The 576716-nt window shown below is 36.1% G+C and overlaps 11 protein-coding genes across 21 annotated transcripts; 4 read left to right on the top strand and 7 right to left on the bottom strand.

Moving 5' to 3' along the window:
* The first annotated feature begins 129672 nt into the window (after positions 1–129672).
* On the top strand, positions 129673–271610 carry LOC132106524 (protein FAM184A-like). 3 transcript variants are annotated; one of them, XM_059512282.1, is made up of 20 exons: positions 129673–130317; positions 183625–184056; positions 184867–185289; positions 192174–192309; positions 196031–196212; positions 199425–199610; positions 203649–203771; positions 207746–207907; positions 208456–208577; positions 214115–214265; positions 222347–222559; positions 233354–233507; positions 235243–235370; positions 246525–246709; positions 249814–249960; positions 254258–254375; positions 255808–255912; positions 264466–264674; positions 269812–269925; positions 271500–271610. In XM_059512282.1, exons 1-19 carry the CDS (start codon positions 130138–130140, stop codon positions 269897–269899), a joined length of 3444 nt encoding a protein of 1147 aa, XP_059368265.1. In that variant the 5' UTR covers positions 129673–130137; the 3' UTR covers positions 269900–269925; positions 271500–271610. The 3 variants fall into 3 exon arrangements, with proteins under 3 accessions (XP_059368265.1, XP_059368266.1, XP_059368267.1); XM_059512283.1 differs by lacking the exon at positions 269812–269925; XM_059512284.1 differs by lacking the exons at positions 264466–264674; positions 269812–269925 and having other exon boundaries at positions 129674–130317.
* On the bottom strand, positions 146836–461682 carry LOC132106525 (dehydrodolichyl diphosphate synthase complex subunit nus1). 2 transcript variants are annotated; one of them, XR_009424151.1, is made up of 6 exons: positions 461140–461682; positions 460126–460257; positions 456165–456317; positions 455114–455213; positions 453037–453234; positions 146836–146851 (listed from the first exon to the last, which is right to left on the bottom strand). XR_009424151.1 is itself a non-coding variant. In XM_059512285.1 (5 exons), exons 1-5 carry the CDS (start codon positions 461486–461488, stop codon positions 453144–453146), a joined length of 825 nt encoding a protein of 274 aa, XP_059368268.1. In that variant the 5' UTR covers positions 461489–461682; the 3' UTR covers positions 452201–453143. The 2 variants fall into 2 exon arrangements, 1 of the variants encoding a protein (XP_059368268.1); XM_059512285.1 differs by lacking the exon at positions 146836–146851 and having other exon boundaries at positions 452201–453234.
* On the top strand, positions 273741–290793 carry mcm9 (minichromosome maintenance 9 homologous recombination repair factor). Its single transcript, XM_059512281.1, has 12 exons — positions 273741–274121; positions 280561–280877; positions 281265–281346; positions 282115–282315; positions 282894–283019; positions 283118–283237; positions 284178–284352; positions 284450–284652; positions 285511–285714; positions 285789–285871; positions 285951–286096; positions 288163–290793. The coding sequence occupies exons 1-12, from the start codon at positions 273803–273805 to the stop codon at positions 289460–289462; spliced, it is 3276 nt and encodes a 1091-aa protein (XP_059368264.1). The 5' UTR covers positions 273741–273802; the 3' UTR covers positions 289463–290793.
* cep85l (centrosomal protein 85, like) lies at positions 295027–357886 on the top strand. Of its 3 annotated transcripts, none has more exons than XM_059512278.1 (13): positions 295027–295097; positions 302717–302875; positions 326505–327211; positions 345644–345729; positions 349225–349342; positions 349437–349634; positions 349888–350040; positions 351427–351581; positions 351912–352029; positions 353135–353185; positions 353301–353408; positions 355778–355958; positions 356041–357886. In XM_059512278.1, the coding sequence occupies exons 1-13, from the start codon at positions 295082–295084 to the stop codon at positions 356202–356204; spliced, it is 2214 nt and encodes a 737-aa protein (XP_059368261.1). In that variant the 5' UTR covers positions 295027–295081; the 3' UTR covers positions 356205–357886. The 3 variants fall into 3 exon arrangements, with proteins under 3 accessions (XP_059368261.1, XP_059368260.1, XP_059368258.1); XM_059512277.1 differs by lacking the exon at positions 295027–295097 and adding an exon at positions 299833–300233 and having other exon boundaries at positions 351433–351581; XM_059512275.1 differs by lacking the exon at positions 295027–295097 and adding an exon at positions 299835–300233.
* pln (phospholamban) lies at positions 328085–338289 on the bottom strand. 2 transcript variants are annotated; one of them, XM_059512279.1, is made up of 3 exons: positions 338266–338289; positions 331019–331330; positions 328085–329281 (listed from the first exon to the last, which is right to left on the bottom strand). In XM_059512279.1, the coding sequence occupies exons 1-3, from the start codon at positions 338268–338270 to the stop codon at positions 329263–329265; spliced, it is 336 nt and encodes a 111-aa protein (XP_059368262.1). In that variant the 5' UTR covers positions 338271–338289; the 3' UTR covers positions 328085–329262. The 2 variants fall into 2 exon arrangements, with proteins under 2 accessions (XP_059368262.1, XP_059368263.1); XM_059512280.1 differs by lacking the exon at positions 338266–338289 and adding an exon at positions 336541–336689.
* On the bottom strand, positions 358866–368692 carry si:dkeyp-114g9.1 (uncharacterized protein LOC555399 homolog; the record flags this gene model as incomplete). Its single annotated transcript, XM_059513609.1, has 8 exons — positions 358866–359369; positions 360508–360677; positions 362604–362785; positions 363526–363617; positions 364745–365002; positions 366495–366617; positions 366691–366976; positions 368378–368692. Coding segments are annotated over 8 exons (1581 nt in total), but the record flags the coding sequence as incomplete, so codon positions are not given.
* Positions 369412–447100, bottom strand: LOC132106520 (solute carrier family 35 member F1-like). 2 transcript variants are annotated; one of them, XM_059512273.1, is made up of 8 exons: positions 446713–447100; positions 411277–411452; positions 399286–399413; positions 389962–390121; positions 389300–389456; positions 386614–386666; positions 380944–381098; positions 369413–370631 (listed from the first exon to the last, which is right to left on the bottom strand). In XM_059512273.1, exons 1-8 carry the CDS (start codon positions 446820–446822, stop codon positions 370407–370409), a joined length of 1164 nt encoding a protein of 387 aa, XP_059368256.1. In that variant the 5' UTR covers positions 446823–447100; the 3' UTR covers positions 369413–370406. The 2 variants fall into 2 exon arrangements, with proteins under 2 accessions (XP_059368257.1, XP_059368256.1); XM_059512274.1 differs by lacking the exons at positions 411277–411452; positions 446713–447100 and adding an exon at positions 409586–409785 and having other exon boundaries at positions 369412–370631.
* Positions 461683–462291: 609 nt separating the features above from the next.
* On the bottom strand, positions 462292–466006 carry LOC132107238 (nephrocan-like). The gene is made up of 3 exons (XM_059513477.1): positions 465599–466006; positions 463666–464567; positions 462292–462854 (listed from the first exon to the last, which is right to left on the bottom strand). Exons 1-3 carry the CDS (start codon positions 465791–465793, stop codon positions 462455–462457), a joined length of 1497 nt encoding a protein of 498 aa, XP_059369460.1. The 5' UTR covers positions 465794–466006; the 3' UTR covers positions 462292–462454.
* Positions 466007–467544: 1538 nt separating this feature from the next.
* LOC132106518 (Golgi-associated PDZ and coiled-coil motif-containing protein-like) lies at positions 467545–482294 on the top strand. 2 transcript variants are annotated; one of them, XM_059512271.1, is made up of 9 exons: positions 467546–468066; positions 473371–473535; positions 476223–476246; positions 478467–478642; positions 478783–478948; positions 479765–479860; positions 479971–480135; positions 481048–481219; positions 481886–482294. In XM_059512271.1, exons 1-9 carry the CDS (start codon positions 467785–467787, stop codon positions 482002–482004), a joined length of 1365 nt encoding a protein of 454 aa, XP_059368254.1. In that variant the 5' UTR covers positions 467546–467784; the 3' UTR covers positions 482005–482294. The 2 variants fall into 2 exon arrangements, with proteins under 2 accessions (XP_059368255.1, XP_059368254.1); XM_059512272.1 differs by lacking the exon at positions 476223–476246 and having other exon boundaries at positions 467545–468066.
* Positions 482295–497509: 15215 nt separating this feature from the next.
* LOC132106517 (discoidin, CUB and LCCL domain-containing protein 1-like) lies at positions 497510–530166 on the bottom strand. Of its 2 annotated transcripts, none has more exons than XM_059512269.1 (15): positions 529883–530166; positions 524773–524991; positions 522721–522864; positions 522213–522264; positions 521492–521564; positions 510845–510978; positions 508813–508853; positions 505697–505885; positions 503581–503702; positions 503222–503378; positions 503058–503138; positions 501840–501924; positions 501041–501087; positions 500042–500161; positions 497510–498208 (listed from the first exon to the last, which is right to left on the bottom strand). In XM_059512269.1, exons 1-15 carry the CDS (start codon positions 529956–529958, stop codon positions 497655–497657), a joined length of 2094 nt encoding a protein of 697 aa, XP_059368252.1. In that variant the 5' UTR covers positions 529959–530166; the 3' UTR covers positions 497510–497654. The 2 variants fall into 2 exon arrangements, with proteins under 2 accessions (XP_059368252.1, XP_059368253.1); XM_059512270.1 differs by having other exon boundaries at positions 522219–522264; positions 529883–530165.
* A 19941-nt stretch (positions 530167–550107) lies between these two features.
* Positions 550108–554914, bottom strand: LOC132106516 (transcription cofactor vestigial-like protein 2). 2 transcript variants are annotated; one of them, XM_059512267.1, is made up of 4 exons: positions 554690–554914; positions 553601–553892; positions 552198–552668; positions 550108–551022 (listed from the first exon to the last, which is right to left on the bottom strand). In XM_059512267.1, the coding sequence occupies exons 1-4, from the start codon at positions 554771–554773 to the stop codon at positions 550979–550981; spliced, it is 891 nt and encodes a 296-aa protein (XP_059368250.1). In that variant the 5' UTR covers positions 554774–554914; the 3' UTR covers positions 550108–550978. The 2 variants fall into 2 exon arrangements, with proteins under 2 accessions (XP_059368250.1, XP_059368251.1); XM_059512268.1 differs by having other exon boundaries at positions 550108–550901.
* Between the last annotated feature and the right edge of the window lie 21802 nt (positions 554915–576716).

Below are 576716 nucleotides of genomic sequence, written 5' to 3'. Positions count from 1 at the left end.
CTGGCCCAGATGTGGGCATATATGTGCCAATGCTAATTGTGCCCTTATTATGGCGCCTCAGGGTCAATGAGCACACTGGACAAAGGATTTCAGGGACATGGCGAAATATCCAAAAATCTCTTGAGCAATTAAAACCGTTTAGAATGATAAACAAAGCTTTGGGAACGGAACACGCTTTCCCATTTCAGCACAGAACTGGGGCTCGTATGGCACAGCGAGACGTGATTTCTTTTCAATATAACCTACTTATTTACAGACCCTTTGTGAGACCATCACAAAGTGTCATATTTTTTCATATCCTTTGATGAGTACAGTAGTTTATTATGATCGCTGACTGATGTGAGCTAATGAAACTGCCTCTAGCAGCTGTACCTCTTCCTGCTGTCACTTTCTATTTGTTTCCATTCAAACGCTAGACAAGTCAAAGAAGACTGAGATGATAAAGCACTGCATTAGATTTCAAATGACAGTTTTAATTTCATCTAGTCAGAAATTTGATGGATCATAACGGTTTAATAGAAAGCCATTTTTGCATAGATAATTATTTGTCTTGCTCTATAAGCACATTTTGTAAACATTACAGACTTGTTTTGATGGATTTTTAGCGTATTTATAATTAGGTGAATGGAAAACCATCTTAACCGTATAAGTAGATTTTTAGTTGCAGAAACCTTCAGAAACCTGTCCATGTTTAAATCTCAGCAGATTAGCATCTACCAAGTGATGTACCAAGTGAAGAATTACTGTAGTTTAGTATGGAAATTTATTTTAGTTTAATTTAGATTTTACTGCTTGCTTATTTTTTGTATCTAAGTATAATTATAATAATTGTTATAATTATACCAACATTTATTTATTTATTTATTTATTCCTGTCCATGTTTTACACCATCTACCAAGTGACAGATTAATTACCATAGTTAAAAGTTAATAATTGTGGGTATTTGTTTGTTTTTATTGATTTATATTTTATATATATATATATATATATATATATATATATATATATATATATATAATTCGTTTTTTTGTTTGTTTGGTTTTTTTACCTGTCATAACTATACATGATTATTTGGTTAGTTGCAATTATTTATTTATTTTGCATTTTTAAAAGCTACAATAAGAAAAATAGACATAATATTAGTGCTTATTATGGCAATGGTAGAACCAATTGGAAACAAAACTCATATGTCTCTGTTTAGTTCCACAAATATATGCCACTCCTGTCCTTGTAGATGTGGGTCGTCCAAACTAATCCTATGGGGAAAATGTGACCACAATTGCATAAATAATTAAATAATGTTAATGATTTGTTTCAAAAGGATTAGTCCTGCTGTCACACATGTCAACATGCTAGCTGTTGTGCAGCCTAATTGGAGGCACAGGGGGCCACTTATGTTTACAGTAGAGAATCTCCTGACAGAAACAAACGACTGCGGGCCCAGGGTGAAGATGATTAATTTCCTTTCCAACTCGCTGAAAATTAGCACTATATTCCCCCCATACATGAAAACAGTTATTAACATAAGTTAACAAGTTCTTAGCCCAGTGTTTGCTAATGAATGATCTGTGTATTTGGTAATCAGAAGTCAGAGAAATAGTCAATAAATGGCACTTAATGAAACACTTAAAGTAAGAGTGCGCACATAAATGAATATTCTGTCAATATTTATTGTATATATATATATATATATATATATAATTATTTATTATCGGATATATATTTACGATCGGATATATATATATATATATATATATATATATATATATATATATATATATACATATAATTTATTTATTTTGGGGGGGGGGGGTTAACTACAGTATACCTATATCAACATATAAACAGAAGCACAATATGCAATTATGATGTTATATTATTTTGAAAGATTATTTTTGCAGTGTTTAAAATATACTAAAGGGGTATAGTACAAAAAGAAAAAAAAACTACCATATGAATAGTTTTTTTCATTCATTTCAGATTTCAAATTTATTGCAAATAATATTAAACTGTTTGCATAAGTAAGCCATTAACAAAACTTGCATAACTTTAGTTCATCCCACTGCATGATTCCAATATTACACATTTTGAAAGCAATGCAGTTTCTCTTTTGAAACTCAGTGGAGAAGGAAACATGCTGACAGAATGCATGGTCGTGAGCAGCATAGATTATGCACACAAAAGAGAGATGCAGGAAGTGCCTCGGTGCATTTATCATTTTGATAGAGTATGTTAATCCAGCTCTGAGAGCCACACAGAAATAGCAACCATCCACATCATTACAAACTCTTCAGCCGTCGCAGGCATACCACGAAGATAAGAAACATGGCCTGCACTTACTGTAGCTGACAAAGAGATCACACATTCACCCAGCTTTCCTCATTTACTACAGTACAGTAGTTATTTATGTGAAACCAGTGTACACATGCAGTTTTTATCTGTCCTTTTACAATTGTTGTTTGTTATTATATGATGTGTCCCAAGTTTGAATGCTGGTTTAAGGATGTTTCTTCAGCTCTGGGGACTTCTGCTCCTCTCAGTGTAAACTCACACATTCTTACTGCTTAATTTGTTTGCTTACAATGACTAATAATGGACAGTGGATTTATATATATATATATATATATATATATATATATATATATATATATATATATATATATATACATGACAGGCTTTTTTTTCTTTTCTTTTTTCTCTCGGATATTTCATATTTTTAAAGAACCTAGAAATGCCGTTTTCCATTTTCTATTTCTATATACAGTATTTCAAAATGCAATTTATCCCTGTGATGATTAAGCAGCCCTTACTCCATTCTTCAATGTCATTTGATCCTTCAGAAATCATTTAGTGCTTGATTATGCTGATTTGTTGCTCAAAAGTTGTGCTGCTTAATATTTTTGTGGAAATCTTAATACATTTTTCTGGAATTCTTAGATAAATTACTTTCACTTTTGATAAATTTAATGGGACCTTGCTGAATAAAAGTATTAATTTCTTGCTAAATAAATCTTAATGACTCCAAACTTTTGAACAGTAGTGTATTTAAAAAAATAAATCAATAAAAATGGAAATAATTGTTGGCCTCGATGGATGGTTGAAGCCACAACTGAAGTTTTTAGAAATCTTCATACAATAAATATATTAAAATTTCTATTGAATATGCATTTGTTTAGAGCAGGATAATTAATATATATAATAATATATAATAACATGTAATATAATAATATATAATAATTGATATATATATATATAATATATAACTTTTGTAGTTTTAGATTGAACATCTGGGCCTGGGACAATAAATCTAAACAGATAAAGGCATTGAATAAATGATCAAACCTTTCCAAGTCAGTTTTGCTATGACCTTTAGATAACAGAATGAAAAACCAACTTCTGGGACATGAACGCTTGAAGCTGAAGAAATATCTATATGTTTCTATTAGTTTGCTGCATTACAGTATGTTGATTGCTGTTGTGCTACTAGCTCTCTTTAAGCTGTTCAGTACATTTGATGGCCAAATTGCTGAAAATATTATTGTATTTTTAATAGTTGAGTATAGTCCACAGTAGTGAAAAAGGTTCATAATTAGGCAAAATATGCCTTAAATAATGTCTTAAAGGTGCTAATATTATGGTGTAGGCCTATTTATATAATTGGCCTCATTTAAGAATAATATAAGTCTATAGTAGGTTCTCACAAGTATATGTTTGACTGTACTGTAAGTGAGTATGTGTATAGTGGACTTGGTGAATAGTGATTTATTTTAATTATAAGGGCTGTGTAAGTGGTGTGTTGTTTTCCCATGGCTCCTATAGTCATGTGGCTTTTATGGCTCAGGAGCGATGCTAATGCTAATTTGATTCAAACAGACTGTACCTGGCAACACTTTTCGCTCCCCGCAGCAGTCTAGATGAAATATCTGTGATGGAAGTGTTAAAGATCGACTGCATCAAAAGCACAGCCACTGGATGTTTATCTAGTTTTCGAGCCAACAGAAAAACATCATTGATTCAAACGTGCTTGGAAGGCTAATAAAAATCTCAGCTCTGAACACATGTCACTATAATCGAGTAAGACCATAAAGCAATGTTTGTTCTGGTTTCGGTCCTTGAAAGGAAGTAAAAATATATGTGGAAGCCAGGCCACCCACTATCCACACATGTGCCTTGCCAGCAGTTATGTAAAATAAATTATGGTATGGAAATCGATATGTGATCCATCTAGGAGTAAAAGTGCTGGTTTGTGTAACACAGCTCCATCCCAGGATGCCCACGTCAATGACTGAAACCTGACCTGTGTAAATAACATTATACGAGATCTGTTCATTCTCTCATCGCTCAGCAGAAGAAAACAAGAAAGCAACTCGCTTTTCAAATCTGAATAAACATTATCTGATTTCACATAAAATGCCTATAAATTTCACTTAATTTTTCCCCATATGCTGCTTTATTTTTTTCCTTTCTAAATTTTATGGATTTTATATATATAACAAAAATATTGTTTTAGGGACCTATAAAATCAGTATAATTTTTCCCTAAATTCCATTTAATTTGTATATTTCACAAATTCATTTTTTATGTTTAATAAATTTTTAAGCAAAAAGTAATGCTTAATCAAATTCATAATACTTGAATGAATTTTCACTTTTTTTTAACAATAATAGTATGGAAGCACATGGGTAGCGATATTCAATTTGCAATGTAATATGCAAAATGACAATGCAATATGTAAAATGACAATGCATTTCTGTATTTACATTTACATTTTCCAATACATTTGTGCAACGTTTGGTGCAAAAATGAAAATGAAAATTAAATTACATAATTTTCATTTGCCATTTCATACACCAGTTTTAATATGTAAAATGAATACTAATTTTAATGCTTTATAAGTTGCAAAATTAAAATGAAAATGTATTACAGAAATGATTAGATATGTATAACATGTTCAAGCAAAAACTGTGGCAAAATTATCATTTAAATGCTATTTTTCTTAAATGCATTAACACTCACAGTCAAGACACTTACGATTGCATTTTCATTCAGTGTCCCGCAATGAATGTAGCAAAATTCAATGTGCACATTGAAAATGCATTCTGAGCCGATCACGTGTCCGCCCCCTCGCGCCATGTCAATCACTGCGTGAACAAGGCGGGGCTTGCAGAAGGTCAAGAGACTCAAATCTCAAGAAGAGGATTCAAGTGAGAGAACATGGACAAAACCGTTGGTCCGTGTAATTTTTGATCATTTCGGTTTATGGCTTCAATATTTCATTCGCACTTGTGGGCGGCGCTGAAATGCTGCTTTCATCTGATTTGTCGAATCGCACAACCTTCAGCTCGGTGTTTCCATTCTTTCAGGCAGAATAATAGTCAGTGCGAGTGAAGCACTGTAATGTCTGAAACCACCGCTCACTGTTAATTATAATAATATTTGAATCAGATGATGCTGGCCACATAATTCGTGTTGCTGCGACTTGCAAGAGACCCCGTTAAATTATTTCTAGGTTATAGTATTGTATAAATATTGTCCCACTGATAAATTTATGAAATAAAATTAAATAGGATTTTTGGGAAGGTAAGTCTGGCCAGTTATACAGCAACACGAGTCAGACGAGTCTGAAGATCTGAGCTGAATTTGGTGAAACATTAAAGTTCTAGTCTGTGTCAATTACTCTCATAATAAATAATAATAATAATGTTACCCGTATTTTTCGGTATAAGTTGCATCAGTCCAAAATTACGTCATGACGAGGAAAAAAACATATATAAGTCGCATTTATTCAGAACCAAGAGAAAACATTACCGTCTACAGCCGCGAGAGGGCGCTCTGGGGTAGGCTACAGGAGCACTGAGCAGCATAGAGCTAATTTTTCTATTTTTATTTCAGAAATGTAACAATTTTAATTTTTACAATTATTTATTAATGTCACACACACATACCTAGTGCCTTATGACTTAAAAGATGTGAGTGGTAAATGTTACAGACATGGAACTGTTCAGTCTATTATTGATTTTTATTTCCACTTCACTTTTTTCCAAAGAGACAGAACTATTTGCACTGTATTTATCAGTGGGACAATATTCATACAATACTACAACCTAGAAATAATTTGCAGGTCTCAGCAGCACGAATTATGTGCCCAGCTACATCTGATTCAAATATTATGCTAATTAACAGTGAGCGGTGCTTCTTATTCTGCCTGAAAGAATGAAAAGACCGAGTTGAAGGTTGAGCGATTCGACCAATCAGATGAAAGCAGCATTTCAGCGCCGCCCACAAGTGCAAATGAAATATTGAAGCCATAAACCGAAATGATCAAAACGTACACGGACCAACGGTTTTGTCCATGTTCTCTCACTTGAATCCTCTTCTTGAGATTTGAGTCTCTTGACCTTCTGCAAGCCCCGCCTTGTTCACGCAGTGATTGACATGGCGCGAGGGGGCGGACACGTGATCGGTTCAGAATGCATTTTCAATGTGCACATTGAATTTTGCTACATTCATTGCGGGACACTGAATGAAAATGCAATCGTAAGTGTCTTGAGTGTTAATGCATTTAAGAAAAATAGCATTTAAATGATAATTTTGCCACAGTTTTTGCTTGAACATGTTATACATATCTAATCATTTCTGTAATACATTTTCATTTTAATTTTGCAACTTATAAAGCGTTAAAATTAGTTTTCATTTTACATATTAAAACTGGTGTATGAAATGGCAAATGAAAATTATGTAATTTAATTTTCATTTTCATTTTACCAAACGTTGCACAAATGTATTGGAAAATGAAAATGTAAATACAGAAATGCATTGTCATTTTACTTATTGCATTGTCATTTTGCATATTACATTCCAAATTGAATATCGCTACCCATGTGCTTCCATATAATAGGGCCCTTGTGAAATGTTTTATCTTTTTAGAATTTCTGTTTTCTGTTTTAATTTCTCTGTATTTATTAAAAATGGCAAATCAAATGACATAAGCATTAAACATTAAAACATTGTTTGCTAAAAAATAATACAAAGTATGAAATTCCTTAAAAATAAATTTTTAACCAAACCTGAATTAGCTGATTAAGGGTACAGCTCTACCTTTGATTTATTTATACAAAATTTGACAAATTATTTGATTTGGTTGTCAAGAGCTCACCGGAGTGGAAGATTATTAAATACATCTTAAATTTCAATCTGTTATTTAATTAGTTACTTTGTCTAGCATACTCTTAATACTTCAGGAAATGTCCCATGAAAAGTATGTCTGGGCAAACGGAGGGAGTGAATACACAATAACTGGCGTCGAGACAGTGGCACACGGGGCCCTTTCAGACCCACCTGAATGCTGGATGGAAAACAATATGTTGTGCTTTGTGCCTGTGGGCACTTGGGATTGTCAGAGTCTGCCAGTATGGCAGCCTTACAGGGTAACCTGCTAAAAAAGACCCACACGTCTTCTTGTTGTGAGGACAAAGACTATTTTGGCAGTCTGTTGGAGTATAGTTTGTTGGCCCAACAAGTTGTTAGCAGAGATTTGTGACAAAATACTTTTTAATTTGATGAATTTTTGCATAAATAAGGTCATCATTTCCATCCTATCATTGCAGTTTATGCATTTCTTAGATTTTATACTGTGTAATTTGGCAAAGTTAATTGTATTATTTGTCATACCTCCCTTGAATAATTCCCACAAAATAGCTTTTACAGAGCACAAATGTGTCTGGGTTCATAATATTCAACTCAGCTAAATTTTAATAACTTTTTATTGATTCGTCTCTGAAACTGGATGATTACAGTATATCTAAATTTGCAGTTTTTCTTTAAACTTCTAAATGATGTCCTCAGAGAGCACAAAAGAGAACTTGGTTTTCTTAAAACTAATTTACATGATATAATGTGTGAAACATTAACCTTTTTTGGTCTATTTAGATATAATGTTATTTAACTTTTTTTTTTTTTTGAGCCTTTATTGTTCTATGAAACATAAAATTAAATCGACTCACTGTACGATCTTTCAGTTATCTCTAATAACTAGGCTAAACCATTCAAAAGGTGTTGAACACAACAGCATCCCACCCAGGTGAGGGACCCCATAGCAATCCACCAACAACCACACCTCGTCCCTGAAAGACTGTCACTGCCAGCATCTGTGACAGCTGCTCATGAAGCTCCAAGCAGCTGGATTACTATTCAACAGTCAGGAGTGTGAGTTGGCAAAGTGTGAGATTCATTATCTGGGGTCTCATGTCAGAGGGATGTCAAAAGAATTGTATTTTTAGGTGATGTTTTCTCACCAGTATTATCTGTCTGTCTATCTTTATGTCTGTCTGTCTTTTGTTATTGCAGATATGCTTTCTGGATATAAAATGCTGTCAGTTAAAAAAATTAAAAATAGTAATAATAAAATAAAACTTTAAAGAGATTTAAATTCAGGAGTTGTAGCTGAAATTAATTTGGTGACTGCATACCAAAATGTAAAAAAAAATTGTGTTCAATACCGCCAAAACTATCAACACAAATGGTTTAGAAATATGCCAGACCAGCTGAGGAAAAATGTATCTTAGGTTAAAATAGGCAAAACTTTATTATTCTTGTATGTTTTTTTTTTTTTTTTGTAAATTCCAATTCTATTCAAATTCACACTCATGAACTGAAAGGAAGCCAGTTCTCCTAATCTGGATTTTACCCAATCCTGTTATTGTCTAATGTTGGAGCACACAGCCTCACAGAATATTAATGAAGCACAGATCTCACTGATGATGTCTATTAAAGTCATAAATGAATAGAGCAGACTTCATGTATGCAAGCAAATGACTGTGCATCAGATCATGAGATTAAGCTAATTGCGTACGAGGGGTCGTAAAAGGGGCTCTTGAGTGACTCGAGCCAGGAAGAGCTCTACAGACTAAACCTAGAGAGGCTGTTAATGGGGAGCTTCATTTCCATCATTTGTAATAGCTGTGAACATTATCACAATGCAGCATTTGCAAGCACAGTCTGCCATGAGCACAAGCCTTCTGCGTCACTTAAGAAGGGGATATGATCGCCTACAGCTGTCTTATTCTCTGTGATATATGTTTGTGTAATTTTGTGATTGATGCATTCATTTGTTTTGCGCATAGGACCTTATAAAACACTATAGCATGGATTAAATATCAAATATTGTATTTACATTTAGATACATAATTCTTAGGGCTTTCAATCAGTAAAAGTATTTAACATTTAATCATCCATATTAATGCCTTAACTTTGACAGCCTAAATAACTTGTATGCATATCGTATTTATTTATTTTTTGCTCTCTCGATTTGTCCTTCAGTGTATATTTAGAACTGCATTGACTGCATTATATAAAATATGACTATGCTTTATAGGGCAGCCAGTCTTTCTAGAAGACTGAAGCCAATCAGATCAGAGATTCCAAGAAATAATGAACCCTTCAATCAAATTGGTGGCTTAAAGTGCAGAAATCTGTGTTTACGGGAGTGGCAGAGGTCAACAGAAATTATGAGCAAAATCAAGAGGAGAGTGATATTCATACCTTCTATTATAATCACATAAACTATGACTACAGAAATTCAACTTTTGATATGTTCACTAAAACCTGAGGAGTAACTGCAGTCACAAAGCAAATGCAAGACATAAAGATGTTCAATCACAGTCAAGATATGACTTTACCGAAAAGTTAGTTCCTTCTGAACTTTATGTAACTGTTGACTGGCTATAAAAATAAATGATTTCATCCTAAACTTAAATTAACTTTCACTGTATGTTCAAAATAGTTCTTGAAACCTGTCTTTGTGTTCCACAGAAGAAAGAAAGTCCTATGGGTTTACAGGTTTGTAACAACGTGAGGGTAAGTAAATTATTAAAGTTTTATTTTATTTTATTTTTTCATACAAAAATTATTTGAACAGTCATTTGGTCACCTATGCATCGATACATAAGTTTTATTAATATAAATTTATATAAGATCATGCAGTGGTCAAAACAAGTTGTAAACACAATCCATTTCCCCAGTAGTACAAATATTTATCAATCAATATATTTCATGAAAGTAATTATCTCCATCTTTAGATCACTGGTCACAATATCCATCCAATTGATCTTGGTTGCAGTATCTTTAATGATTTAATATTTCCAATTTAACATGAGCTGTTATGTTACCCAAATAAATTGTAGAAAACAAAGCAGTCAATTCAGCACCATCTTCGAGTTTCCATTTTGGAATGACATCCTGCTTTAGGAAATAAGGTATTGCTTTATGTAAAATAACAAAATAAGTCATGATGTTCTTGGTTTGTAGTGTTACCAGGAAACCCAGCCAAGGTCAACTTTGAAAACTTGTCTTTAAACACTCTAAAATGCATCCAAGTAGTAGCTTTAAGCATGCATCCGCAGTGCAAATCCACAGGCAGAGAATCTCTTGTCTTCAAAGGTTATCACTCAAAACCTTGAGCCCATTACAACACAGCTGTAGGTTTTGGCTGACAGCGAGTCTGTAATTCAGTAATGCATTCAGCTAGACTCTCTTCCACAAAAATAACTAGATGTTCTGCAGTGGTATTAGTCTGTAAATATAAAGAGAAAGTTTGTTCTGCCATTTGGATGAAATTATTGTATCTTTTGTGATATGATGTGATTCTGTAATTTCCTTTCTAATCACATGTCCCACTTGTTTTTCCTTGTAGCTCACTAATTATGTACTGTGATAAGAACATTAAGGTTCCTTTAACACAATTGAATTAAATCGTAGATTAAAAGTCAACACATATCTGATTGCTCTTGCAGGTTCTTGCTCATGCATTTATCTTAAAAAAAATGCTGGAAGTTTAAATTAAATTAAATTAAAGGTAAGTTAACATACCTCTTCAAGCCTTCTAATCAATGTTTTGAGCTTTTGTCCCACAGACATTAATTCTGTCATTTGCTTAACTTCATCATGTCATTCCGATGCAAAGAAGTGGGATTTTATCTTTAGAACTACTGCAGCCAGACTTGGGAACCAAATCAGTAAACAAAACATTCTTTTAAATTGAATTCTTTTGGAAAGGTCAGATTATACTCTGGGTGTTTCTCATTGACTTGATTCAATTCATATGGACTCCTTTTGATGTGCTTTTCTTTTTTGAGATTTTTGGATTTGGCCATGGTCATTATGAAATGTCTTTTAAAATAACAAGAATTTTGTTTCAACAGAAGAAATAAAGTCATACAGTTTGGAATAAAAGATGGGTGAGTAAATGAGGCCAAAATTTTCATTGTTAGGTGAAATGTCCCTTTTAAGTATTTACTCTTGTGCAATGTCACTTTGCAAGGAAGCAGAAATTGTGTTAATTCACTGGGGAATGTTTTGGCCCACAAGATACTAACTATATTCAAGCCAATTTTTGGTTAATATGGTAATTAGAATTGACAGGAGTGTGTGTCAAACACAGGCCTTGTGGATTAAAAACAGAAAAATTAAAGTTGGGGGACAAGGGATAATAAGGCCAATGGGAAATTAACATTGATGAATCTGGTCATTTTTCTGTGTTATGTCTTATTATGAAATAATAAGAGACGCACAGATAAAAAAAAAAAAAAACATCAGAACCAGCAATAAATGCAAAAATAAAGTCAGAAGACATTGTAAAAAAAAAAATCAAATCTCTTTAATGACCAACTCTTTAGTCATTCCTGACAACTGAGGTATTTCCCAATATTAAAAATGACAAACTTTGTTCTTTTCAGCTAAAACGAAGCATTCTTTGGACCCTCTCATAATGTTGCCTTCTTTGACATTCATTTCACAGATCACTTCAGGTAATGGCATTCTGGGATGGATTTTTTGGCTGTCCCTTACCCTGACTCATCACATTTCATTCGACCGCTTCAATTCTGCTGCGCTCTCCTTTCAGTTCTTCCAGCTCGACCAATCACAGCCTAGTTCAGAGGATTTGAAACGGTCCAATAGGCCTAACATTTAGCCCGTACTGTGTGTGCAGCACAGCCTTTTGACATTATGAAACAGTACAGAAATTGACAGAGGGAAGCAAGCCAAAATTCAGCCTAAGATTCTGTAGTAATATTTAATTTAAGTGAAGGAATCCTATTCCATTAATGTGCATCTTTTGTGACCTTAGGCTCTGTGTGTTCATAAAGTGAAGTAGAAGCTGTTTCAATGACAAGGCTTTTAATGTGAATAGAGAGAGCAGAGTTATGGAGAGTGGTATTGTTTGCTCTGATGTGAAGAGTCTGCTCATGCATTAACGGCAGATGCATGACTCATGGCCCTATTGGCTGATTAACAAGCGCCGACGCTGAGATCTCCTCCGTCCTCCCTAAAGAGCAGAGTACAACTGAAGAGCCATTAGTGAACATTAGCTTCTCCCTGAACAGAATGACAGCTAAAATAGACGTGTGAGAATCCTCGGGAAGTTAAGGTCAAGTGTGAGCTCACTGTTTCGCTGTATATGCCTTTAATGTGGAGAGTTTTGAGGGGTCAAATTGATAGTCTTTTCTCATCCACCTCAACAGAGTCAATGGATTAAAGCAAACTCCTCCGGACAGTTTGAGAATATATAATTTAACAGTTTGGACTGAAATCCTTTATTCTCTCTCGTCTTTATTAAGCCCAGTAGACTGGCTTCATGTAGCCAAAGAGTATCCAGCCAGATAAAAGACTCCAATTACATCATTATGTGGAGTCTGACTAAATCAACTGAGGTTGCACAGTCACAGAATAAATGTGCAGCAGGGAGATGCGACAGTAATTTTACCCAAAGTGCTAGTTTTGGTTTAGTCCATGGGCTTAAAGGGATAGTTCACTTTGAAATTAAATTTTGGTATGTTTTAGCTATACCTCAAGGGCATCCAAGATGTAGGTTTCTTTGTTTCCGCAGTAGTTTAAATTTTGATATTTTTAGGTCAAACCGTTCTTGTCTGTCACTCATATAATGCAGGTCTATGGTCACCACCTCAAAGAGCATGCACAGAGAAGTCCAAATTAAACCATTCCCCATTGTAAGTACACATTGATGGCCTAAGACACGAAACGAGCAGTTTGTGTGAGAAAACGAACAGTATTTATATAGTTTTTACCTCTTGTACACAACCACGTCCAAGTGATCTGAGGGCGCTCGTGCTTCCTGGTGTGTGACGTGTGCACGCTTTCTGGCTTAGTCTGCGCAAGCGCGGAAAGTGCCGGAAGTGATCTCTCATTCGTGTACGTCACTCATTGTTTACACAGATTTCGGAAGTGTTACCTTTTACTATGAAGATCTAAACATATTTAAACATACAGGAAATCGCAATGGAAGACGATTTCGATATATCAACAGACAACGTTGAATTTTTTTTCCACAACCATATTTATTTGAACCAGAATACACAGAACAAGTACTCAGAGCGATGGAGGAAGCATCCACTGCAGCAACACCTCTTCAGGTGTTTTAGTAGCAAGTGTTGTGAGATGCCAACAGAAGTGGAGAGCATATGTTGTCACGAATGGAACATAGCAATGCCACAGTTACAAGACAAAGATGAGGACATTGACAGTATCGCATCACACACCTGCCTGACTGAAGATCCTGAGTTTTCTCCGCTGTTAAGCCGCAGTGTTTTGCACGTTGTGTTTAGTTTGCCACATATAAACTGGAGGCGACGTCCAAGGCCAGAGGGACCCAATGGCCGTCAATAGAGTGAGTAATGTGTTGTATTTTTATTATTATCCCAATGATTATAGGGTGCATTATAAACCAATTAATTAATTACAATTACTGCATTATATTTAAAAAAGTGCAGATTGATGGCATATCGTGAGGTAAACAGTAAACAATGAGTGAAGTACATGCGCGAGAGTTCACTTTCGGCACTTTCCGGTGCTTGTGCAGACTAAGCCAGAACGCTCATATCACTTGGACGTGGTTGTGTACAAGAGGTAAAAACGATATAAATACTGTACTGTTCGTTTTCTTACACAAACCACTCGTTTCGTGTCTTAGGCCATCAATGTGTACTTACAATGGGGAATGGTTTAATTTGGACTTCTCTGTGCATGCTCTTCGAGGTGGTGACCATAGACCTGCATTACATGAGTGACAGACAAGAACGGTTTGACCTAAAAATATCAAAATTTAAACTACAATGGAAACAAAGACACCTACATCTTGGATGCCCTTGAGGTAAGCTAGAACATACCAAAATTTAATTTCAAAGTGAACTTTCCCTTTAATTGACTATTTATTTGAGTATTAGCTCTATTAGTAAAACACATACTATAATATAATGTACTATGAGTTGTATGTTTTCTGTGAAATTGAGATTCGTCAGAACCTAGAGGCCAAGCTTCCACTTGCTCTGTATCTATCAGGATTCTCTTCTATGTGCATTACAGCACAAGCAAGCGGAATGGGCTGCAGAAAGTACAGCTAAAAGAATGACAAGAAAAAGCTAATGAAAGTAGCAGATGCCATTACGGTTCAATTCAACAGATGGCTGCGGAGGAACAGTTTACCTACAGTAGTGCACTGAAATATGGGTCAGAAATCTGAAATGTATAGATTTGATTGCAGACAGCAGGAGGGCGCAATATTTTCTGAGTTTTAATTATCGAGGAGAGAGCTGAAACACAGCCAGCTGTTCTCATGGAAGGACCCGGTGATTGTACCTCCCTCAGAGAACAAACACACACAAGGGAGGAGGAAGAGGAGCTGCCAGCTGGGAATTAATTAATGTTCAGTCTATGACATGACTTTTATTCACCAGAGCAAAAATCAGGAAAATATGACAATTGGAATAAATGCTCAGTCAGCTACCAAAATTATACATCACATTTATTCACAAAAAAAACACAGACATAAATAAATAGTAAAAAATCTTGCAAACCTAAACCTTGGCAAATGCAGTACCCCTTTATTTTATTATAACCAAATTTTCCAAAGAAATTGCAGTGATTTCAGTCAGCACTTAACATTTATGTTTGCAATATGCATTAGACAGTTCTGCGTGCATGTTGTCTATGGTTGAGAGGCTAAAGATTGGGACACAAGGCAATCGGTTGATGCCACATACCCCGTCTATTATATTCCCGCAGGAAATGAGCAAATAGGCATCAAATGGAGGAGTTGTTAGCTCATACTGTAAACAAGCCTGCTTCAAGCTAAAGATCCTTATTAAATGGACAGAGACATCTGGCATTGCAAAATGTTGCGTGCACTGTGTGTTAAATGAGTCTTCTTTTATTAAATTGGCTCAGATGTATGTGGCATTGCATAGGCACTCACTAGTTATGTGTGTAGTTGTTTCCTTCTGAGGGAATGGATTCTTTTGAACAGTCAAACTAATTTGCAAAAAAAGGGTTGTGAATTGCTGGAGAGTAAGAACACAATATTTGTGTCATTTAAGTCATTGTTAGGGATGAATCAATTCAACTGACAGGATTTAGATTTAAAAGCAGATTTTGCGAGTACAGAACAGTTTGATTCAATTACAAATGATTCCATTCAGATTTTTTAAAAGCATTGAAAGGATTCTTAAATATTTTTAAGCAAAAAAAGAAGAAACCACAGCGTATTTATGGTACCCAAAAGAATTTATAAGTTGTTTATTGTCAACCAAATGCTTCACAGTTTGAAAGTCATTTACCGTAATAATTATGATTTTGAAATGTTTTTGAAAGAAGTCTTTTATGCTCACCAAGCGTACATTTATTTTATCAAAAATACAGTAAAACGGTAATATTGTGAAATATCATTACAGTTGGTGGTTAATTAGTTATTGGCACTCAACGATTAAAAAGGTTATTATTATCAATGATGGTTTTTGCAGCTTAATATTAATGTATGCAAACTGTGATATTTTTTTTTCCAGGATTCTTTGATAAATAATAATAAATTCAAACATTTATTTAAAATTTAAATCTTTTGTAACATTATACATGTAATTACTATCACTTTTGATCTATGTATGAAGGATCATGTGACACTGAAGACTGGAGTTATGATGCTGAAAATTTGGCTTTGTCATCACAGTAATAAATTACATTTTAAAAATAGAAAATAATAAGAAAAAAAATGACCAGTGTCGAGATCAATAGATATAAATCATCAGGATTTTTTATGAAAATGAATACATGGCTACACTCCTGTGTTTCAGATATCTTTTGTAGAAACATCTTGGTTTGTATTCTTGCAGCCACACATGAAGACTTTCACATCTTCAGACTTGCTGAGACTGTACCTGCTTGGCGCTTTGATTCGATTGGCTGGGTTCAGCCAGGGTTCAGACAGAGCGTGGCTTTGTTCTGGTTGGCTGTTTGCAGATCTGTGGGGCCTGAAGCCCAGGTGAGAAGCAGTGTGGAACTGCTCATAAATCATTCCATGTGGGTGGAGGAAGTTTTTAATGAAAGCAAGAGGACATGGGGCTCTGACACAATGCTTTGTTAGCCAACCATTTCCCCAAATCGCCCTTCATCATGCCGTGGATTTAGACCTCTCTAATGCAGTCTAACCTGAGATCAGATCACATCACCCAGGAGAGTGAGAGGACTTTTGGAGATGAACGTGTCAAGCATACTTATTATCACACAAGGCACAGGAAATCAGTGTCATGACTGCAAAACATGAAGAAGAGGCAAGCACACATTACTTTATATAAATGCAATAGAATTAGAAATGTCACAGATCCCTAACCTCTTGAGATTAAATGAAATATTTTATGGTGTACATTATTTTATTTTATTTTTTACAGCCTAAACACCCCTTTTTTTCTCTAAAACAATAATTGTTTTTCAACAGTAAAAAGTCAGTTTTATTTTGAATTGAATTAAATTAGATTTATTTGATTTCACTATTTTTTAATTTTATTTTTAATTTTATTTTATTTAAGCTAATCACCTGTAGGTGTGATATTGTAAGCACCAAAAATATATTTGTTCAAATATTTGTTCCTAAAATCCAATAATTAAAAATAAACTATATATAACTAAAGTCTGTTAATAAGTCTGGCCATTTTTATTTACGGTAACTTGGGTCAAAGAATAATTGTAAATAAAGCATAAGTTATATGGACTCTTTTATATTGATTATTTTTATTTATTTATTTAATTATTTTTTTCAATTTCTTTTTTTTTCTTCTTTTTTTGAGATTGACAGACCATGGCCACTGTGAACTGTCATTATATGGCAAGAGCATAGAGATTGTTCACAAATGTCTACTTTTTTGTTTCGACGGCATAGTAGCTTGAAACAACGTGTGGGTGAGTAAATAATGGCAGAATGACAGGTGGGTGGTTATACTGAATGCAGATGAATCAGTGTCAAAAATACAGCCTAACATAAAGCAAAGAAAAAGATTCTTGAAATCAAAAGCACAAAGAGATAGAAAGCATGATTAGGGGCTTCCTTTGACTAAGCACATGCCCGCAGTAAAGATGGATTACAGCTGTCTGATGTGCAGTCCCTCTCTTCAAGGCCAGTCTGACAGGTTTCACATTGCAAAATCTTCCAGAATGCATTATATCAACATGCCAGTTGAACTGCCTCTAACTCTCTTTCGAAGCCAAGGTTTGTGCAACAAAATAACTTCTACAGTAGTTTTCTCCCTGTTTTGAGGTGTCTGCATCTTCCACTGCTTGCTGAAGTGTCTTTCTACCACTGCACTGAAGGTGTGAAGGAACGCCATCCTCCAGGGAGCCCTTCTGGCAGTAAGAAGCTGCGCTCATTTATATCGCAAAGTAATATCCCCCAGAGAGAGTCAGAGCATGCAAACACCGGCTGCTAAAATGACCTTTAACTTTTTATTGCTGTGTTATAGTAAAGTAAGAATCAGCAAAAATCCAGCCAGTGAGATTGTTTGCAAGACTTCAGAAATTTTAGATGACTAATGTAGCTCAAGAGAAACTCAAAGAATCGGTCAAAGAAACACACGTCTCATAGCATCTCAAAAGATTATGGAAAACGAAACTTGACCATGGATTTTAATTTATTTATTTTAAATAAAATTATTAGAGTCGTTCTATTAAGGGTACATTTGCCTGTTGACGATGATTATATATACTTTTCTAACAATTTTCTTCAGAAATATCATATCCATTTAGAGAATACATACTATAACCTCACTTATTTTTGCACACTCTGTTTTTCAGTTTGCTTGAAATTGTCCTTAATTTCCCTTAAATTACGGTTTTATGTAATTGAGTTTTGATTACAAAATAATTAATTAAATAATGTTAAAGTCAAGATTATCTATAGAAAATGTATTTATCTAAATACGTGCGTTGAAATAAATATAAAATATATATTAAGGGCCAGATTTACTTAAAGGAAACTCCTACAAATGCATATTCAATAAGTTCAGGTGCAAAAATAATTTTAGCTTTTCGACACTAATACTTCTTTGTGCTTTAGTAAATCCTAACAGTACAATTGTAATACCAAAAGACGGTTTGCACTGGCACAAGCTGTTAGTAAATCTAACCCTATGTATTGAAATAGCTGGAATATAGATGGTTTAAATTTTATTTTATTTTTAAATAAGAAAATATTTAATATAGTTTTACACATATCCACAAATATTGTCTGATATGTTATTAACCAAACACCCCCCTGAAAAAAAAAGGTTTATCACAAAATCATGAGACCAGCATGGGAAAATACACGTGGTTATTAAAAAAACATCAAGTTACATTAACATTAATCAACGCACTCATGATGGGAGCAACTTTTCCAGTTCTGTTTTTCCTCTGGTTCTGAATGTTTGTGATGTTTTCTTTGGGGCATAAATGCTGTTTCTTCAGAAAAGTCTGATGTTTGCAGTTCAAGCAGAAAGTTCCATCTTGCTCAGCAAGACGTTGCAGGTAAACACGTCTGGAGGCAGAGCATGTGGAAACTCTTGGGGCCTGAGAGGCAATACTGCTATAGAGAAGACATTCACATTACACTTTTCTCCTCATATGTATGTGGTCACCACTTCTAGGCATCATCTAGTGGCAACTTGAGTTTGAGTAATTGCATTTTCCAGGGTGAACTAGCTGAGGGAAGCCTTCGTTCTAGGGCAGGGTTCGGTAGAACCATATTATATATATACACTAACATTCAAAAGTTAAGTTTTTTTTTCTGTTTCCTGAAAGAAGTCTGTTTTGGTCAGAAAGGTGGTATTTGATGAGAGATACTATAAAAATGTATGTTATATATTATGTAAGGAATAACCGACAAAGGGCCATTGACTTATTAGAAACACCCTGTAACGACACAGTGGCTGGATGCAAAAGCAAGGCGGTTTAATTATAAAGATGGGGAGTAAGTCAGACAAACAAACAACATGGAAGTCCAGGACACAGTTGGAGAGTGGCGACAACCCGTAAAGATCCTCGGTGATTCGGTTCTGCTTCTCCCAGTGGTGGTGCGCGTGATCCAGGTGCAGAGAACATGAAGACGCGACGAATAATAGAGAGGGAATCCACGAACCAACACAGCCAAGGGAATAGAACCGAACACAAGGAAGAACCACAACGATCTGACAACATGAGACACCAGTTACTGAACTTAAATAGACACAAACAATAGAGAGCAGGTGGTGCTGCTAATCAGCCGTGATCACCGACCAAGCCCACAGACACACACCTGCACACTAAACAAGCAGAGAGAAAGACAGCGAATTCATGAACCGTGACACACCCGAGGTGGGCATGCTGGTCTGAAAAGGAGGCAACTAGACTGTGCCACTGACCAACTTTTTGTTATTTAAAGAGCATGTTAGTGATATCCGCCTATAGGCGGGTCCATAAATATAAAATGCCTGCATGTCATAATGGATAGTTAATGCATGTATCAGGCTACAAATTTACTCTCGCACAAACAGCTCCATTTCCTCTCTGGAGATGTGTTCAGTCTTTGCACTTGCAAATTCCGTCGCATAAATAGCGAATCGACCATGGTGCGAGCACAACTGGCTCTTAAAGGGAATGGAAGATTACTCATTAAGAGAATAGGGACAACCCTTTTACTGTAGACCATGTGGCACACCAACTGTTTTTCCCCTCATTAAACTAGCAAAAGTGGATCAGGACACACCTTAAGTGCACCTGCGCCTTGCACGTTAGACCATGCGCTTAGATCGTAAAAATAGGGCCCTTAGTGTCATTTTCCTTGTATTGAATACAATGAGTATTAGTCATTGTCATTATGGGTTTTGGTAATTTTGCTTTTGTAGTCTGTACGGACCTTTGAAATAACTAAAATAGTTTGGAGAAGTGATATGGTCATTTAATGCGGTCAAGAGCTGCCTGGAACTACATTAGCCATGCGTTTCCCTGAAAATAATTGCACACCTTAGATTGCTCATCAGCCAATCAGATTAAATCATTCAACATCCCTATAGTATAATACAATTTAAAACGACTGTTTTTAACTATTTTAATATATATTTAAAATGTAATTGATTCCTGTGGGGCAAAGCTGAATTTTCAGCATCATTCTTCAGTGTCGCATGATCCCTCAGAAAACATTCTGCATGTTGATTTGCTGCTCAAGAAGCATTTCTTATCATTATCAATGTTGAAAACAGTTGCTGCATATTGTTGTGGAAACTTTTTTTTGGATTCTTTGATGAATAGAGAACATTTAGATGAAATAGACAAATAGACCAAATTTACATAAAATAGAAATCTTTTATATTATTAATGTTACATTTGAGTAGTTTAATGCATCCTTGCTGAATAAAAGTATTATTTTTTTAATATATTTTAGAAATATTTAAGGTGAAGCCAATAAAAATATATAAGCAACCTTATAGTCCTGCACGGGTGAAGCTGCAGTCGTCACATTTTGCAATAAGAACTTTTTTTTAAAAGAAAGTCATGCTGAAAAATCATCATGTTTTTTTTTACTCTTCAAATGAAGCAAAAAAATAGATTTTTCATTTCACCAGCCAGAAGAATGCTGAAAGAAGACTTGTGAATACAAGCAATTCCGTGACAAGATTATGAGAGATGTGTGCGGAAAGAGGAAAGTATTTTCATCAAACAATGTTTAGCTGTTTGCAAATCTGCACGTTTATATGTGAGATTACACAGGCTTCTCTTATCATCATCCACAGCAACACAATGTGCTTTCCATAAATTGAATGTATTTTTGCTCTAATTAAAATGCAAAAAACAAAGAACTTTTCTTTCTAGGGCCAACATTTAAATGATGGTTATATTCATAGAGATGAATGGGTGACTCTAAACGATGTAGCTGATGTTAGGTTTATTGAAGCTTATACTTTACAGGTCACATTTGAAAAGAGGATCCACCTGCTCGCAGTGAAGCTCCTCTGGATGTGTCCTTTCTTCTCGTTCCACTCGGTGCATTCAGACAATTGATATGTCCGTCAGGATGGTGAACTCTGATCGATTTCTGGTTCACTGGTTGGAAGGAAGGAACAGCAACAAATGTAAGGCACAGAAGCACTTTTTGTGTTGTGCACCACAGGGACACAGCGTTGAAACTTTTTTTTTTTAAGTCAACAAGCTGGTTTACTTGTAGATGTCTGTGTATATTAAACTGGATGTGAGATGCATTTTAACACAACTTGCTTTAGAAATGTTGATGTTCAGTAGCAATAGTGAAAGCGGATCTCAGAAGAAGCCTTTCCTCTTCTCTTTCCTTTCTAATACTGTATTTAATTGTCTTTATAACCTTTATACTGTCTTTATCTGTTTTCATGGCTTTCTCTTTGTTTCTCTGTTTCTTATTTTCCTTTCACCTTTCATTCCACTCAACATCTCCTCTCATCTTTGGGGAAATATGTTGTTCACTACACTCCAAAACTGAACAATAACAGTATTTTCTTTCTCACCAGGAGAATTGCGTTTGAAGTCACACTCCGGTTTGGAAACAGCTGAATTCACATCAAAAGGACAGGTTTTGATTTCCTTCACTAATGTACAGTAACGTGGGAGAAGGGTACATGATTGAGATTGCTTATACACAATGCTGATTGGTTGTTTCTGTCTTTTAGTTGGCCACTGATGTGTTCTTTTTTTGATCTGTCCTTTAATGTGATGCCTTAGGGCTTTTAGAATTTGGAAAAATGAAATATTCTTTAAGTTTATTTCATCTTAGAAGTGATGTGCTAAAGTCTGCAAAAGTCAAACAGGTCAAGCTGTGGGGCTTAAACTGTGTTAATGAAAAGGAAAAAACTGACACAAAACGTCTACCTTATAGACATATACATAATAGACGTGTGTTTTACTGTTTTACTTGATTGATAGGTATCATCCTTAAAAAATTAGGTTTTAAGTGCACAGATGTACAATTAGTTGGACACAATTAGTTATCCACTCTTTATTATTTACAACAAAAGTTTTTTTTTCATGTTTATATTATATTAAATTATGTTAAATGTAATATTTAATTAGAAATATAAAAGAAAAAAAAAATCTCCTAATTAATTGCCAAAATGTTTTTGCAGCTGTGAACATTATTAAAATATACATTTAAATGGAAGCAAAATGTATGTAGCACAAAATGAGGAATGACTCTTGTAACATCTGATTTTTAGACACAGAAATAAGTAGAAAAAAATGTAATGTAAGTCTATTTAATTGCCATCAGGTTCTATTTACAAATGCCATATAATGTACTGAGGGCTGAAAGAATGAATCAATGACCAGCCTCTGTGTTTCCAGCTCGACTGAAAAAAAGGTGGAAGAGATGTCAAGATTCTGAACTGCATTCTGCTGCGTTACAGTAGAATTCACCGCTAACACACAGAGCTCTGTGAGTCAAATTGAGCTCTTTCCCCTCTTTCAGCACGTCTATTTCCCATTTATCGAAAGTAATTAAACTATGGAAAATATTGCAGGGCTGAAGAAATCGATTTTGCAAGTGGCTAAATTTGATCTAATATACGAGGTAAAGGCGAACTGGGTTGAATGAAATTATTTCTGGCTCTGATGAGAGATTGATTTTGTAGTACATTTGCAGTAGTTTGATCCCTCCTGTTGTAAAAATGATGATGGAGCCCAAACACACACAATGTGGAACTGTGGATCTCATCTCCCGTAGAGTAATGAATATCGTTCTTAAAAAAATGTTTATGAGAGTCTTATAGAAACATAATGCATGGATGATTGCTCTCACTGCGTCTTTGATTCATGCCACTTGTGAGCTTTAAATCAAGGGAGAAAAATATTCTCATGACTAATACATCTCTATTATGTTTACTTAACTGCATAAATCATTTTTCTTAATTAGTGTCTACACTATGTCATCTTGTCATTAAAATATCATCCATTTACTTGAGAAACATTTTTTTTTCTTGGTATAAGCATTAATCTCACTAAATGTTAGTAGATTTATGATTAAAACATCAGACTACTATTTTATAAACTTCTAAACACATTAAAATATATTTAATAAATAGACCAATCAGCAATCTGAAGGTATTCTTGGATGTGCATGTGTTATTTGTGTTATTTGCAGGCCTCTCTGTGATATATCACAGTCCTCTTCTATTAAACTGTCCAAATCAAATCTCTTAGCTGTGGCATGCGTGTCTGAAACCGCAATGTTTGTGAAAAGCTATTCTTGCTGACAGTTTGTGTGTATGTGTTTGTGGGTGGATGCGCACATGCATATGACAGCGTATGTGTGGGCTCCATCTGTCTGGTATCTGAACTCCACATCTGGCACTGTCAAAACTCAGGAAAGCATAACAAGACAAAAAAAAAAAAAAACCTTACAGTTTCACCCAACAGACATCAGGTCATGTTTTATTCAATGCCATGGGCCTATTAACCTTATAAAACAGAAAAGCACATTTAAACACTAGCCAAAATGTTTCCATGTGTTTTTTTGTTTGTTTGTTGATTTTTTTATTGCCTGTTTGCATAAAGCAATGCTGTTTTTAGATAAATAACTATTGAATCAGCTATTTAGGTGAAGGAACACTATTTAAGTACTATTTAGGTAATTTCCAGTTGCCAGTTGGTTCCAATAGAGTTTGCTATTAACATGTTACACTCTAATATGCATAATATACACAACACACACAAATATTGGGCAACGTAGTTCATTTTTAAGCGTATTTTTGAACTTTTTTGGACACGTTTTGCTAATAAATGGAATACATTTATGATTGACATTTTCATTCAGGTATTTCACTGCATTTGTTTGTGTAAATCAATGCTTTGATAGTAATTTAGGCAAAGAACCACCAATTAAGGCTACAGATATCATGTAATCAGGTTATTCCCGATTCCTGACTGCCAACTGGATCCAATAGTGTATTCCAAAGTTTAATCAAACTGAACTTAATAGATACTTTCTGGTATTGAATGAACTACCTTTTGCTCAAATTGGTTTATTCACCAAGGGTTTTTATTTTTTGGCTCAAATGATGCACCTCTGTCTATTAATGGCCATTTAAAAGTATCTTTTATTCGGACTTATAGTCATGCATAGAGGTTTTTTTTACGTAATAATTTTTTTTCTCTCTGTTTTAGTTTTTGATTATCAATAACTTTGCATTCTAGATTAAGGCATGCTTGCACATTAACAATGCACTAAAAACGAGGACGGTTTTCCTTTTTGCATTTTTGGAAATGTTTCACGGACAGACGGCAACATTGTCAGAATGATCCCTGTTCACAAGGATCTGTTAAACGCAATGTGCATGCCAGAGCAGTAGCTGGTGATGTCACTTTATGAAGAAACACTTCGTGCACACATGTGCCTTCTTCTACATCTGAGCATGTGATGGGGACAGATGGAAACGACTTCACCATTTTCACAAATTCACATTTTTGTACTTTACACAGAAATTGTAATGGTATTGTTTTCTTAAGAAACTTGCACTTTGAAAACTATTTACAAAAAGTTCAAGTTTTCAGCCCCCCAAAATGCAATTGTTGTGTAAATGAATGTTTTCCATTTTTAGTTGAAAAAAGACACCCCCTAGGACTAGGTAGAGTACGTAGACAGTTCACTCTTGTGGAGTGATTGACAACAGGTGCACATGTGACCTGACTAGCCACTCCCTCCTGCCTAATTCTGAGTGCGTGAGAGGAATAATTGCGATTAGGAGTTGAATATTCTGCTGGCATTTTCCACGCTGAATCATAAAGTTAATCAAATTTGAGCAGTAAATGGGCCGGATCAAACCTGCAGATAAAAATAAGTGTATAGAGCAGTGGGGGACTCCTCTCAGCTTTAACTATGCATACGAAACAAGAGAGGTCTGCTTAATCTTTCATCAACTACAGTCTCAGATCTCACCTTTGACCTCAGCTTTTCACACTTTTAAGGGCACAACTGAAGTGATGGGAAACAAGAGACATCCAGCCAGACAGCGAGGCCTTTGTTCAGGGGATACAAAGCGGAGCAGGCTGAAGATTCATGTCAAGTTAATAAAGTGGAAGATAAAGACTGCCCAAAAACTGGAAATGATTCCTCCACAGCCTTTAAATGAAGGTAGATAAGCATTAAAGCATGTCTGAATCCAGTGTTTATGAAACACAGGGCCATAATCACTATATATATTCATATTAGTGGTCTATAATAATTTTATTTATTCATTTATTACTATTATTATTTTTTTATTTTTTAATGGTTGATTTTTAAATAATTATGCTTTGGTGTCCAATTTCTTTCTCTTTTTTTTCCTTATTTTTTTTCCCAGTGTACTGTATGACAGTTTCTACTGATAAATAATTATTGTAGATATTAATATTTCTTGGTTACATTATGAATTCTTGGAAGTCTGTCTAAAAACAGTCTATGAATGATGTGCCTACATAGAAAAACTGTCTGAAGTAATTGACTGACCGGCAGTGAAGCAGGTGCCTTAATTTTCTCAGCCTCTAAAACCATGTCTGACTGTGATCTCAATGATTTCCTAGAGTGCACTGTATGTCTCACTGTACGATTCAGTAATCATAATTAGAAATATTTGCATAAATAAAAAAAGCACCTGTGAATGTTTGTATAGCAATCGAACAAACATTGAAAGAATCTTAAAAAACTAGTAAAGTGTCCACTTAAATGTTTTAATTTGCTTTAATTATTAATTATTATACATTAAACACTTTTACCATGGTTAACTAAAATTTTATAAAATTAAACTGTTGTATTTAAATTGTAAAATAAACAGGACACCAACAGGCTTGAAAACCCATGTACACACATCATTCTACACTCCATACACCTTAATGGCAACGCAAAAATGGATCTTTAAGAGACACCTTAATAAAGCTGAACAAATAGCATACTTGTTTGAGTTTATTTTGGTTAGGGAAAAGACAATGAGCAGGAGATAGCAGCAGTCAAGTTTCAGCCTACATAATGTAAATTTCCTTTTTAATTAAGCTCTTCCAGTCTCTCTCTCTCTCTCTCTCTCTCTCTCTCTCTCTCTCTCTCTCTCTCACACACACACACACACACACACACACACACCTAAAACATGATACATGTAAGTGGATATTAAATCACATTTGGGTGCTTTTTATCTTCAACTTTTTAATCAAGTATTAAGGGGAATATTTCAGAGGTATTGTGTACAAAGCAGAACTGCTTCATTTAACTATTTTATTGTAATTCAAAGTGGGAACTATCAAAGAAAAGTATCAATTAATGCAATAAATAATAAAACTCGGCAGCATGTATAATTCATTCTTCCAGCTAAGAAGAAACCTCAATCTACTAACATCAGAGCTGCTTAACTCAGGATATATTTAACAAACTCTAATTAGAAATGCTTATTGATGTTGAGTTACAAGAGAAACGAGATGTGTGTGTGTGTGTGTGTGTGTGTGTGTGTGTGTGTGTGTGTGTGTGTGTGTGTGTGTGTGTGTGTGTGGCAAGCAGCGATATGAATGAGGGGAAAAAAAACATTGCTTAGAACAAAATACTTTTGTTTTTGTTTATTTCAGTACAGAATGTCTCTCAAAGTAAAGTGCAGTAATGCGGATAATAAAGATTCATGTACTGAACAAAGGCAGCTGATTGGAAAATTACAAAAAAAACAAATGCATGCAACGCGCAAAGGATTACAGTGAGTATGAATCATTGCATTTTTTTTTCTGTTGAAAAGTGAACATGAAATCAAAAGCAACCTTGTTTGATTTCTTAGCACAGGTTCCTGAAATATATAGAAACATGCAGTAAGGATAAGTGTACATACTGTATGCATGCTATTGGAAAGAAAACTTTCCTAGTGTATTTAAATATTACATTATATATAAAATATTATTATAGGAGTATTATATGCATATTTCTTGAATTAGTTTTGAACAAATTTCTTGCTTCGACAAAACGAAGAATATTTGAATCAACCTTATTTATTTGTTTGTTTGTTTTGACAAACCTCAGAATGTTTGATTGATTTGATTGTTTTTATTTAAATGAATGAATAAATAATAAAATAAATAATAAATATTATTTTAATGTATCGTTTTATTCATTTTATAAACTAAAGAATATTTCAAACAATTTTTATTTTTATTTTATTTGACAAAATGTATTCTGTTGCCTGGAGTCATTCTTTTTAAATCCCCACCTTTGCACATTGTGTTGATTGTGGCTGCAGTGAGAAAGCAAAGATATTTATTGCCTTGTTAGTCATTTTTCTTTTTTTCCCTGCAGTCTTGATAGACTCCCAAAAGACATAAACACACTGGAACTAACAGCTGCCATGGAGCCGTATTGATTAACAGCTTTGACAGCTTACCAATCTGACCGTGCGTTAGAAATGAGGAGCTCAGGACCGCTGCAGGTGTATGAATCACGTTTTCATGGTCCGAGACAGATAAACTCACTCAACAGATTACTGGACCGGACCTGCCTCGAGACAGACCGCGGGCGGATTACAACCATCCAGTGCAAACTGCTTCATCTGCAGAGAAGGTGAAACAGAAATTGCCTAGGTATCAGCCAAAATGTTAAATCTGTTAGATAACCTTCCACAATTTGCTGAAATGCTGAGCCTAAAAAAATGTCCTTTAATGGTACTGCCTGTGAGAGAGTGATTTCGGTCACCCCACATAGAAAAAAATATAATAAAACCCTAAAAATTTCCAGGAACTTGAAACTTTCAGGAAACAAGGTCAGAGATTAACAATGAAGTGGTGGTATGGAGGAGAGTTAATAAATTTGGCATATATTTGTGAAAAAAAAAAAAAGCAATTATTCTTGGAATTATTTGACTGCAGCACTCATGTTGTGTTCCAGTCAATTTTGACCCTAAGAGTATGTGTTATTTTTATTATTATTTTTTTTTTATTCACTCAAAAACGTAGATGCATAGCTTCGGTTCCAAAACAAGCTGACAGAAATACTTAATGTAGCATAATAAGAGATTTACAAGCAATTTAGCACAGCAAGGGTCAAAATAGAGTGTGCTTTTCATTTTCATTTTCATTCATTAAGAAACATCAGATTAAAAATTGGAATTGGAGAATGAATTTAACACAAACATTTTGAGAATTACCCAAAAATTACATTTTGATAATTTACTGACCTTTGTGTCCTTCCAAAGTTATTTTATTTTATTTATTTATTTATTTTTACATTTTGTTCCATATCTATTATTTTGTTGTTGTTGTTGTTCCAATCAAACTTCATGTGTGGTTAAACATTATGATGACTTAAATTTGTGGTGTTTCAGGTTACAAAACTGTACCCTGACAGTGCTGAAAGCATGAATGAAAAAAAGTAAAAATACTTTTTGAAAAGTATCAAAGCAAGCGCTATTGTACATCCAGGGTACAGTAGACAAAATAAAGGCAGAGTTTCTTTTCCTTCATCATTCACAATGACAGGAGGACTGCAATTATGCACAAGACAGAGAATGATTTGAGCAGCGGGGTGGACATATTTAAACTCAACTGCTTGCTAAATGATCTATTTGAAGTTTGCAGTTCAGTCTACAGGTCCTAAAATGAGTTTGAGCCCACTATCTTGAGAATCACCTGCTGGCCTTTAGTTCGTCTGTAGATCTGTTTCAATCCAAAGAAGGGCTCTTCACATCCTTGTGCTCAAAGCCCCTTGAAGTCGATGACACGTTTTTGGCTCAGCATGGACTTGGAATATGTGTTCATTCTTTCTCCAGCACCTCTGAAACTAGAGCACCTGGTGCAAGAAAAACACGTCTGCATTCTCAAACCCCCACCTCTAATCACAAAACTCCCTCGACAGGATCCAGCAAATGAGATAAAGACAAGAATTGAGAGGAGAATTGAGCAGTATAGTGAGTCTATGCTCCAGACAATTACTGGTGAAGGTGTGTGGGTCTGCAGTCTGGACTTTGGATGAAATGGTGGTAGCACGGACTGTATTGATTTTGGTTCAGCACTGGGTAATGTTTGCAATACAAAACAGGTAGCTCTTCTTTGTTATTCCTGAAGACAACGAAGGTTACCTTGGAAACTTGTCGACTAGTTGATGCACTTTATCCCAAATGACTTACTATAATAACAAGCATGGAATATCTCTTATGGAGAAATCTATGATTGTGTGTTGTGCTGAAGGGTGAGAGGATGAAAGGCCAAGAGGTTCTCCAGGTTGCCACTGCTGGGATTCAGACCTGCTAAATCTTTTAGATTTTTAATTAAATTGTATGACATTGTATGACCTTTTAAACCTGAATTTTCTTTTTTCAACAATTGAAAATCATGGTACACAGAGAATGATATTAGGATATCGTGTTGCATCTTATTTATTTCCTGGTGTTTTTACAAAGAATTTGTATTTATTTATTAATTAATCAATTCATACATTCATACAATTATTTTTTATTTTATGATGTCATATGATGTGATTTCAATTTTTCCTTTCTCTTTGAAGTGTTACAAGCTCTTGGTGCATGAAGAAGATCTGTAAAGTCTGAAGTATGCAAAGACTAAAGTCTCAAATCCATTAAATATTCTTTATCAAAGCCCCTGCGTGTGTGTGTGTGTGTGTGTGTGTGTGAGAGAGAGAGAGAGAGAGAGAGAGAGACGGTCACATAGTGAAGTCAGCTGTCTTAACCGTCTGTGGCTTGTGTACTGCAAACACATACAAGCTTCATCGCTGTCTGTCATGTCACTCTGTTCCTCTTTTGGACTTGAACTGATGGTAAAACTAAGGACATTATTAACTGTCTTTACATTTATTTAGAAAGATGAAGCTCATGATTATGGAAAAGGGCCTTACATTTACGACGAGTGCTTGCGGTGTTCGGCCAATCACAATGCACTGGGTCAGTTGGCCAATCAGAGCAGACTGCGCTTGTCGTAAGGAGGGATTTTGTAGAAAACTACGCGTTTGAGAGAGGTGGGGCATAGAGGACCTACAATAATGTACAGTATTTGAAAAATACTGTGTTTTTTTTACATTAAAGCATGTCAATATATTCCATTACACCAAATACACAAAATAATGATATTTAGAAAAGCATCAAATGACCCCTTTAATCTAATAATGTATATTTTTAATGTATATTTAATATAAATTTATATTAACTTTTACTAAACATTTGGATTTTTTTATGAATTATGTATATATACACAAAGTTTATAATATATTCTAGCCTGTTTTACCAGTGGTCCATGGTTTTCCCACAGAATCTGGATACTTTTATATTTTTTCCGCAGGTTGTTTTTTTTTTAGTCCAGGGGTTGAAGCAAACCACCACAACCCCCTGTAACGCTATATCGGGAGGACTCTTAAAACACTATTTCAGGGAGATTTTGTTAGCCAATTTTCCCCGGGACACAATTTGCTTATTATTTGGCTATTTAAGTAGCAATTCGACTGAATTTGTTACGCAGACCTGGCAACCCTGACTGTTTCCTGCACCAGCCGATAGAAATCAGTGGGAATGCTAGCAGATAGCTTACCAAGTATTGCAGACCTCCTTAGCTAACACTAACACCGGTGCTGTTTTTGGTTGTTGTTCTGTCAAGTTTAATATAAAGCCACAACTCTGAAGAGAGCATCAGAGATGAAATCAAAGCATTATAGTCAACACTATGCTCCCCTGTGCTAGGTTCTACAGTCTTCTTTCTACAGCCATATCATCTTAAGCAGCTTAAGGTTCTCTAAGCTCCCTCCTCAACATACACAATCTGTTCCCAGCATGCTCTACATTCCAATCCAGCTGTGAGCTTATTGTTCAAGCTCAACTGTAAGCTCAGTGTTACTGCTGGAACTTATGTTGCTGTCATGTTCCAGTGCAGTGTATGCTGCATTATGCATGCTTTACATTTCTGCAACAACTACAAATGGCGGTACTATGGTGTAGTGGGTAATCATAAGCTGACCATATCCTCTCTTTTATAATTGCCTACTTTGTTTTCCTATTGTTTCCATGGTATTGACTAAAATCTACTGACCAATAGCATGCAGGCATTGTACCAAATTCACCAATCGTGGCATGCAAGAAGGTGGGATGATTTTGAAGTAGCTATGGGAAATTGTGAAGTGTATCATTTTATTAAAATATATAAAAATTATTCTGTTAACGTTTATTCATTAGAATATTTGTATATTTATAAATACTTTGGGGACAGCTGATAATCAATATCCAAAAATGCTGTTAATTAAGCTTAACTCAACCTAGAATATTCTTAAGTATGTTAAGTCTCCCCCTGCTGGCAGTAAAGAGAATTCAGGCACAGGAATGCATGAACAGAGGTGTGTGATGCACCATATGACTACCATCTTTCATGCTGCTCTTGTTGTTTGGTACACAGCGGAGGCTCGTTTTATCACTTGCATCTACATGCAAATGACTAGCAGAAAACCAGAGCAGGAGAGAGAAGGAATACTCATAAATGAATCATTTGTCTGACACTGCCATCCCTGTCACTGATTTACTCTGCAGAAGAAGGGCCAAAATTGGCATGTTATCTACTGAGGTGGATGCAAAACCAGGGATTAGAGAGTTATGAAGATAATTTTCTTTCCCGCACTGAAATGCTTCTTGTGTGCGGTGGGCAGGCTGTCTGGTTTATATTTCCCTATGGTTCAAGGCAGTGGCAAACAGCTCAAGTTCCATATTAAATTATGCAACACTGTTTTAAACTCACTGCGTTAGTCTCTTCAACACTGTGCATAAACAAGAAAACACTGCGAAATAGCTGATCGTTGCTCAAAGGGAGAATGGCAGAAAATGATGCTCTCACTGTTGCATGTTTATAAGGAGGGTAATTAGCAAGGTTAGCGAACAAAAAAACACCTGTTTGATTCGGGTCTCGAGAAAGCCCTTTGTGCAGAAAACAAAGGGACCCTGTGAGTGTCCGTGAAAAAACAACAGAGTGCATGATAATGAGATTCAGGAGAACAAAGCACTTGAGGCGAAAACAAGGGGGCGAGGAGGGTGGATTGAAAAACCTCTGAACAGAATCCTGATGTCGTTCGTGGCCTCATGAAAATGGATTCTAGAAAAATGTCTTGCGTCCAGAAACAATTGCTTTCTCAACTGAATGAAGGATTTATGTCATTAATGAGATTTATGTCATTAATGAGAATTGGTAACAGTTTGAAATCAAATCTCATGCTTTCATATACTAGGCTTATGGATTTTCTAGGAGATGGATTATCCCTCTGCTCATTTTCCTGCATGGAAGTGCAGAAACCATGTTAGAATGACATGAATATGAAGTCGGGAACCCGTTTCATTACTGTAGCTTCAGCAGTCCAATTATGCATGATGCGCCTGTGCACACTGCCTGCATATGATTTGCATGAACGTAAATTCGTCCCATTAGGACTGCAGAATTTAGTGTGTTTAGCTCCAATTAAGATTTGATGGCTTCAGTGGCTTTATGGTAATCAATCTTCAGAATTCTTTAGAATTACAGCATGGAAAGAATGTGAAATAATGGAGACTAGGGCTAGTTGTTTCAGGGGTTATAACTTAGTAACTATAAGCTTTTAAATTAAAGGAATAGTTCTCCTGAAAATTAACTCAAATTTTTTCTTGTTTTTTTTTTGTTTTTTTTACTCATCCTGAGGCAATTCAGTGAGTTTGTTTCTTCATCGGGACAGATTTGGAAAAATGTAGCAAGCTTTTGTAAATTGCGCTCAATCTGTGCATATTTGTTTGCCTGATTCAGATTAAACAACTTTTCAAAAGTAATATTATGTATCAAGAAACAGCTGAAAGGTTTGTTAATTATAAATATGCATCTTAAGTGAAGTGATGACTAGAGTTTTGTTGTGGATTATTGTGATGTTTTTTATCAGCTGTTTGGACTCTCATTCTGACGGCACCCATTTATTGCAGAGCAAGTGATGTAATGCTTAATTTCTTCAAAACTGTTCTGATGAAGAAACAAACTTATACATCTTGGATCTTCCTACATCTTGGACAAATCTAGATTTCGGATGGCCTGAGAGTGAGTACATGTTCAGCAAATGTTTGGGGGAACTATTTCTTTAAAAGTCCAAATTTAAATTACCTTAAAAGTTGACAGCTTGCAAACATATTTAATTATTATTGTGTTGTCTTTTTTTCCCACATGCATTTTGCTGAGATGTATATGTGTTTATACACAAATTGTAAAAAATGAAAAATGAAAAAATTAGTATTATTCACTGCAGTAAATGGTATGACAATTAGGCCCAGTCTCACTTATGTGGATGGCCTGGAGAGGCATTGGTTTAGTCTATGTACACTGTGCATAATCTGGCATGCTACAATATTTTAGGCATTTATGTATTCTGGATGGCAGCAGCTCATAATGCTTTATTTTATTGCTCATTGTTCACTGCTATTAATGTTGCATGCAAATAGAGTGTAAAAAAATTGGAATTTAATTAGAGCATAAATATTTTCATTTTGCTATTTTTCAGAGTGGATGTGACAATGTGGACTTTCAGAGAACCCCAGGCGCTGTGCTATAATTAACAGTTTTCTCTGCAACCTCAAAAAAAAAAAAAGCATTTTTTATGCTTTTTGTACTTGCTACAAAGCTAGATGTTTTAAATGTAATCTGATAATCTGGTAAAAAACCTTTAATTATTTTCATACCTTTAATAATTTTATTTTCAATAATATATAGTGATATACTGTATAGAAGGCATTTTAAAACCTTTAAACAATAGCAGCATTAGTAATAATAATAAAACATTTTTATATAGTGCCTTTCAAATCCCCAAGGTAACTTTAGAAGTAACAGGAAAAAAAATATTGAAGTAGCATTGCAATGTCAAAGACCAGAACTAAAACAAATCAAAACAGGACAAAGCAAAAAGAAACAGCGATATAGTTGCAGTAAAAGCAGCAGCATTAAAGAGTCAAGGGTCCGAACATTAGAGTAACATAAAGAAAATAAAGTGTGATTTCTGTTTTAAAGGTCTGAAAGTCCTTGGATTTTAACAAAGAGATTGTGGAGAAATAAGACAAGCTTACCCAACACTTAAATTTCTTTTTTTTTAATTTTCTTTTTAAATTGTACACTTATTGTGGTTATAATCCAATAAATTATATATATATAATATATATATATATATATATATATATATATATATATATATATATATATATATATATATATATATATATATAAATTATCCTTAAATAATAAAAAAAATATCTACTTTTATATTCAAATTTCAATTCTAGTCCCTGTTTGTTACCTGATTTCAAATTCAGATCATTCCCATTTTTTGAATTGCACACAGATTGCTGCGTAAATACAAGCTTCATAGAAAGTGTTGCCAAGAGCTTTAGTCCAAACTATAATCATAAAAGGCTGAGGTGTAAACGTGTTATTTACACCATTTCTTCAAGAATCAATTACCTGAGACCCGAGAGAATGAACTCATTGGGTAAATGATTAAAGGCCGCTAAATTTCACATCACATCGCAGCACTGCAGAGCTGTTGGAAACGCAGAAGGGATCACCGCAGGCCTAATGAAGAGAGGTTGACTGACTGATTGACAGGATAAAGGACTTCTGCAGCCTCTCTTTAAGTTAAACTGGGTCAGACACTGCTGTGAGATTCTCTTTAAACTCAAAACCAGCTATAATCAGGTCTTAGTACATTTTAGCTTTGATCAAATGCTGTACGGTGTAACTGACAAGGCTATTTGTGGCTTTATTTAATTCACCTACTACAAAATATGGAGCAGCCAGTGTTAAAATACTCGCATAGAGAAGTCACTGAACTTTTTTTTGTTTTTCATAAGCAGATGTCCTTATGTCCCTGAAGAGTATATGTAGACCTTTAAAGGAAATAACTGAACTGATTTGATGACCACAGTGGACCAGAATAAATCGGGCGCACTTTTTTGTAACGCCAATTTCCTGGCACTAAATTATTTAGCACCTTAGAGTGAACTGAACTGAGAAAGATGATGTGGTATATCAAGTCCAGCTTGTTCAGCAAACAAGTATCAGAAGTCTGGAAAGAAGCTTCCGTACATTATATGAGTTACTTTATATTGCAAATTCAATGACACATGTATCTTTATTGAAGCAAAAAAATCTGCTAAGATCCGTATTCCAACAGAAAAGGCTTTTTGAAATGTAAAAGGAACATCCTTTCATTTGCCAGACGGCTCAATTAGTGACCAAAATTATTGTAAACTTTGGTAACCAGCATTGCAGAGGCATGCAGTATGATCAAAGTGAAAGTATATTTCTTCTATTATTTATGTATTGCTGAACAGGAAAAGAGTTTGAAAATATTGAGTCAAATTTATATATATATATATACACGTTTTTTTCACTAATTTCTACTTTTTTTTCTTGCACAGTGAAACAGCATAAAATTAGGCAGTCCTCAAGTTAAAGGAAAACCAGCCTGATCTCACAATCAAAACGTAAATATTTAGACATAAATTAAAACTGTCCAATATGTATGTGCCTTTACGTATTTAGTGTCGTTTACGTATTATCTGGACGTAATTACAGGTTCGATACGTATCTAAATTTACGTAAAAGCAACCTCAAATACGTACAGTTATCCAGTTATCCAGTTATCCACAGAAATTTGCTCATGAAGCTGCTTTTCAATGCGTATCTGATTAATTTGTTTAATACTTATGTATATTTTCCCTTTTTATATTTTTTTTTGATAAATGTAAGATCCCTAAACCCCACCCGAACCTAAACCTACCCATTTTATACTGAATGTTAAAAGAATAAAACGTAATGGACAGAAATTTGTAGGAAAATGACAATTTTAGTAAAAATATAAAATTAAAACGTTATTTTGAGCCACTAACGTTAATCCTACACCTACCCCTAAACCTACCCATAACCATTTCTTAAAACTACATAACGTTATAAATAAACGAATAACAGACAAACAAACGTAACGTTAATCATTTATTTTTTGCGAAAATATAAGTGGTACCAAAAGTAGTTCAAATGATAATGAGTTCCAGTCGCAGTCCTCTCTGGAGGTAAGAGTTTTTATAGGGTACAGAGCAGAATTTAATTTATTAATCCGTGAAATTATGAATCTGTCTTCTCTCCGTGAAGGCGCACTGGCGCAGTACCATAGACAGTAAAAAAAATGGACACAGCGACCCCATTGGATTCAATGGAGACAAGTGAAATCAATTAGAAGCACTTACTTCCTGGGGGTCGGGGGTACTGCGCAGACGCAAACTGAGCTTGATGAGGTAGATGTCACGTGAGCAACCTGTAAGTCTTCTAATCGCTGTGCCAAGAGAAATCTGAATCACCCACCGAATCTTCCAGAGAAGGCGAGTGTGAACAGGAGCAAATTTTGGTAAGTATTCTGATTAATTATCTCCCTTGACTTTATGCCTCCACGTTCCCCCGATAGCCTCATAGACAGTAAAAGATTGCCTGCGAGCTTCTCCTCCTGTCCATATGGTAATTTCTCTACTGTGCGACAGAGAGTCGCTGGTTATGACGCAATCGTTAACCTATTTTTTACAAAAACTGCTTCTATGGGACCATAACATAAGATACAAGGTAATGGAGCCTTTTATAAATTTTCGTGTTTCTTTAGAAATAATTAATGGACAAATGGAGTCTTTAAACGCCTCAGATGTAAAGTTATTCGCTGTCAAAGTGACGCCAAAATGAATGGGAGTCAATGGAATGCTAACAGCAGGTGGGGGTCCGCTAGCCAATGGCGGCGCCCAGGGGTGCTTCAAAAAAATATGAAACCCTGCCCCCCTGCGCAGTAATGATTTTAAATGTCTATCAACTGAAACATGGCATGTCGCAATCTGTGACGAATTAGGTGAGAACCAATGAGCGTTCGATATCAGAGCCATAAACCATGTCGTAACGTTTTTCGAGGGTGGCGCACTGGCGCTATTTTCAAATTCGAAATGAGCGCGGGCTTTGACTGTGATGGTCGCTGTTGCTGACAATGAAGATGAAGATTGATTGATAAAGGGATGAATTTGGATATGTTCCTTGCAAATATCTGGATTCTAAAGATATGGAGTAGCCTACAGCAAACAAATAAAATAGATGTGATTTGTAATTTTATGCTGTGCTTTTGTATATCTATGGTTGTATTGTCAGTCATTTGATAGGAGAAAATCGCACAGCAAAATATTACAAAATGGTTAAACAATTACATAAATTGTATTCATTTTAAGGTTTCAAAGTGTAGTCTCGTTTAACATTATGTAATCCCCCGAAACGAGTTTGCAGCATGCACAGGAATGTTATTTCCTATTAAGTAGATGAGTGAACTGCTTTCAATAAATTCAATAAAAACATGTATTGATTTGACAATTAAATACAACAGATTTAAATCATTAAAGCCTCGATTTTAATATTAATACATGGGAATTCATATACATTCACACTTTACGTTAGATTATTTATGTTTTTTTTAGCTGCTAACTTGTAAGTATTTGTACATTTTACTGCTATAAATACGTCAAAGTTGTACGTTTTTATGTGCATGAAAACGTAACTAAATGTACGTGTTGTAGAACCACATTTAATGTAAAAATACACACGTATTCTCATGAGATCACGTTTTCACAATGTTCTTCCCTCAACTTAGACGATTTGATACGTACAGTTACATAAGTAGTTACACGAGTAAGTATGGTGGCACAGATAAAAAATTATAACTATAATGTATGGTGGAAGAGCACTACACAGCACATAGACCTCAGCGCAGTAATATCATCACTCCTGAAAACTCCCCCAAACTTCTACCAAAAGTGCAGATGTGCAGGGAGAGGGAGAGGAAGTTTTCAGGAGTGATGATATTACTATTACTATTACTGAGTGCTACAGCGATTGAGTGCACACACTGAGACGGGAGAGGTACTTATCAACTCGTCTAATTAATGTATGGAAAATAAATCAGTCTGGGTTGTAAGATCGCAATATCTTCTCTCTGTAGTTGAGAATTACCAGAAGTTCTGCTACAGCAATAGACTGACCTGACTGACCATGATGCTTTAAACATTTTTTTTTTTTCATTTGTTGACAAATTTCTTTTTTTTTTTTACTTAACCTTTTCTTTTATTAGTCCATAATGACGTATTTCATAGATGGCAACAGTAAGTAAATAAACAAACATTTACAACAGACACCACAAGTAGACTTGAATTAAATGTAAAATTTTGACCAAAAAAATGAAATAGTATTTTCTTGTGAACATACTTAAATTTTGCAATTAAAAAAACAAAAAAAAAAGTTTTTAAACACTTTTAATGAAAAACAAAGTACAAAGGTGGGATGGTTCCCTGGGATGGTATCCTTTCAAAAGGTACTAAGTTTCACCTTTTAAAATGTACCATTAATTTATGTGTACCTTTAAAGGTGTAAATTTTGTCTAACAGTTCGGGGGTGAGGGGGGGGGGGGCATGTGGACGACGACAATAAACATAAAATTTCCCAAGCTAAATTTTTGAAGGGGACACAAATAATCCAGCCAAAGTTGTACTTGTAAAGATATGTATATACAGAGGAAAGCCTTACTATTTAGTGTAGCATGGAGAAAAGCACCGTGCAAAATTAGAAATTAGATTGTTGTGTCACGCCGACCCCACAGCGTCAGCGCTCGTGTCCATTGTAGAAATTACTATTAGTCACAGTGTTGCCAAGCTCGGGGTTTTCCCGTGGATTTGGGCTTTATCACTGTTGCCGCGGGTTAAAGTGACTCAATTAACGTTTATTTTAGCCTCCGGAACGCAATTTTTACAGAGGGACCCCCCTCAAAATGCGATTAGTTTGGGCTAGATTTAGGTTAGTTTAGAGTATCAATTGGGCGGGTTTCCGTATGGAAGGTAACATTATTATTAATGCTAACATAGCAAACTCATGGGAAAAAATATGTTGGCATCATGTTTTGAAGAGAAAATAATCACTCACTCAACTGACTTGTCTGTGTAGGTAAAGTAAAAAAGAAAATCAGGCATTTGGAAGGCAAGGGAGGGGGAGACTCAAAATGTTTCTAAACTTAAAATGCATTTTTGCCCTGTTTGTGTTGTTTTACTACTTACAGAATGATTTAAAGTATAAAACATTGTTATTTACAATATACAGTGTGGTTTTTAATCATAATTTTAGGGTGGACAATGCTCAGATGGGGGGGGGGGGGGGGGTCCTGTTCCCCTGCATTTTGTTAGCTTTTTCTTTTTTTCTTCTTCTTTTTTTCCATGAGGGTTCAGTGCAGTTTGATCAGCTAAGCAAATCAAGGTAATCAAAATTTTGTTAAATTACATTGATTTATCATATTCACTAACCGCAGACAACCCAATTCAACTAGACACTAAATGCACCGTTGAATTATGGCTCTGTCATTCTTTGTCCTGTCTCCTTTCTATGCAAATTATGTTTATTATAGATTGCTTGTTATTCACACAATATTACTGTGAAATTTGCCTGGTGCAATAAATGTTTCACCATTAGGGCCGCAGAAAGCAGGTGGTGAAAATAATTGAAGTAGGATGTTTTTGTTGTTGTTGTTGGTGGTGGTTTTTTTGTGTCTTTTTTTTTTTTTTTTGCATTTTGTATTGATTGTATCAGCTGTTTTCATCAAATGATGGAGAAGAATATTGACCTTTGGCATTTTAAAAAGCATCAGGAGCCTGGATCACAGTGATGGTCAGTCCCAGCATTAGTATGCAAGATTGAGATAGTCCAGCCAGCCTGAAATTAAATTGACGTCAATCAGAGGGTGCAATTCCAATTGAATTCTTAGTGAATTGCCCCTTGAATGTTAAAGAGATAATCAAGCTTTGCTAGGATCACTAATTTCTCTAATTTCTGCAAGAACTAGTTTCAGTCCACCAGGAGTGTCGAAACCAACACATGAAACACAATCGAACATCCACTTTCTGGACTCATTAAGACCCAGAGACAAATGATTATTATTTCAACCCCTGATGTAACCAGCCACTAATCTGTTAAACTGATGTCAAAACCTACAGCTATATAGGCATTTACACAGTAATCTGTTTGTGGCTAGGTATTTGATATACTATATGTAATCAATTTTAGACCCAAGAGAGCAAACAGAAATTTGCTACAGATCACTAACCCCATTCTCAGTGGAATCCTTTTAATTCTATTAGTGTCGAACTTGTTGGCTGTTATTTCCCACATGGGATTACTGGCATGACCACCATAGTATGTTAGTTATGAGTTAGATAGTTTATGGTAGAACTTTTAAAATGAGAAGAATGCCCTTCTCTGCTATAGTTCCCTGATTCATATTTAGTAAAATATTTTAAAGTTATAACATTATAAAGTCATATTAAAGGGATGAATTATTAAGCTCCAGCTGAATTATTTAGAGTCTACACCATATTTCTCTCTTAGTAAATAAAAAGTGGTCCCTTGAAAGAACCGCTACACACAGCCTGGGCCAAGGCATTAAAAAACACAAAACACGTTTCAATTAGAGTCACAGGGATTGAAAAATAAATGTGCAAAACACTCTCAGCACAATGAGTGGGTTGTGTTGTGTACGGCAGGACAGTTTGAACTGATTCAATTATACAGCATTTCGGAGCACCTGGGTAATCTGTCATTTCTCTGTTTATAGACAGAATAGGATTGGGAATGTTTATGTTGGAGAGAGAATTCATGTTGTTTTTTATGGTGGTGAAAAAATAGTTTATAAATGCTGGCCATTTGTTTCCAAGTGGACTCAGCAAAGATGAGGTGAAGAGAGCCTTAGACCACCATTCTTCAGAATGGTATGGAAGCCTGTTTCTGTCTAAGAGTGAAAATGACTGAAAAAGTAGAAGTGGAAAAAGTACACAAGTACACATTGTTCAAAAGTTTGGGGTCAGTAAGGAATGTTTTATTATTTTTTTATTATTATTATTACAATTTTAAAATAAAATAAATTAATAATTAAATGATCAAATGTGACTGTAAAACATGTATAATGTTACTAAGTGTTACTATTTCAAATAGATGCTGTTATTTTGAACTAGATTCATGCAACAGCCTCAAACTGTCTTGAGAGTTATCGGTTTGAATCAGACTCAATCTAGCCATTACTGTTAGGTATAGTATAGTTTGTGAGATACATTTAAGATATCTATTCTCAACATTGTGGTATTGTAAGGTAAGTCAGTACTTTTTTTGGGGGGGGATTAATAACTCAAATATTGATTAATAAAATCAAAATGTACAGTAAAGACTTTTATACTGTTACATATAAAGAGAATTTCAAATAAATGATGTTCTTTTAAAAGTTCTGTTCTTCAAGGAAAATATGCCTCAGGGTTGATTGATTTCTGAAAGGTCATGTGACGACTGGTGTAATGATAATGAAAATGTAGCTTTGCCATTGCAGGAATACATTTTAAAATATGTTTAAATAGAAAGATATTACTTTGTAGACTATGTCACAGTGATTATCTTATACTGTAGTTCAAAATTGTAGCTTTATTTCCCATAATTTTGACTTGTATTTGTATGTCACAATTGCAACTGTATATTAAATCTCATCTCTCATCTCTTTTTCTCTTATTGTGGCTTGTCTCAGAAATGTAATTATCTTATTTTAAACTTTAGCTCAGGCTTCCATAGAAAAGCAGTACAATCGTGACAGTACAGTATTAATTTGATGGTATTTATGCTAATCGGAAAGTTTTCACTCTGAATTTGCCAGGGTCCAAAAGGTGAACCTAGATTCAATTTTGTTTCCTGTCTAGATATCACTCTAAGAAGAATCGCCTCTACAGATCAGAGAAATCAAGGATGATAGACCTGCGTCTTGTCATTGGAGTCAAGGGAGACAGGTACATGTATGTTCCACAGCGGCTGTGTGTTCCGGTCTTGCTCCTGATTAGTTGGAATAGATCCTGCCACCAGTGTGTATTCTGTGATCTGGATGGGGTTTGGAAGCTGCAAAGAGCAGTTTATGGGCATTAACACAACAGCGGTGCCATCTATCCAGTGAGTTGTGTAACTGAAAATTTTGTTTATTGATTGTTTAGTCAAGCAACAGCTGGAATTAGGCCTGTATCACACATCCTGGGTCTGTGGCATGTATTTATTTAAACAGATCCCAAAATCAACACTGAGAGCAAAACGTCTCCAATAAGCCTATTTTTGCTATTCGCTATAACCTATTTAACAACACAGTCTTGTCCAATAAAGGCTTTTATAAAGAAACAAACTAATAAAACAAACGGCATGATTTCTGAAGGATCATGTGACACTGAAGATAGTAGGCTGCTAAAAAATTCAGCTTTGCCATTACAGGAATTAATTACATTTTTAAAACACTATATTAAAATAGAAACAGTTTAGCATTTTAAATTATATTAATATTTTACATATTACTGGTTTAACAGGTTTTTTTTTTAATAAACAAACCACTATAGATAGTAACGTTTTTAGACAAACTTTGATGTTGGCTTCAGAAAGTCTAGTCTGAATGTTTAAAATATAGTTTATCAAGCTACAAGTTTGAAAAATTGAAGACTAAAATAGTTTTGCAACCTTTTAAAGACACGCAGTCTACCATAGACAGACAGACATGTTTGTAGAATATTTTTTAGCATGGTTAGAATTTAATATTTCACATTACTAAATCAATCAATCAAAATAACTGCAGCTTTTGTCAAATAAGAGGTTTCTTTCAAAAACATCTTACAGAGCTCTTTTGAATGGTCATGTAATTGTAGTTTTATCTGACTTTATATCATTATAAATCTCATAAATATAGCTTTATTTCTTTTAATGATTACTCCTTGAATGAATATCTTCGATAAACCTATTTTGGTCGTATAAACCAATTTATCAACATAATCTTTCACAGTAAAGGCTTTTATGAAGAAACCTTCAGTCAATTTTGTCAGTCAATCTGACAAAATGAAGTGATTAAAGCAGTTTAAAGCTACACATTAGCGTTTGGATTGCATTCTGTGTAAATTCATTAACATTTAGATTTAAATACTATTATGCAACAAAAATGCTCACATGCCATAGATTCAGGATGTGTAAAACCGGCCTAAAATAATTGCCATAATATGCACAAATAAGAGTTGAACAGAACATACACTTATGGGGGCCTTACGTGGGTTAGGGGACCTTTTGTTTGTCTTGCACAGAAAAGTATAAAGCACTTTACAAGTTTCTCCACATTCTTTTTTGTTTTTGTAAAAAAAAGAGAGAGAGGGAGAGAGAGAGATAGGGAGGTAAATGTTAATGGACAAGAGCACTAAAGCCTGAGAGGGATTTAATTGCCATGTTCAAAAGGCCTTAGCATCTTTGTTTTGCCCCAGTGAGTGCAATCTGCGAGCTGTGAACTTTCTTAAAAGCTTTCTTCAGAAGAAGCAGCAGTAGCAACAGGAAAACAAACTAATAATTATAAAGTTTCTGGCAGTGATTTTTTTTTTCTGGTTTAGAATCTTGCATGCAAATGTAAATGTTTGGTAAGAGGTAAAAGCATTTTTTTATTTTTTTATTTGGTGTAAAGTCAAAAGAAGTGATCTCATACTGGTATTTTCTTTTAGAAAATAATAGACCTATAAAAACAGCAACCATCCTTAAGTTCAGTGTCTTTTGATGTAGATTGAGCGGCTTCATGTGATGTTTGTACTGCATATCAACGCTCTGTATCTGCAGCAACATCCCATCTGCTGTTGTCTGAGCTTCTAAGAGGGCAGGTATTTTATCTCCAGAGCCCGTCGATTTCTCTTTACACTTTTCACCTCATTACTATTGCATTTATTATTTATCTAGTTAATTACTGTAGTCTCAAATTTTAATGGGAAAACCAAGCAAATATTGATTCACTCTGCCCTCTTAAAATTTTAAGCGGAAATGTGCCAGTTCTGGAAAATGCAATGCAGCATTATAAAGATGCAGCATTTGAAGATTCTTTGTATGGTTTTTAGAGCGTTCTTCTTATAAAGAGCTTTTAAAAATGAACCGAAGCTAAAACTCGAACAGCATAACACTAGCAATGGCATCATGGAATTTTGTTTAGAAAGGCAGTATTATGTGTTAAAAATTATTATTTATCCCAAAACAAATAATCATAGTAAATAATCATTGTAGCATCAGCAGCCCTGGGCAGAATGGATCACTTTAATGGATCACTTCTCTTTGTCTGAGAAGATTTCACAAAAGCAGTATAATTAGGCACAATATCAATCAACTGCATTAGCATGTACCCTTCATAGCATAGACTGTGGCGAATATATGTTTTATAAAAGGTGTTTTATTAAAGACATAAAGCAATGGTGTGTTGTGTGATAGTGCTCTTGCAGATATCTTGCAGATTTGTGCAGGAAGTTAATGTGATGCTAACCTGATCCAGAAGGTGTGGCAGCAGCAGTAGGCCACAGAACAACCCTGTTGAGTCTGCATCTGGGATTGTGTTGAGTAAGTAATGAATTATTAGTAAAGCAATATCCTTATTTCGTTGCCCTCGGCGACAATAACAATGACAGCTTGCTCTCGTGTATCTTGTGCTTGGATTAGCATGGATCGTTTTCTCTGGCATTTCTTTTCATTTTAGATTTGAATCCATGCAGAATGGGATCTGAAGCAATTCATTAAAATGAATCTTTGTAGCCCACTGGGCACTGAAGACATTAACCAGAAATTGATAAAACATATGTAATGTTGTATAGAAAATGCTATTGCTCAGAGGTTGCTCTTTCAGATCTCAGGCGAATTAATACATTGTTTCATATAATCATTGTCTGAGATATACTTCTACACACACACAGGCACACGCAATTCATTTTAGCATATCAATATTGTTTTTGAGAAAAGCCCTATAATAATACATTTAAAATATTAGCACAAATATGTTGATCACATTTTTTTCTTGAAACTTTTTTTTTTTGGTAATGCTACTACATTCCAAAGTAACCTTTCCCAAATGTCTGCATGATAAAATGGAATGTTATACAAAGGTTTGCATAACTGATAAGAAACCTTTTTAAAATATGTAAATATATAAACAGTATATATTTTGAATGTTCAAAAAACTTTCAGTAGTAGCATTTTCATAATTTCAGAGTGTTAGCAAATAATTCTTAGAACATATTTTTGTTTGCTGGCACATTATTGTGGAAAATGGGTAAATTATTGAATTGACAATTTAAAAAGCAGCTGTAGAAGACTTGTTTGTTATATATATATATATATAAAAATGTCCTTATTGTTGAATGTTATATTCCTTATTATTCCTTATGAATCTAGGCTATAAAAAGTTCAGAGGACGTAATGATGCATTCACCCTAGAAGCAAAATGTAATTATTTGTGCGAGTATATTAAAAAGTCAAAGCAAAGACGCTAATAGACACAAATTCATGCCAGGCAAAAAAACTAAAAATGACACGAATTGGGCAATGCAGTTGCCACGAAAAAGTCCTTAGCATCTTTGTTTTTGCCCCAGTGAGTGCAATCTGCGAGCTGTGAACTTTCTTAAAAGCTTTCTTCAGAAGGCCTTTCTGCAGTAGGACTTTGTCAACAGGAAAACAAACTAATAATTAAAAAGTTTCTGGCAGTGATTTTTTTTTTCTGGTTTAGAATCTTGCATGCAAATGTACATGTTTGGTAAGAGGTAAAATAATTTATTTATTTATTAAGTTCAGTGTCTTTTGATGTAGATTGAGCGGCTTCATGTAGAGATGTTTGTACTGCATGTCAACACTCTGTACCTGCAGCAACATCCCATCTGCTGTTGTCTGAGCTTCTAAGAGGGCAGGTATTTCAGGTATTTTAGGCTATAAAAAGTTCAGAGGGCGTAATGATGCATTGACCCTAAAAGTGAAATGTAATTATTTGTGCAAGTATATTACAAAGTCAAAGCAAAGACGCTAATATACACGAATTCATGTCAGGGAAAAAAACAAAAATGACACGAATTGGGCAACGCAGTAGCCACGAACATGCAATGTACACCTCAATTGCATTTCCTGTGCAAGTTCAGAATTTCAACTCGAGCAGAAAAATGTGCATGATTACGCAAGCCAATCAGTGAATAGCTTATTGACACGTCCGTTTGTATCAGAATTATATGAAAGTGAAAGTCATGAAATTTGCCAAGAATGGAAACCCGTACTCGGAGCTCTGCATTTAACCCATCCAAGTGCACACACATAGCAGTGAACACACACCCAGAGCAGTGGGCAGCCATTTATGCTGCGGCACCTGGGGAGCAGTTGGGGGTTCAGTGCCTTGCTCAAGGGCACCTAAATCGTGATATTGCCGGCCCGGGACTCAAACCCACAACCCTAGGAGTTAGGAGTCATACTCTCTAACCTCTAGGCCAGGACTTCCCCGTCGTGTCTGGAATAACATGAAGAAACAGAACAAAAAATAAATAAAATTTGCATTTGGGTGTGCACACACCATAAGAATATGGAGCTTAAAAGTGGGGAAAGAGGAAAATTTGATCCTGGTATTGTGACAAATCTGAACAGAATTTGTAACCTTGTTTAGATCTTCTTTAGGCTTAAGCAAAAGTCTTAATTTGCTTTTCATGTAATACATTTTTCCCTCATTCTCTCTTTTCCCTGATTTATTAATTTATTCTTGTATTCATTTGTGGCAATCCATTGACGTTTCATGTTCTCCTGAGGCTGGGGATAAAATCTCTTCCTTTTCCACTCAAGCAGCTGACGGAGAGATTGGTGGAGAAAGAGTGGGGATGTTAGCATCGGTGCACCCGTTAGTGTCTCACGTGTGAAACGAGTCTGAGGCAGTTAGTCATAGTAATTAACATAACCTCAAACTAAAGCAGGCAAAAGCCAAGAGACAGACTACAATTAGACCTGCTGTCAAAAGTCTACAATTTAAGCAGAATCCTCATGTCACAAAGCTCCAGTTAACAACACTATTTTGTTAGTGGAGGTTTATGACATGATTATTTCAGAGACAAATCCTCTGTGTTTCTATTATTTACCTCTGATCACACAGATAATTGGTGCTGTATTTGTAATTAGAATTGTTTTTCTTGTTCGTGGCATTTGTGGTATGACTTATAACTTGTACAACTGGCTCAATATTAGCGTGGCTCTTTACAGCAGATTGTTTTTCTCATGTGCGGTCCATAAATCTATAATTATAAACAAAGTTTAATTGTGTGGTTGATAGGGATTTCTGGGTGGTTGATAGAGTGATGTGGGTGGATGGAGCATGGCACCATGGTTGCTAGGTTGTTCTGGGTGGTTGCTAGGTCATTGCTATGTTGTTGCTAAGATATTCTGTGTGGTTGCCAGGGTTTCCTGTGTGGTAACTAGGGTGTTCCATGTGGTTACTATGGCATTGCTATGGGATATCCAGGGTTTACGGAGTGGTTTTAAGGGTGTTTTAAGTGGTTGCTAAGATATTGTAAAGTGGTTGCTGGGGTGCTAGTCAAAGGCACATTGCAATGTGGTTGCTAAGGTGTTTTTGTGATTGCTAGGGCGTTGCCATATGGTAGTCAGGGTTTTCTGGGTGGTTTCTAGGGTGTTCTAGGTGGTTGCTGGGCATTCTGTTTAGTTGCTAGGGTGTTCTGGGTGGTTGCTATTGCATTGTGATTTGGTTGCCAGATTGTTCTGGGTGGTTGCTGAGGTGCTGGTTGCTATGTGATTGCTAAGTTATTCTGGGTGGTTGCTAGGGCATTGCTATGTGGTTGCCAGTGTTTTCTGGGAGGTTTCTAGGGTGTTCTGAGTGGTTGCTAAGACATTGTGATTTGATTGCTAGAGTGTTCTGGGTGGTTTCTGGGCATTACATTTAGTTGTTAGGGTGTTCTGGATGGTTGCTAGGCGGTTGCTATGTTATTGCCAGGGATTTTGAGGGGTTTCTATGGTGTTATAGATGGTTGTTTCATTTACAATGAAAAATGAATGCAAGCCATATTGTTTGCTTTCCTCTTTTATTTCAAGCCTGTGAGTTTGTGTTGCACATTTTATTGTTTGCCAGGTGAAAATCATATGCCGAATAGCTTAGAAAAATAGTGTCACAAAACACTCACACACAGTTTGAGTTATCATTCATATCCATAGCAAATGCTGGGGCTTGTTCAAATGAGAAATAAAAATAGTCATGCTTGATTTAGCAAGACCCACTAATTAACCAACATGATACCTTTAGACATAACACTTTATAACACATAGCCTCTGAAATGAATAAATAAATAAATATGTACGGTTGAACGTAGCATAGCTTTATAGCATATATTTTAAGCGCTGTTTGCTGCTGTGACAAATAGAAGAGTGAAAGTTATTAATTGCAAATGAATCATTCAAAAATAAAGTCTTCAACTTGTGAGCCATTGATTCTCGCTTCTTCCCCTGGCAGTATGATGCATTTGCTACAACTCAGCCTTTAAATTCACCACAAAGAAAGTGCAATCCCAAAAGACTGGTACAGAAATACTGTTTTACGAGGGATATTGAGAGCCTCTTCCAGCAGCATGGTGATAAAGCTTCTACTGAATACAGCTCATCATATAAAAGGCTACACACACACCAGACTGAACTAATGTCCTTTTCACCCCCAATCTTTCATAATCTGAAGAAAATGGCTGCAGCATTTCTTCACCATGCTAATGTGAACCTCTGTGTCTCTGTTTCCATGCAGTTGGCTGCTGTGAGCTACTGCTAGGACACAACCTCTATTTACATGCCGTGCGGTTCGCATCGTATCCAGACAGAGGTATTTAGAGCGACGCTGATTCCAGGAGGTCGCAGGTACTGAGCTGTTTAGCTGAAATGATCTCACAAGTGAAGGCAAATGCTTCTATTGGTGGAAAAACAGCTCTTGTGTGCATTGGAGAATGAGATAAGGCTATGGAACTGCCAACAGTGTTTAGGAATATAATGAGTAAAATAGCCGAACTGACTCCAAAAAGCCTCATATTTTTTTTACCACTGGATGGAAATGGAAAAGGCCGAGATTAGACTGAATGCAACAGGAAGATTACAGTTACATAAACCTGAACACTTTAGGCTGCATGAAAGCAGTACAAGCTGTTAAAATGGTTTATACGGAGGTTACAGCAGATTTCCCACTAAGGAATCAATGTAGTCTCCATATCCTGCAAGCAATAAACGTTTATTATACAAATTTAAAAATGCCATTAAATCAGAGATGCTCAACTGACATTTTTCAACAGTAGTATATGAAATGTTCCGTTTTATGTTTACAACTGGGTTGCATGCAGAATTAATAAAACTGTGTTTGAAAGGATTTAGGCTACATTAATTTATAAAAATACAGCTAAATATTGTGAAACATTATTACAATTAAAATTATTTTTTATTTTTATTCTTTGCTTTTATTTATATTTAAAAATTGTATGCATTTGTTGTTATTTTATGATTATTTTAAATCCTTTTTATGTAAAGGACTTTTAGTCTTCTTTACAGAAACTTGCTTGTTACACCTAATATACAAAATGTAAATTTCTCATTGTTGATGTAGCCTATCCTTGTTATTTTAATTCATGTTAGGAATTGTGTTGCCCATGTGTTTATCTTCCTGTGGGACAACTAGTCAGTCTCATATTTTCATATACAGTGAAATGTTTTAGGAGAAGGGACATTCTTATTTTGATTGCAACTTTTAAATGTGATTTTGTTTTTTTTCTAGACATATTAAAGGCAACAATAGTATGATAGTATGGGCAGTAGGGCAGATAACTGCAAGGCTTGCACACAAAACTCTGCTTTTCATTTCCTCATAGGCTCTTTAAATCTCTCTCAAAGACATTACACCAAGAGAGTCCAGCAACAGAAGCCTTGACGTATGCTATATGGGAAAAGAACCGATTTCTCTCGAGAGACATGCTTCTCTGGCCATGAGGCCACTACCCACAACATAAAGATGATGTCTACAGCACACATTTTCTGAGGAGAGATACGTGATAAGTCATCCTCCGTTATTTAGACCTCTCAGGACTACTGATGGGAGTAATATCGGATGTTTGCTGAAACTGAATTGAGAACATAAACAACATGGTAGGAAGCAGTTCTGTGTTCTCTATCGATCCACTGGGCTTTTGGAGGCTCCTGTAGGAACAGGCTGAGTAATAAACATAGCCATTAATTAGCCATTGTTTTTTTTCTGACATCACTGTTTGTGACTGATGATTGGACAAAGACTGATGGGAATCTCTGCAGGGAGCTCAACTAAAAGACAATCTATTTCTCAGATCTATCTGGACTCCAGCCCAGAATCATTACAGGCACATCTGATAATTGCAGGGGTCTTGATAAGAGACTATATCACTGTCACCCTAAAGATTATATGGTGCTTATCTTGTACTCTTAAGGGAGTAAAAAAAAATAATTATTTATGTTATTTCCTGAAAGCATTGTTCTACATATATACTATTATGTATTATACAGACTATATGTGCATTTTTTTATTATTATTATTTTATGAAATATACATTTATCTTCTTTTTGTTTTGTGATTTTAAAAGGTTTCTTTGATTAATAGAACATTCAAAAAAAGCATTTATTTGGAATATATATATATATATATATATATATATATATATATATATATATATATATATATATATATATATATATATATATATATATATATATATATATATATATATATACTCACACAAACACACACACACACACATATATATATATATATATATATATATATATATATATATATATATACAGTACAGTACAGACCAAAAGTTTGGACACACCTGCTCATTCAAAGAGTTTTCTTTATTTTCATGACTATGAAAATTGTAGAGTCACAATGAAGGCATCAAGGGCTATTTGACCAAGAAGGAGAGTGATGGGGTGCTGTGCCAGATGACCTGGCCTCCACAGTCACCGGACCTGAACCCAATCGAGATGGTTTAGGGGTGAGCTGGACCGCAGACAGAAGGCAAAAGTGCCAACAAGTGCTAAGCATCTCTCGGGGAACTCCTTCAAGACTGTTGGAAGACCATTTCAGGTGACTACCTCTTGAAGCTCATCAAGAGAATGCCAAGAGTGTGCAAAGCAGTAATCAAATTAAATTAAATTCAATTCAAGTTTATTTGTATAGCGCTTTTTACAATACAAATCGTTACAAGGCAACTTTACAGAAAATTATGTTTCTACAATATTTAGTAGTAGCTTATGGTGGTGACTGTCAGTTTGTGCACGTTTAACAGGATTTTTAGAAAAAATTAATACAAGACGTAGTCAGCTAGACGATGAACATTATTAATATTATTAATTAATAATTATTATATGATGCAGTCACACATGTAGCAATAATTGTTAGTTCTGTTTGTTGATTCAGGGTTAGCATCATCTGAGGTCCTGTGAGGGTCAGCATCATCTATTCTCAGGTGTTCTGGATCCAGACTGGAGCTGGAACATTATCAGGAAGGCTATTCCAGAGTTTGGGAGCCAAATGTGAGAAAGCTCTACCTCCTTTAGTGGACTTTGCTATCCTAGGAACTACCAAAAGTCCAGCGTTTTGTGACCTTAGGGTGCGTGATGGGTTGTAGCATGAAGGCTAGTTAGGTACGCAGGAGCTAAACCATTTAGGGCCTTATAGGTAAGTAATGATAATTTGTAACTGATACGGAACTTAATAGGTAGCCAGTGCAGAGACTGTAAAATTGGGGTAATATGATCATATTTTCTTGACCTCGTAAGGACTCTAGCTGCTGCATTTTGGACTACCTGTAGCTTGTTTATTGACGTTACAATAGTCTAGTCTAGAGATCATTAATGCATGAACTAGCTTTTCTGCATCAGAAACAGATAACATGTTCCGTAGCTTGGCAATGTTTCTAAGATGGAAGAATGCAGTTTTCGTAACATTGGAAATATGATTTTCAAAAGACAAATTGCTGTCTAATATAACACCCAGATTTCTGACTGTAGAGGAAGTAACAGTACATCCGTCTAGTTGCAGATTGCAATCTACAAGATTCTGTGTAGTGTTTTTTGGTCCAATAATTAATATCTCTGTCTTATTCGAATTTATTTGGAGAAAATTATTTGTCATCCAATCTTTTACATTTTTAACACACTCTGTCAGCTTAGATAATTGGGAAGTTTCATCTGGTCTCGTTGAAATATATAGCTGAGTATCATCAGCATAACACTGGAAGCTAATTCCATATTTTCTAATAATATTACCAAGAGGCAACATGTATATTGAAAATAGAAGGGGACCTAGGACGGATCCTTGTGGCACTCCATATTTTACTGATGATAAATGAGATGACACCCCATTTAAGTAAACAAAATGGTAGCGATCGGACAGGTAGGATCTAAACCATCTTAGAGCCTGCCCTTGAATACCTGTATAGTTTTGTAATCGATCTATGAGTATGTCATGATCTATGGTGTCGAATGCAGCACTAAGATCAAGTAAGACTAGAAATGAGATGCAGCCTTGATCTGACGCAAGAAGCAGGTCATTTGTAATTTTTAATTTGCAGTTTCTGTGCTATGGTGGGGCCTGAAACCTGACTGAAATTCTTCATAGAGATTATTTTTATGCAGGAATGTGCTCAATTGAGCAGACACAACTTTTTCTAAAATTTTAGACATAAATGGAAGATTTGAAATAGGCCTATAATTTGCCAGTACACTAGGATCTAGTTTTGGTTTCTTAATAAGAGGCTTGATAACCGCCAGCTTGAATGGTTTTGGGACGTGACCTAAAGATAACGACGAGTTAATAATATTGAGAAGTGGTTCTTCGGCTACAGGTAACAACTCTTTCAGTAATTTAGTGGGTACAGGATCTAATAAACATGTTGTTGGTTTAGATACAGTGATAAGTTTATTTAGCTCTTCCTGTCCCATAGTAGTAAAGCACTGCAGTTTATCTTTGGGTGCGATGGATGAAACTGAAGTGTTAGACGCTGTAGAATCTACATTCGCTATTGTACTTCTAATGTTATCTATTTTATCAGTGAAGAAATTCATAAAGTCATTACTATTTAACGTTGGTGGAATATTTGAATCAGGCAAATATTTCAAAGCAGAAGGTGGCTATACTTTGAAGAACCTAGAATATGACATATTTTCAGTTGTTTCACACTTTTTTGTTATGTATATAATTCCATATATAATTCCACATGTGTTAATTCATAGTTTTGATGCCTTCAGTGTGAATCTACAATTTTCATAGTCATGAAAATAAAGAAAACTCGTTGAATGAGAAGGTGTGTCCATATATATATATATTGTAACAATTTCATTGTAACAATTTATCATCACTTTACTTCAATTTAATACTTGCTGAATAAAAGTGTCATACCTAAGGAACAATTTATGGCAATAAATGTGTACTGTAGATTTTTTTTAATAATAATAATAATAAAAGTATAGTTTTTTTTTTGTAAACTTCCTACATAAGCAAACATTTAGAAAAAAAAAATATAAATCAAATCTAAAAGTGAGTTGAAATATTTTATTAGCTCACTAAACACTGAATACTTCACCAAAGTTCTCTGATTTCATTTTCAATACAATCTATAACAGAAATGCAAGACAGCTGCATTTGTATGAAATGAGTGAGTCAGAGATACACAGATAAATGGTATATTATTCAACATTGCTATTGGAGAATAACACACTTTTCAATGTTCCAATTGACCAATCAGAATCAAGTATTGAGTATTCTGAATAAATATAAAGCGGAGACATGCACAATATGCATTGGTGGAGAATGCAAATGAGCAAACCTGACCTAATCGAATGATAAAATGGAGTGCCTCATCTGATATGACAGCGCTAACCCTGCAGGAGGTGGCGTGACAGCAGGTTTGATATCTCAATCCATCTTGACTGATGAGGTGAAATCAGGCTAATTGAATTCAGGCACAAATCAGCGGGTTGAGTGAGGCTGCCATGATAGGAGCTGGCTGAAACCCAACGCACATCTCCAGCGGTTTGAGCGTATAAAGTCAAGCATGAGTTCAGATCTGCAGGATGAAACTGGGTTCTTGGCCATTTTGAGATGTCTTGCATGCACTGTAATGTCCTCTTGACACAGGATTAAAGTGACCCATATACACCAGAACAGATGGCAGGAACCGCTGGCAGATGACAGTCCTGGACAGATCAGGCTTGGAGCTGTTGTTATCCAGCTGTGCTGGTCTCACACTGAAACTCAAATCAACAGTCACTGATTTCTTTTATATTCAATTCTTCTTTTCCTCTCAAACCATCTCTTCTCATGATGCTCAAAAAAACTATTACTATAATCACAGAAATATCAATGTTTTCTTAAACCTTATGTTGTGTTATGCTTATTTTGACCAGTAGTTCTTTTTTTTTTCATCAAAACTGCTAATGCTGCCTTGACATGCTATTGGAATTATTGGAAAGACTACTTTCCTAGTCGGAAATTGGACATGAATGGCCTTTTTACAATTGTGGAACTCTGAGATCATTCTGAAATCCGAGTTTCCTGGTTTGGTGGACCATAACCTTTAAACCTTTTGTAGCTGTAGTGTTTTATTCAGTTTTTTCCTACATCTGCATTGTTTTCTTGTCATTACAGGCATGTATATTTGCGTACATAAAAAACTATTTTTTGCAAATTGTATTTATTGTACACAGCAAAAATAATACATTTGACCAAAAATTTCAGCAAGCTGAATATCTAGATAGTACTGTTAATATAGTTACCAATAAATGGGACGTTACATAATTAAAAATCCATTGGTTATTGACTAAATATTTGGTAGAATTTTATTTTAAGGTGTCCTTAAATACTGAGTGATATAATATAATTAACTACATGTACTTATGGTTAGGGTTTGGTGTAGGGTTACTTATATGATATTATGCAAAAGTTACTGTTATTATAATAGTAAGTACAAGTAACAAAGACACTTTAAATACTAAATATTGTGTTACCAAATATTTTTTCTATACATTTTGGCTGTACATAAGATTTCCTCAATAAATGGGCAAGTATAAAATCGTGTTCTATTTGACAACAAAGCACTTGTAATTATAACTTTAGAAGCGGGAAGTACAGAAATTTCGGTAGCACTTTATTTTACAGTCCTGTTCCCCATGTACATACTATGTACTTATTATAGTAATTACAATAACTATGTATTAACTAGGTACTAACCCTGAACCTACCCCTAAATCTAACCCTACCCCATGTAGTTACCTTGTATTACCAGAACTTTCTTAGATAAATACACTGTAAGTACAGTATAAGTACACGTAAGTACACGTACTGTAAAATAAAGTGCACCAAAATTTCCATTAGCACATGAAGGCAGCATAATGTTATTTCATTGGACTGAAACTTACCAAAGTCCCCAGTCAGAAATGACCAGCCTACAAAAATTACTTAGAAATGTTTACATTAGCAAATATTCAATTAAATATTTTTATCAACTTGTTTTCTTTAAAATACTTTTTTTTTTTTTTTTTTTGGAACTGATGGTCGTAGGGCTCATTGTGTTTATGCACCTCAGTTTTGTAGTGAACATTGCGAAAATTACTCACAAATAATGATTTTTTTTTCACTAAAAAACTGAGGTGCATAAATTCAGATCAGAGAAGCTATAATTGAATCCAAAATTTGGTGATGATAAAGCATAATGATTGATTCACAGGTATGTATTTTGTATGTATTTCTGAAAGTCAACAAGGTCCCATAACTTATTTTGTGTTTCACAGAACAAAGACAATCATACATGAGTTTGAAACATGACAGAATTTTCATTTTTGAGAAATATCCCTTTTTAAAACTCAAATCAACAATACAAGTGTAACAACATGAAAGAGAACCTGTTTTGAGTATCTTTCATCCCTAATGTGCATGAAAAGGAAACAATCCTGCAAGCTTTTATTATCCAGGTTGTCAAAAGTAATAATAATAATAATAAAATAAACTTTGTTAATTTATTATTTTCATTTATGTACTGCATGTTTGCACTTTTATCTTTATTATATTGTTTAATGTCTGGATGCTGTTAAAATGAAAGCTCATATTGCCACCAGTCAGTGCTGATGGTAATGGTTATGTATGCACATATGTGTGTTTTAATTTTAAAAAGCATATAATAAAGGCTCATGGTGCATCACAATAACATTGTTGATACCAGCTGCATTTTAATGCACAGCCTCATACGGTTGAAAGGTGTCAGCTGTCATCACAAATTGATGCCAACTAGTATGTTGTCATTTTGTTTGAAGATTTTTTTTTCCTTCAGTTCTATATTCATATGTTTAAAATGAATGCACGTTTCTTTTTTCCACTCAAGCCCCAAATCATCTGATTTGCAGAAAGGATAGAAAAATTGAGCATTATCTTGTCAAACACACAGGGAAATCTTCGCTGTATTTGAATCAGAAAATAAATCAGTGTAAAATGTATCGCATGGCATTTCTGCTATACATTTTAAATGTGTTTTTCCCCCTACTGAAAGGTTTTTTTTTTGTGTTTTTTTTTTTTGAGGACAAGTTGCATACACACAATACCACACACACACACAAACTATCTTTGTTATTCAATGCTTCGGGTTTCCAAATAATCTGCATTGTTAACTATCAACAAATGTTTTAGGAGATCAATATTTTGAATCAAATTACATTTTAGCATATGTATAATTTTCAGTATATTTAAAGAAAATTTGGAGATTTGTCTCTTAGTTTAATTTCCAATGGACAGATACAACCCTTTTAACTAACAGACATAGCTATTGACTTTGAACCTGTAATAGGATCATTGCTTTTGGAAATATCCAGTTTGCTGGTGTAGTGAATAAAATATGGACTGGTAGCAAAAGATTGTATGTTGAAATCTCAGGAGGACAATTAATAAAAAATCATCTATAAGTCACTTTGAATACAAAAAGATAAATGAAAATCCGCAGTAAAACCTCCCCACCACCAGGGACACCGTTTACTACAGTAAGAATCACCTGTCCGTTTTTTGTTGTTGTTTTTGTTGTTGTTTGTTTGTTTTGTTCTACTGTTGCTAGGTTTAGACAGTAGTTCTGCAGTTCTGAGTGTTTGTCGCTTGTGAGGGTTTCCCTTAGATTCTAAACCTTATTGACTTATTCTACCTTTGAATAAGGTAGTCAATAATTTGGTTTTGTCTGCTGTTGTGGAATGACTCTCTAGGTTGCCATTTTGTTTTTGTCTGCTGGATATATATGAATTTGGATTTAATCTTTGCTATAGTCTCTGATCTGGTACAGCTTTATTAATAGAAAGATGTTTGTTGAGAGTTTAGGGTAGTTTATAACCCAAATAAATGATAGGAATGGAAACTGTGTTAAAGTTGGTCCAATTATATATATATATGAGTAAATACAGTATTTTTATATGTATATTTATAAGGTTTTACTTTTCTTTTATTTACTCCATTGATAATGTATGAAGGTTACAGGCATTTCGTTATTAATTTCTACAGTGCATTTTAAAGGAGTTCTTGTGTTCACTTTAATCTTGAAATGAAGATAAACATGAAACAAGGACAAAAAAGAATCACTTAACATCAGTTATGAATGCTAGATTAGACCTGGAGGACAATTAAGTTGAAGGGTAATTAACGGTCTCTCTGGTCAAATCAATGTGGGAATGATTCTTTGCACTTAAAGCTTACAGTGTAAGTGGGGTGATTATATTGACTTCTGAAGCAGCTAATGGTTTCAGGGGTTTTGCAGCTCTAATTAACGGTGAGAAGTCTGTAGCCCTTCCTGCATCTTTTACCTTGACCGTGCTGCATCTTTTACCTTGTTTAAAACCTCTTAGCCAGCACAAAGACGTCCTCGTCCTCAACGCCTTTCAAATTGCACGTGTCAGTGTTTATGAATAGATTAAATGAAATGGGACAAATTTAATCTTGACAATCTATGTATAATTATAAAGATCTAAGCCTCAAGCATCGAAGACAGATCGCTGTTTTTCAATGGAAAGCTTATAAAGACTGTATTTGCTACATTTGTGTAAGCAGTACACATAAAAACATGAACATTAGAAACGCAGTACAAACCAGATCCGTCGAAATAACGAGTCATAAACACATCCACAGTTGTAAATCCCGGTTTAGTTAGAAAGGAAGGGTCCACTGAATGACATCTCATGAAGCACGTTTAGTCCAACGAAGCAATAACGTTGTAATATGGATCATAATTCCTTTGTTTACGTTTCAGTTCTTCAGCGAAAGAACTTAATGCTGCATTTCAATCTCATGGTTTTCTGTAATTGGCAAACAAAGTTAAATCTTTTTTTATTTTTCTTATTATTCTTATTTTTCTTAATCGAATTATTCTTATTGTATTTTTCTAGCGCTCAAATAAATCACTTATATGATGTCTAAGATTCTGTCTAGTGTTTTATAATTGAAAAAAACTATGCAGTGGTATGTTTACTGACTAAATAGTTTGTAGAGGCCTTCAATACTATTGGGAAATATATTTTTGTATATTTGGGGGGTGGGGTGTAGACATAGTCTTATAAAAATATTTGCAGGAGTCTCATTTTTCATGATATCTTTTTCAGATTTGAAATAGAAACTCATGAGACATGTGGCTTTCAACCCATTACTTTTCTAGATTGCTCCAGACTCATTTCATGTATTTGTATATCAAATTAAAAAAAATTTAAGTGTGGTAAAAAAAATTCAAGGCACTTCAGTGTCTATAACTTTTAATATTTTTGAGCATTATCAAATCTGTTTGATAAAAAGTAAAGCCCAAAGGGTCTTCTTTCCAAAGACACCAAAATTATGTTTGTAACACACTGAAGTAGGAAACTATTACAATTCTAAGTTAGGTAGAGCACTTTCAGCTGTGAGTCCCATAATGGGGGGTGCTTGCTTGACCAAGCATTTTGGATGTAGCATCAAGTTGATTTTAAGCATATTTTTCAAAAGTTCTACAAACATCTTTAGGGGTAAAACTCTTTAAAAACTCTCAACATTTTTAAACAACATTACAATTCTGGAGAAAAAAAAAACATAAACCAAGCCACTTCATTTCAAGTAGTTTCCATTTTTGTCAATGTATATCAACTAATATTTTTTTCATAAGCTTTTTTTAATTAGCATGAAATTACAGTAGTCAAGGAATTTATGTCACAATTATTTCCTAGACTGCGCTGATAATTATGAATGTGTCTTAAGATTAGCCCTTCTGGTGTTAGTCGGCCTAAAAATAGACGTCCAAAATCCCAAGGTGGCTGGCAAAAGGCCTGAGCTGAACTGACTGAGCTCCACACATGAGAACTGTTGAGGCTGGCAGTGCTATCCTTCAATCTCAGAGCTGCAGCTGATGCATTAATTAAAGCACAGTTGTGTGAGCAGATTCTGTACATGCATGAATATAAATGTGTCTTTGCTGTTAGGTCAACAATCCAAGCCTGTCAGTGATACCCTTGCTGGTCTGTTCAACTAACTGGTATTGAACAGGAGACATGTGACATTCACAGCACTTGCTGAATGGCTGGAATTGTTGGAATGGATCAGTTTAGGCAAGGCAAGGCAAGTTTATTTATATAGCACATTTCGTACAAAATGGAAATTCAAAGTGCTTTACATAAAAGAAAGTAAAATAATCATGAAGAAAAATAATAACAAAAATAAAACAAGCAATTTTACAACTTTTAAATTGATTAAAACATTTAAAAACAGTTAGAAAATGATTTTACATAAAAAAATAAAAATAAAATAAAAAAACAGTGAAAATATAGTGCAATCAGTTCGGACATTGCACAGTGCTCATTCAATAAATGCACAGCTAAACAGATGGGTTTTGACTCTAGATTTAAATGTGACTAGTGTTTTAGCACATCTGATCTCTTCTGGAAGCTGATTCCAACTGTGGGCAGCATAGTAACTAAAGGCGGACTCCCCTTGTTTTGTGTGAACCCTTGGTATTTCTAACTGACTTGATCCTAGTGATCTGAGTGCTCGGTTAGGTTTATATTCAGTGAACATATCTGCAATATATTTCGGTCCTAGGTCATTTAGTGACTTATATACGAGTAAAAGTACTTTAAAATCAATCCTAAATGTAACTGCAAGCCAGTGTAAGGACCTGAGGACTGGTGTGATATGCTCAGATTTTCTGGTTCTAGTCAGAATCCTGGCAGCAGAGTTCTGGATGAGCTGCAGCTGTCTAATGGTCTTTTTGGGAAGGCCGGTGAGGAGCTCATTACAATAGTCCACCCTGCTGGTGATAAAGGCATGAACAAGTTTCTCCAAGTCTTGACTGGAAACAAAACATCTAATTCTTGCAATGTTTTTTAAATGATAGTATGCTGTTTTCGTTACTGCTTTGACATGACTACTGAAGCTAAGGTCTGTCTCCAGAATCACACCAAGATTCCTGACTTGATTTTTAGTTGTTTGACCCCTAGAGTCAAGGTATGCATTCACCTTGAAAACTTCATCTTTGTTTCCAAATGCAATGACTTCAGTTTTTTCCTTATTTAACTGAAGATAGTTCTGGCACATCCAACTATTAATTTCATCAATGCATTGGCAGAGGGAGTCAATGGGGCTGTAGTCATTTGGAGATAAGGCTAGGTAAATCTGGGTATCATCAGAGTAGCTGTGATAGGCAATTTGGTTCTTTCTCATTATTTGACTTAGTGGAAGCATATACAGGCTAAACAAGAGCGGTGCAAGAATTGAGCCTTGTGGGACTCCGCATGTCATGGACGTCCACTTAGACTTATGCTCTCCTAGACTCACATAATAGCCTCTCCCTTCTAAGTATGATCTGAACCATTTGACTACCATCCCAGAAAGCCCGACCCAGTTTCCCAGTCTCTCTAGTAGTATGTTATGATCAACAGTGTCAAACTCAGCACTGAGATCTAGCAATACCAGCACCGATATTCTGCAAGAGTCACAATTTAAGCGAATATCATTTATTATCTTAATGAGTGCTGTCTCTGTGCTGTGATGCGGTCGAAAACCAGATTGAAAATTTTCCAGGTATCCATTTGAGTTTAAGTATTTGTTCAGCTGCTTAAAAACTACCTTTTCTATAATTTTGCCTATAAAAGGAAGATTAGATATTGGTCTAAAATTGCTCAAAATTGTGTTATCAAGATTGCTTTTTTTCAGGAGGGGCTTAACAACTGCAGTTTTTAGGGAGTTTGGAAATGTCCCAGAAAGAAGTGAGGCAATCACCACTTCTAAGAGATCTGCTTCTAAGCAGTTAAGTACACTTTTGAAAAAAGATTTGGGAAGTGTGTCAAGACAACAGGTTGACAATTTTAGTTGCTGCACTATGTCTTCCAGAATTTTGCTATCAATTGTTTCAAAAATAGACATAGTATCTTTTTGATATTGTGGCCGAATCTGTCTGACCTCTGCATTACTTGAGGATGTGCTAATCGCCTTCCTGATATTGATGATCTTCTCAGAAAAGAAGGAAGCAAACTCATTGCATTTGCTGTCTGATACCATTTCACTGGGAATCTGACTTGGGGGGTTTGTCAGTCTCTCAACAGTGGCAAAAAGAGTATGAGTGTTATTTAAGTTACTGTTTATAAGGTTTGAGAATAAATTCTGTCTAGCTGTGGCTAGTTTCACATTAAAAGCATGAAGGCTGTCTTCATAGATGCTATAGTGAATTTCAAGTTTCGTCTTCCTCCACATCCGCTCAGCTTCGCTGCATTGTCTTTTCATAGTCTGAACTGCTGTTGATCTTCTCCAAACTGATTTCTGTCTGTTTGTTTTCTTTCTGATTATTATTGGAGCAATATCATCAATAACATTCTTAACTTTTGAGTCTGCAGAAATGCTTGATGTTAAAGATGTAGCCTCCATAAATAGTACACTTGTGTTCTCGTTTATGCATCTCCTTCTGACAGAGACAGATCTAGATTCAGTGGTAGCAGAGATCAATATATCAAAGAAAATACAGAAGTGATCAGTGCTATGTCCTTAGTAACAATGGATGAAATGTTTAGACCCCTACTGATGATAAGATCCAGAGTGTGTCCACCTTTGTGTCTGGGTCCATGCACATGCTGAATCAGGTCAAAAGTGTTTAGAACCGTTTTCACTTCTTTTGTAGTTTTGTTTTCTGCATTATCTATGTGAATATTAAAATCCCTGCAATTGCAAAACAGTCAAACTCTGAGAAAATTATTGATAACATTTCTGTGACCTCTTCAACAAAGGCTGGAGAGTTATTTTGGAGGCCTGTAAATAATAATAAATAGAATGCGTGGGGCACCTTTCAGCACAATCCCTAGATATTCGAAAGACAGGTACTGACCAAATGACACTTGCTTGCATTGATAGACATCTTTAAATAGAGCAGCTACACCCCACCTCTCCTAACAGTCCTGCAAACACTCATGTAAGTGAGGTTAGGAGGGGCTGCTTCATTTAGGATTGTTGCACTGCAGCTGTCTTCTAGCCATGTTTCATTTAGAAACATAAAAGCCAGATTGTTTGTGGTTATAAAGTCATTGATTAGAAATGATTAATTTTTTAGTGAGCGAATGTTTAAAAGTGCTAACTTGATGGCAGTGCTTTGTGTCTTTACATTAATCTTAGTTTGATGCATAATAGACCACAGATTAGATGAGTTTGCCCTTCGGCTTGAGAAGGCCTTAGACTTTCTATCATGTGATAAAACTGAAATAGAGAAAGCTACAGGCACACGGGGTCCCGCTTGTTCTGTAAGCATTTGTGAATGTTGCTGCTATTATAGCGGGGACCCGACACATATCACTGAGAGCTGCTATCAGTTGTTTTTGGTTCACCTTCAGCAGACAGAGGGTTTGGGCCCTGGCGTTGTGGCAGCGGTCGGAGAGCTCTCATAGGAACAGGGCCCACAGGCTTTGGTGGTTGGGGGGCCCACCGTTTTTTTTGTTGATATCTGCGGGCTAGCAGCGAATGAGTGGGAGAGTTTAGTCCCAGCATACACCAATTCCTCCATTTTCTGTGAGAAGCACAGAAGTGGAGATGCTGGAGAGAGGGATAATGTGTCTGATGAGATGGGCTGTGTCTTTGGTGTTTCTGGTGGCTGTGATGTGTTGTCCTGGCTTCCCTGGCTGTTTTCCAGAAAGTCGTCCTTGGGTGCTGAATCTTGTAGCTGTTTTGATATATCACAGTCTGTCTGTGAGGAGCTCTGTGGGCAGGGCTCAGCTGGGATAGTGTCTATCAGCAGTGCTTGTTTTGGCTGTGTGGTGTTATCAGTGTCCTTTTGGGATATGTCAACCACATGATGACTCGGACCCGGTGTGTGTGTGCTGAATGGATTGACACACTCTGCTGAAGGATGACGGAGGGAGAAGTATTTATTTTCCTTAAACAGTCTAGCACCAAGTTTGTTTGGGTGGAGGCCATCCGGTTTAAACAGTTGTCTATGGCCCCAGAAAAGATTGAAGTTGTCGATGAAATACACTCCTTTTATATTACAAGATCTTTGTAGCCATGTGTTCAGCCCAAGCATCCATGAAAACATATTTGTTCCCCTTGTTGGGAGTGGTCCACTGATGAATGACTGAACTTTGAGTCTTTGAAGTGTTTCAAAGAGTTCACTGAAGTCCTTCTTAAAGAGTTCTGACTGCTCTTTCCGAATATCATTCTTTCCCACATGGATGATGATTCGATTTGCAGTCTTGTGCTTCATCAGAATGTTCTTAAGTTCCTTGTTCACATCAGAGACCGTTGCTTGAGGAAGGCAGCATGTTATTGTAGTCCTGCTAATAATGTCTCTGATAACAGAGTCACCCACTATCAGAGTCCTGGGCTTGGCTACGCTCTGAGCTGAATGCCGCTGTCTGCTCGACCTTAAGCACCTGTTAGTAGCGATGTTGGCAGCTGGCTGATCCATGTTTAATCACATTTGGGGATTCCTCACCCACATTTATTAATGCTTCAAATCTGTTCTCCAGATGTATAGGGGGTGAAAAGAAGAAATTTAAAAAAGAAATTTAAATTCAAAGAAAAGAAGAAATAAAATCTGTTTCCAAATTATCAGTAAGTTTCTGAAATTAAATTTCGAATACTCAAAATCAGTGTCTCAGTTTCAAAATAAGATTTTTAGATTCAAGATCAAATTCTCAATATAAAGGTTTAGTTTTGAATTAAAAGTCTCAATGTCCAGTTCAGTTTACTTTACACACACACACATACTGTATATATAAAACGAAGTTCATCAAAAGTGGAAAAATTCAGTCCATGAAGAAAAGGAAAAAATTAGTTTGATCCAGGGAAAAGACTGGAAGTTAGAGCCAAAGAATTTACAAATGGCGGCGCCCATTTTTATGTCATGAAATAGTTGAATAGTTTAGTCCTACCAGATCGACAAATTTACCTATCTTCTTCTCCGTTTCCAGGCATGAAATTATGGGATGGCTTGCCAGTCCAAAACAGAATACGAGTATTCAGCAAAGGACAGGATTCAGGATCACAATTCTCAACAAAGACAAAAAAAAAAAAAAAACAGCCTTGCAAAACCATTGACAAAAACTATAATTTGTATTTATAACTTGTTCGAATAAAGTGTTTCAAAGGACTAAAGTCTCTACTTTAATTATTTGCATATATATATATATATATATATATATATATAGGATGGAGGGGTAACAAATAAATATAAGGATATTGCACATTTTTTGCATAAGCATAAGTTTAAGTGGGAAACATTTAACTGTTCATGAGGTAGATTGCCTGGGGGAAGAAACTATTCTTGTGCCTTGCTGTTCTGGTATTTGCGGCTCTGAGGCCCCGGCTAGATGGCAAAAGTTCAAAGATGGGGTGACTTGGATGTGAGGGATCCAGAGTGATTTTCTGAGCCATTTTCCTCACTCTGGCTGTGTACAGTTCTTGGAGGGTGGGCAGGGGAGTACCAATAATCCTTTCAGCAGTCTGAACAGTTCTCTGTAGTCTTCTGATATCTGATTTTGTAGCTGAACCAAACCAGACAGTAATTGAAGTACACAGGATTGACTCAATGACGGCTGAGTAGAACTGTTTCAGCAGCTCCTGTGACAGGTTAAACTTCCTCAGCTGGCGAAGGAAGTACAACCTTTGTTGGGGCTTTTTTCACAATGGAGTCAATGTGATTGTCCCACTTCAGGTCCTGAGAGATGGTGGTTCCCAGGAATCTGAATGACTCCACTGCAGCCACAGTGCTGTTCATGATGGTGAGTGGGGAAAGTGCAGGGGGGTTTCTCCTAAAGTCCACAATCATCTCCACTGTTTTGAGCGTGTTCAGCTCCAGGTTGTTAAGACTGCACCAGACAGCCAGCTGCTCAACCTCTTGTCTGTAAGCAGACTCGTCACCGTCCTGGATGAGGCCGATGACTGTAGTGTCGTCTGCAAACTTCAGGAGCTTGACAGAGGGGTCTTTAGAGGTGCAGTCGTTGGTGTACAGGGAGAAGAGCAGAGGGGAGAGAACACATCCCTGAGGGGCACCAGTGTTGGTGGTGCAGCTGTTTGACATGAATTTCCCCAGTCTCACTAACTGTTGCCTATCTGTCAGAAAGCTGGTGATCCACTGACAGATAGAGCTAGGAACAGAGAGCTGGGTCAGTTTGGTCTGGAGGGTTGTTGGGATGATGGTGTTGAAAGCCGAACTAAAGTCCACAAACAGGATCCTCACATAAGTCCCTGTTTTGTCCAGATGTTGCAGGATGAAGTGCAATCCCATGTTGATTGCATTATCCACGGACCTGTTTGCTCGGTACGCAAACTGCAGGGGGTCCAGTAAGGGTCCAGTGATGTCCTTCAGATAAGCCAGAACCAGTTTTTCAAACGACTTCATGACGACAGACGTTAGAGCCACAGGTCTGTAGTCGTTAAGTCCTGTTATCTTGGGTTTCTTTGGAATGGGGATTACGGTGGAGCGTTTGAAGCAGGAAGGCACTTCACACAACTCCAGAGATCTGTTGAAGATCTATGAAAAGATGGGGGCCAGCTGGTCAGCACAGATTTTCAGACTGGCTGGTGTAACGCCATCTGGGCCTGGTGCTTTTCTTCTTTTGTTTTTCTTGAAGACCTGGCGCACATCATCTTCACAGATTTGAAGAGCAGGAGGTATGGAGAGGGGGATTGCAGGAGGTGTTAATGGTTGTGTAGGGAGATGGTCAGAGTGGGTGTTGGGGTTTTCAAATCTACAATAAAACTCATTCAGGTCGTTAGCAAGTCGTTGATTAGCCTCAGTGCAAGGGGATGGTGTCTTGTAGTTTGTGATGGCTCTCAGTCCTCTCCAAACTGAAGTAGAGTCGTTGGAAGTAAACTGGTCTTCCAACTTTTTAGCTTAGGTCTTTTTAGCCGCTCTAATCTCTTTGTTCAGTGTGTTCCTGGCCTGATTGTACAAGACCCTGTCCCCATTTCTGTAGGCATCCTCTTTGGCCTGACGAAGGTGTCTGAGTTTTACTGTAAACCATGGCTTGTCATTGTTGAATGTTAAATAAGTCCTGGTAGGAAAGCATATATCCTCACAGAAACTAATATAGGATGTTACAGTCTCTGTGAGTTCGTCCAGATCGGTGGTAGCAGCTTCAAAAACACTCCAGTCAGTGATGTCTTTTTAAGGGATAAAAGGTACAAAAGTTGTCACTGGGGTGGTACCTTTTCATAGATACTGCCGCAATGACAACAATTATACCTTTTTACTGAGAGAGCAGAACTATTTATTTTGTTGGGCTGCTCAAACAAACAGAGCAATGTCACAGTTAACTTCTGCTACACATTTTTAAAAAAGTTTTTTTAACATCAAAAATGGTAAGCTAATGGAACTTTATAGTGGATGGCAGAACCTGTGACCCATGTGACCAAAAAGAACATTACAGCTATCTTCAGAATTACTGATATGCATAAGAGGAGCCATTTACATCCTCTTTTGGGCCTTGTTTTCACTGTAGACCTATGATTTCATTAGAGCCCCGATGCCCTGTAGAAGGTAGCCAAGCTCACTATTGCAAATGATCACATTCCTGAGCTCTGTAGAGAGCACAGCGGGCTGCTTTCCCACCAGATGTATGCATCAACAGACTCTGAGCGCAGTCAGCTAAAAAACTAGCAGCAGGTGTCTGCCTGAACCGCTGTGTTTGTGTATGAGTGTGTGTGTGTGTGTGTGTGTGTGACAGAGAGACCTGGGGGGAGAGCGCGAGAGAGAATGTGAGGCCTGCAGGGAGCCTAAGTTTCCCTATACTCCCTCAAGGCATCTGTCATCAGGGTACTCATGGAATGTAACAGCTCATTGTTTACCTCTTTTGTTTTTATAACTCTCTCATAACTACCTGACTTATGTAAAACCTGGGAGCAGGCTTCACTGCGCACCCTGAAAAACCATTTAGAAATTTTAATGGAGTTCATTTGGCGAAGCTCTCCTACAGGCCATGGGCATCTTTGCATGAACGTTTCATAACAGCATCTGACAGCAGGCCTTTGTCTCCTGTTAATTGATTTACAGTCTGAGCCGAATCCACACTTGTGTACGCACACAGAATGCCGACAGCCTGCCATTGGATTTTTTTAGACAAGTCAGACAAGGATACTGTGATGAGTGAGGCGGGGAGGAGAGACGTGGGAACAGGAGCGAGGCTGCTGGAGTGATTGGGAATGAGCGACACCTGCTCGACCCACCGGTCTCGAGTCCCACGGAGGAGATGGAGGGATATAAAACCGGAGCAACGACAGTGACGGACGAGAGAGGACCAGGCCTGGGTTGAGCAGGTGTCGCTCATTCCCAATCACTCCATATTTTAGATACATCTAAAATCACAACGCACATGCAAACTCTAAAGGTTATTGCTATCATCTCTAAGGCAGGAATTGCAATGAAATGTGAATGAAAAATAATAATATAATTAATGCTATCAACCAATTAATCGCGATTAATCCAAAATAAAAGTTTTTATTTACATATATGTGTGTGCACTGTGAACATTTATTACGTATATATAAATACACACCCATGCATATATATATATATATATATATATATATATATATATTTAAGAAAAATATGCTACATTTAGATTTATTTATATATATATATATATATATATATATATATATATATTTATATAAATTATAAATTATATGAATATAAATATATACATGTAAATACATGTAAGTAGTTTCAAAATATATACTGCATGTATGTGTGTGTATTTTTTATATATATATATTTTTTTTTTAATTAAATTACATTTATGCATTTAGCAGACGCTTTTATCCAAATATATGTATTTATATATACATAATAAGTATACATAGTACACAGATATTCTATTTAAATAAAAACTTTTATTTTGGATGCGATTAATCATTTAACAGCATTAATATAATATAATATAATATAATATAATATAATATAATATAATATAATATAATATAATATAATATAATATAATATAATATAATATAATACATTTTGTTAATTAATACTTTTAATAATTAATAATTAATAATAATTAATACTTTTATTCACCAAAGATTAATTGAATTTATCAACAGTGACAGTAAAGATATTCATATTGTTACAAAAGATTCCTTTTTCAGATAAATGATTTTCAAAATGTAAAAAAAAACATTATTCATCAAAATTTCCTGAGGAAAAAAATTACCAAAGTTCCAAGAAAAAGAGAGGCTTTTAAATTATAATAATATAATATAATATAATATAATATAATATAATATAATATAATATAATATAATATAATATAATATAATATAATATAATATAATATAATATAATATAATATAATATAATTTCTCATTCTCAGCTGAGCTACAATTTAAATAAAAAAATTAAACCTAAATAGTAATATTTATTAAAAAAAAAAGAAAAATAATAAAAAAAACATAACAAAATTTATACAAAGTAAATAAAATTACAAATTAAAATCTAACTATGAAATAAAACTGTAATATACAAAGCATACTAAAATAATTGTAAATTTATATAAAAAAATAGTTATGGTATTTTTAAATATTATTGTACTTTTTTTCCCTTTTTTTTAATTAAATGTTATGTGTTCTTTATATCAAGAATAATAAATGAATTTTGATATAATAGTCTAACTATATTTTATCATTCACAGTAATTGCTAGAAGGTATACAGTTCCTATAATTATATCAGATCAGTGGACCATCTGCAATTTTAAGCCCTGTTAGATAATACTGCAATATAAAGCTCTTGAAATGGAAAAAACCTCCTCTTTCCAGTGATCATCATTGCAGTCAGAGAAAAGGTGCACATGAGGAACATTTTGCAGTCTGTCTGTGTGATGAGCTCACCTGCTGCCTACCAAGAAGGTCTAAAATACCTGGAGAAAGCGATCTGTCAGCTTTCCCATCCATCTCAATGGCAGTTGCTCAGCTGCACACAGCCCCGAAACACAAAAAAGGCAGATTTATTACAAGACACCATGACTCTTTCTCTTGGTACCCCCATAGATTTAAACACCCCAGGGCGCTTTTCTCATGTGCATCAACATTTTAATTTATATTTCTGTTTGAAATAAAAGCCTTTCTGGGGCATGTCATCACTAATCCCACAGTGTCTGACTTCTTTCCCTCCACATCATGTTAGAGAAAATGTCATTATTCTGCTCTTTGAAATGCACCAGTGTAGCCTGTGGAGTTTGATGGCATGCAGAAAACAATTATGGTTTGAGGTTTCTTCGATCTTTTTTTCAATACAGATGCAAGTGGGTTATCAAGTGGCCAAATTGAAATCTGTTTTAAAATATATATGACTGTAAAATAAATCCTTAACATATATTTCCAAAACCCCTTACAAAAACATGCATAAAATACGTTCCCATGAGCGGTCTTCAAATCTTAAAAAATAAGGAAGCACTAAATGTAATTTCTTTGGGCCTGTTTATGGATTAAATTAACATCCGTTTCAGTGATCTAGTCACAAATGGACAGCCGGGACAAATTGCTGTTTACATCTGTAGTAACTTGCATCTCAAATTTGTCTCTTGTGACCACTTGTGATGAGGGTCTTTGGTTTTGTGACTACATACATCATTTACGTACATTGTCAGTGTTGTGCTGCATGTTGATGTGATGTTAGCGCTTAGCTAAGGTAAAAATACAATGCTGTCACATGCATTTTTTATTACTTCTGAATGTGGCTTGAATGATGCAATCATTCAAAATACTGTTTAGCTCTGTACAGTCTGTCATTGTTGGGCACACTTTTATCTAGTAACTTCCATTTAGAAAAAATTTAATTAGCTGAATATTGGCCATTAGAAAAAATTAAATAACTACACAAACTACATGGCAAAAGTAACAAATTAATCATTTTGTTAATTGAAAATAAGCTGAAATAAATTAAAACGCATTACATTAAAATCAATTAAAATATTAATATTTTATAAACCTTACAATAAACAAAATGAACTGTAGTATTAAAACGGTTGCACTTTATTTTACAGTACGTGTACTAACATGTACTTATAGTGTACTTACAGTGTATTTATCTAAGAAAGTTCTGGTAATACAAGGTAACTACATGGGGTAGGGTTAGGTTTAGGGGTAGGTTCAGGGTTAGTACCTAGTTATTACATAGTTATTGTAATTACTATAATAAGTACATAGTATGCACATGAGAAACAGGACTGTAAAATAAAGTGCTACCATTAAAACTGTAGCACTAAAAATATAGGACTAAAATTATGAACTGGAAACGAATGACTGAATAAATACATACATTTACAATAAAATCTGTAAAAAAGAAAATTATAATAATAATTGATAATAAAGTAATGCAATGGAAACTTAAAATATAAAAATAAAAGCTCATTCAAAATTTTAAGAACTATATTATATATAAATAATACTAAAATAATACAGAACAGGAAATTAAAATAGCTCATATATTGTAATAAAAACCATTAAAATATGGTAAAATATGGAAATTACCATGCAAAAAAATAAAAGAAACAGAAAAAAAAAAAAAATTCCTAGACTCCAATGTCTGCTTTCACTGTTTTTGTGGAAATGTCTTTGACTGCAGTTTCATTTGCAACCAGCATGCAAGTGTAAGTAAATATTAATTTTATCCATTGCTTTAATAGCATCTTTTTTGTTCAGTGTGCTAAAGTATCCTGTGGGAAATTGAGCTAAATAATTCAGTATTCAAGTGAGCCATCAAAAAGAATCAAACTCAGTTGCAGATTGATTCAGTTTTACTAACCTGGGCTGTGTCTCTATAGAAAGTCTCATCGTAAACACCCATTGTCTCTACGATCAACTTTGGCTTACAATATTTTTGGAAAACGCAGCCATAACTGGCATTTGTGAAGTGGACACTCTGGCGGAAAGTATGCGTCATGATTGCTTAAATATTGAGAAATTACATGATTAAACAATTTCAACGGAACTGAGAGCTAAACATAGCTTTGTTATGATTGCGTCACTCGAGTCGGTTCTCAATAAAAGATCTAAATGGGGCCTTTGTAAACCCAGATAAAAGCAGAATGTGACGACAGTTTTCTCACAGCACACAGATGCTTGTGTGCCTTCAGGACTTCCAGCTGTCCAAAAACCCAAACAAGACAATCAATTAAACAAGCACGCAGAGGACCCCTGCAGCATCGCATCAAAATAAAGACACTTTTACTAGGCACAGCAGAGGACTAAATATTATACACAAAGGTCTCATTAATTTGGATTTTGTATGCATTGTAGTGTGAGGAGGCAGACTGACCTTTAATAGACACCAGCAGTGATAACAGAGTAATTAAAAGGAAAATATGTGTGTTTAAATGCCTCCCTGGTGTGTGGCTTTATCAGGGTTGAAATGTCTTTAAATTTCAATAGTTTGCCATATGCCTCATATATACTGTATGTGTAAGATCATATGAAGCAACATATTGCTTTTCACAATTAGACTGTATGCTCTTAACAGTAGAGTGTTCACAGGAGCAATGGAGAAAGAGAAAAGAACCACATTATATGGCGAGCAGGAACATTTGATAAATGTTACATGGCCTTATTGTATAACAAATGAAACCCTGTGAGAGTAATATCTGTCGTATAGAGGTCCTGTGCTCATTCCATTTATTACACATAACCGTCTTCAGTCATATCAAGTCAGTGGTTGATTAAAAAGAAAATATGCAGCAGTGATGTATAGATTAAATGACCTCTATTTACTGTAAAAGTGTTCTTGTTTTTATTTTCTCCTGCTATATGAGAAATACAATGTGAGAATGTGCTGTCTTTATGTGGTAGAAAATAGCACAGCATCTGGCAAATTCCTTTAGAATTTATTTAATTGTTGTTCAATAAAATATCAGCTGTGATGTTATGCCAAAATTGTGCAAAAGATCTTTCCTTCACTTTGCAGGTTCCACAAGGAGAGATAAATTGCAGTCTTTTTGAGCGAGTCACTGAATCATTCGTGCAAATGATTCTTTAAAAACAGTTTATTGATTAATTAAACAGTTGATTTCTTAATCATTCAGTGACAAATGCCCATTTCATGACTGATCTTGCTCATGTGATATTGCTAAAATAATATTAAATATAAAGATTAATCTTAAAAATGTTTTCATATTTTTAGATTAATTCAATATAAATGATTAGCTAAATATTAACACATGATAATTTTTTTTTTTTACATTGGAGGCTTTTATAAAAATTGGTACTCAAGGAAATGTGTTATAGTGATTTTACCATGGTTCAAATGGGTTTTAGGTGTTATGACTATACATAAGGCACTTAAAAACCATTAAAGTCACCATAAAAACAAAAAATCTCTCAGAGCTTGTTGCTTTAATAGAAACAAACCTTGTGTCCTGCATCACACGTACACAATCACCTCTAGAGTAACAATCTATTTGATTCAACAGTTTCTGTGGCTGTCATAAAGCATGCAATGGAGAAGACCTGATTACAGTAGAGCTGCAAATTGAAGTCAGTAAGTGTGTCTCTGGATCATCTTTCCCATAACAGAAAATAACACAGAGACATACTCAGAGATCTCACCGTTTAAAAGTTGTGCAAGTGAGAAATAATTTCCATCTGCTATTTTTGAGTCTCTTCTCACCTGCGTGAAGTCTTCAAGCAGATAGACAAGAGGCAATCAGGTGCTGTTTATGCTGAAAACCTATGCATTTCCAGGGAATTCAGGATAAATCCTGCTTCAGGATAAACCCTTGGTTTTTGGGTCAGTTCGAGTACCGATTTGTCATTTGTGTGAAAAAGCCCATACACTAAGCCAATAATACTGAGATCCCAGTAAAAAAAGATCTATTCGTCCTCCTGTGGATGTAAATATTTATGATTTTGTGGATTACAGTATTTCTTTCTGAGGCTGTGTGACAAGCTGAGCTCACGGCTCCAGAGGGACGTTACGCTGCAGTAATGATAGCTATATATAAAAGCCTTGTTCTTCACAGCAGATCTGAAGAGTCTCTGGTGTCAGCTAAAGTACCGTCGACTAGAGTTCACCTGTCACTCACTTCTCACCTCTGTTCTTTTATTGGAGTTACAGTGTCAGGCTGATAAGTGGAAATAATGGAGCTTTCTCCTCCCACCAAAGCAATTATAGCATTCAGAGCTCCAGTGCATGTCACAGTTGTCTAACACACACTTTCTTTCTTTCTTTAACACACATTCAGACAGCCAAGTCATCAAAAAAGTTTCAGTTTCTATATAAACACAGTATATACAGTACAGTGGCTCCATAAAGTATTTGGACACTTAAACAAGATTTTCTGAATTAGTCTCTCTCTCTTTCTCTCTCTGTGCGCATGTGCGAGCGTTTGCGGTGCAGCGTGCGAGAGGTGGAGTGTGAGGTGTATGATTGATCTTTAAATATTTCTATTTTTTCCATACTTATGTTTTTTTTTTTCTCACCGTAGTTTAAGATTAATTGTGAAGAGGTAAGAATTTGGTTTTATTTTTGGTTGCATCCATTCGTGGATGTTAAGCATGGTCTCGCCTTCTAATGAGGGAACACCGGGTTACTCTATTGGAAATGGTTGCAAATGTTTTCCAGATTAAATTTGCACGGTGGAGGATGTTCTTATGGCTATGGGAAAGGTTGTTGGCCATGATAAGATTGTTTGGGCGTCTAGAATGAACAAGGCCGTTGTTGTGTTTTTAGAGAAAGAAAAACTTGTGAATGTGCTTGTAGAGAGTGGAATTGAAATGTCGGACACGTTTGTGCAGGTGACACCTCTGCGTTCACCTGCGACGCGTGTCATAATCTCGAATGCGCCCCCATTCATTAAAAACGAAGCAATTATAAAAGAACTAAGTCGTTTTGGCAAATTTGCAAGTACAATTAGAGCTGTTCCTCTTGGCTGTAAGAACGACGCACTGAAGCACGTAACGTCTTTTCAGAGACAGGTTTTCATGTTTTTGCAAGCACCGACAAAGTTTTTGGAAGTGTCCTTCCGTATACAACACGGCGAAAACTCTTATATGATTTTTGCAACTACATGTATGAGATGCTTTGATTGCGGGGACATAGGCCACAAAAATTGTTTTGTCCACACAGAGACAAAAACGAGGAGAAAAGTGCAGAGACTGAAAACAATGAAACGAGAATGCAGTCGGATCGCGGTAAAACTGACAAAGCTGAAAAAAGACCCACGCTCTTAAAAGAGATGTCGGCGCAATCGAAAAGTAAAAAACAAAAAGTACAGAATGAAAAACAAATAGAGAAGACTCAAGAGAAAAGCCCAACCAACAGTGGACGTATTCATTCGCTTGAGAACATAGAGCTTTCAGAAGGACAGGTTGAGTCAGATAAGGAGCCGTTATCAAGATCAGAGGTGAGTGACTCTTCTCTTCCTAAAGTGCTTGGTGTTTTAGAAGGAGCTAATCAGAGTTCTATATGTGGCAAGGATATGGAAATTGAAAAGGCTAGTGGAAGTGGTTTACAGTTTGTTGAGAATGACGATGATGGTGACGTGTGTGTAGATGAATCAAGATGTGATAGTGACAGTTGTTCAGAAGTTTCTGAGTTTGAGTTGAGTCAATCATCTGGGGATTTGTATTCTGTGGAAGAAGTTAATTACTTTCTGGATCAAACAAAAGGACAGAAAGTTGATGTCCTGAAGTTTTTTCCTGATGCTGCCAAATTTTTGAGGTCAGTTATGAGTGTTCAGAAAAGTGTAGGTTGTGACGTCATATCAAAACAAAAAAGATTTCGTTTGAAGAAACTGGCTACAGTAGTTCTTACAAGAAACTCATAGTGATGAGAGTAGTGAGGCAGATTGGGGATTGTGTTGGGAGGGCAGTTACTCTCTAAGCCATGGAACCAATTTAAGTGCTGGGGTAGCCATACTTTTTTCACCTTACCTCAATGTAGATATACTGTCAAACGTAGAATTAGAAAAAGGTCGCCTTCTTGTTGTAAAAACAAAAATTGATGAATATAATTTTATAATTTACGCTCCAAACAGAAGTGCAGATAGAATAATTCTATTTAAAAGACTGAATGAATATTTGAGAAATGTAAACGCTGATGATTTTCTAATTGTAGGAGGTGACTGGAATAGCACAGTTGATTTTACATTAGATAGAAATAATACTGAACCAGATTTTGAATCGCCTGCTTTGTTAAAAAAGGTTATCTTTCAAAACAATTTGTTGGATGTGTGGAGAGAGAGGAATTCAAATGTAAAAAAAATATACTTGGGTAAAAATTTCACAAGGGAGAATAAGTGCAGCTAGACTAGATCGATTCTATGTTTGTAAGAGAACTAATAACAGGATTTTGGCTGTGAACATTGTACCATGTGTTTTTTCAGATCATCATTTTGTTTCTTGTAATTTAACTTTGTCACAGACTCAGTGCAAAAGTCCTTACTGGAAACTGAATGTACGTTTATTACAGGAGAAAGATTTTATTGAGAGATTTAAATGTTTTTGGGGTTTTTGGGTTTCTCAGAAAGGTGAATATGAAAATTTAATTAAGTGGTGGGAATTGGGAAAAACACAAATTCAAATTTTTTGTCAGCAGTTTTCTTCTTTCTCTACAACACAGATTAAGAGAAAAATCAACGATTTAGAGAAGGAAATAGTGCAGATTACATCGAATTTGCTGCTGCAATCAGAAGCTGTAATGACTGAGAACTTATGTGAGAGAAAGAGTGCTCTTACCTCTCTTCTACAGGTGCAAGCTAAGGGGGCACTAATAAGGTCACGGTTTTTGTCAGTACGTGATATGGATGCACCAACTACATATTTTTTTAATCTTGAAAAAGTCTCAAAAAAGCAGAATATAATGCATTGTCTGACATTCCCTAATGGGTCTAAAACATCTGACCCAAAGAAGATGAGGAAAATTGCTGTGGACTTTTATTCAGAACTTTTTAGAGCTGGAATCTGTGATCCACAAAGTACATCGGACTTGATTGAACAACTTCCTACTCTTAATGAAAAACAGCGAGAAAGGTTGGACAGTGTTTTTTCCTTTCAAGAACTGACTGAAGCAGTACAACAGGTGAAACCTGGTCGTGCACCAGGTATTGATGGTCTGCCGGGGGAATTTTATAAAGTTATGTGGGGAATCATAGGTAGAGACTTCTATGAGGTGGTGCAGGAATGTTATGAGGAACAATGTCTTCCCAGGAGCTGTGAGAGGGCTGTTCTTGTTCTTATTCCCAAAAAAGGAGACCTAAGTCTCATGAAGAACTGGAGACCCGTTTCCATCCTCACTACTGATTATAAAATTCTAACAAAAGTTTTGGTCAATAGATTAAAGTGTGTTTTGGGTAATATCATTCATAAGGATCAATCATATTGTATTCCAGATAGAACAATTTATGATAATACTTTTCTAGTGAGAGATTTACTGGATTATTGTAAAATAAATGGTACCAGCTTAGGTCTTCTATCATTAGATCAAGAGAAGGCATATGATCGTGTAGACCATGACTATTTATTCAGAACACTAAAAGCTTTTGGTTGTGGTGATGGTTTTTTATCCTGGATTAAGATCTTGTATAGAAATGCTTCATGTCTAGTGAAAATTGGAGGAGATTTAAGTCCACCAATTCAAATGCAAAGGGGAATCAGACAGGGATGTCCTTTGTCTGGTCAGCTATATGCATTCGCAGTTGAACCTTTGTTGTGTTTATTTAGGAGAAATGTGTCTGGTATATGTATAGGAAATAATATTCATAATGAAATTAAGCTGACCGCATATGCAGATGATATTACTGTATTTGTCCAGAATCAAAAAGATGTAAGCGCAATCAGTAAGTGTCTATGTTTATATGAAGAGGCATCATCCGCAAAGTTAAATTGGAGTAAAACTGAAGCTTTGTGGTGTCTTGAACATTCAATAGAAGATTTACCAGTTATTCCTGAAAATGTAAAATGGGGAAAAATGGGTTTCAAATTTTTAGGGATTTATTTGGGGGATGAAGAGTTTAAAAAAAGAATTGGGAGAATGTAAAGGATAAAGTATGTGCTAAGTTGTCTAAATGGAACTGGTTGGTGCCTCAGCTATCGTATAGGGGAAGAGTGCTGGTTATCAACAATTTAGTGGCATCCTCCTTGTGGCACAGGTTAAATGTTCTGGAACCACCAATGGATTTTTCTGTGGATATCCAGAGAGTTCTTGTTAATTTTTTCTGGACTGGAAAGCACTGGGTGAAAGAGGCAGTCTTGTATCTACCAGTTCATGAAGGAGGACAAGGCCTAATTGAATTAAAATCCAGGTATGCTGCTTTTCAGCTTAAGACTTTCCAAAGCCTTCTTTATTATCAAGATCAGAACTGGATGGAAGTGGCATGTGCCCTCTTGAGGAGGGTGGGTCGTCTGGGTCTTGACAGACATCTGTTCTTAATGAACTTGAAGAATATGGACCTTAACGGACTCACATCTTTTTATGCTTCAGCTTTACAGGTGTGGCAGATTTTTTTCTGTGGAAAGAGTCGATGTCTGGAATTTGGAGGAACCTTTGTTTTTTAATGGACTTTTGTCTACTGAACTACTGAATTCAGGCACTCTTCGTAATTATCTGATTAAAGCTGGCATTTGTAAAATTGGACACTTAAAGATTAATAACCAGTGGATTACAGCAGAAGAATTGCGTCTTCAAATAGAAATTCGGTCTTTACGAGTTCTTCAAAGATTGCTGGAGGAAATAAAGAATCTCTTCTGTCTTCGGATATTACATTTGGAGAACTTTGATGGATTATTTCCTAAAATACGTGTATTTGTGGAAGTGGGAGATTGGGAAGAGAGCGAAGGGAGTCTGTTGACTTTTAGAACACCTGAACTTGGAAACTTCAAAAATCTTTCTAAGAAAGCCCTATACATGATTTGTGTCAAAGCTCTTAATTTAAGAGCACTTGACAAAGTGATCGAGTCAAAGTGGATCGGAGTGGCTGAGCAAGGATCTTCCCCAAAAGGTAGTTGGAGGTCCCTGTACAAGAAGCCCATTGAGAAAATATTGGGTGATTTTCAGTGGCGGATTGTACATTGGGCAATAGCTACAAACAGATACAAAGCACATCTGGATTCTTTGCATAGTGTAGAGTGTAATTTTTCTGGGGAATCTGAAACAGTTAATCATCTTTTTGTTGAATGTTCAAGATTAAGTGACCTTTTTAGGGTGCTAAAAGATGTTTGTCAAAGGTTAGGGTTCTTGTTTACTAATGGGTTATTTATATTTGGGCCAAAATATAGTGCTACAAATAAACAAAAAGTTGTGTTACTGAATTTTATTTTTGGTAAAGCTAAGATGGCAATTTGGTTAACCAGGAAGAACAAGATTCTCAATTTATGTGGAGTAGATCCAGTGCATATGTTTAAAGGGTTTATAAAAGGACGCTTGATGCTGGAGTTTGCTTATTATGAAATGACCAATGATATTGAGACCTTTTTTTTATGTGGGGAACCGAAGGTGTGTTGTGTAAGCCCTGTGGAGGGCAAGATTATGAGTTAAGTTTTGGAATGTTATAAAAGAGAAGGTTGTTGTATTCATATATAGGATTTTTTTTCTCTCTCTCTCTCCTCCTTAGGATTTTTAATTTTTTTTTTTTTTTTTTTTTTGAAAAATGTTTTAAGATGTTGGTTTCTATAATTTTTTCTTTTTTTGGACTATGTTCTGGAAAATTCTATGTAAAATAAATCTGATTTTAAAGGTCTCTCTCTCTCTCTCTCTCTCTCTCTCTCTCAGAACTAACTTTAGTTTTTAGATTCATTTTTTAATGTACTTTTAAAAGTATGAAACTTCAAAAGGTTCCAAATGTTTTTTTTTACAGCTATGTCAGAAGAACCATTTTGTGAACAATTATTGGCTCCAAGAACCATTTCATCTTAGTGTGTGTGATAAATATTTTAATGTTATAAAGAGTCTGTTTGTTCACTGGAAATATGTACATTCTTTTTTCACCAAGTGATATAGTTGGAATTAATTGGAATTTAAATTCATTTTAACACTAACTGGATTAATTTAATTTAGAGTGGTCACTATTTTATATTCATTATAATTATGATAATGTAAATTATCATGTAAATAACAATGAATTAACATAATTAAAACAAAAGAAATAAACACATGCCATTAGGTTTGATTTCTTGCTTGATGTTTCATTTAATTCAAACTTAATTTAATTTACTGGAATTAGTTGAAATTAGAATGGGAATTATTTTGGAATTTAAAACAATAAAATAATTATAATTATAATGAATGATTTAAACTAAAATGTAAATTAAATAAATAGATATGATAAAACAGTAAAAATATAATACACTTAGTTTGATATATTGGTTGATATTTAATTTAATGAAGTTAACTGTATTTATTATAATTCAGAGTGAAGATAATTTTTTTATTATTATCTTAAGACAAATATATAATAATTTAAATACTTAAATTTTAAAATAATAATAAAAAAAATGTAAATGTTACAAATATAAACCTAAGTTTTCAAAACTGAGCCACTAGGTTTGAAATATCGTTATATAATGCAATGAAATAACATGTCATACATTTTTTGTGGCTAAAATGTCCAAATACTTTTGTGCATCACTGTTGCGCCACTAAAAGCATAAAGCCTAAAATAGTAATAAGTCCTATACTGTTCCCAGAGCACAGTAAGAAATAATAATAAAAAGCTTTAGTGTGCAGCAATGCCACAGCTTGAGCAGACAGGCCAGACCCGCTCACCTCAGCATAATATAAAGACCTGCAGTTTCAACTCTGTTAGGACTGATCAGAAAATAAGATTCTGTGCGATAGAAATGCATCCATCACAGGAAGTACAGCCTTCACCATTGGACCATCTAATTCTACTGACAGCATGACTGCGCATACACGCAGACACGCACACACACACACACACACCAGCAGTGGTAAGTCAGAAGTGCGGTGATTTGTCTGTGAAAACAAACCAGGGCCGGGCATGAGGCATATTACCACTCAGGGCTGAGAATGATTGCAGGTGATGATAAGGTCAATGTAAGTCAGATCGATTTGAGAGTGTGAAGGTAAACACTTCCAAAGCTTTCCTGCTTCATAAAGCACAGATATTGAGTCACTGTACGATGCTCAGGTCAGTGATGATGTCTTCATGAACAGGTCGACTTGTTTAATTGAGCTGTGACCGCTGCGGTAAATACAGAGTGAAGTGGAGTTTTCGGTTCAGTAAGCATGGATCAGTGGAGTGGTCTGAATCTGGATTAAACATGAGAGAAATGGATGTGGTGTTTTGATTCGAACATAAAAAAATAAGTAAATACAATTTAAACAAATCATAATCTAAATAATCTCCAATCTTGGCCAAACTGATTTTATTTCATTTGTTTATTTTTTAAGAAGCAGCGTTTATTTGAAATAGAAATCAAGTGTCTTTACTAGCACTTTTGATCAAATTAATACATTTTTGGTGAATAAAAGCAGTTATATATTTTTAAAAAACCTTACTGGCCCCCAAACTTTGTAATATTTAATTTTATTTATTTTTTAAATAGAAATCAAATGTCTTTACTGGCACTTTGGATTGATTTAATATATATTTGATTAATAAACTAAATCTTACTGATTCCAAACTTTTCAATTTCTTGTTTTATATATATATATATATATATATATATATATATATATATATATATATATATATACTTATAGAAGTTCAAATGTTTAAAAGTTTTATCAACTTTTTATTATTTTTTTTACAGTGTAGTCTTGATTTGATGCTGACATTTGGCATATGAAGTACTGTGCTTGCCATTCCATAATCAGTTAATTAATTTTATAATAACCACAGTTTACACTCCATTAATGTACAGCACAAGCCATGGCCACCATCTAACCTTGATAAAGAAAGTTAAATAAGAAATGTTTTAAAAGCATTACCGCTTGAAACTTTGCTTCAGATTTCTGTTTTTCAACTGAGATTGGTTTTTAATGTGATTCCACTGAAATGACATTTGCCTTTTTTACCTATGGTAAGTGATGGATGTAACTTTTTATACCATCAGATAAAGCTGTACTAACAGATGGATGGGAGTTTTAATGTGTCCTGATGAGTGGTCCCTATTTCTGCTGTGATACAGTTTGAGAGTGTCCTTTAGGAAAAAAACTATGAAATTAAATAAAATGTTGAGCTATGGAGGCAACAAGGGAACATGATCTTTCCAGGTCACTGGTATTTTGCAAACCCCAGAGTGTTTTGGTTAATAATCAGTCAGATTGTGAGATGTAGTGTGCAGGATGACTTCTACACTCACATGCTGCTTTTAATTTATTAGCGACTTGAACAAAAAGGCAGTTGAACAAAAAATCCTGAATTAGATCATTTCTGTGGTTTTCAAAAAGATGTTAATTCTTACTTAATAATTCATATTATTTGACTTATGATGCAATTAAACAATATGTAATGGATATTTACATAAAGACATTTTGTGAAAGTGTTCAGAACTCTTTTTAAAGAATTCACCTAAAAAAAGAACATTTCTCTCCCTCATTTCATTCCAAACCAGCGTTACCTTCTGTTCTGTGGAGCACAAAATGAAATATTTTCCATAATGTCTAAGCTATTTTTTTCTGCTGATACTTCTATTTGACCAAGATCAGCAAGATCAAGTTTTTTTTATATTTGGAGCTAGATACTGTACATTTTTGCCCCTTTTCAGTGTTTACTACCCACAAGGACTTACTGCAAAAGATAACCCTTGTGTTATTAAATAAATAAATAAACATGCAGGTTTTGAACAACATGCGATATATTTTATTTTTTACATTTAATTGAATTTAAATTTTTTTTATTAATTTCATTTAATTGGTCCTATAAAAAAAAAAACATACAAACTGATACCAATGAGTATACATTATAAAAACTTACAAAAAAAATAAATAATAATAATCAGCTTATGATATTTTTAGTATTTTTTATTTTATTTATTATTATTTGTCATTTTTTGCCACCCTATTTTAAGTGTTCACTTCCCACTTTGACTTTCTTTCCTTGGAAAAAAATCATAGTGGTTTGGAACAACATGAGACATGAATTTTTTTAATCAGTTTAACTGCCATGTTTGTCTGTTGCCCCAGGAATGGCCATGTAACTAGTTTCCAACAACAGAACTGTCCTTGTGTTATTCTGTTAAGGCTTGTCATCATCAATCTCGTCCCAGAGAATGACTTGCTTGTAGAGGCCCTCAGCCATGACTAAGAGGTGGCGGTCTGTCCTCTTCGGCTTATATGCAATGTGACATTGTGATTAAAGTTTAACACTTGTGCCTTGGAGAGATTATCACAGAGTCCCAGTGTTTGAGTTCTGATGCATGCATTGCTCTGAGCATTGAACCTTTTTGCCTGGCAGTATGGCGCTGAATGAGTCTTAAGTGTCCTCTTCAAACCGGAAGCCAGTGGAATGTATGTTTTTGCATTTTTACAGTACCTTCCCGTCAGACGAGTAGCTGATTTACTGGCTAGTTAATATGGTAAGTATTTTTATGTTACAGTTTTGTGCAGCTTTTGTCCAATTTGTCAGCAGTGTCCAATCCATGTGAATGAAGGCAAATATTCCCTAAAAACAGTGATGCAATCAGGACTGAGACGTAAACACTCTCATGCAGTGTATATGTTTCATTCATACTCGAAGCTGGAAGGCAATTTCGTGCAGAAAGTCCAAAACATCCTCATAGAAGTATTAATTTATGACATACAGGAAATCCCTAAAATGGATAAAGGCATCCACCTATCGCTGTAGCTAAAGCAATCTTTACTGTAACTAAGCTAAATAAAAATAAAAGTTTTGACTGGTGAAATGACAGTAAATACATAATTGCAATATATGCTTTATGTGTGTTTTTCAAGTCATCACCAGGTAATACAAAAAGCATCTGAAAAATGCAGAGTGAATGGACATATATAGTATCAAATATATCTATGCTGTAGCATATAAACAAATCATAAAATTGTCATTAGAAAAATATTATAGAATAAAAATGATAGGTTATTGTCATTGTCCAGCAGTGTTGTAACGTGGGAGCCGATGAGACATGAAACTTTTGGATCCAGAGACGTGATCATAACAGGCATGGGTCAAAGACTGGCAAACGGGTATATAGAGGATGACTCAATAGAATAATCCTAGGGCAATTGTGGATCTTCGATGAGCGAACAATATCCAGAGGGCTAAGCAAGAGGGGTAATCCAGTATCCAGAGCAAAGGGTCAAAACACAACTAAAAGGGCAAGGCGAGAAAAAGACTAAACTATGAAAACTAGAAACTAAGACTATGAAAACAAGATTTTATTTTTTTATAACCAGAGCTGGGTAATAACTGATTAAATGTAATCTGGATATATTATATCTTCAGATTCCAAAAATTAGGTACTAGTAAATACATTTCTATAGTCTGTAGGCTCACATGAATGGTCCCGATAAAATAATTTAGGCTAAGCATCAACATTCACAAACCACTGTTCACTGTTATATTTAACCGAAAAGAATGCAAAATGCTCGTGATCACGACTTCATAAGTGGGGAATGGGATGCTTCCTATAGCATGAGAAGAAAGCAGAGACGCGCTTGCTCAGCGCAGTGGAGTGCATCGTTTTGTTAACTTTGTGGTTAATTATTTTGAGTAGTTTGGGACATGGTAACACACGGCCCTCTCACAATATATTGCTTTACAGATCTATTACTTTTTCCACTCAGAAATGTTAACGCAATTATGTTGCACATATCAGAAGTTCAGCGCTCTCACAACATGCGTGCCAGGGCTGGCTAAATAAACCACACCCGAGAATGGCACTGAGCAATCACTAATCAAATGAACTGGACAAACACCCTTTTTCTCCCACATCCCACACACATGGGTCTCTACCTGTCTGCATTCGCCCATCAAGAGTTGACCCGCGCTGCACTCTGTAGCGTTAGGTCCTGTGGGTCCTGTGATGATGCAGGACTCTACTCAGAAGTTGCCTGTTATAATGTTATAATTGAGGCTCTGGACTCTGATCATAACTTGTTTTTCTATAACAAAATATAAAATATTTTCTATAAAAACGTTAATGTCCTGGCAGTGGTAAATAGCTTTGGTTTTATATTTAATTTGATACCATTGATTTTTAAGTTGAGATTTACAAGAAATATTTTAACTGCTACTATGATGTAAAAAAGCACTTTGTTTGTTTAAAGTGTTTGCAAACCAAAAACTAATTTTGAATTCATTATTGAATTCTGTGCATAACAATGCGATTGATCACAGAAAAATCATGCGATTCATTGCGATTAAAAAACTTTTTATTTTAATAACCAAGTATCACATATACATGTTCATGGTTCTCTGTTAGTTAATGCTCACATGACACGCAACAAATAAAATATTTTATTTTTATTGATGTAATTTTTTAATTACTTATTTTAATTTTGCATTGGGTCATTGTATGTGATTTATTTCATTATTAGCCTTTCATTAAATTCACAAATCCCAGTTTGGGAACCCTTTGGTTTTAAAAAATCGACTCTAAGCATTAGGCTACGAATTCCCTATTATGGTACTAACTACCATTTTTAGTTTCTCTAAATCTACCTAGCCCTGTTTGTAACATTATACATGTATTACCGTATTTTTTGGAATATAAGTCGCACCTGAGTATAAGTCGCATCAGTCCAAAAATACGTCATGATGAGGAAAAAAAACATATACGTATAAGTTGCACTGGACTATAAGTCGCATTTATTTAGAACCGAGAACCAAGAGAAAACATTACCGTCTACAGCCGCGAGAGGGCGCTCTATGTTTTCAGTGATAGGCTACAGGAGCACTGAGCAGCATAGAGCGCCCTCTCGCGGCTGTAGATGGTAATGCTTTCTCTTAGTTCATGTCTCTTAGTTCATTTCTCTTGGTTCATGTCAAATTAATTTTGATAAGTCGCACCTGACTATAAGTCGCAGGACCAGCAAAACTATGAAAAAAAAGTGTGACTTATAGTCCGGAAAATATGGTATATGTGTTTGTGAGAGAGAAAGTTAAAATTAGATAAAGAATGCCAGTACAAAAAGAAATGAGAGAGACAGAAATAGAATAAGAATTTACGGGTAGTGCAATTGAAAACAAGAGCCATGGCTATTAATGTGCTATCGATCCAGTCTGCTCCACTCCATCATAAGCTCACTGGGTCAGAGTCACACACTGCTGCAGAACATATAAAACACACTCACTTCACTGATCTGCCCCGCACCTCATTTACATCAGTGGGATTATTTCATTTGAGCAATGACCTGATCAGATGAAAGACTGAGTACAGAGTGTTAGCTTTGTTTTAAACTTTCAGGCGCTGGTTTACTAACATTTATAATCTGTCATCAATTGCATGAATGAATAAAAAATTCAGTTCAGGAGGAGCACGATCAGATAATCAGCCAATTTAGCACAAGTGTAACCTGTTTAGCTAAGTGTGACGAGTGGGGCGGGGCCAAACCCGTGGGAACGAGGCGAGGCCGGTGGAGTGATTGGAGATGAGCACCTGCTCGACCCACCGGTCTCGAGTCCCACGGAGGAGATGGAAGGATATAAAACTGGAGTGACGACCGTGAAGGACGAGAGAGGACCTGGCCTGAATTTTAGTTTGTGTTTGCTTTTTATTCGTGCGCGTCAGTCATGCGTGAGGGGCTGACGCGCTGTTTTGTCTTTATTTTGTAATTAAAGTTTATATTTGATTGTCCGCCGGTTCCCGCCTCCTTCTTCCCATGATCATGGAGTTTTAATTCGCTACACTAAGTAATATAACTAGCATAATATGTTTATATACACAGCCTACTTACCTCTATTCTACAACAGTTTTCCGGCATCCAGCTTCATTTTGAAAAAATGTCAGAACTCGAGCTTGTCCCATCTGACAACGAGCTGGATGCTCCACCGCAAGCCACCCACTCTAAGGCACCTCTTTCTCAAGACTCTGGCTCAAAAGCACCTCCTTCTCAAGTCTCCAGCTCAAAGGCACCTCCTTCTGCCAGCTCCAAAGCACTCACTCCTCGGCCTGGTTCCACCACTGAGCCCCAGGCCTTGGTGTGAGGACGGAGGCACACAAGGCCAGCTACTCGCACTCCTAATCCATGAAGACTCCGTTCACCTCCATCCCCACATGGAAAGAACCTATATAATATACCTATATATATACCTATATTTCCTATAGGAAACCGGCAAATTTTATATATGTCACATATATTAAAAACCTATATCAAAACCTATATTAAAACGTATATGTTTATATAGGTTCTTTCTATGTGGGTTGACTTTTATTTACTGGAGTGCCAAACCTCAGAGTTCGTGCAAACATCCACATCGCTGTAATCAAATGTGTTCTTAAGTGCTGCTTTTACATCGCCGTCAGTTTTTGTTGTGTTTATTTAGTTATTGAGAGGAAGGCGTGCAGTATATATTTACATATTCATCCAAACGCCGCTCAGCAGCCTCAGGTTCTGCAGTTAAAGAGAGAGTTCACTTTGAAGTGATCTGAGGGCGCTCGCGCTTCCTGGTGTGTGACGTGAGCACGCGCTCTGGCTTAGTCTGCGCAAGCGCCGGAAAGCACCGGAAGTGATCTCTCGCGCGTGTACGTCACTCATTGTTTACACAGATTTCGGAAGTGTTACCTTTTACTGTGAAGATCTAAACATATTTAGACATACAGGATATCACAATGGGAGATGATTTCGATATATCAACAGACAACGTTGATTTTTTTTTTCACAACCATATTTATTTGAACCAGAATACACAGAACAAGTACTCAGAGCGATGGAGGAAGCATCCACTGCAGCAACACCTCTTCAGGTGTTTTAGTAGCAAGTGTTGTGATATGCCAACAGAAGTGGAGAGCATATGTCGTCACGAATGGAACATAGCAATGCCACAGCTACAAGACAAAGACGAGGACATTGACAGTATTGCATCACACACCTGCCTGACTGAAGATCCTGAGTTTTCTCCGCTGTTGAGCCGCAGTGTTTTGCATGTTTTTTTAGTTTGCCACATATAAACTGGAGGCGATGTCCAAGGCCAGAGGGACCGAATGGCACGCTGTCAATAGAGTGAGTAATGTGTTGTATTTTTATTATCGCAACGATTATAGGGTGCATTATAAACCAATTGGTTAATTACAATTACTGCATTATATTTCAGACAGTGCAGATTGATGGCATATCATGTGGTAAACAGTAAACAATGAGTGACGTAAACGCACAAGAGATCACTTCCGGCACTTGTGCAGTCTAAGCCAGAAAGCGTGCACATGTCACACACCAGGAAGCGCGAGCGCCCTCAACTCACTTGGATGTGGTTGTGTATAAGAGGTAAAAATGACAGAAAATGAACAGTATTTATCACACAAACCGCTTGTTTCGTGTCTTAGGCCATCAATGTGTACTTACGATGGGGAATGGTTTAATTTGGACTTCTCTGTGCATGCTCATTGAGGTGGTGACCATAGACCTGCATTATATAAGTGACAGACAAGAACAGTTTGACCTAAAAATATCAAAATTCAAACTACTGCGGAAACAAAGACACCTACATCTTGGATGCCTTTGAGGTAAGCTAAAACATACCAAAATTAAATTTTAAAGTGAACTATCCCTTTAACTGACGCACTATCTTCTTCTTTTGAACTGAATTAGGAGAGCTGTAATACAGTCTTGCGCTACAGCGCCACACTGGTCAAACCGCATTATTGCAGACTCTCACATTAGGTAGATACGAGATCAAACCACTACTCAAAAACATTTGCCGACAATTTGTTTCATATTTCCTGTCTCTTTGGAGTGTTACAAGCTCTTGGTGCATAAAGAAGATCTGTAAAGTTGCAAAGACTAAAGTCTCAAATCCAATTTACCAATCACAATGCACTGGATCAGTTGGCCAATCAGAGCAGACTGTGCTTGTCCGAAGAGGGGACTTTGTAGAAAATGACCGTTTGAGAGAGGTAGTGCATAGAGGACCTACAATATTGTACAGTATTTGAAAAAATTTGTTTTTTCAACATTAAAGTATGTCAACATATTCTAGCACACCAAAGATGAAAAAGATGAAAAGGTTTTGAAAATCATTAGAAACATAATTATATTCTGCTTGTATGATTGCACCTGCTCTTCTATTCCAGGAGGAAGAAGGACCTACTCTCTCCAGCTCATCCAGCTGCAGGACAAACGGACAGTCTGGCTTTTGTTGATGCTATTGGGCTCTCAGTTAGTGGACAGAGTTAAAGTCCTGCATTCTAATCACCATGTAATCAGTCCAGATTAGAATAGATACAGCGTGTGGACAACATCTTCTCTGATGGTAACAGCTGGTTGTCTCTGACTTTGAAATGCTTCCGAGCAAACAGATGTAGGGACGTGGCGAGATATCACAACAACAGTCAGAACTGAGCCCCAATTGTAATGAGGAGTCAAAAAAACATAGAGCATTTTAATATAAGATCCAAAGCAGACCAAATCATTCTAACATTCACAGAGAAAATTTTAAACGATTACAGTTTCTGTATTGTTCTTGTCAGAATGTGAAAAATAGCCATTTGCATTGTTTTTCACATTTTTGTTCCATTCAAGCAACAGGAATACTGGAAGATACAGATCATATGTCTAAATACAAGCCGGTTTGATTGATTCTAGCCAGATTAGCACTCCAAGCATTGGCATACGGGAGAGCCTAGATGTTTACTTATTGATTCAAATTTTCCAATACTAACCCAATGCAGACCTACAAGTTAGAAAGATGAATATCACATTTCCATAGTGTTCAAAAAAGGCAAAATAAAGGGACAAATATCAAAGAGAGGGCAAAATTGTCCAATTAACGTTTAATTTTTTTGTACTATTTCACTCCCAATATACCATGGCCTGTGTGAATACTTTATTTTGCTTGGCTGGCAGGTATGCATTAAAACCATTCGATGTCAGTTTGATCACCGTTCTACATTAATGCGCTGCTTTCACTGATACACACAAACCCACACATCACTTATAGAGAGAGAGAGAGAGCATTGCGCAAACACAGAAACATTCAAGAGTACATTGAACATCCAGGTGTACGTACATACAGTAGTCAATGCTTGCCCGCTATTAATATTTATAAAATAGCTTAGAAACGGGATCGCTGTATTATATTAATCAACAACAAGAAGGTAAAATCACACCTGCCTTTGGTTAAAGTGTGTTCCCCTAAACTTTGGCAGTGGCATTTTTTTTAAGCTTTGTAGTAGTTTTTGTTGAGGTATGACAAGGATTCATTATAAGAAAATGTTAAATGTAGCTTTGATTTAGTGACTTCAGTGAGCGACTGAAAATCCTATTCAAATTTGGAATGCTAATTCAAAAAGTTCAGGCTTTTTAAGAACTTATGACTAAATAAGAATGGGATGGGTGCTCTAAATCAGAGGTTTTCAGTATTTCTAATGCTAGGAACCCCAAAATGAACCCCTATAATATAAAGGCTATAATATAAACATTGCTGTTAAAAATTTTGGGTCGGCAAGATTTTTTTAATTATTTGAAGGTAATTATTGTTTGAATGCAGCAAGGAGGCATTAAATCAGGGCTTAATTTGTGCCGGAAAAAACCGAATCCGGATCCGGCACCTCCGAAATCAGATCCGGCACCTCATTTTGGCGGATCCCCCTCCTCCAGGGGCGGCGTTTCCGTAAGGCAGACAGAGAATAGCCTGATATGTGCCGTAAAAAATAATCCAAAATTAATAACTCTATTATAATTTATTATTATTATTTTAAATCACAGGGTTTTAGAAATATTTAACCAATGATAAGCATTTAAAGGAGTTTGTAAAACTTTGTAATGCCACTGGTTTCTCAAGCTCTTACTTCACACGCCTTCACTCAGATTGACGCGCGCGCACAGCCTGGAGGAGACAGATCTCCGATTATCCGCAAAGCAAGGGTAAAAAAATAACTGTTTGAATAGTACATCATTTTCTTTAGTCAAACACTGTTTGTTAAGGCTATTGTTTGTGTGTGCTTGATGACTGAAGAAAGTAGGTTTTTTGCCATCTAGCCAAAATACTTTTGTACGTTTTAAATATAATAAGTGCTTAATCGTTTATATCATGAGATTTTGGCTGAGTGTATTAAACAACAAGAAAAAACTAAGCGCCCATAGCAACAATAAACGTTATACCCCAACCTGTAAAAGGTGATGATGGCATTTAATGCGCTGCACTTGCCTCGGATGCAGACAAAACACAGATCTCCTCATTCGCGGCCAAAGACCTTGTTAACTCCATTTGAGCTTGTTTTTATATAGTCTAATGTTAATTGCACGTGTCTAAAACAACACGTATTTTAGCAGAGTTTGCCATGAAACTTTTATTTGTCAAAATCCATCAGACATCATATTGTTTGTATTTGGGTGCTTAAACAAAACTATGAAAAATAACTCGTATATTATACTCGCGAGGCAGCTTTATACGCGCGAGCTTTGGATGTGACTGTGAGGGCACTTACAGCCTGTGGAGCGCTCGAGTACCAAATGGCTTAAAATACTTAAAAGGTGTTCAAATTATACATTTTTGTGACAATGCAACAATTACCTGATTAGTCAAGTGACAGTTCTGTCAGCTGTCCCGATCGAAGTGCGAATGAGTCTTGTATCGCAGCGTGCAGCAGGTCGCTTTAGTAGTACAGACAAGATGCGCTGATGAGAAGCGCGCTCCGAGAGAGTTCATGGATTCGAAGACTGGGTTCGAATGACTGATTTAATCTAATAGTTTGTGTTGATTTATTTTATTATTCAAATCTATGTTGAATAAATGCAGGAATTTCCCTCATTATAAACTTGAAAGCTGCGAGAATTATTAAAACCCTGCGATATAGCTACACCCACAGAAATTTAGGACCTGCTCTCTAAAAAATGCTTGGTTGTTTCAACCCAACTTAGGGTCAAATATGGACTAACCCAATTTTTGGGTTAAAAATGTAATTACAAAATTTAACCCAACAGCTGGGTTAGTCCATATTTGACCCAAAGTTGGGTTGAAACAACCCAGCATTGTTTGGAGTGTGATTAATATTACACAGAGATTTGAAAAATAAAATTTCCACAACTTTTTTAAAACGTTTTTAGTACTGGAAATTGTTGTTTTAAAATCGCATGGAATTTCCATGTTATTCATGACCTTACAGACTAAATCCAACTGGTGCACGCTCTTAATATCACTTAAACTGGTCCAGCAATGTGATTGCGCTAGTGCTCCGTTACCTCTTCCTCCTGTAATCACATGCCGGATGCGTTACCCCGCTTTGTTCCGGAACCTCGCAATTTACATAATAAGCACTGAATTAAATTGACCAAAATTGCCAGATACTTACATTTCAAAATAATTATATTTCAAATAAATGCTTATTTGAATGTTCTGTTTATCAAATAATCCTGAAAAGCAGCTCAACTGCTTTCAGCATTGGTGGTAATAATAAAAGATACTTCTTTAGCACCAGATCAGCATACTGAATTTATTTTTCAAGGATCATGTGAGACTGAAGGCTAGTAAGGATGCTGAAAATTCAGGTTTGCCATCACATGAATACATTTTAAATGTATCACAAATTGTAAAAGTAATTTACAGTATAACTGTTTTGGCTGTATTTTTGGTCAAATAAATGTGTTATGACTTTGGGTATTAGTTTTGTACTGTTCTCAGTTCAGTTTCCTGTCTTTGTTTATCTGTTACCATGGTTTTTGATTTGTCCTTATGTGTCAGTCACCTGTGTCTTATTAATTACCTCGTTTAGTAGTGTTTCACTGTATAAAGTTCTCATCTTCAGTTAATCTGGTCAGATTTTGTCTTTTGTTTTGTTTTTTATAGTGGTGGTTCTGTTTATCATGTTTTGTTTCCCAAGACCCTGAGAAGTGTGTACCTGAGTTTATTTTGATTAAAGAAAACCGCTTCCAGATAGATCCAGTTCTGAGTGACAAAATGCAGCCTTGGTGAGCATAAAAGACTTCTTTCAAAAACATAAAAAAAAAAAAAAAAAAAAAAAAAAATCATACCATACCAATCTTTTGAATGGTGTTGCATTTTCATGTAAAAAAAAAAAAATTACTTTCTAATTTCTGGGTCAAGAGTGGGTGTGTTCACAAAAATGTACACTACACTCTAAAAACGTCTGGGTTATTTTTTAACTCAAAATGCTTGGCTGAGTCTGTTGGGTCATTTTGTTGGGTTATTTTATTTCTTTTTAAACACTTTTGGGTAGTTTCAATTTACCAACCCAAAATGCTGGGCTGAGTCTGTTGGGTCATTTTTGTTTCTTTTTAAACTCTTTTGGGTAGTTTCAATTTACCAGGTGTTGGATTAAACCTGCTTTAACGTGCCTTGAAGATGTTAAAATTGCTCCCCAACTGTCATTTTGGAAGAACAACGGGGCAAAGCCACAGCTTTCAACAGATTTTTACTGTGACATTCAGCCAAGTATGGTGACCCATACTCAGAATTCGTGCGCTGCATTTAACCCATCCAAAGTGCACACACACAGAGCAGTGAACACACACGCACTGTGAATGCTTTATGCTGCGGCACCCGGGGAGCATTTGGGGGTTCGATGCCTTGCTCAAGGGCACCTAAGTCATGGTATTGAAGGTGGAGAGAGCACTCTACATGCACTCCCCCTCCCCCACCTACAATTCCTCCCGGCCCGAGACTCGAACTCACAACCTTTCGATTGCGAGTACAACTCTCTAACCATTAGGCCACGACTTCCCCATAAACTGTTTAAGGTAAGTTTATTTCATGTTTTCTTTAATAATTATTTTAAATTGGAAGAATAATAACTTTTTTTTTTGCGGCAACAATACTGTTAAACGTCTACAGGCCAACATTATTTATGTTAAATGATGAACAGTTTACCTCAAACGACCAACCTACGTTACATTACTCGCATAATCGTGTTAAGGTATCTGAGACGACAGATTAATAGTTTTATTAAGTTATTATTAAGACAGTGACGGATGGCTGAAATATGCGAATATCTGTGAAAATAGAGGAAAAAGTAGTTTCTGACACTGAAAAGCGAATTTTAACCTTTAAGTTAGTCAAATGAGTTCAAATAAGTGAATACGACTTTCTGCTCTAACGTAAGCGCCTGCATTTGTCAATATCGACATGTAAATCATACAAATTACGTACAATATAGTCGGACGATCCGGTTCAAATAAACCGGTTTATTAATTCTCGAACAAAGTGATTCCCGGAAAAGAATCGACGACTCTCAGGGCATTTCAAAGTAAACATCATATACCCATTTTCCAGATCGTGTTTTTGACTTGTCCTCATCACTTTGGTACACCTATAAGTGTTTATATATGGACTGGTTTAAAGTTGCGGAGTAACCTGTTTTTATACAGTCTATGGGAGTAACCCAGTACCTGCGTGACTTGTCATAGAAATGTCTGTGTGCGAGCATGCAGTGTGATCTCTCATATCTGTGCCAGTGACTGTGTGTGTTTGATATAGTCAGTATATTAACCTAAAACTGTTTTTTTTTTTATTTAATTTTTTTATAATGACTGGAACATCCAATTGATTAGACCGTTTGAAAGCACACCTTTCAGCCAATCACTATAGCATATTCCGCTTCTGTGTATACCCAACTGTGAAGACTAAATGATCATGATGGACTCAATTTCACGATTAACTTCACACAGTTAATTGAACTGAATCACTGTTATTAACAGTTGACAAATGAAAACAATTTGTTATTTGTTTTTTACTTTATTTTATAGGTTGGAACAAACATGGAACTCCTTAAACGAACAGAGTCCGGAAAAACCCCTTCCAATTGTCGTGGCGATTTAAAAATGCCAGCAGATTTCTCAGGCATTGATCATAATCAATGGACAGGTAAGGATCTTCTGGACAATTTTCAAAAGGAATTGCAAATTGTATATTTAATAGCATTTTTCCACATGTGGACGCATATATTGTGACATAGTCCAAATGCAATTGAAAAGCATTTGAATTTCAGATGCCTTACACAGAAAGCTGTCAATTTGTGTCAAGGGCAGTGTTGGGGAAAGTTACTTTTAAAAGTAATGCCTTACAATATTGCGTTACTCCCTAAAAAAGTAACTAAATACGTTACTTAGTCACTTTTTATGGAAAGTAATGTGTTACATTACTTTTGCGTTACTTTCACGTTACTTTTTAAATATGAGCAGGGCTTGATTGTTTTTGATATAAGAAGTTCTATTTATAGCAAATGTAAAAGCCCTTTCACACCAAAAAGTGTAATAAATAAACCTCAGGCTGAAGGAAAAGTAAATTCACGTCTGTACAGTAGAACACAGGAGAAGAAGGTTCAACACTCTTCAGCAATAAAAAAAAACAATGAAGCACAATTGTTAGTTATCTAAAGTCATTTTTTAATTATTAGTATGGTTGAACTGGATCATTAAAGGTCAGCAGCAAAGATACTGTTAATAAAATGGGAATAGATACATTTGTGTTATTTAATATATTTAGTTATTGCAGGTTTGCGTCATATTCTGAGTTTGCATTTCACTGTTTTGATTAATTTTGATGAATACTAAATCTGTTTTGTTTTTTGTTTTTTGTTTTTTTGTGAGTGGGATGAATTAATGCACATTCACATTTAGTCTAGAACTACAGTAACATCATGTTCACACAGCGCACACAACGCCTCCATACTTCCGATTTCTCCCAATATGGGAACAGGAGGCTTGTCAGTCAAAAAATGGGAATACAAAGTAACTGGCGTTACTTTTATGAAAAAGTAACTCAGATATTTTCTTGTAAATTAAAAAGTAATGCGTTACTTTACTAGTTACTTGAAAAAAGTAATCTGATTACGTAACTCGCGTTACTTGTAATGCATTACCCCCAACACTGGTCAAGGGTGGGACTATACTATGGGGCGTGTTTGTATTGGGAGATATTTTGTAGTTTTTACCCCAAATATCTCACTGTTTGCACTTTGATGCACGTCAGCAAAACAACATTGCAGTTCTACTCTTATTTACCTATTTGCATCTTACCCTATATTTTATTCCTCAGGTGAAAAGCATTTGGTTAATGGTGAATATTGACTAATAGTACCATGTGACTCCAACTGTTAGCAGGGGATAGTAGCTGCATTTTGGGGTAAAATTGACAGAATTATTTATTGTGTAAGGTGCCAAGAATATAGGGAGATCCAGGTTGCACTGTATGTTTTTTAACACTCATCTCTCGGAGTGGCAGCTGCCTTTAGTAGTGCCTTAACCTCCATTGTTCAAAGCATTTGGCACAATTGTCTTTGAGTGACGTCATCTCCCAATACAAACACTCTCCATAGCATGGTCCCACCTCTGACAAAAATTGACAGCTTTCAATGTGAGGCATTGGAAATTCAGATGCTAAAGTAATTGCAATTCCATTTGAGTTTTGATAGGTAACATGTGCGACACAGTGAAAAAACAGACATGGTAATTAATAATACATCATGTACTTCTTATGATGCATCTATGCTAACATTAGTCTGTTTCTCTCTTATTCCGAGGTCACCTTAGCCACCAAATCCAGTACGCATCCAGATCATAGGGTCACTGCAGACACCCGTATTCAGTATGTATCCAGACCAGATGGTGGATCAGCACTTAGAAAGGACCTCTACATCTCTGAAAGACAGCGGAGACCAGGACAACTAGAGCCCCAGATACAGATCCCCTGTAAAGACCTTGTCTCAGACGATCACCAGGACAAGACCACAGGAAACCGATGATTCTTCTGCACAATCTGAGTTTGCTGCAGCCTGGAATTGAACTACTGGTTTCGTCTGGTCAGAGGAGAACTGGCCCCCCAAGTGAACCTGGTTTCTCCCAAGGTTTTTTTTCTCCATTCTGTCACTGATGGAGTTTTGGTTCCTTGGTTTTCCTTCGTTGGGGACAATTAATATCAAGAGATATCATCGACTTGAGGGACGATACATCACTGACTTTGAACATGAACTGACTTTAACTGAAAACTGAGTGTTTACTTTTGTCCCTTTTGCATTATTACACACTATTTTCCTATTTAATACTGTAAAGCTGCTATGATGCAGTATTTGTTCAATATGGAAAATACAGCTGCAAACGGACTTTGCTTTTCCATTTGAAATTTGGAACCGTGCATTCATGAAAACTGAAACAGTAATTTGTTTAGTGTTTTTGAAACCGTGTTTTTGTTCAAGATTTGCAATTGTGTTTGGATTATGCCACAATTTGTCACATGTGGAAAAAGCAATTGAAAATATAATTTGCAATTCCTTTTGAAAATTGTCCTTCCATAGACAGGCTCTATAGCAGAGTACACTGCTCTCAGGTGTAGATCTTTGCTTCAAAGCTTAAGTTTTTGACAATAGTTCACCTAAAAATGAAAATTGTCATTAATTATTCATCCTGGTCTGAAAGCTCTCGATTTTCATTGAAAATATCTTAACTTGTGTTCTGAAGATGAACGAAGGTCTTAGGGGTTTGTAACGTGAGGGTGAGTAATACAGTAAATGACAGAATTTTCAGTTTTGGGTGAACTATATGTTGAACTACCCTAAGCAGTGCACATCTACCTACATAGGAGTCTTTATATACTTGATAAATTTTAGGACCTCTTTAAATTATTTTACATTTAAAATTAAAAAAATTTTAATTGTCAATGTCATTTCACTGTGTAATTTAAATAGCTAAACATGTCAATTTAATAGTTAAACAGCTAGACACAGGTCATTCAGAAATAATTTTCTTATTTATTGCAACTGTATTTCTGTGATTTTTTTTTTTTTTTGCATTTGCTTGAAACAAAAAAAGGAAAAATTGCATGTTGTTTGTCATTTGTACAAATTTGTGAATGTCAGATGGCATTAAAATTATTTTTTAACAGTCTAAATAACCCATCCATCCATCCATCCATCCATCTTCTTCCGCTTATCCGGGGCCGGGTCGCGGGGGCAGCAGTCTAAGCAGAGAACCCCAGACTTCCCTCTCCCTAGACACTTCCTCCAGCTCTTCTGGGGGGACAACGAGGCGTTCCCAGGCCAGCCGGGAGACATAGTCTCTCCAGCATGTCCTAGGTCTTCCCCGGGGTCTCCTCCCAGTGGGACGCGCCCGGAACACCTTCCCGGGAAGGCGTCCAGGAGGCATCCGGAACAGATGCCCGAGCCACCTCAGCTGACCCCTCTCGATGTGGAGGAGCAGCGGCTCTACTCTGAGCTCCTCCCGGGTGACTGAGCTTCTCACCCTATCTCTAAGGGATCGCCCAGCCACCCTGCGGAGAAAGCTCATTTCGGCCACCTGTAACCGGGGATCTTGTCCTTTCGGTCATGACCCAAAGCTCATGACCATAGGTGAGAGTAGGAACGTAGATTGACCGGTAAATCGAGAGCTTCGCCTTGCGGCTCAGCTCTTTCTTCACCACGACAGACCGGTACATCGACCGCATTACTGCAGAAGCTGCACCGATCCGTCTGTCAATCTCCCGTTCCATCCTTCCCTCACTCATGAACAAGACCCCAAGATACTTAAACTCCTCCACTTGAGGCAGGAACTCTCCACCAACCTGAAGAGGGCAAGCCACCCTTTTCCGACTGAGGACCATGGCCTCGGATTTGGAGGTGCTGATTCTCATCCCAGCCGCTTCACACTCGGCTGAAAACAGTCCCAGTGCATGCTGAAGGTCCTGGCTTGATGAGGCCAACACGACAACATCATCCGCAAAGAGCAGAGACGAAATCGTGTTGTCACCAAACCTGACCCCCTCCGGCCCCTGGCTGAGCCTAGAAATTCTGTCCATAAAAATCATGAACAGAACCGGCGACAAAGGGCAGCCCTGCCGGAGTCCAATATGCACCGGGAACAAGTCTAACTTACTGCTGGCAATACGAACCAAGCTCCTGCTCCGGTCGTACAGGGACTGGATAGCCCTTAGCAAAGGGCCCCGGACCCCATACTCCCGAAGCACCCTCCACAGGCCGCCGCGAGGGACACAGTCGAATGCCTTCTCCAAATCCACAAAGCACATGTGGACTGGTTGGGCAAACTCCCATGAACCCTCCAGCACCCTGTAGAGGGTATAGAGCTGGTCCAGTGTTCCACGGCCTGGACGAAAACCACACTGTTCCTCCTGAATCCGAGGTTCTACTATCGGCCGGATCCTCCTCTCCAGTACCCTGGCATAGACTTTCCCAGGGAGGCTGAGGAGTGTGATCCCCTGTAGTTGGAACACACCCTCCGGTCCCCCTTCTTAAAAAGAGGGACCACCACCCCGGTCTGCCATCCCAGAGGCACCGTCCCCGACTGCCACGCGATGCTGCAGAGGCGTGTCAGCCAATACAGCCCCACAACATCCAGAGACTTGAGGTACTCAGGGCGGATTTCATCCACCCCCGGTGCCTTGCCACCGAGGAGTTTCTTGACTACCTCGGTGACTTCAGCTTGGGTGATGGACGAGTCCACATCTGAGCCCTCAGCCTCTGCTTCCTCAATGGAAGACGTGACAGCGGGAGATCCTCAAAGTATTCCTTCCACCGTCCAACGACATCCCCAGTTGAGGTCAACAGCTCCCCACCTCTACTGTAAACAGCGTTGGTAGGGCACTGCTTCCCTCTCCTGAGGCGCCGGACAGTTTGCCAGAATCTCTTCGAGGCTGACTGATAGTCCTTCTCCATGGCCTCACCGAACTCCTCCCAGGCCCGAGTTTTTGCCTCCACAACCACCCGGGCTGTAGTCCGCTTGGCCTGCCGGTACCTGTCAGCTGCCTCAGGAGTCCCACAAGCCAACTGGGGCCGATAGGACTCCTTCTTCAGCTTGACGGCATCCCTTACTTCCGGTGTCCACCACCGGGTTCGGGGATTGCCACCTCGACAGGCACCGGAAACCTTACGGCCACAGCTCCGAGCGGCCGCTTCGACAATGGAGGTGGAGAACATGGTCCACTCGGACTCAGTATCTCCAGCCTCCCTCGGGATCCGGTCGAAGCTCTGCCGGAGGTGGGAGTTGAAGATCCGCTCCTCTCTTCACCCGAGTGTCCAAGACATACGGCCGGAGGTCGGATGAAACGACCACAAAGTCGATCATCGACCTACGGCCTAGGGTGTCCTGGTGCCACGTGTACTGATGGACACCCTTATGCTTGAACATGGTGTTCGTTATGGACAAGCTGTAACTAGCACAGAAGTCCAATAACTGAACACCGCTCGGGTTCAGGTCAGGGGGGCCGTTCCTCCCAATCACGCCCCTCCAGGTGTCACTGTCGTTGCCCACGTGGGCGTTGAAGTCCCCCAGTAAAACGACGGAGTCCCCAGTCGGAGCACTTTCCAGCACCCCTCCCAGAGACTCCAAGAAGGCCGGGTACTCTGCACTACCGTTCGGCCCATAGGCACAAACGACAGTGAGAGACCTATCCCCGACCCAAAGGCGCAGGGAAGCGACCCTCTCGTTCACCGGGGTAAACTCCAACACATGGCAGCTGAGCTGGGGGGCTATAAGCAAACCCACACCAGCCGCCGCCTCTCACCATGGGCAACTCCAGAGTGGTGAAGAGTCCATCCTCTCTCGAGGAGTGTGGTTCCAGAGCCCAAGCTGTGCGTCGAGGTGAGCCCGACTATCGCTAGTCGGAACCTCTCAACCTCACGCACAATCTCGGGCTCCTTCCCCGCCAGTGAGGTGACGTTCCACGTCCCTAGAGCTAGTTTCCGTGTCCAGGGATCGGGCTGTCGAGGCCCCCGCCTTCGACTGCCGCCCGATTGTCTAAGCACCGGCCCCTTACGGTCCCTCCTGTAGGTGGTGAGCCCATGGGAAGGCGGCCCCACGTCGCTCCTTCGGGCTGAGCCCGGCCGGACCCCGTGGGGGGAGGCCCGGTCACCAGGCGCTCGCATACGAGCCCCAACCCCGGGCCTGGCTCCAGGGTGGGGCCCCGGCTGCGCCATACCGGGCGACGTCACGGTCCTTTGATTTAGTCTTCTCATAAGGGGGTTCTGAACCGCTCTTAGTCTGACCCGTCGCCTAGGACCTGTTTGCCTTGGGAGACCCTACCAGGGGCATATAGCCCCGGACAACATAGCTCCTAGGGTCATTCGGGTACTCAAACCCCTCAACCACGTTAAGGTGGCAGTTCAAGGAGGGGCTTCAACCTGTATTCTTTATTTATTAATCCATGATTGCTTTAAGCAAAAGTGAAATTATGAGAATAACCCAGCAAGAATAACCCAGAACCATAAAAATACAAACACACAAATGGTAAAAATGACTATCTTGGGTTTTCTTAATAACCCAGCATGCTGGGTTAAAATGTGTAAACCAGTGTGCTGGGTTACTTTAAACCAGTATGCTGGGTTACTTTAACCCAGCACGTGTTCTGTCCAATATTTACCCAGCGCTGGGTTGCCAATTGGGTTATTTTTAACCCAGTCATTTTTAGAGTGCAGCTACATCTGAATGTTTGCGGAATGTTCGCTCTACCAAGATATTAAATAGTTAAAACCAACTATTTTACTTTTCTGTGTCAGATGAAAAAATTAACCCCCAAACAGTGGGATCATGCCCATTCATGTGCCTCCTCAGATTTTTGAGACAAGTGGATTTTGAATGCAGCTTTTAAAAGCCAAAAAAACAGCCGAGATTGGGTTCAGTGTGGCGTGTTACCAACTGCTAAAATCAAATCTGCATTCGCCCTTTTGCTGGTGCCAGGGGTTGCTCGGTTTTCACAACAAAACTTGCCCAATCCCCCAGTAAAAATCATGCTCCAGGGTGTAAAATACAGTTTCTTTTTTTTTTTTTTTTAGGCGGGATTCCCCTGGTAAATGCACACTCCAGGGGCTAAATATGAAGTTATTGGGGTCGCTTCAACCCATGGACATCAAAAACAACCGTGTTAAAGTAGCCCAATTCCACGTTTATACAGTGCTGCACATCACAACAATCACATAGAATTCTCAAAAGCTTTTGAATGCATTGGCCATTTAGAGGCATTCCCAGATAGCAAAATTTGTCTGGCCCACCTCTGGGCCACAAACTTTCTTAAAGGGACAGTTAAATTATGTTTATCTGCATACGGTCACCGTGATTCTGCCAAGTAAGACATGTTCCTAGATCAACTTTGTTGTCCAAAATATAGACATAACCCAATCCCTACCCCTAAACCTAACCCTACCCATAATTTATTCCTAAAATCAGGGTGAAAAGATAGCTGCTTAACAAGTGTATAGAAACACCTAACCCTGATTGTATGCCTAAAACAGATATTTCCTGAAAAGGTATATCTCTATTCTGATTGATTGATTGATTGGAATGTTGTTCCAGGATCCAGGAACGTGTACTTTGTGGAATCACGCTCACCATACAGTACCTCCAGGGCATCCATTTTGATTATTTATTTTTGGTTGTTATAATTTTTAATGAAAATGTGATTTTATGTTGTCATTGTACTAAAACCAAAATAAATAAACTGATTATAAAAAAAAAAGTTGATCTCTTTTAATCAGGTATTTTGTGAATATTTTTATTTTTCTTTAGACCTCCTAGAACCCAATTGTCACCCCTATCTAAAACCGAGATTTAATCATTTAAATTTTTTTTTTTAAATCAAAGGAACAGAAATAACTATACATAAAGTGACATAAATAAAATTCAAAACTCTACATAAAATTATATGCATACAATTCTGAAAGAGCCATTACATCACAGAACAACAATGCATGCACAAAACTATTAAATACCTGTGCATTAAAATAATTTCGTATTTAAATTCAATCCTGCTAGAATTGTAAAGAAAAGAAAATCGAAGAAAAAAAATGGTTGCTGTAGATGGCTGCTTATTGGCCATGGAACCCATTTTGGCCTCTAGCCACATTTCTGTCTGTGTGTTCTGTACATTTCAACTCACTGTTATTTGAATGTGCATATAACTCAAATGAAACTAAATCTTCTAGACAAAGGCTTGTGTGAAGCATTAGCATTTCCTCACATACTCCTAATGGATTTCTGTTAACTGAGCGGCGTTTACCATTTTCTCAGTGCAAATAAGAAATTGGCAAAAAACAATTTCCCCATTTCATTTTCACCATGACAATCAATCAGATTAAGACTCTCTACACACTGACATTGATTACTTGAAATATGTATATGAAGTGCATCAGAGATATCTATGACTATGAATGCAAAGATGAAATTACATTGCCACCCTGCCAGTATTTTGACAAAACAGAAGACGCCAAATATGTCATAAGAATGTGCATACTTTCCTCTCCCTGATTAGTCATCAGGCTGCATGGGAATGGCAGGGATGAAGATGCAGATCTGAGCAGCTCAGATGTGTTAGTATGCAGACAAGTTGTATAGTTTCAGCGTGTGCTGAAGCATGCACGAGAGAAGAGACCAGAGACGGATAACTAAAGGTCAGACTGACCTCTGAACCGCTTCTGATTCTCTGTAGATTGCTCTGTTTACATGACTGCCAGGATTTTAAGTGAAGAACCTTCACACCAACCTTGTTAAAAAGTACAGAGTAATTCCTTTGTGTTTTAAACTATTGTTTGATTTTATTCTATGTTAAACTGGCTTTGTCTGAACGCTGATAATTCCAAGGCAGTATAGGTAAGACGGCATTAAAGCATGGCTAATTCAAAATAAAGTAATATTGTCAAATATTATTACAATTTAAATACTTTTTTTCTAGTTGAATGCATTTTAAAATGTGACGTAAAGCTGAATTTTCAGCATCATGACTCCATTTTTCAGCGTCACATGATCCTTCAGAAATCAATCTATGTTGATTTCATTAAGAAACATTATTCTTTGCAATATTGAAAACATTTTTGCTGCATTATTTTTTTGCAAATTTGGGTTAAGAAAAAAAGAAATTAGTACTTATATTCATATATTACATTAAACTGATAAAAAAATGACACCATTTAAAAAGTTTTTTTTTTTTTTTAAATAAATGCTATTCTTTTAACATGCTATCGAAGCCTCAAAGTAATGAATCAGTTGGCTGGCGAAATCATGCAGTTTCAAAGACACGGAGCTCTGCACACTGAGGACACCTGCTGGTTAAGATTATGGAAATGCACCGAGAATAGAGAAAAAACATGTTCACATATTTTTTGATATTAGTTGAGAACTTCATAGAAAATTCTAGTCTGCTTTTGTGAATTTAAATGACAAAGCTGACGCTAAATTAGTTAAAATCATGCAATTATTAATGGTTCAAGGGTTCAACTGAGATCAAGCACATGTAACCACTGAGATTCCCAAACTGATTGTGATGTAATAGAGCTTCATTATCCCTCTTTTGCCGTTGACTGACTAGGCTGCATCTCCACTACTTTTGATTTTGAACACAGTCATATATAGAGAGAGCCGTTTTGTGGCTATTGGATAATGTGAGGAAATCCTGTAGCCCAATAACAATAATTAGTGTGATATACTTAAAGACATGATAATCTCACAGACGAGCACTGGAAATAGCAGCTACTGTCAGAGACAGCCACAACAAGTGCACTGGAGTGCTCCCCTTGGTTAAACTCTTATAGGCAGGAGAAAGCAATTGATTGGGTTCAACGTATGTTTAGGCTATTCATTCTCATCAAGTGCCAAAGAAAGTCATCTGATTGCAGCCAGGCTCACTGAAAATGAACACTTAGACTTATCTTCACAGGAGACAAGACAAAAGCCTTCTCTCTATATGATTATCAGACTTTTGGAAAGAAAGTATTGCTAATAACTTTATACAATTTATTTTGCGTTGTGTTTTTGTGAAAGTGCAAGACTTCTTTGATTGGGGCTTGAAGCATGCTCACATTAATAATGTGTAATTTTTGTCACGCTGAATAACAACTACTGTGTTTGTATTACTGTAAGGTTGGGTTTAGGTTTGGGGTAGGTGTAGACAATCTAATAGGTAGCAAATTTTAATCAGAGGTGGAAAGTAACGAATTACATTTACTCGAGTTACTGTAATTGAGTAGCTTTTTTGTGTACTAATACTTTTTAAAGTAATTTTTTAAATGTGTAATTTTACTTTTACTTAAGTATATTTTGTTTGAAGTATTGTACTTCGCTACATTTTAAAACACATTAATTACTGAGTAAAAAAAATAAAAATAAAAAAAATAAATCGCTCCCTGGAAACTACGTCAGTAAATAATGGGCAGGAGGGCAAACTGGCGCTAAAATCACAAGAAAGATGCAGACGGACAAAACAGGCGTTAGTGGTGCAGACACCGCTGAAAAAGAAACCCCGTCATATTCTGAAGTTTAACTCGAAGGAAATGAAGTGAACCCCTGGCCATATGTATGCTATATTATGCAGTGTAATATGTACTTGCCTAGGAAAACCAAACTAGCAGTTTATAAAATCTCGACAACACATCAACCCTTCGCAAGAATGTAGAGGTAAGCTAAATAATTGCATCGTTGCATTGGTGGTTAAAATGAAGCTTTGACATTTTAGCAAGAGGTTTTGCACAAATTAGCTAAAAAGACCGTGGTGAGGAGTGTGCTATTTTTGTTTTAATGATGTGCGCGCGCATTTATAGTGGGTTCTTTCACTGTGATTCAGTCTCCTAAAATGCATTTAGAATGATCACAAAATTGAAGATATAGGGGCAGAAAATTCACATAGTTATATAATTTCATATATTAAATCAAAATCACACAAAGAATGCCATCTTTTCCTCAAAAAATCATCATGAATATATACATACATATATAATAGTTCAGTAAACAACTTAATTAAGAGACTTGCGTTTTAGACACCATATTGCCTTTTTTAGCTCTATTTCTACAACAGAAAATAATTCCAAACACAGCCACCAAAGCACAGTTTTGCGTCTCTGAGCAACGTGACAGTGTTTCGTTCCTGAATGAATCAACCGTTTAAATGATTCGGTTCAGTCGCAATGACTCACTTATTAACAGTGACTTGCTGACACATACTGGCCATTTTAATTTCACATTTAAAGTATCTTTTGATTTTTTTAAATAATTAATTTCTTATCATTTCAAATGAGTATTCAACATTTTGTCTTGTATATCAAAACATTATTCATGCATTTGTAACTGCAGGTTAAATGCATTCTTGTCCTGCACTAAACAGTGTAATACATCTAAATGCCACTTCCAATGAATCTTCTGCATTTCCTCTGCATTAAAAGATGAGTTTGCTGATACTGATTTGCCTGGTAACAGCCCAAATGTTTTATTATTCTAAATAACTGATTCCTTTAATTAAAAACAACTAGTTTGAGATTAAAAGACCTATCCCAGGGGTGTCAAACTCAGTTCCTGGAGGGCCATAGCCCTGCAGAGTTTAGTTCTAACCCTGCTCCAGCACACATATCATGTAGTTTTCAAATAAACCTAAATGATTAGATTAGCTGGATCAGGTGTGTTTAATTAGGGTTATATCTAAACTGTGCAGGACTGTGGCCCTGCAGGAACTGAGTTTGACACCCTTGGCCTGTCCCATTTTTGACTCCCTCCCACTGTTAAAATGTAACTAAGTAATTTTTACTCTGAGTAAATTTTAAATGAGCTACTTTTTACTTTTACTTGAGTAGATTTTTAGACTGGTACTTTTACTTGTACTTAAGTAAAATTTCATTAATGTAATGGTACTTTTACTTGAGTAGAATATTTTTGTACTCTTTCCACCTTTCCACTTTTAATTAATGTTATTTTCCGTCCGTTGCTGTAACCCTTCTGGCCACAACCAGCTTTCTGATTCATTAGCCACTGTGGGTAACTACAAGAATAACTAAGTGAGGTAAATGGTAAAAGTGTTTGGATAAAAAAAAATCTGTTTGTTTAGATAAAAATAACGTGATGAGAAATATTTGCAATATTAAGCGGCATAATGAGGTTATATCATTCTGCCAGTAGGTGGCGACAAGCACCTGTCTTTAAACGACACTGAATTGTTTGTTTAAACGTTACGTTCAAAAACACTGATTTATTCATGAAATAAACCATGTGATTCACTGAATCCATTCAGTCAACACAATAGTTCAAAATGCTGCTTCATTCTGCAATACAACCACTATGTTTGTTGTTTAGATACATTTTGTATTTAGGCCTACATTTTTAAACTCATGCTGTGGCTTTTTAATTAACTGATGTAGCAAAAACAAAGCAAGCAAAACTGTATCTAAAGTATAAGTTACTTAATATTAATTTTATTGAACTGTTGTATAAAATCAAAAGTGTGCTGTTGTTTAAGCTTCTGCTGTAAGATGGAAGTGCAGCTTGTTTGCTTGTAATGCAAAAGAGGGACTTAGAAGATCTATAGAAGCCTACTCGGGGAAAGCTATTAGCATATATATTCATCTTTGTTCATGTTCTTGGCATGGCTGTAAAAGCCATGATTACTATAAAAAGATGTGATGGCACATCATTTTTCTAATGAAGCTCATCCTCCTTTGGTGCCATCGCCCTTTTGTATTCACCCTGATTATTTTTAATCTCTTGCAGGTGTTTTTGTTTCTTTGACACTTGCATTTGCACTTGTGATTGGCCAAATACCGTTGCTCATGGCAACAGTACCAGATTCTCAGGTGCACTATTTAATACATCACTGTACAGGGGAATGACATCTTGACATCACTCCACAGCATCCCATAAAATAAAATAAAAAGTCACCTAGACTAGAGAATTTACCACCTCCATAGGCGTCGATTTCGGGGGGGACGGGGGGGACGCGTCCCCCCCAGATTTCGTCGTGAGTCATTTTGTACCCACCACTTTTTTTTTTTTTTTTGAAAACCTCGAGTTCAATTTAGCCGTCCTGCTGCTGCGCTGGCTACACGCTTTTCTGTTCATTAAAACTGCAACAACTGTAACATTATTATCTCTATATTACTATCGCGCTCCTTTTTTTTAAAGAATGTTTTTCAAATGAGTTGACAGCAGGGGCGTTGCTAGGGTCTTGATACATTGGGGGCTTAGCCCAGACCCCCCCACCCCCAGTTTGGTAACTTGGAAGCGTTGAGCATTAAACACTTCTTTTACAGCATTCAGGTGCATTTTTTGTAGCATTTTAAATGATAGGTAAAAAGATAGAATGCTTTATTTGTAGAACTGTAACAGCTATTCACTGAAACACAAATAAATAATACATGAATATTAAAAAAATGAATATAAAACTATATATATACTGTGTATATAGATATTTATCTTTCTATATTTATCTATATCTATTTATCTATCTACACACACACACACACACACACACACACACACACACACGCACATAAATCACTCCAAAAGTCTGCTTGTATAAGTCTGGAAAAGGAACTATAGACAGTGCAGGTCCAGTAAAGAGGCCATTCAACAGACAGTAAACACAGGCACTCTGTATAGGTGTCATAAACATAAAAATCACTCGCGCCTGACGCGCTATTCGCGTCCGGTGTGAACGCACCATAGTCACTCGACTTAAAGTTCAATGATATGAATGAAACAATGAATGAGTTGTGGTTAATTCTCCATTTTCACTGTATGTTTCATTAAAAAAACGGCAGCAAAACAGCGATTAAAAGCCGTTTAGCTCGCGTCTCGCGAGATGAGAAAAGTGACATCGGTTGCTATAGGTAGCCTATCAGACAGAAAAGTTGATGCTAGCGATGTTAGGATTTCCTAACCTGAAATAAAAAGAATGAAGCAAGATATGATTCCTAAAGTTATTTAGTATCTGCTTCGGTAATACCAATTGGGGAAAATCCTATCTTAGACTCTTTCTGTAATACGGCCCCTGGTATTCTAGCTAGCTATCCATCTGAGGGGAATAACGTTAATTTACACATTGTGTTTCAATCGCCAAATCAGATGTATAGGCTACTTCATCTACATTCTTCATGAGAAACGGATTATGGCACACAAAATGGATTAGTTATAGGCGAAATAGTAAGGTCCCACGTACTTTATATATACAGTACATGTTGTTCTGCATTAATACCACAGTAAGTACAGGGCTATGTACGTTAGACCAGGGTTTGCTAAACCGCCTTCACCGACCTGAGCTTAATGATGAGGGAACGGCGCCAGTAGATAACTCTTCTTGCCTCCTTATTTTACTTTTTAAAAAGTGTCTAATGTCCATAGCTACCACCAGAAGCCACAAACAACAATGATAGTAAGCCCAAAGCTCTTTCTCCTCAGGCGCGCACTCTAAGCTGTAACCATAGTAACTTTGATCTGCTTGAACACATTTTAATCGCCTTTAATACATGATTGATTCCGAAGGATAGATTAAAAGACCCGGTCATTTTTTAAAATAAATACAAATTATTAAAAAAATAATAATAATTATCAATAAATTAAATTTTTTTGAGATCCGGGGCTATAAAAAAAAAACGACGCGCCTGGTTGACAGTTTGGAATGGACAGTGAACGAGCGGGAACGAGGCTACCTAGTCTTTGCTGGGATTGGCCAGAATTTCTGGCGAATGTATCATAGACGAGCAAGTCATTTAGCCTTCATACAATATCACAAGGTTGCATCCTAGTGCCATGGACTATAACATATCAAAGTGATAACCTGTAGAACAAATGGATGTTGTTGTACACACAGCATGGGTCTGCAGACCATTGACACAAAGGTAAGACGCGATAACTTCTGTTTATTAAGATTTGCTGGTATTATGGCTAGGTCTTGTGCATTTGCACACAAGGGATCGGCTGTTTTAATTCTTCTCTTGCAATTAATGTTACGTTAGACTTCCTTAGCCACCAACTTAATTAGCTAGTTACGGTTTGCGTTCATACAGCAAGTATTGGGGGATATGATTGTTGAGTAGTCAGTATCTTGTTTAATTATTGCTTGAATCTATTGCTGAATTCTGGAATAGTTGTGATGATGATGATGATGATGATGAGGAATAGATCAAGTTTTAGTCAAAATGCCTGATGTAGATTGGATGGATGCATGTTGTTGTGAATTGAGAGCAGTCAGATCATGGTGTGATAGTCAATAGTGTTCATCTGTGCTACACGTATTTTTGCTTTTTCAATCTTGATAAAATTTGTAGTGCTTAAGTTGTGTTGTGTGTAGATATGGTAAATTGTACTGGGAATTAAATCAAATTATTACATGGCTTGGTTGAATTCCACTGTAGAATGAAGTCTGTTATTTCTTGATAATAACACCGTTGCCATGAAAAACAGAGCGTTGCTATGGACGCGGCAGGATTCTAATCGTAGAGACGGAACTATTTTCTTTAGCGGAAGCAATACAATCGTGTTTAAATCAATAAACTCTTTTTTAAATCAATATTTTGTGTCAAATTATTGATTTATTTGGTGGGTAGCCATGTAATAAGCGGGATAATGTAGAGCGAGGCCCGATTTTGGGTTAGATTTTTTCCCCGTTTTCAGTGGTTATAACAAAGCAACATGAAAGAGAAATTTGGTAATCATTGTTTAGGTACATTAAACCACGTCATGGCCATGTCATATTGTCAATAGTGATGTGTCGTTCTTGAACGATTCGTTCATTTTGAACGAATCTTTAATGTGACTCGGGAAGAACGAGTCGTCTCGGGGAGTGATTCGTTGAGTCGCGCATGCGCATTATTCTATAGGTTCTGTTCTAGTAGTAGTGATTCACCATACATGTCTATGGATTCACCTGTCAGTCAATGGAGTCTTGAGCCGGAAAGAGAATTGATTAGTTCATAGTTCGGGTCTATCGGGTTTTTGACTCGTTCCTTAATCACGTGACAGCCCCATACGCTAACCCAATGCAGTCTGAGCCGGAAAGAGAATTGATTAGTTCATAGTTCGGGTCTTTCGGGTTTTTGACTCGTTCCTTAATCACGTGACAGCCACATACGCTAAAACCAATGCAATATGAGCCGGAAAGAGAATTGATTAGTTCATAGTTCGGGCCATCGGGTTTTTGACTCGTTCCTTAATCACGTGACAGCCACATACGCTAAAACCAATGCAATATGAGCCGGAAAGAGAATTGATTAGTTCATCTCATGAGTCTTCGGGTCGGGTCGAGTCATTCCTTAATCACGTGACAGCCCCATACGCTAAAACCATAGACAGTAAAAGAATGCAGTATTGAGTCGGAGAGAGAATTGATTAGTTAATCTTTCGGTTCTTCGGGTTGTTCGTTCTTTTGTCCCATGATGTGACAACATTGGCTAGAGTAATTATTAAATCAGATTGTCTGTATAAACCATACTTTTGTAACATATGACACTTTATAAACATTAAAAAACACTGTGTACATACTTTTGAATTGTTGTTTATTGTTTATTTTTGTGCCATTAAAGCTTTGTAACAAAGAGGACAACTATTCCAAAATAAATCAAAATAATAAAAAAGTATAATAAAGATAAAACTAAAAGATAATAAAGCCACAGGGTCTAATAACCTTAACAAATGAACTTTAAAAGTACAATATAAAAAAAGAAAAAAAAGAAAAACTAAATATTGCACAACAAGCTTTGCTTTTTTTTATATAATAATTTAAAATGAATACATTTTAAAATAAATAACACTTTTGTGCCAAAATGAAAACTTTATATCAAAGAGTATAACTATTCCCCAAATAATTTTAAACCATTTAAATAAAAATAAATGAAAATGAAGAGATACTAAAGCTACGGAGCCTTATAACAATAACAAATTACCTTTAAAATCACAACAACAACAAAAATATTGCACAACAAGCTAGTCTTTTTCTAAAAAAATAAAAATAAATAAGCTTTAAAATAAATAACACACTGTGGCTATATTTTTAGGACTTGCTTTAAGGCATGTTTGCATTAAAAAAAACAAGCTCCCTGACCTTGGATGGGCTGAGTCTGTTTCTTCTATCTGAGATAATCTGGCCAGTTTTAGAAAAAATTCTTTCAGATGGCACAGATGTGGCCACAATGCAAAGTCTTGTCTTTGTGACTTCAGAAAGGCTTTTGTATACTGGTGAACATCTCCTCCACCAGGCCAGAGGGTCTGATGTGCGGGGTAAGAGTGGCTCTGCAAGGTAGGCCTGCACCTTTATAGCATCTGAGGTCTTAGAAGAGGTAGCAGAAGGCCTCAAGCTTGCTACCCTCTCGTCAAAGTCTTCCCAAAACATGGCCCCTGCACTGGCAGTAGCACCAGGATCTGAAGTATCCTCCTCACTCTGAGCTGGGTTAAAACTGTTAAAGCTGAAGTTATCATAACCTTAATGTTTTAAACTAACATTAATAATTCAAATTAAAAATTTTATTTGCTTTTAATGTATATGTCATTATGTCCTTTTTTGAGCAATCTTCTTATACATATATTACACCAATATGTCAAGTCTGCCTAGGAAAAGCAATTATTATACTAGCAAACTCAAAATTGGAGTAAAAATAAACAAACTAGTATAAATACTTTTTATTGTACGCTTGAATTATTATATTATTATATAGCCTAGTGTTTATTTACCGATAGACAGTCAAAAAGACAAATTAATCAATATTTTATTTATAACAGGGTTTTATTTATTTATAAAATAATAACAAACCACAGATCCTCAACAAACAGTAACAAAAACACAGTGACAGAAATGTCAGAAATAGCGTATGGGTCTGTCACGTGATTAAGGAACGAGTCAAACTCGACCCGAGACCCGAAAGACTCATGAGATGAACTAATCAATTCTCTTTCCGGCTCAAGACTGCGTTAGTTTTGCGTATGGGTCTGTCACATGATTAAGGAACGAGTCAAACTCGACCCGAGACCCGAAAGACTCATGAGATGAACTAATCAATTCTCTTTCCGGCTCAAGACTGCGTTAGTTTTGCGTATGGGGCTGTCACGTGATTAAGGAACGAGTCAAACTCGACCCGAGACCCGAAAGACTCATGAGATGAACTAATCAATTCTCTTTCCGGCTCAAGACTGCGTTAGTTTTGCGTATGGGGCTGTCACGTGATTAAGGAACGAGTCAAACTCGACCCGAGACCCGAAAGACTCATGAGATGAACTAATCAATTCTCTTTCCGACTCAAGACTGCGTTAGTTTTGCGTATGGGGCTGTCACGTGATTAAGGAATGACTTAAACCCGAGGACTCTTGTCAGATAAGAGGTGAGGTGAGCTAATCACAGACTGAAGACCCAGGTAAAGAAGGAATTTTTTTTTCTGTATCTTATAGCATTTTAGTTTTGTATTGTTTTTAGTGGGATCAACGTTTGTGTAAGTACTAGATGTGTTGGGGAAGTAACACATAACATTTTCATTACATTTTGCTAAAATGAACGAAATGAACGAAATGACTCAAAAAAAGATTCGTTCATTTTGCTGAACGAGACTCAAAAGTCAGAGTCGGTAAAATGATCCGAACTTCCCATCACTAATTGTCAACATGCTACTTATATGATGATATGAAGCAGATTAGTGGGTCATATATCATATGTCTAATGCTTTGTACGGCTTTCTTCTTCATAAAACGAGTCGGACATCATCACATTTTTGTATACATTTTTATTTATTTATATTAATAAGATACAGGACGTCTTTCAAAACATGACCTGCGCGAAAGAGAAAAAAAAATGCATCATTGTACCCAGCACTTCTGAAAATGCACTTCTGAATGCGTCTCTGTCCCCACCACATTTCAAACCAAACTGACGCCCATGACCACCTCCCTAGGTAATCAATATTCAGGTTTCATTTCCACCTTTGGTCCATTAAAAATAGTTTTACTGCAAAGGGAGGGTTTTGTTTCATTAGAGTAAAGGGATATTCCATTTCTTTCAAGATTCAATCAAGTGTATCTAAGAAACTAACTGTTATATTTCCCCTCACGAAAACCTATTTCGATGTCAAAATCCTTTTTACATGCCTTTCCCACAGCTAAAACTGTCTTTGTCCAAACTCATTATAAACTAGATAATTTGACTTCAGATGTGATGTTGCTGTATAAGTGCAGATTTATTTCATAAGATATGTAACGGCTGCAAGTGGGATGAGTTTGTTCAGTGGAGAAACAGAAGGGAAAAAAGACACAGAAAAGGAATTAACTACATAAGAGATGAGTTAAAAGCAATTTCAAATGTGGATGATGTGGAGGAATGAACAGTTAGTGAAAACAGAATGAGACAGAGAATCAGTTCTCATTTGCTCTTTTTCTGTTGCTCAGATATCCATAAACCTCTGAGATTTCTAGATATGTTTGCATTTTATCGGAATAATTGTTTTGATTATTATATTGCAAAGGAACACACACTCACATACTTAATTACTTATACCTTATTACTTATACCTCTCTCCCTCTCTCTCTCTCTCTCTCTCAGAAATTTGTTTGGAAGTAATGTCATGTATATAAAGTATATTACAGGTAGGCTATATATGTATATCAGGTATATATAAGTGTGCAAATATTGACAGGCCAAATATTTCAATAAAAGCACATAGAAATGCACCTAAATGTTTACTAAGAAACACTAAATATTATGATTCTATTCTGCCACATTTTTTTTTTCATTGAGTTTTTTTTTTTAAGCATCTTAAGTATTACCAGCCGATCGGTACACTTTGAAAAATTATCTTCAATTATGTCCTCCTCCAGTGATGATTTGCTTCTGTGAAGTGAGTCCCAGCAGTCCTGATGAATAAATGAACAAATCCCAGAAATCTATGGAGATGCTTTAAAAACTGTCACCTTTGTAATGTCACATCTGCATGGCAGCATAAAATGAACAAAGATGATAAGAAAATCAGTGTGGGGATGATGATGTTGATAATGTATTATAGAGCTGACTTCCATTCTCATAGATGGAACCTTCATAAAATGTTGATTGAAATAATAAAAAAATCTAGATTTTCACTGTAAAACATTATAATGTTCATTAAAAACATGAATGCTTATCGGTTCATTACATAATGTTCATTCAAATAGATGCCAGTTTCAGGAAGATTTTAAGATCATTTTGGTTATATACGATGTATGTTCATACAGCCCTGATTGAAAACCCTGGATGTGGGCTATTTCCGTTTTATGGGTCCTTTTATGTTAATCTGGTCTCATTTATGAAGTACAAGCAGAATGGCTTTCAGTGTAAACCCTTTTTACGCAAATTGCAGCATTTAATTAAATGTGTTTTACACATCTGCTTCGGCTTGTGTTTTATGCTCTTCCCGTGAGCAACTAAAATGTCTGTCTATTGATGGAAATTATTTATGTAAAGGTCCTATTTTAATAGTTTTGATAGACATTATGCATTGCTCCTGCTTCAGATGTGATTGATTTTTGTTTACCTATAAAAGAAGAATTAAAAGACGATACACTACTCTTCAAAAGTTTCAAAATTGAATAACAGTGTGCGTGAAATTTCAGGAGCAATAACATCAGACATTTACTTACTTGAATGGTGACAGAGAAGTAGTGCAGAATCTTAACCCACTTTCAAAGTATCAAGTTTTAAATTCGATTTTGTATCCCAGATTTTCAGCGCGGTCTCAGATTTTGGACCCTGTAGAATTGTATGTAATAAAGTTTAGATCAAGTATTTCTTTCAAAAGATTTATTCAGAATTCCTCTTTTATTCTTGCAGTCAAAGTCTTGCTTTTCGTCATAAAACACAGAGGACCAGAGCTTCTACAAGGGATGTGTATGGAACAAGAAAATGAAGAGCTGCAGTGGCCAAGCACCAGGGAAATTAGCATGGAAGCTGTGAGAATAATAAATCATGAGATCCTGCAGTGGACCGATGAGATGAGGATATTCTGTATGAGTGGAGAACAGTAGAGTGACACACATCAGTTCTGGAGAAGACATGGGACTGAGCTGCTGGAATGGTGAGGTGACACAGATTTTCCTCTCTAATGGTTTCTAATGATGGGATTCAATGCAGCTGAGTGGAGTGGAGGGGAGAGAGACACTCCACTGCACAGCTGTAATCTCAAAAGTGACTGCCTAAACAGTGCATATAAGATATCCTTGTACTTTCAGAGTATGGGATGTATTCAGTGAAGTTGTTTAGGTGTGCAGAAATGTATGAATACTTGGCCACAGGATTAGAGACACTTTAAATTAATAGTTTACCCAAAAGTGAAAATTTGAAGAAAACTGACTCACCCTCAGTCCCTCATGATTTTGTTTGTAGGTGTTTACTGGAATAGATTTGGAGAAATTTTGCATTAAATTGTTTGCTCAACAATGGATCCTCTGCAGTGAATGGGTGCCGTCAGAATGGGTCCAAACAGCTGATAAAAACATCACAATAGTTCACAAGCAATGTAAGTAAAAAGCTGCTTGTTGGATAGAAACAAAGCGCATTCTCCAGTGAAAAAACTCATTTTGTCTGAATCAGGAGAGAAATATGCACAGACCATGAAAGCACTGTTTACAAGCTAAACCGGTCCAAAGCAGATCTAAACAAAAATGTAGGTGGATTTTGATGTTCAGAGGACAACAGGGGATTGACCTTTTCATTGGATAAAGCATTATTATAAATGAACACGTATTTTGCCAAGAACGCCAGTTTAAAGTTAAAATTATGAATTTGTTTCTTACAAATACAGAGATATTTGCTTCACAATACATTAACAGATGAACAGAAATGGTGTGGATTAACTGTGAATTATTGTGATGTTTTTATCAGCTGTTTGGACTCTGATTCTGACGGCACCCATTCACTGCTGCGGATCCATTGGTGAGCAAATGATGTAATACTAGATCTTTTTAAATGTGTTGTAACTCATCTAAAACTTGAATTGAACTGAATATTAGATGGCCTGAGAATGAGTAAATTTTCAGCAAATTTTCATTTTTGTAGGTGAAGAATCCTTTTAATGTTGCCAATTTAATCTATGTAATTAAATCAGGGCATATGCATATGTCACATAACTCACTTGAGAAACATGATAAAATGCTTCTAAATAATTCAAAATTATTCTGTTTTATCTTCCAGAGCTGAACAGATTCTAGGACCACAAGACTATAAAATAATTTTATATACAGTACTGAAGTGTCTTAAAAATGGAGGCCTTAAGCATTTCCATCTATTTTTTAAAAAGGCGTCATTCATTGAATATAGTGCTCCTTTTAAGCAAAAAGTACCAATTTTATTGCCAATTATGAGATTTGAACTTATTGGGCAGGATTTGTATTTGTATGTAATATTGAGTTGTGGAACTTATACAGCAATTTAGAGAGAACTCATATTAAGGCATTAAATTGTACCCCACACTAAGATGCAGTTTTGCTCTAGGTGACAAAACAGCACACTTTATCGGCAAAAGCAGCCAGCATATTATGTGAAGTGACCTTCACACTACTGGTGAGCTATATCAGCTCAGCGATGAGTAATGGGGCTTGAGTGCATCCAATCACAACATTGCATTATTAATACAGAATTTCTCCACACTGGCAAAATAGCCTTGGATTCACATCCTCCCACTAACCATGCCAACACACACACACACACACACACACAAAACCTGATACACATGCTATGCTTGCTCTATTTCGATCACTTTTTGACTCGCTCATATACAGGTATTTGTAGACCAATATACTGGACAAATATATACAAATATTCACAGATTTGGGCTCAGAAAGATTTTCTAGTGTTTTTGCAAGAAGTCTGTTATGCTCACCATTTATTTGATGAAAAATACAGTAAAAGCAGTAATATTGTAAAATATTACAATTTAAAATAACTATTTAAATATACATTTTCTTTTTTTCTATTTTAATATTGTTTTTTTTTTTTTATAATAATAATAATAATAATTCCTGTGATGCAGGTTTAAAAGAATAGCATTAATCTGAAATAGAATATTTTTTGTAATATCATAACTGTGACTTTTGATAAGTTTAAAGCATCCTTGCTGAATTAAAGTATCAATTTCATAAAGATCATGTAAAATCTTAAATCTTATACAGAACAATTTATTATTGTCTCTAAAAAATAATGCACATAAAGTAATAGATTTCAACCCTTTACATGTCATGTCCTATGCTATAATATGCTTTTTATAATAATAATTATCCATGCTGATTTTATTACCCAATACTAATGTAAAAGTAGCATGGAATATTTGTGCTTAAAATTACACTATACCATTTAAAATGAACTAGTACAGGCAAAAACTTGATGATTTTTTTGATGAAATATTTTTTTAATGTGACTTAAAATCCTCGATAGGAAATAGTCCATTTACCATAACAGACACTGAGTGATTACCATTTTCATATACCATGTCACATAAGTATACGGCATTTCCATAATACCACATCCCCAAAAAGTTTTGGAGCTTTTTTGTTTAAGGAGAAGTATTGCAGAAGTTCAATATTTTGAAGTCTCTATGAATGTTTTCCTATTGGTATTCCAGGGAGCTAGGTGGACTAGCGTTCTCGATCATGGCTTATATGCAGGGTAAGAGTGATCCATCAGATTCCCTGTGAGGCAGAACCAGCGTCCTGCATCCGAGATTTACTGCTGCTGAGGGCCTGTGGTTAGAACTGAACCGAAACATGAAGGGAAATGGTTAGGAGGCTGAACATGAGCAGTATTCTGGACGTTATACATGATTTTTAAAGTACGCTTAGTTATAATAGTCTTCCACAATGTGTAGATTTTATCACGATGTGTAAATATTACTATAAATTATATTAATATAAGTTAATCATATATCAATTTAAATGTACCACTTTAAAATAAGGTTTTATTTGTTAAAGGAATAGATCACTACTAATTAAAAATGTGATGAAATTATTTATTCTCAGGCCACTGAAGATGCATATGAGATCAGTACAGATCAGGGAAAATTTAACATTATACGTCACTTGATCACCAATGGATCCTTTGCAGTGAATGGGTGCCGTCAGAATGAGTCTAAACAGCTGATAAAAACATTTACATGACTCCAGTCCATCAATTAACATCTTTTGAAGTGAAGAGCTGTGTGTTTGTAATAAACAAAAAGACGTTTTTAACTTTGAGCTGTTGCTTCTATTCTATCCATAATATTGCTTTTCCCAGTGAGAAAAAGTCCTCTTGTCTGAATCAGGAGAGAAATATGCACAGATGAAACACCATGAACATGGTTCAAAACAATTCTTAAAACAAATATGTAACTGGATTTTTATGTGAGGAAGTATGAAAAATGTATTATGGACTCATATTTCAGCCAGAAGAGATGATCTAAAGTTGTACTTTAGATAGATAGTTGTACACCCATACACTGCAGAGATCCATTAATGAACACAGCAGGGTTTTTTTTATTTCTCCAAATCTTTTCAGGCAAAGAAAGAAAGTCATCTACATTTTGAAAGGCCTGAGTGTGAGTGATTTTCTAAGCAATTTTTTTCATTTTAAGTTGAATTATTCCTTATAATATAGTTAACATGAACTAACAAACAATGAACAGTACCTGTACTGCATTTATTAATTTCAGTTAATGTTAATTTCAACATTTAGTTAATGCACTCCGAACTAACATGAACATTTTTAGTAAGTAGCATTAACAAAGCTTAATAAATGCTGTAAAAATATATTGCTTATGATAGTTAATGCATTAACTAATGTTAACAAACGAGACATTGTAAAGTTTTACCAATGTAAAGCATCCTAGTAGAAAAGTGGTGGATGAACTCTTTGTCCTCTCTCAGCAGTAGATAATGCAAAGTAAATGAGAAGTTCAAAACAATAACCATAAAAAGCTGTAATGTTGAGATTAGGGAAAATAGTGTCCCACTTTCAATCCCAGGACTGTCTGAAGTCTTTTATATCCTGGTATTAACCTGTCTGACTCAAATTCCAGATAATTGTAACACGAAGAGCACAAAAAAGCTCAATCAATCTCCCATTGATTGGTAAAGCTGCGAATAAATGAAGCAAAAGGCTAATCAGATGGTAAGCCTCTGAAAGAAGCCTCGCTTTTTGTGCTCTTCTTTTGCATAAACTAGCAGAGCAGAGAGTGAGACTGACATGACAAACATCTAGGACGACCTGTTGTGTAAGTGTCTTTCGCATCAGAGACTGGAGAAAATCAACTACGCAAACTTCATAGACAGCAGTTGGATTGTGGTGATTGTGTGTCCCCTGATGGTCACAGCTGGAACTGTTCACATAGTTCACCTAAAAATATACTGTATATTTGCTGAAAATGTTCTCAACCTTAGGCCATCAAAATTGTAGATGAGTTTGTTTCTTCACTGAGACAGATTCAGAGAAATTTGGCATTACATCACTTGCTCAGCAGTGGGTGCTCTGCAGTGAATGGGTGCCGTCAGAATGAGAATTCAAACAAATCCTTCATTAAGGCGTTTTAACTTAAAAGGCCAAAATTCATAATAATGTTTCCTCCAGTGAAAATTTCTGATTCTCTTGTCTTCTCATATCATATTCAACTGCATATTTATGTACAGTATATGTGACCATTGACCACAAAACCAGTCTTAAGTGTCAGTTTCTTTTATTGAGATTTATACATCATCTTAAAGCTGAATAATAAGCTTTACATTGATGTATGGTTTGTTTGTATAGGACCATATTTGGCCAAGATACAACTATTGGAAGATCTGGAATGTGAGGATGCAAAAAAATTTGCCTTTAAAGTTGACCAAATGACTTTTAAGCAATGCAGATTACTAATCATGAATTAAGTTTTGATATATCTACGGTAGGACATTTACAAAAAATCTTCATGGAACATGATCTTTACAAAATTTACTAAAAACTTTACTAAATAAAAATGTATAATTTTGACCCATACAAGTTTTTTCATTAGGGTTTTTTCATTAACCCTAATGATACAGATGGAAAGTTTTTTTGTTGTTGTTGTTTGTTTGTTTGTTTGTTTGTTTGTTTTACCATAGTTGATTTCTCAATATTCTTTATGTATAATTTCACAGGCGATGTAGCTTTATTATCTCAGACGATGTAAAAAATAAAATAAAAATAAAAATGCACAGAAGCAAATGTATAAACATATTTGCTTCCCTAATGCTTGGCAATGGATGATTTGCATTTGCAAAGCAGATTGTCAATAAAACTAGCCCCAGGCCTTTTTCTCACAAATCAGATTGGCACATTGCACTTTACAAGCTTTGTTGATTACTTAGAAATAATTTATTTGATCAAAGTTAGATCATTGTTGAGGCTCTTGAGCAAGTCAAGTGTGAGGAACAGCACTGCAGTATATTGCTTATTACTTGCATTCATCTGCTTATTAAAACAAAAGTGGGATATTTTCATGCAGACTTTGAATTCTTAAGCTCTTTGGAAACTACAGCCATTACAACTCTCTCGGTATTCAATATAAAGTGATTTCATTAGGCATCCAGAATAATTTTAGTGTTGATGAGTGTTAATGACTTGGACATCTCTTTTGTGCTATATCTTTATTTTGTATTTTAATGTCAGAAAAATACAAAGTTATTTCACTAGGTGGCAGCAAATGTACAAAAAATGACAAGGCAACTCTTGGCATGTCATAATTTCATTTTTGAAATTATCTTTGAGCAATACAGTCCTAAGTGGTCCTGTGAATGTGAAATATTTAATCATTTAATTTGTAATTTGGATTTATCTGTCAATTTATTTTATGCGCACAATGATAGAAATTGGTGCAGAAACAATTATGACTCAGAAACTGCTAGTAAACTTCACAATTAATGACAAAGAAACATGGAACTTTGAAGTATAAAGATTGATTTTCTTTATTTATTTATTATTTTTACTAGTTATAGATTTAAAGATCTAGAGTATAAAACTGCATGTTTACTGAATGCATTACACATGCTAATGAGTCCAACATCTATAAATAATTCCCATTTTGTGGTTGGTTATATTGAATTATATATTACTTGTGTTTTGAAATCCAAAAAACATATTGCTCAGAAGAACATTTGGTGTAGAAACCATTACAAAGAAATGTCAAGAAGCAAATTATGAAAAGAAAGAAAATAAGTTTATATATATATATATATATATATATATATATATATATATATATATATATATATATATATATAATAGTATTTTCTTGTAAAATGACTTTTATATGACTTTGGCTTTTATAAACATGTTCTGGTTATCATTTTCACAGTCTCTGTTCTACTATAGTTAAATAGTGTGTTTTTATTTAGATTATCAGTGATTATTGCAGAACTCCAACCAGAAAACATGCAAGCAGCTGCTGCAACGGTTGCAGATTGCATGGGAATTCAAAAGGATTTACAGTCATGTAAATTTGGGATTGTGGTAGAGCCGTCATTTACATTTCATCTGGTTAATCGGCTGACTTGAGAGTAATTTTGACACAGAGTGCAGATGCAAGTCGGGGCAGGAGGGGGAGAGAAACCATGTAATATACCTACTCAGGCTTTAATCCAAAGCTCATCTTTGAATTAAGCGTCTTCTACTGTATGTCACATTTGCAGAACAGCTGCACAAGTTGCTATAAATCGAAAACTATAGGTGCAATAGAGCCGTGGTTGTGTTTCATTCATATGCAGGATGTTTGTTGTAATTTGACTTTGTGTTGAATGGGTTTGCCTGATAATATTTTATATGCAATTGCAGTTTATTCCTGGCTTTGTTCTCATGAAGGCTTTGTTCATTGTGTTGATCATTTGAAGCCTGTGAAAGCTTTTCAGGCACATGTGTTAAAATTCAGTGCATGATTAGCTCAACTATAGAGAATCATTAATTATTTGTCCATTTTAAAATGAGAAATTAATGTTACTTTTGAATCATTAATGGAGTTTGCTAAGGCGATAATTATTATTGTGGCTGAAGTCATTTGAACAAATCCCTAACCCTGAATATTACAATTTGGTGCATAATTTGTTGTTTGACTTGATACGCCAAATTTTACTATTCATTTTCTAATTTATCAGACTCCTAATATTCACCTGAAAGATATTAAGTTTATTATTATTTTGAAAGATTTTTATTTATTTAGTTAAACTAACAAAGACAAATATTTCTAAAGCAATGATTATTTATTTGTTATTAAAATGCAAAAATCTAATACAATTATTTTTTATATAATTATTATATAATTTTAATATTAAATAATATTTAATTGACTTGAGCTAACAATGAATGGTTGTATTTTTAGTCAAGAATGTATTTAATATAATTATTTATTATATTTAAAAATAAATAGTTTATCAGATATATTACGTGTTGTTAGATAAGGTTATGTAATGCATTTAATGCAATTTAAAGCATTTATTTTATCTTATTTAAATTTATAGCTGTAATTTTTGTTTCTGTTTTAGTAATTTTAGCTTTTCTGAAATAAGTTGTTCATCATATATCAGAATCAGAAAGAGCTTTATTGCCAAGTATGCTTGCGTATTCAAGGAATTTGTTTAAGTGACATAAGCTTCCAGTACACAGAGACAACAACAATAAAAAATTTAAAAAAAGATGAGAATTAAAAAATACACGTATGTAAATATAAATAAACAAATATTGAAAAATAAATAAATATATAAACTGTATGTACAGTTGTGCTATAGATGATAATGGAATGGAATAGAATGAGATGCAAGGGTGTACTAGGATGGAGGTGGTAACAAATAAATATAAGGTTATTGCACATTTTTATTGCATAAGTGGGGAACATTTAACTGTTCAAGAGGTTGATTGCCTGGGGGAAGAAACTGCTCTTGTGCCTGGCTGTCTTGGTATTTGCGGCCCTGAAGAGCCGGCCAGATGGCAAAAGTTCCAAAATAACTTGGATGTGAGGGATCCAGAGTGATTTTCTGAGCCCTGTTCCTCACCCTGGATGTATACAGTTCTTGAAGGATGGGCAGGGGGCACCAGTAATCCTTTCAGCAGTCCGAACCGTTCTCTGTAGTCTTCTACCAAACCAGACAGTTACTGAAGTGTGCAGGACAGACTCAAGGACGGCTGATTACAACTGTTTCAGCAGCTCCTGTGGCAGGGTAAACTTCCTCACCTGGTAAAAGAGGTACAACCTTTGTTGGGCCTTTTTAACAATTTAAAAATGAATCGAGTGTTTGAATTGCCTTACACCTATTTACTGATTTTCCATGTAATTGTTAGGGTATAGTGTATAGTTATTGTTAACTAAAACTATTAAAATTGGTATGTATTTTCCATTTCAGCTGTATTTTAGTTATTCAAAACCGTTTTTAATAGTTTTTAGTTAACAATAACTATACACTTAGCGACCGTCTGTAACACCCACCATAGAAAAGCACTTAAACCAGTCAGTACCTAATGCTATTAAAAGGTCCCTTATTTTCCAGACATTACAAAGTGAGAGCGCCCTTAACAATCCACAGCTTGCTAAATTTGTCCTGTGCTTCTGATAAAACATCCCTCAAACCACATTAATCACTTCCTGGTCCCAGAATCCCAATTACGATCGGTCGGTGCCTCAGACTCTCCATTAACCTTTCTGTTATTACTCAGCACCTTACAGCCAACAGAACCCTGCTAAAGGCCATACGGTTCATCCTGCAAAGCATGCTTGGGTAGAACAAGACCCAACAGATATTTTCCTCCTGTAATGTTTTGTGTGTGTGTGTGTGTGTGTGTATTCATGACTCCTTGCTTGAGATGTTGTTTTATGCCAATAAGGAGTTTCTGTAATCATTTTCTTACTTCTTTTTAGAGACCGTGTTCATGGTTATGTTCAGGGCTGTTCAGTCTAAATCCGTTTTGAAGGTGGCATTTTAACTGCTGGGCTCAGCAGTGTGCAGTACACAAGGACCTTACACAGCACTTTATCACTGACACCGTTAACACCTGCTATAACATGAGTTTGGGGTTATCTAGCCTTGGGTGGTGAATTGTACAGCACTAAATAGAAAAAAAGAAGCAAAATGTTATATGGTCACATCTTTAAGGTGGTGCAGTGTTAGTACTAATCACTGCTAATGTGTCCTGGAAAACAGCAAATTACTTGCCTGTCTACCAATTAATATGCTAAAAAAGTGGATTTTAAAGTTTGCGCTTTACATTATGTGCTGTAAAAATAAAATGGTCATCACCGTTCTTAAGTAACTATGATTTTTAACACTTAAAATGCTATGTTTGTTTGTTTGTTATTGTTCATTCATTCATTTAATATTTTTTCACATACAGTATACTGCAACTCAAAAGCTTTTGAGTTTTTATGTTTTTGAAAGAAACTTATTGTGCTACTTCAAAAGGTATTTGACTGTATTTGATCAAAAAAGCAAAAACAGTAAAATTGTGAAATAGTATTTAAATACAAAATAACTGTTTTAACATATTACAATGTAATGTATTCTTTCAAATCTGAATTTCAGCATCCTTTCTCCAGTCTTCAGTGTCACATGATCCTTCAGAAATGATTCTAATAAATCAATTTAAACATTTCCTATTATTATCAAAACCGTTATGCTGCTTAATTTTTTTCTCAGAAACTATAATACAGTGGGTTTTTTTTTTTTGCAAGATTCTTTGTTGAATAGAAAGTTCAGAAGAAGAGCATTTATTTGAAATAATTGTTTGTAACATTATAACTTGATTTAATGCATCCTTAATAAATAAAAGTATAAATTTCTTATATAAAAATGGAAGATAAAAAAAATCCATATACAGATAATATGTTGATAAAATAATGCACTATTTTGTTACATACATCACATAAAGAACCAAAAGTATTAATTCCTTATATAAAAACGTACTGATTTCTTAATGACTTCTCGATGCATGAATCGATGCACACAGTCATGAAATCAAAGAACCTGCTTTTCAGATTGGATCACTGGTCATAAAATATGCATGTTAAAACTGAGATTGGTCTTCAATATTTCAGCGCTCTTTTCTTTTACACTATAACTGGGGATTATCCATTCACTCTTCTACTGCAAATTTCCTACGGGGGTCCAGGATGAGCATGTGTCCAAAGCGACCGAATGCTTTTGTATACAGTCCTGTCAACAAGTGCAGCACCTGAGGGGCAGTGTGACTGATTTATTTTTCTAATCTTTTCAGGTCATGCTCAGCCAGTCATAGCCTTAAACCTTTAGAGGGAACACACTTTAATGTTCCCGCTATTCCTAGACCGAAAGAGCCTATTTATGGTTTATTATTCAAGTCATTCGTTGTTTTCAAAATGTGAACTGCTTTGTACAAAAGGAATGATCATTACTGTAAATAGACATATTTTAAAATGTAACTTTTTACTTTAATATAAATATTATATAGATAATATAAATTGCACTATATTGTGTATATATAAATGTAACTAATTGCACTCTAGCCAAAAAGTTCACATACGCATTTGTAAAGGCCTCCAATCAGCTGTAAAAACAGCAGAATTGAAGATGGAAACTTCTGCCAGAGGGAGGTCATGTCTCTTTGAGGACAGGACTAATTGAATAGATAGACTAATGTCAGCCCAATGTGAGATCTCAGCAGAGACTGAAATGAATAGTGCAATTTCCCCTGTGCCTCAGGGAGAGGTGCTCAGTGAGGGTCATTTTCTACTGTTCAGCTGATGCAGGTTAAAACCATTGTTATTGCTGAGATGCCCAGATCAGCTGTCTGATACATCTAAATTTCTACATGTATTTGCAGAATGGCCCTGCTGTTTTACTTTTATAATTCCTAAAGCTCAACAAAACATATCATGTGATTCAAAACGTATTCAAATATCACTTTACAATTAACACTAATACTTCCAATTGCAAATAAACCCTATGCATGTGTAGTGCTGCAGAAATGTAATCCATGTGTTGAAAGAAATAGAATAATCATTGTAAGTCATCAGGGAGTGTTTTTCAAGCAAGCAGGTTAGCAAGCAAAAGCAGTTTACTTCTTAAATTAGCTTAGTAAATTTAATGAGGCTGGAAAATTTTAAACAATGTTTTCATTATTGATGCATTTCAGTCCTTCACTAAACCTTGATGAGCACTGGGCTGAGCTTGTGCCGCAGCCTGCATCTACAAGCAGAAATCCACTTCAAAGACCACCTGTGTGAGAAATACATCCCACACTGAGTGGAAACTGAAGGGCAACCTGCCCTGACAGGACTCCAGGAATCCTGCTTATCTGCTGCTTATATGTATAATTTTCTTCTGGTGCAGCTTTGCAGATGACATGGAAATAGCCACTCTGCATGATGACAGGAGTGTGGAGCCTGATGAGCCTCGCGGTGCTCAGCATGAGAACATGAGTAACACAGCAGCAGGTGGAGAAGGTGACGGTATATGAGGTTAATGCTTCCAGAAGCTTTTCAGCCTTTCTAACTATGAGCCTAATCAACTTTCTTAAAGGCAGTAGGAACACATACAGCTGAAAGGTTACAGATAGGGCTGTAAAAGGTTGTGTAAATAATGTAAATCTACATTTTTTGTTCAAGAACACTTAGAAGTGGACTTCAGGCAATGAAAATGATAAAACAGTTCCTTTAAGGGATCAGAAGGTCATAGTGATGTCTATTCCAGAGACCTCTTAAGAAAAGCACCAAGAAAATTGTTATAGGCTACTCTTACTTATCTCTTTCTGGTTGCATTTCAACCTTTCATGGCCTGAATAAGAGCTTTAGCAAACTATTGCCTAGCAACTCAGCTCAGCTGAATGCAATGTCCTCTCTGCCAAGGACTGCTTTAAAACTCATTTGAATTATAAAATAGTCATTTTAAAAGGAAGAATCATGCCATTATATGTGAACAGACCAGGTATATTTACATCATTGCAAAATAAAATAAACAGGCTATTATATATTTTATTAACGCCCTTGTTAAGAAAAAAAAGTCCATTATAATGTACAATAAACAAACTGATATAATATAACATATTTAAAAAGCTAAACTTATTTTATTCCAAGTAGTTTAACATGTTAGTTTATAGGTTACCATTACTAGGGCACTATAATTTACGTAAATTCAGCATTTCTTTTGAAAGATATGAATGTTCATATGTTGATATAAACAGGCTAAACAGGGCTAGTCTTACTGTGAATGATTCATTGTTGAATGGTTTCCTTTTTTTTCTTTGTGTACTGTAGTCATTCTAATTTGCAGTGTATTATTTCATTTCTCATTTTCTTTTAGATTATACATTTCTCAGTGTGGTTCCTAACTCATTGCAAAAGAGGAAATAAAGTGAGGCAAGGCAACATTTTTGCCAGCAATGTGCAGTCAGTTATATTTAACTGAGCCCTGGAGGAAGTTGGACTTATGAGCATTTCCATTTGCTTTTTTTTTTTTTAAGTATCAAATTATCAAATTAAGGTTTTTTTTTGGGGGGGGGGGGGGGGGGGTCAACCTCTTATTTCTAGAGAGATTTTGCACATGACAGTAGCCTATCTACAAATGCAACACTTTTGTTGTGCCTCTGAGGTGGGTTAATTTTGCATTTTAAATAATAATCCTGGCTCTTGAGAAACTAACTAACTCCAATATGAGCATAATCAACACCAACAACACAACCAAAGCAACTCAGGGGTATTATGTGTCTTGAAACAGAGTCCTATCCATGGGCTGTACCATGCAAGGCTAGTTGGAGAATAACAATAGCAGGCCATTTGTCTTTTCACAATACCTGCTCTCCCAGGTGATTCATTCCTTAGACCATATTTTTCAGCCATCTCAGGTGAAAGTGGCAGAGAATGATGAAAAAAGTGGTACAGCCTTCATATTTCTACAAACTTTGCAGTTTCTGCGTAATAATGGTAATACAAAGTATATAAAAATGTCTTAGAATATTTCATCCTAAAATGTCAATTTCCTGAAAATCTAATTGAATTCCTTCATGCCAGTTTGTTTCTTCATTGGAAGAGATTTGGAGAAATTCAGTGTTAAATCACTTGCTCACCAGTGGATCCTTTGCAGTGAATGGGTGCCATCAGAATGAGAGTCCAAACAGCTGTTAAAAACATCACAATGATCCACATGTAACCCACTTGTCTTCAGTACATCAATTACCATCTTGTGAAGTGAAAATCTGCATGTTTGTAATAAACAAATCCATCAAGGCCATCAAATCCATCAATATTGTTTTTGCCAAAATACAATCCATAATCTATAAAAATACTTCATCCAGTGAAAAGTCAATTTCGCTTCATAAGACATAAATTGGTGGACTGGAGTCATGTGGATTACTTGTGGAGCATTGGGATGTTTTTATCAGCTGTTTGGACTCTCATTCGGCACCCACTTACTGATGAGCAAGTGATGTAATGCTAAATTTCTCAAAATCCGTTCTGATGAAAAAACAAACTCCTCTACATTTACTGTAAAATAAAAAATAGCAAAGTGCTTTTTTTCAAACAACCATTTGCTTATTTAATTTCTGTGAAGAGATTGCTTTCTTTATATTGTTATTATTAACAACCTTTTTTTCTTAGTTGATTAATCTTTATGTGGTTGAATTCAGTATTTTTAAATATAATTTATTGTGTTGCATAATTTTTTTTACTGTTTCAATTTTGCTAAAAAGTTTCACGACATATTCCATATGCATTTGGGGCATGTTGTCACAAAAGGTGTGCTAGTATTTTATTTTTATTTGTTTGTTTATGTATTTAAACTGTATACATAGCATATATTGTCTGTAAATAAAATTACTTTAAAAAAATAAATCTTGAGAAATAACTTGATCAAACAGTGACAACTAGCCCTCGTGTTTTATATTAAATAGCTACAAATACTAAAAATTGTAAAATATATAATATAATATATAGGCCTAATGGCTATTTCTTTTTTCTTTTTTTCGTTTATCCTCACTACTCTGCATACTAACCGTTTAGCTGTATACGCTTAAAGTAAAATACTTTAAAAAAAAATAGAATAATATCTTATTTTAGGTCCTGTCCACCCACCTACTGGGACATTTGCAAAATCACTTTTTAAACGACTTTCGCATTACATCACAATTCAAAAGAAAAGAACGGAGGAGAGTCAGGAGGCGGAGATGAAAGGAACCGTGACCGACGGAACTGACGTCACTGACATAATGTAAACTGTTGAGATGATCCATGGTAACAGACTCAGTGCAGCAACACCGCTCGCACAGACGCACGCGCGGCATCCGATAGAGATGCCTCGAACCTGGATTACACCTGCACCGGCTCTCGCTTCTTATAAACGTGTTAGACGCGCCGTCGGCGTTTTCAACGCGACGCACCTGCCGGGAATCCAAAACATTTGATGTATTCCTCCTACAAATCTACTGTCAGTGACTCAGTTCACAAGAAACAAGGAAAGCAGCGAGATGTGCGGTTGAACTGCTGTTCATCTCAGCGCTTTCGCTTACTATTCCTAACAGACTACAATAAGAGCAGATGATTTGAATCAGGGTGAAATAATGACTTTTGTGGATTAACGCCTTCATTGTCACTCTAGTTTTTGCTTTTTCGGGATCATCTGTCTTTACCATTTGCCATTACAGTCTGTATATAACAGCCATAGTAATATAATATCTTGAAGATGGCGACTGGAGCGGGCTGGCAGCATTACTACAACCCCGCTGGCAGCGCTTCGACGGGGAAATATAACAGCACCTCCACTTCTACATCCACCAGCACGTCCTTCCCGTCTGGGTTAACCCTCGAATACACGCAGGACCTCCATCTGAAGATGAGCAAGAAGATTGCACAGCTGACCAAGGTAATTTCGTGCGCGTTTTGGGGATGCGTAATGCCATGTGTGCTGTTCGAGCGATGCGCATTGGAGGTGCCACCGGAGACCCCCATCCAAATGACAACAGGCCGGCCTGCTATCCGGATTAACCCTAGAATTCATAATGGGGTCATAATTAGCAGATGCGGTGGAAATCTTTATTGATTAAAAACAATTCATTTCGTGATATGCCATGTGTATTCCACAAAAAGGTTGCATGGAAGTCTCACCAAAATAGTCATATTTCTTGGTTATCAAAATGAATTAAAAAATACTATTTATTTAATAAATGAAAATAATAATTTACTAAAATTCTAACTTGAATTAAAATGTAAACATAAAAACTAATGCACAATAATAATAAAAACTCTAATAGTATCTCAATTATAAATAACACTTTTGATTATAGGTTCAGAGAAATATTGTCAAAAAATAGTTATTTCATATAAATAAACGATCATCAAAAATTATTGTTTGTTCTGGCTTAATCTTAAAGAATAATTGATGGGCCTCTTTAATTAATAGATTACAGTACCAGTCACATCTGACTGATTTATATCCCCAAAAAATACTGACAAATAAATATTGTTTGTATGGGCCGGGCCAGACCATGCAAAAAAGCACAAGTGTGCTGCAAGCATGTGTACTCCTTAATACTGTTTAAAAAGCATTCCTCTGTGCATCTCATGAGGTTGAGGGAAACTCAGGGTTCGCAGAGTGACTTAAAAAAAAGTTATTTTCATTTATTAGCATGTTTGGACACTACATAATTCCCACAATGAGAACTGAAAGTAATAATAATGAATTAGTGAAATTGAAATGAATGGAATTTCCAACTGGTGCTGTTCCCTTAAAAGGAAGCAGTGCAAAATCTGCCCAAAACCCATATTGTATCATAGCTACTTAATCTGCAAAGCCTGCTAGGCAAATTTGTATTTCACACAAAAACACATTAGTTATAGCTGACTTTTATCTATGAACCCAGTACGGGTTGTTTTGAACCCCTTTATGTGCTCCTGTGGTTTCTGGGACATGTGTTCTTTGGTTAAAGCTTGCTTAAATTCAATTTGTATATGATAAATGCCATCATAGCATTTTATTGTTGTTATTATCATTATTATTAATGGTTATGTATGTTATATTTGTGGTTTAATCTGTGAATATTATCGACACCTGCTGTTTAGTATGATCCTCTTAGCCTGACTGAGATATGAGAATGGCATGTTTCCAAAGCCTGCTTCAGCTATTCATTTTCAGGTATTAGATGGACAACCTGAAAATATAATTTGAGTTTGCAGACCTGGACATTTCTATAGTGAATTCTAAATAAAATATTTAATGAGCTAGATATGAATGGTGTGTAGAGCTAAAGTTATTTAAGAGTCATAGTGATGTTCAGTTTGTGTGAGACAATCATTATTTCGAGTTGGCTCTTTTGTAATGAATTGGTCAGATTAGTTCTCAGAATGATTCATTAGCGAATCTGTCACATTGTTTGTTAATATAATTACTGGATCCGTATATTATAGATCAGTATTATTGAACAAAATTAAATATACCTTCTTCTCATACCCAAAGCCTCGCTCTATTACAAGGGAGGAAAAGAGTTATGAGTTGCTTGCTTCTCTTGTAAAGAATTGATTAAACTGATTCACAAAATGTCAGAATGATTTATTAGCAAATTTGTCTTGAATCATTTTTTGATATAATTACTGAACTGGACCTCTATAAGTGTCTGCTTTTGAAGATTAGTATTATAGACAAATCACATATAATATCTTCAGCCAAAGCATCTATTCTGTCTGAGATTGTTGATTTTTATTGTGTCTTCTGGCAAGCCTTGATCTGTGTTTGTTGTCTAACCATAAGTAAAGAAACTGGATCAGGAATACAAAGTGAGCAACAAAATACATATTTTATTGAACCTGAGACATCCATGTGTGTGACTTTATTTTCCTTGAATCATAATTTACCATACACTTATTTAGTTCATTCACGACTTTCAGAAGATCTGCTGGTTTATGACTGCAGTTCTTGCACATGCACAGTGACACTGACTGAAGTTCATTCGTCCTTAGGGAGCTCGGGCTGTGCCTCATAAATGAGATTACAATGCTTTGGCTGAGTATTGATGTACCTGTCAGACTCTCATTAAACATGGACACCTGGGTCATTGCTTTTAAAGGATATGCGAGGCATGAGGAGTTGATGTGTCATTAAAATAGTGCAAGGAGCATTTTAGAATTTGTGATGTTTGCATCACATTAGAATTCTTTGTGCTTTGTACTGGATGTTTAGCCCATCCATAGGGGTCACTGGTTTGTTGGTTGAGAAATTTTTTACTGAAAAATAAAAATTCTGTCATCATTTACTCCCCCACATGTCGTTCCAAACTTTGAGTTTTTCTTCATTTTATTTATTAATTTATTTTTTCCCATACAAAGAAAGTCAAAGTGGTCCTATAATACAGTATGTGTGGTCTACATGGCTTTCAAAGTATACTTGTGTTTTCAAAGTAAATCTTTGTGTTCAGAGGAAGAAATTAAATCAAATGTTGATCATAAAGAAAATTAAATTTAAATAAAAGTTAAATCAATAAATCAGTCAATTTGGATACAAAACTTATAGTTTTCATATTGTGCTATTGGATAAACATTTTGCATTTTTGTGTGAAATGCACAAGGCAATTGAAATGACACCAAAAATGCAACCGAATGTAAATTTAAAAGTATAGTTCACTAAAAAATTAAAATTCTGTCATCTACTCACCATGTCATTCTAAATCTCTTTGCCTTTCTTACTTTCTTTTTTTTTTCTGGTTTGCCCATGCATTGAAATTCACAAAATTCCTTTTTTTCCCCTTTTTTTTCTAAAGTAAGAAAGAAAGTAAAATGATGACCACTTTCATCGTTGGTTCAATAATTACTGGTTGGTACAAAACTTTGCAAAGTTTGTACTGTTATCCTAAAGTGTCCAATAGCAAAAAAGTGCATTTTTGTGTGATATGCAGCAGACATTACAGCAAGTGTCTCGCTGAAGTTTTATGCAGCTGGTTTGAGTAAAGCTGTAATGAGACCCCAAGATCCTGAGTGCACAGTGTTTTAAGAGGAACTTTTTATCATTTTTATGTTTTTAACGTTTTCTGTCTTTCACAGTTAAGTGCATTGTTAGTGCATTAGGACTTTGTGAGCCACATTCTCATGTGGTGCTCAACATAATTCGATAGACTCATGGAGTTGAAACCAGTCTCTCTGACTGGCCTTTTCTCTCTGGTTATGGTTTACCTTGGCATCCACACTTCCCAGTCTCCATATGGGCCCAGTCTGGATCTCACAGCCTCCTGATGGGTATCAATAAACTCCAGAAGCATCACACTGCAATTCAATTACCTCCCACAGATTGTTTGTGCAAAAACATTTTATGCTTCTCAAACAAATGCTCTTTCAGTAGCTGGAGCTTTATATATCTAATTATCATCTTTACTGAGCCGTTGAAGCCATTTCTGTCAGACTTTGCTGTCTTTCTTATTTGTTGTTTATTTATTTTTTTATCTGTATGCTTTCAGAGATTGAAGTCTTTTTGTAATGGTAATAATAAATGGTTGGCTTTCTTTTTTTCATTCTATAAGTTCAATTTTAATGGGCCATACAGTAGAGCGAATCTGCAAGATAAGACATAAAATTGCATTTTGCGCCCTGATTTATGCTATTGCATGAAACAAAATACTTTTTTAGTTTGTTATATTATAAATTCTGCAAGGGGATTTATAAACTTAGGGTATTACAAAATCACTCAACTGTACAAATATTACATTTTAATGGCCCATACTGTATATTGGCCATACATATATAAATATAAAGATTCTCTACTATTTTAAATGTGGCTGTAATAAAGAAATATTCCCCAATCTACTCTGTACAATTGTCAAACCAGTATCATTTTCATGAAAAATGTTGCCCTAAGTGAGGATTTTTAATCAAGCTGCTATGCAGACTCTTAGAGAGTAGTTTGTATAATTAGAGAATAATGTAGCCATTGAAAATCAATAAATCTAATAAGAAATAAATAACACGGCTATGATTCGCCAGTTGAGACAAAAGTAGTTCAAGCTTGGCTTTATCCCTTGGATATATATTGCGTCAAACCATTACTGAGAAGTATTCTTGTATGTTATGTAACATACATTTACATTATATTCTCACTAAAGCTTATGCAAGATTGAATGCCACGTTATAAAGTCTAAGGTATGACTGAGTTGCCATAGGGGTGCTGAAATGGGTCATTCTCTTTTAATTGGCCATATTTTAATTACGTTTTATATCCTGTAATATTGTCTTAAAAGAAAATGTTCCTCATAAAAGTCAGTTCCTTCAAATGACCAGATTAGCATGTGATTGTTGTGGGTTATGGCAGCTGGTGCTTCTGTTCTATGTGGCCTGGCATGTGAAGTCAGTTGTAACCTCTGTGTTTGAATCACGGCATGAGAGGAGGATGTGAGTGTGTCATAATCCAGGGGTTAATATGATTCTTGCATTATCTAGGGAGGCACAGGCTGCCTGCCACACAGCAGATGGTGGAAGCCCAGGGCACATGGGGCTTAGGTGCAATAGTGAATGTGAGGACAGAAATATAACAATATTTCCTTTCGGGAACAGCTTGCTTACTCTGATAGCACAGAGAAATGGTGCTGCATGCTTACAGTACCTTCTAAAAGCACCAAGCAGCCTTGTTGGGAAATTGTAACTTGATGCCACCCAGTTAGAAAATCAAGACCAGATACTTTTTTGAATGTATATCTTCTTTAGTTAATAAGCATGCAGCATACATAATTTCTACCTCTACTACAAAACTTAGACATACAAATTTGTACATGGAATGACACACCAATAGGTTTATTCAGCCTGAGAAGAAATCCTTTTTTTATTGTTGTTGTTTGCTCAGAATCCCATCTCCTGAATGTTTCAACTTTGGATGTGGAATATCGTTCTTGTTATATTCAATTTGAGGTGAAAGTGGAGTAAAAGAGCCAAATGTCAAGACCTAATCATTTATCAGCAAATGTCATATTAACCTTAAAAGAACAGTTTTTGCACTATTGCTGACTTCATTCAATTAAGCAATACGCATGCACCTTATGTTCAACTTTAATTGAAAACATTTATATTAGCAAAAATGTGAATTTCATGAATTGAGGGGCTACTTGACGATATAAGGTTACTCATCACAATCATGTGCAGATGGCTTATCTGTAATATAATTTGTTTATGTATGTATTTATGTGTGTGTATATACATAAATGTATATATTTTGAAAAATAATTTTTAATTAGTAAATTATATTGTTATTATTTTATAGAATGTTTTTATTTATATTTATGAAAATATTCAAATATAGTTCTAGTACATTATTTTTTTTAGTTGTAATTATATTCCTTTTGCTGCCATGTATTGAATGCCGTGACTGATCACAATCAATTATTCATGACACAATTAGCATAGATTTTTCTCATTCTAGTGACATGACAGATGTTTTAGTTGGTTATGTTTACTAGTATTTATTTATACAAAGCATATTTTGTGCTGTTAGAATATCTAGATGATTTGTGACTATTAGACATAGTTAAATGTGGAGGTACAGTTTGGAAATGGGTTTCACACTACTTTGATGAGAACTCTGATCCATCATGGGTTCACAGCGCAGGTCAGAAAACACAGAGAACATTGAAGCAATGTTCACTCGTGTGTGGTCAGACAATTCTCTCCCTCACACACTTCCATTCACGCCGGGTGATATAATCATTGGAGATAATCAACTAAAAGCATGGATCTTTAACCTGCATCTACATCATTGAGCAACCTTCAATATTAAACTGTTGTGTTTTCATGCCAGCAGACGGTTGTTTCATGGGGTCATATAAATAACAGCTGTGATCCACTTCAAAGGATATGAAATGGGTGTTTTTGCACATTTTGTCTATCTCTGTTCTTGCCTTTGAGTCTCATGGTAATTTATTCCCTTCTGAGCATCTAGAAAACTCTATGATCTGCTTTATATTTTAACCCTCATGTGTATTAGCTTGAAAACTATTTTACATTATAACATTTAAAGAAATAATTCAACCAAATGCTGAAAATATATTCACCCCCTGGCCATCTGAGATCTACAGTAGATGGGTTTTAACTTTAAACTATTGCTTCCAACGGAAAAATGAGTCCTCTATCCATAATATTGCTTTCTTTAGTAAAAAAAAAATGGTCTCATCTGAATCAGGAGAGAAATATGCACAAGCCGAAACTGTTCTAAATAAATATGTTGGTGGATTTTGATGTAAAAGGACAACAGGGGACTCTTATTCATACATTTGTACAACACATAGAAAAAATGCATTGGTGTGGGAAGCAAGATAATCTAAAAAAAAAAATCTATATTTCTGCCCGAGCAATAGACACTTTAGGTTTTATTTCTGTGCTGGGAAAGGCCTAGGTGATAAAGACGCTGTGCATGCATTATTGTAGCAGGTCAGTGCTGACAGGAGAGGGAGGCTATGCTCCCTAAAGCCCTGCGCTGCTGGGGCCCTGCTGTCTTCTCTGCCCAGCCCCTTTCTGTCATCACCCTCGTCGCTGAAAACAGCAATGGAGGGCGGAGGAAAACTAAAGATAAAAGAATGTTTTCATCTTTTTTTCCACTCCTTGCAGCCCAAATTTGTTTCGAGTTCTTTACACAGTGGAAATAAAAAAAAAACTGTGTGTTGTTGCACAGAGTTTTGTTGAGGGTTCTCTCACCTCATCAGACCCCCGACAGATTGGCAAGGCCCAGTGGACCGCAGACTTCACATTTCATTCATCTGAGCCATCTGACAGATTTCTTGCCTTTCTTTTTATTTGCAGACTTCTCTTCCCCTGTGCTTGTAGAAAGTTTTGGCAGTGGTAGAAAATGTCCAGTTAGGATTGAGGGACCCAATATGTCTTGTCCTTTCACATCAGAAGGTGCTAAAAAGGGCTGACTTTGAGACCTCACACTTTCATAATCAACCACCTCCATATTTTGTCCCTTGTTCTGCCACTCCATTTTTTTTATCATCAATATCACATACAGTAACTGACTTACCTTTCAGTTTGGAATTGGTACAAATGGTTTAATTTTTTTTAATAAGAAATCTCTTATGCGCACCAAGGCTAAATTTACTGTATTTATTCAAAATACTATAAAAATATCACTACTGTGAAATATATGCAATTACTAATGACTGTTTTCTATTTGAATATACTTTAAAATGTCATTTATTCCTGCTATGCAAAGCTGAATTTTTATTAGCCATCACGCCAGTCTTCTGCGTCACATTTCCACTCAGAAATCATTCTAATTTGCTCAATTTACTCAAGAAGAACATTTATTATTTTTATCAATGTTGAAAACATTGGAAATAGAAATAGAAAAATATTTTTGTAATATTATAAATGTCTTTACTGCCACTTTTGATCTATTAAAAGCATCAAAAGTATAAAGTATTTGTAAAAATAAAAAGTAATTATTAATACTTAAACTTGTTAATTAACAAATGTTTGAGCTAATATTAAGCTAATAACCTATTTTTCTTCCAATTATGAGTTTACATCTCACAATTCTCTTTTTCCCCCTCACAAAATAAAAAAGCAAGGTTACACTTTATTTTGAGTCTACTTTAGACAGAATTAATTTCTTGCAATTGCAAGTTTATATCTCTCAATTGCGTGTTTATATTTTGCAATTCAGATTTTATATCTCACACTTCTGACTTTTTTTTGCAGAATTAGGAAGTAAAAGTATGAATTGTGAGATATGAACTCAGAATTGCAAAAAAAAAAAAAACAACAGACATTGGGGATGAATTTCTTTTTCATCCTGTGCGGCTTCCACAATCATTTCTTTGACTTGAAATTATGTTTCAGTACTGTTTTAATACATTACCAAAAGTATGCACTTTTCCATGACTGACAGTAAATCTTTTTAGTGCATACAGTAGAATTATGCAAATTGCAATTCAGCCCACTGTTTCCTGCAGAGTTCATATCCTGAACTCATTATTGACTGCGAGTTTCTGCCTAGGGCAGGTTGTTAAGTCTACCTCTGCACTGCTACTGTACACTGTAAAAAAAAGTCCGTAAAAATACAGTACAATATACCGTAATAATTTAAAGGAATTGTCCGTATTTTCTTTTTACAGGTGTTTCTCCATTTTTTTTAATTACGCTTTGCATTGTGGGTACAAGAAGCTCAGTTGACAATCGGCGCGAAACCAGTGCTTTCGCAAGCGCCATTATTCACGGAGATAGTCTTGGTCAAAATCTCATTTTAAAGTCGTCGCATTCAACATTTTCAGCATACCGTCACATCTTAACGTTACTCGACGTGGAGGTACGTGTTACAGTGCTCACTTTTAGTTTTATTAATAAAGGTTTATTAACTTTTTATTGTTGTTGATGCGGTGTAACGTGTTTGTTAATGAGCGTGTCGTAAAGCATCAGGCATATTAATGTTTCTGAGATGATATTGAGCAGCTGTGATCACGTTAAATCTGAAGTGCGGTACAACTGTGTTTAGAGCGCTTTGTGCCTTCAACAGGAGCTGAAGAAGACAACATTAATGTTACGACTTTTTATTTTAAAGACATTATACGACTAGGTGAAGATCTGATATCACGGAGTTCTTCAAGGATAACACACCTTTTCTGCCAAACGAGGTAGGTTTAGACATTTCATCGGCTTGTTAATTCTGTAACTTTACTGGCACACTGTCTGTGAATGCACACATGCTCATGCACAAGCAGAGAATCCCGCTTCATACAAGTTATCTCACTCTTACACAGACAAAAGCACGCACAATTGTCAAAATGAACATTTTTGGCGAGTGAGAGTCTCAAATAAGTTAATAAGTCTTGACTGATGAAGAGTAGGGATGTGTCAGATGTCCGTCGATGCAAGTCATGTTTTAAAGGGACAGTAGTTCATGACATTGATGGTGTTTCTGTTTCTTTTCATTTTCTTTTCTAATGGCAGGTCATAATTGCTGCTGTACTTTGCATCCCAAGCACCCCCTGCATTCTTATAATGGGTTTGTATTATGTTTTATTTATTACGTTTTTATTTATGAAATCATATGTGTAGCAAAATTCAATTAGAAATGTAATATGCAAAATGGCAATGCAATATGTAAAACGGCAATGTGTTTCTGTATTTTAATATACATTTTTCCCTACATGTCCAATATTTAGTGCAAAATGAAAATGAAAAAACTATTATATTGTTTACATTTGCTATTTCCTACAATCATTTTAAAACCACTTCAGCTGTTATTTTGATTTTTTGAGAATTAGGCATATGCAATATTGGACCCACCGGTGGGTCCCCAGAGTTGATGTGGTTAATATGCAAAATAAAACATATTTTAATGCTTTATAAGTTGCAAAATTAAAATGAAAATATATTACACAAATTGATTAGATATGTTTAATATGTCCAAGCAAAAAACTTTGGTAAAATTATCATTTAAATGCTGTTATTCCTAAATAAATTTTGACTTGGGGGTAGGACACTTGGGATTGCATTTTCATCATAATACATCGTGATAATTGTAGCAAAATGCAGTAAGAATTTCAGAATGCATTGTGAGCCAAAGGTGCCGCAAAATGGTGGTTTAAATTTCTATTATTCTTAGTGCATTGAAGAAGTGGATTGACACTTACAAGATGTTTCAGTCGCATTTTCACTTTATACCTCGCGATGAACAAAGTCAGTGTGGATTTGAAATGCATTTGGAAATACATCACGCCCCTGACCTGTCAATTGTTAGGCTACATCAAGGTGGGGCTCTGCAACAGGACGCACAATATGTCAATATTCAGTCAACTAAACGCTCTCCACACTGACTTAAACTAAATTCACTGCTCACAATGGTATTGAAACGTCTTGTATGTAAGAGTCAATGCATTTAAGAAAAATAAAAGATTTAAATCGCCATTTTGCTGCACATTTGTCTCAGAATGCATTCTTGCTACAATTTCATGAGGTATTATGATGAAAATGCAATTAAGTGTCCTACCCCCAAGTCTAAATGCATTTAGGAAAAACGGCAATTAATAATAATTTTGCTAAATTTTTTGCTTGGACATGTTAAATATATCTAATAAATTTGGGTAATACATTTTCACTGTAATTTTGCAACTTATAAAGTGTTCAAATGTTTTTAATTTCCATATTAAAACTAGTGTAGTAAATGGCAAATGTAAATTATATAACTGAGTTTTCATTTTGCACTAAATTTGACACATGTATGGTAAAATGTTAATTAAAATACAAAACTACATTGGCATTTTATGTATTGCATTGCCATTTTGCATATTTCAAATTAAATTTTGCTATCCATATGGTTCCATATTTATTTACCATTAGGGATGTTCAACACTGACAAGAAATTAGTCATGGAGTCATTTATTCAGTTAACTTGGTTTGTGAAGTTGTTGTAGGAAAGATTTAATCAATGTTTGGAGTGGCTTTCTGAATTTACAATGTGTTGTTTATCATTTCTTTGTTTATTGTTATTGGTGATTCCAGATTGCTGTCAAGTTACCATTTCCTCTCCCATTGTGGCTGAGCTACACATTCCCTTTGTTTTATTTTAAACATAAAACATCTAAAGGAGAATGGCACCTATACGCTGGAATTCATACAAATGTAAGAATCATATAGAATGAAACGCATTTTGTTATGAAAAAGCATTTTGTTATGTTGACATTTCGTTGAAAATAATAAGGGTTAGTTCACTCAAAAACAAAAATTCTGTCATTAATTACTCACCCTCTTGTTGTTTCGAACCTGTAAGACCTTCATTCATCTTCAGAACACAAATTAAGATATTTTTATGGAATCTGAGAGCTTTCTGACCCTCCATAGACAGCAAGTACCACGATCAAGGCACAGAAATATAGTATAAGGACATCGTGAAAATGGTGCATGTGACATCAGTAGTTCAACTGTAATTTTACGTTAATTTTGTGTTCTGAAGATAATTGAATGACTTACGGGTTTAGAACGACTTGAAGATGAGTGATTAATGACAGTTTTCATTTTTATGTGAACTAATGATCTCTTTAAGTATTTCATAAAACATTGTTGACAAGATCACGTGACCGATGCAATTGGAGACCACTGGAAATGCAAGTTTAGCATTTTATAAGCAATGTTTAAAATGGAACTTGATAATTCAATCTCAACCTGTTCTGCACATTACTCTGTACTTTAATTTAACTTGCACTTTAATTCATTTTCATTTCTTGTCATTAACAGTCTTCCTGTGAAGAAATCCTGAACGAGCGTCAAAGGTTCAGATGAAGGGAATCTACTCTTCCAAGACTCATGTATGAACTACTTCTAGATTCCAAGTTTTTTTTTTCAAATCTCAACTTAGGACTTGGACTGAACATGCAGCAAAAAAAAAAAGTAGTTTCCTCAAACGGGCACATGGCAAGAGATACTAAAAGCACACAAACACTTGGAGCCCTGATCTTAATTTAGATTGTATAGTTCTCTTAGTTTGACATTAAAATGTCAGGCATGAGTGCATAAATCTTTGTTCTTTATTTTCAAATGCTGTATAAGCTTTTTTTTTTTTGATGTCAATTGTAGATGCAGACAATTTAGCATGAATAAAAAGTTAGTTAATCTAACTAGGTTTAGTTCACCCATAATATTATATGAAAAATCTCATTCCAATCCTATTAGACTTGTTCATTTTTGGAACAATAATGAAGATCCAATTTAATGAAATCTGACAGCTATACTGTATTAGACCTTGAAATGGTAGTTGCATAGGCTGTCAATGGAGGGACAGAAAGCAGAGATTTCATTAAAAATACTTTTCATTTTTGTTTCAAAGATGAATGGAAATCGTATGGATTTGGAACGGTATGAGGGAAACTAACTGATGTGACAGAATTCACATGTTGTGCTTTTAAATAATGTGTTCTATTGGAAAATTATGTCATTTCATTTGACTATTGACTATAAGTCTGTAGCAATTGTTAATAATGACAGCCCTGTCTTTGTATTAATTTTTACCCCATGTATTTGAAAATCTTTCTTTGTGACCATATTTGGTGCAACACCAATATTGTACAGGTACCTGCTCATATTTTCTTTTTTCAGCATGTTGCTGTTAAAAACTAAAAAGTGTTCTATAATACAAGCATTTTCAATGGTGCTTTTCACATTGTTAAATTAATTGATGTCATAATATTTTTGTCTTCACCTGTTTAATGCAAATAAAAGCTACTGAACGCATTAAGAATGTTCACATGAGGTAAAAATAAACCATTTTCAGTTTTTACATATTGTACTGGTATGATTTGCTACAAAATATAGGCCTATGCTATATTTTTTTTTAAATCTCTGCATAATGGATTTTTTTTTATGGTACGGAAGAAAATGTTAATCTACAGAATTTTCTGTTTTAATGTTGAAGGAAGTGTCCGTAAAGGTTACGGAAAATGTCCCAGTAATTTTCTGCCAGTACATTATCCGTTTTTACGGAATTTTTTTTTTTCAGTGTAGATAAAGCTCTCCCACTCGCTATTATTTCATTTGGCCTCTGAGATGACTTCTTTCCATTCACTCGAAACTGCTTCTAGCAGGCAATCAGCATCCCAGTGCTATCGTGTTTCTGAATCGGCTAAGCCTTCAAGGTAAACGCGCAATCAGTGATAAGAAGCTCATTCAGCTTTCTCCAGTGAAGCACCCTCACACATTTTAACTGATAAGCTCTGAGCGCTGATGAATTGAGGCTAGAATAAGAGCAATTTTTAACCTGACGTCAAGTTGATGTCTGTTAAAATCGCATTTTGTTGTCAATGGTAAGGAAATTTAAAAGAATTTTACTATTTCAGTCTTGCTACGTGTTACCGTTTCTGTTTCCTTAATGGTTCCACTACTGATTCTTTCACTGTTAAGAAAAAGAGATATTAAAAAGAAAGAAATACAGTTACATTGTCACATGATGGGATTGTTTCAGATAATAAATGCATAAAATAATGGTTTTCATTTACACAGACTTTGTGACTTTCCGCTGTCTTTTTAAAGATGACATAAATGCAGTCCAAAAACCAAAAAAAAAAAGTGCTAAAATTTCATTAATTATATTTTTTTAAATATTTTTGAGATGTTGTTATATGAAATATTTTTACATCTAATTTGTTATATCTCATGAGCCTTAAGAACATTGTAACTTAACAGTATTATTCAAGCCATATTTTATTGTTTGGATCAATAAAAGATACTGTTTAAAAAAGTAAATCGTAAGGTAATTGGTCATCAGTCACGTCGGAAGTGATCTGAATCACAAGATTCATTTGCAAAGGAATCCGACTAAACTGATTGAGCTGTAATGTTTTGGTGACAAAAAAGAACCGCCATGCTTTTGGGAATCAGACAGGAAGAACAGACTCATACTAGCATACTACTCTTCCTATATGGCAGAAATAGTAATAGTATGCTAGTACGGTTCTGAATTTAGAGATTCGCTCAGCAATTGGACTAAACTGATCACACTGTATGAATTTGAATCATTAAAAATAACATACTCAAAAGAGTCATGCTTTTGGGAATATAGCTGCACTAGTCATATGAGCCATTCTTTCAAGAATCAGACAAAAGAAAGAACCAATTTATTAGAGTCATTAATTAAGGAATAAGACAGCACTGTTCGGGCTGTGTTTTGTTTTGTTTTCATTCACTAAACTGAACTGGCTCATGAGCCGCTCTGTAGATTGAATAGCAGTGTTGTGGGGCCAGGTCACAGTATGTTATTTCACCATTTTTAAGCATTGGCAGAAAAATACATGTGCATGAACCATTAACTGATGGTAAATCTGTAAGAGAAATGTTCCATTCCCAACCCAAGTTCTCATTGAGATAAACCATTGTTGTACCGGTTAGATGCGGCTAATGAGTGTACTTGCCATTTGCGTGGACACCTACATTGCATTAAAGTTCTTAACTTGAAACCTTACCTTGTTTGACTGACCTTTGTCTTGAACTCTTTTTGTCTGCTAAATGTTTCAGCTGAAAAATGGTGGAAAACTCTTTAGAAGTAGCCTGCTAGAGTTACACAGAAACATGGTTATGAATACTAATGAAGTGATTAGTCCCTAATATATGATTGGAAGAGGCGTCCAGCGGTTCCACACTGCAGGAGATCCCATTAATTTGAGGAGACAGTTGATTAATCGGCATATTTAATATTTTTTTATAGAAAAAAAACATCGCTGTTGATTTTATCCCAAGCTAATCGCTCAGTCTAATCATAAAACTTCATTTTTATGCCAGGGAAATTTCAGCACAAAACAAACAAGGGCATGGGCATAATATTCACTTGGTTTAGAACTTTGGAAAGTTAAATTTATTGCTTATGACCATTTAGTTTTAGCTTAGGGGTGTGCGATATAATGATTTTTGATCGTGGACGATAAAAATGTCTCCACGATCTGCTTGTGAAGAAATATCGTAGTATCGTGCTACAGCGCTCATTCTATCAGCTGCAGTTCTGGTGCCTCCATCATATACTGTACAACACCACATACAGTACAGACCAAAAGTTTGGACACACCTTCTCATTCAAAGAGTTTTCTTTATTTTCATGACTATGAAAATTATAGATTCACACTGAAGGCATCAAAACTATGAATTAACACATGTGGAATTATATACATAACAAAAAAGTGTGAAACAACTGAAAATATGTCATATTCTAGGTTCTTCAAAGTAGCCACCTTTTGCTTTGATTACTGCTTTGCACACACTTGGCATTCTCTTGATGAGCTTCAAGAGGTAGTCACCTGAAATGGTCTTCCAACAGTCTTGAAGGAGTTCCCCGAGAGATGCTTAGCACTTGTTGGCCCTTTTGCCTTCTGTCTGCGGTCCAGCTCACCCCTAAACCATCTCGATTGGGTTCAGGTCCGGTGACTGTGGAGGCCAGGTCATCTGGCGCAGCACCCCATCACTCTCCTTCTTGGTCAAATAGCCCTTGATGCCTTCAGTGTGACTCTACAATTTTCATAGTCATCAAAATAAAGAAAACTCTTTGAATGAGAAGGTGTGTCCAAACTTTTGGTCTGTACTGTACATTCACAGCAGTGTTATCTCAGCGGTAGAGTTACTCTCTCATTATTTGCATGTGCTTTTAAATGTTTCATTCACATGCTGGTCTGACCTGTGCTTTTTCTGAGTGCCCCATACACCCGAAGTGCACGCCCTAAAGCCTGTCAAACAGCGCCTGATTATTGAACTAATGAAGTTATATTTTGCGCTAATACTGTCAAAACACACAAGGTTAACATGTAGACTCAAGTTGGTTGTCTAAAATGAAAGTAAACAGTCGAGAGAAAAGCGTATACGTGCCTATATATTAGATGCGTGCAAGTCTTAAAGGGACAGTAGGCCTATAAAACATGCAGCCAACTGTCAATACTGTTAAGGGATAGATCACCCTAAAATTTTATTTCTGTCATTATTTACTCACTGTCATGTTGTCCCAAACCTGTATTAATTTCCTTCTTGTGCTCAACACAAAAGAAGATATTTTGAAGAATGTGGATAACCAAACAGTTGCTGGTCCACATTGAATTTGATAGTAGCAAAAAATACTATTGAAGTCACTGTGGATCAGCAACTGTTTGGTTTTCCACATTCCTCAAAATAGCGTTCATGTTCAGAAGTAAAAAGAAATATATAAAAAATATAACACTATGTCAGAATTGACAGACAGCTGACAGAATTTCTATTTTTGGGTGAACTATTCCTTTAATGTTAATAAAACAACAAAATACAAAGAGAAAAATCACTCACTGCTCTTGACTGAAGAAATTTAATAAAGTTGCTTCATGAATCAGCATCAGTTTATATAGTGTTTTATTTTTATATTTGTTCATTCAATTTCTTGAATTCTCCTGCTAAATAAACTTATTGTACCTGAAAATAAAGCTATTTGTTTTATTTGTATATTATGTGTAGTTGTAAATGTGTACCTTTGTCATTCTTTTATCTTTGTTATTAGAAAATAAGAAAAAGGTTTTTTATCTTCGCCCTCTTTGGCCTAAATATCTGCCATTCTTTTCTCTTTTTTTGTTACCTTGAAAGGCTTTGTCTTTATAATAGGGAAATTAGTTTGACTGGAATGCTCAGACAACTTGCAAAATAGTAAAACAAACATGACAAAGAATTGTGATAAAATCGTGAATTGTGATATTTCTAAAAAAAATAAATAAATAGTGATATGATATTTCTTCCATATCGCCCACCCCTATTTCAGCTGATGTAATTTTATGAGCAGAAGTCCACGGTGTAATGGTCTGCAAAGACATTGTGATCCTTTCGGCAGGACTAAGTCCCTTTTTTAAATAAATAGCATCTTATCAGTGGACCGTTAAAGATTATTTCTGCTTTCCTCAGGTGTTTTGAGGCAGAGCGTAGTGAGGGTGCCCAGAGAAGAGCAGCAGGTGAATGTTTCAGTGCTCTGCTCAAATGATGATCCATTGCTTCCACAAGTGAATATGAGGTTAAAGAAATGCAATGGCGGAGCCAGGAATTCTTCATAGGGGTGGCCAGGCAGGGGCCAGTAGTTACTTTGGGGTGGCACAAAAAACATAATTTTGCAAACAAACGCGGCACTTATCCAACCTTAAAATACTTTTTAAAGTATTGTATGTGCCCAAATCACAATGATGTATAATGTACAATAGCTAGCCTACAATGGCATTTTTTTTTGTTAAAGTTTACCAAAATCCTAAGCGTCATAATCTTACTCACCCTTACTCAAGTTATTTAATAAAATAAAACTGTCACTTTGAAAACAGAATACATGTCTCCCAATGATAATGAAAAGTTTAAAAAGGACAAGAAATTATTTACTGAAGTGAATTTTATTTCAAGTGCAAACTATGAAACTTCAGCAAACTTACAAGCTGTAAAATATGATGAGAGTGCAACGGTTATTCACATCCATCTAACGTTAGCGTGTTTACATAGAAAAGTAAAGTTACTGTATATAAAATCGACTTAGAAGCTTGTAATTATATTGGTATGTTGAATCCTATTAAATCTTTCATGATTAAAACATACATTTATATATTCAGAGATAAATAAACATAGTTTTGAGCATCCGAGTCAGCTAATATGAAGCTAGCTAAGTTAACTGCTCCCTACGTTACCTGTTTGTTACACAGGACAATGATAAAACTTCAGACACAAATAGTTGAACGGAACTAAGATAATAATTTATCTAACCCTCTGGAGTCTATTAACGCATATACGCGTTATGAGTCATTTTCTCCTGATAACCCCCGAAAAGAACTTAAATTACACCTTCAGTTTTGATCGTACAGATAAGAGCAATACATCAATCGAATCTGTAAAGGGTCTACTTTTTTGTATACAGACATAATAACAACAAAACTTTGTGCACTTATAAAATAAAGATAACAAACAAGGTGTGCTGTCTGCAGCCCTTGTCTGCGCTGATCTTCATTTACAAACACGCCATTAAAATTAACTGTAACTCCGTGAATACTCAACCAAGAGACATGAGAGAGATATCTATTAGAAGCCTGACATGTCTACTTTTAAACTAAACAAGTGCCGCCAAAAACAAATATTCTGTGCTAAAGTAATCCATATGAATACAACGTCTCACTTCATTATATCTAATGTGACTCTGCCCCAGCGCTGAACGCTCTATTCAGATTCTAATGTTTCACTGAAGGGCGCGGTTTGAATACGCCCACACAGAAGAAAAAGCAGCATAACTCACCGGAAAAGATGTGTTTGTGTGCTCAAACACGAGTTGAACCATGCACAAAAGCGAAGCTTCACTCCTCGTCTCTTCTTCTTCTTCTTCTAGGATTTAATGGCGGTTGGCAAACCAACTTAAAAGGTGCATTCCCGCCACCTACTGATATGGAGTGTGAAGCGCATATTTGGAAAGGAAGTTTAAACTAGATCTACTCTTTAAAAAAAAAAAAAAAAAAAAAAAAAAAAAAAAAAAAAAAAAAAAAATTATATATATATATCCATATAAAATTTACACATAATGGAGTTTTAAATCCTATTAAATAATCCTGTTTCCTTTAAAAATATAAATAACTCATGATAAACTCTTGATTGTTTAGCACCTTGTCCTAGGAGAACCTGAAGTGTCAACTCATTGATTCCTACACTTCTTAAAGCATGTCTTAACTGGGACCGCTCTCTTTCATAAGCTTCGCATTCTAAAAGGACATGCTCTATATTTTCAACTAACCCACATTTGTCACAATTTCCATTCTCATGTTTACCAATTCTTTGTAAGCTTTGATTTAATAAACAATGTCCAATACGCATTCTTGTTATTAAAACATCCTCTTTCCGGTTTCCGAATCTTCTTCTCTCTGACCCAACTTTTCCTTGAATGCAGTAAAAATGTCTACCTTTCTTTCCTTCATTCCATTCTTTCTGCCAAATTTCCTGTATTTGTTTAGCTATTATCACTTTAATTTCTGTTTTACTTAATGCCACTTCAATGTCAATTTGTGAATGATTTAATGCCTGTTTAGCCTGATTATCAGCCTCCTCATTTCCTTTCACACCCATATGCGATGGAACCCATACAAGATTCACCAGAAGTCCATACTGTCTTGTTCTGTAAAGACTCTGCATTACTTCATTTATCATGTCTTGCCTTGCTGATGATGTTCCACTTTCCAAGCTATTTAGTGCGGATAAAGAATCTGTACATATCACTACCCTTGTTGGTTGGATTTCTTCTATCCACTGAAGCGCTAGACATATTGCAATAATTTCTGCAGAGAATACTGAAAGATAATCTGATATTCTTTTTGCTATTCTAATGTTAAAAAGTGGAATATATACCGCTACTGCTGTTTTCCCAGATTCTGGATCTTTTGAACCATCAGTGTATATTTGAACTGCACTATAATAACTTTGATCAATGTATTGCTGTATATTAAAATTTCCTAATCCATTTGTATTGTTATGCTTTTCTTTAAGCAATTGAGTATCAATCAAAGGCATTGGGAAAAACCAAGGAGGAATTGCTGACCTAGCCACAGTAGGAGCAACATTGAAGTCACTTAATCCCATTCTCCGGGCTTCCTCACTGGCCTTCCATCCAAAACTTGATAACTTTTTATGTCCATATTCCCAACAATCCTCCAACACCATTTTAACTGGGTGACTGTCCAAGTGTCCCTTTATACTTATAAAATACCTCATCTTTAACTTGAGCCTACGAATTACTTGAGGCATTACACCCATCTCTACTTGCACTGCTGTTATTGGAGAGGATCTAAACGCTCCACAACAAACTCGCAAAGCTTGTGACTGAATTGCCTCTATTTTTACGAGTTGTGTTTTGGATGCAGTGCAATATACCATACTGCCATAATCTATTGCTGATCTTATTAGAGCACAATATATTATTTTAAGAGACTGGCGACATGCTCCCCAATCAACTCCTGCTAAACACCTCATGATATTTAATGCTTTTTTGCATTTGTCAACCAGTTTCTGGATATGCATACTAAAATTCAATTTCAAATCCATCCATATACCCAGAAACCTCACAACTGCTGTTTGCTTCACTTCTTGTCCATACAATCTGATGTTAATGGTAGGGTTACTTTTCCTTTTTGCAAAACAAATTACCTGCGTTTTATCTACTGAAAACCGAAATCCCCATTCATTTGCCCAATTTTCTACCATTTTAACGGCATTCTGCAAACATCTTTCCACATTCTTTACATTACGCCCTCTTTTCCACAGTGCTCCATCATCCGCATATAAAGATCTTCCAATGCCCCTATCAACCTTTGTAAAGATGTCGTTAATCATAATATTAAACAGAATTGGACTACTAACGCTTCCCTGAGGTGTTCCATTCTCTATTGTGTGTATCTGAGAAAAAGCAGTACTTACTCTTACTTGTATAGTTCTGTTAAACAGGAAATCCCTGATCCAGTTATACATTCTTCCTTTAATTTCCATTTTTTCTAACTTAATTAAAAGTCCCTCTTTCCACATCATGTCATAAGCTTTTTCAACATCAAAAAATACCCCAACTAAAGCTTCCTTATTTACCTGAGCCTTTCTTATTTCAGATTCCAGGCACAGTACTGAGTCCATTGTATTACGTCCTTTCCTAAATCCACTTTGATAAGGTGATAAAATATTATCCCTTTCAATGACATATACTAATCTACTCATGACCATACGCTCCATTATTTTGCATAGATTAGACGTTAAAGCTATAGGTCTATAATTATTTGGCTGTGTATGATCTTTGCCTGGTTTTGGAATTGGCACTATGACACCATGCTTCCAGTCATTTGGTAACTTTCCTAACTCCCAAACCTTATTAAAAAGCCTCAAAATTGTCTCTAATGCTGTCTCTGATAAATGTTTTACCATCTCATAACAAATGTCATCTCTGCCTGGAGATGTTTGCTTAACCCCTGCAAGCGCTTTTTTCAATTCGTACAAATTAAACTCTGAATCCATTGTACTTCCTGAAAGTCCCTTTTCCTCCAATAAATGAGGATATTTACTTAGTATCTGGTCCCTAGTTTTCCTCGCATCCTCTGATAAATTCGAATTACTATGAATTTTAACGAATGTTTCTGCAAATACCTCTGCTTTACCGCTTTCAGATATAATTTGTCTATTATTATATTCTAATACAGGTATGTTGTAACCTCTTTGTATCCCTCCCATCTTTCGTATCATATTCCATAACTCACTTATTTCAATGTCTTCCCCTATTCTATTACAAAATTCCCTCCAATAATTTCTTTTAGATGTCCGAATGACTCTTCTCACTATAGCTTGTGCCCTTTTATAACTTATTAAATCATTATAATTAAGTGACCTTCTTACCTTCTTGAGTGCTTTATTTCTCCTTTTTGTTGCCTCACTACACTCCTCGTTCCACCATGGCATAACTTTCTTCCTGCTGCCTGCCTTCCTCTTACCTATTACTTCTACTGCTGTACTCTGAAGAACCTTGCATATTTCATCATTAAAAACATCAACATCTTCTATACATTTACTAATGTCCTTCATTTTGCTTCCACATAACTCCTTATACTTATCCCAATCCGCTGACTTGAACCTCCACCTAGGCATTCTTTCCCCCACTCTTTGTTCTATATCTACTCCAACTTTACTGCAAATAGGAAAATGATCACTTCCTACAGTACTTTGTTTTAGTACTTTCCATTCACATTTACTCGCTAAACTTTCAGATACTATTGTCAAGTCTAATACCGAATGCCTTCCCTTATTCAAATCAATTCTAGTATGACTTCCATCATTAATGCACACTAATCTTCCCCAATCTAGCATATCTTCAATGATCTTACCATTATAATCTGTTTTTGCGCTTCCCCATATTGAACTATGAGCGTTAAAATCACCACACCACACCATTTTTTGACTTTCATTTCCTCCTATACTTTCTAGAATATCCTTGCTTAACCTATCACATGGATTGTAAAAATTAATTACTCTAATACACCTTGATCCTTCCCATATTTCCACCACCACAACTTCTACTTCCCCATCTACCTCAACTGTTTTATACCCGATTCCTTGCTTTATAAAAGTAGCTACTCCACCTCCATTCCCTTGTTGTCTATCCCTCCGAATAGTAGTATATCCATGTATTAGAAAGTTATATTGTGACTTAAGCCAAGTTTCCTGTATACATATAATATCTGGGCCTTTCTCTTGGTCTGCTATAAATTTCTTAAACTCCTGTCCATTTGCAATCAAACTTCTTGCATTCCATTGCAAAATATATAACACCATTAAGATCCACCACATGTTGTCTGACTATTTACTGCTTGACTATTTAATGTTGGAATCTTGAGCCTTTCATTTATCATGTCAACAGTAACATTCCCCAGATCCAAGTACTTTTCTGCAGCTCTGATAATGATTTTAATTCTTTCAGTCCTGCTTTCAGTTTGAGCTGAACAGTTCACTACTTCAGCGATAAATGTTACAAATGCCACTTTATCATCCACTACTACCTTTTCATCTCTTTGTTCTTTACTCTGTTGTTTTGAATGAATTTCTTCATTCATATTTTCATTTGTTTTAGGAATCTGGTTTACTTTCTTCAATGCCTCAGCGTATGTTATTCCTTCTGTCGTTCTAACATTTTGAACCTTGACTGCCTTTTTCCGTACCTGACAACCACCGTATCCTGCACTATGATCCCCACCACAGTTGCAGCATTTAGGATTTACACCTTGCCCACATTTGCCGTACTCATGTTCACCTCCACACCGCGCACATCTCTGCTTACCTCTGCATACTGCCGCTACATGACCGAATTTTTGACACTTATAACATCTTAGCGGCGGAGGAACGTATGGTCTTACTGCATATCTTACAAATCCTAAATAAACTTTCTCTGGCATTTTATTTTCATCAAAGTTTATCATTACTGAGAGGCTATCCATCTTCTCGTTATTTCTAACACACTTGAGCCGTTTAACAAACTTTACTGCTGCTCCCGTGATATTTCTTTTAATCTTCTCCTCCGTGACATCTGTCGGAATCCCTGTTACAACACCTCTAACCCAATTCTTTTCTTCCGGTATCGAGCACAACACCTTATGTCCAATCATCGATTTTATACCCAGAGCTGATTTTTGCTGCCTACTGTCTTTACAAAACAACAACAGATTGCCATCCCTCAAAGTCGTAATGCTTTCAACTGTCCCTATCATTTCTTTCAATGTTTTCGTCAGCTTCAACGGATTAATCGCATTTACAGAGTCAACAAACTTCAACAATACCTTATATTCCTCTTTCCTTCTTCTAGTCTGGAGATTTCCTTTCTCACTACCCGATTCTGAAGATTGTTTCTTTCTTTTCCGATTTTCTACTACACTCCACTTACTACTTCCATTCTCGCCGCCTCCACTATCCACATCCTCCATTTCCGGATCACTTCCGGAATCTACGCTACTTCCTTCCATCATCACTCCACACCTCCACCTGCCACCACCGTAGTCTCACCCACCACCGAATCCACTCCTCGTCTCTCTCAGTCCTCGACTTTTTACAAATGCTGGAAAGAAACGCGCGCTATGGAAACTCTCGCGATAGCTCATTTGCCTGCAAGTGACAAGTGATTCAACTGTCGCGATAGTTTCGCAGTCCGAACTTAATCGTTTTGCCATGATTTATCTAGGTAATTTTGATCAAAATCTAAGAAACTATTATTATTATTTATAATAGATCGCAATTACGATCGGGGTGGCCAGTGGGGCCACCCCTGGCCACCCCCTAGCTCCGCCCCTGAAGAAATGTGCCACTGTGGGCTATTCTCATTGCAGCTGTGATCCGTCTCTACTCTCATACGAATGCATGTGTGCGTGTCCCTCAGGGTTTCGGATCATGCTATTATTAACTCTTTATTTCTATAATGAATTTTCACCTTTCCTCTCAGCATCCAGCTAGCCACAGTGGAGGAGCATCACCCCGTGTCTGAGTTGCCCAGGATTCCATTTGCAGGTGACACCCAATTCAGCTGTTGGCTGAAGGGTTTTGTATCAACTGGCACTGCAGTGAAAAGCAAGGTAATTTTGTTTTGTATCCCCTGTGTGTGGAGGTGATTCTCTGTTTGAGAAGTGTTTCTGGGAAGGGTTGTTTGGTTACCAGGGCTTGTAATCAAAAGATTGTTGGATCAAACTAGGTACTCTATTGTTTAACAGTTTGTGGGCAGTGTGATGTATATACAAAAAAAAAAAATTAATAGTAATAATAATATATATATATATATATATATATATATATATATATATATATATATATATATATATATATATAATGTTATGTTTACATATAAAAAATATATTATTATAAATACATTAAAATGTTTAAAATATGTTATGCTAATATATGGATATATAAAGTTGAATCTATTCCACATTAAATACATTTATAATGTTACAAAAGATTTAGCAGCACAACATTAATAATAGGAAATGTTTCTTAAAGCTGTGAATCAGCATAATAGAATTTCTGAAGGTTCATGTGACACTGAAGACTGGAGTAATGGGTTTTTTTCTGAAGGCACTGACTATTTGGCTGTCATCCCACTGTGCCCTTTAAGCCAAGTGCACACTACAAGAGAGATGCTTTTTGTCCCTTCACACACTTTTGTGGTTTTCATCTGATGTGTTGTTGCACAGAAGTAGTTGCATCACTTACAAGATCATTCTCACACAACTTGCAACGAGTGAGTTTAGTCTTGACAGTATGTCAACACATAGCATGGTGGCACTGGAGGGCTGTTTTTACACTGATTTGAATAGAACAGCAAAATATATTGTAGGGTTGCAAAGGGGTGCAAAATTTCTGGAAACTTTCCAAAAATCCCTATTATTTTAAAAAAAAATCCTGGAATGTTTCCAAAACTTCTGGGATTTTCCACCTTTTTGCATCCCTAATAAATAGTGATGGAAAATGTGGGTGATTCAGTACTTAATGGTTGGTACATTCTTAGACTCGGACCTTGACTGTTGGAGCTGTTAAGAGTGTATACTGAATGCTGCTGCTGTCATTAGCATCTAATGTTCAGGTTCGAGCTGAATCACAGCAAGATAGCACATGGTTTATCAAAGGCCTGCAGTTGCCCTTGCCACTTTCCACAGGTGTCCTGTGGTGTGAACATGCCCCAGGTCATCTAGCTCATTTTGACCCATTCAAATAGTCAAGTGCCTGAGCTAGTCAGCTTTTTATATTGCATGGTGATTTTTTTATTTATTTATTTACATCAAAGACCAGTAGCATTATTGAGAAGAGCAGTAGTCTGCATTCATGTAAAGACTTTCCCATTGAAAAATCTAAATACAGTGCACGTATTACTCATTATATATTATTTCACAAAATATACGTTTCATGCAATTTAGTCAAATCAGAATTTGCATCAAGAAGAGCAATGATGTTGATCCAGGAATGTGTCCTGCTTGGTTAAATCATAAAAAAGTTTTGCTTGGTCATGGTGACATAGCCAAGGAGTTTTTTGTGCTTTGTGCTTAAACTTGCCTTCGAGCTTGTTTTTAAAAATCCCAATGAAATTAAAATGGGCATTTTTTTTAGCTTTTAGTATGAATATGTTTGCATCTGTAAGCTAGTGTGCTCTAAAACAATGAAAAAATGTGCATTCAGACGATTTAGAAGAAGCATTTAAAACTTAGTCTTTCCCTTCAGGCAATATGGATCAACAATTTTGATGACATACATCACACTGCACTTCAGCTTCTCATCAATTTTTCTGTCCAGTCAAATGCTCATAGAATCTGATGCCCCCTACAATATAAATACATGCTAAAGCTGCAGCTGAAATTGGTTACTTGTTCATGGAATTCATGTTTTCTGTGGCTAGGTTAACTAAGCCCGTTATTTGGTTTTGATTGCTTTTGGTTTTGTCCAGAGACACGATAGCACAGAGCAGGTCATATGCATGCACACACCATAAAATGTATCCAACACATTTGCATTCTACACAGAATGATGAGTACAAGAAATAGCAGCTGTGCCATTCACCAATATATTATACACTTTTTAAACTACACATCCTCAGCATTATTATCACGGTTTTGCTTTGCATAGTTTCATATTGAATCTAGAGGGGTAATATATTGGATTTATAAACTCGGCTTTACCGAGCTCAATGGCTCTGGCCCAAGCTATTATGTAAATGAAACACTATTGGCTATTAAGAAACAAGGCGGAGCTGTTAGATATGTCCTTCCCTCTCATTTTTGCCCTAGTAAAAGTTGCCCTAGTTGTTGCTGGTATATCAAAGCTAAAAATATGTTATTTGGAATAGTTTTTATTAGGCTATTTAAAATAAAGCTGAGATAAAGTAAAATAAAAATATTAAATGATCACTTTAAGAATTTACGGTAATTATGAATGTTGCCTTGGCAGTTAACTAAAATGAAGTGCAATGAAGATGACATACTAAAATTAATAACAATTCAAATAAAAACAAAGTCAAGAGTCAAGAGGCATTTATTTGTCATTTGCATAGTTAACACTGGGGAAAACTGGGCATTGAAATGCTTGTGACGAGGCTCAGACATACAGTGACAATAACAAGACATAAGACATAAGACACAGACGTACATGGAAAGCACTGAGATTTTTGAGTGACTACGGTGCCCTTAGACAGAAAGACATGGACAGAGCATTATATACAAATAAGTGGAAGTAACAGGTACAATAAAGGTAATCAGTGTTTAGAGTTATGGTGTACATAAGAAGTCCTGAGGTAATATTGTGATTACTGGGGTAGAACGGTGTCTAAAATGTCATTGTAGAGCGACATAGAGCTACATGGAGGAAAATTAAAGTGGCAGTGCAAGTACAATGAAGTAAACATAAGAGCAGCATGTATTCCGTTTTTAGATGGAGGACAGCTGATTGTTAAGTAGTCTTATGGCTTGAAGATAGAAGCTGTTCTTAAGTCTGGTTGTCCGTGAACGGATGGATCGGAAACGTCTGCCAGATGGCAGTGTGGCAAACAGGTGATGGGCAGGGTGAGTGCGGTCCTTAATGATGCTGCGAGCCTTTCTCAAGCAGCGAGTTTGATAGATTTCCTGTAAGGCTGGGAGTTTATGTCCAATGATGAGCTCTGCTTTTCTCACCTCTCGCTGAAGAGCTTTGCGGTCCAAGGTAGAGCAGTTGCCGTACCATACAGTGATGCAGCTGGTCAGAATGCTCTCTATAGTGCAGCGGTAGAAGTTTGACATGATGTTAGAGGAGATGCCAAACCTCTTCAGTCTCCGCAAGAAGTAGAGACGCTGACGGGCTGTTCTCACTATGGTCTCTGAGTGTAGGCTCCAGGAAAGATCCTCAGAGATGTGAATGCCAAGGAACTTGTAGCTCTTAACTGTCTCTACTATCTCTCCGTTGATATGAAGGGGAACGTGACCCTCTCTCTGTGACTTCCTGTAGTCCACAATCATCGCCTTAGTCTTGCTGACGTTTAGAGAGAGATTGTTATCAGCACACCATGTAGTGAGTGCATTAACCTCATCTCTGTAGGATGTCTCATCGCCATTAGTGATGAGTCCTAGGATAGTAGTATCGTCAGCAAATTTGATGATGGTGTTGGAGCTATGCTTAGCAGAGCAGTCATATGTGAACAGGGAGTACAAGAGAGGACTGAGTACACATCCCTGTGGGGCACCAGTGCTGAGTATAAGTGAGGAGAATGTGTGATTGTCAATTCTGACCACCTGGGGTCTTCCGGTCAGGAAGTCCAGGACCCAGTTACATAAGTGACTGTTAAGACCCAGATTTTTCAGTTTGGCTATGAGTTTGGTAGGGATGATGGTGTTAAATGCAGAGCTGTAATCAACAAATAGCCTCCGCACATAGGTGTCTCTTCCCTCCAAGTGTTCTAGTGCAGAGTGCACAATTTCACAGAGCTATATATGTATGAAGAAAAAAATTGTGAAAAAAAGAGTGCACAATTTCACAGAGCTATATATGTATGAAGAAAAAAATTCATATAACAAAATTACAAAAAAATGCAATATACACTTTTACTATATATATACCATAATACATTGATACTATAAAATGTTAGCCCAAATCCTTACACGAAAATCTGATTACTGAAGAAAAAATTATAATCTTGCCCCAAGATCATCAAAAATATTGATCCAGAAACATTTCCTATGTACATAAATCATTTTAAACTGGTTTGAGTTTTGCTTGGAGCCACAATGGTGAAAAATTCTAGGATAGTTTGCAAGATACAAAAACCTACATCATCCTCAGCTCAGATTGTTAACCACTTTAACCACTCCCTCACGTCCTGCTGAATTACTCCTGGACACTTCTCTCTACTTCTCATTGTCTGCCTGCAGGATTCTTTGCACTTCGTGCTGAATTAGGAACTAAAGTTAGAAACAGGATTCACTGGATGGAAGTTCTGGCATTTGATGGAGGATCCACTTTGAGATGTTGAATAATAATGCTTCTGTCTGACTAAGCCTAAAGCGAGAGGGTGTAGAGATGAGGAAATATTGAAAACACTCCACTGTGGCCTACATAAATCTCAGGAGATGATTTGATCAAGCGTCTTCCCTCATGTTCATTCCTTTCGCAGGCTGTATATTACTTGTTTGTGCTCTCTGTTTGATATGTCTTGATATGTCTGTTGGCATATGATCGTTGGATTGATGTGAATCCTTGGGACGAAATCCTCTCCACCATCTTTACGCATGCCTCTATCCTCCAGTGATTATTCGTACTAGATTATATAGTGCTGATTAATGCTATCCGAACAGCTGGCCTTCGTGCCTGGAGCAAGATCATGTCTTGCGCACAATTTCACAAGCTGTCGGCCAGAGAGGAGTGATGAAAGGGGCCATCCATCACCTCGCCTCTCATTGAGACCAAAATACTGCGTGTTTGATTGTGTTGCGGACGCAACCCTGAGCATCAGCCAGTAGTATTATGCCATGTTTTGTGATGAATGAATGACATCACAAACCTGCCAGACAGAAATGGCAGTGTCATATCACATCAGATAATGATGTTTACACCTCAGAGAGCGCAACAGATGGAGAGATGTGGCCATATTGCACCAGGTTATTAGAAAATGGTGTGTTCTGATGAATTTTAATGGAATTTTTGAGGTGTATGTAATAATTACATGTATAAATACAAATAATTATGAATCAACCCTCACTTTGTAAAAATAAACACAATCATTTTTATAGTAACATGCACTTTTAAAAACAAAGTCATTTTGACGGACATGGTTGTAAAAATTCCGTCATAATCTCATATTACCCACCATTTTAATTTTCATATATTAACTGGGTGGTTGATTGCGTTTTCGCTTTTTTAAGGTTAGTTAGTGTGTAATGTTGCTGTTTGAGCATAAACAATATCTGCAAATTTCGACAAACAGAAATCAGAAAACAGAGATCTCATCATTTAAAATTCTGGCAGTTTAATGCCTACAAAAATGGCTGGTAGGGACTACAACAAGTTACTTGCCTGGTTAGTGACGTAACAAACCCAGATAAACCCCGCCCTCGGTAAAAGGCAGCAAAAGAGGCGAGGCCATGCTGTGCTGCTTTAGAGAAGAGGAAGAGAAAACTAATGGTCCACGTAAGAAACTATTCATGTATGAATCGCAATTCTGTCTTCTAACGATTCTAATGGATTCACAAGTTTCAAAATCAATGTTCTACATAAGCGGTTCTTAATACTGTTCCTCGCATCCCCCTGCTCTGCATCTCTCTCTCTCTCTCTCTCTCTCTCTCTCTCTCTCTCCCTCTCTTTCTTTCTCTCTCTCTCTCTTTCTAGCTAACCAATCAGAGGCCATCAACTATTTCTGAGGGCGGGGCTTCATAAAAGCAGAAAAAGGTTTAATTAACCAACCCCTTTAATAACAAATTTAATTGCTTCTGTTTTTAATAATAAACCTACAAGAAAGCATATATTCTTAAGCATTTATTTAGCTCCTGCTAACTGTCATACTCATGTTCATTAAAGTGAAATGACATACAGCAAGTATTGTGACCCATACTCAGAATTCGTGCACTGCATTTAACCCATCGAAAGTACACACACACTTACCATGAACACACACCCGGAGCAGTGGGCAGCCATTTATGCTGCGGCGCCCGGGGAGCAGTTGTGGTTCAGTGCCTTGCTAAAGGGCACCTAAGTCATGGTATTGCCAGCCCGACAACCTTAGGGTCAGGAGTCATACTCTCTTACCACTAAGCCATGACTGAGAGCGTGGCGTTTCAGCGGATGATGTAGGATGTAAGCGTAGCAAAAGCTCTGGTGAGGAAAACTAGTCTCTTCTTGGCTTAAGGTGACTTTTTTTTACAAATCCTCATTTTGTACTAATGTACTACAATTTCATGACCGGTGTTTTGTTTTGCTCTCTCCTTTGCACTTCTGCGTTCGTCACTTCTCACCTGAGCTTATGCTATACCTTCGTCCTACGTCACTCTCTGGAACATTACTCTTTACGACAGTTAGTGGAAGCTAGAGATTACAGTTTATAAAGTTTTAAATATGGATATTATTCTTACAAAAATGCATCGATTCACTTCTTCAGGAAGCCTTTATTTGTCCCCTGGAGCCGTGTGGGACACTTTTTATGATAGATCGATGCACTTTATTTCACTTCAAAATCTTGACCACCGGACTTCCGGTTTGGCAATGTGAGGTGCAGACACGTGTCGGCAGAGCTCCCGACAGTTTCAGATAAATTACACTTTAATAGCGCAATTTAAGCAGTCTAAATCGTTTTTATAAACGTTGAAGTGGTGCTTACGACAATCGTACTGATACAGCAAGATGAGTAAGAACAAAGCGGCAGCAAATGCCCCACCAATAACGAGAACCAGTTTAGCTAGCAAGTTAGCCACGATGGCTAGCGCAGGGAAGTCTGAAGAAGCTCTTCCAGATAATGACGGTGTCTCCATGAGCCAGCTAGTAACAGAGCTAACAAAGCAGCGAGCTTCGATAAAAGAGGACATCTCCGCTCTGATCCAAGAGTCGATGGCGCCGCTTCAGGCATCGGTGAATGCTTTAACGGAGACTTTGGCAAGTTTCCAGTCCCGCTTGTGTGCTACAGAGACACTCGCGGGCGATAACTTCGCTGCGCTGGCTACGGCCGAAACGACTATCAAAACTCTGAAAGAGCAAAACGCGACACTTCTGGATCGAGTCGACGACTTGGAAAACCGGTCGCGGAGAGCAAATCTCAGGATCTTAAACGTCCCAGAGAACAGCGAGAAAGGCCAATCCACAATCAAGTTCGTGTCCGAGATGTTAATGGAAGTCATGGGTCCCGAAGTTTTTGAAAAACCTCCTGAATTGGAACGAGCACATCGATCTTTGGGGCCAAAACCACAGGAAGGTCGGCATCCTCGCCCACTGGTTGTGTGTTTTCACAGATTCCAGGAGAAGGAAAAAGCGCTAAGATGGGCCAGACAACATGAGGCAAAGTATAAGGACTCTACTTTGAGGATCTACCCTGACATCTCCGCCGATCTCGTCAGAAAACGCGCCGCTTTTAAAAACGTCAAACAGTTGCTGTATCAGAACGATGTACGATTCCAGTTGCTTCATCCAGCACGACTACAAGTTCGTTTTGAGGACGAAACCCTGCTTTTCAATACGCCTGAAGAAGCTCAACAGTTCTACGAACAGCGGATTGCCAGACGTGAATAAACCTTGATATTATGGCTGCAATATTAAGAATTACAGAAGAGACATTTTGACTAGGTAGGCCTAAAAACACTACAAAGACTGGAAAACTTACATCTCAGCACAATCTTTAAGTGCACTTTTTGTTTTAGGGTGGTCTATGTTCTGCGTTGACAATTGCAATGCCCTATTTTTACAATTCATTTATTAGGCCTAGGTCATAGATCCTACATTTGATATCAGGTGATAGGTCTGTTTTAGGTCTATTACATAATGCACTTTATTTAGCTGTGCTAGTTAACAGATTATTCAATAGCCTAGTAGTAATGATGACGAACAACTTTACCGTTGATTGGCCCGGAATGTAGTAAATTGTATATATTATTATTCATTTGTTTATTTTTATTTATTTTTGAAGAATAAGTTTTATTTATATAGCATTTATTTATTTATTTTTGATTACATTCACATTTTTTGTTAATCATTACGGCACTGTGTCTGGTAATGGTACCTGTGGTCTGCAAATACATTTATTGGTAGGCTTGATTTTACATTTTATGCTTACGTTTTTCTGGTTTGCTACATTATGTCGGGAGCTCTGGGATATAACGGAAAAGGATATGGACTTGGATCATCGGAAGTTGAAAGATAGTTGTGAGCTGCGGTTTGTCTTTGTTCAACAGACAAATCTAGAATGTATTATAGTTTGGTTGGGTTTGTCAAAATGTATTTTCTATGGGACGTCAGTCACAGACAGAAGATACATCTTATGGGGGTATACGATATTTGGGCACACAGACAACTATCGATAAATAATGGTAGACACTGGTAATAAAGTTACAAGTACTGGAGGGTCAGCTGTGCGGTTTGTTAGTTGGAACGTTAGAGGTTTAAACGGACCAGTAAAAAGAACTCGCATATTTACGCATTTGAAGAGATTAAATACAGAAATAGCCTTTTTACAGGAAACACACCTACGTACTGAGGATCATAATCGACTGAGGAAAACTTGGGTCGGCCAGGTCTACCACTCCAGTTTTAGCCATAGGGCTAGGGGTGCAGCAATCATTATTCACAAAAGAATACAGTTTGCTGCATCTGGAACGATTTCAGATCCCCAAGGTCGGTTCATTATTGTATCAGGTCATCTCTTCAATATTCCAGTAGTCTTGGTCAGTGTTTACGCACCCAATTGGGATGATGTTAACTTTGTTAAAAAAATATTTTCCTTGTTACCGGATTTAAACACTTACCATCTTATATTCGGTGGAGATATGAATTGTGTGATGGATACAACTATGGATCGTTCCAACCCTAAAACGGTACCCCTTTTAAAAATGTCTCAGACTCTCGCTGGTTATATGACGCAAATTGGTTGTGTGGATCCATGGAGGTTTTTATTTCCTGATAAAAAAGAATTCTCTTGCTTTTCACATGTCCACCAGACTTATTCAAGGATAGATTATTTCTTTACTGATAAAAGGCTTATCCCCTCAATAAAAAAGGTAGAATACTCTGCTATTGTTGAATCAGACCATGCCCCCGTCATTCTTGATATTTGTTTTTCTTATAATTACTCATCGCAGCCTGTGTGGAGACTGAACACTACTTTAATTTCAGATGCAACCTTTTGCCAATTCATATCTAGCGCGATTGACAACTTTCTACTAACAAATAAAACAGACTCTATATCACCATCATTATTATGGGAGACATTCAAGGTTGTAATAAGGGGTGAAATAATATCGTATTCTGCCTCACGTAATAAAGTAAAGAAACAAACACAGGAAAAACTTATTGAATCTATACAGAAAATTGATCACCAATATGCTATTGCTCCAACACCAGAACTACATAGAGAAAAACTGAGCCTTAAGACCAGATATGATTTATTATCGACAGAAAAAACAGAGCGTGATCTGGTTTTTGCCCGTACTAGGTTTTATGAACATGGAGAAAAGGCAGGTCGTCTTCTCGCCCAACAGTTAAAGATCAAATCAGCATCCCAGCATATTCCCAAGATTAGGAAAACATGTCAAGAAATTACAGTGGATCCTCAAGAAATTAATTCTACTTTTCAGAAATTCTATTCAGATTTGTATACTTCCGAATTTCCACACGATGACACTCTTATGTCAACATTCCTAGCTAATGTAAACTTACCCTCAGTTAAACAAGATCAAAAGAGTAATCTGGATAAACCTTTACAACTTCAAGAGATAGAAGATTCAATCAAAGCTATGCAGAGCGGTAAAGCCCCGGGACCAGACGGATTTCCCGTCGAGTTCTATAAGAAATTTTCTTCAAAATTGTCTCCCTTACTTCTCAGTATGTTCAATAATTCTCTTGAACAGTCGACATTGCCATCAAGTCTTACACAGGCCCATATCACAGTTCTCCTGAAGCCAGATAAAGACCCCCTGGATTGTAGTTCCTATAGACCGATTTCCTTATTAAATGTAGATGTAAAAATTTTATCTAAAATATTAGCCTCTAGAGTAGAGCATATAATTCCAGATGTTATTTCACAAGACCAGACGGGCTTCATTAAGGGGCGCCACTCCTTCATTAATATTCGTAAACTTCTTAATGTTGTGCATTCCTCTGCGTCGGAGAGTAGTCCTGAAGTGATTATTTCTCTGGACGCAGAGAAAGCATTTGATAGAGTTGAGTGGAACTATCTATTTGCTGTGTTAGACAAATTTGGATTCGGCTCAAAATTCACTTCCTGGATTCGCCTGCTTTATCATCAACCAAAGGCAGCCGTAATCACAAATAAAATATGCTCACAATATTTCTCTCTGTCTAGAGGTACACGGCAAGGTTGTCCCCTTAGCCCTTTGCTATTTATTTTGGCTATAGAGCCACTATCATCAGTACTCAGAACCTCACAGTCTATTTGTGGTATTAGAAGAATGAATGTCGAGTATAAAGTTTCTTTATATGCTGACGATTTATTATTATTTATAACTAACCCGCTGTCATGTGCCTCTCAGATTGTGAAAATATTTAAAGACTTCGGGTTCTTTTCAGGTTATAAACTAAATTTTTCTAAAAGTATATGCTTCCCTATAAACCATATGGCAGATCAGATTATGGATACAGACTTGCCCTTTTGCATATCAAAATCAGGATTTAAATACTTAGGAATTAATATTACTCGTTCATACACTGGTCTGTTTAAAGCAAATTACAGTCCCATACTTAAAAAACTTGAATCTGACTTCCAACGATGGAGTGTTATATATTTGTCTCTAGCTGGTAAAATCAATTGTGTTAAAATGAATGTGTTACCCAGATTATTGTATTTGTTTCAGAGTCTTCCAATTTTTCTGCCAAAGTCCTTTTTTCAGTCAACTAATAGGTTGCTGTCTTCCTTTATTTGGGGTGGCAAAAAACCAAGAATACGTAGAGAGCTTCTTGAGAGACCAAAAAAAGATGGAGGATTGGCTCTCCCGAATTTGTTACATTACTATTGGGCAGCAAATTTACAAAAAGTCATTTATTGGTTTCAGTCTCCACATACGGACTGGTGTGCAGCGGAAGCTAAAACATGCCAGTCAACATCACTTGCCGTGCTAATTACAATGAAGTCACCATTCTCACCATCGCAGTTTTCCTCAAGTCCAGTTGTAATTTCGACTCTCAAAATATATAACCAATTCAGACAAGCATTTCAACTCACAGATTTTCTCTTGGAAAACCCCATATGTAATAATCATCTTTTCCCGGCTGCCAAGCTAGACTCTACTTTCAAGCAATGGCAACACCTAGGCCTAGTTAAATGTAGTGACTTTTTTATTGATAATACTTTTGCTAGTTACAATGATCTTGTTAAAAAATTTTGTCTTCAAAACTCAGATTTTTTTCGATTTCTTCAGGTTCGTCACTTTATCCAAGCCCACTGCTCTGTGTTTCCACAATTGCCCTCTGAGTCACGTTTAGATTTAGTTCTGAGGGTCCCTTCACACCTTAAGGGAGTTATTTCAAAAATTTATAACCTGATCATGTCGTTCCAAAATGTATCAATAGAAAAGATCAAAACAGAATGGATAGGAGAGTTAGGAATAGACATATCTAAAGACACCTGGGATAGAGCTGTTGATCGAGTAAATGGGACTTCATCTTGTGCAAGACTCAATCTGATTCAGATGAAAGTTCTCTACCGTATTCATTACAGTAAAACAAAATTGGCTAAAATGTACCCAAATATAGATGAAACGTGTGACCGCTGCAAGGCATCGAAGGGAGATCTAACCCATATGTTTTGGTCATGTCCTAAACTGAGACAATTTTGGTTTTCAGTCTTTGAGGTTTTATACTCAGCTTTTAAAATAAAAATTCACCCTAACCCAATAATGGCTCTGTTTGGAGTCAGAGGTGACGACTTCCAAATAGATAAAAATAAAGAGAATGCCCTGGCTTTTGCCACATTAATAGCTAGAAGAAGAATTCTCCTAGAGTGGAAATCACACAATCCACCTAATATGTCATCATGGCTTAGTGATCTAATGATGTTTCTAAAAACTGAAAAAATTAAATATTTTCTCAGGGGTTCAACCAGAACATTTTACAAAACATGGGACCCTTTAATAAACTATTTTGAGAAGAATATACTCCTCACTCTTTAAAGTAATTTGAGGACCCCCCTCCTCTCCTTTCTTTATTTTACTCTTTTTTTTTTTTTTTTTTTTTCTTCTCTAGTATCTGGGGTGTTGTGTTGGGATGGGAATCTGTTGGTGAAAATTTTGAAAAAGCAAAGCCTTTAATAGTGTTTGTCACGGAATACTTTCAATGTACCTTGTTCTGATAAAAAGAAAAAAAAAAAAAAAAAAAAAAAAAAAAAAAATCTTGACCACCATTCAATGCCATTATAAAGCTCGGAAGAGCCAGAACATTTTTTTATGTAACTCATCCGAAAGAAGAAAGTCATAAACACCTAGGATGGCTTAAGGGTGAGTGAGTCTTGGGGTAATTTTCATTTTTGGATGAACCATCCTTTAAGTTTGAAGAATATTTTAATAATCTGAAGAACCTTTTGTGCTGTGGAGAGGTCCATGGATGTGAAAGGTTTTTTTGTGGAAAAATACATTCTAATAAAACATTTATTTTTAAATGTGTAGTTTATGGGGCGAGACTAGTAAAAGGGCTAAAATCCCAAATATGAAGCTCATTTTTAAAGGAGTATAAATTACTGCTTGTTATTCCTAACATATATTACTTTTTTCTAGTAACACATATATACTAGACCATCATGTCATTCCCTTGTTCTAAAGCAATTTGACAACTTAATTTAGAGCTTCAGTTTGTCTTGACATTCCTTAAAGAAGAGATTTCTGTTTTTGTAATGCATTTAGGTTGGCGGCATGGGATTTTAGTTGGATTTAGTAGTTTATCCAACAGCTACTTTCTAGGTTGAACAGGTTTGTTGCAGACCCATATGCTGATACCTCCTGTACAGTAATTACTGAGAGTTTGCTCTATTCTTTGTCCCAGAACCCTGCTGTGAGATGGTGAGTCATGCGATCTCATTCTCTACACACACACATATTCCCTCACTCTCTGATTTCACTCTGATGGACATGTTCTTACACCACGTACACTTCTGGTCTTTCATTTTTTCTCTCACACATCCTGCCGTTTTTAAATTCAGCTCTACATTCTGTTTGAATATGGATTGAATGTTCTGTGTGCTCTCTATATTTACTGACTTCATGAGCAAATTTTTATGCTGATTTCTACTTTTTATGCATGACCAGATTCGTGACAAGCTTCAGTGATCCACACTGAAAAATAAAAATAATATGAAAGAAACGTTCCCGTGAAAGTAATTGGATTGAAAAAAGGACTTTTGCGTTTAATTCAATGAATGCATACATTCAGGCCATGTGTACTGTCTCACTGAACCACTCTATGTAAATACTGTATAGAAACTATTATGTGTCTCATTAATTTATGTAGAACCATTACACATTTTTAATACTGTTTTACTATTTTTGGCTTTTTACCAAGCATTAGCTATTGGTATTTCTTGTTACGTGCCAGGAAACATTGCCACAAAAGTAAAATGACCATATAGTAATTTAGTAGAGCAAGGTGTTAGATTATAAAAATAATGCAAAAATCAGTTACCTACATATCTATGTCAGTTTGGAACTAACAGCAAAAATGTTTTGTCTTTTTCATGGATATTATTCACACCGATCTATCATCTCTTGTTCCTTCTCTCATATGTAATTCTAAATTAAAAGGTTGCATCTGTGAGTTATAAAATATAGGCCATGTTTAAATAGAACAGTTAATTGTAAAGTTTGTGTTGCTTTATTTTTTGCTTTAGTTTAAAAAGCAGAGCAAGGACCTCTGCTTAAACATGTGAGAACTCCAGTTATGTTTCCCACAACGATCATTGCTGTAACTGTAATAACAGTTTTCATGTCTTATGTTTTGCAGCGTAATGCAGGAGTGCTCTCAGGGATATATTTAATCATTATTAAGTAACAGACATACTTCAACTAATACGCATCCAATCAGTGGATTTTAGCAAATGTGTAATTATCGGCTGCAAAATTACATTAATGCAATCAACGCTCTATAGCCTATATGTGGGGGAAAAGTAAGTGAGGTAAATTACAATGGGGGAGCAAGACTAGTGGCTCTGTTTAATACACAACTTATTCTATTGCAGAAGCAGCTGTGTCTAGTTGCCACGGTAACTCTCTTTTTATTTTCAAGTTAGCACTGTCAATCAGAAAGGACACAAAGTGCACAAATTTCCTCATTTCACATGCTGTGCCGTGCAATTACAGTCCACCCTGTGCTGGGCTTAATATAACAGGAATATTGAATATGACCTGAACTTTCACAGCAAGTTTACTTGTGTTTTTCCCTCTTTACAGTTATTTATCCATCAGTTGAATGGAAATGGGTCGTGGAATTCACTGAGATTTTACACTTCTCTTCTCTTCTCTTCTCTTCTCTTCTCTTCTCTTCTCTTCTCTTCTCTTCTCTTCTCTTTGATTCAAGTCGATTCGAAATGGGAAAATCCTTTTACTGGGCACTGAGCATTGAATCAGCACATCAGAAACATCTATTCCTCTTCTTTTTTAAAAAAAGCACATATAAGCTTATTTTATGAATTACAAAGCATGAAGTATTTAAACAAGTTTTTATACTTGTTTAAAAGTCTTTCTCTTGTTTAGAGTATTTTATTTGAAACATTTGCATTTAATGCAGTGATCCACACTCAAAAAAAAAAAAAAAAAAAAACCTATATAAATAAATGAAAATGCATACATTTCAGGCTGTGTACAGTATACTGTCCATAACATTTGGTCTGTATTCCCTGAACATAAAGAAGCTACTGTATAAAAGTTTTCTTTTTTAAAGAAAACATATAGTTTTGGATAAAGATAAAGAGATAAATGATTTATATAGACATTACTTTTATTAAATCATTGGAAGCATGACCCACAGAGGTTTTAACTTTCCTATCTGAGCAAAGAGGTTCACTTCAAAGACAGCCGCTGCTGCTTTGAAGCTGGATCATTAGCTCTGGGCCTCATAAATAACAGGCCCCAGCAAACCACCAGGAGATGATGTCTCTCAGCTCAGTCAAAAGATCCCCAGCAGTTTCGACGGCTGCTTTGGAACCGCTTTCTCAATTGCACCCTCTATAATAAAACAGATCTGCCCTGCTTGCAGCCCACTATATCGGGAATCTTTTGAAAGATTACGATCACGTACTGTAGTTGCCATGGTGATGAAGGACGGTCACACTGCTTCTACATGTGATGTTGCTGCTGAGTGACTCCTGAAGGGAGAGATTCTGCTTGACTCATTGCACATGGTTGGGGAGAAGTTTGAGTTTGAGTAGGCTGGTTCTCTGCACTGAGGGATAATTAGTGTTGGTCAGGGAACGGATCGGTTCATATGACTTATCAGAGGATTTGGAAGTCTATTCCTAGAGTTAACATGGGAGTTAAACTCAGATCTGTAAGGCGGTGCATTGCGAGATGAAAGAATGAACTAGTTACTAGTTAAATAAATTAATAAATAGGAGTTATATTTTTTAAAAGCACATATAAGCTTATTTTATGAATTATAAAGCATGAAGTATTTAAACAAGTTTTTAAACAAAAAGTGTTTATAGATGTGATATCTAAATTGATGATAATGATCTGATGCTGACTGTAACAGAAAGTCCTTGAGCAGCAAACTGTTGCTATGTTACCTTTAAAAAAAAAGAATTATTTCTGAATTTCAAATTGACCTATGGCTAAGTTTTCTTCTTTTCTTCAGTAAAATGTTTTGATTAAGTGGTAAAAATGTGATGTATATAATTTTTTATGTGGACTTAAATTAATTTTGACATTGCAAAGCATTTTTATGTGCCAGGTTTTTTTTTAATTGTTTAAATTATTCAGTATTGTGCTAAAAAATAATTATGTAAAACATTACACATTGTTAGTAATGTTAATGTAGCTAATATATATAGTTCTGTTCAAAATTTAGGGTCAGTAAGTTTATTTATTTAATTTTTAATAACGGACACAACAAGGACGCACTTAAATTGATCAATAGTGACAGTAAAGACATTTATAATACAATTTATTTATACAGCTATATCAAGATTTTATGATTGAGGACTGCTTTATAGTTTAATCTACATCAGGGCTATTCAAATCTTGCCCTGGATGGCAAATGCAGTGCAGAGTTTGGCTCCAACCCTGATCAAAGTCACCTGCCTGTGATTTTCTAATGATCCCCAAAACACTGATTAGCATGCTCAGGTGTGTTTGACTAGGGTTGGAGCCAAACTCTGCACTGCATTGATTTTTCCAATATATTGTAAAAGGCTAGAATATTGCTTGCATTCTTTGCAGCAACTTTTACCCTTTTTTTGCATCATCTCCATGATTTAAAAACTCTCCTAACAATAAAATCCTCAATATATTTGTCTGAGAAAATGGTAGACAACAACATTGCTAAGGTAGGATTTGAATGTTTTTAAGATGAGGCTTTACAAAGTGTCAATTTGGCATTAAAATATGAAAATATTGTGTCTGACATTACTTTTGTGGCTAAAGAAACAGACACTTGACACTTTTTTCAGACACTGCCTGAAAATGCAGTAGATATTTGTTATAATATCTACAATTAAGACAGCTCTTTTAAAATCGATTGTGTTTTGCAAGCTTTAATTAGGAGAGTCAAGCCTCCCCAAAATCCCTGTAACTTGATTTTGGTGAGGGAATGCAAACGTATATGATGTCAGAAACACACTGCAACTCAATTTTTCCACTGAATGCTAAGCTCATTTGATTCTCTTCAGAAACACTCAGAGACACCGTGACCATGAGACCAAGTCCTCTAATGTAGCTCATAAACCATGAGAGATTGAATCAATTTTAGACATCACTGCTCCAATCAAAGGCCCAAAGATGTTGTGAAATAACCATATAACTTTGTGACTCTTGTTCATGAAAGTTATAGTCCAGTTTACTCACAAAAAGATGATTCTGTGTCTCCTCCATTCAGTGTTTGTAGGGTTTTTATAATGAGATTTTGTCATTTGCGAGTCCTGGGGGTTTAGAGAGAGACATGGCTGGCAAACAGATACACAGGCCTAGAGATGCACCTTTTGCTGTACTTTGGGACCTGGCCTTCATACCTTCTGCATTTCAGATTGGTCTGGGCTTTGGAAGGCACCAGAGCAAATATGTATCATCATTTTCTGCTTGGTTTGTCAGGCTGTTGCCACATACCTCTTTGGATACAAAGTTTTATTCCTCTTGAGAGAAAAAGGAGGATCCCTACAGTGATAAGACATATATCAAATAATTTTGTTACACTATAGGTGGGATTGGATATTAATTCCCAATTCCTAATTAATTTGCTATTCAAAAGTCCTCAATTAATTTTTATTCTGATTCATTTGGGTAACTGCATATTTTCTCTGATATATTGTATATAATCCTTCCATCTATTTATAAATTATCCCATAAATGTAAGCAATGATAACTTGATTTTATTGTGTAAACACTTTCATTCTTCAGATGATAATTCTTGAGTTTGTGAGTCTTTTTGATTCATTAGAAAAACTAAACTGAAAGAACTGTGCATATGAATCATTCGTTTATTAATTACACCACACTGCTTGCACTGTTTTTGATTCCCTAAAAAGAGCTGGTTCATAACAATAATATCTTTATGAATTGGACCACACTGGTTGAGCTGTATGGTTTTGATTTATTAAAAATACATTTTAGTTAATCAATTTGACTACACAATGTAGTCCTGTTCATGAACAAATTAATCTATGTCATTGCTTGAATCCCACAAGGACAACTTAATGGAGTTATTAAGTTGGCAATATTTTGCAGTGCATGACCTTTTTATCTCATTTCGTTCAATTCCTAATGCAAAATCAGGTAAAATATGATTGAATTCAGCGGTGCATGAAATATGAGCATAAGTAGAGTACGAGATCGATCTTGGGTTTTTCAAGATCATTCAAATTAAGATTTGGAAAAATCTATATTTTTGTCCAGCCCAAACTTTAGATAGATTGGTACACATACAGTACTTGTTCCTAAATTCTCTCTATACATGGAGACATCATCCTCAGCCAATAAGTGCTTAGGAAAAAGTATGAAACCATTATTGGGTCAGTGAATGGAAGAAAGTAACCTTGTCTAATGTCATTCCTCCTTGCTGCCAGAGGGACTGTGCAGGTGGACAGATGGCACCATACAGCCTGTTGGCACCAGGCAAGAAGAATCCCAGTAGCGCTTCTTAGAGCTCCATGCTGGAATAAACCCTGGCTAAAGGTCCTCTAAGATGCCACACTGTTCATTATGGACTCCAATTTGGCCACCATCCTGTTCCCTGCTTTGTCTCCAGTGTACCTCCAAAGGTAGCCTTCCTGATTGGTTTGTTCGAGTCTTTGAAATCATCTGAACTGCTATTGTTCCCTTAACAGATGACAGTATTGAAAAACAAGCCATTACGCTTGCACACCGCTAACAGCTTGCTGCACACAGTGAGAGATCTGAGCCACGTCAGATAGTTCGGTCTGCTCTGGCCTTTCTTTCACAGCACAGCGATGTTGTGAACAGTTGCTGCTCAACACCTTCTCTGACACATAGTATTGTAGCTTAGTTAACTGCTATGTATGTATGTGTAGGTATGGTAGAACAAAGATCTGGAAGAATTTGCAGGTGTCCACTTGAAGTGCCCTGAGCTTCCTTCCAAAGTCAGGTTGGCGGGATGGTTTTGTAGTCACTTGAGAATTTAAAGAACATCTGATTCCTCAAGCCAGTCTTGTCCAGGTGGTACCAGTCTGGTTTAGGCATAATTTAGACATAAAGAATTGGCTGCCATTCATGAGTGTGAAATGAGAATGTTAACCAAACGGGAAGTTGAATTGTGTTTTGAATTAGAATGACAGGAGAGCTACACTCTAAAAAATGCTGGGTTGTTTCAACCCAACTTTGGGTCAAATATGGACTAACCCAACTTTTGGGTTAAAAATGTAATTACAAAATTTAACCCAACAGCTGGGTTAGTCCATATTTGACCCAAAGTTGGGTTGAAACAACCCAGCATTTTTTAGAGTGTATCTTTTTTGTTCTATCTATCTCTCTGTGCCATTCTGACTATCTATCATTCTGTCTTTATGTCTACCTGTCTGTCTGTCTTGCCAGCTTTAAAAGCAATTAGTATTACAAAATTATTCAATTATACAAAACATCCAAATTCAAATAGCGATTTTAGCAACTGAACTGGAATTTAAAACGTATTTTCAGTTCAAATCTGAATGCACACGTCATGCTAGGCTGTCATACATTTAACACTGAACACCTTTCTCAGCTCCATCTGTTTTTCACAGCCATATGTGAATATCAAGTTCAAAGATGAAAAAATAATGCCTGTGGTATGAGCTGCAAGGTGATGGATCACTACGTATTTTCTCAAAAGGTCTTTTTGAGATGGAGATGTGGATTTATAAGTGGTCTGAAGTCTGATTTAAAACATCTCCTGCAGATTTAAATCCCACTGGGTGTAAATCTCAGCCAGCAAATAGTTCTCCTCGCCTTTATTTTCTGTCGTTACTGCCCATCAAACCTCTGACCCCACTTGCTCAGCTGTCAGGGTTGGCTTGCTCCAAATTTTCTTATTCCCTCATTTGGTACTTTTTCTTTCTTACAGAGGAAAACTTTCGATGGCACCTTTTCCTCACACTGTGCTTGCTTTTTCCTTTTCTGTTTTCACCAGGTGGTGTTTTTTCTTCAGATTCTGGAACTTAGACTAATTAGTAGCTGTAATCTTTACTCGCTAGAGGAATAGTGCCAGTGGTATTGCATAATACCCTCTGGTATCTGTAGTTTGATTGCTGGTGAAGAAGTGGAGAAGATATATAAGAAGGTTATGAGAAAACTGAGGAAGATTACAGCTCACATAGGAGGCACTGTTTTCAAAGCCTCATACTCTGCATGGTATTGAAGCCTGTTTGCTTTAAAGTAAAAAAAAAATCAGAAGATACTTAGATAAATTTTGAAATGAAAAAAGTCAAATTACAAGATAAACAGTCACAAATCCAAGAAACAAAGTCACATTGCAAGATTAAAAAAAATCAGATTGTGATATATTAACATAAGATGACAAGAAAAGACATTTCTGGGAGATATAAAGCTTTAATGAAAAATAATGTCGCATTTACTCAAATGTGGGAAATGCTTCTATAACCTGGCCACAGGGAAGCTGGTTAATGAATCTAACACCTTTGTCTCACATAACCCTGACTTGCTTTCAAATAGCAGTATCTTTTTGATTTATGACAGTATCTTGCTCAAGAGTGCCATTGATATTTACAGTAGGCTCTGCCAATATCTGTAACTTTGGTGCCTGCGTTAGCTTAACTCAAAGCTGCTTGGTGCAGCAAACTTTCCAGGGCATTGAACAAGCACTGCCACCCTTTCTACACACACTTAATGCCCTTCTGTCCTCAGGAGTAACATGAACCAAATCGGCTGTTGTGCAGAAAGACTTTGTTTTTGCAGATAACAGCTTGGGAACTGAAGGAGCGACCTACCTATTTTCCTTACAAGTACGAAGAAATCCATTTGTTATTGCAAAACTGCAGATAGACCTTTTTCCCCTCCTTCAAAGACAAAATGAACAGAAAAAGCAAGTTATCTTAAAAGTGGATTACTGGCTTTGTTCTGATGGTTTTTAGTGCGGAGATCAGATTTAAACATAAGCTAATGAACCTTCTGTAGCTCTTGTACCATTTATCTTCTTTTATGTCGTGGTAGAGGGCAACTTTTGAAGTTAGTTGTGCTTTATTAGATTCAACAGGCCTGACTTTGGCCCTCTGAGGAGACTTTAAAAGTTGGAGGAGTTTTATTTGGCTGTTAAGTTTATTGCCCTAGAAAGCAGCCATGAAGGGCAGTTAAACTGAAGTGTGAATTTTCATGTCGAACTGAGATTTGGAGGAAGTCTAGGATAAAACAAACACTTGAAATGGAGAGCCATGCTTCACAGAATTGGCACTGATCCATCTAGCACATCCAGAAATCCTCTATACAAACACTTCTGTCTGGGTTTAACACACACCAGACATGACAAGAAACTTCTTGTTGAGTTAACAAGTAAATAGTTGATGATACCCGTAGGCATTTTTATGGGGTGAGAACTGCCAGGGATCATGCAATGTTTAGTAATCTATTTGAATTAAATTTATTTTGGGTCATTAAGTTTTATTTATTTATTTATTCATTTCAAGAAATTAATACATAATACATATTTATTCAATATGGATGCATTAAACTGATTAAAAAATAATAGTAGAGACATTTATAATGTTACAAATGATTTCTATTTCAAATAAGAGCTGTTCTTTAGAACTTTATGTAGGCTACATGAAATATTAAGCAACTTTTTAATGTTGTTTTATAAGCAAATCAGCATGTTATAATGATTTCTAAAGGATCATGTGACACTGAAGACTGGAGTGATGATGCTGAATATTAAGCTTTGCTATCACAGGAATAAATGGCATATTAAAATACTAGATTTTTTGGAGGCCCTTTTGGATGTTTTAGGAACTTTACATTTCTTCCAAGGTTCCACAAATGTTGTAGAGATGCACTCACAGCATTCTCGCACCCTGTAGATTTGATTTTGGACTGGCTGTTTAAACAGGCCTGACAGCTTTAGCTATTGACTGTAGCGCACCCGAGGCAAAGACAGCACGTCTTGAGCTTATTTTTCAATGCCCGTGGCAAAGGAAGTGTAGCTCGAGACCCTGTTGTGTGACCCCTTCATTGTATATTTGCAAAAAACACTGTAAATGTCAAAGATATTCCACTAGCCTTTATGCAGATTTTCAGAAGTATTTCCATGAACTGACCTCATCCAGGCAGGAGCGTTTCATCACAGCCATACAACCATCTCTCCTGTTTCTGCTGTTTTACTATTGTGTAGTCATGCTTTCACCATTATTCAATAAAAATGAATATATTTATATACATACACTTTGAGACTAGAAAAACTTTTTTCCCTAAGGAATGTATGTACCCTGCTTTAACTTTTTTTATCTTTTTAGTGGAGCTGGTCTCAAGCGTCACTGTGATTCACACATGCATCCCAATGTGTCAGAATTTCTCCGTATGCTCATATGAAAATGGTAGAGAGAGATACTGAGAAATATACTTTATATTTGGATTATGATAAGATATAATGATTATTTTTGAGCTGTAAGATTTCTTGTAAATTCTCTTGAGTTTATGTTGAGATGAATGCAATTTTCCTTGATACAAGACAATCCCACACAATCGCAAAGTTTCACGCCTTGTCATTGCAGCATGTAGTAGTGGCGGTGACAGAATACCCTGAGTAATCTTGCATTTACAGTTTTTTTTTTCTTTACTTTTTTGCTGTTGTCTTTCCAAAACAGTTGCTGTGTGAGATATTTCAAGTTATGTGTTGTTTATTCGCATGTATTCAGGTTTTCCACATGAATCTACTGCTGTATGTTTGAAATGTACAGTAGGTGTTATTGCACATTGTTGTTTTTAGATAATTTAGCAAATACTAGATAGATCTTACATGATGTTTAGCTTTTAAATTAGCTGCTTTTTTTGTTTTGTTTTTTACAGCTTTTCCCAATATGTTTATTTACTTTTTTATAAGTAAAGCTAGGATTTTTCTGCTTATCAAGTTCAGTTAAAGCATAAAAGCATTATTGAATAAAAAAAGCATTCAGTTAAAGTAGCTATATTTCAGGGCTGCTAATATTGCTGACTCCATAAGATTTATCACTTGTGAGTCCCCCCCCAGTCAAATGAAGATATTTATTTTTAACACATTGCTGAGTGAAGAAGACAATAAATGCATAATGATATTTTGTTTTAGAATTATATTTACACTGCTGTCTATATTATATCATAATATAGGTCTAGTCATTGGCTGGTCATTTATCAAAAATTTTTTGTTTTTTGCTTTTGAAAGAAGTCTCTCATGCTTACCAAGGCTGCATTCATGTGTTAAGAATACAGTAAAAATAGTAATACAGTGAAATATTATTACAATTTAAAATAACTGTTGTCAAGTCATATATTTTAAAATGTAACATTGAAGTTTCAAATCTTTATTGTCATTGTAACATACAATGAAATTACAGTGCCATCCAGTCAGTGCATCAATCATGATCAACAAAACATAAAAAACGCTAAAATAGTAAAAATAACTGCTGTAGTAAAAAATCGATACAGTATTGCCATGGAAATATCACAATACTATAATGTATCGTTTTTTTTCCCCCACCCCTACAAAGGACACCAATAGTCTCTAGGTGATGATGTTCTTCCTGAGCAAAAATACTTTTTCAGCAGCTCAGAGGTATTCACGCCCAGGTGAGATCTTTCTCAACCGTTCCGACATCCTCTCCACACAGTCCCCGCTAATGCAAGATATCGGTTTTCTTCCTGCTGAAGTCAATGATGATGACCTCATTGGTATTTGAGATGTTGAGTAACATATTTAAATATCAATATAAAATATCAATTTCTTTGAGGAAAAAAAAAGAATAGTAGTGTACGTAATACACTCATGACTGATGGTTGGAAGACCCGAGTTCTTGTTTTCAGTCTGTGTACAATATAAAGCACAATAAATGCAATGGATTATCAGTAGCTGCGTGAAACGCATCTAACAGTTAAGAAGTAACCAACCAGCCTTGTAATTAGAAACTCTGAGGAGCCGAAACTAGGTGTTTTTCAACAATAGAACTTAATTAAACTCCCCCACACCCTTTGTGTAATGAAAAGGAAATTGAAATTTAGATAGTTGAAGAAACACTCTGCTATGAAACCAAAGGGAACAAACATAACTACTGTATATATCACAGCTTCAGGTTCACTGCAGCCATTGGCCATTTATGTAGCAGAAAATTAGAGCTACAAAACCCTTTATGAGCCTTTTAATCATGATTAATGTACTTGGTATAGCAAAGTTCTTTTCGTTAACAAGTTTTCATTCCATACTGAACAGTTCTTTTTCAACTGCTCTTTGTTGAAGGTGTGCCTTGCAGTTTAGTGGATACCATGCATATAATTACACTAATTAGCACTATCTCTCAACTTCATTTTAACCCATTTCCTCACTTAATGCAGATTCGTAAGCCTGCCAGTTACGAACTGATCCCATGAAAATGCAGAATCTATGAAGAAAAGATGGATTGAAAGGTGGATATTTATTTTGTTTTACACGGTCCATCATTCTTTAAAACACCAAATATATTATATATAACAGGTCAAAGCTTGAAGCCAGGTCGATAGCTGTAAGGAAACTCTTATTGCACATTACAGACCCATTTTAATCTTCAACCGAGGCACATCTTGTGAAACAGGCTGTGACTGAAGCTGCACAATAACCCCCTACGTCGCCCCAAAAGTGATCTGGACCAATTTACAGACGGCCTTTATACACTGAACAATATGCTGTTCTCTCTGCACCATTGCAAATGACTGTAATTATCATTATCATGGTCTTGGTCTTATTGACTGATGTTGGAACAGTTGTAATGACTCTCAGTTTCAAGTACAAAGTGATTAAGACTTCGCAGTGTTGTGGAAGTTAATGGGTTTTCTCATATTCCAGTTCGGAGTGGGTCGAAATCTCACAGACTGCCAGATTTGTTGGACGTGTTGAGGACTAAAGATTGAGCTGGTGTGGCAAATCAAAAAAGACAATGCAGTTGTGTGTTAAACCCCTCATGACAAAGGCTCTGTTCTAAGCCCTTGAGAGCTGCCTTGATGGATGTTTTCTACACAGGCAGGTGTTGATCAAATCTTGGCATATTTTATGTCAGTGCAAACATTTTCTAACTACAGAATTAATTCTAACTAACACAATTCATAACACAGCTCAAATATTTGTAAGTACGTAGTCCATTAGATTGTCTTCTGAATTTTAAGAAAGGGTTGTATATAAATTAAAGATTATTGGAGTATGTTTTACAAGAAAATGCCATTCCAGTCCTACTTAAAATGTCATGTTTATTTTTTTCTGAAATTTGCTAGCAATTTCTTTCAAAGTTAATCCTACACCATTTTGTTCATGGCGGAGAGCAAATTTTATCTTATTAACATTAACAAATCATTATTCTATAGTAAAAAAAGATTAATAAAAATACATTCTTTGTGTCAGTGTTATTTTAGCATTATTTATATACTATTAAAATTTTTATTAATATTTTGAGCTTTTTTTATTTATTGTTTTGGTGCATTGCTGCCATGTTATGTAATTTTAATGTTATATTTGAATGTTTTTCCATAGTAATGAGAAACTGTGTTGTTAAAGCTATATCTTATAATGACATATTTTGTCATAAAAAATTATCCCATTATACCATACACATAACATAAAAGTATTATATAGCTATATTGTTTTTTATATATATTCTCTATGTGACGTGTAGGCCTGTAGGACTTTATAATTTTCATATTTCATTATGTCATTTTGATATGTGCTATTTTTCATTATTTGACTATAGCTTATAGATTTTTAGTTTACTTTTAGTGTTAGTAATTCTAGTATTTAATTTTACACTTATTTCAGTTAGTTGCCAATATTTCGTTTTTTAAGTTTCAAGTTTTTCATTTTATATTTGTTTTATTTTAGCTTTCAATTACCAAACAAAACTTTTAATAGTTTTAGTTTTATGCTACTAATAACAGTGCTGCTGTGTATATCACAGGTAACTCCATCGCCCCCTAAAAGTTTATCAGTATTATAGTAACACAGAAATTCAGAAAAAGTAAGTTGACAGCCCTACTGGCATGTCCACAGGAAGTTTTAATGTTATTCATGTTGGGGAACAATGATGTGGTTGATGACTGACTTTAAGTCTTGTAAGTACTTTTTCAAATGTAATATGTACTCTGACAAAATATGATTGTTTGTGGATGATTCAATTCACAGCGCATTCAGTCGAGTGCTAACAAAAACTCAACGCGCACAGTAAAATAGTCAAGTTTTGAAAAGAGACATCACACCAGAAGTGTACATTACTTTTGATGTAGTACTTTGACTTATTATGCGCACAGCCCTCATGTCCTTTGCTTTTATTTACAGCATAATATCAATTTTAAGCACTGTTCTGGAATGCACCAATTGAACATATTCTGAGAAATATGACTAGACTTCTTAACATAATAGCCCAAAAACTGTTTTAGTCAAATTGACTCGGTTTGCAAGTGAAATTGCTAGACCGTTCCAGGAGTATTTTTCTCAGCATCAGTCAGTGCATATCAGGGTGAGTGCGTAACTTCCAGGGTGTTCTGAGATTTAAAATGAACGCTGGCACTCTGAATGCCTCCTGAATCTTAATATAGTCCTATACAGGATGGCTGCCACTTTCATTTCACAAGCAACCTCTCGGGACTGTGTTTTGCCTCTTACTGTAGACTATTGCACAGATAGATGGCTAGTGGTATTCTCTGCACGTCCTTGCATGAAAGGGTCTTCAGGATGCATGATGCATACAGGGGCTTAAAGTATGCATTGTCCTTTCTAGTCATTCATTCCCTCAAGAAGAGTTAGAAATGTCATAATTATGAGTTGGGGTGAGATTTTATTGATTTATTTATTTTGGGGAAGAAATTAATACTTTTTTTTACACTTGTGTACAAAATACTTCCACTCAGAAATCACCAGTAAAAATTTCACAATTTAAAAAACCAGCAAATTCATATTTAATTGAATATAAAATTTTGGATTAGAAAGAATCCAAGTCTAGTAATAAAAAATGTTTTATTACTAGACAATGCACAGGGATGCATTATATTATGAAAATATTTTTATTTCAAATAAATTATGCTTTTCTAAACTTTCTATTAATCAAAGAAAAATTAAATTCCAGTAAAATTATTAAGAAGACTGGAGTAATGATGCTGAAAATCCTGTTTTGCATCACAGAAATAAATGACATATCAAAATAGAAAACCGATAATTTAAATTCTAATAATATTTTACAGTATCAGTATTTTTTTTACTAATTTAGATTACAACTGAATGGTTTTGTGAAGTTCTTTAAATTTTCATTGCTGTTTTTCAGCAAAATTTAAGGAGCTTTTACTGAACTAATATAAAGCTAAAAACTGATGCTTTGTATTCCATGCAAGCTAAAATTGTACAGTAATGCTCTATTTGTTAAGGTAACTTTTTATATTAATATTGTTACATTTTAATTTATTCATATTAATTTATATAAAGTATGTAATGATCTTTTAATATTGAATAAAATTCTGAATAAAAATAAATTATGAACAGTAGTAATCTACATTAACGGACATTTAATTAAATGAAAATAGCATGCATTTAAAAAATATTATTAATAAATTAATCATCGTTAGTTCTTATCAAAAGCATTAGCTGATGTTAAAACATTTTAACTTATTATGAAGTGCAGTTAAAAGCAACATAAACTAAAGTCAGTAACACAATTGAATCGCCATATTGGACAGCAGACCAATTATCGGTTTGGCTCCAATAAGGTTGAAACCAGTGCATCTGGACTGTTTAAACAGGTTGGGAGGATTCTCTCCACTTTCAGGCAGTAAAGGAGCTAATAATACAACAGATACGGCTAGTTTTTGCACATCACTCTGGATCGGCTCCAGACATTGACATGCATTGATCTTATATACTGAACCACCGATTCTTTTGTGTCAACTGCTGCACTTATCAGCTCACTTTTGTCTGGCTGAGAGAATGAACTGTGTGAATAGTGTGTGAAAGAAAACTGAAGAATAATGGAATCCTCTGTGGTCAATCCTGGGAGAGGGTCGACTGTAGATGTGATGAGAGTAGAACATACGTCTTCGCCTGAGTCACGGTTTCACACAGAGCAGGATTTGTAAAGGAGATAACTCTATTGTGCCGCTCTCAGGTGGTCAAACAGCTCTCACCTAATCAGATGTCTAGACAATTATGGAAATGAAGTGGGAGCTGGACACAAAGCATGAGAATTGCAATTGAAGGTCACTTTGTTTTCAAATAATCAAGCAGGGGAATCGTTTGGCTGAGAAGAAATAAGAGCTATTTATGTTTATACGAAGAAGGGCTTTTTCTGTGTCATTGTTGTTTTAACACTGACTTTTTTGGACATGTTTATGTGGATTTGAGCGCTGATTTAAAACCTGGGGAGTTTATCTCCGGATCTCTGTGTAATACTTATCAAAACCTACAAAAAGATTGTCTTAAATTATTTGTGCATAACCTAATATTCATGAGCTTATATTTCATGTCTGTAATTTTATTGGGAATTTTAATAAAATAACGAAAAGTATTCATTAGTGGCCCAAAGCTTTATTTCGTGAAGGCAATCTCAGTCCCATTTTTGGAGACTTTCAAGCTCTCTCCCTAGTAACTGAGGGAATTAAAAATGAAAAATGTGTCTGAAAACGTATCTCTAGCTTTTGTGAACTGTTTCTTATAGCTTTCTTAAAGAAAATGATGCATTAGCAGACTCATGCATGCTATAAAAAACTAAATAATGTATCCTTTTAAGAATTTTTCATTCTGGACAAGGCAGTTCTCAGCTGCTGGGTTGCACCTTAAAAATGGGTCACATTTCTGTACTAAAAGGGTCACAGGCAACAGGGAAACTCTAACAAATTGCAACTAACCATGCAATTATACATGCTAATTGCATAGGATTACGAAATGAATATTTTTATTATTTTAAAGAGAATAGAAACAATAATAATTATAATTATTATTTTATTTTGGATAATTATAATTTTGTTGCTGATGTCAAAGGTAAAACATCCAATTACGTGTAACTTTGTATAAGTAACCAAATTAGGCAGAGGACAACATGATCAGGTTAACTGGCATACTCTCACCTTCAAAAAGCATGAATAAAATTTGCAAGGTGAATGAAAATATTACAAATAAATTGTTTTTGTGTACTTGTTTAATGTTTATACAGCTAATGTCATGCTAATATTTTTCACATGTTGTCAAGCCTATTATTATAATTTGTTTGATGCAGTTTTGGTACTTTTTGTGGTCACAATGTCAGAATAAGTATACAGAATAAGTATAGCGAGAAACAAAAAAATTGTGTTGTGAATAAGGTGTTACCCTATGAATATAACATCTCAAAGTGTTATGAAAAAGCTTTTCTCATATTTAAGTTGAACATAAATCTTCTGGATTTAAAGGTCAGTCAATGAAAGCTTGCTGCAATAAAAGTGCATCAGTTCCTTGGCTTGGCTTTACGTGTGTAATGCATTAGAAACAAATGCTCTAGATCAGCAAAACAGTGTTCACTTAACCTTTAACATAACGGTCTGTTCTGTTCTGTGGCATTTTAATCTGTCATGGACTGAGCAAACACAGGTTCTCGTTTCCTAGAAGGTTCCAGAAGATGATGAAACTATTATTTGATTTACCTTATGAGTCTCATTTCCAATTTCCTTTGCCTCTCCAGGTGATCTACGCCCTCAACACCAAGAATGACGAGCATGAAGCGGCCATCCAGACCCTGAAGGAGGCCCACGAGGAGGAGGTGCAGCAGATCCTCTCAGAAACGCGGGAGAAGATCATGCAGTACAAGAGCAAGATCAGCGACGAGATGGACTTGAAGCGGCGCATTCAGTCTCTGGAGGAGTCCATGGAGCTGCACGAGCGGATGAAGCGGCAGGCCCTGACGGAGTTCGAGACGTACCGCCAGCGGGTGGAGGACATGCAGCTGTGCACGGAGGCGCAGCACACTCAGCGCGTGGTCACCATGTCCCGCGAGGTGGAGGAAATGCGCCGCTCTTTCGAGGAGAAGCTCCGCTCATTCGGACAGTTGCAGTCCCAATTTGAGCAGGAGAAACAGCAGACTCTTGAGGAGCTTCGTGCCGCACATCGGCAGGAGGTGCGTCTATCAGTTTCTGTGGTTACATGTGAAAATGTAGGTCTATGCTAGGACTGCACGATTTGGGCAAAAATCTAATTCTCATTTTTAGGATAATTTATTTTTTATGTTTTGTTTGATTAAATTTGGTTTTGTTGGGCTTCACAATTTGGCCAGACTTTTGTGATTATATATCAGTATGACTATAAAATAGTACTACTACTATTTTTTATTATTATTAAATGTAGCTATTTAACAATATTACTACTGTAATATTTCACTGTAAAATAAAAAAATATTTGTAGAAAAAGCATCATCATCATAACAGTTTTACATTACAGTATTTACAATCTTTATTTTTATTATTAATTAATAGTAAAAAAAAATATGTTCGGAAATAAAAATATTTATTTATTTATTTCCAAATGTAAATTTTTAACATGGATATATTTATGTTTGGGTAAATGAGATTTTTCATTTGCTTATCCGTTTTTATTGAATAACATTATTTTACATGGAGAGTACCTCTGGAGCAGCCTTTGGTTAAGTGCTGTGGTCAAGGTCATAGTGGCCAAAGTTCATATACTGACCCTTGTTGGGCTTGAACCTTTAGTTTGCCAGCTTAGATCTTAAATCAAAGGCTATACTACAGTAATGAAGTTTTTGTTTGTCAAAATTCTGCCCTGACAACTGTACATTAAACATCAAATAACTTCCAATTGGCTGTAAATGTGTCATTCTCTGTAGCATTTTCATATTCAGTAACAGACAAATTGTTTGTGACTAGTTAGGAAGCAACACTAGGAACTCAAATTAATGTTGTATTCACAGGTCCAAGAACTGCTTCGCTCACACCAAAGCCAGAATGCCAACTACAGCAAAGACCAAGAGAAACTGGGACAGCTTCACAAAGCGGAGGTGGATTCACTGACCGAAAGAGTTGAGGAACTGAAACAGGACAAGAAGCGTCTGGTGGAGGAGTATGAGGCCAAGCTAAATAAAGCCCAGGCTTTCTATGAACGGGAACTGGAGGCCATGAAGCGCACGCAGCAGATGACCACAGAGAACCTGCTGGCCTGGAAGAAGACCGAAGCCGAGCTGAGGAAGGAGTTCCAGGTGCAGGAAGCGGCGCTGCAGAAGACTCTGGGGAAGCTGCGCAGTGAACTGCAGCGAGTGCAGGAGGAGGCCAGGGAGAGCAGGGAGAAATCCCACAAACTGCAATCCTCCCTCATTGCTGCAGAGAACAACATCAAGGTAAAGGCCACCAGATGCATCACATGTCCTTTTTATTTTTGTTATTTTTTTATTTATTTTGCTAATTAAATTTAATGTAAAAATAATTAATTTAAATTAATAAATAAATATTTAATTAAAAAAAAATTACTTTAATAATATTGTTCATCCAAAAATGAAACTTCTGTCATCATTTACTCACCCTGGTATGACTTACTGGTTAACGGTTACTGGTTCTTTAGTTTGGGGACCAATTTTCAATGTTATCTAACTATAAGCTATGACTTTTGCCTTAATAAACTCTTAATTTGCTACTTATTAATTGTTAGTAAAGTACTTGTTGCATTTAAGTATGTGGTAGGATTTAGGGATTTAGGAAATATGTTCATGCAGAATAAGCCATTTATTTGTGCTTCATAAGTACTAATAAACAGCCAATATGATGCATGCTAATAAGCAACTAGTTAATAGTGAGAATTGGTCCCTAAACAACCAACTTTAAACTAAAATAAAGTTATATTTGTTAACTATATTTAATGCATTAACTAACAGTGAGCAATACATTTGTTGCAGTATTTATTAATATTTATTAACTTAGTTAATTAAAATTAGCTGTTTATTGTTAGTCCATGTTAGCTCAGGTATATTACTTAACATTAATAGATACAACTTTTAATTTTAATACTGTATTAGATGTTGGAATCAACATTAACAAAGAGTAATAAATTCTTAAGAAGTATTTTCCATTGTTAGTTTATGTTAACTCATATGTTAACTAATGTGACCTCAGTGTAAAGTGTTACCATACTGAATTATTATTATTATAATTTTTTTTATTAAACTCTGATTGGCTTTGTGCAGAATTTCACTTTCATAAAGAAAAGTACATTTGTTGATGCTTAAAACATATGTTGCTTTTTTAATCACATTTTCTTATTCATCTAATGAGAATCATATTATCTTAATAGTTAAAATGACAGCTAAAATGGGTTACAAATGCTGTTTGATGTTAATTTACGACTCATTGGACAACACGTTAGAACAAATACATATTTCTTTAACCCTCTGCAGTGTATTTGAAATCATTAAAATGGCGAACACAGAAACTCATTGCAGTGAAAGTCAGACTACTGTAGTGCTTTGGTTTCTCTGAACACATCAGATATTTCAGACACATTTACAGAAGAGACTTCAAACGCAGTGGCACACATCCTGAACTCTGAATTGTCTTTCAAATATCTTTGAAGAAAAAAGCCAGTCAGCCAGCATGGCCCTCCAAGGCATTTCTTGGACTTGTTTCTGAATAGAGGAACTGATGAAATGTAATTTATGGTTGTCATCAAACGATCTATGCTTGGTTTGATTTATAATACGGTCGTTCAAATGAACAATGATGGCCAGTTTAATATTATGTTTGTCTTACATAAATTCTTGCTTTTATGACACATTATAATGGCTATTTAATGGCAATATGCTGAGCCTCTTTAGCTCCACACAGACACACACACACACAGAGCAGATCTTTAATGGAATCGATCTTTAGTCACTGTGGCATTTTCAGACTGGCACTCATAATGATCTGCCTCCCTGGGGTCTGTGCTGGTTTTTGTAAATCTTTGCTGATCAAATGCTGAATTACTTGGGTGAGAGATCCACGTCACATACTTGGAGCATCTAGTATAAATCATTGAAGTCAGACCCTAACTATCCAAGGTCAAATAGCCTGCAGTCGCAATTTGGCAAATCAGACACACTTCAATCAAAAACCATTTAGATTCCCCAGGTGCTGATTTTCACCCAATTACATGCTGCTGTTTTCCAGATGAGTCTCCTGTCACCTTATTAAAATATTTCACAGGTCATTTTACAAGGGCATTTTTAGTATAGCACCAGACATTGCTAAAAGAAGATATTTTGAAGATTGATGGTAATCAAACAGTTGGTGGTTGCCATTGACTTCCATAGTAGGAAAAAAAATAAGATGGAATTCAATGGCAACCACCAACTGTTTGATTACAAGCAATCTTCAAAATATCTTATTTTATGTTCAACAAAAGAAAGCAACTCATACAAGTTTGGAACAACATGAAGGTGAGAAAATGATGACAGAATTTTCATTTTTGGGTGAACTATTCTTTTAAGGCTCACTTAAAATCATGTGCCATAGTCCTTTGCACGGTGGGTGTGAAAAACATGTTTTTCTCAGTGTTAGAAAGTTGAAAAAGCAGAGATATATTTCCTGAAGACATTGATCAATCTCTGCGTGAAATACTTCTGCTTTTGATTTATGCTATGTTGATAAAGTAATTCTCCTCTATAAAAAATAGCCATGGTTATTCTACTCTAGCCAAAGTGTTTTAGCAGCAAGACCTATATCAGTACGGCCTGCCTGTATAGGAGAAAGACAAATATATGGACAAAGTAGTATATCAACTGAATACCAAAACGTGCCATTTTATTCCTTTGGATTACTTTGTGGAAAATGTGTTATCTAATGTTTTAAAGTATAAGTACCAATTAATGTTTGTAATTATTTATATACAGTACATATATTAATCCAAAGTAAAAAAAAAACTGATAGCAGAATATCTGACTGCATTCAAATAAGAAAGGGATGCATTTTTTTTACATTTTTCTTAATTTAAATTTCAAGCATATAATACAAATTATCAAAAATACTGAGCATATTGAACTAGTTTAAACCTGTCACATCTGCATTGTCCAATTGATTCAGTGATTAAATATCTCATTCAAAAAAACATATAAATTTGTCACTACCTACTGGCATAAAAATGTATTCAGCAAAAATGGTCACTTTAAGGCCCTGATATACTTCAAATGAAGTATGGTTTCGATCATCGTTTGGGGGCAAAAAGAAGTTTGAAAAGGCTGAGGGATGGTATACTGTTTCTGAACATTCCAACTCCTCCGCATGCTGGAGGCAGGGCGTACAGTAGATTAATGTAAACGTGTGTCGCGACACTCGGGCGTATGCCCTAAACACAACAACGATGAAGTGAAGAAGTGTAGGCAATCTAGGTGTGAGACGGGCCCCAATGGTCAGAATATAATAGACAAAAGAATAATGATTAGCAGCAGTTTAGAGTCAGGTATAATGTTTGTAATACAAAAGAACCATTCTATTTCCATAATCGTTCCTTTATGGGGAATGTGAATGGCTCATAGTTCAAAAACTTTAGCATGATTTGGAAAAAGATATTGGAGTCAGTTTGTTACTTTATTTTATTAGTGTTCATTTATTTTATTAAACTGGATAAATTGTTACACATTTTTATATTTTATGTGGTGTCATGATTTACTTGTGATAAAAACACAAAGTTTTATTATTGTATATTCATTTGGCCTTTCATTAATTGTATACCATTTAAATTTGCTTATTGAAAGAACAGCAGCAGCAATATGGTGTAACATTTTATTTTAAACATGTATTTGGTACTTGCTACCTTATATCTTTACTCTTTCCTTTCATTCTTTTCATGGCTTTGGAAAACTTGTCTTTGATGTTGGGCTTTTAATGTGTGAGTGAATTAATCAGAACAAATCTTTTTAATGAACAAGTTTAAGAGAAGTCAGAAAACGCTTACATGGCTTTGTGGAAGGAGACAGCTGTATCACTAGTGATATAAAAAAAAAACATCTGTTTTTCAGTTTCTTGTACAGGTGTTGTTCATGTGTACAGGTGAGTGGATGATCCCAGAATATCAACACAATGTCCTGAATTTAAGTGCTTTCCTCCCATAGAAAACTGTTATAAAGAATAAACGCTTAACGTGAGACTTTGTGTGGGATGTGTTTATATGCTGGCCACATCTGCTCGCTTGTAGGCACTCACACATTAATGTTGCCCCCTAATAGTCAATCATTAGTTGATGAGAAGATGCTTGGTCGACCAGAATTGTATTCGTTGCTTAGTCACAGAAAAAACAATTCCACAGAAAGTGGCGAAGTCACGCAGTCCGTGATGGACAGATCATTAACGGCTGGTCTGTGTGGTAATACAGCACATCGGGCAGGACATCCAAATGCTCACCTATCATTCATCAACCTCAAATATGGCTTTCCATCTGAAAGATGTATGTAGTAGCAACTCTGCATGGCCGATCAATATAATGGTGAGATAAAAAATGAGCGCTATTCAAGTGTCTGTGCAGAGTGTGAAAGCTGAACAGTAGCACTCTCTGTGTGATGTTTCATTAACAAATGTCGGGAGCACACAGAGATAATCAAACCAGCCAATTCGTTATCAGTAATCACATCATCTATCCAATCAGCATGAGAGAGAACCTCTACAAATAATCAAGCAGTCTTACCTTCATTCTTTCTAGTCTTTGAGCATCCCTCCACCACCCGACTCCTCACCATCGACGTATTTCTACCCAGGGGGAGCGCTCTGTGTTTGGGCAAATACTGAGCTCTGAGCCCTCTCCCTGAACAACACGCCAGATCCACATACTATTCTTGCATTAAGATAAGAGTAATACATCTTTTGACTCTGTAAAGACTCTAGGTTTATTTGTGTGCACCCAAAATAACAACAAAACATTACGCTTTTGTGAAGTAAGGAAAGCAAACAGGATGTGCTTTCTGCCGTCTCAGTCTCTGTGAACTTGAGTGCGAAACTAAGTGTATGCTTGCAATACTGACTTGAAAAATATATCTATAGAGAGTAAATTTGTATACTGTTAATTGAACCAATTCAAATGGAAAACAAATATTCTCAGATTATGTAATCCTTCTGAAACATGCATACAGGTGCATCCATTACTGCAGAGATGATGAGTCAGTGTCGCTGGCTTTATCTCTGAAGCCAAAAACACATTCAGCACGGTGTGCTGAGGCAAGCATTTTTTTTGTGTGTGTGCTTGAGTGCTTATTAGGCTATGTAGGCAATTAAAGGCTCATAATTATGATTTAAATGAATATTTGACTAATGCTTAAAATTAACCGCTACTAGTCGACCAGAAAAATCTTTAGGCGAGGGCAGCCCTAATATATACATCACGTTCTACCCCCTATAAAAGCTTAAAGTTCAACTCAGTGCATTGCATTCATATTCTGGCCGATATTCTGCTTGTCTGTAAATGGTATGTGCTCTATCAATAAGGTATGTATTAAACTTGGTCCCCCAAAGGCCAAACTAATTTATTTCAGAATGTCCCGTTTATCATTATAGACCACTATGCTGTGACCAATGTGTTTATAAATTCATTAAGTCAATTTCGACTTGTAAAGTTATAATTTGGACTTTGTATCTCATAATTTCAGCTTTTTAAAGTCACAATTTGGACTTTCTATCTCAGTATTTTAATTTAGTCATAATTTCATCTTTTTATCTCTTATGAATTATGATCATTTTGACTTTTTAAGACATGATTTGTTTTCTTACTTGGCAGAAATTGACTTCCTTCGTTTTGTAGTTTCTTCATGTTTAGTTTTTTTTTTCTACAAATTTGATAGTTTATTATTACTAATTATTTATTTTAAAAACCATGTAGCCATGGTAATGAGGACCATGGTTTTACTTCTTGTGACACCATCATACTAATACTACTCGTTTAAACTCTGGATGCTTTTTCCTTTTTAGATGTTTATTTCAAATGAAATAAAATGTCAATTCAATAAGGGCCTGATTAAAGATAAATATCAATGTCTTCAGTGCTGGAAGAGGAAAGTGTCTTATATAAATTAGGTGCTGCTTATTATTTACAAAATAATAAAGTTATTTAAGGGAGCGTCACCCAAAAAATTATAATTGTCATCATTTACTCAACATGATATCATTCTAAACATGGATGAATTTCTTTCTTCTGTGGAACATAATTTGAGAAATTCAATAAATTTTTGTCCATACAGTAATAATCAAGGGTAGCCAAAATGATTTGGTAACATTCTACAAAATCTTCTTTTGTGTTCAACAGAATAAAGTCATTTGAAAAGTCATTGAGGAAATGATGTCAGAATTTATTAGCAGTAACTTTCCAGTAGTCTAGCTCAAAATCAGTGCTTTAATGTCAAGTGTTTTTCTATGTGACAAAAATGCATTAAGTTTGTTGCATTTGTCGTGAATTCAGTAATATCTATAGTTACTGTCGTGTTTTATTTATTAACTTATTCACTTCAATTGAAGGGCCTATGACCCATCAAAACATTCAAGGGGGAACTTTTTTTTATTTACGATCGCAACTCATAGTGACCCAGCAACCATCCCCTCACCCCTCAATGGGATTTTAAGAGGACCCCATAGCAAATTCAGTGCACAGGGCCCAGAATTTATAGACAAAGCCCTGCAAACCGCAATAAAATCTGACAACAGTGGCATAAAAATATTTTTTTTTCAGTTCTGCAATAAAAAAAATGTACTTTTCATGTTGTGCATGTTCCTTCTTCCAAAAAGTCTCTAGATGTAGCATTACAATGCTGAAATTGTCCTACAAGTAGTTTTTCTTTCTCTTCGTGCTATCTTTACTATAAGAAGAACAAAATACATTGAATAAATTCATTCAGTGGAAAAGTCGATGATTTGAAAAATTGAACACGAGCTCCACAATGGTGGAAGGAAAAAGTTAGACAATGAACGATGGAAGCCGAGAGAACTTCTTTTAGAAGGCGACGGAGGAAATTGACAAAGAGAGCCGAGATGAAAGGGAGGAAGAGCTAATGTGTACATGCACAATTAATGAGGATGAATTTGAGAACAGAGGAGACAGTGTGAGAAGAGCAAAAATGGAAAAAGTGACATGAGTGAAAGAGAGAGCCAGCCAAAGCGAGAAACCTCATGATATTTAAATATAGAGAGACAGCTCTCAGTAATAAACCGAGATAGAGAGGTTTATGTGAAGTGTTTTGGTCGTTTTGTTGATTGATTTGTGTGTGTGTATCTGCAGGAACTGCATAAACAATTGGAGGAGGTGACTAAGGACACGGAGATCGTGGAAATCAGACAGAGGGAGGCGGAGTGTGAGTTGGAGGCATCCAGAGACCGAGTGCAGCAGCAGGCCACAGAGATCCTGCTCAAAGCCAGTGAGATACTCACATGCTTTCCCATCACCTCTGTTCACAGTCAACTGTTCAATCCCACTCCGCTCACTTTCAGTGATTCATCCTTCTACACTGCTTTAGGCTACTAATCCATTACCAGCATGCACAGCAGGATTGTGCGAGATTCAGAATTAAATGCAGAGTGCCTTCAGGTTCCAACTGATCTTCTTTCTTTGAATTGAATTTAAACAGAATACAGAACTGTCATTTAAATAAAAGTGTAAAAATGTAAATGTAAATAATTTGAAGTTAAATTAAATGAATTTTCAGAGAGGTGAACATTTTGTACAGTTTCTAAGAATACACGCATCTTTATTAGTCATGTTTTATTATTATTATTATTATTATTATTGTCATTTTTATATTATAATAATAATTATTATTATTATTAATAAAAATAATTGTTTGAAGTGTATGCACTATACTATTTTTGAGGTTAACATCTATCATCGTCCTTATCATCCTCATCATCATCAATATTGCAAATTAATTTTTCGAAATAAGTGGTTTAAAATAACTGCAACTGTTATTTGAGGTTAAAATCTGCCGTAGCTTTACAGATAAGACCTGATTCCATTTTTTTTATTTATTATTTATTTAAATATTCAGGAATTTCAGGATCTAGGTTTAAGATCCTTATTTTCTTGAAAAAAAAATTATTTGCCATATTCAAACCTAAACAATTGACTTTGGCTAGTGTACGGTGTAAAACGAAACTAATTATTACCATATAATTGGGTAAAATTAAATGATATTCACATATTTTAACTGTTGTTAATAGTTTTTAATAATACATGCATTTTTATTAAGCATGTATTTTTTTAATTGTTGCTGTTGCTGCTGTTATATTTATGTTAATATGAATAATTATTATTTATATTATAAATATTTTTTTGATGTCCACAGGTTAAAATAATGACTAATTATTATAATAAACTACTTTTTGAGGTTAAAGTATATTGTCACCTTATAATGTCAGCTAAAAAAAAGATATAAATGGCAAAAAATAGTGATATTTGAATAAATAAAGAACAAACAAATAAACTTTGCCAGTTATTGGCATATTTATTGGGTAAAGGTTAACTGGGTTTAGTCAACGGTGCATCAGATTAGAGACACTGCTCCAGCTGCAAGGCACCATTGCTGTTGACAGAAAAATTTGGGTGGATCAGCTCCTGGTATCCTGGCAACAGCAGCTGTGTGTCCTAGCAGTATTCATCACCCACATTCTGGAATGTTCCCTGAGGGAGGCAGAGCCCAGCTGGGTCTGTCACACCTAAATGTCAAACACACCTCTGGACTTTTATCTGGGAAAAACAATAGGTGTTTAAGCACTCCGTGATTGTGTTTATGTGCTTTCTGCACTGCATTAATGAATATAACATGAAGCAGAAGCCGTTATCTGAGCAATTTATCCAGGCTTGAACTCCAGATAAACCATACATTGACCACCAGATCGTATCACTGACAAGTGCATTTCTTTTTAAACGTTTGTAGTACCACAAAAGTGTAGATATCAGTAACTGTAATGTAATTAACTTTTTTGTAAAATGATTCAATTTTTAAAAAGGTTGCTGTTTATTGGTATAATAGACAAGAAATTGCAGAATATATACACACACTAGGGCTGTGAATCTTTGGCAAGGCAGCGATTCGATTACGATTCATAGGTTTTCGATTCGATTCAAGAACGATTTTTCCAAATTTAGAACGATTCAATTCGATTCGATTCACAATTAAATTCGATTCGATTCGATTATAACGTTTCGATTCTGCATTCTTTAAGTGCATTCACGGGATTATTTAAATGCTTCTACTAAATTCTTTAAATGCTTAGTCAGGGGGCAAATTACAGTAGCATTTATGGTTAGAGAACCATAGGTTAAAAAAAAAAAACAACAACTTTTGTCCATTGTTAAATGCTAGTTTAATGATGCGACATGGCATACGTAAAAATGTATGTAAGCCAAGTTTTTAAAAAAGAGCTTAAAGAGTGTTATGTATAAGCTAACATTTTGTCACACCAGGGGCGTAGCCATAATTTCAGAAGTGACAGAAATGTCAAATACAATCATTTTATGTATGTAGCCTATATAATAATAATAATTATTATTATTATTATTTTTTTTTATTTTTTTTTTTTTACAAGGAATTATCTTCTTTTTTAATTACTTTTAATTAGCTGTAATAAATCAAATACACTGCTGGACAATAATCAATCGATATTTTTTTCCTAATGGCAGTTTTATGATTGTTTTATATGCTAGGCTACATTTAATTAGCAATTATTTAAATTTTCTGCACAGAATAAGGTAGAAAATATACTTTATAGTTTCTGTACTGTAATGAATGTCAATTAGCACTGCATCATTCATAAATTGTTTGTGTTTTTTTTTTTTTAGTTTCATCAGTTAATTCTGCTTTTATTCAGTTTAGCTGCAGATATAGCCTGGCACGTCTATGAGAGCGAGATCGCTTCGCTCTCAGTGTGAAAACGTCTTCATCTCTATTTAACTTTTCCTCTCCATCAGCGAATGATTCTGAGAGAAAACGTGCCAGATGTCTGCTTGCTAATGAAACAAACGCTACTTTCATGCATCTGATTATCAGATAAATCTTGCGCTCTTATTTTAAGGTCGTTGTTGCTGTGGTTAATTTTAAAAGTTTCCTTCGTATATTCGGTTCATCCGCATTGTTTAAAAACATTTATCATTCAATGGATCTGTGCGTATGATTTAGACACTTACATTTCTGCTCCGTCCATGCAATAAATACAGCTGTCGACGGCTCCGGTAACTCCGTGGGTAAGATGCACAGAGCCAGTGACAAACTACAGAAAAGTTAGCATTACTGGCCACGAGTCCTATAGATCACACGTCAGCTGCTTCAGAGACGAACGGAGCGCGAGCACAATCCTGTGACAGTCTCAGGCGGTAAACAGTGGAGCGCGTGAAGGACAGATAAGAGGCACGATTCACGAACACTCTTCAAGGTCTCCAATAATTCGTGCGTGTAGTAATTTAATGTGTATACATTTTGAAAGTATTGAATCGCTATAGATTCGCGATTCATTCGATTCTTAGCATTTTGAATCGATTACTGTCCAAGATCGGTGATTCACGATTCAAAAATCATGTTTCAAGATCGATGCATATGAATCGTCAGGGTTTGTAATCGATGCATCGAGAAAACGAGTGAATCGTTACACCCCTAACACACACACACACACACACACACACATATATATATATATATATATATATATATATATATATATATATATATATATATATATATATATATATATATATATATATATATAAAATTGGAATTAGAAATTTTAAATAACCTTTTTTATTTTTGAGGCGACAACTGAAATTCCTGAATTAAACATGCAGCATCATTTACTCTTCTATTCTGTTCAACATACTATTTTGAATAAATAAACTGCAGTCTACTGTACAGCATGTACTGTATGGTATGCAGTAAGCGTGCTTTTATTTTATTATTAACATAGCCATAGACAGATCTTCAAGACACATTAAATCTGGTGAAGAGTAGGCAAACTGTTGAGGTTTATTTGCAGTGTTCAGGTTCACAGTATTGGCAGCTGGAAAGGATCTTTGACTCTCTGTGTTAGATGACATTCAAAGCATTGACCCTCCTCTACAGTACTGTCTCCGGCTTTCTCTCTGCCGTCCAGGTCAGATCGGAAGCCTGCAGGCCACCCAGATGACTCATGAGGCAGTCATTCGGGATCTGGAATCGGAAAAGTCTCGTCTGAAGGACAAGGTGTTGCGTCTGGAGGAGGAACGAGGGGCGTTGCAGAAGAAAAGTCAGACGCTGGACGAGAGGCAGAGACAGCAGATCCTCTCCTTAGAGAAGGTACGGATCAATCCCATTCAGTTTACTGAATATAGATCAGTTTAGGTCCACTGGGAGTGTTTGGACACTTTGTATCACAACCAATTTTTTTTATATTCTTTGGATACTTTCTGCTTGTCAGAAATCATGATGCTAGTTGGTTTTATACAGAATAAATGACTCCGATAACTAAAGTTAAGAAAGGCTTTAGCAGTTTTTTGTCAGATGGCACTTGGATTTTTTTTATCTAATCAGTGCCATTTTTAGTGTCCAGATATTTTTGAGCGGCCTGATTTGCATTGTACCATATTAAGAACAAGTTTTCTATCCCAGTGTATTTTAATATATATTTATATTATATATTTATATTATTTTTATTTTTATAATTTTTTTTTTTTTTATGGCAAACCTGAATTTTCAGCATTAATACTCACGTGATCCTTCAGAAATTATTCTGATACACTAATTTTATTTTTATTTTTTATTTTTTTGAATTATTTGGATAATTTCTGGTTGTCAAACATCACAAGCACGATGCTGGTTGGTTTTTATACTGTACAAATTGAAGTTAAATAAGCTCTAGCAACATTTTAAAAGTATCACTACATTTTATTATATACTGTATAATATAATGTATTATTCTTACTTGAATTTTTTTAATATTTTATACTAACTCAATAATGTGTTTTAAGGGCACAATTTATTGTGAAAAATGAAAAGGGCTGTTTTCTATTTAATATATTTAAAAATGTAATTTATTCCTGTGATCAAAGCTGAACTTTCAACATCATTACTCCAGTCTTCAGTGTCACATGATCCTTCAGAAATCATAAAAAAAAAAATTCTTATTATTATCAGGAAACCATTATACTTATTTTGGATTCTTTGGGAACTTGTTGGTTGCTCTAGCAGCAGTTTGAGCAAATTGAGCACTTGGTTTGATATTTCATATCTAATGCAATGACATTTTGAAGTGTCCAAATATTTCTTGAGGGCAAAATTTGTACTGCACCATAAGATCTTGAAGCCTGGTTGCTGTGTCTAAGAGATGGAGTGAGGAAAAGCAGTTCAAGATTGCAGAAACTGTCTGTATGTAACTTAAACATCAGTCTTCTGCAGAAACAGTTATTTCATGAGTTCCTTTGAGACATCATTAGTTTAAGCTTTAAGCATATACTGTACAATACCATCTCTCATGTTAAACACTTGCAGCTTTATCACAGCCAAATCCAGACCTCTATGTTTAATTCAGAACGCTCCATCCTCACTGCAGACAGTCTCTTTGTCTCAGTGTCTCTTTGTGGTCGGCCGGTTTGATTGAAATGCAATTCTTATTTCTCAGTGATTTCACTCAGTCTGGTAATAATTTTTCTTGTGCGGAGACAGCATGGCTATTTATTTGACTTTTTCACGCTGCTCTAGCAGTTTGGCTTTTTGGCTGTCCTGTCGCATTTAGGTTTTCTTCCATTATTAATACGTTGAAAGCCCCAATAAACAGATTGTGGGAATGTGGGCTTGTTTCTGCACCAGAAATATCCCTCTCAGCAGTTTTACGAGTAGCCTTTGGGAAACATTTTAAAAGCTGTGGTGCAGTCCGTCATATGACACATTGCGAAGGCCCCTTCTTTCTTCCTAATAGCTTTCTGTCAGTCTCCACTGTTTTGGCCAATGAAGAAGGAAAAAGCTCAACGAGAATTTAAGCTGAATTTTTTATTTACAGCTTCAGAAAAGGCCATGAAAAAAAGAGAACAGCCTCACAAAAGAGTAATCCATGCACATGTACACACACTATTGCTCTAAATAAATAAATAAATAAATAGTACTGTACTGTATATAATATTCCTAATTTTGTTTCTCTATGTTTTCATTTCTAAGAGTACCATTTGCTGGAGTATCAAAAACTACAGTACTCTGAGTTAACTACTGTACTATAGGAATGGATGATGTGTCCAATAAAATAATAATTTTAATTTTTTACATTTTATTTTAATTAAAAATTTTGGCATGGTAAAAATAAACTCAAAACATCTCTCAATACTCAAAGAATATTTTGTCTTATTTTAAGATTTATGTATTTGAATTGCATTGAGTTTAAATAGAATTTTCATCCATTTAGATTAAACCCATCAGAAGGGGCTCAGCTAAAACCAGCCTAAATTCCCTAAAACCAACTTGTCAAAAATGTAGAATATATAAAGTACTATAGAATTATTGTTCCTCTCATGTGAGTGGATTTCAGGATAATTCCCATTTGAAAAGGTCTCATCAAGCTTTCTCTCGGTTTCGTTCTGTTGCCCACATCACATTTTGTTGGCAGCACAGCCTTGAGTTAGCTGTTACTATGACAACACTCACCAAATAGAGCGGGACAGCATTTTGGAGAGATTCACTCCGCTGGTCCTATAATGGGAAGTTTATTTAACAGTGTCAGTGTGCGCTTTCGGCTTTCACTGACTGTTATACTTTTAGATTGGATTCATAACATTTCTGAACAAGAGACCGTGTCCCTTACTGATGCATGTTTATGCTCTTTTCACAAACCATACTCAGACATACTTTTGCTTTGCATCATTGCTATCTATGTGAAATTGAAAAGGCCTTCATAATACTGGTCTACACTGATATTATTATTTTTTTAATAACATGCAATGAAAAGTATTTATCTAAAGGATTTTAAATGAGATGAAAACACTGAAAAAATTATAACATTAATGATAATAAAAGTTTCTTGAACAGCAAATCAGCATATTAGGATGATTTCTGAAGGATCATGTGACACTGAAGACTGGAGTAATGATGCTGAATTCAGCTTTGCATCACAGGAATAAATTACTTTTTAAAATATATTGAAACTGAACATGGGTACGTTTAAATTGCATTAATATTTCATAATATTACTTTTTTGTGGTTAAAATAAGTATAGCATTGATGAGCATAAGTTTCAAAAACATTTAAAAAACCTTACTAACTCCGATTTTTGGAGCAATTGTGTAAATAGTCATGTATATATAGTAAATAGCATATTTAATATGGAAATAATAAATAATCAGAAACTGTATCTAGATTTAAGAAATAATAAATGAATACAAATGCATCAGAGGGTAATAATGAAATTTTCGTGTTTAGAGTTTTTTTATATACAATATATAAGTAAATATATATTAAAAACAGTTATATAAGCATCAAACCATCTTTTAAATATATTTGTCTTTGATTTGTTTCCCCCTCAACAGTCACTTCGAGAGGAAAAGCAGATCTATGAGAAGGAGCTCATGAACTTGCGTGCCAAATATGAGGAGGACACTGCTCACTTTAAGGATGCCCACAGCCGGGCGCTGGACGAGATCTCCAGAAAGCACCGGGCCGCTCTAGAAACCACCCAGAGCGTCTCTGAGAAAGAGAGGAACCGACTCCTGTCTGTGAGTGAACTCTGTCACAACACCCACTGGCTGTCAGCCTGGGACAACATATAACTTTCTGAACACTCCCAGAGCTGTGCTGTTGAGATATCAGCACGACTGCGCCTTAAAAAAGTACCTTTGAGTGCAAGGGAAAGATCAGAGAGAATAATTGTTACAGGTTCAGGGTTGGAGGACATAATTATTTGACAAACCAGATTTAAAATGTGCAAGTTTTAGGTGAAAAAAACCCACATTTATTTGTATTATAAGAATCTGTCTGTTGAGATGATAATTAGGTACTGACATAATGAAAGTAGAAACTATATATTGTTGCTGTAGGTGCTATGATGCAAAGGTGTATATTTTATAAACTATTTATTTATTCACTCATTCTAGTGTTGTTAATTGTTGACTTATACTTTAAAATTTGTTTTTAGAAATTGAAAAAAGTTGAAATAAAATAAAATATGAATATTATATGAAAACCCCAAACTTATTATTATTATTATTATTTTTTTTTTTTTTTTTGAAAATTAGAAATGTTTATTTGGTAATGAACTGTAAAAAAAAAATAATAATAATAAAAAAATAATAAATGTTTTAAATAAAGTTGAAATACTAAATTAACAATACAAATTAACATAGTACAATAATTAATAATAAATTAATAATAATAATAATAATAACAACATCAACAGTAATGAATTAAAGCTAAATAGAAATATTTAATCAAAAAATGACAAAAGCACATGACAAAATTACTAAAACTTAAACTAAAATAAATTTGAAAACTGAAAATTTAGTAATTCTATTAAAGCTCATTCAAAAATATTAATAAATACTATAATATGATGTGAATAATACTAAACTATCACTAGCTAGAGTAGATTAAACTTTTAGATTCATTCATTCATTCATTTAATTTCAGTGTTGTTGTTGTTGTTAATTAAAACCATTACAAAATTTTTTTGTTAATTGAAATAAAGATTGAGTAAAATATAAATATTAGATGCAAATGTATAAAAAAATGTTGAAGTTAAAGTTGACAAAATTACTAAAGCTAAGATTAAAATGAAACCACAACAATAAAGGATTATTCAAAATATTAATAAATATGGAAATATTACAAAAATAAAATAAAATTGGGTAAACTGGTTTACACTTTCAGATTTATTTATTTAATCCATGTTTTTTTTCTTTGATTTTGTAAACACATGAATTTGCAGCAAAAAAAAAAACCTTGAAATATCAAAATATTAAATGCTAGTTTAATTGGAAATAAAAAAACAGGTGCATGATGCCTCTGAAAGCACTAGTTGACTTATGATAAAGAACGAGAGAATGAAAGTCACACGTGAAAGATTCTCCAATGCAATCAGGCAATAAAACACTTTGGATTTTAATCATAACTATGTGTATGTGTGGAAGAAAAAACACTAAACCTACAGACAGTGAAGAATGAGAAGCACAGGTGCCTCAGCTCCAGGAGGTTTGTTAGAAAGGAAGAATGTGGTATGCATCCCGTCCTCGCTTCGTTAGGCACAACAGTGCAAATTCACCTCCCAGACAGGACACACTCGATCTTTACTGATTTAAAAATAAAAGTCATATCTGTTATTTCCTTCATCAGTGGAGACAGGCTGGTGAATGGCAGACGTCGTGACTAAACAGTCTGTTTTGGTTCCGCTAGCTGATAACATATGAAATAAAAGCATACAAATCTGCACGGGATTGACTCAGTCGGAGCGCAATCTGTCACCCTCCCCCAAAATAGGCCAGCAGGCCGGCACATCCACATCCAAACGCTTCACAACTTCATCTTTTTGTAATTCTAAATCATGCACACACAGGTCATTAGCTGAACGTTGCAGAGCATCGGTAGGTTATTTCTCTGCCCGCAGTTATGGTGTTCCCAGGGTGTGTGTTCATTTTCAGGTCACTGAAGCCAAGGTTTAACAAGGATGTTGACTCTGGTCTGGTCTGAGGTCTGGAGTATACCTGGAGAGAGAAATGCAGAAAGAGCTTACCAAGGCTGCATTTATTTGCTAAAAAATACAGTAAAACTAATAGTATAATATAAGATGAATATAATAGACAAATCTTCTTCATATGCTGATAACGGTGTATAGCTTAAGGTTTTAATTCACCCCCGTAATAGTTCTCTTGTGGCCCGAACATAAGCTAGTGGAAATAATAATACGAATGTAACAGGTCTTTTCTTTTTTTGTGTGACTGACGCCGGCGACTAACTTCACCCGTTTGCTTGGTCGCACACCAAACGACTTTGAACATCAAATGAAAACACTGACTGAGCGGATTTTCTATTTGTATAATAAACTGGGGGGGCTTTTCATTAGAGTGGGTGGGCCTGTGTCCGTCAGACCCATCCACTGCCTACACCCCCATGTAACTATTTACAGAATTGGCAAGTGAACAATGCCTTGTTTTAAAATCTTTTCAGATTTTAAAAGTCATGTATTTCATTATTAACAAGCTGAGCAATGAGTTTCCACTTCCTCTCCATGCTTACAGAGATTAAACGTTCCCAAAACCGGCCTGCTCCACCTTCATCACCTGCTGTCGAGCCCGTGCGACCCTTCAGCAAACCTTTGTAATCACATTGCAGCGTGGCCGTTTTGGGCTTATCGCACTGCCACTGTAGCGCCCGCCACTCTCAGAAATGGTAATGCAGTTTGAAAAATTGAGGTGTGGATGAATAATCAATGAGAGTGGCCTCTGTTAGAATGTGCCGCTGACTCACTGCCTTGTACAGAAGCAGCGTGACGACTGTGCTGACGTCCTATTTTAGATGAAGCCTAGGGCCCTTCCACTCTCTCTTTCTTTATCTTTCTTTTCCAGAGCGCATTCGGTTTCTACTGTGTGTCCAAAGTGGGTTTGGTGACTCACTCCTCTGATGACAGACCCTAGAGCATTAGAGGAACCTTTATTTTGGGAACCTCCACAGAGTAGAGCCACTGTACACTCTTAAAAATAAAGGTGCTTCACGATGCTTTAGAAGAACCTTTTTGTCTAAATGGTTCCATAAAGAACATTTAACATTCTTTATGGTGAAAGAGGCTTCTTCAGATTACAAAAAGCTATAAAAGATAGATTTGACTGAATGGTTCATTTTGGAACCAAAAATGGTTCTTCTATGGCATCGCTTTAAGAACCTTTTGAAGCACCTTTATTTTTTATAGTGTTAAGCGAGCATAAATGTTATATTTTCAGGGAGGAATTTTATTTTATTTGACCTGGATCACAGCATGGATCCATTTTCACCATCATAACGCATGTCTTGTGTCACCGGGGCACAGATGAGACGTGCAGAGGTGCAATTTGCATATTTGTGTGGCTTCAATTAGGGATGGAGTGAATTATGCACACTAAACTGAGCACACGGCCCATTTGTTCGTCTGTGCTAACCATCAATCTTTTAAGCAGGCTTACTTAAGGCATCTTTCTCCTCAAGGCCCATGCTCCTTTAGGTTCCTTTAGGTGGAGTGTGTATGAATATGTGATGTGGATTGGATTCGATGTGGACCTCACTTTAATCAACACGGGCTATCTATCTGTTTTCACCACTGAGAATGATTATAAATATTTGAACTGCAATGCATATTTCTTTCATGCCTCTGTTTTATGGAAAGAAAGACATAAGACAAATACATATAATAACAGCTGAAACATTCTGCGTTAATGTGAGATATTCTAAATTTAGTCTGAAGAACTAAGATTAAATTATATATTTAAACAGTACTGCTTACAGAATCTTAATTATTAGTTATAACAAGATACATAACCAGAATAGTTCATCCAGTAATGAAACTTCTGTCGTTATTTATTCTCCCTCATGTTTTTTCAAACCCATGGGTGTCTTTCCTCTATGGATTTGGATCAGCTTGAGGATTAGTAGTAAATGATAGGATTTTCACTTTTTGGTGAACGGTAACATTAACAACACAATCCCTACACGGTTGTATAATTTCCACAAACATAAATTGTTTCTTAGAAGCTGTCATCATTTGTAATCAATATCTTCTTTTGGATTTATAGGAAATGGAGGAACAGTTTGAGAAGGAACGTAGCTCTCTAGAGGAACAGAAGAGTCTTTTACGAGAGGAACTGGACAGTCTGCGAGAGGAGCTCGCAGCCAAACTCAACATGGCCAACAGTGAGGTACAAACCTTTTTTGTCTCTGTGAAAGAGATTTAGCGGGTAGAAAGGAAGACACAGAAGCAAAGGGAGGAGTGATTAATTTCAGTTGCATATGTTTATCATCTCATTAGTCTCAATGTGTTTTAATGGGCTTCTGGAACACGAATCTGGCTGAGTCACATGTACCTTAGCCATGGCTGCAAATGGGCCAAGGAGACCCCTGAAGAGAAGCAGCATCATTGATTATTACCCTATCATTCAGTTTAGCATGGTTTCATTCACTTTTTGAGACATGCTTAATGTGCACATCACAATTTGCTTAGCATAAATGGAAACGAAGCTCTGAAATTGCTGGAAAATCCAATGGTAATTGGCTGATTGATCGTCATGCATGTTCCAAAAACCAGTCCAGTTTGTAGCTGGTTTGTTGCTTGTCAAAGATAACGATTAACTTGGACCATCTAGAAACCAACAGACATGGGGACTTGTGACTTGGTGACTTGGACTCGAGTCGACTCGAGTCGCTATTTTTAGGACTTGTGACTTGACTTGACAAAAAATAAAATACTTGAGACTTGACTCGGACTTGGAAGTTAAAGACTCGGGACTTGACTTGACTTGAGACAGGATGACTTGAATGACTTGAGTTTTAATCACATCATGTTTTCAGTTTGAATATAAAATATATAAATTATTTTTAAAAATAAATTTGATTACTCAGCTGGAGCGCAGGCTGAGAATCGCGTTGTCATGACTGGATCAGGACACTATCATCAGTCATGCCCTCTCTACCTTACGCACACCACGCCCACTTAGATCAGATATCACATCAACATCTCAGCTTGAGGGGTACCGAGGGTCATCGCTTTTGTCGTCAATAATTCGCGCCTAAAAACCTGTGGAAATCGCTAGGCGCTCCGCTTTCTCCTTGTTTCCAAAGCGCTCGGGCAGTTGCGCCCCTGAGGCGTCTGCCATTGCTAAGCAACCATGACGCGCTCTCTCCATGACGAGCAAAGGATAAATGGATTTGCAGCACTAAAAATCGCTTGCAGTAGCTCTGCTACTAAATTTATTTAAAAATGACAATCCATATACAGCTATGATCAACTGTTCCTTCATCTTGGCTGAGCTTTCAACGTTGTTACGGGAAAGGATGAAGCTGCTTGATTGGTTCTTGTCACATGACCAGCGGTGCCCTTGCGGCTCTCTGAAAAGTTGAGATGTTTTTAACTCGATGCGATGCGGACGCGATTGGAAAAAACGAGCGTGTCGCACCGCGTGTGCATCGCGACCGCGTTGCTTCCATTATGAGCGTGCATACCGGTGGCGCATAAATGGTGGGATAGGCCACATCGTGCTCGGCTTGCAGACAAGACTCTCTCGAATCTTATATTTTGCAAGTGCAATACCTTGTAATAGAGGTAATGACTTACGGATATACTCTGAGAGAGAGATTGTGTGTGTGTGTGTGTGTGTGTGAGAGAGAGAGAAAGAAACACACTCGTGCTTTACCTGATGAAGGAAACCCAAACTGAGTCTGACTCCAATCACAACCCCAACATTCAGAAACTAATTGACAAAAATCTGAAGTATAATTAAGATGAAAAATGAAAAAATGAATTTGAGCTCCAAACCAAACCCCAGTGTTATTCGGCCCTAAACAGAACCACAAAACTGGCAAATTACTTATCACTAAAGCCATTAAAAGAAAGACAAATCCTTTCAAAATATCGACTCAGTGATCATGATTTGGAAATAGAGATTGGTAGACATAAAAGATCCTGGCTACCGAGAGAAGCGAGACTGTGCAAACACTGTGAGCGGAATCAAACAGAGGATGAGAAACACTTCATTCTTGTCTGTCCCAAATACAGCACTACAAGAGAAACATTCTTCTCACAGTTTGAAGCTTTGAATCCTTCATTCTTGTCTCTAAATGACTCAGAGAAACTACTCTATATACTTGGAGAGAATGAGACGGCAGTCACAATAGCTGCTAAATATTTATACACCATACACACCATACGAAAGGGATCATTTATTGTATTCAACTGTTTTATTTTATATTCTTAATTGTATATAATTACTATTATTAATATTAGAAATATTATCTGCTGCTGCTATTTTGAGTGTATTGTATTTTATTGTAATCATATTTTATATTTTAATCTGTATCTAAATGCTTTGGCAATACTGTAACTCAAATGTCATGCCAATAAAGCAACTTGAACTTGAACTTGAGAGAGAGAGAGAGAGGAGAAATGTAAGAAAGTTTAATGTTTTATGTAAACTGTGTTTGAGGGGAAGTTGTGGCCTAATGGTTAGAGAGTCAGACTTGCAATCGAAGGGTTGTGAGTTCGAGTCTCGGGCTGGCAGGAATTGTGGGTGGGGGGAGTGCATGTACAGTGCTCTCTCCCTCAATACCACGACTGAGGAGCCCTTGAGCAAGGCATCGAACCCCCAACTGCTCCCCGGGCGCCGCAGCATAAATGGCTGCCACTGCTTCCGGGTGTGTGCTCACAGTGTGTGTGTGTGTGTGTGTGTGTTCACTGCTCTGTGTGTGTGCACTTTGGATGGGTTAAATGCAGAGCACAAATTCTGAGTATGGGTCACCATACTTGGCTGAATGTCATGTCAGTCGTGTTACAGAGAGAGAGAGAAAGAGAGAGAGAAAGAGAGAGAGGTGTTCAGAGAGGAGTCTGTTGGATGTTTAGCTGTTATTTGTTTTATGGACTCAATGTTGAAAATGTAAAACATTTCAAACACTGTTGGCAGAAGTGAAAAATAAATAATTTTATGAAGTTACAATTTTGTTTGATTCCATGTTTACTGAACATGAGTATTTACTATGCAAATCCAAATTATTTTAATTTACTGACAGTTACTTATATCTTGTCTTTTAACTTTATTAAGATCAGATTCTGCAGGTAAAATTACAATAATAAGGTGACTTGACTTGGACTTGACTTGACTTACTACAGGACTTGACTTGACTTGACTTGACATAACTTGTGACTTGACTTGACTTGACTTGCCCAAGAAAAAAAGACTTGGGACTTACTTGAGACCTGAAGGTTAAGACTTGAGACTTACTTGAGACTTGCACATGTGTGACTTGGTCCCATCTCTGGAAACCAACTATACACCGAGGGTACATATTTAGCCATGCACTTAAAGTCTGTTCCACAATAGCTGAGTGTCATTAAAAAGCCATATAGCACTATATTTGCAGCATTTTATGAACATTCTTCATTGGAATGAACTTTGAGCATTTGAGAGACCGAATCATGAAATCTCAGTCATGTAAGATGTTATATTTAGGTTAGGATGCTGCCTTTTGAAGATATTCTGCTGATTTGCTGGATATTTCCCAACTGGCCTAGGCTGGTCTTCGGCTGTTTTAGTTTGGCGATCAGCTAAAAAGTACCCCAAACCCCTCGAAAACCAGCCAACAGGCCCACTAAGACCTAAAAAATATTTTTTTTTCAGTTGAGTAGCTGCTTATGTAGCTCACTAAGGTATGAAATTTACTGTTATTTTTTTAATCTATTTGCAATAATTGCAAATAATAATAATAATATTTTTTTTATTGGGTTAATAACTAGCACAAGGTACAATAAAAAAAATTATGAACATTTTAATTATTATATAATATAAAGAATTTAAGAATTTTATTCTAAATATTTATTATATGTTTTTGAATAAATAATACTAAAATCAATTATGTTATAATTTTTCATTTTATCACTGTAAGAGTGCTATAGTGTTTGATTAAATGTATTGTTGTTAGTAATTAATTATCTAAATATTTATTAATTATATAAATAATGTTGTACTTGTGTATTTGTTAATTGTAGTTTTAATTACAATACTGAAAATATTTTATTTTATTTTATTTTGTAATGAAGTTGAGTGCCTTATTCTTCCAGTGTCCTTTAACTCAACACAGAGAACAAGCATCTGCTCAAAAGTGAGTAACTTCTTCTGTTCCTCAGGTGAGTCGACTCCAGGAGCTGGTGAAGCAGGGAGAGCACGGACTCAGTTCTGCTGAGGGACACATCTCCAATCTGAAAGATGCCCAGAAGAAGCTTCTAGAAGAGCTGGACGCCACGCGAGCAAGACTCAGAGAGACTAGCAACCTCCTAACAGCCCTTCAGGTCTATTACCAAAAACAATTACTCCAAAAAATAATGAGAATGAGACTTCATACTTCAAAGTCACATAACTCAGCTGCTCCTGCCAGATATTTTTATCATTAAAGTTGATGAGGGTGATTTTTTTTTAATATACTGCATTTGCCCTCAGTTTCCATGAATAGCTCCTAAACACACCTGCAATGAGTTCATCATTATGAAACGAGTAATAGGTGCTCTGTTGAATTACACCCACCTGCAGTTTTGGCCCCTATGTGGCAAAGACACTTCATTAGAGAGGCCTCTTCACCGTTCCTCTTCCTGTGTCCTTGACCTGAAGCAAAGTTTCTCAGAGTGACCATGCATAGTGAATCAGACCTGTGTGTGCATGAGAGAAGAAACGAGTGAGTGGAGATATGAAAATGGATTTCCATCTCCTGACCCCTGTTTGATTGATAGCTGTGAAGAAGAGCCCTCCCTCTCATCCTGAGTGCCGCGTTAGACCTCACAATTACAGGTCATGTGTTTAATGGCTCATCAGAGTTAATGTTCGCTCTCGTTTTTATCCTCAGGGAGAGATGGAGTCTCAGAAACAACAGCACGATGCCAAACTCATCGCTACCAAAGAGGAAGAGAAGCTCAAGATGGATAAGATGGCCCTGGAGCTCGAGCTGAAGTGGACCGAGACACTCCGGTAAGAGCACATGCTTTTGGGTTTCACAAGGGAAGTCTCTTGGAAATATGCTTTCAGAGAGTTTTACTCCCCAACGTTATATTAATCCTCTAAGCGCCAAAGTCGCAAAATTGCTACAAGACTTCATATTTCATGGAATAGACTGTAGTTCCTAATGTGGTGTAATATCTCAATTGCATTCTAAATAACTGTATAATGTAACATAAAATAATAATAATAATAATGCCAATCAAACATTAAATATATATATATATATATATATATATATATATATATATATATATATATATATATATATATATATATATATATATATAATATTATTATTATTATTTTATTATTATTTAAAGCTGCCTTTGTTTTATTATATGCTATATTGTTGTATTATTTAAAGCTTCACCCTTCATCTTCATAGTTAATTAATTTATTTTTAATGATTATGTTTTAAGCATTAATGCGAGGTCCAACAATTGTGCAAAAGATATAATTTAAAAAATTTCCCTTTTTTATTATTTATTTGTTTGTTTATTATTTATTAAAGTTTTGTTTTATGGGTTAAGTATTAGTGAAAGTTACAACAGTTGTACAGAAAGCAAATAAAAATGTTACTTGAATATTTGAACGTTACAAGAATAATATATTACTAGAATAATATTTAAAACTTGTACACAAAAAGTTGTGGAAAGGTATTTCAGAGTAACAAGAGAAATTTAGAAACATTCTTGAAGAATATTCTGGCCAAACTTTTCCATGACATGAGGGAGGCTAAACAATGACAGTTTTTTTCCATTTAAGATGTTTGTCAACAAGCAAGGCACTTCATGCTCTCTCCTTCTTTGCCAAGCTATGTGATGACTTATAAACCCTATAAAGTTCCCAACAGCTGTAAGTGTTTTGGCACTGCCTCAGAAAGCCCTGCCTGCCTAATTCATTAGCAATGCTTACAACCAGTGTTTAATATCACGGGCCTTCAAGTAAGACAAATAGGTCATTAGTACAAGCCTGGGCATGTATGTAACTAAAACAAAGGCCATTAATGGGATAGTTCAACAAGAAAATGAAAAATCTGTCATCTGTTACTCACCCTTAAGTTGTTCCAAACCTGAATTTCTTTCTTGTGCTAAACACAGAAGGAGTTATTTTAAAGAATGTGGGTAAGAAAACAGTTTCTGTATTTTTTTCTTTATGGAAATCAATGGCCATCAGATACCCCAAATTTTCAAAATATGTTATTTTATGTTGAGCAGAAGAAAGAAATGCATACAGGCTTGGAACAACTTGAGGGTGAGTAAATTATTTGTATTCAATTTTTTTTTTTAGGGTGAACTATCACTTTAAGGACATTTTGGCTGCTTTATTTGTCCATAGTTTTGCAAAGTTACCAATTTGCCACTAAAACGTCCCCTGAAAAATGATAAAAATGAGCTAACTCGGAAGGTTGAGGTAGAATAGACCCTGAGCAGACACTCGACATGCTTTAATGAGAAATCAACAAGACATTTATTGGATTTCATCCTGGGTAGCTCATTTTCCACAACATTTGTTCAGGATGGTGCAGCGGTGCCCTGGAGCATAATATTTGGGCTTTAACTTGTTATTTGGGCGAATGTGGACCAATGTAGAGCTTGTTATTGCTCAAAATAAGTGCTTGTAATGATTTTGGATCTAGGTCGAGAGACTCGTATTTCAAGAGACTCCTTGTTTTGAATATCTAGGAGTTTCCATGGCCATGGTAAATTTTTAAGTCCACAATAAGCAAAGGTTCTCAAGTAATATAATTTATGGTGGTGAGAAGTTATTTAATGAATGTTTAAAGGGGTCTAATCCATGCAAACAGTATTAATTGGGTTTACAATAGGAATTTTAACTGTAGAAATGCCATGTGGCAAAGAATGCAATGCTAAGCCTAAAGGCAAAGGCTTCCTTAAGATGATCCTTCCAATAAATGCAGAAAAAGATGTTCAGGCATCATCAGAGGACAAATGTTTTGCAGACTTTGTTGCAAGTGTTATAAGAGGGTTTGTTCATCATTGTGCCAATCTGTCAGACATAGACACTTGCATTTGCAGAGTCTTAAACCATCACTGACTTCTTTATCAACACTTGAATTTGCATCGTACCATTAAACTCACAGCTGCACCACACAATGAAGTTCAGAAAAACTCCAGATGGATCCTCCCCTTCGAGGCAGCGCCGTCTGGATATCATGTGCTAAATGCAACAAATCAAAAAAGGTGATAATGCCACATACAGCATTCTGCTCAGCAGAAGGTCTCTTGTAATTCACACCATGAGTGGATGAGGCAGTTGCTGTGTTTGTGATTGTTTCTGACTTACCTATCATTTTAGAGACAAAACTGCATTAACAATTCCCGAGATTTCTGGAAAAACATATATGTATATCTTTTCAGTTGCTCTGATTTGTTTGGAAGAAAGAGGAATAATGGCTTTGAGACCAGGCTGGATTTGAACATGCGGCCCATCAACTTGTCCATGACTCCAACCTGTTTGCCTTGTAATTTAGCTTTTTGGCTGTTCATTTGACATATAATCCATACCTGGGTAGGCATATTTTGCCCCCTACATTTTAATATTAAGATTAATATTGTGAATATATTATACTGTAAATGTAGGCAAGTGACATGGAATAAATTTGGAAGATATTCTCTAAAATAATTTTATATTTTTACATAATTATGAATAATATGATTTTTAAACTCTATTTGTGTGTGTGTGTGTGTGTGTGTGTGTGTGTGTGTGTGTGTGTAGTTATTGAAATATTTCTATTATAAAAAAATGCATGTCCTGCACTTAAAGGGTTGGTTCACCCAAAAATGAAAATTATGTCATTAATAACTCACTCTCATGTCGTTCCAAACCAGTAAGACCTCCATTATCTTCGGAACAGAGTTTAAGATATCTTAGATTTAGTCCGAGAGCTTTCAGTCCCTCCATTGAAGCTGTGTGTATGGTATACTGTCCATGTCCAGAAAGGTAAGAAAAACATCATCAAAGTAGTCCATGTGACATCAGAGGGTCAGTTAGAATTTGTTGAAGCATGGAAAATACATTTTGGTCCAAAAATAGCAAAAACTACGACTTTATTCAGCATTGTCTTCTCTTCCGTGTCTGTTGTGAGAGAGAGTTCAAAACAAAGCAGTTTGTGATATCCGGTTCGAGAACGAATCACTCGATGTAACCGGATCTTTTTAAACCAGTTCACCAAATCGAACTGAATCGTTTTAAACGGTTCACGTCTCCAATACGCATTAATCCACAAATGACTTAAGCTGTTAACTTTTTTAATGTGGCTGACACTCCCTCTGAGTTCAATATCCCGGAGTAATTCATTCACTTCAATTCAATTCATTTACTCTAACAGTACACTGACTGAACTGCTGTGAAGAGAGAACTGAAGATGAACATCGAGCCGAGCCAGATAATGACTCGTTCATGAGTCAAGAACCGTTTCTGTCAGATGCATCCGATTCGAGAACCGAGGAGCTGATGATACTGCGCATGTGTGATTCAGCGTGAAGCAGACTGACGCACAGAGCGCCTGAACCGAACTGATTCTTTTGGTGATTGATTCTGAACTGATTCTGTGCTAATGTTATGAGCGCGGGTAAACCGAAGGCTTGAATCAAGGGCAATCATCGCCAATGACGCCATTACGTCGAGCACAAAAGAACCAGTGAACTGTTTTCTTCAACCGGTTTTGTTGAATCAAACTGTCCAAAAGAACTACTGGTGATCCGAAAACCGATGCAACCGGTTCTTGACTTGTAAACGAGTCATTATCTGGCTCGGCTCGGTGTTCATCTTCAGTTCTCTCTTCACAGCAGTTCAGTCAGTGTACTGTTAGAGTGCATGCATTACTCCGGGATATTGGTTTGTTTGAGCTCAGAGGGAGTGTCAGACACATTACAAAAGTTAACAGCTTAAGTCATTTGTGGATTAATGCGTATTGGAGACGCAAACCGTTTAAAACGATTCAGTTCGATTTGGTGAACTGGTTTAAAAAGATCCGGTTACATCGAATGATTCGTTCGCAAACCGGATATCCAGACTGCTTTGTTTTGAACTCTCTCACACAACAGACACGGAAGAGAAGACAATGCTGAATAAAGTCATAGTTTTTGCTATTTTTGGACCAAAATGTATTTTCGATGCTTCAAAATATTCTAACTGACCCTCTGATGTCACATGGACTACTTTGATGATGTTTTTCTTACCTTTCTGGACATGGACAGTATACCGTACACACAGCTTCAATGGAGGGACTCAGAGCTCTCGGACTAAATCTAAAATATCTTAAACTGTGTTCCGAAGATGAACGGAGGTCTTACGGGTTTGGAACGACGTGAGGGTGAGTTATTAATGACATAATTTTCATTTTTGGGTGAACTAACGCTTTAAGTAGTGCAGATAAAAATGTGATTTAAAATACATTTTTAAATATATGCATTTTCCCTTTTAAATTCATATTAATTTGTGATTTATATTTATATTTGTCATCCTGACTGTTTATATTTAATTTATAACTATTTTATACTGAATTAAAAAAATTCACAATATATTATATTATATTATATTATATTATATTATATTATATTATATTATATTGTATTGTATTGTATTGTATTGTATTGTATTGTATTGTATTAGATTAGAATGTTATGTCATGTTTCTCACACTAGAGGACCATTTAAAATGAACTAATGAAGGTAAAAATGTGATTAAAATATAGTTATAGTTATATAAATTAGTAATTTATATTTACATTGTTAATGGTTATTGCATCATCTCTATGTGTTTGTGTGAGAGAGAGAGAGAGAGAGAGAGAGAGAGAGATAAAATAGTAGTATAATTTGTATAGTAATATTTATACAGTAAATAAATTAGTAAATAAATGTTGTGCTACATTGTATTATCAATTAGAGATTTTTGCCACCATTAACGAACAGATACATCAGCATGTGTATTTAAGAAAAAAAAATCCAATTACAACCTCAGTGCTTATTGCTGTGGTCTCGGGCGGCTTTCAAGGTGCCCAAACTCTCATTACAGCTTCCATTTCCTCTTAAGCAGCAATTAAGAGGGATTTCAAACCTTTAAAAGGTTTCGCAGTGTCTCAGAGTGTGTGAGGTACTCTGCACTGACAGCTATTTGGGCACTTCTAGAACAGTCTGCAGCACAGACTTAATAATCATGAATTCAAGCCCAGCGCAGCACTCTCATGATGTCCTGCAATTACACCACATAATGTGTCAGTTAACCTTTTCGGTGACCTCCACTGCTGTGGAGCAGAGAAATGCAGGTACATTAAAAGATCTACGGCTCATTTAGCAGCCATTAATGATCAACGGACCACTGAGCCAGTATTCATGTATTTTAATATTTAAATGTGTGCAACAGCAGAAACCAATTGTGTCCTGTTTTTATCGGATTTGTGACAAAAGGTCTCAGCAAAAATGTAGTTTATGTATAAATAGCAGTACAATCATTAGTGTGTGTCTTTGTGTGTGTGTCCACAGGCAGGAGTGTAAGAAACTGCGTGAGGAGCTGCGTGAAGAGCATGAGGAGAATAAAAGGTCAGCGCTCACTAAGCTGGCACAGAATAAAGATCAGGAGATGTGCTCCGCCAGAGAGAGCTGGCAGAAGAAGGTGGAGGACCTTCTAGAACAGGTCAGAAACACATTTATGCAACAACACTGAAAACCGTTCTCATGTTGAGACCACTGCAGTCATTCTATGAGGGTCCATTGGTGCTGTGCAAGACATGTATAAATCAGCTGAGAAATTGGTTAGTTAGATGAGCAATTTATTTTATTAACGGGAATAAATACAGCTCAACAATAAAAAAAAATGTCAATTAGATCAGTGCTTAATAATCACATTTTCAGTTTTACTACTTTTTTATTGTCTATGGTTTTTAACTGATTGAATCCAGAGGCAACCCTTTGCTTTCAATATAAATTTATCAATATATATCAATATTAGTTTTTATTATTTAATTAAGTAGTAATATGTTGATTTATTATCAGAATTCAATTACGTCATTGTTCATTAATTATATATATATACATCCATATTTATATACATTAGGCATTTTCTTGTTGAATTCTCTCATCTTGTTTAGGAGTATTACAAATTATTTAGTGGCACAACAGGCCCCACAGAATCACAATTTGTATACTTCTTCAAAGTATAGAAAATAAATGCACTACCATTTAGTAATGGGTTAGTAATTTTTTTTTTTAAAGAAATGTATCTTATATTTATCAAAAGTGACAGTAAAGACTTTTATAATGTTACAAAATATGTCTACTTCACAAAAAAATTAAGGAGCACAATTGTTTTCAACACTGATAATAATACAAAATGTTTCTTGCATATTAGAATGATTTCTAAATTAGGTTTCTAAATGAGCTTCTAAAAATTCGGCTAGTAGTTATAACTGATAAAATTACATTTTAAAATATGTCAAAGTATGAACAAGTTGTTTTCAATTGTAGAATATTATTTCAATCTAATGCAGCCTTGGTGAGTGGAAGAGACATCAAAAACAATGCAAAATCTTACCAAGCCCAAACTTTTGAACAGCAGTGCACTTTCAAGCAAGGATAACAAGCAGTCCTCCACTTGGTTGAGCATCATGTCCTGACCAACACAGCAACACTGGCTTAACCAGTTATTTAAATATTTGTCTGTGCTATGTGTTTATGTGACCCATGGCAGATGGGAGGATTGTTCAGAAAACCTCTGCATTTCTGTTTGTTGAAGCCTGTGGTAGAGAAATTGCACAGTTCACCTTAAAAATAGCAAAAGAATACATGTAAACCCACTGTTAGACAGACAAACAAGTCAATAAAGGGGAATAAATGCTTCAATAAACTGCAAACCCCAAAGACACGTTTTAAACGGATAAAAGCATCAGTCAAATACAACAGTAGTTGAAAACCCACCGCTCATCCTCACTTTAATATTTCTAGATATTGCAGATGTATCCTTGGGTTCCCCTCTGTGCATTTTTCATATGCTGAACCCTTATATCTGCTGACTTAGTTACAGACCGCAACCACACACAGTTTTCTGTAATCAAATCAGGCCCCAAAACAATACAAAATCATATACAGTTTTTCAACTATTTACAGCAGTGCATGATTTGATTTATTCTCTGAAACCAAAAATTATGTAAGAAAGTCGTTTTACCGAACTGCTTTTTCATTCAAGAAGCTCTCACTTATTTCGGATGGAGGTAGAGGATTTGGTTTTGTACATGATATGGCCATGGTGAGTGAATTGTGCAAGTAATTAAAAAAAATTATCAGTGCATTAATTGAACATCCACTTTTTTGAAAATCCACTGGAGTTAGTATATCAAGCACGTACTTCTGACTATTGTCATTGGACTTTCAATGGGATGCAGTAAACCTAATCTTGCATATAATATTGGATGAATAATATGCAGTTTGGGATTTATCCTAGTCAGTAATAATTTCTACGACTAGTACAGTGTGTACCACCGCAATTTGTATTGCTGATATTACATATCTCATATGATTTCAGGTTTGTGGGGGATATACAATAATCAAAGACACATTGTAACTTACAATTCAGCTGATTTGCTTTTAAACTGCGGGTCATGTGATACACTCACCAAATCAGAAATTCTCTAGATGCCTATAATGATCATTTTCAGCTTTAATCACAAGATTATGACAAAAGCCAGCAGTTCAGCCTCGCTTCAGTATAGTCATTAGCTCCATTCAGTGACCTCCTGGTGTCTGGACTTTTTTTGTAGCTAATTATTTTTCCATGGTCTACTTGTCCTCGTCTAGAGTAGGGAAACAGAATATTACAGATGAAAAAAAGAAAACAGGCTGAAAAATGACAGTGGTAGAAGCATTTCAGATTCTCTGTTTGAGGCCGTATGCAAGTTCCTATTCAAAATCCACTTAAAACCTCAAGGGACCTCAGGCATTTTTCTCTCACGACAGAGCATAACTCTTCCAGCACCATTTCAGAAATGCATGTTATTAATGCATCAAATCACAAGGTGTATTGAGAAGAGGTATGCTATCACATTGCTAAGCATTCAATCTTGTGGTTTTTGCATGACTACATATGAAAATATCAGAGAGCCAAGAACAGAACACCCTAACAACCACATAGAAACATAAAAACATCATCTAAGCAATATAGTAGTAAGTTATATAGACAAGCACCATTTCTGTTTAAATTAATGATTAATGTTAGTCCATGTCTTTTATTATGACACACAAAATTCCTGTTCACAATTTTATTTTATTTTTTTCAATTTTTATTGAATTTGAATTTAGTTTTTATCATTATCATTTTATCATTATATTAATATTACTAATTATATTTTTTATTTATTTAAAAAAATCTTTATTTTATTTATTTATTTGCGAATCAGACTAAGAGTGCGAGATATCCCTGTGTGGCCCGTACCTATGGAGGTGTGGACCCATTGCATGATTCGCTGTCGTAGGTTGTGAAGTACATACTGTTTATTTGGGAGGCAGTTAGTAAGTGTTGGGTCAGGTTTTGTTCCCACTGTATTTCCTCCATGATGTTCCAGGCAACAGGAGCAATGATAACTGAAGCAGGAAGAATGGGTTCTGGTGTAGGCCTTTCAGTAGAGGGATCATAGCATCTGGACAATGCATCTGCCTTGCTATTCTTACTGCCTGGTCGATATGTGACTTTAAATTGGAAATGAGTGAAGAACAAGGAACATTGAGCTTGGTGTGGGTTGAGACGTTTGGCACTTTTGATATATTCAAGATGTTTATGATCAGTAATGACTTGAAAAGGACAAACTGCCCCCTCTAGCCAGTGTCTCCATTCCTCGATGGCTGTCTTCATGGGGAGAAGTTCCTTGTTACCCACATCATAGTTATGTTCAGCTGCCTGGTTGATGTCTTCATCTCAATGTAGGTGACTACATGCGGGATGAGTAGGTCTCTGAAGATTTTATTTATGAAGGATTGGAAGACAGCGGGTGAGTTAGCAAGTCCATAAGGCATGACCTGATATTAAAAGTGCCCCATAGTGGTGAGGAAGGGGTTAGTTCACCTTGATGCCAAGAGATGTCAGGGTTGTGAACGTATAGCCAGGGGTATCTGAGGATGATTTCAGGGGAATCAGTAATGTACAGGGTAATGGACTTCTGATGAAATAGACCTACATGGAGGGTGAGAGTTCTGGTTTGTTGAGTGATTCCTTCTCCAAGGAGTGTGTCGTCAATACCTTTGATTTTGATTGGGGGAGTACAAGATTTGGAGAAACTTGTTCATGCCTTTATCACCAACAGGGTGGACTATTGTAATGGTCTCCTCACTGGCCTTATCAAGAAGACCATTAGACAGCTGCAGCTCATCCAGTACGCTGCAGCAAGGATTCTGACTAGAACCAGAAAATCAGAGCATTTCACACCAGTCCTCAGGTCCTTACACTGGCTTCCAGTTCCAGTGATTTTAAAGTACTTTTACTCGTCTATAAGTCACTCAATGACCTAGGACCGAAATACATTACAGATATGCTCACTGAATATAAACCTAACAGACCAATCAGATCATTAGGATAGAGTCAGTTAGAAATACCAACAAAATACCAAAAAAGGGGAATCTGCTTTTAGTTATTATGCCGTCGGCAGTTGGAACCAGCTTCCAGAAGAGATCAGATGTGCTAAAACATTAGCCACTTTTAAATCTAGACTCAAAACTCATCTGTTTAGCTGTGCATTTATTGAAAGAGCACTATGCGATGTCCGAACTGATTGCACTGTTTTTTATGTAAAATCATTTTCTATTTTTAAACTGTCTTAAATTCTTAGTCAATTTTGAAATCATTTTCAAAGTTTTTACATTGCTTGTTTTATCTTTGTGATTATTTTTCTTCGTTTTTTTTGTTACTTTCTTTTATGTAAAGCACTTTGAATTACCATTGTGTATGAAATGTGCTATATAAATAAACTTGCCTTGCCTTGCCTTGCCTTACAAGGTTGAATGGGAAGATTATATTGGTCAACAATGCTTCTGTTAATTAAGTTCAAGGCAGCTCCCGAGTCAATCATTGCTGTGATCAGACATCTCCATTCTTAATTGTGACGGATGGTGTGAATGACTTATTACTTAACAATGAGAAATGTTCAATATTCACCCTTGGAGCTGCTTGGGGATTGTGTGGACATCCAGGGCTGCGGTGGCATGCCTCACCACAGTAAAAGCATAAACGAAGCTGTCAACATCTTGTTCTTTTTTCCTCCGACAATCTTGATGTACCGAGCTGCAGGGGTTTATTGTTAAGGTTAGTTTCGGTTGGGGATAAAAGCTGAGAAGCACTTAATGATTCATGTTGGACTCCTTTTCTTCTTCTTCTCTTCTGGGCTTGTCTCATCAAGTTATCAACCCTTATGGCTAGCGTAACAAAGTCAGAGAAAGATAAATCCTCTCCCTTAGAAACAAGTTCAGATTGTAATTCAAGACTAAGGCTTTGCTGAAAGATCGCTTTAAGAGAAATATCATTAAATCCACTCTAAGTGACAGTTGTTCTGATCTCAACGGCATACTCTGCAATGGTGCGATTACCTCGTGATATGTTTAGTAGCTGAGTAGAAATACTTTTGCCCCCTGCGGGATATTCAAACACCTCATGAAGCTGTTGAATTAAGTAATCTACAGAGGTTTTGAATCATGTGTCTGTATCCCAAATGGCTGCTGCCCAATCAATTGCTCTACCAGTTAGTAAAGTCATTAGAAATGCACACTTCTTTGACTAAGACTCAAATTTATCCCTTTGATGATCGTTTTCAAAGTTGGTGTGGGGAGCGATCGGATGTAATGAGTCAGGTGTTTATTGACTGCTTGAAAGTATAAATTCTATATATATTATTCTATAATATCTCACTTTGGTAGGTGAAGGCCATTTACATGTTTGAAACTTCCACTGGATTCATTGTTTGCAAAGTATTCTGTAATGAGGACGCTGAGGCAGTGTCTGAATCCATGTGCGGGAGTTTGTTAAGGGCAGCTTCAGGAAATGGTAACTTGAAGGTAGGCAGAAAGTCGTAACCAGAATAACAGTCCAATATATCAACACTTACAGGGGAAATCCAAAAGGCTAGGGTGAGCAGGCAGGCAAAAGGTCCAAACATATGCATCAGTCCAATCAGACAAACTGATCAAGGGGAAGAGTCCAGGTAATCAGTAAACAGGCAGAATAAGTAGAGGAAGCAGAGGGAGTGGAACACAGTCAGTACTCGGGTGAGGGCTCCCTCTGCTGGCTTGGCATTACACTGATCTCAAATCTTAAAGACACAATGAAATGGAAGTAAAGACAAATCTATTCTTAAATACCGTGACTTACAATCCAATAAAATAAAGTAATATAAACTGGGATTTGTTTTTTCATCAGTTCTTGATTATATGGAGGAATATCTGAATAAAAGCTTGAGGTTGATTGTAAGAAGGGGCGGAGTTTAAGCGAATAAAAAAACACACAAAAGTTTTTTTTGTAAAACTGTGAAAATTGTTTGAGTGAAAGGTGTAGTTTCAGTTCGGTTTTGTTCTTAGAAGGTCTAATTGTGAGTTTATGGCCAATTTTTTTTTGTGCATATTATTATAACTATTTAGGTTTTATTTTATTTTGAAGTCTGTTGTTTCATTGGAAGATTGTGCTATGAAATTTTCACAAATATGTGGTCAAGAGAAATGTTAAACAATGAAATTAAAACATTACACAATATGAAATCATTTAGAAAATAGGGTAAATTTCATTTCATGCTGAGTTTTCACCTGTTAGACCAGATGTGCGCAAAGTTTAAGACAAAGAGTCAGAATTTACTGTACTTGAGGGCTGTGGGCCAAAAATAAATACTGCATTATATCCAACTATATTATATAAAATGTGTTACATTTTAAACCATTTGTATGTCATTTTAATTTAATTTTAATAAATTTAAATGCAGAAATAAAATAGTCAAACTAAAATATAAATTAGAAATGATATGCTTTAATGCCATGTATTCCCCTATTTTTGTCCCCTATGTGGTTTGCCTGGTTGGGCCAAAAATAAATAAATGAACAGGTATTGCAAAGAGGACAGAAAGCTCAGATCTTGACACCAGACCTTCTAAAAGCTCTTTTAATTTGAGGCAATGTAGAAATGTGCTGTGTTGGGGGCCCCTGGGGGCCCTTAACATTATTCAGCATTAAAATATCATGGTGAGATGGTGTAGGTTTTTTTGAAAACTAAAGTTATGACTTCAAGTTTTACACTAGCAGGCTCTTTTCCCTGATTTCCTCAAATGTAAAAATCTAGTTTTAACATGACGACTTGCATTCATCTTTTTGTCAGCATCAGCAGCACATGGGATATGAGCAGTGATATCCTGGGCATATTGGAACCACTTCCAGCCGGCTTGAAAATGAAATTATTCGCTGATGTCACAGTCAATTGCAGCATCGTTTTATTGCCTTCACAAGTTGTTGGCGGGTATGACACAGAAAAACTCTCTCCCTGTCACCCTCCAGTCATGAGCGACTCCTCTAATGAGGCTAACAGGCCAAGGAGTGGGCCGAAGCCACTGAAACCTCCAGTTCTAACATATCGATTGGTGTGGGGAGAGCGTATCTGGCGCCGACGTCTGACTTTTCACATTGTCCCAGACTGAGTCCTCATTCAGTCCTTGGCTGACATGGCTGGCTAGACACAAATTCGCACACCACTTACTCAACTCACAGCTCTATTCACAGTGGAAGACTAGAGCCAATGTGTGTTTGCACACACAAGCCTGCTAACAGTTTGTGGAAATAGAAATGCTGTGACCGTGAAAATGAATGAAGATTTTCCATCATTGCCATTTTCCTGTATCTCATCTTGTAGTCTCTATAAGGAGCATGTTTTACACAGTTTTGCTAATTAGTGGTGCTTGCTAACAGAAGCGTCACGATTACTATTGCTCATACTTAAAGGAATATTTAGGGTACAATATACGCTAAGCTTAATCGACCGAATATGTAGCATAATGTTGATTACCACAAAAATGTGAAGAAGTGTTTGGAGGATTATGTGTAAATGTAACGTTTACAATTTTATAAAAGCCCTTTATTTACATGAATTTTTCTGTTAAAACATTATTTTAGCTTTAAATCTGTTTAAATCATTGTTACTGTAAATTGTTTTTGCTTTTGGAATTAGCTTTCGTTTTTATATTTTCAGTTTTTTTTTCTTGTAATTTGTTGTGTGCTTTAGCTGTAGTTTATTTACAGATGGCAAAACTTCTATCTTCTAACTTATAATTTTTGTTTAGTTTTCATTTAGTTAATGATAATACAGTTGCTTTTCATGGTGGCAAAGTTGCAAAATTGGATATTACACAGAAAAGATATGCAAGTAATTTTTTCATGTTTTTTTAATCACATTTTAACATTTACAGTTTTACCCCATTCACTTGCCATTGTAAGTACCTGATTTTACTCTACTTTACTTTAGTTTAGTTTACCTTATTGCAGGACAAGTGGAATACCAATATTATTCCTCAAATTTGGTTGAGCTTAACGTGCATTAAACCCTGAATACACAAAATAATGTTTAAATGTTTAATGTTTAAATGTAAAAATGATTCATTGTTTGTGTTGTACAGTGTTGCTGTTTTTGAAGAGGTCATTCCATTTGCTTTCTTTTACCTCCAGAGTTTTTTCATTTATCAACCAGTGTCTCCTGCTTCCTTTGTGCAGATTTCCTTGCTGAAACAGAGCCTGGAGATGCAGCTTTCCCAATCCCAGCATTCCCTGCAGCAGCTGCAGGCACAGTTCAGTCAGGAGCGAGAGCACCTGGGACAGCAGCTGCAGGAAATGGAGCTGGAGCATCAGCGCAGGGAGCAGCGGCTGCAGGAAGCCCACTGCTGCGCTATGCAGGACATGCAGGAAGCCCGCCAGCACGACCTCAAGGTAACCACGACAAAACATAAACTCCCACCTGTCTCATGTAGAGAGACCTCTCTGACCTGTATGCATGCTCTTATCTTTTCCTTTCACCTCCTAGCTCTCTTGTTATTTGAGTTTTTATGCCTCTGTGTTCCACATCCAGCTGACACAGAACAGCACATTCCATTTACGTTCAGTGGATACTCTCCAAAAAGGTGCTAGGTTGACGCGGAGGAGACTTTTTTTTTTCTTTTGCACACAAAAAGTATTCTCGTAGCTTCATAAAATTCAGAATCAATTCAATTGACTCGTTCTCGAGTCAAGAACAGTTTCTGTCAGATGTGTCCGATTCGAGAACCGAGGAGCTGATGATACTGCACATGTGTGATTCAGCGTGAAAAAGACCGACACACAGAGCGTCTGAACTGAACTGATTCTTTTGGTGATTGATTCTGAACTGATTCTGTGCTAGTGTTATGAGCGCGAGGCTTGAATGAAGGGCAATCATCGGCAATGACGTCATTACGTCGAGCACAAAAGAACCGGTGAACCGTTTTCTTCAACAGGTTTATTGAATCGAACTGTCCGGTAGAACCGGTTCGCGGAAAAGAACCGAACTTCCCATTACTACTGGTGATCTGAAAACCGATGCAACCAGTTCTTGACTCGAAAAACGAGTCAATCTTTCGTTCATTATCTGGCTCGGCTCGGTGTTCATCTTCAGTTCTCTCTTAACAGCAGTTCAGTCAGTGTACTGTTTGAGTAAATGAATTACTCCGGGATATTGGTTTGTTTGAACTCAGAGGGAGTGTCAGCCACATTACAAAAGTTAACAGCTTAAGTCATTTGTGGATTAATGCTTATTGGAAATGCAAACCATTTCAAACGATTCAGTTCGAATTGCTGAACTGGTTCAAGAAGATCCGGTTACAGCGAGTGATTCGTTCGCGAACCGGATATCACTAAACTGCAATGTTTTGAACTTGCTCACAACAGACACGGAAGAGAAGACAATGCTGAATAGAGTTGTAGTTTTGGCTATTTTTGGACCAAAATGTATTTTAGATGCTTCAAAGAATTCTAACTGACCCTCTGATGTCACATGGACTACTTTGATGATGTTTTTCTTACCTTTCTGGACATGGACAGTATACTGTACACACATTTTCAGTGGAGGGACAGAAAGCTCTCGGACTAAATCTAAGATATCTTAAACTGTGTTTTCCGAAGATAAACGGAGGTCTTACAGGTTTGGAACGACATGAGGGTCATTAATGACATAATTTTCATTTTTTGGGTGAACTATCCCTTTACTTCTTTGTGGCATATATTAAACAAGGTGTTGGAAACATTCCTCAGAGATTTTGGTCCATGTTGACATGATAGTATCACGCTGCAGATTTGTTGGCTGCACATCCGATGTGAATCTCCCGTTCTACCACATCCCAAAGCTGCTCTATTGGATTGAGATCTGGTGGCTCTGGAAGCCATTTGAATAAAGTGAACTCATTGTCATGTTCAAGAAACCAGTCTGAGATGATTTGAGCTTTGTGACATGGTGCATTATCCTGCTGGAAGTAGCCATCAGAAGATGGGTACACTGGATATTTTCTCGGACCATTTTGAATGACTTGTGTTGCTTACATCAGCAAGGGTTAGATTATATTGTTGCAGTTTCTTTGTACAGTCACTGGTCACCGGTGTGTAACGTTTTATTTGCTCACCAAAGCCATTTTTATTTGTATCTGCTGTTTGGCGAGCATCCATTTCCAGTCTTTGTGGATTGTGGATGAGACTTCATAGCGATTGTCAGCAGTCTGACTACATTCACTCCAACTTCCATTTGCTGTTAAAGCTCTTGCCTTGTACAGAGGGAGCCAAGCAACTGCGGAACGTTTCAGCCTGTATGTCCACTTCTGAAATTGACCGTTAGCCACCTTTGCCCTCATGCAAGGCCTTCAATAGATTTGGTGTGATGAGGCAGATCTGCCACAGATCCAGCCCTGCCCACAGCACATCTCTCAGCTCCTTCTCTTCCCCCTATCCTGGAATAACCTGCTCGATCTCGGCTCTCCTCTCTGTGGGTTAGTTATGGCTGAGTGCTTGCTGTCAAAGGCTGTAATGTCTGCTTTATCCAGTACCTTGCCCCTGACGACTCCAGCGGAGAGAATCTCTCACTCTGACTGGAAATGATTACCTTGAGCTGGGCTGAAGTGGCTCTACACTGCAGGCCTGGAGATGAAGGCTGCGAGCAGGGACTGCGGGAGGAGACCGCTTGAATAACTGTTGATCAGTTGAGATTGACTCACCAAATGGAGCATCAGTCAGAATCACAGGCTTCACTTCACTGTTTTAAAAAGTAGAGGAAGCAGTCGGGCTGCACAGGCTTGTTGTGATGGCACTAAATGGAAAAGGCTTAGGTCATGAATATTAGTTACGTCACGGACACATAATGTAATATGACCTGTTACTGATTTCTGATTATAATTAGGGAACAGTAACTAAAATTATACATAATCATGAGTTTTCAGCCTTTACAGATCCAGGGACCCATTCATAGACAGACAGACAGACAAACAGACAGAAAAAAAAAACTGAACTAAACTATACATAAAATAAACCTAAAAAAATTATATTTGCTTTAAAAATGACAATAGCATAATAACTGGAAATAAAAAATAAAATATAGAAATAAAAGCTAATTAAAAATAGTACTAAATACTAATAATAAATAAATTATAGTATGTAAATAATACTAAAATAGAACTGATAACATCCGGTGGTGATAAGCGGCAGACCCTAAAATAGCTTTACGTGTATATATGTGTGTGTGTGTGTGTGTGTGTGTGTTCGTGTGCGTGCGTGTGCGTGTGTGTGTGTGTTCGTGTGCGTGTGCGTGCGTGTGCGTGTGTGTGTAAGTATTTATTTGTTTGTTTGTTTAAAAAGAAAATTATTATATTATATTATTATTATACTATAAATGACCAAAATGTGGGATCTCAACACATCCACCGTATCTGACAGCTGTGGTCAGAATTCTTGGCCATTTATTTGCTGGTTAAAATGGGCTCTAAATCACTATTCCAGTGGCTCAGTTTGCTGTTTGTTTCAGCAAACAGCTGTGTAATGGATCATTATGTGTGATGACACCAACTGACCTCTATTACTGATGTGCCCCACCGTCCAAGACAGGGCCACACCTGGCAGTAGACTATGAGCCTCGGCCACCAGCTGTCAATGGATGGAGAATGGAGGGAATTGGTTTATCTCCCAGTGATGCCACTTGGAAATATACACACAGAGGTTAACTGTTTTTGTTAACCCAGTTTGCCACAGAGACCTGCTGTTTCGTACTCTAATCTAATATCAAACTGATAGCCAAAACCCTTAATCAAAAAGCCTAACCCGATGTTTCATTTATTCATATTGGCTTTTCTGTTTGTAATAGATTTGTATATTTAGCTATTTACTAATTTGTGTTTAAGCTGGTAATTTTTTACCAGCACACTTATTACATTAACCCCCTTGAGCAACCTGATGTTAGTATAGTGAACCCAAGTGATGCTTCAACCTACAGCCTTTTGTTATCTTACAAGATCTTTTAACATTGGGCTTATTTAGGGATTGGAATATTAATAAATATATAATACTTTGCGGTTTTACCACTTTAATTATGAACAGATTATTTCCAAAATTATTTCAAACTAAATAAATATTTAAAGAAACTGTTAACTATACAATTAAATAGTTAATAAAACATAAAAAAAAATATTATATTAATTAATTAATTAATTATTAAAACAACTAACTGATTTATTAAATTAACTATTATTAAATCACCTAAAAATATATAAAATGTTTCATTTCAAAACATAAAAAAATGTAAATGTTGTGCTAAAATGAAATACAACAGATATCTAAGAATAAATGTACTGATTTATATGTTTTGTTAAATGTTTTTTGTAAACAGTTTTGTATTTCACAATTTATTTAATTTTAGTAGATTGGTGTATTTAATTACATCTGTGAGCTAATAAGATAGAAATCACTCATTTGACACAACATGGATGATCCACGTTTTATCAGGTTTCATATTTGGTTTCATAATAATAATTCTTTAAATTTCCCAGTTATTAGCGAATAATAAATCTGCATGGTTATCTGTTATTAATCTATTATATCTATTTTTCCATCTATATCTGTTGTCAATTCATTGTCAGAGAGTCATCATGGCGTGTGGGCTGTGGTTATAGACACATGAATAATTACCATATAATTGGTGCATAGTGGATATAAAAAAATCAGACACAGTAGTAATTTGCGCATGTTGATGAGTTTCCCTGCAGCACAGGCAGATGCGATAATTGCGGTATATGAGTTTTACCCAGTTGCCATGCCGTTAAAATAAGCTTCTTCATGTCCTTGCTTCATTCATGTAATGAGTGGAGATCCAGCAGAAGGCTTTTGAAATCTCATTTAATAGCTTTCTGCTCCAGAGCACCACATCTGAGGTAGACGTGCCGACACCAGGAGCCGATTTATTGACTTGTGTTTAATTATCATCAGAAGTTCAGTGTGATGATATCTCACACCAACCGCATTACCACAGCTCTCTCTCTCTCTCTCTGCTCACCAATATCTCAATATTGAGCATTGCTCTTTTGAAGTCAGGTGGAGGAACGCTCCTCTGCTGCTAATGGGCTCAGCAGCACTGCGGAGGAGGAAGACGGCGTCAGTCTTACCCTTCGCCGCTCCGTCATCTGAGATTAAAATGAGCATGCAATTCCTCCGTCTGATATCCTGCCTCAACAGGCAAAAGGATCCAGCTCAGCTCCCTCCTGTAGTTTTTTGCTGATATCAAGCACCGCTTTTTACCCGGCCGGAAAAAACAGGCCAAAATCCTGCAGCTGCCACAGTAGGTAAAAACACTTGTGTGTGCCCATTCTCGACTGCATGCCGGCCGAGAGCATATGGACCTGATGAGTCACTGTGGCTAAAGGAGAAGAAATCTGAAGATACTTGGAAATTTCAGAGCTGCCTTTTACTGCCCTCTGTTTGCTCTTTTCAGATGTGGCTCATCTATAGAAGCCAATTTCTGAGACGATATTTTTTTTTTAATTGTTTTTATTTCACAAATTTGGGCTTTTTTCTCGCAATATTAATTTTTATCTCACAATTCAGACTTTTATCTCACAATTCTGAATTTTAAGATACAAACTCAGATTTGTGACATACATTCTGAATTGCGATCACAATATGAACTTGCAGAAAAAAAGCCAGAAAATCACAATTGAGATACAAATGTGCAATTACCTTTTTATTTGTTATTCTGTTGCGAAAAAAACTGAATTGCTAGATTTCTCGCTATTCCGAGTTTATATCTTACAAATCTGAGTTTGTATCTCACAATTCTAACTTTTTCCTTAGAACTGCGTGATACAAACTCAAAAAGTTGCGAAAAATGTCAGCATTGTGAGATATACATTTGCAATAACCTCTTTATTTGTCATTCTGTTGCAGAAAAGAAAAAAAATCTCTCAATTCTAACTTTTTCCAAAGAATTGCAAGATATAAACTCAACATGTAAACGTTGAGAGAAAAACATCAGTAATAAATAAATTGTATTTAATTACATACATTTGTGATTACCTTTTTAATTTGCTATTCCACTGCTGAACCAAACAGACAAACAAACAGAATTACAAGATGTATCCTCACTATTGCAAGAAAGATTTCTTGCTATTCTGAGTTTATACAATGTAACGTTTATATCTCATGATTCTACCTTTTTCTTCAGAACTCTTGAGTTACGTGATATAAACTTGCAATTCTGAGAAGAAAATTTGCAATGATGAGATATGTAATTCACAGTTGCAAGTTAAAAGTCTGAATTGTGAGATTGATAGCAGCAATTAACTTTTCATTGTTTATCCCATGGTGGAAATCGGCTTCAATATACTCATCCAAACATGTAGCATATACTATTTTGAATCATTTGTTTTATTTTTATTTTGAAGCAGTTGCACTGATTTAAGTCTTGTCATACATAGTGTACAACTATAAGAATTACTGTGAAAGTTTGGCAAGTCTAAAAAGAAACCTGTTTTGTGGTCCTTGAGCATTTCCAAAGTTAAGTAGTCCTGTCTCAAAGCATCATAAAAACTGCTGCAATGAAAACAGATAGCTAGTTTCCAGATCTTTTATGAGGGGGTAAACTACATTAAGTGCCTACTAAAGCTAAATAAATCTAGTTTGAGAAGACATGAGAGATGTTTTATATCCTGCCTCACCTGGCCATAGAGCAGTGGTGAGGCATTGCAGAGCTCTTATATTGAGTCAATTTTTTAAGGATAAACTGCTAAACTTATTTAACACGTTAAGCAATCAATATAAAGTGCCATCAATATAACTTATCAATATAAACCTTTGCATTTATAGTGGGTTGTTTTCTGTGCTTCAGTGTTTGAGGGGGATTCTGTCATTTATCTGAAAACCGTGTGAGTGTTGAATCCTAAAATAACTCACTAATTAATGCACAAGCTTCATTGGCAGGGAAAGAAGCGAAGTATAATTTTTCCCACTCCAGATTAATTTCCACACAAGGAATGTGACATCATCCTCGTAGCACTTGAGGAGGTGAAAATGGCACTATGACATTAGAGTGGGAAGAAATGTGTGGAATAAACATTACAACTTGACCTTTTCAGTTTTACAGAGCCATCGGGCTGCAGGAGGAGTCGGCTTACTCTGGAGGAAACATAAACTCTCATAAATGATCTGGAAACTGTCTGTTTTCACTCTAGTCTAAGCAGTTTATGCAACTGGCCCCAGCTCGCAACATTTCTTCTTTGCAATCTCACTTATTCACCATCATAATATCTTATCATTTCTCTTTTCTTTTCTATATATTTTCATGTTTTCACCTGCAGAGTAGCATCCCAAAAGTAAAGTGTGCTGGTAGCAGCCTCATGCTGTTTTTCAGCATCAGGAACTGAGGGACTCATCAGAGTAGAAGAAAAGCTCAGTGCACCAAAATATTGAGGTAGCTTTAATGAAAACCCAGACCAGGGCATTCAAAAACTCAGATTGGGCAGAAGATTCACTTTCCAACAGGACAATGAAACTGAACATACAGCAAGAGTGGTTTATAGAAAACTCTATGAATGTCCTTGAGTGGCCCAGCCACAGCCTGGGAATGAACCATAGACTGTATAAAACATGGACGTAGTGTTCGTGACGTCACCCATTGGTTTCCGAAGAGCGTTTTTGAGGGAAAAAGTGGGTGGAGGCGGCCGTCGCCATCTTGGCAGCGCGTCACCAAGCGTCATTCCCAGATAATCGAAAATGGGCAAAAAGGCGGAGCTGGTTACTGAAACAACACCCACATAGTTTGACGGCGGTGACAGCAGCGACAATCCACCTGTCATTCAAGTGGCCACTCCCATGGCTGTAGTCAGCTATGAGGTCACAGAGGTCCAGACCTCGGTACATTTTTAATGTTCGAAAATAAAATTTGTTCTCTGATTGACTAATTTGCTGCTAAACGCCTCATATGATTGTCTGCATGTATAATTCACAATGTTTAGCATCCATGGTATGAAAATGATCGCTGCAAGACAATTTCGAAGTGAACGAGTCTTCAGAGAATTGAGAGCGAGAGCGCAAGACACAGCCAGATCCAGCTATAAGCGTTTTATGACTTGTTTTTCCACTAAATTTAATACTTTAAAAGGTTTATAAAGTAGGAAGTTGTGGTTTAGGGTCAGCGATAACTTTATCTAATTTCCAAAATATTTGAAATAATTTCTGTTTATTTTATTTATTTATAGGTTTTTGTTTATTTTAATGGCAACATCTGGCAACATTTCATCGCCGGCATTAGCCTGGCAGTTATCAAAAAATAGCAGCATTTTTTAGTGATATGCTATTTACACTAAGTGCAAATATCTATAGATTATATTTATACTACGTTAAAATAGCAGGGTTTTCTGCTATTTATACTACTTACTGCAAATACTGGCAATTATCTGCACCTCAGTATTGTAGAACATTATAAAACAGTATGCAATAATAACTTATTGAGTTTAATTTAATGGATGCCAAATTATTGGGACAATAAAGCCCTCCCCACACCTACCCTTAACTTTTAGATTATTTACTTAATTTTCATTGAAAATAAATGCTTTTCTGATGTGATTTGAAATGTGAAATTGGAGAAATTTTTTTCCCAAAAGGCGGATTTGAACCCGGGTTGATCACGTCAAAATATGTTTGACACGCGCTTTACCTTCTGCGCCACTGAACCTGACTGTCAAGTATTATCTTTTGTCTGATAAACTTAGATGCAATAAATAGGGTATGATTTTAAAATGAGCATCACTCCAAAAACATCTACATTTCGGTCTCTTTTCAAGTGTTAGAGTATATAATTAGTTGTATTCATAGGGGTTATTCTAGCACAATTCTATAATAAGCGGGTTATAGAAACCCCTTGGACCTCACTAATTTTTAAAGCCTGGCTATGGCAATGGCCACCCCTTTAATTATGCAGAAATTTAAGGCTTAATATAATATAAATGGATGAGTTATTAAAAAAAAAATCACCCCCTCATTGTCAGGAAAGGCAAAATTAGCTATATACCAAATAAAGTTTTTGTACCAGGCTGTAAACTTTTTTTTTTTGCTGTAAAGTTCTCTCAGCCTCTAGCGGCCAGTTGATGAATTGCAGTTTTATTCACTTCCGTGTTAGTGCTGTAATTTGCATTCCTCTTGCTGGGCGCTAAACCCCAACCATCCAAGATCCTCAACAAGCTTGCGAAGATGCTTAAGTGCCTTCTGATAGAGTAATAAGAGAAATATGCTACATTTACACCTGTGTTCCTGGCTAAGTGCTGCTTTCTTTTGATGCCTGTTTTGCATATTTTTGGTAAGTGCACCTGTTGCCATTCTTATTCTTATTCTTGTTGAAAAGACCTGCTTCGACTAGTATGAATTTCATGCTGGTCTTTATTTTATTTTTATTTTATTTATTTTTATTTTTTTATTTTTGGTTTAGTTCTGGTCTAGCCATCCATTTCACCAAACGAGCGCAGGTTAGGTCAATATTGTAAATGTTATGAAATTTGGCATTGGTTGAGCAATTTGGTCTCACTGCTTAAGCAAACAGGTTTTTGATGATTAAACCGGTCGGTTTTTATGGTTTAAGTTTGAGCAAGCCTGTGTCTGTGGTTTAGCAACCAGATGTTTTGTATTGTTTTTTTTTTTTTTTTTTTTTTTGTTTACTAAAAGCCCTTTCTGTTGTTGAGCAAACGGGTGAAGGAAATGTAGTTTAAATTATTACGTTTAAAGTGTTAAATAAGTATATGAACCATTCTACAGAATTGGTCCAAATTCGGAGCTGTAAATGCTGGGGGGAAAAAAGTCTTTTTCCAAAAAAATATGCATAAAAATATGCATATTTTTATGCATAAAAATATGCGTAACATTTTTAAAATATGCATACAATTTTTATACATTGTGATATTATACAATGTATAAAAATTTTATAATATCAAAAGTACATATTTCTAGTAATTGTGCAGTTAATTCTCATATTCAAATGACAAAGACAATAAATTATGACAATAAATTGTTTTTTTTATATATTAAACTTACTAATGTTTTAAATATTATTGTGGGTTTCAATAGATAATAGAAGGATCTTAGAAGAATAGAAGAAAAATCTGAATGTTTTTTTTTTTTTTCGATTGAGGTACAGCAGTTTGCACAAACTCTGTAGTATGGCCCATGTATATAGGAAGTTATATTTTATATATAAAATATTTTTTTTCTGTTAGCTAACATATTTAATTAAAATTGTACATGTCTTCCACTTTTTTACGATCTCACACAGCTTCTTTTGTTACTGGTTTTGTTGTTTTTCCAAGTGATGTTTTTGTCTTTTGACTTTTGAGCATCTAGTCCTCTATCCAGGTTTATGCTTACCATATACATTTTTACATTTATAATATATATATATATATATTTTTTTTTTTTTTTTGCCAGTTTTACTGCAAGCAGTAGCAAACTGTTTTGTACAATGGCCCTGAAAGGCAAAGTAAAACATTTCTGAAGTTTTTACTTGAGTCAAGTTCTTACATTATTTATTTTTCTGGAATTATATACATAACAAAAAAGTGTGAAACAACTGAAAATATGTCATATTCTAGGTTCTTCAAAGTAGCCACCTTTTGCTTTGATTACTGCTTTGCACACTCTTGGCATTCTCTTGATGAGCTTCAAGAGGTAGTCACCTGAAATGGTCTTCCAACAGTCTTGAAGGAGTTCCCCGAGAGATGCTTAGCACTTGTTGGCCCTTTTGCCTTCTGTCTGCGGTCCAGCTCACCCCTAAACCATCTCGATTGGGTTCAGGTCCGGTGACTGTGGAGGCCAGGTCATCTGGCGCAGCACCCCATCACTCTCCTTCTTGGTCAAATAGCCCTTGATGCCTTCAGTGTGACTCTACAATTTTCATAGTCATCAAAATAAAGAAAACTCTTTGAATGAGAAGGTGTGTCCAAACTTTTGGTCTGTACTGTATGTAAGAAAAAAATGTCAATGATTTTTTATTTTATTTTGTTAGATTTTTCTTCCTCCACCCCCCACATATGGAAGATGTCCTGGAAGTGCAATGAATTATTTTTTTCCTCCTATTATAACTGGAGCGAGTGATATGAGAGACATGAAAGAAGCATCAGTATATTTTCATAAATCTAATATACTGTTTATGTAGATTGTACATATGTCTACTCTAATGAACTGGTGTGTGTGTGTGTGTAGGAGCTTGAGGAGCGTCTACGGCAGCAGCACCACATGGAGCTTCACACTCTGCGAGAGGCTCACAGGCAGAACATCGAGACTCTGAAACAGCAGTCAGAGCAAGAGCTGCAGACCCTTCGCTTCGAACTGGAGGATGAGGGCAAGGCCATGCTGGGTAAAACAGACACACATTCATTTACAGACCTGCTGTATAAACCCTTCAGAGCCTGTTATTATTTACTCTAGGTCAAATGAAGTCTTTAGGACTGAATGTCTGTAGTGTCATCTCTCCTTTTGTGAGTGGTGAAATCAGATCCATTTGCTGAGACAATAGAGTCAATATCTTCAATATCTATATTGGTTTCCATAGTAATGGATTATGTGGCAGCAAAAGAGTGGCTGTCATGATGAAGAGGACAAAAATTTTGCCAGTGCCTAAAGAAACCTGTTTAGACTTAAATTAATTTCCAAAGCTCATTTTAATATGATATCAATATATAATCAGATCAATGTGTTAGTTTGATAAAAAACTGAATTCAGTTTTTTTTTCTTTTTTTTTATATATATTATTATTATTATTGTTGTTGTTGTTGTTGTTTATTTTTTAAAAGAGTGTACTTGGTTCTCATAAAGTACATAACTTTTTACTTTACTTAATCAAAAGAGGTTATTCTACAAAAAATAAAGAACAACATTGGATGTTTTTTTAACTTCATTATTCTAATTACATTTTATTTCATTTTTACTGATATGACCAAACAAGCATCTATATTTTTCTATATTAGAAGTCCAATATTTCAGGAAATTAACAGTATTGTGTGTGTGTGTGTGTGTGTGTGTGTGTGTGTGTGTGTGTGTGTGTGTGCGCTCTTGTTTTTGTGACAAATCAGGACACAACTCTGTATAATGACATGGGTATGACACAGGTATTACAAGGAGAGGGTGACTTATGAGGACATTACCCATGTCCCCATTTTTCACGCTTATAAACGCTTATAAATCATACAGAATGAGTTTTTTTTTGAGAAACTAAAAATGCAAAGTTTCCTGTGAGGGTTAGGTTTAGGTGTAGGGTTGGTGTAGGGCCATAGAATATTCAGTTTGTAGAGTATAAAAACCATTACGCCTATGGAATGTCCCCACTTTTCTGTGTGTGTGTGTCAGTCAGTCTCAACTGGAAAATCTAGGAATATGTTGTGGCTCAACACTGCATGATTTACAAAGTTCAAATTAAAATTCAATTTATTCCGTTTTATTAAAATATTATTAAAGTTGATCGGTTATGCTCCAATTTATGCCCATCATGGATTGCAAAATGCTAAAACTCACAAAAATGCGCCATATATATGGATATATCTAATGACTTGGTTTCATGGAGCTGGGGAAAAATAAAACTAAAATAAGAAGTTTAGTAATAAATAATTTACATTTTGCATCATTTTATTTTGTTGAATGGCTTATTGACTGCAATTCAAGAGACAATTGGAAATAAAATGGTTTCCTTATTTGTCCTGTGCCATGTTAATAATTTAGCATTTTGTTGGTAGTATTAGTAAATGTTAATACATTTACTTATACACCAAGCAGTGTTGGAACTAGATATTGAATGTAAAACCTCAGAGTCCTGAAGCGAAACCAGCGGAGTTCTGCAGCTCTAATTATAGCTCAATCTCATTGAAATAATGTATAATTGGAAGAAACTGGAAAGGAGCATAATGAGGGAGCACTGACAGGAAATTGCAGGTGGAGGAACGAGTGTCACTTCCATTTCCAGCTGTGACGTTTATGCTTTAGGGAGGATCGGAGATGGATGACTTTTAATTCAACTCCAGACAGCAGATCATCTCCCTGGAATAGTCCTGTTTTTCATTCCCGGTGTCTCTCATCTTCTCTTCTTCTTCTCCTCTCAGCATCCCTGCGTTCAGAGCTGAACCATCTTCACGCATCAGCCATTGAACATATGCGTCAAACCCATCAACAGGAAACAGCGGCTGCCAAACAGGAACTGGAGAACGCTCTGGAAAAGAGCAGAGTAAAGGTAAACTTCTTCCATAGCAGTTATTATATTTCACAAGAAGTGTATTATTGTGGTGTCATCGATTTTAGATTTGCTCATACATGTCACATACAAAAAGCAGTAATTGGTTGTTTAGCATTTCAATAAAATGCCGTCCTCCTCTCTAATTTTTTTTTTTTTTTTTTTTTTTACTAAGTTCAAAAGTTTAGGGTTCGGTAATTTTATTATGTATTTTAAAGAAATCTCTTATGTTCGTAAATGCTGCGTTTATAGAGTAAAATACTGTAATATTGTGAAATATTATTACAATTTAAAATGTAACATTTTTCTATTTTAATATATTTTGTATAAATGTAATTTATTCCTGTGATGTAAAGCAGAATTGTCAGCATCTTTACTCCATTCTTCAGCGTCACAAGATCCTTCAGAAATAATTTATATATGCTGATTTGCTACTCAAGGATCTTTTATTATTATCATTATTATTATTATTATTATTATTATTATCAATGTTGAAAAAAGTTGTGCTGCTTAATACTTTTGTGGAAATTGTGAAACATTTTTGTTTCAGGATTCTTTAATGAACAGTTCAAAAGAGCAGCATTTGTTTGAAATATTAATGTTTTGTAATGCCTTTAAATGCCTTAAATGCCTTTGCTGTCACTTTTTAAGCAGCTTTTCAAATCAAATTTAATGCATTCTTTTTGAATAAAAGATTTTTTTTCTTTTTCTTTTTTCTTGATTTCGAATGGTAGTGTATTCAAAACAAAAATGTAAAATGTTTATTCATGTGTATTCAGTCTTTAGTATTAATTCACATTATAGTACAAATTTTATGTCTTTTTATATTATTTATATTATACATTTTATGTCTTTTTATATTATTATTTAAACAAATTATCTGCAAGTCAGTATTTTTGCTGTAGCTTCAGTGTCTTCCCATCATTCCATGACTGCCTCCTATACAGTCCCATTGTCTCGTAATGGAGACAGAGACTAACAGTAAGTTTATTTAGTGAATGCTTTTCCAAGAAAGGACAAATCAATAACGTTCTGCCAACAGTTGGCTGCTATGAAAGAAAAGGACCTCAATAAATCCTCTTGTCATCTGGCTCATGTATAAGACGACAGTTAAACAAGAGAAACACTGAAAGGATTGTTTGCCAAGCAACTGAAAGGTTGTACAATTTGAGTCTTAAATGCAGACCTTAGGGGAAAATATGTCTATGTAACACACATACATACAGAATCAAACTGCAAAGCACTTTTGCATCTCAGTAATGGCCTGTGATTGAAGTAAAATTGCACTTTCTGTGTAATTTCACTCTGTTTTCAACTGTTTATCTGGATAGTTGGTCGTCAGTTCATTAGTTTAGCATGTGTCTTATGTTATACCATATTTTGTGGATGTTTTGTGGATGGAATAGGAATACAGGGTTTCCATTAATATCGGAAAACCTTGAATTTTAAAAAGTAGATTTTGGCAAACTGGCGCCCCCAGGTGACAATGATCTTCTTGTCTTTAGTAGCGGCATATCAATACTAATTAATTCTCAAGCTCCTGGGGCTCAAATCGGTCTTGTGAGAACTTGCCTAATGTCCCATAGGTCAAAGGGCAAATTCAGTGTGATCTTTGCTAAAGAGAGGCTGCGAACTCTCTAAAGAGTTCAACAAACCCTGCTGGCGTCGGGAAGAAATCTAATTTTATTCTAAGCATTTACTAAGCGTTTCTAGTCTCGGTGCATCATACATCACCCAGGAATAACAAATGAGCATACTCGGAAAGCGCAGATGCGTGTATTTTGGGTCAGACTGTGAATATTTGTGTCTTGTGAGATTAGAATTGTTTCATGTGCGTCTACAATCAAACTGCGCTTCTGTCTCGAGGACACGGTTGACTGTGTTGTGTTCAGTTTTCTGTTATGCCCTCACGTACTCTCAGTAACATCCCTTACATCATAAGGCTGGAAAAAAGTGTTTCACCTTCCCCCAAGACTCTTGCCGATCCCGCTAGTTATGACAGCACAGACAGATGTGTCATGAAAGAGCCAGGAGAAACAAGGCTTTGTGTTTTCTAGTTTAAATCACGGTAGCAAAAGGTGTAAAAATTGCTTGGTCAGTTAATAAATAAATAAAAAAGCACTGGAATTTAAATGATGTAGAAATTATTATTAATTTTTTTTTTTTTTTTTTTTTTTTTTTTTTTATGCATCCTATTTATGCACCAAAGAATTTAAGGCTGCAGTTATTTCACTTTTTGTTTTAGTAATTTTAGTGCATAAAATTATAATTTTTTTCATCTTTTTGTTATGATTTAATTGGACTATTTTATTTTATTTTTGCCCCAGTGAATTTATATGAAATATAAAGTGAAATATAAAGTGAAATATATATATATATATATATATATATAGCTTGTAATTTTTTACTTTTAGAGTCAGTCTCACACTGACTTTATTCCTCAGAACAAGATGTAATATTTGACAATATTACATTATTTCCCACAAATCCAACCTAATATTTTACCATATTGACTTTTTTTTTTTTTTTTTTTGTAATTGAGACTTTGGTAACACTTTATCTTAAACCCCTTTAACTGTCACCCCGTCCCATATACGGGACGCCTACATTCACTTCACTATATTACAATTAAATCTAATCTAATCTTGACAAACTATATATCATTGGAAAGGTCTAAGACTCCCAAATATATATTTTACAAATGTTTTTTGTTAAGAATTATGTAGGAAATGTAATAGATTAATTTATGACAAGAGTGCACCCTCAAAAATCTACATTATAACAGGAGTTCTGACCTTTGTTAAAAAAAGACTTCTTCATTGCATTTTTCTCTATCACATTTTAGAAATCATCAGAAATTATATATCAACTGAAAACTTAAAATCTCAAAATCCATCCTTTAAAACCCATTTTAAAATCAGACATTGCATTACCATGTAAATGGTAAATCAGAATCATGTTACAAAATGTTTTCATTCATGAATTATAAAACTTTAAGTTTTATAATTAAGTTTTACAACAATTGCAACACTGCCCTAAACCATTCACCCTCTGCTTTACAGATGTGTTTTTCTATATTTAATTTAGGTCTGGGATGTTTCAGTTTTTCTTTTCTTCCATAAGAAATAGCAGTTCCATTCCGCATGCTGACAGGTGTTAAAAGCATGTCTGAAGTCAGGAACAGACACTCGCTGGTATTCTGAGGGGGTTTCCAAGGATCACTTTCCTCATACTGCATAACAGAAATCTCTCTTTCTCTTCTCCCACGCTTTCTCTCCATATTTGTCTTATTGCTATTTTTTCTCATTGAGATTTCAGTTTCTATTTCTGGTTCAATGAGCTGTGTAAGATTTGCTGACCAAAGCCACGCAATGCAACGAGTTGAGTTTTACTTCTATAGTTATCAGCAGCGTCTCCTGGTAGACTCTCATATGAATTATAACTGGCTTGAGAACAGTTTTGTCCCCTGGCTATTAATATTTGAATGGAATAAATCGAATATTACAGGCAGATTCCCTTCTTTATTTTACAGGTTAGCACCAAGGTCATATGGTCTTTATGACAGCTTTATTAATTGTTTTTTCATGTGCGTTAAAGGTACAAAACCTGATCATTTTATCCACTTGCTCAATAAGTGATTCAACGGCTCCCAGGGGTCTGGTTCCTCAAACGAGTGCCTGCGTTCACAAGACGCACAGTATTTATTAAAGCCCGTTGCTGCTGTGCTGTGCTCCTACATCATGAATCATTAGCGCTATTTTACACGGGTCACCACTTTTTCTGACACCGCTGATTTGCAGTCAGTAATAACCGTGCTTCTCTTCGGCTGGTGAGATGACTGTATGAAGACTGAGAGAAAGAGGAACCGAGAAATCAAACACTCCCCGGAAAGTGCATTAGTGTTTTTCTCTGCCACAATAATGGAATGGATTAGAATTTTCTCACTTTGTGGATGTTTTCCGCAAATGTTAATGTTTTTGATTCTTTGTAGTTTGTGTAATTAAGTTCGGAATTCCATTTAATTCATTTGATTGCAACTTTAAAACTTTTTAAAAGTGCTCTTGAGCTAGAACTGACTAGAAAAGCACAAAAAAATGGGGTAAAAGCCTGTGTCCATTTAAAAGTAATACATTATTTAATTAAGTAAATAAGGTATCATAATTGTCACGTGTAAATTTGAGTTTATATGGCATGTTTTAATATCTCAGTTTTACTCTATATCTATAAATATGACTTGTTTCACAAAAATGTTTAAGTCTTTATCTCTCAGTGTGAGTTAATATCTCATGAGCTTTTATCTAATGAAGTGATCATATTTTACAATATGACCTCTCACAAAGTACCAAAAGATGTCACAGTTGTTCACATATTGTGACCTTTTATCTTATTAATTATGATAATATTTTACATTATGTCCTTTTTCTTACACAGTATGACTTAATATTACATAGATTTGGAATTTTTATCTCTCCAAGTCAATTTAATAGCTCACTGTTTTGTCTCTTCTCTTCATTAAGTGATTTAATATCTCACAACATGACCACATTTCTCACAATATTACTTATCTCAATTATCAAACTTTACTTCCCATAATTACGTATTTATTATCTCCCAAAGTGTCTTTTTCTGATAATAGGGACTTTTTATATTATGAAGTGATAATAATATTTTACAGCTTGAGCATATTTGTCGTAATATGACTTAATGTTTCACATTTATAACTTTATTTCTTAATATGGTATTTTATCTCCCAAAGGGACACAATATCATACTATTTTGTCTCATTTTACTCATAATTAATTCAACTTTTTATCTTATTAAGTGATTTTAATGTCTCACACTGACTTTATTCCTCAGAACAAGATGTAATATTTGACAATATTACATTATTTCCCACAAATCCAACCTAATATTTTACCATATTGACTTTTTTTTTTTTTTTTTTTTGTAATTGAGACTTTGGTAACACTTTATCTTAAACCCCTTTAACTGTCACCCCGTCCCATATACGGGACGCCTACATTCACTTCACTATATTACAATTAAATCTAATCTAATCTTGACAAACTATATATCATTGGAAAGGTCTAAGACTCCCAAATATATATTTTACAAATGTTTTTTGTTAAGAATTATGTAGGAAATGTAATAGATTAATTTATGACAAGAGTGCACCCTCAAAAATTTACATTATAACAGGAGTTCTGACCTTTGTTAAAAAAAGACTTCTTCATTGCATTTTTCTCTATCACATTTTAGAAATCATCAGAAATTATATATCAACTGAAAACTTAAAATCTCAAAATCCATCCTTTAAAACCCATTTTAAAATCAGACATTGCATTACCATGTAAATGGTAAATCAGAATCATGTTACAAAATGTTTTCATTCATGAATTATAAAACTTTAAGTTTAAATCATGCACTACAAAGTCTATGTTCAAAAATGTGAGTGACACTTAAGGGGTTTTTAAAGGTTCCATTTTTCGTGCTTTTTTGAAGCTTTGATTGTGCTTACAGTGTGCAAAATAACGTGTTCATTTTTCGCGTGTAAAAAAACAGTATTTTTCACACAGTTCACCTATCTGTATACCGCTGTTTTCACTGTCATAAAAACGGGCTGATGTCTTCCTTGTTCTATAAAGTCCCTTCTTCAGAAATACATAACGAGTTCTGATTGTGCCAGCGGTTCCTGTGTTGTGATTCGACAGCAGCTGACCGCGCGTTGCCCTCCTGGAAACAAGATTGGGCTAGTTTTGAGAAGCAAGTGGGCAGGAGCATGTGCTGGAGATGTACTTATAATCACAGGAGCGTTTTTACTGACGAGATGCGCATGAAAGTCGCATTTGATTTTTTGCACAGCCCTAACATCTAGTTAACAAAGCTAAACCGCGTTGCCCTTTGTGTAATAAGTTGCAGAAACAGTTAAACGCACCAACTTAAATAATAAAATACACTTACCGGTTGTGGTCCATAAACAACGCCTTCTCCAGACAAAGAGGGAACTGCTCCATCTTTCAAGAATAATCTTTGTGCGAATCCGGCATTAAACTGATTGAGATTGAGGAAGCTGTCCTCAGCAAAATGTGCTGCACATAGTTTTATATGTGGATTATAATTTTCAGGAACAGAGTTAAACATAAATTGTAACCATTAATCTCCAAGTACAGCGTCCCTGGGAAGACCAAACAAAGATGATTGGACTCCGAGATGAAAATAACAGTGTTTCAACGACATGGCGACAAACACAAACGCAGCTCTTCCTCTTCTCCGTCGGAGCGCAACAAGACCACGCCCCCCTTTTTGTGTGTTCATGTGGGCGGAGGTTAGTCAAAAAACAGTTTTAGTGACGTCATTACTGCAGGAACTAGAGGGATGTAGTCCAAACGGGTCGTTTTTTTGTAGGCGAATTCTGTTAAATAAAATATCTCGCTGGGCATTGAACTTTGAGCTTTAGAATTTTACAGATATTATTTATACACTAGCAACAACATTACACGCTAACTAAAGTTTAAAACATGGGATCAAGTAGAAGGGGACCTTTAAGTTTGATTAAGTTTAAGGTGGGAACAGGTTTCTTCATCATATAAAATACCTTTAATTATGTATATGGTTGAATAACTCTTATCCCTCTAGTGCCACCATGAGCTCTTGTTCCCCCGTCTCTCTTCTATGACCTGTGCGACTCTCCCTCCATCAACAAGCTTTTGATCAGCAGCACACTGAAATTGAGCATCTCTCAGGGCTTTCTGGGTACAATGCCCTGGAGAGCAGAGCTCCACACATGCTCCCAGACACCTGCTAATCAGCCTCCTCTCATCTGTCTGCATGTCTCCTGGCCTGGGCCAACATTAATGATGCTTATATTATCCTACGCATGAAGTACTCCTCCAGGGAGACATTTATAGGTGTCTTGGTCTTTCAAGGAAAAGGCCGGAAATGTTCATTTCAGCCCTCGCAAATTATACCCTTTCTACTTCAGGCATAAGAGCTGAAAGATTTCAGCACGCTAGATCGAGCGCTGGACTTTTAAAGCCACGTCTCTTCAGGAAAGGACCACCTGCTGATGTCAGATGACAGTTCCTGTAGGTCTAGCTCTGTCGTTACACGTGGACGGCTGATGTGATATTCGCTGAAGGTCTCTCTGTGGAGAGCGGTTTTGATGACCAGGGCTTCAAGAGTTATTTTGACCTAAAGCTTGGACTGCTGTTGAACACACAAACATTGTGTGAGTGTGTGTGTGCGTTCTAAGCCTTCAATCAATTATTCAGCTGAAGCTGGTTTCATATGCAGTCAGATTATGCAACAATACCCTGCCATTATCCAGGTGTTTCGACCTCACTCCAGGCAAAAGTAGCCGTGCATGAATAAAAGATACAAATCAAAATTTGAGCATTACAGAAGAAGCTGGTTGTTCCCATAGTGAAAAAGCATATATGTGACCCTGGATCACAAAACCACTTATAACGTTAATTTTTTTATGAATTGGGATTTATAAAGCTGAATAAATAAGCTTTCCATTGATGTATGGTTTGTTAGGATAGGACAATATTTGGCTGAGATACAACTATTTAAAAATCTGGAATCTGTATCAATAAAGTTGTCCAAATGAAGTAATTAGCAATGCATATTACTAAGCAAAGAATTAAACTTTGCTATATTTACGCTAAGAATTTTACAAAATATCTACTTGGAACATGATCTTTACTTAATAATCTAATGATTTTTTTGCTTAAAAGTAAAAGGGATAATGTTTTTTTGGCCGATTGCTACCTGTGTGACTTATGACTGGTAGCCTTTATGACAAAAGCAGAAACACATTTTGGTAGCCATCTGTGAAAAACAAAATGTTTTTCAATGTTCAAAAAGAATGTTCTGTGGCCGACTGTTTAGACTAGTTCAAGTTAGTCATCTTTTTTTTTTTTTTTGGTTCAAGACTGGCCATAACTTTTTTTTAATGCAGTTGCATAAAAATATATTTGTCATATTTGAAAATGAAAAGACTTATTACCACTTGGTTAACTATTAGTTAATCAAACTAGTTCTTAAGACACAATGTTAACATAGTGACTATATTTACCCCTTGATGGTTGCTAGTTAGTTGCTTACTTATCCAATTGAAAAGAGTCATCCCTCAAGTCTAGATATTGTTTGGAACCCATGATGTCTGTATTTATTTGATTCTTTCTTATGTTTTATTGTGGAACACACCATAAAAAAACAATCTGTGAAATTTACAGTAAACAACCGGCAGTTGTGGTTGCCAGGTCTTCACTGCAAAAATGTGTTCACAGAATCAACTTAAATTTACAGTAAAAACCTGCATTCTATTAACTGATGTTAATGTGCATATACCAACCTATTTAAGTACTTAAATCAGTTTTTATAATGCATTGACAACAACCACTTCAAAAACACAGGTGGTAATGAGAAAGCCACAAAATGAATCCATGTTCATCAAAAGTAGCTTTTCCACGAGCTGAGGAGATCAATACTAAAAGATAGAAGGTAAAAAAAGAAAAACTTTGTGCATAACTGAAAAAAAAACAACAACTAAAAAACATAGTTATTTAAATGTAAAAGATTGTAAATGTCTTGCAAGAAATTCTGAGAATGTGAATTTTTTTTTACAGTTTTTCATTTTCACTTTCCAAATTTGTACATTAACAGTATTTTACTGTAAAATTACATGAAAGTTAAGTCTATTACAGATTTTCACTGTATATAGTAAGGGGCTTTACGGCTAACCATTTAACCAAAGCATTGTTACAGTCTTTTACCAATAAAATGACAATAAAATTACAGTGCAGCTTAAAAAATATCTCTGTCGGACTACAAATATATAGTCTGATAACAGATATATAGTCAGTGTGGAAGTGAGAAGCAGGCCGCCGTGGTCTGCTGGAGGCACAGTCTTGAGTTGTGTAAATGAAAATGTCACAGGCAGACGCCTGACAGCTCTGCTCCAGCACATTAACATCACCCATACATCCAGTGAACGGTCAGGGAATAAAGACCCATTTTGTTTTTCCTCAACACACACCTGAGTCCGAGCACATGAGTGTTACTGTTAAGAGAGACTCATCATTCATGAGCTTACTGAGATAATGCAACAACAGGAAGAGCAGATGTTTTGTTGACATACTGTCGATATACAGAAGGCTCAGCTTCTGTCTTTTAGGGGCCAGATTGTCCTTATCTTAGCACACGTAACATGTTCAAACGTATTTTTAAAATATACCAAAAAAAGGGCCAATTGCATGATCATGTGCACTTTTCAGCCAGTCTTTCAGCCCATACAGAAATGATAATTAAATATGGAAAGGTATGGCTACTTTATTGCATTTGATTCTATAACTGTGCTGTTTTAATACTATGAACTAATGGACTGCTCTAAAGAATGACATCATAACAGAGTAGGAGAAATGGGCAAAGAAGGAGAAAAAGACGGGCATCGATCCAAAGTTTTACTATTTGGACAGTTTTTCTTAGAAGTGAGCATGCTGTTTTTGTGCTTAGTCCTCAAGATGAACCATCTGGTGTGATTTGGAGTCATTAACAAATGCGCTTTCAGGGATATTCTCGGTCGTCTACAATGGCTGCGATATTTTTGTGAGCGCGTATACATTAGAAATAATTTTCACACTGGGGGTATGCACAAATTTGTTTACAAAATTCCAATTGTTTGATATTTATTACTTTTTCTGCTGACATTGGCATCCTTTATCACGTAATTCGTCCTGGAGGAAGCCCCTCTGGGCCACAGGTTTTCTTTGCCACACACTGAAACCGTTATTGAGCTAATTGTTGTGTGAAATGATATTTACAGACATTTAGAGTTGGATGAGCAGATTGTAATTTGATTAAGCAAGAGCCATTAACTGCATAAAACTGGAAATGGACTCTGTTGTTTTTTTTCAGGAGGATTTCTGCTTCTTCCTGTGCATGAGGCATTTAAAAGTCAAAGTGTCAGTGGAGTGGAAAATTGCCCATGAGACAAGCATTGTCTAATTAATCTAACCCAGGCTTTACTGGAGTCTGACGTATACAGTTGTGTATATAATCGGTACAGTAGAGAACAGCCTATGTGGCAGTTTCATGAATACACTAAACTTTGGTGTCCCATTACTTTTACTTTTTTTTTTTTTTTGAGGCATGAATCTGATGTTTGGAGTGAGAACTATTAGATATGTTTGATAAACTGTTATCTAACAGAATATTAACATATCCTGAGATCTTTAATGCATCAGATGTGGTGATGCATTGAAGATTGTATAATGCATCAGATAAAAAAAGAATTATTTTTATTTTTAATCTGTGTTCTAAATGATTAATTTTAAAGGGTCAGGCTCTTAATTTGTACCCTATTTGGGTATTGTGTGTTAAGATTAAAAGTTAGAAAAGTTAGATGCCTTATCATGAAAACATATTCAGATTCCAGTAACATCAGGGTTATTGTTAGTCATTTTGCATGCAGAAAGGTTAGCCAGTGATAACAGATGTCATTTGCATTATAAAATCCTTGACAGTAACAAAACAGCCTGTTTAATTGTAAAGGTCAGAGAGGGGGTGGAAAACGTGGAAGTAAACTATATGAACACGAACTCTTTCTGAAAAAAAAAAGTATTTATTTAATACTGATTGTATTTTCTTGTTATTCAGTGTTTAATTCAATGACATACATTCCCTCAGTGTTCTGAAATGTATTTCTGCAAGAGAAGTTTCCTTGCCTCATTTCAAAACCAATTTATATTTAGTACATCACCAGAAACATTGTACTTTCTTTTGCCTTTTTTGCTGAAGTTGTTCCCCAGTAACTTCAGACATGGACTCAAGGCCCATTAGCTCCAGACGTCCCTCAAGAGATGAAACTAGTGCAAAAGCATTTGGTTATTCATAACTAAACTATTCATGTATTTGAAGATGTAGTTTATAAGCAAGACAAACCAGATGGATGTGCCATCAGTGTTAGATCCCAGCAATGCAATGTGAAAATAGCTTCTGTGGGAACTCCATGTGTCTGAATCCAGATGTTTCAGGAAGAGCCTTCGCATCACACAGTCCACGCTCTTACGTAACACACGGCATTCTCAGGTAAGGTCAGGCTGGCATTTGTTGTGACTTCGGTTTACCTTGGGTTCTCTTGTGTTGCAGGAATGTGAGCTTCTGAGCCGCATCTCAGATCTGCAGGAGGAGGTCAGTCGCAGGAAGAAGCACATTGCCGATCTGGACCACGAGATCCACACCCTGAACGAGAACATCAGCACTTTGACCAAGGAGCTGGAACTCAAAGGCAAAGAGGTTTTGAAGATCCGTAGTGAGGCCAATCAGCAGATCAGGCGAGTCTTGGATTGGAGATTGTGAAGTTTTCGTGCATTTAGGCAGTGTAACAATATATTTTTTCTTCATTACCCCAGCTCAAAAAAAGTCTTACTAAAGTCTGCTAACATTACCTGTAAGTTATGAAAACGTTATTTTTCTTAGTGTTCAAAACATCCATTTTTTTAAATGATTTACACAAATATTAAGGGAAAATTTAATTTTTCTTTGAATATTCTTAAACAAGTACATTTACATTACATTACATTTATTCATTTAGCAGACGCTTTTATCCAAAGCGACTTACAGATGAGGACAGTGGAAGCAATCAAAAACAACAAAAAGAGCAATGAAATATAAGTGCTATAACAAGTCTCAGTTAGGTTAACACAGTACACGTAGCATGGGATTTTAAATAATATAATAAATAAAAAGAAAACAGATAGAATAAAAATAATAATAATAATGCACAAGTACAAGTAGTAACATTTGACAAACGTTCAGTTTAAATGTTTGAAAAACATCGCATCAAATATGTATAATTTTTTTCTTTTTGTGCTAACGTTTTTAGAAAATTATTATTTTATGAAAAATACTTCAAATAAAATAAATGCTAACTGAATTAAAATGAACTTTTTTATTTCAGCTAGCTGCCAGTGCAGTATTTTGTCATTTTAATTTAGTTAACGAAACATGAAATAAAAACGAATAAAAAAAATCTACTAAAATGACTAAAGCACACAACAAAATGACTAAAACTATAACTAAAATTAAAATGAAAAATCTAAAAATAAAAACAATTATAAAACATAATAAAAAATAATTATAAAATATAATAAAAATTATGATAGTATCTCAATGAAATTAAAATAACTGCTTATTTGCAGATCAATACATAATTGGCTGCATTAATCTTTCTTATAAGTGCTAATTAATGACTTGCCTAAGTAATAAACATGATCGACAAATACGTTGTAGTTTTAACAAGATCAAGTACTTTTGTACTTTAACTCAAGTAAAATTAAAAATGGGTACTTACACTTTTACTGGAGTAATATTTTATTTTGTACTTGATTTGTGTATGTCACCCACCACTGCATTTAGGAAACAGTGAGTAAACTCATTGCAAAATGAGAACATTTCTCCTCACGTCTGCTTGCATGGGGCTGCTTGAGGTCATCCTTGTTCAGTAGAGAACATCTGCAATCCTTAAACAACCTCTTATGTGACATTCTTCTCTGGTTTTATGAGACAGAAGTCATTGGTGATGATGAAAAAGATGGAAATTAAATTATTTTCAAGCAGAATGTATTTTCAAGCAGAATGGGGTTTCAAGTGAAAAAAAAAACAAGAATAACAGAAAAAGCACCATGTTCTTGTCTAGAAAGTCCTATCAGGATTTGTCTGTCATTTTGCCAATAGTCGTCTTGGTGCTGTCTGGCTCTTTTGGATGGTGTTGTTGTATATCATTTGTAGACTTTTTAAAAGGGAAATCAATCGGATTAGAAAACCAGAACTCATTATATTTTTTTATTCAGAGGTTGATATTAATATTTCGCCTTGTATTAATAACTAAAAAAGCAATTTCATTATACACAGTGGCTGTTTTGAGATAATGTGATTGTTTAGTAACACACATCATAATGCAAGACGGGTGCTGATCTCATTTCACTTTCAATTATATAACGCTGACATATCCAGGTCCTGAGATAAAAGCAGCTAATAAATTGCATCGCCGTTCCCCAGGGCTGTATCATTTACAGAGAGGAGATCCTGCTTTATTGCTCTTTATGTGAAGCCATCGCAGCGTGTGGCTGAATTGTAGAGAATGTGTTTCAGATAAAAGCCATATAGCATAGAAATTGCCGAATGGTAAATGAGCATTTCTTAACTAAAGCAGGAAGTGTGTTGTCTTTTGAAAACAGCACAACTGTTGAAACACAATGCTTTGTGAATATTATTTACATTTTTATCAGAGCAAAGAAACAAACACTGAGCTTGATGAAAGTTTCATGTAACAAATGTAATCAAAGGCAGTGACCGCACACATTCATAGAGACTTCAAAACATGCTTTAATAAAGAGCCCTAGGCCATGAATCAAACGAACCAGCTCTGAGCTGAATGACAACATTACAACTTTTGAAAAAATAAAATGTTTGAAAATATGAAAAAAGACGGTGAAGTTTATTTTTTGAGGGTTATACTGCAAAATCTATTTTCTCAAACTAGTCCTCCAAGCAGTTGTAAACTATGTTTAAAAAAACATTTGTATAAGCCTTGTTTTCATAGAACATATCTTAAGTATATTTTCTTACCCCAGTAGCAAATTGTTTTTCTGTTTGTTTTTTTTTAAGCGTCAATGTAACACAGTTTTTTTCTCATAAAACAAGAAAGAATATGTGTATATGTATAGGTTAAGAAAAATAATTAATACATTTTACAATACTTTTATTCAACGATGACACATTCAATTGCTCAAAAGTGACAGTTGTTTGGAACTTTCTGTTCATCAAAGCATACTGAAAAAAATGCATCATGCTTTCCACAATAATATGTTTTTTTAAAACAATTATACTGTAATATTGCCAATAAGAAAGGTTTGACACTGACAGTGACACTGAGGACTGAAAATTCAGCTGTGCATCACAGGAATAAATTACATGTTATATTATATTGAAATAGCAAACAGTAATTTTAAATTGTTTTATTTCAAAATATTACTGTTTTACTGTATGTTCAGTCAAATAAATGCAGCCTTGGTGAGCAAACAAGACTTCTTTCAAAAACAATAATATGAAATCTTTTGAATGGTGGTGCAGGTAAATAATAAAATGTATTTATTTGTTCATGCATGAACAGTGAACCAGTATGAATCTGAATCTAAACGAGATAATGAATTTCCCAGTTTAGAAGTATTACATACAATAGATTTAATATACTACATAATATATGCAAATATAATTGTGTATCATGTATGTTTCAATTATTTCCATGTGGATGAAATGTCCTTCAGGCCTACAGCTGTAGTGCTGTGTGGTTACAGAGAGCTTTGTAGAGTCATTGAGAGTGACGTGTGTGTGTGTGTGTGTGTGTGTGTGTGTGTGTGTGTGTTTGTATTCACAGAGCTCATGAGCAGGACCTGTGTAAGAAGCACGAGCGTGAGATGACCGAGCTGAACGCTCTCCACCACAGAGAAACACAAAACATGCTGTCAGACTTCAACAAGGCCCAGGAACTGCTGAAGGACAAGATCTCTGCCCTGCAGATCCTGTGAGTCCGCATGCGATATACAGTACATTATGCCTATTTTGGAGGATGAAGCTTTGGTAACTTTAGTTTTGGCTGGGTGTTTACATCCATTTGGTGACAGAGGCTATGAAACATCTTGAATTCGAACAAAATGACACCAGAATGTGAGGGGATAGACTCAGAGGGGTTTGTGGAGAGGCAAAAGATGAGGACAATCTTTCTGAAGAGATGCTGGGAGGGAGACAGAGAAGATACAGTATCTAGATATATATCTAGCGAGAACTCACAACCCTGTCAAAGCAGCTCAGATAAGAGTAGCAGATGCCTTTAGCTACGAAACATGCGGTTTATGTGTACTTTTCCTGTTTGGATAAGGGCTATTTTGTGCTCTGACAAAGGACATTGTTCATATGGAGAAGCAAGCGTGTAAATAATGCTCTTCTCCATCATTTAATGATTTATTGCTGCTATGATTACCGCAAAAAGTTTTTTGTACTAAAAGTGATAATGATTTGATTTCAATATATATGTGACATTATTACACTGAAAACATTAGGTATAGAAACTGTTTTTTACTAGAACTTTCTAGTAAATTCACAAATAATTACAAAGAAATGTCAAGTAATACATTGATTTAAATGACTTTTTAGTTAAAAAGACTAAAATAGTAGTGTTTGCTTTTAAAACATACAAGTATGTATGGATTACATAGTTGTAATCTATTGAAAAATCTACTTGAAAATAGATTACAAGTAATCTAACAGTGTATAAGAGCATTGTAAGAAGTGTCTAGTTAATTGGGATTATGTGTGGTTTCTGAAATTTTTATGAATATTATTGCATTAGATGTGAATAATTTATTTAAGTTGAATACATGTAAATCAGGACACTTTTTTCATATAGATGAATGGGGAAATGTCCCAGTTAATTTGTATTCACTCTAATTTTTGCTTCAAATTGTCAATTTTATTTATCTGCTACAGACTTTGCATGATAAACATGTTTAGATGAATTTGAGTCAGAAAGACAGCCTTACACGAACAGGGGGTGTTTGTCGGTGTATATGCATGTGTGGATATATAAATATAGAAAGCTGGCAGGGTTGTAGAAGAGCTCTTTGACTGTAGATATTGCTGTCAGAGGTGACCTAATTTAGGTTTACTTGAACGAGAACACCAAGACATCCAGCTACTGAACATCTTGTCATATAAAAATAGTTCATCTGACTGCCTGAATCCGCTCAGCATTCACAACTGAGAATGATAATGAATAATTTAGATTCTGGAAGCGTGTGTGTCATGACATGGAAAGGCCCCATGGCCCACAAAATACCAGGGAAAGAAAAAAGTTGCGTTTAACAAAGTGCAAAATATCTGAGGTTCATTTAAATCCTAGTGTTTTTAATGAATCATTTATCAAATCCATCTTTGGAAACGATTCTTTTGTGTGTTCATGAGACAAAGGGTGTGAAGGACTGATCTTAAAGGAATTGTTCACCCAAAAATGAAGATTCTATCATTTATTCATTCCCTTTGTAGTTCCAGATTTGTATGACTTACTTTCTTCACTAAAATAAAAGGGTAGATATTAATGCAACTCTTTTTAAGATCCAAAAACATACCATAAAAGTAGTCCATGTTCTGTATTCCAAGTATTCTGAGAACATGTGATAACTTGGTGTGACATTTAAACCAATTTAAAGCATTATTCAGTGACAAATGCCATTAGTTGTCTGTGTGTCTGTGTCTAGTGTCTGGCAGCTGATCTTGATGCAACGAGTTTCTTCATTCTGAAGCACAAATGAGTAAATATTGGTCTGTTTTCAGAATCAAACCCCTTAAATGCTTTATAATTCTCATTTCTAGCGGTTTCGATTCCTCTTATTGATTATTCAGTCTCTTAAGAGTTCCATTAACGATTCCTTTGGTCCTTTTTAAGGAACAACAAAATTCATTTTCACTGCCAAAATTAGATCATTTGAATAATAAGTGAGTTCATTTTTATTAGTCTATTTACTGGCCTAATTGGTTAAAAAAGAACCAGCCATTTGTTCAGGAATCGTACAACACAGTCGTACTAAATAGCTATCTTATGACTTCAGAAAACCTGGTTATGTGGTGCACAAGTCATTCAGGCCTATTTGTGTATTTTTGTCTTTTTCGTCATTTTTGGATCTTCACAGCTCTATTCACTTACATTGTGTGGGAAAGATAACTTTTTGTGTTCCACAAAAGAATCACTCGTACAGGTTTTTGAATGACATGAGAGTGTGTAAATGATTTCAGGGAGAGCTATTTTGAATTTGCCTCATACGAGTATTTGTTAGTATGAGAAGCAGTCAGTTTGTGACTGAACAGAACGGGGTCTCGTGTGAAGCAGTCACAACTTGTATCCCTCAGCATTTCTTAAGCGTGCCATCTCCAGGTGTCCCTGAGGAGTAGAGACACACAGCCAGCTAATTAAACGTAACACAAAGCTATTGAAATGACAGTCCTGTCCTCTGAGCAATTAATTGTTATGACAGCTAAGCTTCCCTAAACCGAGTCCTCCAACCAGTTTTAAATTTCAACCTATTTAAGTCTCATGAATATTTCATGTGTGCGGTGATCCTCGTGTGCGGAACATGGGCTGCTCTACTGTAACCACTCAAGTGCACCCTCCAGGCTGCATGCGCTGTTTTGCTGCTGTCACTTTAAATGGAAAAATAGGCTTGATGAGAATGGTGTTTATTTACTCAGAAAGGCCCATTCAGTGAACCGCTATTATGAATCTGTTTAAAAGGGTCATTTCTTATTTATAGTTTTAGCTTTTACACAAGGTTAACTAATAATGATTTATTTATTTCCAGAAGAAGTCATTGATTTGTTGGTTGGTTGGTTGGTTGGTTGTTTTGATGAATGGATAAACAGAGAGGATGGATGGATGGAAAGAAGTATGAATAGATGGATAAACAAAGTGGATGGATGGATGGATGGATGGATGATAGATAGATAGATAGATAGATAGATAGATAGATAGATAGATGGATGGATGGATGGATGGATGGATGGATGGATGGATGGATGGATGGATAGATAGATAGATAGATAGATAGATAGATAGATAGATAGATAGCAGATGGATGGATGGATAAACAGATGGTTGGTTGGTTGGTTGGTTGGTTGGATGGATGGATAAACAGGATGGAAGGATGTAAAGAATTATAGATAGTTGGATAAATGGATGAATGGATAAACAGAGTGGAAGGATGTATGGATAGATGGACAGATAGAAAGAAAGACAGACAGACGGATGGATGGACCGATGAATGGATGTCCTTGTCTAAGTGAAGTTGTCTGATATGGACGCATTAAAATTGTGTTCTTGAGGCGGGAGAGTGTAAATCTGAGAGGGCAGTGCCCATCTGGCCCCAGGTTAATGACCTATTTAGTATGAATAGACAAACATGCCCTTAGTAGTTTAAGTTAAACTTGTCCTCTGTTAGCAGCAGTTTAAAACTATTCATGAAACAGCCTCTGTTTCATTATTACCCGCAGTTGTGAAGACCTTAGGGAAGGTTTTCATATGAAAACAGCCATCAATCTTAGCATTGTATACCTCTAGGTGAAGCATCACATTGCATGCTCATTAAAGATTTATCACACATTTTGAAACATCCTTCAAAGATGCAGAAACGGTGGAGATATTGATCCTCGATGACACCAATCATCAAAGAATTCCTGTAGATGAAAGAACGATTGAGCGACGGCTATTCAAAGGTGCTGATGATTTTAACTTCCACACTGATACAATGTGAAGTAGAGAAAATAAAAGGCAGATGCCAATATCATCACAGTGATATTGCCAGTGGTGTTTAATTCATTCTGTGTTCAAAGCACAAAGCCGTCAGCTTTGCTCTCTAACTAAGCTGAAGTGTCAGAATAGTCGAATTTCACTCAGTAATGAGTCACAAGCCCAAACAGATGACAGACTGATTGTAAACAGAGTGGCGAGAGGGTTGATAGCTCAGTTTCTAAACCATGTGACTTATCTTGTTGCCTAGATAGCATCCTAATCATGGAAACTCTTAAGTGAACAATTTGAAGTGTTCTACATAGTTAGCAACTCCACTGCCTACACAAATAGTGCTCTGCATGCTACTTCAGTTGATTTCAAAACTGTTATTATTAGCATATTGCTAAGCAATTGGACTGGGGAAAACGATGCTAATAATAAAAAACAGTGTTAAATGTTAATAATATAGACGTTAAGATTAACTGATTTAAAGGTTGTAGAGTTTGTAAAATCTCATCCTAAATCATATGTCTTTGCTCTTCAGGTTGGAGGGAACAGAAGACAAATTCCGGAACAGAGAGAGCAGGCCTGAAGATCTGCAGACAATAGCCGAACTGAAGGATATGGTGGCCGAGAGAGAAGCTTTGGTCAAGAAACTGGTGGTAAGAGCACTTTAAGAAGTGTGACATGCTCATTCACAATATTGCAGGTTTATTGTGAAATTTCTCAGCTGTGAGGTATCCCATGGGTGCTAGGTTCTGCTGAGATTACCTGAGTCTCTCAAGACTGTAGGGATAGATCTATTTCAGGACAGACAACCCTGCTGAAAAGACCAACTTAATCCTACTCTAAACACAGTGACAAATGCTTTTCTATGAAAGTCACTCCTTGAAACAATGGTGGTTTACGAAAAAGACTTTCTTTGCTCATAAAAATAGCTGTGTTAGACGTTTGGCATCTGTTTCTTGTATCTTGATTCAGACAACAATAAAACCGCACTAGCACCTGCTAAAATACACCGGCTAAGCTGTTTTTAATTTTAAATTTAAACAGTTAATTTACCTGATACATTGTAACCGCTTCAAATCAGTGACTCATACAAATGATAACAAGTAAAGTTGAATTACTTAACAAATGCTGAAATGTAAATAACATAGATATGGTTTGATATTGATGATTATATAACTTTTGTAGTTATGTGGATATGTATGAAAGCTTGTTTCTGACACTGGATGGATGGATGGAATTAATAAATATATAAAGGTAATTGTGACTTTTTTCCATAATTCAGACTGAATTGCGAGATAAGACAATCACAATTATCTATAAACTCATGACAGCATGATTTAAACTCATAATTCTGAAAAGAAAATTCTGATAAATAAACTTGCAATTGTGAAAACAAAAGTTAGAATTGCGAGATAAAAAGATCACCTTTTTTATGTTGTACTCCATGTTAGGGGGTGGGGTATTTTCTTTCTCAGAAGAAGCCAGAATTTTTATATAAATTGTCAAAATTACCACATCTGTTTTATTTATTTAATTGTAAAACTGGCTTGCATAAATATGTGATATTTAATGAATGTATGGAAAGAAAAAAAAACTCATTATGAATGTCAAATGGGATTAAAATAATGTCAATTTAGCTTCATTTTGTCACTTATAATGACAGATTATTATTATTTTGTGGTGGTTGGAACTCAAAAATATCCTGTTTTAATTGAAATGTAGCCTATGTTTTTATATTGCTTATATTCATATGTATACATTTATATTTTAAATTCACATTTTGTCATGGCCAGACATTTGTGATTTTGTTAAAATATTTTTTTCAAGTTATGATACAATTTCTTACTGTATGGACATGTAAATTGCATATAGAAAAAATAAAAAAATATATATTAAATAATTTCACATTTAATACTTTTTTTAAAATAAAAGCTTACAATAATTTTTTATTCAAATATTTATTCTTGCAAAACACTTAACAAGCAGATGTTTGTGTTGAGTGACGTGTTCTGGAGACAAATGGTGCTCATATGTCAGTTATGTTATGTTGTCCACGAATATCATCAGAGATTCTACTTCTTCCAGGATGACAAAAAGTTTTACCAGCTGGAGCTTGTCAACAGAGAGACCAACTTCAACAAAATATTCAACGCAAATCCTAATGTTGGTGTCATTAACCCTCTTGTCAAGGTAAGAGTTCTTCTTTGTACTCTGCTGTGTCCTTGTGTGCGGAGCTGGTAGTTGGTTAGTTTAAGATGTAGTTGCTGTTCCAAAATGTAGTGATCTGATTAGTCTCAAATCTAGTTTGGATGCTGGCTGTTTGCATGGGATATGCTCTGATTAAATAAAAAAAAAACTTGACAGAACACAAAGAAATTGAACAAAATGAATGTTCACGTTTATACACCGTCTTTACATTGTGTCTAATACATAGACAGTAGACAGCGAGGCAGCTCACTAAGTTTTGGAAATGACAGCAGTGAATGATGCTTGATAGTTCATCTTGAATGTCATTTCTTTCACTGTATTCTAGCCATGCACGACACAAAAAAGCAAAAAAGTGATAAATTACTTGTGTACATTGCTAATTGGAGTTCCAAACCAGCTGCACAAATATCATGACAAAAAATCATATTCTATAGCTGTATATTAAACATTATATATGTTATGTTTACTGTGAAAATGACTTTAGTAGATGTGTTGTGCCTGGTTAGGATGGAGTGTTGCTGGGGTGCAATCAAAGGTAATACAACTGACATGCCGGACTGGAGTTCACTGGAAACACTGTTTACTGGGAGCATGCTGGAGCTCATGCACACACACACACACACACACACACACACTATTAAAGGGATTGTTCTCCCAGAAATGAATATTCTGACATCATTTACTCACCCTCATGTCATACCAAACCTGCATGGAAACAGAAAAATGTATTATACTGGTTGGTTTCTTCCATGCAACTGCAGTAAACAGGGACTGATGCTTTCAAGCATAAAAGGGACAAAAGTCCACATGAAAGTATCATAAAAGTAGTGCATACAATTTTCAATTTTCTTGAAGCTGTATGATATATTTTCTTAATCTTATCAGTGAATTAAATTTTATGTTTATTTTATTTTTGTAGTCTGAAAACTTGGCATGAAATACTACCATAGCGCCTATGCAAAAAATATTGTATTAATACTTTTATGCAAGAATGATTTAATATACAAAAGTATTTATTAGTATTTTAATATTTTCAGTTAATTTCATTTTATATTTCATTTTATTTAAATTTAAGTTCAAGTATTTTTGCAATTTTGTTGTTTGTTATTAAATGTTTTTTGTATATTTTTTTAGTTTAGTTTTTCTATTTAGCTTTTGTTTCAGTTTCAGTTATAGCAGTTCTCTTACGAGAGCTCTCTCGTACTGCGTCTTAGCTAAGACGCTACGGGAAAAGTCTCTTTTCACGAAATACTGAAGCAAAAAATTATCCTTAATTTTGTATTTTTGTAAAGCACATTTGCAGCAGTACACAGCCATAGGCGAGACGGCTCGTTCACTTATTGGCTTGTTCTGCGGCAACTGCACAGCCTATCGAGCGCGGGCTGATGCAACATCAGACCAATAAGGTGCCCGCCGAAACGGGTGTGGCCCAACCTATAAAAGGAGCTCGAAAAGGCTGACTCACCTGATTTTTCATCTCTTCAGCGAAGCTCACGCATCGCTGGATCACGGAGGAAGCAAGCGCCGTCTGAGAAAGCACATCAGCAGGACGAGCCATTCTAAAGCTGCTGGCATCGCCGCCTTCCATTGTCGTTCCTGCTGCGCTATCCGGCGCCTATATCCTTTCAATCCTGTTATATCCAAGCTGTTCTTTATGTTCGCCCTGCGACACACACTCGTAAAAGAGCTCGCGTCTTTTTTTAAGATGCCTTCCTGCGGCTCGTCAGAGCCCCACTCAGCGAGGGAGACCGGTACGTCATCTGTGTCTCCTGCCTGGGTGAAGATCATGCAGCGCTCGCTCGCTGACGGCGGATGCCCCCACTGCGAGCTGTTGCCATGGTGACTCTGAGGACTCGCCTGGCCTTTTTCTCTGAGCCTGCATTCTCCGCTGCGCTGAGGCGCCGTAAAAGCATCGATTCCAGCGGATTCCGGAACCGTCTTCAGCTCAACTGAGCTCGCCGGTTCGCCCTGCTTCACCGGCCCCCCCTGCATCGCTTCCCGGTGGGCAGCGCCCGCTGTTTGCCGGCGCGTCATCCGAGGAAGTCGATCTCAGGGCCGCGTCGGGGGAAGAGGACACGCGCTCTCCGCTAGCTTCGGGCAGTGAGGGCTGGGCGAGCTCCGAGGATCTCGCGCCTTCTGCTCAGAAGCCCAGCAGACGAGCTGACATCGAGAAGGAGCCGGGGCGAATGCTCGTGTTGGCCGCGATGAGTCTCGGCCGCGAGTGGTTTGCACCAGCGCCCCCCCCTCTCGTTCCCGGCTGGATGGTATTTCCCTTTCGGATGAGCGTACTTCTCAAAGCCCGCCTCATTTCTTCCTGAGCTTCACGAAGAGGTGGCGAAGGCTTGAAACGCTCCATATTCAGCACGAACTCGTTCGTCTGTCTCACTAGCATTCTCCACACTGATGATGCTAAAAACAGGAACTACCACTCACTTCCGCCGGTGGAACAGGCGATAGCGACGCACCTTTGTCCGCCCTCTGCTGGACGGCGGCAAAAGCGGTGTTGCCATCTAAAGCCTCCTGTGTGACGCTGCGTCGGCACTACTAACGATGGCTGCTTCATCGAAGCGGAGGTGTACAAGTTCCGCTGTGGCCGAGCTCTCACCCAAGCGCGCCGCTGTTTCAGTTCCAGGAATTGTGACTGTCTCAGCGTTTTCTGCAATGCGCAAGCCTGCACAGTTGCCCGCTTGCCTGCACACAAAAGCCGTTATCACAACAGCTTCAGCAACGCAGCTCGAGACCCCCGTTCTCGCTCTACTGGCCGTCGCCCCGCGCCGCGGCGACCACGCCAGAGGATTACGGTGAGGCCGGGAGCCCCGAAGCCATCCTGGAAAAGCCATCTACGCATGCTGCATGACGCTGCGTCGGCACTACACACGATGGCTGCTTCATCGAAGCGCCGGTGTACGAGTTCCGCTGCGGCCGCGCTCTCACCTAAGCGCGCCGCTGTTTCAGTTTCCAGAGATTGTGACTGTTTCAGCGTTGTTTGCAATGCGCAAGCCTGTACGGTTGCCCACTTGCCTGCACACGAAAACCGTTATCACGGCTACCCAGATATTTCCCGAAAAAGGTGTAATTTCTGGTGTCCCGGCCACGGCCGATGGTGCTATAAATGTAGTGACGATGCCCACTGCTCAGTGCCCATCTCCGCATATAAGCACAGCCCTTCACACAGGGCTCGCGCCTATAAAAGCGACTCAAGTCGATCACGCGCACTACATAGTAGACGTGCCCACTCCTCAGTGCCCACAATCACTATGTCACACGCGTCATGTGGTTTCTGTAAAAACGAAACCCGTGCACGTTCGTCCGGCCACGGCCGATGGTGCTATAAATGTAGTGACGATGCCCACTCCTCAGTGCCCATCTCCACATGTAAGCACAGCCCTGCACACAGGGCCTGCGCCCATAATGTCGACTCAAGTCGGTCGCGCACACTGCATAGTAAACGTGCCCACCCCTCAGTGCCCACAATTACTATGTCACACGCGTCATGTGGTTTCTGTAAAAACGAAACCCGTGCATGCTCGTCCGGCCACGGCCGATGGTGCTATAAATGCAGTGACGATGCCCACTACCCAGTGCCCATCTCCACATGTAAGCACAGCCCTGCACACAGGGCTAGCGCACATAAGATCGACACAGATCGGTCGAGCGCGCCGCATAGTAAACGTGCCCACTTCCCAGTGCCCACATACACTATGTCACATACGGCGCGGGGCTTCTGTAAAAACGAGGCCCGTGCACGTACATTCTGCACAGGCAGACAGCAAGTTGAAAGTGGTAAAAGTGCACACATGCAGCCCACGGTTACTCGCAGATATATCGAGTCCCACGGGACCCGCTCAGCCTCCCTCCAGTCGGTTAAGCGCCGGAACGGGGTCGAGGAAGAGCGATCTGCCCGCTGTGATCAGCGCGCTCCCCGCCTCAGATGCGCAGCAAACTCGAGCGCCGCCGTTGCCCAGTCAACAGAGCGCGTTTCGCATCCAGCCCTTAGCCATTCATGCAGATGCATGGTCAGTGCTTCCAGGGGTTTCGGATTGGGTGCTAGGCATTATAAAGAGAGGCTACTCGCTACAGTTTTCTCGACGCCCACCGTGCTTTTCAGCGCGCGTCGAAACTACGGTCAAAACAGAAGTAGCACACATACTTCGGGCCGAAATATCAAAACTGTTGAGCAAAGGGGCTGTAGAGCCTGTGTCTCAAAGCGAGGGGGGGCTGTACAGCAGATACTTTCTGGTGCCCAAGAGAGACGGGGGTCTCCGGCCCATACTGGATCTAAGACAGCTGAACAGGCATTGATGAAACGCAGTTTCAAAATGCTCACGACCAGGAAGCTCCTCGCGCAGATTCGCAGAGGGGACTGGTTCATGTCAATAGATCTGAAGGACGCGTATTTTCAAATACAGATAGCGTCAAACCACAGGCGATATTTGAGATTCGCCTTCGAGGGCCAGGCATACCGGTTTGCAGTCCTGCCATTCGGCCTGTCCGTAGCTCCTCGTACGTTTACGAGGTGCATGGATGCAGCGCTCGCTCCTCTTAGACTCAGAGGCATACGAGTGCTGAATTATTTGGACGACTGGCTGGTTCTGGCCCGATCATGAGCGGAGCTCATGGACCACAGAGCCGTTTTACTCAATCACCTCGAGAAGCTCGGCCTCAGTGTCAATTGGGTGAAGAGTTCGCTGAACCCCAGTCAGACGATCCTGTTTCTGGGTATAGTTCTGAACTCGTGTTCCATGACGGCGCGACTGTCACCACAGCGCGCGATGGGCATTCAGCGTGCAGCGAGTTCTTTCCGCTATGGCGCGACTGTGTCGCTCAAACACTGTCAAAAGATGCTGGGTTTCATGGCCTCAGCATCTCCGGTTCTGCGGCTGGGCCTGCTCCGCATGCGCCCCCTGCAGTTCTGGCTGAAGGCTCGGGTGCCGCGCAGAGCGTGGGCGTCTGGCCGGCTGCATTTCAAGGTCGATCAGAGCTGTGTTGCGGCTCTAGCACCTTGGACAGCGAACGGCTGGTACCGATCAGGTGTAAGCCTGGGGACTTCCCCGAGTGTGAAAATGGTGTCGACGGACGCCTCCACTTCGGGATGGGGAGCGCTGCTCGAAGGCAGACCGTCCTTTGGCCTATGGTCAGAACGGGAAAAGCTCCATCATATCAACTGCCTGGAAATGCTGGCAGTGGAGAACGCGCTGACGCGCTTTTGTCCCCATATCAAGGATCACCACGTCATAGTCCGTTCGGACGACATGTCCGTGGTGTCCTACATAAATCGCCAGGTCGGTCTCGGGTCCCGAAACCTGTGCAGGCTGACGGAGCGCCTCCTGATTTGGGCTCAGCGCAACGTGCGCTCGCTGAGAGCAGTGCATGTGCCTGGACTGCAGAATCTGGGTCCAGACAGGCTGTCCAGAGGCAATGTTCCTACGGGCGAATGGTCTCTACACCCGCAAACAGTCCGGCTGTTGTGGGAGAGATTTGGCATGGCGGAGATGGACCTTTTTGCGTCCCACGAAAACGCTCACTGCCCCGCGTTCTTTTCCAAGAACGAAAGCGCGCTGTCACGGAGATGGCCCTGCTGCCCGCTTTATGCGTTCCCTCCCGTCTCCCTCCTTCCGCAGGTGATAGAACGGGTGAGAGAAATTAGATGTTCAATACTGCTTGTAGCACCTCTTTGGAAGAACCAACCATGGTTCCCAGATTTGATGCAGTTAGCAGATGTCGCCCCGTGGCCGGTACCGTTGAGGAGAGACCTCCTCTCGCAGGCCAGGGGCTCGATTTGGCACCCTCAACCGGAGTTGTGGTCCCTCTATGTATGGGCACTCAATGGTTACCCGCTGATCTCGCAGTGGGAGTGCTAAATACCATCACTCAGGCTAGAGCTCCGTCGAAACGACGTCTGTATGCCTCGAAGTGGTCGGTGTTCTCCAGCTGGTGCACAGCTCGAGGTTATTCACCCCTTAGTTGTGAGGTGACGGAGGTCCTCTCCTTCCTTCAGGAGCTGTTGGATAAGGGCAGAGCCCCATCCACGCTCAAAGTTTATGTGGCTGCCATCGCGGCGTTTTCTGAAACGGCGTCCGGTCAGTCAATAGGAAGGAATGATTTAGTCATCCGGTTCCTCAGAGGAGCTAGGAGGCTGAATCCTCCCAGACCTCCGTCAGTCCCTATGTGGGACCTCGCGGCGGTTTTGGAGGCCTTGAAAGGTCCCCCTTCAAGCCTATCCAATCGATTAGCCTTCAGCATCTGTCGTTCAAGACAGTATTCTTGTTGGCTCTCGCTTCTGTGAAGCGTGTGGGTGATTTGCACGCGCTCTCGGTGAGCCAGTCGTGCTTGGAGTTTGGGCCCAATGACTCAAGAGTCATACTCAAACCTAGGCATGGTTATGTGCCGAAATCCCTCAACACACCGTTTCGGGCTCAGGTTATTGCCCTGTCTGCCCTGCCGGTGTCAGGGGAGGATGGAGACTCGAGTCTTCTTTGCCCTGTCAGGGTTTTAAGAGCTTATGTGTCTCGCTCTGCTGCCTTTCGGCAGACGGAGCAGCTATTTGTCTCGTTCGGTGGGCGTTCCAAGGGAATGGCTGTTTCGAGACAGACTCTATCCAGATGGATAGTTGACGCCATAGCATTAGCTTACACTTCCAGGGGCCTTCAGTGCCCGTTGGGCGTCAGAGCACACTCCACAAGAGGCATCGCCTCGTCGTGGGCGTGGTCTACTGGGATCTCCTTGCAGGATATATGTATGGCGGCAGGTTGGGCCTCGCTGTCTACATTTATCAGGTTCTATAACCTGGAGGTTCCCGCCTTGCAAGCAAGGCTGCTGTCGGTATAGGCGAATCAGGGCCCTGAGGGGAATTCTGAGTTCACGAGCGCTATGCGCTGCCGACTGTTATATGGGCAGTATTGCGTAAGACCCGCATTGCCACATTGGTCAGGCCTTGCCTCGGCTGTGTGACGTCATATTGCCGCATCTACGGATGCTGCTAGATATGGGACGGAGGGCTTTTTCCCTTTTCTGTCCTGGACTCTCTGTGAGTCCCTCAGGTGACTGTGCACTGTAAATCCTGGGCGTTGCTTCAGGTTTATTGGTGTGTTATCCCTGCGCGCACGGCGTTTTATATTGGGTTCCCGTAGCATCTTAGCTAAGACGCAGTACGAGAGAGCTCTCGTAAGAGAACGTACTCGGTTACTAAACGTAACCTCGGTTCTCTCTAGAAGAGCGAACGAGTACTGCGTTCTCTGCCGTGCGCACGATTCACTCTGGTTCGCTTCGGCGATGAAATAAATCAGGTGAGTCAGCCTTTTCGAGCTCCTTTTATAGGTTGGGCCACACCCGTTTCGGCGGGAAGGGGCAAGAAGGGCGCGAAGCGCCCTTATTGGTCTGATGTTGCATCAGCCCGCGCTCGATAGGCTGTGCAGTTGCCACAGAACAAGCCAATGAGCGAATGAGCCGTCTCGCCTATGGCTGTGTACTGCTGCAAATGCGCTTTACAAAAATACAAAATTAAGGATAATTTTTTGCTTCAGTATTTCGTGAAAAGAGACTTTTCCCGTAGCGTCTTAGCTAAGACGCAGTACTCGTTCGCTCTTCTAGAGAGAACCGAGGTTACGTTTAGTAACCGAGTACGTTTTAATAATTAAGTTAGTACTTAAATGTATTTATTTAATTTATTTGCCGAGGCAACATTTAAAATTTTTACATTTTTGTTTAGGTTTTTATATTTGTAGTTTATTTCATTTCAGATTTATTTTCATTAAAACCATTATTTTAATATTTTTAAATTATATTTGGAATATTCTGGGTGATTCAATGAATGCAAATGATTCATATTTGAAAAATAATTTCTGTTTTTCTGATCTTCAAAGTTATCGTATAAGCTCAGAAGATTATTTTTATGAACTTTTCATGGTCCATTTGCATCCATTTTGAAGCTTGAAAGCCTTGCAATTGCATACAATAGAGCCAGTATAAGATCCTAAGTCATACAGGTTCGAAACAAAGCGATGGTGTGTAAATGATGACTGGATTTTCATTTTTGAGTGACTCATCCTTTGAACTTCCTGTTTTTCCAGAGCTTGAGAGAAAATGATGTTTGTTCCATACGTCACAGCAGTTCCTGACCCAGTCTCAACAATGTCACTCTGTTTGACCCGATATTTCACTGTTGCCCTCATCTGTGTTCTGTAACTTCCAAGTGTCAGTGATAACATGTGCATATATGTGTGTGTGTGTTCACCTGTGACTGTCTCTCGTTACTCCGCGTTCTCTTCCTGTTTAGACATCCAGTTCTTCTTTGCTTTCCAAGCCATTCTTCTTTCAGTCTGAAATTTTCAACAGCCTCTTCCTCTGACACATCTCTTTCGACTCATTTTGATTTGATTGGCTGAGAGCGACTGATGCTTCCTCTTCTGAGTGTTGCGAGCTTGACTTTCAGGGTGGGCATTTGTTAGGAAACAATCATTAGGAGAACCTCTCAAAAATGGAGCGTCAAGCTCTCCCAACTTCCTTTTTGTTTGCTTTTCTTGTCGTCCTATGTAGCAAAAGCGAAAGAACGACAAATCAGCTACCCGATTCTGCAGCTCGGCCAATCTTAGGGCCAATGTGGAAGCTTCTGGGACAGAGAGCGGCCAGCCCCAGCCCAACCGCCTCGAGCCCATCCCCAACTCCCCCATTCACCAGCTGGAGCCTAACACAAGCAAACCCCTGCCCCCGCCAACCCCTCTCACCGAAGCCAAGAAATTGACGAGGTGAGGCGCACCTCATCACGGCAGACGCCTCGCTCTCTGCATCAAGGGCCAGCGGATAAACACACCAACACACTGAAAACCGATCGCCCACTTTTCTAGAGACAGCTGTTGTATCCCTTTTATGTGCTGAGGAAATGCACACCCAAACTTCTGATGGTTTGCTTTGTGTTTGCATCTCCCGGGCTCCTCTCTGCCTAACAGAGAGTGGGAAATCAGAAGAAACAAGTACTGTAATTAACTCAAATAATGAGTGCGTCGCCCTGGTCTCAGACTTGGGCCGTGTTACAGTTCACATGTGAGTTGGTTCTATTTGAAGGATGTGCTGCTTTTTGGGGGGAAATGTAGGAGAATTTAAGTTGCCAAGCCAAAAAGTCGCCAAAGAATTATTCACATTGATTTTTTTTGTTTATTTTCATAGTGGGTACTCTTGTTCGGAATGGTATGCTATCATACTACACACATAATAAAAATATATTTTGCATACCTGGTATACTATATATAACAAAATGTGCGGTATTCAACAGTTTGTTATACTGGGTACTGTATCCCATAATGCATTGGTCTTTAACCTTTCATTTTCCATGATGACTGAGCATGCCTTTTCTTCTTATTTTTATTTTTTATTTTTACATTTTTCAAATTTTATGACTTTTTACACTAAATGTCATTTTATTTTTTATTTATATACTAATATAGTATTTATTAGGGATGCACCGATAGGAATATTATTGTTATTATTATTATTATTTTGGCCAATATCAATTTTAAATATAAACTGTTTGCCGATTCTGATACCTATACCGATGTTGGTCAATTGCTTAAAGCAGGCCTTAAACTAGAAGAAAAAAAAAAAAAGATGGGTTCACGCCGAGCAGAATCTGCATTCAAACTTTTCTGTTCCTGCATTCCTCTGTGAAACCAGTTTGAGTAGAAAACATAACAGTTAATAACGTTTTTTTTGTTTGTTTTTTTACTTTTAATTGGTCAATAATAATAATAATAATAAATAAAGTATAGTGTTTAATTTACTCAAAAAGAAGAAAAATTATGAACATGAACTTTGGTGCACGTTATTATCTGAAACTCAGCACAATTTTTTTTTCTTTCATTTTGTTCATCTGTTAATGATTTAAGTGAAATATATTTTGTCTATAGGCCTATATATTCCTTTTTATTTAGCCAATATAGTTTTATTTAGTTTTCTCCATTTATAGAAACGCTGCAGGTGCATGATGTGACCTTGTGTGGATCTGTGTTCTACACTGGTTTCAAACAAAAAGCTGCATATAACCTGTCCTTCATTTTCACTTAAATGTAGGCCTAATGCTTGGCGGTTCGTGACATACAGTATCCTCAGATAAACTCTAAAGCCAGTGCATTACCATTGCAACTGATGAATTTACAGCTGAGCGCGGGCATGGATGCATCAGTGCTACGTTTGCATAGACCGTACTATGCCGTCTGACAAACTATAAAATATACAGATTTTATTTTGTTTTGGCAAGTATTTAATTATTTTACCCAGAAAAAAACGTTGGATTATTCAACAGAAATGCAACTTGTTGTCTCCATGCAGTTATATATAATAAACCAACAGTATCAGCCCTTTTCATGCTGTTTGCGATGTGCCAATGGCTCTAAAATAATACAAAAATCTGCCGATAAATATCGATGCATCGGTGTATCCCTAGTATTTATTCCTAGTTCAAATTATTTTATTTTATTAGGTAACATTTTTTATTTAGTTTTTATTTCTAATAATTTAATTTCTCATTTCTAATGTAATATTTAATTTTATTTAAGCCTTGTTTTAATAAAACTAAAACCAATATTATTTTTTATTTCATTATAGTCATGAACAACACTGTACCAAATTATGCATTTACATAAAAAAAGATGCTTTCTGCATACTGGTTGTTTAATTAAACATGCAGTGTAATGCAGTCATGCTAACAATTTAGCTTTCTGAAACATTCTCACTGCATATTGTCACCTGTTTCATATTGTTTTCTAACAGTAGCAGGCATTATACTGTGTACTTAGTATTCCATTCTGAACACAGCCAGTGCATCCACATCAGGCAAATAAAAGGGATACTTGAGCTTTTTCCTAACACTGATGTACATGTATGCTTAATGTTACTTTCTGAAGTCCCATACATGAGCTTTGGAAATGGCATTGGAATGCAAATGGGAGCATGTGTCCCCACCGTTGCAGTGCATGCTGGGAGTTGGTGTCTGTCTCTGTGTTTTCTGTTTGTGATGGAAGTTATATGGTTCATCTTTCACATAATGTCTTTTATTGTTCTTGAACACCACATTGCCTCAGAGAGAATGAATAGTTTAATTTGAAAAATCCTTTTCCATAATGTACTGTCTTACATCTGTGTGAACATGTAAATTACAGTGTTTTAGGTTTTACACTCTTTAAATACACTATTTTCACTCTTTTTCAACAATAAACCTTTGCCTATGGCTCTGCTTTTGCAGTCGGCATGTTTTGAGTGGTGGCTGTATCATGCATGTTCTGCTGTCACTGTTGCAGCTGCTCTTGACCCAGGAAGTATCATCTCGTCTAAAGCACCATTACGTGTGTTTCCTTGCATGCTGGTTTTAATGTAAATGAGGCGCAAGTGAAGCAGCAAGATAGACTTGTGTGGAGTTGTCCTCTTTTGTCATGAGACACTCATGTAGCTCTCACACACAGTCTATCCGGTTCAGTTCATGTCAGGATGAACTTGGTCCACTTAGCAACTGAATTAGAGTCACTTTTTAATATTCAAGTGGGGTCCTTTCTCATATTCACAAATCTATTGCCATTTTTAAAGAATTATGATTTCAGACAGTATTCTTGCACTTGAGCTTTGGGGTCTCAAAATACATTTAAAAGTGCTCTTTGTAATTTGACACTTGAGTTTTGTGGCTTTTAGTCAATATGTGTTTGCTTCGAGGCCATTTATATGCTAATGTACTCCTAAAAGTTGACCAAATTCACTTTTAGAAGATATGCCCATTTAAAATGTACAGTCTGGGAAAATGGAGAAAAATTTAGATTTTTACACATTTATGTCATCAAATGTTCTCTAAAATGAGAATTAGATTGTTTAAAATATTTTATGAATACAATGACTTTTTGATCTACTTTAAGTCCTGTTTTAATAGGAAATATGTCAATGCCAATTTCAGTTTGTTTGTTTTAAACAGCAAGTGGCATCACAATGGTCAAAGACTTTCATCAAGTACATTTACATAAAGTAATGATTTTTTTATATGTGCTACATGTTATTTGACACTTGAGTTTTGTGGCTTTTATTCAATATGCGTTTGCTTTCAGGCCATTTATATGCTAATGTAATCCTAAAAGTTGAGAGAATTCTCTTTTAGTAGATGTAAATGGAAAGTCTGGAAAAATGGAGAAAAAAAAAAATTGATTTTACACATTTATGTCTGGTCAGATGCTCTCTAGAATGAAAATTAGGATATTAAACGTACCCAAAGTCCAGTTTTAATATAAATGTCAGTGTTTTTTTAAAACAGTTTGCTTACAGGCTATTTATATGCTAATGTACTCCTAAATTTAACAAAATTGATCTTTCGTTAGCAGTTTGATTGAAAGCCGATCTAACCAATCATAATGCTGAATCTGCCATTTTGTCTGACATACAAACCAGACAGGAGAGTAGATTAATGTCGGTGGACTTGAACTTGAAAAAAGGTGTGTGTTGATGTCTTTCTGCAATTGAAACAAGATACCTTCTGATGTTCATTCATGTTTATTTCGTGCCTTAATTAGTAAAGAGGAAAAGATGATTGCTAGAATTGAGGTGCTATACAAATCTGTATATCGATCTATCATGACACGGGTCTTTGCGAATGGTCAATTCATTGTTAAGATATATGACATTAATATAGAACCTGAGAAAATAGTGAAAAAATATGATTTTTACACGTTTTGTCCGGTCATATGCACTCAAAAATTATAAATAAAAAAATGGACTGTACAAATTTAATGAGTGATTTTAATTGGGTCTTTAAAAATGTGATGCTCAAGGAGGACAAAAATTGCTAGATGTGTCACAAGTGTCAAAAACATCTGTCTAACACTTTAACATAAACCAATAATGTAAAATAGAGCAAGAATGCTGTGTGAACAACCATCAGAAAGCATAAAAAATTATATAATTCAAAATTCTTTCACGTAGATGCTTTAAATAAGTCAAATGAGCTCTATTTCAGGTGTGCTAAACTTTCATTATCTCAGTGCAGGTAGAAGTTGCATCAGTGCTGAACAGGCTGATGTAAATGCTCGATTGAGCGTTAAAATGAGTTGCTGAAGCTCAGGCATCAGAGACTAAAGCACATGTATTTCCTTGGAGATATAAGAGACTAGAGATGATATTTCCAACAAAGAATACCAAAGATTCAGAAGTTTGAATACAGAAGAACAGATTGACTGAAGATATCAGTGCTGATAATTGCCTTGTATGGTGGCTGATTCAACTTTTTAAACTTTCACATTAGTGTAATGCATGACAAATGTATCAGTCTATAGTATCTGCATTAGACAGCACAATATCATAACAGATGCATACATACATTCTCAGTAAAAAAGATACAAAAGTTGTCACTTGAAGTACCCTTTCAAAAGGTAAACCTTTGTACATTATTTATACCTTAAGGGTGCATTTTTTTTAAGGAGAGTGTATTGTACATACTGTATTTATGTCTCAAAAGATCAAAACTGATTAACTGGCTTTAAGTGGTTTTCTTTAAATCGGGGGCTACAGGTTTTGATATCTTTGATTCCAGTTAAGTTCCTGAATTTGAATCGTGTGAACAGGATACAGATTTCCAATTCAAATTTAAATGAAAGGAGATTTCAAATGAATTGAAGATAAATCCGTTTGACTGTGACTTTAAAGTTGGAATGTTATTGTTTGAAAATTTTGAAAATAACAATAAAAAAGATTAAGTTGATAATAGATAGATAGATAGATAGATAGATAGATAGATAGATAGATAGATAGATAGATAGATAGATAGATAGATAGATAGATAGATAGATAGATAGATAGATAGATAGATAGATAGATAGATGAGCTCCATCGATCTTTCTTTCCTTTTTTTCTCTATCTCAGACTTCCAGACGTTACACTCTTCTTAAGAAGCAGGAAGGAGGCATCAGCCAGCTGTCATCAGACTGCAAACGTTCTGAGTCAGTGGTAAAAGCCCAGATGTCAGTCAGTCAGTCAGTCAGTAAGCATTTCAACCATACAGCTGAGCTACCTGAAAAAGAAAAGAAAAACCTTGCAGCTTATAGAAATTCCTTCCTTGGAATAAACAATGAAATTATATGTTCTGCTGTAGTGTAGAGGCACGTTTGTGTCTCAGTCTTTTAAAGAGCAGAGTTGTGAGGGACAAATAAAAAGTGTTTCTGTAAACGTTGACCTGAGGGCTAAATTAATCAGGATTAAAAGCGGGTTCTGCTCCAGAAGACCTTGGAAAGAGCTGGAGGTTGACTACATCACAGACGCACACAACACACTTCACCTGGAGAAAAACAACAGTTATTCATAACAGAAATCTCTTGTAACATTATAAATTTTTTGATCAATTAAATGCTTTTTTGCTGAGCAAAAGTATTAATTAAAACAATGTTACTGTGACCTGAGCTTTTGAACAGTCTGAGGAGAAAAACTTTCTTTAGCAAATAATTAATATTTTGTTTTTTGAATGTTGATATTACAATAATTTGTACCATATTTATAAACAGTTTTGGGGGTAAAACATTACAAGTAATGTGAGTTATGTAATCAGATTACTTTTTTCAAGTAACTAGTAAAGTAACACATTATTTTTTAATTTTTGAGAAAATATCTAAAAAGTAACGCCAGTTACTTTGTTTTCATTTATTGGCTGACATGTCTCCTGTCCCCATATTGTGAGGAATCTGAAGTACAGAAGTGTGCTGTGTGAACATGATGTTACTGTAGTTCTAGGTTAAATGTGAATGTGCATTCATTCATCCCACTCGCAAAAAACTGATTTAGTATTCATCAAAATGAATCAAAACTGTGAAATGCAAACTCAAAAAATAACGAAATTTTAAATAACATAAATGTATCTAATCCCATTCTAATAACTAATGTCTTTGCTGCTGACATTTGATGATCCAGTTCAACCATACTATTAAGCAAAAAATTACTCTAGATAAACTAACAATTGTGCTTCATTGTTTTCTTCTTGCTGAAGAGTGTTGAACCTTCTTCTCCTGCGTTCTACTCTACAGACGTGAATTAACTTTTCATTCAGCCTGAAGTTTATTCATTACACTTTTTGGTGTGAAAGGGCATTTACATTTACCCTAAATAGAACTTATTATATTAAAAACAATCAAGCCTTGCTCATATTGAAAAAGTAATGCAAAAGTAATGTAATGCATTACTTTCCATAAAAAGTAACGAAGTAACATAATTAGTTACTTTTTTAGGTAGTAACGCAATATTGTAATGCATTACTTTTAAAAGTAACTTTCCCCAACACTGTTTATAAATATTTACATGGTAGATTTTTACAAGTGTAATGGACTATTGATATTGTTCCTGGAATTTCATAAAAAACACTTAAAACACACAAAAAAGAAAAGAAAAACACATGAACAAGACCATCAACTGGTTGCTATGCTTTGAAGTTTTCAGTATCAAGAGAAGCTGTAGTTTAGCTCAGACTACAGTTAGCAGTGCTTTTGTAACTCTTCATAACTCTGACTGTATTTCTTTCTGTTTTTCTTCTATCTCTGTCTCTCTCTGTTTGTTTTTCTCCTCAGCCCTCCTGAAGGAGAAGAATCACCCGTCACCTCACCGGACCCCCAGAGACAAGAGTGGTTCGCTCAGTACTTCTCCTTCTGACTTTGCAATTAAAGAGCATGTTGACCAAACCCCCCCCCCCCCCCAAAAAAGGGGAAAAAAAGTGATATATTATTTAACGACACATCCTTTCATTTGTTCTTTTTTTCTCCCTACTGTGAATGGGTTTGTTGTTTTTACAGTGATGATAGGTATGTTTGACATTTCATTTACTGCAGTTTCTATAGACTGGTGCATACGCTGCTAATTACTATTTGTTAAAAGAGAAAAAAACAACAGTATTGTCTCCTCTGTATCTAATTTTAGAATGCCACCGTAATGACTTTGTTACTGCTGCATTATCAATTTTGGTAGGATTAAACTGTTTGTATGGATGTCTCAACACAGATATAATGATGTCTCACTAATTTTAAAATAAATGCATATTTTATATTTATATCACTGGTGTATGCGTAAGAATAAATAATTATTGTGACATTTAATAATGTGTGTCTGTGAGTCAACTTTTACCATTTAAGGAACCGTAAGCAAAGAACATTTGATTTAAAATGCCTGTATTTTCATATACATCAACACATATTGCTCTGAAACAAGGAAAAATAAACACTTTTATTGTCATTTGACTTTTTCTTTATATAAGAACAATAAACCTTATAATGACAAATCGATTATTGGAGATTAGGGGTGAGTTTATGTGTTGTTATATATATATATATATATATATATATATATATATATATATATATATATATATATATATATATATATATATATATATATAAACTGTTTATGATCTACAGAATTGAACATATGAGAGAATAAAGGCTGTAATTAAAATATAAATATTTAATAATTGTGTTTTTATTGCATACATTTTAATGTATTGTAATAATTTAAATATCGAATTATTTTTGTAGTACCATTTTATTTATTTAAATATGTAAAAGTTATGTACTGTATAGTATACATTAATTAGAATTTAAGTAAATATGTTTTTTCTTGAAGATAATCAAAAAAATATTAAAAGTATACATTCATTTTTTACAGCTTCCTTATTACAAGAGTCCGAAATCAAATACATCGTTTTAAGACTTCAAGTAAAATACATAAGAGAGGTTTACGATTACAAAGTTAACATTTATGTGTAAAATATTTAGCCAGGAACAAGGGAAGGTTGAATATAAAAAAACAGGACTTTTATACTGGCGGTCGACGTCATCGACCTCCGCATGCAGCGTTTTCCGTTTACTGGGTTCTACCAAGTCCAGAAACGGGGGAGCTAGTATTTATCACATACCCTACAATTTATCAGCGCTAAAAAATACACAAAAATAACAAATTAAACAAAGCATACTAGGGTGAAACTGCTTTTATAGTATTATGTATGGCTTAGAATGAGTTATATTTGACTAGAATGCAAAGTTTGTTTACACGTCCTCCCCTACAGTGCAGAAAGATTAGGAATAAAGCGCCAAATCTGAAAACACAGACAGGAAGAAAACACCCATATGTTGTTAATGTAGGTCACTGCTCAGCCATCCAGGTATGTCAAATACAGAATTGTAGGGAAGAAAATATTTTTATTGTACGTTATTGTTATTGTTTGCAAAATTTTGCTCAAGAGAGTAATGACTGCAAGAGAAATGTTTTGAACGCTTGCTGAATGCGTGTTATATAGCCTAAAGACCACGTGAGCTGTTAAACAGCTGTAGATCTTGTATAATCATTATTCATGCAATTTTATGAACTCAGGTTAATTAAGAAAATTGAATCGTGTCTTTTAAGTTTTTTCAAAACGTTAAAATGTAAAGAGTAAATGTAATAGAAATTAAGATAGAAAACATGTAACTTTTAATTCATACTTTTGTATGAACATGAACTAAAGATCAGTTAAGCATTATAAAATTATTCATGATGTTCCCATCTTTATGAAAAACCTTGAGATATTTGGGATAAATTGTGTGAGGAAGTTTTACAGTCAATACATCTTTCAAGTTCAACTACTTTTACAAAAACAGATTGTCTAGTAATCACAAATGAATTAAAATGTCATACATTTGTCATAAGGTGCGGAAACCCTGAATAAAACACTTAAAATAATTAATAATAATAATTTTCCTAGTATCTCCGTTTACTATGATACAAGTGTATGAGTACGCAAGGGTTTGAAAAGATGAGCTGCAATTTATGTAACATTACAGACCATCATCCACTGCTCTCTTATAGCATACTTCATGTCTAAGTGGTCAGGTTCAGTCTTCAGATGAACATGATGCTTAGTCCGGATCAGGTGTCCTTCATAGGACTGGCGTTTGAGACTTATGTGATGGAGCACCACAAGAATGACATCCTACAGATCTTCCAGGAGGCCAGTGAAGATGCTCAATATCCTGTTGTAGTGAATGCCATGACCTTATTTGAGGACAATATGGAGGTTGGAGAGTGTTTCAATGCGTTCCCCAGCCAGGTGCTGCCTATATTTGACAATGCCCTGCAGAGAGTAGCCCAGACCATATCTCAGTCTTCTTCCTCACCGCAGGAGAGTTTCAAACTCAAACACAATCTGCATGTTCGTATATCAGGTAAGCATGAATAAGAGCATCCACTCTTTTACACCGACACCTGTTTCAGGACTCAACAACCAAGATTTGATAAGGTTTTTCTGAGTGTTTGTGCAACTTCCAGACCAGCCTGACACAACAACCAATAACATAAACTTTAAAAACCTGTTTGGGAAATATTTGTTTCTTTTAGCTAGTGGTACTGAATTACACACTTAATCGTTAAATTATTTTGGGAAAAATACAAGGGAAAAAAGTACGACATATTCCAAAGCAACATTAAAAAATGAAAAAATAGGGTAGAACAATAATAGGAAAAATAATCAGTAACACGTTTCAATGACTATAATAACCATTTTAATATTCAGTTTTGTAAATTTACTATATTCATTTGTTTTAATTGTAAATAAAGTAATTTCTACTGTCAACTAATCTTGTTGTTTTATTTTTTTCATTAAATAGTTAAATCTTTTTTCATTTGTATATAATTGCTGCCTTATAAAATGCTTATAAATCATCGTGTATGTGTATATATATATATATATATATATATATATATATATATATATAACTTTAGAAAATTTAGTTTTTTATCAATATTAAATATATATAATGATTGTATAATATTTAATTAAAGTTTTATAAAATCTTTTATTTAAAATTTAAGTTTATAATTTTTACTCATTCGAAACTATTTTCTAATCTAAACTGGTAATCTCATTTGTACAATAAAGTTTGAATCATATCTTTGATTTTAAAGTATCAAAACATAATTACAGGATTATTTCCTCCTATTTCCTTGTCGATATACAAGTATATACATATTTTTAACTTAATTCTCAAAAACAGATCATTCAGATCAGTTAAGCATGTTTTATATATATATATATATATATATATATATATATATATACAGTACAGACCAAAAGTTTGGACACACCTTCTCATTCAAAGTGTTTTCTTTATTTCTTTAACAACTGAAAATACGTCATATTCTAGGTTCTTCAAAGTAGCCACCTTTTGCTTTGATTACTGCTTTGCACACACTTGGCATTCTCTTGATGAGCTTCAAGAGGTAGTCACCTGAAATGGTCTTCCAACAGTCTTGAAGGAGTTCCCCGAGAGATGCTTAGCACTTGTTGGCCCTTTTGCCTTCTGTCTGCGGTCCAGCTCACCCCTAAACCATCTCAACTGGGTTCAGGTCCGGTGACTGTGGAGGCCAGGTCATCTGGCGCAGCACCCCATCACTCTCCTTCTTGGTCAAATAGCCCTTGATGCCTTCATTGTGACTCTACAATTTTCATAGTCATGAAAATAAAGAAAACTCTTTGAATGAGAAGGTGTGTCCAAACTTTTGGTCTGTAATATATATATATATATATATATATATATATATATATATATATATATATATATATATATATATATAAAACCTATTAGTGAAAATTATTTTACATTTTATATTAAACTTAAACTTTTTTGTAATCTAATTTTTTTATCTTTTCACTGCTACAATAATCTGCCAATTGTCTTCTTTAAAATGAGATCAACCTTTAGTCTATGCTCCGAAGTATTAAACATTTTCTTCAATTTAAGTTGGAAATGTATGATCAAAGAGTGGAAGTGACAGTTAAGAGGATAAAGTGTTACCAACTGTGTGTCCAGGTACTGAGAGTAATGCTGTATCTATACTCCAGGATGTCTAGACTAGAGTATTTGCTATAAATATTGCAGATCTAGCAAATGAAACTATTAGGCCTATTTGTGCACAACATTAAACTATTCCTCTTTTTCCAATATGACTTGTAGCTCCGCGTGATCACAAGGCTGACTGTCCATTTGTATCACTGGTAGATCTGTGCTGCCATAAAGCCGCAGAGTGCCTCCGACTGCCTGTTTCATTTACTCTTGAAGTCTCGCACCCTATTAGTTTGTCAATGCAACACAGAGGCTGTTTCCTTCTACAGGCAATTAGACCCCAGCACACCGTGGCAGACAGCTCGTTTGTCCTGCCGCAAACCGTTATCTGTTATCATGGTCGCTTCCTCTGATCTAGTGTCATATAACCTACAGGATATGCTGATGTGTTTTCTCTGTAACAACAGTCTCGTTATGCGTCGGGATGTTGGCTCGCTGTGAGAGGGAGCTGGAGGGTGATCAGATGGAGCTTTGAGTAGCTGGTCAGGTGTGAGTGCAAACACTGCATGATATAACAACAAGAGGAGCAAAGGCTCTGCAGGAAGGGTATCGATCCGGTTCTGAGGAGAGAGAGAGAACGTCTCATGTGAGAGGTCAGACAGACACATTGGCTGTCAGAGGAAAGAACAGCTGAGTAATGCTTTAAAGGAATATTTCATGAAAACTCTTTCAGCAGTTACTCATGACGCTTTGAACCATATGCAGTTATATTCAAGATTCAAGATTTTCATTCGTCACAAACAGGATTATACAGAGTATTGACAAACTAATGGTTATATTTTCTGTGGAAGGTAAAAGGGGAATGTTTGAATAAATAAATACGCAGAACTATGTGGTGTGAATGAATGACTTGTTGAGGAAACATTTCAAAGTGGTCGACTAATAACTTACAGACTTGTGCTTGGTGGCAGGGTTATTATCTTTAAGAAAAAAATAAAACACCTTTTGTTGTACTATTGATATAAAGCTGAAATAAAATATAAAATAGGAAATCAGATGTGGCCTTGGCAGCCAACTGAAATAAGTTACATGAAAATTAAATAAATGGAAATAAATAAACTAAATAACTAAAACAAAACATAAAATGAAATACTAAAATATAAAAAATAATGACAGTAATGATAAAAATGACAACAGCACATAACAAAAAATTTAACGAAAGTTCAAATGAAAACAAAATATAAAAATAAATGCTATTTTAAAATAATAGTAATATAAGTAAGCACTATTAGTAAATATTATTACTATTATTAGTAATCCTAATATTATTAGTAATAATAATAACTTTTAGTAAGTAGTAATTATAACTATTCTTAAATATTATTAGTTATCCTATTATTAGTAATTAATATCTGAAAAAAAAACTATTAGTAAATATAAAATGTTAGTGAAAACGAATGTTTTACCAATAAATTAGCAATGTTACAACTTTTTAACATTACTAAACGCTAAAAGTACTAAAATGGACATAAAACTAAAGCTAAAATAAAAATAATTTGAAACTAAATACTAATATATAAAATAACAGCAATAATAAAAAATAGCAGCACTTAAAATTTACAAAAATTAAACAAAGAAAACCGAAAATTTGAAAAAAAAAAATTAATAAATGCTATTAAAAAAATATTTAAATATTGTTAGTAAATAGTCGTGTCTAATCTCAACTAATCTTGTTGAATATCTTTCTTTAAGTACAACATGAAATTACTGAAAACATAATTATTACATTTATATATAATTATAGCTTTATATGAAATGTGTATAAATGTAGTAATTGATATATTATTATATAATTATGGAGTATATAATTTGTTTAATTATTAATGTTATTTGTTAAACTTTTGTTATTTAGAATTTGTTAATATTTTTTCCCTACTTATTAATTTCTAAACTTGCTAATCTTGCAAAATAAAGCTTGAATCTTTCATCAAGTATTTACAAATTAGTATATATATATATATTAGTACAGACCAAAAGTTTGGACACACCTTCTCATTCAAAGAGTTTTCTTTATTTTCATGACTATGAAAATTGTAGATTCACACTGAAGGCATCAGAACTATAAATTAACACATGTGGAATTATATATGGAATTATATACATAAAGTGTGCTTCATGGTGGGAACGAGGCATGTAGAGTCCATCCGTTTACCTTTTCTGCGTCGCACAAATACATGGTGGTTGGAACCAAAGATCTCAAATTTGGACTCATCAGACCAAAGCACAGATTTCCACTGGTCTAATGTCCATTCCTTGTGTTCTTTAGCCCAAACAAGTCTCTTCTGCTTTTTGCCTTTCTTTAGCAGTGGTTTCCTAGCAGATATTCTACCATGAAGGCCTGATTCACACAGACTCCTCTAAACAGTTGTTCTAGAGATGCGTCTGCTGCTAGAACTGCTAGAACGTGTGCCATTGACCTGGTCTCTAATCTGAGCTGCTGTTAACCTGCGATTTCTGAGGCTGGTGACTCGGATGAACTTATCCTCCGCAGCAGATGTGACTCTTGGTCTTCCTTTCCTGGGGCGGTCCGCATGTGAGCCAGTTTCTTTGTAGCGCTTGATGGTTTTTGTGACTGCACTTGGGTACACTTTCAAAGTTTTTTCCAATTTTTCGGAACGGACTGACCTTCATTTCTTAAAGTAATGATGGCCACTCATTTTCCTGTACTTAGCTGCTTTTTTCTTGCCATAATACAAATTCTAACAGTCTATTCAGTAGGACTATCAGCTGTGTATCCACCTGACTTCTGCACAACACAACTGATGGTCCCAACCCCATTTATAAGGCAAGAAATCACACTTATTAAACCTGACAGGGCACACCTGTGAAGTGAAAACCATTTCAGGTGACTACCTCTTGAAGCTCATCAAGAGAATGCCAAGAGTGTGCAAAGCAGTAATCAAAGCAAAAGGTGGCTACTTTGAAGAACCTACAATATGACATATTTTCAGTTGTTTCACACTTTTTTGTTATGTATATAATTCCACATGTGTTAATTCATAGTTTTGATGCCTTCAGTGTGACTCTACAATTTTCATAGTCATGAAAATAAAGAAACCTCTTTGAATGAGAAGGTGTGTCCAAACTTTTGGTCAGTACTGTATGTATTATATATATATATATATATATATATATATATATATATATATATATATATATATATATATATATATATATATATATATATATATATATATATATAATATACTATTACCCTAATTTAATAATTTATATTCCGAGACATTAGGTGAGACCGCTTTGACTTAAGCTAGTAATCAACCACATAGCAACGCACTAAAAATGGTTCAAAACACCTTAGCAATCACATAGCAACACCCTGTGTTGTGGACTTTTGTATAGGCGAGGAGAACCACTCATGTAAATGAACCCATGTAAATCTGTACATTACATAGTATTAACACTTCTTTTAATAAAGCATTATTAAATTAATTTAGGAATTAACATTAACTAAGATTAATAGGTAGATTAGAAGTATTTTTGGTTACACTTAATTTTAAGGTGTCCTTGTTACATTGTAAATATAAATTTAAGTACATAGTAATATTAATGAACTATATGTACTTACTATATGGTTTGGACTAGGGTGTGGTTTAGGGTTACTTGCATGTAATTATGCATAATTTTTGTTATTACAGTAGTAATAATAATAACAAACAATAATAACAAACAAGGACACCTTAAAATAAAGTTTTACAGTATTTTTCTTTGCTAAATCACGTAGCAAATAATATAATTAATTAATGTTAAAAACCAGGAGCTTATTATAAATTTTTACCAACATTATTACTCATATATATATATAGAGAGAGAGAATCTGAAATGCATAAAAAAATTACATTTCTGTGTACATTTTTCAGTGATTATAGAAGTACACACTTTTGAATACTGTTTGTGTTGCAGAAATTTAAATCAGAGCTGCTGTTCCATTAAAAAAAAAAAAAATAGGCCTAGCTGATTCTAGCTATGGAAATAGTTCCCTTTTAGGAATTTTGTTTTGTGCTTCTTGTAACGAGGCAATATATTTGGGAAACACGATGGTCACTTTTAATCAAAATCCTGATCATGAATATTCAGTGTTTCGCCCAGCCCTAATATGCTTATCTAGAAATAGCAGATTGACATAGACAGCAAGAGTGTGAAGATTGTTTTAGATGACGTGTAGGCTTGTGTTTGATCCCTGAGGTCTGTGGGATGGATCGAAGCCAAGTGCCTTTCTCTCACATCCTACAGGAGATGATTGCCGTCACCTGTAATTACACGCTCTTCATCTGTAGCCGTGCAGACGTGACTCATCCGAATAAACACGCTTTACTGAAACCCATTTTCTCTGTAGCCACAGCAGTCTGTGTCTGTGGTTATAGGGGAAAGAAGAAATGAATGCAGTTTTATTGGCTAAGTAACCTTGACGTTTTTGATTCTTCTTTCTTTTATGTTTTTCTATGATGCAACCGTGCCGGGCCAGGTCATATTCAAATATTGATTGCACACTGAGTTGATTCATTATGCAAGAAAGTGCAAGAAACTGTAACTCTGCTTTTGAATTTTTATTGCATGAACATGTAGCACCATCTAGCAGTAGGAGACCGAATTTCTCAGAAATGAGCCCTAGAAGGCTGTGGTGGAATAACACTGACACCTGCTGGTTAATTTGAAATAATCAACAAAAAAAGGTCAACATTTGCTCACTCTCATGCTGTTCCAATTCAGTATATGGCTTTCTTTCATTACTACATGTTTTTAGGTTTACCTATGTGTCCCGAGCTGACCAGAGATCACATTCCTAAAGCTAGAGACGTGGGCCACTTCCTGTCTGTCACGGGCACGGTCATCCGCACCAGTGTGACTAAAGTGCTGGAGTATGAGAGAGACTACATGTGCAATAAATGCAGGCACGTGTTCTCCATGCAGGCCTCTTTTGAGCAGTTTTACACCTTTACTCCACCCACCAGTTGCCCCAATGAGGAAGGATGTAATTCTTTCAAATTCACCTGCCTGTCAGGAAGTGACGCCCCTCCGGCTGCCTGCAAGGACTACCAGGAGATCAAAATCCAAGAGCAGGTGAGATGTTGTTTATTCATGTACAGTCACCCTGGAGCAACCTGGTGCTAAAGAAATTGTTCAATTCGGCTTTCTTCTTCCAAGATGGGGTTTGGCAGGTGATGACTTTGAAACTTCCATAGTGTTTTTGTGTGTTTTGTGCATCAGACATTCAATCATGAATCAACTTGTGGAAAATGGCATCCGATGACCCCTTTAAAATAAAATATTATTATAATTATTAGTAATATAATTTAATTATATTTTATAAAATATCATTAGCATAAAACTACACTTTAAGTAAAATAATATGTAAATGTAATATATAAAAGCATCTACAAAAAAAGAGTGTTTATTTCTGTATCTTGAAGTATATAATCTTTTTGACCAGTGCACCTTCACCAACAGGTACAGAAACTGTCAGTGGGCAGTATCCCTCGATCTATGCTCATCATCCTGGAGGATGATCTTGTGGACAGCTGCAAATCAGGTAAATGCTGTCCAGTCTGTATTTTATACATATATTTACTGGCTTAAATAATTTGACAGTGCAGGACTGATGTCTGTATCACTCAATTACTCTGTCCAGTCCTGCTCACCGTTCAAGTTTGTGTGAACCGGAAGTTGCTGCCGACTTTATTTCAGTGTAGTGACGTATTTTCAGCTGATATTGAATATTGAATAGAGGGCGTGGTTTTATTTTTGTGCTCCTCATCCCTGTCTCTTACTTATAGCAACTTAATGGTTGGAGGGGTTTATTTAAGGATATTCTGGCCAAGCCGTCAAACTGATGTCATTAGAGAAGGAATGCCATTCCAGAGCGGAAGGAAATCTTCAAATGTTGATTAAAGATTACCAAGACAAAAATATTTTTTCAGCGGATTAACTTGCATGGATTAACTGTTAACATCAAGACTAGCAATGTGCGCTAATAAAGTAAATAAAGTCCATTTTGATTCCATGGGGACTTTAATACTGTGTTGTACAAGACTGGCTTTATTACGATTTTCTCATGAATGAATTCCTACATAAACTAACTGTGTTTTTTTTCCGTTTTTTTTTTCAGTCATTGTCATCGTCAGTAAATAATCAGATTTGTTGTAGAATTTTTGTTTTACATGCGTTCAAATTTATTTTAATTATATAAAATAAAAATGATTTTATATTATATAAACATGTTTTGCATCATATGATGTGTTACTTGTACAATAATAATAACATTCTTCAGGGCAAAATCATGTCTCTTTTTGTCTCGCAGGCGATGACATCACAGTGTATGGCGTTGTGTGTCAGCGCTGGAAGCCGATGTTTCTGGATTGCCGCTGTGATGTGGAGATTGTGCTGAAAGCAAACTATATCGAGGTCAACAATGAGCAGTCTAGCACAGCACTAGTGCTGGAAGACATCCAGAAGGAGTTTGAAGATTTCTGGGACAGTCACAAACATGACCCCATTGCTGGTTGGTGTCTTTTTTAATGTATTGAATCTGGAAAACCAGTCTAGTAGTACAAATAAACGATATGGCATTTTTAATACCATGTCCTCTCAGCATTTAAATGATTTTTTCTCTTTCTTATTGCTGTATAAACTCAATTATAATCCCTGTAGAGGAAGTTCAGTTGATTAGGTCATGAAACAGTGTTGTAATCTGCTGCCAGTGGTGTTTTTTGAGACACTCTATCACTGTTAGGCTACTATTGCTCATAGGGTTATTGGGTTAGGGATTTGAACAAATCTCTAACTGCAATTACTAAACTTTGTCATGTAACTCATGTATTGTTTGTGCTGCGAACACGAATAATATCTCAATCATGTGACTTTTTTGAGCAAAAGTGTTTTCTAAACAGTCAAATGCATGATTTTCTCATTGACGTTAGAAAAAGTGGTGGAAAAAAAACAGAGAAGCAATGCCCTAGAACACCCTAGCAGCCAGTCATAAAGTAAAACAGCTCATGGGATTCAGAGTGGGTTTATGAATCATACAATATGTCTATCTTATTCATTCTTTCTGTCTCTCTTTCTCTTGACATTCTGAAGGCAGGAATGAGATCTTGATGAGTCTCTGCCCTCAGGTGTTCGGCATGTACGTCGTCAAGCTGGCTGTTGCTATGGTTTTGGCAGGTGGGGTACAGAGAATAGATGCATCTGGAACCAAGGTGAGAGGTATGCGTTCACATTGCACATAATGGCAGTCTGACATTTAGACTTAACGTGAAACAGAGTTCAGAGGTGTGCTTGAAAAGTGTCTGCGCTCTGTTTAGGAGAGTCTCATCTGTTGCTCGTGGGTGATCCAGGCACTGGGAAGTCACAGTTTCTGAAGTATGCAGCTAAGATTACACCACGCTCTGTGCTCACTGCAGGAATCGGATCTACTAATGCAGGTTCCACACGTTCTTCTGAACCTCAGATCACCTTCTCATTAACGTTCACAATCAGTGCTCTAGAGGAATGTTCTTAATAGCATAACAGTATACTTTGCTTAAAAGGATAGTTCACTAAAAAGTGTGTATTGTTTTTGTTTTATACTGTGAACAACAGTATGCAGAATTTCTGTATGCACATTTAAGATGTGCAGTATACAACCGGAGCTAATATACGTTTATAAATAAGTTTCAATTATTAAATTAAATCAATCAAATGTGATAGTAAATACATTTATAATATTAAGGAAGCTTTCTGTTCATCAAAGACTCATGAAAAAATTAACATGGTTTCCACAAAAACATTGTATATGTAAAAAAAAAAAGTACTATTATATGTTTGTTGAACACCAAATCTGCGTATTAGAATGATTTCTGAAGAATCATGTGAAGACTGGAGACAATCACTGAAGACTGGAGCTGCTGAAACTTCAGCTTTGCAACACAGGAATAAATTGCATTTTAAATTATATTTAAGTAACTATAGATGTTTTCAATTGCAATTATATTTCATAAATTTTGTATATATTGATCAAATAAAAGCAGCCTTGGTGGGCATAACACATTTCTTTTAAAATATAAAAAAGTATACCTACTCAAAACATAGTGGTAGAGTATTTATTTAAATTAAAATTAATAGTAAAATTCTTCCTACTCAAAACCCCTAAAATTTGTGAAGAAATAAAAGCTAAATAGAGCCAGAACCAAACTTTGTGTATTACTCTGGTGGTGAGCAGTGTCTGATGGCTAATTTTGAGATGAGTTAAAAATTGTTGTACACTTCAGATTGCGGCATACACTTACTATTTTTGGCACATACTAAGCACTATTCACTTCTACTGTGCAAAGAGCATTTAGTGTTGTTGCATCATTGTTTGTATCATTGTGAAATGCTGGTCAGGTCTGACAGTGGCGGCTGTTAAGGACTCTGGAGAGTGGCATCTGGAGGCAGGAGCCCTTGTTCTCTCTGATGGAGGTCTGTGCTGCATCGATGAATTCAACAGCATCAAAGAACATGACCGCACCAGCATCCACGAGGCCATGGAGCAACAAACCATCAGCGTGGCAAAAGCCGGGTGAGTGCTGGGGGAAATAATGTCATCTTGCATTTTTTTTTTATTGAGTAAAAGCGTGTGAGCATCACATGAAATGTCCTATGTTCTTCTTTTGTAGAATGGTGTGCAAACTGGACACAAGGACCACCATCCTGGCAGCTACAAACCCAAAGGGGCAGTATGACCCTAATGTGTCGGTTTCTGTGAACGTGGCCCTCGCCAGCCCCCTCCTGAGCCGCTTTGACCTCGTACTGGTTCTGCTGGATACTAAAAACCCAGAATGGGACAAAATAATCTCCTCATTTATCCTGCAGAACAAAGGTTTGTCCCAGAGAAAAATCCTTTGTTTTGTAATATCAAGGGTTTTCAAAGTAGGTGCATTTGATGTAAAATCTGAATACATTTAGTAATTTAGCAGACACTTTTATCCAAAGCGACTTACAAACGAGGGGACAATAGATATATATATATATATACACACACACACACATATATATCTGTTGTCCCCTCGTTTGTAAGTCGCTTTGGATCCACTTCAAGGGTGAATATAGTTAGAACTATATATTTGGATGCACATTTTCAATTTTTAGGCCTATAATATATTTCGATTTGCATTTAATATACTTATTTATATAATATGAAATATTTTGTAATTATTTTATTTATTAAAAGTATTAAATATATATAATATTTATTAACTATTTTAAATAATATTCCTTGTAGTTTATACCTGCCTTTGCATTTCTAGGCCATGATCCCTACAACATTTCCTTCTTTTCCCCTTCCTTTGAATCATGTCCAGGTTCCTTCACATTTTTAACTCGATGTCTAGCTCATTTCTTCGTTGTACATGACATACAAAAAATGTAGTTTGTGAGGTTTCATCTGATGTATTATTGGATCAGAACACCTCCCATCCAGCCTGGCTGCTGATCCTGCTTACCTCATGGGATTTGTTGCTAGTTCAGACTTCGTTATTTTTCCAAGAGATGCCACTTTGATAGGAAAACCTGTCCCCTCGAGGGCTGGTTCACCCCTCATTTGGCTGAGAAACTCTTTGATACCGATTAGAAGTTAATGGTGAAGCAGCAGCCTTGACATTTGTTGAATATTTATAAAATATTTATCTAAACATCTCTTCCTTTCTCTCAACTCTCTTCCCTCGTGTTTTTCCCACAGGAGCGCCGAGTGAGTCTTCATGTTTATGGAGTATGGAGAAGATGAGGGCCTATTTCTGTCTGATCAAAACGCTTAAGCCTAGTATGACACAGGAAGCAAACACCATCCTGAGCCGCTACTATCAGCTGCAGAGACAGAGCGACAGCCGGAACGCCGCCCGGACGACCATCCGCATGCTGGAGAGTCTCAGCCGCCTCGCTGAGGGTCAGATGCTCACATGCAGCATAATATCTGACGCTTATCTCATCAGTTGATGCTCATCTCTCTGTGTGTTTCAGCTCATGCCAGGCTGATGTTTAGAGAGACAGTGACAGTAGAGGATGCGGTTGTTGTGGTGTCTGTTATGGAGTGCTCCATGCAGGTTTGTTTATTACTACATCATCCGGAAGCTATATTAAATTGTTGAGGACTGGATAAGCATATTTTTATGTTTGCCTCAGGGAGGCGCTCTTCTTGGAAATGTTAGCGCTCTACACACCTCTTTTCCTGATGACCCCTGTGAACAGTATAAAACACAGTGTGAGATTGTGCTTGAGAGGCTGGGATTGACTGATATCCTGCAGAAAGAACTGAAAAGACTTTCAAGGTAAAACTGAAATTATACATTTAAAATACAATTGTATTTAATTTGTAATATAAATAGAAAGTGTTAGTAGTAGTAGAAAGTTATCAAATACAAAAGAGAATTGTATTATGTAATATTCATGATAAAATATGTATGTTTAAATACAAAATAGTATTTAATATAATATAAATTGTCATTATTATTTAGATTCATATGTAGTAAAGGTAAATATATTAGTAAAAAAGTGAATTTAATTTGTATACATTTTTAATATAATAATAATAATATTAGATAGTAATAAAACTATTATATGTTTGTGTGTGTGTGTGTGTGTGTGTGTGTGTGTGTGTGTGTGTGTGTGTGTGTGTGTTTTTGTGTGTGTATATATATATATACAGTACAGACCAAAAGTTTGGACACAACTTCTCATTCGAAGAGTTTTCTTTATTTTCATGACTAAGAAAATTGTAGATTCACACTGAAGGCATCAAAACTATGAATTAACACATGTGGAATTATATACGTAACAAAAAAGTGTGACCATCTCGATTGGGTTCAGGTCCGGTGACTGTGGAGGCCAGGTCATCTGGCGCAGCACCCCATCTCTCTCCTTCTTGGTCAAATAGCCCTTGATGCCTTCAGTGACTCTACAATTTTCATAGTCATCAAAATAAAGAAAACTCTTTGAATGAGCAGGTGTGTCCAAACTTTTGGTCTGTACTGTGTGTGTGTATATATATATATATATATATATATATATATATATATATATATATATATATATATATATATATATATATATATATATATATATATATATATATATATATATATATATATATATATATATATATATATATATATATATATATATATATATATTAATTAGTAATATGAATCAAACATTATCAAAAAAAAAGGTAGATATATGTAATTTTGTAATCTGTTTTTAATATATTCACTTCTATTAATAGTAAAATGTAAAATGTCATTAAAATATGTATAGTTACGTTTTAATATGGAAACCCATTTCTGCCACTGAATAAAAAAAGGTGTTTGTGATTTTTTTTTTTTTTTTTTTTTCGCAAATACTTTTGTTTATTCAAATATGTGTTTGCCTTTGTAAAGTATGGGACAAATCATTTCATTAAAAAAAAAAACATTTTGAGACGCAAGTGCATTCAACCACTTACACTTAGAGCTGTAATCGGGCCTTGAAAGTTAGGCCTGACATGACCCGAGCCCGACAAGTACATTTTGATTGACAGCTTTTTAAAACCACTAGCAGCTGAAATTTTATAAAAGAAAAAAATGCCAACATTAGTCTGTATACTCTGTCTACATTATGCATTTAAGACTCAATTAATATTTAGTTATCATTTGAAAAACCTTTACTCACCAAGGTTAGGCTACATGTTTTTGTTGAGGAAAATTATTGAATCCACTGTAGATGGTTTCAGCGCGTTCCTGTGCTCACTGATGGTGCGTCCAGCAATATAACCCACTGGCTCATTTTAAACATGGTGCAAACCGGAGCGCAAGCCTGAGCGCGTGTAAAATGATATGAATTAAGCCCAAACCCGTCGGGTTCGGGCAAAGATCTTCAGCTCTACTTACATTGAGTCGATCCAAAACTCTCAGAATCGATCCAGAGTGTTTTTTTTTTTCTCTTTTTCTCTTACCCCTAGTTTACGTCTCACAATTCAGACTTTTTTTCTCAGAACTGCGTGATATAAACTTGCAATTACGAGTTATAATGTCAGAATTGTAAGATATCAAATCACAATTCTGACATTTTTCCTATTTTCCATTTTTCTATCTCAAAATTCAGACTTTATAACTTACAATTTCAAGTTTATATCTCATAGCTTTGTGAAAAAAGTCAATTATGAGTTTGTATTATGCAATTGTAAGAAATAAGTCAGAATTGTGAGATAAAAAGCAATTACCTTTTCTTTTCTTTTTTTATTTAGTGGCAGAAACGGACTTCCATATTTTATTGCACATAGAAAACTTGCCTAAAATTCATCTGAGCCCTTTAAATATCTGAGATTCCTTCTAAGAACCTCTTTTGTGCTCCTCTTTAGGCTAAATAGCAGAAGACCATACTCCCCTAAAGGGACCGAATCCTGTAGTGACCACACCAGTGAACGTCCAACTGGTCAGAATCACAGTAATGGTGAGGTGACTACTGATCCAGACCCCAGCCTGGACTGGTTCCACTCTTTATCCAGCGTGACTGGAACCGGCTCCATCGTTCACACCTCCTCCGTCATTACCTCCACACAGAATGCCACCACGGCGGTGTTGCCTAGCAACAACCGTTCCATGCGCTGCAAGGGTTCTGTGTGGGAGAAGGATGACGATCCATCCGTGGTTGAGGCTGTTGTGGAAAAGGGCTCCAAAAAGCTCAGAGCCAAACGGTTGAAAGAGATGAAAGCATCCCTCCTGCTGAGCGAGGAACGAGTTTTAGGAGAGACAGGTGACGATTTAGAGGATATATTCTCCCACAGCACACCCAAAACGGGGAAGAAACCCTCAAAAAGAAAAAACACAACCAACAGTCCTCCTGACATCAGAGCCGATAGCGGAGAGGATTTACACAGCAAACTCACAAACTTCACATTCAAGCCCAGAGAGAGATTGACTCATGCTGATCAGTCGGTTGCGAAAACAAGTGGCAAAGTGACGGTGCATGAGGGAGCGAAACCTACTTCATCTCAGATGCCAGAAACACAGGCCAAAAGTGAGAATCGGTCAAGGTCATGTCGTCCAGCAGAGGGGAGCAGAGCTAATGAGAAACCCCGGCTAGGAACTAACAATAAAACAGAAGACGTTTCCTCTCTGGTCTTAAATGATGTGAGCACAGCTCAGAAAGGGACGTCTGAGGACACTAAACATCAACGACAGCTGCTGTCCAGACTCAACAGCCTCTCTCCAGGTGAGGATAATGGCAACACTAATAAACACCCACAATCCCCACCAAGGACAGACCACCCAAAGGTGAAGGTGGCCAGTTCCACTCTGGCCAAGCTTTCTAGATTCTCTTTTACGGGCTCATCTGAGGAAAACCCTGGTGATAAAACAGTCCCAGCTACAAACAGCAGTACAAACAAAGAGCCAGCAAACCCGCTTTCTGAAGACCAGGAGAACACAAGCACACTGACCAGGAAAAATAAAACCACAGATGCAAAGGCCACCACTGTGCAGACGGGCAACATGAGGACAGAGCCCTCTGACAGACAGGAAGAAGCCGGAGAGAACGCTACAAAGAAGAGGAGATGCTTTGAGTTGGGCTCCGGAGGCCCCGTAGGACTCCTCAAAGGTTTTTCACTGTTCTGCTCGTCTGTCATAGACGATGAAGATCTTGATGCTGACTGGATCTGATGCAGCAGGAGATGTTTGTCATGTGTATTTGCAGTATATGTATTTCTTGTGTTTATTTGTCCATTTAAGTGCTGTGTGATGTTTAAATGGCTAAACAGATTCTGATGTCACAGTAAAAGATACTTTATTTGCACTTTTTTTTTCGTGTAGTAAATATCGGTTACATTTTCATGTCTGGTTTTGTTTTCTCATATTTATATATCCTTTGCAGTTTTTTTACATGCAAGTTTTTTTTTTTTTTTTTTTTTTTTTTTTACATATAAGTTATGTTTGTTTTTAAGTATTTTTATGGAAGCCCGTTTCCGCCACTGAATAAAAAATAAAAAAGGAAGTTGTGACTGTTTTTCTCATAATTTTTTACATATAATTCTGACTTTTTTCTCAGAATTGCAGGTTGTTGTTTTTTCCTTCAGAATTGCCTGATATAAACTCACAATTCTGCGGGGAAAAAAAAGAATTAAAAGTTTATAACTTACAATTCTACCTTCATAATTAATAATTAAATTAATTAAAAAAAAAATCAGAATTCTGAGATTTTTCAGTAATTTATCTTTATTTAGTGGATGAAATGGGCTTCTCTAAAAAAATTAAATAAAAATAAAACCTACTTAAAAGACCAAATGCTATTTTCAGCATTGCTCTTGTTTTACAATGATAAACATCTCACTTTTTTGCAAGAGCAGAACCGTACATTAGAAAGCACCCTTCTACACTAGCACCCCCCCCCCCCCCCAAAAGTCCACTTACACTGTTAATCAAGGTTATGTACCAAAACCTCTGACCTTTAGAATCAAACATACTGTTTTTGCTAATTCAACTGTAAGATTTCTATAGTTAAATCATGTTATGATTGCTGAATAACAAATAGGTTGTAAACAACTAGGCGGTCATGTTCATTTCCACATGGTTCTGACCCTCATAACCATGATGATTTATGAATTACCCTTTTCAAAGCTTATTTTTCGAAAATGGTGTGTGTATGCAAGGGAGCTCTAAATTAGTCTTTAGTAAAAAAAAAACAAAAAAAAAACAATCACATTCCTTTTCTCACTTAGTAGCCAATTCTAAACATATAGTAAAACAGTGCAAGATAATGGGGTCAGTTACTAAATAATGCATGTTTAATTGCCGTGCAGCGATTTGTTGTACAGCAATAGTGAATTCGTCTTTCACCCAGCAAAAATAAAGCCTAGCTAAAGGTGCCTTTCAGCCCATGTAAAGCCAAATAACCATCAAAACAAATGCTTTAATGTTTAGTGGATGCTGTAAGAGATGTTTTCAGGCTTGAGCAATTTACCCCTTGGGAGCAATAAATGACACCATGGTGAAGAGATGTTGTCTAATGTCATGGTGACGAATTGCATTCCATTGGGAGTTTAGAAATGAATGTACTGCATTCGGTGATGATAGGATCATACAGGACAGGATCTCAAAATCATGGATTAAGATGGTTAAGTCAAGCACATTTTACTCAAACCTCTTAAACAGCATGCAATTCCACCTACATTGTTTATTGCTGTTTTAAAAGGACATTAATCTTATTTTTAGGCTCTTTTCTAATGTTATTGGTGTGTGAGAGTGCATGATATATATTTTTATACACCTAGTAATGCTGTATTCTTGAAATAAGGACATGCTTTTATTGATACATGTGTTAATATGTGACTATAACAAGCTTGTTTTTTCTTTAAGCAGTTATGAGATCATTTCCATTGACTGGCTGAGTTACTAGTGAAGTCTAACCTTCTGTTGGAGAGGGTCAAGGTCTGTACAGCTTCTGTATTTGTCTCAGAGGAGAACTGCGGTAAAGGGAGGCTGAAGGTAAGATGAGACGTTAATGGATCCTGAACTTCCTGCAGATGGATCACTGGCCTTATCAATAATGAAGCATTATTGATTTAATGTCTCTGAATGTGCCACCAAGGATACCCAAACTCACCATTACATCATTCATTTGGCATCTTACAGTGTTTTAGAGGATTGAATTTGGGACTTTGTCATTTTAAAGCTTTTTTGCGGCAAATATGAAGCATTTTAGTCTGGACTATATGGTGAGGTCAAATAGATAGATATCTACGGTTTGTATAGTTACAAGTTAACGTATTCCTTAACATTCTTTACAAAATAACATTACAAGTTTTAGGTTTATCTATTTATTATCAGTCAAAAATAAGTTACTGTTTATATGTAGCCTAGCTATATAACTGATAGATACGTATATAGTTACATACAATTAAATTCAAGTTTATGTGTATAGCGCTTTTCACAATACAAATCGTTGCACAGCAGCTTTACAGAAAATTAGGTTTCTACAATATATTTAGTAGTAGCTTATCAGTGGTGACTGTCAATTAATGTACATATGGCAAAAATGTATGGAAAATCATTTAAAGACCGATGATGAACTCTGTTAACAGCAATTATAATATGTTGCAGTCAAAATAAGGGTTGGCATCATCTCTTCTCAGTGGTTCTGGATCCAGACTGGAGCTTGGGTAAATCCTAGTTATGGAAAAACAGAGAAATAAATAGAGACATAAGTAGCATAGCTGCTGTTCCGATCACAAGCTAAAGAATAATAATGCACTTTAGATCAGATATAACTGCAGTCCAAGATTATGAGATGCATTATTTGAATGCTTGGTGAAAGAGATGTGTCTTTAATCTAGATTTAAACAGAGAGAGTGTTTCTGAACCATGAACATTATCAGGAAGACTATTCCAGAGTTTGGGAGCCAAATGCGAAAAAGCTCTACCTCCTTTAGTGGACTTTGCTATCGACTACAAAAAGTCCAGCATTTTGTGACCTTAGGGAGTGTGATGGATTGTAGCATGGTAGAAGGCTAGTTAGGTACGCAGGAGCTAAACTATAAGGGCCTTGTAGGTAAGTAATAATAATTTGTAACTGATACAGAACTTAAGAGGTAGCCAGTGCAGAATTGGGGTAATGTTATCATATTTTCTTGACCTGGTAAGGACTCTAGCCGCTACATTTTGGACTACTTATAGCTTGTTTATTGAGCATGCAGGAGAACCACCTAGCAGTGCATTACAACAGTCCCGTATAGAGGTCATGAATGCATGAGCTAGCTTTTCTGCATCAGAAACAGGTAACATGTTTTGCTTGGCAATAAAGCTACACAACATTATACAAGTTAACACACACAAAAGCACATGTTTAAATACACTTACAAAAGTTTAGTTTTTTTCTAAAGGTTTTTATCAATTTATCGTCAAAATTACTAAGTTACAATTTATATCTGTTCTAAATTTATCGAAAAAGTCTCTGTTTATATGTACATATAGAGGATGGTTGGTGGATCGATGCAATTGTAATACAAAAAAAAATCTAGTCAAAACCTTTTGGTCTTTAGGTCAGAAGGCGTGAAGCTTTCAATTTCCCCATCAGGTTGTTTTGACATATTTGAAAGCCTTGCATGTCATGTCAGAAGCATATGCCTGAGTGATTTTGGTGCCTTGAGTGAACATTGAGCCACTGCACATCTAAAGGAGCACCTTTCTTTAAACTCTATTCTGTTCTATTCAGCAGAGTTGGAGTTTTGTTTGGCAGGACCTGGGATTTTCCTTTTAGGCCTGAGCTAGAACACTCTTCTTTTAGGGTAAGCATGGAAATCTTTGAGAAACAGTCATTTATGCTGCAAGCTGTAATTCTGTAAAGATTAATAAAGAAGAAAGTGAGTTGTTTGATTCAGGTACAGGCATTATGGTCTTCTCTGGTTGCACCTAATCATGTGAACTGGACAGAACAGAATATGTTGCTCAGACAGTTGGGGTGTAGCTCGATTACATAAACCCAGAGGTGTAATATGAATGTTGTTTTTGCAACTCTTCACCTGGAACGCTTCAGGGGAAAAAACATCAATCACTGTGAATAGCAGGTTTATGGGAGTAGTCATGGAGCAAACTCTATCTGCTTTAGAAAAAGCTAGTTTGCTCTGTTTTTTTTGATAAATGTAAATATGTTTGTGACATGACAGGCATGCATTTGACACATTTAATGTGTGTGGGCAACACATCCTCTTCTGCATGGTCAGCCATCGCCTGCTAACTGGAAAGAAAATTGCTGATAAAGAAACACTGACACACATTAGCAAGTATGTGAAATTTATGTGAGTGTCTCAACAGTGTTAGGAAAAATTGAACTCAAAAATGAAAGTTCAGTTAATAGTTATTAACAGCACAAACCTGTGTTTTCCAAATGTTTTGAAGAATATTTATACAGTTTATAGCTGATAAAATAGCAAATTTGTCCATTTTGCTTTTGTTTACACCTAGATAGACAATATCTCTCTGACATGGCTGCTTCAACACGAACCGTGGTTACTGAATCCACGTCTTTCTTTCTGTGAACATTTGAGCAGCATTACACAAATATTTCCATATAGTGATGAAGACATGTGGGGGCGTGTTAAAACGAGGCGTTTCAGGGGGCCGTGGCAGAGTCTTAACTTTGATAAAGAATGTCTCTTTGGATTTGAGACATTAGTCTTTGCAACTTTACAGATCTTATTTATTCATCAAGAGCTTGTAACACTCCAAAGAGAAAGGAAAAATTTAAATCGCATCATATGACCCCTTTAATATATTTTAATCACTTTCATAACTAATAAAGTTAATGCGTTTATCTGACAGCCCTAATACAAACAGAAATCTAAAGGGTTTTGAGGTCCGTCAAAATAAAAGTTTGGCTTAACATGAAGAAACTGTGACAGAAATATATTGCTGACAATAAAATTATAATTAAAACATCAGTTTTAAGGAAATATTACCAGAAAAAAAAAACATTTACCAGAAAAAAATGTAAACAATTTTATTGTTATTTAGAGATACTTTTGATTAAAATTTTATGAAAACATTTAAGATGGAATCCAGAAAATGAATGGCTAACAGAATATGATATAAATAAAAGTTAATTTGAAAAAAAAAGTGTTTCACAGGGCCTTAAAATATACTTTTTGCTAAACTTTTAATACATTTGGAAAAAAATAAAACTGATTTCAAAGTGTGCTAAAATCAAATGGGTTTTAAGGACCATAAGAGTGAGTTAATGATGTAGAATTGTCATTTTTGTGTGAAATATTCAAGGTATAAATGTTTCAATCTTTCTTTTAGTGCAAGATAATTCACTTTGTGAGGCAAATGTTCTGTGAGAGAATCAAAGTCTGCTCTAGTTCCACAAACACTTCATAAAGGTCCCTCTGACCTAGACCGGTATTGATCTTTGACTATGGTTTCTAGCCTGGCTGTTGAGACCGGACGCCTCCTGCTGTGATCTGTTTAACAAGAGTCCCACTAGAGTGCCTCTGGAAAACTACAAAGTCAGAAGTCCTGACCTTTGCAGTTCAAACAGAAGCTAATGGGCATCAAAAAAAGACCAACAGTTTTTATTTTTATTTTGTTTCCACCCAAGAACCAAATGATTGTGAGTTGGTTGATCGTTTTAATGGCACTTAAAAGCAAGACGTTTTGTCACATCTATTCAAAAGTGTCTGTGATGTGTTTCATGTGATCTCATTGGCCAACTGAGTTCCCCACAAGGTAACGTATGCTTAGCAAACACCACTTCCTCCCGCTACTTCTGCATAATGTGCATTTCCCATGTCGACCAACAACTGTAAGTTTGCATTAGTACAACTATATTTGTCATTTTAATTGAACTTTTGGTAAGTTTTTCCTTTCCAGGCCGAGGAATATGGGGCATTGCTATTTGTGTTGGCACTTGAACTGATTTAAATTTGAAAATAGGCTTTGAGACTCTTCGTAATGAATGCTGTACATTTGAAGAAAAAGATCATATTATAGGAACGAGAATTCAAGAATCTTGTTATTTGGAATATGTGATTGGTTTACGCGTATTTTTTTATTTAATTCTGGTAAATATGTGTATTTTTAGGGAGCAAATACCTTTGTTTAGAGCATCCAGGTATTATAAACAGGAAGTCGAATATATAAAGCAAATATGTTTTAAATGTGAAATGTATAGTACGCCAAAAACTGACCAGTCATACTTTGGCCTGGTACTGTTTCTATGGACAGCATTTGCATGTGCAGGTCCACTGTGTTTAAATGCAGCCGCTGGTTTCCTGGCAGAGAGACAGGAAGTGGGGGCTGGGTGCAGTCTGCACTAGTTCGATAACATGCAAAAAATACAGTGATTCTTGATTCCCTGCTTTGTACGTCCCACTCGCTCCAAACCTCATGGAATTATGTGGTTCTCTCCCAAACCAGCCCCCGATCCGAGGCAAAATACCGGAGTGAAGTTGTCAGTGTCAACACTGGTGGCGTGGCGAACTCCTCTTTCTCAGTCCTCTGAGAGGAAATGTGTTGTTTGGGTCGAGTAGCAACAGCCTTCATTCATTGCCAAGAGGGTCAAAGACCTTTATTCTGTAAAAACACGATCGCTGGTTAGAAAAATGAGAGTGCTGTTTATGGAAAATATTGTTGAAATGTTATCTCAGTTTGCGCCAGTGTTGATTTTAATCAAGGCAGTTGATTCTGTAATATTGTATTGTTTCAAGTACAACATATTTCCACAAATGCTGCTGGCATGGACCATTTATCTATAAAATGGAAATAAAAAGTAATTATATATATATTAATGCTTGGTAGTTGTCAGAGCATTGATGTGTGGTTCCTAATGTTTTTTGGGTGTTTGGTAAGTTTTTCAAAAGGGTCCACCTTCAAATCTCTGATATTTTGTATTCTAGAATATTATGGTCCCACTTTCAGGGTTTTTTTTTTTTCTTTTTTTTTTTTTTTGGAGGGGGTAAACCATATGTCAGGTCACTCATGCCAAATTGTCACTGCAAAGGTGACACAGAGGCACTTCTGAAATGGCATTTAGGTGTCTTTACACAGACTGATTAATACTGCTCAGAGGTACACTTACAGAGCAAATATAACCATTTAAGAGCAGGCATAATGCAGTCTGGCTTTTATGCAACATTATGTCTTTATACAGAATTGTAACCAGGCACAGAGAAGCCTTAACTCGGCTGTGTAAAATGCCTTTAGGAAAGTAATAACACACCTCTTCTCAATAAGCTGCTTGAGCTAAGTTATCATTTATGTCTGTAACAAAACAGCCTGGGAGAAGTTATGTGCTGAAGTTTGATGAGCGATAGTAATAGTGATGCTTTCCTTTGCAGAGATTTGTTCAGTGCATTTAAGCACCATCACACAGCATGTCTGTTCACAGTGGAGTGTTAGCACTCTTTGTGTAATGAAGTGTAGCTGCTCTGTGTGTGGAGTGAGTGGGCCAGAACTGTGGCTCAGAGCTTCTGTTGTTGTGGAGACAGGCCTCAGTGTCATCCAGTACCAGGACTCCTTTAGTCTGCAGGAACATCTGCTAGGTGTCTTTGTTCACTTCCTCAATACGGATTCCAAATACGCAGGTGGCCATTTAGCAAGACCCAACATGTAGCAGAAGTGCAGTCTGAACCTCAGTGAACACTGTCATTATTTACTCACTCCTTTGTCGTTCCAAACTTGTTTGACTTTCTCCCATCCATAAAGCACTTAGTACCGGTTGCTGTTTTCTACAGTGGCCCAATAGTACACAACACAACGAAATCTCCACAACAAAATGAAATTGGCACAAAAAATAGGACTAATTATGTTGTTTAGCTTGTTTCCATTGTGTAGCTTGTTTCATTTGCATCGTGTTGAGACTTGTTTCTGCTGTGTTGCGGGTTGTTTCCATTGTATTGTGCTAATTTTGTTGTGTTGTGGCTTGATTCCGTTGTGTTGTGGAGATTTTGTTGGGTTCTGCACTACTGGGCCAATGTAGTTTCCCATCTTCCAAGTGCAGTGAATTTGGGTTGAAGCTTTCAAGCTTCGAAAAGATGTGTTTGGGAACTTTTGCATTGGATCTTTTCAATGAATCAGTTGATCCAGTTAACAATCTTAACAGATTTGTTCACGAACCAGACTTTATTTTATTTTATTCATGCAAAGTCAAATTAACTAAATTCATAATATTTTTGAATATGAAAGCTTTAATTAAAGCTTTTATGTGCTTTTTGAAGGTCCAGTTCCCAATGAATGTAATTGTGTGGAGATAAGTGAACAGTACAAGTCTTCAGAATTTTGTCTTCCACATTCATAAAGGTTTTGAACAACATGAGGGTGAGTATATAATAAATAATTTTTTTAGGTGAACTATTCCTTTAAGAAACATTACATTTTAAATGAGGTGCAGGTCAGGTGCAGTCCGTTCCTGTGAAGACAGAACTGACTTGTCAAATTGGCGGCATGGAACTGGCCCCGAGGACAGGAGCTTATGCAACTATTGTGGTGGTATTAGGGGTGCACCGATCGAGATCGGCCGATCGTTAATGCCATCTCCTTTGCTGACGAGATGCGCATTAACGATCGGCCGATCTCGATTGGTGCACCCCTAGGTGGTATGTTTGGGCCTGGACCTTGTATCCTTTTATATAATATGGATCTAGTTATCAAAGGCTTATCATAATGGCCCATCACAATAACATAGTTTTTATTGAATGTATCTTGCTTTTGTATTTGTTTCCTATCATTAAATAACTCCAGTCAAAATAATAAAAAAAATTCGAGAAGAAAGTATAAAGAATAGCAAAAACTTTTAAAAGCACTACTAGAATTTATTTATTTTTTCGTCAGAGAAGCTGTTGTACTTGGAATTGTCAGTGTTGTCAGAATGGGGTAATTGCATATGAATGCATGTTCATAATTGTGAGGTTATGCGCAATTGCACCAGGATAATACAGTAATTATGCAGTCCTGATTTTTCTCGCCTGCCTGAGACTGATTTTTTTTCTTCTGTTGATACAGACCCAATTAAGCAGACAACTGAGCGTTGTTTGTCTTCCTTTTCTGTTGTGTGCAGTTTGACATGCTTTGAATTTTACTTGTACAAAACACATCTCAAATGTTGAGTTATTGCATTTTATTGCAAAAAAGTTATTGCATGTGTTGAGGTACCTTGATGTAAATACACATCGCAATTGTTTCCGCAGCAGTCGTGATAATTTTAAGTGTTATGCAATGCGGATATTGTGAAAAATCAGAGCAGTGATCCTTATGTTTTGTACATTTGTATGTTGCGCAAGAGACAAAAGCAGGGTTTCCTACAGTCTTAAACAACACATGAAAAACTCAATTGTTTCTCCTATTAAACTCTTGTACACTGAAGCTCTCAGTGTAATGAGACAGCAGGGTAAATAGATACAAATGCTACAAAGGAATGTTGAGAAAGGAATGGCCCATTTGGACAGCTTGGACAATCATCCTAGTCTGTCAAACAGGTGTGGAGTCGAAACAGTCTCAAACACCCTGAAATATAAATAGTTCTGCTGTGTTTCTCTGTGAAAGAATGTGCCATCTGAATAGTGGTGAGTGTGTTTGTTGATTTGAACCATGAGAACATTTAATTTTATCCCCTCAAGACCTTGGCAACAAATACCAGTCTATATTAGTGTATAGCATTTTATAATAACTTTAAATCATTAAAAACATCACAGAATATTTAAAATCCATTAAAATGATCAGTTTTAAATATATAAGTATTAATACTTGAAAATAAACTTTACAACATATTAATAACAATTGTATTTGCTTATACAATAAGTATTTGCTTATACTTATGTCACCTCCATTCATACTGTGTGGGAGATCGGGGCTAGTTATTGTCTCACTTTTTAGTCCAGTACTTTATATTTCATGTTCATAAGTCAATTTAACATAACCACGCATACACATTTTTTAAGAAAAAAGAAAAAACCTTACAAAAGTTACATTAAATGAGGCATGTTGTCACAATGGAAACCTGCCTTTAGAAAGCCGATTGTAGAATTTTAAGAAATATACAATTTAAAATTTTGACCACAATTTAAGAAAGAAACATACAAAAAAGAATGCAGATGGATCTAACCATTATTTTGGCCAATAAATAGTAATGAATAAATATAAAAAAGTTTAAAACTACTTGCGCTTGGGAGAGGTATATCGATGTTTGTAAAAATGTCAGAAGTTATAAAAAAGTAATTTCATATGATTTTTTTTTCCTTTTATTTATTTATTTATTTTAAAATATTGGTTTTATTTTCAACTGTACAGTTAGTTTTTATTGGTTTTATTTTCAACTGTACAGTTAGTTTTTTTTTTCTTGGCAATTCAGTTTTTTAATATGTACAAACTGTTCAATTAAAAACAAATTGTTTTGTGAGTGCTGGCACGTTTAAAAATGTTCAGAATTATTTTAGAGGAATTCCTGGCCACTAAAGGGTTAAGACACTTTTCACCCGTGTGACAACTAGCCCCGGTCTGTTCTTCATGTTCTTACAGTCGAGAGCGTGGCTTTGAGTGGGAGGAGCCAGTGTCTCTAGCTCTCGCACTGTGATTGCGTTTCTCCGCGGATCTCTGGAGGGAGCTGCAGGCAGTGAGGTCACATCCTCGCGATGCAGCTGCCAGCAAGTCATACAGCGAATACTAGTTCATAACTCCGGCTCAAATCTGCGACATACTCGCCAGCCTTGCAGCACTACCGCGTAGTGAGATATAAACGCGTTGATCTCAGATTGTACGCGCAGGTTCTTTCAGTCACTGCTGGCTATGGAATGCGGTTTCACTTAAATACCTCCCCTGCTTTTCTTAGTGGGGTAGTGCATTTTTTCTCGGCTCGTTGTGTCGGATCTATCGGTTCATTGTGTGAAACCGAGCGCCATGTGGGCCAGGAACGATTTTGAGGACGGATTCGACGCTTATAAGATAGGTAAGAGCTTAGTTCTTGTATAATGACACACTGTAAGCCAGATATGCTCATAGGAACAGCCATATTTGATCGCGTGTATTGTTGTTTCGCGCTCTGTGAAATATTAGATACGTGATGTTCCGTTATGAGTGTTGTGATGTTATTGAATTGTGATGGTTTGACAGCATCACTCGTGTCACCTTCAGCTTTGTCTTTGAGTCAGATGTGGACACAAAGGTCTCTAACGTCTTCTATCTCTTTATTGGGGGGCCTTTTAATATATGCAGTTCTGTGGCACACAGATGACATATATATAGAGAGAGAGGGGTATTAAATGTTTTCCCCTAAAATAAACAATATAGTCGTTTTTCTAAAGCAAAGTATTGTCTAGAATATTTATTTAGTTTAAGGTTTGTAGCTACTATTAATGTTGGATGCATAATAAGTTAGAATTTTATTTTTAAATATATATATATAAATGTGTTATATTGCATTTAAAAAAAAAAAAAAATATATATATATATATACACACATTTTGTGATTTACATAATTGTACTCTTTTTTTTTTTTTCTCAGATATTGAATTATAAATTCCTTGCATGTGTCTTTAGTCCAGTCTTTCTTATTATTTCTTTATTTTTTAAACAAATTGTACAGTGGTGACAGTAAAATCCAAACAAACACGTGTTCAGTGTTTAGTAGCTTGTGGTTTTACACTTCTTGTTTGAAAGTTGTCTTAATATTGAACAGTGATGCAACAGATTCTGGCTAGTCTCTCTGCCAGTGTTTTTAATAATTCATATCACGTTGCATAACTGTTGGTGGTCTAGAAGTTGCTGGAGCCTCATCAACATTGAGCCCTGTGTTTACCCGGGATATTTACAGATCTGCTACTCTGTTACGATGGCTAATGTGGATCACTTTCATACGAACTCTTAGGAACTTGAGGTTTTCCACCCAGGAATTATGGAGATGTAATTTTGGTTCTGGTCTTAGTGATTTCGGCTGGAGCTTGGCTTTCATGTAAAGCATCTAAAGTATTTTTGGTTTTCTGTTTATTGCTGTTTCAGGGAAAAATGCTTCAAACTCAGTTTGTGAGTTTTCTCAGATGTATGGCACAATAAAAATGCGTGTGTTAGGAGTATAGAATTTGCTGACTGCACCTGAAACGAAAAGGATGATGTTTATACTTTCCACAGTTTTAATAACAAGTTAATGATCAATTTTGAAATGTATCTGTTGTAGTTTTTCCATCTCATCTCATGATTTTTTTTCTCCACTATTTGGAAGCAAATCAAAATATTCAGAGATGTAGACAAGAGGGTTTATGTATTCCACTTTTTTCCTGCCAGGCATTACAGGGGACAGCCGAAATGGTGGTGTCTAAACGGATTACACCTCAGAACAGATTAGGCCAGCAGATATTGGGGATGAGCCCTTGAGGGCAAATCTAACCATTGGTTCACTGAACTTCACCTTGTTTTAGTGATTTAGTAGTTTTTGGCCCAAAAAATGTTAGCGGTGACATTTGTATATGTATTATTCGAAACTACATTAAACATTTTGTTTAGTGTGTGTATACCGTTCAAATGTTTGAGGTCAGGAAGATTTTTAAATGTTTTTAAAAGAAGTCATAGCCTACTTATTTCTTTTTCTTTCTTTTTTTTTACAGTAAAAACCCCAATATTGTGAAAAATTCTTAAATCTTAAAATGTCATTTTAATTCAAATGTAATTTATTACTTTGATGTTAAAGCTGAATTTTCAGCAGCCAATACTCCAGTGAGATAACATTATTATATGATAATTTAGTGTTTAAGAAACATCTCTTATTATTATTAATGTTGACAACAGTATTCTTTAATGGATAATATGTTCAAAAGAACAGCTTTCATTTGAAATAGAAATGTTTTGTAACATTACAGATTTCTTTACGCCACTTTAGATCAATTTAATGTGTCCATACAAAATAAAAGTATTAATTAATTTTAAAAGTAAATAAATAAAATTGTACTTACCTCAGGCATCTTAATGGCAGTATATATATATATGTGTGTGTGTGTGTGTGTGTGTGTGTGTGTGTGTGTGAGTGTGTATAAGTGTATAAAATACTAAAACAAAAAAATTAATTTAATAACTTTTAATAATCAAACAAATACTAATATTGATATCACTCATATATGACTCAAGCTCAGAAACCTTAAGTATATAATTGTACTTTTTTTCAGATTTCCATGACATTTGGTTTACTTGTCAATTCTTTTCTTATTTATTTTTTGTTAATGATTTTGAATAAGAACTGGTGTTTGATTCTCAATTCTATGTTTGTTCACATTCATCTCATTTCATTGACATGTGTTTGTAATGTCTATCTGAGATTTGCAGCTTTCAGGTTACACTTCTGTGAAGTTTTTTGAATGCTCACTTAACTAAACAACTTTCATTGTGAATGAATCTGTTTGTCGTCTCTTCTCCCATGGTAACCCTGTTCTGTTTGTCTCCTAGGTTCGAGCACGTCCTCTCCTGGATGGGTCCCTGGCTGCGACTCAGCATGGCAAGCTTCCTCTTCCGCCACTGGCATTAGCAGCCGCGGGCGACGTCACAGCGCTGCCTCGGACAGTGGCGATACCGGCATCGGGACCTCGTGTTCTGACAGCATAGAAGGTACGAGACGTTTATGAACAAACCACATGTGGCTCGGCTGACTGGCTTTAATCTGTTTTGTGAGGTGTGAAAAGTGTTATTGATCGGCTGTTTGTAATTCATGCCTGGTTTTCGCAGTCAGACGTTTTCTAGCAAGCTCATTACAAAATCAGCCCGAAGTCATGACCCGACTCCTCATGCTTCGCTTTAGTCAGACAAAACCTCAAATGGGATTGGCTTTAGTTTCGCCGTGACCAACAAATAGAGATTTTAATGCTTTAGCGAGGTCAAACCAGGGCATTCTTCCTATTATTTGTCAACCACTTTGATTTTTGAGAAGTTACCCTTAGCAAGGATCGGATTGTAAAACCCTCTAGAAATAGGTCATGCTTCAATGTCTCTTAAATATATGTAGGCCAATGTGTGCAGTGGCTTATGGGTAGAGATTATAAGATGATGTGTAATGTTAAATCAATTTGTTTTCTCTTTTACCAAATGACTGTTTGCATCTAAACACTCTGATTCTGTCAGAAAATGATGCCATGATGCATGTTTACTTTGTTAGAGACAGTATAGGAATTATAAGACCAACCATATGCATAATTTTACTATAGAAATGATAATAAAAAATAAGACTTAAATTTCTTGTTTGATTTTTACTGACATTTAGTATTAATGTTAGTCTGCTCTTAGTATAGGTAAAGCACTGTAAGATATCATCAAGGATAAAAATGTTATTAGACTATTTAGTTTTAAAATTGGCAGTCTTGGATTGGGTATTCTAATGGCTAACCAACTGCGTGTGTTATAAATCTAAGCCTGTTTTGGCAGTAACCTAAATTGGATGTACCTATGGTTAAAGTAATGTTTTCAAGGTTGGGGAGATGAAAATTATGGACTAAAGGCTGGGCTTTAGTTGTAATGGTGATTGAATGATGATTGTCAAAACAAGCACACCAGTTTATATCTGCCTATATCTCTTGCATAGGAGCTTGGATATGGTCATACATATTTCAGTATATATAACTACCAACAGCTTAGCAGCTATTATCAGCTAGGCAGCTCAGTCACTACATTTGCTTTTTGAATGCTTCATGCATTATGCAGGACAATTCAGGCAGTTCCTTTACAATAACGTTCACAACATACTCATGGAATACATTTACAAACACAAATTGAATGTCACTTAAGTTTAGCAGCACTAATGAGCTTTATTTACTAGATGCTGGTGGTCAGCAGTGTTGGAATTAACGCATTACAATTAACGCAAGTTATATAATCGGATTACTTTTTTGAAGTAACTAGTAAAGTAACACATTGCTTTTTTATTTTATTTAGATGAGCCCCTTTCACACTGCGATTCAGGCAAATACACGGGTAATGTGTCCTGGCAATTATTCCGGGGTCTCTAGATTTCGCACTTTCACACTGCCAGTGATTACCCGGAATATGTGCGTGCTTTCACACAGAACCCGTAAAGGTCCCGTAACGACACGTGACATCAGTGTCTGACGTGTAATGTACGAGTCGAAAACATTAGACACGTTATACTTTCACTGAAGCTAGCGAACGATCTCAGCTTCAGCATAGAAAGTGAGGAGCTAACTGATCTCTGCATCATTACAGTTTGCTCATTTTTCTTCGTCTTGAACTATGATCTTCCTTCAAAACACCTGGAAAAAGAGTTGCGCGATAATGTGCATCATCACTTCGACACGGCATTAGATCTGGCTTTTTTTCCACAGCGCTCGTTCCGGGACTGAACCCGGCAATGTTACAAGGTCCCCAACCCGGGATCAATCCCAGAATCAATCCCGGGACGTGTTTGCTTTCACACAGAAGGCGACCCGGCAATGTTCCGGCAATTTGCTGGGTCCGACATGCAGTGTGAAGTGAAGTGAAGTCACATTCGGCCAAGTATGGTGACCCATACTCAGAATTTGTGCTCTGCATTTAACCCATCCGAAGTGCACACACACAGAGCAGTGAACACACACACACACTGTGAACACACACCCGGAGCAGTGGGCAGCCATTTATGCTGCGGCGCCCGGGGAGCAGTTGGGGGTTCGGTGCCTTGCTCAAGGGCACCTAAGTCATGGTATTGAAGGTGGAGAGAGAACTGTACATGCACTCCCCCCACCCACAATTCCTGCCGGCCCGAGACTCGAACCCACAACCCTTCGATTGTGAGTCCGATTCTCTAACCACCAGGCCACGACTTCGTGTGAAAGGGGCTATGGAAATCTGAGTTAGGCTACTTTTTCAAAAGATTAAGGCCACTTTGTTTCCCATGTATTGACTGACAGCTCTTGTTTTGCCATGTTGAGAGAAATCGGGAGCAAGTGGAGAGGCATTGTGTGTGCTATGGTTCTATAGTATTTTGTCGCGTCACACCACGCTCCTCACCTTTGGTGTAGACACGGTAAGAGCCAAGCAGATGCATGTGAACAGTGAATTCTGTTCACAACTATGTCAAAATCCATGTCTCTGCAAGTGTCCTTGTAAACACAGTTGCTTATGGCTTAGGTAAAAAGTAAACAAGTGAGAAAGAAAATGGATGTGTAACATTATATTGGTTCACAGCAGTTTAATGTTCCTGTGTCATGAATCACACTACAAAACACAGAAAAAATAAGCTCCTTTTATAGTATTTTAATAGTGTATAAATAATGCTAAAATAGCAAGTGCAGGAGAAAATGTGATTACTGCTTTCCTATTTAAAACAATCAGTATGTTGCTAGGGCATTCTAGATACATTTTAGGTAGTTTTGGGTGTTTCCTAGGGTGTTGCTAGGTGATCAAAAGCCTCCAAGCCTCCATCATGTTGTGGTCACTAGACCAATTTTGCAGTCCCTCCTCCAATACAAATCTATGTGGATTTGTTCGCCCGTTCTATAAACATAATTGGTGCCTAGGATTATGATGGGTTTGTGCCATGGTAGATCATGTCTTTTCCAGTGTGAGCTCCCAGCTGGAGGCACACCATTCTGCCCTACATTTCAGCAGCCAATAGCCAACATCCTTCTCTCACCATCCTCACCCTACTTCCTGTCCCACTGCTGTCTAAAGGGAGTTGACGTTTGCCTGGCTCAGTGCCCTAGGAAGACAAAATCAAGCCAGTATTATCGTCAGACGGACTGCGGTCAAGCTCGTATTGATCACAGCTTGTTGCTTTAATTGATCTCTTTATCATTAGTGCAGTAAATACGCCTCCGCTCAGGGCTCAAGTCAAGGTCAAGCCACAGGCTGTTCATGCATTCTGTCGCGATTCTGGCTTATGCGAAAATGTGTGATTTCATTGAAATGCCCCAAATGGTACAAGAGTTAAGCATGATCTCAAGACTTTGTCTCAGTGCCGATCTGGATGCAGGCAGCCAGCATGAGTTGGCTCCAGAAGTAGGGCAGATCTGCTATGGAAACATCTGTAATCGCTGTGTAGGATGAGAGCCGTGATATCACCGCATGGGAGAGAAAAGAACTATGACCACCCCTGCACTGCTAGACGTGATGACTAATCTGCACAACTTCATCTTCAAAACTAAATTTTAATGACGGTCATTCATAAGTTTCCATGGCATGTTTATTCAATATTTTCAGCTAATCTGATGATGCAATCAATAATAATTCCACAGATTCCCCCCCCCAAATAAATGACTAAAGAAAAAGTATGCTTAGGCATAATAATCGCCTAAAAATGTCAGCCTAAGCAAAGGTTTGAGCTCATTTGAGTAATTTTTGCACCACTAGGGTTAACAAATGGAATTGTGAAAATAATGATTGTTCTCATATAGGTTTCCTGAACACTCCCTTTCATTTTTCTTTGAATACAACCCTATTGCCACTTGTTGAGCCTGTAAACAGGGAAAGTTAGTTATTGTTTGTGGTTTACTTTTGTGCTAATAAGTACTGATTTTCTCTTTTAGTAAAATAACTTTAATACAAAGTATTACTGTTTCACTGCAGTGAGACAAATGTGGTTTTGTAGACAATGCACCGTCAAGCTTTGCAGAGCGGAGGAAATCTGATAAAAAGGCTTAAGAATGATTCTCCAAAATAAGCCTCTTTGTTTTAATCCGGCCATGTTGTACTGTGCTCAAGGATGGTTTTATGCAGGTCTACCCTGAAGTCCTTCTATCCTGAATCGTTCTTTCATGAATAATTCTAATGCAGGCTCACTGACTGTAAGCAATATGAAAAAGAATACTATTCTGGGAGACTCTGTGAAACCTCTATATCTAGTTTTCAGCTTACAATTGGTTTATTTCATTTTCACTCTATGAAACGCCGAAATGTCTGATACATTTAGCCATAATGTACAGACAGCACCACCCTATAATTTAATAGCTACTTTTCCATTTCCTTTTTTTCTGGGATGATTTAAGCGGTCTAGATATGTTTTTCCTGACTTTTTCTGAAGTTTTAGAAATACAGAATGGATTTTATATACTGTGTATATATATATATATATATATATATATAATATATGTTGAGTTTGATGAGTTTGAAACTCGCCTGTTATGTTTGGAAGTCACTGATCTAGTTTATCTTTTTTTTTGCATGTCTATAACAATGCTATTGCAGACTGCTAGTCAAAGGCCTTAGCTTTTTCTGTGTTTTTATACTGGGGGTGTGCTCTTCTCATGTGGATTTCATAATTAGCAGACGGCCTCATTACGGTTCGTTAGGAAGTGCCGTATATCTGTGAGCCTGGGGACATGTCCTGCATCGAGGACATCTTGTCATATTGTACTCAGTCACTTTGAGCACATGTGACCTCAGATGCAGAGTCACCAGGCCTCAAGCCAACTGGCATAAAAAAAAGGTTTTCTGACTGGGGAAATAGTCTGTTTAATGTTGAATAAAATTAGGGATTTACAGCATAACAGAATAATATAAATTATTGGTGGACATTAGTGACTTTATTTATATATTTAGTTTATATTCATCAGTTGATATGAGACATATTGGTATTGGTATTCGATTTTATATTTGTTGTCATCAAAAACATTCATAATTTTATTCTGTTGATTGTAATCTATAAAATATTTAAACATTTAAATGTTTATAATAATTTGAATTATAATGTTTGTGAAGCCTGTGCATTTAAATGTATTAATTTTATTTTACAAAGAAAACCCTAAACTGTTTTTCTTTCATTTGATCTATGAGAAGTTGTATATGAAGTAATTTTATCAGTCTAATGAAGTAATTGTAACCTGTCTGCAGGAAATTGCGAAGTCTTAAGGTTGCTTGATGGTAATCAGTTGTCATCTTGCCCTTTGAACCCTGATGGACTCATGACAGAGCAACTTTTCCTTGCAAGACGTCTTCATCCTCAAAACCCTGTCCTGCCAAATTGTCAGGCTTTCCTGTGAAACCAGTTTAACCTTGAGAAAAGTGTTAGAGACTTATCCTCTTGCAGATTAATTGACTTACTTTCCTCCACCTTGAGGATCAGAATTCCCTCTCTCCAAATGAGCTGGCAGTGGCTGACCTAGAAGGCGGCACAGGAAATTCCTTTCGTTCTGAACCAGGACGCCTCATGACCTGAGTCACTAATTATACCTTTCCATGGGCACCAGTAGCAGTTTTGTAATTACCCTGGGGGCTCATGGCTCCTTTTCGGGGACTCCGTTCAACTCTTGCATGGGATTGATGTTAAGAGAATGACATAGCTAATCTTAATTCATCAAGAATCATGTTCTTTGCCCCACTTGCCACACTTCTGATCTGAGCGTAGTTTTTGCCTAGTACTCATGGTACATGCATTTCCATGGAGCACTTACGCAACATAGTTCTGGACAGTTAAGGTGTCATCTTACTGTGTGAGGATCAGCTGTGTCGAAAGGAAACCTGAGTTGCATGACTTATCAGCCGAGAATAAACACAGAGGTGCCCTAAGACTTGCTGAAAAAGATGCCTTGGATGCCACTGAAGCATCCATAAATACACAAGGAGCAAGTGATGTGCATACTGGTGTATTTGTGCCGCTGTGCTTTTGCATAGTTCTTTAAGATTTTGACAGCACTATGTCACACATCAAGTGCTTATTTGTAGGAGAGAACCCATTTTCTGTGTATTATGTATCTGTAAAATATGTATGTGTATTCAGATTACACCAGATGAAGCACTAAAAAATAATGTTTTTTCATAACAATCTTTGTTATAAAAAGCTTGAAAAAATATTATTATTGTTCAAGAATAGGTATTAGTTTTGAAGTGATAATTTAGTTGTTTGTGATTTGTATAGTGCGCTATTTTAAACCAAAAGTCTCTCAAAACACAATTAAAGTCACATTTTTAGGTGTAGCTCTTTTACATACATTGATTCTTTATTGCAAATATGCATTCCACATTTCATATATTTATTTATGCTTTTTCAAATAAGTATTTAGTACAGTTTCGGGACTTTGAGCAGATCCCAATAAATATAGTTGCTTTTTGTCAGGCTCCACATGGTTTTTAGTTTGTCTGTGGGTAGATGAAGATTGACGATTGTATGATTGTATCATAGTTACATTGACAGGTAGTCATTTTTGGACAAAAAAAAAAAAAAAAGGAGAGAGAGATCTTTATCTGTTTCCAAACCTGGTAAATAATCTTATAAATTCCTAGTATCAAACCAGTGGTATTAACTAAATTTCTCTCTTAAAATCTTCTCTGAACATCTCCGTCCCAAGAGAATTCTGGCTCAAAATGTTACCCTCTATTAGATTTGGGCTAGATTAGCTCCTGGCACTGTCTGATTAGCCAGTTGGGACTAGCGTATTAGCATTTGACTGAGAGTTGGGTAATGCAGTTATCATGATTAAGGGGGGTATTGTTTGCTCCTGGCCTTCTGTCTTTTACCCCATAACCCCACCCTGAAACATATTTCATATGCCAGCTGCTCCCAACCCGTCACACTAATGATGGCTTAGACACTGAATGAGGAATGAGTTTGATACAACACTGCATTAACATTCTCTTCTTAGTTTACATGAGAGCCAAAACGGTTTTCCTCAAGTAACTGTTAGATTTTGGGGTGTGTTTGCAAATGTAATAAAGATATGAAGTATTTCGTCAGTGAATATTTAATGAGGTATATGGTAGGCTTATTCAATTTCCTAATTGCTCATGTCAGCTAATGGATATATGCAAGACAAATTTGTTATTGTGCCATGCAGATATGTCCTGTGCATTGCTTTATGGCGTTAAGTCTAATAGCATTTCCTGCCAAAGCCAAAAACAATAACTTTTTTTATATCAGTAACAGACCAGCTAAATGAACCGCTACCAAAAAAGCCTTACCCTAAGAGTCCTCATCCACTTTAAGCATATCAGAATATATAAGTTTTGACTTGCCACACTTTGAATAGCTTGGACTTCTTTGAGTGGTCTTGGTAAAAGTGTTTATTTATTTATTGTTAAAGCTAGACCTATAATACGATATAATATAATATATATAACAAATGTTAAAGATTTTATTTAAATTTATAGATATTTGCATATATTTATTTATTTTATTAAATACATACATGACACATATACAAATAAAATCAATTCATATACAGTACAGACCAAAAGTTTGGACACACCTTCTCATTCAAAGAGTTTTCTTTATTTTCATGACTATGAAAATTGTAGATTCACACTGAAGGCATCAAAACTATGAATTAACACATGTGGAATTATATACATAACAAAAAAGTGTGAAACAACTGAAAATATGTCATATTCTAGGTTCTTCAAAGTAGCCACCTTTTGCTTTGATTACTGCTTTGCACACTCTTGGCATTCTCTTGATGAGCTTCAAGAGGTAGTCACCTGAAATGGTCTTCCAACAGTCTTAAAGGAGTTCCACGAGAGATGCTTAGCACTTGTTGGCCCTTTTGCCTTCTGTCTGCGGTCCAGCTCACCCCTAAACCATCTCGATTGGGTTCAGGTCCGGTGACTGTGGAGGCCAGGTCATCTGGCGCAGCACCCCATCACTCTCCTTCTTGGTCAAATAGCCCTTGATGCCTTCAGTGTGACTCTACAATTTTCATACTCATGAAAATAAAGAAAACTCTTTGAATGAGAAGGTGTGTCCAAACTTTTGGTCTGTACTGTATATACATATAGAAATACATGAGATTATGAATAATGAAGAAATCATTATTCATAATCTCATTTGAATATATTTTTTTTCTCATTTAAATAACATTATTATTGGAATAATTCACAATGACTGAATTATTGATACAATTTCTTGATTTATGCCTAACAATCTAAATATTAAAGAAAGCTTTTAGACTGTATGACTTAAGTCCTTTTTTATTGTAATGTGTGATGATGTATCTTGTGAAGCCCCCTACCTGGTTTCCGGGACACCTTTACTCTGGCATCTTAATTTGCTCATCTAACATATTGTGTTGTGTTGAAATCTCAGTAGTGTCAACCAGTGTTAAAAATCCTGCCAGGCAGAGGGATCAGGATTTTCTGTGCATGTGAACAACGGCTTAATCAATTTCGAATTAAGGGTCTAGCAGAACGTTTATTAAATCACACCCAAATAAGATTTTCCATCACAACTCCATAACTTGGAGAACCAGTCTGTCTAGCAAACGGATGGTTAAAAAGACGCTGTGCTTTTATAGATGAGGGCAGCGTGAAAGTATGGAAGTCTGTCTGTGTGAAGCTTTCTAATTACATTTGGAGTGCGGCCACACTCACACTTGGAAGCTCTTGCCTTGACCTTTTTTAATTAATAATCTCTAAGGCTTTTACCCGCACAACCAGGATGGGCTATCTTGCATTTTTTCTCCCTGTTGAAAGTCGATTGGTTTAGGATTCAGCATATCTTGATCATATTATGGAGGACAGGAGAAGGTAAGGACTTCCTATAGTAGTCAATGTATAAGACTAGTTAAGGTCAGTGTTAGAAATCACATGGAGATGGTAATTGGCTAAAGGTTGTTTTCGCAAGACAAGAAACAGCATTTTGAGCCTTTTAGTCTTATTAAATGCTGTATTTCCAAATGATTTGGGATATTCACTGAGAATTTTTTTTTATGTCTGAAACCAAATCTTGCTATTTATAATATACAATAATAGGGGTGTAACGGTACGCAAAAATCACGGTTCGGTACGTTTTAAAGTCACGGTTCGGTTCATTTTCGGTACAGTAAGGGAAAGAAATGCAAACATTAAACTGCAGGTTGTTTATTACTATAAACTTTTTTTTAACAATTTGTTTACAAATTATATATATATAACTTTTTCAAAGTGTAAAGTGCAGCATCAACCATTTCAGTTTTTAGACCTGCTCAGATTTCGTTATTGCGTTGGACCGATTGGAATTAAGAGCAAAGGTCTGTTTAAATGCCGATGGGAGCTGCGTTTGAATTACAATGGTTTTTTTCCTAGTTGTATTGATGTTCACACTCGCGTGATGCCTTTTGAAAACCTTAGGCTGGTGACACAGTGGCATATTGCACCTGTCAAACATAGTCTATTTTGCCGTCAATACTGTTGACGGTGTCATTTATCAGTAGGCTTTATATTTATGCTCAACATGAAGTATAGATATTGTTGTCGTGAAGACAAGATCCTGGTCTCTCGGCGGTCTCCCTCTATGTCACCTACAGCAGCAGCAGCAGCGCGCCGCATCAGGCACGATTCTGGTGTGTAAAGACACAGAAAACGCGAGACAGCAGAAACGCCACGCTCACGCCACGCAGCCAGTGTGTCACCGGCCTTAGTATCAGTTGCAGGGCGGGATTTGCGCTGAACGCGGAGACTTCCGACACTTAATATGTTCGTTTGGAAACACGAAAATGTACTTTTGTTCCGCGCACAAAATATTGCATTGGTTCATTCGGTACACACGTGGACCGTACCGAAAGCCCTGTACCAGAACGGTCCGGTACGAATACACGTACCATTACATCCCTATACAATAATGTTGTTTAGTCGAGAAATGACACAGCTTTGAAGCATCCAAGCTCCCCATGTTGGTGACCTACATTTTCTGTCATTGCTGTTTGTTTCATCGGTTTCAGTTCAGTAGTGAGTTATCTGGTAAACAGGAAGCTATATAAGATCACTGAAATATCACGCGGACACACAATTCACTTCCTGTGGACTGATATCTGTTGGTGTTTATGGAAACCATGCTTTTATTGTTTTATTATCATTTTGGGAGTGTTTCTTTCTCTACATCTACATCTGTTTTAATTGGTCAGTGTCATGAAGACTCTTAACTCGTTTCTCGTCATTACTTTGCAGGAATAGGTACCTGCAGTTGACCCCCCCCCCCCAGCTTTTTAATGTGGTTTTATTGTTCTTCATTATTAAAATGATTGATCAGTATTTTGCCATCAAGCTTGGTTGACTATGACTTAGTCATCCAACCAGTGAGCTGATTAGTGAGCTTGATTATTTATATTTTTCCTCTTGTTTTTCTCTATATTAATCTGTTTTATAGTATCATCACAATCTAAGTAGCAAGAAATTCTTCATCTATTACAATATATTTCAAGGCATTTATTGTGAGTCCAAATATTTTTAAGCACAGTTTCGTGTTTGTGTTTGTTTTTGTGTGTGTGTGTGTGTGTGTGTGTGTGTGTGTGTGTGTGTGTGTGTGTGTGTGTGTGGGCTGTCTGAGCTATTGCAATTTTAAGAAGAAATATAAAGTAAAAAACTGTTTATAATTTATTCGGCGCTTCCTTATGACTAACTAGTTGACTAATTGTTCAGCCGGCATGCAGACTAATCGATTTTCAGCATCTCTAATCAGATGTGGAAGCAAGACTTATTGTTTGCTTTTGCTGCATTTAAACATGAGTCATATCGCCACTCTCATAGAAAACAGAATAAAATAATAGGATAGAAAGGATAATCCTCTTGCCTTAAAGGAACCAGATAAGAGCTTTCAGGCCTTCAAACACTGCAAGATGTAGTGCTGTGGAAAAACCTTCCCTCTGAGACTGGGTAATTTCTCTAATTATATACTAAGGGCCAGGCTCACAAAAGTAGGTTAGCACCTCTTATCAACAGCTGTAGAACATGTCGTTTTTGACTTTGTGGAAAGAACACAAGTGCATTTTAGCAAGTTAACTTAATCCATAATTGCATAATGATGCATAATGAAATGTCACCTGTACTCCCAAAGACCACACATACTATACGTAGATTCATGTTAAATCTGCTGTTTTACCACAGGAAGGAAACTATTTGGGCTTAATGACTCTTTCCACATATCCGGAATGAATTTTTGGTTGACTTTTCCATAGTGGAACTCACTGAAAAGGGGAAAGATCAGGTCTCATTTTTATTATGTAATGTTGTTCTGCTGATTTTGGCTTTTCTAAGTCATATTTCACACTGTTAAACTCAAGTCTGCTAGATACTGCACAGTTGTGTAGTCAATGTAGTTTGACATGAGCACATTAATATTAATTTAAAATGTTTTGTTTTTGCTCTGTTTTCACTACCATTCAAAAGTTTGAGATTAGTTTTATATACTTATTTATATATTTATATGTCTCTTATGCTCACGTGGCTGATTAATTTGATCAGAAATGCAGTAATATTGTAAAATATTATTACAATTTAAAACAACTGTTTTCTATTTAATGTAATTTATTCCTGTGATGCAAAGCTGAAATTTCAGCATCATTACTCCAGTCTTCAATGTCACATGATCCTTCAGAAATCAGTATAATATCCTGATTTGCAACTGAAGAAACTTGAATGATTTTTGATGAATTGAAATTTCAAAATAACAGTATTTATTTGTACTCTCTCTTTTGATTGATTTAATGCATCCTTGCTGAATTAAAGTACTAATTACCTTAAAAACATTTATCTGACCCAAAACGTTTGAACAGTAGTTTTTAGACCGTTTTTTTTTTTTTTATAATTTTTTTTTTATAAGGAGTATAAGCTTTGTTGGTCTGTGGAATGTGTAGCTCTTTAATGTAGAGAAGGAGAGCGGCTTCTGTTGTAATAAATGAGGTCAGCAGCTGATCCTCTCTCATCTCAACACCAGACTGGTTTATTCCTGTCCTGTCAGGGCTATTTTACCATTTTTTCCCAAACTGTTCCATATTTTTTCTGGCACAGCCTAGCCATAAAGGGACCTTGTACATAGACCTTCCTTTATGTTGACCTCCTTTCATCTGTTTGGAAATCACGTGTAAGCCATTATGGCTGTGATGATGGTCCTTTAGTGGTGAATGTGATTCTGTGTGTTAGTCTCTGTTATTGTGCTCCCTGAGGGCTGGAACATCTGTCATCAGACTCCAGCTGCAGTGCGCTTGAATGTGAGGCCTGGAGTGATGTTTGTGTGAAAACCGTCACAAAGAACTGTAGGATAGTTACGCTTTACTTTGCAGGTCTAGCCAATGAAAACCGGATAATTTGAGCAGTATATATTAAAAATGGGATATTTGTAGAAACGTTTTCTTTCCTAAAAGCTACTATTGTTTAACTGAGCTATAAGGTTAAGGTATACTTTATATAATATACAGTTTTATCACTGTTGGCATATTTACAGTCATAAAATTTGAGTTTTAAATAAATGAAAAAGTAATAGGCTAATATTTAGTTTTAAGTGATTCATTTAAAAGCAAATTATTTGTACGGTTTTATTCATTTCAAAATAAATATTTATATTTAAAAATATAAAGTATTATAATGTACTTTTAAATTAATAAAATTAATACTATATAAAATAAAATAAAAACTATTACATTATTAATACTATTAAAATTCAATAAAGTAAACAAATTATAAAAGTAAATAATATTTTTTTATTAATTTGAAATGTATCTATTTAAATGAACAATAATAAAAATTTTAATTCACATTTATATATATATATATATATATATATATATATATATATACAGGGGTGCACATAATTTTTTCAGCCTGGTTCTCATAAGAGAACCTGGAGATTTGGTTTGGTCCTCACACTGCCTATAGCGTGACCCATTAAATGCAACTATAAAAAATGATTTAATAATAGTTATAATATTATTACACTTTATTTATTTAGTTTTTAAAAGATGAAATAATAGTAAATAAACTAAATAATAGTGTGTGATAATATTATTAAAAATAAAAAGCGGTCCTAGTATTAAAAACAAGTGCATTTATTTTTGTCAGGAACACAACTGGACACAGATGCAGGTTACAGTGTGAGAACAATTTATTCAAAAAGTCCAAAAGAAAAAACTCCGGGAAATAAGGGAAAAAGGTCCAACAGAAAAATAAGAGACTTCAATGTCCTTGGTTTTTTTTTTACATTATTTAATTATTACATTTAATTTTAAACACTTTAAGTAAAAAATAATAAATAAATAAATAAATATATATATATATGTCTCATAATAATTAAATTGTCATTACTTTATCCTCACCCTGTCCATGCTATCCCAGTCTGCCTTACCTCGAGCTCATGAATGAAATGAGAAACGCTGTGCAAGGAGAGAGGGTATGAAAGAACGTGTATGATGAATGAGAAACTGCCACTTGCTAGTACTGCATTACGTTCTTTATCTCAAAGGATGGAGGTAAACGAATTACACCGGAGCAGGATGCAGCTAAGGCAGACTTACTCTATGTCTGCTGGATATGGATATAGATCAATATGAATGCAGCCATAGTGCTGCCTTTTCTTTAAAACAAGCTGCTGATGGAAGGATGTGAAAAACCACACAGGAAGGGATTGTATCATTGAAGCTTTAGAGAGGAAGATATTGATCACTTCATCATGAAAATGAAAGACAGAGACAATAAGATGCGCATGAGCTGTCATTTATGTTGTTTAAAGTTTGTGTTTATATAAGTTTTATATTAATTACTATACTAATTACTATACTAATTCCCAAGTTTTTTGTTTACATTTCCCCCCACCAACTCATTTTATTTTTTTCTGCATTCCTTTTAAAATGTTAAATTACATTTTTTAAAGCATGCCTAAATAACTGAAATTAAACATTATTAATAATTTAACAGCAATTTATTCAAAGTTAGACAGAAATTACATTTCAGAGCCCTATGATTTTTTTTTACTATGTTTTATTTTTCCCAAATTCCATGTTTTAAAGATTCAGTTTTAATACTTTCATTAAATTTTAAAAACAAAACTTTAATTCATAAAGTTGATAGATTTATTACACTTATTACAGTAGTAGGGCCCTATCTTATTCTGTATAGTTTATTTAATTGTTTTCAGGACTTATATATTAACATAAGTTTATTAGGAAATGGCATAAAACATTGGCAATTTTATTAATCTTTTATTTTTTAAAGCACATTTTAATATATTTCAGTCACAATTTCCGAAAAAAAACTTTTATTTTGTGATGACATTTGAGTTTCTGAGTCCATATTGTAATTTGATGAATTAATTGTACGGCCCTATTTTGATTTATTCATCCAAAATTCAACTAATTCTGTGACATTTTATGTTACATGTATTCCACATTGCAGAAATCATAGGGGCTATGATCCACTATTATGGTAGTTTGTGAGTGACTGCACAATTGCCATCTCTTTTCATAACAAGATCAAGTGGCATGTTAGCACTCCGTGGTCCCTCGAGGACGTACAAATACATGCGCACTGACACCGTGTAATGGCTCAGCATTTCATAATTAGCCTCACCAGTTTGAAAACACACTTCGCGTCATCTCGGTCCTCATTAAAGCTCTGCTGAGGCCTGTGTTTTTTCAGCTTAGTTTAACTGCTGTGCTCTTCCAGGTCCAACCATGTCCATGTTTACTATGTTGTGTTAAATTAATACTAAAGGCTGCAGGAGATTACAGGTCTTCTCACTAACACCATCAACAACATCAACAAGCTAGTACACAGTCTCCAGTCACTTTTAGTGTATAGAAAAAGTGGAATGTGGTGGCAGTGTAAATGTTCTGCTAAACATCTTTTATGTTCCATGGAAGAAAGAAGCTAGACTGAATTTTCCTTTCTGGATGAACTAGCACTAGTCAATAATTGGCTGTGTGGAGCGGTGTGTTTCTTGAGGCTTGACCGTGACTCGTCTCAGATGCGTTACATCAAATGTCGCGTGTCACTGTGGAATTCTGAGCAGCTGGTGATGCAGCAGAAAGCCGGAAATACTGACTGTTGACAGGACCGACATGTCTGGAAGAGTTTTCCAGATCCTTGGTTGAGTAAGACACAGAATGCGTTTTTTGCTGTGAGAGGCGCCTTTTTAAAATTGTTTTCGGTTGGCAGTGAGCGTTCTGTGCACTGTTTATGCACTCTGTGCGCCTCGTGTTTTCGCCGTCTGATGCGCCTCATGTTTTTGCAGGAGAGCTCTGAGTGCCTGAAGCAACTCTGAGCAGAAAAGGCGACCGACGTCTTTCGCGTTTTTTCCAGTGGGCCTTTCGTTGTGCACCTCTCGATTTCCTACCTAAAAAATGCATTTGGTGTGATCTATCTATCATTATGCCTATCATTCTAGGGTTGTGCCGATAGACGATAGTATCGTGTATCAACGATAGTCAGAGATATCGACATAAGGAGATTTCTCTGTCGATTATCAAGACGATATTAGGCTCATTTTCCTATTAATGTATTAGATTATAATAATAATAATAAGTTTGTAATAATAGTTTATTATAATTCGGCTATCAAACTGCCCTGCTATTTTAATTCAGCACCGCATTTCACACACACACACACACACATACACACACACACAGCGCGCGCACGCAATAGAGGATTAGAGCCTGTCGCAGAAGAAGTTGTAACGATTTGACTCGGATAACTCGTTAAATCCATGAAATGAAAGAGATAGAAAATGAGGAGTTGTATGACACGCTGTATGACTGATGCATCAGTTCAATTCAACTTTACTCCAAATATATGAACTTACCTGTTTTAAATTCTTTATATTTAACGAGTTTATGTCCAATATTAGTGTTCAAATGTTGGAATCTACTATTGATTTTCACCGTTGACTGAATATGCAGAACATTTAGACTGATAACTTCCGTGCGCAGATGCGGCAGATTTGTCACAGGACGTGCGATATGACAGCTGCGTCCGACTATATATGAACTAGCTGTTTTAAATACAGTATTTTTATATTTAACGTTAGTTTATCAGTATGTTTTAAAGTATATTTTTTTGGATTATTGGTGATTCCATAGGCTCTCTCTCGATGAGTCGTGGCTCCTCCCGCCGTCGACTCCGCCCTGGTCCCTACCTCCATGCTCCCTCATCACCTGCTCCTGGCCTACTCCTCGCCCGCCTCCAGAACCCCCACCCTCCCTCCACTGGTATTACTCTTGCGGTGCGAGGACGCACCGTTTCCGGGAGGGGGCGAACTGTCACATTTATGAACTTTTGTCTCCTTATTTGGTCCTCTTCCTTTTCTTGTTTTAGTTAATTGATTGATCCTCACCTGTCTCCTGTTTCCTCATTACCTTCTGTGTGCATAAATACCCGTCCTGTTCAGTTCCTCCTCGTCCGTGATTGTTGATGTCGTTGTTTAGCGATGTTGATCGTTGTAGATGTGTTTATTGAATGTATGCTAAATGTAATCTTGTATATTGTCTGTGTTCTCCGTCATCATCAGTAAACTCCTTATTTGTTCCAGATCCTCGTCCTTCCTTTTGTTTTACGTTTAGCACTCTGTAACAATATCATTCTATACTTCTATTATTCTGTAGTTCTATCTATCGTTCTATCATTTTATCTGTAGTTCTAATTCTATCTATCGTTATGTCTGTTTATCTGTCTATTGTTCTATCGTTCTATCTATCTTTCTGTCCTTCTATCCTTCTATTATTTTATGTAGTTTTATAGTTCTATGTATCGTTCTATCTGTTGTTCTATAATTCTATCATTCTATTGTTCAATGTTTCATTCTTTCTGTTGTTCTGTCTGTCCTTCTCTAGTTCTATCTATTTTTTGTATCTATTGTTCTATCATTCTGTTATTCTATTTATCGTTTTATTCCATCTGATAAGAATCTGTAAAAAGGTTCAAGCCAATCACCTGTGATTGTCATGTGACTAATTAATTTACATTAATGATGTCACTTAGGTTGTACAGTGTCCTTATATGTGGTGAACAAGTAACTGTGACTGATTTCAACTTGCCATTTTTGTCTCCATATTGCTGTTACCAGAATCCATCACTGGTTCGAGAAGCACCCATCATGTCTTTCTCTATTTTTAATATGCCTAATCTTTATTTAAATGAGTCTTGGCCCGGGGCCCTTACGAGAATGGCCCTTGAGTTCCGTGTTGGTCCCCAGCAACCGTCTTTTTGGCGCCAGGCTAATGGTGATAGACGTGGCAGTGAAATCTAAGAGCAGTTGCTAAATATGTGCTAATGTGGTAAGGCCATCAAGTCCACGCTCAGTTGGCACACGCTTGACAACTGACATCAGAGTGTGTTGTGATACTCTAGAAATGGAGTACTCACATGTACGCTTACTCATAACCATGTGCAGTTGCTGATAAATGTTGAGCATATATGTCCATTATGAGCAACAGCACCATTAAAAGTGAAACATGTGGCTTGTGTGCTGTTTCGAGTCTTCTGAAGTTGTTATGGCTACTCCATGTGATGTACAGAACAAAATATAACCCGCTTTTGATATTTTTCATTCCAGAGAATAATGAGTTGAACTCAAGAACCAGATCAGCCAAAATCAAATGAATCATTTATGAACAAAATCAACAGATTAGTTGAATTAAAGTTTTCATTTTGAAGTTTCACTTCAAACTGATGATTTGTTAATGACCACAATTCAAAATTCATAAAAATATTCTCCAGTAGGAATATGGAAAACATGTTCAGTAGAGGAATCCTGTGAAAAACCCAGTGATCTCGTTCTCATTGATCTGTCGTGCCGGTTTTCATCTTTTTTTAGCTTTACCGCTCAAAGTTACGTTACGTAACTATTCTGAGAACGTTCACTTGTTAGCAAGCACTAAATAAAAATAAACACGCGTGTTCCAGCTGTGAGGGGTTGATTGACTTGCTGAGAGGGCAGCTGAAATAACACAACGTTCTGCTTACTCTGGCTCAGGGAGATGATTTCTCTTGAAGACACGTTTAGACACAGATTGCAGATGTTTTCTGACAGCGTCCATGTGGACGTCATACTAATCAGTGTCACTGAGGAGGATTCTGGTAGTGGACAGCTGTTGTGAAATGACAGTTATGGCATAATTGTGTTAGAATACGGTATCTATCTATCTATCTATCTATCTATCTATCTATCTATCTATCTATCTATCTATCTATCTATCTATCTATCTATCTATCTATCTATCTATCTATCTTATCTATCTATCTTATCTATCTATCTATCTTATCTATCTATCTTATCTATCTATCTTATCTATCTTATCTATCTATCTACAGTACAGACCAAAAGTTTGGACACACCTTCTCATTCAAAGAGTTTTCTTTATTTTCATGACTATGAAAATTGTAGAGTCACACTGAAGGCATCAAGTTGCTATTTGACCAAGAAGGAGAGAGATGGGGTGCTGCGCCAGATGACCTGGCCTCCACAGTCACCGGACCTGAACCCAATCGAGATGGTTTAGGGGTGAGAATTCATCAAGAGAATGCCAAGAGTGTGCAAAGCAGTAATCAAAGCAAAAGGTGGCTACTTTGAAGAACCTAGAATATGACATATTTTCAGTTGTTTCACACTTTTTTGTTATGTATGTAATTCCATATATAATTCCACATGTGTTAATTCATAGTTTTGATGCCTTCAGTATGAATCTACAATTTTCATAGTCATGAAAATAAAGAAAACTCTTTGAATGAGAAGGTGTGTCCAAATCTGTCTGTCTGTCTATCTATCCATCTTGTCTGTCTTGTCTGTGTCTGTCTATCTGTCTGTCTGTCTATCATTCTGTGGTTCTGTCTGTCATTCTATGATATCTTCTGTCAAGTAAGAGAACATGCAGAGACGGTATTGCAAGAAAAAAAAATTTTTTTAGTCATTTATAAATATCTGGATCTCAGCTTTGTATATCTTATCCTTCCATCCATCCATTCATCCACCCATTTTTACTCTAAAGTATCAATCTGTCCATCCATCCAACCAACCATCAATTGATTCATCCGTCCATCCATACATCTATCCTCTAAAATATACATCCATTCATCCACCCATCCATTTTCCCTTTAAGGTATCCACCCATCCAATCATCTGTCTTTCCTCTAAAGTGTCCATCTATCCTCCAAGTATCCATCCATCCATCCATTTATTTCTCTTTCCTCTAAAAGATCTATCCATCCATCCATTTTCCTCTAAACCATCCATCCATTCATCCATGCGTCAATCTTTCCACTGAAGTTTTGAGAGAAATCTGTAATAAAACATTCAGAAAGTGCAGTATTGCAAGAATTTATTTTTTTGATGATTTATAAATGGCTTGATCTCCGTAGGAGGAAGAGCTTTGTACATTTCGGTGACCCACATTTCAGAATCCCACAGATACAAACACACACAGCACTGCATTTATTTCAGTGCATCTGACACAAACACAGCAAGAAACCCAAATCACAAGAATGTGCACAGACTTTGTCCATCGACCTAAACGCGTCGATTCAGCCCTAGAGAGACGGCAGCCAATCATAGATCAGCCCACCCTGATTTTTCCTCAACGCTGCTATCACAAGCTTCAACACCAAACTGATTTCACTTGAAATGTTTTGAATCTGAGCCTGATCTGTACCAGGCTAATTGATTGCATAGACTGATCTCAAACCTGGTTGTCACATTTATTCAGCCCTGATAAATAGCAGATGCTCAGCAGTGGGTTGTCCCCCCCCACTGCTGGGAATTCTGGGACTGGAGCACCCGTAGCCCAAGGCTTCAGCAGTCCTGGTTTGCTCTGTCTGTCTCTCCTCCACCCCAATGTAAATTAGAACCAGATGAGGTTATTCTGGTTGGCTTAATCCAACCTCTCTGGAATGGCCCATCCTGCCCGTTTTACGACACAGCACTCCAAATACAAGGAGGTTTAGAGACCACTTGACTATATAAGGATAGAGAGTCAACATGTTGTACAGTAAAATTCTTTTGTCATGTTGAAAATGGCAGGTTTTCGGTATGAAATCATAGCATGTGCATAAAATAGTTAATTAGTTAAGGTTTATTTTGTTCTTTTCCTTTTAAAGAGCTGTGTTTTCCACATAAACATAAAAGATTAGTCTGTCACATTTTTACGCCTCCTCATTTGCTCAGAAATCAGAAGACAATGTAAGAAACGGCATTTGTTTATTTGCATTTATTACTAAAACCAGAAGCATTTCTTAGCTGTATACTCATGCAATTTGTCACAGTTTCATATTGGAGTAGATTTACATTTGCACAAGTATTTTCACTTGTTGCTTTTTTTTCACTTTACCTTTCATAAGAGATAGTGAAGTAGTTATGAAACCATGCCATAAAATTAACCAGTTTTATGGTTTTCTTTTGTTCATTTACATTGAATTTTGAAGGCTCAAGGAGAACCAAGATTTGGCTCAGGTTCAGAAAGCAGTGAAATCCCCATTTAAACCTGATATCATCATCCATCTCAAGCAACCTTGGTGATCCAGTAATCAAAAAACGTATTGTTTTGTAGTCCTCACATGATTGTTGCACTGGAAGCAAAAGCGAGAGTAGTCTTTGTCAGTCTGGAAAACCAGGTAATTCCCTGTGATTTGTTTGGCAGTGTTCAATTACTGTATGTGCGTACAATATGTGAATATTTGCAAGAGTGGTGTCTCTTCTCTGGAATGTGCCGTCTCAGTTCTGCTCTGTGTCCAGATGGTCTTCTGTTGGCAGACACACTCATGCCAACAAAGAGCTGTATTGTGCAAACCTCCGTAGAGATGTGCGACAGTTTACTTTACTATAAGAAGTTAGTCAAGAAGGGTGACTACAACTTAAAATGATATCTAGAGTTCAGAATTGCTTGATATGATCACTGAAAGCCAGTCAGGTGTCTCTAATAGGACTGTGATTTACAGGAGAGTTTCTCAAGGAGCTTTCATAACTAACAGGAAAAGTGAAGGGAGTAGGTGGGATGTGGATGGAAAGAATGCTGAATGGCAGAAAATATATTTGGTGGAGAACAGGATAAAAAGTGCTAAAAATACTGCATCCGGAGTGTCTTATTGCTTTAATAAACATTGACGACTGCAAATGATAAAATACACCAATATTTAATCAATGCTGTTGGTTTTTATCATTACTTAGTAGTAGTAGTATCAATAATCATCATTTTAATTATTACAAATTACACAAATCATAATAAATCATTGCAGGCTGTTTACAGTTGCTAAAGAACAATACAGAATTCAGTGGATGTGCAGTTATGGGAATACTAAGTCTCATGTGACTCATTTAATCAGTTTTTTTATTATTGTATAAACCGCCTGAGCATCCTTTGAAAAAGATTGATTGCTCAGATCTCGCATAACAAAGTGTCCGAAGCGGCGGTCACACATGACAGCACTGATATGATGAGAGCCTCACGGACAGCTGAGCTTCTTCTTCTGAATGTCCATATCTTTAGCTTCTTCATGATGGGGTTAAAGCTTGTCATCTCGTCTCAGTGTGACTGTCAGCGCTCTTCACTCTGCCATGACTGCTCATACTGCAGTACACTGACCTCAGATGCTTCCTAACCACATCAGCACCTTTCATTTGTTTTACCCCTGCTTCCAATGTATTATTACAGCCGTGTATACATTTCTAGATCCATTTTGGATTCACATTTCCTGTCATTATCTTCTGTAGTGTGCTTGGTTATTGCTGGTTTATTTACAGTGTAAAAAAAATTTTGTCAGGTACCCTAACATTAAAATTAGATCTAGATAAACTGATTTTATTAAATTGAAGAAGATTTATTTATTATTCATGTATTAATGTGAATACTGTAGATTACACCAATTAAAGGAAAGCAAATATTCTGGATTTATTTATTTTTCAATTCTGGCTCTATTTTTTATTTTTTTATTAAAAGGTATTTACTGACTTTTCATTATGCATATGAATGCAACATCATTTCATGATGTAATATTTGATGATTTTTTTATGATGAGGTGTGTAGTTTATTTTGTATTTTGTATTTTATTTTTAGGGCTATTTAATGTGCTATTTTGCGTCCATTTTATTTTACATTTTAAATAATTATTAATTCATTTTTACATTTCATTGTACATGTATCTATTGCACCATTTCATGACATAGTAAAAAAAAAATATATATATATATATATTTTATTATTATTATTTAAATTTAGTCTGTAAAATACCTTTATAGACTGTTGTTGGATCTAGAAAATGATAAATATAATATAAAAAAAAAATCTGAATAGGTTTCTGTTTCAGCCATATTGGTGCATCCCTTATAAATATAACTTTATATATTATATATATATATATATTATTTCTTTGAATCAAATGGTCATAGGTTTGAAGTCTGGTAGTCTTATATAAGAATAGTATGTTTGATGAGTGTTATTCTCCTGCAGTGACTCACAGTCAGATGAGTTCAGTCACTGTTTATCATGACAGAGTTTGTGTTTTGTTTTTAAAGCATGAAAGAGAGGCTATGTGATCGGGGGAATCCCAAGTGCATGATGGGATATTGGAGGACTGTGGGCAGGGTCAGTATTAGGTCATCTCCATCCAGTTACTTTGTCAATCTAGTCTCTCAGGAAGAATAGGAATGGAATGTGAAATACTTAGTCTCATTTCCTGTAATCATCAGAGGCTTGTGTCACTCCAAACCATTCTGTGTAATTCCTTCCAGACAAGGGCGTTAAAAACAGTTTTAGCTATTAAAAAAGAAAATAAAAAAAGTTTCACTCATTCCAGTCCTCATAAGAGTAATATCCATTCATTTTAAAACTAATTTATAACACTATTGTTTATTTTATTTATTTTGTTGATTATTTTCACTTGTTTCAGTCTGCATAATAATAATATTAAATTATTTTTAACATTATTATTTAATTGTTTGATTTCACTCGTTCCAGCCCACATAAGAATAATATCCAATCTTAATTAACACTTATTTTATTCTATTTTATTTCAGCTCTTATAAGAATAATTGCCAAACATTATTAAATTTATTCGCTCATTTCAGCCCTAACAAGAATAATACCTAACATATTTATTTGTTTGTTTATTTATTTTCACTCATTTCAGCCCAGATAATAAAAATGACTCCAATCATAATCAACACTTATATGTAACATGATTTTATTATATTCTATTTGACTTCAGCCCATGTAAGAATATAATATCAAATAATTTTAAACAGTTGTTTATAACACTTTTATTTATTTATTTTATACTTATTTATAACACTATTTGATTTTATTCTTGGTGTTTATGCTGTTGAGGAAAATGTGTAGTTCATTTCTTTTCTAAAGTTTGTTTGAATTGGTAATAAACTAAGGGAAGTGGATCTTGTAATTTATTACTGCTCTCAGTAGAGGGTGCTCTTTTTCATCCATAACAATCCAGCTACCTGTTTTCCTTCTGACAGCAAAGCAGTGACACCCAAAAGGTTTTTACATTCAAATTAAAATTCTGTTTTCATTAGCAGGAGCATTAACATTGTTAGTTAAGCCTAAAATGTCTAAATGTAGCATCTCTTTCTGTCTGTCTCCAGACCACTCCACCTCCAGCGGCACATTGTCTTTCCAGCCTCTGCGCTCGCAAGGTCCCATCCCCACGGCCCACGTCATGCCATCTCCGTCCAGCTCCAAACTCAGCGTGCCCTCGGCCCCCACCAGCCCCTGGAGCAGCTGCCAGCTCCCTTCTCCCCTCGACAGCCCCCTGGACATGAAAGACCCCCGGCCGGTGCGCCGCTGGTCCTCTCTCACCCGTCTGACCGGCCAGGAAAAGTCCACCCCTTCCGGGAGACCGTCGCAACGCATGGACCCGCACGGCTCCCTGGATCGAGGTGTGCTCTACGGCTACAGACAGGACCCTCTTTATTCAGATGGCTTTCTTTCTGAAAGCCTGCACAAACTTTCCACCAACTCTGACTTTACTAAGTATGACCTGGGCAGCAGTAACACCCTGGGCAAAACGGACTTGTCTTGCTCCTCTCCGCTCAAGCCCAGCACGTTAGACCTTACCTACAGTGCCTTACCAGAGAGCAAGACGCCCACCATCGCCCTGGCCGGGCCCGGGCAGAGAGGTCCCACGCTCAGGCACCAGGCCGTGGGAGGGTCGCCCATCCAGCCGGCTGTAAGGACTCAGATGTGGCTGAGCGAGCAGATGGAGTACCGGCCGGGACCGGAGGGATGTGGCTCGTGGCAGCAGGAACAGCAGCAGCGAGAGCGGCTACGACAGGAAGCAGAACTCCCACAGGTCAGTTTGCTGTTGCTTTGACAGGGAATGCAAGATGGAAAAATGCATGGAGAAATGAAGAAATGTTTTAGAAAAGTAGGTCCACAGCGCCCTCTGCTGGAGATAGTGTGGTAGGTGAATTGTCCTGTTTACAGCACAAACCATTGAAACAATTTGCTAGCAAATATGCTTCGTTTATGAGACTCTTAGGTTTTTTTTTTTTTTTACAACTATGCAACTTGTGTTTAAGAGATGTTTCTGATTACATCCACACCAGTGATATTTTAGTATTGATTATAAACTGTTATAGCATTTATTAATTATTACTACTCATTATTAGATTAATTCTTTTGTTCATTTCATTTCAGGTTTTATTTTTTGTCACACTTTTGTCATTTTTATCTTTTATGCATATAAAATGAGAATTACATTTATTGTGCTAATGACCAGAATGTCTTAAATGCTGATGAGTTTGAACTTTTATTGACCTTTCTATTGAAATTAATGCTATAAAACCACTGTGTAACTTTCGAATCAGGTATATTGTCTAAAAACTGTGTTACTTACTAGAATGGAGCCTGGTAGTTGGAAGGGTTGAAGAGTAAGATGGATTTTTGACGTCAAACGATAATAAAAGTGATTTCTGAGACAAAACAAGGTTATTATTGAAATAATGTGCACGGTTCAATCATGCACAATATGACCATGAGCATGCATTAAGAAAGTATTAGTGATTTCGTGTTGATTATGGTCTCCCGTGCCTGGTGTCTATTTTTAGTAAAGACCCAGTGTTTGTTCTAAATGGACTCTGCAGGACTTCAGTATTTGCTGATATCTTTGATATTCTTTTTCATTTACTCAAAATGTCTTATTCAGCTCACAAAAAGACACATATTTTATCAGTGTAAGTGTTTTTATTCGCAGCACTTGCTTTCATTGTCTTATTCCTCAAGTGCCTGCAGTGCACAGTAACTCCTTCCCATTTATGAGTACAAGTATTTCATAAATATATTCACACAGATTTTGACAAGAGCTTATTGGTTGCAGAAAAATAATATAGAAAGAGTAAATTGATTATTTAATAGGCAAACCAGTGCATATCCTTTTTAAAACATGACTTTTTTTTTTGCAGGTAAAATATAGATTTTTACAAATTGTGTGTGTCATGTAATTTTAGTGCTCATCTATATTGTCATGTACTTGAATCCAAACCTGCTGTTCACAGAAAAAGATCTAATTTTGATCTATACCCATGGTTATGGAATTTTGTTGTTGTTTTTGAGCAGTAAGAGGCAGCAACCACTAGAAGGCGCAGTGACACTGGTTTTAACGCCTCAGGTTTTTTTTTTTTTTTGTAAATATGTAGCAGCATTTTTTATCGACTATCAAGTTTTGAATTTTTTTATAATGTTTTTTTTTTTTTTTTTTGAGTGATGCAGTGGAAATCATTTTTTGCATTTACCTTACTCCTCCATTAACCTCTAGCAAAGCGTGTATCATAAGCTAAAGTTGTTAACTGATATTTTTAACACCAGGCTTTCATAACGTCCCTACTATCTGATTCAAATGAGTGAAATATGTGCCCTGAGAAATAATAAAAGTCTCTGTGACAGTGAAAAATATATAGAGAGAGAAAAATAGAGAGAGAGAAAGGGGAAAAGTCTACACAGGAAAACTAGCCAATCAAACATTCCCTGCCTGTCAGTCATTTCGCAAAGGATCATCAGGTGTGTTGTTGAAGTGAGAAAAAGTTTAGAAGTCAGTCTGATGTCATATTAGGAACCTAAAACTGGTTATGGAGGTGGAAAGAGTAGGAGTCTCTGAAACATACGTCCCTCTTGTTTCTGGCCATGTCGGGTCAGATGAGCTTGACCAGAATCAGCATGAGCAGTAGAGCCACTACAATAAGCAGGAAGTTGAGCAGCAGGTTTATCCCTCGGTTATTGATCAGATCCATAGTGATGGGATGAAGATTTCCTGGGCTGTTCGGCCGTGTGGAAGTGTATCCGAGTGGAGGTTCTTCTTGTTTGCCGGTGAACAGGAGGATGAGCAGGTTACATCACGCTGGTCTCTCACATGCCGTGGAAAGAGCTAAACATGATTGACAGACTGACATGAGCTTTTCTGATAAGACAGAGTCATATAAACAGACAATAACTGGTTCTCTTAGCTTCCTGTGACTTTATCAGTGAAATACTGGTGTGGATCATTTAACTGAATTAGTACAGTGGGAGTATCAGTCAAAAACAGAAACGGCACACTTTTTTATGGCACACAAGTGATCATACAATGGTTTTATTGAGCAAGTGTTTTTCAGTTTGGCACAGTGTGTAACAGAAGACGTGGCTCACAGGTGACATGCAGTGACAGGATACTGGGGAGAGTGACGGACACATGGAGAGACGCATGCATGCAGCATAAGTTCATTCAGTTCTTCAAATCACCCCAGAAAATGGAGCACCAATCCTATTTTAGCTGATTTAACTCATTTCTAATCAGTTGATTGTACAGTATTGTACAAAGGTCTGGGGTCATTAAGATTTAAACCACCTTATGAGCACCAAAGCTGCATTTATTTGATGAGAAATACAGTAGTAATGGGAAAAAGTGTTATTATTAAAAATAACAGTTTTCTATATTAATATAATCGAAAATGTTTTTTATTCCTGTGACACAAAGCTGAATTTTCTGCATCATTACTCCATTCTGCAGTGTCACATCTTTCTAACATGCTGATTTCATTAATATTATCAGTGTTCAATAGTTGTGCTGCTTAATATTTTTTGTGGAAACTGCAATACATATTTTTTTTTAGCTTTTTTCTGACATTATAAATGTCTTCAATTCATTGCATCTGTGCTGAACAGACGTTTTCACGTCTTTAAAAAAAAATAGAAACAGAACTTACTAACCCCAGACTTTTGAAAAGCAATTTAACTATTTTAGTCTGTATCAAATTAAATATGTGACCCTGGACTACAAAACCAGTCTTAAGTCGCTGGGGATATTTTGTAGCAATAGCCAAAATAAATTATACATGGGTGAAAATGATATGTTCCATGAAGATATTTTGTAAATTTCCTACAGTAAGAATATTAAAACTTCATTTTTGATTAATGATATGCATGCTAAGAACTTATTTTGTACAGCTTTAAAGGCGATTTTCTCAGTATTTAGATTTTTGTGCACCCTCAGATTCCAGACTTTCAAATAGTTGTATCTCGGCCAAATATTGTCCTATCCTAACAAACCATACATCAGTCGAAAGCTTATTTATCCAGATCATTCAGATGATGTATAAATCTCAATTTTAAATAAATTGACCCTTATGACTGGTTTTGTGGTCCAGGGTCACATGTTTAATTGTACTCATTATTTATATTTACTTTATTAAGTTTGGCTCATCCGCTGTCTTGGATTTACTTTTCAAAATGGCACAATTCATTATTTAATTTGGCTTTTCTGCTTAGGATACATGTGATGCTGCCTTAACATTTGGCCCAAATTAAATCAAATAATATAATTCAATTTTGTGTGACATTATCAGACATATTGGCATTTTAATCATCTGACTGTCTAGTTATTGATGTTGGCAACATCCACTAAAAACCCCTGTTGTTTAACCACTAGTTTATATCAGTATTGCCTTTTTGTGTTACTCTGAATGTGATATTTACAAACAAAATGTTTAGACACAAATCATGCAACTACTCAAAACCCTAAAATAATAAATAGCCCCGCCCATCCCACCCCTCAACACGATTGGCCCCTATGTACAGTCCTTCTCCCTCATTGGCTAGAGGGAAACCTGTGTCCCCTCCCGCTCACATTAGCAAGACAATGATGTAGATGAGCAGCAGGCAGATGAGGATGAGGCAGAAGTTGACGAAGAGCTCCTGCATGTTTTGCTTGGCCTGCTGGGGGACCTCCATGGTGGACGCCCGGCGGATGGCCGCCCGTGTGATGTGCTGCACTTTCTCCATGTTGAGGCGTGGTGGGTGAGACGGATTAGTGCAGAGAGAGGGGAGAGGTGTGGAGGAGAGAGGAAGAAAGATGGCAGTACCACGAGGTGGAGTGGAGAGCCGCGTGAGGAGGAAGCAGTGCTGGTTTTCGCGGTGATGGAGGACGTGATCTGGTTGGCTGAGGGAAAGGAGCAGGAGATGAAAGCGTGAATGTGCATGCAGATTCACAAGAGTCATGCAGGTTTGGTAGATGATTCGGAAGATTTTGACACCATCTAGCATCCTTAAAGTGATAGTTCATCCAAAAATGAAAGATATATCATCATTTACTCACCTTCATGTCGTTTCAAACCTGTTTGACTGACTTCCTCTGCAGAACACAAGAGATGATATTTTGAAGACATTGGGGTCCATAAACCATGGACCTCTGAATATCTTATTTTGTGTTCTGTGGAATGGATAAAGTAACTGATTAAGTATAATCTGAATTCCATAAATTCAAAAGTAATCTAAAAGTAGTCTGATTCTATTATCTAAAATGTTTAATGTAATGGATTACGTTAGGTACTAATTACTATTTTTGCCATGTAATTTGGAATCAGTAACCGAATAAAATTTGTACGTAATTGTAAAAAGTAATTTTTTGGGGGGAACTATCACTTTAAAGGTCATTTCACATGATTAGCATTATAGAAATGTATTCAATAGAAATGTAAAAGGCCACTTGGACTTTCACATGTTTTTAAGATGTAGCAAGAAATTGTACCAAACATGTACCAATTTGAACTTGGTACATGAAAAAGGTTGATTGTTTCAATACATCAAAAAGATTCACTAAATATTAAAGAATGACTATGTACTATGACTAAAAAGAAATACACTGAATTATGGTGCATTAACATCATGTCTATGCCCTAAATAGTTAAGTTTCAGATGTGTCACCAAAAAGAAAGATGCTTGACGTGTTCCTAAAATGAAAACCCCTGGAGTCTCGGTTCCTCTGGGTTCTTCGTTCAGAGTGGATTTTACAGTCTTACTCTCTCTTAGATTCACTTTTACAAAACCTTGGTCTATCATACTTTGAATGCAACTTCATTAACCTATTATTATTATTATTATTATTATTAACGCTTGCAAAATGAGAATCTGGCAGCACATATTGTGTGTTTATATAACTGTCTTTGCGGTGTAGGAGTGAGTCTATTTTTCTTTTCATTACCCCGTCTTGGCTCTGAGTAAATAAAAAGAGGCGGCTTCAGAAAGACGTTTTATATTGGTGATTTTACATGTGTACAAAACAGCCTAAATTAGGATTTAGCACTTCGCCTCCAGAAAGATTAGATGAAGCCCTATTTTCACTGAAAGATAAATTGGCCTTGATTATAAATCTTTGCGTATTAGCCTTGTTCTCGTCTTAGAAGAGCTTATCTCGCTCATTCAGACTGCTGCTCATTCCTGTCTCTTCAGATCTGTGGGAGTTCTGTCTTACGAGTGCATTCGGAAGCATCATGGACGCAGAAGCACCTCTGACCTGTGTTCTCTGTGGCCGCTGTGTTGCATTATCTGCTTCGCCCACAGTAAGGTTATTCTTAGGAATGACTTTTGGTGGTCGCAATATTCCATTGAAACCGTGGCAAGGACTTACCCGGAATCCCTCAGGAGCCGGACTCTAATTTACTAAGTACAACTTATCACCAAGAGAGTCATGAAGGCCTGGGATGATGTTGTCGTTGGATATGTAGGCTGTGACAACTTTAGCCTAATGGGAAACAGGATGTGTAGGATTGGTTGTTTTTGTAGTGACCTGCATGATCGTGCTTGAAAGAAACCTGTTCCTTTGCAACAACTTATAAAGACATAAAACAGGCCTTTAATGGCGTGCATGGTATTTTCAACTATTTATGCATTTCCACAATTTATGTTGTTTAAATGGCTTCTTGACAGGAAAAGTATGTAGGCCTACTTCTTGTTTTAGTCTGTTCCACTTTAAATTAGAGATGGGTCACTGTTGTTAACTACAACAACTGACTTATATGTTAGTCAGGTTGACTAGTTTTGGATTTAGCATTTTCTTTTTCTATTAATATTTTTAGCTGCTACATCAATTCACCTGCTTTCAGTGTGTGGATTTTTAGCTGTTTACTTTGTTTTGAACATTTCACACTATGAACATTGGGTTTTTAAGCTGATTTACATTTGAAGTCAATTTAAAACTTGTCTTACAACACAACAATCCTAATCTTGTATACGCCCCCTAAAAATGCACCCAACTGGAGTCACGTACAGCCAACCCCAGGCTAAATAAACGCCTCCAAAAATGTGAATATCAGGACTGGAAGAATGGATATAACTGATAAAATCCGAAAAGGTCATGGGGAAAAAAAGTGATTGCAATTTGTGTAGTCAACATTTTTCTTATGTATTCTCTCTTCTAAATACTGGTGGGTGATATGACCAAAATCTTATATCATGGTATGAGTCATATTATTTCATGGTAATATCACAATATAGTTCTTTTTGCTTTAAATAAGTCTTTATGATATCTGAATTGAAAAAAAAAAGTCAAAAACAGCTCACTGAAGACGAGTAAACAGTCAGCGATTGAGTAAGAATTGAAAACTAATTACAAGCAATAGGACAAAAACTACAATAAAATAAATCAATAAGAAATGCTACATAAATTGTATAAAGTATAATCAAATGTATGACATCACTACATATTTTTCACTGTGTAAATTAAATATATATTTCTTCTTATTAAAGCTACAAAAGTCAAGAGCACTGAGAGATTTTCTCTCTTCCGTTGTTTGATCAGCATAAAAAGACAGAAAGCGGGAATATTAGACTGCTGTCACTTTAAGAGCTGCCCAGATCCAAAATACCGTTACACGTGTTTTCTTCCTGAGCTGTTTGATTTCAATTAAAAACTACATTTCTGTGTTTACAAGGACACATTTTGACACATAAAAGTGTGTGTATTTAACCTTTCAATGACTAAAGCAGCAAAAAAAAAACCTCAACGTTCAATACTCCCACCCACACTCCATGACAGTGCTCAGAAAGAGCACGAGAATATAGCGAAATAAGTTCTCTTTTGCTGCTGATTGTATTTCAATGGCTTAAAATCACTTGTTTTTAAACCTCTATTTAAACTCTTTTTAAAACCTCTTTTTAAACTAGTGCTTAAAAATGCAAATTCCACGGTTGACAAATTCCTAGCTGATAATTGTGTCTACTAGTATATCGGCCAACCCTAGTTCTAATTATTTTATTAGAAATTTCTCTGTAACCTTTTTTCTGTTCTTTATGCAATGTTTTGTAAAATCCTTATCACAAACAACTAGAATTTTTTTTTGTAATAGAAGTCTTAACAGTCTCAACTTGAAAAGCCATGTTTTTTTTAGCGGAATGATTGACACTAAGCTACAGAAAAGTAGAACCCACACTTCCCCACCGCTTGTTTTCATAGTGATTCTTGAGTCCAGCTGACCGATGTCACTGAACAAAGATGTTAAGTGTACGAGTGACTGACAGTGAAGCCTGGAGTTGAGCAGTCCATTCAGGCGCCCATCGCAGGCCACATGTGACACAGAGGAGATAAACCCGCTGCTGGTGACGACAGGCTTTGGAGAGATGTTTGTCAACACAACAGGGCACCAGAATTCCAGCACCCTAGTTAGCTAGTCAGGAGTCATGTCCGCCTTCACCGCTGGGACTGATAAGATCATTAACAATCTCCTTAGGAGGGTATCAAGCAGGTCATATGTTTAAGAGACCCTTCCTCATATGGCTATTCTGAGCAGATTTCTGTCAACTCTCTCAAGCCATCTTTTGGCAAAAAATGTCAACTCATCTGCACTGAAATGCACAGAGAGAGCCAAGAAAGTTGTGAAAAAATAAAAAAAAGCAGAGCAAAAATAAGATGGAATCGCACCGAAGAAGGAAATCATCTGAAAGGCTGGCCCGGAGATTTCCCAAGCCTCTACATGTTTATGTGCATATTTTTTACTCTCTGCTGTACAAATAAGTCGAGGTGAGGCAGAGCGAGTGCACTCAGTTGGCCTCAATGCTGAACTTTCCATGATGGCATTGTGGAGCAATGCAGTGGGGTTTTTTGTGGCTTGGTGACGCCTCTGAGGGCATGACTCTTAACAGGTAGGCCAGTGCCTGTTGAACTGGCATGAGGACAAACATTTCTGGACATGCACACAAAGGCTGTGCTGATAGAGTCACATATTGATATTTAATATTTCACTTTATTGCTTTGAAGCTTCAGATCTTTTAGATATTGTATTAATAATATAATTTCTTGCAGTTCAGTTTTTGAAGAAGGTGACACTCTTGTGGAGATGCAATTCTGGACACAAGTGAAGCAAATCAGTTTAAAAGTCATACAGCAGATGCATTCTCTCACTGAGAGAATTTCACATTTACTGCAGTTTCATTTGCAGTACAGTTATGAAAAAACTTTCAACTTATAAACGTAAGTTCATTTGAAGCCTTAAACTTTTACAGTTTAGATAATTAACAATTTAACTTAAATTACATTAAACTGACTTTACAAAACCAAGTTGAATTTCATATAACTAGCAGAATAATAAGGCAGTTGCTACAAATGTTAGCACAAATACATATAACATATATACTTTTTGTGCAAGCATCATCATTTTTATTGTTTTGATATTTGCCTGTCTTTTGCGAGCACAATTGGATGCGTGCAACCTTTGGTGTGGTTCCTGCTTTAACACTCTTCTGTATTCAGTTAACCTTTCCTCCTCTGCAGGGCCGCAGTGAATGCAGTGCAAATGTGGGGTGTTGTGTATAGGATGTTGTGTATATCCCCGATTTGTGTCGGGAGAAGAATGAACTGGCTTGCTGTTTATCGTGGGCACATATAGCGGAGCTCAGAAAGACCAGCGGACAGACCCAAACATCAAAACTCGGATTAACCTCTGACTCTGTGCATTCGGACACGTCGTCCACTGCTGTGTAAAGTTATAAATATAAAATACAAAGGGTAACTGTATCACAAAAAAATGATTAACTGCATTGTTGCTTGTGGAAAAGCTTATGCACGTAGCTTTCAGTGGTAAATAACCTCGTCAACTAATTAATATTAATAAAGCACCTTGAATTTAGGCTGGTTTTGGATAAAACAGACTCCATTCTCTTTTTTTTTCACAGGTGCATTTTTAAGTCAAACTGTTTTTAACTTGACACAGCATCCTTAAAATCCTATGTTTAGGAAAAGATTCTCATCAAACAGCACTAGACACAATAGTCAAATGTGGTAACTGTCATGGATAAAATCTAGATAAATAAATCTTTGACGACTAGACAACCATCGTGGGCCATCCTGAAACTGATATACAAGAAAAAGTTACCTACCTAAATCTGTAGATGGAGAGTATTGGGGTTCAGTCCTGTTGCTCTGGTTTTAGAGGAAAGGAGGGTCTGTGGAAACAATGTTGAGTTCGAAAGTTTATGGCAGAAAAAGTGGAGGGGTGGAGTAGAGGTGGAGAGAGAAAAGAAAGAGATGCGTAGGAGGGGTCTGAGCTCTCGCTTTCTTTCTCTCATTTTTTATTTGGAAGCAGATTTACAAGCCTTTATCCTTACATAAGCATAGCATACCAAAATGAGGATTTATTGGACAGTGTTTATACAATTATTTATTTATAAAATCTTTAATTGGAAGCAAAATTAAAATAAATGTATCCAGGTTTAAAATAATATTTTAAATTGATATATATATATATATTAGTTGATATAGTATTGATATTATTACTGTATTTATTTCTATTATATTTGTTTTGTCAGATTTTACACTGAGGGCTAATGAAGGTTTAAATTACATGAAAACAATTTAAATAAACTTATTTTATGTATATACTGATTCATTTGAATCACTATAATCCTACTTACATTTGAATGGACATGAATTAAGTTTGCATATATGAAAATTTATAAAATTAACTGTCCCCTGGGAAAAAGCTTTTAACTTTAAAAAAACATTAATTAATTTTTTACTTACTTATAATGTAAGATATTATGGGCCTTGCCTAAATGTTAAAAAATTGTGCATTTATATTAAGTGACATATTTTGCTAAGCTTTTCCCTGCTGCATGTAACAAGTAGGCTTGTGAGGATCTAAACAAGCCAAACAGAAATATTTGCAAACAATACTTGTGCTTAATATATTGTTTTTCTTGCTTTTGCATGCTTTTCCCCATTACTGAACCGTTCAGCCCTGGTTGAATTTACTCTGTAACTGTATCCGGCAGCTTCAGCCTCACTGGTGGATTAATGCAAATATTCTCTTGATGTTGCATGTGCTAAATGACCGGTTCCATTGAGATGATGATACCTATGTCCTAATAGACTATAACCATTTTCAACATGTGGTTTAAGACCCTGGGGGATCTGGGAACTTTCTTGCATATTTGAGCTTTTTTTCATCATTGAAAAACATCCCGAGTTCTCTTCCTTATATGGAGCTCTGTTCACTAGTCAGGGAAGCTCTAAGAGCTTGAAGAGGACATGAGGAATGGAGAGGGCATTATGATGGCATCTGATTTCAACGGAGCCTCCAGCCAATGCCAAACTGTTTTTGGTGAAGTCTGGATGACTGCCACTTGACCAAAGCAGCACCAATGTCTAAAAAGTCTTTAAAATGCACACTAGATTGCAAAGTTTGAGGGTTGTGTTGTTATAAAATGATGTCCATGAGGTTTTGCTGGTGAACACTACAGCTGTGTGTCTAAACCAGGTCTAATCAAGCATAAACCAATTATTTTAAGCAACTCCTTCATCTCATAGTTCCTCAGATCTTTCTGAATGTGCATAGCGTGCTAGTTCTTCTCACTACAATAATCCCAATGCAACAAGACATCGTTTGTGCCATTCGGCTCGGTAGACATGCTGTTCTTTTTGGAAAAGTAGGAGGTTAGTCCACTCTGGTGACCTTGTCCAGCGTACTGCGTTTACAGAGTGTTTATGGCGTGTAAATGCCCGGTTGCCATGCACATGAATACACATTGTCTGTTCACCTGTCCCATGCCCTCTGGCCAGTGCTGGAAAGTTTGCTTGTTAGGTGCAATATATCCATGTCTCACCTCATTGTTCAGCTTAGCACACCCGCTCCCAGGATTCAACAGCTGTCACCAGAACACACACACCGAGGTGCCTTTGGGTTGTGACAGAGTGTGTGTGTATACAGTGACCCTCAAAAGGTATTCGGACACTCGAGTGACACTTAACATGTCTAAATGCCATTTCATTAAGTGGCATCTGTAAACAAATGCTGCTTGAGATTTTCTCAGAATTAACTTTCTAAATTGCTATTTAATAGCATGTACTTTTAACTGGAGCCACAGTGATTTTAAGTGGATGTATGAAGTCATTCCTCCTCAAATTCACACAGGTGTTGAAGTGTCCAAATAGGTTGCGTTTGGTTTTCATTTTGAACAATGTTTTTTTTATCATTTAAAACCTAAAAAATCTATCGGAAAAAGAAATATTCTTAAGTGTGTTTGTCTTTTTTTCAAATAGATATCACTTGGCTTGATATTTTGTTACTAAATCTTATCTACAGTACGTCTATGCAATAAAGTTTTTAAGTGACCAAATTATATTACTATTATTATTATTATATATATATATATATATATATATATATATATATTTTTTTTTTTTTTTTTTTTTTTTTTTTAAACAATGCACAAAGAAAACGTGAAGTAAATTTCAAAAATAAACAGCAAGTAACACTGAATTAAACATGACATTCTGAAGTAGAAACGCTAAAATAGTACTTTATTGTAAAATGTACACTAGTAATATTTGTTATATTAACATCTTCAAAAAAATTTAAACTTTAATAAATTATATTTTTTCTTTCAAATAAATATTGTTATTATGCTATAATAGTTTTGTAGCCCAATTTAATGCAATGACATTCATACAATAAGTACTGTATTCTGTATGTGTGTGTGTGTGTGTTTGTGTTGCTCAAAAAAATTTTGTTTTTTTTTTATTACCGTATTTTTCGGACTATAAGCCGCACTTGAGTATAAGTCGCATCATTCCAAAAATACATCATGACGAGGAAAAAAACATATATAAGTCGCACTGGACTATAAGTCGCATTTATTTAGACCCAAGAACCAGGAGAAAACATTACCGTCTACAGCCGCGAGAGGGCGCTCTATGTTTTCAGTGTTCTCTACAGGAGCACTGAGCAGCATAGAGCGCCCTCTGGCGGCTGTAGACGGTAATGTTTTTTGTTAGTTCATTTCTCTCGGTTCGTCAAATTAATTTTGATAAATAAGTTGCACCTGACTATAAGTCGCAGGACCAGCCAAACTATGAAAAAAAGTGCGACTTATAGTCCGGAAAATACGGTAAATATCACTTGGTTTGATATTTAGTCGCCTAATCCAATCCAGTTACATTCCTACAATAATTGTAGCTTAAATGTCAAAATAAGCTTTGTCTTTATTTTGAACAGTACATCTGTTGTTTTATCATTTAAAACCCCTAAAAATACCTTTTTAAGAAATGTTGCCTAAAAGGTGTGCTTCTAGTTTTTTTTCTTTTCAAGTAAATATCAGTTTGTTTAATATTTTTTTCTTAATCTAATGTAAAGAACAAAGCTTAAGTGTCAAAATAATTTTTGGGACACAGTATGTTCAAATTTATATGTTTGCACTGTTTATGTAGTGAGTATTCTGGATCTAGAATAGCTTGAAGCAAACCCAATATCACCTACCTGTTCTTAAAACCGACAGGTGATTCTTATATAACACACTGCTAAACTTCCGCTACATTACAAATGGCCACAGCACTGCCTTTATTGGCAATTCTGAGTACCGCCACCTCGACAGGAGCCAGCGTGTCTCCCTTGTGTTGTCCCAGAATGCCAAAAGGGTTGATGGACGGCTGTCTGGAGGGCCGTGGAGAAAGTGCAGTGGCAGGGTGTGATAGAGTTCAGGGAATTGGCACCAGATTAGCTGTGCAATGTGACAGAGTGAAACTGTTCAAGTGCTGTAGCCGAAAGGCATCAGACCTTTCCTGTGCTCATTGCTGCATTTTAGAGAGTGGATCTGACTTTTATACTGTTCACCAAAGGCATCCGTCCCCTGTGGAAAAATCCCTCATTCTAATTGCTACCAGACTAAGCTACATTTTTAGAAAATTTAGTCTTTACGTCTGAAATCAATGAAATCACCTCTTGAACGAAAATTTTTTTGTGTCTGTGAGGTTTTTATATATCACTATGGTGGGGCATTAGGACCCACGCAAACCACAGGGTCACGTTTCAATATGTGCACCTCTTCCTGGAAAATTGATCAAAAATATGTTCCTCTTTAGTGTGTCCTGCCCAAACTACTTGTTTCAATAGGAAATGCGCTGTCAGGTCATTTATTGTGGTGTTTAATGTGGATTTTGTTCATAGAGTTAATGTGGTAGTGGTAAATAATAGAATATGCAGGGGAGCTTTCTCCATTTTAAAATGAAGACCTATTCAAAGTTGTTGACTCGAGGCGAACAAGGACCAAAGGGAGTATAAAATTAAAGACGCAGCATTTTGCATTTTCTGGCCTCAGTCTTCTGTAATGAATGAGGTTCCTTCTTCAAGCAGCTGTTCCTATCTTAGACCGTTTAAATGGCTGCGTTGAAGGAGACAAACAGTGCCGTCAGGAGCTTTGAGGAGCAGGTGGGGGAACAAGTTAAGACAAACTTCTGACTCATAAAGCTTTTAGTTTATGTAACAGCATAAAATTAGGTAATTATTCCCACTAGTTGCCCACTAACCTTACTCTTTTCAGGACTTATCTGCTATAACGCATGTTTCACACTTACACATTTTGATGCCATAAAACCAGTACAGATACAATGACTTTAATCTCATAATGTTATGCCTTTATTCTCAATATGGCTACAACTTAATTCTCGTAATTTTGATTTTATTCTCAAAATATTATGCCTTTAATCTTGTAATCTTACATTTATTTTATTTTCGTTTGCGTGGCAATAAAACACTGTCGTAGATCTTGCCTGGGTGTTTACCTGCAGAATTGTATTTCATTGGGCTACCTGGTGGATATTGTATGAAGAACAACAATGTTTTGGAAAAAGTTCCTGCAGGGAGCTCCGTGGCCATGTGTGATTCTATCGGCGCCAGTAGTCTCGTGGTTAGTGTGCGACATACAGTGCATCTGCGCTAACGGTGACCTAAGTTTGATTACCGTCTCGAGGTCCTTTGCCGGTCCCACTCCCCACTCCCAGTGCTTTCCTGTCTGCTCTCTACTATCCTTTCAAATGAAGGCATAAAAAGGCCCAAAAATATAACTTAAAAAATGCGCTTTCTTAATGTCCACATCTGTGTAACAGCTTACATTTACGACAGATTTTTGGAGGCCTAGGGCCATAGTATCTTATGTAAGTGTAAAGGTCCTGGTCTTGATAGGAATTGCATGGTACTTCTGGCATTTGGTGACAACAGGAGACAAGCTGGTGGGGAATGACTGCTATGTCCTGGCTCCCATGCTCTCCAATCATCAACTTAAAGCCTTCTGGTCAGATTTATTCATTTACATTTACATTTATTCATTTAGCTGATGCTTTTTATCCAAAGCAACTTACAATTGCTATATATGTCAGAGGTCGCACGCCTCTGGAGCAACTAGGGGTTAAGTGTCTTGCTCAGGGACACATTGGTGTCTCACAGTGGATTCGAACCCGGGTCTCTCACACCACAGGCATGTGTCTTACCCACTGCGCCAACACCACCCCAGATGCATGGACACGTCACAGGCCATCATAGTAGTAAATGATAGTCAAATGTAGGGCTGGACGATTAATCGAAAAGTAATCGAAACCGAAATTTAGAACCTCTAACTGACGTAATTTTCCCATTTTGATTATTTCCTGTTAATACTTCCCCCTTAAAAGTGTGTGTAGCCACATGATTCTGCCAGTCAGTGGCATAAAAGCAAAACACGGAGGTGAACTTCAACACATAGTGATGGTGCGCGAGCGATGAGCCTTGAGTTTTCACTAAACTTTTGTCAGTTGTATTTGTTTTATGGTTTGGACGTTTAAGGGATTAGACGATCAGATGTGTATTATTATATCGAGCTACCATGTTCGCGCAGCTGCATTGTGGCACGAAAACTCATAGCTGTGAAGATCGCGCACACAGAGGAACGCAGTTCTCAGCGCTGTCCTGTGATTTATCACTAAAGTATCTTAGAATCTCAAAACCTATTATAGCATATTTTTCTACGTTTGAAGGAACTAGGTTATTTACAATCCCAGCTTCACAATAATATAGAGACGGTATGACTAATTCACACACGCAATCACTCGTACTGGTACTGTTTACCTTTAATCTTTATTTATCTCTTAAATCGAGCAATAATATGTAAAAAAAAATGTTACGAACATAGATAAAATAACTGCTGATAGTGAGCTATGATCGTTCTTTCAATAGGAAAAAATATCCCACCTTTAATAGTCGATCTCAACCGTCTGGCTGAGGCCAGTCTAAAAAGACGCTCAGGACAGTTGACAGAAAGCTGCTGCGTGTCGACACGAAAGCGTATAATTTTCACGTGTTATTAAGCCTTGCCACTTGCAAATGTAACCATTCAAACGACTTTAAAGCATTCAAACACAAGACCCGGAAAAGCTGAACTGGGTAGCTGGTTACTCGCGCGCTGTGCTCGGTGCGCACGCGGAGAGAGAGCCGCATCTCGCAGACAGCAACACTGAACCGACCTCTCGTTTGCAAAGTTCTCCTTTAAGTTCCACCTGCACCTCAACGAACAAAAACAAATCGCATTTCAAACAAACAGAAAAGGATGTGTAAGAGCACACTTCAACACTGCGGTGTTCAGGGCTCACACAGAGAGAGGCGTCTCAAAACATCTGAACACCGAATTTGGCTGTTTTTGCTCTTGTACCAACAAATACATTAAAAATATGTGAAAATACCAGTCTTGGATAGTATGTTTGAAAAAACTGTCAGTTATGTCTTAAGTTAAAGTAAAAAGTTGAGAAAAAAATTGTATGTGTATTATATTGGATGCATTCATTGTCTCTTAAAGTGACCGTGCCTTATTGGGACGTGGCGGGCATGTTAATGAACAAATAAACAGAACGAACATACAAATTAAACACTTTCAAACAGGGCCCAATAGTACAACCTGAACCGGGGCCCCGCAAACCCCAACTATGGCCCTGTTTACCTTACAAACCTTGTAAGTTAACTATGAGGGCAAAAAAACTAAACAGAAACAAAATAATCGTTCATCAATCGTAATCGAGGTAAAATGTTCAATTAATCGAGGTTTTGACTTTAGGCCATAATCGTCCAGCCCTAGTAAATGTGTGGGTTACATACATAATATGAAGTTATGCATAGAAATTATTGTTTCCCTTATGTGATGGTCATGATGTCTCTTCTATCATTAATCTTGAATTTCTTGCCCCAAAATTGACAATCTCCTTCCTGATTTGGGATTAGCAATAAGTGTTCTTTTGTTTCAATGTTGCAAGCTGTTCTTTTTAATAGTTGGTTGGTTAGGCTTTCTTCAGACTGGCTGGCACTGTCTTGTAGTCCTGGACATCTTTGTGGGATTTGGCTCTTTGGGTTGTTTTAACACCAATCTGATTGAATCTTAAATTGTCTGATTCACTCTGATAACCTACAATGTTAATAAAACTTTAGGAGTTATAACATCTACATTTGGAAGATGCTTTTATCTCTTTATCGATTCTTTGCTGGAATTTGAACCCATTCACATAAATGTAGTTGTATAGACTACTTTTACAACTTTGTATGGTTCTTTTGTACCCTTTTTATGTATAAGTAAAGACAGAAAGTCATAGTGCTTTTCTTTTTTGGGTGAACTAATCCTTTAAGAGTGAAAAGAGCGAGCTGCCTACTCAACTTCTCCCCATCCATTCTCTGTCATCTGCTTCCCAGCCTGTGTTTGTTGTCGCTGCTGCCAACCACCCAACCGGTGATGGACTCCTTCTGCAAAGCTCCTTGTGTGCGAGTGGTTGGTGCTCGTGGCACATACTGTGGAGATTTGAGCCAGCTTGTTGTGTTTACCACACACTGACTGTTAAATATATCCCCAGCTATGTGAAGAGTTGAGGGAGGCCTGGCAATGAAAGTGGCACCTGCTTCTTATCACCGGACAGTTTGCTGCTGGGACTAAAACCTCTCCAGAGGCAAATAAAGGCATGCTTGCAGACTCGAGTGCGCCACTGATATGTGCCGCATTTATAGGGTTGGCATTTGTGAGTCTGGCGACTGGTCAAGTCTGCCGATTTGGGTCAGGGAAACAATACGCACTATTTTAAAGAGTTGATGTAAATGAGACTAATACATCTGATAACTGGTTGTGTAATTGGCATCTGCGGTTGCTCCTGCACAACCACATCAGTTGAATGCATAGTCTAGTGGACGGCTGCCATTGGTCTCCATGGATAAAATGTACCATACCACATCCAGTATCCAGTGCAAAAAGTACAGGACTCCTAAGATTTATTTAGATTCTGAACAGTTGCTCAGATGACAAAAGAATCTGTAACAATGAACATGGAGACACCTTATGATTAAAGAAAATAAGTTTAATTTATATTGTTAATTATTTAATTTATTTGAAAATATGAAATAAAATAATACATAAAAGATTTTACAATATTTTACTAACGTAAATTTGAAAGTATGGATTTTTACAATTATTTTCATTTAATAGTTATTTATTCAAATGTATTAATTTCTAAAATTAAATCATTTTAATTAAATAATTCATTTGAAATGAACAATTCCATTACGAGAAACATGCAAATCCTGAATTTAGAACGGTTTATATTATATCAATACAGTAGCGATAATAATATAATTTTGAAAAAAATTCAAAATCATTGAAAATAATTTTTTTATTTATTATTAATAATTATTATATACTGTTTTTAATTTCATTATGAGAAACCTACAAATCCTGAAAAATGACCTGTTTATATTATATCAATAAAGTAGCAATTAAAATATTTTTAGAAAAATATTTAAATTGATTCTCAAATTTATTTATAAAATTATTTTATATTAAATATGTAAAAATATTCCTTATTATTTGTTAATTTTATTACCTGCAAATCCTGAATATAAATCTGAATTTATTAACTTTCAGTGAGTTACACATCTCCTTTGAACAAACATGCAAGCAAAAGTTCTAAACAAATGCATAATCAGATTCAGTAGACTCGCTGTCGTCCTCGAGGCGAGAAGAGCCCTTTGCAAACCCCCTGGAGTTCTTCACTGTAATGCTTCGTGGCTTCGGTGGCAGTTTGTTGCTGATGGTGATTATGATGACAGAGTATGTTAATTACAGTGTGCTTACCATAAGTACACGCTAGCCTGACCCCGAGTGTTTACCAGATGAGCGGTTCTAATGCTGTAATTATTGTTTGGTGCAGATGCTGGGTGGAACGTCTCTCCCTGTCAATGCCCTGGTAAAGATTAAGGAGGGACTCCTGAGGCAGAGGGAACTGGAGATTGACCGGTGAGTAAATAAAGACACTTTTAGAGTGTTCATCAGGTTGTACACAAAGAATAAGATCATTTTTAGGTTGTGGGGTCAAACATATATTAAAATCATCTGACAAATTGGGTTAGAATGGTCCAGAAACACTCAATTCAAGAATAATATATATTATAATCTAATATGCAAATATATGGTAAGATATACTTGTAATATAACATTTACATAATTATTATTTTGTTATATTTATTATGATTATAGATTTTATATTATTATACATTTATTTATATGTTAAATGAATAGATATATTTTATTTGCCACATTAAAGGGTTAGTTCACCCAAATAGCAAAATTATGTCATTAATAACTCACCCTCATGTCGTTCCAAACCTGTAAGACCTCCGTTCATCTTTGAAACACAGTTTAAGATATTTTAGATTTAGTCCAAGAGCTCTCAGTCCCTCCATTGAAGCTGTGTGTACGGTATACTGTCCATGTCCAGAAAGGTAAGAAAAACATCATCAAAGTAGTCCATGTGACATCAGAGGGTCAGTTAGAATTTTTTGAAGCATCGAAAATACATTTTGGTCCAAAAATAGCAAAGACTACGACTTTATTCAGCATTGTCTTCTCTTCCGTGTCTGTTGTGAGACAGTTCAAAACAAAGCAGTTTGTGATATCCGGTTCGCGAACGAATCATTCGATGTAACCGGATCTTTTTGAACCAGTTCACCAAATCGAACTGAATCGTTTTAAATGGTTCGCGTCTCCAATAAGCATTAATCCACAAATGGCTTCAGCTGTTAACTTTTTTAATGTGGCTGTCAATCTTTTGTTCATTATCTGGCTTGGCTTGGTGTTCATCTTCAGTTCTCTCTTTACAGCAGTTCAGTCAGTGTACTGTTTGAGTGCATGAATTACTCCGGGATATTGGTTTGTTTGAACTCAGAGGGAGTGTCAGCCACATTAAAAAAGTTAACAGCTTAAGTCATTTGTGGATTAATGCTTATTGGATACGCAAACAATTTAAAACGATTCAGTTCGATTTGGTGAACTGGTTCAAAAAGATCCGCTTACATCGAATGATTCGCTCGCGAACCGGATATCACAAACTGCTTTGTTTTGAACTCTCTCTCACAACAGACACGGAAGAGAAGACATGTATTATGTTTTCATATATATATATATACATATACTGTATATAAATTCTAAATTTACAGATATTATTATATTAATTATTATATTTAAAATATATGTATTATTTCTCTAAATGTTTTATTTTAAATTGTAAATTCTAAATTAACAGATAATATTAATATATAATAATTAACATAATATTAGATATTAGATAATAATAATGGACATTTTTATATATACATGAATATCTATATTTTATACATTTAATTTCCAATCAAATAACATGCTTTCATTAAGTCAGACGCCTTACTGAAGACAGTTTTAAAGTGCTCAGAATAAGACCATTTTTAGGTTGTTGGGTCAAATATTTATTCAAATGGGGTTATAAGATCTGATGCGTGTAGACATATTCCACTTATTAAAATAATCACTCATCCTAGCCAAAAATAAAAGCTATGCCACTGCTTCTGCACATCATTTCCTGTCACCTCTCAGCTGTCTGTGTCCAAACAAGGCCTATCCTGACCTCCCACATAAACAGAGTAATGGAATCATCCATTTTTGTCTGTAGGTTTGTCATTAGCTCCTGTTTCTGGGGAGGGGCAGATGCTTCATTAATAGCGTTTCATTAATTTAACATGACATCGGCTGTGTTTGCGACTCTGACCCTGTAGTGATTGCTGTGACCTTGAGCGCTTGTAATTATAGTATCATGCCATCACCCGAAGTGTTGTGAGCTCTAACAGACGGGGCAGTTTCACAGACGCCACCGAGCAGACAGCCACTGTTCAGACACAAACGTACCGCGTTTCCCTGCCAATAATTACACATGAGGAAACGCTTTTAGCTGGCCATCAGTCTGGTATTGCTCAGGCTTTTGTCACATGACAGTTTAGCTGTTTGCTTATCATATTGCTCTTTTACATTTTAGTTTAATTTATTAAAGGTGCTGTAAGCAATGTTTGGGGACTTCTCTTTTCACCCCCTCTTCTTCCAAAACCCTGCCTTACAAATCATTGATATAAGGAGAGAGGAGCAAAATAGCGAAATTTTACCACAGACTAACTGACGATTGTTAATGAAAGTGAACAATACTGTAAACCTGAATAATCTTCAAAATTGGCACACTCTTTGCTTCCTGTTTCACATATATGGACTGCTCCGTGAACATGCAACATGATTGACAGGTAGAAAGCATTTCAGAATATTCTGATTGTCTAAACCAGGTTTTTTTTTCCCTTTGTTTGTTTGTTTTTAAAGCTGGTGCTGTCAAATGATTAACCATGATTAATTGCATCCAAAATAAAAGTTTTTATTTACACGTTTACATATTTTCATCAAATAATTTTTATTTATTTGATATATATATATATAATATAATCTTTATTTATATTTATTATGTATAGATATAAATACACACATACAGTATATATTTTGAAAATATTTACATGTATATATTTACATTCATATAATTAATATTATATATAAATATATTTAATTTGTAAACGCAACATATTTTTATTAAATACATACATGAATGGGTGTGTATTTATATATACATAATAAATATACACAGTGCACACGCATATACTGTGTACACAATAACAAAACAAAAATATTTGGATGTGATTAATTGCTTTACAGCACTATTTTAAACCATAAAATATAAACACAGCTATATATTTTCCATGTGTAAAAATTTATACTGTGTGAGGAATGTATATATAACGCTTCAGAAAATAATATTTTTTTTCAGAATATTTTACACTTTTTCTCAGAAGTAACATCGCATTCTTGAAATATGTTAATTCATATTATTATTATTATTATTATTATTTTAACTTTTTTCAATTTGTATTTTATTATATTTTGTGTCTCAGAAATTATTAGGCCCACAATTTATGTTTATAAATCTACGGTCATCTCAGAGAAAGATCTGTTTCAGAACATCTAATTCGGGTATTTCCGTTGGGAAAAAAAGGGACATTTTCCTAACAAATTGCTTGCAGCATCTCTAACTGATCAAAACATAGGTACCACAAGACAGCTTAGCAGTCAGTTCCCTGATCTTGCTGGTTTATCGTATGCTGAAGTTGTTTTAGTAATGTTTAACCACACTCCCTCTCTTATTTTGCTCAAAGGCAGAAAATGTCCAAACCAAGTGCAGCAAGCACACTTTAAAATGTCATTGCAAGTGTAAAAACATTTCTTACAAAAGTAGCGATTGCCTCCAGCAAGCAATTACTTCTTGCTCAAAAGGAATTTTTCAGCACGCTTGTTTATAAAAACTTTCCCACATGGAACCCCAAAGAAGTGCTCTGAAGCAGCGCTGTGCAACAGACAGTCAAAGTGAATATTGAGTGTCTTACTGATTTCTAGGCAAAAGCAGCAAATCCTTCAGCTCCATGCGAGGATCAGGGAAAACGAGTTAAGGGCGCAACAAGTCCTCCAAAACCAGAGGGGGCGCTATGATGACTCATATCTGCTCAAAGCTAAGGTACTATAATGATTCGGATAACATAATACTTTTATAATGTAAAATATAAAAATGGTCACTTACCTACCACTGATGCCTCTTTTCACTATTTTAGGACTCTCCGTATGACAGTCCGGTATCCAGCCAGAGTCCAAAGTCCCAGCTGCCGGAGCGCGTGAGTCCCCTGTCCTGTGAGAACGGAGAACTGGGCCGGAAACTAGCTGCGGCAGAGCTGGAGGTCATCCACCTCAGCGAATTTCTCAAACAAAACACACAGAAATACACTGAAGACATCAAGAAACTGGAGGAGAAGGTGAGTGCGTCTAATTATCTTACTCCTAAACGTCTGTGGTGCTAAAATATTTGGGTCTCATTTGCTTATAATTGCATGGATTATTTGTATGCACACAACAGTTTCTTACATTTAAAATAAATTATAGTTGGGAATTGTGATATCTTTCTGAAAACTTTCATACAGATTTCTCACACAAACTTGTGTCAACATAATGTGCTTGGTAAATGAGAAACTGTTGAAGCTGAACAAGATACTCTGTGTTTGGCTTCAGATGAAAACACGTGACCGCTACATCAGCAGTCTGAAGAAGAAGTGCCAGCGTGAACAGGAGCAGAATCAAGAGAAGCAGCAGCGCATCGAGACGCTGGAGAAGTACCTGGCAGACCTGCCCTCGCTGGACGAGGTCCAGACACAGGCTCAGCAGGTCCGGACGTCAAAACCTGATCTAACAGTCTTTTACATTTAACCTGATTACCTTAGATGCTACTTCTTCCTAGTTTATCACCATCCCGTTCAGCCTTAAATCTGATTGTCAGCCTCAAAAATCTAAAGTGATGTTGATTCAGTTAATCAGGGCATAATTAGCGTCTCCTTTCAATGCTTAAACCAACACAGCAGTGTCAGTCCCCACGGCGTTCTGCTAACAGATCAGCACAAACAGCTGCTGATGTGACAGACGCTCTTCATTATGGTTGGAAATAATCTTACTTGCGGGTTATTAAATCATTGTTTTGTGCAGTCTGCTAGTGAAGATTAATATTATCCGACAGTCAACAGCAAATTTTTGGCATCACATTTTTCTTATCTGAGTAGTTTGAGGCATCTTTCACTTCACCGTCACTACACTCAGATGATGTCTGCTGATTTTTTCTGTTCTGACACTGGATTAAATGCAATGCAGTTTACTGCAGAAAGAATTTTACTCATTAATATTTTAGTCTCCCTTTTCAGTACATATGAGAATATCCTTAAGATCCGATAAATTTGTGTACTATTTTTTCTTTTGTTGTTCATTTTTTCTTTTATTTTATTTCACAAATGGAAGTACGCAAATTATGTAGTGACCAGAAATGGCTGAACAAATCGAAACAAACATTTATTTTTTAAACTTTTTTGTTGTTGTTGTTTTTTGTATGGTTTATGCTAAAACCAAGAATTGGATAAGCAAAATAAACACAAATAAAATAACATATTTCTAAATACTTAACTACTAATATTTTAACTCCGAACTACCCACCAAATGAAAAACATTTGTAAACTTATTCATTTTGTGTTTGTATTATTTTTTTTACCTTTTAGAGAAAGGTAAAATAAAAATAAAAAAGACACAAATGGAATGAGAATCATGTAGTGACCAAAAATAAATAAAAGAAAACTAACATTTTTTATTTAATTCTTTATAAATTATTTTATTTTTGACAAATATTGAAGTTATCAAATCCATGAAATAACACAAATATTGAAATGAACAAATATTGAAATGAACCAACTGAAGTGACCAAATTTTTTTGAATAAATCAAAACATCTGATTTGATTTGAAATGTTACGGTCCAAACTAATATTGTAATATTTCACTTGTTTCTGAAAACAAGTCATATTATCTTTTCTTCTCAATTAAACATATCTTGATTTAGTGATTATTCTGACCAATTTTCTGAAATGCAAAAGCAAAAAAAATCTGATTACAGGCAAAATAAAATTTCACATTTGAGTAAATGTTATAAAATGGTGTTAGTAGACACGTGTGGAGTGTTTGTGATGTGTAGTAGTGTTACTGTACTCATCTCTGTCCGTATTGTGGCATCTCAGTTGCAGGAAGTGCAGGGGAAGAAGCAGACTTTGGAGGACACGGTCGCCCAGCTGGAGAAAACCCTGGAGGAGAACCGAGCCCTGCTGCAGGAGAAAGACGCCCTCATCGAGACCCAGTCCAAACGGGAGAAAGAGCTTATGACCGCTGTTCAGAGGTACTGCAGTCACACACTCACTCCATTGAGACGAGCTCACACCCAGAAGCATTGCTTTTGATTTGCTTCCTCTCTGAAAGCCACTTTTTATATATAAAGTGCCTAGTCCTTGTTAGGTGAGCTGAAGATCAAAGTGCTGTGTACTCTTATTAAAACATAGAAAACATGGCGATAACACAGGGCTAAAATCAGGCCAATCATTCGCTCGGACTGAAAAAAATGATAATGGAAGGCCACTGCAGCTTTGATATATGTAATGAGCATCTATTATGATTTCTCTTTGTACCTTATTTCATTTGACCCAATGAATGATAAAACTTGTGTCTGTAGCCTGCAAGAGAAAGTGGAGAAGTGCTTGGAGGATGGAGTACGGCTGCCCATGCTGGACCTGAAACAGCTGGAAAGGGAAAACACTCGTCTGCTGGGACAACAGAGCCAGAAGAGCCTGGTACCGTTCCCCCATGAAGCACCTAATGAAGCTTAAAAAGACATTACTGTAATCATGCGCTGCTTTTATTTCCAGACGTCTCTGCCACAGATGTCTTTTTAGTACATTATAATCAATACATTTACTGCTAGATTGATATGTTGCACTAAAGACAGAACATGTACACTACACTTAAAGTTTGGATTTTAATAATTAGGTTTATTTTTTTATGTATCAAATTCTCACCGATATACAATAAAAACAGTGATCTTGCGAAATAATTCAATTTAAAGTTATGTAGGGATAAAAAGACAACAGGCCGATTGTATGGGAACACCTAGTCATTCTGTATTATTAAATATATCCCACCTTTTAGAAAAATATTGACGTTATCAAAGCCATTAAATTACACAAATGGAAGTAACCAAAATTTTGATGAACCAATTGAAGTGACCAAAAATGGTTGAATAAATCCAAACATTGTTTTTTGTTTTGTTTTGTTACAGTCCAAGTTCTTCCCACACTGCTGCATAAAATGCTGAAATTCTCACTTTATTTAATATTTTATTTTATTTTATTCACTGGCTGCTTTTCCTCCTTTGGGCATTACAATTACAATTTCTGCATTAAAATTTTTATTTTGCATACACGCATATGTATATGCAGTGTTGGGAAAAGTTACTTCTAAAAGTAATGCATTACAATATTGCGTTACTCCCTAAAAAAGTAACCAATTAAGTTACTTAGTCGATTTTTATGGAAAGTAATGCATTACATTTGTGTTACTTTTGTATTACTTTTTCGATATAAGCAGGGCTTCGTTGTTTTTAATATAATAAGTTCTATTTATAGCAAATGTAAAAGCCCTTTCACACCAAAAAGTGTAATGAATAAACTTCAGGCTGAAGGAAAAGTAAATTCACGTCTGTAGAGTAGAACACAGGAGAAGAAGGTTCAACACTCTTCAGCAAGAAGAAAACAATGAAGCACAATTGTTAGATTATCTAGAGTAATTTTTGCTTATTAGTATGGTTGAACTGGATCATCAAAGGTCTTTAAAAAGGGCTTGCTTAATAAAATGAGATTAGATACATTTGTGTTATTTAACACGTTTCATTCGTTTCAGCTGATTGACGATCAGAAGCAGCAGATTGACAAACTCACTCTGGAGATGTCGGTAAGATGTCATTCTCTACCTTTTATTTGTTGAAGCTTGGTTTGGATTGGCTCTTACTCTTGGATGGATGATGAGGCTTATGTTGAATTGAGTTATCAGAGCAGGCTTCTTGCAGGCCCTGGAAAAGAAGCTGCAGAGGGAGAGAGGCATCACGCAGGAGCTCCGCAAACAGCTCTTGGAACGCGAGGAGGAACTGGAAACCCTCTCCAAAACTCTTCAACAGGTACGGCTCTCCAAACCATCCGCAAAGGGACTCTAAAGTCCCGCTAAGACTTTTTTCGTCCTAAATGATACAGATGAGCCTGCAAGAGGAAGTTAGAAGCTTGATTGAAGGCTCATTTTTGTGCCATTAAATTGCTCGCACCCTGCCTTTAACAGCTTTCGAGTCATGAATAACCCAACCGGCCCTCAGTACGTTATTAGAATTCAGAACGTCATTTTTCAGCGCGCCGTCTCAAGGTGAGCGGGTGCAGAGCCGCAGTCCTGCATGATCCACAGACTCTCACAGAGCACTGAGGCCATACATCATACCGCTGCCACAGGGACACCAGATTATTACCTGGCTTTCTCATGCGAGACCCACAGACTATTGTAAAGTTTGATTACCAAGTATAAAAGATCCCATGTAAAGGATGACTGCAGTGGACAACAGTTTGGTTCCCTCATGATGTAGTTCACAACCACTTTTAAACCACAGATCCTACAGCCTTAACCGAGAAATGTTTCATTTCCAAGCAACTGATACATAAGAATAGTACTACAAATTTTTTTGTTACTTTTTAGATTTTACATTTAGTTACATGCCTACAACCCCGTTAGCTGTTATAAATTCACTGTAAACCACAGCTTCAAGGGGATTACTGCTTTAACAGTTATTCCATATACGTAGTAAGGTTTCACAGAATAAAACAGAGCAAAACTATTTTAATGATATTAATAAAAACATTATTCTTCTGCCGAACAATGTAGTTTTTCAGAAACAGTTGTGGTTCCAACAAAGTGTTTGCTGAGCAACGCAAATGTAAACAAAAGGTGTATATTTGTAGAGTAATTTACAACAGCTTCGAACTTGGCTCAACCAATCAGAATCAAGGAACTATCCGTTTTACAACATATTTGTTACATTTTAGCAGAAGTTTATATTTTGCATTGAAGTATGCCAATCTGCATTGACAGATGGGATTTTTTGTGTGTGTGTGTTCATGTAAACCTTTCAAATGTTTGCATTTTTGACCGAAATACAGTGAAAATATTGTATGAAAATGTGAAATATTGTTACAAATTAAAATAGCTGTTTTTTTTTTTTATAATTACATTTTAATATTCAATAATTTACTATCAATGTTTTAAAATTGTGCATGTGTGTGTGTATGTAAAAACTTAAAACAAATCTTAAATATATGCATGCATGTGTGTGTTTATATATACACAATAAATAAAATAAATTATATATATATAAACCTATTTTTTTATATTATTGTGAAAACTATTATCTGTTTTTTTATTCTTTAATAATAATTTTGTGCATCCTTGCTGAATAAAAAATATGAATTAAAAGTAATCTCACTTAGTTTACAAGCACATTTTAATTTTACAGTATTTTTAATATTTTAATATTTGCATTACAGTCAAACAGCTGGATTACTAATAAATTAAGAAATACAAATCCTGTGCATCCCTAGTCACTTTGTTTAAAATCATTACTTTTAATATTTTTAATATTTACATTTAATTTCATATTTTAGCTCTCACTTCATATTCTCACTGAGCCCACATTTTTGAACCGTAGTTTAATAGTAGTGAAACCAGTATGTGATTTCAGATGCAGCTTTTGTGTTGATTTTTAGTTTAATTTTGTTGCAACTCTCTAATTATTAGTCCTTTACTGTGTGCTCACTTTCTCGTTATCAGTTTTCTGAAAATTGTACAAGCTCTAGCAATGTAGTTGAGTAACTACATTCTAGCTGTGTGAACTTGATTTGCAAAACTGCTTAATGCCGTTCAGTGTTTATTTCATATTGACCTCTGTGAATAAAAGAATATCTGCATCTTCTGTAATGTACGACACAGAACAGTTCTCTTCTGGCTAGATGTGAATGAATTATCAAGCGTTCTCCGCTGAAGTGCAGATTTTATCCCACCATCCTCGGTAGATCAGGACACACGTTCTCCTCCGCTCTTGCTGTAGTCCTGCTGTGTAAGTGCTAGTAATTCACAGTTAGTAGTTCGCTAGTAGTAAGCTTTCACAAACAGCTGCTCATGAATCTGTTCATGTAGCCCTTGTTTGAATATGCTCTGAGTTACGTTGGTAATCTGTATCAGGATGCACACGATTGTTAAGCTTAGTCATCAACGCTGCATTGAAAGTTCCTTCCACACTGCAGCATAAAATGCTGAAATCGCACTTCAGATACAGTCTTTGTGTCCGTAATAGCATTTGAAGGTGAAAATAACCATTCTCTCAAGTCTCCAGTGGCAAATGTGACAAGCCGGGGCTTCGTTGTACTTTCATAATTTAAAATTAAACTCTGAATGTTCCCTTGAAAGGCTCTGTCCTGAATCACCCTGCTTTCTGTATTTCTGTCTCCACAGAACCAAAGACGGCCAGACGAGGAGACGCTGAATGTGACCCCCGGGTCCTGTCTGAAGGAGGCCGGGCCCCTGTTGAAGGAGATGTCCCTGTGTCTGCTGGATCTGAAGGGCCTGTGCAGTGTCCTCACACAGAGAGCTCAAGGAAAAGAGCCCAACCTGGCCCTGCTGCTTGGCATCAAATGTAAATACTCAGCCATAACATAGAAAACTCTAGCCTTAGCAGCATAGGATCTTTTCATTTGTGACACTTTATTTTTTTCCAGCTATGAGCTGCTCGGCAGAGGAGAACGAGAAGCCGCTGATGGAGGACGGCTTGCGGGCCAAGCTGGTGGAGGTGTGCCAGCTGAGGAAAGACATTGACGAGCTGCGGACGCTCATCTCGGATCGTTACGCACAGGACATGGGCGAAAACTGCGTGACGCAATGAGCCATTTCCACCTTGTCAGGACCAACGGCGTTCCCAGAGCTCATAAAGGGAAAATAAAGTCAACCTGTCGGAAACAAACAAGGTCTTTCAGACCACTAAAGGTTGGACCAAGCTGTGAATCCAGTTTACAAGGACGTCTTTACAACAAGTTTCTTGCGGACATTGAATTTTCAAGGAGTTTGAATGTTTTATTGTATTTATTGTATGTTTGAGGTTGAGTTCCTCACGCTGTTCCTGTCAGTCGACTTTGAGGGAAAGTAGAGCAACTGGTGTCCTAAAGTGCCTTGTGTTCCTGTTTGTGTACCTCTAAACTTCATGAACGTCATTGAATTATTTTACCCAAAGAAGCTGGTCCATCCTCTGCCCAACAGCTACAAGTCGCAGGTCGATGTTCAGGACCCTGTACATCGAAAACATCGACAGGAACAGCAGCATTTGAAAGGTCCTTCATCGCCAATATCCTGCATTTTTTGTAGTTTAGTATGTTTGAGCTTCCATTAAACTCAAGCAATGTTGCATTTCAAAATAAATGACAGCAGAGGAATCCAGGTGAAATTTTTCAGGATGCCCATTAAATAGTTTTTAATTGGAATAAAATATGAGCTGCTTTTTTAACTTTGCTGCACAGTTCGGTATTGAGTTCCAAAGTCAGACAGGAAACAATGTTCTGCACTTCCTGTGACATGCTTATGACATTTTATAAACTCCAGATAACACATGTATTTCTTAGGAATATGGACGAAATCAATGCAAAACTTGTTCACTCAGGTATTTTAAGAGTTTCTTTTATTCGTTGTTGTTGCTCTGAATGCTTTCAGAAGGGATTTAAGTGTCATTAAGTTAATTTTGACCCCAAGCAGAATTTTTTATAGTTGATAAAGTCCAGTGATGCGGTCATGTCAAGCTTTGCACCAAGGTGACGAATGTTTAAGATATTTACAGTACAAGCATCTATATACGGCTTATGTATCGTGACTGTACACTCATTGTATTTAAAGTATATTAAGCATGTTTTCAAATGGAGGTTTTGTCATTATGTGCTCATAATATCTCGTGCATGTGCATAAAATTACTTTGTATTTAAAGAAGGGAATAGATTAAGGTAACTAAGATGTACGCTGCGCTATGCAACCTCACATTAACCAGCATTTATTATGCGTTTTTGCAGATATGTAATATTATTCTGTGCCTTTACAAATCTATGCAGCAGAACCACAGTATGACATCGAAGGGTATTTTCCATAACTGGCAGAGACAGGAAGTTTATTTCATAAATGTGCAGGCCAGCTAAGCCATATTCACATGCAATGCATATTTATTCTCAGGCAGAGAGCTGCTCATTACCAGATGGAGAATGCATGTGGTGCTCTTCATTGTGCATTAGAGGACAGTGTGACCGCATGCTGAATTGTGTGTATATATATATAGGAATACAAAAGCAACGTGCACTGGTTGACATGACCCACTCACTGTGCACTGAAAGCCACTGGTTGGTTTAACAGTATGTTTGAATTTCACATGTCTTTCAAATCTTAAGCTTTTAATTTTCCAGCTAGATTTTACAAATGCCAAAGGTCTATTTATGTACAATTTTAGTTTTTGTTCTCAAAAGTATTAACTATTTTTCCATTTTGTAAAGTGCTTTTCGTTTGTACAAATGTCAAATAAAGTATTTTTCTACATCGGTTCGTTTAAATGTTTTTACTAACAAGAACAGTAATTTAAATTTGTGTAGATTTTTTTATATGATGCACATTCATTTTCAAATCTTGGTGTGCATTTCATTGAAATTTCTAAATCAAATGGTAAAAGCATATTTCAGGCACTTTGATAAAAAAAAAAAACTACTAGGCAGTAATCAAGTGTTGTTTTCTTAACTTGAAAGAGCCTTTAAAAAAAAAATTAAGGTGGGGGGGTGGTACAATGCAGTTTCATGCATTCAGAGTGGATTACACTGTAAAAGAGCTGGATTCTCATGCCAAGCATGGACATGGTTTCAAAAAAATAATTTGGATGTATGAGTATTTCTGTGCCAAAAATCTTACTTCCAGGCTCGTACAAGTTTCAGATTTTTCAATTGTGGCTCATGATGTAAACGAGGGTGGAACCTGGAATACCACGCCCACATTGACCAGAGCGAGATCGCGTTCATCATCAGTGAGCTTCTTTCAGATGAACATTTTATAAATAAGGCCCAGTTCGACCCTGGATTTGCACATTGTTTGAAGTCCCAGCTATAAAAGATCCCCCAGTCATGATTCAGAACTGCAGACGCAAAGTGAAACGGCATCAAATGTCAGTTTTGTTGGCATTTGGTGCTCGTCACTCTTTAGCTCCGCCCACAGCACACATCCAGGAGTTAAAGACAAAAGACTTTTTGGAGATATGAAGAATGCAGTACTACTCTATAGGTGCTCAAGATTAACATGAGATTGGATGAAACTGTCCGTTATGCCCCCTTTAAGGAATCAATTTGCTGCAGTTCACTTAAACAGCCTTCCAATGTCAAATTAATTTACACATTTTTCAAAACTATATGCAAATATCAAATTAAATTCTCTCCAGAAACGATTTAAAAAAAAATAAATAAAAAAAAAAAGCACTAGGTTTCATCCATACTTCAGGGTTTTTCAAAACTCAAAGAATAACAAGACTTGAGTAGAGCATAGAGGTGCTTTAATAAATCAGCAACCCTGCAGTCTACCATAGGAAGATCAACCCAAGTAAAGTGTCACATGATAGTTACAATAAAAGCATCTCAAAAGGAGACCAGTGATCATTTGGCATGCTAAAACCAATACAACATTAAAACGATCATCATTGTATGTGCACTGCATTTGCTCAGACATAAATTGAGAATGAATGATTGTGCACTAAAACCTGGGGACTGACAACCTCAAAAGTGAAGGTTGCAATCAAAAAAAAATTTTAAAATCAGTTTTAAAAAAATCATAAGCATGTTATAAAAAGACAGTTAAAACACTTAAAAGGTTTGTGTGTATGTCTGAGGTCAGGCCTGAAGCGTGTTGAGATGACTGAGACAGGTCTGAGCACACTGCAGCACCATTCCCTTCAGAGCCTCCAGATAGAGCTCCTGGCCAGAGTTCAGGTACAGCCACATGAGTCGACTCAGCTGCGCCATCACACAGTCCCCGTGCAAACTCTCTGTTCAAATAAAACACACATCCAGGTTAGGAATGACTGATGGATGACCATCAGGAAACAAACAAACCTTCACTTATTTATTCTTTTAAATGGCCAATTCAGATACAGTATTTACAGGAAGGTGACTGATACACACACACACACAAAATACAATTTCATGGTAAATGTACACAACTGCTGATTTGAAAAAACATTTAAATTCATATTTTAAACCTCTTAAAAAAAAAAAAAAAAAAAAAATCTATAAAATAGACTGAAAGAATTTCTACAATTTAAATGAAGAATTATTCTCAATATTTCTTACACATTACAATAAAAAGACAGGTTTGGTTTTTGAATATTGAAGGTGTTTTAGTAAAAAAAAACAAATACATTGATATAAATAAATATTTAAATGTATTAATGTTTGCATTTGTTTATACTACTGCACCTTAATCCTAAAATGCAACAGCATGACAACCGTAATTAAAAAAGGTTAAGTTATTATTATTATTATTATTATTATTATAATATACATCGTGTTATGTTATACAATGTTTGAATTTTTGTTTTTATTATTTGTTTCATGCCATGGTACTTGAATATTATTTACATTTTTTAATAATGTTTGGATTTCAATGGTATGGAATGTCAATATTTAGTCTTGGTTTTGTTTTTAAATTATAACAATGCATAAAGAAATATTTTGTTGCTAAATGTTATAGATTAACAATAGAAATTATTATTATTAGTAGTAGTAGTAGTTTCTTTTTCTTATTGCCTTTCATTGCATTATTCAGTCACAAATTGGCATTTACATCAAACTTGTAAGACACTTTGATTGGACAGATCCTGCTAATGCCAATGTCATGAACTCTGTGTGGTCCTGAATGTTCACAGAGGACTGGATTAACACCAACCGCTTACAAAAAAGAAGAACTTGGTTGAGTAGCATTCTAGAAGACAGCATCAGCTTAAAAAGATGTTAATTAGACGATTGAATAAGAGGAAAAACACACCGAGGACAACATAAGCATCGGTAAAGCTACAAATGTAAAATGGAGAATTAATCCTAACATGAGCTACTGGATTCTGTAGGATTGCTGTGCAGTCATTTATATTGATTTAGTGTTGTTCACATCATGTTAGCTGAACACACCTTGAGAGATCTTGGTGTCAAACTCCAGCAGTGTGTAGAGCGATTCAGGCAGCAACTGTCTGGCCCAACTGTTCTCCTCAAGGTAAATCCAATCCCGGATCAGTCTCTTTCGACGCAAGAAACCTTGAACGTGATCCAGGTACACTGAATTACCAGACACCAGATACAGCCTTAAAAAAGAAGAAAAAAAAAAAAAAAACCTTATATGCATGAGTTGGAAATCCATTATGAAAACGGCAAGGCAAATTATTTTTATATTTTTTTTTTTCATCATCTTGGGAAATAAGACAACCTTTATTAATAAGCCACAATGAGAATTAAAAACCAGAAACAATGTAATGGCTTTTGCGGGGAAAGTAATTTTTCAAGCACTTCTGAACAACGAGGCATTCATCTTTACAGTCTCTGGAGATTTGCTCCTGTATAATGACTGGTACAGCTTCAAACAAAACACGCTGGAAGAAAAAACACTCAAGAAAACTCAATTTGTGTGCCGCAAACATGCAAACACACGCACAGACATATAGCTCCCCAAACGTGGATTATTAGCTCAATTTAAAATCAGCCAAGCAGGAGCAGGACTGATGGTTTGAATGCTAATGATCAATTAGACCGAGATCAGATAGTAAGGAAGAGATAAACTACAGTACATAAATACAACTAATGTTATTTGCAAAAAAACTCAAAATAAAATATATAATTTATAATTTATTATATTATAATAAACAAATCTTGCTACTTATTTGCAAGAAGACTATTATATTTTTTTAAAAAAATGTTTTTTAATGCAAGTGGCATCATTTTAAAATGCCATAGCATGAAAATGTTTAAGTATGGGTAAAAAGCACTATAATATTCAGGTCTAATTGTTTGTTCAAGTGAGCACTTTACCTCTTCAATCGCTCACACATCTGCTTATGTAAGACGATCAGCCTCAAGGAACATCCCACTTAACTTTTCACACTACTGTTCTCTGATACGGTGGAATCAGGCTGACTTTAGAGTGGAGTTCAGTCACCATACACTTCAAAGATATCATCGACTGCCCGCGGATCTCAGGCTGTAAGTTACTGCAGGCTATTTGTTTGAAGCTGCCAGCGCTGCTCCTATCTCCACCCAGAGCACTCTCCAGGCTTCAAAGCCCAGTCTGAAAGCCAACCACTGCTAAAGCTCAACGCTTTCGCCACTAGTTTTAAATGGAAACAACAGCAATTCAAGTAGAACAACATTTTACAGCCTGAAAATAGTGATCGATGACAATGCTAAGAGTCAAGCTCCTATGGGTACCAGCAAATAAGAGTGTCACTAACATAATTGTGAAATTGCCTCCTTTAAGTAAAATGCTGCATCAGTTCAGATTTTTCACCATGTTATAAAAATAAGGTTTGCAAAGCAATTGTTGTGTGCACAATGTGCTGAAGAATAGATTGTCATCAATATTAGCACTGCATAAAATTAGGCAGCTTACATTAAGTCAGCTTTGTAAAATAACTTAATTTAAAAAGTTAAGTAAAGTCAGCTTAGTTTATAGCATTGGGTTTAATTTTATTTAAAAAAATATTTAATTTGTATTTAAACAAGTAAATTTAAAATGCAAAGACATCTAGCTTCATTTAAATAATAAAATTGTTAGTTTTAAAAGGTAAAAAATTATTTTTATTATTATTTATTAGTAATTTTATTTAAAATTATTAAACGATAGCTTAGTTCCATGCATTTAAAGAAACTATTTTTTAAACTAGATTTTTTTACCAATCCAAAAAAAATACAAATAAAAAAACCCATCTTAAATTAAGCCAACATTTTACATTAATGGCATCTTAATGCAAGACTTTATTTTTAGATTAAAATAAATAAAAAAAAAAAAAGAGATTAAGGTTAAGATTTTTTTGTTTGTATTTAAATACATAACATCAGCTTAAATTTAAATGTTTATTTTAATTTTAAATCAAGCTATGCATTTAAACAAAATAAATTTTAAATGTGCAATATTTATTTTATAAAATCTAAATAAATGTTATTAAATAATTGTTAAAAATTTCAGAAACAAAAAGAGAAAGTCAGACAGTATTCAAACGGACTCGATCAGGACTGACTTGTAGTAGGGGAGCGACTCAATCATTTTCCAGTTGACATAATTCGCAGCAGTCTCCTCCAGCGTACAGACACGGGTCATCTGGACTTTGGCCACCTGCCAGAAGCGCTCGTGCTCGATGAGCGTCTCCTGCATCTCCCGTCTCAGCAGAAGATACACACCTTCCAGTGTGTCTTCATAAACCTGCCAATGACACAAACAATATTCCACCTGACCCTGCTCCTGAAAAAATGGCATGCAAAGGGGAACAAGACAAAACGTGCATATTAATAAGTGCAAAAAAAGACTGCACACAAAGTGCTGTCCATTTTGCATTAAAATACCTTAATATCCTAGCTGAAGACTATGCTGATATCAAGCATATAGGTTATGCAAAGCACATACATGAAACCCTGAAACGAACTACATTAACCTTTGTTGGAAAACATAATATGCACATTTAATGTCTCGCTGGTCCTTTGTGTGTCCTTGAATGGTGACAGGTGTTGTAAAACAGCAGGAGAGTTTGTATGCTCAGACGTGTGATGTAATTGACTGAGACATGCACCGATACGTCTATAATCCATTTAAGCAGCCATTAGATAGGAGTGTCTGCTCACGCCGTGACCTGTGAAGTCATTTTCCCTGGCTAATGAAATGCAGAAGATGAGCACTGCTGGAATATTTAAGATCACGTCCACTGAGGAACTTAATTGGCATTTTTCAGATGGGGAAGAGAGACAGACATCAGTTGGAACAGAACAGGGAACTATCATGTGTGAAGAACTTAGTCTTTGGAAAGACAGCATGTCAAATTTATTCAAACATCACAATGCACACCAGGGAGAGAGGACTTCTTGTCCCAAAAAAAAAAAAAAAAAGTATAGTTTTAAAATGCAGACTGAAATATTGTTCCGTTTCCTGCATGTATTCCATAGACGCACCTTTCTTCGCTTCAGTCGGCCCCAGTCGCGGCCAAAGATCCAGGCCACGAGAGACTTGCACATGGAGAAGTAGTTTCCAACAGTCTGAATCCCTGATGGAAAGAAACAAGCAGAGTCACAACATGAGATGATACTCCAAGGGACGGAGCAGCAACATTTGATCTACAGACGGATTTCTTGCCAAATGACTGGTACAGGCACAGTTCCTCAAGAGAGAGCACTACACGAGACCAACACAAAACACCTTCAAATACAGCAGGTTTTACCTGCCTCTGCTGGAGTACTGGCTTGATCTGCTAACCCTTGAGGAGGCTGACCAACAATAGATTTTGCAAATGCCATTAACAAAGGTACGGGGGGAAAGCAGCGTTACAAATAAAAAGCTAATAGTTTCCTTTATCATTAAATTTTTTTTTTAAGTGTAGTGTAGTAGTAATAATGGCATCGTTTACATAAAAGAAAAACAACAATAAATATATAATGCCATTTTGTTTACACTTAAAGCTAATAGTAATAATAATAATAATAATAATAATAATAATAATAATAAGTAAACACTTAAATGTTTAAATAAATAGATAAATAGTAACTAATTTATATAAAAGGTATGCAGTCTTAAAGTAATACTCTAGTTATTAATATCATTTATTATTCAAAACAAATATAATAATAAAGCAACTAATTTAATTAAATGTTCAATCTGTTTACGTAGGACATACAAAATTATTCATAATCATAATGCACAGCACTTAAATGTTATTAAATAAATAAATACTAACTAAAGTAATGCAGTCTGTTAAAACACTAAAGTTATTATTATCATAATCATCATTTTTAATTCAAGATACAACAAAAAAACAACACTAATAATAATAATAATAATTAATAATATAAAGCGACTAATTTACATAAAGATGTGCAATCAGTTTAGATAGGACATACTAAATTTACATTAATAATAAAAAATTTGAAACAATAAAACCACACTAATAATAAAGAATACAAAACTTAAAATAATATAATTTATATAAACCTATGCAATCGTTGACACACTAACATAAATATATTATTTAAAAAGTAAAAACAAATAATATCAATATCCATATTAACAATAAATTAAAATATTATTATTATTAATAATAATAATAGCTATTCAATCTTAATACTAAAAATCATTATCATCCTCCTCATCTTTAAATTATTTAACCAAATAAGTTACCGAGGCTCTCATCTCCCTGGGCCAGTCGGCCTCTCCAGTAGTCTTTGGTGATAGGGTGCAGGGAGGCCAGGTACCTCACATCACACAGGGTTTCACCCCACGTGGCCACCTTTCTCTTGCTGTGCTTCTTCCACTGCAGGAAAATGGACCGCAGCTGCTTGTTGTAAGGTGCCGGCTGACGAAACAACCAATACGTGAAGAGCCACTGGAACCTGCACTGGACGTATTGATGGTACATGGACTCCAGCTCTGCGTGTTCTAAAATCAGCACATAAAATGGATGTCAATGCCAACAATACTACAGACTGAAAGCTATGGGCAGAAAATGTAACACCACAATAAAATGAATTCATAAAACTGTACAATTACACCTTACAGAAGGAACTCCAAAATTTCAGGTAGAAGTTTGAAAGACATTTAGATCATCACTGACCAGGATGCACTACATCCTGTTCAAAGCTAACAGCTATAGTACATGGGCCTTTCATAAACCAGCGTATTAAAAGAAAAAAGAAATACCAGGTGAGGGTGAACTATGAGTCACAGTCCTTCTTCACACATCACTACAAAAACAGCAGTTTGAAGTGATTCACCAGTGCAAAAAAATTGGATTACTGCATCTTTCTTCAGAAATCCCATTACTTTCAAAGTGTGGAAATGGAAATGTATACAGCAAAGACCAATAAAAGGTCAACTAAACCAACAAGAGCTCCCAGAAACCCTCATGTCATTTTGGTTAAGAAGAAAATACAGTAGAGTTGGAGTGATTTTTCAGTCTAAATGCGATGCAAATGTGCCAGAGAACAAATTGCAGTTGACTGGATTCACTCCAGCACTCGAGAGGATTAACGTAAGGTGATACATTGCATGATAAATTATATTCTTAAATCACAATATTCACAACTTTGATTATCACCAGTGTTGGGGGTAAAGCATTACAAGTAATGCGAGTTACGTAATCGGATTACTTTTTTCAAGTAACTAGTAACATTACTTTATAAGTTTACATAAAAATTATTTTTTCAAAAAAGTAACGCCAGTTACTTTTTACCATTTATTAACTGACATGTCTCCTGTCCCCATATTGTGAGGAATCTGAAGTACAGAAGTGTGCTGTGTGAACATGATGTTACTGTAGTTCTAGGTTAAATGTGAATGTGCATTCATTCATCCCACTCGCAAAAAAACGGATTTAGTATTCATCAAAATGAATTAAAACAGTGAAATGCAAACTCAGAAAATAACGCAAACCTGCTAAAATAAAATGTTAAATAACACAAATGTATCTAATCCTATTCTATTAACTAATGTATTTGATGCTGATCTTTGATGATCCAGTTCAACCATACTAATAAGCAAAAATTACTCTAGATAAACTAACAATTGTGCTTCATTGTTTTTTTTTCCTTCAGCCTTAGATTTATTCATTACACTTTTTGGTGTGAAAGGGCTTTTACATTTGCTATAAATAGAACTTATATTAAAAACAAATAAGCCCTGCTCGTATTTAAAAAGTAAAGTGAAAGTAACGCAAAAGTAATGTAATGCATTACTTTCCATAAAAAGTAACCAAGTAATGTAATTAGTTACTTTTTAGGGAGTAACGCAATATTGTAATGCATTACTTTTAGAAGTAACTTTCCCCAACATTAGTTATCTCACTTTTTATTTGGCCATTAAGTTTCCTAAAAACCAGGCAAGCAGACAAGTTTCACATCTAGTTTACTAAAATGAGATGCAGATATCTCACCACTGTTTTGGTGCTGGCTGAGAACATGCTGAAAGACCAGTGAGACACTACCATGATGCTTCAGTGCAAGATGATACAGCTCTCTCCATTCAAACTTGAGCGTGTCACAATCTTCAGTTTTCTCTGGGAAACAGAATAACACATTAGGCTAAAATTAAACATGGAACGCCCATGTGACAGCTGAGAGTACGACCACCTTGCAGTTTGTCCTGGAACAAATCTGCAGTGATTCCCCACAGTTTCTCCACATCGCTGCAGGGAAGCCTCACTGAAGGCAAGGGAACACTTTCCTCCAACACGAGCCACTGGATCCAGTACTTGTGAGGCGCGAGCGGGATCTCCACAAAGAGTTTCTCCTGAAATGCACGGTTACAGTGGATGTTTCTGAAGAGGGATCTCCACATAAAAACCAGACGGAAGGCAGTTTTGGCCGTTACGGGACACCGGGCGAGGGCATATGTCAGACTGACCCCAAACGAATCCTGTGGAGAGATTTTGGAGAGAATAAGCATGCAAGTGACCACTGGAATTGATTAAAGTTAATTAACATTAAATAACTTTAAGCCTGCAGGTCAAAATAAATAAATCTCCAAAATGTATTGGGAATAATGACAGTTATTTAAAATCTTAGGTACTTCTATGTAATAGTAGTAGGCTATTTGCTGGATTGCCATTTTGCTGATTGTGGATTTTGAGCACAGTCAGGATTAATTTTGCTGGAGTATAACAAGAATTAGAATCGCCGAAAAACTGTTTAAATTGCAAACAGACCGAGTACTCGAATCATATTCGAACCTTTTAGCTGAACGACTAATTCACAACCATGCACCAACTGTATTTTTCGTTCAACTTAAGCTGCATTTTAAGACTGAATACAGCAAGAGCAAATGTCATTCATAAAAGTTTTTCCGGTAACCTCTATCATAAGTCAAAGTTACAGCACACTGCGAATGACTTTTTTGTTTTGAACGAGTCTCGGAGTGGCAATCGTTCACGGTCTAGAATCATCTGTCAGAGCACTCGATTACATTCGAGCGCCATTTTTATTCACAAAACTAAATAAATGAATGAAATGACCAAAGGAAATTCTTAAACTAGAAGATATTATAATGGTTTCTCATTTTCTCTAGAACTTCTTCAGTGTCACATACCGTTTATGCATGTGACTCAATCCGAGTCGTATTATTAAAATAACTAGAGTTGGGTATCATTAGAATTTTATCAATTCCGACTTCTGCGCATCAATTCTGATTAATTCCCAGTTTCGATTCCAATGTGGTTAATAAAAGTCAAACATTCAGCTATCAAACATATTTATTCTGCGTCTATTTTAACAAAACCCAGCTGGCTATATAAAAACTGGACTCGATTAAGAGCGGCTTGTGTGCAAAACAGAGCTGCCTGATTTTGGATAAATTAAGACTTTTTTCAATTGAAGGTTTTAGTTCACCCACAATTCTGAAGAAAAATATTACACAACTGAACAAAAACTCATGGAATTTATGAATGGAACGGTTCAATGACTCAAGATTTACTTGTTTTATTACTTGATAAATCATGTGTTTTTGAATGACTCTCTTAAATTAATGATTAAAAGGCAAATAGCCTAATTTTTACAGCAATTGTTCGACACATTAAAAAAAAAAAAAAAAAAAAAATAGATGAGCAAAGAGGAATAGGTAAATTTTTTCCAACAAGTAACAGATTCCTGACCTAAGTACCCGATTCTGGAATTGGAATTGATTTTCGATTCCCAACCCTACCTATAGCACGCTGTTCACTGTTCGACACTAACTGTACAGTGCATAAAGTATGAATTACCGAATGTAAAAGATTCGACTCCCTGTGATGAATCAAAACTGTAATTCCCACTCAAATCATACCTGGAAGTGTGTGGTCCACAGAGAGTTGCACGAACAAACTCGGAACAACAAGCTGCACGTGCTGCCGAGCCTCAGCAGCGACACTGGGTCCAAGTTCCTGAGTATAACCAGGAGAACTTCATCACTTAAATGCAATAAGCCCGTTGTGTTGTCGCTGCTTTCCGAAGTAATATCTGCTGTATTCAGATGGGGCTCCTCGTCTGTGGCGGCAGTCAAGCAGGAGAATTGCTCCAGCAACTCACGCTCCCAGGTCGCGCTGAGGTCTGCCATATCTGTGCCGGTGTCACCGCGCTGCGTGCAGCCGCCTCTCAGGTGTTAAAGGTTAGGAAGAAACCACCTCAGAGAGGTCATGGGGAGGTACATCTCTAAGGAGTCGCTCATGAATATTAGTAGCTCATGAATATATATGAGGTCATGCCGACGTTGCTTGGCAACATACCTGCTTAAACTAATTAACATTCATACGGCAAGCGTTTAATTCGCCAAGCCAGTCGGGTAGGCATTCTTGGAACGTTGCGTAATAAATATTCATAAGATGAACACTTCATTTCCCTACAGCAATGAGAAAACCGCATTTCTTATTTGCAGTGTGTTTGTAATGCTAATCTATTCTACCCTCTGTCTTGAATATCTTGAATTCACCGTGGTAGAGGTTAATTTTACTGTTGATGTTCATTCACCTGAAGTTGCCCATGGGTCAATATAGTATTTTTTTTGTCTATTGTAGGGATTACGCTTTTATTAGCATCATTTACTCACCCTCAGCTTTGTCAAAATATGTTTGAGTTTCCTTCCTTTGTTGAACACATCAAAAGATATTTTAAGGAATGTGAGAGAATAAACAGTAGCTATTTCATACTATTGAGAAAAAATAAATAAGTTGGAAGTCAAAGGCTACTGTCAAATGACTGGACACCAACAATTAAAAAAAAAATTGAGTGTTCATATAGGTTTGGAACAACATGAGAGTGGGTATGATGACAGAATTTTCATGATGTAATGGTTTGCATGGTCAAACACATTTTCCCAGTCTTAACCATTCGTGTTTTTTGAGTTTAAGACAACTATACTTTATTTTAAGCAAGTCAGACACATTAAGAATTTCCAATATTTAAATGCCAACTTAAGAATGCAAAAAAGAAAAAAAGAATATGTAAAACAAAACAAAACTCAGATATCAGTTCGGGTATACTTTACATGTATTGTACTGGATTTTATCCAAATAAGATGATAATTAAGACTGAACTGCTTATAAAACAAACACATGTGGAGTAAAATACTTTACAAGTTTACAATCAATTGCTATTACACAGACTCTTAAATTTAATACAAATGCATGTACCCTTTTTCCTGGCAGAATTCAAACAAAATATGACAAATATATATAAAAAATGAATATGGTATAACACTTAAAGGGTGTAAAATCTTTTTTTTTTTTTTTACCCTTTTTGTATTTCTGACTGATGAATGTAAAAGTTTATAATTTTGAGCAGATAATACAATATGCAGTCATGACATGTCCAGTACTGATGACACTGTTATTAAGTCATGATTTCTCACTGGCTGATTTAACCCACAATAATATCACATGGCAAGGCACTGGCTCAAATCAGCATTGTAAAACTCAGAATGCAGTTTTCGTCAGGTAAGTCTCATTTAAAATGTAAAATATTCATGAAGCTGTAGTGAAACAAACCATGTCGAACTTTCAAATACAATGAACCCTTTGTGCTCGTATAAGAAATTAAAACATTCACAATTGAGCATTTGGACAAAACAGTCAGCACGAATCCTTCTAAACACTTAATTTGCCGCGGGGAAAGAGGCAATGAGGTGAAATCATCTCTATACATGATGGATCTGATATCTCAGATATACAGAAGTCACTGCTACCTATTAACAGTTCATGATCACAGTGTACTTGTTTGCTACGTGGTTGATTACATCATTCAGTGATCATTATCATTCGTTTTTCTACAGACAGTTGGGCCGGGCAGTGGATGATTGGTTTTGAGAGACCACGCCCCCTTCAGGCTACTCTTACGCGAGGCTCCTCCTCTATTTCCTGACCCAGGCTCGTATAGGTCACTGAAGGCTCCAGGGGCCCCACGGTGGGTGTGTCTGAGATAGCGTTTCCCACATTGCGGAACTGTTTATAAACGCGAGGATCCTGTGCCACGTAGGTGGAGGAGGAGGAGTACAGGACCAGTCCCAGGATGATGATGAAGAAGGACAGCAGGTAAAGGCCTGAAAACTGAAGGCAGACAAACAACATAACGAACTTCATATAGTGTGTTTGAAGAGTGATTCAGAACTCAACATAATGATTTATTCATTTCAAATCACGATCTAGTAATTCTAAATAGAACACTTTAAATCATAAAGTGAAAACTTTAAATTATAATTTACTACTTTTAATTAGAACAGTGATTTTAAAAAGTACAACGGTTCAAAACAGAACAATGATTTGTACTATAAATCATTATTTACTTCAAATAGAATACTCATATAAAACTTTAAATCAAAATGTACTATAATTTTGAATTTTGAAATAATGATAGGAACACTAGTTTAAGATAATTATTAATTGATTTATTAATTCTAAATAATATCACTGATTTAAAACCTTAAATAACAATTTACACTGATTAAAAAATGCAAATCATGATTAAATAATTCCAAACAGAACACTGATTTATGTTTTTTTAAATGATAGTTGACTAATTCTAAATAGAACAGTGACTTTAACCTGTACATTTTAACTAGAACACGGATTTAAAACTTCAAATCATAATTTAATTTTCTTTAAAATAGATCACTAATTTAAAACTGTAAATCATGATTTATTCATTCTAAACATAACACTCATTTAAAACAGTCAATTTGAGCTAGAACACTGAAATAAGTTTAAATCATAATTTATTAATTCTAAATAGAACACGATTGTAACATTTCAAATTTTACTTTAACTTTAAAAGTACTACAAAAGAACACTGATCAGAAACTGTAAATCATGATTTATTGTTTCTAAATAAATGTTTTAAAACTTAAAATCATTGTTTACTACTCTTAAATACAAAAGTGACTTCTAAATCATGATTTATTTTAAATAAAACACTGATTTAAAACTGCAAATCATACTTTATAAATAAAAAATTCAAATCAATCCAAATCTGCATGCTGTTATTTTTTCTATGGAACACAAAAGAAGAGAAAAAGAAACTTAAAAAGAAAAAGAAGCAGATGCTAATGACAGCCATTGCAGACATCGTTTGCTCCTATAAATATGTCACATTAGGGTTATATTTTGTTAATGAGTATGAGGGAATCAGACGTGCTGGCCCAACAGGAGAAATTCCACCAAGAATGAACTAATGAGCAAAAGCAACAGTTGTGTTAGAAATGTCCAGAGAAATGATTCATTCCCAATGTGAGTACTGTTCAAGGCAGGAGGTCTGTGCTTGTAATTATGATGGGATGGCATTAATAATTTAATAATGGTTTAAAATGTATGTTGTGAGACCAAAGGGAAAACATGTGCATTAATGCGATTTAATTTCATGGGAATGCTTAACTTAACTTAACTTAATGGGTCATGGAAGAACACTTTAATTTACCAGAATGCTCTAATTTATCCCAAAGTCTTCAGCATGAAGCCAAATTACATGACAGGTTTAGGATGGAACATGTAAATTCACAATCATCAACTGATAGTGAGCCAGACCTTGAAATCAGAATTTTGCCCAACCATGTTTTTTGAATATTAGAAAGATGCTGGACCGCTAAGAGTGTTTTTTTTTAACCACTACTGACGATGCCATTTTTGAGCAGTGCATTATATTTTGCTGTGCGTTATGGTCAAGCAGGGACTCAATACCCTTGTCAGCGCTTTGAAAATAGCAACAACAATCACGACTTTGAAAACTGAAATGCCAAAGCTTCACTCTATTTGCCATCACTCAAACTCCAAATCACATCAATAGTTTTTCATCCGTAGGGTCTGAGGTGTGGATGAGCACAACAATCACTTCTGGCAGCAGAGCTGTGCTATGAACAATGGCCTCTTAGCTTGATCATGGTCCATTTCTGAGCCACGTGCTGCCCATCTATAACACCTGTGATAAGTTGATAATTAAAAAACAAACAAACAAACAAATACAAGCAAATCCATTAGAATGATTAAAACGCTATATTATTCATGCCAATGCCAGCAGTTGGCAATGTCACTTTGTAAAGAAACAATATGCTTGCACACCTACCTGTAGACTGAACACGTAATACACATTAGCATTTTTTTGGTAGTTTACATGGAAACGGTAATAGTATCATTTTCAAAAACTTTTATTTTGAAATGTGACTTCAAAAGGTTTCCGTTTATGGAGTTGTTTTGTAAACGTCCACTTAGTTTTAGTTATTTTCGTACATGAAGTTAAATTAAAATAATAAATGTTTCTTGGCAAAGTTTTAAGCATGTTTTCATTTTATTTCAGTTAACATTTAGTTCATGTTTTTTATGGTTTTAGTTTTAATTTTTCTAATTAACTGTAATATTCCTAATTCAGCCAAATAAATTCTTCTGGAGGCAACTACAGATTTCTACATAACAGCAAACATAAAAGCAGCAAGCAAACATAATATACTCTATACAGTATATTAATTCTCATTTAATACTGCAAAGCATGCTGGAAGCTCGCAGACCATTAACAAATCACTAACAATGTTCAGTATGAAAGTGTTTGATTAGAAAACATCATTATGCTAGTTTCAGGGGAATGAAACATGTTTTTACATACATTCAAAGTATCAAAATATCTGTGACTCATTAAGCCTCATATGCAATTGATTTTAGTGTTATTAGCTGATCACATCACATCTAAAAGCTCTAGTACCAGAGAGGACCACCATGAGATCATCGGCGCTTCATGCCACACTGAGCCGAGGCTACTCTAGTGTAAAAACTACATGCATACACAGCTCATAAATATTTGCTAGCACATACACTCCAAAGCCCTGAAGTGATAGACATTAGCCTTTTGAAGTCTAGAGAAACTCCACAGAGAATTTTAAATAAACTTTGACACTTTCTCGCAGTTTAAAGCCCCCTGCTGCCTGCCCCCCTCCAGCATCACAGCAGAATAAATATTTCCAATAAATCAATAAGGGCAAGTCACACTATTTCTTGCTGAGGCTTTTATGCATATCCAGAGTTGCTTTTCATAAAATCAAGTCTGTATAAATCTGTCAGCATGTGCATGGGTACACAGGCAAAATGAATATATTAAAGATGAGAGGTGGACAGTACTTAAAAAAGTACTTAAAAAAGAACCCAGGAGGACTTACTTTTCATCTGAAGATATCTATTTCATTCCTCAGATGGTATCTAGAACTAATGCGATGTACTGAAGAACCTGTGATGTAACTTCAAAAAATGTTTAATCTCTAAAACAGCATATAAACAACTTGAGAAGTGAATACAGCAAAATGATCTTTTTTATAAAATCTTTTATAAGATCTTTTTTATCTACACTTTTTAGTGTAGGGCTGCTTTATGACAGCCCATTTCCAGCTCAGAGACAAAAGAACAAAAGTAAATGTGAGATAAAGTTTACATTAGAAAATAAAAAAATAAGTGATAAAATGCTGCAATATTACATCATATATTACAGTTATAAAGTTATATTGTTAGATATAAAATCCTAATTTTGAGAAATAAATGTAATTGTGAGTTTAAAGTTGCAATTATGAGACGAAGTAACAATTGTAGGAAATAATCACGATTATAAGAAAATAAGCTGAAATTACAAGTAACAAAGTTGCAATTGTGATATTTAATCATAATTACAAGTAACGAAGTTGCAATTTTTAGATAAAAATGCAGTTATGCTCATGGAAATTGTGTGCTTTAATGTTGCAAATTTGAGAGATAAAGCTGCAATAACTGACTTATGAAGTTAAAAGAATAAAAAAATAAAGTCAAAATTGTGATGGTTACAAATATTTGAAAATATTGTTGAAATAAAAGAAATAAAGTTACAGTTTGTATATATTAACCACAATAAAGAGTAATGAAGTTGCAATTGTGAGAAAAATACAGTTTTGAAAAAAAATGGACAATTATGTGATACTTAATTGCCCTTATTGATACTTAAATACTTAAAAATTTTTACAGTGAGGTGGAAAAATCTTCCAAAATGAAAATAGCAGGAGAAAATTTGGCAAAATCCTGCCAGTCCTTTTCCAACTGAGTGTTAACACACCTGAGAGTTCAGTGCAGACCACAGGATAGAAATTAGGCAGATGGTTCTGGCAAAAGTATGGAAGATTGAGCACAGCCTGAGAGATTTTCCAGTACTGCAAGGGTATTAGAGCCAGCAAGAGTAATATCTGCTGGAAAGGAATATATTCTGTTTACATCGCCGGTGTGTCAGGTTCCTCATTTAAATATATCAAGTGTTGCTACATGCCACCATAAGTATGATAAAGTGCCTGCTTTTTCAAGCCAGACACATGGTGCCCACTTTTCCCCAAAGCATTAGGGGAGAAAAGAGTTTTCAATAAGGCTACAGTAATGTAATTACAACCTGTAAAAAAAAGATGCCATACTCACAATAAATCATACTGTAATATGCAAGGTGTTCTGAGTGTCATATTTCAAAATGAAAGTTATGAACCAAAGATGGATTGTACTGTCCAAGAGACAAACAGCCATGTGTTAAAGAAGGGTTTGCAAAGAATAAAACTTGTCCTTGTTATTTTTACTCAGACATGACTTTATAGTTTGTATACCTTTGTCTACATGTTCATTTTGACCCAGAAAATGCTTGTTACAGTATGCTAGTGTTTTATCACATTGCACTAAAATGTACTGAATTTGTTTAAACATGGTATAACAACTTCTAACTTTTGAGGTGCATAAGTTCAAATTTTGGTCCAATCCAATATTTGGTTTCATTAAATATATCTTCATTTTAGTTCAATTTACTGGAAAAGCTACAGTGTTTTAAAAACGACTACTGATTGTAACTAACTACTACCTTACTGAAAAAAGTAAAAGGTTATTAGCGACACTACTATTTATCTACTCCCTTACTCTAAAGCCAATGGTATTTATCCTTCCTTTTTTATTTAACATTTCCTGACTTATCTCAAAACCTTTCCAAATTCAGAAAATCTGTGGCTAGATGTGAAAAATTATATTATTTTCTTATTATTTAATATTTTCTGTTTAATGTGTTCAAAACAATTAACACAATAAGTGCTGGATCAATTTCTTTACCTTCCTGAAGTAGCTTTTTTATATTTCTTTTGTTTTCCTTTTTATCATAGTTGTTTTATCAACTTTTATTTTTGAGTTGCACACAAACGAACTAATACAAATCAACTGCTACACCGGAAAAAAAAAAAAGGCCAAAGGCACCAGTTTGAAATAAATAAATAAATACCGTATTTGAAACATTTTGATGTGAGAAGGGGAAAAAGACTGAAACACTGGAATATTTCTAAATAAATTTCCTCAACAATATTTGTTTGAAACATTTTGATTTACATTAGAGAAAGGGAAAAAGACTGAAACACTGCATATTGTGTGAAGAATTTGCTGAAATGCCGAATCAATCCAAAATAGTGAAATTATCTAAATGATCTAAAACATACCCCTATATTCACTTATATCTAATATTGTTTAAAATCAGTCGATTTTATTTGTCCTCCCTTCTTGTTCTTTAATGTAACTTGCACTTGCTTATCTCAAAACATTTCCAAAATCAGTGGTTCCTTGACTATGGAAATCAAACTCCAAATGCAACATGAAACTCTGCTAACCAAGTTAGTTGTGCAGCACAGACCACCTGCAAAGAAAAGCATGTCTTGACCCACTAATTACACTCGAATGACCTAAAATGACCCATAATAGACTAAAAACAGACTGTGCTCAGCATGCAAGCTTTTGTAACCACATTCAAATTTCATATTCACTCACTTCAATTAATAAAATTAGTCAGCTAACAACTGTCCTCAATAAAGAAGGCATTTTTATGGGAGCATTTAAAATCCCACAATGGCCTTGGTGTGTTGTGGGTAATGGCTGATAACCCTAGCCCTGCCCCTGCGTTAAATGCATTAAATAATTTAGGAAAAATTAATCGCATGTGTTAAAGAGCTAATTTTGACAGCACTAGAATGTATAGAATATACCCATTACAAACTTCACTCTCTATATTGTTTGGAGAATATCATTCAAGTCAGGCAGTTCAAATCCTATTATTCTAACACACAGTTTAAGAATATTGTCTTATCTGCTGATTGAAGAGTCTCCGTCTTCCTCTGTGGTTTTTTTAATGATTTGTTCAGTAACCACCACATGCTTCCAGTAAAATTCTCATTAACAGTCTTGACAATTTAATCTGGACCCGACCACTGCCAATATGAAGATAAAGCCAACCATCAAACAATCTACTTTTCCTGGTGGAATATGCTCCAAACTAGCCACAAAGTGCAAATCAAAGTCTAATTGCAGCGAGAACATGATTCTGTCACACACCTATACAGGCTACCAAGATTTCAGGAAATTGGGCAACCCATCAAGATCAGAACTCAATCATTACAGCTCATTTTTTTCTGAATTGGCTCAACTGAACATCGAAGGATATTGTGGGAATCAGCTTGATTCAAATTTCAAACACACTCTCATCATCTTCTGTCTGACAAGTGGCAAATCACTGTGTAAAACATACAGGCAACGTTCAAAATGGTCTCAGCCAAAAGCGTGTATATGCCAATATCTGTCCGCCACAGATAGGTTTCATATGGGAACCAGGAGTCTGAGACCACTAGCAAAAATGCTTCTATTTTACACATTTAATACGGTTTGGATTAAATGTTAATATATATATATATATATATATATTAATTGTATTATTATTGATGCATTAACATTTTTACATTATCAGCATAACAATTTGAGACAATATTGTATACATTTCAGAATTTTTGTTTTATTGTTCTTTATATAACTGCAGCACTTGCATTTATAAGTTGCATTTATAAAATCTGCAAGATTTGAAACAGTGTTATTTTAGATAGATAAATAGTTTTTATTAATAGTTTGAATTGTTTTATTTTATATTTTACATTTAAAATTTTATTAATTTTGTTGTGTTTTTGTTATGAATGTTTTTTAGGTTCATTCATTTTATTTCAGTTTTAGCTTTAGTTATTTTAGGAAATCAAGTTATACTATATGAAAATGAGATTTTACTTAACTATATGAAATAAATTATATAAAAAACGTAAACTTATTTTATTTCAGGTAATGTCAGGTAGGTTATGTTTTTATATATTTTTTAATCAGTAAAATATGATTAAAGTTTTTATTATTATTATTATTATTTTATTGATATTGTTATGCTTTATTTTATGTTTTACGTTTTCACTTTAATTTAAAAATTCTAATAATTTTGTTGTGTTTTGACATTTTTTTTTTTTTTTATTAATATGTATGTTAAATTTATGTCAGGTAATTTTTAAATAACTCTAATAGCCCTGTTGATCCAAAAGAGTGTAAAAGCAAAAGCATCTGACTGTCTGAACTTGAATGTCACAAATTAGCTTATTAGTGACCTACAGAATCTGAAATATTTCACCTACTGTATCTTTTTTTGTCCTTTCTTATTCATTTAATGATATTAGATCTTCATTCTAGTCTCAGACTTCTAGGCTCTGCTATAAACTCAAAAGGACCTTGAGTTTGCATCGTGAGCAGAAACCAGGTTTGAGAAGACAAAAGGCCAGACACAAAAATAAAGGAGATGAGAATGCAGGTGCAGACTAGCCACCAGCAATAACAACAGCGTGCAGAGAATCTCAGAGAGCTCTAGCTACATATGACCATATTACAAATGGCTCTGGCATTCAGTTCAAGGCTGGAGAGGGATTCATTTGGAGGCGCTTCATGTCTGCCGGCTTTCTTTCAAGCTGATGTAACCCCTAGCATTTATGTGTACAGCACAATGACCAGAGAGAACAGTATGAAATATTTAGAAATGCAGAAAATGTTCTTCATATCATACCAGACATGAGCATCACGTAGTAAGATTCCTTTATACTATGCCTGTCTATGTAATGCATTCATTTGTTTAATGATTATGTTAAAAAACAGCACTTGAAAAACACTAAGCAAAACAAAAAGCACAATACAGCAGCCAAAAACGTCTCACCTGCCGCCCTTAAAACCCTTAAAATCTTAAAAATCTTATTTTTTTCAGCTTATATTGATAAAGCTTTAGATTAATGACATATTTAATGAATCAGCATATCAAGTAATTCATTTGATAAAGAAATGGAATGATTGACAGCTCTACTTAAGGCTAATTACAAAATAGTTATGGCTTCCAAATCTGAATGAGCTGTTTAAAGCTGTAGTAAAAAGCTTATGTATGAACATTTTAAAAACTAGAAGTGAAAAAAATTTATATAATACTACAAAAATACTTTTAATACTGCTTTCTCCTAAAAATCTTTCTACTAATAACATTAAATCAAAAGTTATGTACTTAGTTACCAATGAAATAAAAAGAGTTTAAAGAAAAGTTAAGAGCAATTGAAGCATGAAGAAAAAATAGTGTGTCCTCTTAATTTAAAATATAATGTTATAACTCTATTATCCTTTATCTAGTGTTTGTAAAATACTGAAATGAGCAAAACAAGTCCTTATCTCTTCTTACTCCTTTATAATATAATATAATATAATATAATATAATATAATATAATATAATATAATATAATATAATATAATATAATATAATATAATATAATATAATATAATATAATATAATATAATATAATATAATATAATATAATGTATTTCATAAATACATTATTTTCCTGTATCTAGTATACATAAACTGCTGAAATTAGAAAAACCAAACCTTATACTATATGTACTTCTTTTGATATGCTATATTTCTATATAATAATGCATCTCAACATGTCTATTAAACATGAACTGAAATGCATGATTATTTCTGCGATTCAGAAAGGGACAGCTGTGCTGAGCCTCTTCACACAAGGACACTGAAAACAAAGCCAGAGATGCTCTATATGTGATTACAGCTTTTGTTATCGCTAAAAAACGCCGTTCTGCTCAGACTGAATCTGATTTCGTTGAGCCACTTCTATCTATTCCCAGCAAGCCGAGAAACCACGCAGTAACCCTGAGCTTTCTGCCGATGGCGACAGCCATGGAGGCTTGTTTCATACCCATCACTCTAATTGTATTTCATGAATACTGAAGCTCAAAAACATGTTCCTAATACATTCACCTTGAGAGTCAAAATTCAAGCAGCTTTATTCACCAACAAAACACCTTCCATACTTCACTTTAACAGCACAGTAACCTTTCAAACGAATCAGTGTGGTACTCCGTCCATATAATGATTCATTCAAAAGAAGCAAAATGTCTTTTTGTTCTCCAGACAGTGTAATCTGTACTAGACGAGGAGAGGGAGTTTAAAACACTATGCTCATTGTACAGTATGACTAATGGCTTTGTTCAGTGATGGCTTTAGTTGTAATGGTGGTGTTTAGAGATGAAGTCTCACATTGTGGCTGGATTTTTCCCTGAAGGCAAAGTGCCTCTGAAATCCCCTGATAAATCGTCTTAGTATTTCAGTGAAAAATCCTTGCTCATTCTTTTAAGGGCGTTGTGTTATTGCATTGTGGATCTGTCTCAATTCAAAGCAGCTTCAATGCAATATGAAAGCGGTTTGTATTGAAGGATGGGGCAGCACAAACTACATTGAACCTAACGGCAAAGTAAGCACTGCAAACAGGGTTTGCAACTTTTCCACTCAACAGCCAATTTGGTAACTACATTTAAGTAAGGAAATTCAAAACTTTTACAGTAAAAGCTAAAACAAGCAGAAATAAACCGGATTATAAGATGGAAATCATGGCTTAGAGTTAAAGTATAAGAGTTAAAGTATCCCCTACTAATTTTGTAAGTTTGTCCACTTATAAAGAAATAAAGGGTCTGCCATTTAATGGTAGGTTTATTTTAACGGATAGAGACAGAATATCAACCAAAAAATCCAGAAAAAACACATTACACACAGTACACACACATACATTATATAAACAAAAACTTTTATTTTGTATGCAATTAATCACGATTAAGCCGTGCTCAGCACGAACACATAAACATCTGTCTTTTCTCAGCCTGCCACAGGAAAATGGTCATGCAAAACAAAATAGTTTTTTTAGTACAAGAGATCTTAACTTGCATTATAAATGCATTGACTTTGGGTGGAAAAACATGAATGATGTGCAGAATTTAGGATTCTCTAATCTCTAAAAAACATGTTTTTGAGGATTGTGGAAGCTGCATGACTCATAATGAAATCACAGAGACCTCTGAGAAGGAGAGCAGAGAAATTCTGCTCAACATTCATGAGAGAAAAAAATGGGACAAGTGAGTAAAATTACAGCAGGTGTAATGACATATAGCTTCTGGTGGTGGTGAGGAGGTGAGAAAGAGAGAGAGCAGTGAGAGAGTGAAAGCGTATTCTAACCTTGTACTGGAACAGGAACAGGCCGCAGAAGAGGCTGTACAGGTCAGCCGTCAGCAGAGAGAGGTTCACCGCTGTGGCGCTGGTTCTTTTGATTACCACTGGCATGAAGCTGTACAAGCCAAACATACACGCGCTGAATCCAATGTACAGCAGCCCTGAGAGGACATGAAGAGTTACAGCCACATCAGTCACTATAGGGAAAATCTGAACTATACATATACAGTACAACTGCATACAGTGCAATAAAGAAGAAATATCCTTAATAAAAAATAAAAATGTTGATCAACAACCTTAAATCTTTTTTGTTTTTAATTTGTATGATTTTTTTTTTTATAATAATAATAATTCACCCAACCAAAAATGACAATTCTGTCATCATTCACTCACATGGTCCAAAAGAGTATATGTAATAAATTTGATCAAAGAAAATATTTCTTGCTGAACCTACTTTTTGTAATCTCTGTTTGATGCTTTGCACAACAATGACTTTAAATTATCTTTTCAGAGTAATTTCTCCAAATGTTATGTGCGATCAATCAATCACCACATCGTGTAATTAATAAATTACAAATTTTAAACACTTACCAGCCCTGATAATAATACATCATTATACAGTTCTCTGGAATATCTGATTCCGATTGGTCAATCATGACATTCTGCAACTAAATATTTTTTGTTTTATGACTGCTAAACTGTTTAATAGACTTGTTCATGTTTTTTATTTCACCGTGAAACCTCCTTCTCACATAATAAAACAATTACAAAATAAATTAATATTTTATATGAACTGCACTAATCTACATTGCATCTGAGTTTTGATCTGGTGCAACTTTGTGATAACTACTGTACATTATCTTTTATTTATAATCCTTACCTATTCATAGCCGTGTTCTTATAAATATAATGTATTATAAGAAAAAGTAAATGATAGCTGTAGTTACAAATCTACATGCTATTACGAGTACCACTTTATAATGCAGGCTTCATAGAAAACATAAACAGCTAGTATTATATTCCAGTACAACATGATATTGCAGCATCATATTGAACAGCTAAAGCCTACAGTGAGGAGTTTAGCACAATATTCCTCTGTTAGCAGCTTTCAGCTTTTCATGTCATAGAGGACAGAAAGTCAGCAGGTGTGATATTCTGGTCATAATTCATCCAGCACAATCATAATGGAATTGGATGGCATAAAAAATTTAATTATTCACTTGTGTTTTCTCAGGCCATTCATTTCAAAATGTGTTGGTAAAAGACAACTCTTATTCCAGCAGATGGAGATGCAGCAGAAATGGAAATAGATAATGATAATTTGTTTTGAAATGAAAAAGCAGACAATGCTAACAAAATCTGCTTCCTGTCTGGCATCTCACCAAGTCACCAATTTAGCTTTTGTAAGTGAAGTGCACAATTTGTTTTGTTTGTTTTTATATATTTGTCCTATCTTGGTTTGGAGTATAAGGGAAAAGCATAGAGAAAAAAAACTGAGACCACTAGATAGAATAATATCAATATTATTATATGACACTCAGGATATTAAAATAATAATAATTATTATATTTTATTATTACAGTTTATTATTATTAGTATTATTCATGAGTGGTCCCATTACAAATATTAATACTGTAATGTTAAAAAAAGGTAATTTGTATATTTAGTTAGCCCCTTTATATTACTGGCACCATAATTCATTAATATTGTACTTTAAGGTGAATATTAAAATGACATGATATTACTTTGATACCATAAAACACAGTATCATAGCACGTTTTAATCTTTTTGTTAGTGACAGTGCTGCTATGAAAGAAAAAGTACAGGATCAACTCTGAAATCCAAATAATAATGGTAAAAACAAATAATCAGCTTGTATCCAATAAGGACAAATCAGTGTCAGGATTGTATCACACTTTATATTTCAGAGCTCACTGCTGTTCACACGCAGTTGGTTCTCAGGCTATGAGGCTTCAGAGATGAGCAGAAGGCTTCATAACTTATTCAGATGCCTTGCTAACACTGTTTGGAGATGTAGCACATCATAGAATTATAAGTTGTCACCTGCTATTCAGGGGAAGTTCAGATCTGTCTGTAGGCAAGGATTTACAGAAGGAATAAACCCGTTAAAAATTCTTTAATTACTTGGAGGTGATGACAACATTTTTAGAGTATTTTCAGAGTGGATGTGACAAATCTAACTAATGATGCACCCTGAGCAATGTAACAGTACACATACAATAGTGGCAAAAATAATATTAAAAGGAAATATTAAAATTAAATATATTTGGACACTTTTAAAAACCTAAAATAATAAGAATCCAAATGCATGCATTGTATTGCATTTTATAACAACATATTACATTTATTGAATGAAGCGTTTTGCATGAAAAAGCTTTTATTTGCTTAAAATAAAAAGCAATTTTTGACATTTGTTTTCTAATGCAATGACATTCAGATTTTTTAAAAGAATGAAAATTTGCTGAAAATTTACTCACAATGTAGATGTATTTTGTAAATGAGTTTGTTTCTTAATCAGAACAAATTTGGAGAAATTTAGCATTACTTCACTAGTTCATCAATGGATCCTCTTGAGTGAATGGGTGCCATCAGAATGAGAGTCCAAACAGCTGATAAACACATTACAATTATCCACCAGTAATCCACAAGTCTCAATTGGGAGACCCAGCTATTGGGTTGTTTTGACCCAGCGGCTGGGTTAAATGTTTAACCCAACCATCTGGGTAGTAAACCAACCAGTGGGTCAAAACAACCCAATAGCTGGGTTTGTCCATATTTTAACCAGCGCTTGGTTGTATTTAACCCAGCATTTTTTTAGAATGTACATGTTTGCAATGATCAAAAATTCATCAATAATATTTTTTTTTTACTTAAAATGTTTAACATAAAAACATTGCTTCTGCCCAAAATACAAGTATATAATCCATAATAACACTTCCTCCAGTAAATCAGTCCCAGTCCATCCCCTGTTTTACTCTCAGATCATTAGCCACCCACATATGTAAGAACTGTTTTGACATGTAAACAGTGCTTGATCTGTGCATATTTCTCTCCCGATTCAGATGAGATAACTTTACATTAGAGAAAGCAATATTATGTATTGATGACTCAACATGCATCTTAACTGATGGACCGGAGTCGTGTGGATTACTTGTAGATTATTGTGATTTTTTTATCAGCTGTTTGGACTCTTATTCTGACGGCACCCATTCACTGCAGAGGATCCATTGGTGAGCAAGTGATGTAATGCTAAACTTCCTCCAAATCTGTTCTGATGAGGAAACAAACTCATCTACATCTTGTAGATGCAAATGTTAATTTTTGGGTGAACTATTAATTTAAGCACCCAAATACTTCAGAAGTCACTGTATATTAATAAATTTAACATATGCAATGATACACAGATAAATATGAATTTTCCTCATGCTCTTTCAAGGACAGTGGCAACATAACTAATGCATTGTCATCAACATGCCCTCGTTACTTTTCAAGGGCATCACAGTTTTGGCGGGAGATGTTCTTTCTTCTGGCATAAAGCGTGTTACTTGCAACAACCCTGACAGTTAATGACGTTGCCCCCTCAAGCGACTCTAGACTTGCTAATGTCCCTGTGACAAGCCAGCATCCTCCTGGGATCCAACCCAAATGCTGCCTTTGGCACAGCCCCTCAACACTTCATCAGGCCGCATCGATCTGGATTAAACTTAAGTGATTTACTGGGTCATAAAATACACCGAATTTGAGGACGCAAGTTTTGCCAAGTCTCATCTAAACAGGATTACAAACCAAATTATATTTATAATTATTTCAAATCAGATGCATTTAACAGTAACTATGATAAAATTAATGTAACGCACTGCCTAGAGCGGCTTATTGCTTTAATAAAACTGTATTTGTGTTTGCGCATACATTTTCTCAGAAGACATGAGCAGGCGTGTGTATTTATACACGGCGTTGAGATGTCACAGACATAAGCAATTAATTTTGTTAATTGTCTTTTGTCAACAGTTTACATATGCTTGTTATTGTCAGCGAGGAAGTCAAATTGAAAGTCACATCTTCTGTTTTATTTGGCGCTCCAGCACCTCTCCCCAAGCTCAGCAGCACGTGCACAGCAATATTTAATCGGCCCCATCAATTTACAGCTGTCTGGTGTTGTTTCTAAGGGGGTTTCAACACCAGACCCCTGTAAGTTTGAGTGCGGTGCTATGAAAGCTGTTTTCTGAACTCAGCTGCACACAAGATCTCTTGAAAGTGGGGGTCTGGAGTGTGGTTTATGCGCTTTGTGATTTATATTTGCAATGAAAGCTATCCAGACTAATTTGAGGAAATGAACCACTATCGATGATGCATATTTTGTTATATCTGTCACAAAACATTCCCAAGATAAATGGAAAATGCTTACTGGTTGACAAAGGAAATTGAATTCTTGTTAGAAATATGGGCAGAAAAGACTCAATCGATTAAATAGCATAGACTGTTCTGGTATAACTTATTCCTGTGACGGCAAAGCTGAATTATCAGCATCATTACTCCAGTCTTCAGTTTCTTATTGCACCAAATTAGCATATTAGAATGATTACTGAAATATCACGTCTTTCAGTAATCATTCTAGTATGCTGATTTGGTGCAATAAGAAAATACATTTAATAATCATGATACAATCAACAACAACAAAATATAGTTTTTTTCAGTGTTGCTTAACTTGAAGATTAATGTGGTTTTAAAGATTTATAAATACTTTTACTGGAAAACAGTAAAATAAATAAACAAATACCCATTTAGAAGTATTTTTTGCAAAGTGACTAAGAAATATACTTATAAAAAGAATAAACAAAAATGGTTTCTAAAATGTATTTTAGCATAACACTTAAATAAACTTAATATTTTTGTATTTAATGCAATGAAATTCATGCATTTTAAAGTGTTATTTAAGTTTATTTTATGTAGCCAAATATATTTAGTTTATTTTTTATATTATATATATAATATTTATTTATAATAATATATTATATATAATATATATTTATATTATTTTATGTTACTTTTGTCACTACTATATATATATATATATATATATATATATATATATATATATATATATATTGTTTATATAAAGTTTTTATAATGGCTGTCAGTTGAATTCTTAATGTAATGCAATTAATTAGACAACAAATTCTGAAAAAATTGCAATATTGCTGTTTTTCAGCATTTTTTACTAAATAAATGCCACATTGGTGAGCATAAGATGCTAATAACATTTTTTTTTAATTACTAATTGTAAAATTTACTTAGACTTAATTTTGTAGATTGTATTGTAAATATAAGTGTATTTTGTCTTATTGCACTGGCTGATTCTCCATTTGTTTTTAACTTTTTATTTTTAATAAGTGAAAACTATCTAACCAAGCAATACGACAACAATTGTTCATGACTTCATGTTAAACATGCATTCTCTAAAAACAAAAGTGTAATTTAGTTAACTTCTTTTTTTTAAATGGACAAAAAGACTTGCTAATAATGAAATTATTTGCAGTAAAACCACTTTCAGGTTCAGTGGTACATTGTGGAAAGAGACCAGTGGGAGAGAGAGGATTATTGAATTCAACTCAGGTTGGGATGAAAGTGTGAAAACTGTCAAAATCACCAGCTTACCGATCTGCCAGTCCCACTGCACCTTCAGAAGCTCCTTGTGCTCCATAATGGCCCTGAAAAACAGAAACACAGCACTCCATCAGCCACAGCTGAGCTGGGGAAAAACCAGAACGTCAATAAAAGATAAATAGTGACAGTGCCGAAGTCTCGACAGCATGCTTCATTTTGACAGGAGTGAGATTTCTGCAACTACGGCCAGTGTGACAAATCCAGCCAGCTTCAGCAAAGAGCGGTCAATCTCCCCTGAAGCCCTCCTGAACAGTCTGAGGGATTCTCGTGACACGTCATCCCATCCACCCCCCTATGCACAAATAAAGCCGCACGGGAAACAATCCTCTGGCCCCGTGTGACACCTCTGTAGAGCTGTCACAGATGATCTGTTGCCAAGGCTACAAGTCTCATCGGCCGACAGCGTCTAGAGGTGCATCAGCGGGAGACCGTTCCTGAATCCCTGAAGCCTGCAGATGAATCTATTTGATGCAGGCAGAGAAAGAGAGAGAATATTCTAGATCCAGTGAGGTTGTCACACTGCTTCCTCCAGAGCCCTTTATGAAGCAATCAGACTTTAACTGAAAGCAGTGTTTGACTGTCGTCCACAGTTCCAGCCTGCTGTCAGATATGAATGCCTTTCAGCAATATTACACCCAGCTGGCATGGATAAACTGTGTCATTGGCGTTTATGTAAATACGCCACAAATATAGATGTTACAGCGCACCGAAGCTCCGGCAGCGGGGGAATAAAGGTGTTAGATGAGAATGTGATTCCAGCTGGAGCAGCTGTATGTTTGCTGCGGGACGCAGGCGGTCCAAATGGGCCTCGCTTATGGATGGATAAAAAATATGGGAGACGAGAACCTTCCAGCTGGCTGGTGCTTGGAAGTAGCTGGGATATGTGGAGCTGGAGATCCAAACGGCTCTGGTGGAAATGACAATTAAACATGCAGGCTGTGTAAACATCAAACAGTTAGGACGATCTGAGGATGACGGCAGGTGGATGGCAATCCAACTAGAAAAAACATTAAGTTTCTTTGAAGACTACATGAAGGTGATCTCCTGCTACTAGAGCAATGGTGAAACAGTTAACAGGAAACCCTGGAGTAACTTGGTGTAAAGGATCTTAACCAAGGGTACAACGGTGATAGACTATGGGCCCTATCATACACCAGGAGCAATGCAACGCAAGGCGCAGCGCAAGTGTGTTTGCTAGTTTCAGTCCCATGGGCGTGCTGGTCTAAAAAAGAGGTGTGTTCATTGCTGGCAGATTTCTATTTTAAGGAGCTGAAAGAGACTGCGCCATAGACCAACTCAAACTAGTTTCATAGACCAATTTCAACTGCGCCATAGACCAACTCAAACTAGTCAAAACAACTTATTGTGTAGGCTACATAAATATAAAAATGTAATGATGGATAGTCATTGCGTGTATTAGAATTAGGCTACCTATTTGCAATTCAGCCTATTACTACTTATAATGATGAATGAAATTGGCTAATTAATTGAACAATCGTGCCATTACACACACATTTATATATATTAACTGACTCATTGCGCGGAGCTTTGGTTGATTCCTGCTTGTCCCTTAGATGATCTGATCGGTTTCTTCGCTTGAGAAGCATTCAGCTTTTCCACCAACAAATTCCGCCAACAAATAGTTCCATCAACAAAAAGTGATCCACCATGGCGCGAGCGCATCTCGCTCTTAAAGGAAATGGGAGATGACACTCTGGTTGGTTTATTGAACTTTATGCCCATTACTCATTAAGAGAATAGAAACAACCCATTCCAAAACTGCGCCCCGGCGCACCGACCGTTTTTCTGTCGTTAAAATAGCAAAATTGGATTTGGACACGCCCTGAGTGCACCTACGCCGTGTGCTTTACACTTTGCATTTAGATCGTTAAAATAGGGCTCTATAGCTTTTAATTTACATCATAGGCTCGCAAAAGCAAGGTGTTGTTTTTATTATTTTTATTTTTATTTTATTTTATTGCCAGTAGGGATGCAGAGATATTCTGGTTAATATCAATGAGCATACAGTATATAATTACATAGCTTGATAATCAACAAATGGAAGATTTTAAAATCCCATATTTTGACTAAATAAATAAAAAATGCAACTGAATACTATTACATTTAAAAAATGTAAACCAAAATCATTCATTAAAAAGTTAATATAAGAATCACTGAATTATAATTATAAAGGTGTAAAATTGTAAAAATAAGGAAAATGAACATGAAAATGCTGATATATATAAAAATATTAACTAATAGAGAAAAATTGTATCACTGTATAGATAAATAAATAAGTGATAAAGTGTAAAACTGCATGGTACCAATATTATATCAGTATTTTATTTTTGTGATCGCAAAGCTAAAAAGATTTAAAACAACATTTATTTGAAATATAAATCTTTTGTAACATCTCTTTACTGTCACTTTTGATCAGTTGAATGCATCCTTGCTGAATAAAAGTATTCATTTGAAAAAAAAAAATATTAAGGACCTCAATCTTTTCAATGGTATAGTATATATACTGTGCATCCCTAAATTACAGTCATTGAAAAGACTGTCATCTTAAAGAGCATTTTATTGAACAAAAACATATTTTTCATAAGTTTAAAAGCATTTTGATGGCCTCAAAGCTTACAATTATTTGATCTTTAAAAGTTAACAGTAAGAGACTCACAGTTGGATACCACTGAAGAAGGAGCCAAAGAGACCCATCATACCCAGGAATTCAACCCGGCTCAGGTTCTTCACGATGAACTCCTCACATACATTGGAGATGCCGTACAGCGTCGCTCCCGCAAGAACCAATAAATCCCCTAAAAGCTTATGGTCCCCTGTATAAAACAGACATGAGCCATTTATTAGGTAATACATATTAGTCTGAATACATACTTTACTGAAATCTCAGTTCTCAGGGAACAAGCATACTAATAAAATGTATACTCGAATGCTCTGCAAGTCACTCTGGAAGAAAGCATCTGCCAAATGCATAAATGTAAATGTAAAATTAACTCAGCAGTAGGTAAATTATTCAGAGACAACAGCAGAATCGCTGCAAATTAGTATGATTTTCATTAGACTGCCCCGTGGGGAAAGCTGTGTGTGAAATCGTATGGACAAGCCCCTACTGTTCATTCATATTTAATAACAGACTCTGAAACTGAATCAATCCGCATGATCCAGGCTTCTCGGGAGGATTGGGCAGTGCTTTATACTGATGTAACGTCTGGACTGTGGCTGCAAATGAAACAAAATGCCACCCAAGGGAAACGAGAGAGGGTTATTGTGCGGGTTAATATTCAGGGTGTACCGCAGCATCATGGAGGGGTGAGGACTTACCGAGGCCTTGCTGTCGGCCCACCATGACGTCAGCGCCCACCATGCAGCCCATGCCCAGGAGACACACGCCCACACCCACAAAGTGCAGCACTTTATACCTGACTAACAGGAAGAACCACGACAGCAGCAACACCACAGGGATCACGAAGCAGTCCAGCAGCTGTGGAATACATTGAAAATCTGTATTCAATAAAAATCTAAATCCTGTTTTGAGATATTCCATATTCATATAAAATAACTCATTCAAAATAACTCAAAAAGGACAATAACGACAGACAAATAGACAGAACAAAAGATGATAGAAAGACAAATAGACGGAACAAAAGATGATAGAAAGACAAATAGACGGAACAAAAGATGATAGAAAGACAAATAGACGGAACAAAAGATGATAGAAAGACAAATAGACGGAACAAAAGATGATAGAAAGACAAATAGACGGAACAAAAGATGATAGAAAGACAAATAGACGGAACAAAAGATGATAGAAAGACAAATAGACGGAACAAAAGATGATAGAAAGACAAATAGACGGAACAAAAGATGATAGAAAGACAAATAGACGGAACAAAAGATGATAGAAAGACAAATAGACGGAACAAAGATGATAGAAAGACAAATAGACGGAACAAAAGATGATAGACAGACAAATAGACGGAACAAAAGATGATAGACAGACAGACAGTCAGACAGACAGACTGACAGACAGACAGACAGACAGACAGACAGACAGACAGACAGATAGATAGATAGATAGATAGATAGATAGATAGATAGATAGATAGATAGATAGATAGATAGATAGATAGATAGATAGATAGATAGATAGATAGATAGATAGATAGATAGATAGATACAACCCGAATTCCGGAAAAGTTGGGACCGTTTTTTAAATTTTAATAAAATGAAAACTAAAGGAATTTCAAATCACATGAGCCAATATTTTATTCACAATAGAACATAGATAACGTAGCAAATGTTTAAACTGAGAAATTTTACACTTTTTATCCACTTAATTAGCTCATTTAAAATTTAATGCCTGCTACAGGTCTCAAAAAAGTTGGCACGGGGGCAACAAATGGCTAAAAAAGCAAGCAGTTTTGAAAATATTCAGCTGGGAGAACATCTAGTGATTAATTAAGTTAATTGATATCAGGTCTGTAACATGATTAGAGAATCAGAGTCTCTCAGAAGTAAAGATGGGCAGAGGCTCTCCAATCTGTGAAAGACTGCGTAAAAAAATTGTGGAAAACTTTAAAAACAATGTTCCTCTACGTCAAATTGCAAAGGCTTTGCAAATCTCATCATCTACAGTGCATAACATCATCAAAAGATTCAGAGAAACTGGAGAAATCTCTGTGCGTAAGGGACAAGGCCGGAGACCTTTATTGGATGCCCGTGGTCTTCGGGCTCTCAGACGACACTGCATCACTCATCGGCATGATTGTGTCAATGACATTATTAAATGGGCCCAGGAATACTTTCAGAAACCACTGTCGGTAAACACAATCCGCCGTGCCATCAGCAGATGCCAACTAAAGCTCTATCATGCAAAAAGGAAGCCATATGTGAACATGGTCCAGAAGCGCCGTCGTGTCCTGTGGGCCAAGGCTCATTTAAAATGGACTATTTCAAAGTGGAATAGTGTTTTATGGTCAGACGAGTCCAAATTTGACATTCTTGTTGGAAATCATGGACGCCGTGTCCTCCGGGCTAAAGAGGAGGGAGACCTTCCAGCATGTTATCAGCGTTCAGTTCAAAAGCCAGCATCTCTGATGGTATGGGGGTGCATAAGTGTATACGGTATGGGCGGCTTGCATGTTTTGGAAGGCTCTGTGAATGCTGAAAGGTATATAAAGGTTTTAGAGCAACATATGCTTCCCTCCAAACAACGTCTATTTCAGGGAAGGCCTTGTTTATTTCAGCAGGACAATGCAAAACCACATACTGCAGCTATAACAACAGCATGGCTTCGTCGTAGAAGAGTCCGTGTGCTAACCTGGCCTGCCTGCAGTCCAGATCTTTCACCTATAGAGAACATTTGGCGCATCATTAAAGGAAAAATATGTCAAAGACGACCACAAACTCTTCAGCAGCTGGAAATCTGTATAAGGCAAGAATGGGACCAAATTTCGACAGCAAAACTCCAGCAACTCATAGCCTCAATGCCCAGACGTCTTCAAACTGTTTTGAAAAGAAAAGGAGATGCTACACCATGGTAAACATGCCCCGTCCCAACTATTTTGAGACCTGTAGCAGAAATCAAAATTGAAATGAGCTCATTTTGTGCATAAAATTGTAAACGTTCTCAGTTTAAACATTTGCTATGTTATCTATGTTCTATTGTGAATAAAATATTGGCTCATGTGATTTGAAAGTCTTTTCGTTTTCATTTTATTAAAATTTAAAAAACGTCCCAACTTTTCCGGAATTCGGGTTGTAGATAGCTCTCTGCCGTGATGTAGCTCGTGATGTGCTCACTGGGCTTATTTGAGTTAACTGATACATTCCAGAGTCCAATTTTCAGCTCTAACCTGTTCATATTCCTCTAGTGAGGAACTGAAAAGTTTAGAGAAAATACATTTTTCATAAGGCCTCAATGACTGAAGGACACACAAGAGATATAATGAGGTCATAAAATTTATACAGCGCCTCCATTTATGCACCAAATGTCCAAGAGACATTTCTTTAAACTCCACAATTTTTGGCTCAGTCGATAAAACGAAAAAGAGAAAAGGAAAGAAAGAAGAGAAAATATAAGCCGAATTAGTCAAGATATTTGCATTCTGGACCTCAGCCAGCACCATGAACATCTATAACAAGTAATCATCTACTCTTAATGGGCAAATGTTTTAAAAGAGCGGTAAGACTGCCTATTAATATTGATGAGCTGTTGTGTAACCTCATTACTGTCTATATAAAAATGTTAAAATACGCTCGTTGTGAACCACAGAGGAAAGGCACGCAAAAGTTTGGGAGGTAGGAAGCATCTCTTGACATGGAGAAGAGCGAAACATTTAAACGATTATTTATCTTTTTTGATACTTTAGTAGATAGATGGATAGAACTCTTTCTGTTACAACGATACACCAATAGTTATCGACAAGTGACCTAATGAGTGACTGACTGAATCGTTCATTAAATCGCACACTGATTCAGAAACAAAATGAAAGTAAAACATTTTGAAAGCTCGATGTATTGTCGAATTAGTAACGCTTTTGAACTAGCAATGAGTGCACACACCACATCTTTATTGTTTGTTTTCCGCTTATTTGCATAAGGGTCAACTGTAGAATAAAAGAAATATATTTAATATAACTTTATTAAAACTGGAAAATGAGGTAAGGGATAGGCTAATTGACGACAGGCCGTTTAATTAGTACACCTGAGGTGGTGATGCGGCCACGACGTGAAGCGGAGTATGGTTACCACACCTCAAGACATCGGTCGGATGATATGTTTCGAGAGATTCGTCCATTTTTTTTAACTTAAATTGCTATTGTGAGTAGGATTATTTCTTCCGCATCTCATCCAGTGCCTCTTTTGCTAGTTTCAAAACATAATTTTAAAGCTGGTACTAGAGGCTTGAGCCGTTGATAGCCTTCTAATGCAGTTATTAATGAAGTCATTAGAAAGTGAGAGAGAGAGAGCTTGTGTGAATTAGGCTACCTCTCTAAACAGCGCTGTCTCCTCACTAGTGAGAAATTTCATGTGTAGCCTTTAAGTTGCTACACTATATAACGTTAGGCTAACTGATAAAATCGTAAGGGCAGCGCTGACAACACCTTTTTGTGCAAACTGCGTTACTGACTGCGTTTACATGCAGCCAATAACCCGTTCAAAACCGGGATATTAGCAATAACCCGGTCGCGCACGGCCATGTAAACACCGGCAAAAACCCGGATATGCTCATATCCCGGTTTTTAAAAACCGGGATATTATACCTGGGGTACCCCTTTTCTAACCCGAATATTTGGTCTTGTAAACGCGTTTCAGCATATCCCCATCAAAATGTGTGTTCTGCGCATGTTCTATTCGCAAGGAATCTTGGTCTTTTGAGTAGAGACGGCGCATAAAAAACCCCGCGTGCAGTATAGAGGCACAGTAGTGTCAAGTGCTGCTGGTGGATCAGTACCAGCGCCAAAGCGCAAACAAAGACTATCGATATCTGCCCCAAACTATTCATTATCCGCCTGCTGCTGCTGTTGTTGTTGTTGTCTTTGGATACAGGAAGAAGAATCGGAAATGACGCATATTGCGTCTTGTTGTCTGTACGTCCAGACGCTAACCATGCATCGCCGTTTACATCGGGATTGGTAACTCTCTCTGCTCATGCATGTAAACGGGTTATCCCAAATGTTTCAGAAACCCAAATAGTGACCTTAACCCGACCATAACCCGAATTTTAACAGCATGTAAACGTAGTCACTGTTATCACAGTTAACTATGCAAAGTGATATGGAACTGTAATGTGGTCAATATAGCTGCCTCAGAATGTTCATCAGCCAATCAGATTCAAGCATTCAACGGCCCCGTATTATAACATATTTTATTACACGGCTCTGTGGAATATTTGATTCTGATTGGTCAGTCGTGACATTCTGAAGGTTTGTTATTGCTGGATAACAACCTGTAAAAGCTAATAACACAGGCTCATCCGGGTAACAACAGTCGGCGCTGTACTCTAGCTTGATTATTATTGGTGGAAGCTTTGTGTTTGTTTAGCTAATAAAATATTAAAACTCGATTCAAAATGGAGTACAACTGTTTAATTATGTCATCCTGGTATCGCGGACTCGCTCTCATTTCATACAAATGCAGCTGCTGCCATTTGGCTGTTTTGTATGCTGTAATGGATTATAAGAGAAGTAACAAACTAAGGTAAGGTTTTAAAACATTTTCGTCTTAATTATTTTATTGCCTTAATTATTTTGTGGTGAAATGTTGTGTATTACGTGGTTTGACTGCACCGTTTCACTTAAATGTCCATCTAGTTTGAACTTGCCGCTTCCTCGCTGCTTTCTTCATGGAAGCTTTGTGTTCAATATTTCAACTCAAATCAATATTTTGCGTCTAAGTATCTACATATGTGGCAAGTAGCCATGTAATAAGCGGTATAATGTACATCCAGCCGGTTGTTCTCGCAGAATAAACCCAGACAGGGTGATCAAGGGGTTTATTCTGCGAGAACAACGGGCTGGATACATTATCCCTTAAATAAACAACAGCAAAAGGAAATGTAAGCTTAAATTGCACAAATAGGTAGTTTGGAGGAAACTATATGCTACTGTGGTCATTTTTTGTAAAGTTATCTCAGCAGTAGCTTCTACCTCTCTGGCCAACTTTGAAACTTTGTTTTGAGCACTTAATGTTACCTGTCTCCTTGTGATGGATATCTTATGCTGTAGAGTTCCTCACTGGTAAATCGCTTTGGATAAAAGAGTCTGTTAAATTGATAAATGCATCTAACACTGAAACATTTTCAAGCAGGATGGTTTAAGTTCATTAGAGTGTGTTATAATGAGTGTCAATGCTGGAATCTAAATCTAAATGTTTTGCTGTTTGTCATCAGTGCAGATCCTGTAATAAATCTGCCAGAGTTCCTCACTTATCTATTGCTCATCTGCACATGGTGCTCCGTTCCAAACAAATGTTGCTCATTTTCATTCAATGATCTACAGCTGCAATTTTGGTTTATTTTAATAAAACATTGAACCCAGGAGACTTTGGATGAATGGAACAGTTTACTTCTAACCAACAATCTTAGACACAACCAAATTTAATGAAATATATTTCGCATTCATAAATTGACTAATATAATAACAAAAATATTACTAAAAAATATTATATAAAAATCGGATCTGTGCCAATTTAACATTCATTTAGTTTGGTTCCTTCAAAAAAAAAAATTTAAATAATTATACAAAAATAATGAAAAAAATTTAACATTTAATCAAATTCCCTGACCTGTATAAATTCTGTATTGAGACACTTTCTCCTGGTGCTATAGAAGCTTGTTTCCTCCACAGGATTAAAAAAGAATAAGAATAAGAATAAAAGTTAATTGTGAATTTACTGTATCTCAGTCTTAATCTTGCAAATTGTGAAGAAAAGTCAGAATTGTGAGATAAAAACTCGAGAAACCTAAAAACGTTATATTATAAATGTAGAATTCACAGAGAAAAAAGTGAATTGTGAGATAAAAAGTCGAAATAACTTTTTTTTTTATCTTGTGGCAGAAATCATAAAACTGAATTGCAAGATATAAACTCAAAATTCTGAGAAAAGTCAATAGAAACGTCAGTTATTCATTGTGGGACAAACTCAGAATAGTGAGAAAAGGCAGAATTGTTAGATAAAAGGCAATCATCTTTTGTATTTTTCATCCTGTGGCAGAAACAAGCTTCCATAGGTTTCACATTTAACTCCACCTGACTTCCTAAACAAAGTGTTGCCCATCTATAGTATTTATATTAAAGTCAGCTGCACAGAAATGCAGTGGAAATCATTAGGAAGTCTGGTGGCGTGCTTCAGGGTTTCTGTTTTTGATTGACCTGCAGGAGCGTCTAGTTCCACTGTCTGATCAGAGATGCAGCAGTCTCCAGTGGCTCTGAGCGGTATGAACTTTATGACGGTGAGAGTCTAATTCTCTTTTGTGCTGGGTAGAGAACACAGAGAAAGATAACGCTTTAAAGTCAGGTGCACAGGTTGTGCTGTGCAGGCTCCAGAGAAGTGCTGAACTGGCAGTACCTGCTGATTGGTCGCAGTGGGTGCATTCAAAAAAAATAAGACTATTAAAAACAAATCAGTGTATGTTGGCAGGGACGTCTTGCACCTATTATTTTGAGGCAGTTCTGGCTCACTGGATGCCCTAAGTGAGATAAAACATGACCTAAACAACTTGGTAGTACAATATATATGTGTAAGACATGATCATATATTACTAAAGTTGCCTGCAAGAGGATAAAATTCAGATTCTGAGCTAATATACTATATTATTGTGTTTAACAGACTAAAGCCCTGTCCACATGGTGATGCGTTTAGTTGTATACGCATACATTTTGTATCATATAGGTGTTTCGTCCACACGGATACGATGTTTTGGGAGAGTGAAACCGATATTTTTTTGAACAGGGTCCCAGAGTGGGTAAATATCAAAATGCCACCCTTGCGTTTTCGTGTGGACAGCAAATCTGTATATTTTCTGAAACGATGACAGCATCAGCCCACGTCTCGCCCCTAGTCAGACACCGCTTCGTCACGAGACAGCAACAAAAACATGAACAAACACTGAACGATTGTCTTTTTATTGACTAACATTAACACAGATTAATAAATGTATTGTTCCATGTTTGTTTGTGTAACGTGCGCAAGGTTTATGCGCATAGTCCAAGTCTTCTCCATTTTTTGTGTATCTCTGTGGCAGAATCACAGCACCACATACTGGTCTAGCATATACTACATCGTTTTATGTCAGATTTGTGGTTTCGCGTGGACGCAGATATTTCTTGATATGAGGGGGAAAAAAGATCGGATAGGTAAAGCTCTGGCTTTGTGTGGACGTAGCCTAAGCTAAGATGCAACTTAATTTGACAGCCAGTGATCAAGAAGCTTTGATATTTCCATAATAATTCTGCTCCACAGAAAAAAGTCATATTTGAAATTCACAATGGTTACGCTGTTTATTTGCATGCACTGTCTGCTTTTGTTTTCCCCCAATTCATTAAAGAAATGTTGCAAACTAGCATTTAAAAAATACTTTTGTCTAATTAAACTTGATTGTGGGTAGTTTGTGAATAAAGACCTGGAAGACCACATGCAAAAGCTTAGCAATAGTTGAGTGAATTTGCCTCTATATATTATAGAAGGACACATAAATATATGATGATAAATCACATTTTATTTACATGCATTGACTGCTTTTTGTTTGCAAATATGGGAAAATTACCAGAAAAAAATGACAGAAAAACTATTTATATTTAAAAGTCCATTTTCTTTCAAAATATTAATTTACAACCTCAGAACAGTTTAGTGCATAAGTTGTATAATTTGCTCTATATGTATATATTTTCTGGCATAGTAAACTTGCTCGATAACTCACCTGGTACATTATTGCCCTTGCAAAACAGAGCGATCAGAGTCAGGTAAATGATCTCAAAGACTTTTAGAAACAATCTAAAATGTCATGGTTGCTTTAGCAAATTAATTTTTCTCTCACATTTGCTTCTGTTAACACTATGGTAAGGTTATTTTAAAACACAAATAGGGCATTAACCTTTAAGCACCACTTTGGACAATATGTACAACAACCAGCATGATAAAACATTGCCGGATTCATGTTCATCTGTTTTGGATAAAACTGAATTACTTTTTGCTCCACTTACTGGACATTTCACTTTGAAAGTGTTGTGAAACATGAAAGAAGCAACTTAATATAATTTTTCATAAATGTTTGATGTAATAGAGTGACAGATAATAATAACAACATTTTAAATTTAAAGCAAATGATTTGCGTAAGACAAACTTTTTTTTACAAACAATCATCATGGAAGTTAATTATCAAAGATACTGCAAAAAGGGCTTTGCACTTTTTTTTCCAAATTGCAATCAATACACACAAAAATCTGTGGGTGCATGATGCCTTTTTAGTGTTTGTTTGTGTGTTTTTGGGGGCTTACAAAATCAAACAGCATCTGTATTCACCTGTAGTCCTGTGCTATCATAATGCTATGGGATCTTATAACAAAAAAAATCAATACCAACACCACAGTCTTGTTTTAAGATGTGTACTCTTTTGTGCACATTATAAAATCCTTATTGATTAGAGCTGATCCTCTCAGTTACGCTTGCAGATCTAAAAACAGTCTGAATGTCCCTTTTAATGTCTAATGGTAGGGAAGGCTAGGCTAATATAAGGCTGGATGCGAGCACGTTCTTCTGACAAATACTTGATGACAGTCTTTGCATCAACAAGGGTGCTCGTAATGACCGTCGGTGATGGCAATAGAAGAGTGAGAAGTGAAAAAATCTATGCTTTTCTCTGCTGGAATCTCTAATAATCATTGAGACCTCCTCTGGCCACTAATCAAACACCATTAGCAGTGACGTGAATAAGGCTCTTTCAGCACTAACAGCGCTGTAATGAAGATTAAATAACAAGCGCAATGTGAAGCAAACAGCCGAGATTTAACCGCCAATCAGACAAACCCAATAAAAGCCTCAAACCCACTGCGCTTTTGCTTCTTAGGATTTTGGCTGTTTGATAATCTGCCTTTTCTTTCCTTCACAAGGCACAAACACAGACTTGTAAACATAATCATATACCTGGACGCTGGTCAGTGTGGTGTACTGGTAGGCTTTGATGACCAGGTAATTGGCCTCTATATCAATCAATCCCAGAATCATGTACTTCCACCATCTTCTTTTCAGTATCGCCAGTAGATTCTCTTCTCCTGTGGGAAAATATGAAGGTACACAGAGAATTCACTTATTAAGACAGTCTCCTGTGGTATAATCTATTTTACATGGTCAATACAAACATGTATGTACAAACTGTTTGGGGAAAAATCAATCGGTTGAAGTGTTTTGAAGTCAAGCAGGGTGAAGCCAGCTATTTGTTAAATGTGGTTTAAACGAGCAGAACGTAATCCTGGATCAACCCTCTTTTGCTGGTAATTCCTATAAACCCTTGACGTCAGATTTTAGGGTTAGATTAGATTAGCATAGATGGCACTATATAATAAATCAAAAACTAAATTTTTGTATGCACTACTGCTTTAGGGAGAAGATTTGGTTATTCAGCAAGGATTAATTCAACTCATCAAAAGTGACATTAGAGACATTTATAATTGTAAAATATATTTTTATATGAAATAATACTTTTTTTTTAATATACTTTGCTCAAAAGCACTAAGCAGCGCAGCTGTTTTGAACAATAAGAAAAGTTCCTTGAGCAGCAAATCAGCATATTAGAAGGACAGCATATATAGAAGGATATTTCTGAAGGATCATGTGACACTGAAGACATGAGTAATGATGCTGAAATAAAATAAAATAAAATAAAATAAAATAAAATAGACCTGGGGGATAAAATAATAATAATAAAAAATCAATTTATTAAGTGACATTTTCTGAGATTTTAAAGCTTTATAATGCATTGATTTGTAATGCATGTTAATAGGTTTTAATACCAGCTGATGATCTTTATTCATTCTTTCCTATTCAGTTTCTAAAAGCTGCATTGAACCTGAATTAACAACAGTAATTAAGCTTTTAAGTGTGACTGTTAAATGGCTTCAAAGAATAAAATGAATGAAAAATGACATGAGATTCTCTGAAGAAAAGGTGAAATGAGATGTTACAGGCAAGGGAAGATCTAATTCAATGCCAATGACAATCAAATCCTGCAGATGTCAAATCCTTTCACAAACATGTAAAGAGAAAGCATGTCTCCCCAAAAGGTAATCAAAAATTATAATACAGATTACAGTAACCGGAGAACATAATAACATTTGCGGATTCCTTTCACTGGATTCAGATTTGACAGTCAGGAGAAAAGTAATTTAAATCGACTTCATCTGAAAACAACAAAGGATAAAAGAAATGAGAAGAAATATGATAGAAGCAGCAGGTAAGATCTTAAATCTCTCAGAAGAGATAGTATACTGTATATGCGCAGAAGTCGTGCCTGATACAATACAATTATTATAAAATATTTGTATGATAAATATATCCCTTATATTTTTATTTAGGTACACAAGAATATCATGCAAGCATACTTCTTGTGTGACATTTTAAAATAAAATAAAATAAAATACATTTCCTATTTGAAAAACAAATGAGGATATTGTGCAAAGTGTTCATGCTGCTTTTTACACATGAGCAAAACTCATACAGAAAAAAATAAATCATAATCGTTTCAAATGACATGTGGACTAAAATGATGTCAGAATTTTCTTTGCCGAGTATCCTTTTCTTGCTCTCTGTCCCTTCCAGCTTTATAGGGATATATGACACTGAACCGTTCTTCACGAGGCATATCATTTTGCTTTTGACTCATATCTATTCCCACCTCCCATTTGGGAGAATGTTAATGGTGTGCGCCATTATATCGACTTTAACGCGGTGACCACAGGCAGCAGCTGTGACAGAGATGTCATCATAGCGCTTGTTAAAGGGACTGACTGCAGAGAGCGTGCTGGTCGAACAAGGAAGGGGAAATTACTCTTAAAGAGAGGTCATTCTGAGAAACCATATAATAATCCAATTCCCGGAGAGCACTGACAAATCCCACTGTGTTACAAGAGTTTCTAAAGATGGATCTCTTGACGGACGACTCTTCCTCACTGGCACTGCGGAGCGCATATGTCCGAATGAGACTGACTGCATATTTGGTCGCATATTTTCAAAAAAAAATTGGTGTGAAAAATTAATTTATAATACTTAGTATTATAAACATAAAATTTACTTTGTAAAATTAAAATGCATTAAATGGATCAAAAGTTACAGTTTTAATGTTACAAATAAAATCCATTTCATAAAAGTGCTGTTCTTTTGAACTTTCTATTCATCAAAGGATCCTGAAACATAGGTATTACATAGTATAGGGTTTCCAAAAAAAATAAAAAAATTAAGCAAACCAACGGTTTTCAATGTTGATCATAATTAAAAATGTTTCTTGATCACCAAATCAGCATATTAGAGTTATTTCTGAAGGATCATGTGACACCGAAGCCTGGAGTAATGATGCTGAAAATTCAGCTTTGCATTACAGGAAAAAATTACATTGTAATATATATTCATATATTCATAAACAGTTCTTTAAACTATAAGAATATTTTGCAATATTACTATTTTTTCTGTATTTCTGATCAAATAAATCCAGACTTGCAGAACATACTGTAAGAGACTTCTTTCAAAAACATTTTTAAAATCTTACCAGCCACACACTTTGAAACAGTTGTGTATTGAAATGTATAAATTTATGCATTCAAACATAATACTATGTACATTAAACATTTATTTTATACTCTATCTATCTATCTATCTATCTATCTATCTATCTATCTATCTATCTATCTATACAGAGAGAGAGAGAGAAATTGAGAGAGTATAAATAGTATGTATTAATGTTTTTACTGTATATGACCCAGCCAAGTATATACTGTATCCTATACTTATACATACATTTTTAATACAAATAGTCTCTTCTCCATTATTTGATGAAATACTAGTGTCATGATTCACTCACCCTCAAGTTTTTCAAATCTGTATGAGTTTCTTTCTTCCGTTGAACACAAAAGAAGATATATGCATGAACTTGCGTAAACAGTTGCTGCAGCCATTGATGTCCATAGTTTGGGAAAAAATACTATGGAAGTCAATGGCTACCAGCAACTGTTTAGTTCAGCAGAAGAAAAAAAATCATGTTTGGTTTGGAATAACATGAGAGGGTGAGTAAAATTTTCTTTTTTTGTGTGTGTGTGATAAATGAAAATAAAAGTTTACTGCGTCTTGCTAGCAGCAGCTTTCAAACAGGAATCTGTGGTGATGTGGTATAAACCCCAAAATAAAGCCTGAACCCTGAGGTAAAGGTATCACCGTGCAATGAATTAGTCAAAACAAAACAGCCATACTCAGGAGAACATGAGGCACTTATGATGAAACCAGCCGTTAAATCAATAAATAATGCAGAAATCCTATGTACAGCACGTTTACATTTACTTTGGTGATTACTAAAAGCATTACAGAACCAACATGATCACTCCTGAGACTAAACGACCCTTCCAGAGACTCATTTATATGTTCTCCTGTTCCAAAAGAAAGACTAATGCTTGGTTCAAATGCCCTACTTGCAGGTGTACATCAGAAACTGTAGTCTGATTTCAAAGAATAGAGGAAATTAATGAACATTATGCACACATCTTATGCACTAATCATATGGACTACATTCCTTCTTTGTGTTCTGCACAAGAAAGTCGATAAAACCGGAAAACCTGTTGTACACAATCTACTAGCATTCATTCTTTCTGTCATCTGATTGATAGCTCATACTTTAATAGCAAGTAAAAGACCTTTTAGTCTCCCTTCTGACTGTCCACATGTTATATTGCTGTGAAATGCCTACTTTTATCATGCAAACCCAGTGATAACTTTTTTGTTGTTGGTAATATTTCAAAATGAACACTTACTGGTCTGAAGCACCTTAGGTTTACTTGATAATCCATATATCCTTTTTTGAAAAATCCTGTTAAAATGTGAGCATAAAATACATTACAGGCTATCAGAACTTCATTTTATTTAAGTCATACACACAGAAATAAGAAATATTTACATAGCCATATAAATATCAGCAACTGCTAGGTTTGGGCATATGAATGAAACCCATATATATATATATATATATATATATATATATATATAATATACAGTATAAGACATAATTATTATTTCAAGCTTGACAGGGCTTTTTCAATTCTGTGCTCATATACACAGTATGTGCCCACATATTATAAACTTCACATTTTGGCAAATGTAATAAGTAGGTCATACATGCTTACAGGCATGCCATGTTTTGTCTACATTTAAACACTTTCACCTAAAGTGAAAATCATGGAAATGCATTCAAGGTCTACATTTTATCCATAAGCATGATGTTTGCTAGAAAATCAAACTTGGCTGTGAATGGCTTCTTCACACTCAGCACCGGCCGAGGAGGATACATGCACGCCCCATCATCGTGTGGACACAGTTTATTGATTATCTGGCCATGGGGGGAACAGGATAGAGTCGATGTAGCAATGCAAACAATAAATCTCTTCCCTCACTCCTTCCAGCTCAACACTTCTAATCTGTGTCAGTAAGAAGAAGTGGATACAGCTGGCCTCTAAAAAGTCAATAAAGAAGCTTTCAGGGGTAATCATCAACGCAGAGGACAAAGCACTGACCTCACACATTACCCAGCAATCCCTACACACGTGATTTTGCAGTAGATAATGAAGACGATGTGATGGATATGCTGCAAACTGACTGCAAACTCAAAGTGGAGGCCTCCTCCTAACCTACAATTTCAAAAGTATTTCAAAAAGGCATTGAAATGCATCTGAAGGCACTGATGCAGATGAGATCTCAGAATCCAGTAATAAAATGGAATTTACAGTAGAACACGGAATGTCGTCTATTTTAGCAAAATACTGATGAATAAATAAAAAGTAGGGATGGAAACTTGATATCATATTGTAATATGGACTAGTAAAAAGATTGCTATTGTATATTTCATCTTCTACACATACTGAATTATTAAAGAATATATAAAAAAAAACAGTAAACTACTGTTGTTAAGCACTTTCAAAAAATGAAATGAATAGTTACATTTTCATTTGATTAAATTTTAAAAAGGTAATGACATCTTTAATGATTTATGTTTTCATTTGATTTCCTTTTTGATAATACATTTATATTAAATCATAAATCCAGTGAAATTAAAACAGACGAAACAGAATTTCTGAGAAGAAAACTTTTTATAAATTATTAAAACTGTACATTTTTTTATGAATTAAATTTATTAGATGTGCTTTTGATTATAAAAAAATCTTTAGTTAAACCAATAAAAATAGAAATGACAGAATTCTAGAAAAATAAAAAAAATTAAGCTTTTTATAAACCGATGTTAAAGGGTTAGTTAATCTAAAAATGATAATTATGTTATTAATAACTCACCCTCATGACGTTCCAAACCCGTGAGACCTCTGTTTATCTTCGGAAAACACAGTTTAAGATATTTTAGATTTAGTCCGAGAGCTTTCTGTCCCTCCATTGAAGCTGTGTGTACGGTCTACTGTCCATGTCCAGAAAGGTAAGAAAAACATCCTCACAGTAGTCCATGTGACATCAGAGGGTCTGCTACAAAAATAGCAAAAACTACAACTTTATTCATCATTGTCTTCTCTTCCATGTCTGTTGTGAGAGAGTTCAAAACACAGCAGTTTGTGATATCCGGTTTGCGAACGAATCACTCGATGTAACCGGATCTTTTTGAACCAGTTCACCAAATCGAACTGAATAGTTTTAAACGGTTCGCGTCTCCAATACGCATAAATCCACAAATGACTTAAGCTGTTAACTTTTGTAATGTGTCTGACACTCCCTCTGAGCTCAAACAAACCAATATCCCGGAGTAATTCATTTACTCAAACAGTACACTGACTGAACTGCTGTGAAGAGAGAACTGAAGATGAACACCAAGCCGAGCCAGATAATGACTCGTTCAGACGTGTCCGATTCCTGAACAGAGGAGCTGATGATACTGCGCATGTGTGATTCAGCGTGAAGCAGACTGACACACAGAGCGTCTGAACTGAACTGATTCTTTTGGTGATTGATTCTGAACTGATTCTGTGCTAATGTTATGAGCGCGGGTAAACCGAAGGCTTGAATCAAGGGCAATCATCGCCAATGACGCCATTACGTCGAGCACAAAAGAACCGGTGAACCGTTTTCTTCAACCGGTTTATTGAGTCAAACTGTACGAAAGAGGTACTGGTGATCCGAAAACCGATGCAACCGGTTCTTGACTCGTGAACGAGTCAATATCTGGCTCGGCTCGGTGTTCATCTTCAGTTCTCTCTTCACAGCAGTTCAGTCAGTGTACTGTTAGAGTAAATGAATTGAATTGAAGTGAATGAATTACTCCGGGATATTGAACTCAGAGGGAGTGTCAGCCACATTAAAAAAGTTAACAGCTTAAGTCATTTGTGGATTAATGCATATTGGAGACGTGAACCGTTTAAAACGATTCAGTTCGATTTGGTGAACTGGTTTAAAAAGATCCGGTTACATCGAGTGATTCGTTCTCGAACCGGATATCACAAACTGCTTTGTTTTGAACTCTCTCACACAACAGACACGGAAGAGAAGACAATGCTGAATAAAGTCGTAGTTTTTGCTATTTTTGGACAAAAATGTATTTTCCATGCTTCAAAAAATTCTAACTGACCCTCTGATGTCACATGGACTACTTTGATGATGTTTTTCTTACCTTTCTGGACATGGACAGTAGACCGTACACACAGCAATGGAGGGACTGAAAGCTCTCGGACTAAATCTAAAATATCTTAAACTGTGTTCCGAAGATAAACGGAGGTCTCACGGATTTGGAACGACATGAGGGTGAGTTATTAATGACATAATTATGATTTTTCGATGAATTAACCCTTTAAATTCTACAAGTCTCATGCTTTTTTCTTTATTTAACCATTTAAAAATATTATCCAGAAATGTAAAAAAAAAACAAAAAACATTAAATAGTTTAATGAGAAAAAAATTAAATGCATTTTATAGGGTCCTAAACATGTAAAGTGAATTGTATACGTTTGTAAAAACATATAAATGATTTAGTAAAAGATTACAATTTAAATAGACATGCTTTTTCATTACTAAACTTTACAATTTAAACATTTTAAAAACAAAATGAAAATAGATTTTAGGGCCTACGTAAGTTTCACCAGGAAAAGCCTCACGTAGCAAATGCTATATGTTAACAGTTTGAATTATGTGAACTCATTACCATTCATTTCCATCATGCATCATAATTGGCTTAAGTTGATTCATTTTGAGATGCAAAACCCTTCTAAAACCTGATCTCAAGTTGTTTTCAAATCAAATGGATGAGACAAGCTGTAAAAAGATAAAACTGACTGATTTTGCTGTTGCAATCCACCAGGAAATCAAGCTCCGAAACATCTCAAATATAATTGCGATATCAGCGTTTCAAAAGGTTCCTGATGTCAGCTCTCTAGACGTGTGTACATGGCAGTGTAAAAACAAATTGCAGCGGCGTAAAATCAATATCAGGGCTATCACATCAAGATGATTAATTATCTTATTGAATATAGCTCTGTCGGGGAGAGTAACAATTGCATGTTGTACAAAAAGTTGTACAAGCTTGTAATGTCAGATGGCAGTGATGAATGTAAGGGGGCGGGGCTCTCCACCACCACGCCCCCTCAGCTCAAGGCCAATATGCACTGAGTAAATGGAGCTCTACACCTGCAATCAGTCAATGCAACATTTTGTCATTGAAATAGTTTGAGGGTGGCATATATGACAGCACTAAACTTTGAGGTACTGTTTGAGCAAAGCCAAAGCCGTTAAAAAACAAGTAAAGTTTTCACACAAAATTTCTTCTGTGTTTTTCTACCACTTCCCTCACAGCGACTGCTTTCAGCATTATAACCGTTATTGCCATGCATTCCTTTATCTTCGCCAGCGTCCACTTGGCAGCAGTGGCACAGTGTTGACAGATTGGTAAGAAGAATTCTGGCATGCAGATGCATTTATTTTCTATTCCTGAAACAATAAGAGAGAGGGCCTTATGCTGTGCAGACACAGTCCTGCTGGAACAACAGCTATTGTGACTCCGTTTGCGTCCTCGCACCAGACAGACAGGTTGTTCTCATACACTAATGCTTCTGCCATGCTTTAGGAGGCTGTTCTTTTATTTTTATCTTTCAACATCAGCAAACTTGACACTAATGCAGCTTACTTGATACAGTACACTATCAAAAGACCATTTATACAATGAAATGAGTGTCTGAAAAACTATATCTGAAACAAACAGATGCATTAGAAAACACTATTCTTTTAAAATACAAAAGAAATACCCACTGGGATCAGAAATGATAGTGCTTGTTCATTTTCCAAGGTTCCTTAGAGATTAAAGTTAGCTAGAAATATTTTCACAACTTCAAATAAATTAACTAAAATATAATATAAAATAAAAAAATGTATATATATATATATTTTTTAATTATATATATATTTTTTAATTATATATATATATATATATATATATATATATTATATATATATATATATATATATATATATATATATATATATATATATATATATATATATATATATATATATAAACATTATTCAGTTTATTTTTGAATAGATTAATTGAAATAAAATAAAAATTATAAATGCATTTATTTTATATTATTTTTTATTTCATCTGGTTACCATGGCAATGATGATTTATTTTATTTTGTTTCAATTAACATTAAAATAACTAATAATTAAATTAACTAAAATAAAATATAATTAAAAAAATGCATTTATTTTATTTCAGATAAATAAAATAAATGATGCCTCATTTTATTTAGTTTAGCTTGATGTATTAAAATACCTAATACTTAAAACTAAGTAAAATAAACATAAAAAAAAACATTTTATGTCATCTACTTTCCAATGAAACATTGGACATACGTATTAGTTTGACCATGTAAATAACTAAAACTAAAATTTGAAAATATGTATATTTAATTAATAATAATATTAAATTAATAAATAGACATAAAACAAAAATAAATGACAAAAACACAACATAAAACTAAAATAAAAACAGAAAATATAAATTAATTTTAAATATCTCCATGATAGCAAACTACTGTAACACTACCTCAAATGTTTATTTGGCATAAGCAATTGAGATCTTTCTAAATTTATTCAAAGTTAGACTAGGTGTATTTAATATTGGTTCTGATCAGCGGAGTGCAGTGTTCTGGAATTGCCATAATATGAATCAGGCTTAATAACGAACAGCAGAGCATGAAACGTTTCTGTCAGCCATCAGCATTAGCCTCCAGTAATTAATAACTGCCTGGCTGCTAGGGGTGTGCGGATTGATCTAAATATCGATAGTATCGATGCCAACACTGGTATTGGTATCAGATCGATACAATTGTAATTGAATCAATATTTTAATTTAAATATCTCTCATCTACGTTCATTATACTTTGCTCGTGTCTTCTACCTCTACAATCCTGAACAAACACTGCTTTCACATCCTGGCCCACTTTGCTACTCCTCCCCCTCCTGCTGCTCTGCTGTGATTCGTTGTTGTGTCGTCACGTGACTCACTGACACAACGCGCCGAGGAGCAGCGAACAGAGTGAGCGAAGTTGATAGCACATTCAGAAGGGGGTTGCTCAGGGAATATAATTGCATAGGTATATTTGTTCTTTGTTTGTTCTTCAGTAATAATTGTGTGCACTTTATTTCATTTGCTTTTAAAACCAGAAAAAAAGGAGAGATTGTTTTTATTCTTTATTTTTTTATTTTATTTTAAAAGGCTGTAAAGAATTCATTCTACAGTGCCTAATAACTAATAATTTTGTGGACTTCAATACATTAATAAAAAATATTGCCTAAATAATTGATCATTCATTCACCTCAGAAATAATGACATGGACCTACTGCACTCCCCTACACAAAAGTTTTTTTATTATTTTTAAGTAAAAAGTATCGTATTGGTATTGTTATCGGCAATACTGACCCTATATGTATTTGGTATCGGATCGATACCAAATTTTGCGGTATCGCCCTCCACTACTGGCTGCATTAGTACAGGAAACCACATTATGTCTCCACCGGTAAAAAGTGATGCAGTTTTGATGAGAGAGACCAATTTCCCTCCATACCCCTCCTCCAGTACTGCAGCACCATGGTTTAAATCCAATTTGAACGGAGCACGGGGGTCACGACTGCTACAAGCTACACAGAAGAGGTGAGAAGAGATGACGGGAAGGGAAGGAAATGAGAAAAGCAAGTTTCACTTTACCGAGGCTATTGTAAGATGACAGGTTCTGCGCTGTCGGACTGTAGAAGATGAGCATCATTGTTTGGCCAGAGCTCGTGGACATGGGCCGCCTGACAGGCAGCTGCTTTTGTTACCCTGAAAGCTCACATTCTCTGCCCGCTTTCTGTTGCGTGTGGACATGTTTACAGAGGCTGCAGACACAACTCCTTGGTCACTGGAGTAGAACAAAGAGACTGCGCCAATTTGGCAGGAGCCGCTGACGGCTCGCTCAGAGCGGCGTGCTTGAAATAATGAGTTTGTACGCAGCCTTCACGTGCAATGTTCGCATGCTTCAAAATACGGTTCAGCAAGGCTTGGCAATTAAAATGATGCATTATGGGTGAAAAAAGAGCAGCGAAAAAGTTACCATGACAAAAACATTACAGAATGACGAGTAAGGATATTGGAAAGTCACCCATTAAACCCCAAATGTTACTATCTATCAACAACGCCCTAGTAACCACTCAGAATACCCTAGCAACAGAGGCACTCAGAACAACTTAGCAATCAAATCTAAACCTAATTAATGTATATGTATACGTGTGTATATGCATGTTTTTATATACACACATTGATACATAAAATAGACATGAAATCTTGCTTTTTCATGTAAGAATTGTATTTCAAATGACAAATATAGAGTTTAGTTTTGCTTGATTAACCAATCTGAATCATGCACCCTGTAATATTTATAGTATAAAGGTATGAAAGCTCCTAGCAAAGATTTTCATACAAAATCATTTCTGTTCCTGTTTAGCCTTCAAAAAATGACTCATCCAGTAATTATCCTAAAAGAGCTTATCAAAACACCCTGATTTCTGTATAAAAAGAGTGTGTTAGTCAAGGAATCACGTGATCTGTTATAAATAGACTTTGAGTTGGCATATTTCTCATTTCAGAACACAACGCTTTTCCATTTCTATTCTTAGCCTGCTGAAAGTGTGCCAGAAAACATTGTGTCAAAGCTTGCTGCTCGGACACGAGACTCAACATGAAATCAATTAGGAAATAAAACCGAAGCACGACACCTGTAACCTGACTTGCCATCTAAACAAGTGAAAATGCTGAAAAAAAACTAAACGTATACAGTAATTACCACATCAACATTAAGACAGGTCTTATTATGCACTCCTATGTTTCATTTAGAAGAATAAAATACACAAAAGAAAGCGTATTTTTCCACATTTACTTAGTTCAGTCAATGCAAATTTGATGTTTGAACTAAATATATACTTTAGGGGAAAAAATGTGACAAAAGTAAAATATGATGCATTTATGCTTTTATTAAATAAAATGTAAGAGAATAAGAGAATTTGTCTATAAATGAACAATATAAAAATATAACAAATAAAAAAATACAAGCATCAAAGACCGAGTTCCTTTTTCTTTTTTTTATGAAATCTACAGAGCCTGACTGACATGTTTCTGAATGGAAACAGGCTAGTAGTTTTGAAAGTTTGTGCCAGAGTCCCAGAAGAGGTCACGCTCGAGACAGAAAAGAGAAATTTAATGGAAAAACTTCAAATAACCTTTTTCTGCCAGTCTCTCATAAAAAATGTACATTCCTATGGTCTTATCATCACCTTGTCTTACAGATACTGTAACCTCACGTTATGTTTCCATTTGACAGTGTTATATTAAACTGCACAGAAACCTGGAGGAGCCGCCCTTACCTTGCCTGACTGCGAGTGTGGTGGTGTAGACCAGGAACAGCAGGATGTAGTTGAGAAAGCACTGGAACACCGGAGTGTTGGCGTGGTAATCATCTGCCAGGTATTTGCTGGTCAGGCCAATCCCACAGATGAGCAGTGATAAGACCTGGCCGAGGGCCAGCGTCAGGAGAAGTTCTCTGTGAACGGAAATCCAGCAGTCATTTGCATATCTCATAGATCCAAAGAAAAACTGTACTGTACCGTGTGACCTAAACCGTGACAGAAGGACACATTAAAGGAAATGTTCAGACAAAAACTAAAGTTCACTGAACATTTACTCACCCTCAGGACATCCAAGATGTAGATGACTTTGTTTCTTCACTGGAATAGATTTGGAGAAATTTAGCCTTTTATCACTTGCTCACCAAAGGATCCTTTGCAGTGAATGGGTGCCGTCAGAATGAGAATCCAAACAGCTGATGAAAACGTAATCCACATCATTCCAGTGTATCAGTTAACATCTTGAAATGAAAAACTATGTGTTTGTAAGACACAAATCCTTTAATAAGTTGTTTTAACTTTAAACCGCCGAAACAATCCATAATAACACTTCATCAAGTGAAAAGGTCCAACCCCTGTTGTCCTCTCACATCACAATGCACCAGCATATTTGTTTACTGTCTTAGACTGAACGGCGCTTGATCTATCTATTTCTCTCTTGATTCAGATGATATTATTTTTTCACCAGAGAAAGCAATATTATGGACATAATATTTTAGCTAGAAACAATAGTTTGAAATTAAAATTATCTGTAAAGATTTAGTTTCTCACTTCACAAGACATGCTGGACTTGAGTCATGAGGATTATTTTGATGTTTTTATCAGATGTTTGGACTGACGGCACCCATTCACTGCAAAGGATCCACTGGCATGCAAAATCTGTTCTGATCTAGAAACAAACTCATCTCATTTTGAATGGCCTGAGGGTTAGTACATTTTCAGTAAATATTCATTTTTGAATGGACTATTCCTTCAAAAGTAGATAAAAGGGACCTAAGGATAAATCTCAACAACCTTGGAGAAAAATGGATTTCTAGATTAATGGTTCTTGATCCTGCTCATAAAAGTCTTTAGTTTGTGAATGAATTTGTGCTGTAAGAATTTAATTGGACATACACAACCTCTGATGTCAACAACAAATGATAAGTGTTTTGTCCTTTCTGTTTATTTTGCAAATATATGTGATTACATTCCACTTTTTCATATAAATGTGTTGTGTTGAAGTTGAGATAAAAATACTGTAACAAAAAGGTGTAACCAAAGAGAAGGGTGAACACTATATGTAATTCTGTGAGAAGCTATCAAGCAATAGCTACCAAGTAAAGAGAAGACACACTTTTCTTTGTTGAAGTGCTTCAGTCAATTAACACTTTAATTCTTTTTGAAGCGCATTAATTTTTTTATCAACAGATTGTTCTTTACAGAGTGTTTCCTATGATATGATTGTCTGTGCTGGGGAGAAAATAAATAAAAGTAGCAATGCCACTAACCATAAAAAATAAAACGAGTTTCAATGTAACTTTCCAACACTGGTGACCTCCCATCAAGCAAGCCTTTCAAGAGCTGTTCGCCACATCCTTGCCGTCGGATCTAAGTGATGATAAAATCAAACCAGCTGTCATGGTGATAAACAAACTTGCTTCCTGTAATTCATCAAGACAATTTGTCAGATTTGCCATTTTCTGGGATGTGCCAGATGGTTAGTTACAGGTGGTGGTTAGTGGGAACGACTAGTGAAATCCAATTGTAGGTGCAGTATGTGTGTGTGTGTCTGTGTGTGCCTGAGACTGAGTGTGTGACAGTCCAATTGGCAGGATCAGAGCTCTGAGGAGAACGCAGGAAATGCAGGCGTGCAGAACCGGGTGAGGGAATGAACTGTCAATCAACTGGGCTTAAATGTAGGGGACCTGACCTCTCTTCAAAAACACCATCCAGCACCCCAGTGAACACAGCGCATACGAAAACAGCCAGTGCTCACCGCACACACATGGATAACGAATGAGGCACGCACACAGGTTAATTCCAGAGACAACATGCAGGAAGATGAAAGAGGAGCAGCGTTATCAAAAAACATGGTGCTGCTGCACTGGTACACCATGAAACACAAGGTGGAAAAGAAAATGGGGCAAAAAAAACAAAACGAAAAAAAAAACAGTGTGTTTGTCCTGCCTTTTATTTTCATACAAATCCTCTTAGTCTAGTACAACAGAGATAATAAAAGGAATGTTACGCTTTAGTAAGTAATTGAAAAGTGGATTAGAAGCTACCTAAAAATTAAAGTTGCTATATTTACAAGAAATCAGAAATGTTTGTAATGCACTTCAATTCTTATATGTAAGTGTGTGTGTGTGTGTGTATTTTGGGATGTACAGTCGTGGCCAAAAGTTTTGAGAATTACATAAATATTGGAAATTGGAAAAGTTGCTGCTTAAGTTTTTATAATAGCAATTTGCATATACTCCAGAATGTTATGAAGAGTGATCAGAATTGCATAGTCCTTCTTTGCCATGAAAATGAACTTAATCCCAAAAAAACCTTTCCACTGCATTTCATTGCTGTCATTAAAGGACCTGCTGAGATCATTTTAGTAATCGTCTTGTTAACTCAGGTGAGAATGTTGACGAGCACAAGGCTGGAGATCATTATGTCAGGCTGATTGGGTTAGAATGGCAGACTTGACCTGTTAAAAGGAGGGTGATGCTTGAAATCATTGTTCTTCCATTGTTAACCATGGTGACCTGCAAAGAAACGCGTGCAGCCATCATTGCATTGCATAAAAATGGCTTCACAGGCAAGGATATTGTGGCTACTAAGATTGCACCTAAATCAACAATTTATAGGATCATCAAGAACTACAAGGAAAGAGGTTCAATTCTTCTAAAGAAGGCTTCAGGGCGTCCAAGAAAGTCCAGCAAGCGCCAGGATGGTCTCCTAAAGAGGATTCAGCTGCGGGATCGGAGTGCCACCAGTGCAGAGCTTGCTCAGGAATGGCAGCAGGCAGGTGTGAGCGCATCTGCACGCACAGTGAGGTGAAGACTTTTGGAAGATGGCCTGGTGTCAAGAAGGGCAGCAAAGAAGCCACTTCTCTCCAAAAAAACATCAGGGACAGATTGATCTTCTGCAGAAAGTATAGTGAATGGACTGCTGAGGACTGGGGCAAAGTCATATTCTCCGATGAAGCCCCTTTCCGATTGTTTGGGGCATCTGGAAAAAGGCTTGTCCGGAGAAGAAAAGGTGAGTGCGACCATCAGTCCTGTGTAATGCCAACAGTAAAGCATCCTGACACCATTCATGTGTGGGGTTGCTTCTCATCCAATGGAGTAGGCTCACTCACAATTCTGCCCAAAAACACAGCCATGAATAAAGAATGGTACCAAAACACCCTCCAACAGCAACTTCTTCCAACAATCCAACAACAGTTTGGTGAAGAACAATGCATTTTCCAGCACGATGGAGCACCGTGCCATAAGGCAAAAGTGATAACTAAGTGGCTCGGGGACCAGAATGTTGAAATTTTAGGTCCATGGCCTGGAAACTCCCCAGATCTTAATCCCATTGAGAACTTGTGGTCAATCCTCAAGAGTCGGGTGGACAAACAAAAACCCACTAATTCTGACAAACTCCAAGAAGTGATTATGAAAGAATGGGTTGCTATCAGTCAGGATTTGGCCCAGAAGTTGATTGAGAGCATGCCCAGTCGAATTGCAGAGGTCCTGAAAAAGAAGGGCCAACACTGCAAATACTGACTCTTTGCATAAATGTCATGTAATTGTCGATAAAAGCTTTTGAAATGTATGAAGTGCTTGTAATTACATTTCAGTACATCACAGAAACAACTGAAACAAAGATCTAAAAGCAGTTTAGCAGCAAACTTTTTGAAAACTAATATTTATGTAATTCTCAAAACTTTTGGCCACGACTGTAGTTTCTCAGCCAAAATGTGCAATATATACTGTATATAAAGTAAAGTAACAAGTTGTAAAATGTAATCAAATGTATTGTTTTTGGGAGTAAAGTGTTTGAATACCATATAATTATGTGTAAGATCCACATTCAACAAAACCATAAATGTTTTGCAATTATATATTGTTTTTAGTAGTATGAATATAACTTTTTAAATGTGTATTAAACAAAACAACAAATGTAGTTTTGCATTAATTTTAATGTACTGTACTGTAAAACTACATTTGTTGTCTTAATATAAATTTTAAACATTAATTTTATAATATTCATACTTTTAGACTTTTTTAACATTAATTCTAAGTATATATGTATATATAATAATGTTAAAAAATACACATATTAGTCTTAAATATATTGAATTTGATTAAACTTTGAAATAAAGAAAAATTAGGCTTCTATATTTGTGTGTACGTATGTGTGTCTATATAATGTATCAGAAACTTTTAATTTTAGATATATATGGATTGATTCAATCATGGATTCAATCTGAATCAACTCTCTGACTGGATTCAAACTGGTAACCCTAGCTGTGTTAAATGATTCATTAAAAGAATTAATTAAGAAATTAATTCATAATTCATTACAAGAATCAAATCATAAGAGTCCTTTGTTCATGTGTCAGACGGCACTGTTTGTGCTGTGTTTGCGTTTGAGTGCAGCCAGTGAAGACACAAAAAAACTGAACGGTGTGTTGCTTTATTTATAAGTGTATTATTATTTACAGTACACAGTATTTTTCATCTTAGCACATTTAACTCAGACTGCAAGCTCATTACTCAGGTAAAATATTATTTCCGTGCTGTGGCCCTGCAGATTCAGGAGTGGTGCAGAAAACGATGCTAAATGTTAATTAGATGTGCTTACAACAAAAATGTTCATCTATTCATGTAAAATTTTAGAGTCAAGTACGGCAATTAATGACAAACAAAACAGCTTTGAGACTTGGAAAAGGTTACGGAAACTTCATTTTTTTGTCATCACATTACAAAGCTGTCCTCATTACAAAACAAACGCTTGTAGAATTGCTCTCATTTAAAGACTTGGTTCATTGATTTCTTTTGTGTTTTTCACATTATGGTGTACACTTTACACAATTAATTGCAGGACCCTGTCCAAAATGATGCATTTTTTGATGAGGACATGCAGTCTCGTGGCCTTCATTTAAAGGGATAGTTCATCCAAAAATGAAAATTTACTAAATATTTCCTCACCCTCAAACCATCCAAGATGTAGATGAGTTTGTGTCTTTGTTTCTTTCTTTGGAGAAACTTAGCATTACAGTACATCACTTGCTCACCAATGGATACTGTGCAGTGAATGGGTGCCGTCAGAATGAGAGTCTAAACAGCTGATATATAACATCATAATAATCAACAAGTAATCCACACGACTCAAGTCCATCAATTAAAGAGAAAAACATCATCATTAAAGGCATTTTAAAACTTCAAACCATTGTTTCTGACTAAAATATGCGTCCTCGATCCATCACATAGCCTTCTCCAGTGAAAATTCCATCATGTCTGAAATATTGTATGCACAGATCAAGACAAGCACCATTTACAATCCAAAATAATTCTAAACAGACATTATTGTGATGTTTTTATCAGTTGTTTGGAATCTCACTCTGACGGCACCCATTCACTGCAAAGGATCCATTCGTGAGCAAGTTTCTCCAAGTCTTTTCTGATGAAGAAACAAATTCATCTACATCTTGGATGGCCTGAGGGTGAATACATTTCAGCAAATATTCATTTTTGGGTGATCTGTTCCTTTAAGTGTGTCTGTGAAGTGCATGAGATTGAAGTGTTTTACATTTGTTGTTTTATTTCAAAAGGGTGCTCACCATTCACAAGTACCCCCTTTGTGACTGCTACAAAAGACAAAAACATCTACTCTATTTAACAAGGGAGAAATATTACAGAATTATTCAACTGAAGCCGGATAATCACATCAAGACAAGGACCATGAGGAGGTGAAATTTCTTACATTCAATTAAGAAAAGACACTGAAAGAAAAGCATCAAATACTTGAGGTTAAACCAAGAGCATTTGTTACAACAGGCGACTCTAGGATTTCAGTCTCAGGGAGGCTCAGCCTTGATCGGAGCATGAGCTGATGTGGCTCAAAGGAATATTTTGCTTTAAATGCAAGGGGTCACAAGTTCAAATCTTGCTCCAGGGATTACTGATCTGACAAACAGATGCTAAGATATATATATATATATTGATATTGATATATTGATGAGCAGAAGAAACTTTTTTCAAAAACATTAAAAATAGTAATGTTTCCAAACTTTTGGTCTGTACTGTATATATATATATATATATATATATATATATATATATATATATAGTAATCATGGCCTGTTTGGTTGCATTTATCTTGTGATTTCACTGGAACAGAAAGCACTGGAATGAGATGGATGAGAGACGTTAAAGTCTTTTAATAATGCAATAACCTCACATTACTTACTTCAGCTGCTGTTTTCAGCAAACGTCAAGACAGATCAAAAAATCATTTTTTAGGGGGACTGGCAGCTGAAGTCCTAAACAGTGGCAAGCAATGTTTGTTACCCCTTCTTTGTCGCGAAATGAGAGGAAATACACATCTGGTTTATTTGACTGAGATTAATGAATGTCCGATTAGCTCTTCAGCTCTTCACCGGTTCTGACAAATATTGAGCGATGGCCAATTTCATGATAACAGTATTAAAGTGATGTAGCAGATATCCGACATCTCGCATCTCTATCCCCAGGGCTTTTGTGGCCATTTTCTAATTTTCTCAAAGACTACAGGCTTTTGCCGAGAACATTACCGTCTGCAGGCAAACGCTTGGAGCTCCACGTACTGTAATGACACTCAGAAGTGACAGCAATGATCAATCATGCGTGACAATTATTGTGTGACTCAAGTTCTATTTTTCTTAATTAAATTAAATTAAATTAAATTGATAAATTTAAAAAAAATAAAAATGTACAATACAAATAAAACAAGACAAGTTAAAATAAAAATATTATTTATTTTATTTTATTGACATTGCCGTAATTTTTTTTAATGTGATAACAGTGGTATAATTTTAATCATTTGTGACAATAACTGTGTGACGATGTTTTTCTTCAAAATATTTAACTCTGACTGAAAACTAGTAATAAATAAATAAATTAAATTAAATATAAAATAAAATTAATATATTAATATATTATATGATAAGGTAAAATTTAAGGTAAGTAAATAAAATGAATAATAATAATAAGAAGAAGAATAAATACAAAAAAAAAACAAGATAAAACAAAATAAAGTAAAACTAAATATATATTTGATTTTCTTGACATTGCTGTCATTTCTGTGTGCTATAATAACATTCAGCAATGACAGCAATGGTCAACTCACAACTAGCCAGGAACAGATAAATGTGTTCATAGTAAAATGATACAAAGGTTACAAAATAAACCCCATGCTTATATTAAAAAAGCATTATACTGTACAAAGAAAGTGTTCAAAGTACTGCACGTAGCAAACATTTCAGCATAAATCATTGTAAACCTGTGCCTCGTCAAACTTTTTAAGAACAGACCTATCAATCACTGAAGAATAAAAAGTGAAATGTCATACATGATTGAGGCCTTGCTTGTGTCTCAGAAAGGTCCAAAACACACATGCATGAGCTCACCTCACCCAACAGTAACACAGAGGTTCAAATTTGCATTTAGATAGAAACCAATTTGCTTTTCTCTAAGGCAATTGTATTTAAGATGAAATATGTAGTTTTTTTTTCTTTCTTTTTGGTCTATGTTACATTGCCCCAAGAGGTATTACCAGGCCGAGAGTTGAATTGAATTTGCTTTATAGCTTCTGTAAGAAGCTCTCTTTCATTATGGAGGACAAAGAGTGACAAGGACAAAAAGAAAATTATATTTAGCTCATATACGCTTTACTGTCCTTCACATGTGATGATTGGTCACTCCAGTCCTCTAGGAAACTGATATCTTCTTGACCTCAGACTATTAAGGAGCCTGTGTGTTTGTACACTCTGCATTCACTGCAAAAGAGCTGAAAACATTCATGTTGTATTTGTTGATCTCTACTGTTCTTCTCAAGGACAGGGATGTGATGAGGACGAACAGAGGAGCAAAACAACAAGTAAACTATTTATCTGCTGATACAAACAGAAAAAAGAGGTTAAGACACACTGGGACTTGGCCTCTGTTACAAAAGTGTCCTGTTGTGTTGCACTCACGGGCCGTAAAAGACATCGTTTTGAGACAAGTGTGACAAATGTACGGCCTGTACTTTTCAGGGACATTTTCTGTTCAACAGACATTCATGAAAACGTCAGTCAGGTTATATGTTCTTATATATATAAAAAGCATGAATATTTTTGTGGACGCCATTGTACACTTTTCAAGACTCTTCTATAAATGAATAAATGCAAAATAACATTTATTTGAAGCATAAAACTTTTATAGCATTTTAAATGTTAACTTTAATGTGATTAATTTAATGTGTCCTTGCTGAATAGAAGTATGAATTTCTTTAAATCGTTTAGATTTATATTTTATAATATTTTATTATTAACACATACCCCAAAATAAAAAAGCAGCAATGCCATATAAGAAAAAATGTAGGTTCCCCAATGAACTTTTCAGTGAACAGTTCTTAAAAGAACCTTTTTTTTCCTTAAAGTTAAGAGCATTTTCAAATGCAGTATAAAGAACCTTTTTACTATAAAGAACTTTTTGTGGAATGTAAATACTCCATGGATGTTCCAGATTCTCCACATAACTCATTAATGCCAATAAACAACCTTTATTATTAAGCATATATCATATATTATCTAATAGGTGTTGGTAAAGTCTATATGACTTTTCTGAAGCTTTCCTGTGAGTAAAAAAAAAAAAGTAAATTAATATTATCAACTGATGATAATCATCTCTGCTCTGCACATGTTATGGACTACTTTTAATTTGTTAATATAGTGTTTTTTGTCCTGATTGATCAGAATGACTTACTAAGTCATGTACCACCAGTTCTTTTCTTTCAATGGCTATCTATACTCTTTCATAGTGCAGCAGCCTATGAAGCAAACTAACCATTACTGACTAACTAATATTTACTGAAAGAGCCACAGACGACATCCCATAATGGCCTCTCTCTATAGAGCCCACACTAGTACCATTAAATAAGATTTGGACAGAATTATTCCACAGCCAGAAAAACATCAGTTCTACCAACTTCACAAGAGTCAGCAAGGATTTTTTCATACTTTAGAGCGCCTGTGAATTCAGTGTAATTGGGAGGATTGTAAAGTCTGTTATTTAAAAAAAAAAAAAAGATGACGGGGTGTGTGTGAAGAAGTAAACAACTTCAGATCAAACATACAAGATAGTCTGCAGGAAGACAGAGCCTGGCAAGAGAGGAATTTATCAAAGATATCTGATACTTGCTTTCAAGCAGGCTTATTAATCTATTGAACAAATTGGGAGGTGAGGAAACATATCTGTCATGCAGAATTCTCGATCCTCAGTGGCTGAGGAGGAGGAAATAAATGAGATTTCCACCTGAAATATGACTAGAATTGATTTTAGAGCCATGCATGGTCATAACTAAAATTTAAATCAAAGGTTTCCAAACAAAGACTGTTATTGCCATTTCTGACTTTTGACAAAAAATGTCATTCAATTTAGCCAATCTTTTATGTATGTCATAGGGATATTTCACCCAAAAATAAAAATTCTGTCATCATCCACCCTCAAGCAGTTCATGAATGTCTTTGTTGAACACAAAACAAGATATTTTTGTAAAACAATGTGGGAAGCCAAACAATTTCTAGGCCACATTGAGTTTAATAGTACTTTTTCCATACAGGGAATGCCTGGCACATTCTTCAAAATATATTATTTTATATTCAACAGAAATAAGAAATGCATACAAGCTTGGAACAACTTGAGGATGAGTAAATGATGACATCACTTTTATTTCATTATTCCTTTGACTAAATAAACAAATGATGTCAATTATACACAATTTTTGTCAAATTAATATATTTTAGTTCAATTTTGTGGTTTTCACAATTTTTGTGTATCAATTTTTTTATATTATGTTATATTAAACTACTAAATAGACATTATATGTATGATTAAAATAATTTGATTTAAAATAAAAAATAAAATTTTCCATTTTTTGTTGCATCTTGCAGTATTAGATTTGTTAGAATTATTTTTATTTTATCTTTCACACAGCCTTCACCCAACCGTTCACACCAATTCCTCAGATTTACTTGAAGCTCTAATTTCCAGATGTCTCGGATCAAATGATGGTTAACTCAAACGGATGTCTTGTCAGATCAATAGACTTCACTTTACAACAAAGACTTACCAGCAAACTCCACCGAAACAACAGAGGGGAAAAAAGCTTCAAAGTCAATCCGACAAAAGTGGTCTCTGTCTGGTAATCTGTTCTGACAGCCTCTTTGAAAGAGTGAAGTAAAACGCTACACACCTTATTTACGGCGCTACTCTGGGCTTCTGCTCTGCTAGAAAAGAAAGAATGTTTAAGATAGATTTTTTTCTCACTTGCATCTCCTCATCAGATCTACACTCAATGCTAACTCTGAAGGTCCAATCAAACATTGTTTTCTCCCAAATTACTCCAGTCCAGATCAATACAGATCAGTGGGATGACCTAGACTCTCCTCAAGGGGTAAATATACATCAAGTGCTAATTTCATTCCCATTCAAGGCAATGCCTTGCCTCTTGAAATAAGACCCATGCTAGAGACAGAAAAGCAGAGTGAACCGGAGAACTACTCAAGCTTTTTTTTTCATATATTCTCTACTGCAAAGGCTCTCCAGTATGCAGTGGTACATGAAGTGCCTGAAGTTCTACACCACATGACGCATAATTGAAATTCTCAAAAAATATAGTATTTTAGATTCACTTTTTTAAAAAAAAGGTTTCTTAAGTTTAAATTTAAGTTTATATTTTATTATAATATATTATATTTATTATAAGTATAATAAATTTGGTTTAACTTATAGTGAATTTAAAAATCTTTTTAAACTTTTTAAAAAAAAGTTGAATTTTATATAACTTATAAAAAAGTTTAGATTTATTTTTTTATTTAGATGTGTTAAATTAGTAAATAAGCATAAGATGTCATGGCTTGCTGTTTATAAAATGTTATACAGTGTTTGCAAAACCCATAAAAATATTTAAAAAATATTTCTAAATTTTTAAACATATAAAGTATATGTATATACCTTTAAAATATATTTAAGTTTATTTATTTATTTTGTATACTATTTAAAATAAGCCACATTTTTGCAAAGAAATATGGAAAAAAACCTGAAACCACCACCTGTTAATTTTCACAATCCAAAGAATTCCTGATTTATAAAATCATGTCCCACCAATATTTACCATACTGTTTAATTGCATCTGCTGCAAATAAATCCGATTACAGTAGTGAAATGAATTGTGAACACTGTTGATTTCAAGGTGATGGGGTCTAAACAGTCTCATTTTGTCAAACACAGTACTTGATCTAAATGAAGATCAAGTTTCCATGAAAATCATGTTACCATACCAAAGAGAATAAACAAAACCCCTGTACTGGGAGTGCAGTAAACATGTTTCTGTTGTCCCTGTCATACTTCTGGAAGGTGCTCGGTAGTGTGTAGCCACACACATTAGAAAAGAGAGATCTAAAGGGATTAAATAAACAATCGTTTAATGCGAACTAGGTCATGTCCCACAGGAAAGAGAACACTCTATTCGCATTTGCACAGATAAATGTTGTCCTAAAACAAAACTGAGTTGGAATGATATATGGGCATAACAGTACATTTATTTACTAAATCTCTCTAAAAGGTTTGATCTCTCTGTGGCTAGGATTTTTTGCAGACATCAAATAGCCAAAAAACATTTAGATTGAGGAGAGGTCCATTGATTTAAAAAAAAAAAATCGTAAAAAAATCATTACTCTAGTCTTTATTGTCACATGATCTGTCAGAAATCACGATTTGATGCTCAAAAAACAATTCTTGTTATTATTAATCTATCCTGCTTAATATTTTTGTGGACAAGCAGAAAGCAATGCAATGCACCTTTAGATAAGCACAAACTACAAACCACATTATGTCATTTTTTTCTGTATTGCATTAATTTTCCTTGCCGTTAAGCAGATGCTAGACCACCTACTATAGTGCAAGTACTCACTAAAGCATACCACCGAAATCTAATATCCTGCCATGGAGACGACTCATGTAATATACAATGCCTTAAGATGTAATTAAGGATCTATTTAGCTGGGTTCAGCTTCTAGAAATCAGCCCTGCTCAAAATTTCAAGTGTTTCACATGATAATTTTCACCCCTCCAAGAAGCCGCACGAAACTAGCACAGACTCCCTGTGGGGTCTCGGTAACCCTAGCTTGCCCCGCTTCGCTATATGTATCAGAGAGCCCATGCTTCATTTAACTAACTCGCAGAGGGATTAGGGAGAGCACAAAAGTGAATTCTTTCTCAAAGGAAGGGAAGTTCTTTCATCTAGGAGTCGTCTTGCTGTGCTGGGGTTGGGATCAGTCTCACAGAGGGGTTTTACTCAAAGGTTTAGTCACCGTGAGGTAAAGCGACCACCAATTTGATTGCAACGTTGAAAAATCTGGAATGATACGCTTTCTCAACCTGGAACATCAAATCAGTTTTCTTCAAAGGGACATTCTGCTGAACAGATTAAAATGATTTGATTGTCTTTGAAATGGATAGTTCAGATTCTGAAAATCTATGAAAGCTGATTGAATGAGACATCGTGAGTAGTTTGGGGTCAGTATGATTTATGATAGTGAACAGAGACTACATTTATTTGATCATTAAAAACAAATATTGTAAAAACAGTTTTCACTTTGAATATATTTTAAATATATAATTTATTCCTATGATGCAAAGCTGAAACTTCAGCATCATTACTCCAGTCTTCAATGTCACAAAACAGCTTTGTTACCAACAGTCTTCAAAATACCTTGTTTTATGTTCCACAAAAGTAAGATTTGAAATGACACGAGGGTGAGTAAATGATGATGGAATTTAATTTATTTGAATTTTTTTTGGGGGGGGGGGGGGTGAACTGTCCCTTTAATATTAATTATTATTATTATTATTAATAATAATAAAATTATACTGTAAATAAAAAACTAAATCTGCCAGCAGGTGGTGGTAAATGTCTTCATTCAATTCGTTCAAACGCTGGTTCATTCAGGAATCAAGTAAATGGCTCTCTTTATAAATAGATCTTTGAATCATTGATTCACATGATTCCTTCAAAACTCGGATTCATTCAATAACTAAACAATGCTATTGCTTCAAAGGTAATATGTTCTCTGCAAAATTTAGCAAAAAAACATAATATTGTGTTTATAACAATATCTACTTCTTATTTACTGAACTGTTGTATAAAATCACATTTGCGGTCGTTATATTCGGGACAAAATCAGCACTCATCTAATACTGCTCTCCCTGCTCATGTGATATCATATGATATAAAAACATGAGACAAAAACTCATATAGGGGCATTTTTGCACCAAAATCTTGAATTGTAGAACATAACTTCATTTATGGGGTTGTTGTCCTGCATCATATTTGTGAACAGTCAATTATGTCAAATGTAAGATGATGTACAGATTTGGGGGTGGGGCCAATGCGTTAACGGTGTTAAAATATTTTAATTGCGTTATTTTTCATAACTAATTAATTAAGTTAATGCGTTACACTAACAGCCCTATTTGAAATAAAAATATCTTGTAACATTATGAATGTCTTAAGTCTCACTTTTGATCAATTTTACGCATTCTTTCTGAAGTATTAATAAAAATAAAAAAAACATACCATGACCCCAAAATTTTGAACAAAGGTACACCTGTGATCGTATAACACAAATTCACCAGTTGTGTTAATGAACTATTAATTGGAGAAAAAAAATTATTGTGATTATTTTTATTGATAAATTCAAAAATGTATTTTATTGATAATTTTCTTCAATAAAATTGTGTTTAATTGAACATTGGTTAGTTATCATGGTGCTGTTGCCAACATTTCATCAAAGTTATCCATATTCATGCACTATATTACAAGTCTTCTGAACCCATATGATATAAAGTATGATGACAAACCAGACATTTATATCAGTTTTCACTGAAAATACCAACATTATAGGGATTATTTATTTGATGTAAACATTCATATGGAATACTTTGGGAGTTCTTTCATAGTCATTGTTTGTCCTTTTTGACAAATATGGTGACTATGACTATGTAAACTTCCATCATACAGAAAAGAGATGTGAAATTATTTTTGGGTTTTCTTTCATTTTTGGGTGAATTATCCCTTTAAACTCTGTTCTGATCTACCACCACTTGATGGTAGGTATTCAAATCAGATGCAAATGAAGAAATTAATCACACTTGTTACAGGTTAAAGGTCCAGTGCCAGATGGCTTGTTGACATTACATGCTTTTTTTATGTTTCCAGGGTGCCATACACAGTTAATGGGATGTAAACCTACGAATATATACTGTTGCAAGTCACACAGGTCAGAGTTTATGAAAAATTGACTTTTTGTTCCTCTACATTCCGCTTATATCAACTTTCAACTAAACGAACGTCCTGTTTCACTCAGAAAAGCATCACTTAGAGGAAGTTAAATGATTTGCGATCGCAACTTACAGTAAAGTGTGTTAAATATCGAAATGCTTTTATAGTGAGAAACCGAATATGACTTTGATAAAGTCTGATATCAATGTATGCTATGGGAAGCTGTGAGTACAGATTTCAGATTGTTGTGCTGAATCCTCAATCCAGGTAATTTCGCTCAAGGACATTAGAAGGTCAAGAGGCTGAATATTTGAGCAATATTATAAGATACAATTCATACAGAAAAGCAATAACACCGCTAGATATATTTCAGTTAGGGTTCAGATAAATCAAACTGATAGATCAAACTTTAGTGACAAAAATATTTAACACAAAAGCAAAAAAAATAATTTTGAAGTTGTTAATAATATGCCTATATGTATTTTCATAAGGAACCCCACACTGAGATGGAATACAATTAGTAGATTTTAATTTAAATAGAGATTAACTCTTTAAAAGGCAGTAAAATACTGAACCTCACTGTTACTGACCTTTGCAACCCATTTTATTTCCAATAAGATCCCCCAAAAAATAGACCTAAAGACATTGCTTAATTTTTTTCCAATGGATACAAACTGAAACAGTTCGTAAAAGCACCCACAACTAATTTAAGTTAGATAAAACAATAACAGCATGATCCAATACAACTCAAACAGGTCCATATCATCTTATACTGACGTTACAGACTACACAATAATGCATATGTCACTGCCGATAAAAGAAACCTGACCATTCCCTCCCGAAAGTCACTCTCCCAACATTTCAGAAAGCCGCAGACAACATGGCCTGTGTTCAGTTGGCATGCTGGGTAGCAGAGAGCCATTGTGAGATCCAACCATGCTGCCAGAAAACAACTCAATGGTCACTTCACTCAGTACAGAGCTGTAGTCATGATATCAATCATCCTTCATATACTGCAGCACACAAATAACCACTGTTTCCATGCACAGGGTCATTACTCAAGCGGAGCGGATGCTTTCACATCAAAAATACACGCATCTCTCTCTCTCGTTTTCTAGAGCAAAAGTGCAAATCAATCAGCATAAGGTAAAGAATGTAATTTCAACCACTTGTACTTGTAGTAACAGCACAACTGTATTGAGACAGACAGATCTCTCTGTTATGTGTTGTTATGTATTGTGTTATGCTGGTCTGAAAACGAGGTGTGTTCAGGTACATTGTTGGCGCACTGCTATTTTGAGGCAATTGAAATAGACTGTACCATTGACCAACTAAAACCTGGTCTAAAACCAATGTTATTTAAAGAGCGCTTTAGTAATATGCGCCTATAGGTGGGTCCATACCACGCGTACACTGCTTATTACACACACTGAGACGGGCAGCAGCACACAACCATTCCAAATATTAAAATGCAAAGGATTACAATGTAAAAGATTATTATTGTGTTGGCTACATAAATATAAAAATGCCTACATAATGGATAGTCATTAAATGTGTCAGAATTAGCCTACCTATTTGCTCGTGCACGAGCAGCTTTCCTCTCTGGAGACACATTCAGTCTTTGCTTGCAAATTCCACTGTGTAAATAGCAAATCGGCCATTGCACGAGCGCAAACCGGCTCTTAAAGGGAATGGGAGATTCTGATTGGTTTATTGCACGTTATGCCCAAAACACACCCATTACTCATTAAGAGAATAAGAACTACCCCTTTAGACCATGTGCTAGGCGTGCCAACCATTTTTCCTGTCGTTAAAACTAGCAAAAGTGGATTCGGACATGCCCTAAGTGCACTTACACCTTGCTCTTTAAACCATGCTTTTAAATAGTCAAAATGGGGCCCATAATGTTTTCAAGATTTTTACTTAAAAAAAACATCATAATGGTGAAGTAATGGGCTATTTTCTGTCCTGTTTGTTACCCCCCTCATCAGAACGCTCTCTATGAATGGGTGTGGCGGATTCTACACTCGGACGCCCACTGCTATGAATGTCTAATGTATGTTTGACAGCCTTCACAGATGGACGCTACTGTAATTTAGGTTAAAAACGCATAAATACTCATTACATATCAAACGCTCTGCTTAACAGACAAGGCAATAGATATCACGTAATAAAAACTGTTACTCACACTTGTGTTTTAAATATTCTGTTATTTAGTTAGTGTTTATTGCATTATTTTACTGTTGTGTGTTACCTTTGTGTCTTGTGTACTATCTATACATTGGCAATGTTGTTTTTCAGTAAACTTTTAAGTAAAAAAAGCTTATTTTTGTAGTTCAGATAGCTTGTTTATTAACATTATATCACTTAATGACATTTATGGCAAAAAGTTGTAAACTATAGGCACAAATATGGCACCCTATAACACTAGAAACATTGTCACAACATTTTTTATGGTAAATTTCCACAGTATTTTTTACATTCAATTTAACTGTTTTTTTTACAGTGTACAAGGGTATAAAATTCATAATAAAACCTTAAGCAACTTCCAAACCAAAGTAGGTTATTGCTAATATTTGCCTGAACATGATGCATAAATGCATATTTTGAAAATGAATTGTAATTAGTATTCTCTTCATGCACTTTTGACATAATATTTTTCTATGATTTAAGATCCTAATCTTGTATAGTATTTAGTACAAATATTCTGAAAATTGGGATGCAGTCGCTGTTCCAAAGAAGACAGACATTGGCAGGCACTCTTATAACAAAAGTTAAATCATAATGAGTTTCACATCAGCCTGATGGGAAAAAGATGGTTAAAGCAAGAGACTTGAAGTATAATGGTATTCCGCAGTGCTTCATCAAACTTAATTAGGGGTCTAAAAGACAGAAAAACTTGGCTGTGAACCAAAATGAGGTGTCATGACCAAAAGCAGAAGGCAGAAGACAAGCACATAAAACTTTTATCTAACAATTAACCCATGTCCCGCAGAGACACCTGTCAAATGGCACGAAAAATGAGGAGAGATCACAGATATGTTGTCAATCAGAGACCTTCAGCTAGCAGCATGAATACTTAATTGGTACCATCACATGGCATACCGATGAATACAAGTGACATTGTATAACTAGTAATTGTTTAGAAGTTGCGTAATGCAGGTTCATTAAGTTCAAACTTGCAATTTAGCTGACACTCTCATCAACTTTCAGTTCACAAATTGCAGGAACAAAACTTCTGAAGTAACTTCACAAGGCTTGTTATTTTGTATGGGAATCTGTTTCCGCCATGGAATAAAAAAAATGCAACTTTTTATCTCACAATTCTGAGTTTATATCTCAGATTTCAGACTTTGTTTTTATGTTAAATTTGTATTTTGCAATTCTGACTTTTTTTCTTCCCAGAATCTCAGAATTCTGACATATTTCTTTAGAATTGTAAGTTTAAATCACAATTCTGACTTGTTTTATTTAAAATTATTTTTTAATTTTATAGTTTTAATCTCACAATTCTGACTTTTTACTTAGAACTTTGTTTAAATTCATAATTCAGTTTTTTTTCTGTAGAATTGTATGTTTAAATCTTGCAATTGACCTTTCGCAAAGAGCTTGATTGACAGCCGATCTGACCAAACATAAGACAGAATCTGCCATCTTGTCCGACAAACAAACCAAACAGGAAAGTAGATTAACTTCAGTGGACTTAAACTTGAAAAATAGTGTGTATTGATGTCTTTCCGCAGTTGAAATAAAATGCTAACTGATGTTCATTCAAGTTTATTTCATGCTGTGTGTATATATAAATAAATTTTTTTTCTTAAAAAAAAAAAAATAGAAAGCTGAGACCTTGTTTCATACCAGAAGTAACCTGCTATGTCTTGCTGTCAGCTGTTGTCAGTTTTCTCTTTGCTCCGCAATGTATTTTTCACTGCATGGCTTGTTGGACATAGCAACAGTAACTAAGGAGATTAAAAAGGCTTTTTTATTTTTTATAATTTTGCTACCAGATATAAGTCAAAAAGTTAAAGGACATTCTTTCAAACTTCTTTCTTTCTTTTGTTTGTTCCACCACAGAAACAAAATCATACAGGTTTGACACAACACAAGCGTGAGCAAATGATGACAGATTTTACATTTTAAGAATTAATTCAATGATGAACTGCCTTTAACTGAAAATTGAGTGTTTACTATTGTTATTTTGCATTACTGACACACTATTTTCATATTTAATACTGTCAAGTTGCTTTGACACAATCTGCATTGTTAAAAGCGCTATATAAATAAAGGTGACTTGAGATGACTTGACTATTGACATCATTCTTTCATAATGAATGCATAAACTCCAGCGGGGTTCTCCGTGTGAAGTAGAGGTCTGAACTACTAATGAAAATCATGCAATAAAAGTGACAGATAAAAGCCACCAAAAAACACATAGGGCTTGATGCAAAGGTTAATGAGGATACACAACACAACAAGCGACTAACAGATTGCAATCACAATCAATCAATATAACCAACATGTGCTGCAAGATTTATCCTGTAATATGAAATATTAATGAACGAAGAATGACAGTTAATAGAATAAAATACTTACATTGGGGTAGCAATTAATTACAATGATTTTAGTGATTGTACATTGTACTATAATAAAATTGACATTTAATTACAAAAATATAAAATTAAATTATAAACATATGCTACACATCTAAATCTACTATGTAAGTCACCTCAGTTCAGCAAGGAAAATATTGGAGCAAAACCTGACAAACACAAGTAGACCTGAATCAAATTCCAAAACGGACACTTTTCATAATTACTTGATTGCAGCAGCCAGCAACCAACTCAAACTAGCTGGGCCGAATCATCTGTCACTAAGGTACTATTGAGATCAAAAGCATCAGGCTCTAAATAATTCAATACAATTCAATGTTTCTGAAGGGTGCATCCACTCCAACCCTCTCTAAAAGATGATTAATTACCTCAGAGACTCACTTCCCAAAAACCTGCTGGTTATGATAAAGACAACCTATCTAAAAAGATTGAGAATCTCTGTACGTGGACGAACAAAAGTGCCATGATGCTCCTGAATTTCTGCAGCTTCATTTATTTTCTTATTGTCACAGAGAAAGGAGCTGCTCCTAGCTGACAAGAATATCGATGAGCAGGACAAGTGCATCCTAACCTAAAATCTATTTTCTTTTTCACCGGGCACTAAATCACAAACCTGATTTCATTTTTATATATATATATATATATATATATATATATATAATCCAAGATGTTCATTTTATGAATAATTTACCTGCTCTTACAAGGTAATAAGGAGTTACTCAGGCATACCGCTCTCATGAATTATTCAAACCAACAGTATAGTTCTTATCTGAGAGAAGGGTGGCCTGATTCTACTGTGTTTTCTAGTTATTACACTGAAATAATATATGCTTTTAGAAGCTTGCAGACACGGTGCAATCCTTGCTGACTGGATACAAGCTAGTTCTGGCTACAATCACTGTTCTCGGTTACACCACATTTCCTGCTTCAGTGCTTTTGTGAAACAGTGAAAGTGGAGCTGAAAATAAGCACAGATCCCCACACGTTTAATCCGACTCGAATGAAGCGGCTCGCTTTTCACCTTGCAGTCTCAACACACATGCAAACCAATTAATCCATGTGGATTCGCCCACACACAATATGTGCTCATGACTATGCGTGCACACTTAAAGAAATAGTTCACTCTGAAATGAAATTATACCTAATTTGTTGCAAACATGTATGCTGTCCATTTTTAAATGTGGAATACACACATAATTGTTAAATACAGTCTACAACATAAATTGCTATACAGCTTGAAAATATTATATAAATTAGGGATGCACGATCATGATTTTTCATGGCCGATAACGATACCGATTTTTCACAAGCAAACTGCCCGATTCCGATACCGATTTCTGCTTTATTTATTTTTATTATTTTTTTCTTTAAGCAAAAACAATAAAGAAGGAAAGTGTGCATAAACCAGATGTTTATTTATTTAATAGGCCAAACTGGCTTTTGGCTATTGAAAACAATAACTGTAAGCATCTGAAATTAACAGCAGTAACTGCACAGTAACTAGCCTACATTTAATACAAACATAGATGGTACAGAAACCAGCCTTTAGCTTTTGTTTTTGAATTGGGTCGAAACTACATAGAACTGTATAAATAAATAAATAAATCATCTTCACTGGTGAGTCACAGAATCATTCAAATCAAATGATTCTATTCTAACACTGATTCGCTCAAGAACAAAGCAAGTGACTGTTTAATCACTGAATCATTTGCTTAAATAATTCCTTAAAAAAAACAATGATTCAGTCAAGGTTCATTTAATAACTTTTGTCACCACTATCTTGCTCGTGCCAAAGCCCAAATCACAGGTGCGCAGCTATTCAGAATAACCGATTTGCAAAGTGCAGTGTGTCATTTTTGTGCCTCTACCAGCACCAATCACATACCCTGGTCATCTCTGCACATTAAACCCAGACATAACAACATAAAAAAAGATTACACACTTAAACTTTATTGAACATTCAACATAATCACACAGCCCTGAGTCACAGGACAGCCACCCCATTTAACTGACCTTGTAGCTCAATTCTTCTATGAATGCTGATCGGTAAGGTTGCATTATTTATAAAAAACACCAACTAATGAAAACCCAGAGCAGGAGCCGGTGAAGCTGGAGTTGCATCAGCTCAGAAGGGAATTATACAGCTGTAGGTCATCCAGCAGCCCAGGGATAATCATTCCTCAAAATCTCTACACATGCCTTTGGAATGCAGCCACTTTAGCATCTCCAAAGAGGCATCAGCCAGCAGGAACACGACCAGAGAATCAACCAGCAGTCCTCCAGTCTGACGGCGGTGCTACCTTATTGAAGATGAAGCAGAAAGGATGGAACGCAAGCTGGGAAGTGCACAGCCTTTGGCGTTTGAATGTGCAAGAAAATATTTCTTTAAAAAACTCTTGATAGGATGTGTACATGCAAATTCGGTTTCTTTTTTCACTCGCTCTTAGTTAGCAGATCCTTCAGTGAGGTGACATGTATATCATCCCCTAAGAATTCAGCACATATCCAAGGCAGGAAAAAGCAAGACGCCATAATTTCATATTCATCTGATATTCAGCGAAGGAATCTGCCAGCATTTCCAACAAGCAACAACTCTTTCATCAGACTGGAAGTTGCATTCCATGACAGAGGATGCATCAGTGACTCCACGTGCAATAAACACATGGCAGTGGGGCCAAACACACTGGTTTTGAGCCTAAAAAACCCCCCTGCAGTTCTTCAATTTCCCATCAGTCCTCCAGGCAGGCACTAAGCTGCCATATATGAAGAGACGTCTTTGCTGGCAGAGACCTTCATCTCTCTACCTGCTTCAACAGATGCATATTTAAACCAAACACAAGCTTTTTCAACAACACTCGCAATTCCGCAATCAGGGAAAGATCAGGGAAAGAGCATTTATATGAAGGAAAATCAGCAACTAACACTGCTTTGATTTCTGCAAATCTTGACAGTTAAAAGCCATTCATAGGCTTTTTCTCCCATTTTAGCATCAACCATAAGTTTGGGCTCCCTGAATGTTCTGGCTAAAAAAAATCTATAACTGATGGGTCTTATATGTGCGATGACATCCTCTTGCTCACATAGAATCTCTCTTTGTTCCCACATTTCGTGACCCCACAAGGAGAGGGCTGATATTTCACAGGATGGCTTTCTCACAAACACATCTACTCATGAAGCATGTGCACAGCATGTCTTATTGAACAAGAGGGTGAGGGGCTAATGCCTCACTCGCTCCTTCCTCTTCATTTAACAGTTTCTTTCTTTAAAGGTGAAGTGTGTCATTTTCTGCGCCATTAGCATCACCAAATGGAATTGCAAAAATAATGACTGTTTTCAAACCGGTTTTCCACTATTTTCCATCTCAAACCAAAATCACAGCACTAATCCAATCTTCTGCCAACATTCAAGTGAATCAAGCTTCAGATGGATCAGTTATAGTAATTTCTACATGTAAAAACAAAAACATACAAAGTACACGTTTAAATGTTTATTTTATTTCCATTAAAGGTCATTTTATTCCTATATTCTGATGGTTTTTATAGAGGTTTGTTCATATATTGTTTCTCTGAATTGTACATTTTATTCCGAAAAACATGCTGATTTTTTTTCTGGCAGTTAACAGTATTTTCAGATTTATGGAGTGATAAAAATATATTTATTTTCCCTTTGTAAAACCTTTAACACCATCTCAACAAAATGTCTTTATCAAGTATTCAGATTTGTGAAAATATATGCAAATGAGTGCACATTTAAATATTATTTCAGAAAACTGGCAATACAAAACATTTTTCTTAATGTACTGTGATTAATCAGATGGAGAAGTATGACATTATCTTTTAGTTGAAATATTTTACCCTATTCACCCCGTGTATTTTGCCTTATTAAATATTTTTAACAATAAACGGATTTCAGCTTCAGTCAATCAAATTAAATTCAGGCTCCATTAAATTTCTCACATGTCTCTGCTCCCTAGATTGATTCATGAGGAATAATGATGGACATTATTCTAAAATATATTCATAATGTTTGATCAATATATATATTTTTTTGATGAATGGGCAGAAAAATATTAACCAATTATTTTAAAGCCATTCAAATGCCAATGGATAGTAATTTACACTACATTTATTAATTACCGGTAGCATGTACTTTTAATCAGAGTGTCTAGTAAACCAAGACATTTTTCATAAGAATAAACATTACTCATACACCCTAAAAATTATTTTTCTTAATTTGTTTTATTTTTCTTAATTATTGAGATTATATTATATTATTTTCTTCGGGTTTTTTTTTTTTTAATTCTTAATTAACAATTCAGACAATTTCAGTCTTTCTCATTCTGTTTCAGTCTTTCTGTTGGACTTTTTCCAGTCTTTTTTTTTTTTCTTTGTAATTATTTTCGAAATTTACTAGCAATTTCTGAGTGAAAATTTCTTAAACACCTTTTTTTGTGTAGTATATGATACTACATTTAAAGACAGGGTTGGTAAACAGACTAGGTGAATTGCAGGAAATAGCATAATTTCATGTTTTTTTAAATCTTCCTTTTCCAACATCTACTTTTTTTCTACTCTCCAATTTTCCTCTTCTTTCTTTTTCCCCTCTTCCTAGTCTTCAGTCTTATTCTCTTAATCTATACCTTGAGGGACTCTTTCACATTTACTCCTGAGAGCAGATGAAGGTCTTTAGCTGTGGCTCCTGAAGCCTGACCCAGTTAGTCAAGCCTAAACCTCATTAACCAGTGATGGGAGTATATGGACCCGTTCCATCAGAGGCATCAGGGCTAAGGAGAAAAGCCACAGAAGAATAATAATGTAGTTTTAGGTTTGCCAGGTGGGCTAGTGAGTTCCCACAAGTCAATGATCCGACCCTTTCGTTCAGCCCCGAGATCCCTGTTCATCAGTGAAGCCACGTTCACGGGCCGCTCTGCTTAGCCCAACTTAGCTGCTCTGCTGGGACGTGGCTAGCAGAGTCTGGAGTGCTCAGTGTGCATGCTAAGAGGTGTCTGCGCATGCTAAAGGCATCTTGGGAAAACTCTCAGGGCCGTTGAATTTAAACAGAAGGGTTTAATCATAAGAATCCGGAGTAAAATGTGACTAATGACATAAAGAGAGCAGTAAATTTATTGTAAAGCTCCTCAGGCCTTTCATTGCATGACATGATATTTGAGATGTATGCAATGTGTCGATTTATCAAATGCTACAAAGGTAAACGTGCAGTATGTTAGCAGGGGTGCCCCCAAGGGGTGGCCAGGGGTGGTATAAACTCTGGCCACCCCTAGGATTATTTGCAGTGGGTACTATTAATTTAAATGCAGAATGTAAATTCACAATAGTTTAAGAAGTGAAAAAAAGTGCAACAGCTGCTGCAGCCACAGTTTTGCGTCTCTGAGCAACATTAAAGTGTTTCGTTCCTGAATGAATCAACCGTTTAAATGATTCGGTTCAATCGCAATGACTCACTTATTAACAGTGATTCGCTGCCACCTATTGGCGGTTTTAATTTCACATTTTATGGAACCTTTTCTTTTTTTTTATAATTTCAAACATCAGTTTTCAATGTTTTATCTTTAAAATATCAAAACATTATTTATTCATTTGTAACTGCAGGTTAAAGTATTCCATGTTCCACGGAGCTGCATTAAACAGTGTGTAAAAACATCTGAATAACATTTCAGATGCAGCTTCTGTTTTATCTGCATTGCAAAGATCAATTTTGTTCATACTGATTGCATTTGTGAGGTAACAGCCCAAATGCAAGTATTTGACCTAAAATATGGTGCACACTTTTAGAAACAATGTTGTAAAGGTAAAAAAAAAAAAATCAGGTGTCAGCACAATTAAAAATAAGATATCAGCACAATAACACTCAGCAAAATAGTGTAATTATCGTTATCGATAAAATCCTAGAACTCACAGATATAACTTTTTGTCTATATTGCAAACCCTTAATTTTTGTTTTTCTTTATTTTAATGTGCCACCCCAAAAGTGACTGTGGCCTCATTTGGCCACCCCTGTTAACATTTTCTGGGGGCGCCACTGTATGTTAGCTCTCTATCTTGGAAGACAGTCATGTAATTTAATAAAAACTAGTTGACCCTAAAAACAAACCACTTTTAACCACTTTTTAAAAACTACTGAAAGTAAAATATGGAATGTCACAATTACACATTACACATACACACAATTATAGAAATATAATAAAAAAAATATTATAATATAAATATATTAAATATATTTTAATATTGTTTTTAAATAGAATAATATTACAGAAATACAATAAATCTATAGATTATTATATTTTAAATATATCAAATATTAAATATGTATATCATAAAATATATATCATGTAAATATACTAAATATATTTAAATAGTATATTATATAACAAATTAAAATATTTAAATATAATATTTTGTAAAATTAGGTTATCTACTGGCAAAATCAAAAATTATTATATTTATAAATACATTTTATGTTAAATGTTAAAATCTTTGGCTGTCAAATGAGTCAAAATGAAGCTGTTGGTGTTTAAATTTTTTCTGGTTCATTTATTACACTGGGAATGAAAGATTACATGTATTGCATTGTGGGTTGTATTATTCTTTGCTGTGTATTATGCACAACATTCCATCCTTCCATCCACAGTACTCCATGCATACAGAAAATGTTTATTTTGTTCACCATATGCGTACTACATAGTGTAAAAAGATTGATAAACTAGCATACTATTGCAACAGCCCCCCAAAAAATGCTATTAAAAAAAGTGCGGTCACAACTGATCAAAAATTCATAGCAATTTTAGCTTTCTCACACTCACAATTGTCGTGGCCTAGTGGTTAAAGAGTTTGACTCCTAACCCTGAGGTTGTAGGTTTGAGTCTCGGGTCGGCAATACCACGACTGAGGTGCCATTGAGCAAGGCACTGAACCCCCAAATGATCCCTGGGCACCTCAGCAGAAATGGCTGCTCACTTCTCTGGCTGTGCGTGTGCACTTTGGATGGGTTAAATGCAGAGCACAAATTCTGTGTATGGGTCACCATACTTGGCTGAATGTCAAAACAAACAACACAGTGCGTCATTGCATCTTGTTAGGACAAAATGTTCCATATATTTTGCAACATATCCAAATAATCTAGAGTATTCAATAGATCACCTAGATCATCTGGGGCCAGTTTTACTAACAGCTTGCTCCAGCGCAAACCGTTTTTTTGCTTTAAACTAAAACTGTCAGAATTAGCACTGAAATTAGCACTGAAAAGGCGTGGACAGTTATTTTTGTGCTTGGCCTTACTGAATATGTATTTGCAAAGAGTTTCCCTTTCAGATGCAAAATTAATGAGAGTATGAATCACGCAACGAGATTTACTAACGTTTGCACTCGTCAAGTTAGTGGCATTTTGCCATTATTTAATGCCCAAATAAAACATGTCTAAAACTATTTTGCACTTAAAATGGCTGAAAATATTATTGCTAGGAGGAGGCACCGAAAAGAGCACATGGTAAAAGGGGGAGGATTTTTTCCACACATATTAATTTATTTAGTACCTGGCCCCCTACATGACATGCAAGAAAACATTTATAAATCGTGAGCAGGATTTACTAAATAGTTCCCACGATGTACTAAAACGTGCATACAATGACTATTTTGTTCCCTCAGTTTGCTAAATCGTGCGCACAATTTACTAATTAATTCTCTCGATTTATAAATTGTGCACATTGTCCAAAAATATCTTTTGCCAAGTCATGTTATTTTTTATTTGCTTCAGGAAATAAAAGACGACGTGGAACCCCCAACTAAGAGTCATGCAATACCAGGTCTAATTTGCCCTGTTTAGTAAAACTTGCCCTTAGTCTGCATGGCCGCTGGAGGTGTGGAGAAAATGTTCAAACAGCCCCAGTGTGATCAATGCCTTGATTATGTGCGGATGCTCCTTGCCTTACATCACTCCTTGGCAGTCATGAAGAAACAGCTAAATGGTCGAACAAGGCTGAAAATTGGACTCCTGCCATCTTCAGGGACACATCCTGACCTTAGAATTTCCTGGGAGGCTGAACTTGGCAGGGTTTTTTCAAAGCTGATAGAAACACTCAAATGTGTCTGGCATAAAATCTTTAGTCTCATCCAAGCTATTGGCACTTTTGGCCCTGTAGACTTTTAGAAAAGAAACTCTATACCAATAAATACTTTTCAAGTTTTTTTTATTACAGGGTTAGTTCACCCAAAAATGTAAATTCGTCCATGTTCTATTCACCCTCGAAGCATCGTAGGTCTATGTATGTGACTTTCTTCTTTCAGAATAATCAAATCAGAGTTATATTAAATATTGTCAAAGATTTCAAATGAAATAAACACTTTTTTTTCTCACTTGTGCTGACTATGGGGAACCAGAAGACATGCAGGTGGAAGATGGAGACATATGCGTCACGCATGCGCACCTCTGCGAAATGTAGGAGCAAACCAGTCTCCTCTTGGCTTATTCAGAAATCCTTCAACGTTTTTCTATACAAATCCTCATTTTGTGCTTCTAATTCGTGAACAGCTTTTGTTTTGTTTTCTCTCAGCACTCATCGCTAACCACGCAGCGTTGACGAACTACGACATTTGCCTGCACGCATTGGATTTGCTACAGGGGGCCTTTATTCACCCCCGGAACTGTATGAATGACGTTTTAATACAGATGCACGTACTTTATTTCACATCTTCTGAACTGTTGACAACAAACCTGCTCCCCATTGAAAGGCTTGAAAGAGCGAAGAATTTTTTTTATTTAACTTCAATTGGATTATTCTGAAAGAAGAACGTCACATACACATAGGATGCTTCGAGGGTGAGTAGAAGATTGACAAATTTTTATACTCGGATGAACTAACCCTTTAATGTAATTTGTCAGCTAACAACATTGTGAACATACAAGAGGGAACAAACATGCATCACAAAAGGTAATTTTTCTGAAATATCATTTCCACCATATCTCCAATGTTGAAAATGATCTATATCTCCATATATTTTCTTGCCAAGACTAATTACATTATAATACATTACATTATAATAACAATATTTTCACTTTTTTTTTTAAATTGCACTATATTTTCTATCCTCATATTTTTATTCTTAACTGTTTTAAGTCATTTTACTTTCTTTTTTTTTTACTCTTTGATTTTATTGTTATTATTATTTTCATTGTTTAATGTAAAGTACTTTGAATTACCATTGTATATGAAATGTGCTATATAAATAAACAAAAATAATAATTACATTATATTATTATATATATTATATTATTATATTAATTGCTGTTTCCTTGTTATTTTATCATAAAATTTACTGGTGAAAACTGTTTCTACACCAGTTGTTTTTCAGAATGAAAGTCTGGAACAAGGATACAAAAATTCTATTTAAAATAAATATCAACCCTAGAGCACAAAAGTGCCTTTATCTGAAGAAACACCTTGATATGCAATATCCCAAAAAGTGGGCGTTAGTGCATTAGAGTATCAGTATACACTCTGAATTTGATTTTACAGATCCTTATTGCATTGACAGTGTGTTATCTGACACACTTAGATGTTATCAGTGGCGGATATTGACTAATGGCACTGAAATGCCTTTGTCGTAATATCTGTTTATTGGACACTAGGGGAAAGGAATTGGAGAGTGTGATCCATTTCAGCACAAGGAAATGAACATGAAATCCTTGTGTCAAGACAAACGGGGATGGTCTAGCCCTTTAATTAACCCCTAAGACATGATAAATCACTGAGTCTTTCCTTCTCTCTTTAATCTCTTAGGTGCCGTTTCTAAGGCTTTGCTTCGGCAGCTTGAAATGACCGGAGAACTGTTTTCATGAGAATGAAAAGAAATTTTCGGGATGCAGAGTGTGATCCAACAAAAACACAAAAAACAAGACAAACAGGAAAATCTGTGCTTCAAGAAAAACTGAACTGTTATGTTGCACTGAACCAACACATATTAGCATAAAGCAGAAAGGTCAATCAATATTTTAAAATAAATTCCTGAATATTCATTAAATTAAAGAGGCCATGTTTTTCATTTTTCCTCTGAAGTCAGCTTATCATGTTAGTCCAATTTAGTTGTGCCAAAAAACATTTTCCACTCTTTCTCTGATCTTATAATTAAACAAACAGGTTTTCTACTTATGCACCATTAAAGAGATTTCACCCAAAAATGAAAGTTTTCATCATTTACTCACCCATATATCATTCCAAACGTATATGAGTTTCTATCTTCTACTGAACACAAAAGAAGATATTTTGAAGATTGTTGGTAACCAAACAGTTGATGGTCTCCACTGACTTATTTTTCTGTACAATGCAAATCAATGGATACCCGCAAATGTTTGATTACCATCATTCTTTAAAAAAAAGTCATATAACATTTGGTACAACTTGAGGATAAGAAAATGTTGACAGAATTTTCTTTTTTGGCTGAACTATGCCTTTAAGATGTCTCTCTTAGCAAAACCTGTATATTTCAACAAGTTCATACAACAATCTGTGCTGAAATGTGCCACACAAACAGCTGAGATCACACCTGACGGTCATCAGTGACATGTGTTAATGAATTCTGTGCCATTTCAATAAATGGTCTTAGGAAGTTGTCAGTTCTGAAGGTTACACTATGTTTTATTTCAAAAGATCAAAAAAAAAATCTGACCATTATTTCATATGTCAGGCTTTACAGGGTTAACACGAAAGTAGCAAAAACAGTCAGAAGGAGGGTAAAAATGGAGATGTTAAACTAAAACTTTGTTTTGAGGAGCATGAAACCTTGCGTAACATTATAAATTCAGGTTCTGCTACAAAAGCGTATGATATGTCCCATTAACATACGTGACGGAGCGTGCCGTTGTTTTTGAGTTGGGCAATATGAGTGGAAATTTCAAGATGAAGCACACTAAGATTCTTCATCCTATCAACGCACCTGCTTCCCAGTGGCACATGCTGAGACAAATTGAATCCTGGGCATCCTTCATTCACCGGCAGATTGACACACGAGGCTTCACTCCTGAATTCACCTCGATTAATCACGTTTCACTGGAGAGAATCAGACGTCAAGTGAATGATGATATTTGACTTTGCTGCAACGCTGTGAGGGGCAATTAATTGAGAGGAAAGGATTTTTCTTTCCTTTTTTTTATTTTTTAATTATGATCAATTTGTCCATATTGTCAAAAGCCAATTTCACTGTCACCTCTAAGCACAATCAGAATAGAAGAATTAATGATCTGAGGTGTTTACATGCCTGGCAAAACTCATTGCTGACACACACACACACAACTCCAGTGCTCCAAAAATATTTACTGGAGAAACCAACTGCTGAGTTTGGAAATGGCAAAATTTTCAGCCATTTTCCTCTCTCCTCGGTTGATGATGGGAGTGTGTGATATTTGATTATTCTTAGACCACCCTTGAACACAGCAAAGAAAAAAGAAAGCCAGTCATAAATATGTATGCACAGCCTCATGATAGTTATGTTAATGGAACTTAATTAAAGACACTGTAAGACATGGAAATATAAACTTTTTGTCTTGAAATAAAGATATATTTTGAATAATATTGCACGTATGTGTGTATATATACTGTTGTAATGGCTGCTAAAAATGTAGCTTTGCAACAACGAAATTAACTGCATAAAATATATTACAATAGAAAACAGTTTTGAATAGCAATAATTTTATTTTTACTGTATTTCTAACAAACTGGTGAGCAAAGTTAGTGCTAGGCAATAATTAATCGTGACTAACTGCATCCAAAATAAAAGGTTTTCTTTTTTTTATACATAATAAATATACACAGTACACACACATATATTATATAAACAAAAACTTTTATTTTGGATGCGATTAATCACGATTAATTGTTGCCCAGCACTAATACATATACATATATTTCTATATTGGTCATTCAATAGCATGCATGGAATGCTTTGTGAAGTAAAGTATAAATTAAGAAATATTATGTTCACACAATATATCGAACGAGTTATATGAACTTTTATGATACTTTTGCATCTCTGTTATTGCTTGACATCCTAAATCCTCATTTTAATAGCATGGAAAAGAATAACAAACTACACAATTCAAAATTTCGCCATTTGTGTTCAATGGAATGAGGAAAATAAAATATATAGATCTGCAATAAGGTTAAGTAAATGATCACAAACAGGAAACATAATCATTATAAGTGCATAGTCATACTAAATACATTTGAATGCAGCACATCATTCTGCTCACATCATCATCCTCGCCAAAAAGTGAAATAAATACATTAAACTGCACAGCGGAAGGAGTTAAAGAGTGTCCTGCTAAGCTGAAATAAAGCTGATTAAGACGCCTAGATTAAATTGCTCATAAATGTTCCACAAAGCAATAAATGGGCATTAAGCTGCGAACAAAACTATGAGGCTCATTATCGGGAGAATTTCATAACGGAGACTGAATGTTAACTCAATTTTAACAGCTCCTGCCAAGTCAAGCCATGCGAGTTCCTCTGACCTGATTACTGCCATATGATTAAACAGCCAATTACACTGCGGCACAAGGCCCCGGAATAGCCATTCTGGGAGCAGAAATCATCAGATCCGCTCCACTGTTATTCTGAAAGGAGAAATTCTGGATCAATGACTTCTAGGCTTTAAGCAAAAATTCACTATTCCTATATATAGGACTTTTCTCTCAAAGCTCAGTAATAAAAGAATGTGTAATATAGACAACTTGTTTGTAATTCAATGTTGGAGCTGATCTGATTAATCACAATTTAGAATCATTTCTTAGAATGAAGATCTAAATGAAAAAGACACTTTGTAACACCTTTCAGAGGATTCCGCCTTCAAGCCTCAGAAGGATGAATGGCACGTTTCATTTAACATTGAACATGATTTCAGCTGTCGGCCAAGCAGTAACGGTGCCACAGGAAATGAGAACAAAGTTGCGCTGTTAGACCCAGGAAGTCCATGCTGCAACGTGAATGGTTTGAGTGCACCAGAACAATAACATCAGCCCACCCGCTCCTCAATGAGCCATGAACATTCCATGCATTGTCTCCTGGGTTGCTAAGAAAAGGAGCCACTTTCTTCGAGGATTACATTACGTCTTAACAACTCTGACAATGTGGAAAAACTCAAGTGCATATGACTAGAAGAACTTGCCAGCTTCAAAGTGGATATTTGATGAAAACATTTTTAATTAATTTATTGTTAAAAATTTTTGGAACAACTAAATGATGACAGAATGTTCAATTTCAGGTGAACTATGCCTATCTTTTTACCAAGAAGCCCATCCCTTCCATATGCCACAGAACTGGCTGGGTAGATCAATTTCAAAGAAATACAATCCATTGGAAAAAATTAGCAATTTCCCGCTAAAACAACTCCTATCCATTTGCAAACATTATTAGCTGTAATGCAAGAAAGAAATCTTAAACAAATCTTCCTGTGCCATGTGAACCACAAGGGTTTTTCTACAGACGAAACGTGATTAGATTTAGCTTAGCTGTAGAAACCACTTTCCCTAAAAAAATGATTTTCATTGAGTTTGCCGCTGACTGGCACAATATTAATTACTGAAACAAAGGATCTGAAGACTAACGTACACATATATTCCACAGTCAACTCATTTTCCCCATGAGGTGAGGACAGAAAAGAGCTGTACCGAAGGTAAAGGAGGACAAACTCTTTTGTGCTGCTACTAACATGCCATGGGGAATTACTAGATTTTGCATATTTTATATCTTATTATGTCACATTGTTTCCACAACCCCATTGCACACTGAGAGAAGCAGAAACGTGGCAGGTTTACCCTTGGTATATAAAAGTTTAAAAGGATAGTTTACTGCACAAAAAAAAGAGATTATTTTTTTTGTCATTATTTACTCACCCTCGTTTTGTCCCAAACCCAATGCTCTTTTGTTTTTGTTTAGTTTTTTGGCATGAATTAAACATTTTTGTAAAGTCAATACGCTGCTCTTGCAATGCAATGCAGATGCTCTCTAGCTCCAAAAAGCACAAAGGTTTCGAACAACATTATAGACATTTTACTTTTTGAGTGAGCTACTCCTTTAAGTGGTTACTATCTAAATGGAAGAAAATCATCCAGGGCAAAACAACCTTGAGGGTTATTAATGCAATCTGAATCTTTCCTCTAATTAAGCTTTATATTGCATTGCTTTAAGCAACCACAAATACAATATGACATCAAATCCCATAAATAAGTTTGACCTTCTTCATCCAAACAAGCGTTTCAATTACCAGGCTTTGGGGAGGAGGACAGACATAGAGAACATTAAGCATGATGGATCAGACCAAGCTCATGATGCTATCTGATTATAGAAACACAAATAATGAAACAAGCACATTATGTAGGTGTATCCTATAATATATCAAGTGTATCATAAAGAATATATGTGAATAGTCAAAAACTGCCAGGATCCAGAAACTCACCCTCTATTGACTGCATTTTAAAGTTAGTTGAAAGATCCCACCCCCAGGTCTTAATATCATATTTTGGTTTCAATATACTTTATATGCCCGCTTGATTTGACCTGAAGCACGAACTTTGTGAGATGAGTTAGAAATAGTGATGCGGCAATAAAAATGTTCATTTCTATGCAGTGGCATCCTGCTGGTTAAAAGATTCCTCAGTAAGAACAGGCCTCACTTTCACCCTTAACAGATTTTACTTTTGGCAGGTTCACAATGGGCACTGAAGCACCCAGCATGCAACCCGATCTGCCCCTGCACAGATTCCACCTCCTGGGACATTGTTCTGGGAGATAAAGGCAAGTGGCGGGGATAAAAAGGACCAGCAGATGGCAAAGAGAGAGAAAGATTGGGCAGCCTGACTCATGATCTGACCCTGGACTACCAGCTGTCATCCTCTCAGCATAACCACACACACAACTGGAGCAGCTAAACCCTCCCTTCCACACACAGACAAACAAATTACCAGAACAAAACTACTCCAACAAGTCAGAAGAACGCTTCTGGTGCATTTAAATTCAGAACATCCCAATTACGTTCAAAAATCAACAAAGGCTTGAGACAAAAAAAAAAATGTTTTGCAATTTAAAATATGAGAGGAAAATGCTTTCTATCCTTTATCTAACAAACAACATACATAATTAAACTCTGAAAAAATCTCTCTCTCATTTTCAACTCCTATTTATATTCTTTTCTAGATTCAATTAGTAATGGATTCAGTGACTGCAGTACACGGACTAAAAAAATGTTTGAAGTTGTAATTAAAGACTACTTACTTTCAGACTCTCCACCTGAAAAACTCACGTTTAATTCAGTGTGTTGCTTTTAATTTCTTACTAACAGTTTTTTTTTCGCTGTGTTTGCCCGTAGCCATCATTTCAGTCTTTAATGCAAATATTGTGCTAATATGATGGCTTTTGATGCAAAAGTCAAACATTTGACCTGTAAACACTAAAAATATATGGATTTATAAAGGCCAAAAAGCTACTTATAATCTATCTTAAGAGTGAAGTTCATTTCTGAAACTGACTCCCACCCAAACTAAACTAAAATCTGGCCACCTTAGAGCCTGATCAAGAGTAGATTTCAGCCCGAGTTGCTCAGAATGCAGTTTTATTGGACCAAACTGCACACAACAGGATTTCTGTGACTTGAACAGGAGCTCAAGAGAAAATTCCTCTGGTGCCAGCACACTTGTGATTTATGGACACACACATCACAAGACAAAAGAGACAAAGTGTGCATTTCTCCACAAGACCTTTCAGTCGCCGTGATAAAGTTAATCATGACTTTTACAAAAAGACAATCGGTGATGCTCACTGAAAGCATGCAGACCGTGGAACAACATGTTAGGGATGTTTTGCAGGAATCCATTTAAATAATGACTGAAAGTAGCTGACATTAGAACATTAATATTTCCAAAATCTCTTTCCAAATGAATAGTACGAAAGAAGAAAGAAGAAAGAAACCTGCACATGGCTCATGAATATAAAAACAGTACTTGCTTCACCTCTCTATAGATAAAAATAGAAATCTAGTTTGGAACAGCCATTACAACCATCACATCTGGATGCACTATTGGGAACTCTAGTGTGTGCATGAGAACAGATTGCTTCAGTCTACTCTGATGTTGTAAGCATGGGTGAGCAAACCAGGTGCAAATGCTAAATAAACATCTTAATAAATGTGCCTATCCAAACACATTCTGGCAGGGTATTTCCAGTAGTTTCTCTTACCTGTTAAACACTTTCTTCATCCTCAGAACCAGCGATGGGGATGCAGTGACCGTCTCTGATGGAATGGTCTCAATAGTGGTGACAACATGGTTCTGGTGCTCGGGCATCATTTCTGAAGCTGTAAACTAAGCGGTCAATCAGTAAGCAGTGATCATTCCTAAGGCTTTGGTTATTCCGAACAGCTCCAGCTCTCCATATTGCAGGTGAGAATAAACAAACAGGTGTATGTATCTCCAGTAAGTGCTGGAGGAGGAGGGATGCTGGAGGCTCCTAGAAGTCGCTGGATGTTACAGATTCATGCACGATGTTGCACCTGTTCCCCTGTTTGTTTCCCCGGTGTTTCGGTGCGCATTTTCTGAACGCCGGAGCAGGACTGCCGTGAATATTGGGGGGCGGTGCGCTTTTGAGTGTAATAGACAGTCTGACCGCTAGAGGCCACTGTTTCCGACGGTACGCGTCAACCAATGAGAAGGATTTCAAAATAAAAAGCTGTATGAAGAAATGCAAGCACATTTGCTTAATATAATAATACGTACTATATTAAATAAAGGTAATCATATCTAGTAAATATAATAAAATTCTGTAAAATATAAATGTAAGCACATTTACTAAATATAATTGTATTGTAAATATAAATTAAATAATTAACAAATAAATAAATGTCATCTGATTAAATAAAAATAAGTTCTGTAATATTATGGGGAAAATAATATTAAAAAGTACATTAATAAATAAATGTAAAATTATACACAATATAAAATATAAATAATAAAATCTATAAAATATCAAATATATAAAATGTATAAATATCATTTCCCCAGAAATCTTTCATTTGATATCTCATTAAAAATACATTGACTTAATACATTGGCTAATAATTGTTTTTAATGTTTAATTTTATTATGGGTTTTAATTTCAGATTTTTTAATGTGTGTACAGGAACAAATTACAGTTAATTATTTAATTTAAATTACAATTTTTATTATTTAATTTAAAATTATTGTTTTTACATTTTAAAAAAATCAACTTTTTTAGCATTTTAACAGAGACATCAAGATAAGATCAGACTAAAGTATTTAACAAAACATACTAATGAATATGATTGCATCAGTATAAATGAAATATATGTATATTTAAATACATATATAAATAATTACAATAATGAATAATTATAAATACAGCAATACATTAGACAATACTGAAAAGAGAGAAAAAGAAAATAAAAAATAGGAAAAAATCTGCAGCTACACAATCACTACAAATGGACAAATACAGTTTGCTCTTTGTTTAGAGAGAGAACGAAAATGAAGCACATACTGGATTCTTTTGCAAGCAAATAAGTAAATGCATATTTTTCTAGAGAAAAAAGAAGCAATGAAACAAAAACATAGCAAAAGGCAACTAAATGCATTCTCTAGCTTTGTCTTCAGAGGATGTAATCTTTCCATAAGGAAACACTGCAGGTATTTCAATTCCCTGTGCAGCGAGATGTCAAAACACAAAGCCCACGATCAGTTACTCATTCCTAAGGGGGCTGAACATCTTAGCCTATGCTTGTTAGTGTGCCAAAAGCCCAACAGTTGTGGAAGCTTCGGTCTGAAATCAATACATAGATTTCATTTCCTTGCAGCACATCTTCCTGTTTTATGGGTGCGCTTAGAACTGTACAACAAGTGAGTCACGTTTCAAGCTCTCTGTCTTAATTTGCTTTGAAATCAACATCCGCTTTATGTAATGATAGATTAGTCCGTTCAGTATCATCTGGTGTTTACGTTGAGAAAGTACTGTTTTCACACAGGCTTTGACCACCCATCACCCCTTAGTTGTCATGGAAACCAGTGGCCAGCATGCTGAACAGGATTGGCTCTCATATTGCATGTGTGTGAAACCGCAGCATAGAGTGTATTCTTTGTGGCTGAAGCACAGAGAGAGGTCACACACTCGTTCAGAGGGACTCTACAGACAGCAGGTGCAACCATAACCCAGTGGGAATTCTCGTGTTAGAGAAGTACAGCACCACTTTAATGGATGTTGATCTGCTGAATGTTGACGAAGGAGGCTGCCAATATCTTACAATCGGTTTCTTTTTCCTTTGCTGAGGGCCCATGTCTGCAACATGACTGCTTTGTCAAGCGGCAGGAGACAAACACCCTATTACAAGAGAACGCCCTGACAATGTCTGTACTATAAATAGGCACAAATTCAAATCCATAAAAACAAGGGAACTGCAGAGCTCATAAAGCAGGTCCTTGAGTGGATTTATGTGTCTGCTAATGCATCCCGACTGTTGTGTGTTCCCTGAAACAACCTAATGATAATTTAGACTTTGGCTAATCCACTACGAGATGTTATTTTTGTAGGCAGGTCTGAATGATTCTTTCTAAGCACCTCAGTTCAATGTGCTCCGGTGATCAATTGATTTTTTTCTATTCAAGGTGTTAGCGTGTGGCTGCAATATTTATCTTATTAGCCACGGGGGGTGGATCACCTAGAGCCACGGTCGATGCCCTTCTCTGACTGACTGAAGGTCCACGAGGACCTGTGCTTTATTGGAAGCACGTACAATGAAAAGAACAAAGGGTTTTTAACAAAAGCTCCATATTTCAAACACTAAAGGTCATTCAGACAGACACAGATAAGTTCTTAATCTACTATCAGAAAGCTTGCATCACGCACAAGGAAGTTTTGGTGGTTGGTTTTGCTTTGTTTGATTTTCCAGATTTAAAAAAGATAGTAAAACCAAGGGACCAAAGATCTGCAAGTCTTGAGATTCATTTAGATACTGTACTGCTCAACTAAGCAAATTGTTTAACACTTCTTTAGACACCATAGAAAGTCATTGTCAGGCAATGATGCAATCTGCACCGTATTACTGAAATTATATTCACATTATAAGCATAACTGTTTAATGTATAATAAAAAATAAAATATTACAAATTAAATAAAATATATTTTATCAGTAACAGTTAGCATGTCTCCATTTTTTTCTCTCAAAGAGTTCAACCTCATTATGACAATCTGCCATTTAGAATAAGATTTTGACCTTTCTGACACAACATACTTCATCATATTAAGCATGCTATTTGCTTGTTAATGCTATATTTTGCACTGGACTTCAACCCTAGCATTTTGAAATGTCCAGTTACTTAGAGCCAAAGGTAGGAAAATATGATTTCTGAAAATTCAGTTTTAACTCTTTAAATAAAATAACATAATAAAATAAAACAATATTGAAAGAATGGGGGGGGGGGGTTCTTACTGACATGCAATTTTGTAACTGCTTTTAGGTCGTAAAGGAAGAATTCCCTCAAAAATGAAAATCTGCTAAAAATTGACTCACCCTCAGGCCATCCGTGATGCTGATGAGTTTGATTCTTCATCAGAACAGATTTGAGGAAATGCAGCATTACATCTCTTGCTCACCAATGCAGTGAATGGGTGCCGTAAGGGTAAGTCCAAACAGTTACTAAAAACATCACAATAATCCACTCCAGTCTATCAGTTAATATCTTGTGAAGCAAAAAGTTGCGTGTTTGTAAGAAGCAAATCCATCATTACAGTGTTTCAACTTTAAACCTTCCGGCCAATAAATAAATCCATAATAACGCATCCTCATCTACGTCTTGGGTGGCCAGAAGGTGAGTACATTTTCAGCAAATTTTCATATATATTCATATGGAATTATTTAAACTTATTCAAAATTTATATAAAGATTAAAAAAAATAAAAAAAATAAATATATATATATATATATATATATATATATACATACACACACACAAACACACGCACTTCATTTAATATTGCTTTAAATTAAAAAATAAATTTATATCTCATTTGATAAAAATACAGTACATTTCATACAGCATGACAAATAACTGGACAACTAATCTTCATCATAATTTAAAACAATGGTGAAATATGGATTTATTAATAAAGCACAGTTCCAAACTATTAGGATGACTTGTATACCAGATACTGCTTTTTCTTTTTACCTGTTTTTTTTAGTTTTCAGAAGTAGGTCATGACATATTCTTCAGATACTCCCAAACATCTTGACAATCTTATTAGTTCAAAGTCGTCATGTAATTTTCATGTTCAGCCGTATGAGATTGTTCAAATGAAGCTCACACGTTTATTTACTCTTTAGAGACAAAAACAAAATGCAAATTAAGATGCTTAAGGCAATAAACCCCTTCTTGCTTGCAATTAGTTGTAACAAATACACTGGCTATTAATCAATGTAAAAGAAAAAACATGAAAAGAAATCGAAGTGATATAAAAAAAAAAAGCAATAAATATGGAAAAGCTTTTCCAAATAAAATATGTAATACATTAAAGATGACGAGGGACATGTAAGACCGAATTAGTTTGTACATTTCAAACTGCATCCAAAATCTAAAGCCTTGGAGCCAAATTTCAGTCCATTTCCAGCATTATTCTGTCCTCCTGAGGCAGATATACTCTTAAAAAATCCCAGCAACAATCTATACTGAAACATCTCCTGTAAGAACATGGGAATATAAAAAGCAAATTTCAGTAACTCTGAACATAGTTAGCCATAGATCTGAGTTAACAGATATCGAACCATCAAATGAAGGGTAAAATTCAAAGACAACCACTTCAGGTCTGCTTTTTCTTCTCAATATAGTCATTTTCACAGTCTTTTACCTCAAAAGGAGAAGTAAATGACACCCGACAGAAGCAATGAATAAGTCTCGGGATGTAATCGGTGGCCCAGATGTTCATAACATGAACTGTCCTCACTGACCTAAATGTGCGAACTACTTCAGAAGCTGCATTTTTGGACATGGAGGTGTTTAATAAGACCAGGAATTTATGGCAACCCCCATCCTTCAGCTTTCATGTCCCAATTACATCTACTACTTCTGAATGTACATTTAAAGTTACAGTTCTCCCAAAAACATAAATCCATCACATCACATTTAACCATAACATTATAAGGTGCAGTGTGTTTTAATAGATTAGCTTTAAGAGTGCATTCAATGGATATATAATAAAAATGGAAATAAATGGTTATATCTAATATTTATTAAATTTTTTTTTAATGGTTGCGGAGTACTGTGCAGTATTTTCTGTGCTTTTAATTAAATAAATGCAGCCTTGGTGAGCATAAGAGACTTCTTTCAAAAAACAACGAAAAGCTGAATTACTGTAGAAGAACTATTCAGATTGTATCCAATATACCAGCAGAGTTCCTGTGACTGCATGTCACTAGAAATGCCAATGCCATGAGTTCAGTTCCCAGGGATCATGGTGATAAAACATATAGTCTGAACACAAGTCACTTTGGATGTGCCAGCCAGATGAAGAACTGTCAGATGAAATACACAAATGTTAAAAGAAAGAAAAATCAGACACCAGTCAGAAGCAGGAAGTGTGAGAGTGAAGCTGCAAAGGAAAACCATTCCTCTTTACGTTTAGACTCCACCGCGGAAAAATCAATGGCACTCTCAATACAACTACAGTTAAAGATTTCAGTAACGTTTATTATACATTCACATTGGACACTAGCAAACCAGCCCATGAATTACACATTTAAGATGACTTCTTGTGTGGAGCACAACCATGAAAAGTGTGTGGCCTTTTATGAAAAAACAATTACGGATCTCACAAAATATTAGAGTGAAACATTTCTGATCAATAGACATAGACAAAGAAAAAAAAAAAAAAAAGATTTCTGAATGAAACTATTTACTAAAAATCGAATAAAATCATAATCAGTGCCACGAGCCATTACAAAGAGCGAGAGCTTTCAGGGGGGTGAGGCGATGTAGATGTAAAGTGTGTCAATTAGTGTCATTTGTGGCACACACGCGCACATTCAAACGACACAATGACAAATAAACACACATATAACCATTTACAGCCTTAATGGGACCGTGACGTTGCAATAAGACAGATTCAGCATGCAGAAGAAATAGAAAAATCTCTCATGTTTGTGCCGTCTGAAGGCAGCTGTGCAACGAGAAGCACATTCCCTCTCCAGGGGCTCTCGTTCGCTGTGCAAGATGGATGACTGTACACAGCTTCTGTAGAGTTCAGTGCACTTTTACCAACTGTCACCATTCCAGTGTCCAAAGATTCAGAAAGGAAAAAAAGAAAAAAGAAAAAAAAAAAGATGATGGTAAGTTTACACCACATGGCTAACCAAGCTCTTCGAGTGACCGGATTGTCTGCAGGGCAGCGTTCACATTCTTTTCTGTGTGTTGTTACTCACGGGAGACTCACACATACACACACACGAGTCTAAATCATACACATACACAGAGAGAGAGACGCCCGGCAGGCCTTGGCATGCTGGCGCTGAGGCTCTAGTGCTTGTACTGTAAACATGAAGAGAGGGACGGACTCCCTCCATCCCCTCTCGCTCATCCAGTTTCTTCTGTTCTGCTCTCTGTGGACTGATCCTCACTTGCCCAACCGCTGCTCGCACGTCGCATATCGCTGCAGAGCACCGAACAGGTCATCGTAAGAGACATCTACGTGAGACGGCATGGAGCTACAGGCGGAGAGAGAGAGAAGTGGAGAGATCAAATACTTCAGAAAATTTTCATTTTTTATTATTTTTGCATCTTCTTAAATGAGTTCCATTTTTTACAATGAAAAACAGTTGAAACTACTGCATTTCATGATTTTTAACTAAAGCTAAACCACTTTATTTTCTTCCATACTGAACATTTGTGCAGTACAGAATGCATAATAAAATAAAAATGGTTTTAAAAGATCTTATGCTCACCAAGGCTTCATTTATTTGATCAAATATACACTAAAAGTGTAATACTATTTAGTAATAGTTAAAAGTAATAAAATACTATAATGGTAATAAAATAACTTAACAATAATGTCATTTATTCTCGTGATGCAAAGCTACATTTTCAGCATCATTACTCCAGTCTTCAATGTCCTTTAGAAATCGTTCTCAGATGCTGATTTGCTGCTCAAGAACCATTTCTTATTTTTATAAATGTTGGAAACGGTTTACAAAAAAAAAATATTAAGCCGCACAAACTATGACAATTTTTTAGCTTTCAGGTTCACAAGCAATATTGTAAAAAATAATTCTCCATAATTTCAGTCATTTCCAAATGTGCACATTTCATTTTACTGGAATGAATATGATCAGTTGTGGTTGGATTATCTCAGTTTCCTCAGGGTATCTGGGCTGATATAATTAAAATGTAGCTAATTACATACCTGAAATGTTGGAGCATAATTGTAAATCAATTTTGCGCAATCACTTAAACTTCTGAAAATCATTTTAATTACTTTAAAACAGCCCCGATTAACAGTCTACAGACGTATTATCATCCAAAGCTTAGAAGACTGAATGAGTCATGCTACATGGAAGGGAAACTAAACAGAGGATCAATAATGCACTAAATCAGCGCAGTGACACACTGCCATCTAGTGAAAGCGCAGAAAAACACACAAATCATTCAGTGGTGAACAATGCAAATTTACATCCACCAAGTTTTAAGTCGACAGGATTAAAAAGTCCATATTTATATGCTTTTACTTTTAAAATGCCATTAATATTAATATTTTTGAATTTGTGCATTACGATTTTGGGTTAAAATTAATATAGAACGAAAAGTGTATATGGCCTTTAATAAAGTTAGTAAGGCATTTATCACTCACAATCTGGTGAGGTAAAAACTTAATTTAGACAAGAAACTGGCATTTAAAACAGTTAAGATGGAGACTGTCAGACTGCAGGACGCTGATGATGGTTGCATGATGCAATGCGGTGAAAGTCTGCATGTGCCGTGATCTCACAGAGCTGCACACATCATCACACACGCTGGGAAAGCTTCCAGAGATAAGTGTGCCAGCGTGGACAGGATTACTTGTTAATCTGTGCTGATAATCACACCAAAAGATTTAAGTAATCTCTCCAGGCAAACGGAAACAACTATGAAAATCAGACTTTCTGCTACCGAGCTCTCATTATGTCTCAAATCTTATTTCCTTGTTGTACATTTTCACTTTATTTTCAGGTTTAAATTTGATTTTAAATTCTATACATCTATTGTGGACTTTGAAGCCCACTGTACTTTTAAAGAATACCATCTTGTTCTTGTTTTAGCATGAACTCGCTTCATTTAGTTTAATGTCTTTGTTAATGTGTTGTTGTTTTTTTGCAGTGCATGCAATATTAAATGCAACATCTTTTGAATTTAAGTCATTCTGCTCTGACTTAAGAAATTTTTAAGGCCCTAATTTGTGGAAGAACGAATGAACACTTTAAGATGCACAAAAGATAACCCAGAGGAAAGGACCAAAAAGAACAAAAATCTTAATGTTCTGTACAAAGCAATCAGCCTGTAATCTGGACAGATTGTGCTTGCTCAATTATATCAATACACAAACATACTCACATAATCTCTGTTAGTCTGATGTGCCAGGGAAGAAACCCAAGTGTGCTTTCCACAGGGCCAAACTTCAGCACCAGGTCTGGGTCTGGTATGTTCTTTGACTCTGCACAGGGGGGAAAAAACAGCTCTGAAGATGAATACTGAGAACACTACAGGCTCTTTTGTTAACTGAGAAGATCCTGGAGACCACAGAAACAGTTCCTGAACCACAGATCTGTCTCTCAACACAACAAGAGACACACTCTCAACACAACAACATCCTCCAGGATGAGTGAGCTCAGCGAGCTGCAATCAGAGGTTGTGCTTTAAATATTCTTCATCACTACATTCTCTATTGTGCCTCTTGTTATCTGTCATTATCATGTTCCTGATATATACTATTCTATTTTTGTAAGTGGATTTTGGTTTTGGTATACATCCAACATCATTGTAACTATAAATAACAATAAATCTTTTAATTAAAATATCATGCAATACAATTTTGTATAAAATTGATTTACATTAATATTTTCATGACCCAATATTTATTTATATGTCAATTTACCTTTTTTATTGTGTCACAAAACAAGGTCTATTTATTTGAAACGTCAAAGGTTTAAATCATTGCATCTATAAAGATAGGTCAAACTACCATATAAACAGTCTGTAAACCATTATATTGTTTGGTATTTTCAATGTTTAATCTTTATTTATTATTTACATTTCACAGCTTTTAAAAAGTTGATGTTAAAGGTGTTTTGTTTTATTCTAAAAGAAAGACATCAATACAGTACATCAAAACAATAGCCCATTTATTGGCTTTTATTTGAAATTTCTCATAAGACACTTTGAAAACTTAGTTTTTTCTCCTTTTCTTCACTTCGAATACCTACTGGCATTCTTCACTAAAGAAAGGAAAAGAACTGACCAGACCCTTTAAAAGACTAACACAAGACCTTGTGTTAGTCTTTTAAAGACCCTAAGTCTCAATGTGGATTGCTCAGACAAATTACAGGACTAAATGCTCATATATAAGTGTTTGTGCTTGTCAGCTGACAGACAGCTGTATCTTCACCTCTGAGTAATGAGTCCAGCACAGTGACGTTAATGTCTTTGAGTGTCCTCTCCTTCTGCTCAACGGCCCTGCAGAGCTGCTGGGCTGCCTGGACGATACTGAGCCGCCCATCGTCTGGAGAGAAGACTTTCACCACTGACTGACAAGATAACACTATAGAGGACAGGAAAAAATACTTTATATTAAATGTGGACAACAGTTAAACATACTAAAACAATCAGGCAATGCATAGACGTTGTTGTGTTTTCCATTCAGAAACGGAGTGACTCAGAAAAAGTGACTAAATCTGAAGTCAGTCTTGTTATAGTCAGACATGTGATGAGACTGAGATTAAAACAGCAAATCACAAGTCACAGGCTCATACACAGTTATTTTTGATGACAATTTAAGGAATAAAATTAGCAGCGGTTTATATATATATATATATATATATATATATATATATATATATAAAAGGGGTGTAACGGTACGCAAAAATCACGGTTCGGTACGTACCTCGGTTTTAAAGTCATGGTTCAGTTCATTTTCGGTACAGTAAGGTAAAGAAATGCAAACATTAAACTGCAGGTTGTTACTATACACTTTTTTTTTTAAATACTTTTTAATAAAATATATAAAATAAAAAAAAGAATAAGAAATAAAATACTGCTGCAAAGTTCCCCACTAAATAAAATCTGTTATTAGGGCAGTATGTCTCAGAATAGTCAGTGCAATTTGGGAAAGAAATCAGTTAAATCTGTATGTGGATGTGTGTAAATATTCAAATGTAATCCCCTTTGTAATCGTTAAAAATTTCATAAGTAACTAATTTAATTACTCATTTTTTCTTAGTAACTGTAACTAATTACAGTTACAATAATTTTGTAATTAAATTACGTAACGCCGTTACATGTAACTAGTTACTCCCCAACACTGTGTGTGTGTGTGTGTGTATATATATGTGTGTATATATATATATGTGTATATATATATATATATATATATATATATATATATATATATATATATATATATATATATATATATATATATATATATATATATATATATATATATATATATATATATATAAACGTATACTTGCATTACATACAGTAAATAATTTCAACGGTTCTAAAATCAATATTGAATTAGAGATCTAAATTTACCGTCTAAAGATAAAATTGAATGCCGCATCTTTTAACCCTCTGCGCACCAGCTCTTTCACTTTCAATTTAAATACTCAAAAACAGATAAGATTAAAATCAATAGAATCTAAAAAGGGCCTACTTTTATGTGTACACTGACAATAACAACAAAATATTGTGCTTTTGCTTAATAAAAACAAACAGGGTGCAATTTCTGCCGTCTAGATTTCAGTCAGCAAATTTCTACACATCACAAACTCAGCGAAATTTGACACAGAGACATGAGAAATAAGTCTATAGAAAGCCTGTCTACTTTTTAATGAATTCAAATCGAAAACGAATATTCTCTGATTATGTCATCCGTATGAAACTAAAGCGAGGTCATAGGTGGAGGATGAACCAACTCCAGAGTAAGGCTAAAATCTGCTAAATGTATTAAACATCATAAAACCGTCTCTTTAGGTAACAGTCAGACACGGGTGTCATGTAGGCTAATAAAATATGTTTAATTGGACTGAATTTGTATTGAATGTGATTACAGTTTAATAAAAACATTAGAATTTTATAAGTAGGCTCTATAACGTTACATTATTACTAACTTCAGAGGTGTCATGTCTAGAGCTGAAACAACGAATCGATTTAATCGATTAAAATCGATTATTAAAATAGTTGTCAACTAATTTAGTCATCGATTCGTTGCTAAATAACTTTTATTTGCCATAAGCGGCTCATTTCGTGCATATTTCAAATCTGCGGTGACCAAAGTGTGGCAGTAATGAGCCACCGGAGGTTTTACTCAGCCAGTACAACAGGAGAAGTAGCGAATAGCCAATAGCTGGCCTTGTTTTATGTCACGTGCTTCCCGAGCAGCGTCTCTGCGGCCATAGACATCATATGATGTCTATGTCTGCAGCATTCAGCGTGATGTGGGAGTACTTTACATTGAGCCTTTAAAAAAGAAGAGTAACCTGTAAACTCTGCACTACTGCACTGTTTAAGGGGACGTTCACATATCGCGTCTTTTGCACGCTCAAGTTCGTTATTTCCAACACCGCACCGCATCGAGTTAAAAACATTTAAACTTTTCAGAATGCCGCAACCGCACCGCGGGTCATGTGACAAGAACTAACCAATCAGCTTCATCCTTTCCCGTAACAACGTTAAAAGCTCAGTCAAGATGAAAGGAACAGCTGATCATAGTTGTATATGGATTTCCATTTTGAAATAAATTTAGTAGCAGAGCTACTGCAAGCGATTTTTTTGAGCTACAAATCCATTTATCCTTTGCTGAAATTTCCGCGTCTTCAAGGAGAGAGCAAGGAGGTTGCTTAGCAAAGGCAGACGCCTCAGGGGCGCTTCTGCGCGAGCGCTTTGGAAAGAAGCGTTTTAGGCGCGATATGTGACCGGCCCCTAAGACTTTCATTTGTGCAGATTCTCCAGTACAATGTTGTTTGCAAATGTTTAGTCGTAAAAGCTGATAACATTGCTTTTTAACAGTTAACATTTAAAGCTTTACAAAAATGTTCTGTGATCAGTTTGTCGTTTACCAGTTCAAAATTCAGTCGTGCAGCCTAATTATGACTGAATGAGAGAGGTAAATGTAGATATTTGAAATGCACTTTTTTTTCTAAGTATTCACTGCTCTTTTTCACACAGCAGGTTTTTTGTGTGTGTCCCATTTTTTTTCTGGACAACCTTCTGATGGATTTTACTTTAAATTGTGAGTTCCATTCAGGTTTCATGCCATTGGCACTTTTTTTGAAGGATTGTTTACAATTTCACAGCAAAAGCTATAAAGCTGTTTCCCAGTAAATAATAAAATACAATGCACTGCAATTTTATTCTGTTTTATCCTTATTCTTCGTGAAAATATGTTCTGAAAGATTCCTTAAGCTTTGTTCAGGATGTTAAACTACTTTAGGAGCTCTAAGGACTGCCACGGTGAAAACATTATTTGAAATCTCCTTGTGAAATTTGCTAGAGTATGGGTCAGTGTTCTGATTGCAGAAGAGTTCAACAAAAGAATTACTAACACAATAAAACAACTCCAGGTATATTTTTGATGAGGATATGACATATATAATCTCTTAAATCTATGCTGAATGATAAAGACCATTTATTAATAATTTACTTGGGGAAAAAATGGGAAAAACTAAAATATAAGTACATAAACCGATTAATCGATTAATCGTAAAAATAATCGACAGATTAATCGATTATCAACATAATCGTTAGTTGCAGCCCTAGTCATGTCCATTGAAAGTGAGATTTCTGAGCCAAGCGGATTTCAAATGCAGCTTCCAAACGACAAAAATAGCACAAAAGTTTTTATTGGAGCAGCATTTACTACACAGAACCATTGTTCACTGACAAGCTGCAGAAAACCGTGATCATATTTTGCATAGCTTGTCAGTGATCAACGGCTCTGTGTAGTAAATGCTTCTCCACGTGAAAGTATGCATGTGTAGAGATTTACCACTGATTACAGAACCGGCTTTACTGACGAGATGCGCATTAAATATCATTCAGATATTTATTGTGCATCCCTAGTTAGCAACAATGAATCTTTTCCAGACAAAACTGCATAAAAGTGTCTTTTTCTCCACAATTAATGTGAATTAACAAGCGTTTCCAAACCCAAGCCATGAAAAAAGAAAAAAGGTGTAAACAACTCTCATTGTGATCCATCACAGAGATCATAAAGGTGCAAAACCTGTATTCATCCTAGACTAAATATTCTGATCTAACCTGTTTGTACAGATGTCCCCCCCCCCCCCCCCACAGTGTGCATCTCAAACAAAAACCCACAGTCTTATTCTCAGGCTGAGCCTCACCTTGATGCTCTTGTTTATCTGTACCGTTCTTCATAAACTCCACCGAGTATTTGGAGCCGTCCATTCCCAAAAGCTCCTGCTGCTGTTTCAGGATCTCCTCCATGAGTCTGAAGTTATTCCGCCTGAATACACCTTTAAAACAAGATGTCTCACACACTTTAGACACCATAGATCCAGAACGAAACGCTCCATGTTCTTCATCCATTAAAATCAGCTTACACTTTAGCATCTCTTATATCATTAACATCAATCTAAAAATGTTATCCGCAACCTTATTAAAAAAAAATAAACTAAAGCAAAATTAATAGGATCATCTATTTTTAAAGGGAGAAGGGGAAAAAAATCTTGAATCGGACTTCTTGGTTTCTTCTTAAAATGACAGTCCATAGTGGCATGAACGAATAAAGAGTGGAATTTAGTATTAATAAAAATTATTCAGATCTCTGTTCACCCTTACCACATATTTGTCAGTTTCACATATTTCTCAAAGGTTACAAGCAGCATATGACATCAGACACTCCCCTGCTTCCATTGAGAAATATACTGAGGTGAAAGGCACTGTTTTGAAACAGACCAGACAGATTGTTTCATTATAAACGCAAGGACTAAAGTTTTAGTAATATGCTTTTCAAGACCTTGAAAGGGTTCAAAGAAATATTCAGGCAAATAGTGGTATTAAAGTCTAGTTTCATTCTTAAAATCAAGGAATAAGAAGTTTTGGTTCATGTCTCACACGCGTTTATAGTTTATGTATTTTTTACGTTTAATTTGATGCAGAAACCAAAATGGGACATCTCATCTTTGATCCATATATTGATAACCATAAACATACTACATCTGACATCAATACGAGCAAAAAAGTGAAGCATTGGAATAAAGGAAATCATATCTAAACACGAAGCAAGTTCGCCAAATGAACTCTTTGCTCAAGTCATGAAACAGCAGGTGACTGGATGCATGTGACTGCCATTCACTTCCCTTTATTCAATGCATAAGAATCCCAATAAGTCTTACCTTGATTATCATACACACTGACATATGAGATGCCCACTGCCATGCACCAGACCACTAGACTGGCGACGTCAGTGAAGTGGATCTCATCCTCGGTGATCAATAACCCCAGATGAAGAGGCAGCTTCTCTAACGTCCTGCCATCGGCTCCACTGCGAACCCGGCGGCTGGTCCGTTTGCCTGTGGCTCCAGTCTTTTTCAGCTTGTGTATGCCCAGGGCAAGGGGCAGCAATAAGCCCAACACGGCCCGTTTCCACCTCCAAATGTGGACTCGGAACCAGGCGACCAGCGCTCGCTGGACATAGAGCAGCGCGTGCAAAAAGCGCCACGCCATCTCATACATTAAAGCCATGCTTCAAAGTCTTAGAAACGCGTTCCTAGTTGAATGTACTTATGGGGTTTTTCAAGTAAATTCATAATATTAAAGTAATCCGTATCAGAGTGAGCGATAGTCTATCGAGAAATTAGCCATTTTGGTCACTGCCAACACCACCGTGCGCCGGCTGCCATTTCTTCTTCTTGCCAACCTTTCCACTCTGAACTGCTGTGTGACATGGAGCTCTGTGATTGGACGGCTGACAGAGTGCTTGTGCGTCATTCTAATCGCTGGTCTGGGATCGGTTATGGCCATAGACTGTATAAAAACAGGAGAAGAACATTTGACGGCTGATCTCAGATCAAGATAAAATCAGAATTCAGCCTTGCGCGAGATGGTGCAATACTATTGGCTGCTGTACCGGTAAATGGAGTATGGAAAGAAAAAAAAATCCTATTACTGAAATGTCTAATCATTTTGATCTATGAATAAAAAAAGTAATTTATTTTATGTTTACTTCAAATATACATTTCGGATTTTACTCAGCGTCATAGAACATATAAAACGTTTTATTGAAGGACATATTTGAATCTGTTTGATGATAGGATTAAAACGACTTATAACACGTAATGTAATGTTAAATGCAGCAACATTGCAACTATAAAATGATAATTAATATATATTTTAATTTAATGTTGATGCATTTTATATACATACTTTATTAAACTATAATACAGTAACAATTGAAGTTTTAATGTATATATTAATTTGAAATTAATATGAAATGGCTTTTTATGAGTCTGTTTCTGATTTATTTCTGGAGTTTAATGAAACAAAACTATATTTTCCTAGCCAAATACAATTGATTTTATTTTATTGTATCCATATCACTGACGTTGCCCAATACTCGACAAGATTAAATTTATTGTTGATTCTATAAGGGGTGCAAATAGAAACAAAGCATGCAGAGAGACAGAACAACATTGAAATGTCACATTACATTTACAAATCATATTCATCATATTCCTCATTGTCTGTGTGTTCAGTTTGGCTCTCCAGTAACAAATCTCTGGTCTGCTTCTGACAGATATCTTGTGCCAGTACATAAGCTCGCCATTCATCAAGAGATTTATGAACAGGTTCGCTACAGAAATCAGGCCTGATTTCCACATCCTTTGCTAAAAGGGCCTTTTTGACATTGATGAGTTCACAGTTGCACTGCCATGGGTTTCCATCCAAATATAGAACTTTTAGTTTTGGTAGGTTCAATGCAGGCAGGGTGGAGAGTTTGTTGTTGCGCAGATTTAACACTTGCAGTCGCATGAGAGGCTTCAGCTCACGCTCATGTATTGTGTCAATGTTGTTCCCCTTCAGATCCAAACGGACCAGTGTCTCAGGAAGCCTGGTATAAAAAGAATATTAAAAGAACTGATTAATAGAAACAGTTATCAAGAGATTATTGAGGCATGTAACATGACCAATTAATCACATCATATTCAGTCTGATAAAAGCATAAATAAACAAACACATGTATGAAAACAGTAAATGTATGCATACATAAATGCATAAATAAATGTGTAAATTAATCCAAAAATAAACAAATGCATAAACTCATGAATAAATGTGTAAATTAAGGTATAAATAAATGCATAATTAAACAAATACATAAGCTCGTAAATAAAATAAACTTATGTATAAACTGTACTAAAATGTGTAAATTAATGCGTTAATTTGTAAAAAATGTGTAAAAAAATGAATAAATAAAATCGTAAACTCAAATAAATGTGTATATTAATTTGTAATGAATGCATAAATGAATGCGTAAATAAATGCATAAACAAATGCATAAACTCATAAATAAATGAATAAATTAATGCGTAAATAAATGCACAGATAAACAAATGCATAAACTCATGAATAAATGCATAAATAAATGCATAAACTCATAAATAAACTTTACTAAAATAAAATAAATGTTACTATGTAAAAACTATACAAAAAGGCTAAAACATCAAAATGACTAAAATTGAAATTAAAATATTTAATTTAAATATTCATATTAATTAATATTAATCATACTAGTTAATATTAATATCAAGATGTTAATAAAAACTATGATTTCAATGATACTTAAAACACAGATGGATTTTTAGTTTATGTCAGAGGAAATCAAACAAATAACAATACATTAAGTAGAGAAAAAATGCACATACCCATGAGGAATAGCAGAAAGCAGATTCTGTTCTAACGCTAGGCTGGTTAGTTGAATGCAGTTTTTAAGGGCATTGGCTTCAAAGTTTTGGATGGAGTTGTTTTCCAAAAAGAGATGTTTCAGTAGTTTCATTCCTGCTAGCTGTTGGAAAGTGACTTCCTGGATATTGTTCTGCCTGCAGTCCAGCTTCTCGAGTTTAGAGGTCAATCTAGCAGGCAGCATTCGTAGCTGGTTTCCTGCCAACGCGCACACAGAGAGATTAGGCAGGCGAAGTCCCCCGTCCACTGACACTAGCCTGTTAGAGCTGACAGAAAGGGTAATGAGGTTGTGCAGCTGGGACATGTCACGATTTCTCAGCAATCGAATCTGATTCCTGTCTAAGTTCAGATGAACCAGAGACTGAGGAAGACCATGAGGGACTTTGGTGAAGCGGTTTGAAGACAAATCCAATGTTTCTAGAAGCTGCAGCGAAGAGAAGAAGGTTGATGATATGGAGGAGATCCTGTTGTTTCCCATGCTAAGCAAATTGAGTAAGGGCAACCTGGGGGTTCCATGTATTGATTCGATTTGATTTCCATCCAGATAAAGACACTCAAGCCTCTGGAGTAATGTTAGGGTGTTTGTGCGTAAGGTGTTAATCTGGTTATTCTGGAGGTTCAGGACCCGCAGCTTCTTGAGGCCCTCCAGGGGCGACTCTTGCAGGCTGTGTATCCTGTTGTGACCCAAATGGAGGATCTCCAGGCCAGAGGGCAAGCCACGGGGAAGCTGTCTTAACTTGTTTTTCTGAAGGTCCAGAGTTCTTAACAACATGTGAGATCTGAACACATTGGCGTCGATCTGCTCGATCCCACCAGACGACAGAACCACTTCTTCAAGTCCTGGCAAACCAGAAAAATCTCTGACCTATAAATAACACAATCTGTTTAAAATCAATATAATAGGCACTGAGAATGCTTGAATAATAATAATCAAAACTTTAATTAAAGAAAGATCACATGATACAAAAATTATTAAACAAAAATTAAATAAGAGAAAGGCATTCTCAATCTGTAATGAGACACATAAAAAAGCAAAAAAAAACAACAACAACAACAAAAAACAAACAAACATATTTACAAAGGGAAAAAAAATTCATCCACTGGGAATAAATAAATATATTTAAAATCAACCAATATAAAATACTATAATAATAATAATATAAACTTTAATAAGAGAAAAATCACATTGTAAAAAAGTTTATCCTGAAATGTTCAAATTCACTGCACATTTGACATCTGTAATGTGACATTTGAAAGTAAGGATAAAAAAAATTTTATATTAATAATAATAATACCCTGGGAATGAATAAGTTAAAAAAACTATCTTTTTAAAATCATAGGCTATTAAAATAAAGAACTAATAAATAAAGAACATACTAGGATATTAAATAAGAAAAAAAAAGATTTTTATCCACTGGGAATTAATAAATAAACAAATCTGTTTAAAACCATCTGATATAATGTAAATAAAAAAAATATTAATTTAATTAAAGAAACATTACAGTATAAAGATGCAAAAATTAAAACTGAGAGAAAGACATTCTGGAATTATGAATTGACTATCTATTTTACCTCTGTAATGTGACAAATTTTAAAGTAAAACAGCAAAATTAACAAGAAAAAAAAAAGATTTCATCCATTAGGAATGAATGAATGTTTTAATCCTGAACAGCAATATAAAATCAACAAAGAATAAATTAAATAAATAAATAAGAGAAAGACATTCTGGAATTATGAACTGACTGCCAGTGTTGCCTTTGTAATGTGACACATTTAACTATAAAACAGGAAAATTAACAAGAAAAAATATTTCATCCACTGGTAATGAATGAATGAATGCTTTAATTCAAAAGAGCAAAATAACATCAGTAAAGAACAAACAAAAAAGTACAGTACCTTCAGCTCTTTGAGGTGACTGTATCCCAGGTGTATTTTCTTCAGGTTGTTTGACACGACTTGTGGTACAGCCTGAGTCCTGAAACACTGCACTGAGCTTTCTTGCTCACAGATGCAGTTTTTTGGACAGATGTAGCTGCAGTGGCCATGTTGACTGTAGAGTAAGACACACAGAAAAAGGCAGAATATCATCATTCTGAGAAAACAGCATCACACATCTGTGTGCTGAAGAAGCATTTTGAGCATCTGAGGCTTAAATAGCTGAGGCAGATTCACGCTTGTGAGAATAAGACTCCTTTGCTTTATTTGGAACAATGGCTGAGATCATTATCTTGGTCAGAAAACAAATTCGACACCAGCAAGGAACTGGCATATCAGTGATAGAGTGTCCTGTCTGTTTGTTTGCAGATGTAAACTCACGGATGAACTATTTACAACCTATTCTTTTAAACAAATGCATTTCTTATGGATAAATTATTTGGCCTCTCTTTGCACCCAGTAATATTAACATTACAAAATGAAGTTTTAAAACCTGAAATGTAGAAAAATCTTATATTTTAGAGTACTTGATTAAAAAACTACCAACATTTATTGACTTCATAATTTTTTTTAATGTTGTTGTTGTTATCAGTGTTGGTCATCTTACTTGAAAAAAGTAATTAGTTACAGTTACAAATTACTTCTCCTAAAATGAGTTAGTAACTCAGTTACCACATAGTAAAAGTAATTAGTTACTCAGCAAAGTAACTGTGACGTTATTTTTTATGTTCTATAATGCTATTAAGTCCTATAACATCTTTAATATATAAGATGTTTAAATTAACTGATTGAAGAATAAAAACATTATAAGTATTTTAGAAAATGTTGTATTTATTTGAACTCAATAGATTGCAGCCTGCCATATATGCACAGAAATAAAATATATTAAAAATAAATATTGAAAATAAAATTCAAGTGCAGAATTAAAACAAATTTAAACTTGGGTAAAAAGAAACAAAGGTAAACCTGGCCATTAGTGCAAATCTCTGTAACTGTATATTAGGCCTAAAGTTACTGCACAATGTTACAGAAACATTCTCGCCTTTAATTCCCGGTACTTCCAGTTCGAGAACGCCATTGTCGCTGATGCCGTCCTGTGTTTAGTGGTTGTCAGAGCGTGCAGTGAGACAGCTTGAGCAAGGCACCGCCCACCCAGCCAATCATCATCGGATTTGCAACAGTGTCAGGCAGCTGATGTGTACCAAATTGTAGTAACGCGACACTTTACGTTCTCAGTAAAGATAACGGCGTTGCAATGATGGGAAAAGTGATTAATTAGATTACTCCGTTACTGAAAATTTAACTCCGTTATTAACTTCGTTATACTTAAACGCCGTTACTCCCAACACTGGTTGTTATAAATCTAATAAAAAACAGTATTGAATGTGGAATTCATTACTGAATAATATATAATATATAATATATATATATATATATATATATGATAATTACACATTATTAAATGTTAAATTATTAGATTATGAGAAAACAAGAAAATCCCGCACACTATCAACTTCATCAGGCATCAACATTGTATTCAAACTCCATTATATTTAAACGATCGAAACGTTGCCATTAAAGTATTTTTTATTGTTTTGCAAGTTGATAGTGTGTGGGATTTTCTTATATATATATATATATATATATATATATATATATATATATATATATATATATATATATATATATATATATATATATATATATATATAAAACTTCAATTTTGCTTCTATTTGCTGCACCACCCAACCTTTTTTAATTAAATCATTTTTGTATTTTTTTTTTTTTACTTTTTAGAAATTGAAGTTTTATATATATATATATATATATATACACACACACACACACACACAGTCACACACGAAGCACTCAGTAATCGAATCGCTCGTCAATCGACAGCCTTCCTCAATGACGGGCCCCCTGGCCACATCGTGTGGCAGACCAAACTAATCGATCCACGCTTGACTTGTTCGCTCTCGGATTTCCTGGTCAGATGAGAGGACGGAAAACACGCCAACAAAACATCACTCTCACTTTCTGTCACACCCGAAGTCTGCTGTTTATATAACTTAATCGGCCAGTGATCGCACCGAGTAAAGGACTACATTTCAGGTTATCTGTGTGTTCTTCTTGTATCCGTGTTCAACATGTCTGCGTCCGCTGGCGGTGCTGTCTCCCCGGGCTCGGCCCTCTCTCCCGGTCCCGCCGCGACTCCCGGCTCCGGTATGTCCATGTTCCGATGGCTCGAGGTGCTGGAGAAGGAGTTTGACAAGGCGTTTGTGGACGTGGATCTGTTGCTGGGAGAGATCGACCCGGATCAGGCTGACATCACGTATGAGGGCCGTCAGAAGATGACCAGTCTCAGCTCGTGTTTTGCTCAGCTGTGTCATAAATCCCAAACCATGTTTCAGCTCAACCACAAACTAGAGGTGAGAAACATAGATGGACATTCTCCTACAAAGTCTCTAGGCAAAGTTGGTGTAACTGTATGCTTTGTTTTGTGAACTTTTAGGTTCTGAATGTTGAGGACTGAATAACTAGTATATATTATCGGAGTAGATAATAATATGGCTGTAAGTCTTTAATAACTGATTTTTATTTTGTTTTACTAAAATAGAATATGGATAGGATATGAATATTCAGCAAAAAAATTTATTTCAATCTACACTAACAAAAAATACTATGTAAACTTAAATATAATTGGCGCATAAATTAAGCATTTACTCCCATAAATATGGTACTTTTTGAATGTATCGGGGTTCCCATAGTCTTGGAAAACTTGGAAATGTCAGGAAGTTTTTGAGGTGTAATTTCCAATTGTGGAAAAGTCATGGATTTATTTATATTCTTATTTGTGTGTATGTGTGTGTGTGAATTGCAATACTGCAACACTTCATTAGCTATAAATTGTTCCTTTTGATTGAGAAATCAATGAAAATAAAAATCACTTTTCTATAATCAGGAATTCCTAGAAAAATCTCATGCAATAAGGGATGGGAACCCTGACATTTAAACTGCTTTATAATGTCGAAATAGTATAGACGGCAATAGTACATCATTTCTATTCTGAATTATTCATTTGAATCTTGCTGTTCTGTTTTAATAATGTTATAGTTGCTTAAACATGAGCTTTTCCTTCCATGTGACACAACTTAAAAGATTACTCTAAATCTGAGGCGTAATTACAGTGCGGTGCTTTTTGTCAATAAGTAAGGCCTAAAGTACAGTTAATCTGGTTATTATCACACAATAAACCCCTACGCAAAGCAAGATGTCATGATCGACATGAGTCTTGTACATATTTAGAGTAATAGTTTTAAATATGAATAGGTCAAATAAACTGAAAACTGTTAACTCATGTCACTGAATGGCCCTTGTTCCCTTCAAACTACTTGTCACTTCATGTAGGCTGTCTGATAAATAATGCAAATGTGCATTTGCCGTTTTGTTCTTTCATTTTTCTCGGGACACACAGATGACTGTGTCTGGATGTCAGCTGCATAAACAAACATAAAAAGTTGCCAATTCGGAAGCAGATTTCTTCGTCCACTGGAAATGCTTTGCATATGGTGCAAACCGAGAAGTCACAAAACTAGGAGGACAGCATATAAAAACCCTGTTAGACCTGCTTAGCCAGCCAATGCCAGACACTGGTCATTCTTCTGTTTAAACCGACTGCCGTGCATCACATAAATGACCCCTTAACTGCAGCATAACATGCACTTATGTGCCAGGTCATGTTTGTATTAAGTACTGTTGCTGTTGAGCTCAGCTGTCTTTTGATTTTTCTGTCACGTAGTCTGGATAATTGGCATCTTGTCTGTGTGTTGGCAGATTCAGGTTTCTCAGGGGACCAGCTCGGTAATCTGCTTTTCCCAACACTTTTCAGATCCGTTAATGGCTCTTTATCATAGCTCACAGTCCAATTTGAAAAGCAGTATTATCTTCCATATGGGAAATGAATCGTCTTTGCTGTGGAGGAATCACTTGAGTCCAGGAGATAAAATTCAAAATAACAGGTTCTTAACTGCACTGACTCAATGCTATGTGTGTGGGAGGCTGGATTTCTTTCTGAAAAGGTAGTTTAGCAGGTGAGGAGGTCGCGCATACACCCACGTCTTGGCTGGCACTGCTGACTCCCTGCTGTACAAGAGAAGGGTTGGATGTGACAGTGAAGATTACGGCTTCCTTCCTGTCCTTAAAAAAGTACTGTGGCGGTACTGTTGCACAATGAAGGTACTATTTCGATGACACTTGGTTACAGTCATGGTATTAACATGGCACTTGTCCAAAACCCTTAAAACTGGGGATCCAAAACAACAACAACACTGTAGTACCATAGTACGTCTTTGTTAGAAAATACACCGACATTATGACTTGAGGTCACCATTAAACTGAATTCTCATTTCATTTGCGTAATTTGATGCATTGCAAATAAACTTGACATTTAATAGGGAAGGTTGATTAGTCATCCAGTTTATTACATTTATTTCCTATACTTTTGTAGTTACAAATTATGTTTTAAGTGGAGGTGCTTTAACAAAATGCAACATGGTAACACAATAGTACATATTTGTTAGTAAATATACTACTTATAGTCAACATGAAACTGCATTGTCAAACCATTAATGGTCCCGTTTTTCGTACTTTTTTGAAGCTTTGATTGTGCTTAAAGTGTGCAATATAACATGTGTTCATGTTTCGCGTGTAAAAAAACAGTATTTTTCACACAGTTCACCTATCTGTATACCGCTGTTTTCACTGTCATAAAAACGGGCTGATGTCTTCCTTGTTCTATAAAGTCCCTTCTTCAGAAATATGTAACGAGTTCTGATTGTGCCAGCGGTTCCTGTGTTGTGATTCGACAGCAGCTGAGCGTGCGCTGCCCTCCTGGAAACGCGATTGGGCTAGTTTTGAGAAGCAAGTGGGCAGGAGCATGTGCTGGAGATGTACTTATAATCACAGGAGCGTTTTTACTGATGAGAATCGCATTCGATTTTTTTGCACAGCCCTAACACCTAGTTAACAAAGCTAAACAGCATTGCCCTTTGTGTAATAAGTTACAGAAACTGTTAAACGCACCAACTTAAATAATAAAATACACTTACCGGTTGTGGTCCATAAACAACGCCTTCTCCAGACAAAGAGGGAACTGCTCCATCTTTCAAGAATAATCTTTGTGCGAATCCGGCATTAAACTGATTGAGATTGAGGAAGCTGTCCTCAGCAAAATGTGCTGCACATAGTTTTATATTTGGATTATAATTTTCAGGAACAGAGTTAAACATAAATTGTAACCATTAATCTCCAAGTACAGCGTCCCTGGGAAGACCAAACAAAGGTGATTGGACTCCGAGATGAAAATAACAGTGTTTCGACGACATGGCAACAAACACAAACGCAGCTCTTCCTCTTCTCCGTCGGAGCGCGTGTTCATGTGGGCGGAGGTTAGTCAAAAAACAGTTTTAGTGACGTCATTACTGCAGGAACTAGAGGGATGTAGTCCAAACGGGTCGTTTTTTGTAGGCGAATTCTGTTAAATAAAATATCTCGCTTGGCATTGAACTGTGAGCTTTAGAATTTTACAGATATTATTTATACTCTAACAACAACATTACACGCTAACTAAAGTTTAAAACATGGGATCACGAAGAACGGGACCTTTAAATTTTCGTAATGTAATTTGTGGGGGCGACTGTGGCCTAATGGTTAGAGAGATGTAACCCAAAGGAGTTTGATAGGGATAAATAGGGTTCATTTTGATTTCAGGCTGACTTAAAAATCTACTCCGGTGATGTAATTTTCCAAAGGATCCACCCAAATATTTGTACCAAAAACCCTCTCTGAGGGCTGCCACTGTATAAAAAGTCTTGGCCTGAAACAATAAAGTTCTAGGCTGCATCGCACACACTGAACTCCTTTCAGGTGTTTTGGTGCCATCATTTTGTGTCAAGATTCAATTACATTGGTAGATATTTGGTTTTGCTAGTAGAAGTGTTGTTAAAGACTCAGAGTATATAGAATTTGTAGCATTTTAATGTGGACTATGTCACTTTTTATGGGGAGGGGCTGCAGTGGGAATCTTTAGTATTCAGTGCAGCTGATGGTGTTGGGTTTAGATTCACCACACTCACTGGACTTGTTTCAGAATGACTCCTGACAGATAAATGAACCTTCTCTGCTGCGTTACTGCTAAATATGAGAGTCCCTCAGTAACCTTGTCTATCCAGCATAGATTAGGCGCATAAATTAAGAGTAGTCTTTCTATGAGAGGACTTTTGTATCTGTCCTTGATGCAGCTTGCCTTCCTAAGAGGCTGAGATGCTGGAGGATTGAGCTGGTTTCTAATTCTACAGGGCCTTCTGATATTCATCATGGCTGTGGTTGTTAATGAGTATGTCAGATGAGAGTATGCTCTTCTGAAGGGAAGCGGAAACATTAGAAAGAGGACATTTAAAGCGATAGTCCACCCAAAAATCCAAATTCTGTCATTAATTACTCTCATGCCGTTCCAAAACCCGTAAGACCTACGTTCATCTTTGGAACACAAATTAAGATATTTTTGATGAAATCTGAAGAGCTTTCTGACCCTGCATAGACCGCAGTGCAACTGAAACTTTCAAGGTCCAGAAACAGAGTTAGGACAATGTTAAAATCATCCATACTAACTCCTCAGTATGAGTTAAATAAATATCATCAAGGATATGAGCAAATGTTCAGTTTTCTGTCCTCTCTTCACAAAGGAACAGTTCACCCAGCAATGAAAATGTGACCGTGGACCACAAAATCAGTAATAAGTGTCAATTAAAAATAAATTTAGTTAAAAGTTTAGATTTATCTGAAAGCAGGATTAAATAAGCTTTTCATTGTTGTATGTTGTTAGGATAGGACATTTATTTGGCCGAGATATTGAAAATCTGGAATCTGAGGATGCAATAAAAATCTAAATTCTGAAAAAAAAAACGCCTTTAAAGTTGTCAAAATAAAGTTCCTAGCAATGCATAATTAAAAATTAAGTTCTACTGTAAATCTAAATCTACTGTAGGAAATGTATTTTACAAAATATCTTCATGGAACATTTACTTAATTACCCTAATGATTTTGGGCATAAAATATTTTTAAAAGAATTTTGACCCATACAATGTATTGTTGGCTGTTGCTACAAATATACCCGTGCTGCTTATGACTGGTTTTATGTTGCTCACCCTCAGGCCATCCAAGTTGTAGATGAGTTTGTTTCATAATCTAAACAGATTTGGAGAAATTTTGCATTTTATGATGTGAACTGTTTTATATTTTTGGATGAACTATTCCTTTAAAAAGACTGTTGCAAACTGGAATCGAACTAGAGTTTTTTTCTCATAAGCAGCTTGGCTCAACATGCCCAAAGACTTGCACTAATCGCTAGTACCTCAGAAAGCCACACATCGCAGTCTTCCTTTTGGTTTGACTCTGTTAGGAGGATAAACATTTGTATTAATTTTCATACTTTATATTTTCATTATTAATCTGTAAATCTGCTTTATTCTGGATTGGAGACGGATGGTCAATACTTCACACACAGACACTACTTGAGTCAGCACAAATCTCAGCATGATGCATGATTCTTGGATGGCTAGTTATACTCTCTCACTGTCTGTCTGTCTGTGTGTGTGTCTGTGTGTGTGTCTGTGTGTGTGTCTGTGTGTGTGTGTGTGTGTGTGTGTGTGTGTGTGTGTGCGCACACGCTTCAGGCTCAACTGGTGGACCTGCGGTCAGAGCTGACAGATGTCCAGGCTGAGAAGGCTGTGGTGGAGAAGGAGGTTCATGAACAACTTCTTCAGCTCCATGCCATGCAGCTCAAACTCCAAGCCAAAGGCGGACAGGCCGTCGACTCTGACTCCATCAAGGACAGGATGGTGGGCACAGTACCAGATTCCTACAAATGTAGCAGAACCAAGGCTAGGTTTAAATCTAGATGAGTTACTGAAAATTGGCTTGTAGGACACCTAGTTTAATATCTTAGCATTAAGGCCACTTGGATCTTCAACTCATTATGTGGTCAAAAGTATTTGGACACAGAACATCTCATTCCAAACCTATGATAATTAATGTGGATTATAATGGCCTTCACTCTTTTGGGAAATCTTTTCATTTGATGTGACACTGAAAGTGTCAGGCCTAGAAGTGATGTTAGACTAACTAGTTGAGTGGGATATCGATCAGGCTGATCAAGTTATTCCAGCCTGCTTTGCATGCAGGACTTTTGCCATGGCATTTAGCAAACAAACCATAGACTATCATTGTGTGCTTTAGGTTTAGTCTTCCGTTCTCTGGAACTTTGATTCCAAGAGAAAACCATCCCTATGTGTGAATCCATGTTACCCAGTATGCAAATATCAGATAAGCCAATAACTGTTTTCTTTTTACAACCAACAACCATTCACCAAGATTTTGTCTAAAGAAATTACAAATAAAACCTTAAAAGCTAACCTAACTGAATGAAAAATTATCAAATATTATTGAGAATTGAAAAACTATATTAATTTAGAGTTTTAGGATATTAATTTAGCTATAGACTACATTTAACAGTGTTACTAAGTTATTCGCGTTTTTAAGTATTATATTGAGTGCTAGGTAATGGCAAAGGTAATTGAAATGTAAAAATGTTAAAATGAACATGCACAATTGAATATCCAATATCAAGTATTGGTCAAACATTTGGGGTTGGTAATATTTCTAAAAGCGAAGTCTCTTATGCTCAACAAGTCTGAATTTATTGGCTTAAAAATAAAGAAAAAAATAGTAATATCGTGTAAATATTATTGCAATTTAAAATAGGGCTGTCGCGATAACCGCAATATTGTAATACCACGCTATTGACAAGCAAACCGCAAGGAAAGATAGCAACCGCGGCAACCGCAGTGTTCAATTTTTTTTTTTTTTTTTTTTTTTTATGAGGCTGTGGCCTTATTGTTTTTTTTTCAATTTGTCACTGTGCATTCAATGTTTAATAAATTACTGATACAATATGGTTATGACTGTAATTTTCTCGCGAGCCGTTGTAGCTTTATGGTGCTTCGTTTGTTTTGAATAGGCCGGCTGAAACGATGGGAGACGCTCAATCTCGTCCCAAAACCTAATGTCACGTCGCCAGTTTGGGAACATTTTGGCTTTCAACCCAATGCAAAGGACGAGCCAGCGAATATAGATGAGCCGATATGCAAAATGTGCTGCAAAAAAGGTTCCTGTGACGCGGCAATACATCTAATTTGAGGTCATTGGGACATTCTAAAACGCTTAACGTGGTTTAATACAATACAGTGATATTAACAGACCAAACTCACTAAACATCATATTAATAAAGTATATTATCTACAAAAAATCAGATGATCCCTGAATATGAATTCAACGTGTTTAATAACACGTTAAGCCTTTTCCTCTCATAGAAAACCATCATAAGGCTTAACGTGTTATTAAACGACTTGCATTCATATTCAGGGTTCATCTGTTTTTTTGTTTTGTTTTTTGTACATCGTATACTACTTTATTAGTATAATGTTTAGTGAGTTTGGTTTTTAAAAATCACTGTCTTAGTACATTAAGCCACATTAAGCGTTTTCTTATAACGGTTTTCTATGGGAGGAAAGTGGAGTGCATCGAATCCACTGTCCTGGTGGGCCAGAGGTGGCGCGATAATCAGTCTAGATTTCCGCTGCTGTCCAAAGTCGCGCGCAAATACGTGTAATACATGTTAGAACTCTTTGATTTCTTTAAAAAAAAAATGTATTGGAAAACGCATGTTCTTGTTGCTGTTTGGCATTTAACAATAAACAAAAATGTTTTAAAACGTGTCTCTGTCAGTTAAAAAAGCAACAATATATGCTACATAACTCAACAATAGAGCTTTGTATGCAGCAAAATCAGGATAAATTAGGTATGTAAAAAAAAAAAACGGCGGTAATACCGCATGTCGCGCTATTGAGCCACCCATAATAACCGCAGGGGAAATTTCTTAACCGCGACAGCCCTAATTTAAAATAACAATTTTCTATTTTAATGTTTTAAAATCTAATTTATTCCAATGATGCAAAGATGAATTTTCAACATCATCAGCATTCATATTAGAAAATCAAATGATCAAAACGTGATAAATGATAAATTTTGTTTTAGGATTATTTGTTGAATAAATAGTTCAAAAGAATAGCTTTTATTTGAAATAGTAATCTTGTGTAACATTGTCTTTAATGTTACATTTGATTTTTTTTTGTGTATTTATAAAAGTATTAAGTTATCTTACTGACCCCAAACGTTTGACTGGCAGTTTATATATATATATAGCTCAGTCCACTAATTAGTACATGTGTCTACATACTTTTGACTGTGTAGCGTAGCTGTGACATTTGATGGTGTCGTAATAGCAGTATCTTTGTATAATTAGCTGTAATAAACACTAACAGGCTCTGGTTGGGTTGGCACTCTGCTCTGTGTCTTCCTGACTTAACCTAATGATGTAAGGATGATCGTTGATGCTTCTGTAACTGTCCTTTCTGTTTAACCCTGTCTCCCTAACCTCTGACCCTTTGTTTTTCTTCTCAATCTTAAGCCTGTTCCCTCAGTGGAGGACAAGGTAAGTTTTGCATTGTTTTGAGTCTGTGTGTGTCCTGTCTAACTCCACTTTTTCCCTCTGTTAATGCTGCTGCTGTCTGTTTTAACCATCCCTAGTAAAGAACTATGTTCTTTTTGTGTACTAGTAGATTAACTGCTAGAGGTGAGTGATATATTGGTAGCCGATACATTATTCATTTAAACCTTGAAAAATTGACCCAACTGTTGGGGTTATAATGAAAAAGCAAAAGAATCTGTATCAGCCACCACATGCTCTCAAGGTGTGGTCATTTACTTGTGTTGCGTGAAATTTCATGGGCTATATCCAGTATTTTAAATCAACATTATCATGAGTTTTGCATGAGAATGAAACCGTTCTTTCTCAGATATTGCTCAAATTCATCACATTGACAAAAGAAAGCTGATTTGTTTGAAAATGACTTACTAAACTTTGGAAAATAGACCTTTTATGTCTGTGAAATTTCACCAAAATATCGCTAACGTGACCGCAGCTTTAATCATTCATACAAGTCGATCGATATCAGCCCTGAAGTTCAATATTGGTACATAGCTAATGCTGGATGTGTCTTTTTTCCACTCCAGGGGTTGTAACAAACGAAGAGATGCCATTTAAGTGGCTTAATTTCACACTACTGGTAAACTAGTAGTAGAGGTGGGCGATAGGACCAAAATCTTATATCACAATACGAGTCATTTTATTTTACGATAATGATACACACATCATGATATAGTTATTTTTTATTTAAATAAGGACTTTATGATATAAAAATTTTACCATGATACCATAGAAATTTCAGAATTGTTGATTGTCATTATGACTATAATACACGCCTAAGAAAAACAAACAACCACAAACTCACTGATAACAAGTAAACATTCAGCGATTATCGTAATTCCTCAAATAAACACCGGGCCTCTGATAGTGGCTGGGGACGTAGTCAACACGGACAAATAAAGGCCGGGGGAAATCCGATTCAAGAACCGAGGAGCTGATGATACTGCGCATGTGTGATTCAGTGTGAAGCAGACTGACACACAGAGCACGTCTGAACCGAACTGGATCTTTTGGTGATTGATTCTGAACTGATTCTGTGCTAATGTTATGATCTCTGTCCACTGGAACGCTATCGCTTTTAATTTAAAACGGGTTATTTAAAACAATTACTTATCAAACAGATGGAATTAGAAATAAAGGCCTGCCTCTAATAAAAGCCTGCTTCAAATAAAAGCCTGTTACCTTCTGCAGTTCAGGTAAATAAAGGCCCCGGCTTTTATTTGAGGAATTACGGTAAATAAGTAATTACAATCAATAGGACGACAAAATTCCAGTAGAACAAAAAGAAATTCTACATATATTGTATAACGTAATTGAATGGATAAAAACACTGCATATTCTTCACTGTGTAAATTAAATATATTTATTCTTATTAAAATTACGAAAGTTATTAAGTCTAGAGCAGAGTGAGAGATTTTCTCTCTTTTGTTGTTTGATTAACATAAGCAGAAATATTAGATTGCGGTCACTTTAAGAGCAGCCTGGATCCAATATACTGTTACACGCGTTTTCTTTCTCAGGTTTTTGCTTTCACGCAAGATCTAAATTATTGTGTATGAGAATAATTGCTAAAAATTTCATTTTGACAAATACAAGTGTGTGTGTATTTAACCGTTCAATGTGACGAAAGCGGCCAAAATACATCCCCCACTGCATGATCGCAGTCTTTACATGCACGTGTAATGCATATAGCGAAATGAGTTATAAAATCACTTGTTTTAAAACCGCAATGCTTGAAAATGTGCTCAAATGGTGGCACATTAATGTTGTGTGAGCGTGTAACCGCGATAGAGACGATAGTTCAAAATCTCTACCTTCTTCTTGAGAAATTTAAACTGATAGTGTCCATCGGTATATTGCCCACCCCCAACTTGTAGTAATTATGATGTTAAATCTAAATTTGTTACAATCCTGTAATATGTGCACACATTTAGTGGTATGTTTAAGCTAGAGTGGTTGTTTGTCTTGTGATCTCACCTCACTTGTCATATGCATTGTTGTGAAGCTGTAGGTTTTGTGATGATGCAGGTTTTCTGTTTCTAGTAAGGCTGTTAATGACAGAGATTTGATATGACTGTTATTAACAGACTTGCATCAGTATGCACACAGTCAGAGGTTTGGCGCACAACTGCTCACCTCTTGTCTTTGTTTGATTACATGTGACAGGAGAAGGAACTGGAGGCCAGTAAGAAAGAGAAAGTGAAGGAGGCCAAGTTGGAGGCAGAGGTGAAGATGTTGAAGAAAGAGAACGAGGCCCTCCGCAGGCACATTGCGGTACTACAGGCTGAGGTGTATGGAGCCAGACTGGCAGCCAAGTATCTGGACAAAGAGCTGGCTGGGAGGTAAGAGACAGCTTTATTCTTCTGTTCTAAATGACCATTATGTGGGTTTCATGTGGCGATTTCTTCCACACAAAGAGTCAAGACTGGCACAGAGTTCTGGGTGTCAGTATAAACCAGAATACTATTTTCTTTGTATTCAGGGTGCAACAGATCCAGCTGCTCGGGCGAGACATGAAAGGACCAGCTCATGACAAGCTGTGGAACCAGCTTGAAGCTGAGATTCACCTGCACCGCCACAAAACAGTGATCCGAGCCTGCAGGGGGCGCAACGATCCCAAAAAACCCTTGCCATCACCCGTGGGGCATGTAAGATGGCACATTCAGTTCATTTACTTGTTAAACACTTGGGAAAACTGCAAACAGAAGGTGAACTAATTTCCTTGAGAGATATCAGAGTAAAACTTGACAAAACGAGAATGTTTTTGAAATTTCACCCCAAAATCAGAAGTTAAAAATGTAATTTCTTATATCTGCTGTTTATTTTATTTAACTAAAAGTAAACTCATAATTAATTACTTCAAATAAAACTAAATTTAATTTTTTTTTTACAAAAATAGTTTATATAATTAATGTTTTTTTTTCAGTTTTAAGTACTAAAATAACTTAAAAACAAAATTACAAAAAACTTAAGTTAAAATTAAAATATAAAAATCTAATTAAAATAATACAAAATATAGTAGTACATTAATGAAACTAAAATAATTATATTAAGATTTAAACAACTAAAAGTTTAATTAAATGTTAAGCCCCATTAAGATTTTTGTTCTGCACTGACATTTAAGAATGAAAAAAAATAAAATATTTAGATTTCCATATTTACTTGTTTATATATTTATATAAAATATATTTTAGATATATTAAATATAAATTTAAGATTTTTTATATATTTTAAAATGTATATGGACTTAAATATTAGTCTTTAAAATGTTGTTTTAATATACTTTAAATATATTAAATATACCATATAATGCCAGTCACAAGAATGAGATTTTTCCACAGTACAATATGCACTATAAATAAATATATAAATAAATATAGTAGTTTATTTGATATTGTGGTGAACTAAGACCATTTTCATGTGATTCACCCTTGATTATGTCCTCTCCACCTTATCCTCTGCAGAACACAGATTCTCTGAAAAAGACTCAGGGAGTCGGCCCTATACGCAAAGTGGTTTTGACCAAAGAAGATCATGAAGGACTTGGCATCTCCATTACCGTGAGTTCAACCTTTTATATGCAGGCTAATTCATCTGGTTTCAATGGATGAATCACTGTATGTTCCAAGATCAAAGTCCTGATTTGATGTTTGCATTGGAATTATTACAGGGTGGGAAAGAGCACGGCGTTCCCATCCTCATCTCTGAAATCCACCCCACTCAGCCTGCAGAGCGCTGCGGAGGACTGCATGTGGGAGATGCCATCTTAGCAGTCAACAACATCAACCTGAGGGATGCAAAGCACAAAGAGGCCGTCACCATCCTCTCACAGCAGGTGAGAAACACGCACGGTTCAGTCTGCAGCCCGGCGAGGGGGCTGTCAGATCAGGGCTTAGCATGTGACCTAGAACTTCTTATTAGAAGCATGTTTCAATCCCATTCTAACACCTTCAGAGAACCTCCCAAAGGTTAAGATACCCTTTAATTAGGCTTGTGAGGTGTAATGAATAACGGTTTGAAGAGAACATACCTGTTAATGGAATTGTTCAGCCAAAGATTGTCATTTCCTCACTCTCATGTCGTTCCAAACCCATCTGACTTCTTTTCTGTTGAACACAAAAGGTGGGCGCTCTTTTCAATTTCATAAAAGCAAACGAGGACTTGGTCTGTCAGGCTCTGAAATGACAAAAAATGCATCATAGATGAATCCTAAGTGGTTTATGTTACTCATGAGCAAATCTTCTGAAGTCATATAATAGGGCTGTCAAAACTCGAATTTTGCAATTAAATATTATCTGTATTCGAATTATATTCGAATTTAAAAGGCATAATTTCAGTTAGGGGGAAAAACACTTTTGGTTTCAGTTTTGATGTAAAAAAGATCTTCTCTGCATTGATGTTGTCTTTTTACGCAATATTTTAAATGAGCAACGCAGCATCACCGCATCTAGTGTGTTCAAATGGAAAGGCAAACAAAAACATTCAAAAATCGTCATCGCATTTCGTGTGCCACTGACAAGGCTGCCTGGCGCACGCCTAAAAACATTGCATCTGAATGTGGATTTTTATTTTAAATTTGATGAATATTCGAAATTCGAATTTTAATTAGACAGCCCTATCATACAATAGCTCTGTGTGAGCAAGCAAAGGTTATATTTACTCCACATAACAAACAGGACTGACATCTATACACACACCCACACCTTCAGACATTCACACAGTTTTTTTTTTTTTTGTTGTTCTGCAGCGAGGAGAAATTGAGTTTGAGGTAGTTTACGTGGCTCCAGAGGTGGACTCTGACGATGAGAACGTGGAGTATGAAGATGACAGTGGACACCGCTACCGTCTGTACCTAGACGAGCTGGAGGAGGGATCAGGAGCCAGTCACAGTAATGGCACGGACCCCGCTTCCCTACAAGGCAAGTGCACTGATGAATTCATTCTCTTCCAATCAAAGAGCAGTTTTTACAGCATTTATTAATCTGTCTAAACTTGTTCATTATTTATTCATAATATATTAATGTTGCATTGTAATTTAATACATTTTGTTATTTATCTTTGATGCTAAGGCAGTAAATATGAATATGAATAAATAACATAATAAAATAAAAGTAATAAATATGAATATGAATGTATAATCTATGTAAAAAAAGTTATTAATATGTCATCAGCTTATACTATTGTTCATTGTCTATTCATGGTTGTTCAGAACACATTATTATTCTATTTAAATTTTCATTAATTTTATTTTTTATTTTTGATGCAGGCAATAAGACAAATATAAATGAATTGATAGATAATAAATGATAATGATATCAAAAGTTAGTTTAAAATGCAACTTGAAACATTATAAATGTGTTAGTAAAAAGTAATATTAACCCTATAGCATTAAAAAAATGTAAATATAAATGTATTAGTAAAGTCTAAAACTTGCATCAAATTATTATTTAAAAAAAAAATCCACACTACTGTTGCAATTATACCATTATAGCCTATGCAGCCATTTAATCATAAAAGCCAAAAGCAAATGGTTTAAAGAAAAGTGTGAAGTTTATCCAAACCGACTGTTTTCTTTCTCCTTACAGCTGTAGGGAAGCACTTAGTGAACAACAGAACAGAGAATGGAGATGCTGCCTTGTCCAGTGAAAGTTTTTCAGATGACAAGACCTCCAAGACAGCAGAGTCTGCAGAGAGTTCCTCCTAGATCTCCAGACTCCAGAAGAGAGAGAGGAAAAGAGATTAAGACTGCACTTGTATAATTATGTAACATACCAGATCTTCTTGTTTTATGCCGTTTGGAGAACAGACTGCTTCGGCCTCCACTGGAGATGAATGAACCACTGAGAATCACTGAGGGAAGAGGACATACTGTTACTCCGTGGACACAAAGGATTGTTTGCATATGTACGTCACCATCTTGGTCTATTCTTGTAAAGTAACACTCGAGGGGACAAAATGAATATTTACGTAGATGAGTAAAGTGATGGTATACGAGTTTTGAGAAAATGAGCTCAAATGTAGGGCTTCTACTTTAATGAATCACACTTCTTCTCTTGTACCGAAGCAGATGGATATAGCAATGAGTTACTGTTTGCTCAAAATGTATGCATGTTGTTTTTACTGTAACTTCTCTGTTTTAGCTTAGTGTGATCCCGTTATGCTCCAAACAAAGGCCCACGGGATGATGCTACTTCCTGTTTTGTACACAGGGTGGTCAGTAGGTGACGGGGACAGAAATAGAAATGACACTGCGTGATTTACTAACAGTGCACAGTTCAAGAACAGAAGTGGAGAAGTGCCATTTAGTTGATCTAGAATTAATTTTGGGGTGAATCTCATAGAAAAGATGTCCAGGTCACATTTTACCATATATATATATATATATATATATCAATTTTTTTTTTTTTTTTTTTTTTTTTACTTTTCTGTGGCATTATTTGTAAAATACCCCCTCCCCACACACACACCATTGTAATGTTAATTTGTTTTGTATTTCAAGTTAAGGACAAACATTACTCAAATTAACAGTGACACTTACTTTTCAATATTTATTTCAACTAAAAAAATGTATATACATCCACACAATTTTATTTTAATTGAAATATTACATACTGAAAAGTGAAATGTTACAGCTTAGTGTGCTTATTTTTATTTCTCATGAAAATAATGGCACAATGCAAAATATTAACAATAATAATTAATAGTACTAAATTAAACAATTTTCATTGCAGCATGCTATTTTATATTTAAATACATTCATTACAAAAATAAATGTTACTGGCAATTGAATAATAAATACAAACATACTATTTTTCGTTACAATTATGTCACAATGTAAAAAAAAAAGATATAAAGTAATTCTTGTTCCTAAAATTATTTTTTCTTTTTATTAATATTATTATTATTATTATTATTGAGGTGAGATGTGACCAAGACATTTCTTGACAGCTTTCATGATATCCACCCTTACATATGTCAAGTTATTTTTAAACCTCTTTCCTGAACAATGTCCATCTAGTGCCATTGAAGCTACTGTATTAACAGTGTCTTTGGAAAAGATACTGATATTAGCTTATTAGGGAAGAGAACTTGCATTTTTACACGGCAATGTAGCATAGCGTATTTAATCCAAACTAATTTAGTCTTAACGTTCTGTGAAAAAAAAACAAATGTGTACAGAAATTTAGGATGATGATTCTCATCGACTACCTTGCCCAGTTCAGTCTCTGTAGAGTCAGCTGTAGTGCCTCAAAATCTGTGAATTGTAAGATCACTTCTGTATTGATCACCAGAAGAGGTTCCTATAATCATCAGTGTTGCTTTACTACCATTGAGTTATTTAACATATCACTTTTCTCTCAAACTTTAAGCATTTTCAGAAAGGTGTTTATCACATTATTGTTATTTAATGCTCCATTCTGAATGTCTCTACATTGATTACTCTATATTTAAATGAAACATTTGGGCTGCATAGCAATAAAACATCCCCTAAACAATTGCTTTACCCTGCTGGAAAAAAAACAGCTTGGTGGTTAGCGATTAGACTGGTTTAAGCAGGTTTTTAATCAAGTAAGCATAGCTTGAGTGGTAAATATGAGTTATTTGTTTATCACACACTTATCTGCTATTTAATACCCCACTGTAATTGTCACAGGTGTTTGTAGATCTTAGATGAGGACAGTCGGTACAATCAGCTCCTTTGGCCATAAGGTCTTCTCTTAGCAGTATATGGTTCAGTGGACTGTTGTTGCTTATATTTTCTTGTTACTAATTCGTCTAGGAGATGATTTGTGAGATGAAATGCTTCCCACACTGCCAGTGCATGGCACCGCACAGATGCAACTTTAACGTGGAGGAACATTTTTCCTTTTCCTTCTGGTTTGTGATTTATTCTTCTGTTAACTCTGTTTTTCCAGTGTCATAGGATTTGTCACAGGGAGATTGGGAATAAATGTTCCAGCTGTAGTTACTGAATGACATGAAATACTTCAATAAACTTAAATTTATTTGCCCAGAGCTCCGTGTTTTGTTGTGGTGTTGATAAAAGTGCTTTATTATAGTTCAACAGTTTGCAGTTGCAGTAACTCACTGAAACATGCTTCACATAACAAATACTACAAAACATACAATATACAAACCCGATTCCAAAAAAGTTTGGACACTGTACAAATTTTGAGTAAAAAAGGAATGGAATAATTTACAAATCTCATAAACTTATATTTTATTCACAATAGAATATAGATAACATATCAAATGTTGAAAGTGAGACATTTTGAAATGTCATGCCAAATATTGGCTAATTTTGTATTTCATGAGAGCTACACATTCCAAGAAAGTTGGGACAGGTAGCAATAAGAGGACGGAAAAGTTAAATGTACATATAAGGAACAGCTGGAGGACCAATTTGCAACTTATTATGTCCATTGGCAACATCATTGGGTATAAAAAGAGCCTCTCAGAGTGGCAGTGTCTCTCAGAAGTCAAGATGGGCTGAGGATCACCAATTCCCCCAATGCTGCGGCGAAAAATAGTGGAGCAATATCAGAAAGGAGTTTCTCAGAGAAAAATTGCAAAAGAGTTTGAAGTTATCATCATCTACAGTGCATAATATCATCCAAAGATTCAGAGAATCTGGAACAATCTCGGTGCGTAAAGGTCAAGGCCGGAAAACCATACTGGATGCCTGTGCTCCTCGGGCCCTTAGATGGCACTGCATCACATACAGGAATGCTACTGTAATGGAAGACACAACATGGGCTCAGGAATACTTCCAGAAAACATTGTCGGTGAACACAATCCATCGTGCCATTCGCCTTTGCAGGCTAAAATTCTATTAAAATCCTAAGCGCAGGCATTTTCTCTGGGCCAAGGCTCATTTAAAAGGGACTGTGGCAAAGAGGAAAATTGTTCTGTGGTCTGACGAATCAAAATTTGAAGTTCTTTTTGGAAAACTGGGACGCCATGTCATCCGGACTAAAGAGGACAAGGACAACCCAAATTGTTATCAGCGCTCAGTTCAGAAGCCTGCATCTCTGATGGTATGGGGTTGCATGAGTGCGTGTGGCATGTGCAGCTTACACATCTGGAAAGGAACCATCAATGCTGAAAGGTATATCCAAGTTCTGGAACAACATATGCTCCCATCCAGACGTTGTCTCTTTCAGGAAAGACCTTGCATTTTCCAACATGACAATGCCAGACCACGTACTGCATCAATTACAACATCATGGCTGCGTAGAAGAAGGATCTGGGTACTGAAATGGCCAGCCTGCAGTCCAGATCTATCACCCATAGTAAACATTTTGTGCATTATAAAGGGGAAGATGTGACAAAGAAGACCTAAGACAGTTGAACAAATAGAAGCCAGTATTAAACAAGAATGGGACAACATTCCTATTCCAAAACTTGAAAAACTTTTCTCCTCAGTCCCCAGACGTTTGCAGACTGTTATAAAAGGAAGAGGGGATGCCACACAGTGGTAAACATGGCCTTGTCCCAACTTTTTTGACATGTGTTGATGCTATGAAATTTAAAATCAACTTATTTTTCCCTTAAAATGATACATTTATCTATGTTGTATTCTAAATAAAATATTAGAATTTTAAACTTCCAAATCAATGCATTCTGTTTTTATTCACAATTTGTACAGTGTCCCAACATTTTTGTAATCGGGCTTGTAAGCCTACTATGTGATAAAATGTACACGTGTAAAGCGTTTTTGTGTTTTACTGCAAAATATTTGAAATAAGATTAAGAATAACTTTTATATTGGTAATATTTAAAAATGAACACTTCCTAGACTGAGGCAACTTGGGTTTACTTTACAGTCCTTACACTTTTTTTTTTTTTTTTTACATCAGGTTTTTGAGGAATATTTTTGTTAATCTCTCAGTCATCATTGAATTACATTGCAGTGGATGTTTTGCCCCCACATAAAAGCCTTTAATGACATCTTACTAAAACATAGCCTATTTCGACCTCTGAATAAAATTAAGGTATTTTTTCCTACTCGATTTTAAGCTTCTTCATATCATACTACATGCCTATTAGCCTATTTAATATCAGGGTTTTCAGTAGGGTTCAAACAATTCAAATCTCAGGAAGGTTTTTGTTTTCATGGAAACATTTGTAAATAAATATTTTTTTAATTTTTTAAAATGTTTTTTAAATAAATATATATTTTAATTCCAAGGACGTAAAAATGGAAATATGCTTTTTTATCTCTAAAATATGGTTAAATAAAATGCTATATCACGTCATCATTGCTGGAAAGTGCTTCCACCTGTCCATCCTGACTAGCACTGAGAAAGTTAACGTACCGTACCATGTAACGCTATGGTTCCTCCGCATATTGACTTCAGTGAAGGTATGGATGACAATTCTACAAAAAGGCACTTTAAAGTTCAGTACACACTAAATTAAGCATATAAACCCTTAAAAAATACCAGAAAGAATAGTTGCGGCAGAAGCGATGCGCTTATGAATATTAATTACGTCATGTGACGTACTTCGCCCAGTCGGTTTAACTAAAAGGCTGAAGATTTTAATGGTGAAGGTGTGGATGACAATACTACAAAATGCAGTTGAAAGTTCAGAACACACTAAATTAAGCATACAAACCCTAAAGAAATAACAGAAAGTTCACTTGTGACAGAAGCAATGCGCTCATGAATATTAAGTCCAACTGAAATCAAAATTGACCATATTTACTTTGTTTGCCTAAACTGATCGTTTGTGGTGAACAATTCATCCATGCAAGTCAATCCACAAACAAAATAATTTTGGCTTCTTAATCTTTAATCAAAATCTGAAAATGCCCCTCCCCTCTGCATTGGAGTAGCCTACTTTCCCTGATGACGTAGGTTTGACGGTTTGGGTGTCTGCTTAGCATCTGTAACCACACCCCTCCAACTGACAGTAGACCAGGGGGGCAGGGTTTCATATTTTATTAGGCTTGTTTGAGACGCGCCTTGCCTCGCCTGAAATGTATGCGAGAGTAGGCGACAGCAGCGAGAGGAGGAGTGAACAAAGCGCAGGCAAGCCGGACAGATCTCTCTTCTCGTAGTGGATCTGACACCTGTGAGATCATAGATGGCTATCGCGGGATTCATATGGGATTTAAATCCTGCCATGATTCAAAACTGAAAATACAGGTCTGAAAGGGAAGTCGTGGCCTAATGGTTAGAGAGTCGGACTCCCAATCGAAAGGTTGTGAGTTCGAGTCCCGGGCTGGCAGGAATTGTGGGTGGGGGGAGTGCATGTACAGTTCTCTCTCCACCTTCAATACCACGACTTAGGTGCCCTTGAGCAAGGCATCGAACCCCCAACTGCTCCCCGGGCGCTGCAGCATAAATGGCTGCCCACTGCTCCGGGTGTGTGCTCACAGTGTGTGTGTGTGTGTGTTCACTGCTCTGTGTGTGTGCATTTCGGATGGGTTAAATGCAGAGCACAAATTCTGAGTATGGGTCACCATACTTGGCTGAATGTCACTTCACTTCACTTCAAAGGTTGAAACTAAGTGTTTTCGAAAACTCAAAATCTTACAAAAAAAGTTTTGCAAGATCGAAAAATAAGATTTGCAAGCTTGCAAAATGTAAAAAAATATATAAAAATATCTCTGCAAACATTATGTTGTTTTTGAGATTTCCTTCAGATCTGCAACATTTTTCTATCAGTGGTAAACTCAGTGGCTATACTGGCAATTGTATGGTGAATTTCAGCGACAAGTGGGTAAACCTTTATTTTAGAACTGGACCGCGACGGGACCGCCTTGTGGACAGAAATCTGTGCATCCTCTGTTTGCGTATCCTGTGCGCTTTTGTCATTGGCGGAGTAGTCGGTCAATCCCACCTTTCCAGTAAATACGACTTGTGATTGGACTGTACGTCAGCAGACAGCAAAGCATTGGCCAAGAGCAGAAGGCCCTCCCTCCAGGCTTTTTTTATTTGCGAGGTTATGAAGCTTAATTTTCGCTCAGTCTGAGTTTCAGAGTTTCAGAGCAGAGCTGCGTGACAACGCTGCCACAAATCACGTGAGTCGCAAGCTCGCAACTGTGTGTGCGTATCTCCGCAAAGTGGGTGTTGTAAACTCAGCTCTGAAAAAATAGTCTGCAATAGGAGTGCAAATGTAATGTAATGTAATAAGTTTCGCCCTTTCGAACCTCAGTTTTCAGAGTTTCAAAACTTTTTTTCACCTATTCGCACACCAGTTTTCAGATCACTATTTACAAGGTTTCAAACCTTGAAAACAAACTATACACTGGGAGAACAGTGACAAATTCGAAACTCTGAAAAAATGATTGCACAACACCATAAAAAAGAGTGTTGCACTTCTGAAGAGGGAAAACTCAAAAACAAAATTACGTTTGAAGAGATGTAATTTTTTTTACCACTTTGCAAGCCTGCAAAGCTCTGTTCCCTTTCATAGGTCACTTCAATGCTGCGGTGACGTCACCGCTATGGGAACACCTTCGGTGTGACGAATGTCTGAAGCCCTATACCATCCCGCCAATCCTATTGGCCAAATAGCGCGTGGCACCGCCCATGCATGCGTACGCATATAAATACCTGGTGCCGCGCGCCATTTCACTCAGATTTCATTCCTTCAGTACGAAGCAAATTTTCTGTGCCCTATTATCTCGCGTTCTCAGCGATCATCTACGAGCAGTATACTCCTCTCCGCGGACGCGATGAGTCAACGAAAGGTAGGAGCCGTATGATGGGTTATCACGAGGAGGCACATATGAGAGGTTCGTTGCAGCCTCTCTACAGGTTCTCTCCTTGATAGCCTATGGCTACAGTGAAATATGCATACACTTCCCCTGTGCACTACGCCAATAGGAAGTATCCGCGCTCTGGAGTGTATTTCTTAAGTCGCCTCACGTCTAACCCCCACCGTTTCGCTTCTGCGGTCGCCGAGGCCCCGCACGAGGTGTTGGTTAGGGGCGATATGTGCGGCTTGACTATGAATACAGTGATGCACTGGAGTTCCATGTGCTCGCTCTCCCCCACTCGAGCGCGTTAATCAACAGTTTTTGCTCTTCAAATGGTGGATTACGGCTCACACAGCCGCCGCGTTTTCGCTAGCGGTTTGGCCCGATGTTATCTTGTTGGATTGAATCCTGCCGTGGATACGCTTCAGGATTATATACAACGAAACGCAGCGAGTTTGACGCACACGCTTTTCTTCATGTTAATATACCAGGGACTATGCCCTTCACTGAGAGTGCTGTTAGACTGCTAATGCACATCTACCCTCTCACTGCAGTCCCCATACTCTAACTTTGACTGTCTCGCAGCAAAGGCACCTCGAGCGTCATTGAACTGAGCTATCGTTTGAGCGCCCCCTCAGACACTCTGCACAATCCAGCCTTCAGAGTTTGAGGGACGGCGCGGAGGCTGGCAAAGATGGCCAGCGGATGACGGTTCACACGGCCGCCGTGTTCTCGCTAGCGGCGTGGTTCGATATTTATCTTGTTGGATTAAATCCTGCCGTGGATACGCCTCAGGATTATACACAACGAAACGCAGCGAGTTTGATGCATGCGTTTTCCTTCATGTTCTCTAACATTGACTGTCTCGCAGCAAAGACACCTCGAGTGTCATTGAACTGAGCTATCATTCGCGCGCCCCCTCAGACACTCTGCATAATCCAGCCTTCAGAGTTTGAGGGACGGCGCGGAGGCTGGCAAAGATTGCCAGCGTATGACGGTTCACACAGCCGCCGCGTTCTCGCTAGCGGCGTGGTTCGATATTTATCTTGTTGGATTAAATCCTGCCGTGGATACGCCTCAGGATTATACACAACGAAACGCAGCGAGTTTGATGCATGCGTTTTCCTTCATGTTCTCTAACATTGACTGTCTCGCAGCAAGGGCACCTCGAGCGTCATTGAACTGAGCTCTCATTCGCGCGCCCCCTCAGGCACTCTGCACAATTCAGCCTTCAGAGTTTGAGGGACGGCGCGGAGGCTGGCAAAGATGGCCAGTGTATGACGGCTCACACAGCTGCCGCGTTCTCGCTAGCAGCGTGGCCCGATGTTTATCTTGTTGGATTAAATCCTGCCGTGGATACGTTTCAGGATTATACACAACGAAACGCAGCGAGTTTGATGCATGCATTTTCCTTAATGTTTGCCAGGGACTGTGCCCTCCACCAGAGAATGCTGTTGGATTGCTATGCACATCTAACCCTCTCACTGCAATCCCCACACACTCTACATTGTCTGCCTCGCAGCAAACGGTGCTTCGAGCAGCATTGGATTGAGCTGTAATGCCAAGCGTTCCCTCAGACACTCTGCGCCATACAGCTTTCAGAATTCGAGGGGCGATTCAAGGGTCCTGCACAGCCGCCGTTTTTCGCTAGCGGCAGAGCCCAATGTTCAATCTGTTGGCCTAATTCCTACCGTGGACACGTTTCAGGATTATACAACGAGACGCAACGGCTCTTATACATACACTTCCCCTGTGCACGAACGCCACAAGCTTTTCGTGCCCGGACATTTTAACATGTATACAGCGTTGCAGGAAGCGGAAATTTTGAGACCGCTAGTATGGTCTCGGGCCGTGTGTGAACGCTTGCCCGACATTTCTCTATGGGTGTTACACACGATTTGTCACGGATACACCATTCAGTTTCAATAAGGCCCGCCTCCTTTCCGCAGAATTCTTTCCACGGCGGCGAAGCCGATGGAAATAGCGGTGCTACGACAGGAGATGTCAACTCTGCTGAGCAAAGGGGCTATAGAGGAAGTACACCCCTCTGAGATGGAGGCGGGGTTTTTTACAGCCGTCATTTAAAAAAAAACAAAAAAAAACACGGCGGATTACGACCCATTCTGGATTTACACCATCTGAATCTTGCACTCAGGCTGAGGAAATTCAAGATTTTGATGATCATCAGGAGACTCAGGAAGTTCCTCAGATTCGCTTTAGAGAGCAAAGCGTATCAGTACTTCTCAAAGTGCATGGATGGATCTCTGGCCCCGTTGCGGCCCCAGGGCGTTCGTGTTTGAACTATTTTAGGCGATTGGCTGGTGTTTAGCGCAATCGCAGACTCAAGCACACTCTCATGGGGATCTTGTGCTGAATCATTTAACTGCCTGGGCTTACGCATGGAATGTTTCACCCCGTTGTCTCTGCATCGGATGATTCCGGTGACACGGCGATGTGTGGGCCATCATCCACTGTTTCTCGTTCATACAGGGTGCGCGACGGCTGAGGCCTTTTCCGCCCCGTGCGAGTTCCTTCATGTTTTTCCATTGTGTTGCATGGTTTATCAGGGCATCTGTTTGAGCCCTTGGAATTTGTTCCGGATAAATCCTGACTTTATAGCACAGACTCTGTGGAAGTGTTGTTGCGACCAAGGCCTAATTATGTCCCTAGGTCGCATCTATCTCTTTCGCTTTCAGCAGGTGGTCCTGGAGGCTTTTTCCACTGCTGTGGCGAAGTCTGGAGATCTAAGTCTTGCCCTGTGAGAGCTTAAGACTTATTTGGATCGTACTGCCCCATGGTTGAGTCTGACCAGCTGTTGTCTGTTTGGACAAAGGAATAAAGGCCATGCGGTTACAAACAACGCATGTCCCTTTGGCTGGTGGAGGCAATATATTTAGCCTATGAGGCGCACGGGCTCGCTTCACCCTTAGGAGTAAAAGGTCATTCCATGAGAGCAGTGGCTTCTTCTCAAGCCTTTCTCAGTGGATCTTCTATGGATGATATCTGTGCTGCGGCAGGCTGGTCCTCACCGAGCACTTTTATCAAGACTTACCGTCTGGATGTGAGGATGGCTCTTGGCTCCCGGGTTCTCTCCGTTTGAGCAGATGCTTCCTTGGATCCCAGCTATCAGGTACGTCAGGCGTGATGGTATAGCGTTCCCATAGCGGTGACGTCACCGCAGCATTGAAGTGACCTATGAAAGGGAACATCTCGGTTACGTATGTAACCTTGGTTCCCTGAATAGGGAACGAGATGTTGCGGTTCTGGCCGTGCCGTACCTTGATAGCATTCTTCTTCAGTCATGAAATCTGAGTGAAATGGCGCGCGGCACCAGGTATATATATATGCGTACGCATGCATGGGCGGTGCCACGCGCTATTTGGCCAATAGGATTGGCGGGATGGTATAGGGCTTCAGACATTCGTCACACCGAAGGTGTTCCCATAGCAGTGACGTCACCGCAGCATCTCGTTCCCTATTCAGGGAACCAAGGTTACATACGTAACCGAGATGTTTTCAGAGTTTCAAAAAAAAAATTCACACATTCGCACACCAGTTTTCAGATCACCATTTACAAGGTTTCAAACCTGGAAAACAATCTAATACAGTGGGAGAACACTGACAAATTTGAAAGTCTGAAAATTTATTTGCGCAACATCGTAAAAAAATTTTGCAGTTCTGAAGAAGGAAATCTAAGAAACAACATAATGTTTGCAGAGATATTTTTATTTTTTTTACATTTTGCAAGCTTGCAAATCTTATTTTTCGATCTTGCAAAACTTTTTTTTGTAAGATTTTGAGTTTTCGAAAACTTAGTTTCAACCTTTCAGACCTGAATTTTCAGTTTTGAATCATGGCAGGATTTAAATCCCATAGATTCACGCTTGTGCACAGTGTTGCTAATAAACTGAATGTAATTCAAGTTCTGTTGCTTTTATATGAAAATAAATAAAATGAACAAGACACCCATTTAATTACATACCAAAGACGTGTTTATCAATATTTTTTTCTTATACAGACATAGGCTATGTGTTTTTATTTTTTATAAAAATTAAATTGCATAACCCAAAGAGATCGGACTTTCAGATAGTTTGGTAATATTCACACATGAATTATACACATAAAACATGATATTAGAGTTTTTAAATCAAACATTTTAAAAGAGAACAATACATCACAGTTGTTTAAACCAATGAGCATTAAGCTGTGTCGTCAGCAAGTCGTTTCCCATCGTGCTTTTTATTAGCGCAGTTGGTGGAGAGTAACTGCGCCCGACTGCAGAATCCGACACGTGCACCTTGCGCTCGCGAGAGATTTTTGACGTACATCAGCATGACATCAGAGCAAGGCGGACGTAAACTTGGACACATTTCTAACCGGCATGCATCTCGCGCTGATCACCAGTGATCGGTTATGAGCAGATTTTTCTCATCTCAAACAAGCATGTTGAAGCATCCCCGGGCGCCGCCATTGGCTCGCGGACCTCCACCTGCTGTTAGCATTCCATTGACTCCCATTCATTTTGGCATCACTTTGACAGCGAATAACTTAAAACATCTGAGGCGTTTAAAGACTCCATTTGTCCATTCATTATTTCTAAAGAAACACGAAAATGTATAATAGGCCCCATTACCTTGTATCTTACGTTGTGGCCCCGTAGAAGCAGTTTTTGTAAAAATAGGCAAACAATTGCGTCATAACCTGCGACTCTCTGTCGCACAGTAGAGAAATTACCGTATGGACAGGAGGAGAAGCTCGCAGGCAATCTCTTACTGTCTATGAGGTTATCGGGGGGACGTGGAGGCATGAAGTCAAGGGAGAAGCCCATAGAGAGTCCATAAAAGCAACGGGACAAAATTATTCAACAACGTCTGCAAAAATTCGGTGGGTGATTCAGATTTCTCTTGGCACTGCGATTAGAAGACTTACAATTGTCAGACAGGTTGCTCACGTGACATCTACGTCATCAAGCTCAGTTTGAGTTTGCGCAGTTTGCTCGACCCCCAGGAAGTGCGTGCTTCTAATCAGGCGGCAAGGAAGTCGACCGGAAGTTGAAGTCGGCCGCGTGCCGCCATCTTGTAGCAGAACTTCACTTGCGTTAGCATTCCCATTGACTCCCATTCATTTTGGCATCACTTTGACAGCGAATAACTTTACATCTGAGGCGTTTAAAGACTCCGTTTGTCCATTATTTATTTCTAAAGATACACGACAATGTATAAAGGGCTCCATTACCGTCTATGTTACATTATGGCCCCGTAGAAACAGTTTTTGTAAAAAATAGGCTAACGATTGCGTCATAACCACTCAACTCTCTGTTGCATTACCGTACAGACAGGAGGAGAAGCTCGCAGGCAATTAACTTAATATGGCGTACTGGCGTTACATTTTAAAATACTATACAAAATAATTAATCAGAATACTTACTCCTGCTCACTCACGCCAAAGAACTCCCCGCTCAAGCTCGCCGTCTCTGCAAGATTAACGATGGCAGTTTTCACGCACAGCCACTTAGAAGATGTACATCTGTCAGACAGGTTGCTGACGTCATCAAGCTTAGTTTGAGTCTGCGCGTCAGAAACGGAAGTGCTAAAAAACGCTAAAAATGGGCTTCACTTGTCTCAATTGAGTTCCAATGGGGTCGCTGTGTCCATTTCTTTTACTGTCTATGCTTCTAATTGACTTTAGTAGTTGTCTCCGTTGAATCCAATGGGGTCGCTGTGTCCATTTCTTTTACTTATTGTTTGCATGCTTTACCATTTTTACCTTATTTTATATCCTAAAAATAGCCTATGGTAAATTCTATACTTCCTTCATTTATGATTGCGTTTTTTGCGCATATACCAGATACAAAAATGTGTGACTCTGTACCACAAAACCAATTAGGGTCAATTAAATAAAATAAGTTTTCCATTGATATATGGTTTGTTAGGATAGGACCATATTTGGCTGAGATATAACTATTTGAAAATCTTGAATCTGAGGCTGCAAAAAAAATAAATAAAAAAAATTCTGTAGAGAAAATTGCATTTAAAAATGTCCAAATTTAGTTCTTATCAATGCATATTACTAGTTTTTGATATATTTACGGTAGGAAATTTACAATATATCTTATTGGAACATGATCTTTACTTAATATAAATGGTAAATGGACTGCATCTATATAGTGCTTTCAACAGACCCATGGCCATCCAAAGTGCTTTACAAGTTGCCTCACATTCACCCATTCACTCACTCATTCATACACCTACGGCTGTGGTGTCAGCTATGCCAGGCACCATCCAGCTCGTCAGGAGCCGCTGGGGTTAGGTGTCTTGCTCAAGGACACCTCGACACTTGGTCAGGTGGAGCCGGGGACTGAACCACTACATAACCTACATGAACCACTGAGCCACTGCCGTCCCGATAATATCCTAAAGATTTTTGATATAAAATAAAAATCAATAGTTTTGATCCATGCTATTGTCGGCTACAAATAAACCTGTGCTACTTATGACTAGTTTTGTGGTCTATGGTCACATTTGTGGCAGTCGGTTGGGCAAGAGATTAAATGCTGTGCTTTAATGTTGCATACTTCTAGTAGGAAATATGATAGAGGACACCTGAACGGTAGATTTAAACAGCAGGGTCACCATCAGTTGCTGTCCCATAACAAACACCCTACTGTTACATTCCTGATCACTGTCCCACAGAGACACCTCATGTGTGACATCCTGCTTGCATCATGGTACTATAAGTCACACCTTTTTTCATAGTTTGGCTGGTCCTGCGACTTATTTATCAAAATTAATTTGACATGAACCAAGAGAAAACATTACCTTCTCCAGCCACGAGAGGGCGCTCTATGCTGCTCAGTGCTCCTGTAGCCTACACTGAGCAGCATAGAGCGCCCTCTCGCGGCTGTAGACGGTAATGTTTCCTCTCGGTTCTAAATAAATGCGACTTATAGTCCAGTGCGACTTATATGTTTTTTTCCTCATCATGACGTATTTTTGGACTGATGCGACTTATACTCAGGTGCGACTTATAGTCTGAAAAATACGGTAATCATGCTGATTATTCACATTTTTTAAAGCAAAGCGACCATCACAGGACAGGTTGAACAACTGGTGCTTTTAATCAGGGTTTAGATGAGCACAAACACAGCACTGAGATTCTCATAGGCAAAGCACTTCAACACATCAACATGACCAGATCCTCACGGGCATACAGTATCACACATGAACCATCAGCACATCCTCCAAAACATTTCACAGAAATTAAGACCTGTCAGTAATCTTTAACAGGGATTGTCCCTTAAACAGCAGCAACTCACAGATCTTCTGGAAAGGGATATTTTGAACTTATTTTCTACAATTTATAATTTCTTCTCATATTCCTTAAATGAAAGTAATTCATATGGGTTTGGAATTAAATGAGAATAAATAAACAATTGCTGAGTGAACTATCCCTTTAAATAATCATTGACAGCACAAAGTAACATCTCTCTTTTTTTAACTAAATATACATTTCAAAACTGTACATACATATGTATACTCCTTTAGACAATCCAAATAAAGAAAATTTTAGTCTGTTATTGCTTTAAACAGCCAGTTATCACCTGGAACAATGGGAATGTCTAAAACAACAGAGTGAGCACAACAATATTCAGCATGAAAGAAGGATCAGAAACCTTTAAGATTCAACAACACTATTATATACAGCAGAATGAGAGATGAAAAATGATCCAAAATGTAAGAATACGACCCTTACACTCAATATACGCTTGAAAAAGAGCAGCAGCATTTTGCTTGCATTACAGGATCAAGCTAATTTTGTCGCATCGACACAGCTTGCTTCCCATGTTAGGCTATTTTAATAGAGTTTTTCACGTCATTTCATGTGGTTTGACTGGTGTAGGGACATGAACACGGAATGGTTCTTGGTCCTAAAGGAGACGGACCAAAGAAACTGCTCAGGAACTTGTTACTCCAGTTCCAAAACATCATCTTCCAACAGGAGATCTTTTGATCTGCTTCTAAAATGTTATTTTTTTTGTCCATAGCCCTAAGTTAAAAGACACTTTTCAGATTTTCGACCAGTTTTGTATTGTTAAAAATGTCAGTAGTATATCAAAATGAACAACGTATAGTCTTTCTCCATGTTATCTGCAACCCAAATACACCAGTTTATGTCAAAAGTCTGTAAGATTGAGCAAAACACATCACCTGGCTGTCAACCGGCTTTTTGCTGGCAAATTAATGGAGAAAGAGTATAGATTGTGCATATACATTTTACTAATGACACCTTAAAACAAATCTGGTTGAAATATCAGTGAAATTGCCCTTTGTTGATGTTCAAAGCAGAGTCTGATGGTCACATTGTAGAATACATGAAAATCTGGCTCTCATTCACAGTTTGTGTCCATAGGGAAAGAACGGGGAACAAACAGGACAATTGAATCAAAATCATGATATGTCAAGACAAAATACATCATATATACAAAATTAAAAAAAAATTGTTAAATTACACAAACTGTTGGCATCTGTAACAGCCTCCGCAAAAATGCAGAAACAAGTTGTCCCTCATGCACAAATAAGTTAAAGAGACTGGAGGTGTTTTGTTGAGTCAGGTAAATCAGGCACATAACAGAGCGGTTCTTCTCAGCTTCCTTCAGAGCTGCTGCCCTCTGGGTCCGGTCTGAGTCCAGAGAAAGGCAGTCTGACGCAGTCTCTGGGAGTGGAATAGCACTGTTGAACTGGGGATTTAATCTGAGGTCTCTGGTACTCCGAGCAACTCCCGTTCTGCATGACGGGTTTCAGGATTTTAGGGCTGTCATAGATGTCCTCTGGGTAATTCCCCCTGTCTGTTTTGATGTGGGGTGTCCGATTGCTCCCGGCAAGCCCTCCGATCACTGTCCTACAGTTGCTGCCCTCCACTGCTCGAAACGACGGGCTTTTGTTTAGTACCATGCCTGGGACGCAGTAGCTGGGATCCAGAAGGAAGGGATCTTTGTGGAAGGCGTGGCGCTCAATGATGGGCGTGGCATACTCTGGCTCCTGATTGGTCAGTGGCAGGGCGTACTGGATGCCCGTCTGCAGGTGGTCGTAGTGAGAAGTAGCCTCGATGTCTTTGTCCTCAGTGTCCATGGGTCTGAACGTTGAGCCTTTGCGGGACACTGTGTCTGTGCCGAGCATGAGAGGCTGCTGGTACTCAGCTGAAGAGAAAGAAAAAAAAATATTCACTTAGTTTTTCTAAAAATGCCCCAATCTCTACTGTCAGTGTTATTTTACCATAGCATTTATTCAAATTCTGAATTTGATTAGTTTTATATTTTCAGTTTTAAGTTAAAATTTTAAGTTTTAACAATTTTGTTGTGTTCTTTTGTAAATTCATTTAGATTTTTTTTATATTTCTATATAGCTGTAATTTATCATTTAGCTTTAATTTTTATGATGATAAATTTGAGTAGTTTTAGTACTACATATTTTGTTAGTAGGCAATTTTTTTTAATTATTTATAATTCATTATGATTTAAGATCTAATTATTTATATTATTTCAGGTCTATTTTAATTACAGAAAACTATTTTTAATAATTTAAGAAAGGGCATATTATCGTTAACTAAAACTGAAACAATAAAAAAACATTACTTAAACATTAACTGAAAAAAAAACTTTATATGAAAATGACAAACATTTCTGAAATAAAATAAGTTTCTGAAATAAATTTTAATTGATACTAAAAGCAAAACTTAAACTATGCAAACATATAACTATACAGACATAAAAAACAGTAACAGAAAATATTAAAATGAAATCTATTTCAGAATTAAATAATAAAAAAATATAATAATTAAATTTAATAATAAAAAATATAAATGTAACACACAAATGATCCTAAAAAAAAAAAGTTACACTATTTGATGGTTCATACAGTGAAACTCAATGGAGTCCAATGTTGTATGAGGGTCAAAATGGTTTAAATATTCTTCAAAATATCTTCTTTCGTGCTCCAAAGAAGAAATTGTTTATGCCAAGCCAGACTGAAATCTACCTGGCTAACTAAGCAAGCAAATGATCAAAAATGAATGACATACAGTACTATAGTTCATTTTCACGCACGTTCCTGACAGCCTAAAAGAGGAATGACTAACACGGTAATAAAAACCAAAGTTTAGACAAATAAATTGTCTCAGCATGAATTACTTGAATGATATTTTTAGTATTTCTTCAAAGGGGCTTCAAGTCAAGCACTGGGCTTGAAATCAGACTGCCTGTAGTCTTGCATCAATAATTACAGCCCTGGAGGAGTGTAGGGGGAAAAGTGCCAATTACATTTTTTCATCTGGCTAGCTTTCAGGCAGTTACAATCATTTTAGAAAGCTGTTTTCCTTCTTCAGCTCACCGAAGGACCATAAATTGCCATACAAGTTGAAGCCCTTTATCAGACAATAAAAACTCCCCTCTCTGACTGTATTTAAAAAAAAAGTTAAAAATTAAAAACGCTCTGGCTTCAAGCGATAAAACAATCCTAAAACAAAGCGATAAATCACATCTCTTCAGTGTCAAGTGTCGTTTGTCTGACTATGACAAGCAAAGTGTGCTATGAAACATTCTTTTGGTCACTTGGGCTCTATTACCATCTTGGCTGCAGTGTTGAGAAGTATGTATCATTAAACTAAAATCAAATCAAATCAAAAAAAATTTCAGTTGAATGCTAGCAGCTCAAATGTTTTGTTGCTTTGGATTATTATATTAAAATTTGGGGCCAGTAATTTGTTGTTTTAATGTTTCTGAAAGAAGTCTTTTACACTTATCATCAAGTCTACATTTATTTATATTAAAAAGAGTAATATTGTGAAATATTATTACAATTTAAAATAACTATTTATATATTTAAGAATGTATTAAAAGAATATTTAAAGTTTAAAGTTTTAATGTTGAAAACAGTTGTGCTGCTTCATATTTTTGTGGAAAAAGTGATATATTTTTCCAGCTGGTTCTTTAACACTGGACGGCAAAAATCCCAAATTTCTGGTCAGTCTTTACCTGCCATTGCACTGGTTACCAGGTCCAGCTTCTGGATGGGGTCTTTCTCAGAGCTGTATTTGATGGTGAATTCTGTGGACTGGTGCCTGGCAAACGGCTGTTTTATCTTCCTCCAACAGCCTGTAGACAAGAATCATTCACTGTCAGCCAGTCTGTGAAAGATGGTTTATCTGTGTGTGAGTTGAGCAGCTAAGCCTTAGATTATACGTGTCTGAAAGGGCAAACCGCTATGTTTATTTGGAAGAAGGGATATGTCATGAAGACTAAAAATATTTTGTGCAGACTTGGGGAATGATAAAGGTAAAAATCATTCAGATCAGTCAGATTTGGTGAAGTCAGGTTTTATTCTTCCAAACGTGTGAATTCTATTATTTTAAGGATTTTATGTGACCCTTAAAAGTAATGAAAAAGATTACCAATAAAATAAACATTTTGGTGTCATTTACTAATTTCATCAATAGAACACAAAACAATATATTTACAAAAATGTTCAACAATGAAAAAATGTAGAACAGTGGCACCAAAAACAAAATTAAATCCAATGTTAAGTTATCATGAAAACCAACCAAAAATGTTGTCATTATTCATAAATGATAACAAACAATGTTTCACATACAAAGCTATCATATGGCTTTAGAAGGGCACATTTAAATGTTAAAAAAGCTTAAATATTCTTCCAAACTGTCTTAGAAAAATATATATATATTCATTATACCCTTTAGTAACCATTTATAATGTATCATACATCACTGCTTTATGTTACCACTTTTTTTCATAAAGTAATCAAATAACTTCAGAAGATTGCTTTTATGGTGATGTTATCGGCACCACTGCTCTCTATCTATTCTCGTTGTATAAAAAAGTGCAATTTGAACATTTTTGTAAACATCTTGCGTTGTGTTCCACTGAGGAAACAAGTCATATGTTTATAACAGCTTTGGTTTTGATAATTATTACTTTAAATGTTCCAACCAGTTCATTAAAAGCGACCTGTTTTACCTGTATGTGTCTCCGCAGAGCCATATGTGTTCCCCTTTGTCTTCTTACTATGGAACAATGAAAAACACCATCGTCAGAGCACAGGTGGCAAAGTCTAGGGTCTCTCACCACCTTCATCATTCTTAAACAACAGAAGCAGCCTAACAATTCCCTTGAAACACTCCATTCATTCATCTTCATTTCCCCACAATGTCCCTGAGCTCTCTCTCGGGGGATTAATGCAGCTGGCACATCTCCTGACACTGACCTTTGACCCTCAACCCCCCTTCATCCCCTGCAGCCCTCAATCTCCCCTTTCTTTATGAATCTAAACACCGCTGCAATGTGTTGCTGAGGAATCACAACAGGCCACACATGGTTTGCTCGTATCAGCTTTTATTGACACCAGTGGCTGTGGTATCTATTAGGGCAGGCTGGGAATCACTGGTGCATGTGCATACGCAATAGTGAGACTGTGTCTGCTGTGTTTGATAACAGGGCTAGCAACAGACTGTAGCTGAACTGAGATAAGCTTGCCGTGCTTCAATGAATGTTAACATATCGGACTTTACCACCCTCTCACGTCAGACACAACATGGAGAACACAGACAAAATAGTCTTAACTTTCATCCTTTCTTCTTTCAAGTCAACATGAAAATAAAAACTGACCTATTTACTATGCTAATACACAGTGAAGGTTAGGTAATCATTACAGAGGTCATTTACATCTCGAAAAGGCTTAAAAGTAGGGTAGCAAACGGACTTCAGGGAAAATATAAACAAATACGGCAACTTCAGAAATGTAAGAAAACTGACTTACGTGTATAGCATTTTAACCACACAGATTCCCACAAGGAGCAGGACCACAAGCAGAATGGTTGGCACAAGTATTATGACCAGATTAACTGAAAACGAAGAAAATGAAAAGATATTAATGATCACAAAGAAAAAACACCCTTTGCATTTATGTACATGGTCAAGTATTTTTGAACCATTATTGTTATATATAGTTATTATAGTGCGTGTATGTATTAAATCATTTTAATCCATACTGGATTCTGATTGGCTGGCAGGTATGCATTAAAACCATTTAATACAGAGGTGGTTCCAAGTCAGTTTAATCACCGTTCCATATTAATGTGCTGCTTTAATTGATGCACACAAACACACACACACACACACACACACACACAAAATACTGTACAAATATAACAAGTGTTATGTGTTATCTTAGTGTCAATGATGTACTATTAAAATTATTATTTATATTTTGAATAACATTTAGATTTTATTTTTAGATATTACGGTTTCTTTTTAATTGTAGTTCAAATGTTGCTAATTTAGTTTTTTTAAATATGTTTATAGTAAGTTATTTTAATAAAAATTTGAAACTAAATGAAAATGAGAAATGTTGCCTTTTCCAGGTCTCCAGAAATATCCGCGTCCACAGAGACCACAAAATGATGTAGTATACATATCAGACCAGTATGTGGCGCTGTAATTCTGCCACAGAGATACACTAAAAATGGAGAAGACTATGTGCATAAACCTTGTGTGCGGTGTACAAATTAACATGGAACAATAGATTTATTAATCTGTTACGTGACGTAGCGGTGTCTGACTAGGGGTGAGACGTGGGCTGATAATGTCATCATTTCAGAAAATATATATGCATTCGTGGTCCACATGAAAATGCAAGTTCGGCGTTTTCAGATTTATCTACTCTGGGACCCGGTTTCAAAAAATATCGGTTTCACTCTCCCAAAACGCCGGATCTGCATGGACGAAATGCTAAACGCGTCTCCATGTGGAACGGGGCCTAAGTAAATAATAAGTAAGTAATTCACTTTTTATGGTTATAGTTAATGAAATTAAAGCCCTGAGGTAGACAACAAAAGAAAATGTCTTGAGAAAAAATAAGCGTTTAGCTGAAATTTGAATAATAGTAGTAGGGAAATATTTGTGGGTTGTCAGACATTTGTCCTGTACATCTGTAACATAATATGTAATAATTCATAGCTTGTTCTTAAAATCATACCAAGATCAGCGTGAGAGGCCAGTGGCCTGTGAATGGACTGTGTAGGCCGGGCCTCCTGCGTCACTGTAGATGATGAATTCACTGCATAAGGAGAAACAGTGGTTTAGTGAACATTTCTAATGAGAGAAATAAGGTGGTGAAGCCTTTGTGTCTCAGACATCCACCTGGGATGGGTTTAACGTAAGGACAGCCCAGAAGCTGCAATCTCATAGCGATTATCCGGTGCCACTGTTGAGGTACGACTCGAATGCTTCGTGCTACGATGGAGGGATGGAAGGTGTTGCGTGTTTGGTGGAGGCTGTCAGTATTTCCTTCAAAGATCTGAAATAAAATACAACACTGTATAATCAAACAATTTTTGTCTATACAGTTGAAAAAGCTAAATCTATCTATCTACCTCTATAATGTTAGGGAAAAATGTAAACCAAACATATTATAATAATCAATTAAAAAAATATATTATTAATTGTATATATTAGGTTTTATTGAACATGATTATGTAGTGAATTAAATAAAGTCTTACCATTTCATCAGAGTTGTTATACTGGACAAATGTTCGCCAGCGACTCCGATCTTTGTACTCGATCTTATAGTTTTTTACAAAATATTCAAAGCCTGTGATGGTCAAGCCTGTGGTCTGAATACCTATGAAACAAAAACATGACTCCGAATTATTTCATCGTCTAGTCACACAACATTTAGCCTCAAATGCTCCTGAGGAACTTGATGCAAGCGCTCAACCAGCTGAGGAATGTGACAGCATGTAGGCTGAAGACTTCACTTCAGAGTGCATCACAGTGGAAAACTGTGGCTGGCCTCCTTCACTTATTAAACACATTCCTGAGGGAAACACTCAAGTGGCATGTTCCCAGCAGACACAGAAAGACCCCAAGGCCTGTTATTACTCTCCAACATTAACTACATCTCAGGCGAGAGGACACCACTGAGATGACAGGAGCAATTCAAAGTGTGAAGTTGTGAGACTGAAGTGTGATGACTTGAAAGTTGGAAAGGAAGTTACTCATCATCAAAAAGTTAAAGAATCAAGCACTATTTTTTAAGTCACTGGTGTCCATTCTTGTGGTTGAAGATGAATATATTTAAAAACTAAACAAGCAGTTAAGATAAATGATAAAATACACAAATGTGGTTCTGACAGGATGAGCAAAGCATAACCCATAATTCTTCCAACTCCTACGTGAAAAATGACCACTTGGATGGCTTTTGGACGCCCGACACTAGTGAGAAGTGTAATTTATTGTCATTTCAAAGATGACAGAGTGAAGCAATGTTCTATTGTTTGTTTTGGGAGAATTATGAGTTATGAGTTACGACTGGAACATTGTGGGATATCTCAGTACTTCAACTATATACTCGCATAAAGCGATTTACAGTTTGGTGTTGGTAAGATTTCTTAATGTTTTTGAAATACATAAATACATTTCTTAAGCTCGACAAGGCATTTATTTGATAGAAAAATACAATAATATTGTGAAATATTACAATTTAATTGTATAACTGTTTTCTATTTGAATATAGTATTTAAACTTTATGTTGGTCCATGATCCTTCAGTAACAATTCTAATATGTCAGTTTGCTGCTAAAGAAACATTTCTTACTGTCAATATTCTTTTGTGGAAAGCGTAATACATTCGAAATTCAAACAGCTTTTATTTGAAATGTAATTTTTTTGTAATACAGTTAATGTCTCTATGGTCACTTTTGACAAATTTTATGTGTTCTTAGCACTGAATGAAAGTATACATTTCTTTCTTTCCAAAAACAAAAATCTTACTGACCCAAAGTGTTTCAACAGCACTGTACATTACAGCGATTTTACAGTGTTTAAGTGTGATCCTAATATATAACACTAGCAATAGTTTCTTGTGGCTCACTACTTTCATTTATCCTACTCTCTACAGCAATACATAAAAACAAAAAACATGCATTTTTCATGCATGTTGACAAAAGCTTTCTCAGAAAAAAATGCAGAGTGGTGACCCCACAGATAAAGAGATGCTTTTTCTCTAGATTTATTTAGCCTAACAAATTTCCGCCATCATCACAACGATAACAGAGCTTCCTCTTTGTTTCCCTCAGGGTCATCGTGTCCAAAAGCACAGATTCCCTCTGACAGGAGACAAAGTGAGCATTCTCTTACAACTTGAGCTGTATGAAATTAACTGGGTTTTGCTGTCTACACACAGTTGTGCTCAAAATAAACGTGTCCGGCGTGTTCCTAAATTTAAATGTGCTTTTGTAAGAGGGTTTGTATTTGTGATGAATGGACAAAGAGTGCTTTTATGTAATACCAGGAACTGTTCAAACGATGCAGATACCAGTTAGCAGTCGGGGAGGGGTGAGTGTGTAATGCTCGGCACTCAGAGCTGATCACGAGAAAGACCTTTTTGTGAGGATAATTACACTTTCTGGAACCAAATGTGGGTCTTTCCCACATGTTTGCGTGTTTGTTCTGATATGATAGCATTACATTTCTTCCTGAAGTTCGGAAAAGCTCTTAAATGATGCATTGGGAAAGCCAAATCTTGAGGTGTTAAAGAGGACACTGGCACAGTCAGGTGACCCAGAGACGAACAATCATGTCAATAAAATCAGGTTATGAAGGTTACAAGTATTACCTGTGATCCTCCTCTTTTCTCCGAGGTCAATCTGGAGCCATTTCGGATAGTTATTTTTAAAATCATCAGCAACACCTGGTTGGGTGCTATAAGGAAACCAGTGGACTTCAGACCCGTCAGAAGAGATGTTGTGTGATGACAGGTTTGTATTAGTGCTCACATGTTGAAGAACAGTCTGTTGGCTGCAATCTGTAAAAGAGAGAACATTGAAAGATTTACATAAATTTAAAAGTTTGGGGTCTCTAAATTTTTTCATACTTTTATTGATCAAAAGTGACAGTAAAGACTTGAAAACTGTTAAAACTCAATTTTAAATAAATGCTGTTCTTTTGAACTTTTCGTGCATCAAAGAATCCAAAAAAATTATTCACACTTTCGATGATTTCTATGAAATGATTCACACTGCACAACTGTTTTCAACACTGATAAAAAAGAGCAGCAAATCAGCATATTAGAATTTAATATGCAAAACCACTATTTCTAAATTTTAATATTAATTCACAATATCAGTGTATTTTTTTATAAAATAAACACAGGCTTGTTGAGCATAACAGGCTTCTCTGTGTCAGCTATTGTGCCACATGTGCAACTATGGTGACATATTAATGAATTCCAACTTGCATTAAAAAAAAAAGAACATCAAAAGAGAGTAATGTCAGTTTAAATCGTGTCTACTCTAGTGCTCGCTTTTAACATAATGAAACACACATGTTGAGCAAAAACTCAGTGACGTTTACATTGACTCAACAGGAAGCCCTGAGCTCTTAAAATACCCACCATGTGTACAGTTAAATGAAGACGTATGTGCTATGAACACACCAATATTACAATAAAAGAGGGGGGAAAGACCCACATCCTTTAAAGAGAGAAAAACAGGGCCAATACATCCTGTTGCTTAGTCCCGGAAACTCAGGAAGAAGACAAGGAGAATCTCAGCAGGGGGTCAGAAAAGATCCCTGATTGGAGTACAGTGGGGTCTGAAAGTCTGCAAACTCCAGAGATGATGCTTATGTTTTTAATGTATTTTACTATCCTTAATAACCTAATAAATACCAAGAAATCATCAGTAATTTTTACATCATAAAGTTTCTTTGTTTCAACTTTTTCCAAATTCTAAAACGGTTCATTTTCAGCATTAAACAGGAGTTTAGTTAGACTTAAAAACGCCACAGAATTGCATCTCGATACCTTCAAGGTCTCGTCTCCCAGGCTACAGTTTGTGAGTGATAACATCTAGCTAGGGGGTTGATGAGGGTAGGATGCTCACTTAATGGTAGTAGTCATTGCCGGGTGCATGGCTGTGCTTTAAACTAATTGGATTAATGGCAATCAATTGACATGGATCGATTGATGTCCACACATCTATCAGCTCCTGTCATTAGAAACTCATGCAATATATCAACAATTCACACTGAATACAAATCCACTTCTGACCAGAAGAGATTAGGGTCATAACGATCAGGAAAGGTACTTCCACAAATCTATAACAACGACTGACTAAAGCTTGTGCGTATCACTAAAGCAAATAGGGAACAGTCAATGTGTATCCAGGTTGACAACAGGAAATATTCTCTTAAAAATAATTTTTTGGCACCTCTAACATCAATGGAACCTTTCCATTTCACAAAAGATAGGTTCTTTAGATTTTAAAATGTTCTTCACACTAAGAAAACAATGGTTATTTTAGGACCTTGAAGGAAAGGTTCATTAGGGAGCCAAAAATAATAATTCTGTGGCATTGCTGTGAAAACCTTTTGGAACATTTATTTTTAAGAGTGTAAGTAGGGAAGTGGACGTTCTACTTGTACAACCAATGGAAATTAGGACACAGGCGCCTTTGAACTGACTAGACTTTAGAATTTAGAATTTTGTAAAAAATGGTGAACCCCCACAAGAATTTTGAATCTGAATTGACTGAATTGCATTCAACAATCACACAACAGAAAATTTTAATTAGTCCAAACAGTTCATTTGTACTAATTCTAAAGATCTTTTTTTTTTTTGTGATTAAATATTTTTCGGATTATTATTTATAGGCAGTGGCTATTTGCACTAAGTGTAAATATCAGCATTTTTAGTGATATGGTATTTACACTACGTGCAAATATCTATAGATTATTTACACTGTTAAAATTTTACTACTTAATGCAAATAGTGGCAATTATCTGCACCTCAGTATTGTAGTATATTGTAAAACAGTAATTTTAATTCAAATTATTAAATGAATGCCACCTTATTGGGACAATAAAGCCATCCCTACACCTATCCTATCCCTACCCGATACTTTATTTTCAACTTTTTGATTATAATATCCATTTTCATTGAAAATAAATGCTTTTCTGAAAAAACAAACACTTCACACATTTTTCCATCTGGGCCACTGGAGCTGATGATTGCAGGTTGTCTTTTGCAGTGTTGACTAGCCGAATCACATGTGGTGGGCGGAGTTAGTGTAAATAGCTTCAGCCAACAAGGCAGGCTATTTGCACTTAGTGTAAATAGACACTCCATTATTTATATATCTTTATAAGTTAGTTAAATTGTCAAAATTAGCCATATTGTTTTGCATAACATTTTAATCTATTAGTTTATTATATTGAGTAAATAAATAAAAAATTGTATGTCATTCTCAATTTAGCAGCCTGCACAACCATGGAAGGTATACATTTGGAGCAAGTGTTGGCACATGCACACATTTGGCAACCGCTGTGAGAGTTTGATTCATCCTCTTCTGCAGAGCTGCATGAAGCACGTCGGCACAGGTAAATGGCAACCGGTCTGTGCCAGACTCAAACAGCCAGAGAAAAACTAACTAGGGTGATAAGATATTCCCACGCCTTTCATTCACCCTAATAAAGAGCTAACAGTGCTTCCCATATCCGAATCGGTAAAAAAAAACCTGTTGGGCCAGCACAATGTGTTTAAACTACTTCCTTTTTTGCAGAGGTGCAGATATACCAGTCAAACAACACTGTAACACACAGCGGCAGCAGGAATAACAGCAGGTGGCGAAAACTATTCATGTCAACACAGTTCAAGAAATAATAGGATTAATCTTACACCAATATGTGTGCTCAATTCACATCACCATTGAACCACAAAACAAAAGTGCTTACCATTTATCACAAACGTGAAGAGGGTCTCAGACAACGAGCCACTGAAAGACAAGGAAAAACAGATATCAGTGAGCACTGAGCATTTTAGACACAAAATATCATTATTACAGTTAATTAAGGCCCTTGTCATGTGAAAGTAATGCCTAGAGGGGCTAAAAGGGAGATTCCCATTGTCAACCCCGTTGCGTTGCCAAATTCAGACGACCTCCCTCACTGCATCCCTCATCTCCCCATCTGACAGGAGAACTGGGGTACAGCTGGGCCGGTGAAAAGAGCAGTGTGCTGTAATTAGAGAGGAACAGGCCGGGAAATTGCATCTCTGTCATGCATTACTTAAAAACCTGTCATTATCACAGGCTTCCTGGATGTGATTACTTTTTCATTACTTTTATGGCAGTCGAGCAAACCGTTTCAGAGTTCAGGGAACAAAGTGGTTTATGACAGCGTGAATGAAACCGAAATAGGATACGGCGAGTGGTGTGCCAACAACAACAAAATAATAGATAAATGTTTGAAGCCTGAGAATATAAGCAATAAACTGCTGGTGACAGATATATAATCTAATAAAATCCACGGAAAAATGAATCAAGTGCTGATCAGAGTCTCCAGACTGCAAAAAAAGTTTAAGTGTGTGCAGTAAAAAATGTGGAAAGCCTGAGTTCAAAACCCAAGCAATGTAAATACAGGAACTGATATTGATTGTAGTTATTCATTTAGGTTAAAGCGGACCCTGAGGACCGCTACACCATCAACATAATCTCCTTAGACTGGAGATGATGGGTTTAGTTTGAATAATCAATAGGTTTGTGAAATAAATGGCTAATCCACAAGTGCAACTTCATGATTTGCATTAACATTTTAAGTGCTTGCTAAGACAAGCAACACTATTGCTATTTCTCTATTCCTCATAATTTGGTTCAGTTAGAGAATAAATTAAGTGCATTAAAATAAATAATTAGTAAATGTGTAAATAAATAATACAAAATTAAATAACCCACATCCAGGACAGACACCCTAGCGATCACAGAAATGCACTTCCAAACAAACAGAAATCCCAGTAACTATATAGCAATGATCTAGCAGGCAGAAACAATATAACAATGCAATAAAATGCATTCAGAACACCTAATAACTGCATAACAATGTACTTATAATCCAGAACACACTAGGCAGCACATGGCAAAGCACCAAAATCCATTCAGAACATCCAGTAACTTTCTAAACTAGAACCCCTGAACTAGTGATGTTGGTGGCTTGGTGGAGAAATGTAGTCTCACAACACATATGTGAACAACAACAGGCTGCTAACAAACTGTGAAAACAGAGCTCAGCAAAAGCGGCAGTGGACGAAAAATAAAACCACACACTAGACTTGGACAGATTATAATCAGTATTTGTACCAGGTATTAAATGGATCAAAGTATATCTGGCTTTAGAGAGCTGCCTATTGTCCTCCTAATAAATCACTCCTCAATGGACACTTCAAGCACTCCTCAGAGACTATAACGGGAGGCAATCCTGATTTCTTTATCAACCTGCCCCCCAATTCCATGAAGACAAATCGCAATGGAAACCACAACAGTGCATACAGAGTATCCCTCACATTAGGTAGTAACTGAACCATTCATCATGCAAAAGAAGGAAGGAATCACCACTTAATAATAACTGCTATAGTCCTAGAGAACCTACCAAGGTTACATCCAGCCACAGCCGTTAGATGAAGTGCCAGAATAAGACATGTTGCGACTTGTCAGGGGAACTTGTAAGACAGACTATTTCAATTTTTTTAACTCTTACCTGTTTTTTTCTGCCAAACTTACAGTAAACACACACTCCAAACAGTAAATCCACTTGAGATGGAAGTTACATACTTTATTTCTTTTTATACAGGGAAAGCCCACATGCTGGGGCTTTAATCACATTGATTTCTGACTTACCCAAGAATATAAAAGCATTCTGTAGCATAGATAAAATCTGAGGCTTCAAGATTCTGTCACAGAGAAAGACCACAGAAACCACTGCAGTAACTCACTCTTTTGACTGGATGCCGTTGGCTCTGACCGCAGGGTAACGACTGAGCCCTCGGTGCTTCTCCACTGTAACTGGTCCTCCAAACTGATCCATGATGACCCCAGCATGCACCGCTGCTTTACACAAAACTGATGTCTGAAATAGAAAGTACAGAAAGCACTCAGACACAACATGAAGGGACAGACAGAGAAGGGACAGAGATTGGCCTATAAGACATAACAAGTGTTTCTTTACTCATACACATCAAAAAAAAAAATGTAATCAAACTTTCCTTTAAAACGAATCTAAATTGTTTTGATTTTTTTCTCTCTCCAAATTTTAGACCAATATGGCAATTCAAATAAGTTGACAATAACAATTTTAGAACAATACAGATAAAACCAGTTTTCTTCATATTATAGCAATTAATAAAAAAGAATATTATGTTGTCTAAGAAAAAAAAAATGCTCATTAGAAAAAATTAGAGCATTATACTGTACAATAGGGGTGACCCTGAATAGTCGACGATTCGATGCTTCGATTGGAGGAGCCTGATTCGACCACCAGTCTCAAGTGTTATGATTATGCCATTTTAACTATATGGGGGAGCTCAAATGTCTGATTTCACATAGAACTAACGGTTTTCTCCCAATAAGTTAATATACAGCCTATTATGATAAAGCAGTGAATAAGAATTTGAAAAGAAAGAAGCTTCAAATAAATATTTTTAAAGTGCGTGAATAAATCCAACCACCCCTGTAGATTTATGTTTAATTTTCCATAATACTGTACGTGACCGACAGCATCTTGGTGGCAGTGATTTAAAACTTTAACAAGACTCAAACTGACACAGATAGGTTTTTTTTCGATCAGGTAAGTTACAAGTGATTTTTTTAAAATTCCAGCCGCTTTATATATATTGTAGATAAATTATTTACGTGATATAAGATGCATTTGGTTTTGGCGTCCACAAAATGAGTTTACTCAGAGCCGCACAGATATGTTCATGTGCATTCTGGCCCTTTTTGCAGCATATAAATCCTAACATTAACATTATGTTGTATACATAACAAAGCGCATTCTATATGAAATTATGAGTTTAATCCCATTGATTAAAAACTTGCTATCAAATGCGTCACTCTTCAGCATGTGCCGCTCAAAACAGAAATGCAGAACATTAGACTATAGGCTACCGTTATAATGAGAGCACTGTTGTGAAAAAAAAAGGCAATTGTTAGGATTTCTCTGACGTTTAGTGTTAACTATCTTTTAATCAAAACATAAAACATGATTTATTCCATTTGTATCTGCAAGGCATACATTTCCCATGTGTTAACATCAGTAATAATGGCTGTTGAATGTCTGATACGACTCCCAAAAATATGATTCGACTATCAGTTGAATATTGGCTGGATTCGAAAATTCAGATTCGACTCTGGAAATCCTTAGTCGGGGACACCCTTACTGTACATTATTAAAAAGAAAATCTATATTCATACACACATGCATGCATATATAAAAACCTATTTATATACAACATAAATACATACATTGCAGGTCAAAAGTTGAATTTTTTTTTTTTTACAGTTGTTAAGACTATTTATTTGTTAAAAATACAGTAAAAATAGTACTATTGTGAAATTTTATTACAACTGAAAAACACCTTTCTATTTTAATACACTTTAAAATGTAATGTTTCTGTAATTATGTATTATTATTTTTTCTTCTATATGATCAGCATCCCTAAAAGAAACCGGATTCAAAAAAATAAACATTTTTGCCAATCATTTCACGTTGTAAGTGCACTATCTCCGCTACCATAAAACACCCATATGCGTACTTCTAGCACAGGCATTCAATTCAGTTTGCTCTGGTATTTCATAATTACTAAAACATAACTTACATAAAGCATGCATGTTTTTAGTAACAACATCGATTCATTTAAATTTCTGACTGAGGAGGGCTTTATAATTTCATTCTGAGGCAACAATTACAGTAATTGTGGCACCCAGTGGAAATGCTTAGCATTCCTTAGCTACCACTGCTAATGCTAGTCACAGAAAATGCCATAGCATGAATAACCTTTTTAAGGCCATTTTACTTAACAGGCCAATGAGGCAAGGTAACAGTCATAATGGGATTTGAACACTGTGATCTGAAATCAGATTATGATCATTTGAATTGTGTTGAGTAACCCTGAGCTCTGACCCTGAGAGAACATGCATGACCTCTAAATGCGACCCTGGACCACAAAACCAGTCTTAAGTGTCAAATTTTTGAAATTGAGATTTATACATCATTTGAAAGCTGAATAAAATAAGCTTTCCATTGATGCATGTTAGGATCAGACAATATTTATACGAGATATAATTATAAAAAAAAAAATCTGGAATCTGAGGGTGCAAAAAATAAATAAATAAATATCTTGAAGTTGTCCAGATGAATTCTTAGCAATCTTCATGGAACATGATCTTTACTTAATATTCTAATGATTTTCGGCATAAAATAAAAATTTATCATTTTGACCCATAAAATGCTTATTTGGCTATTGCTAAAAATATACCCAGCGACTTAAGACTTAAGGTTTTGTGGTCCAGGGTCACAAATGTGGATGTTTCTTAATATCCATCTGCAATATGTAATTTTTTACTTGCTCATCTGCAACATGCCAAAAACTTTCTTCCTTTTTTCATATTAAATATTAACCACACAAGTTTTTGCTACTTTTGAATATTTAAAAGTAAATTTTACTTTGAATCTTAAAGCTGAAGATAAAATGAATGTAAAAAATGTAAATAAATAAATGAACTTTCCAGAAGCAAGCTCACTTAAAAAGTTTGAGCAAAATGACTATGGCAGAAAGACTGAATAAAAGTATGTATGGTCTTTGGGGTGGTCCGGTGTTTTACATTGAGCCCATTAGCCACTTGCAAATTATTACTGTGATGAGGTAACAGAAGACGTATTGTGTGTTATCAGCAGAAACAGCTGCTTTGCATTCAGACAGAGATGCTTCATTAACCTGAACATGTCTCCTCCAGTCAGGGCCATAAATACAACCCTATCTTACAACTGCAGTCATTACCTTTGTTTTATGATGCATAAAAGTTGTGCTGGCCCATGCAAAACACTACTGCAATGCTACATTGTTCTGGGTGCTTTTAGTGTGGTGCTATGTAGTTGCTATAATGTACTGGATTTTTACTAAATTCCATTAAAAAAAAAAAAGTTGGGAAAAAAATTCCAACATGGCAGTTACATGAAAAGCCCTTAACCACACAAAACATGGTTAGTTTAATAAATGTAAATTATTTAACAATTAGTCATAGCTACATAAATACTGTTTAAAGAATAACTTCTAAAAAGAAAACATATAGGTCATTTTCTCTTTGCACTTCTAGTTTTAAATAGACTACATATCCAGTCAGACCAGGGCCTGAATCAGGGGCCTGAATTTTGTTTTGGAAAATGGGGGGGGGGGGGGGGGGGTATTCCCCTTTTAGGTGGCTCTTATTGGGGGGGGGGGGGGGGGGGTATTTTGAGGGGGGGGTTAGGGTATTTTTTTCCTCACCCAGTGTATTTGTTTTACAATTTATAATGTTGTTGATTCATATTTATATTGTGAGGAAGATAGTTAAAAAAAAAAAAACTTTCAAACTCTGAATTGAATTTATTTTAACTAAAAAAGACAAGTAAACAGTAAGTAATAAAATAAGAATAAATTAATGAAAAGCAATGGCACAAACAAATATAAGAAAACACAACTTAAATTAACTGTGCTTTACGTTTTTTCAGGTAGGTTTAACAGTAATATTCAGGCACAGAAACAGAATAATCTATTTAACTTTAAAATAACACTGGTTAGTCTTTAATGTGTAAATACACATTAATGACAGACTGCAACAGGTTTATTAAAGTTGCTGTCTCTTTAAGACCTCATGTATGGATCAAACTGTTACACACAAGTTTTGTTTTTTAACAGTTTCCCAGGGCTCCAGACTGCGATCATTTTTTCTGCCTGTGTGGCTAAATTTTGTGAGTGGTTGCACTGGCGCGACCACCACGTTGTTCAACTTATAAGCGCTGCCTTTTCTGTTGCATTTGAGAAACATCAAAAAGCAAACTAAACTGAAGCATAACGAAACCACACTACTCGTTTGAACTGCGCAGTGCTTCGAGTGTAGAGCCTGGTTTATACTCACAACGCCAGCACAAGCGCGAAGGTGCATGCAGCAAAAATTACGCGAATATTAAGGGAACGATCGATGGTTTTCATGCTCCAGTAAAGTAAAAGACCGCTTCTTAAACTGCAGAAAGTGAACATGTTTGTAATCTTGTGGGAAAAACACATGCAGCAGTCAATGACAACAAGTTTAGTTTTACTTTTTTTTTTTTTAAAGCTTGTCATCTTTGCTGTTTACCTCACATTACGCTATGGAGGCTCTTATTATTATTCTTTATTTGATTCCTCAGTGTTTGCTAAACATTCTGTAAGTTATCAGTGGGTAGCATATAATACAGCATGTGTATGCCATGCCTCATCTTATTAGTTTTTGTTAATAAACATTTTGTAAGCTAGTTTGTCATTGTATCTTACTTTTTTATTGATGTTGGGCTTTTTAATTAAGAGTAACTACAATTGTTTGTTTTAGAATGAGTCGGGAGCTTTGGTTTACAATAACTTAATAGCCTGTATACTGACAGTGTTTAGTATAAATCGAATGCTTACATGTATACTAATCAAGATGGGCATTTTGACATATTTTTGTATGTCTTTCGCAATAAGGCATGTGCTCTCAGGTGCGTCTCTATGTGTGCGCTTTGGGTGTGAGTCGGCTCAGAGAAAGGGTCTCACAGTCACAGAGAGCGCAAGTACTGAATTGAGCACTTGAATGTTTAAAATGGTAAGACTCAAAAGTATGTGCAAATGATACATTCCGTCATCTGTCGCGAGCATCCTTCACGTTCAAATATTTGCGGGAATTTCCAGTGTTACAAGCTCAAAAACTGGGAATCAGTAGAATTATGCATGATCCAAACGCCGAAATTCAAACCCTGTGGACGTATGTTGTAGATGCAAAAATGCTGTATCTGAAGATCATTTGAATTGATTCTGAAAATTCCACTTAAGCATAGGTTACAAACTTCACATTCACAAAATTAATTATTTCTGGTCTGCCATGTGTTGAAGATAGTGAAAACATGTCTATAGTAATTGTAAAACGTAACCTTGCAACACTTATTTTTTTTTGTTGATTTGTTTGCTCTAACGCTTATTTGTTTATTAACTGACTACTGTATTGCTGTCACTCATATGTAGCTTCTTTAAGCCAATATTAAATCCTCATTCTTAAACATCCTTAGAAGGAACTTTTGTATAGTGACTATTTCAGTGACAATATGAGCTTGAGACAAATCTCCTCACAGCATAATGGGTCACAGCATGAAGGGAGCTTTCCACTTTTTATACAAGAATTAATGAAACAACCTGGTTACAACAAACACATACACTGCCATTCAAAAGCCTTTGGTCAGTCCAATTTTTTTTAAGTCTCATACTCAGCCAGGCTGCATTTATTAATGAAAAAAGTTATTCATTTATTTAAAAAAAGTAAATTTAAAAAATCATAATGATAGCAAAACTAGTAGTAAGCATGTACTGTGCACTTTGGGAATTCAGTTTCATTTATTTGCATAAAGGGGGGTGGTGCTATATGTCCAAACAGATTTCATTCCTTTGATTCATTCAGTCTCTCAAAGTGTACTGATGAATCTAGAACTCAGAATAAGGTGGCAAGATAATGAATAAATGTGTATGTGTTGGAGTGACTGCTGAATGGCTTTGGAGGGCAGATCCACACCCTCACTGCAGTGACATTATCTGTCTGTAATCCCAGAGTCCACTGCTCCACCCCATCTACACAAAAGCCAATATGAAGTAATCAATCGCTCTAGCTCTTTCTAAAGCCCTCCACACTCGCGTATCAAAGCAGACAGCAGCAGGGGGGAAATGCACCCCCTTGTCTTCCATTTAGGGTTAAGACCCTGTTGTGCGAGTTTGAGCCTGGAGCCGTGTGTCTGTTGTCTCTCTTGAAAACCTGTGATCCGTGATGGGGGTTAGGAAAACTTAAAGCAAAAAGTGTTCCTCCTACCCATGGAAATGTATCATTAGTAAAATACAATACAGAGAGATAGTCACGGTCTGACACACTGGATTTTTCCAACAACCAGAATGTGCATTTTCCAGTTTCTTTCTGTGTTACATATTGTAGTCTATTTCTGTTATATTCACTTCCTAAATTTATATATACTCCCTATATATATATTTATTTATTTATTTATTAGAGGTTGACCAATAGTGGGTTTTGTCAATACCGATAGCTAGGTTGGACCACATTGGCCGATACCGATTAATTAACTGATAGTTCTTACATATTATAATTTAAAATAACTGTTTTCTACTAATATATTTATAAAATGTAATTTATTACTATAATGTCGTCATAACTGCATTCAGCATCAATACTCGAGTCTTCAGTGTAACATAACCCTTCAGAAATCATTCTATGTCCTGATTTGGAGATCAATAAATATTTCCTCTCAGTATCAAACAATTGCACTGCATAAAATTTTTGAGGAAACAGTAATACATTTTTAAGATTCTTTGATTAATAGAAAGTTTAAAATAAAAGTATTTACTTGATTTTCTTTTCATAAATTTTTTTTGTAACTTCTGATCAAATGATGTGTCCTTGCTGAATAAGTTATAATTTAAGTAGTAAACATGGTTTCATTAATACAAACTATTACTATAAATATAATGTTTTTTTTTTCAGATAATAACTACTTTATATTAGTTCTGTTAACTGTCACCCCGTCCCGTATACGGGATGCCTACATTTACTTCACTATATTACAATTAAATCTAAACTAATCTTGACAAACTATATATCATTGGAAAGGTCTAAGACTCCCAAATATATATTTTACCAATGTTTTTTGTTAAAAAATTATGTAGGAAAAGTAATAGATTAATTTATGACAAGAGTGCACCCTCAAAAATCTACATTATAACAGGAGTTCTGACCTTTGTTAAAAAAAGACGACTTCATTGCATTTTTCTCTATCACATTTTAGAAATCATCAGAAATTCTATATCAACTGAAAACTTAAAATCTCATAATTCATCCTTTAAAACCCATTTTAAAAACAGACATCAATCAATATCATGTTACAAAATGTTTTCATTCATGAATTATAAAAAAGTTTGGATCGTGCACTATAAAGTATATGTTCAAAAATGTGAGTGACACTTAAGGGGTTTTAATCACATCCAAAATTAAAGTTTTTGTTTACATATATGCATGTAAACGGTGTATATTTTGTTATGTATATATAAATACACACTCATACAGTATATATTTTGAAAATATTTCCATGTATATATTTATATTCATACAATTACTATTATATAAACATATATTTAATGTATAAACGTAACATTTTTCTTAAATTTATACATGCATGTGTGTGCATTTATATATACCATGCGCTCCATAAGTTTTGGAACCGTAAAGACAAAATTGTTCTGTTTGCTGTGGAGTCAAGAAATCTGTATATATGATTAAAAGATGAATATGAGACAAAGCTACAGAATGTCACATTTTATTATTGGGTGATTCAACACAAAGTTGTTTTACCAGCTAAGAAGATAAGCACTTTTAGAGTATCATCTCACTATCTGATGTGAGCATAAGTATTGGAACAGTTGCCTCACAGGTCTTTCTAAGTGTTCAGCTGTGTCCTGTTCCATTAATTCTTCAGATATTAAAAGTAGTGGTAGACCGATGTGTGTTTTTTGGCAACCGATGCCGATATGTTGGAAAGCAGGGGGCCAATAGCCGATATAAAGCCGATATAACAAAGAAAGCAATTATGTCTTTACTGTTCCAATACTTATGGAGGGCACTGTACGTCAAGTCACCTTTATTTATATAGAGATTTTAACAATACATAATAAATATACACAGTACACACTAAAATAATTTTACAAAAACTTGACAGCACTACTTTATATTTATATTATTTGTCCTTTTTTTCCACATGATTTTTGGTGTCCAAAACTCTGAAACCAAATGTAAAAACTAGGGCTGGACGATTAAAATCTAAAATCAAAACCTCGATTAATTGAACATTTTACCTCGATTACGATTAATGAACGATTATTTTGTTTCTGTTTTGTTTTTTTGCCCTCATAGTTCACTGACCAGGTTTGTAAGGTAAACAGGGCCGTAGCTGGGGTCAGCGGGGCCCCGGTGCAGGTTGTACCAGTGGGCCCTGTTTGAAAGTGTTTAAATTGTATGTTCGTTCTGTTTTTTAAAAAAAATTCTATTTACACAGTGTTTAAGTTTTTCAAGTTTGTAAGTGTCCAGGTACAGAAACCGAATAATTAAATGTAAAATAGCACTGTAAAAATTAAACATACAGTCAAACCAAAATTTATTCAGACCTTCAACATTTCTCATATTATCGGTTTATTTGCTATGGCTTAGAAAATGGTAATAAAATATGATAAGAACTCAGAGTTAAACTGTCAGAACAAATTCATCTTGATAATATCAGATAACTTTGATAGAAAGATATGTAATGGATTACAATCAAACAAAACTTCAGACAACAGTCAATACTTTGTTGGCCCATTACCAAGCAATGATTAATTGTGTTCAGTCTGTGGTGTGAAAAGGTTGAATTAGCAATTCCGCAAACAAGAGCTCGGATCAGTGTTGCTGTCTGCGAGACGCGGCTCTCTCTCTGCGTGCGCACCGAGCACAGCGCGAGTAACCAGCTACTCAGTTCAGTTTTTCCGCGTCTTGTGTTTGAATGCTTTGAAGTTTTTTGAATGGTTAAATTGGCAAGTGGCAAGGCTTAGTAACACGTGAAAATGATACGCTTTCTTGACGACACGCAGCAGCGTTCTGTCAACTGTCCTGAGCGTCTTTTAAGACTGGCCTCAGCCAGACGGTTGAGATCGACTATTAAAGGTGGGATTTTTTTCCTATTGAAAGCGCGATCTGACATCATAGCTCACTATCAGCAGTTATTTTATCTATGTTCGTAACATTTCTTACAGATTATTGCTCGATGTAAGAGATAAATAAAGATAAATTAGCACAGTACCAGTATGAGTGATTGCGTGTGTGAATTAGTCATACTGTCTCTATATTATTGTGAAGCTGTGGGTTGTAAATAGCATAGTTACTTCAAAAGTAGAAAAATATGCTATAATAAGTTTTGAGATTCAAAGCTACTTTAGTGATAAACCACAGGACAGCGCTGACAACTAGATTCTGTGTTCCTCTGTGCGCGCGATCTTCACAGCTGTTTTTTTTATGAGTGTTCGTGCCACAATGCAGCTGCGCGAACATGGGAGCTCGATATAATAATACACATCCGATCATCTAATCGCTTAAATGTCCAAACCATAAAACAAATACAACTGACAAAGTTTAGTGAAGACGCATTCTCACCACTCACGCGCCATCAGTATGTGTTGAACCGGCGTTCAGCTCCGTGTTTTGCTTTTATGCCACTGACTGGAGAGCAGAGTCATGTGGCTATACACGCGGTAGTATGCTTTTAAGGGGGAAGTATTGACAGGATTAAAAAAACGAAATAACGTAATAATGTAACTTTTAAAGCACAAAAAAAAATAAAAAATGTAAAGTCAGATTTTCTTACTTGATCCACAATATGCTCTTTGGAATTTTGTTCTCAAATCCTGCCGATAATAAAACTGCTTGAAGGAAAAAAACAACAACATTTAATTACGAAGCTGCAAAATAGAAGAATTTTCACTTATGGATTCATGGAAATAGCCATTATTTTGCTACAGTTTTCCTTCTCACTGATCAGTAAGGTTACTCTACTTTTGGTTTTTAAGTGGTTAAGCTACGCTCATGCAACAAACATCTGATTCAAATGAAAAGAACCTTTCAGTTACCCTGACAAAATCAATGTCGTGATACACATAAAGCTCAGCCAGCTTTGCCTTCACAAACAAGAAGAGATTTTACCACAATGCTAAGCCTTCAGAAAAGCCCTTTACTTCTTGAGTTATAACTCAAAGCCCAAGCACATGATTCTCTCCACATCAAACTATCAATTGCTGCTCGGCCAATCCCTCGCGTAACCCAAAGCTCCAACCCCGATTCGCTGGAGAGGTTTGCACCATTACATAAACTCCTTTCATTCAGAGTTCACTGCCCACTAAGTGACCAGGGAGAACAATGGAAGCAGCACAAATGATCTGTCACTGCGTCTCCTCAGGGCGTCCACATAAACATACAAAAAGCCCTGTCACAACAAATGGCTGTCAGACAATGGGACGAGCCATTAGCGCATTCCACCCCCGAACCGCTGGCTTGCTTAACATTCCCCGTCAAGGCCCTAGAGGCCTGAGCACCTGTGGGAAAATCTGCTTAGAGAAGCTGCTTTTCCTGGCCGAACCGCTGCATCTGAACCCTGTTCAGGAAGCTCCCCGCTGAGCAGCGGCTTGGCTGCACGTCGGCCTTGTAAACAAACCCACAGCTTGCCTAACGTTCACTCACGAATGCGGAATAAGCCACGGCATGCCAACCACACCTGAGGAAAACAACGAGATGCAACTCACATGTCTGTAGCCCAGGAAAATGTCCCCAGACACGTCTCCCGTCACCGCTGCGCATCCGGCCGGACAGTACTTCCTATACGGGACGAGAACAAAGAGAAATATCTGCTTACAGCACATCAGTTAATTATAGCCGACGGCTCTGGAGAGATAAAGCTGAGTGAGAAACTAAAATTATAAGCACTGATGGCATGAGATATAGTCTGGAAAACTGTGACTATTACCTAGAGTTACTTTTTTATCATGTAATGTCTTGTGGCTTGGATATATTTCAACTGAACAGCTGTAAATAGGTCTGGGCAGTATATATTTAATATTCTCAATACATGCACTATATTTATGTATATATTCATTTATATTCGAGCTATTGTGATGATGCAATTTTACTTTTTTTTTTTTTTTTTAATCTAAAGAGTGTGTCAAATGGCTGGTTTCACATTCCTTCCTGCCTCAAGAGTCATTCCATTTATAACCTAAAATTACAATTGGATTTTTATTATTTTTAATTGTAAAAACTTTTTACTGTACTGTATTTGTGCATTTAAGCAAGCAAATAAATAACATTTATTATATAACAAACACATACACACAAATATATATATATATATATATATATATATATAGATAGATAGATATATCTTTTATAAGACTGAAAAAATGCTTTATTGGTCAGCTTGCGAGTTTAACTTTTCCAGGTTTCTATATGCTGAAGACATACTCTCACCTGTACTTTGCTGCTGGGAAATGACTGCCTCTGTCCAAACATGTCAGCAGCTCTGAGGAGGAAAGCAGAGGAGGCCACACAATAAGGGTAAAAATAAAAAAGCAGATCAGAAGTGTCTCCACAAAGGAACTCAAAAACAACAACAACAACAGGACATGAGCATCACAATAGGATGACGGACCCACTTCCTGCACTTCCATGTATAGGATGGAAACATATACATACCTTAGACATAAACCTCACTCACACTTACATGACAGTCACAAACAAAGACCACAGACAATCAAGCACAAAAAAAAAAGACAATTCTCATTTTTGGATCAACTATCCTTTTAACACTGCTTTGCTTTGTTCAAACAAGTCATATAAAACATCCCTAAAGGATCTGTAAGCATCCAGATGAGGGAACGGGGCAAGCCACAGCATGGGGCCACAGCTGGGGGTTAAGATGAGGGTCAGCCAAGAGACAGGAAGATTATACACACATTTCATTTTAAACCAACAATACCTTTGTGGTTTTCAGTGGAGTATGAAAGCAGAAATCCTCTTCCAGAGATGTGCTGGCTGCTACGAAAGCGGATGGTCACTTCACTGGACTCTGTGTCAATCTGTGTAGGCTTGGGCATCGGACCACCACAGTACTCCCAGTAAACTAGATGAAATGCAAGTACATTTATTAAACTTCATGAAAATGTAACTCTAGATGAGGAATTAAATTCACATTGAGGTATTAATCAAATGAATTAAAATGAACATTCAACAAAACTGGGTTCAACATTAACACCTGCCAAGTGCACAGTGAAAGAAAAAAAGTATAATAATAATAAAATGTTGTAGAAGTCATTTATTAAGTCAAAAAGGCAGAAATAGTGTGATTCTGGAAAGTTTATGACATGTCTGCTAATTGAAGGATAACACTGATGAGATTCTGATAAGCTCTGATGATTATAAGCACACTTTAATCTATAAAACATTATGACTGAATGGACCAAAGGGTCAACACACTGAGACGTGTGAATGACACAACAGTCAAACTCTGCACCAACACAAAGCTTAAGTCATCCAACCTCTCTCAACTGCTGTTGAAGAATCACTCAGAGAGGAATTCCAGCCATCCAGCTGCAGGACGCTTTGATCAGTGGATGTGGCTGAGGCTCGACTCTTGACACCATAATAGTGTTTGCTCTATATGAATTTCTCCTTTCTACCAATGTCTTCCAATGACCAGAAGGAAGAATAATACCATAATAGTTTGCTCTATATGAATTTCTCATATCTACCAATGTCTTCCAATGACCAGAAGGAAGAATAATGCTTAAAAGTAAAGCACTTTAACATTTTTGAAACTTTAAAGGAAATTGGAATGTTGGATTTAATCAAACAAAACGAAGAAATGTAATGAACACTGCCAATAATATATATTTTTCTTTTTTTGAATTAAAGGTATAAGAATTATATTCTGGTGAATTTGACACTTATATAATCAACAATGAAATTTTAGCTGATGTGGTATCCATAAACACACATTTTTGGATTAAAATGGTGCACAGACTTGTTCAACATACTATGTTTGACCACGTATCCACAACTCAAGGCATTTCAAGGGAGCAACCATTTACAAATTTACCTAATCTTATTCAGCAAAATCTTTCATTAAAATATTTCACATTTCAAGTGAAGTCTTGTTACCTTTTTAACTGAAATGCATTTACACTCAGAATACAACTTAATCTGTGCACTATTCCAATTTTTTAAATCCCAATATAGTGCAAAAACAGCAAGCTCATTCAAAATAGACAAATATCAGAAATGGTTGATAACAAGTGACAGTATCCTTTAGGAAACAGGAAGATTTGGCAACATTTCCCCATAAACGCTGAAACATTCTCTGACACACTGCTTTCTGTGGTTTCCTCCAGCTTTACAGTAAACTTATCAATTTGTGACTGGTGCCGACTCATGACAGTGTTCTGATTTACAGTGCTTTTTTTCAGGTTTACTCACAGTAATGTGATCTAGGGGAGTTTAAACTGACTAAAGAGTGTATGATCAACTATATCATAATATGATTGCACAAGTACAACCAGACTTATATTAGAATTTTAAATACAGCAGTGTTTCATATAGCACTTTATTTCAGCCCCATACAACAACATTGGCTCAACCAACGGTTTCAGTTTGTGGAGCTTTATCGTTTTTTTTATAACCAAAGGAGGTATAGGAAACCTGTTTGAAAATAATCATTACTTCACTTTTAAATTCAAATGCAACCGTCAGAATGTCCTTTAGTCTATTAAGAGAATTGAAAAATGTGCCAAGAAAACCACTCAGACAAAAACAACTTAATCCACCACACTTTCCATTATTCAAACAAGAAAGCCCTGATGACAAAAGATGAAGATTTCAAAACACAACAAGCTGTACCATCATTCAACACTGAAAACATCTGGTTTTCATATTGCTTGACCCAGACGGAGGATGTAGTAACCACTAGGGAATCGCTAGATAATGGCTGAGAAAACAACATATTATGTAAGCACCATTATATAAAACAGCTCACCATTTTCTGCCCCATACGATCCTTTCAGAACCTTCAAATAGTCAGACTCACAGTCCTTCTTCTCCACGTTCAGGTCTCCAAACTTAAGAACAATCGTGTGGCCAATTGGTACGTGAAGCCGCCATTCACACCAGGAGTTGTTGGGGTAAGTTCCTGGGTAGTTCTTGGAGGACAAGACACCACTCTCTTGACCAAGGACATAATGACCACAGCCATCATCTGTAAAAGAAATATGAGAATTTGTTGTAATAAAACATACTCCAACCAGACCCAGTAAGAACAAGACTATAAAGACACTATCAATATTTAGTACTTTAAGTATGGAAATGTACAGCTTATATTCTAAAATTAGAGATGATAATTGAATATGATTACATGTCCAAAGAACATTATTTAAAAAAAATAGTTTGAGGACAAAAAGATATCAGGAAATTTGTTTTATTAATGCAAGGATTCATTTAATCGATCAAAAGTGATATTGAAGACATTTATAAGGTTAAAGAATATTTTTATTTTAAATGTTGTTGTTTTTTTGCTTTCTACTCATCAGATCCTGAAAATTAAGAATCATGCTTTCCACAAAATAAAATAAAATAAAAACAAGAAGCATAATAAGAAGAAATGTTTCTTGAGCACCAAATCAGCATATTAGAATGATTTCTGAAGGATCATGTGACACTGAAGACTGGAGTAATGAAGTTGAAAATTCAGCTTTGCATCACAGGACTAAATTACATTTTAAAGTAAACTAAAAAAAATTAAGCATAAGCATAGAAAGCTTTTGAAAGTCATGTTCTTCTTAAATTTTAATATTGAAATGTAAACGGACACACATTGAATAAGCTGCCAGAATGCTGCTAAAATCCACAAAATTCTGGCCAATAATCAGGCTGTGCCAATAGATCTTCACCCAATAAATAAGCAAAATTTAAGTTATTTACAAGTTGTCAGATTAAACATAATTAGGTAGGCCAATTTAACACACAAACTATTTTTGAAGTTCAGTTTGGTGTCAATAATGGCAAAGAAATCAATTGAATTTAAGCTTTTACCTTATTTCTTAGAAGACAATATTAATCCAAGCCACAAACTCATTAAACTCTTTAATATATTCGAACAGCAATTCAATCTATTACATAACAGCAAGCAAGACTCTAAATGCACAATACTTGATACTCTTCCAACAAAAGATTAGATGAACCCAACAAGCCAATACACGCCAATCTAACATAAACCAAATAATATTATATCAGCCAGCAAAAAGTTTCATTAACTCAGTGTTTGGACATGCACATGCCCCAAGACAAATCAAATCACCAGAAGAAGCCTCTACTTAGATCCAAGTATAACTTTTGAAATGAAAAGACAATACACCACCCTTATCAGAGAGGAAATGAGATGTTCCTCACATATGCCCACTCATCAGTGACAAAGGTGGTGTTAGAAACCGTCAGCTGCCGGACACAAGTCATATGGATGAGAGATCCCACGCTGTGTATATCAGCATTTGTGCGAGTATTGTCAAGACTGTCACTGTTCACTGATATGTTGTGGCTCTGTAATACCACTGTCTCCCACAGTAAAGGCACTCACACCTGTGATGGCACCACAAACTCCTTTTTCTAGACAGCTGAACATCCAGCAGCCACGCAGTAACTTGCCGCTGACGTATGCGCATTACAGACTCTAAGACCCCAAAGTTTTGTGACATTGGCGGCATTCTTAAATGACATGAGGAATGAAATGGGACCGATGATATAAATAGCTCTGGTGAGTTTCTAAGGGAACATTCACCCGCACTAACTAAAAAAGCTTTCTTTGACCTTAGCTAGTATTACATCAGTGCTAAATACTAGCGGACACACAGTGGCCTTTGTGGTGGCATCTGAACTCCATCCAGATGTAGGGTTGGGTCGGTGCAAAAAAAAAAAAGAAAAAAGGGCAGGTGGTGGAGGAATGACATCATATATTAATCACAGCCATTCAAATGAACTTAAAGCTATGACTACTTAAGACAAGACATTTTCAGTAAATAGGGTCAAAAAACTAAATTCCCCCATTGACTGATTACAAGATTTTTTGTATCACAAGCTATCTGAAATGTTGTTTAAATATAAGACTACTAATTTATTATGCACTAATTTGCACACATTTCCAAAAATCTGAACACTGGATAAAGCCTGGTTTAAAATTCAAAAATCTGAACACTGGATAAAGCCTGGTTTAATCGCTCTCCATAAATCAAAATCTCCATTATCACTCCAGAAATCAGAAAACAACCAGGAGAGAGAGAGAAAAAAATTTCAAACCATTTTTTAGGAATAAATTAAAATTATTGTATAAAATTAGGCAAATTATATATGAACAAACCTTTCTGTAAAAACCTTCAGAATATAACATTTGGTAAAAATGACTGTGTTTCAGTGCATATGGGGAAAAGTATTTTTTTTAAATCTGGCCTTTAAAGATATGTTTTGTCATTTAATGGGTGGATGGGTTAAATGCAGAGCACCAATTCTGAGTATGGGCAGGGTCAAGATACTTGGCTGTATGTCACGTCGTCGTTGTCACACAAATTTACAGAAGCAAACATATAAACATTTAGAAGGGATTTCAGATGTTTTTTTTAGTCTGAAACAACACGTTATGAAAAGCCAAATAGTTCAAAGGTCAAAATTGACAAATGCATGAATAAAATACATTTTTAAAAATATTACATACATATTATATATATATATATATATATATATATATATATATATATATATATATTTTTTTTTTTTTTTTTTAGTGTCATGCCTCAAAGAATATTCTAGGTTATTAATTGGAAATTAAAGTAGTCAATAGGCCTAATAACATGGTTTAAAAATAACCCAACTCGGTTTTCTCTTGCACAGAGAAGAACATGACAGAGCTTCAAAACCAGCTTTTTCAGCATGTCGAAGAACACCTGGCCATCGTCTGCCCCAGGGTTGAACACAAATATTCATAACACAGAGTTCTGCATGTACAGACAATCCCACTTTCTCTTCCTAACATACACCAATTATTGGTTCACACTAGTTGAGGATATTCAACTTTCAGAAGGGGGTTTCTCAGTGAATTATGCAATAGACTAACCATTTTTGGTTCCCCAAAGAAACTATCAGTCAGTTCCTAAAAGAAACATTTATCTTCTTGTGTGAAGAACATGTTCTAAGCCTAAAGAACCGGTTTACACTATAAAGAACACCTTGTGCAATGGAAAGCTCCCTTGGACGTTAATGGAACCAATGACTACATCAAGGGTAGTAATACTAAAGTACTGAAGAATTGCATCCTCGATTGAAACACTTAAATGAAAAGTTTACCCAAAAATAAAGATTCTGACATTATTTACTCATTCATACATCGTTTCAAACCCACTTGATTTCATTTCTTCCATGGAAAACCAAAAGAGAATTGCACTTGCTGCTCTTTGCCATGAAATCAGTCCTTGTGGAAGTTTTCAAGCTTCAAACTAAATTCAATAGGTAACATAAAAATGGACTGAATTAGAGAGTGAATCAGCATTCCAGTCGCTTTAAACAGTAGATGAGTGCCAACGTCATGGGTTTGATTCCCATAAAATGTTTTACCTTTAAAGGGGTAATTCACAAAAAAATTAATCTTCCCCTCACATCATTTACTCACACTTGTCATAACAAACACTTAAGACTTAAAAACTCACACTCAAAGCTATTTTCAATTAAACCTTAGAGGTTTCTGTCCCTCTACTCAAAGTCAAGGTAACCAAACTTACAAATCTGTTCATCATATTAAGCAACCGCGTCTCTTCAAAAGACTTGAATGAAATCGCTTGAATCATATTAATTCATTTAACATCATTATGGGCTTTTCCAGAACTTTTCAGTTTTGGCTACCTGGTTTATCAATGGAGGTACGAATTCTACGAAACCTCTCAGGTTTCATTAAAAATATCTTCATTTGCGTTTCGAAGATGAACCACATATTATGGTTTTGAAATGCATTGAGGAAATTATGAAAATGAACATCTTTGGGTGAACTAGGCTAATCTTTTAAATAATAGCTTCGCCAAATGTATGAATGTAAATCAACCATTTCATTAGAAAATCTGACTCAGAATGATTCATTATTAAATCAGACCTATGTGCTTCGCTCATGAACCCGCCAAGGATAGCTAGAGCAGATGTAAATGTTTTCAGTGAAAAACTATTTAGATTTTGGTCTGTTTATCACACAAATGGCTTAAAAGACGTGGAAATAGTTCACGAGTCAAATAGATACTTTTTAAAAGTTGATTCTACATCTTTTTCAGGGTTCGAAAATCTTAGCCATTCGGTAAAATCCTAAAAAAATATATATTTTTGGCTGAACTATTCCTTTAATAACCAAAGGTATCTCCCATAGTATTGTCTCAATGTGTGCACAGTAAGCTTTTTTTGGATAAGGTCACATACAGAATTGAAAATAAATCCTAAAGGAATATCCCAGCAGTAAAAAGACCTCTGTGCAGCAATGAAATCCCAAAGTTATGTGTTTGAAGATCAGATGCTGCTTTAACTATCCAAGCACTTTGACTGCAGTGTGAGAGTGATTCGAGGGAGAGTTGTCATCATGGACAAGACTCCTCCAGCATGTTGTGTCAACTGCTGTTACAACAGTCAGCACATTCTACTGAGCCAAAGCTGACACCAAATGTCTTATCTATAATAAAGCGTAACGATATAAACTTTTTATGCATTAAATATCCAGAAATACTACGGTTTCAAGTAGAAACAAGCAAAACGAAACTGTGCATAAACACACATTTAAAACCAGCATATGTGCATGTAAAAAAACACAAACATACATCTTGGTTTAGAGTAAGACTATTTCTACAATGTTAAGTCAAACTCATTGCGCTTAACAAGAGCTCGTGTAACAAAGTTTGAAACATTAGATCTCCTCAGAACAAGCTCTAGCCTACGTTTGCTTATAATAATATAAAATGACAAATGCATGTCCTATGCAAACAACTATACGAAGTCCTCCTCCACCAGTAACCTCTGACGCCTCAGCAAATAGCCTCTTTTGTTTCCGTTCATCTGCCGCGGTTTTGTTCACTTACCCGGTTTTTCGGCGAGCACGAGCGGGTGAATTGAATATAAGAGAATCAGCCCATGCAGTAAAGTGTTTCCAGACATCTCCACTTAAAACCGCTGAGAATGAGATTAAAACGCGAGGACGCATTGGAGAAGCGTCACCGGAGCATGTTTGCCGGGAGAAACTCGAGTACGTGTGTCCGCGAGGATCCCCAAACGCCTTGAATGAACTCTTCCGTGTTTCTCTCCCACAGGCGGCACCAAGCGGTTAACAGACCAGTCTGACGGGTCTGTGTAGTGTTGCTTAGTATTATACTAGGTATGATATGGATACAAAGTGCTACTGAATAGAAATATAGACGATACATTAACGACGTTTCTTTCTTTCAACATCAGGCACTGTTATGTCTCAGCGACTACGTCATATTAAAACAGCCTTTATTTTTCATGAACATTTACTTGTAATTATTTAGCAGACACTTTTATTCAAAGCGACTTAAATGAAGAGTACAACCAGCGATTCAGCTTAAGGAAATGCGCTAAATTAGCAATAAAAAAAAGTATTATTTATTTATTTAAAAATAGCTCCATTGCTTTATGATCTATAAGAAATATTACTTTCAATATTTATAGTGTTAAAATTGTGTACTTCTCCTTAGTTTTGACAATGTCCGCCATAATCAACAATTCAGATATTAGTGTAGACCTAAATAGTTAGCCTACTAAAAATTTTTTTTTTTAAATAAAATAAAACATGGTGAAAACAGAAAAATTAGGGTGTTAAATTATATATTTTTATTGTGTGTCGCATCCAAATCTAGCTAACTAACTCTATCTAACTTCAATTGTGTCGAATAAAACAAACTTTGAACAATTAATCAGATTTAATTGTGGTTATTTAGGATACATGAAATGATAGCTGTGAAATAGCCTTAGCAAGACAAATAAAACGGCCAGTTAATTTAGAAAATGTTAAAATGACATTTGCACCATACAGTAAATTATAATTTAAGATGTGCTGGATTAAGATATTTGTGTGTGTGTGTGTGTGTGTGTGTGTGTGGTGGGTGTATACACTTTTAGACATTATTAGTGGGCAAATAAACTCAAAAGAGTCTGAAAAGTCTAAAAAATGAATTGTGAATTTTTCAGTAACATATGGCCATTTATAGACTCCACTGACACATCATCTGTGCCTCTTTAACACCCTGGTCCATTAAGTTTTATTACTGTCATCATGAAAAAACCCTGCAGACCGACACCAGATCATCATGAATGAAAATGAAAGTGAAAAATGCTGATTTTGCATTTGATATACAGCAAATGCTACTGTAAATATATACAAGCGCATGTGTATAATTTGTGTGTTTGTGTCGCTTTATACTTTCATTTAAAAATATAAATCATTTTATTTCTGCAGCCTTTGAACTTATAATGTTATTGCGCTCTCTGCTGGAGAGAAATCAGTCATAACAGTGTACAGGTCAGATTTCATTTCAGTTTGCAATTACATTTAATTTTTTATTATTAAATCTTTTTAGTTTTTATGCTAATATAATAATTTATATATAGCGTTGTTGATGCCGCAAAATTTTCTTCTCAGTACCAGATTATTTATGTGTATACATACAGTATAAGGGTTATCTTTTAATAAATAATGATCTTGTGAAATCATTTATACTGTATGCATACAGTTTGTAATGTTTTAATAACAAAGATTCACTGCTCCAAAATGCTGCAGTAATCATGGCATGAGAACAACTAGTTGTTAACACTAAAAATGTTACGATGGAACTAAGAATCTTAATTTTCAATGCTGGTTCAAAAAAAAAAAACCCTCTATAGCACCTAAAAGAAAATCTTAATTTTATCTTTTAAATGACCAGAAATGTTGTTATATAATTTATTTCTCAAATTCTGATCACTTGTCTATACTGTATATAGAGTAGGTAAATATATCTTTCCACCCAGTGATATCTAGTATTGAACCACTAGATGGTGCTGTTGGATATATTTTTTGACAACTAAACAACTCTGAAATAATATAATGGAAATCGAAGCAGTAAAGAATATTATATGATAGAAAGTAAATGTAAACAGTGTAATATTGAAGTTTGACTGTCTGTTGTAGTAATAAAAACATACATAATACTGCCAAATCTGGTTAAGCCTATGAATACAGGTGCTATGTGACAGAAATATGATTAAAAATGTTGATCATAAAATGTAACTAAATTGTATTAAAAAAACTCTTTATTTCTTTGAATGAGCACAATGGAGGAGCTAGAAGAAAATAATGAGATAGAAGAAAATTTTATAATTTTCTAAAAACGAATATCTGGTAGTAAACAGCCTTTGAAAACTACCTATTCAATATAATATAATATAATATAATATAATATAATATAATATAATATAATATAATATAATATAATATAATTAATATAATATAATATAATATAATATAATATAATATAATATAATATAATATAATATAATATAATATAATATAATATAATATAATATAATATAGGTACTTATTAATTAATTAATAGCTGGAGAAAAAAGTTATTGTGAAAGCAAAGAAAAAAGTCTCTAGAACATATTTTTATTTATTGTTCCAAACCGAGCCTTCATTTTTTCAAATAATGCAAATTTTGTCAAAAAGAAAAAAAAAGGAAATATCATTTAACTTTGTGGATACATAAAATTGTTATGATATGAGACAAAATGAGAATTTTATAAAAAAAATGACCACAATGACAGTTCTATAATATAATATAAGTTCAAGTTCAAGTTCAAGTCTGCTTTATTGTCAATTCCTCCACATGTACAGTACATACATACAGAGAATCAAAATTGCGTTACTCTCAGACCCCCGGTGCACACAGATAACATTAACATTAAAGCCTAAAAATCTAGATCAAAATATAAAATGTAGATATAACTATACAATAAGGGAATGTTAAAAAAGACATATAATAAAATTAAAAATAAAGTTAAATAAAGCAGCACAAGGCAAAAGGCAGATATAGTGCAAATCAATGAAGTGAACAACAATGCAGATAAAAGATTATTTAGTGCAAAAACAAAAGCTTATTAAGTCTGATTAAAGTGGCAAAGGGCTCAAGAGCAGTTATTTTATTTAACTGACTGATGAGGTAGTGGAATGATGTCAGTTCCATGGAGAATGAGGTAGTGAGCAGACCAATGCTGCACAAAGTGACTGGTGCATGTCAACGTATATTAGTGGGGGGGGGGGGATCTGGGGGGGCCGGGGTTCATAGTCTAGTGGTGCCTGTGTCAGAAGAGGGAGTGGGGGCAAGTTCGGGAGTGAGTTCAGCTTCCTGACAGCCTGGTGGATGAAGCTGTCCTTTAGTCTGCTGGTCCTGGCCTGGAGACTCCGCAGTCTCCTCCCTGATGGCAGCAGGCTGAAGAAGCTGTGTGATGGGTGGGTGGGATCACCTGCGATGCAGAGGGCTTTGCGAGTGAGACGGGTTCCTTAAATGTCCTGGAGGGAGGGAAGAGAGACACCAATAATCTTCTCAGCTGCTTTTACTATGCGTTGCAGAGTCTTTCGGCAGGACGCGTTGCAGGCGCCATACCACACAGTAATGCAGCTCGACAGGATGCTCTCGATGGTGCCTCTGTAGAAGGTGTATAGATGGGGCCCGGGGCTCTGGCTCTCCTCAGTTTGCGGAGGAAATAGAGACGCTGTTGTGATTTCATGGCCAGTGCTGCTGTGTTTTCAGTCCAGGAGAGGTCCTCTGTGATGTGCACACCCAGGAACTTGGTGCTGCTCACTCTCTCCACAGTCGCACCGTTGATGGTCAGAGGAACGTGCTGAGTGTGTGCTCTCCTGAAGTCTACAACAATCTCCTTCGTCTTCTCCACGTTCAGAGAGAGATTGTTGTCACTGCACCACCCGGCCAGGTGGCTCACCTCGCTCCTGTAGTTTGTCTCATCTTTGTTGCTAATGAGACCCACCACAGTCGTGTCATCTGCAAATTTAATAAAAAGGTTGGAGTTGTGTGAAGGTGTGCAGTCATGGGTCAGCAGAGTGAAGAGCAGGGGGCTCAGCACACATCCTTGGGGGGCCCCAGTGTTCAGTGTGATGGTGCTGGATGTGTTGCTGCCGACCTGTACTGCCTGAGGTCTTCCAGTCAGAAAGTCCAACAGCCAGTTGCACAGCGAAGTGTTGAGCCCCAGTTGGATCAGTTTGTAAATGAGCTGTTGAGGGATGATTGAGTTGAATGCTGAACTGAAGTCAATGAACAGCATTCTGACATATGAGTCCTTTTTGTCCAGATGTGTGAGTGCTGAGTGGAGGGTAGTGGAGATGGCATCATCGATCGAGCGGTTGGACCGATATGCAAACTGTAAGGGGTCCAGGGACGGGGGGAGGGCAGACTTGATGTGGTGCATGAATAGCCGTTCATAGCACTTCATGAGGATGGGGGTAAGTGCAACAGGACGGTAGTCATTGAAGCAGGATGGAGATGGCTTCTTCTGAACTGGGATGATGGTGGTAGTTTTAAAACATAATATAATATATTATGTTTTATATTATATTATATTAGCATTAGTATTTTTATATTAGTAGTTTTAAAATATAATATAATATAATATAATATAATATAATATCAGATATTAATGCAAGATTGATACAGATTATGTAGTGATCCATCTTGAAAAAAAACCCCATCCATTAATGCCCAATGTAATCAAAATAAGAGTGCCAAAATATATTTATTCATACTGAAAAATTTTAGCCCTGTTGAAAGCATTGTTCAACATTTCCTTTTAAATTGACAAATTAAATAATCATGCATCCTTAATGATGTATGAATAAAAAACTGCTTTCCATCATAACAGAGGGTTTCTGTTTCCCTGCTGCTAACACACTCCAAAAGTAACATACCCTACCAATAACACCAAACCTGTTTATTTCAGTACACTCCTGCAGAGTTCAACAGCTCAATCAATGTCTGACTTCATACATTTCTTCCATTTCTGCAGAGGAATTATACGGGACCTCCGCTCTAGAGAATGACATCACAAAAAACACTGTAGATTTATTTATCAATGACAACAAATCATAACAAAAACACCACAGCACCCCGAGGGTCTCTGTAAGAGCGCAGGTTAGTGTTTCACCTCACTGCTCACATACTACTTCAAAGATGACATTTTCACTTAACTTTGTGTTTTTACTTACTGGCACCACATTCCTCACATACAGTACTGTACTTTTCGTTTAACACAATCAGCTGCCTTCAGATGAATTTTACCGAGACGGACACCTTACTTTATAGAAATTGTAGGCTAGAATGCATTTGATAAGTGACAACGCAAGAAAGGCTTTAGAGTAGAGACAGGAAAGTAAAAAGTGAAGGAAACTGGAGTATTTGAGATGCATTTTTCCTTTAATTAATAAAAGATTGCTGGAATACCTGAGAGATTTCATCTCTAGATGACAAAGAAAGAATGGTGAGAGACCTTGGTAGCCCCTTTTTACATGAAGGATAGGCTATTGACTACACTTTTAAACTGATGTCGGGCTTTTCTGCTTTTGAGAACATGTTGCCGTATTGCCATTCAGTTTATAGGAGCGTGGAGTGATGTTAAGTGTTTGACGACGTGCCAAAAAACACTCCTCCTTTTTTGTAAAAGAGCAATTTAGAAGAATGAGGCAGATTTTACTGAATAAAGGCAAGGTTATATTTCCGTGTTTATGAAGTTCCATTCAAGTCATTTAGAGATGGTGATTTTTTTTTAAGTGCAATAATTTGTTTGACAATAAAAGCCGTGGTATAGGTTGATCAACTGAAGTGACCTTGTATGTGACTTCAGGCTGAAAAAAAATCCTTCAAAGCTCTTTGACCGTGGCGGTTTACTCACATGCATAGCATAAACTATTTTTAATGTATGTAGGTTATGCTTTTTTGGACGAGTGTTGGTTTTATGTAACACCTTGTCAATTTTTGTCACTTCATGTTAAATGTTAAACAAATCCTTGGCCATGCAAATCTTCAGAAATGGCTTTTCGAATGTGCTTGCATTGTTTTCTGTAGAGATGTCTTTCATACTAATGTTATTCACTAATTAAATCATGGCAAAAAGCACCAAGGCGAAATCCTACAAACCATGCTTTACAGTTTACCTTGTCCACATATGAGGTCTTCTATGAAATACTTTGTGTTTTATAAAAACATTAATACAGTTTTCAAAGGGTACAAGTTGGATAGAAGATTTCAAATAGCATTGGAGAGCAAGCATTTAGGCTCCCTTTACTCTATTAATTGCCTTTCAACTTTGTTGCTTTATAATGGACTTCTAAATGAGGCTTCAAAGACATCAGAAACACTTTTGAAAAAAATTGAGGTGATAGAACTTGCTTTCATGCTTTCTGAGGCCCACAGACTCCATTTTCTGAAACCAAGCACTTGCTGTGCTGCTTTGTAAAAATCACTATACCTTCATCTGGTTCAAGGTTTCTGAGGGATAGTAGCTATTCTAGACCAACAAAGAACTGTACATATAAATCGTGTCTGAGCCAAAACGGGTTTGGGTTGACAATGTTAGACACTTATTCTGACACTGGACTGAAAGGATGAATGTGACCAGGAAGTCCAAGGATACTGTGCTTACACTTCTGTTTCTGATTACTCTTAATGTCCTTGTAATTCTTATAAATCCTTAGGAATCATTATTAAACAAGGAAAATCTTTCAGATGAAGAACAATGACTTCATTGTCAAGTTTTATAACGAAACACCTATTCCGAAACACCCCTTTTGCCTTAGACAAATCAAGGAAATGGTTAAATAAATTAAAAAAGAAATTGAATAAAGAGGAATGTGTAGAAATGTTTATTTCAATGCAACTGGGTCTGATGTATGATTAAATTACACAAATAACTTATTTGTTGCTTTCAAGGTACCAAAAATTTAGTTTTAAAACATCTAAATGTCAAGTGTTTTTAATTAATATTTTTCTGCACTTGCTTAATGCTCTGCACCTCCAAATATGCAGTGCCTATATTTTGATATGTAGCAGTTTGACAAAGCAAAGGACAAACTGGCTTTCAATGTTAAAAAACAACAGAGAAAGAGGAAGAACTTCTTGCTTTCATGTTTTTTTTTTATTAAGTTATAGGAAACTGAGATTTGAATGTAAAAACGCACAAATATATAGTTTAAAATCACAACAGCTAATTTCCCCCCACTGTATTAGTACTTATAGACTTAATCAAGGCATGACCATTACCGTCTTACCTTGCCAAAACAGTTTGTAAGACTGCTAAATAATAGTGCATTTTTTACTATAAATCCTTAACTCTAAATGGGAAAGTTACACAATTAGGGTTTAATTTCGAAAAAGTCTCTTTTACTTTTATTTTTTGAATTTCAAAAATGGAGTAACTTATTGCAAACACAATATTTCCAGTAATTTTTGCACAATGGATTGCTATGCATTTCGTTGTAAAATATTATGAATACATTTTTGAACAAATCATTTGAGTTTATGATTCAAATGACTCACTCTTAGGCCATGTGTCCACTAACGTGTTTTTTCCAGAGGATGGCGTATTTTTTTCAATGGGAGAGACACGTTTTTTAAAACGCCAGGAGCATACAGAGCACTAAGTGTCTTTTTCATGCTGTGCACTCTTTTTTTCTCTGTGCTGAGAGCTGAAGAACGTTCAGTTTAGGGTAAAATGCAGGGCAAATCACTGTCATTACCGTCAGTTAACCAATCACAATAGAGGAGGGGCAGGACTAATACCGGTCAACCATCACACCCTGATTGTACTATGGATAAACGACAATGGAGAAGTTAAAGGAGTCAAATGATGTTGCTAAATAGAACATCATTTTGTGTATTTGGTCTAATGAAATGTGTTTATGTGGTTTAAGCTAAAAAAACATTATTTTCCACATAATGTAGCCTACATTATTGTTTCTCCTGTATGCACCCCCTTTCTGAAACACGTTTATTTTTACAAAGCTCATCGTTCTGAAAAGTGAGGTGTGCTCTGTCATATGAATTGTCAGAATCACATGTGTCGTATAAATCGTCAGTGGTAAATTCTTTAAATATGTAAATGTACTTACAGACTGTGAGTCAGAAGTGCCAGACTGTCCTTGCAAAGTTGGAATTGCACCACTTAGAAACAGTCTTTGTGCACAGCCTTCACAGGATCAAGAAACAGTCCTCCATAAAATGTGCTGCAAACATCAGAATGTTTGGGTTGCAGTGTTCTGGAACAGTGTTGTTAATACAACTTAACCACTGATTTGTAGTTGTGTCCTCTTTTGGAAGCCAAACAAAGTAGTTTCGCTTTCACAACAAGGGCCCTTTTTTTAACAATCTAAATGCAAAGTGTAAAGCACACGGCGCAGGTGCACTCAGCGCGTGTCCAAATCCACGACGAAACATATCTGCTCGTGCGCGAAGTTAAAGCGTACGAGCAGATCATCTACAGGACATGCAGGAATCCACCAAAGCTTCCCAAGGTGAAGGCGGCATGGGATGAAGTAGAATTTCATTCATCATTATAAGTAGTAATAGGCTGAATTGCAAATAGGTAGCTTAATTCTAATACACGCAATGACTATCCATCATTACATTTTTATATTTATGTAGCCTAGACAATAATATTCTTTTACACTGTAATCCTTTTGTTTTTAATTTTTGGCATGTTTGTGTGATGCTCATCCCTGTGTGTAATAAGCAAAGTCAAAGTGCACTGTGGACCTGCCGAGTCTACCAACTTTCTACCAACGCGCTCTTTAAATAACAAAAAAATATTGCGCCAGACTTTAGAGCAGGTTTGAGTTGGTCTATGGCGCAGTCTATTTTCAGCTCCTTAAAATAGCAGTGCGCCAGCAATGTGCCTGAACACACCTCTTTTTTATTCAGCATGCCCATGGGTGCACAAATGGGCGCAAATGCATTTGCTAATTAAACGACGTTGCGCTGGACGGGAAAATGTGAACGGCGCCGGACTGAAACTAGCAAACACACTTGCGCTGTGCATTGCGTCGCATTGCGCCGGGTGTATGATAGGGCCCCAAAACACACAGCATCTCCACAATATTGCAGCGGCGGTAACATCAATACTACAGCGAGAATAAAAGTTATGCTTTCTTTCTTTCTTTATGTTAACATTTTGCACGTATTATGCAAGTCTTCCCCTACAGTGACATAGACATGTGGGGGCGTGTTTGAATGAGCCATTTTAGGGGTGTGTGGCTGACTCTTAACTTTTATAAGAAATGTCTCTTTGAGTTTGAGACTTTATTCTTTGCAACTTTGCAGATCTTCTTTATGCACCAAGAGCTTGTAACACTCCAAAGAGAAAGGAAAATTTTCAATCAGATCATATGACCCTTTTAATATTGATTGTCTCTGAGTATTTATGTCTTTATGTATGTTATTATGGAAAACAATGCTTGGAGAAATGCTATGCATTTGTCATTCAGCGGACCATCATCCACCACAGCGTCTCAACTGAAAAAACGCTGCGCTGCAGAGGTGCTCTGAAGAGGTCACAGCTGGCTGTTTTCAGTAGGCTAAAAATGCTTTGGCGGACTATGGCCAGTAACTTGTTTCGTTCCTGAATAAATCATTGTTTTTGAACAAATCGGTTTATTGAATCATTGAAGAAGACAGTCATTTGTTGCCACCTACTGGCGTAACATTGTAACATGCAGAAAGAGTTGCTGAAAAGTGTTATTGATATTATGTATCTTAAAATTATTTAGCCATTATTAACACTATAAAGAAACGAAAGGAAAGATTCATGTCAAAGGTTCTTCGTGGAACCACAGATGCCAAAAAAAAACCCATATATATATAGTATTTACATATTTGTATTTTTTATATATTTGAGTTTGTGGTAATTGTTATAATAGTAAAACTACTCATATTATTCTGAAAATAATGACCTATAGGATGAATGTACTTGAACTCAAACTGACTGGAGAATTTGCAGGGCTCCAGTTTGTCCCGTCCCTGTAAGAGACAACACATCTCCCTTCAATGCAGCACAGCTGTCTGTGTGGAAAGAGAATACCCAGCAGCACCGTAACACATCACATCAATCTCTGCCCGCTTGACAGGCGCTATGCCCACCTGTTCATGGGTACTGCTTTTCTGGCCACAGCTTGAGCTACGTGTGTGACAGTCTGTGGTCTGGCTGCTTGTGCTTTTCAAGCCTCAGATTACGTATGTGCACTTTTATGACATCAGCTACTGTTTATATCACAATCTTATATATTTAATCTTCAATGGACATGACATTTCAAGCAGCGACAGCAGTGTGATACAGTATAACTTGCCGAAAGCTATATATAATATATCTATATATAAATAAAATACATTAAATAATAAATTATAATTCACTTTTAATATATATGATTAGTTTTTTTTTATTGACTGATTTATTGAAATTTTGTTTTAATGACTTAATCATGATATAATAATTCTTAATTTTCTCTGCTGGACTATTTGAGTACATAATAGTAATATCTTTTTTAAATAAATGTAGACTTGTTACATCATCTAAAGTATATATATTTAAGTATATTTAAACATCATTTTGCTTTTTCACACAAGCTTTTACTGCATGTAAAGTACACATAATCAAAATGTGAAATGGATCTTACATCACTTAGTAGTCTATGCACTTAATCTGATTTGATAATTATGATGGAATTCAAGCTAAATCTTTGATTTAATTGCATCATGTCTTCTCAAGATAATCACAGAGACAAATCTGATTTGAATGTGCATTCAGCAAAGGTCTGATGAAATATCTTCAAATTTCATGCTAATATTGTAATATTAGTCATCAGGACTGAACATATAAATAACACATGCAACAACTGCTGTATGCATGACTGGGATCCGTCAGATGCACTTAGTCACCATGACCTGATCATGAACTTAGTTAACATGCAAACAACAATACAAACTTGTTCAATATATTCACAGTTTTAACAGTTAAATTAAACTAACAAATTAAATAAACAATTAAAGTATGTTTATTTTTATTATGCTCTATACAACATATATAATGTAGAATAAATATTATATAATTATATAAAGACTAGAATTATGGCTATTGAAAATACAGCTTTACCATTACAGAAAAAAATTACAGTTAAAATATATTTAAACATAAACTTATTAAAAAATTGCAATAATATTCCATAATATTACTGTTTTACTGTATTTTTGGTCAAATAAATGCAGCCTTGGTGAGCATAAGAAACTTCAAAAACAAAAAGTTAATTTCTGAGTGAAATGTGTTTCTGCATAATTTTTTTAGTATATCTTCTGTTGTAGCATGTTGTCATAAAAGTTTTAAAAGTATTTTTTACTTGCATTTGTATCCAATTCTTAGTTGTCTCTACAGGGACTGAAAATAAAGCCCCCATTAGAAATTAGTGTTAAAATTTTATTTGCATGTGTTTGCTGAAGTGAAACACACCATTAAAAGTGTTATATGAATTTGACAGGTTAAAATCAAATGCATATTATCAAATGTTCAACAGACAGCGTTTCACAAGTATTCCTACACATCCGTGGTGATTAAACACATTTACTGGTGACCTTCTCTAGAGGGTTACCTTTTCTAGTTAAGCACACCGGTTCAGTTTCACACTCTATAGATAACTTCTCATCCTAAATCTCTTTTCCTCATCCCTTTCTCCTTCGCTTGCTGCTTTCAGCTCAATGTCTCTGAAGTCATTAGTAGCCTCTCTGCCTCCCCTCATCCCATAAAGCCTGTGCACCCTAAAGGCACAGCTCTTAATGGCAGGGGTGGTTGGAAGTGAGCTCTTAACGGATCCGCGGCAGGAAGTCAGAGGTTCTCGTGTTACCTGAACAGGTAGGACTATGTTTGTTTACTTTCATCACTGCCAATCCGGAGGTCATGGGACATGAAGACGTGCTGAAGCGTTAGAAGGTAGAGGCTTGTTGATGTTGAAAAGGCTGACACTCAATCCTGAGATCCAGACACATTCCTAAAAGCAGTCATATATCTGCACTGACAGTGGCTCTGCCTGGGCTGTGCAGTTATATTAGATGCTCTGATCTTCTCTACAAACTAAACAAACATGTGTGCTTGCAGAAGTAAACCAAAGACAATACTTTTCTGAACAAAAGTGAATAAAGGTAATAAATGATAAATCATCAGGTTACCTAGTCACGTAGGTGGCAAGCTGAAGCAGATAATGAAATATGTACATCATAAATTGACTTTTACTAACAATTTGACAAAACTATACGATAATGAAATATGTACATCATAAATTGACTTTTACTAACAATTTGACAAAACTATACCATACACTACATGGTTCAGAAGTTTGAGGTCTGTAAAGATTCTTTTACCTCCAAGGCTGCATTTTCAAATAAAAAGTGTAATATTGTGAAATATTATTACCATTTAAAATAGATGTTTTCTATTTGAATATAAAGTTGAATTTTCAGCAGTCATTACCTCAGTCTTCAGTGTCACATGATCCTTTAGAAATCGTGTTCTCATAAATTAATTTCTAATTATTATCAGTGATGGAAATCTTTTGTGGAAACCTTTTTTTCAGTATTTTTTATGAATAGAAAGTTAAAAAGAAAAGCATTTATTTGAAACAGAATTATATATATACACACACACACACGCACACACGCACACACACACACACACACACACACACACACACACACACATATATATATTTTTTTCTCAATTATTTTTGCAATGACCTTCAACCCTGGAATTTGATGTCAACATTCTCAAGACATGTTTTCAAGTAAAAAAAATATTAAATATTGATTATAATCAGTATTTTTCAATGACTATTTAGTATAATTTTTTCAGTCAAAGTGGCATGTTCTTCCAGAAGCCAAGTGTTCGGCCTTCTTCATGGCTTCAGAAATGGCAGTCGGTCACAGCTTAATTGCTTCCCCCAAGTTGCCCTGAGTTACTCGGTCAAGTCACTGAGATTAACACAGAGAACCTGATGTGTGAGACAGCAACCTTGATCAGAAAAAGACCCAAGGCCCTTGGTACGAACATGCGAGGGTGGTCCTGAAATAGGAATAACCACACAAGCACTATTTACCCTTTCTGTTCTTAATGTTCTAGAATGTTCTGTTCCTTTAATCTGTTTGTGCTCAATGGGCAACACGCTACTATAAACGCTGCATTAGATAAGTGTGACAAACTATTTAGCTTATTTTCTGAAAAAATGTCAATGATAGAGAGTAACTGTTCAACGATTGACTCTTCATTCTCACACAGACATGTTCTGTCCATTTATCTGTCACCATCTGCAGGTAAAAGCCACTATTTGGGACTTGAAGGTTATTTAATGTCTGATCCTGCTGAAAAACTTTAACTTGAAATAGGCATATTATTGTGTGCTTTGTTAACTTTTCACTGAATAAATGACATAACATTTCCATAAACCATAAACAAAGTCAATTTATTGTATGTTTTGTAAGGTGCTTCTACGCCACTGTAGACAGGTTTGACAGCAGGAACTTGACCGTTTTGGTCTCTGTTTGACCTAAAAAGGTCCATATTTCCAATCAGTAGTTGTAGAAGTGACAACACGCTTACACATCCTCGGACTGGTTAATGTAAGCTGGCGATGGATTTGTTGATGCTTGTATTTCAGCAGTGAGCTTTGGGTCTGACCAAATGTCCTGTGTTTACATGTGTTCTCACATTCATTTAAAGTCTATCGCGGGCACATGCACTGCCAGTGGATGAAAGGTTAGCAAACCTAAACACAGTCGTGGAAAAGCCCTGTTGAATTCCCATATTGGTTCAAGCAGGCTTGTGATTATTCGTCCCATTTACCCTGCTTTTAAAATCCTTCATATGCCACCTAACCCTTTGACAAATGAACAGAACAAAGTCCTATATGAATCCCAAGGCTTTGTGCTCTCCATCAGAAGAACTGTAGCAAAGCACAACAGTTATGTGAGGAATTCCCAGATCAAGACCTTTGGAGTCGTTTGCTGTTCACTGTGCACTGAAGTGAAATGCGATATCTAGGCTTAGCACTTCAGACACAACATCATCTTCTAGATCGGCACGATGCTTTAAAGTAAAAGTTATGCTTCATCTCCACAAATTCAAGGTGGATTCTGATTACAGTGAAAACCCTTAAGTAGGGGTATTTTAACATAGTGCTTAAATGAATGCATTAGATATCATTTCATTTGTGTGTGGTCTTTCTTGAACAACAACAAAAAAAAAATCGAAAAGCATTTGTAAATCATTACAAAAATTATTGTGCTCATGGTATCAAATACAGTACTTTGATACCACATTTTCATATAATGGTATTATAAGGAAGTTAAAAAAAATAAAAAATTTATCCTTGAACTTGTGAAATTATATATCAGTTAATTTTGTTTAAAGTACAAATTCATTGTTGAAGGCTGCAATTTTTTCTAATTATTTATGTTGTTATACTGAGATATTTAAAAGTATTTGTAATATAATATATTATATCTAAGTTAATCTTGTTGAAATCACTTTGTATAAAACATTTCATTTATATATTCAAATAATTTCTATAGTCATAGATATACTTGCTCAAATATGTTTCAAAATATATTTCAAAAACTATATTTCCTACAAATATTTTTAGGCAGCTGTTGTATATTTTTAAAATATAATGTATTTATAATATAATATTATAATATAATAAAATCTATTTTTTTAAATTATTTTTGTTGAAACCACACTGTATAGATACTATAACATAAAGGTCACAAAATTCTGTTTCTAAAATGTTTTATTCTAATTTATTTTGTAGGTATACTGAGATACTTTATTACTTATTACTTTTAAAAATATTTTTCATTTTATGATATAATACTTATATTAGTATTTAAAATCAATAATATAAGTAACATTAGTAAACAATGGTTCCTTCACTATTTATGTGATAGTCACATTTAACCTTACAAAAGAGCTGTTTGAAGTCAAAGGTCTGATGTTTGTTAAGGAGGGGCATTGTGTTGTCTGTTCTCTCCTGATGAGGCTCTAAGCTTTGGGGTTTAGGCCAAAGATAAAGGTTTCACAAACCTGCTGGTCTTGCATGTGGGATCAGCTGCATTTTCCATGCATTAAAGCATCTCTGCAGCTCTCCGACCTTAAAGAAGTTATTACCCTCATAATTAAAATTGTAACATCAATATCCTTTGACATGCTCCAAATTGTTTGAACATGGTTTTGTGCTAATTAATTAGCTAGATTAACAGTATTACCTACTTAGCTGTGGTGAAGCGGTAATGCCCTTGATACAGAAAGGGCACAGCATTCCCAGGAACATAATTTTGAGTCTGGTTTGCTTAATAATGAAAGTAAAAACAAAAACAAATATGCAAATCTATCTATCTTTGTGATCTGTACATTGAAGGTGTGCATCAGATGTGCATATTCAAATACATACTGCTTATGTTGGCTAATGTGAAAAATATTTTTAATGTGAAAATTGACAGCCATGTAGCACTTGTGGATCTTCTGAATGTCATGTAGAGTTGGTCTTCAGCTCTGGCATTAGCGAGGTTCACATTCCTCAACCACTAGGGCGAGATGTTATCACACACACTCCAACATCTGCCTCTTCCTCCTGCAAAGAGAAAGGGATAAAAACCACAACCCTCATCAATTGCTCCATTTGTAACTGTTTCAGAATAGACCACACAAGAAAGAGGTGCCATGCTCAATTGGTTGTCATGAAGGTAAAACATGAGATCTTAAAGGAGCAGTTCAGCTTTAAAATGAACATTCTGTCATCATTTATTCACCCTCATGTCATTCCAAACCCATTTCATTATATGTTGAAAACATGTCAAGCTCTAAAAATGCCCCAAAACACTATAAAAGTCATGTAATAGTAGTCTATGAATCAAGCACTATATTCCAAGTCTTCTGAAGCCATATCCCAGCTGGCATTTCAACGTTGATTGAAGGTTGAAACAACGTTGGTACCATGGTTGAATCAACGTTGAATTACCTTTTGATTTTGCAAATTGGATCAACGTTGATATTGTTCATATGTTTGCACGGCCCACTGCAAAAAAATTAACTGATCCCGCTACTGGGTTAATAACTAAGTACACAGAAACTAGATTGTTAACTGTTTTATTTAGTGAACTAGGGTTGTGCGATATGGACAAAAAAAAAAAAAAACTATCGCGATTTCTTTGATAAATTTTGTGATTTCGATTTTAATCACAATTTTGACACACACAGATATGCTTTACAGTCATAAATGCATTCAGGATGAATTTGAAACATATTTCCAAAAGAAAACCAATTAGAGCTTTAACAAAAAGTTGAAACGTCTCTAGAACAGACATAGTCAAAATAATCACTATAGTAAAGGTGAAACAAAATGTATAGACTTATGGCAAAAATAAAATAATAAATCCGGTGTCCAGGGACTTTTTTTATTTTTTGCCATGCATTGTTCATAGAGCTCATTAATTGTAGCTGTGCCTCAGGTAGATTTGTTATACATTATACAGGTTCACATGTAGTCTTCTCCAACTGTGTCCTGTGCACTCACAACTCTCTCTATGCTCATGTGCTAGATATTAATTATTCTCACACTTTTTTATTTCTAGCCTTTTACCGCGTGCAGTGTGAACGCTCTGATCCATTAACATGGGCTCAGAAAAAAGGCCCATCACAGACAGTGTGTGAACCTGGAGTTAAGTAGGCATATGCCCAGTTTGTTCTGTTCTCTGTTCCCAGTTTGTTCTGTTCGATCAAATCAGAATTGCATTCTGATTTGATCGGAGATCATACTGCGGGAGGTTGGGGCCGCGGAAAATCGTGCTATAAAGCGATTTAGAAACGCGCACGCTCAAATCGTGATTTTATGACGATTTCGATTAAGCACACAACCCTAGAATGGACTGGAAATGAACAGAAAATAACTCAGGCTGGCACCGCTCAGCGAAACGGGAAAACCAGATCCGGGCAGAGCTCAGCAGCGGGTAGACAGTAAGCGGTCAGGAGGGAACATGTTGACAGCCATTTATGCACGTTTGAATTTGTTGTTCTGTAGCATATGCAGCAAAAATATCTAAGATAAATTGTTGGTTTATTCTTAAACCAATCAGCGAGCTCGAATAGTGGAAGCATAGTATCAGTTTAATATTTATTTTTTTGTTATTTAAATATATATATGAAATGGTGTTATTATGTTTTGACTTAGACATTTTTTTACATATATGAACAATATAGATAGATAGATAGATAGATAGATAGATAGATAGATAGATAGATAGATAGATAGATAGATAGATAGATAGATAGATAGATAGATAGATAGATAGCCTGTAGAAGCCAAAGGTTGGTCAATATTAGCAGAACTACAAAGATCTCTTAACATACTCACTCATCTCCCAAGAATGATTTAGCATAAGGGTTGAGTTCTTTTATTAACAGTAAGCTGAGCTGTGGCACAGTGCCCATCGCTGCCCACAGTGTTTGTGCAGCTCCAAGTGTGTGAGATTATACAGAGGCTAAATAAAAAACAATTCCCTCTGTGTTTTGCCCAACATGTGTTTACATTCGCATCTTGACTATTGAGGTTGGATTACCACAGGCCATACACTGAGATTAGGTTTGGCAAAATTCTGATGACACCCTGGTCGCTTGTTATAGAATAAATGATTGCTGGAAGCTGTGATGCTTTGTAGTTGAGTGCATTCATTCGGACAAAAGAAGGAGAGCTGCACGGCAGCATTCAGAAGTTTCATGCTCATTCAGACTGCATGTTCCTCTTCACATGTTCCAGCCAAGTGGATTTTAAATGTAATTTCCAAAGAAAAGAAGTAGCGTACCTTTTGATAATTAAGTTGTACAATTACTATAGGTAAGTGGCTATCTAAACAGCTGGCAGAAATCTCATATTTACATTTTGTGTCAAACTGTGTGTGTGTGTGTGTGTGTTTGTGTGTGTGTGGTATAATATTTAAGTATTACAAGTATTACATTTATTCATATACATATATTCAATCAAAATCTAGTGTATTAGCTTATATAATAAAACATTATAAACATAAAATAATATATTGTATAGCCTATTTGTTTATAAATTTAAATATTTTTTATATAATTAGATATATAACTGTATTTTATATAACTGTAGTGTGTAACACTTACAGTTAGCCTATATAAAATATTAAACACACACACACATGCATATATATATATATATATATAAATAAAGTATAAAATGTGTATAAAAATAAAATACACATTTATATTCACCTTAAATTAGATTTTTGTGCACATTATGAAATATGTGTGTATATTAATGATAAATGATAAATTGCTATGTGAAGGAAGTAAAATAAAGGAAGATGTAGTAATTGTTAGTACTAGTCTCAGGGGTGTAAACCATTGTAAAAGTGTTAAAAACCAGAGCCCAAACAGTAATAATTTTACCAGGCAGAGCATAAGAGTTATCACTCACATAACTACTTGATTGATAGAGAACATTAGACTTGAGCTGATTAAAATGTCAGCGACCTGTTGATCTATTTTTTGTGTGGGGACTTGACCTTTCACATGGCTGATGATGACGGTCCCTTCCAAAAACGGTGGGCAAAGTGACAACTGGCCGCGGATTCCTCGACGCCGCTCCAAAAACGTACACGCGAGTTGCGTTTAATTTTTTGGGATAATGTGACTGACAGCTCAGCCACTCACCCCTAATTATTGCTCAGTAATTTATGAGTTACTGCCACAAGATTATGCATCACTATCACAAATCCTCCAGTCAGATATGGCGGATATCGAGTGTCGCGAGTAGTTGCGCGCGCTTTGCTGCGGCGCGGCTAGAAATAGTCCAGTCATGCTAATATTGGCGCGGAGTTACCGGGCAGAGATCATGTAACAGCTTTCCCTAATCAGATTTATGAGCACATTAGCATTTGTATATCTATCTAATTTATTGCATGTAATGTTCTATTTTTTCTATGGCTATTAATTAAGCTAATCGTTCTCACCTACTCTTTTTAACACTGGCATGTGGTCATACATTTTTTATTTATTTATATATTTTTAAATGTTGGTTTAAAACGTCTGTTTTAAATTATAAGATTTGGTAAATTCTGTAGGCCTTACTCTTTTATTTTTGCACACCATACTGAAAACCCACACTGAAACACACACTGCTCTTCAGCATAATCTTGTAGCTACATTTTAATTGTTTCATAAATTTTGTCTTTCCTAATTGTTTACTTTGTGAAGCTGTCTCATTGAAAGCCTAATAGAGCACATATTGTGTGACAACATGCCCCAATAAAGGTCAAGATCTGTAAATCTACAGAAGGTAAGTTGATTCAGAATACAGAAACTGAAAATTTAAAAATAAACCGAGATAGCCCTGCTCTCCTCTACACTTGTATTTCTATATCCAGTATTATGTATTTTTTACTATATAGTTTATAAAATCATGTTCATATGGCCTAGTGAGCTTGTCAATTTCATTATCAACAGTACTGAATACTGTAGTACACATGACAAATGTAATTGACTCAACTTTGAACTCAAGGCTAGGACACAAACAGGCTACAAATACAACCAATTTTTTAAATACCAATACTGTGCTTTGCTGTCACAAAAACTAATCTACCATATGAACTCATTGAGTTTTTCATGCACCCCTAACACTTTAGGACGCTCCTCAGTGCTGGTTTCAAAAAAGAGGCCTTTGTTTTACCCACTTAATCAAGAGAAACCCCTGGCCACACATCTCTTGTCCATCATTGCTGTTGTCATAAGCCAATATTAATCTACAGCTGTCCGGTATTCACTGCAACCACAACCAAAAAGAAAAGGATCAAATGGCAGCGTGATAACATTCACTCTCCCGCTTTCTTTCTTGCTTCCCATTTCCTTTTCATTGTCTGACTCTATGACCGAACAAAACATCAAACAGATTAAAAGTAGCCCATGGTTATATTCCTACTCATGTTGCGAACATACTGATGCACAAAAATGTATATTGAAACAAATAATTTAATCTCTGATGGTCTCGCTTTTGAGGTTTGGAAGGCTGCAGCAAATTCATAATAGTCTTTTGTTTCCATCTAGCAGAAATACATTTCATGATGTGCCTGGTATGAAAAGATGCCTCTATACTCAAGTTTGCAATTTAATGAGCTGACGCTTAAACATTTAAGAGCAGCAAAAAGTGTGTATCGCCTGGTTTTATTTCCATTTTTGTTTCATAGGATGAAGTTAGACAACTGATTAAAAACAGACAACACCTCATTCTCCTCAATGCACTGGAAAAATACTTTGAAAGGTAATATATTACATGTCATACATTCAAATACACCGTGGTGAGACGTCACCCTATAGGCTGAAGGTGACTGAAAGTGGTTGTTAAAAAAGTACAAATGAAAGAATTAATATTTCTGTCATGCTGTTTGCAACTGGATACACATATAAGACACATAAAGTATATACAGCACAGCGTAATGGTGTTTGTATCTACTTCCATTAAAACCCACACCACTCCTCAGAAACAAATGAAAAGCCAAACCAGTTGTTCCCTTTCGCCGTGAGTCCAGATACAACAAAATGCCTGTTTAATGAAATCCAGGGCACACAGTGCCGTTGTGTGTGTGTCTGCTAAGTTCCACAACAGTTGTCGGTGACAGGTGCTGAAAGCAATATAGATAGAGTCAAGTGGCTTCAAATAGCCACTCTCTGTCTTCAGAGATGATAGGGAATGCTGCTCTCGCATCAGAAACTCTGTCATTTCTAGACGGTCCGTTTTTCTGTAAGTTCGTCCCTTTGAAGTAACATTTGTCCTTTTTTAAAATCTTATTTTGGGTCAGTTTCGCTGAGGGTCAGGGGAGGGAAGGGGCGAGAGCAGCATGCTTGCTCCTCTATTCAGTCTTTTCTCTTTGAGAGAGAGTTTTGCATTCATCCGAAGAGTTCAGCTTAGGATGGTCCCGCTGCAGAGGGTGTAGCGCCGAACTGCAAGTGAGACGAGAATCTGTTACAGAAAAGCCAATGAAAGACAAGCCAGCGGAGAAAGAAGTGGCCACGGGCCACTAAAACCAGTACAAGTCCTTGCTCTTATCCTGGCTCTGTAGACCTGAGAGGAAGAAGGAAAAGGAAGAAAAGGATAAAGAAATGAGGAGAGGGAAAACAAGCAGCAAATATAGAGAAGTGAAGAGACTTCAGGTAAAGAAAGCATTGAAGAGTGAGAGTGAAAATGAGGAACGAATATCAGCAGAGCAAGGGTCAAACTCAAAAACCTTGAAGATAACTAGATTTAAAACTCAGAATATGTACTTCAAGAAGCTCTTAGACATTAGTATTTTTACATTATATGTTTGATCAGTTTTTGAACTGACTTTTTTATACACTATTTTTAACCTACCGTGGCCCTAGAATGTATTTAGACGCTTCAAGGCACACTTAAAAAATCTAAATGTCATTGCATTATATAACAAAATATTAAAGAGTGTGGCATTTGAAGACAAATCATACTGGAGCTTTTCTATGAAATAACTTCAGTTTTCTTCACAGTTATTTGAACTGATGTCAAAGTGATTTTAGTAGATGTGTGATGTCAGTTCTCCTAAAATTCACACGGGCATCCTGACAAAGTGCCTACAGGTTTAGTTCATCACATTAACTACACTATGTTCGAAAGTTTGGGGTTAGTAAGATTTTTTTTTTAAGTCAGTAAGGATGCATGGAATTGATTAAATTGACAGTTAAGACATTTATAATGTTACAAAAGAATTCTATTTTTAAATAAATGCTTTCTATTCAGTAAATAATCCTGAAAAGATGTATCCCAGTATCCACAAAAATGAAACAGAATTGTTTTCAACATTGATATTAATAAATATTTCTTGAGCACCAAATCAGCATATTGATTTCTGAAGGATCAAGTGACACAGAAGCCTGGAGTAATGATGCTGAAAATTCAGCTTTGCCATCAAATAGAAAACATTTATATAAAAATGTCTAAATATATAAAAACATTTATATATAAATATATCCTCTATAAATAGATTGTCTGTTAACTTTGTGCATAATTTCTACTAACATCTGGCAACCAGAAAGTTATTTATTATTATTTAATGCCAAAACCTTGTTTTTAGTGACATGTTTTTCTTGCAAAGTGTTCTATTCTAGCAAATAAATGGCTTTTGTTTTGATATTTAGTTTTTAAATGCGGTCACAACCATTCGTTTTTTAAGTGTAGCTCATGTGAATAAACACTGCTGCTGTATGTAGACTGCATGATGTTCACACCTGGATCCATGTTCAGACTCATATCAGAGCTCGCCGCTGTGAAAGCTCCGGTCCACGCCGAGCTGCCTGGCTCACTCTTGCTGATCTCGCACGGCGAGGCTCCAGGTGCGGGAACAGTGGCTGGAGGATGTCTATGCGGCCGCACCGAGGGCACGAGCAGAGAGCTGTAACGGGGGTCAAAGTGCGTTCCGTACATGTCGTGCATGGAGGGCCGGGGGTAAGCAGACCCCTGGGTGCCGATGGCTCCGCTAAGCGAGTAAGGGTGATGGTGGTGAGAGGGGTGCCAGGGCTCTGGGGTGGCTTGGTGAAGGTGGCTATGTAGAGATGCGGTGGAGTATGGGTCAGCTGGGAAGGGAAGATCTGTGTGAGAGGAAGCCAGGGTGCTGCTGAGAGATGCTGTAACCGACGGCTGATATGCACTGTTCCAGAAAGAGGGAGGGAAGCTTCTCTGGCTCATAGGGAATGATCCGTCTGGGGTGGGAAACATTTAGATGTTCTGCATATTAATGTGCATAAAAGCATGTGATAATTCAAATATATAACATTATGAACCTTTAAATATTTTGTTTGAGATTAAAATAAAATGTCCACACATTTGGATACACAAAACATAAATGCAACAAATTGATAACAAATGATGTCCTTAATATCTTAATTTAATTTGCACTAGCTTTAAAAAAAAATCTATGTATTGATACCGAAACAATGCAAATAAAATTGTGCCTGTTGCAATGATTAATAGCTATGCAATAATAATTGATTGTAAAAACAAATGATATCCTAAGTTAACTTATATGCATGAGCTTTTATTAATCTACCTTTTGATACTGTAGCAATCCAAAAATTAAAAAAATAAATAATAATAACCGGTCTGTTGTGATGTGCCTTTCTGAAGTCCTGATTATTATTTGCATTACTTGCATCTATCTATTGATCTTACAAAATGATAAACTTAATAAAATTGTGATATTGCCATGACTAATATCCGTACAATCAAAATTGATTGTTAAAATGATGTCCTAAAAGTATTTAATATATTTATAATATACTATTTAATATATAATATTTGAATATATTTTGATTCATTGGCATTAGATTTTAAAAATCCATCTATTGATCTTGAAACAATGCAAAAAATTGAAATTTGTTTCCATTGTCATGACTAACAGCTGTGCAATCATAAAGGACGCAAGGAAAAGAAATATTAAATTAAATGTAAAAAATAATGTCCTAATTATATGTATATCTTAATTTAATTTGAATTAGCTTTTATAATCTAACTATATCTATCTTGAAAAGTAAAATCATTCCCATGACTATAAGCGGTGTAGTCATAAAGGATGAAAATAAAACTTATACGCTTTATAGGATAAATGAGAATGCAGGCTGCATCAGATTCCCACCTCTCCAGGACGATGCACCTCTCGCGGTCTTGATGTTGGTGGATCCAGGTGTGTAACTACTGGACTGACTCAAAGCCCGACTAAAATGTTCATCCACCACCGAACTGATGTCCCCTTGGAAATACGTGAATAGCACACATCTGGAGCTGATGTACTCAGCCTCCGGCGGGTGATCTTTCTCCCGGGCGCAGTCCTCCTCTTTTATAGGTGGCCCAGAGAGATTAGAAAAAGAAGAGCTGCTTCCACTCACTGTTTCTGGGGATTCTTGCATTTTCGAGTAAAATGCCAGTTTCTGAAAGCATGTAAAAATGGCAAAAATTATTTAACATTCAACTCTGATATCATTTACATGATACAGAATTACACTCACATGCATTCTATTTAATACACAGACAGATATAGGGAATCAGTATAGTAGTGCATTACATCAGTGTGTTTGCTCTTGCACAATTTGTGCTCATATAATGTTTCAAAAACTTCAGTTCTTTTCAAACACTAGCACACAGAAATATACTCTCCATAAGGCATTACACATGCTGGTATTTCTACACTAAATATTCATTTAGGATAACAACATGAGATCTATAAAATACACAAAATCTGTTTGCGAGCCTATTTTTCTATTCTTGTTATGAAACAGAGTAAGAATTATACGAATCAAATTAAAACAATTTCAGAAAGACTAAAAGCACATTTTGCTTAATAGTTAATAGGAAGTTAATAATCAAGCTAATATGTCATACATACTGATCATATATACCTATACAATCAATAATGTGTGTACATTTAAAATGATTAAAAGCAAACAAGTAGGCTATGTGAAATGTTATATTAAAATGCTTGCTTTTAATCATTTTAAAAAACACTTAAACCACCATTAATATGTTGTTTTCCATTAACATCTAACTATGTGTCTTGTTTTAAAACTGTAAAACTATTTATTAAAGATTGCAGGCGCAACAAGTCAAAGTTGCGCGCAAGGATTCGGACACAAATCAAAACAAACAGATCTACTGTAAAATCAAATTAAAATGCATTTTCGTCTCACAACACAGACGCATAATAAAGTTAAATGAAATATGAACATACCTGATGGTGATATGGTGTGTATGCTGTGGTAAAATAAGGCTGAGGTGGACCATAAACTTGATACATGACATCCAAGCAGCTCATGGCGAAGACAGCTGTTATATCACGTATAGAAACTTATTAGCGGAATGAAAGGACGCTTCATTTGAAATAAAGCGCTGGCTCAGCGTGCACAGATAGAAAATGAAGCTCCGCGTAGAGTCCGGCTGAAGCGCACTGAGGAGCTTTTATGTTCTGTACTCTATCTTTACGCACGAGTCTGATTCACTTTAGAGATTCGGTTCATTCGAATGATGACTGGTTCAGTAAGTCGTTTCATTTGAATCGAATCATCACTCAAAGGGTTCCCGCGAGTCCTTGTGCGCGCGATGCAGGTTATTGCTTGCAGTAAATCCTCGAACATGACATTTGCACAACAATATATCTGGTAGGTTTGTTTTGAAATATGGTAGCTGGTTTCTAGCATGTCATTCCCTAAACCAGTGATAATGTTCCAAAACAATGGGTCGAAACTTAGTCAATTTACTCAATTTAATCTAGTCCAGTTCCAGTTTCATGCTGACATCCTAACTAAGATCTCTAATGTGTCAGTAAACATAGGCCTAGTCTATGCTTTATGTTGTATTGAAGTTTTTTAAAAAGTGAAATATTACGTTGTGTTTCTAAGAAGCTTCTTACCTAATCATGTTACTATGAAAGTTGAAGGTCGCGTGATTAGAAACACTGCAAAACGGTGCGTGAATCGCTAAGAAGAATCGGTTCAACTAAACGACTCCTGAATCGAACCTGTATGAAACGAGGCGTTTTGACGTAAGTCTAAACCACAGACCAATATGAATTGTTCCTGCAGGTAGCTTAATGTCCCTTTAACCATCTAATTGTTCTGGTTTAACAAATAAAAAAAATATAGGCATATAAATATATATATATATATATTAGATTTGAGTGCATATTTAATAACACAATCCTCTGAGACAGTGACTGCAATATACAGTAGGCTAGTCAACATCTGAAGTGGATCAAAACCTTTCATCAAAGCTGTCCTAAAACCTAAAACCAAAATGCGTTCTTCTCTTAGGACAACTTTGATGATTTTTTTTTAACCACTTCAAATGTTGATTACTGTATCTACATAATTACATTTTCTGGTACCTTCTGTCTCACAGAAGCAAAATTCAAAAAGTTCACGTCATTTGAACAATAAACAACAACTTTCAGCTGAATAGAAAATGTGTATTAGGCCTACAATATGATTGATTGTACAAACTATACAGATAAATTATTGCTAAATAAGTGTGCTGCAATCTGTCTATTTAAAGTGCCATTGTTTTCTTTTGTTCAGTTGCCTTGGGCTCTTTAGATTTCCAGGTCAAAGGTCAAATAGTTTTCACGCAATTGGTACTGGGGTTAAGGGGCATTTTTCTGTCATTAGGACCCTTAAAATCAACAATATGTTGCAACTGAGAAAACACTGATACACTGGTCGGTCTGAGACAATTATGCTGCTGCTGTAGTAACCAATACACTTCAGAAGAGCCGCTGTAGTGGTGGCTAAAGCTCATCATGATTTAACTGGGAATTTCACAGGAATGTTTGGTATTCTGTCACGTTACTCACATATAACCCACTTCATGGAGTCTTTCACAAATTAAGCTAAACTAGCGCTGTCCAGAGTGCTGGAGGTGAAATATTCCGGTTATTTGTCAACAAACACTAATAGCTGTATCTGAGGTGTAAAGTGATCCTCACAGTTGTAACTTCTGTATTTACTGTAGTGGGATTTTCCCAGGATCTGTACATTCTTCTACTAGATACTCCCATACATTTTCTAAGGGTCCAAACAGTGATACAAATGGTTTTCTATTCAACAACAAAACACTTTCATGAACTTGGAAAATGAATTGCTTTTCAATATAGATCATCTGTGTACCACAACTGTTATGTTGGCTCCTATATTAACATAACCAAGGAGGAAATCCTTGAAAGAAATAGTTAGTAGAGGATGTCTGTCCATTCTGTCAATACAAATGTCATTGTTAAATAATTGTCCACATAAAGATGACATTGTTAAAAATACTACAATGAAACAGCACATGCAATAGCATCAAAATTATGATGACAATTATGCAAGCATATCTTTAAAAATTGCCTTAATTTTATTCATATTTTTCAGAAAGCCATTAAATTACAGCAACACAGCAAACATACTGAAAACAAACACTGAATATTTTTTTATACAGTCAACAGAAAATATAGTGTGAAAAAAATAATGCTTTTACTAAGTAGGAAATAAAATCAAATTGTAAAATAATCTAAAAACAAACTTTTTAAATCTATCAATTATAATTTGAATTCATATTTTTTAAATATATATTTTGTTAGAAATTCTAGAAACATAAATGGCATCTCTTTGAGAATATAGCAATAAAAGATACAAATTGCTTCTAATTCAACTCAAATTCATTGTTCATGCTTCAAGTTTAGCGCTTTCACACCTGTTCACAGATAGAGTTACAGCATGCAATAACTCTCCATTTCTGATGTGACAGCTCTCAAACAATGAGGGTTTTAGACTGTGTAACCTGACAAGGTTTCTATTTCTACCCAAATAGCTTAAGGACAAGGAAATGTTGAGTGCTAACACCCAGCTAATAGGACCTAACCTGCTGAAACAACAGTGCATTCAACACATCTAATGAATCAGGGAAGATCAGGGCACATCGCTTACTGCTTTAACCGGCCCACAGTTTTCAACACAGGCTCTTTCCTCTAATATGTGAGAATAAAGTAGTCTCCTGGCTTTGTGCCTCTTCTGACAGAGGGGACCTGTGGCCCCCAGTCATGCATTTGCAGGTAATCTGCCTGGGTACGTCCAAAACGAGGGAGAAGGGGGTAGGAGATGAGAGAAAGGGAGTGCAAAGACATTGTCAAGGCAAGTTGAAGAGAGAATGGAATGTAAACATGTACTTGAGTAAAGGATATAGAAATGTTTCGACAAAATGGTGACAAAAAGTGATTTTAGGGCGAGCCCACATGGTGTTGCACTCCATAAGCACATTTATTAATGCCTGAAGCAAAAATAAATGTTAAAGGGAAGTCATTCGGAATAATATGAGGGTGAGTAAATGACGGCAGAATTTTGGACTACTAAAAAAACGTAGGCAAGCATGTAAAGAAGTGATTTTATTTGGACTGTGGTTAAGGGAACAGTTGAGCTCCATGTGTTGCTGATGAAGCAACAGAAGCCCTTGTGAATTGTGATTTTGTGACATGGAAGTGAACCGCTGCACTCAGTGTGACCACAGCACCTGTTGAGAGAAGAGGGGGGTCTGCTGTGCAACACGAAACAGAGAGTTTCTGTTTAAGAAGAGCTGGAGTGGCACCTGTCCCAGCAGCAGAGACAGCACAACGTATGGACAAACCATTTCAGGCCACTTAGGCTCTGTAGATTCCTACAGAGAGACCACCATAATCTATCTATCTATCTATCTATCTATCTATCTATCTATCTATCTATCTATCTATCTATCTATCTATCTATGTATCTATCTATCTATCTATCTATCTATCTATCTATCTACAACCCGAATTCCGGAAAAGTTGGGACGTTTTTTAAATTTTAATAAAATGAAAACTAAAAGACTTTCAAATCACATGAGCCAATATTTTATTCACAATAGAACATAGATAACATAGCAAATGTTTAAACTGAGAAAGTTTACAATTTTATGCACAAAATGAGCTCATTTCAATTTTGATTTCTGCTACAGGTCTCAAAATAGTTGGGACGGGGCATGTTTACCATGGTGTAGCATCTCCTTTTCTTTTCAAAACAGTTTGAAGACGTCTGGGCATTGAGGCTATGAGTTGCTGGAGTTTTGCTGTTGGAATTTGGTCCCATTCTTGCCTTATATAGATTTCCAGCTGCTGAAGAGTTCGTGGTCGTCTTTGACGTATTTTTCGTTTAATGATGCGCCAAATGTTCTCTATAGGTGAAAGATCTGGACTGCAGGCAGGCCAGGTTAGCACCCGGACTCTTCTACGACGAAGCCATGCTGTTGTTATAGCTGCAGTATGTGGTTTTGCATTGTCCTGCTGAAATAAACAAGGCCTTCCCTGAAATAGACGTTGTTTGGAGGGAAGCATATGTTGCTCTAAAACCTTTATATACCTTTCAGCATTCACAGAGCCTTCCAAAACATGCAAGCTGCCCATACCGTATGCACTTATGCACCCCCATACCATCAGAGATGCTGGCTTTTGAAATGAACGCTGATAACATGCTGGAAGGTCTCCCTCCTCTTTAGCCCGGAGGCCACGGCGTCCGTGATTTCCAACAAGAATGTCAAATTTGGACTCGTCTGACCATAAAACACTATTCCACTCTGAAATAGTCCATTTTAAATGAGCCTTGGCCCACAGGACACGACGGCGCTTCTGGACCATGTTCACATATGGCTTCCTTTTTGCATGATAGAGCTTTAGTTGGCATCTGCTGATGGCACGGCAGATTGTGTTTACCGACAGTGGTTTCTGAAAGTATTCCTGGGCCCATTTAGTAATGTCATTGACACAATCATGCCGATGAGTGATGCAGTGTCGTCTGAGAGCCCGAAGACCACGGGCATCCAATAAAGGTCTCCGGCCTTGTCCCTTACGCACAGAGATTTCTCCAGTTTCTCTGAATCTTTTGATGATGTTATGCACTATAGATGATGAGATTTGCAAAGCCTTTGCAATTTGACGTTGAGGAACATTGTTTTTAAAGTTTTCCACAATTTTTTTACGCAGTCTTTCACAGATTGGAGAGTGGCCTCTGCCCATCTTTACTTCTGAGAGACACTGCTTCTCTAAGACAAAGCTTTTATAGCTAATCATGTTACAGACCTGATATCAATTAACTTAATTAATCACTAGATGTTCTCCCAGCTGAATCTTTTCAAAACTGCTTGCTTTTTTAGCCATTTGTTGCCCCCGTGCCAACTTTTTTGAGACCTGTAGCAGGCATTACATTTTAAATGAGCTAATTAAGTGGATAAAAGTGTAAAATTTCTCAGTTTAAACATTTGCTACGTTATCTATGTTCTATTGTGAATAAAATATTGGCTCGTGTGATTTGAAATTCCTTTAGTTTTCATTTTATTAAAATTTAAAAAACGTCCCAACTTTTCCGGAATTCGGGTTGTATCTATCTATCTATCTATCTATCTATCTATCTATCTATCTATCTATCTATCTATCTATTGTATCTATCTAAATCATTTATCATCTTAATCAAAAAAGCTGCATTCATATCAAAATATAACTTCATATTTCCCATTAGAATACAGCAACCAAATACTATCCAATTACAGTTAAAATCTTGAAAAAGGTTTGTATAGCTAAAATATAATAATGTTACTTGAATTTCTATTATTGTTGTTTTAAAAAAAAATGCCAGTACTTACACTTTGGGTCATGACACAGTTGAATCGTTGAATCATAGTTCTGAATTAATTCACTGAAATGGCCAATTTGAAACGATTCAAAGAAATGGATCGAATTTGCGAATTAATGCTGTTTGTGCTAAATAAGTGACACTAGGACAACATCTATATTGTATTGTCATTTGCTACACCTGCCTCAGGTCCAAATTACGATACCTTCTAGGTGTAGTAACAAACACATGTAGGCGTACATGAACGAGGAGCCTATTATATCCCAATTCAAACCTTTTGTGAAACATTTCAACTATTGAAATAGTTAATCCTGTGTCATTCTGGGTTAACTTTCTTTAAGTTTCACACTGCTTTTTACTCAGGGTTAAAAGTTAAGCCTGTATAGCCTGAAAAGTATAGCCTGGGAAGGCTATTCATAAGCTGCCGCTTAACACTGCACATTACTAAACACAATCCTTATTTGCATATGGACGAAGGCGGCAGGCGACATGTTTACATAATCAAGGTAGCTTTACACATTCACACACACACACACACACACACACACACACACACACACACACACACACACACACACACACACACACATATATATATATATATATATATATATATATATACACTGTATATATGGCCGACTGTCATATCAAGTTTCCCAGAATGGATGTTTCAGAATATATGATCTCTGGAGCAGGGTTAAACAACCCCGGGTGAAACGTTCACTGTAAAAAAAAAATGCTGGGTTAAAAACAACTCAGGGCTGGATGAAATATGGACAAACCCAGCATTGTTTTGGGTTGTTTTGACCCAGCGGTTGGGTTAGGCTACATCTGCCCACAACTGTCCACATTAGCGTTTTCCAAAAGTTTCTCATCCACACTTAAACTTAAGAAGATTTAAGATTTAACGTATTGTGCATGTGTAAAACCGCATAAAAGCTCACTGAGATGATAAAGATGGAACAGACATAATAAGTTTTCACACAGTTTAGCTGAATTATTACTCTGTACTGCTCTCTTAGATTTCAAACTTGGATTGTTGCCTTGAGTTTTTGTAGATGTTTTGCTGCCTGACTATTGCCTGTTTCTGGATTACGCTTTTGTCTTGCCCTTGTATATTACTGTTTCCTGGTATTCGGACTTTGCCTGTTTTTGACCACAAACTGTTTTAAATAAAGCTTGCAGGGCCGCTGCTGGCCAAATGGGTGCCCAAACTAGAATAGTATTGTTGTGCCCCCTCCTTCTAAAAACCCCAAAACAAAACAAAAAACAAAAGCAACTACTATAAGGGGTTAAAATTGAATTTTAGTAAAATATAAAAGTAAATTAATTAATTGTAATTAAATAATATTATTTAAAATACAATTGTATCTCTAGACACAAGAGTTACCTATGGCTATGATTTTATTAATACCATTGTCTGATTGTTTTTATACTCTTAAGCATTCAGAAATCAGATAAAATAAAACTAAGCAGTTTTACTACAATAAAACCATGGTTAATTTTGGTAAGGGTTGTGGGATGTTTTTGTTGAAGAAATTATAGAGGCTGTAGCTTTTCTATTGCAAAAAAAGTTGATATTTGAATTAAATGCTTAAACAAGGATTTGATCATCCTGTAAGTGTAACAACAGCAGTTACCAGGCCTTTGGTGCCCTTTGCAGGCATTTGTAATAATGGAAATTGTTTATTTTGTATTACATTATGTATTTTAACAGTGTTATTCAATGAAACCATATGATTATTATTAATTAACCTATCATTATTCATTGATTTTATATAATAATTTTTCACTAGAATATTCACTAGAATAAGTCACTAGAATATTAATTCAGAAGCGTTGTCAAAAAAGTTTCACAGGAATATAAACATAGCCTGAAAGTTTGCAAGAGCTTCATCTTGGGCTTTTTTCTTTTCTCTGCACTGGACTGCACTGATGTCTTTTCCCTGATATAGCCTAGCTGTCCATTATTGTATTCAGCCCAAAGACTATTCAGCCGCAAACATGAGGAGAGCGGAGTGTGAAAAGTCTCATCACAAGATAGCAACCATGCCTGATTCTCGCCACAGTCCGCCATCCCAGAACCTCTTAACACCACTGTCACCATGCAAGAATCTCGTCATGTCTCGGCTGATCTTTCAGAGTCTCGTCACGCCTTGGCTGATCTTCCAGAGTCTCATCACACCTTGGATGATCTTCCAGAGTCTAGTCACAACTCAGATGATCTTGCAGTATGTCTTCAAACCTCGGCTGATTTTCCAGAGACTCGTCACACCTCGGCTGGTCTTCCAGAGTCTCATCATGTCTCAGCTGATCTTCCAGAGTCTCGTCACACCTTGGATGATCTTCCAGAGTCTCGTCTTCCAGAGTCTAGTCACAACTCAGATGATCTTGCAGTATGTCTTCACACCTCGGCTGATTTTCCAGAGACTCGTCACACCTCGGCTGGTCTTCCAGAGTCTCATCATGTCTCAGCTGATCTTCCAGAGTCTCGTCACACCTTGGATGATCTTCCAGAGTCTCGTCTTCCAGAGTCTAGTCACAACTCAGATGATCTTGCAGTATCTCGTCACACCTCGGCTGGTCTTCCAGAGTCTCATCACGTCTCGGGTAATCTTCCAGAGGCTCATCACGCCTCGGCTGATCTTCCAGAGTCTCATCACGTCTCGGTTGATCTCCCAGAATCTCATCACGTCTCGACTGATCTTCCAGAGTCTCGTCACACCTCGGCTGATCTTTCAGAGTCTCTTCTTGTCTCGGCTGATCTTTCAAAGTCTCGTCTTGTCTCTGCTGATCTTCCAAAGTCTTGTCCTGTCACATCTGCCATCCCAGAGTCACGTTCTGTCACAGTTGTGTTACCGCAACCCCCCACAGTCCTGTCATTAAGCATCACAGGTTGGCATCCAACATGGAGGATCCACCACTGGTGTCAACATGCACAGCATATATCCCTAAACCTCACTCTAGCACTACCGTTCCTGAACTGATTTCCCTGTTTACAGCACTTCCCATAATGTGGGTTGCTTTATGATTTATCTGAGCTGCATACACCACCAATGAAACTCCCAAGGTGATGACACCTGCTGTAGTTCCTTCAAAGTTGGCGGAGCATGCTGCAGAACCTCCCGAGGCAGCAGCACTCACTTCAGCTCCTTGCGCAGTGGTGGCACCCAGCAATGCACTCCCAGCGTGTCTTGTCATGCCACGGAGGTCGTCTATGTACTTTTTCCTGTCCTAAACTGGCCACAGAGGACATCTACGAACTCTCATCCTGTCCTGAACTGACCATGGAGGTCATCTATGAATTTGTGTTCTGTCTCAACCCAGCTACAGAGGTAGTCTGTGAACTCTATGAAGGTCCAGTTGTGGCTGCCAAGGAGGCTGCCTATGAACTCACTATGTGTCTAGCCTGAAGGACTGATCCTGGTTGTCTGAGCATCCAGCCTTAGCCCTTGGAGTTTTAAATAAATGGTTTAAGTTTTATGTTTCAGTGTCTCCGAGGCCTCAGTCTCTGCCATGACTTCCTTATCTATCTTCTTTGCCATGGTGGACCTCTGCCTTGCTCTGGTGGTCTTCTGCTCCGCCTTGGCTTCCTGCTCTGCCAGTGCCACCCTGGCTGCCTGCTCCACCAGCTCTGCCATACTCCCCAGATCCTCCACTGATTCATGGTCTGCCATTGCTCCATGGCCCTGGTCCTCCTGTGTTTCACTGTTTGCCACTGCTCCAAGGTCCAGGCCCACCACTGTTCCACAGTCTAGACCTGCCTCTGCTTCATGACTCAGGTCCTCCACTGCTCTGCGGTCCAGGTCTGCTTCCAATGCAAGGACATGGCCCTCCGTTTGATCACAAACTGTTTTAACTAAATCTTGCATTTGAATCTATCATTGTTTTCATGTCAAGTCCTCTTAACAGACACTGTGTCTCCATTCAGTCATGCCCTCCATAAAGCTGTGCTTTAGACACGCTTATCATGTCCCTCTCTGTCCCCAGGTCTGTTTACTAAACCATTTCTGTTAATTTTTAAATGATATTAAATAATTTTTTTACATTATGTTAAAACGCTTGTTTAAAAAAACAAACAGAATATTGTTTGTTTTATAAACAGAATATTTCAGTTTGCATCTCAAAAACTATAGAGAACATTTTATATGGCAGGAATGTTTGAACTTTGATTCCTGATAGTATAAATAAATGGGCTTTTGATTTTTGCTACATCTGTGCATTTGGACAGAGTCACTTAAAACCATTTGAAATGGCAATGCAGAGATTGGTTATTGCAATGTGCATAAAGACAAGACAAAATTCTCTCTATTCAGAGATTAAATGAAAAAACTACATCAACTCTGCATATTAACTTGAAACAGATATGTGCCAAAATTCAGCACAGATCATTTTTAATTACTTTTTCATTCACGGTCAACTTTTAATTACAGAAACTGATTATTTATGCTTGCCAAGTTCTTCTATTTTTTCGTTTGGGCAGTGTTAAAACGTCCTTTCAGAAAACACTTTCTCCTGCCTTATTGTTAAAAATAAGCCACTGCCCAGACATTCAAATATCAAACTCAATAGCCCATACAAGTGTCATTTTGTTTTGTTAAATGTGATTTCCATTCATTTTTTAAAGTTATTCTTACTGTTAAGAATCACAAGGCCAGCTATTTCAATTGATGTTTGAATAACCCAATGGTTTGGTGGAGCTGTTTGGCCATCCTAGCTGGTGCAGAAAGGACTAATGGAGAGTTTCTGCTGTGAACAAGACCTTGAAAGTTCAGGGACTTTCGAAGTGTTAATGTGCTTCTGCTCAAGAATTACCTGCACCAATCAATTTGAAATCTCCTGTTCGCACTGTCAAACCATGCATGCAGGCAGTCGGTGTGGTTCCTTTGTTTATTTGTGATAAAAAAATAAGAGAATTGGCAAGGAACATGAATCTCTTTCAATGAAATCATAAAGGAAACTGCAAGTTTGACCCTTTAGATAAACAGTGACCAATGTGAAATTTACTTTAGATTCATCAGCACATGTTCTACGTGCATTACATTTCATCTGAGGATAATGTTTTGGGGTACTTTGATGAATGCTCAGTAAGACATTTTCATTTTCAAGTGTTTTTTTTAATAGAAAAAAAATAATGTTTTCTCCCGGACAATGCGCTCTGTATACGAGTACCATCATCCAATTAGCTAGTTATTAAAAGAGAATATGTCTGAGATGCTATTTTAGACTAGAACTTAAAGTAGACCATTTCGTGGAAGAAAGTGCGTTCTTCTCTGTTTACCTATTTGGAAGAACCCTTGAGTTTTATCTCATAAAGACTATAGCGAGATGCTGCCATTTTAACATGAAAAGAAATCATTTAAAAGTTTGCAGCTTGTACAAGCACAAGGCCATGTTATGGTTGTGTATGATGTATTTGCAGAATATAATGTTTGACAAAATGTTAATTTTTCAAATATTACAGCATTTTGGTAATCCTCTGTACTTTGTATTCTGAAGTGTGTAATTTGGTTGTCTATAAATTTGTTTCTTGTTTCCCAGAACAGAGTTTGCCTAATAGGTTTGTGAGGGAAGTGCAGGGGTTTCGATGAAAAGCTAATAATTAATTAAGTCATAAAAATGAAAATTTAAGAGGATTTTTTTTCTTTTTAAATAAAGGGAAAAAACACTGAAGAAAAAATGTATTTATTTATACCTGCATGTGAATGGCTTTTACTATGACTTCTTTAGTTGTGAACCATCCTTTTATTGCTGAGTGATTTGGGAAAAATTTGAAAAATAGGGTTTACTTTTTACAAGTTCCAACTCAAACATCTTTTAAGTTTTAAAAACTCTCTAACCCTTTGAATTTTCATTGGCCACATTTATTTCCACTGTTTTGACCCATTCAGTATGACTGTAAAATAATAATAATTATTTAATAATAATATACAATTGTTTCATTGTGATTATTGTTAAATAAAAATATGAAAACTTTTCAGGATTTTTAGAAAACTTTCAGAAAATGTTGGAAATTTATGTATATATTTATTTAAAAAAAAATTCTAACATTAAACCATGCAGCTTTAATTATTACAACTTGTCGGCAAATAAAATGTATGTGCTATGAAACATGGCACTGTTCTTTTGACTGTGTGCTACTTATGATACAGTGTTTCAGCGTCTCATAACAGCTCGATTCCCAGTTAATGAACCAAACCATTCAGAGACACTGAAGATTCTGTTAAAATGAGTTGCGTGTGTGTAATTGATTCCAATTCTGTGTTCCAGACCCATAGCACATATAAATGAAATCACAGCTGCTGTGATTTGACAGTTATCCATATCTCAATATTAATTAATAAATGATCACGCAGCCCTAACAGAGAGAACATCAGGAAGCAGTGTCAAATGTGTTAAACTATTGTCAGATACTTTAACCAAATGATGTGCATGTTTATTTGCTGAAAGACATGCAAAAACAAAAGTATATGCAAATCTATATGAAATGGTTAAGCAATAGCTTTTCTTTTTGGAAATTAACCCCTTTTACTCCATCCTCACTGTGCCCATTCAATTGCAGATGCATTTAGGGGTTTTGATGAAGCCTGGCAGGTCACAAGTGGGGCAAAATATCTAGGAGGATGATATTAGTGCTGCATTTTCACAGGGGCAAGAAATTCCACCCGGCACGCATGTGTTTTGGCTTCAGTCCTAGCTCCTCGTCAAACCCATGACTGTCAGTCGGTGGGCTATTTCTGGCAGGGACTTGGATCCAGGGCCGGGCACATTAGTGGTTAAAATTAGGGTGGGCTGCTTGTAACAACACACACTCTCTTCCAACAAAGGCGTGCGACGGTGAGGATAACGGAGCGCTAGGGTGCGGTGTCATGGTCATGTGCCGTCCATCATCACTGGGTCCTGTGATTCGGGAGACAGCTGAGAGCGAGGGGAGCGGGGGGCTGTTTGTGGGCTTCTGGGTAGTGGAGGACACCCTTAGGCCAAAGCTTTTAGTGCAATATGTAGTCATGAATGGGGTCCTGAAACATTATCAGTGTTGAAACTCATTGGAGAGACAACTAGCGCGTGCGTATGTGCGTTTGGGATCAAATGGGTTAGCTGACAAAAGAAGCGCTATCTTTGTGTTTTTCAGCTCCAGTGGAGCGATAGGGCAGTCGGTGGACAATGCAACACAATATAATGTGATTTGATTGTACCTCTGCAGACTACATGGGCAGATGTGTCCTTGGTCTCTGAGCCCTCTATTGAAGTTTTTGTTTCTATGTCTTATTTATAAGAGGCTATTAGTACTGTGGGACAGCACACATCTCTGCAAGAAAATGAAACACATTTTTTATTTTTACAAAAAATTATCATTTTAAATTTAATCTAAAGATTAGCATTCAACTAGTATTTAAATATTTATATTCTGCCCTTAGAAAATAAGCTTTTGGGAAGATTTATAAAAAAAGAATGGAAACCATTATTGTATTGCTGTTTCAGGATTTCTTAATTGAAGTGAAGTTTTTTAGTTTTAAGTTTTTTTACTTTTCTGCTTAGCAATGCTCAGACTGAATTATAGCAGGAAGTAAACTGAAAGATAAAATTGCAAGAAAAACATAAAATACAAAAATACCTGAGAAATATAAAAATGAAATTTTCAAAACATATTCAATAATACTACTCCAAAAATAATAAAAGACATAGATATGCACATATATACTGTACATATATGTCTGTCCATATACAAATATGTCCAGTAAAAGAAACAGTTAAAACAAAGTTAATATAATATCTTTATCATTAGTATTATGATTAGTATTTGTGGTCAAGTTGTCACTGTCCTTATAATGTTAGCTTTTAAAGGTCATTGCGAAATTCTATAAATGTTGTGATTACATTAAAAGATGTTCAAATGATGTGGATGTTATAGCTTAGATGACATATTTTATTCATATTAAGTAGTGGTGGGCATAGATTAATTTTTTTAATCTAGATTAATCTCACTCTAATCTTGGAATTAATATAGATTAATCTAGATTAAAATGGCTCATTTGAATTCTGCCAAAGGCATTCAGAATATGTGTGCTACCCAAATAAAGTAAGTCTTTGAGAAGGGGTTTCTCAAGCCAGGTGGTGCCTTAGACCAGGGGCTCATCTCCTGTTTCCAAAATGCATCGCAAAGTCCTTGAGAAAGCTGTAAACTAATTCCACATTGCACAAGGTGCAAACAACCTTACGCCTGTTTCACACATAATCCGTCTGCAGTGCCTATGTGTTTCGTATTTTCTTACGCACCCATGTTAATGGATTCCAGCGTTCAATCGGTTGCGGTCCGTCAGTGCGTTCCAGGAGCGTTGCGTCTGCAGCAGTGCAGCGATCGTTCATGCACATAGTAGCGGACTGCAAACGCGTCCTGTGTGAAAGCACAATGAGTATGAGTCCGAAACGCACACAGACTGCATACGCACTGCAGACGGATTATGTGTGAAACAGGCGTGCGTCTTGTTGAGGTTTACATTGGGAAGCTTCTTTAAAAAAAAAAAATTCCCTGAAGCAAACCCAGTGGCTTCAGCTGCATCCATGTTAGCACGTCATGTATGATGTGGTAATTTCACAGTAGGCATACACACAGGTTCGAAGACTCGTTCTCGCCTCCTACAGTGCAATTCGGTTAGGTATACATCCGCGCTAAAATATCAAGGTGAAAGTCATCATAGCTCGCATAGTATGTATTTGTTCAGGACGGTTATTGTAACATTCTGCTCACAAAAAAAAAAAAAAAAAATTAGAAACCTTGACTAATTGGTCTATTCAGTCATTCGTAGGTCCACAATAACCGTATTGCTTCAGTTTAACTTTTACTAACAGGAAGTTGCTTTCAGAACACCTTATTAGCTGTGTGTGTACGTATGTGTTTGTTTATGTGTTTTATAGGTGGGGCCAAGCAGATGAATGATGTGAAATGATATAAGAGACAGCTGATGACAGAGAAATCCGATAAGCAGAAAAACAAGTGTAAGGTACATACCGCAGGAGCACCTAAAGCCACCCAGTGCCTGCAGTCTGACCCCGGTGGTGACAGAGGCAGCTGTCCTGTCTTTTTTGTCCTTCTCTGTCGCCATTAATTTCCCACAAAGGTCCCCAGTGACAGTTTCCTCATAGTGGCCATACTTGGAAACAAGGTGCATGACAGACATGGAGAGAATGGGATACACAATTTGGGCTAATGAGAACAGAACTGAGGTACCAGAGAGTGGGACAGAAAAAAAAGGAAAACTTGTGCACTTCCTTGCAATCATTCTTGGAATTTGTCTACATTTTAAATGCAGTAAAAATTATAAAAATGTAAAAAATATATACTACCTGCAATCAATTCAATGCATCCTTGCTGAATTAAACAATTAATTTCCTTGAAAGAAATTCTTACCACCCTCAGAGGTGTAATATTTGAGTGACTGTCTTGGTAGCAAAACTGTGTGTGCAATATGATGTGCCACAAAAACAGCAGTGTACAATTTTGTCATTCTGGAAAAGTTAAACTGTTTTGGAATTGGCTAAGCCACTGTCAGACTACTGAAAATGTAGTCACATTAGTTGCACTGCTAATTTTAGTTAGTTCTCAACATTAAAATGCGTCAATTTGACAATTACATTTCTGCAGTGATTATGTGGTTTAATAATTAATTATAATAATTATAAAATACTTGGAATGTACTATGCATTTTATTATTTTATATAGAAACAGTCCTTGACATTTTCAGTTTCAGTCCACCAATTCCACAATTTATTTTCCTCCAGCTTCATATCATACATTATATTTTAAGAAATCACTTTAAATTATACCAAAATTTGATTCCGCTTAACTGGATGATGAGCCAATTTTAGTTTTCATGTTGCATTTCATCATCTAGGAAAGAAAATCCAATTTTTGTTAGAGCAAACATTCAGAAGAAATAACGAGTTTTGTAGGTTGGATCAGTTTACAGATTCAGTTTTAAATCGCTAGTTAAGTATTTTTGGCTATATGGTTTCTTAAGAAACCGTCATCTATCTGGTCGTTGCTCCTTGAGGCCCTAAATATTGCCTCTCAGCTATGTAAATGAGGTATGTTAATGAATAGCTTCTTTCATCACATGGAGTGCAAAGCAACAATTCTGTCTATGTGTACCTAGGCTCGTGTTTATGAACAGAGTGTGCCAAACACTCAGAGTAAATGAAAATATACACTGGGAAAACCATCCCAGGCATCTCCTATAACAAGCTGCAGAAAGTCTCTAAAGCATTGCTGCAATGTTGTAGGGAATCTTGAGAATCTGAAGCTTAAACCACCGTGCCTTCAAGCCTTCAGCGAGACCTCGGGGGTGAGGGGGTGACTGTGGATCATCATCACACGATTAAAACGAGTTTCTAGGATCTGGGCCACAAAGGTTTATGTCACGGACAGCTGGAAAGTGATTTGCTGGAGTCTTAGTTGAACGAGTTGGACGTCATTGTGTGGTCTTGACTAAAACCTAAACTTAAGCCATGTCTCGACTGATAAAAGCTGAAAATGCAGAGTGATAGTGTGAATCCTTGGGTGCTAAATTGAGCCATGCACTTGGAGAATGCACACTTTTACAGCATGGCACCTTGGGAAACATGCTGCTTGAGTAATGCGCTTGTTCCGCTCGGAAACTCACTGGTGGCCCTTACTTATGGAACATGTAAATAAGTAAATAAACATGAACGTACAGTATTAAAATTCATCATCTTACTCAATACAGAGTGTCAAGAAGTCAATCACAGATGTTGATATTGATGCGGATGAATGTCAGTGGGCCTAAAAAAAGCAGAACAAACTTCTGCATTGTTTGTAAAACCATTTTTCTTACATAAAACCACACAAAAACTGCAGCTTTTAATTCAATGTTTTATGAAATAATGTTTTTCCAAATAATTTAAAATATATGATATATGGGCAGACGTGTTTTATCTTTTTCTACAAAATTTATTTATTTTTATTTTAAATAATTAGGTTTATAGGACAAATTTTTTATATAGAGTGTTTAAAAAAAGTAACTTTTAAATAATTGGGTCAACAACGTATATATATATATATTATAGTCACAAACTCAATTATTCAATTAGACAAATTTTAAAGAAAAAAAATTCTTATTTTGTGTTGTAAAAATTTATTATATATTATATTATATATTATATTACTCCTATGTTTGATTATTATCCAGACTTCAAAATCTTTGATGTTATAAACCCAATTATTTATAAATAAAAAAAATTATCTTGAATAAATTTGTTACATGACCAGTATCTCTCATAATTACCTTGGACATCCATTTGTTACTGACCATAATATTACTCTTGTACTCAATAACTTCTATGTACTGAGGAGCCCAGCCTCACAAATGGCTGTCGTCGCTGTCATGTGTGCACATTGCTTTGACTTGATCAGGTTTCATTTGAGAACCTAGAAAAGCACTTTTATGTCAGTAGCTTGGGTCCTGTGACCAGCAGGGCCATCATCTTGCAGTATTTCAGGATGAGGTCACAATCTTTTTCTTTACTCAGGCGCTCGGCCAGTTTCTCAACACCTGGCTCAGGACTAACAGCTCTATGGGCGTCTCCATGAATCACCGGTCATGTGGCAGGGCCTCCACACACTCGGACAGGCTCTGAGTTATAAACAGCTCTGTAACCCTATAGGACAGCTGAAAAAGAGACTCAAGAAACAAAATGAGCAGCCAAGAGAGAGAAGCAGAAGAGATCAATGTATTTGTGTGTCGTTTTTAACCCTTTGATGCAGGTGAGTGTGACTTCACCATGTACATGTTACTGGATCAACATCCTTGTTGATCCTGGAACAAAATTCCAATCAACCAATCAGAACTGAAATATAACTTTTCAGGAAATATCTGTTTATAGTCAGGGTTATGTGATTCTACACCCTTGGAATGAATTATGGGTAGTGTGACATGTGTCCCGAGCTCTCATCAGCGTCTTGGGAGGACCACCTGGAGCGACTGCGGAGGGTGCTATCGGAACTGCGCTGGGCTGGCCTGACCGCCAACCCCCGGAAATGTCACTTGGCCCTCTCTGAAGCTAAGTACCTGGGGTACCAGGTGGGTTCCACCGAATAAAGGCAGCCCTCACAACGGAGCCGGTACTCTGAGCACCCGACTTCAACTGTCCCTTCCTGGTGTAGACGGACGCATCCGACACCGGGGTGGGAGCCGTCCTTTCCCAGGACCACGACAGCGAGGAACACCCGTTGAACTACATAAGCCGAAAGCTGACCCCCACGGAACAACGGTACGCTACGGTGGAGAGGGAGGCGCTGGCCGTCAAGTGGGCAGTCCTGGAGCTCAGGTATTACCTCCTCGGCCGCCCCTTCACTCTCATTACAGATCACGCCCCCCTGCAGTGGATGGCCCGGGCCAAGGAGACGAACGCAAGAGTGACGCGGTGGTTCCTGGCGCTCCAGGACTTCAACTTCACCGTGCAACACCGAGCGGGGACGGCCAACGCCAACGCCGACAGACTCGCTCGGTTTTGGGCAGCTTTCGCAGGTCTGTCAGGGTCCACTCCCCGCCCTCCCCCAGTTTCCCCGCTTCTCCACAGGACTAGGACGACGCTTGGGGGGTTGTGACACGTGTCCCGAGCTCTCATCAGCGTCGCCCTGGAAACCGAGCAGTCACACCTGCTCCTGCTCGTCACGGGCTGAGCGGCCACACCTGGGCCCCATCAAGAGCTGCCTACTTAACCACAGCAAACGAACACAGAGGTGAGAGATGTCTCCACGAGACTCGGCTAATCCCAACTATCTGTCTTGCTTACAGAGAGCAGTGTGTGACCGCCAGCCCCACTGCACACGGGAGAGCACAATGGACCCACACCGCCACAGCACACAGACCGAAGAGGAAGCCGAGCACCCTGCACCAAACCACCTCACGCCACCGCCATCGGGCCTACTCGTCAATAAAATCCACCCTTCGGGGAACACACCTGTACCTACTCGTCGTGTCCTTCTTCACCCCGCCACAGTAGGGTTAGGTTTAGGGGTAGGGACTGGGTCTACTAAGTCTATGTTTTTGGACAATAATGTTGATCCAAGAACATGTCTTACTTGGAAAAATCACGGCGACCTTTGATACACAACATGGGTCAAAAGTGACCTGACGGAGTTTATTTTAAAATTAAGTTCATCATTCAGAATTCCTCAGTTAACTTGTTTTTGATCATTACAAATTCTTATTTTTATTTTGTCTTTCTTACTTTTTGAATAGAAATCATTTTTCTGTCACTACCCTTGTAATACACAACATTGGTCTAAAACGACCCGTATTCATTTCCTATGCTATTTCATTAATGGATGAGTGTTTCTTTGCTGAATCTTTGAAAGAAATGCATTTTAACATTTTCCCACCAGATATTCATTAAATATCTTGTTTTTGATTTACACAAATCATTATATATATTTTTCCTTTCTTCAATTTTATATATATAAAATGTTTTACACACACGGGTCAAAAATGACCCATATATAAAGCTTTGATATATATATATATATTTTTTTTTTTTTCAAGTAGGAACATATTTACAGTAGAAAACTATTAATCTGCCTCACATTTCACAACTCACATTGCTGCTTTTGTATAATTGATGCATTTAGTCTTATTCTATAATTTATTACCACAGAAAATATTCAATATACTGTACAGCTATCCTAGATGATGAACACTGATTTGCTTACACTGAAGACTTGTCTGAAGAGAAAAGTCAAGAGTAAAAATGGTTTGCATCTACTCATGTAAGCACAGAACACCTAGGTGGCCCATGGTGCTATGGTGCAATGTGCTGGATATTGTCACCATCATTGCCTACACCAGGGGTGGCCAATGTTGGTCCTGGAGAGCCACAGTCCTGCAGAGTTCAGCTCCAACCCTAATCAAACACACCTGAACAAGCTAATCAATGTCTAAGGGTTACAAGAAAGCTAGAGGCAGGTGAGTTTTTTATTAAGGTTGGAGCTGACTGACAGACAGACCTCTGACCACTAATTTCACTGCACAACACCCTGATTACATGGGTGGTGTACCCAATGCATGACAGGTATTCATCAAGGAGCTGGTCAAAGCGCTTGTCATGCCATAAAGCACTTGGAGGGCAAGGCCCCACCTTCAAACCCATATTACAGAGGCAATGGGAAGAGGTGCATGATCTGGCATTTCCAGTGCACCAGGCCTGTGTGCAAGGAGCACAAACCTGTAGTTGGCATTTGTGAGGCATGTAAACACTGAGATGGCAATATGAGATGATGCTGTACCTGTGTGAGCTATCTATCTGTCATTCTGTTTGTCAGCTGTCTATCTATCAATGTGTCCGTTTGTCTGTCTGTCTATCTGTCTGGTTGTCTGCACTGAAGTGTTAATCAAACACATTAGTCTTTAATTTATGCAAACTGATATGAGATGCCTGGGGAGCTCATAATTAGCTCATTAGAAGTGGCATTTGTAATAATTAACATCTACGTGTTCTAAGTATGCTGTAAGTATGCTGATGCCGTGGAGGGACACGGACATGTGAGCGGAGACTTTTCTGAGGAATACATTACAGTTGCCGTGGCCTCAGGTATTCATCAGCATCAAGTCAGACGGGTCATTTATTCTGCGGATATAAAAGGCATCATTATACGGCCCTAAATACACCATTTGAAAAACATTTCTCACATTTTAATTTTGCTCCAATTGGGATCATCTGAGAATTTGTCCGTTGACGCATTGATATCGCTATCCCGGCATCTCCTTAAACATAGACATATCTCCTAATTAAAACCCTTTTCAAGCTTTTTCAATGTCCTGCTGGAAGAAAGGGCCTGTTTTCCCTTGCCCGTCTCCTCTCAAGCATTTTTCTGCCTCCTACAAAGACTTTAATTGAATGCTCATATAGTGAGTTTGCTGTAGGTGAGCCAGGCAGGACAAAAGGCAGGGTAGACGAGGGGATGAAAAGGATGTCGCCAGCTTGAGGAGCCTTTCTACAAACGCACTCATTACCAGATGAAAGATCTGCGCTTTACATATTCCTCTAATTCACGCCGCAACAGGTGCAGTTCAAAAAATGATTGTGGCTTGGTGATATGACTCTTTGACCCTGTTTGTTGGTACAACACTCTTAAATGGCTTTTTTCCCCGATTAAATGATTGCATGTGCGTGCAGGGCCTTTGTGTGAGTGGACATTTTTCATTATGAAGTATTCTTAAGAGACTGCTGTGCACTGTTCAAATACATCAGAGTAACTGTTGTACTGCATGAATTTAGTTATATGTCTGTTCATACATTTTTGGAGGGAAGATGTTTTATACAATGGATTCAGGAAGCACATGGCTCCTTATAAAACTCAACAATACAGTATTAAAGAAAGTCCAAGAATAAAGCATCTCAGTCTATTCTCCTGGTTTCCATGCAACTTGGAATAAAAGGTTGAGCAAGAAGGTGGACTTTTCACGATAAAACAATGGAAATTGCAAAGACAGAAAATTCAATTTCAGAAGTCTCCCAAATGTGTTTGATTATTGGGAAATTCAAGTTTCTATGCTTTTCTGAACTTTAAATGTGACTCTGGTCCCTCTTTCAGGGAAAGTTCAGTTTTATTATGTACATCATAAGTTCATAAGTCTTAAATGTAAAAGCATACCTCTAGGAATTATTCATGTTCATAGCATAAATGTGGCATGTGTGCTGATATTTAATACTTAGGTTTAGGGATTTTTAAAATGCGGCTTCCAATCTCAGACTTCGGGTTTTTCCAGTTTGTTTTAATCTTGTTTTAAATTCAACCTTAAAATATGCATGTGTGCATGCATGAATAAATTATAAATACCTGCTATAGTTAAATTAGATTACCTTATTTATCTTTTTTCCCTGTGGGTTTTATTCTTAATATAGTGAAGACAGATGAGATGAAATATTAAGGATAAGAGGGAGGAATGAGAATAGTTTTTGTCATTTAAAAACTGCTTAAATGAATTGATTTCTCTTTCATACAATGGATCAAAAAGTAAAGCACAGTAAGTTTGTCCTAACCTGTCCCCACCTGGTAACACTTGAAAAGCACTTTATTCTTTCACTAAAGTGACTTTAATATTGAGGAGGACTACATGAGTACACACACATCAGACAAACTGTTTGTCATTAAAATATGTGCCACATTCTGGAAGTCATTTATTTTCCCTTCCCATTGTTAAAATGATTCATCTCTAGTTGAAAGAACGTTACAACACAGGAAAGTTCCTCTTCAGAATGCTGTTGATTTCCCACAGATATTGAGGACTGTTCCATCAAGGTCAAACAAGAAAAATAGTGCTCCTCAAGAGGCACCAAATGCTTTAACAAATAACATCTTATAAAGGTAAGAAAGCGTTTTCAGTTTATATATAATGTTAGCATTCACGTACATCTCAACAGATCTATAAGTGGTCCGAGTAAAGTGCTAGAAAGAAGTAGTGAATGTACATCTGAAGTGATTTATTGTTGTTGAGTAGGCCTACATCTGTATATACATATATTTATATGTACACACACACACACAGAGAGAGAGAGAGAGAGAGACGCACA

The sequence above is a fragment of the Carassius carassius genome, chromosome 27 (genome assembly GCF_963082965.1).
Source record: "Carassius carassius chromosome 27, fCarCar2.1, whole genome shotgun sequence".
NCBI classification, from domain to species: Eukaryota; Metazoa; Chordata; class Actinopteri; order Cypriniformes; family Cyprinidae; genus Carassius; species Carassius carassius.
The sequence above is the reverse complement of the archived record's forward strand: the minus strand, read 5'-3'. Positions and strand labels throughout refer to the sequence as shown.

What these genes read in the sequence shown, in the direction of transcription:
- LOC132106524 (XM_059512282.1), top strand. Translation starts at nt 130,138, where the DNA reads ATGGCGACTGGAGCGGGCTGGCAGCATTACTACAACCCCGCTGGCAGC. An exon ending in CCCGCCAGCACGACCTCAAG is followed by an intron (nt 222,560 to 233,353) that starts GTAACCACGACA and finishes GTGTGTGTGTAG; the next exon opens with GAGCTTGAGGAGCGTCTACG. An exon ending in GAAGCCAAGAAATTGACGAG is followed by an intron (nt 264,675 to 269,811) that starts GTGAGGCGCACC and finishes TCTCTATCTCAG; the next exon opens with ACTTCCAGACGTTACACTCT.
- mcm9 (XM_059512281.1), top strand. Translation starts at nt 273,803, where the DNA reads ATGAACATGATGCTTAGTCCGGATCAGGTGTCCTTCATAGGACTGGCG. An exon ending in AGATCAAAATCCAAGAGCAG is followed by an intron (nt 280,878 to 281,264) that starts GTGAGATGTTGT and finishes CTTCACCAACAG; the next exon opens with GTACAGAAACTGTCAGTGGG. An exon ending in ATCAGCGTGGCAAAAGCCGG is followed by an intron (nt 284,353 to 284,449) that starts GTGAGTGCTGGG and finishes CTTCTTTTGTAG; the next exon opens with AATGGTGTGCAAACTGGACA.
- cep85l (XM_059512275.1), top strand. Translation starts at nt 300,185, where the DNA reads ATGTGGGCCAGGAACGATTTTGAGGACGGATTCGACGCTTATAAGATA. An exon ending in AGGGAACTGGAGATTGACCG is followed by an intron (nt 345,730 to 349,224) that starts GTGAGTAAATAA and finishes ACTGATTTCTAG; the next exon opens with GCAAAAGCAGCAAATCCTTC. An exon ending in TCTCCAAAACTCTTCAACAG is followed by an intron (nt 353,409 to 355,777) that starts GTACGGCTCTCC and finishes CTGTCTCCACAG; the next exon opens with AACCAAAGACGGCCAGACGA.
- LOC132106520 (XM_059512273.1), bottom strand. Translation starts at nt 446,822, where the DNA reads ATGATGCCCGAGCACCAGAACCATGTTGTCACCACTATTGAGACCATT. An exon ending in ATGAAGAAAGTGTTTAACAG is followed by an intron (nt 411,453 to 446,712) that starts GTAAGAGAAACT and finishes TTCCGTTCACAG; the next exon opens with AGAACTTCTCCTGACGCTGG. An exon ending in TTCTTCAGTGGTATCCAACT is followed by an intron (nt 386,667 to 389,299) that starts GTGAGTCTCTTA and finishes TCTGTTTTTCAG; the next exon opens with GGCCATTATGGAGCACAAGG.
- LOC132106525 (XM_059512285.1), bottom strand. Translation starts at nt 461,488, where the DNA reads ATGGCTTTAATGTATGAGATGGCGTGGCGCTTTTTGCACGCGCTGCTC. An exon ending in CAGTGTGTATGATAATCAAG is followed by an intron (nt 460,258 to 461,139) that starts GTAAGACTTATT and finishes CTTGTTTTAAAG; the next exon opens with GTGTATTCAGGCGGAATAAC. An exon ending in ATCAGACTAACAGAGATTAT is followed by an intron (nt 453,235 to 455,113) that starts GTGAGTATGTTT and finishes CTCCGCCTGTAG; the next exon opens with CTCCATGCCGTCTCACGTAG.
- LOC132107238 (XM_059513477.1), bottom strand. Translation starts at nt 465,793, where the DNA reads ATGATGATATTCTGCCTTTTTCTGTGTGTCTTACTCTACAGTCAACAT. An exon ending in GTCACCTCAAAGAGCTGAAG is followed by an intron (nt 464,568 to 465,598) that starts GTACTGTACTTT and finishes TGTTATTTATAG; the next exon opens with GTCAGAGATTTTTCTGGTTT. An exon ending in CTTTCTGCTATTCCTCATGG is followed by an intron (nt 462,855 to 463,665) that starts GTATGTGCATTT and finishes TTTTTATACCAG; the next exon opens with GCTTCCTGAGACACTGGTCC.
- LOC132106518 (XM_059512271.1), top strand. Translation starts at nt 467,785, where the DNA reads ATGTCTGCGTCCGCTGGCGGTGCTGTCTCCCCGGGCTCGGCCCTCTCT. An exon ending in TCACCATCCTCTCACAGCAG is followed by an intron (nt 480,136 to 481,047) that starts GTGAGAAACACG and finishes GTTGTTCTGCAG; the next exon opens with CGAGGAGAAATTGAGTTTGA. An exon ending in GGACCCCGCTTCCCTACAAG is followed by an intron (nt 481,220 to 481,885) that starts GCAAGTGCACTG and finishes TTCTCCTTACAG; the next exon opens with CTGTAGGGAAGCACTTAGTG.
- LOC132106517 (XM_059512269.1), bottom strand. Translation starts at nt 529,958, where the DNA reads ATGTCTGGAAACACTTTACTGCATGGGCTGATTCTCTTATATTCAATT. An exon ending in CTTCACGTTTGTGATAAATG is followed by an intron (nt 505,886 to 508,812) that starts GTAAGCACTTTT and finishes TCTCTTTTACAG; the next exon opens with ATTGCAGCCAACAGACTGTT. An exon ending in ATAACAACTCTGATGAAATG is followed by an intron (nt 503,379 to 503,580) that starts GTAAGACTTTAT and finishes ATTTTATTTCAG; the next exon opens with ATCTTTGAAGGAAATACTGA.
- LOC132106516 (XM_059512267.1), bottom strand. Translation starts at nt 554,773, where the DNA reads ATGAGCTGCTTGGATGTCATGTATCAAGTTTATGGTCCACCTCAGCCT. An exon ending in AGGTGCATCGTCCTGGAGAG is followed by an intron (nt 552,669 to 553,600) that starts GTGGGAATCTGA and finishes TTCCCACCCCAG; the next exon opens with ACGGATCATTCCCTATGAGC. An exon ending in GAGTCTGAACATGGATCCAG is followed by an intron (nt 551,023 to 552,197) that starts GTGTGAACATCA and finishes TCTTCCTCTCAG; the next exon opens with GTCTACAGAGCCAGGATAAG.